The sequence below is a fragment of the Papio anubis genome, chromosome 18 (genome assembly GCF_008728515.1).
Source record: "Papio anubis isolate 15944 chromosome 18, Panubis1.0, whole genome shotgun sequence".
NCBI lineage: Eukaryota > Metazoa > Chordata > Mammalia > Primates > Cercopithecidae > Papio > Papio anubis.
The window spans coordinates 13,457,700-14,034,415 of record NC_044993.1 but is presented as its reverse complement, the minus strand read 5'-3'; the positions used below and the strand labels follow the sequence as shown (position 1 = coordinate 14,034,415).

The window sequence follows — 576,716 nt, the reverse complement described above, 5'->3', positions numbered from 1 at the left end:
TAAGCATGAAGTTAATAAAGGTGGGTGTGGCTTTAATTCATTTTCATGGATTTTAATTAATTTTAACTTCCACATTTCATGGAAGCATCTTTTTTTTGTGTTTTTCGTAAGAAAAGAATTCAAAAAAGAAAAAAGAAGAAAGAAAAGGTTTGTTTTACTGACCAATATAATAGTAACAAATTAAGTAACAAGATGATATTCTAAGAATTTAAAAAAATGCTGCCAGGGTCAGAATAGTGCTAGTGACTTGGTTATTTTCTGCATGCTTTTCATACAACCATCCAAGCTTATTTGGCAAAGCAGAAGTTTAGTTATTGCTGAAACTGTTTGCAAGACTCTGAGACATATTCTTTAAGACATTTTTGGAATAATAAAGAATTTAGGTGAAAGAAAACAGTGTAATACATGTTTTCTCTTTGAGGTCTATTATAGTCACTTTTGCAGTTTCAGCCTAAATCTCACCATCTTGTTTTGGATCTACTTGAAAACAAAATGCTTCATTTTTATGAAGAGCTGTCAGAGAGAGGGAAACTTCACCTTCAATAAGATTATTCCTGGGCACAAGAACAGTTGAAGCATTGTTTCTTCAAAATTGTTGGAATACGCTTCGAGCTCTTCTTGTAGAATCTGCTTTAATTTATGTCCTATCACTGCTCGTCAAAGCTTTTGTGTCCATCTCTCTTTTGTCTCCAGATGATGAGTTGAGTTGGCACTACACAGACAATTCAGCAAGGTATTCTGAACTGTCGTTGTTTTGGAAGTTTTATTCTTCTAAAGACTGTAGAAGAAAGATACAGTAAAAGATGTTAGGTCAGAGACTTAAAGGTTTTTTTCTACACTTAATTCCACTGTAGAGTTTCTCTACCTTATGATATTAACGATTTTATGTGGAGTCATTTTCTTTGAAGAGGTTCACAGAGAGGGTGCAGGATGTTTTGTTTCCATCAGTTTGGAAGTGCCTGGGGGTAGCTATATGTTTGAGAAAGCTTTTGTGACTTCCTGAATTTTATATATTCTGTTTTCCACATTTTTTTTCATTTTCATCCAGACACAATTTTTAAAAATTAATGTTTGTTTATCCCAATTCTTTTTTTGGAAAGAAGCCTTATGGGCCCATGAGACTTCCAATAGAAACAAAGAAACTAATACACAATACATTTATTGTTAACACTTCACAAGATCCCTTTGCCCAATTTCATTTGGTATTAAATCATTTTTAATTACAGAATATGATTGCAGAGTTACAGTTTTAATTTTCTTTATTCACCAAATAAAGCAAAGGTATGTCTTCACATACTATAAATCAATTTTCCATAAATTATTGCTTAGAAATTTTCAACTATTTCATTTCCTTCTTCTATGACATGGATTATCTACTTGGAAGTGTGTCTCATATACATGCTCATGAGTGTTCTCATTTTAGCTACCTTTCAAATACTTTATTCCTAAAAGTTAGATTTTTTTTTGCTCTTCATTTTTTTCTGTTTTATGAAATTAAAAATAGAACTATCATATTATCCAGCAATCCCACTTCTTGGTATGTATCCACAAGAATTGAAATCAGGACCTTGAAGAGATATCTGCACTGCCATGTTAATTGCAGTGTTATTCACAAAAGCCAAGACATAGAAACAACCCAAATGTCCATCAGCAGATGAATGAACAAAGAAAATGTGATATATACATATAATGGAATATTATTCAGCCTTAAAAAATGAAATCGTACCATTTGTGACATCATGGATGAACCTGGAGAAAAAGTCAAAGTTTGGAACCCATCTGCAAATATCTTGGGGTTCTCAGAATAGCTTCCTAGCTTTTCCTTACATTGTTGTATGTCAGTTATAGAGAAGGGGGCCTGCACTCAGACTGGCCCCTCAGCTCCTGCTACTTCCTTTAGGGCTGGAGGGAGAGTTGAGTAAGTTGTTCCCCTATGAGTACGAAGAGAGCTTAGCAGGGTCCCTAGTGTTTGCTCTTGGGTTTTAGCCTCACGAGCAGTTGGCAAGTGGTTATTTGGTGGTGGTTGCCAGTCCCCCTGAGAGACAGGTGGCCCTTGTAAAAGGAGGTCACCTACAATATCTAGTTCAGCCTTAGGACTTTCCTTTGTGGGGCAGGTTCTGGGAGTTTTGCAGGTTGTTGGATTTTGGTGTAGGGCTATGAAGGCCTGTATGTTTGGGATTTCTAACCATTTACCCTGACTTTTACAAAATAGATGTAATTGCAGGATGATGTCATAATTAGGGTACCATTGACCACCTGTTGTTCCTGGCTTCCTATCTGGTAATGTGGCCAAACAACTTTACAATAAAAAGTCAGATTTTTTTCCTTAGATTGTCAGGGTAAAATTGATTCCAATGGTTGAGAATGTAGCCAAGTGGAGAATTAGGTAGAATGGATGCAGAGTTGCCCATAGTGGTCTAGAAAAGAAAAAAAGACTTTGAAAAGTGTAGGGTTTATTAGGTGACCCAAATTTTGCCTAGGTTATCCCCCTAGAAAAACTCTGGGCCCTGGTTAGGGTCCCCAGGGGTATCCCCCTTTAGGGCCCCATCTTAGTGTGTCAGGTGTCTCTGATATTAGATGGGTGCCAGCACCACTTTGGAATGCTTCTCTCCACCACTGCTGACCTACTATGAGCTTTATTTCTTGACCCTGGATGAAAGTCTTGACTTCTAGCATTCTTATCATTTTGATAAGGCCACATTTTCTCTCTAACTTTAGCCAGTATGTTTACACACATAATCCCTTCCACAATTTTCACAAACCCACAATTGTTCAAACCTTTGGATTTTTCCTCTCCCACTTAATTCTTAAACCCTTTAATCTTAGGCAAGAAATCCACAATAAATTGTACAGAATTTTAAAAATATATTCCCGTCATGAATCTTTTTCATGACTTACACAGACCATCTATGATATGTTTGGGCTTTATGATGTGTACTAAACATCGCTTTTTTTAAACAACCGGTCATTTTACTTTAGGACAAAAATTTATCATACAGGATTCTTTCTTACATAAAAATCCCTTTTCTCTATAACCTTCTTTGCACAGCTAGGGGGTTAGGTGGGTTTCTTTTGTCCTTAGCCAATCAAATATATTGAATAGGAGAAGGGAGTTCAAAACTCCTAAGAGACATTATCTTTTGTTGTTATGGGCTAACTCCAAATAATAATTTAGCATAAGCAAAAAGGGTTTAAGTCACCTGATATGTGTGTGAGTTTGCCCTGGATGAGCTTCTGCCGCCAATTGTATCACATGTAGGGTTCAGGGACTATAACCATGAAAGATAGAAGAGTCCTTCCCCCTTCTGGGCAGGGCAGCTATCCCCATTCACTCCATGGCCTTCAGGTAACACTGGACAGTAGCACTGGCCAGTTGCCCTCAATTACCAAGGAGCTACTAGAAAATGGCCACTGAAAGGCTAAAAAAGTAAAAAAAGGGCATTGGTGGTCAGGTACTTCCACACAGAAACCTTTCAGTTTCACAGGACAGTGACCCTGGCTGGAAACCTGCAGTTGCTTCCATGTTTAGGTGCTGTCCACCAACGGTCCTGACCTGGAAAGGAAAAAAGGGAGAGAAAGAAAAAGAAAAGGGTTCCCCTGTATGGAACAGAGAGAAAAAAAGAAAAACAAAGAGAAAAGAAAAATAAATCACAAACTTCAGCCTTACCTCCTGGCTGGCTCACCAAAATATGCTACTGGTGGAGGGTCTTGACAACATGTCATCCAGGTTCTTGACATTTTGAACAAAGAATTGGACAAAATACACAAAGCAATGAGAGAATGAAGCAATGAAAACATAGATTTTTTTGAAACAAAAGTACACTCCATAGAGTGGAGCAGGCTTGAGCAAGTGGTTTAAGAGCCCTGGTTACAGATTTTTCTGGGGTTTAAATACCCTCTAGAGGTTTCTCATTGATCACTTGGTTTACCCCCTGTGTAAATGAAGGATTGGCCCATGAATGTTCTGACTGGTTGCTGGAGGGGACCAATCAGAGGGGTGAAGTAAAATTACAAAGTGACGTCCCTATGCAAATGAAGACTAGGCACATGACTAGTCTGACTGGTTGCAGGAGGGGACCAGTCAGAGGTAGTTTCCATTTCTCATCTGTGAGGCAGAAAGGAGAGAGGTTTGCAAAGGGAGTAGCCTCCGATCCTTTTGTTACTTGGGCATGGAAAGTTGGGGTTTTCCTGTTGATTTAGTCCTAGGAAGTCAGCGTGAAATTTCCCTTAGGTTTCCTGCCTCCAGAGCTGTATTAGTCTGTTCTCACACTGCTATGAAGACGTACCTGAGACTAAGTAATTTATAAAGGAAAGAGGTTTAATTGACTCACAGTTCTGCAGGGCAAGGGAGGCCTCAGAAAACTTACAATCATGGGGGAAGGGGAAGCAAACACATCCTTCTTCACATGGCAGAGGAAGGAGAAGAATGAGAATTGAGGAAGGGGGAAGCCCCTTATAAAACCATCAGATCTCATGAGAACTTACTCACTATCGTGAGAATAGCATGGGGGAAACTGCCCCCATGATTAAATTACCTCCCACCAGGTCCTTCACACAACATGTGGGGATTATGAGAACTACAATTCAAGATGAGATTTGGGTGAGGATACAGCCAAACCATATCAAGAGTCCATTCTTCCACCTCAAACCCATTTTTAAGGGCTCCACTCTCATGACCTAATTACCTCCCAAAGATCCCACCTGCTAATGCTATCACTTTGGTGGTTAGGATTCTGCATATGGATTTTGTTTCAGACTGTAGCAGGTGGGATAATGCATTTTATATATTTATGTTACTTTCATTTGTTTACTTTCTTCTGACGTTATTTTTAAAAAAGCAATGTGCAATTATTACTTTCTTGCAGTTACAACTTATTTCTATTTTTTAAAAAAATCAGATACAATGCACAAATGTGGCAATTACCTTGTATAGCATTTTGCTTTCCTTTCATAGATTTTCATGTATAATCCTAAACCCTGCCATAGTTATTGCCTTGTTCTTTAACAAACCTATTCTGTTGTCAAAGGAATATTTTTCTTTTGAGAAGCATTTCTTCCTCTTAATATTTAATATAAACCAATAGATTTTCAAGTTTTCTACTGACCTACTGTTGTTGTTTGCCTTATTAAAACTGGAATCAATTCTAGAGTGGTGATTCCTAGGCCTACTTCTAATGGCAGCTGTGAGAATTGTTTTCTAAGCTATTGAGACTGAAATTAATGCCTTGTCAGCAAAATTATATACTTTGTCAGTAGGAGGCACACATTCTATGGTCATGTTTTCCAAATTAAATATTACAAGAAATCAAATAACTTTATCTTTACTTCTGTAATTCATGAAATGGATATTTTTGAAAATTGAAAGTCTCAGATAATCTCTTACAAATTAAAATTAATATACAGGCATAAAACTTATATGATCCATTAAATGAAGTTTTAAAAATATCTAAAAAGTGGAATCCAAAATAATTTAGAAAAGCCAATTTATGTGACAAACAAGAGAGCTTAGTTTCAGAGATGTAGCCTATCTAGGGTCACATGACAATTACTGGCATTCAAAAATGATTATTGTGTGCCAGGTACTATGCTAGATGTCAGGAATTTTTATTGTTTCTATTTAATTTTAAATTATTTCCAATGCCTTCAGAGCTTCGAACTTAGAAAGTGTAAATTTTACACCACAAATGATCTCTGTATTATCTGAAAACCTGTTACTGAATTTTAAAACACAGTAATTTTTCACATTCTGTTTGATACCATTTATATACTGCTGTTTAGTAGTTTCTTGTATTTATAAAGTGCCTCTCATTTGAAACATGTAACATTTTATTTTCAATTACATAAAATGAAAGGAATGCATTTCTATTAAAGCAAACAAAAATATGGGAAAATATAGAAAAAAGAAATCTCATACACACACAAAGATGCACGTACATTCCTGTTTACTTCCCTGGGGTAACCTCTACTGCTGTGAACTGTTGTGTACACCCTTCCTGACATCTTTTCTGTGCATTTAAACTTGCACACAAATACATACACAATATCATATTTATTTTACACAACTGTATTAACGTACATATTTTACCACATAATTTGCTTTTCTTAAATCTCATAGATTTTTCAATATCAGGCACATGAGCTTATTTTTCTTAATAACTGCATAGAATTTCACAGAATAGTTGGATAATAACATATCAATTTGCTTCCCATTTAATGGATATTTGAAGTTCCTCCAGTGATTCACTGTGTGGAACATACCTACTGTTCCTTTTTATACCTATCTTTGTACAATTTGTGGATTTTTGTGTGAATAAATAGAAATAGAATCATGAGGCCAAATAGACCACATTTTCAGTCCTGGGTTTTAAGTTACTGCTAATTTGCCCTTAAATGCTACACCAGGTTATGACAGAACACTTTTTTCTACTGCAAAACATCAACTTGATTGTCCCATGACTTGCAGAAGAAGGTGACAGAACAAAATCCTCTCCTGTAATTTAGCTTTGCTGGTTGGATTGTGTGTGTAGAAAGACTGGAGCAAGGTCTTACTATAAAATGGAACCACAACTGTAAACATTCACTCCTAAGAAATACTATGATATCATCAAACGTTTAATATATGTGGCCCATCCATAGAATGGTTCTTAAGGGAGAGAGGAGATGGTAGCTGTAAATTAGAAAAACAGCATTGCCAGAAGTGATAACTAAGGTAGCCTTACTAATTTTGTTTCTAAACCTATTCATTTGAATGCCTAGCTAGAAGGAGAAGGACTCAAAGAAACAGACTGTCTGTCTAATAGAACATATTAGCAGCTGAAATAGTTTTTGAAAAAAAAAAAGGCTAGCGATTCATCCATTTGATGAAATTCCTAGGACATTTTAATAATCAACATGTAAAGTTTGTTTTTATCAAGTGAGACTTTTGTAGGTGCTTTTTTTTGAAGCTGCAGTCATACATGGTTAACAACACTGTCTTCAGTGTCAATTTTGAACTCAAATAATAAAGTGATTTTCCTCCTTGATTTTGTGGTGGAAATGTATATGTACACATACATAAACACACACAAATGCACATCCATAACTCTATTACAAATTTCTATTTACAACGGTTTCAGTTTTATGGGCAAGTATTGAGTTTTTTTATTTTTCTTTTCTCATTTTGTCCTCCCGGTCCCTGCCGAGAGAGAGCTCACACAGCAGATGTACCAAAATCATGCTACAAACCTGTCATTTCACCCATATTGTTTTCATAAATTTGCTACCTCCCTCGGTGAAAACATATGATTTTCTTCTTCAGTTCACCTGAAAATTGCTTCTTCAAGCCTTCATTTGGAACAGTATAGATTTGGGTGTTGTCAGCAGTGGAGGGAGATATTTGAATAAAGTCACACTCCCCAGATGTAGGGCAAAGTCATCAATCACAGATGTGTCAGGGTTTTATCTGGGGGCCCCACAAATCTTTGGCTCCAAAATGAGCTAAGTCTCTCATTTAGGAACATGGTCCACAGCTGCACTTGATAGAGTCTTTCTATCAATTTTCAGATGACTGGAGCATGGATTTTCCCAGATGAAGTTTGTACATGTGGATGTGTTCATTGAATACAATGCTTTTTCTCCAAAAGCGTTAAGAATGTCAGCAAGAGAGAATTTCATAGAGAGCCACATTTGTAGGCAACTAAAGTTCATGTTAAATAGAATATAGAAATAATTTTTATTTTTCACAATATTAGGCATTTGAAAAGAGACTGAAGGAAAGTTCCAAATATTTGGAACAATATTTCCAGGGCAGATATTTGTCCTGAACAGAAATATTTCACATATAAAGAAAAGCAACACTTTCTCAAATAATCTTTTAAAAATTATGATGATAACATAATAATCTAAAATGTGACAAAAGTGGGAAATAGAGAAAAAAATTTCAGTAATATCAGCAATGAAACTATTCATATTTATTAGTTTGTTTCCTGCCAGTGTCATTTCCATCTATATAAAATTTCATTTGCATATTATCTAATAATAATAATCCTCAGCACTCCGGTAAATTGTACATTCCAGTTATTTTTCTCATTCAGTTCTAGTAAAAAAATTCATAATATATGTGTTATTACGTTCATTTCAGAGATATAAAAATTGAAGCCGAGAGAAATAAATTTTCCAGGACACAAATTTAGTAGGTTTGGCCCTCTGCCTATGCACAGTTTTGCAGCATTGCCTCTTTTAATCTTCACTTTGCAATTAACATCATCACATTACATTCACTGTCCATGCTGCTGTGTTGTCTTTATAACAGTAATTTCTAGTGGCTATATCACGTCCATTAAGTGGAGGTGCCATAAAAATTGAATTATTCTGGAAAAGAAAATTATAATTACATTTTAAAAATTCAGCAGAGTACTTAGTTAAATATATTTGAGCACATAATCTTCTTCATATTTCAGATTATTTTCTTAGGATATATGTCTATGATTAAAATTTATGCCAAAAAAAGAGAAAAATGGACTTTTCCAGCACCCTTGAGGTGCATTAGCAAACTGTTTTCCAAAAAGATTATATTTCTCTAAAACTTACTGGTCATTCTTGAGAATAGTAGCTTTCCACACCTTTACCAACATCAAAATTATAATTTTAGCTTTTACAAAATATTTGAAATAGAAATATACTGAAATAATTCAAACATTGTGGTAATGAATAAACTAATGTGATGAATAAAGTGATGTGGTTCATGTTACTAGCTTCCTGTATTTGCTTCTAAGATATTTTATATGGTCTATCTATCCATTATCTAATCCATCTACCTATGTGTGTATGTATGTATGCATCTATGTATGTCTCTATCTATCTGAAATAGTGTGCATGCATTATTCTTACTTAGTTATCTAGTTGGTTATGTAAATAATGGATCTCACAGTAATTTAAAGCATGAATAGATATATCAGATAACCTCAGAGACAGTCTATTTCTATGCTTGTGTCTTTGCCCCGTGGTAGATTGCTTTTACTTGTTACTTGCTGCACACTAGCTGGGTTTGGGACGTAAGGGGATTCTTTGTTGTCCAGGTCCAGGCTTTAGTTTTATACAGATTTTGTGTCCCTGGTTCTCAGGGGCTGGGTTTTCTCAATGATCTTGCCATCTCCCATTGTGTGAGAAGGCATCTCATGGCCTGAGTACAGGATGAGTTCCTGCTCCCTTCAAGGAAATGAAACTATTTTTTCTTTTCCCTTTCTCTGGTTTCCCAGCCACAGTGGATCTTGTTTTCTGTCCTGTGGTTTAGGGTTCATCACCCTTTGCCAGCTGGCCTATGCTTTTCATTACCTAGGGAAGAGGGCCCAGGTAGTACTTAGTGTCTTTCTCCAGGGGTTGCCATGGCCCTCCTCCTGGCCTACAACACCGAGGGGACCCTTCTCCAGCCTTCTTCCTGCCTCCACTCTGTCCTGTGTGCCTGGTGAAGTCTGTGGAGAAGAGCCTGTAAGTGCATGCAAAGTCCCCTGCGTCTGTGACTTCCAAGGTTTCTATTCTTTTACACTAGCTCACACGGAGCCTTTCACAATTCATTAAAAATTTAGCCAGATGAATTCTTTTTATCCTTTCCTATGAAGATTTCATTTTCCTCCTGCTGGAGGTATCAAGTCAGTGCTGGAGCTCTGTCTTTCCTTTGATATCAGAGTAGTTGGTTGTCCTATTACCTTGGCTTTTTGATGTGTTCAAGAAACATTATACTTTTGTAGATTATCTTGCTTTTTCTTGTCATTAGGGCAAGAGTGACACTTTTGCCAGCTTTCTGCATCTTACACAGAAGCTGGAAGTCTGCCGACATACATGAAAATATTGTGTCTTAGGATATAGAATTCTGGGATAATAGGTTTTTGTTGTTGTTTGCTTTGCTTTGTTTCAGCATTTTAAAGATGTTCTAAGTGTTCTCTGGTCTCAGTGGTTCCTGATGAAAAGTCAGTGACATTAAAATTACTGTTTCCTATATGTAAAAATCTTTATTTCTGTTTGCATTTTTACTGCTTTTAATATTTTCTCTTTGGTTTTTATTTTTCAACCATTTCACTATAATGTTTTGGGATCTACGCTCTTCCCTTCTTCCAAATGACCCTGCTTCAAAACCTGCTCAGGTCTTCCTCCAGTCTTCTCCCTTTATTAAGTTTGTGTTTTGATAATTTCTCCAGAGTTTATAAATGCTGTCTATCATGTACTCAGTTTGGTAGGAGCTTTCACAACCATATTAGAAGTGGATGTTAACAATTTGCTTTTGCTTCAGTCTTCATTTTGGGGTCATGTTGTCTATGTATGTGGGGAGTCTAATAGGATATAACTTTAGTTTCCCACTTAGTCCTTGATATGGTTTGGCTGTGTCCCCACCCAAATCTCAACTTGAATTGTATCTCCAAGAATTCCCACGTGTTCTTGGAGGGACCCAGTGGGAATTGAATCATGGGGTCTGGTCTTTCCTGTTCTATTCTCATGATAATGGATAAGTCTCACGAGATCTGATGGGTTTATCAGGGGTTTCTGCTTTTGCTTCTTCCTCATTTTCTCTTGCTGCTGCCATGTAAGAAGTGCCTTTTGGCTGGGTGCTGTGGCTCACACCTGTAATCACAGTACTTTGGGGGGCGGAGGTGGGCAGATCACAAGGTCAGGAGATTGAGACCATCCTGGCTAACATGGTGAAACCCTGTCTCTATTAAAACTACAAAAAATTAGCTGAGCATGGTGGCATGCACCTGTAGTCCCAGCTGCTTGGGAGGCTGAGGCAGGAGAATCATTTCAACCTGAGAGGTGGGGGTTGCAGTGAGCCAAGATCGTGCCACTGCACTCCAGCCTGGGTGACAGAGCAAGACTCCGTCTCAAAAAAAAAAAGTGCCTTTTGCCTCCCGCCATGATTCTGAGGCCTCCCCAGTGATGTGGAACTGTAAGTCCAATTAAACCTCTTTTTCTTCCCAGTCTTTATCAGCAGTGTAAAAACAGACTAGTACAGTCCTGCTGTCTTCTGTCCTCAGATCTTAGCCCATTAGGTTCCCAAAACTAGCCAGGCAGGTATTGGGCTGGTGGCCACAGTCTGATTCACAGACTTTAGTAACTTAACCTGTACTCCATTACATTCTCTCCAGATATGACCCAAATATTGGCTAATTTTAAAAGTTCCTCCAGGTGATTCAAAAACCTGATCAATTTTGAAAATCATTTAAACAAATTCTTATTCCATGATGTCACTCAGTAACAAAAACACTTCACGGTAAATTGAGTTTTAAAGGTTGAAGAAGAGTTAGAATTGCAGAAAAATGGGGAAAAAAACCTATTTTGGATGAGGAGAATAGTATAATCAAAGAAACAGGCAGAAAAATGAGGTGCTGTCATTCCTGCTGCATTACTGGAATACAGCGTGATTGTTGGAAATTAGTTCAGGGATAGATTTTGAATGGCCTTGCAGGTTAAGCTAAGGATACCAAAGTTCATTCTCCAGACAGCAGGAAACCAATTAAGGTTTTTGATATGAAGAATAACATGAGTAGTGCTGTCCACTTTTACTTAGCATAAAAAGACTAATAGTTTGCAAAGCCTTGACTGACTTCAGGAGACTAGAAGTGAAAAGACTGCTTGCTGCATTCTAGGAGAGGGTAATTGTAGCCTTAAATGAGAGGTTGGTCACTGTAATGTAAAGATTGTGATAGATGTGAAAGCTAATAAGGCAAAAGGATCAATAGAGGAGAGACAGCAGTGTCAAAGGTAGCACTGGGAGTTTCAGCGCAAATGATCAGGCGACCTGGCTGCCATTTGTAGCAACTAGGAACAATGAAGAATGTGCAGCTCTGGGTAAGCGATAATGTTTGATTGGCATTGAAATTATTTTAAGGGCTGGTGGTACTTCCAATTGGTGATAAGGCAAACTAGTCTAAGTCCATTAATGCAAATTTACAGTCTATCAGGCACAGAAACTTTCTATTTCTAATAATAAAATTCTCTACTTGAGATTTTTTCATTTAATCTAGGATGCCCTGAGGATATATTGAATTGAGATTCCAATTTATTTGCATTTAGTATGTACTATTTCATTTCTTAATATAGTTTTTCAGAATTTTCAAAACTTTGTTTTAATCATTTAAAAAATGAGTCAAGAGATTAAATTGACCTTGTAGTTCTAACACTAATTATTCTCTATTTTCTTTTGTGATTACTTTGGACATGTTTTAACTTTAACATAATTCTTATTCTCAATTCATATTTTAAAATATTTTTTGGTTATATTATAACATATGTTGAGAAAAGTACACAATAATAAGTGTAGACCTTGAAGAATTTTCACAAAGGTCCTCCTTGTGTCCCCTCCATGTCACTACACACTCCCTCCAAAAGAAGCTAATTTTTTATCTGTAGAGTAGTTTTGCCTGAACGCAATCGTACAGTATGTACTGTTATGTGTCAGGCTTCTTTTATTCAAAGTTATGTGTGTACTCTTTTTCTATTCAGTTGCTTTAGAGATAATCATTATTTTTATGAATTTCACTGATTTTTATTTATACTTGCATTCTTTCTTGTTTGTAGCTATTTAAATGATGCTGTTACATATGAAGATTTCTCAAAGAACTAAAAGTAAATGTACCATTCAATCCAGCAATCCCACTACTGGGTATCTATCCAGAGGAAAAGAAGTCATTATATCAAAAAGACACCTGCACATGTATGTTTATTGCAGCACCATTCACAATTACAAAAATATGGAGCCAACCTAAGTGCCCATCAACTGAAGAGTGGATAAAGAAAATGTGGCATGTGAATGTATGTATACAACACACACACACACACACACACACACACACACACATCAGCCATAAAAAGCATGAAATAATGTTTTTTATGGCTACTTTTTTGGAACTGGACATCATTATTTTAAGTGAAGTAACTCAAGAATGGAAAAGTCAACCTTGCACGTGCTCACTTATAAGTGGGAGCTAAGCTATGGGTATGCAAAAGCATACAGAATGGTATAATGAACATTGGAGACAGAAAGAGTGAGGGTGAGAGGGAGGTGAGGGATGTAGAACTACATGTTGGGTACAGCATACAGTACTCAGGTCACAGTACATTAAAATCCCAGACTTCACCACTAAACAACTCATCCATGTAACCAAAACCACTTGTACCCCTAAAACCACTGAAATAAAAAAATTAGCATTAATTTCTTAATATTATCTTAAAAATACATTAATGCTGTTACAATGTTACACAAACCTTTTAGTCAATGTATGTTTACATTTTCATTGGGCTTTTGCATTAGTCCATTCTCATACTGCTATAAATAAATAAATACTTGAGACTGGGTAATTTATAATGAAAAGAGGTTTAATTGGCTCATGGTTTCGCAGCCTGTATAGGAAGCATGGTGCTTGCATCTGCTCAGCTTCTGGGGAGGCCTCAGGAAACTTACAATCACGGCAGAACACTTTTAAACAACTAGATCTCACGAGAACTCATCCACTATCATGAGAACAGTACCAAGAGGGATGGTGATACACCATTCATGAGAAACTGACCTCCACGACCCAATCACCTTCCACCAGGCCCCACCTTCAAAACTGGGGATTACAATTCAACATGAGATTTGGGTGGAAACACAGATCCAAACCTTGTCAGCTCCTATTTAGTTTTGTTATTGTCGAGAAGCCACAGAGCAAGTACAGGTGCATTTTTAGTGGATAGTACCAAAGTTTCCCAAAGTGGAAACAGTGAGTTTTAGGTTTTCCTCATCTTTACTAGTGCTTAGTGTTTTCAGTCTTTTTTTATTTGTGCCATGTTGATGTATATGTGATTGTAAATCTTTGTGGAATTAGTTTATATTTTTTTCTGTTGGTTAATGAGGCTGATTGCCTTCTCATGTATTTATTGACTACAAATTCTCTCCTTTTGAGAATAGGTTGCAAAGCACTCTTGGTCATTTGCTATTGTGTCATTGGCCACTCACTATTGCTTTCCTGTCTTTTACATATTGATTGGTATACATTCTTCATATATGCTGAATACGGGCCTTTTATTTATTAAATATGTTGTTAATATATTTTCGTTTGTGGCATACATTTATTTTTTTCCAACTTTTATTTTAGGTTCAGGGGTACAGATGCAAGTTTTATTTTAGGTTAAGGGGTACAGATGCAAGTTTTTTACATGAGTAAATTGTATGTTGCAGGGATTTGGTGTACAGATTATTTTGTCACCCAGGTAATGAGCATTGTACCCGATAGGTAATTTTAAAATCCTCAGCCTCTTACCACACTCCACTGTCAAATAGGCCTTGATGTCCATTTTTCCCTTCTTAGCGTTCATGTGTTTTCAATGTTTAGCTCTCACTTATAAGTAAGAACATGCAGAATTTGGTTTTCTGTCCCTGTGTTAATTCACTTGGGGTAATGGCCTCCAGCTGCATCTGTGTTGCTTCAATGACATGATTTCCTTGTTTTTTATAGCTGTGTAGTATTTCATGCTGTGTATGTACTACATTTTCTTTATTTAGTCCACAATTAATGGGCATCTAGGTTGATTCTATGTCTTTTCTATTGTGAATAGTGCTGCAATGAACATACACATGCATGTGTCTTTATGGTAGAATGATTTATATTCCTTTGGGTACATACCCAGTAATGAGGTTGCTGGATAAAGTAATAGATCTGTGGCATACATTTTTATTATCCTAATAGTCTTTCCTGATGAGGATACTTTATTTTAATATAGTATAATTATTGATACTTTTATTTATTTACAATTACTCTATAAGAAAACTTTGCCTGGCTGGGCGCAGTGGCTCACGCCTGTAATCCCAGCACTTTGGGAGGCTGAGGCAGGTGGATCACCTGAGGTCAGAAGTTCGAGACTAGCCTGGTCAACATGGTGAAACCCTGTCTCTACTAAAAATACAAAAATTAGCCTGGCATGGTGGCATGTCCCAAGCTACTCGGGAGGCTGAGGCAGGAGAATCACTTGAACCCAGGAGGTGGAGGTTGTAGTGAGCCGAGATCGTACAATTGCACTTCAGCCTGGGTGACAAGAGCGAAACTCTGTCTCAAAAAGAAAAAAAAAAAAAAGAAAACTTTGCCTTTACAATTACTTTATAAGAAAACTTATTATAAGAACACTTTGCATTTATTTCTGTAAACTTCCCTCTTTACACTGCTTTAGCTGTAACCCAGAGATTCTGGTATGTTTTATCTTTGTTCTTATTAGTTTCAAATAATTTCTTGATTTCTGCCTAATTATCATTGTTTACCCAAAAGTTACTTAGGAGCAGGTTGTGTAATTTCCATGTAATTTTATGGTTTTGAGTGATTTTCTTAGTATTGATTTATGTTATTGCATGGTGGCCCAAGAGTGTGTCTGGCGTGATTTCAGTTTTTTGGACTTGCTGAGGGTTGTTTTTATGGCCGATTGTGTGGTTGATTTTAGAGTATGAGCCATGTGCAGATAAGAAGAATGTATATTCTATTATTTTGGGGTGAAGAGTTCTGTAGACGTCTGTTTGTCCCATTTGGTCAAGTGTTGAGTTAGGCTTATTTTAATGTCATGAAGATAATCTCCTATGTTAAATTCTAGAAGTTTTATTTATCTTTTACATGTTTATTCTTTCACATTTTATTTTTATTCTTTGAATGATGTGAGGTTGGTTGTCAAGTTTAGTTGTCCACACAAATTGCGGGAGTGGGGAGGCGAGGTCCACCTATATGTGTGTGTGCTGGCAAAGGGGTTCTGGGGAGGCTGTGGTGGGAGGAGGGTGCAGGTGAGCTGGGGCACATCCCTGAAGGCTGGTCTGCTGGAGCTCTCTGACAGCCAGGCACAGTCTGCAGGCCAAGGAGCTATGATGAGGGCCCTGGGAAGCACGTTGCTTGGGCATCCAATGCTGTGCTGTCAGTGGGCACAGCTAGGCTGGGACCCCAGGAGATGCCAGCAAACAGGGGGTCACTCAGATTGGATAGCTCTGTCTGATGGGCAAGGCTGTCTTGCTCTGTCTAGGGCCAGCAGTTCTCCTATGGCCAACATCTCCTAGGGGAACATGGCAAGCCTTAGAGGATGGGCTTTCCTGGCTATGGTCCGCTGCAGAAGTTCCTGTACCAAACCATCTGGGCTCCACACAGGCTGGAATCCTGCTCCTACCACCTCTCTAAGCAGCTCTCCCAGCCAGCTCCAGTGTCTGTGGAAATCATAGATCGCAGACTGCTGTGCTAGCAATGAGGGAGGCTCTGTGGGCGTGGGACCCTCCCGGCCAGGTGTGGGATATAATCTCCTGGTGTGCCTGTTTGCTTAAAGCGCAGTATTGGGGTGGGAGTTACCCGATTTTCCAGGTGTTGTGTGTCTCAGTTCCCCTGGCTAGGAAAAGGGATTCCCTTTCCCCTTGTGCTTCCCAGGTGAGGCGATGCCTCACCCTGCTTCAGCTCTCGCTGGTCGGGCTGCAGCAGCTCACCAGCACCGATTGTCCGGCACTCCCTAGTGAGATGAACCCAGTACCTCAGTTGAAAATGCAGAAATCACCGGTCTTCTGTGTCGCTCGCGCTGGGAGTTGGAGACTGGAGCTGTTCCTATTCTGCCATCTTGCTCTGCCTCCTCTCTCTCTCTTTTAAAGGCCTTCTCATGGAGTTAACAGTTTTATTAGTCTTTTCAATATCCATAGTTTTAAATGCTTTTCTAATGTGTGCTTTTTTGGTATTTCATTAATTAATTTCTGATCTTAATTTTACTATTTTCTTTCTTTTACTTTCATTGGGTAACTTACTGAGACGGATACATAGACCATGAAGAATGAGCATTTATTTGTTTGTTAAATATGCCTTGAGGGCTATATATTCCTATCCTAGCATACTTTAAATGTTTCCTGAAAGATTCAATATGATTTATGTTTATTATCTTTCTATGCAATTAATTTTAAAGAAATTTTTATTATAACCACATTAATTTTGACTCAAATATTGGAGCATTTTTGCTTTTTTAATATGGTTTTTTTTTTTTTTTTAACAATTTCACTTGGTCAGAGAATGCACATGCAATTGCTTTGATCATTGGCGATTTGTCTAGACTTGCTTTATGGCACAGTATATTATCAATTTTGAAAAATGCTTCACATCATCCTGTGAGAAATGTGTGTTCTCTTGTTGTTAAGGACATTGTTAGACATGTCGATGGGTCAGAATTTTTAAATTTTGTTCTTCAAAACTTCTCTATCCTTACAGATATTATTGCCTGCTTGTTTTATTAGTTACCTAAAGCAATGTGTTAAAATCTGCTATTTTGCTTATGAATTTCATATACCATTTTATGAGGTACATATATCTTTCTGATAGATAAATTATTTAATCACAGTGGAGCATCCCATTTTTTTCCTCTAGTAATCTTCCTGACTTGAAGTTTACTTTTTCTTCCATTTGTGTAACTATATATATGGTTTGGGTTAGTGTTTGTATTACATGGCATTTTTTATTCTTTTACTGTGAAATCCTCCTTATCCTTATATTTAAGGTACATACATCTTATTGTTGAACTTGGTTTTATTTTAGCTTATCTCATAAACTTTCTTTTAGGTGGTATTTTATATATTTATATTTAACTGAATTGTTATATTTCATATTGTATCTAATCTTACTAATTTTTTTGAACATATACTACTTTTAGCACTTAACATGTTTTTGTCTGCTGTGGACAAATTTTCTATTTATCTGAAATTCTTCGTTTCACTTCAGTTTTGAAGGATGTTTTCTCTTAGGTTGAAATAATTTCCTTCAGCACTTTGATGATGCCATTTTATTGATTTTTGGCTTGCATTGTTTCTCTTCAAGGGGTAACTATTGACTTTATTGTTGTTCCTTTGAGGGTAGTGTGTCTTTTTTTTCACTAGCTGATTTTAAAACTCACACCTTTATGGGTGTTGCATTTCCCAGTTTCCTGAAAATTGGAAAGCTCTGCTAGTCTTCTCAAATTCTGTAGCTGGTGTTGTCAGGGGTTTACCTAAAACTCTCAAACCTTGCTCTATAATGGACTGAATCTACAGATGGGTGCCTAATGGATTTTTCTGGAAGGCTGCTCTACCTGTTTATACGGTAGTATTAAAATTGCTCAGGAATTAAAAATCTCCTCCAGTATTTCTTAACTAATAAGTGGTTGTTATAGGTATAAGTAGTCTTCTCATATATGTGGTTTCACTCTCTGGGGTTCCAGTTACCTGCAGTCAACAGTGGTCCAAAAATATTAAGTAAAGAATTCCAGAAATAAGCAATTCATAAGTTTTATTTCCATTAAAACTGTGTATTTCGATAGCTTTTGGGGTAGAAGTGATTTTTGGTTACATGGATGAAACGGCTGTACATGGTAAAGCCTGAGATTTTTAGTGTATCATCACCCCACTTGTGTACATTGTACCTAATATATAGATTTTATCCTTTATCTCCAAATGCTCCCCTTTCTGCATCTCCATGGCACATTATTACCACTCTACATGCCTTTGCATACCTATAGCTTAGCTCCCACTTATAAGTGAGAACATATGGAATTTAGTTTTCCTTTCCTGTGTTACTTCACTTAGAATAATTGGCCTCCAGCTCTATCCAAGATGCTGTGAAACACATTTTTTCATTCTTTCTTATGACTGAGTAGTATTCCATGGTATACATATACACCACATTTTCTTTATCCACTTATTGGTTGATGACCACTTAGATTAGTTCCATATCTTTGCATTTGTAAATTGTGCTGCAAAAAACATACATATGCAGGTGTCTTTTAGATAGAATGACTTATTTTCCTTTGGGTAGATACCCAGTAGTGTGATTGCTAGATGGAACGGTAGATCTACCTTTAGTTCTTTAATAATCTCCATACTGTTTTCCATAGAGGTTGTATTAATTTACATTCCCCCAAGAGTGTATAAGCATTTTCTTTTCACCATATCCATGCCAGCATCTGTGTTTTGACTTTTAAATCATGGCCATTCTTGCAAGAGTAAAGTGGTATTTTATTGTGGTTTTAATTTGCGTTTCCCTGAAGATTAGTGATGTTGAACACTTTTTATAATTTTTTGTCATTAGTATATCTTCTTTTGAGAAATGTCTATGTCACTTGTCCACTTTTTGATGGGATTCAGTTTTCCTTGCTGATTTGTTTGAGTGCCTTGTAGATTCTTGATACTAGTCCTTTGTCAGATGCATAGTTTGCAAATATGTTCTCCCATTCTGTGGGTCAGGTGATCAATGGAATCCTGTCCCAAGTCCTTCTCACAATGAATCTGATGTTTTCATCCATGCACTCACGGAAATTTTCTGGTTACCCACCACACAATCAAGATATGTATATTTATCATTTGGCAGAAGTCTCACATTGCTTACCTGACTTATGGAATTGTCCCATTTTCTGATGATTATTTCTTTTGTTGTGGAGAAGCTTTTTAGTTTCATTAGGTCCCATTTATTTATTTTTGTTTTGTTGCATTTGCTTTTGGGGTCTTAGTCATGGATAAAGAGTTTATGAGTTTTAAATTACACACGGTTTTGAGTACCATGGTGAAATCTTGTATTGTCCTGCTCTGGCCCGTCCAGGATGTGAATTGTCCCTTTGTTCAGTGTATCCATGCTGTAGACACTACCTGACTGTTAGTCACTGAGTAGCCGTCTTGGCTATCGGATCCACTGTCACAGTATTGCAGTGCTTGTGTTCAAGTAACCCTTATTTTACTTACTAATGGCCTCAAAGCACAAGAGTAGTGATGCTGGCATATTGTTAAAATTGTTTTATTTTATTAAGTACTGTTTTTAATGTCTTATGGTGCCTAATTTATACATTAAGCTTTATCATAGGTATGTATGTATAGGAAAAACATCGTATATATAGGATTTAGTATTATCTACAGTTTCAGGCATCCACTGGGGATCTTGGAAACTATCTCCCGTGGATAAGGGGTCAATGTTGTATAAATACAACAGTTCCCCTACCCTTGGGTGGAATAAGCTTGGATTGTGTGTTTTACTTTTTTTTTTCCTCCCTGAAATTCCCCCGTGGGATTAGCTAGCTGCATAATGTATCTTCTGTTCTCTGCATTAATTCATACATGTTATTGTTCCTTTATCTTCCCCCAAAACCCCACTGTGCCCAAATCCTCATATCAGGATCTGAGATTACTTTAATCCCAGGTGACTAAAAAGTTATCTTGCAAGCAAAGGGAATTATGGAGGTCAGGTGACCAATGGAGTCCTGTCCCAAGTCTGTCTCACAATGAATCTGATGTTTTCATCCATGCACCCAGGGAAATCCTCTGGTCACTCGTTATACAATCAAGATATGTATATTTATCATTTGGCAGAAGTCTCACATTGCTTACGTGACTTATGGAGAAAGAACCAAAATGCTAGGAAAAGACCAGTGGAAGCCCCTGAAATTCCTCCCTGGTCAAGATACTAAATGAGAAGTGGTAATGTATCTGAGGGAAGCGGCAGATTTAGTGCCACCCATAGACTGAAAGAATGCAGTTTTGGTGGTCCCTATCATATCCCCATTGAATTAACTAGTTTGGATCCTAAAAATACCAGATATATCACGGAAGATTATAAGGAACTACCATAAATTTAACCAAGGAACAGCACCAAACATTATTGCATCTGTGCAATTGTCAACACAACAATAAAGGCAAATAACATCTTAACGTTGTTATGAAAATAGTGGTGACCCCACAGGCCCCCCCAAAAGTGCCATGGTGACTCCTAGAGTCTGAGACCAAGGGTGGGAGTCGGGGCAGTGACTTTCACTGTTATTCCCAATGACTCAGTTGAGGAACTGGTGCTTCAGTTCCTAGGAGAGAGTTGCTTCTGTCACGCTACACAGTAAGAACTCTACAAAAGCTAAAATTACAGCTTTCTCCCAGTCATTCTAGTCTCTCACAGAGGAGTACAAAGACACTCTGAAAGTTACTACCCTGTCAGTGGAAATTAATCATTATTATCATGAAGATATACAGTTGCTGCTACATAATGAAGGCAGGGAGGTTCATTGTGTGTCCGTATCTAGTGATTAAGCAGAATTGTGTAGTAGCAGAAAGCATGGCCTGACAAGAGCATGGTAACCAGGGGCTCAGAGCCCTCAAGGATAAAGATCTGGTTTACCCCAGATCATCAAAAGAGCGGCTAATTATAAGGAGTATCTTGATTGAATAGTAGAAGGGATATTATTTCCAACTTTTGGATGAAACTGCAATGTGGAATGTCCTTCACTAAAACTCCTATTGTATATGTTGATTTTTCTTTTTTAAATTTTAACCTTAAAGAAAGGATGACAGGGTGGAGCAGACTTAACTTGGGAAGTGAGTTGTTTGGGGCATTACAAAGGGTTAACTCTAGTGGACCCTGTCAGTACTCTCTCAGGCACCCCAAAGCTTACCATAAAGGGGTGTTCCAGATACTCAACGGCTTCCAGTATCTGTATGTTCATGCTTGATTCATTATAGAAGACTACTCTGCCTATATCCATAGAAGACTGGAAGTGCTTTGGAATTAACTAACACCCCAAGGAATATTCATTGATCGATGCTTAATAGGAAAGGGTTTACAAATACTTCACCACCCTTAACCCTTGGATGGGATATGTCTGAAGTATGTGCTTTATACCATTTTCCAGACTTACTCCAGAGTTAAACAGTATCTGTCCTCTGTATCTTGCTTAATAGAGTACTCCTTATTATCCTTTCCAACCCTATATCCATTTCCACCTCCCTCTTGTCTTGATATTCCTTGCATCTCCCAAATGAATGATTTGCACTGGGATCTTTCTCCCAGGGTCTGCTTCCAGAGAAATCCAAACTAAGACAAATTAGTAGGTACTACTTTTTGCTAGGTTTTTCACCTCTTGGTCACTGCTTGGGAATTAGAAAATGCCTTAGGGGTAAAAGCACTTTCTAAATATCAGGTTCAATTCTCTGCTCTTCTTTTCTCCTTGGATTCTTGACCCTTCAAGTCTTTACTGATTTGATAGCTCTGTGATGCCTTCAATAGACTTTAAAAAATGTATCTAGCTATTTCAGTTGTCCTCAGTGGGAGACTTGGTCCAACATAAATGATAGTAGAAATCAATTTCTTTCACAAATCCATATGTGAATTGAAGAAAGTTTAATGAGAACTAAGAGCAGTTACTGCCTTATTCCATGACATTTTAAAAACTCAAAAAACATTTTAAAAATGTAATATCCAATTTTGTAGAAGTGAAAAATAACCAAGCCAAGCTCAAGACATTCTTACATTATAACTCTTTCAATCACTTTTGATTCCTTGTTTCCTGCCAATCTCTACATACATTGGGTAGTTTCTTTGTCCTTGTTTTTTGAGAAGAAAATAGACATTTAGATTTTCTGTTGTTTTCATACATGTTCTGGGAGTAATTATGTGACTTTCAAGGATCATTCATTCATTCCTTCGAGGGTAAGGGAGCAAATATGAAACATTTATATTTCTCTCCAGTTTCTACCAGTAAATACAGTTCAGGAGGGGCACAAAATGGTATTTTACATGGAACCAGGCATTAAGAGAATGAAAAAAAGCTTGTTTTAAGATTACCATTAAGACTCATTCTGTAGATTAATAGAGACATCACCAGTCTCAAGGGTTAGCAAGTCAACAATTTCATGAAAATTAAATTTACATAAGAATGTGGGGAAAACGAATAACGTTTCAATCTTTGTTGGTAGCAGGTCAAAAAGCCACATCCCCATTGAATTTGGAGCTCTGTTTTAGAGTGACTTTTACTGTGACCTCTTTTCCAGCTTTCAGTTTGTTGACTTGCCTTAAGGCTTCTTCTCCATGAACCAGTGGGTTTCTGTGTAGTTTCAGTTCTATGCTTTAAGGAAACTGTGTCTGTGAGCCGAGTTGTAGATCTCAAATACTATGTGCTTGTCATTTAGTGAAGGCTGTGAAGTTTGAGTGTTTTCCGAAGAGTGACAAATCCTACCTAACAAATTGTTTTCATGTTAAGAAGCAGGGCACAGTGTTGGTATCATCTCATTTGCTGGTGTAAGAAATGCCTCTTAACAATTGCTTGCATGTTAGAGAAAAATAAAAGGGAAGACAACTAATATGTTATTTATCACAAGTTCAAGTCACAATCTGAATATTTATCCCATACTACCAAAAATGATTTTTAAAATATCATGCACAAATTTTGTCACCATGCCAATTAGCTACAGGAAGAGTTTTTTCCTCTTCTGCCTGAGAGAGAATGAACTTTGCTGATATAATTTTCATTTCCTCTCCTATGAGGTGCCACTCTAGGGTAAAAGAGTATGAAAATATTCTTACTTCTCTGAAGTGGAGCATCTAAAATGCTATAAGATTAACATCTAATATGTAAAATCAAGGCAAAGGAGGGCTATCCCTCTTAAAAAATTCTATGCTCCCCTTACTTGTATTTTTGTAAACATCTTACCTAATCCTGTCATTAGTACTCATGATCCAAACTTTAATTCCTGAGAAAAGAAAAGATGTATGGCAATTTTGATTATAGTTCTTGCCCACCACTGAATTGTGTTTGCTTCATCAGCACACACAGTTTGAAACAACTTGAACTCTGTAGCAGAATCCAAACCAAATGCTTTGAAACATGGCAAAGATCTTTTCTAATTTTTTTCTTGGTGGTGGGGTGGTCACCACCAAGAAAATTCAATTGCAGCTAGCAGAGCCACCCAAAGAACTGCCTTCACAACACCATGGATTGCGGCAACATTTGAAATGACACAATTCGGAATAGCTTTCATGCAGTTCATTAGAAATAAATAGGGATGTTAGGATGAGACACTACATGGTGGAAATCATTGGTGACATTTTTATTTGAGGGTTTTATTTCTGATAGAGAATTCTGGGTCTGGGGGCAGCATTATCAGTCAAGGATTCACAATTTAGTTGGGGGAAAACTTGAAGGAATATATAATACACCAGAGTCAACCTGCTTATAGGAAAAACAGGAATTTGTGGTGTTGTGAATTCATGACCTGGTCAGAATAGATTTTTTAAAATGTCTGCATATGGCTGGGTATGGTGGCTCACGCCTGTACTCCCAGCACTTTGGGAGGCCTAGGTGGGTGGATCACCTGGGGTCGGGAGTTGAAGACCAGCCTGACCAACATGGAGAAACCCCGTCTCTACTAAAAATACAAAATTAGCTGGGCGTGGTGGTGCATGCCTGTAATCCCAGCTACTTGGGAGGCTGAGGCACAAGAATCGCTTGAATCCAGCAGGCGGAAGTTGCGGTGAGCCGAGATCATGCCATTGCACTGCAGCCTGGGCAACAAGAGCGAAACTCCGTCTCAAAACAAAACAAAAACAAACAAACAAAAAACCAGAATAGAAAATCTAACATGCGCTATCCTGAGATCAAGATGAATTTTTGTTATTTTTATGCAATATGAATTAGGAAACAAGGGTCAATGTAACAGATATCATTCAAATCCCAAATAAATATTAGGGGATAATTTTTTCTCCTGTAACATTCATTAAATGCTTACAATGTACTCTAAAAATATTATTGTCTTTGCATTTCATGATCCTTTGGGATGCAGCTGTTAATATTCTTATATTACAAAGAAGGAAATGGAAGCTGTGACAGTCTAAGGTCACTCAGCCAGCATGTGACAGGTGTAGACAGCCTCTACACCTTGAATCCCCTTGTTATCTTATGATCAAGAGGATTTGGAACTTGTGTGAGGATTTTCTTTTAAGTTTATATATTATACTTTATGCTGAATTATCATCAAGAAACATACCATCATTTGCCTCAAACACCCATCAAAAGGCTCAATTGCATTTTTGGTAGAGGTCATCCCATACATTAATATTGCCCCTGTATTTGGTTTCTGCCTGATTCTTATACATTCAAGGGAAAATGAAATAAGGAAATGAGAAGTTTGCTTTGTAAAAGTGATTAAATGCTTTAGAGCATTTGTGGGATCAGGTGTGTATATTTTAATACTCTAATCTAGAATTAACCACCTTTTTTTTTTTTTTAGTTTTTCCTGAGGACAACAGGCAGACATTCAGAAAGATTTGGGATTTTTGTGAGTTTTCCTGATGGGCCTAAAGCAATGAAGAGGCCAATCCACTTCTCCCCTCCTTCCCTTTCTTTTGTTCCTGTGTCAAATGACAGGGAGAAGTGGTATGACAGGGAGAGAGATTGGAGAGAAAGAAGGATGGGCAAAAGGTGCATATGGAGAGGAATGGTTCTGAGACCCCAGAGTGTCTGCTGAATCTCTGGCAGGCGCCCGTCTGTCAATAACCCCCTTTTGCTCTGGTGAGGAGGGAGGTAATTCACTGCCAGCTACTTTTCTTCTACTTCCACATTGCTCTCTGGGGTTGGGAGAGGTGAGCAATTTGTTGCAAATGCATGATGAATTTCATTAAGAATTCACAACTGCTGTTAACATCACTGGAGATCTGAAAAATAGAAACCCAACATGCTCAGAACAGGTTTGACACACAGAGCAAAGATGTGAAATTTGCCAGAAATTAAAAGCTGTGCTGGTAAATTCAGGTACTTTATGATTCATTTTTTTTTTTCTGAGCAGAACATGATTTTATTGAAATAATGACAGTTACATGTTTTATTAATGTACTTTTTTAGGCAGGCTTCATAACATGATCTCATCATAAAGTCCTAGAAGGTAATGGATTTATCATTCAATGAGTTAATGCAGCAGAAAGTGCTTTGTAGCTTAGAAAGTGCCAAATAAATATTAGCTGTTGCAATCATGTTCCACATGGCATTTTGACGTATAGATTTTTTATTTTAAATAAACTTTTTATTTTAGAACCGTTTCAGGTTTACAGAAAAATTGTGAAACAGTACAGAGAGTTTCTACATATGCCGTACTAGTTTCCCCTATTATTAACACCTTACACTGGTGTGGTACAATTATTGTAAGTAATAAACCAATAGTTATACATTATTTAAAGCCCACATTTCATTCAGATTTCCTTAGTCTTTTTTTTTTTTTTTTTTTTTGAGACGGAGTCTGGCTCTGTCACCCAGGCTGGAGTGCAGTGGCCGGATCTCAGCTCACTGCAAGCTCCGCCTCCCGGGTCTACGCCATTCTCCTGACCTCGTGATCCGCCCGTCTCGGCCTCCCAAAGTGCTGGGATTACAGGCTTGAGCCACCGCGCCCGGCCGATTTCCTTAGTCTTTATTGAATGTCCTTTGTCTGCTCCAGGCCATGATCCAGGATACCACATGACATTGATTTCTCCTGTTTCCTTCAGATCCTCTTGGTTGTGAGAGTTTTGCAGACTTGCGCCCTGTTTTTGAAGAACTTGATCGTCCTGAGGACACTGATCAGATATTGTTAGAATGTCCCTCATTTGTGATTGCTCTGGTATTTTTCTTACGGTTAGACTGAGGTTATGAATTTTTGGGAGGATTATCATAGAAGCAAAGCGCTATTTATATCACACCGTATCAACATGACATCACTCTTGATGTTGGTCACCTGCCTAACGTAGTGTTTGTCAGTTTCTCCACTGTAGAGTTACTCATCAGCCTGCTCTTCATTCCGTACTATACTCTTTGGAAGAAAGTCACTGTGCACAGCCCACACTTAAGGAGTGGGAAGTTATACTCCATCTCCTTGAATGTACAGTGTCTAGATAAATTATTTGAAATTCTTCGTCTCAAGAGATTTCTTCCTCCTCCTCCATTTATTTACTTATTCAATCATGTATTTGTATCAGTATGGACTCATATATATTTATTTTTTACCTTGTATGATAATCCAATACAACTTTATTTTGTTGCTCAAGGTGTTCCAGCCTTGGGAACAATTTATGTTCCCTTTGATATACCTGCTTCTTTGTGTGTACAGCTGTTTTTTGTTTGTTTGCTTGTTTTTCAGTTTTGGTGTTTTCTTTAGCACTTCTTCAGAACCTCTGCCTCCCAGGTTCAGGCAATTCTCTTGCCTCAGCCTCCCAAGTAGCTGGGATTACAGGCACACGCTACCACGTCTGACTAATTTTTGTATTTTTAGTAGAGACGAGGTTTCACCATGTTGGCCAGGCTGGTCTTGAACTCCTGACCTCAGGTGATCCGCCCACCCCATCTCGCAAGTTGCTGGGATTACAGGGATGAGCCACCGTTCCCAACTAGGTCTTATACTTTTGAAAAGATGAAGGGGAAAAGAGGAAGGAAGGATGGATATTAGGAGGAGCCTTACACTGTGGTGAAGGTCCAGGAAGGTCTCAACCAGGACACTGAGGAGACCCATAGCAATTATTGCCCATTAGAGGAGATCCATATAGGGCAGAAATGGCCTGACTCTGGGGTCCCCTCTGTGCCTAGTCATCAGCTGAGAGCACTCGGTGCGTGGCTTTGGTATAAACACTATGGTGATCTCAAGTGGCTGTACAGAAAGGTAGGAGCCAACCATTTCCATGTCCATCACAATTCTCTATCGTTCTATTGTCTGTTATACACTGAACTGTGTCCCCCAAAATTCATATGTTGAAGCTTCATCTCTCCAGTGCCTCAGAATGCCACTATATTTAGAGACAGGTTCTTTAAAGAGAGATAGTTAAGTTAAAATCAGGTCATTAGAGTGGGTTCTAATTCAATCTGACTGGTGTCCTTATAAGAATAGAGGATTAGGACACAGACACACACAGAGGGAAGATCACGGAAGGACGCGGGGAGCAGACGGCCATTTACAAACCAAGCAAAGAAGCCTCAGAACAGACACCTTGATTGCAGACTTCTAGTCTCCAAAATTGTGAGAAAATAAATTTCTGTTGTTTAAGCCACCAGTCTGTGGTATTTTGAAGCCCTTTAGCAAAAGAATATAAAGCTCTCATATTTAAAAGATTTTCATTAAAAAAATCCATCACAGAAATGTTGAAGTATTTACAGGTTAAATGCTATAATGTCTGGAATTTATTTGGACATACTCCAACTGAAAAAAGAGAGGACAGATCATAAAGAATGGCAAAATAATTACTGTGAAAGCTGTGTTTGAAGGCATGAAAATTCCTCGCCATATTCTCTCTACTTTAGTGTATAATTGAAAGTTGACATAATAAATAGTTTAAAATTGTAACCAACTCATTATTATTAATTACTGGTAAGTCTACTGGGCATAGCTGGTCAGGATCTGTGTGGATTTTTGAAATGTTACATTTAGAAAACCACAATCATAACAGCTAGCCACTGATAGTCGGGAGTTCTACAACACACTTTATGGAGCTGTTTTATTGGTTGTGATAACCAGGCCAATAAGTTAACTATTTACACAGTAAATAGCTTAGTTTGGACTTTCACAATAGCCTACTTGCTTCAAAATCCAGTGTTATTCCACTATACTTTTCTGTCATGCCCCTGCCTCCCACATTAATAACTACTTTTATTGAATATTTGCTATTTGTCAAACTTTTTTTAGATGTCATATACCATGAAGGGATGTCAAGTTAAAAAAAACACTACTTTTTTGCATCTGTTAATATGGTAATACGGTGGTTCTAATTTATTCTGTTAATGTGGTAAAATGTGTTAATTGATTTTTAATAGCTTTATTTGGGTATAACTGACCTATAATTAGCTGCACATATTTAAAATTCTCAATTTATTAGATTTTAATATATGTATGCACCTGTGAAACAATCGCAATAATCAAGATAATTACTATTTCTATCACCCCTAAAAGTGTCCTCATGCCCCTCTGAAATTCCTCCTTCCTGCCCTCTTCCCATCTCCACACCCACTCATCTGTTTTATGTCATGGTAGATTAGTTCAAGTTTTTTTTAGAGTAATGATCAGCAAACAATGGCCTGTTGGTCCCGTCTAGCCCAACCACCTGTTTCTGTAAACGAAATTTTACTGGAACACAGCCACACTCATTTGTCTACCTATCGTCTGTGGTTGCTTTCACACTGCAACAGCAGAGTATGAATAAGACAGATGCCATGGCTCGCAGAGCCGAAAATATTTACTATCTTTCCCTTTACCAAAAAAGTTTGCCGACCACCATTCTAGAACTTTATGTGAAGGAAGCGTACTGTAAGTACTCTTATTTTTGTATGGCTTCTTTCACTTTCTGTGATTATTTTGATATTCATCCACGTTGTATGTATCAGTAGTTCATACGTTAGAATGCTCAGCAATATTCCATTGTAGGGATATACCCATATTTTATCATCATCCACCTGTTGATCAACATTGGATTGTGTTCAGTTTTAGGTTATTCACATAAGACTTCTATAAGCATTTAAGTCAAATCTTAATACGGATCAGTCCTTTCTTTCTCTGGGAGAAAAAACAAACCCAAAGCACAGAAATGGAATGCCTGAATCATATGGTAGACATAGATTTAACCCCTTAAGAAGCTGCCAAACTTTTCCAAATTAGTGGTATCATTTTATATTTCCAACAGCAGTATACTAGAGTTCCAGTTTCTCCATATCCTCCCTAGTAATTGGTATGGTGAGTCTTTTTAATTTTAGTTATTCTGATAGGTGTGCAATGGTTTAATTTGGGTTATCCCAATGACTAACGATGTTGACTATATTTTCATGAGATTATACATTTTCTCTGGTGTTGTATCTAAAAAGTTTGCCACCTTTTGGTTTTATCGTTACTGATGTTTGAAGGTTCTTTATATAATACAATCTAGATGTAATCCTTTATTAAGTATATAGTTTGTAACTATTTTCTTCTTATATGTGGCTTGTCTTTTCATTTTCCTAATAGTATTATTCAACGAGTAAAAGTTCTAGTTTTCATGAATTATGATTTATCTTTGTACTTTTATGGATTTTTCTTTTATATTTATATGATACAACTTTAGTTAATTTGGTGTACAGCATGAGACATGGAATGAAATTTTTCTTTTGCTTGTATGTAGATTTTAAATTTTACTATCTCCATTTGTTGAAAAGATTTTTTTTTCAACTGAATTGCTTTTTCACCTTTGTTAAATCAATATTTTCTATATGTTTGGGTCTATTTTTGGTGTGTCTTCTCTATTCAGTTGATCTATTTGTCTATCTTTACACCAAAACCATATTGTCTTCTTGTAGCTTTATAATAGGTCTTCAATTCAGGCAGTGTTTAATCCTCCAACTTTTTCTTTTACAAAGTTAGTTTGGCTATTCTAGGTCTGTGGCATTTCCATATGATTTTCAGAATTAACTTTTGAATTAGTACAAAAAAAAACTATGGGATTTTTGTTAAATCTCTAGATGTTTGTAGGGAATGGAGTCTCAATAATACCAGGTTTTATAATTCATACACAAGATACATCTGTCAAATTATTTTTCTTTAATTTCTCTCAACAATATTTTGCAGTTTTTAGCATACAGGCCTTGCTCATGGGAAAGAAATATCTTGGACCCCCAAATTACTAAGGTAAAGGGAAAAGTCAAGCTGGAATCTGCTCAGGGCAAAACCTACCTTCCATTCCATTCAAAGTTATCCCTCTGGGGTGACTTTGGACTTACGTCATCAGGATTTCCTGAGGCTGTGTCATGGGCACGCAACCTTAACCTTGGCAAAATAAACTTTCTAAATTAACTGAGACCTGTCTCCAATTTTCAGAGTTCACACACATCTTTTGTCATATTTACTTTCAAATGTTTCAATTTTAAAATTAATGTTGTTTTAATTTCAATTTCCAATTGTATGGTACTAGTTTATAGACATACAATTGTTTTTTATATTGATCTTGCATCTTTTATCTGACTAATCTTATTTGGTTTCAGTTTTCATTTTTGTTTTTATAGATAGTATTGGGTTTTCTACATGACAACACTTTACCTGTAGCTAGAGACAGTTTTCAAATCTGGATGTTTTATTTGTTTTACTTGTCTATTTCACTGACTAGACTGTTCAGTCAATGTTGAATAGAAGAGGTGGGAACAGATGTTCTTGTTTTGTTCTTGATCTTAGGGACAAAGTGTTCAGATTTTCATCAGTATGATGTTAGCTATAGGTTCTCCATTGATATCTTTTCTCAGGTTGAGGAAGTTTGATTTAATCTCTAGTTTGTTGGAAGTTTTTAAACATGAATGTTTTCAAATCCATTTTCTCAGTTTATTGAGATGATCATGTTGTTTTTGTCCTTTATTCTCTCATTAACTGATTTTTGGATGTTAAACCAACCTTAAGTTCCATTTTATAAGTTGTTGAACTCCATTTGCTAATGTTTTGTTGTGAGTTTTCATATCTATAGTCATGAAGAATTTAGGTGCTTAGTTTTAATTTGTGTGACATGTTTTCTGGCTTTGGTGTCAGGGTAATATCAACCTTGTAAAATACTTTGAGAATGATCTTTTTGATTTTGTGGAAGAGTTGGTGAAGGATTGGTGTTACCTCTTCTTTAAATATTTGATATAATATACCAGTGGAGCTGTGGAACCTGTTATTTTCGTTTTAAGAATATTGTCAATTACTAATCCAAGTGCTTGTTACAGGCCTATTCAGATTTTCTCCTTCTTCTTGAGTTACTTTGTAAAAGTTTGCATTTTTCTAAGAATTTTTATATTAAATATAAATTGTGAAATTTGTTAACATAAAGTTGTTGCTAGTATTCACTTACAATCTTTTAAATTTTTGCAGGATTAGTGGTGATGTTCCTTCTTTCATTTCTAATTTGGTAATTTGCATCTTCCATGGTATTGTTTCATTTAAGTTAGTTCAGTACTTCTCAGTCTTTTTTGGCCCTTGAAGGAGGCTTTTGAACATTGTTTCCCTCCAGTTGTCACCCCCCAGTCCAGTGAAATTTTAACACAACAGTTACAGTGTGCATTGTTTACGTACTGTGGTCTTTAGAAGACCATGGAACATTGTAGTAGCTAACTTTTTTTTGTCCTTCAAGAAACAGCTTTGAGAATGCATAGCTTAAAGATGTATCAAATTTGTTTATCTTTATAAAGAACTTTTGCTTTTATTGATTTTTTTCTTTTTTTTTGTTTTCTGTTTTATAAATTTATGTTTTAATCTTTCTTATTTAACACCCTCTGCTTATTTGGTTTAGGTTGGTCCTATATTTGGGTTACTGCCTGCTGTAATTTCCTTTAGTATTTCCCGGGAAGCTGCTTTGCTAGCAACAAATACTCCCAGTCTTTATCTAGGGATGTCTTTATTTCACCTTCATTTCTGAAGGATAGTTTTTAGGTTATAGCATTGTTGGTTGACAAGATTTTTTTTCCCTCCAGCACTTTAAATACATAATTCCATGACTGCCAGGCCTCCATTATGTCTGCTGGGAAGTCAGCTGTTAATCTTGTTGTTCTTCTCTCCGTTTATACATGACAAGTAGATTTTCTCTTTCTGCTTTCAAGTTTTTTTCTGGTGACACAGTGTAACTATAGTATTAGTTGTTAGGTGCTGCTATAATAAAACGGGTGGCTTAAAATAACAGAAATGTATTGCCTCATAAGACTGGAGGCCAAAAGTCTGAAACCAAGGTGTCATCTTGAAAGCTCTAGGAGGCTCCTTCATTGCTTCTTCCATGTTTCTTGTGGCTGCTGGCAGTCCTTGGAATTCCTTGACTTGAAGCTTTATCTCTATGTCCATCACATGGTCTGTTTTTCTGTGTCCAAATTTATCTCATAAAGTCATCAGTCATTGGATTAGGGCTGACCCTAATTCATTATGGTCTCACTTTAACTTGACGATCTTAACAGATTCTATTTCCAAATAAGGTCATATTTAGTAGTATAAGGGGTTAGACCTTTAACACACTTTTGGGGACACAAATTCAAATTCAAACCACAACTGTAGTAGGTATGAATCTCTTTTGTGTTTATTCTACTTGAGAATTTGTTAAACTTTGGGGGTGTGTGTGTGTGTGTGTGTGTGTGTGTGTGTGTATATATATATATATTTATTTTTTTAGACAGAGTCTCTAACGTGATCCACCCACCTCCACCGCCCAAAGTGCTGGGATTACAGGCGTGAGCCACTGTGCCTGGCGTATATATTAATGTTTTAAATAAGATTTAGGAAGTTTTTGGCCATTATTTCTTCAAATATTTTTTCTTTCCCTTTCTCTATTCTTCTTCTGCTACTCCCATTATGCATATGTTGACATGATTTATTGTGTCACACAGGTGTCTGAGGCTCTGTTTTTCTTTTTTTTCTTTTGCTCTTCAGAGGCATAATTTCTAATGATATCTCTTCAAGTTCACCAATTCTTCTGACAGGTTAAATTTGCTGTTGATAAACTTTAATAGTTTCTTAAAAATTTCATTTGTTATAATGTACAACTTCAGAGTTTCCATTTCATTCTTTGTTAGACCATTTCTCCCTCTCTCTCTCTCTTTTTCTTTTTTTTAAGAAATGGGATCTCTGTCACCCAGGCTGGAGTACAGTGGTGTGATCTCTGCTCACTGCAACCTCCACCTCCTGGGCTCAAGCAATTCTCTGGCCTCAGCCTTCTCAGTAGCTGGGATTACAGGAGTGTGTCACCATGCCTGGCTAATTTTTGTATTTTTAGTAGAGATGGGGTTTCACCATGTTGGCCAGACTGGTTTCAAACTCTTGACCTCAAATGATTTGCCCACCTCGGCCTCCCAAAGTGCTGAGATTACAGGCAAAACCATTTCTCTTTATTGATATTCTGTATTTACTGAATTATTTAACTACACTTTCATTCTTTAAAACATGATTTCCTTTTATTCTTTGTACATTTTTATAACAGCTTCTTTGCAGCCTTTGTCTGATTGCAACTTTTGTGTTCTGTGTTCCCTCAGAGTGTTGGTATGGATTGATACTTTCCGGAGTGTGGCTCACATTTTCTGTCTGTTTGCATTGTCATGTAATTTTCTTTTGAAAATTGGACAAGTTAGGTAACATATCACCTCTCTGGATTCTTACTGCCCCATTCCACCAAGTGACTTTTTGTTTTAGTTGTTGTTGTTGTTTTGTCACGTGTTTGGTGGCTTTCCTGCAGTAGGTTGTGCAGAGCTTTACACTTCCATTCCAGAAGTCCTGCCCCCTTGATGCCCACTTTTAAGAGGTGTTGTTATTGGTCCTTTAACTCTCTCTTCTCACAGACTCTCACCATCCAAGATCTGTCAGCTATAACTTTAATTTTTCTTTGACAAAGTTAAAAAACTTGTATTTTGTAATGTGATCTTCATTCAGTCTTCTGTACTATGTTTTAAAATTATTGTATTCATTGAAAACATTCATTTTGTATTTATCATTTTTCTGATTTTTCTGTCAGTGTGAAGGATTCTGAGTTGGAGGGAAAACACCAAATACACTGGGCCTTTGCTGCCCCGAAATTCATATTTTGTGTTTATGAGCTTACAATACATATATAAGAAGTAGATTAACTCATATGTGAAAATTATCAATATATTTAGGTAAACAAAACAGTACATTAAAAAAATAACTATGGGGGTGGAAGGGAACTGTTTTTAATAGAATAAAATGTTTTTGAAAGGTGATCATCGTGTTGCAGTCTAAATGTTGAGAAGGAGTCTAATGTGATGATCTGGAAGAAGTGTGTTTCAGGAAGAGAGCCCCAATGACAAATGTTTTTCAGATAAGTAGTAATGGCATGTAAAATGATAGACTTGAAACTCAGGTGAGGTGAAGTTTGATAAGCATGGGCATGGGTTAGAAAATTAGGTCAGGAATTATCGCATGTATTAGAAAACTAATTACTATTTTTATGTGCACATGAGTATAAGTAACATTTAATGTAGACCTCAGTAGTATGCTGAGATTACTATTTTTTTTTTTGAGATGGAGTCTCACTCTGTTGCCCAGGCTGGAGTGCAGTGGCACGATCTTGGCTTACTGCAACCTCCATCTTCCAGGTTCAAGTAATTCTTCTGCCTCAGCCTCCTAAGTAGCTGGGATTACAGGCACGCACCACCACACCTGGCTGATTTTTGTATTTTTAGTAGAGACGGATTTTTACCATGTTGGTCAGGCTGGTCTTGATTTCCTGACCTCGTGATCTGCCCGCCTTGGCCTCCCAAAGTGCTGGGATTATAGGTGGGAGCCACTGCACCTGGCCCTGAGGTTACATTTTTATCTTTGAAGTTTCAATAACAGAATTTTAATTCCACTTAATAGAGAAAGTTCCTAACTTTCAAATAGATCCTCCTTGTTTATATCCTACCAGTTAGTTGACGGTTTTTAATATTCCAGTTTCAAACTAGATATTTAAACTATTGTAATGAGAAAATAACTGAGAGTTATAATTTTAATACTTTAGCTTGGATTGGCTAATACTTTTAGTTCCCTATACTGGACTAGATGTTTCATGACAAAGAGACGGGTTGACACAAACACCAAGCTTTGGTTTTTCTCTCACCTACTGTTTGAGGTTAGGGAACCTTAACATGAGAAAATGCGTTTTCAGATGATAAGTGTATTAGGGCCCTGGACACTGAAGCCTAGTTAAAAGTTAGAGTTCAATATCCTTATTTTTCAAAACTGGGTTTTATCACAGCTAAACACCAGTCACGGGACTTACAAATTGTATGGCTATGACAGCATATGGCAGCTGCAGCAAATTACAGAGCCTCATCCTGACCTTAGTTTTTTAATAAACATTACCATAAAAAGAAGAAAACATCTTTCTTTCAGATAGGCAAAATAGATATCTAAGCAACAATGCAGATGATGAGTTATTGTTTTAGGCTGGACATTAACAGGAGCAGAAACAAATAATGACATCTGCCAGGAGAACATTCTAAAACCTTGTACAATGTCTTCCATAGCCAGGGAAGAGAGGGAGAACATGAACTCCTCCACATACACAGAAATTTTCATATACATTTGACTCCTCAAGAAGCCTTCTGATTTTGACAAATACATGACACATTATGATTAGGCATTGCAATGTTCAGATATTCATGGAAGCAGAGTAACTTATTCCTCCTACAAAATGGATATACATTCTTCAAAGGATGAATATACACAGTTTTAATATGTATCACAGCAGAGAACTGAAGTAAATATTTATCTTCCGTGAAAACGATGAAACCTGAAACATGTGAAATGTGAAAAGAATCCTCAGGAAAATAAATGCATATTTAAAAACAAATGAAGACATTATTAAGTGTACTATTTAAGTCTGCATTTTCTGCCATTTTCACCTCCTTGTTTGTGCAGCAGACTATCAGCAATACCTTTTCCATCTTATTTAAAATGATCTAAATGCCCACCTCAAACATTACTAACACATGAAGATATGCATTTCCTTATATATGCATGTGCAAAGATGCTTTGAACATTAAAGAAGTAAAAGATACTCAGATAAAGTATGACGGGAACTTTCAGAGCATTTTACAGTGTTACTAACAGAGAAATATACTTCCCAATTAAGGAATGACTTTTAGATTTACAAACAACCACCACAGTATTGCCAAATCTAAAATAATTAACAATTCCAAAATATCATAAAATATGCAGTAAATATCCCAAATCTCCAAATGTATCCTTTGTTTCCTTTTAAATAAGCTTTATTTTTTAGAACAGTTTTAGGTTCATTGCAAAGTTAAGCAGAAACTACTAGAAGTACCTATGTAACCCCTGCCTCTATACTGCACAGCCTCCTTCACTATCAACATCTTGCAACAACAGCGTGGTACGTTATTTTATAACTGATGAACTTATTTTAAGTCCGTACTGATCACATTAAGTCCATAGTTTACATTAGAGTTTACTGTTGGTGTTGTACATTCTATGAGTTTTGACAAATATATAATGACATGTATCCACCATTATAGTGTCACACAGAATAGTTTCACGGCCCTAAAAATATTCTGTGTTCTGCCTATTCATCCCTCCCTCCTTCCAACCCCTGTCAACCATTGACCTTCTATTGTTTCCACAGTTTTGCCATTTCCAGAATGTTATGTAGTTGAAATCATATAGTATGTAGCCTTTTCAAATTGGTTTCATTCATTTAGTAATGTGCATTGAAGGTTCCTCCATGTCTGTTCATGTTTTAATGGTTCATTTCTTCTTAGTGCTGAATAATATTTCATTGTCTAGATGTACCATAGTTGATTTATTCATTCACCCACTGAAGGCCATCCTGGTTGCTTCTAGGTTTTGGCAGTTATGAATAAAGCCCCTGTAGACATCCATGTGCAGGATTTGTGTGTACAGAAGTTTTCAACTTTGAGTAAATACCAAGGAGTGCAGTTGCCGGATCATATAGTAAGATCCGTTTTAGTTTTGCAAGAGACTACCAAACTGTCTTCCAAAGTAGCTGTACCATTTTGCATTCCCACCAGTAGTGTGTGAGAATTCCTGTTCTGCATCCTGGCCAGCATTTGGCGTTGTCAGGGTTTTGGATTTTGGCCATTCTAATAGCCACGTAGAGATAGCTCACTGCTGTTTTAATCTGCATTTTTCTAAAGACATATGGTGTGGAGCATCTTTTTATATGTTTATTTGCTGTCGGTATATCTTTATTGATATGGTGTCTGTTCAGGTTTTTTGTCTATTTTTTTAATTGTGTGGTTCCTTTTCTTATTGAGTTTTAATAATTCTTTGTATGTATTGACTAACAGTCCTTTATCAGATAAGTCTTTTGCAAATATTTTCTCAGCCTATGGCTTGTCTTTTCATTCTCTTGATATCGTCTTTTGTAGAATACAAGTTTTTAATTTTAATAAAGTCCAGCGTATCAGTTTTTCAGTTTTTTTTTTTTCCATGGATTTTGCCTTTTGTGTTGTATTTAAAAAGTCTTTGTCATACCCAAGGTCATCTGTACTTTTTCCTATGTTATTTTTAGGAATTTTATACTTTTGTAGTTTTACCTTTAGGGCTATGATCCATTTTGAGTTAAGTTTTGTGAAGGGTGTAGTCTGAGTCTACATTCATTATTCTGCAAGTGGATTTCCAGGCACTCTAGGACCATTTGTTGAAAGACTATCTTTTCTCCATTGGAGTGCCTTTATTCTTTTGTCAAAGACCAGTTAACTGTATTTATTTGGGCCTATTTCTGGGCTGTCTATTCTGCTCCATTGATCTGTTTGTGTTTTCTTTTACCAATGCCCCACTGTCTTGATTACAGTACCTTTACAGTAAGTCTTGAAGTCAGGTAGTGTGAGTCCTCTGATTTTGTTCTTCTTCAATATTGTGTTGGTTATACTGGGTCTTTTGCCTTTCCATATAAACTTTAGATTGAGTTTGCCGATACCCACACACACACACACATGAATGCTGGAATTACGATTGGGCTAAGTGTATATCATTGTGAAGCTGTCTGCATTGAGATCTAAATAAGCTTCAGATATTACAAATTGTTTAAATATCTTTAAGCCTCTTTTAATCTATAAAATCTGTCTCCATGACTCTTTTCTGTGCAATTCGCTTATGGAAAGAGACTGTCATGTATCCTGTAGAATTTTTCATAGTCTTGATTTTGAGTAGTGCCTTTTTCTGGTGATATTTAATATGTTTCCATGTTGTCTGCATTTCCTATAAATTGGAAATTAAATCTACAGGTGTGATCTGATTTCAGTTAGTAAACTTGGGACATAATTACTTCATAGATGGCTGCTTAAGTCTGTTTTGTGTTGCTATAAAAGAATACCTGAGACTGCGCAATTTACAAACAAAAGAGGTTTATTTAGTTCCTGGTTTTGCAGGCTGAGAAGTTTAAGTGCATGTCCCTGGCTCCTGGTGAGGGTTTTTGTGCTATATTACAACATGGCAGAGAATGTCACAGAGAAAGCAGACCCACGCAAAGAGGGGAAAACCTGAGAGGCATCCTGGCTTTATAACAACCCACTCTTGCAGGAACTAATCCATTCCCCCTGAGAATTCACTCATTCCTGCAATAACACTACCACACCATGTAAGAGGGATCTGCCAACCCAAACACTTCCCACTAGGCCCTACCTCACAACACTGCCACATTGGGGATCAAATTTCAACATGAGTTTTGCTGGAGACAAGCCATATCCAAATCATAGCAATGGCCTTGTGTACTTCTATTAGAAGGTGCCCAGTATCCATCTTTCTCTTGGATGTTAGCATCCATATACAAAACAGTGATATTCTGATTCTGTTATTCCTTCTTCAATTATTAACTAGAATATTTCTTTAAAAAGAAATCCTCTCTTGTCAGCTACAGTAACCAAAACGCATGGTACTAGTACCAAAACAGATATATAGACCAATGGAACAGAACAGAGGCCTCAGAAATAACACCACACATCTGCCTCCATCTGATCTTTGACAAACCTGACAAAAACAAGCAATGGGGAAAGTATTCCCTGTTTAATAAGTGGTGTCGGGAAAACAGGCTAGCCATATGCAGAAAACTGAAACTGGACCCCTTCCTTACACCTTACACAAAAATTAACTCAAGATGGATTAAAGACTTAAACGTAAGACCTAAAACCATAGAAACCCTAGAAGAAAACCTAGGCAATACCATTCAGGACATAGGCATGGGCAAGGACTTCATGACACCAAAAGCAATGGCAACAAAAGCCAAAATTGACAAATGGGATCTAATTAAACTAAAGAGCTTCTGCACAGCAAAAGAAACTATCATCAGAGTGAACAGACAACCTACAGAATGGGAGAAAATGTTTGCAATCTATCCATCTGACAAAGGGCTAATATCCGGAATCTACAAAGAGCTTAAACAAATTTACAAGAAAAAAACCAAATGACCCCATCAAAAAGTGGGCAAAGGATATGAACAGACACTTCTCAAAAGAAGACATTTATGCAGCCAACAAACGTATGTAAAAAAGCTCTTGTCAACTATTTTGTTGCTCAAACATGTGTTTTATATAGAAAAATTTGGTTTTTGTTTTTACTATCGTAAGAAAGAGTTGGTTCCTTGGCATCCTTCAAAGGGCCAGTTTCTTAAGAGATAGTTCATCCATCACTAATCATGGAAATATCTTCAACTTCATTAGTGGATATTATAAATAACTTTTGGCAACAAATTTTAGAATTCAAGTGAAATGAATTTTCTAAAATTTTCCCAGAAAAATATAATTTATAAAGCTAAAACAAGAACAAAAAGGAAATACAAACGTCTTGTAATTGTTAGAGAAATTAAAACTCAAAGTAAAAATCTTTGACCAAAAAAAAAAAAAATCTTCATTCTGACTGGGTGCAGTGGCTCATGCCCGTAATCCAAACACTTTGGGAAGCCAAGGTAGGGGGATTGTTTGAGCCCAGGAGTTCGAGACCAGCCCGGGCAACATAACAATATCCTTTCTCTACAAAAAAATAAGATAATTATTCAGGTGTGGTGGTGTGCCCCTGTAGTCCTAGCTACTTGGGAGGCCAAGGTAGGAAGATCATTTGAGCCCAGTAAGCGAAGGCTGCAGTGAGCCTTGTTTGTGCCACTGCACTCCAGCATGGGTGACACAACAAGACCCTGTCTCAAAAACAAAGCAAAACAAAACTTTATTCCCATATAGTTTTTCCAGTCAGCTTTTACAGGCATTTTAATGTAGAAATATTGTAATTCCTATACCAATTATTCCATTAAAGAGAAAAAGAGAAAATATTCCTAAATAATTTATGAGTCTAGTATATCCTTGATACCCAGATCTGACAAGAACATTACAAGAAGGCAAATTACAGACCAATATATTCATGACAATAAATGTAAAAATCTAAATAAAATATTTGTAAATTAAATCCATCAAATACATATCTCAAATAAATCATGCGTGTGTGTGTGTGTGTGTGTGTGTGTGTATATATGTGTATATACATATTTATGTGTATATATATCATTACATTTAACATAACATATCATGAACAAGTGAGGTTCATTCCAGGAATGCAAATTGATTTAGCATTCTTAAATCAATAAATAGAATTCGAACATTAACAGGATAAATTAGAAATGTCAAGTTTTTACTCAATGGATGAATAAAAATCATGTGATAGTTCCCTACTCTTTTATGTTTAGAACATTTAGCATACTATCAATAGAAGGAAACTTCCTTAATAAGATAGAGTCTGCAAAATTCTAAATAACCACTAATGTTCAAACAGTGAATGCTTTTATTCTGAGAAAGAGAATAAAACAAGAAAGTCTCTTCTCATTACTCATTATTTCTATTCAACGTGATACTGGCGGGCTGAACTAATTCAATAATGCGAAAATAAAGTGAACAGAATCAGGACAATGAGGAGAAAAACTGTCATCACTCATTGTAAATATGAATGTGTCCATAGAAATTATTTTAAAAATCTAAGCATAGAAAATTAGAATACACTTGTATTTAATATATCAAAAATTAATATAAAATAATTTTATTTGATATTTTACAAGCCTGTAAAGAAGGTGAATAAACACTTTTCCTATCGTCTTTGTATTCTTTTAATACAGTTGGAAAATCTGTGGGTTTTTGTTCTCAACTCAGAATCACCCATCAATATGTTCTCTCTGTATATCGCAAATGATTTTGTAATATTTCATTTAACAGATGCAGAAGCAAAATTTACCCATTCCTTCTAAGGATTACAATTAGGTTTTATGTAGACTAGAAATGACCTGCCATAAACAGAGCTCAAAATGATGAAAGTTAGTGCAACGTGGGGCACGGATAAAAGAACAAATAACATTTGTCTATTTTCAAGAACGGTGCTTGCTTCTGAAATTAAACCCAGCAGGTAGGAAGATTCTAAACAGACTTCAAATTGTTGAACATCTGCTCATCCTAGCACAATCTAAAACAGCAAATGTGAGACACTTTAAAATCCTAAAATTCATACAATCTAGTTGAAATTATTACACTATTAAATTTTTCTGGAAGCCATTTCAAACAGACCTCAAAACATTTATAGTTTCAAGTCATAAAATACTATTAAACTGACCCGAGCAGCTCTTTCATTATGTTAAAAATAGTTGAATATTTTTTCTTAATTTAAATGTATATAATTTCTTAAAGTCTCTCAAAATGAAATGTAAAACTAATAAACCTTAAGGTCAGCTATATTTAAGGGAGATGGAAATTTAGATTTCAGCTTTAAGATGAAGCTGCTTAATTCTCTTCTTTCACATCTGTGTGATGCTATAACATGCCCCGGCTTGCTGTAGATAAAAGAGGACCCAGTTAACTTTTGGGGTGACAAAAATACCCAAGAATTTATTCTACTTAATAAAACAATAGTTATTGAAAAGAAGAGGAGTTGGTGCTTCTAGTCCTGATATCACAACTTGCAGCCATTGCAGGATTTGAATGGTCTCCCTCTGTAGAAGGACCTTATCCATTCTGATTTGCCCAGGTGGCATATATACTTCTGGAACCTGCAAACTGCCTGGCTTAGAGACTCTAAAGCACATTGGGTGAGCAACTGCCACAGAGGGCTCAAGAGTTTCATATTTCACAGCTGATTTCATTGCCTCCGTTCATCTTCTATGCAGAAAAAAATCGTAAGTCACACTTCAGCTCTCAGGTCAGTCATCTTCCTAGCCACAAACGAAACATGTTACTCATTGTATGACTTTCTCAGAGACAAAGGTGTAATGATGAATGGATCAACGGTTGCTAGAGTTTGAGAGGAGAAGGGTGTGATTCCAAAGGAATATCACAGAGATTTTTTTCTGGGGTGATAGACTTATCTGTATCCTGTTCATCACGGTGGTTACCTGAATCTATGCACGTGTTAACGTTCATAGACATGTACGCAAAGAATTCCATTTTGCTGTATGAAAATTAAAAAAAAAATAAAATAAATCATCCTGTAGGAAAATTCAGAGTGTCATTATTTGTAGAGAGAGTTTCTATGGCTGACCCCAGTTCCACTCCCACACAATCCAGTTAAGTAAAAAGTTTTCTAAGCAGAGGCTTTTGATGCTCCTATGTGTCTTAAACAGGGTTATTTAAAAGCGTGTTAAGGCAATTATCCCCTGTTGATGCCTAAGGAGAAGAAAAAAAACTGCTTTTTAAAAAGCTTTTAAACAACATTTAAAGCAATAAACAGCCTTTGAAAAAGCTATTTTTTTCCATAAAACACCTTCTCCCCCCACCACAAGTGGTGATTTGTTGGTGCCTACAGAGATTGCAAGGGAAAGCAATACTGCCCAAAATTCTTTGCTTTAATGTAAAATTGATTTGAGATTGTCTTTCCCCCTCCCCTCTTTCTAATCATAGTAATGTGAAGATCACATATCTGTATTGTTATTCAGTGCGTATCAGAACAAAGAAAAGTCTTGCCCTTGATTGCACAGCAATATAGTAAAGGCAATTTAAGGATCATGTGACTACTTTTTGTTGCATTGTGTCTTTTATATTTGTTTGTTACTTCAAATTTTATTCAAGAGTTGAGCGTTCTCAGATGATAGAAAAGTGGAGATAAGTTGAAGCAGAAATGTGATTCTATAATTTGTCCAAGAGAGGAAAATCATAAGCTTATTAAATTCTAAGAGTTATGTCTCTGAATAATTAATTCATAAAAATATAATGTGTATGAGAATTTTTATGACCAAACTGTGTGCATGGCTATAAAAACTTGAAGTAGAATCAACAAACTGAGTATCATGGAACTTGTATCAGGGATTCCAACACATTATTTTTTGCACTCAAACTTTCATCTTCATGGAGTCAAAAAAAAGGAATCAACTTTCTTGCTCATATGACAGCTAAATTGTAAAGAGTGGTATCTTTGTTTTTGTGTAAATTTATTGTGGTGAAATGAATATCTGAGTTTCCTTTAGCTGAAATAATCGATTTCCTAGCTAGAAACATAGATGCTTTCTTCTGACTTTGCTGTGAACTTGTTTCTTCAAGATGATCTGTTTCGGAACAAGTACAATGAACTGTGCAGAATTATACATGGTCCAAGCTCTTTTTGGCTTGTACCTTTCATGGGTGGAGGTGTTAAGGTGCTATGGTCCAAATTTCTCAGTGCTTTTCTTTACACTAAGTCCCTTTATAATATGAGTCTGAGAATTGAAAATTTAATGCAATGCAACTTAGCCTTAAGTTCAAACGAGAGTATCACCACTCTTTGATTCTGCTTCTGAATTTCCCTGGGCAGTTCATTAAAATATTTCTGTTGACACATTGAATAACCTGCCTCGGACTATTGCTTTCACATTTATTTAAAGTCGTAATTGGGTTACTGCTTCTTCCCAATGCTGAATGCTTTTTGAAAATAAAATGCTAATGACATATGGTGTTCTAAGAAAACATATTCATATATATATGTGTGTGTTTATATATATATACACACACACCTCTGTGATAATTTGTGACACGAACACATAATTGACGTATGTGAGACAAAGGGACCTGCTAGGTAAAGTTGAAACAAAAGGGATTTGAAAAAATACCTGACTTTTATTACAAGCAATGTGATTTTTGCCTGAATTAATTAATGTATTTGAGGCAAAATTTTCTCTCAATAAAATTAGATAATAATAGCTCTCTCTTAAATTTGCTGTGAAGATGAAATAAAAACACTGTCTATATTTTTAAAAGGTCTAGGATAGTTCCTGGCACATCATAAGCACACAGTAAAAGTTACTTCCTTCTCCTTGTCTTTTGCTATCTGAAACCATATTTCTCTAACTTAAAATCCATAGAACCATTCATTTTCATGTGAACTCTGCAGGAACACAACATATAACTAATGAAATCCAAGAGTTTTTCACTGGAGAAGAATTTAGAGTCCCGGATTTGGGGTCCTGGGGTCTTTTGTATACTCTTTAACCCACTGACTTATACCCTCTTGCCAACTCTTAGATGCCCTCTCCCATCTTTATCCCCACCATGACAGGTCTGAAAGCCCTGCCTTGGTTCTCTAGGATTCTACCCAAGAAACATTATTTTAAAATGCCAACATGAAAGTTGAGAAAGACTCCCCTTCTTAGATTTAATAACCACAAGTATTTATATACAATAATATTCACCACCAACGTATGAACAAAATTGGTCTGGTTAAAGTGGAAAATCATAAAAATTATCACTCCTATGAATTTAATGTTTGATATTCACTCAACACGTGAATACGCATTATTTCCTTGTACGTCTTTTGACGTGAAACCAATTTTTTAAAAAGGGCAATGTTTAATTGCAGTTCTTAGGAAAAATATGCTTATAACTCTATCATCCATGATAACTAGCTTGGCATTTTTTAAGTGTACAGTTCAATAGTGTTAGGTATATTCACATTATTGTGAAACAGATCTCCAGAAATTTTTCATCCTGTAAATCTGAAGCTATATTCCCATTAAACAACACTCCCCCTTTCCACCACTTCCCTCTATGGCGTTTTTTTTGTTTTTTTTTTTTGTAAAGTAAGATGAAAAAACCTTTGTAGCCATCTAGGTGCAAGTTTTTAAAAAAGTTATTGATTGATTGATTGATTTTTGTTTCTTTTTTGAGATGCGGTCATTCAGGCTGGAGTTCAGTGGCATAATCATAGCTCACTACAGCTTTGAACTCCTGTGCTCAAGTGATCTTCCTGCATTAGCCTCCAAAGTAGCTGGGACTACAGGTGTGCACTGCTGTGCCCTGCTACTATTTATTTTCCAGTTTTTGTAGAGACGGAGTTTCACGATGTTGCCCAAGCTCGTCTCAAACTCCTGACCTCAAGTGATCCTCCTGCCTCAGCCTCCCGAAGTGCTGAGATTACAGATGTGAGCCCCTGGACCTGGCAAAATCTTTTTAATTATGTTCCTAAACTTTTCTTGGACTCTCATTCATGCCTCAGTCAAAAGCATGTTTAAATTATGTACCTTTCCAAAGCATTCAAATTAATTTTCTTAGAAGAAACAATTATTATCTTTCCTTCATATTTATTATTTTTATTATAATTGAATTACACTTCATAGACATATTAAGCACAATTAGCTTAAAACATAAGAAACAGCCTCATACATTCTTAGTAAGCATGTACCCGATTGGAGAAGCAGGGACAAGCGCTCTAACGAATGGTCTACAAGACATGAACTTTCATGTTATGAACATTGACCAGTATGATTAGCAAAAAGAATAAAGTGCACTGATGAACAGAACATATTTGGCCAGGAGTGGTGGCTCACGCTCACTTACAAAGTGAGTAATCCCCTCACTTTGGGAGGCTGAGGCGGGTGGATTGCTTGAGGCCAGGAGTTCGAGACCAGCCTGGCTATTATGGCAAAACCCCATCTATGAAAAATACACAAAATTAACTGGATGTGGTGGCTCATGCCTGTAATCCCAGACACTCAGGAGGCTGAGGCAGGAGAATCACTTGAATGCTGGTGGTGGAGGTTGCAGTGAGGCGAGATCACAACTAGAGAAGCCAAGCGAATCTATCCATAGATAGCATGTGACTGTAAGCAACATAGCTTCCTTTCCTTAACTGAGATGCAAGAAGTGCCTGTGTATATTTTTAAACATTTAGAATAAATTCCATTTACTTTCAGCCTAAAGTATTGGGAGAATGAGTATGTCAAATGGAAATGGAAGAAATTTTAAAAAGCCACGATGCATTTTTCCGTTTCAGAGAGAAATATAATATCTAACCAAGAATTACAAATCCTGAAAGTGTTTAGACTTTTAGACAGAGATTTGGGGGTTTCTATAGTCTGAAGACCAAACTGGCAGTTATGAAATGTTGCAGAACTAACTCTGTGATAGTGAAATAGACATAGAATTTATCAATTGACTGCTGCTAAGATAGAACAGCCCACCTCTTCACCTTGGAATGGTAATGAAAAATTGTCATCTCATTCTTTCATACCTGTATTCTTCACTTGCACTGGTTTGTAATTAGGAATAACTCGGCTGAAAATCATCGTCTTCTGATTTTGAGGGCCTGGGATCTGATCCAAGGCTTTGCCATATTGCCATTTTCTTTTCCATTTGCTTTCTAGCCTCTCTGTTTAATTCTTAGAAGACTTTTTATCATAATCTGTCAAACTCCATCTTTAAAATGTGGAAGTCCAGGATAGACATTACAAATCTGGGCTTGTTTTCCTTCTATCGATTTTTAATCATTTCTGTCTGTTTTTTTAATGACGACAGAAATTCTATGTATGGGATCAATGACTTTAGCTCACAGTCTATGAAAGTATCTCACTTACATTATTCAGTTCTAGTTTCTTTTTCCCCAAGTCCTCTCTTCTCTTTTTTCTTTCCCCCTTTGGAAGAGTTGAATTGCATATTCACTTGCATATGTGAGAAAATTGAGAATTCTAACTTTTATGTCATTGTTTCAGGTTATTCTTGAGGTGAGTTATATGGCCTTCAATCTGCTCATACAAAGTTATAGCACAGAAACAGTGTCTATGAATTCTTGGAAGAAAGCAAGCAATCAGGTGCCATCAATTACCCTGTCATCCTTAAACACATTTGGTATTTGAGCTAAAAAGCAAACTATGTAAGACATAATTTTAGCATCTCAGCCGTTGATGGGAGACTATGTTTTGTAAGGCCATCTACTAAAACAGGATCTTCTTTTTAGATTCTGGTTCAATAAATTGCTGAACAAGTGAAATGCATACTCTTCCGCTTTTCCAGACTTGCTTCCTCAGTCATATTGTGCCGTTAGCAAATTGTTTCTGGTTTCTGCGTCTATCATTTATTTAGCTCATGAGCCTGCTGTTTGGTCAGACTTGATAAGGAAATCTTGTCTATGCTGTGTGTGGCATTGGTCAGGATGACTTGTGTGGCGGCAGATTCTACTTTTAGGATGGTTCACTCAAACTGGGGCTTTTGCTGCCCTCTGAGTGGGCTTCTTTACATGAGTTTGGTAATGGCTGCCCCACTTGCTTTACAGCATGGTGTTTAGAATCCAAGAGTGAGTGTCCAAAGAAAACAGAAAGTGGCCGGATACTGGCATAGCCCATTTTCCTTCTTCTATTGGTAAAGCACAGAGTCCAAATTCAAGGGCAAGGTATATGGAGCTCACTTCTTAATGACAGAGGTGACAAAGGAATTTGAGGCCATGTTTTAAAAGTATCATATAGATTATTTTAAAATACGTTTGAATTTAAATTATAATTCCCCCTGAACCTATAATTTAAATAGGAAGTTCTTATGTTAAGAGGGAGTTTTCTGATTTGTTTGTTTTTGACTAAGTTCTAACCTAATTACTCATGGTACAGGATTATATAGTATATGTCATCAGTTCTCAGAGTGTTTAGGCATTGTTTTATATCTCAAGATATGATTTTTTTAAGTGAATCGTTTGGTAAATGGGAAAAGATAGATACACTTCAAAGTTTAGAGGTATCGTATTCAGTATGTAAAAGTTATGTCAATTTACCTTATTTTTTCTTCTTACTGTTGTTCAGTTCTTTCATGTCATTACCAATTTTTGTTTGCTTTTTAAAACAGACACTAGGATCAATTAAAATATCACACGTTAATGATAGATTTTTATTTTTCCTTTTAGTTGTATAATTTTGCAAGTTACATTTTTTTACATATTAATTATATACAAATTTAGAATTATTCCATCTTTCTTGTGAATTAAACTTTTTACCAATATGAAGTGTTCTTCTTTACCTCAAGTTATATGAAAGCATTTTCCAGCTTCCTATTATTTAATGTATTTATAATGTAAATTTTTCTGTCATTTTACTTTCTGTGTTCTTATATTTAAGGTGTGTCTCTTCCAAATAGATGTAGTTGGAATTTATTCTATCATTCAGTCTGGCAATCCACATACATAATGCTATTATTATTATTTAAATTTTTAAGTTTAAATTACTGTTGAATTTTCTATCCCTTCCCTGTTCTTCTTCCCGTACCATAAGTTAAAATCTATATTTTATTATGCCTTTCCTCTCTATAATTTTTTGTTATACATTCCTTGAAAATTATTTTAGTGATTTCTCTAAAGATGCAGGTCATGCCACATATATAATTGACTTATGAAAGTTAACACAGATAAAACTTTTCCCTACTTTCCAGAGAAAACAATATTCTTAGAATATACTAACTTGATATGTTACTGTTTTCAGGTATTTTAATTCTTCACGTTATATAGTTTAAACTTCATATTGCTTTATTGTTAATATTTTATACAGTCTACATTCATTTAGATTCACCCCATATTTTGTGTTTTCACTCAGAATAGAATTCCTTCTTGGCATTCATTTTCTTACATTATTTTGTAGATTTAATTCTCTGTCTTCTTGCCATCATAGTTTCTGTTGAGAAGTCTATTGCCAGACTTATCATTGGTTCCTTGAAGTTACGGTGTTTTATTCCCTCTGGATACTTTGAAGTTTTTCCTTTTTAGGGACATGGATGAAGTTGGAAACCATCATTCTCAGCAAACTAACACAAGAACAGAAAACCAAACACCGCTTGTCCTCACTCATAAGTGGGAGTTGAACAATGAGAACACATGGACACAGGGAGGGGAAGGTCACACACTGGGGTCTGTCAGGGAGTGGGGACTAGGGGAGGGATAGCATTAGGAGAAATACCTAATGTAGATGACAAGTTGATGGGTACAGCAAACCACCATGGCACATGGTGTATACCTACATAACAAAACTGCAAGTTCTGCATATGTACCCCAGAACTTGAAGTATAATAAAAAAAAAGAAAAAAGTTTTCTGTTTTTACTTGATTTTCAAAAGTTAAAATATGGCCTGTCTATAATTCCTTTTCAATCTGTCTTTTCTTTCCTTTAGCTTCTTGAATTTGTGGTTTGATGTCTTTTGTCACTTTTGGAAAATTCTCAGCCAGTTTCTTTTTTTCTGTTTCTTCTTTCTATTCTCACCTTGAGTTCTCCAATAACATATCAACTTCTTTCATCCCATGAGCCTTAGATTTTTTTCTTTTTTCCTCTATTAATTAGTTTGGCCGTTTTCTTCTTTCCTGTATTACAGGTAATTAATTTTCTCTTTGGCCATGTATAATCTGCTGTTAAACACGTTCGTTGTTTTTATTTTCAATTATTGATTTTTTCCATTGAATACATTCCATTTGCATCTTTTTATGGCTTACCGTTCTATGATAATGTTCTCAATCTGACTTCTGTATCCTTATGAAGAATTATTTTAAAGTTTGGGATAACTGTACTACCTGATTTTTGGATCTGTTATGTTCTCTGTTGTTTCCTTGGTTTTGTCATTTAATAACATCTGCTTGTAGTGACTTTTATTTTTATTCAGTGCTGGATATTGTGAATAAGAAATTGTCAAAATTATTTGAGCCCTAGAGAAATGTACCCTTTTTCCCAGAGCTCTTTTAAGTTTGCTTTCAATGGAAAGTAGGGCCGTTAGCAATCACTGGTCTTCTGAAGACTGGTGTATCCCCAGCTTACCTCCTTCTATGGTATGGTCCTTTTGGTTTCCGAGTCATAGACTTTGTGATTTTCCAAAGCCCTTTCTACTTGACAACAAGTTAACTTTATTTTTTGAACTCTTAGACTTGTAAATCTGTCAAAAAGACTTGTCAATCTTTTCAGCCTCTCAGCCATTTCTAAAATCAGCATCAGTTTCTATGATAAACATGGCCTTAAATGCTGAGTTCATCTCACTGGATTTTTTATGCTGGACTTTCACCCTGTGATTTTTGTTGTCCCATAAACTCTTTGATACTTTCACACATACATTTTAAACTTGTTTTTGTTTTTTTCTTTTTCTTGTTGTTCTTAGTTAGAAAGTTATTCTCAAAGTAAGGTTGGGCATTACCAAAACCAGAATTCCTATTTTTTTCTTAATTTATAAAAGAAATTCTAGAAAATTATTTCTTAAACAAATGTATACAAGTATAATTCTATTTTAAGTTCTTATTCTTTTTTTTTTTTTTCTTTGAGACAGCATTTCACTCTTTTCGCCCAGGTTGGATGCAATGGCATGATCTTGCCTCACCACAACCTCCACCTCCCGGGTTCAAGCGATTCTCCTGCCTCAGCCTCGCAGGTAGCTGGGATTACAGGCATGTGCCACAATGCCCGGCTAATTTTGTGTTTTTAGTAGAGGCGGGGTTTCACCATGTTGGCCAGGCTGGTCTCGAACTCCCAACCTCAGGTGATCCACCTGCCTCAGCCTCCCAAAGCGCTGGGATTGTAGGTGTGAGCCACCATTCCCGGCCTTAAGTTCTTATTCTTAAATCTATGAGGTAAAGATGTTTAGGTACTCGTGAAAATTTTCATCAACTCATCTACCTGTAACTGTTCATCAAACTTCTGACTTACGTCTACTTAATTTTATGTGCTTAAAGATTAGTGATCTTTTTAAAAAGATCATTTAATATTGAACCTGAAGAAAACTTTGAATTTCAGTAAGGTTTTCCATTTTATAGATGTGGTAAATGCAGTTCAGAGCAATGGCAGCAGCAAGAATATCAGCTGTGATAAATGTGCAACTCAGGATTATACCTGTCTATGTGCTGCATGGTATTATTTGATTGTTTAGTTCAAGAACCATACTTATTCTGTATACTTCTATTATCTGGTATAAGTGCATGTCTCAAGGACGCTTTAGTTCTAAGATCAATAGGGCTATATGAGGGTTTTATCACCAGTGTCTGACAAATGTCCCCAATAGATTCTTTGATGATTTATCTGCACACAAATTATAGATCCCTGCCATGTAGAAAGAAATGGTTCCCATTGTTAAAGCAAAACCTAGGTTAACCATTGCATGTACTCAGACCAATGCTGAAAGATAACATCAAAGATATTTTATTATTTGCCTGTCAAAAGAATCACAGTAAATGGTGAGTGAGAAGATATTACTAAATAGTCTAATTTTTTACATTTAGTAGTTTAACACATCTCACTCAGATTTACCTAAAGGACTATAAAATAAGAATTTTCTGAAAAATCATGTCACCTTAGTCATGGAATAGAAAAATAAAGATAAGTGAAATCTCTATTATAGGTAATGCAACATGTAGGCATCATATCAAGAGAAATTATTTTTGAAACGAAGTCCTAGTTCTAGTCTCCAGACATGTTATTGTCATCTTCCAACATGATAAAAATCTAATATATTTTCCTCTTTTCTACAGCTTACTATCACATACTGTCTGTTAAATTTTATAAAATTCTGTGCCATATTTTAAACACACATCAAGTTTATCGACTTTATACGTGTAAATATGCATTACTAAGAATGTTTACTATTTTTATTTCAAAATAGCCTTGTTCTGAGATAGGAAACAGTTTTGTTTATCTTTAACCAAACTAATTTACACTTTAATTCTACTCTATTGAATGTGGTATAGTAATTCTAATTCAATTTAATGTTTCAGTATCAAGTATTCTGCATAATTTTTTGGTTTGTTGTATCTTGATTATTAAACATGAGTAGGTATAAAGGAAAATATTAAAATGAAGAGACTGAGAAACATATGCCCTATAAGAATTTCTATTTTTAAAGGACAGGTTTTCAAATAAACATAGGCAGTTGGCTTATATACATTTAAGTAATTTCAGTACCCTTTGAATAAACAAAAAATGATACTAGTTTCTGAAAATAGAGGAAACATATCTCATGTAGCTTGATTTCAATATGGTGTCTAGCTTTTTTCTCTGTTACTAATATGTGTTGCCTGCAATTCACAACTGTTATATAATGCCATATAAATTTAATATGCCCTGAAGGGAATTTGCTCTAGGGACGTATTAAGAAGGCTAAATATGATTTTGAAAGTTATAAACTATGCTTTCCAATTTAGTGTTATTCAATCAGACCTAATTTGTATTTCAGCATAAGCTGGAAATAAAATAGAGTTTGCCTGGTTAATGTCCAAAGCAGACAAGAATTTCTAGCAAATTCTCTAATATATGCCTAATTGATACTTCTGTTGATAAAAACCTGACAGTGTTTATTAGCATCCCTGAGCAAAAAAATGCTTCTAATAGCTGTTGGTGTTTTGCAAAAATTATATATTGTATCTTGGATCAGTAATCTTATCTCAACCAATTTTTTCTTTTCTTGGCATTGTTTCCCAATATAGACTTATGACTATGTAATAATAAAAGTTTTACTGTAAGTCTGATTTAATCCTTCCTTCCTTCCTTCCTTCCTTTTTCTTTCTTTCTCCTTCCTTCCTTCCTTCCTTCCTTCCTTCCTTCCTTCCTTCCTTCCTTCCTTCCTTCCTTCCTTCCTTCCTTCCTTCCTTCCTTCCTTCCTTCCTTCCTTTCTTTTCCTTTCTTTCTTTTTCTTTCTTTCTTTTCTTCTTTCTTTCTTGAGATGGAGGTCTTGCTCTGTCATCCAGGCAGGAGTGCAATGGCGTGATCTCAGTTCACTGCAACCTCTGCCTCCCGGGTTCAAGCAATTCTCCTGCCTCAGTCTAATTTATATTTATTATCCCACTTCTGGCCGTTAGCTAGGAATTCGTCTTTAAGCATTTCTACTACATCCCTAAATAGTCCAAGGATAAAAGTACCTTTCATGAGAGAAACCACATAGTGTAACTTAGACTGTGAAGACAAAAATGCCTAGATTTGCAAGTTACTACCTATATGAATTTTTAAACAGAATTACTCATTTAATTTATATACCATAAATTTTACCCATTTTAAGTACACAATAATTTTAATAAATTTACAGAGTTCTGCAAGTAGCTTCACAATTTCATTATTTCTGTCTCTCCAAAAAGATTCCTCATGCCTATCTGAAGTCAATCTCAAGTTTCACTACTAGCCCCAGGAAAACAACAACCTGCTTTTTTTTCTCTATAGATTTTCTTTTCTGGACATTTTATATGACTGGAAGTATATAATGTGTGATCTTCTGATCTTCTGTGTCTAGCTTTTTTCACTTAGCATAATATTTTTGAAGTTTATGTTTTGCATGCAGGAGTAGTTAATTAATTGTTATTGCTACATAGTATTCTACGGCATGAATGTACCACATTTTATTTATCCATTCACTAGTAGATGGGCATGTGTTTTTTTTTTCCAGTTTTTGACTATGATGAACAATGCTGCTAGAAGCATTCAGTTACAAATCTTTGTATAGACATATGCTTTCATTTGTCTTGAATAGATACCTAGAAGTGAAATTGATAGATTATATGAGACATTTATATTTAAATTTTTAAGAAATCACCAAAGTGTTTTCTGAAGCAGTAATATCATTTTAATTACCCCACCAGAAATGTGTATTTCCATTGTCTCCACAATCTTTTAGAAAATTTGTTATTGTCTGCTTTCTTTGTTATAGCCATTCTTGTCAGTATGATGTGGTATTACATTGTGGTACCCACTTACATTTCCCTAATGACTAATAATGTTGACTGTCTTTTATGTGCTTATTAAACATTCATGTATCTTTTTTGGTAAATGTCTAATCTATACTTTCACTCATTTTAATTAGATTATTTTCTTCTTGGTTTTAAGAATTCTTTATATTTTATTGGTATGAATCCTTTACAAGATGATTTGAAAATAATTTCTCCTAGTCTGAAGGTGGTCTTTTTTTTTTTTTTTCTTAATAGTGTCTTTTAAAGCACAAACATTTTTAATTTTGGCATAATCCAACTTATTCATTTAAAAAGATTATAGATGGTGCTTCTCGCTTTGTGTCTAAGAAAGTTTTATACAACCAAAATGATAGATATTTTCTCCTATCTTTTCTTCTACATTTTATTTAAAAACTTTGTAGTCTTAGCTCTTTCCTTTTAGGCTGTGATCCATGTGGGGTTAATTTGTGTGTATGATGTTGGAGTGAACAGCCCTGCCTCCTTCATATTAGGGGGAAAATTCAATCTTAGCAGTTTGGGAGGCCAAGGCGGGTGGATCATCTGAGGTTAGGAGTTCGAGACCAGCCTGGCCAACATGGTGAAACCTTGTCTCTACTAAAAATACAAAAATTAGTAGGGCATGGTGGTGGGCACCTGTAATCCCAGCTACTCGAAAGGCTGAGACAGGAGAATCGCTTTATCCCGGGAGGCGGAGGTTGTGGTGAGCTGAGATCACGCCACTGCACTCCAGTCTGGGCGACAGAATGAGAGACTCTGTCTCTAAAAAAAAAAAAAAAAAAATTTAAGTATGATGTCAGCTGCAGGTTTTTCATAGATTCCCTTTACCAAGTTGAGGAAATTATCTTTTATTCATAGTTTGTCAAGATTTTTCATTATAAATAGCTGTTGGATTTTGTCAAATTTTTTTTCTGCATGTATTGAAGTGATCGGGTATTTTTTGTTCTTTACTCAGTTAATATGGTGCATTACAGTAAATGGTTTTCAGATATAAAAGCAACCCTTCATTTCTAGAATAAATCCAGCTTGATCTTCATGTGCAATTCTTTTTTATATGTTTTTGGTTCCGTTTGCTATTATTCTGTTGAAGTATTTTACATGTATATTTATTAGGAATATCTGTCTGTAGTTTCCATTTTTGTGATGTCGTTGTGTGTTTTGGTATCAGGGCAATACTGCCTTCGTAAAATGAGTTGGGAAGTGTTATTTTCTTTATTTTTAGAATATTTTATAAAGAATTGCCATTATTTCTTTTTTTTAAATGCTTGATTGACTTAAACAGTGAAGCCATCTGTTCCTATATTTTTCTTTGTTGGAAGATTTTTAAATTATTAATTTGATTTCTGTAGTTATTATAGACATATTCACATTTTCTATTTCTTCCTGAGTCAATTTTAATAATTTATTCATTTTACTTTAAGTTTCTTGAAGTTTGTTCATTTCGTCTAAGTTACCTGATTTGTTTCCATAAAGCTGTTCATAATATTTCTTATAAATCCTATCAATTTCTGTAGGATAATTGGTGAAGCTCCCACTTTCATTTCTAACTTTGGCAATTTCTGTGCTTTTTCTGTTTTTCTTACTTTTAGTCTTTCTTGATAAAGATTTGTCAATATTGCTAATCTTTTCAAAAGCTCAACTTTTCAAAATTTATTTTTGAGTTAACAAGTAAAAATTGTAATATTTATGGTATACAATGTAATGCCTTAATATGTATATACATTGTGAAATGGCTAAATCAAGTCATTTAATATATGTATTACCTCACTCACATACTTATCATTTTTTTGTGTGTGGTGAGAACACTTAAAACCTACTGCCTTAGAAATTTTCAAGTATACAATATTTTGTTAGTAACTATAGTAACTATAGTCATGATGATGTACAATAGATTTCTTCAACTTGTTTCTCCTGTCTAACTGAAATTTTGTATTATTTAACCAAAATATTCCATGTCCCCGCAACTGCCAGCCTGTAGCAACCAACATTTTACTCTCCATTTTTATGAGTTTGACTTTTCCAGATTCCATCTATGAGGGAAGTCATGTGGCATCTATCTTTCTGTGCATGGCTTATTTCACTTAACATAATGTCCTCCAGGTTCATCTATGTCATTGCAACAGACAAAATTCCCTTCCTTCTATGGATGAATAGTATTCCTTTATACATGCATGCATGCACACACACACTCACACACACCCCGCCCCCACCCAACATCCCATTTTAAAATTCCATTCATCTGTTGATGGACACTTAAGTTGATTTCATATCTTGATTATTGTGAATAATCCTGTAAAGAACATGGGAGTGAAGACATCTCTTTGAAATAGTGATTTCAGTTACATTGAATATCCAGAAGTAAGATAGCTGGATCATATGGTTGTTTTTAACTTTTCTTGAGAAACCTTTGTACTGTTTTTCTTTTAATGGTTGTACTAATATATATTCCCACCAGCAGTGTGCAAGAGTTGCCTTTTGTTCACATCCTTGCCAACACTTGTTATTTTTCGTCTCTTTGATAACAGCCATTCTAACAGATTTGATCCCTCACTGGAATTTTGGTTTGCATTTCCCTGATGATTAGTGATGTTCAGAATTTTTTATATACCTGTCAGCCATTTGTATGTAGTCTTTTGAGAAATGTGTAGTCAGATCCCTTGCCATTAAAAAGTCAGGTTATTTGTCTTTTTTCTATTGAGTTATTTGACTTCCTTATCTATTTTGAATATTAATTCTTTTTGCTAACTTGGGGCTTAGTTTGCTCCTCTTTTTCTAGTTCCTTATGGTGTAAAGTTAGGTTGTTGAGTTTTTTTTTCCTTAATGTAGGCATTTATCACAATAAACTTCCATCTTAGAACTGCTGTTGCTATATCCCATAATTTCTGGTATGTTGTGTTCCCATTTTTGTCTGTCTCAGAATATTTTAAAATTTCCCTTTAAATTTCTTCCTCTGACCCATCAGTTGTTTAAGAGCATGTTGTTTGATTTCCATATATTTGTAAATTTTTCAAAATTCCTCCAGTTATTGTTTTCTAGTTCTATACTACTGTGCAGAAAATATATTTGATATCATTTCAATCTTGTTAAATTTGTTAAGACTTGTTTTGTGGCCTAAAATATTACTTATCCTAGAGAAAGTTCCAAGTGCCCTTGAGGGAAATGTATATTCTGCTGCTATTGGATGGAATGTTCTAGATGTGCCTGTTAGGACCATTTGGCCTAAAGTGTAGCTTAAGTTGAGGTTTTCTTATTGATTTTCTGTCTGGATGATCTGTCCATTGGTGAAAACGGGGTATTGAGGTCTTTTGCCATTACTGTATTACAGTCTGTCTCTCCCTTCAGATCTATTACTATTTGCCTTACATATTTAGGCATTCTGATATTGGGTGCATATATATTGATAATTGTTATATCCTCTTGATGTATTGATACCTTTAACATTTTATAATCAATATGATGTTTTTGTCTCTTTTATAGTTTTTGACTTAAAGCCCATTTTATCTGACATAAGTATAACTACATTTGTTCTCTTTAGGTTTTAGTTGCATAAAATATTTTTCTCTATCCTTTCACTTCCAGTCTGTGTGTCCAGCAGTTAAGGTCAGTCTCTTGTAGGCAGAAAATATTTGGGTCTTGTTTTATTTTAATCCATTGAGTCACTCTGCCTTTTGATTAGAGAATTTAATTCATTTACATTCAAGGTAATTATTGATCAGTAAGGACTCACTATTGCCATTTTGGTAATTGTTTCCTGTTTGTTTTGTAGAATTTTTTGTTCCTTTCTCTTTTGCTATCTTTCCTTACAATTAGGTGATTTTCTTTAATGGTATTCTTTGATTCGTTACTTTTTTCATTTGTGAATCTGCTATAGGTTTTTGCCTTGTGGTTACCATGAGGATTACACAAAACACTGTGTCGTTATAACTGGTTCTTTTAGGGCAATAACTTAATGATCATATAAAAAATCTCAATACTTTTACTCTACCACCCTACACACAATTTATATATTTGATCTCATAATTTATATCTTTTTATATTACATACCCCTGAACAAATTATTGCAGTTATTATTTTAATAGTTTTTATTTTAACCTTCAAACTAAATATTACAGTATTAGAATATTCTGAATTTGACTTTGTAATTATTTTTACCAGTAAGTTTTATACTTTTGTGTTTTAATGTTACTAATTAGCATCCTTTTCTTTCAGCTTGAAAAACCTTTTTTGGAATTTCTTATAAGATAGGTCTTGTGGGGATGAATTCTCTCAGCCTTCATTTGGCTGGGAAAATCTTTGTCTCCCCTTCATTTATGAAGAAAAGCTTTGCTGGGTGCAGTATTCTTAGTTGGCAGTTTTTTTTTTCTTCAGCACTTTAAATATTTCATCCCACTCTTCCCTGGTCTGTTCTCAGTAGATTTCTGCTGAGATACCCGCTGCTAGTCATATTGACACTCCTTTATATGTAACTTGCTTCTTTTCTCTTGTTTCAGGATCCTCCTTTTGTCTTTGATTTTATATAGCTTGATTATAACATGTCTTGGTGTAGTCTTGTTTGGATTGAATCTAATTGGAGACCTTTGACCTTCCTGCCCATGGATATTTATATCTTTACTCCAGGTTTGGAAAGTTTTCTAATATTATTTCTTTAAGTAAGCTTTCTACTCATTTTTTTCTCTTTGCTTTCTTGAAATATTGTGACCCCAAATTTGTTCTTTTGATGCTGTTGCATGAGATCTCAGAAGCTTCTTAATTCCTTTTCTTTTTTCTCCTCTGATTGTGTACTTTCAAATAATCTGGTTTTCAAGTTCACAGATTCTTTCTGCTTCATTAATTTTGCTATTGATGTGCTCTATTTATTTTGTTCATCTCAATACATCTGTACTGTACTCAAACATCTGTTTGGAGTATTTTTCATCTCCAAATTTTCTGTTTAGTTTTTCAAAATTATTTCATTCTCTCTGTTAAATTTCTTATTTTGGCCATTTCTTATTTTCTACATTTTGCTTAATTGTTTCTCTATTTTCTTGAAGTTCCCTGAACTTCCTTAAAGCAGCCATTTAAATTCTTTGTCAGGCAGTTCATACATCTCCATTTCTTTAAGGTTGATCATTGGCACTTTATTTTGTCAGTTTGGTAATGTCATATTTCCCTCATTATACTTGATTCTTGTGGCTATGTGTCAATATCAGCACATATGAAGAGGTAGATACTTATTCCGATTTTTGAAGACTTAATTTTTCTGGGAAAGCACTTCAATAATCAGCTTATCTCAAGATTCTGGCAGGGCATCTGCCATGGTCCATGGGCAGACTTGCTGCTGGAGCCCTTGGACTGGCTATCTTCGTACCCAAATTCACTCGGATGGTTGATTGGGTGAACCTATAGCTTATATTCCTGGGGACAGGCCTAAAGCCCATGTTCTCAGGGCCAGTCTTGTGCTGGGGTGAATCTGAAGCCTGGTGCCACTGGAGCTGGCGTGAAGCCTAGGGCTACTGAGGCTAGCCTGAAGCTGAGATCCACTGTGGCCAGCCTGCTACTGAGGGATGTTCATATTCTAGGGCAACTGAAGTCAGCCTCATAGTGGTGTAGACTGAGACTGAGTCCACTGCACAGGCCTGAAGCCTGGCACTGGGGCTGATCTGGAGCCTCAGTTCGTGGGTACCAGCCTGTATTCGGGGGCTATGTGGGTCTATCTGGTGCTGGCTTTTACTGTGGTGGGCCCAGTGTTGGAGTCTAAGGCAAAGTCCTGGCTCACTTTGCTCTCTTTCTCCCATGCAGAGGTTGTCTCTCTCTACACTGTACTTCCTTGGGTTGGGAAAAAGGCAACATAGGTAATGGAAACTGTCATTTCTACCCTCTTCAATGCATCTTTTCTTATTTCTGTGCTATTCCCATGTTCTGTGATCTCTTACCTGGTTATCTGATTCCCTTAGCTTTTGTGAAGGTGTTTTTCTGTGTAAATAGTTGTCAAAATTGATGTTTCTATGGGGGGATGATTGTGGGAGAGTCCTATTCTGCCATCTTGCTCTGCCCCTTTCTTAAGTCTATATTCTAATATATGATTGTTCAAAGCAAAATAATTACAATCACTATTTAATATTAGTCAATGTGCGTTGTAAATTTTAGGATATGCTAAAGATATTTTTATTTATAATATTTACCATCTCATTTTCCATTAGCTAACTCATAAAAATGAGCACAATGAGGTGACAGGAAAAATATTTTCATGATAAATAAGAATCACTGTGGTTGCCTTCAGAGTTAATGTGCAGTTTGGATCGGTCTTTTTCAAATTCAAGTGCATGATGAATTACATTAATTGCATTTTCATGAAGATACCTATGTTCAGAAAGATGGCCTCACAGGAGCTATAAAGCTCTGTACTTGAATGGCTTTGAAAAAAGTAAAATACAATTATTTGGAAACTGATGTGCTGAGAAGCTTAGAATATATTTGGTTTTAAAGGCCTTAACCCACTCTAATTCTTCATCAAGGAAAATCAATCACAGGATGAGAACAGGAATTAGATATCCTTAAATGTCATAACATTTATATATTGGATTTTATTTTTACTTCATTAAGAAACCAAATAAGACTGTAATTAAAGAAAACGATAGCATATGGCAGAGAGACTGTTTATGGTTTTCCCAACTTTATACACCATTAGAAATTCTATGCTGCGAAGGACAAGCCAAGCGAAATATAAGCATAATTGATTAGAAACTTACTCCACTTTTAAATCATAGGGAAATCTACTTTTATTTAATTTGAAATCTGTTACACAACTCTGTTTGAAATTGAATGCTCTAAAATTTCCCATGAAAATTGAAAGCGGATGAAAATGAATGGGGGAGCAAGGGCTTGAAAAGTCCCCTAACAATATTATTTAATTTTAGAGACTTCCTTATAGTAGATGTATCTTGAAATTATGCTTTTGTGACTTCAGTAATAGTAAGTTAATCCCTCTGTTCAAGGGAATGATTCAATAAAAACTGTTTGAATGCCTACTGTGTGCCAGGTGCTATGTAATATTCTGAGAAAATAAGAAGCAAGGGTGTTGATTTGTGTCCTCACAGAGTAGGCTGGAAAATAAATAAGTTAATATTTACATTGTATGACAAATTCTATCTGGTCTGAGAAAAGTGATTGAGGGACAGACCAACACATGATCTTAAGAGTCACTCTGGATCATTCACAAATTATCAGGACTCAACTTTCCTTTTCCTTCTCACATCCCAGTTTTCTGGTTTCCCTATATAGCTACAGTTTTCCTTATAAGTATTCATGTGTTTTATAAGTATGGACATACATATTTCCCCATGTAGTGCATGTTAATTTTTATATAGGTCAGTATTCTGTGATGTTTCATTCTAATAGAGGACTGAATCATCTTTAAATTTTTAACATTCCCTGTTTTCACTCAGGATTGAACCAGAACCACATATTTCTATTTTTGTATGTTTGGTGTGGTGTATTGTGATGGTAACTGTGGGATGGTGTGCTATGTGGTATGATGTGATGTGATACATGATATGTTAGAAGTGGCATTGTATAGCATGTTCTGCTGTGTGGGTGGTGTAATACGTTCTGTTGGGGATAGTAGGTATAGGGTATGGGGTGTGTGGTGGGGTGTGGTATAGTGTGTATTATGCACTGTGGTGCAGTATGGTGTGTTGGGCATGGTAGGCGGGGCTGTTGTGGGTGCTGTTAGGATGTGGTATTTGGCATGGCAAGTAAAACAGTTGGAGTGGTAAATGTAGTGTATACATGGTGTGTTTGGAGATGCACGATGCAGTGTATTTGAGATGGTAGGTCTAGGAGTGTGGAGTTTGATATAATATGATGCTATATTTTATGATACAATATTCAAGTTCCATGTTTCTGAAGTCCAGCAAACAGAAGAAAGCATAAATTCCTGCAAATTAGCAAGAAACACAGGTTGCACTTGAATAGTATTTTCTACGTAAACTTGCTAAGTTTCAATATATCTTTCTAATGCTCAATACAATCTGCATATTGAAGGCTTGTTAGACTCATGGCAGGGGACTGGGTATTCCCAAAATGAGTAAGACAAATTAAGTAAGTATCCTCTAGGACCTCTGATTTAGCAAGATTATAAATGTGCCGCTAATGTGCAACTTTTATTATCTTGACAACAAACATGAGGTTTCCATTTTGGGAAGGGAACATTTTAGGGAAAATACCATGATAGGCAGCTTGAGTTGGGAGGTGCAGTCACCAGGACATAAGTGTCCACAACACCCGAATCACACGGGGAGCCACTCAGTGTGAGGAAATCAGATGACTTTTTGTTGTTTTCTTTCTGATTCTAAATAGGAGAAAAACTGTAAGTGACAGAGACATGGGGAAAAAAAAAAAAAAAAAAGACCCAGTGAGATCATATTGTGTGAGGGCTGGTGGTAGTGGTAGTGCAAAGCTAACTAAAATCTTAAGAGGTTCTTCATGTTTAGAAACAAATGGTGTACATTTTTGTCATGTGAAAACACCTTCCATCTGTATATTTAAAGCTTTACTTCTATCTTTAAAGTAGCCCTCAGATTTGGTAACCGCAGAATGATGTGTGGAAAGGCACTGGCAGAAGGTGATGTGATAGACAGTAGAATCCAGAAAAGCTCAAAGGAGCCTTCAGCCAGAGGGGACCCAAGAAGGAAGCCCTTAGTGGCGGTGCGGACATTGGAGAAGGTTCTCTACTACCCCAGGATACAGTTTTAGGGACACACACTAATCTTAAGGGAGACAATCACCTGAGCTCTGAGTTACAATTATGAGGTCTATTCTTCTAAGTATAAGGGAGGAAGAAACAAATTGATGTGGGAGAGTGGAATTTGTCATTTTAGTTGAGGCACGAAGGATGAGGGACACCATGAGGGAGCTGTGATTGACAAGAAAAACCGGGTGTCTCATTGACATAAAGAAAAGATGAAATTGAAAAAAACTTGTGTAATTTTCTTACATAGTAAGCTGGATATGGGACAACAGAGAGCTAAAACTTCTCTTCTTATATAAAGCCATTGCTCCAGCATGACTCTCTTGCTCACCGTGGCATGAATATGTCTCTCTTTCTCCAGTTCCCTCTTCTTCCCTCTTGTTATACCTTTCATGTTCTTCCCCTGGCTGACCAGCATTTCCTCTGCCCCTAAAATTCCACACGACAGATTGTCAGCAGTTACTGGAAAAGAACATGGATTTTAGAGTTAAGGACAAACACATGATTCTCACTGTGGTTGGTGGACCCTAGGGCAGTCCCCATGATTCCTGCGCCCTTGTGTTCACACCCTGTATAACCATTCCCTTAAGCGTGGGTGGAACCTGTGACTTACTTCTGACCAATAGAATATGGAAAAGATGAAAGGATATTTTTGCAGATGTCATTAAGGCCTCACATCAGTTTCTTTTGAGTCAATAAAAAGGGAAGTGTTCTTGGGTGGGCCTGACTTATTCAGAATAAGGCCCTCAAAGGGGAAACTGAGTTCTCTGTAGGAATAGAAACATCAGCACTGGTTTTGAAGAATTAAACTGCCATTTTATGATAGAGTCTATGGAGAAGGTTATGTAACAAGAAACCATGGTGGCTTCCAGAAGCTGAGAAGGACCCTTAGTTGACAGAGAGAAAACAGATTGCATTGAATCTGTAGATTGCTTTGAGTAGGATATGGAGAAAAGGGAACCCCTGTGCACCATTGGTGAGAACATAAATTAGTACAGCCATTATATTGAACAGTATGGAGATTCCTTTAAAAGTTAAAAATAAAATTATCATATGATCCAACAAACCTACTTCTGGGTATTCACCCAGAAGAAACAAAATCAGCATTTCGAAGAGATAGTTGCACTCCCATGTTCATTGCAGCATTATTCACAATAGCCAAGACATTGAAACAATGTAAGTGTCCAGCGGATGACGGGATAAAGAAAATATCACACACATACACTGGAATATTATTCAGCCACAAAAAGAAGGAAATTCTGTCATTTGTGACAACATGGATTAATCTAAAGGGCATTTTGCTCAGTAAAATAAGTCAAAGAGAAAGATAAATACCGTAAGATCTCTCACATCTGTGGGGTTCAAAAAAGTCAAACTCATAGAAACAGAATAGAACGGTGGTTGTCAGGGACTGAGGGGTTGGGGGAAGTGGGAAAGTGCTGGTCAAATAGTACAGATTTTCAGTTATAAGATAAGTTCTGGGATCTAATGTACAGTTTAGTGATTATGGTTAATAATACTATATTGTATAATTTAAATGTGCTAAGAGAATGGATCTCAAATTTTCTCATCACACACATGTAACTATGTAAAGTGATGGATGTGTTAACTAACTTGATGGTGGTACTCATTTCACAATCTATACATATATATCAAGGCATCATGTACTCCTTAAATATATACAATTTTATTTGTCAATTATACTTCAATAAAATTGGAAAAAATAAAAAAATTAACAACAACAACAAAAAAGAAAGAAAACATCCCAGCACTTTGGGAGGCTGAGGTGGGCAGATCACGAGGTCAGGAGAGCAAGACCACAGTGAAACCCCGTCTCTACTAAAAATACAAAAAATTAGCCGGGCGTGGTGGCGGGCACCTGTAGTCTCAGCGTCTCAGCTACTTGGGAGGCTGAAGCAGGAGAATGGCACGAACCTGGGAGGCAGAGCTTGCAGTGAGCCGAGATCACACCACTGCACTCCAGCCTGGGGGACAGGGCGAGACTCCGTCTCAAAAAAAAAAGAAGGAAAACAGAAACCCCAGTCCTATCACTGCAAGGAGATGAATTACATCAACATCCTGAGAGGGCTTGGAAACAGATCTTTCCACATTTGAGCCTTTGATGAGACCATAGCCCTGGATGATACTTGGATTTCAGCTGGTGCGATCCTGAAGTAAAGAACCCAGGTAAACTGTGGCTGGACTTTTAACCTACAAAAACTGTCAGCCATAAAGGAATTTAGTTTTAAGCTGCTAAGTGTGTGGTAGTGTGTTATGCAACACAGAAAACTAACATACTAATTTTAAGGAAAAAGCAAAAGTGGACTGAATTATGAGACACAAAGATCTCAGTGGTCTGAAATAATAGATTGATGCTTGAGATGATAGAAATGCCTTCTTGTAGTCAGAAACTCAGGAGTGGGATCTTGTATCCAACACATACTGCTGGGTGACCTTAAGGAGGTATTTATTTAAATTTTTTGGCTTTCTATTTTATTAGCTGTGAAGTAGGGACATTAATGATAACTGTCAGTCTGCTTGAGCTGTCATTAACAAAATACCACAGGCTACGTGACTCAAACAACAGAAATTTATTTTCTCACAGTTCTGGAGGCTAAAAGTCCAAGATCAGGAGTCTGACTGATTTGATCTCCTGTGAGGGCTTCTTGCAGGCTTGCAGATGTTCATCATTTCACTATGTTCTCACATGGCCTTTCTTCTGTGCATGCATGTGGAGGGAGAGAGAGAGCTCTCTGGTGTCTCTTCACATAAGGACACTCATTCCATCAGATCAGAGCCTCACCCATATGATCTCATTTAACCTTAATGGCTTCCTTACTCCAAGTACATCCACACTCAAGGTTGGGGCTTCAGCCCTGTGGTTTTGGGAGCACACATACATTTTGTTTCTAACAGTACCCTTCCTCATAGAGTTTTATGTACCCCATAAATGATCTGTAATACATATGTCTATAGCATGTAAAAAATACCTTACAAAATAAGGAAAATGATGAACAAATCAATAGAAGACTTGTCAGAGAGATCCCTAAAATTAGCTGAAAAGATCATCAATGTCCTTAATAATGAATGTTGATGAAAACAATGACCTTTTTGCCTATCAAATTTGTAAAGATTAAAGTAATTCAAAGTTCTCAGTGATGACAAAATGTGGGAAACAAATATTCTCAAACGTTGCTGATTTGACAATTTCTCAAAATTTAAAATGCACATACAATGTAAGCATATAAGAAGATACCTATTAGAATACAGTTAGTGTTAGCAATATGTTAGACTCATCTAAATGTTCCATTAAGAGGACAGTAGTTAAATAAATTACTATTGATATCACTGGCAATTTGGAAAAAAGCAGATAGATCTATTTGTATTGATTTTTAAATAAGGCCATTATATAGTATTAAGTGAAAAGAGTTGGAAGTCATTTCTTGTAGTGCATTACTATGATATCTTATTTACAAATGTACTTGTATTGTGTATAAATGTGTCACTGACAACAGTAATGATATCTGGATACTGAGATTTTGGGATGATTATTTTTTGAATTTTTCTTTCCCGTTTTTTAAATTATATTTTAAGTCCTGGGGTACATGTGTAGAATGTAGAATGTGCAGGTTTGTTACATAGGTATACACGTGCCATGGTGGTTTGCTGCACCCATCAACCCCGTCATCTACATTGGGTATTTCTCCTAATGCTCTCCCTCCCCTAGCCCCCCACCCCTTGACAGGCCCTGGTGAGTGATGTTCCCCTCCCTGTGTCAATGTGTTCTCACTGTTCAACTCCCATTTATGAGTGAGAACATGCAATGTTTGGTTTTCTGTTCCTGCATTAGTTTGCTGAGAATGATGGTTTCCAGCTTCATCCATGTCTCTGCAAAGGACATGAACTCATCTTTTTTATGGCTGCATAGTATTCCATAGTGTATATATGTGCCGCATTTTCTTTATCCAGTCTATCATTGATGGTCAAATGAAGTTTTTTTAAAAAAAGTAGACTGACTCATTTTTCATAAGAACTTCTAAATAATTAACAAGCAAATATCCCTTTTTAAGATATAATCCTAGAGATTTTTATTTTGTTTTTAGCCAAATAAAAATTATTTACCCTTATGACTGTGCTGAAACTTGCCAATATTACTGTATTAGATTATTCTACTTCTCTATTCTTCTCTTGGAAGCAATCCCTCCCTCCCTCCCCCTCCCCCCATCCTCCCTCTCTCCCCCTCCCCCCCATCTGCCCATCTTTCCTTCCTTTCTTCCTTCCTCTTTCCTTCCTTCCAAGATGGGTATTAATATTATACTAAGTTGTCTAAGCTACGTTCAAACTCCTAGGCTCAAGTGATCCTCCTGTCTTGGCCTCCTAAGTAGCTGTGACTACAGACACGAACCACTGCACCCAGCCCATTTCTTTACTTTTAGCAATTTCAGTGATTCATTTGAATTGGTTTGATAAGTTATGTTTTATGGTTCTGCCTCTCTACGAAAGAGAAATACAAACTTTACGAACGGTTGCTTTGCTGAAATTAAAGGAACCAGTGACTTTTTGAAAGTGGCCAAAAAAAAAAAAAAAAAAAGGAAAATATTCTTTTGGTAATTTTGTACTTGATTCTGTTACAGAGCTACCAGTGCGTCATGCACAGATGAGATCTGTCTGTTCAGTTATGCATATATCACCTAAATACCATCCCCACTCTCATCTCGCCCATTTTTCTTTTATCAGTGAGTCTCTCTAATACTTCATTAAGAAACAAATTATATCATGATTATATTTAATGAATATGTCCAAGTCACTGTGTATGCAGTCACTGCGAATTTTAGACCCAATCCGTCTTTTCTTTTTTATTCCTTTGTCTCTAAAGTCTGTATGTTTTTACAGGATATAATCCTGACCTAAATTTTATTGCTACAAAATAATGTATTTAACTCAAAAGGGAAATCCTATAAAGGCCATATGTTACTAGCCCTAAGCCAACGTGATTTATGGTAAGACAGTGCTGTTTAAATGGTTAGGAAAATAGTTTGGGAAAACAACTCAATCCAGTCCTTATAAACCTCGGTACCAAGCAGGAAACAAACTCTTCTCTGAGTCATGCTGGTTACAGCACTCTATCACACCTTCCTTCTTCTTGCTAATGAAGTGTTCTTGGTTCTGTCTGGCTCTTGGTGCCTGTTCAGGTTCTGCAGTAGACTGGGTGCAAACGACCTGCAACTTCAGTCTGAGATGCACAAGCTCTGTCCAAATGTCTTGGTAAATGGAAATACATGCAATATGCGAGACAATTGCCTACATAACTAACGAACCAGCACATTTTTTCCTTAAAAATATGAACGCTGAGGCTGAGCGCAGTGGTTCCCGCCTGTAATCCTAGCACTTTGGGAGGTCCAGGTGGGCGGATCACGAGGTCAGGAGATCGAGACCGTCCTGGCCAGCATGGTGAAATTCTCTCTCTACTAAAAATAGAAAAATAGCCGGGCGTGGTGGCAGGCGCCTGTAGTCCCAGCTACTCGGAGGCTGAGGCAGGATTGTCGCTTGAACCCGGGAGGCGGAGGTTGTGGTGAGCTGAGATCGCGCCACTGCACTCCAGCCTGGCTACACAGCAAGACTCTGTTTCAATAAATAAAGAAATAAAGAAATAAAGAAATAAAGAAAATAAACACTCTGATGCCTGCATTAACCAAATTGACCTTTTCTTTTTTTTTTTTTTTCTGTCTGAGAGAGCAACTTACGTAAGACATAGCTAAGGAAAAAAGACATTTGGAGGTGGAATTTAATCTTTTTTTTTTTTTTGTCTCCTAACGATGCCTTTAATTGGTGGACTTAATTTTTTTTTATTATTATTATACTTTAAGTTCTAGGGTACATGTGCACAATGTGCAGGTTTGTTACATATGTATACATGTGCCATGTTGGTGTGCTGCACCCATTATGGCTACAATCAATATTGATCTCCCTCTGCTTTCTTTCACATTATTAGTTAGTTACATTTTCAATTGGTAAATCACTGGAGGCTCCTTAAAAATAAGCCCCGGTGGAATTTTTGGTAAGTTACTAATGTTCTGTCCTAGTCATGAGCCTTAAAAATGAGGAAGATCGTCTGTTTATCGCTTGTGTTTTTTGTCTTGAATGTAATCGACATTGCTATTTACCTTTACAAAGTAGCCTGAGACACAAACCCATTCACTAAAATTGTTGAGATAAATGAAGTTACTTTGCCCTAAGTTTCCACACAATTAAAAAAATCATTGCTTTTTTCCCCCTCAGCAGTAAGACCTAAACTTTGAAAATCAGTCTCCTTCTTCTAATAGCACCTAAGTCGACATAACAGTACATATTGTTGAAATTTAGAGTCTAGCTGAATAGAAATTGAAGTTGTCATTAATTTGGATCTATTAGTCTACCTCCAATAATCTCTTATAATAATAACTCTGCTCTGAGTGTGCCGATATTTATCAAACCCTCTCAGGCATGGGTTATGTCACCTTGCTCACTGTTTTTCTGTAAACTGAATGACATGATGTGGCAGTAAACCACTTCATAAGAATATCAATGTGTAAAGCTGATGAACTAGTCATAATAATAAAAACAAATATATTAATAAGACTGATGGACAATTTTTGAGGTCCAAGAAATGTATTTTGTGTTCGCTAAACATAATCCCATTGATGATGCATTTTAATATACTATCTTCAGGATACTAAAATTCAATATTAATTTATCCATCTACTTTTAAGTTTTTTCCCAGATTTACTGAGGCATGCTTGACAATTACAAAGTGAAGATACTTAAAATATACAACATGATGTTTTGATATATGGATACATTGTGAAATAATTACCACAATCAAGCTAATTAACATATTCACCACCTTACATAGTTACCATTTGTGTGTGTGTGTGTGTGTGTGGTGAGAACATCTAAGATCTACTCTTACTCTCTTAATTCTAGTATACAATACAGTTTGTTACATGTAGTCACTATGCTGTATATTAAATCTCCAGAACTTATTTCTTCTGTATAACTGAAATTTTAGATCTCTGTTTCTACCACCCTCCATACTGTGGCAGCTACCATAGTACTCTCTGCTTCTATGAGTTCACTTTAAAAAAAATTCTAAAATTTAAAATTTTTTAATGTTTCATAAGATTATTTAATGTCGGCCGGGCGCGGTGGCTCACGCCTGTAATCCCAGCACTTTGGGAGGCCGAGACGGACGGATCACGAGGTCAGGAGATCGAGACCATCCTGGCTAACACGGTGAAACCCCGTCTCTACTAAAAATACAAAAAAAAATTAGCCGGGCGAGGTGGCGGCGCCTGTGGTCCCAGCTACTCGGGAGGCTGAGGCCGGAGAATGGCGTGAACCTGGGAGGCGGAGCTTGCAGTGAGCTGAGATCCGGCCACTGCACTCCAGCCTGGGCGACAGAGCAAGACTCCGTCTCAAAATTTATCACATGTAAGTTAAAAAAAGATTATTTAATGTCATGGAAAGATGTTCACAACATATTATTTTGTGAGTAATTAAGATTAACAAAACATACATGTGATAAAATAACTTTCTTTGTTTTGGTAAAATCCACCATTTCAACCATTTTAAAGTGTACAATTCAATAGCATTTAGTACATTCACAATATTGTGCAACCTATACCACTATCTGGTTCCTATTTTTATCATCTCAAAAGGAAACCCTGCACCATTTAAGCAATTATTACTTCTCATTCCTACCTCCCCACAGTCCTGGCAACTGCCAATGCTTTCTGTCTCTATAGATTTGCCTATTCTGGGTATTTCATATAAATGAATTGTACACTTTGAACATTTTGTGTTTGACTTCTTTCACACAGTATAATGTATTTGAGTTTCATCCATGTCATGGAATATATTAGTACTTTAGTTTTTTAGATTTCACATATAAGTGAGATCATGCAATATTTGTCTTTCTGTGCCTGGCTTACTTCACCCAACATAATGTCCTCCAGATTGTTTCATGATGTTGAAAATAACAGAATTTTCTTCTTTATTAAGGCTGAATAATATACCATTATATGTCTACATCGCAATTTCTTTATCCATTCATCCATACATGTACATTTAGAGTAGTCTCATGTCTTGGCTATTGTGAATAAGGTTGCAGTGAACATAGGAATAGAGATAACTCTTTGACATACCAAATTTATTTCCTTTGCATATATACCCAGGAGTGGGATTGCTGGGTCATATGACAGTTCTATTTTTAAAATTTTTAGACACATCCATGCTGTCTTCTATAATGTCTGTACCAACCGACATTCCCATTAGCTGTGTAGAAGGGCTTCTTTCCCTCCACACTGGTTATCTTTTCAGTCATAGCCATTCTAACAGGTGTGAGATAATATCTTATTGTGGTTTTAATTTTCATTTTTCTAACGATTAGCGATGTTGAGTAGTTTTTCAGAAACTTGTTGGTCACTTGTATGTGTTCTTTTGAGAAATACCTATTCCCAAATCCCTTGCCCATTTTTTAATCCAGCTATTTGTTTCCTTGCAATCGAGTTGTTTGAGTTTCTTACATGTTTTGGGTATTAACTCGTCATCAGATACATGACTTGTTAATATTCTCATACATTCCGTAGGTTGTCTCTTACTCTGTTGATTGTTTCCTTTGCTCTGCAGAAGCTTTTCAATTTGATACAGTTTTATCTACTTTTGCTTTTTATGCCTGTGCTTTGGGGTCATATACAAAAAGTCTCTGCCAAGACCACGGAGCTTTTCTCCTCTGTTTTCTCCACTAGTTTTACATTGTCAAGTCTCACATCTAAATCTTTAATATATTTTGAGTTGATTTTATATATTGTATGGGATAATGGTATAATTCCATTCTTTTGCATGTAGATATTCAGTTTTCCCACCATTCACTGAAGAGACTATACTTTTCTCATTGTGTAGTTTTGGCACCTTTGTCCAAGATAAATTGACCATAAATGTGTCATTTAAATTTATTTCTGGACTCTCTATTCTGTTCAATCGGTCTATATGTCCGTATTTATGCCAGTACCATATTATTTTGATTACTACAGTTTTGTACTATATTTTGAAGTCAGGCAACATGATGTACCAGAACTTTGTTCTTCTTGATAAAGAGTTCTTTGGCTATTCAGGGTTTTTCATGATTACACATGAATTTTAGATTTTTTCTATTTCTGTGAATAATGCCATTGGAATTTTGATAGAGATTGCATCAAATCTGTAGACTGCTTTGGCTATTATGAAAATTTTAACAATATCAATTATTTTGGTTCATAAACATGGGATAGGTTTTTGTTTATCTGTGTTTTCTTCAATTTTATTAATCAATATTTTGTAATTTTTAGTGTACAGGTATTTTGCCTCTTTGGTTAAATTTATTCATAAACATTTTATTTTTATTTCCTTTCTTCTCTCAGGTTTATTAAGGTGTAATTGAAAAAAATTGTATATGTTTACAGTGTATGTGATATTTTGTACACTGTAATATGTACAATATTTACAATGTGTATATATACACATTGTAAAATGATTAAATCAAGCTAATTAACATATCTATCACCGCATTTTTTTTTAGTGTTGAGAACATTGAAGACTTAATCTCCTAGCATTTAAAAATCATGTATTACCTTATTATTAACTATAGTCACCATACTGGTACAATAGATCTATAGAATTTTTCCATCCTGTCTAACTGAAACTGTACTCTTTAACATCTCCCCATTTTCTTTTCCTTCTCTCTCCCCAGCCCCTGGCAACTAACATTCCACTTTCTGTTTCTATTGGTTCAACATTTTCAGATTCCACAAGTGTGAGATAATGGTCCAATTTCACTCTTTTGCATGTAGATATTCAGGCAAACCCTAACCCTAACCTTAATTCTAACTCTAACCCTAACCCATGGCTTATTTCACTTAGCATGTGTCATCCAGGTTCATACGCATTATCATAAATGACAGGATCATTTTTTAAAAGGCTGAATAGTATTCCAGTGTGTGTGTGTGTGTGTGTGTCTATGTATGTGTGTATAATATTTTATTTGTTCGTTCATCTGTTGATGAGCACTTAGGCTTACTTCACACCTTGGCTATTATGAATTATGCTGCAATAAACATGGGAGTGCAGATATCTCCTTGACATACTGATTTCAGTTCCTTTGAATATATAGCCAGAAGTGGGATTGCTGAATCATATGGTATTTCTATTTTTAATTTTTTGTGGGAACACCTATATTGTTTTGCATGATAGATGTACTAATTTATATTTCTATCAATGATTTACTGGGGTTCCCTTTTTCCACATTTTTGCCAACAATTGCAGTCTTTTGTCTTTTTGATAATAGACATTACTTCTACCTATTTGTTGAATTAAATATTTATCGGTCATTTATTATATGTCAGGCATCATGCTCAGTCAAATAGAGACAAACATATGTAGGAGAACCATAACTGTCCACAGGAGCTCAAAGCACTGGGGGAAACCAACATGGAATCCGTAGGCTTTAATGAAGCCGGGCAAGGAGAGCCAAAGAAATGTGCATGGGGTATTAGTGGAGCCCTGAGAGAGAAAGCATGACTCAAACAGGAGTTGACCTGAGATGCTTACCCAGAGAATCGACAAAAAATCTGCATCTTATAGGCTTAGTAAGGGAGAGTCAGCAGAATGAATAGGGAGACTTCTTAGCCAAGGAAGCCAAAGGGAAGCAATAGCCTTGGGCTAGGGATGAGCAGAAAGGGAAGTAGGTAACCAGTCGGGTCTCCTATAACAGGTGGTAGGAGGCAGGTCAGAGGATAGCAGTGAAGTAGAGGAGCATGGGATCTTGAGCATTAAGTCAATGCTAGTGTGTTATCAGTGTGTATAAGAAGGAAATTTTCTGGCCGGGCGTGGTGGCTCAAGCCTGTAATCCCAGCACTTTGGGAGGCCAAGACGGGTGGATCACGAGGTCAGGAGATCGAGACCATCCTGGCTAACACGGTGAAACCCCATCTCTACTAAAAAATACAAAAAACTAGCTGGGCGAGGTGGCGGCGCCTGTAGTCCCAGCTACTCAGGAGGCTGAGGCAGGAGAATGGCGTGAACCCGGGAGGCGGAGCTTGCAGTGAGCCGAGATCCGGCCACTGCACTCCAGCCTGGGCGATAGAGCGAGACTCCGTCTCAAAAAAAAAAAAAAAAAAAAAAAAAGGAAATTTTCCCTAATAGGATGCATTAATCTTTTTAAAAATAGGTTTTTGAGTTATAATTACTCCTGATAATTCCCTTTAGCTAAAAATACCATATTTTTGACACGAATACTCTAGTTACTTCCTTTTGTAAATATGCCGTTTTTCAGGAGAATATTCAGCTTGTGCAAGGTATAAGCTCAGTTAATTCAAATTTTAAATTCTGTATAAGTGCTGGTCCACTACACTCCCTCTGAGTCACTTGGTGTCACAGTAAGACTTATGGGTAGCTTTCACAAACGACCTGCAAAGAATTTTATTTTTCTCTCTTTCTCTCTCCCCCTCCTTCTCCTTCTCTGACACACACACGCACACACACACTCTTAGGTCCCATATGATTTCTGCTTCCATGCTACACTCATTTCTGCCGTTAATGGTACTATGAAATTTGCTGTCCGTGTGCTGTAGCAGTTGACCTCTCATCCTTAGCAGTGCAGACTCCTGTTCTTAGAGGGGCCAGGCACACCACTTGCAGCATTCTACCTTGCGCTGGCTCTTGTTTCCCTTCAGCACTTCGCACCCTCAGTCATATTTTGTGACATCAGAGAGGTTCTCCATCTTTTTTCCCTTGGCTCATCTAATGAAGATTCCACCCACATCCATTCACCTTTCTCCTCATACACCCCTTTCAAGCTCTACTTCTTTGACAGTTTCTATGCTCCATCATTCATGTACAACAAGGCCTAGGGGAGAAGTTATTGTCATCTCCTATTTCCAGAATTACCTTCAAAGTGCTGGGATTACAGAGGTTGATAAACTTTTAATGTTCAAGCTGTTATTTCTCCGTTAAACTAGGTTGGTGTATCTGGAATTCGGAAGTGGGATTTTCAAACTCAGCAGCTAAAGGCTTCTTGCATAATAATCCATCTCATTTCTGCTTAGGTTGAGAAAGGGGCCAAAAGCTCATCAGTGAATATCCAAGTATCCAAAAGGATAAGTTTCAATGATACTTCCCACCACCATCACATCATTAATAGCAAATATACAAAAAAGTGTTAATAATATATAATTCAAAGTGACTTGACCTTTCTCTATTCTAAAGGAGGATTTAAGGATACAGTATCTTATTTAGCACAAATAAAACTCCAATAAACTTTCATAGAGTATGATATTGGTGGGCAAGAAAATGTTTGAGAAGGAGATATTGACCGTCAACCCTCAAAGTTCTTGAGAACATAAAGCTAATAAGGAAGTTCTTATGATAGACCAAATGAGGGATAACGAACCAGAACAATGGTAGAGATATTGAGAATGGATCAGAATAAAAACCATCTTGTTATTAGAATTAAAGAATTTGTAGATGTTTCGTAGTGGTGAGAGAACACTGATTTCAACAATGATGTATGGGTTTCTAACTGGATGTAGCCGTGATCCTACGAACTAAGATAGGAATAAACACACTGAATAGGATTTTGGAGGGTTAGATGTTGAGTTTAGTTGACTCAAGTCTAACCAACTGTAGAGGTTTTAGACATAGTTTAAAATACCTTTTTAGAGTTCAGAAAAAATTTCAGATCGATATATACATTTTCTGATTATAGAACACTGTTGAAAAGATTTAAAAAGTGAAAATTGGATAGAAGTGAGATGAAGATAGGAGAAAAGAGCATCTTTAGGAAAAGAAGCGTTAGGGGAAGCTGCAAGAAGGAAGTCTGAAAATGAGGTGTAAGAGGAATCGAAAGACAGAAAGCAGGTGATGTTCAAGGAATGAATAGTGCGATGTTTTGCTGCTGAATGGACAAACAGAATAAGGAGGAGGAAGAGGAAAAAGTAATTTCTTAAATTTTTTATTTTAGGTTCGGGGTACAAGTGCAGGTTTGTTATATAAGTAAACTCATGTCACAGGGGTTTGTTGTACAGATTATTTTATCATCCAGGTATTAAGTCTAGTACCCATTGGTTATTTTATCTGATCCTCTCTCTCCTGCCACTCTCCACCCTCTGGTAGGCCCCAGGGTCTGTTGTTCCCCTCTATGTGTCCATGTGTTTTCATCATTTAGCTCGCACTTATAAGTGAGGACATGCAGTATTTGGTTTTCTGTTCCTGCATTAGTTTGCTAAGGATAATAACCTCCAGCTCCTTCCATGGTTCTGTAAAGGACATTATATCATTATTTTCAACAGCTGCATAGGATTCCGTGGTGTATAAGTACCACACTTTCTTTATCTGGCATACCCTTGATGGTCATTTAGGTTGATTCCATGTCCTTGCTATTATTAATAGTGCTGCAATGAACAGATGCATGCCTCTGTCTTTTTTTTTTTTTTTTTTTTTTTTGAGACGGAGTCTCGCTCTGTCGCCCAGGCTGGAGTGCAGTGGCCGGATCTCGGCTCACTGCAAGCGCCGCCTCCCGGGTTCACGCCATTCTCCTGCCTCAGCCTCCTGAGTAGCTGGGACTACAGGCGCCGCCACCTCGCCCAGCTAGTTTTTTGTATTTTTTAGTAGAGATGGGGTTTCACCGTGTTAGCCAGGATGGTCTCGATCTCCTGACCTCGTGATCCGCCCGTCTCGGCCTCCCAAAGTGCTGAGATTGCCTCTGTCTTTTGATTAAACGATTTATATTCCTTTGGTTATATTCCCAGTAATAGAATTTCTGGGTTAAATGGTACTTCTGTTTTTTGCTCTTTAAGGAATCACCACACTGCTTTCCACACTCATTGAACTAATTTACACTACCACCAACAGTGTAAAAGCATTCCTTGGAATAAGTGATTTATATTGGGAGGTGTTATTTTACCCAAGAGAAGTTATAGTAGAATGATGAGAATCATACATAAATAAAAATTTGGCTTGTGGTAATGTAGAGGAATGAATGATGGTGTAGTAGTTAGAAGCAGTATATAATATTTAAGGCATCTGATGGTGGATTGAAATACCGAGATAGCTTGAGGAAAGAATGTGATGTGTGCATAATTTAAAGGGCTGTTTCAGTTTTGTTTTGTTTGGATCAGAAATCAAATCATCGTTCAAAAATATTATTATCTTGTACTTATATAATATAAACATACTCATATCCCATGTTCTTCAGATATTTAAAGTTCTTCACATACCTTTGGTAAACGTCAGGAGCACAGCTTGTGTATTGAAGGGGAATGATTTCATGACTGCTGGGTGCTCAGTGAAGCAACTTCCTCCAAGAGGCAAAGCGTCTCCCTCTGGCAGAGCTTACAGACCTAGTTAAAAATAGGCCTCTTCTATTCCTGGGAAAATGCTCGTAAGAGAATTTTGAAAATGTTCTACTGAAGACATATTTAGTTAAGAATATGTCAAACTCTCAAAAATTCAATGTAAATATCCATTTTTTCCACTCATGTGAGGGACAAGAAAAGGGTAAAATGGAAATAGAACTTATTACTCTGGCTCATTTATTTTTTCTTTTACTATATTAACTTTCATTCCCAGTTCTTTCTGGTAAAAGCATGATTTTTAAAATTACCTTTCCAATACAAAAATCACTTCGTAAATAAGATCAGAACATTCAGGCCACAGAGGAAAGCATGAGGAAAATAAAGTGATTGTATCTTCTTCTTCTTCTTGGCATTGAAGATCCCACTGATTTAATAACCCTCAAACTACATTTAGGTTTATTGCATATCAAAGCCAAATAATATTGTTTGCCAATTATTACATTAAAAAGGAATCTCGTATTCACTAAGAAATGAAGTAATTTCTTTCTTTGAATGAGTAGAATTAAGTTGTAGGTGATTTTGGTGTTATTGAGGAGGCCTTAATCACACTGTCTATTTAAGCTGTTTATACAGATCATTTCATGAGAATGCCTAAGGGATGTCTTTCCAACCTTCATTACTATGTATTTGGGAGAATATTAGATCTTAATAGCAAGGCATGTGGATCCATTTTTACTGGCAATTTTTAAAATCTGGGATTTAATTTCAGGATTTAATCTAATTTTTTCTTGAATTCTTCATTTCTTTGCACAGTGATGAAGTGTGGGCTGTCTCTTAAGGAAACTTCCTAATTCTTCAGTACTGTGTGGCTACATCAACCTACATTCAGATAAAAATTAAAAAGGAGTTACAGTTAACAGAGGATTTCTCTCACTACACCATTTTTATTGAAGATAAAATTTAAGCCCGAATATAGAAGAAAACATAGTCCAGATGCAAAGATATTTAGAAAAGATAATAAGTAAAGATAATAATAATCACTGGGACTTCCAGAGCTCATACCATCTGTTAGGCATTGCTCAAATGATGTGCATTTATTTTGTTATTTTTTTCTCCCAGGAATTATATAAGACAGACGCTAGTATTATCCCCAAAGGCACAGAGAAGTTATGTAACTTAAAGAAAATCACGCAGCTGGTGAGAACTGAGTTCAGAATCAACACTCAAGCAGTCTCAGTTCAGAGCTATAGCTGATTCTCAAAAATACCCCTCGAATAATGTATTTCACTGGTCAACAACTGTTAGCACCAAGAATTGATTTTTAAATGTAATGAAAAAATTTGGAAATCCACACAGAAGAAGAAATAGCTAATAACTTACTAGTTGTAATATTTTACATAAATCCATCTCACAAATTTATTTTAGTAGACTCAGTTCCTAATGTAAACTTTAAGATATGTTTTCTTTGTGTTTTCTTGACTATTCTAAGTATTCTTTCTTTATCCTAATTCAAATCATTAATAAAAATGCTGAATAGGACCAGGCTAGACAGAGTCCCCTATCATAAATTGTAAATGTCACTCATGGTGGAAATCAATCCAGCAATTTGGATGAATGAACTAAAATTCAAAGTCATTAAAGAGTATGAAGTCCACATTTCACCATTTTACCAGTTCAAAATGAAAGTTTTTGTCAAATGTCTTGGTGAAATTCAAATACCCGTATGTTTCAGGAATGAACTTTTCAAAGGACCTATGCAGCACTTCTGCTAACCGCTAAAATTTCTGATATCCCCTTTCTGCAACTAGAGGATGTTTAAAAGTGTAAAAAATTAATGCACCACAGAAGCAAAGATTTTTTTGGAAGGTTATTCTTTAACTTTGAGGGCAGGAAACAGGAGTGACCCTACTCCTGACTTTCTGCAAGAACTACAATAAACCAAGGGAAATGGTTTCTTTTCACTATGCAGAAAGGCTATCAGTCAGGGGCAAAGTTCAGATGACCAGACTTTTAAGAAGTACACAAACTGTAATTTGGATGCTATCAGAAAACAAAATAATAAATTTCATGTTGGAGAGAGCTCAGCACAGAAAACCAGTAAAGGCATCCAGTGTCCCCTATATACATTATTCATAGTAGATTTCAGGAGCTGAGCAAAGAAGCAAGAGAAATAAAGTCCGTGGAAGAGCATGCAGGAAAATGTGGGCAAGGGGAGCTGCAGAAAAGAGAGCGTTCAAAGTGAATATGAGCTAAAGTACCAGGGTGAGCTCTTGTATAATGGCGTATGGAGTCAGTCAAGATGGCAACAGGGTATAAGAATGCTGACCCAGCTAACTTGAGCTAAGAGATTCTTCCAGCTGCTAAAATAAATTTCCACCATTATCATATGCCTGTGAATTCTTGCCTACTTTTCATTTACTCAGTGCGTTTGTTTAGAAGTTTACCTAGAGAGTCATTAAATAATTCTTTTAAAAAATGATCTTTGTTTAGAATTCTGGTTGAATTTTCCGGTTGAATTATTTGGTAGAAACAAACAAACAAACAAACAAACCTGAATGGTGAAAACTCTAAGTACAGTGTTTCCGGTTCCTAGACCGATGTCCAAGCCCAGATGATAGTCAAGAAGTGAATCTGGTCTCATACTTATGGTGGGAGGAGATAACAGCAGAGCATATAATCTGTGCTCATAAAAGGAATAACTAGTGAGATTTAGGAGATTATTTTATTTTCTATTATTAAGATTTCTCATGCATGTATTTTTCCTGTTTTTTAATCACCTTGGTGTCTCAAGCCAAAAAGACCAGAAGTAACAAGATTTTGCATACGTCTATGCACATACATGCGAGATTATTTTGGATATTTATAATAGATATAATCCAAGAGACAAGATTGAAAATATTTAACTGACTGATGGAAAATAGTAAAAATATTTTGAAAAATTTTCCAAATGCTTTTCAGAATATTATTCTTCAAATGACATACTATACAAATTTACTTTTCATTACCAGCATAAAGCTCTAATGTCCATTAGAGAAAGAGAGAACAGTCTCTTAGTGACAATATGCTAAAGGGACTATTACTTGACAATGGTACTTCATATTTAATAATGTCCTCCTCATTTTCTGAGATACATTTTATTAAGATGTCATCAATTTTTCTATAAGTCAAATTAATTCATGTTACTAATGTGATATAATGTGAGCAAATAAATTAACAAACTATATAAGATTTATTTTACATTAATACTGGTTCAGAATTATACGTTTTGGCTACAGGAAATTTCTTGCAAATACTTAGTTTGTTGCAAGTCATAACACAAAAGTTATTTGCAATGTTTAATTGCCCATTTTTTCTTATGCTAATCTTACATTTGCTTGTAATAGGTACAGCCAAGTTAAATAGCAGAGACAAATATTTAGCACCAAAAGACTCTTTCTGTAAAAGACACTATGGTCTGTTTATAATTCTTCATTTTACACTTCTGTGTGAGATTTATTATTCATATCTCACAAATGTAAGAAGAAAAATCCAAATAGATAGCTTATTTTATCTATTCCAGGACCCAATATGCTAGTATTCTTGAGGCAGGAAACTTGTACTACAAATTTTGCAGATTACAATCAGCTTAAAAATGAGCACTGGGGAGGCCAGTCGCAGTGGTTCATGCCTGTAATCCCAGCAGTTTGGGAGGCCGAGGTAGGCGGATTACCCGAGGTCAGGAGTTCAAGACCAGCCTGGCCAACATGGAAAAACCCTGTCTCTACTAAAAATACAAAAAAATTAGCTGGGTGTGGTGATATGCACCTGTAGTCCTGGCTATTCTGGAGGCTGAGGCAGGAGATTCTCTTGACCTCAGGAGGCAGAGGTTGCAGTGAGCCGAGATTGTGTCACTGCACTCCAGCTCCAGCCTGGATGACAGAAAGAGATGCTGTCTCAAGCAACAACAGCAACAACAACCACAACAACAACAACCAACACTGAGGAACCATTTAAGGGGAAAAGAATCTGCGCAAGCATAACATCCTTCCTGCAGGGTCTTGGGTATCAAGTAGAGGAGAGGGCACCATTGGGTTGATTGTAGGGTGATGTGGGGATTTTCCAATTCTTTTCATATATCTGTGCCTTTATATTGCTGTTGTTGCATTGTTTACTTTAAACACTAATTGGAGGAGTCGTCTTCCATTGCTCAACTCTGTACCAACTTGAGTCACTATTTAGTGTCTTGGTACTTGAGGATGCAAATACTTAGGAATTAATCCACCTGGATTTAATGAGCCAGGTGTGTGACCTTAGATAAACAGGTAAATCTGTTCTTCCCCTAGTGAGTGTGACTATAACATTCACTTCTAATTTATCTTCGTTAGATAATTATACAGAGTACTTAGCCCAGGGTCTGCATCATATTAGAACCTCAGCAAATTTCAGTTCTATTCAAAGCTGGACATCCACAGTGATTACTACAAATTTTTTCTCCCCTACTAATTGTGCTGTGCTCTTTTTTTTTTTTTTTTAAATCAGTGTGCTTTCTAAGTTTGATACAATAGAGGGAAACAAGGCTGAACTATTGTCAAATAATTTTATGTGTTTTTCTTATTTTATGCAATCATTTGGCATAGAGAGTCAAAGATGACTAACTTCATAGTAAGATGGTAATTGAGATATATTCTTGATCTAGTCAGATTATTGTCATGTCAAAGAAAATTAATACATATAACATTCTATCATGTATTATAGAGAAAGTATTTTCTATTATGAAAAAATAAAGTTAGCATGTACAAGACTATAAATTTGGATAAAAACAGCTGCCTTCATTATTTTTCTATTTGTTGTTAGGTGGGCAGCTGGGGCGTGGAGTTTAATAATGCTATTCACAACATCAAGAGTAAACTTTTGAATTTGTATTGTAATTTTGAACATATTTTAATAGATAAAGTTTCAAAACAGGTTGAAGTAAGTATCTCAGAATCTGTCATGATTATAATCATCATGCACTATCCATCCTATCTCCTTAAGAACAGTAATAATTGTCTTTTTTTTTTTTTTTTTTTGATACAGAGTCTCACTCTGTCACCCTGGCTGGGGTGCAGTGGCGTGATCTCAGCTCACTGCAGCCTCCCCATCCCTGGTTCAAGCAATTCTCCTGCCTCAGCCTCCTGAGTAGCTGGGATTACAGGCGCGTGCCACCATACCCGGCTAATTTTTGTTTTTTTAGTAGAGACGGGGTTTTACCATGTCAGTTAGGCTGGTCTTGAACTGCTGACCTTGTGATCCTCCCGCCTCAGTCTCCCAAAGTGCTGGGATTACAGGCGTGAGTCACTGAGCCCAGCCAAGAACAGTAGTAATTGAATATAAAAAGTCTACATTGGTAGATTTCAGTAACGAACTCTCTTGAGTTTTTGATGTGGACAATCCATATTCTCAGTGCTGGCTACAGTTGCATTTTGCCACAATTGCTGACTCTAAAGGTCGTCTGATGTGATAGCTGAAATTCTGCAGGTCAGGTGGGTGGACAAATTACTGTGAGCAAGTCATGAACAGATGAATCTCTGGAACTGTGTTGGGTTTTATCTTTGGAAAATTTTGGTCCCATAGTACTTTGAAAGTTATTTTTAAAACGTCTAGATTTATGATGATAGGAGAGAAAGCAAATTGCAATTTTGTATCTTCCTTCTACTATTTTTATAGTTTGTGCCTAAAATTAGCTGTTAGATGACATAAAGGATTACATTAGTTTTATCCATTTATTAATCCATTACATTCATATTTTAACCTGTTCTCAGGGCCCCACTATTTACTAGAATGCTATTAAAGAACAGAGCATATGAATCTCTCCTTGATAGTAATTATGGTCTATAGATAACATGAAACATGTAACAAGTTGACAAAATAAAAGTGTAAGAATACATGCAAAATGGAATGAGATGATAGATTAATGAAGCTAAATTTTCTTTAAAAAAATTTTTTTCCCTTCCAGCTTTTATTTTAGGTTCAAGAAGTGCATGTGCAGGTTTGTTACATGAGTAAATTGTGTGTCATGGGGGTTTGGTGTACAGATAATTTTGTCACCCAGGTAGTCAACATAATACCCGATAGGTTGTTTTTCAGTCCTCTCTCTCCTCCTACCCTCTGCTCTCAGGTAGGTCCTGGTGTCTGTTGTTCCCTTCTTTGTGTCCATTTGTACTCAGTGTTTAGCTCCCACTTATTAGTGAGAACATGTAGTATTTGGTTTTATGTTCCTGCATTAATTTGGTTAGCATAGTGGCCTCCAGCTCCATCCATGTTGCTGCAAAGGATACAGTTTCATTCGTTTTGAAGGCTGCATAGTATTCCATGGTGTATATGTACCACATTTTCTTTATGTAGTCAAAAACCACTTATGGGCATCTAGGTTGACTCCACATGTTTACTATCGTGAATAGTGCTGCCATGAACATATGTGTGCATGTCTTTCTATATATGCATTCAGTATACTGTGAATCAGCCTAACAGTGAGAGGAAGCATTGGTTAGGGTATCTGGAAATGATGGACCTTTCATTACACTTTGGAGGGGTGCTGTTGCTATAGAAGATACTTTTATGGACGTGGAGGTTAGTACAATGACTCCCCACAGGAAGATGTCTTACTGAGGAGAACTGGGTCTCAACAGGGCTGCTACATTGCAAAAACCATAAGCTCAACTGAACCATTAAAATGGCATGGCATGGAAGAACACCTGAATTCAGAAATGTGACCAAAAGTGATGTGAAATAAAATCAATAAAATCCATCAAGACATCACAAAGCATATATTCTGGACTATGAAGCAGGACATTTGCCCTCAGCTGTAGAGAAATTAAACTGAGTCACTTACAATATGAGCAAAGGTAGCAATTCACACATATGTTGTGAAAGAATGGTTGGGAGTTCCTTTTTGGTATTCAACCGCCTTACAATGTATCGTAGATATAATAGCCTGGAGAAGAAAGAAGGAAACATGTTTTTGAGCACTTTTGAAGAGTAAGTTTTGTGCAAGACCCCTTCTATTGATCTTCATGGCTGCTGTATGAGTCCTCACTGTTCATATTTACAGTTAAGGTAAGTGAGGCTCAGAGACCCTGAGTAATTGGGCCACATCAGAGTCAGAGGCAGAATTCACAGCCAGAACTCTTTAATTTACTCTCCTATGCTCATCTCAAAATATCGTGTTTCTCAAGAAGCAAACACTCCCCTACATCTCAGCAGAAAGCAGCCAAGCTACCATATAACTAAAAATGACTTGTGCATTTAACTACATTAGGATATGAAATATGCTCTTTTAAGTAACAAGTAATTCCTGGTAAACCTCCAGCATTCCTGACCTTGCTCCCCTCATCCTGTTTCTCAGATGATCCCCCTCTTGATTCAACTCTGACATGCTGGTATTCCTTGTAACTCGATCCTGGATCTTTCAGATCATATTCTACACACTCTTCCCCAGCACCCTCATCCCTTCCACGGGTACACTTAGGTTAGTGCAAAAGTAACGGTGGCTTTGCCATTAAAAGTAGTGGCAAAAATGCCATTATATTAGGCTGGTGCAAAACTAAGAGAGTTACTATTAGGTTGGTGCAAACGCAATTACTTTTGCACCAACCTAATAGTAACTCTCTTAACCAAACTCTGCCTAACCAATGTGCTGGCTTCACTGATACTCACTATTCCATGGTAAAATATATTCATTGATTCCCATAGCATGTTGAGCCACTGTGCCTGGTTGCCTGCATTTTTCACTTTTCCTTCTTCCAGTAGAGCTGTGTGCTTATCTTTGTCAGTGGTTTTTGTTCCCAAACCTGTTTAGGCCAGTTGCGTATGTTACTATATTGTGTATTTTTGTTGTGTATTTTGGTAATTGAAAATAAATTCACCTGTAATGCCAGAACTTTGGGAGGCCAAGGCAGGTGAGGCCAGGAGTTCGAGACCAGCCTGGCCAACATGGTGAGACCCTGTCTCTACTAAAAATGCAAAAATTAGCCGGGCTTGCTGGCAGGCACATGTAGCCCCAGCTACTCGGGAGGCTGAGGCAGGAGAATCACTTGAACCTGGGCGGCAGAGGTTGCAGTGAGCTGAGATCATGCTACTGTACTCCAGGCTGGGAGACAGAATGAGACTCCATCTCAAAAATAAATAAATAAAAAAGAAAAATTCATGCAAAGATAGTTGTTTCTATAAAAACCAAGTGGAATGGATTGGAAAAATTTGATAGAGAAAGTCACTTAAAAATTTTTCTGTTGATTTTTTTCTTTCTCTTTTTTAGAGACAGGGTCTTAGTCTGTTATACAGGCTGGAATGCGGTGGTGTGATCAGAGCTCACTGCAACCTTCAACTCCTGGGCTCAAGTGATCCTCCCATCTCTGCTTCCCTAGTAGCTGGGACTACAGGCGCTGGGACTACTACCACCACACCCAGCTAACTGTATAAATTTTATACAGACAGAGTCTCACTATGTTGCTCAGGCTGGTCTTGCTGTTGATTTAAAGATATAAAAAGGTAGGGAAGAAAAATAAAAATCCACAGTTCTGCATGAATATATTTTTCACAAGTGTTTTTATGTTCTCGTTTTACTTAAAAAAAAAAAAAAAAAAGCCAGAAACAATGAAATAATGTATTGGGAATAAACTCCACACAAGAAAGATAATGGAAAACAAAAGGCAGTAAACCTATTTTGAAAGACTGAAAAATCTTTTGTGTTTGCAGTTAGGATAAAGTTAGGATGCAAGTTAGGATAAAATATTTAAAGTATATGACTATTTCATACTTTTACCTTCAGCTAACTTTTTTAGTTTAAAAAAAAAAAACAGGAAAATTTGGGAAAGTTAATGAGCAAAATATTTACAAAGGGTGAGGAGGGCTTAGAGAAACCAACAAAAAGTAATGCAGTGCCACAGATCTATTGACAGTGAGGGAGCCTCTGCCTCCTTTATACTTAAGGAAACCCAGGGAATGAAGCCATATGGAAGGTCCTTTTGTGATGGACCAGTTGAAGTGACCCAGCAAGAAAGCAGCCAAAAATTAAGCCACCAGCCTCCTCTTCTCCTGCCTCTGACTCCTGCTAATGCGCACTGCTGCAGAGATTAACAGGAGATATGTAGCATAATCCATCACTTTTGTCGTTTATATCCACTCTTGATTTTTTATATGGGTGGGAAATTTATGCACTCAATGTGATGAATTCCCAAGACTGATTAGATAATGTAACATTTTTAGGGAAATATCAATTAGAACATATTCCCCTCTGTAATTCTAAAATATTAGCAACACCATTGTGTGCTCTCTGCTCCTTAGAGCATTTGATAAAGGGACTGTTCACAGCAGTGTGGACAGGACTTAATGGCACCAAGAAAGGATATAGGGCTTTACTCTTTCTTACCTCTCTAGGCTTTACTCTGCTTTTTCATTTTCTTCTTCTTTTTTTTTTTTTTTTGAGACAGAGTCTCACTCTGTCTCACTCTTTCTCCCAGGCTGGAGTGCAGTGATGCTATCTCAGCTCACTACAACTTCTACCTCCTGGGTTTAAGCGATTCTCCCTCCTCAGCCTCCCGAGTAGCTGGGACTACAGGTGCATGCCACCACACCCGGCTCATTTTTGTACTTTTAGTAGAGACTGGGTTTCACCATATTGGTCAGGCTGGTCTCAAACTCCTGACCTCAGGTGATCCACCCGCCTTGGCCTCCCAAAGTGCTGGGATTACAGGTGTGAGCCACTACGCCCGACTGGCTTTTCTCTTCTGAAAGAGCTGTGGCAGTTGCTTCCAAGAGAGGGTGGCTGTATGTAAAGAGCTACTTCCTTTCTTTGCTCCCAGTTTTTCATGTGACAGAAGCCCATCTCTTTTAATCAAAAGGAGTGGAGGAGGAGGACAGACCTTTTCCTTTTGTCTTTGTCCATAGAAATAGATTGTTATTCTTTTGTGTGTGTGTGTGTGTGAGTTTGTATGTCTGTAGGTATATATATGTATATATACAGTCTGGTGCTGCGTAATGACATTTGGGCCAATGATGGACCACATATATAATGGTGGTTCCATAAGATTATAATGGAGCTGAAAAAATCCTATTGCCTAGTGACATCATAGCTGTTGTAATGTTGTAGCACACTTTATTTTTAATAAATTTATTGTAGCCTAAATGTACAGCATTGATGAAGTCTATAGTAGTGTACAGTAATGTCCTGCATTCACCTTTACTCAGAGAAACTTCCTGTCATGCAAGCTCAATTCATGGTAACAATGCTATAGAGATGTACCATTTAAAAAAATCCATATTTTTACTGTGTTTTGATATGTTTAGATACACAGATAATTACCATTGTGTTACAATTGCCAATAGTATTCAGTACAGTAGCATGCTGTACAGGTTTGCAGCCTGGGAACAATGGTCTATATCATATAGCCTAGGGGTGCAGTAGGTGATACTGTGCTTGTGTAAGTGCACTCGATGATGTTGGCACAACAACAGAATTGCCTAACGATGCGTTTCTCGGAACATATCCCTGTTGTTAAGCGACACCTGACTGCATTTTCAAAAACTAACATTTTCAGCAGTTTTCAGCTCTCCCTATAAACACCGCAATAAAAATAAAAATGTAAGCATTTGTCAAGAAACAGTGAGACATTGAGAAGTGGCTAAATTAATGAAATTATCATTTGCGTATAGAAAATAACATAAGTTGATTATTGGTACATGCTCAGAAATCTGTAAGAAGATATTTCATAGCATACCTGGAATATTATGAAAAATTTTATATTTTCTCATGGATAATTATAATCGATTTGTGATTCTCTATTTCTATATAAAGACCTGTCTTTGAATTGTGCTCTACATGTACACACAGAAAAAATACCCATTGTATATTTCATCCATTTATAATTGTTCGATAATACTAAGTAGAATGGCATGAATAATTTGTCATTGGCATTAGCCTGTATTTTTTGTAACTATGAAGATTATTTTTAACTAAATCATACTATCAGATGTTTTTGATGAGAATCACTCCTGTGAAGCTCTTTGCCAGAAACACACACACCCAAACACACACTTTTTAACTGTATGGATTATTCAATTTAAGTTGACATGAAAATGTACTTTGTAAATTTGCTAATGAAAGACAATCTTTGAGATAAGCAAAACAAGGCATTGACTACAATTTGACCAAATCAGCCTTTTTAAAAACTATGAGATCAATCAGTTCCTTGCAAATGATCAGTAAATCTGATGTATAGCATTACATTTTTATTTTTACAGATTTTAATTTCTCGGTTTAATTACTCTGCATTCCTCTGGTTAGAAAAACAACCTGATGAGTTATTTTTATTTATAGCGTTTCCATTCAATGTGCTTATGATTATATTTCAGTGCATTGGAAATTTGCAATCATCTATTTCAGTGCCTTTAAAGTTTTTTTTTTTTGGAATTAAGCTTTTGATAAAGGTTAAAGAACTGTTTTTAAAGATAAAAGATTATTTGCTAAGATGCTCAGTAAGGAAATTTGCAAATATATGTATTACAAAATCATTACAAAGAGATGACATTATAATTTGTATTTGGCAAAATCATTCAGTTTTATAATCATTAGACCTTTATTGAGTATTTCTAAATGAAGACCTGTGTGACACAAGGCAACTTCAATTCGTGCTCAGAAATGTATAAATTTGATGTTAATAATACAAAAGAAGTCTACTCTTATTTAGTAGGCACCTTGTGAGCAATGTAACCATTGGGCTATATCAGCCCACTTTTCAGATTCTTTAGCTTGGCTTGGAAGACCTCTCATGGCCTCCTCCTCCAGTCCTACTCTGATCACTACTCTTTGACAGCTGTGCTGACCTTACTTGAATTTCTCTAAATGCCTTACTCCCTTTGATTTCTGGTCTTCTTGCATACTTGTTCTTCTCCCTATCTTGACCTCCATTCCTGCCCCTACATTGCCACCTTTTCATTGAACCAAGTCCAAATAATCTTCCAGGCACCAGTCTAAATGTCATCTTATGTATTTAATGATGCCCAACAACTGTTTATTAAATGCATTATCTGGTCCCACTTGACTAGGGTAGGCTATCTGGCTACATATATGTTCTTATTGCCCCTTCAAATGCTAAGACAGCGCTCGTCAACTATTACTGTAATTTCTTTTTAAATTTTTTAAAATGTATTTTTATTCCTATTTATTTATTCATTTATTTTAACTTTAAGTTCTGGAATACATGTGCAGAACGTGCAGGGTTGTTATATAGGTATACATGTGCTGTGGTGGTTTACCGCACCTATCATCTCGTCACCTAAGTTTTAAGGCCTGCATGCATTAGCTATTTGTCGTGATGCTCTCCCTCCCCTCCCCCGGCACCGCCCGAGAGGCCCCAGTGTGTGTTGTTCCCCTACCTGTGTCCATGTGTTATTATTGTTCAATTCCCACTTGTGAGTGAGAACATGCGGTGTTGGTTTTCTGTTCCCGTGTTAGTTTACTGAGGATGATGGCTTCCAGCTTCATCGTTGTGCCTGCAAAGGACATGATCTCATTCCTTTTTGTGGCTGCATAGTACCACATATGATATACACATAGTGTATATCATACACATAGAGTGGTGTGTGTGTACTACATTTTCTTTATCCCGTCTATCATTGATGGGCATTTCGGTTGGTTCCATATCTTTGCTATTGCGAATACTGTTGCAACAAACATAAGTGTGCATGTATCTTTATAACGGAATGATGCATATGCCTTTGGGTATATACCCAGTAGTGGGATTGCTGGGCCAAATGGTGTTTCTGGTTCTAGATCCTTGAGGAATCGTCACAATGTCTTCCATAATAGTTGAACTAATTTACATTCCCACCAACAATGTAAAAGCATTCCTATTTCTCCATAGCCTCACCAGCATCTGTTGTTTCTTGGCTTTTTAATAATTATTACTGTAATTTCTTATTTAATGCACCTGTCTCCCTTGCAGGATATTTAGCTCAGAGGAGGCAAAGCAATGACTATCATGTTTCTCCTTTAAATTCTGCCACCTGTCACCAAGACTGCCCTGTAATAGATGCTCATAAACATTTGGGTAAATGAATCATTTCACAAATCAGACTCATTATGGATCACAAAATATTTTAATGCATCATCTAGAAGAGGTAAGGAACGTAAGTGGGGCAGAGCCCTCAGCATGTTACAAATAACACAGCATATTGGGACATTAGATCCAGAGGACCACTTCAGAGGGTGGAGATGGTCAGAGGTTGTGGAGAAGCTGTGGTCCTACGTCATGTGAAGCTGGTGTGGCCACTGGACTCTTCAGCAGGACAGGCCTTAGCATTTTACCTTTCTAGAGCATGCATATGCCGCGTCGCTTCAAAGCTGGTGCATCGAGTAATTTCCTTGTTGAAAGAACTCCCAGCAAAGCATTAGCAGTCTGTACACCCAGTTCACAGCGCAGCAACTCAGGGGCTGCTGAAGACACTCAGCTTGGTTCACACAGTTGATCTTTCTGCCTGGAAGTCACACCCGACAGTGTTCAGAGTTCATATTTTTTATACTAATGAAATCAAGAATTGTAAAGAGCCCTAAGGTCAGAAGTGACCCATGCAGTCATGGGAACGTAGCAGTGAAAGATATATATATGAATGAAGTAATTGCCAATTTGGTAACTATAATTTCCCACTTGGTTTAAATGAGATTTTCCTTGCTCACAATCAGCATGTGAACCAGTGCCCCTCCGGGGGCACTGCCAGGCTCAGAGCTGTGCTGTCTGACTGGTTTTTGCATTCTTAAATATTCCTTTTCATTCCTCCTGTCCCCGTACTCCTCATGCCAGACACTTTCATCTTTAAATCCAGTTGTTTTTGTCAATATTATTAGAATGACAAATCATATCCTGTAGATTGTCAAATGCATTTATTTACAACAGGCTCCGTAAAAGCTCTCTGAAGTCTGGGGTTGGAAGAGCAACAGCTAACAAGTTGCCAGCAGAATCGTTAATCAAATTAAATTGGGGTTTCTAAGCCTTAATATAGGACCCCATCAGGTAATGCCGAGCAAGGCCTCACCTTCTGCAGAGGCTGTAGACAGCGAGCCTGTCACATGACTGCTCTGCCTGCAAGGAGCTCAGGCCAAGAACTTCGCCTGTCATTTTCATTTCCTTATGAAAATCAGCTACTGATGCTTTGAAGAACAGAATACCGATTAGACCATTTGGAGCATGAAGGTAATTTAGTGGGTTAAGAAACAAAAATACTATCATCAATTCTGTTGCTTACAGCAAATTAGCAGGTGGTTCAGAGAATGAGAGAGGCGATGCACTTTCATGGGCCCAGTTTCCCAAGGTGCAGTAAGAAGACATGTTCATCATTGAAAGCAGGCATAGCTTTTGGACATGTTAGCACTTATTTTTTTTTTAAGTGTGGAAACAACTCTTAACTTTCCTCTGAATCAGAACTGAAGCTGGGTAATAATTTTCCTCCCTGATTGAGGTTACCTTTAACTCCCAATTCAAAACTGTATTACATTGACTAGAAAGTACAGATATCAAACCAAACAATTATGCATATACCTTTTTTTCTGACAGGAATAAAGCCATTTTATACTTTATGAATGACAATTCACAGAGGTTCACAGATGATTTGATCACCTTATCCAATTTACATAAATGCAATGTAAAGAGAGATTTATGTTGCCAAATTGGACAGGGTAAATTTTTGAGTTTTCTTAAAGCGTCCTGCAAACTGTTGTCTTCTTCTTACTCTCAACCCCGGTTTTCTCGACACAGGGTCTCTACTGGATTTATTGTCTCTGAGTGGGAAACTGATGGAAAGACCTAAATAAAGGACTCAGTGTAAAATGTGGGAATCACTGAACAGAAGCAGGCTTCAAAGTGACTTGCCTTATCAGAAGCCAGAAATGATTAAATCTATAAGAGTTAAAATCATGTGATGCTGGCATAAATAGATCAATGAAACAATTTACATAGCCATTAAAGAGACTCTAATGTGATGCATATAATTAAAATGAAAAGGAATGGATTATTTAAAAAATTACTGGGATAATTAAGCTGAATGCGGTGGCTCATTCTTTAGTCCCTGCCACTCCAGGGGGCTGAGGCAGGCAGATTGCTTGAGATCCCTTTCGGGCTTCAGTGCACTATGATTGCACTTGTGAGTAGCCACTGCATTTCAACCTGGGCAACATAGTGAGACCATGTCTCTTAAAAAAAAAAAAAGGATTAATCATGTAAGCTAGTTAGACCTTACAGGCGATCTTAACCTTGTTTGATTTGTAAATATAATCAAAACTTAATTTGAGTGATTTTCTATAAATGCATATTGTCCTAATCCCTTTGTGCTGCTCTAACAGAATACCTGAGACTGGGTAATTTATGGAGAACAAAAATTTATTTCTCATAGTTCTGGGGCTGGGAAGTGTAAGATCAACGTGCCAGCATCTGGTATCTGGTGAGAGTCTTCTTGCTATGTCCTCATGGCAAAAGAATGCAAGAGGGTGAACTCACTCCTGCAAGCCCTATTCATTTATTTATTTAATTTTTGAGACAGGATGTCGCTCTGTCACCCAGGCTGAAGTGCAATGGTGTGATCTCAGCTCAATGCAACCTCTGCCTCCCAGGTTCAAGCAATTCTCCTGCCTCAGCCTCCTGAGTAGCTGGGACTACAGGCTTGCACCACCAGCCCAGGTAATTTTTGTATTTTTAGTAGAGATGGGGGTTCACCATGTTGCCCAGGTTGGTCTCGAACTCCTGACCTCAGGTGATCCACCCTCCTCAGCCTCCCAAAATGCTGGGACTACAGGTGTGAGCCACCAAGCCCAGCCTTCACAAGCCCTTTTTATAGAGGCATTAATTCATTAATGAAGGCAGAGCCCTTATGACCTAAGCACCTCCCATTACTCCCCACCTCCCAACACTGTGGCATTAAGGGTTACGTTTTCAACATATGAACATTCAGACCATAGCACCTATATTAAAGAAAAACATAACTTAATTGCAGCCAATCAGAAGTGGCCAATAAACTTACATAACTAGAGACCTTACATAACTAGAAACCTTATTTGGTTAGACCAAATAAGGTAACTGTATAACTGTAACCAATCAAATATTTCCTTTGCTTTACTTCCTTGTTAATTCTATAAGGTCCTTTCTCTTGAGTTTTCCTGATGGAGATTCTGAAACACTTCTGATTTGGAGCTGCCTAATTTGTGAATTAATGTTTGCTCAAGGCAACTCTTTAGAATTTTGTTGTGCCTCAGTTTACCTTTTTAACAAAACAGACACACACATACACATACATACACACACACACATCTTGGAATTTTTATCAAACCAAACATGAACAAATTTTGAACTGTTTTAAAATTTGTACTGAAATAGTCGATATTACAATAAAATCTACAAATGTATTAGATGCCTAAATAAAGGTATTTCTGATTTCTCCAGAAGAAATAGTCTTCAGAAGAAATAATATAGTAAACCCTAGTATACTAAGTCACACACAATATATCTTCTGTATATCAAAGGCACTACAAAAAAGTGTAAAGATCCATGACAAACTAAAAGAAATTACAACATTTATGACAAAATAATAGTTAATAGACATTTAAAATATACATGTCATACAAATCTTGAGAAAGAAAATAAAAACAAAATCGGAAAAAGATACGGACGGGTATTTTAAAGGAAAATGACGTCTGATTATGACTAAACTTAGGACAAATTCACCAGTAATTTTTAAAAAATCAATTAAATAACAGGCTATAGTGAGCACTCAAACTATGCCAATTGATTGAGGGTATGATGAGACAGAGAGGGGAGGAGCATGCTTACTAAACAGGCTCCATTCTTGTGAGCTCACCAGGTTTGGCTGGGTTACTGGCCAGGTCCAGGATTGTTTTGCCCGCACAAGGTGAATCAATCATTTTGACCTGGGTTTTGCAAAAGAGAAAAGATTTATTTGCAAGGCCGCTGAGTGAGGAGGTGGAAGAACAATTTTCACATCCTCTGCCCTGAAGATAATAAGGTTTATCATGGGTTAGGGAAGTGGGGTGGTTTAAGGAATGGGGAAATGCTATCGGCAGTGGAGAAAAATGGGAAAAATTAAGTAACAAGTTAGTTCTGGGCAAGCATAGTCAGGGTTGATGGTATTTCCTAGGACATATGTACAGAAAGTGGTGACGCTAGCTCACTGTAGCCTGGTATTTAATTGATTTTTTTTTTTTTTAAATACTGGTGAATTTATCTTAAGTTTGATAGTAATCGGTATTTCAATTTCCCTTAAAATATCCATGTCTATCTTTTTAAATGAGATTTTGTTTCTGTGTTCTTTCTCAAGATTTGTATGACATGTATATTTTAAATATCTCTCTATTAACTATTATGCTGTCCTAAATGTTGTAAATTTTTTTTTTAGTTTATCATTGATCTTCATACTTTTTCATGAGGTCTGATACACGGAAGATACAATGTGTGTGGTTTCAATGGTGATCTGAGGGTGGAGTTTTTGGTCTTCTAAAGTCAAAAGGTCATTTCTTGGGCATTTGTACAATTGAAGGGTTCATGGTCTCAGCTGGTTTGAGCTGGACAGGGGCTGGTCCAAGTTCCTGAAAAACAACTGAAGTGACCATTACCAGGGTGACCTATGAATGTTATCTATAACGTAGCCAGGGAAGGTTAAGTTTTAGTGTTCATCAGTGCAGGCTTCAGTGACCATGGCCTTCAGCTTCATGGAAAAAGGAAAAAAAAAAAATAATAACAAAAAGCAAATGACCAGAAGCAAGCAGGGCAGGCAGACCTGATCAAATTAACCTCTCAGTTTCACTTGTGCCCATCTATGGATGGCCAGAGCTCCTGCTGGCTGCCATTCTATTTGGCATCTTCCCCAGGTTTCAGACAACCGCTTGGCCTTTTGTCCCTCTAGAAAAGAGATGGTGAAGCTTTCTCATGCTGCTGGCCTCAGAACTCTGCCCCGTGCCCTGTCCGTGTGCTTGACATTCACCTGCAGGTTTGTACAGAGTGCCTCAATTGCCCTATCAAGTTGGGCATCAGTTTCCCATGAAAATATATCATGCTAAATAAGACAACCTTAAAAATTGTTTTTCTTATGGAAACTTGACATTATGCTATGAAAATCATATGTTGGCCAGCCCTAAAATAAAAAGAAATTTTAATATATGTTATATTTAACATGTTTAATTTTTATAATATGTTATATTTAATATATGTTTAATTTTTTTCACTAACACTGACAAAATAAACAGAAACATAAGCTAAGAAATTGAACTTTGCAACAGTGACAGAGAAGAGCACCATTAAACTAGGAATGTTATAGAAACACTGATGAACCCTAACCCTGACCCTAACCCTAAGCCTGTGCATTGTGTGCTGTTTTCTCTCAGTGAGTGGAACTGTTTCTCAAAAAGAGATCTCTGTAAGCAAGTGTTTAGAACAAGCTTCTGAAGGATATTTCTTACTGAACAAGAAAAACATTGCTGGCATACCTCACTTGAGGAAAATTCTCCCTGAAAAAATAAGTATAAAACAGAAAACTATATAATGACCATTAAGATGAAATAAATGTATTAATAGAGGCATTTAAGAATATGAGAGACAACCTTGATTCGTAAATTCAGAAACTAAGAATAGAAATCAACATGAACAACAAAACCAAACCCAGGAATAAAGATAGTTGATGGAACAAAAAAGAAAGAAAAAGACAAAATAGTGTCAGAAATTAATAACAATTTATACAATATCCAACGGAGGATAAATTGAATTTTAACTTTGAATATTGATAAAAGGCAGGATAGCAGTCTTTAGCAGGATAGCATAAAAATGGGACTTTAAAAAAGGAGTGAAAAAGCGAAAATGGAAAGTAGTAGAAATAGGAGACAGAAAAAGAAAGAATAACGTTCATAGTATTTTACTTACTGAAGAACAGCAAAAAAAGTAGAAAAGAAATATTTAAATTTATAATCTAACAAAACTTTCTACATACATGGATTAATGTGTTGCATATATGTGTTCATATTGTGTATACATGTATACACATATGTATTACATATATACATATATACACATGTATTGTGTACACATTATGTTACATAATATACATATATGTACATATACACACTATGTACACATGTATTATATTTATACACATGTGTATTACATATATACATATGTGTGTATATGTGTATACATGTATAAACACATGCATAAGTAATGCACATATGTATTATGTATATGTATATAATACATATGTTTTTTATATATGTGTATTATATATATACACACACACATAGACATATCTACACACATACGTTTACCTGCATGCACAGACACCCACATATCTTCTAAAGTCAGTAACATCTTATTTAATGAGAAAGAGTAGTAATGTTTCCAAGAATTAGGGCAGTACGCCCACAACATCTGCTTCTATTCAGTACATTAATGCAAGTATTAATCAATGCAATTAATCAAGAGAAATGGCTGAGGCATAAGAATAGGTAAAGAAGTAAAACTATCTTTATTTGTAGCTGACAGGAACATATACCTGGAAAACTCTTAAAAATCAATGATGAAACAAACTTTTAAAATTCAGTAAGTTATTTAGATATATAATTAACACACAGTTCGTAGGATTATTTGAAGAAAAGTTTAAAACATTTCCGAAAAACAGTAGAGTAGACTTAAACAAATGGAAAGACATTTCAGATAGGGCAATCCAAAATCATAAAGATGGTAGTACTGCGTAAGTTTTTCTCTAAATTTTAACTCATACCTTCCAAAAAAATAGCAATTATTTTTAATGGAATTAGGCTAGGTCATACTAAAGTTCATGTGGAAAAAAATAACTGTAAGAATAGCAATAAAAATAACGAAAATGGTAAAGTAGGCGGGAACAAGCTTTTCCAGACATTACTATAAATTCTCTAAACCTCAAGTAATTTGGCACTGGTGCATGGAATGACAAATGAAATTGTGAAATAGAATGGAGAGCCAAGAAGCAAACTCAGATACGTATGGAAATTTAGTGTATGATAAGGGCTGCAGATGAACTTATAATAAATGGTGCTTGAAAACTTAGTAGGCAGTTACAAACAGATAGAATTAATTCCATAATTAACAGTGAAATGCACTATTCCCCAAAAATATTAATCAAAATAGCATAAAGAACAAATGATAATGTCACATAGCATATAATTTAGTATACAATATCACGAAAGAAAGAGAATGCTGTTGCTTACTGGTAACTGTTAAAGAAAGTCAGGAAGTAAACTTTGCTATGTAATATTATAGGCACAAATCTGTGAAGAAAAAACAAAATTTCTAGAGAGATAGTCAAATTTATCATCATTAAAAACTGATAGAACAGACAGTTAAAAATAACCAAGGATAAAGATCTTTTGAACATTATTAATACCCTATATTTAATAGATAAGCATAGAACTTTGCATCTGCGCTGTGTTGGGTGCTACCTACACTTACAGTAAAAGTGAAATAACTTTCCATTTTCATTAAGATTTAAGGTGCCGTTTGGTAGAAATGATATGTATAACTTATGAAGTATGTGTACAAACAGACATATTTATATATTTCATGCATATTATGCATATAAAAATGAAAGCATATTCTAATATATGTCAAATATGTCAAAATTGAATAAAGTCAATGTTATATGAAATCCCTCTATTATTCATGTTCCTGTTAAAAGTATGATAAAATACAATTTAATAAACAAGAATATAAGTGACTTTAAATTTCTTTTGGAGGATATTATTTTTAGACTTATGATAAAATAATTTTCACAAGATAAATGTGAAGGTGTATTATGTTTATGACTGAATAAATATATATATATTTCTGATTATAAATCCATTCAACTTAAATGTAACTATTAAAAATATAGTAAGTACATAAGGAAATACGTAAAAATTACCCATAGTTCCTCTAAAAAGAGATAACCACTTTGCTATTTTGTGGAAATCCCTTCAAGTTACTTAATCTATTATTTGAGCACTATGTGAATAATGGCTGTATAATTTTCTATTGTACTAAAATACTTAATAATATTTTATTGATGGACATTTGAGAGGCTCATATTTTTTCATTTTTATTAAAAAATTATAAACAAGCTGACACACTCCTATACTTTTCTAATAATTACCAATAACACATTTTAAAATGTGTATGTCCTGTCTCAAAGTGTTTAAAAATATTTTATGCTGTGAAATTCTGTAATTAAACATAGATACTGATAAATTAAGAGGGTTCTTTTCATGACAAGGATGATAGATAATAGTTTATTGTTTTTTTTTTTTTTAGAGAGTTTAGTAAGTGGAATTGATAGAGACAATATATACTTTCTGTAAAAAATTGCTTATTAAAAATTATAATAGGCCGGGTGTGGTGGCTCACGCCTGTAATCCCAGCACTTTGGGAGGCCGAGGCGAGTGGATCACGAGGTCAGGAGATCGAGACCCTCCTGGCTAACACGGTGAAATCCCGTCTCTACTAAAACTACAAAAAATTAGCCGGGCGCGGTGGCGGGTGCCGATAGTCCCAGCTACTCGGGAGGCTGAGGCAGGAGAACAGGGTAAACCTGGGAGGCAGAGCTTGCAGTGAGCCGAGATTGCGCCACTGCACTCCAGCCTGGGCGACAGAGCGAGACTCTATCTCAAAAAAAAAAAAAAAATTATAATAACAGAGCTGACCAATGGAACATTTTTAAAGCATGTTGGTACCAATAACATATCACAACAGGTGGTAAATAGGATATTGGTCAACTGCATGAGTTTTGTCCAAGCTGGGGCACTTCTGAGAGTTGAAATAGTTCAACATTAATATTTATGTTCAGGGTATGGCAATTAACCTGGACTGTTCTCCCTAAACTGAGACATGTGGTCAGTATAATACCATATTTCTATAACACTATATTTCAGTGTGTGTTAGTCTATTCTCATGCTGCTAATAAAGACATACCTGAGACTGGGTAATTTATAAAGAAAAGAGGTTTAATTGGCTCACAGTTCCACATGGCTGAGGAGGCCTCACAATCATGGCAGAAAGTGAAAGAGGAGCAGGGCCACAGCTTACATGGTGGTAGGCAAGACAGTGTGTGCAGGGAAACTCCTCTTTATAAAACCATCAGATCTCATGAGACTTGTTCACTATCATAAGAACAGTATGGGGGAGCTGCCCCCACGATTCAATTATCTCCACCTGGCCCTGCTCTTTACACATAGGGATTATTACAATTCAAAGTGCTATTTGGTTGGGGACACGGACAAACCATATCACAGTGATTTTGATTTATATTAGTGCACATTTAATCCATAAAATAAAAGATCACAATGCCTTTGACTCAAGATAAAGCTAGGAAAAAAGGAAGAAAATATACTTAATTTGCAGCCTTTGAGCTTATATGGAGCCAGTAGTATATTAAGGTAATGCAATGAACTGAATGTTTGTGTCATCCCCAGATTTATATGTTGAAACCCTAATCTCTGTGTGATGGTACTTGGAGGTAGAACATCTGAGAGGTAATTAGGTAATGAGGGTGGAGCCCTCATGAATGAGATTAGTGCCCTTGTAAGGAGAGGTCAGAGAGCTAGCTCTTTCTCTTTCTGAGGATATGTGAAGATACAAAAAGAAGTTGGCAGTCTACAATCTGAAAAAGGACCAAAAGGACCCTTAGCAGAACCTGGCCATGCTTGCACCCTGGTCTTGAACTTCCAGCCTCTAGAACTATGAGAAATAAATGTTTCTAGTTTATACGCCACCCAGTCTATGGTATTTTGTTATAGCAGCCCAAAATGACTAAGATTTTCTGAGTTACTTTTGCATTTAATTTATTGGTTAACGTAAGTGGTCAAATTATATGATTAAACTTTTTTTTTGCAATTGATTCTACTATGTTTCAATTGTAATTTATTTTTCAATTTTTAAAAATGATGTAAAGTAGAAATTTAATTACCATTTGGACATTTTGTTGTTGTTTGGGGGGCATGCAAAGTGCTGAGAATATGAGATCTCACCCAAGTTGCAAAGAGCATATCTAGCATCCAGATATTAGTATTTAAACACAATTCCAACAAAATGAGAACAAGTGCATCATGAAGAATGAGCCGTGCAATGTGTTTTTGTATCAGAAAACAAAACATTCCTTAAAAAATTTATAGAACGTGTCAAAAGACTGAGAAGACGGTTTAACAAGACGTACAGCCCTACATACTACCGTTAATTTTGATGGTGGCTTTGTCTTTGTAAATATGAAATGTTACCTGACGTGATAAGCAGTTTCTTTAATATCCTTACAGACTCTTTGGTGTTTAAAATTATTTCAAAATAAAAGTTGTAATAATCGGGGTTTTTAAATTTTTAACTCCTGTGAACTAATTTATGTGTTTTACAAGGTGAGGTGCAGGAATAAAGGAGGCACAATTTTTAGGTTTCCCATAATAAAATATATTTGCGTATTGTTTTACAAATCAAATAACCATGTTAAGTAATAATTACTATGTCTATTATACTGAGGGTCAATAGAACTAATTAATTTGTCTAAGGTATTGCAGCTTAGCAAGATCCATATAATACAATCCCAAAGGTAGTTTTCTCAGTATAATATATTAAATGTCAAGTATTTTTCCATGTGTTGATTTTTCACTCACTCTTTTGCTTATCTATATAATCCATAGATAATTATTAAAATAATTGTCAGGAAGTATGTCAATTAATACATTAACTATTAAAATATTAAAGCTATCTTTCATGTTAAAGTGATTTTCTAAATCTATATGTAATAATTAATTTAAAAACTTTTTCATCTAAATTATTGAGAATAAGACTCAGAAACACTATATAAACAGGATAGAAATCAAGCAAAATTACCAAATAAAACTTGCACAAATGCTTCTCACTGGCTAAATTAATATTAAATAAAATTTAAATAAAATGGAATATTAAGAATTCATGTATAAAATCGGTATTTAAGAATTAATTAGTATGAATATCTCATTCTTTATAAATTATGTTAAATAATCATTTTGTTCTTAGAGAATATACTACCTGCTGCTTCAATCCTTAAATGCTCATTTACAACTCTAGAAGACAGATATTTGCCTGTGGTGAAAAACTCAATCTGCTAATTACGACCATTAATTTAGATGGTGGCTTTGCCTTCGTAAATATGAAATATTAGCAGATGTGATCAATAATGCATTTTAAATCTAAAAAGCCCCCAAAATATATAAGTGCTTTTTACATTTTATTTAAATGTGTCTGTATATCAAAATGTTCATTTGTATACATTTGTGAACAAATATGTATTTTCTCAATGTATTTTCTTTCTATATTGATACTTATATATACATATTCTCTCTCCCATAGGGTAATGTAGTAATTTTCTTTCAAAATATTTTCACAGGCTTAAAAATGGATACATTTAACTTACCCATAAAAAAGCAGTTACACTTCAAGCTTAGAATTAAGAATCAATTGATTCTTAGATGAACAAAAGAAAATTCTACTAGAAATTCTAGATCTTGGTTTTCTCAGGAAGACTGTGTGGCAGACAAATGCTAAGGTGGCACTTCTAATCTCTTCTCCTGATGGTCATTGCTTTGTGTGGCCTCCTCCCCTTGAGTGTGAGTTAGGACCTGTGACTTGCTTCTAAGCCATGGAAATGGCAAACGTGGTGGATGTAATGTCATACATGGGATGACATCACATTATGTAAAACACTCTACTGTTAGCAGACTTGTTCTAGAGACTCTCCTTGCTATCTTGATGAAGTAAGCCACTATGTTAGTAAAGTCCAATGGCAAAGAACTGTGGGCAGCCTCTAGGAAGCGGGGTGGCCTCTGGTAACTCTAGGCAGTCACTAAAAGATAAAGGAAGCCTTCAGCTGATAGAAAGCAAGAAGCCCAGGCCTTCAGTTCTGTAGACACTAGGAAATTAATTATGTCTTATGATCTGAGTAAGAGTAGAAGTTGATTCTTTCCCGTTCTAACCTCCAGATGAGAACACAGCCCAGCTTCCACCTTGATTTTAGCTTTGTGAAACCCTAAGTAGCAGAGTACCCAGCTAAGCTTATCCACAGAAACCATGAGATAATAAGTGTGTGTTTTTTTAACGTTAATTTTGTAGTAGTTTGTTACCCAGCAATAGAAAACGAATACGGATAACCTTCTTTTATTTTCTGGGTTCCCTAACACGATTTGAAATTGAAAGATGTTAATATGACTAAAAAAGAAAATAAGACAGGGTTTAGCTGCAAACTATCAATCTGAAAACTTAATGGAATTTTTAAATATTAAATACAATTAAGGAGCTTTCTTTTCATTAGATTTCTGCTGAAAGATTAGGCAAAAACAAACTAAATAGAGATCACTCTTCTAAAATAATTCCAAAGAGGATTTAAATTCTTAATAGTAATTTTTGAAAAATTATTAAATTGCTTTTCATCTTAGTTGTTAGGGTATTGGACAGTCACTGATATGGCTTTATGCAGAAATAAATGAGTACAGTTTAGTATCCATGAACTGCAGACAAATAGATTGACATATATTATTTAAAAATACAATGGTTATGGGCCAGGCATGGTGGCTCACGCTTGTAATCCCAGCACTTTGGGAGGCCGAGGTGGGTGGATCACGAGGTCAAGAGATTGAGACCATCCTGGCCAACATGGTGAAACCCCGTCTCTACTAAAAATACAAAAAAAAAAAAAAAAAAAAAAAAAATTAGCTAAGGTTGGTGGCGCGTGCTTGTAGTCCTAGCTATTTGAGAGGGCTGAGGCAGGAGAATGGCTTGAACCCAGGAGGTGGAGGTTGCAGTGAGCCAAGGTCGCACCACTGTACTCCAGCCTGGGCGACAGAGCAAGACTCCATCTCAAAAAAATAAATAAAAATAAATAAATGAATAAATAAAGATTATGTCAGCAAGACATGCACTTACATTTCACAATTTCCCACAGAAATAATGAGAAAACACATCAGTAATATAACCTTAATTTTTAAGCTATTTTTCAGCCTGTTTCTATTCAAAAGTAAATAAGAGTTTAATACAATTAGTCTTGAAAAGATTAGAAAGAGAGATGAAAATTTACAGAAAAGTTACCTGATACATTTGAAACAATACCTTTCTACAAACAATTTCAAATTCTACTATGGAAAACAGAAATTTTAACTGGTTCTATGCACAAGATGGAAGGCATATTTGAAACAATACTATTCTTAAATGTTCCATCCTACTATCCCCAGAAGGCGTCAAATATTCTTAAAAACACAAATGTTTTAGAAAATAATAACTTGGAAAAGAAAATATAAAGTACCATCATAAAATGTCCAAAAGACTTGAAATGTAAATTTCATATCCATTCATTTATTCCTCGATCCATTTGTTTAAAAATACACGTTGAATTTCTGTGTATTTATCAGTCTGATGCACAACAGTTAGATATTGTACCATACTTCATTGATTCAGTAATGAGGTTGGGCCACAAAAATACTGTTTTTACCATTTTATAACAGTTTTAGCTGGTTTGAAAGTGCACTTTATTAGCCAAAGGCCCACTGCGTTGCACTCTGTTCACTGGCTCATCCCCATTCTTTCCATTGTGTTCTTGCCATTTTCTTTTGTCCTCTTTCCCATCTTCCCACCCCCCACAACTGCTATTTAATCTGAGTGGGTTTAAAACTTCTAAAAGCTTTCTTTTTTTTAAAAAAAATATAACTTTTAATTTTAGATACAGAGGGTACATGTACAGATTTATTGTGCAATGCCAAGGTTTGGAGTACGATGGAGCCTGTCACCCATGCAGTGAGCATAGGACCAAATGGTAGTTTTTCGACCTCCTGCCTTAACCTTCTATGAGTCCACAGTCCCTGTTGTTCCCATATTTATGTCCATGTGTGCTCAATGTTTAAGTCTCACTTATAAGTGAGAACATGTGGTATTTGGTTTTCTGTTCCTGAGTTAATTTGCTTAGGATTATGACCTACAGCTGCATCCATACTGCTGCAATGGACATAATTTCATTCTTTTTTTATGGCTGTGTGGTATTCCATGGTGTATAAGTATCACGTTTTCTTTATCCAATCCACCGTTGATCAGCACCTCAGTTGATTCCATGTCTTTGCTATTGTCAATAGCACAGCGATGAGCATGCAAGTGCCGGTGTCTTTTGGGCAGAAAATTTATTTTCTTACAGATATATACTCAGTAATCAGATTGCTGGATCAAATAAAATCTTTCTATTTTAAATTTAAAAGATAAAATATTTGGGGATTTTTTTGAATGAATGGTGTAATACATTTTTACAAAGAATAATTTATCAATAGAAAGCAAAAGCCTCCAGGCTATAGTTGGTTTTATGAAACCATTTAATTAGTGACCATTTCAAGCTACTACATAGCCCCTGGTAAGTTGCAGGAAGGGCCACAGCTTCTCATTGTTCATCATTTTGCCAAAGATGTGGTTTATGTTTTCATGCCCCTACCTCCAAAAGGCTTCATAGCATATACAGATGCTCCTGGATTTACAATGGGGTTACACTCTGATAAACCCATCATGTTGAAAGTATCATACGTTGAAGGTGTGTTTTTAATTTTTAACTTATGATAGGTTTATCCAGTTGCAACAGCATTGTAAGTTGAGACGTGTAGTGAATGTTCATTGCTTTCGCCCATCATAAAGTTGAAACATAGTTAAGTTGGACCATCATAAGTCAGGGACTGTCTGTAGCTAATTTTGTCCGTATGGCATGATAATCTTATTTGGTACCATTTTATATATGATAGCAATTTATTTTTAAAATATGGTCATAAAAATAAATGAGTGATTTTTAATTTATCAAAATAATTCTTCACATTTTTCTATTAGGAGTATTAATTTTAAGGTGAATACAAATCACTGATAAAAATAAATATATGTATTTATTTAATGACTGATTTTCTACATAAGTTGTTTTTTATAAATAGAGATGTTTTCATTTATTTCTCAGACAACTTTCAGCAGGTTCTGCTATCACAGATGTTAATAGAGGTATACCTCAGAGATACTGTGGTTTTGGTTTCAGACCACCACAGTAAAGCAAATATCACAATAAAGTCAGTCACACATTTTTTTTGTTTCCCAGTGCATATAAAAGTTATATTTATGCTATATACTGTAGTCTATTCAGTTTCTTTGCTCATCCTTAAGAAACTCTTCATCCATTCAGAGTTTATCATGAGATTGTAACAATACAGTCACATCTTCAGGCTCCACTTCCAATTCTAGCTCTCTTGCTATTTCCACAACATCTGTTGCTCCTTCCTCTGTTGAAGTCTTGAACCCCTCAAAGTTATTCATGAGGGTTGGAACAAATGTGTTCTAAACTCCTGTATGAAGGGGTGGCCTGGCCCTCCACACCTGTGGGCGTTTCTCGTTAGGTGGAACGAGAGACTTGAGAAAAGAAATGAGACACAGAGACAAAGTATAGAGAAAGAAAAAAAGTGGGCCCAGGGGACTGGCGCTCAGCATACAGAGGACCCACACCGGCACCAGTCTCTGAGTTCCCTCAGTATTTATTGATCATTATCTTTACCATCTCGGAAAAGGGGAAGTGGCAGGACAATAGGATCATAGTAGGGAGAAGGTCAGCAGAAAGACATATGAATAAAGATCTCTGCGACATAAATAAGTTTAAGGAAAAGTGCTGTGCCTTGATATGCATATGCAAACATCTCCATAAACCTTTTTAGTGCATAAAGAGCAGCATTGCGCTAGCAAGTCCCACCTTCAGCCCTAAGGCGGTTTTCTCCTATCTCAGTAAATAGAACATACAATCGGGTTTTACACTGAGACATTCCATTGCCCAGGGACAGGCAGGAGACAGATGCTTTTCTCTATCTCAACTACCCAGAGGCCTTCTTTCCTCTTGTCCTGGTCCTCCTCAGCACAGACCCTTCACGGGTGTCAGGCTGGGGAACGATCAGGTCTTTCTCTTCCCACGAGGCCATATTTCAGACTATCATGGGGAGAAACCTTGGACAATACCTAGCTTTCCTAGGCAGAGGTCCCTGCGACCTTCCGCAGTGTATGTGTCCCTGGGTACTTGAGATTAAGAGAATGGTGATGACTTTTAACAAGCATACTGCCTTCAGGCACTTGTTTAACAAAGCACACCGTGCACAGCCCCAAATCCATTAAACCTTGAGTCACCACAGCACATGTCTCTTGCAAGGACAGGGTTGGGGGTAGGGTCACAGATTAACAGCATCTCAAATACAGAACAAAATGGAGTCTCTTATGTCTACTTCTTTCTATATAGACACAGTAACAGTCTGATTTCTCTTTCTTTTCCCCACACTGTAAATGTTGATATTTTGATCTTTTCCCAGAATCGTGAATATTCTTAATGACATCCAGAATGATGGCTCCTTCCCAGAAGTTTTTCAGTTCACCTTTTCAAGATCCTTCAGGGTAACCATTATCTACAGCAACTATGGCTTTACAAGTGTTAAATAATAAGACTTGTAAATAATAATAATTTTAACTTACAAGTCTTGAATAATACAAGTCTTAAATAATGATTTTAAATAATAGGACTTGCAAATCAAAATTACTCCTTGATACATGGGTGCATAACAGATCTTGGGTTAACAGGCACAAAAACAACATTAATCTTGTACATCTCCATCAAAGCTCTTGGGTGACTTGGTGTACTGTCAATGAACAGTAACATTTTGAAAGAAATCATTTTTCCTGAGCAATAGGTCTCAACAGTGGGCTTAAAATATTCAATAACCCATGGTGCAAACAAATGTAAGGTCATCCAGGCTTTGTTTTTCCCTTTATAGAACACAGACAGAGTGGATTTAACGTAAGTCTTAAGGTCCTTAGGATTTTCAGAATGGTCAATGAGCATTGGCTTCAACTTTAAATCAACAGTTGTGTTAGTCCTTAACAAGATAGTCAGTCTGCCCTTTGAAGCTTCAAAGGCAGACATTGACTTTTCCTTTCTAGCTATGAAAGTCCTAGATGGCATCATCTTCCAATAGAAGGATGTTTCCTCTACAGTGAATATCTGTTGTTTAGTGCAGCTACCTTTAACAATTATCTTAGCTAGATCTTCTGGATAACTTGATGCAGCTTCTACAATAGCACTTGCTGCTTCACCCTGCAATTTTATGTTGTGAAAATGGCTTCTTTCCTTAGACCTCATGAAACAACCTCTGCTAGCTTCAAACTTTTCTGCTGCAGCTTCCTCATCTCTCTCAGCCTTCATAGAATTGAAGAGAGTTGAGATCTTGCTCTGGATTAGGCTTTGGTTTAAGGGAACGTTGTGGTTGTTTGATCTTCTATCCAGACCACTCAAACTTTTTCCACATCAGCAATAAAGCTGTTTTGCTTTCTTATCATTCGTGTATTCACTGAAATAACACTTTTGATTTCCTTCAAGAACTTTTCCTTTGCATTCACAACTGTTTGGAATAAGAGGCCTAGCTTTCAGCCTATAATGGCATTTGACATGCCATCCTCACTAAGCTTAATCGTTTCTAGCTTTTGATTTGAAGTTAGAGATGTGCGACTCTTCCTTTCACCTGAACACTTAAATACCATTGTAGGGTTGTTAACTGGCTAATTTCAATATTGTTGTGTCTCAGGGAATAGGGAGGTCCAAGGAGAAAAAGAGATATGGAGGAACAGTAGGTCAGTGGAGCAATCAAGATACAACATTGATTAAGTTTGCTGTCTTATATGGGCATGGTACATGGTGCCCCCAATTACAATGGTAACATCAAAGATCACTGATAACAGATCACAATAACAGATATAGTAACCATGAAAAAGTCTGAGATATTGTAAAATATTGGCAAAATGTGACACAGGAACACAAAGTTTACAATAGTGTTGGGAAAATGGCACCAATAGACTAACTTGACCCAGGATTTTCATGCACCTTCAATCTGTAAAAAGTGTAGTATCTGCAAAGCACAATAAAGCAAAATGCAATAAAATGAGTCATGACTGTACAAATGTTTTTTATGTTGACACTAGCTAGCTGAGGTTCTTCAAAACACAGGCAAGGACCCCCTAGTTATAAATATAAACAATATTTTTGATTTGTTTAAATGTCTTATGCATGATATACACACTTTTTAGTTGCAAAGAAATTCCTTCCTGTAGTGTATTGTAACTATTTAGGAAATGTAAGGATTGCTTAGGAATAATATATTCTTTTTGATATTAATTCACAACCTCATTATATGATCTTAGAGCAAAATCTACTCTATAAAAATAAGTATTCCTTAAAATGTATTCTTAGAAAATGTTAACTATTATGTGTAATCACACTCTTTAACCTTTAAACTTTTTTCTAGGCTTGTTAGCAACTTCACAAGAGGATATTCCATTTGTGTTTATCTTTTACAAACGCAACGATTAATTAGGCATCTATAAAAGTCTTATTATTTCTGCATTCATTTCACAACTTCATCCAGTGAGGTATTGAGTTATTCTAAGGGGTCCTCAGTGTTTTCAAATGATGTACCTTCCTCAGAGGAGCCCTAAGATATTGCAGTGTGACTGTTTTCCTGTGTAACGTTGGAAAAAGACCACATTTGTTTAAAATATCTCAGCTGCTGAGAGGTTGTCTTAATAGTTCATCAAATATCTTCCTCTGATCGACAACACTGTGGCAATAATTAACTTCTTCAACTGTGAAGGTCATTGGCTCACAGAGGTTTATGGGCTAACCTAGGTAAGGGGCAGCAGCTTGCTCCTAGATCTTATAAAATTAATAATAATTAGTAGAAACCAAAGGGTTCTGAGTAGACCCTTAGGACACTGACAATATTAATAGTCTGTGTAAATACTGGTGACCCTGTTTTCTCCCCAACGGTGTGCGAGAATTAGTGGGTACTCTGTATTAGACACATTAATGCTTCTATGTGGTTTTCTATGATGGATATTGATGATGGAAAATCATGTCTCAAAAACCTCTTTAGGATATATGGCTATAATTTGTCAGCACTACTCTTGGAAAAATAGTGGAAATAAGTATTCCTTTATAACTCTAAGGAAAAGAAGAGTACACTATAATTAGTTTATATTGATGCTTACAAGCAGTTACATTCAAAATATTTTACAAAATTGAATCTTAGACTCAGTGAAATAAGTTATATTTCAGTTGCTTTCCTTTTTAGTGATCTTGCACATCTTTTTCACATCTCAATTTTTAATAGAGTATTGTTTAATGGCCAGATGTTCCTTTAGGTCTCATATATTTTCTACTAGAGAAAAGACAAAGGAATAGCCTCATAGAGCCTTTCTATGGATTCAGTAAACCTGTCCTAATCAGGATAGGAAAACATGATATTGAGGTACATCATGTCAACCAAATACTTGTGTGGATATAACCCAAACTTATTCAAATAAGACATCTAAACCCTTAAACCTATAGAATGCAGATGCTTGTAGATAGCTCAAATTCATGAGATTAAAGTGGATTTTACTAATGATCTACCCTGTGGATTCAGTGGGCACTACATACCAAGCCTTCAATTCAAATTGAGTTTACAAATAAAATAACATTAAGAAAGAGTTGTTTTCCTCTTTTATTAAGTCAGCAAATTCAGAGACTTTAAAAATAAGTGTAATTTTATCAATGATGAATAATTTATAAAATCTAGAATATAATTTTAGTATTATATATGCTTGCTTTAATTGGCTCTTAAGTACAGGCATTTAATACTATTATCATAATAGACTTTTGTTTATATGCAATTAGAAAATGCGCTGTTGAGAAAATCACAAGATTCAAATTGTAACTAGCATACATGTAATAACATTGTGGTTAAATCACGTAACATTATTTTAAAATAATAAGAAACTCCTATTTATTTCAACAAAAGAATATATACAAAATACTGTATGTAATCCTAAAAATTAAGTTTGAAATTTAGCCTAATTTGCAAAGCACAAAAATATACCATGTATTTTCATTGTCATAAAGTTTAAAAATTTGATGCAAAATTCCTAGGAGTTATCTCAATAAAAAATGTTAAATTTAAATATTACCCTCCAAATATTAAATGATTTGAGTGTAAAAATCTCTTGCTCAAATGGAAGTCTGGATCTCAATTTGAGCAACTTGAGAAAAAAAGAATATTATTCATCTTTTGAAATATTCATTGTAAATAGCATACTTGCATTTTAAGGAATATTACCCATGTGATACACTATTTTCTTGAAAAAAACACAAATTCCTTCAAATTGCAAAACAATGAAATCAGTTTATAACAGACTGATATTTTCAAAATTGATAAATTCAAAGACCAAGAAGCCAAGCAAAGGATTAATTAGTATTTCTAATTAAACAAAAATATGTAAAACGATTCTATTCAAACAAGATATTTTATGTCCACCAAATGTAAAAATGCCTTATATCTGAGGAACTACCATGATATAAAAGATAATTTTCCACATTTTTACCTTCATATTTTCCAACCGTATGATTTCTGGGATGATTTTTGAGAAAATGGAAATATGCAACTCCATCCAATGCTGATGTGAGTGTAATTGATGTGGTCATTCTGCAAGGTCATCCTGTGCCATATGGTGAAGCCATACAATGGTTATGTCTTTTGATTCAAAAACTATGTGGAACACACACTTTTACACACAGTTATCTTTGTGTGTAGAGAAATTGTTCATGACATCTTTTAATCTTTTTTGCTCATCTGTATTTCCAGAATTTTCCATAATATTTGTGTATAATTTTGTAACAAGTTACATTCTAAAATAACAGCAAAAGACTGAAATTATAGATGTAAGATATAGGAAAGGAAATTTTATTTGCAAAAAATGTAGCATGTTTTCTCCTTAAAATTTTGGGGGAAGAATATTCTGAGTGAAGATGCCAGAATCATGGTTGATTAACATGGCTGATTACCTGCATAATACAAACATAATGCCATTGATATCTGTTTATTTCATGTGTTGACCTTATGTTTTCTGCTACTAATTATTCAACATTGATTAGGTCTGTGAGAGCTTCACTGGAGACTTTTTTTTTCTTCTCCAAACCTGTTCTTGTCATAATGTCATAGCTCATTAAATGGTCAAAGTCTTGAGATTAGAAAGGCTGTGCCACAACTCTATGGTCACTTTTATCTTTTTTTTTTTTTGAGACAAAGTCTCGCTCTGTCGCTCAGGCTGAAGTGCAGTGGCGTGATCTCGGCTCACTGCAGCCTCTGCCTCCTGGGTTCAAGCACTTCCCCCATCTCAGTCTCCCGACTAGCTGGGATTACAGGCATATGCCACCATATCCGGCTAATTTTTGTATTTTTAGTAGAGATAGGGTTTCACCATATTAGTTAATCCCAGCACTTTGAGAGGCCAAGACAGGTGGATCACCTGAGGTCAGGAGTTTGAGTCACTTTTATCTTTATATGTTGAGATGATCGTAAATAAAATAAGATGTATTTGGCCACCACAGGTGTTCATTCTGCCTAAAATGTTCTTTCCCCATGTTTAGTCTCACTAATATCATCATATTCCTTATGTCTTAACCTCATTGTTGCCTTTTTAAAAAGGCAGAGGCAGATTTTCCATGTGTCTGAATGCCTATGGCAGTTCCCAGCATCCATGTGTGATGTGATGATGTAATCAACATCTGTCTCCCCAAGGACACTCCTGGCTCCCTTTGGTCCTTGAGAGGGTCCATGTCACTCCTCAGTGTGTACCCCATGTCTAGCATGGTGCTTTAGCTACCAAAAGCCTGCCATCTTTACTGACTGAATGAATGAATAAGAATTCTTTAAAGTTTAAACAGATCTAAAAATCTAAACGAAACCTCCTAAGTCACATATTCAAGATCCTTCAGCTTGTGACAAAGAGTAGCCTCAAACCAAATTCCTGGTGTTATCTCAGTGCTGCAACACAGGCTGACTCCCAGGAATATTTCAGACCTGAGATGCTCCTTGTGCTCCTTGGCCGACAGAAGGGGCCCTTCTACTCCAGGCCTGGAGGAAGAAGAATCCAGAACCTATGTTTTTCTTAATGAAAAGTCTCAAGTCCTAACAGTGTTATCACTAAGTCAGGAAAACATTAATCTAGATCAATAGAAGCCACACAATGTCTTTTAGTCTTTCTTTTCAGAAACATCAATTATTTCTATTTGAATATAAAAACAAGGTTCTGGAACCTTGTCTTTATCAATTCTGTCATTTTGCAAGTACTTCAGGCTGTAAGTTATTTGGTACAATCTTGAAACTAGTTTTAGAATTTGTGTGTACTGGCTGCTCAATTTATATTTGGAGAATCATATTCTACTTCAATAGCTTCACATACTACTATAGCCAAGAACTAAAGCAAGCATGACCCTTAGGCCTGGTCAAAATATATCTTTTTAATGTGATTCCAAGGCATATATTTAAAAGTCTCTTTGAACGTTGAGACTTTTAAAGGCCTTCGTCCAAAAGTCCTACAATTGGACCTGAAAATAATATAATACAAATAAATAAAGTAATGGAATAAATGTCTTTATGTCTCTGTTGGTAATCACCAACACAGTAAGATGTTTTAAATATTTGTACATGTTAATACTTTAATATCAATGAAGATATAGTGAATAGTTGAGGAATGTTCAGGAAACATTGCAGGAGAGGTTGAGAATCAATATTGAGAATATTTTGGATAAATTTTTAGAAGTGAGTGTGAAGGCAAATGCACAGTATCAAGGAAAAAAGTTCAACCAATTCAAATAAATAAAAAGACCAAAGAAAACCACCTTTAAATTCAATGTCCTTTTCCCCTGTGATTCAAATGTAGATCATTTTAGCAGATAAACATATTTTTCCCACACTAACCTATGTAGTAAAAGATTAGCTCAGATCAACAGGCAATTTTCATGGCTCAGCATTTTCCTTTTCATATTCAAAGTCTTTAAATGCTGTTGATTAAATTTGTATCACAAGGTAAATTGTGAACTTGTCAAACACAAGACAAACACACCGTACTCCTTGTTGCCAACAGGTGGCTTGCTGCTGACACAGACACTGAGATTGTGTTGCTCAGCTCTGCAGCAGGGCAAAGGATCAAGACAGCCACAAACCTCCCAAACATCATCTTTGATCTTTATAAAGTCTTCAAGTTCCCCTCAGCCTTGAGCAAGTCACATGCAACTTTTAACCCCCTTTCTAGTCATTAAGTACACAAGTATGCATGTATATGTCCTCTCCCTGCCACTTCAGGTAGGAAATGGCCATTCAAGAAATGCTCATCGCCTCTTTATTATAGGCAAAGTGTGACACGGTGTTTGTGACTCTTGGGCTAAGTGTGCTCTCTGGTTGAAATAGCGGAGGAGCTTCTTGATGCTGTTGGGCAGTTTGTCCTTTCATTTCGGAGAATTGGAGTTCCTTTTGTATTTACCCTGTCAAAGTGAGTAAAAGATGAATAACTACTACTACTGATAGCAATAGTAATAGCTCTCTGTACATTTCCATTCATGGATCTTGAGTGATACTAAAGATGCGCTTTGCAGTGGTAATTGATTTTCCGTTTCCCCTGCTCTGTACGGCATAGAAGAGTTCCCAGTTAGAACCAAGATGATGGAGATCATATTCTTCAGAGAGGGAAAAATGTGCACCCGATATTTTAGGAAACTGGTCCTGGAATAAAGCTGATTTTGAAGCCCCAGGAATCCTTATGTTTGGTATATTTAGGTAACACCCTGACATTTACCCTGCACCACCTATGTCCACAACTCTCCGTGTATAGATGAACAGTCTTTAACGTGACGTCATAGAGGGCAGATCAGCTCCATATAAAAACAAAGGTCAAAACTTTCTTCATCTGGAAAAGTTTCTCAAAATCAATGGCTCTACTCTCTTCTGACATAATGTACTAAATACGCACATTTATTGGTAATTTTGCCTCATGAAGCTTTTATAAAAACATATTCATTGCCAAAGAAAAACAATTTTGAGACCAAAAACACTTTGAGAAACGTTAAGTTTCTCCTTCTGCCCTATTTTGTAAAGACTTTTCCTCGTTTATGTTTTCCATTAATATTCTATATTATGGTACACAAACATTAGTGTGGATCAGAATTTCTAAGTTAATATACATTTTAAAGCCATTAGAAAAAGCACAGACTGTGTGGTTGCTCTTTTGATGAGAATGGAGATTGAAGGCAGCTGTTTTCAAAAGCACTAATGTACTTCAAACAATGATGTAATATCTAATGTACATAACCTTTTAAAACCTGGTAATATAGAAGACATTTAGATTTACTGTGGAAATATATCTCAATTTTATTTCCTGCAAAAAAAGAATACAGGGAGGCATGCGGAGTTATGTTTTTCCATTTGCTATCTAAATGCCTTGGCCCATAAATAAACTTACCCACCACCCAGTATACGGATGAATTTTGCAATCACCCTCTCAGTATAACAAAAATATAAGAAAATATTCAGCATCATTAAGATCATAAATAGTGTCCCTTTGGACTAATCAAATTAAGGATAAATATTCTGTTCATGTGGGGAGGACTAATTAAACTCTGTGTATTTTGCTCTCATAGCCATCCCTTCTATACGTATTAATTGAGCTTCTATTTTAAAGAAGTCTGTGGAAAACAAAGTAGACTAAGGCACAGTTTATTATCTTAGAAATTTTCATGTAAGGAGGGAGAACTCAAGCATGTCAATACAAGATATGTTCATTTCCTGCTGATGTTGTAATAAATTGCCACAAACTTAATGGCTTAAAGCAGCACAAGCTTATTGTCTTAAAGTTTTGGAAATCAGAAATACATTATAAATGGATCCGCAGGTCTGTATTCCTTCTGGAGGCTCTAAGGAACTATTCATTTCCTTGCCATTTCTAGCTTCTACAGTTTTCCTCCATTCCTTGACTCATGGTCTCTTTCTCTGTCTTCAAAATCAGCAGCATATCGTCTTTTATCTCTGTTTCTGTTGTCGCATCTCATTCCCTGACTCTTACCCTCCTGCCTCCCTCTTCTACTGACCCTTGTGATTACACTGGACCTGTCCAGATCAGCCAGGAGAATCCCCTCATCTCACCAGCTTTAACATAATCACATGTGGAAAGTCCCTTTGCCATGTGAGTAATGTAACACAGGGAATACTTCTGATGGTGGAAGGAGTGTTCTGCCTAGGACATGAGATAAGCTGTCCAACAGAGCTAGAGCACAGACAGAAATGGATATAGAGATATCTGAAGGTGGAAGATGGATTGGAACAGAGGGATGAGAGAAGCAAGAGCTGAGAGAGGTGGTACCCTGGAACATTTAGCATTCTTTGAATGTTTAGGGCTTGCTAAGGGCATATGAAGAGAAGTCTGTAGACAACAGACATCACTAATGGAGGGAACTATACTACCCAAAGCAAGGACATGAAAGATTCAGGTCATGTCTAAGATATAGTATGTTTGTGAAGATGTTGAACAGGAGATTGAGTTCATCAGATCCCTCTTTTGGGAAGATAACGTTGGCAGTAATACAGTTAGGTGATACGTACTCATCCCGATGGGGCATATGAGATGACACACAATCAACTGGGGTTGAAAAAAGAACATTTTTAATTTTTTCTTTTATTCATCGTTACGTTCATTTCAATTTGAAATCATGTTTACTTTATAAGGTGTAAAATTTGAAGTATAGAAAAACATCAGTAACATATTTATACATGTTATACATATTTACAAATTATACATAATAATATACATACACAGTACATGTATTTTTTTAACTTCAACTTATGTCTAAATGCCTTCACCCAGACAATAACAATAGCAATGCATTGCCCTATTGAGGTTAGGCGTGACTAGTTCAGGATATGCCTCAGATTGGGGAGAACGGTTCAATTAGAAACTGTAACAGAAGTTAGAAATCTGATTATTTTATATCTTCTACAACTTTATACAGGTAAAAGCTACAGAATTCTGTGAATAATTATATGTTATTCTTTGGACTCTGTGTCTGGGGGATGTGGAATCTTGAAACCTTAATGAATGATGGTATAACTTGAATTAAAACACAGAATACAGAATAAAAATAAATCAAAGGAGAAAATAATGAATCATAAAGTAAGGATTTCAAAGAGTAAATGTGCTATATATTCTCCTTAATCTGCTAACCATAGAGTTTTGGATCATAAAAGGATAATTTAGCTCTGTGGTATTGCATCCTAAGTTCCTTTAATCAAGAGATGGAGGTAGTTGAAGAATGGTAATTCTTAGGGCCTGGTACACTTACCATATTTTGATATTTACTGAATCAATAACGGATAATCACCAAAAGTGTTTCCTTATTTGTAAAATAACGGATTATACTATTTCTCATCTCATATTGTTATTCCTAGAAACGAGTGAGTCAATAATTATACATAACATTTAGTTAGTACTCAATAAATATTAGTTATTTAAAAAATAATTTCCAAACATGTTTAAAAATAACTCTCACACAAATATAGAGTAAGCACATGCCAAAGATTTATTTATTCTATTAATGAGAGAGAAAGCAAAATGTTAAAACTCACTGAAAAGAATTCAAGAGATGGAGCATACACACAAACAGAAATAAAGAGCGTTGGCATAAGATCGCTAAATAGTAGGACAAAACTGGTCAGTCTCCTACAACACAATCCAATCTTTTGTTTTGGGGACTACTAAACAAAAATCCCTGGAAGTTCTAACAGATAAAAATCTGTAAGTTAACATGAAATTCCATGGAATCTTGACCAAAATAAATAAAAAATAAAGCATAAAACAGGAGTACAGTCTTCTTTATAATTCATAATTGTTGCTTTGTGACCTGTTATTGTTTCAACATGACAATAAAATGACACGAAGTCATCTTTTTGCCTTATTTCCAAGTTTTAAATAATAGTATTATCATGTTCACTATGCATTGAGAAAACTGACCTTTAGAAAAGGTACGTAACTTATTTTAGGTAAAATGATTTATAAATGGTGGTTCCAGGATTTCAATACAGGGGAATTTGAATGTCAGTCATTAATAGTAGTTGCTGCTGCCATGTATTGGGTCTTTGTTTCCTCCTTCCTTCCTTCTTTCCTTTCTGTCTCTCTCTTTCTCCTTCCTTCCTTCTTTCCTTCCTTCTTTCCTTCCTTCTTTCCTTTCTCTCTGTCTCTCTCTTTCTCCTTCCTTCCTTCCTTCCTTTCCTTCCTTCCCTTCCCTTCACTTTTTTTCCTTCCTTCCTTTCCTTCCTTCCCTTCCCTTCCCTTCCCTTCCCTTCCCTTCCCTTCCCTTCCCTTTCCTTTCCTTCCTTTCCTCCCTTCCCTTCCCTTCCCTTCCCTTCCCTTCCCTTCCCTTTCCTTCCTTCCTTGACGGAGTCTCACTCTGTTGCCCAGGCTGCAGTGCACTGGTCTGATCTCGGCCCACGTTCAAGCAATTCTCCCGCCTCAGTCTCCCGAATAGCTGGCACTACAGGTGTCCGCCCCCATGCCCAACTAATTTTTGTATTTTTAGTAGAGACGGGATTTTGCCATGTTGGCTAAGCTGGTCTCGAACTCCTGGCCTCAAGTGATTCACCCACCTTGGCCTCCCAAAGTGCTGGGATTACAGGCATGAGCTACCGTGCCCAGCCTAGGTCTTAATGTATTGTGGATTCACCTAAATGTTGTATGTGTATTAACTTATTTAATTCTCACAGGAAACTGAGGTACTGGTACTATCCCCATTTACTGATAGAAAACTACTGTTTGTCAGCTATATGTGTTAAGTGGAATAAGAAAAAGTTAAAACACTGGGAGTGTATATTGTACTGAGAGTTATCAATGTTCATCCATCTATGCCACTTGATCAGAAATGCCTGGGCCTTGGATTGAGACATAATACTATTCTCATAGCTAATTAAATTTACTTTGTCCTGCCAATCACCATGATGAAGAGACTAGAGATAATACATAGATTATTTATTTTTTGAGATTCTTAGCTTAGTGATTCATATTTTCTCCCTTGACTTCCTTCTCTCTTTTGTTTGAATTCCATTTACTGATTCATGTCATACCAACTTGATTCATGTCCCAGACTTAAAATCATTTCAGAGTCTCCATCTTCTCCACTGAGTAAGTATACTTAGTTACTGGCTGTATTCTAGGATTGTACTTCTTCAGCGTAATACAAGCTTAAAATTAATAGTAGCCTTTATTTAACTCAATGTTATTCAGTCTATTCCTTTCCAAGACATTTTCTACATCAGTTATCTCTAATCTCAACTAAGACAAAGATAGGACAGTTGATGCTGGTGGTGGTGATATTATTCTTAGTTTTAGGTTTGAGGTATTTGGAAAAAATTGAAGAGTCAAAGGAAGGTGCGTGTACCATCTACCTACCTACTTACCTACTTACTTACCGACGGACCGACCTACCTTCCTACCTACCTACCTACCTGTTTCATGATAAATTATGCACAAATTCTATTGCCCTAAATATTGTGCATATTACAAAATAACAATACATTTGAAATTATAAAGTAAAAATAAATCAACTCAGGTTGATTTTCTTACACTCTCCCCATCTCTGACCAGGGTGTACGTATTTCATTTAAGAAACTAAAACTAAACAGCTGTCAGTGTTATCTTTCCAAAAGAGATATCAATGGTGCCATTCTCCTGCTCAGAAATTTTAAACACACCTCATGAACCAAAGTCTCCTGCACTTTATTCTTTCTTGCTTTTTATAATACGGTTCTCTCTACTCGAAAAGCACCTTTTCTTGCCTGTTTCTCTATAGCCGTCTATCAACACTAATTAAACACTCCCAAGGTAACACTTATTTCTTTACTGCCCTTTCCCATCCTGTTCTAATCAATTTCCCTCTTCCCTATTTCTGTAGTAATTACTGCCTTTGTTATGATAATATGACAGTTTACACTGCAGTAGAAATTGCACCGTCTTTATCTCTCCAAGAGAACTCCAAGAAAACAGTAGACCATGGCTGAGTCTTCTTTGTTTTCTTGGTAGGACTTTGCAAATAGTGGATGCTTAATAATGGGATGTCAAATAAATACCTTCTTTGAGAACAAAAGAGACAGGCTTGAATTAGCTCCTACTTGAACAAATATTTTTGTATTCACTTCAGATTAAATCTCAGAGATTACCTTTTATGTTTATTTGATGATTCTGATTGGTTTGTTATATTTTTCTGGACTGCGATAGTGGTTTGCAGAGAGATTTACACTATTGCTTACAGATGTGTTTCTATAAATGGGTCAAGATATTATTGAGATAAAAGTTTACACAAGTCTCAATTATTTTCTCCAGGAAATATAATGGAAACATGCTGCATTTAAATTCTCTATTGCTGTATTTGAAAATATTACGTTTTAAGCACTTTAGTAATTTTTAAAGAGCTTTCTTCTATTTCCACTTGCATAAAAAGAGTAACCACAACCTTTTTGCTTTTTCTAATGGTTTTAAAGTTTAGCTTAGACATTCTAATACACCATCATGTTTTCACATAATGATAAATATTTAATGTTAATGGAAAATAGGCATATATTTTGAACATAAACGTGGGAGAAATCTTTAAAAACTAGGGAAAGAAAAAATTTTAAGTTTCTAAAAGTATTTTATTTCTCAAAATATTTTCCTATTGCCAATGAATCTGCTTTGAAAACTCTTTACCATACAAAATTACTAATGGATATGAGTTTAGCACAGGAAGTGAGGACTAGAGTAAGCACCTACTTTTGATAAACACTTTTTCAGTTTTAGAGAACAGCTTCCAGTTCCTTTGAGTCTAGAGCTGATCTGCTACCTTAAAAATTCCCGTGTGAAATTTCCCTACTGTACAGAGTTTTGGTCAACATAGAAGGCATGGGCTGTCCATTGGATAGTTACTTAAATATATGAAAAGCTAAGGACTCTTATGATATCAAACTTTCCCCTGGCAGGAGTTCCCCTAAAGACTGGACACGCATCTATTCTTTGAAGAACAGAATCTGATGGCTCTTTTGTAACCGAAAAATAATGAGCGAGCCTAGGCCTTACCAGGCTTTAGGTACACTTAGTTATTGACCATATTCTGCAGTCGTACTTCTTCAGAGTAATAAAAGCTTAAAATTAGGCTGGGCATGGTGACTCACACCTGTAATTCCAGCACTTTGGGAAGCCCACGTGGGCAGATCACCTGAGGTCAGGAGTTAAAGACCAGCCTGACAACATGGAGAAACTCCGTCTCTACTAAAAATACAAAATTAGCTGGGCGTGGTGGCACAAGCCTGCAATCCTAGCTACTCAGGAGGCCGAGGCAGGAGAATCGCTTGAACCCGTGAGGCAGAGGTTGCTGTAAGCCGAGATCATGCCATTGCACTCCAGCCAGGGCAACGAGAGCGAGACTCCGTCTCAAAAAAAAAAAAAAGGCTTAAAATTAATAGTAGCAGGCTTACATAACAGAGGACATTATTAGACACCGCTCAAGGTACAAAGATAGAAACAACCTGGGAACTTTTTGTTTATTATTTATCATTTCACTACTTTGGGGAGAAAAATGGTCCACTTGAAATGATCGTTTGAACTGGCCAAGAGCAAATCATAGTGTCAGAATCAGAGAGAAAACAAGCACTGAGATTCCTCAATCCTGTATTAGATCTGCCGGCATCAAAAAAGTCATGAGCATTTTCTTTTAATTTAATTTAATTCAATTCAATTTTATTTTAAGTTCCAGGATACATGTGCAGGACATGCAGGTTTGTTACATAAGTAAATGTGCACCATGGTGATTTGCTGCAGCTGTCAATCCGTCACCTAGGTAGTAAGCCCCGCGTGCATTAGCTGTTTATCTTTATCATCAGTGCCTGTGCCTCACCTAGCTTACCAAGGAGAGACGCGTGCGGGTGAATTTGTGAACTTGATGACTAGAAATGGGGCCATATTCTGCTTGTGGGTACTGATACTAAAAAAATTTGGGGTGATTAAATGCCCGATATTAGGGAGCATTGAAGGACTTCCTTGGTCCTTCACCCTCATGCAGAGCTGAGCATTGTTAAGCCAAAGTCCATGGAAGGACCAAGGACTGAACTGCCACCTCTTCTTTAGCTACTCCCTGATATCAGGAACTGATTTTATGAACTTCACAGCGCATTTATTTTGGGCCTGACAAATTTACAGTGTGCCTTGGGATATAAATTTAATTGCCTATCATCTCAAGCTTTGTCATTAGAAAGGTCACCAGAGAAATATACATAGGGAAATTCTGAAGTATGAAAATCGTGAATCTGAGCTTTTCATTTAACTGAGATTTTATTTTAAGGTCCAATTTTGCTGTGCTATGCCAAAAGCCATTGTAAAACTTGATGGAGAAATCATTTTCTTCCAAAAATGATATAACATTTAATTGTAATTCTAATTATATTCAATTTAATGGCAATTTTAAGGTATATTTTGAATGGAGGCTAAGAGTCCTTTTTGCTTTATTCCTTGGCAACAGAGGGATTGTGAAACTACCTAAGTTGAATGGCATTTGCAGTTATGTACTGACCACTTGCTATGCATGGGACTCTAAATTCACTGCCTTGGTTGATGTGAAGAAATGCTTAAACATATGCACTTTAAAGAGTACCTGCATTTCATATCATAGGAAGGAAAGGTATATAATTGGAAATGTGGTTTTCCTGGACCTCCTACTTACTTATATTGATATATTATTTCTATTTAATCTGTAGATGGCATTTTCCTTTGTAATTAATTCCTAAAATTTGTGCAAAAATGTGGTCTATATTTATTCTGCCTCTTTTCTGCTATAATTGCTCTACTAACATCCCTCAATAATTCTTCTTTTCATAGATAACTCTATAGAAATAAAAGTAAATATTATTTTTCTATATCCAAAGAAAAATCAACATATCCACCTCAGCTTATGTTCACTCACATATTCACATTTTCATTTTTCAATAAATATTGAGTTCTTCTTGCATGTATGTATATAATTTACTGAGTGCAAGGAAGAATTAAAATAAGATATGTGGCAAATACCTGCTTTTAAAGAATACCAAAGTAATATAGACACTCTAAGGTTTGATGAAACATCTAGCAAGGACAGAAAATAAAAATAGTTTTTTTGCTTTTTTTAAGGATGAGGCAAATTTTGGAAGGCTTTCCCATAAGCTAATGGAAAAGACGGATAGAAGACAGAAAATTGATGTAAATATTGAAGAATGTAGCCTTGTAGTATAGTTTGAAGTCAGGTAGCATGATGCCTCCAGCTTTGTTCTTTTGGCTTAGGATTGAGCAATTGCTTATTTCTTTGAGCAGTGGTTTGTACTTCTCCTTGAAGAGGTCCTTCACATCCCTTGTAAGTTGGATTCCTAGGTATTTTATTCTCTTTGTAGTAATTGTGAATGGGAGTTCACTCATGATTTGGCTCTCTTGTTTGTCTGTTACTGGTGTATAGGAATGCTCGTGATTTTTGCATATTGATTTTGTATCCTAAGACTTTGCTGAAGTTGATTATCAGCTTAAGGAGATTTGGGGGGAATTTGGATGAATCAGAATTGAAGTGCAAGAAGTTACTTGCACTCCACAATAAGATATGTGCACACAATAAGATTCTTCCTTGCACTCAGTAAATTAAATTACTTGCAAGAAAATAGGAACAATGATAGGCAAGGCAGAATTAGAAATAAAGTGGCCAACAGACAAGTAGGAGCAAAGAAGAGTGTTGGTGTGAAAAGGAGAAGTTATTCAAATGGAAAAAGAAGATTGCAGTGTATTTTGCAAGACTTTGATTCTTAGCTCTTTCAATCATTTGGGAAAACAATATTTCTAAAGAATGATGACAAAAGACATCCCATTTCTTATTGTAACAAAATCAACAAAAGTTCTTGGTAGTTTTGTAACAGATTAATAACTACATGTTAAATTTTGAGAAATCATATATTTTCTTAAATAGGTTACTAAACATTGAAACTAATGAGGAATGAGGAGCCTGGTATTCCACTCAGAAATACTTTATTATCAATGCTTTATTTATTTTATTTTTTTTTTTTTGAGACAAAATCTCACTGTGTCACCCAGGCTGGAGTGCAGTGGTATGACCCACGCTTACTGCAACCTCCGCCTCCCAAGTTCAAGTGATTCTCCTGCCTCAGCCTCGGAAGTAACTGGGATTACAGGCACCCGCCACCACACCTGGCTAATTTTTGTATTTTTAATAGAGATGGGGTTTCACCATGTTGGCCAAGCTGGTCTCGAACTCCTGACCTCAGGTGATCCACCCACCTTGGCCTCCCAAAGTGCTAGGATTACAGGTGTGAGTCACTGTGCCCGGCCTGCTTTACTTATTTTCTAAAATAGACTAATTCTTGTTTCAATTACAGATCTGATAAAGTAGGAGTGAGCTATGTGACACCTAATTGTTCTTCCTTCTTTTTTATATTCTCCTCACTCTATAGCAATTATTATAAAAACCTTAATTTTTTTGTTATAAAAAATGAGTCATTTTATATGTCTCCTATTTAAAAATGGAACGGAAACATTTTAACCTGGCACACTCTCTTTTCCTTTTTATTTTCTTAAAAAAGTTGAAAAGTAATGCTTGTTGTAAAAAATTACGGAAAAATTTGGTATTAATAGACCCTGGATTTCTTCTGGCTTATTTTACTTCCTCCTGAATATCCTGTGGGGATTGTATCATCAGGCCAATACTAGAAATATATAAACATACACATTTTGCTTACAGTCTTCCAAGTCAGATATCATCTACTCATAGGCAGCTCAATTCTCCCATGTGTTTAAATCCATCTGGTGCTTTTTATGTTTCTCTGATGTATTTACTCACTGCCATAATTTAGGTGTCAGCATGCCGCTCTGTCTTGAATTATCCACTTTTATCATTCAAATTATTAGGCTGTACATTAAATGAGCTTCTATTTACATGCAACAGTGATTTGCTTCTGCTTTTAAATCCCTTTGGGATTTCAGAGATTTATTTCTAGAAACTGGTTATAGACTATGATCCAAATTACTGTTTATCTGTCTCTACTAAAGACACATGTCGTTGCTTAATATTTCTCAGACTGAGTAGTTATATACCAAGATGATCAGTTATAAACCAACCACAGGAATACAAACAAGTCAATGGTGAGAAATCAGTTAAGTAAGATGTTATTAATGTCCTTCAAGGGAATAATATATGAGTAAACATATGGATAAAAACCAATTGTTAATTCAGGAAGGACTACATGTTGAGGAAGTGAGAATGACAAGTGAAGCCCACCCTTTCTTAGTGACTGGCAGTTAAATAAGGCAAGAAATGGGAGAGTAAATGTAGTAGACATTGGATCGACTGAACATCTAGCTGACTTTTCAAGAAAGGGAGATTTGTCCACCTATGAAGATGAGGAAAATGGTCAGTAAGGTATCCTCAAAGCATGTAGACAGAGATGTAATTATTATAGAGAAATCTCACGGAATGATGGAAAGTGGTATGGGTTCAGTGATGTGGGTAGGAAGGAAAGAAAGGTTATTGAAATAGTGAAGGTTGATACAGGGAGAGAAAGGATCATAGTTTATGGCTCTGCCTTTTCAAGTAAAAGAATGAAGCCTTCTTGAGGGCTTCAGGTTATAGACTAACATATAAAAAAGAGGATAAGAAGTAGTTGCTTTCAGGTACATTAAAGAATATAAAATACACTAATAAAGAGTTACAAGAGAAATAAAGGTTCAGGAAAGTTAGAGCATATATTTGTAAAATTACCATTCTCTGTGATTTTTTATTATGATAAAAGACATATAATATGAGATCTACCCACTTAAATTTTAAGTCTTTGAGCTAAGTACTCTATTGTTGATGAGAAGCAGAATGTTACATAGCAGATTTCTACAACGTTTTCATCATGACTGCAAGCATATTTCTCCTTTCCCTCACTCCCTGGAACCACTATTCAGCTTACTTTTTCTATGAAGTTGACTATTTTAGATACCTCATGTAAGTGGATTCATGCAGTTTTTACCTTCCTGTCACTGACTTATTTCACTTAGCCTAATATCCGCCAGATTCATCCATGTTGTAGCATATGACAAGATTATCTTCTTTTTTATGCCTGAATAATGTTCCATTGTGTTACAGCTGGTTCTCTGTATCCATGGTTTCCACATTCATGGATTTAACCAAACTTGGATCAAAAATATTCAGGAAAAAGTTGTGTATAGTAACTTTCTTTCATGTCATTATTCCCTAAACAATTCAGTAGAACAACTATTAACATAGTATTTACATTGTATTAATAGGTTTCATAATTAATCTAAAGATGATTTAAAGTACATGGGAGGATGTGTATAGGTTATATGCAAATACTGCACCATTTTACAACAGGGACTTGAACATTCTCAGATTTTGGTATCTTTGAATACTGAGGGACAACCATATCTACCATATTCTTAAAAAATCCATTCATTTGTCAGTGGATATTTGAGATGCTTCTATCTCTTGATGATAGTGAACAGTGATGCAATAAACCTGAGTGTGTAAATAACTCTTTGAAATCCTGCTTTGAGTACTTTTGGATAATACTGAGATATGAGATTGCTGAATTACATTGTAATTCTATTTTTAATTTTTTGAGTGATTTCCATCCTGTTTTCCATAGCAGCTGCACCATTTTACATTCCCAACAACAGTGAACAAAGGTTCCAATATCTCCACATCCTTGCCAGTGCTTGTTATTTTCTAATTTCTGTTTTTTGATGTTTGTTTTTGATAATGGTCATCCTAAAGGGTGTGAGGTGATGCTTCACTGTGGTTTTGATTGGCATTTCCAGGATGATTAGTCATGTTGAGTATCTCTTCATATACCTGTTGGTCATTTGTATGTCTTCTTTGAAGAAATGTCTATTCAAGTCCTTTGCCCATTTTAAAATAAATTGTTTTGCTATTGAATTGTAAGAGTTTCTTATATATTTTGGATATTAACCCTTTATCAGATACATGGTTTGCAAATATTTTCTCCCATTCTGTAGGGTACCTTTTCATTCTGTTGATGATTTCCTTTGCTGTGTAGGAAACTTAGTTTGATGTGGTACCACTTGTCTATTTTTGCTTTTATTATTTGTGCATTTGGTGTTATAGCCAAGAAATCATTGCCAAGACCAATGCTAAAGCTTTTCCCCTAGGTTTTCTTTTAGAAATTTTGGTTTCGTGTTTAAATCTTTAATCCATTTTGAGTTGATTTTGTGGATGGTATAAGATAAGGGTTCAATTCATACTTTTGCATGTGAATATGCATTTTCCTAACACCATTTGTTGAAGAGAATGTCCTTTCCCATTGTGTAGTCTTGGCACCTTTGTCAAATATCATTTAACCATATACATGTGTTTTTACTTTTGGGCTCTTTATTCTGTTTCATTGGTCTTCATATCTGTCTTTATTCCAGTGACATACTGTTTTGATTTTTGTAGATCTGTAATATGTTTTGAAATAAGGAAATGGTTTTAGCTATTTGGGGTTCTTTGTGGTTCCACATGAGTTTTAGAATTTTTTTCTATTTCTGTAAAAAGCACCATTGATATTTTGATAGAAATTGCATTGAATCTGTAAATCACTGTAGGTAGTATGGACATTTTAAGAATATTAAGTATTCCTACTCATGAACATGGCATGTCATGATGTTTATTTATGTTTTTTTAAATTTCTTTCAGCATTGTTTTTTGGTTTTCAGTATACAAGTCTTTCACCTCTTGGTTAAGTTTATTCCTAAATATTTTATTTCTTTTGATGTTATTGTAAATGGTATTGTCTTCTTTCCTTTAAAATTTTTTTTATCTCAATAACTGTAGTAATTCAAGTGGTTTTGGGTTACGTGGATGAATTGTATAGTGGTGAAGTCTATGATTTTAGTGCATCTGTCACCCAAGTAGTGTACAATGTACTCAATAACTCAACATTATCCCTCACGCTCTCCCACTGTTTCCCCTTCTGAGACTCCAGTGTTTATTATACCAGTTTGTATGTCTGTGCTTACTCATAGCTTAGCTCCCACTTATAAGTGAGCATATGTGCTTTTTGGTTTCTTGTTCCTGAATTACTTCACTTAGAATAGTAGCTTCTAGTTCCATCCAAGTTGCTGCAAAATACGTTATTTCATCCTTTTTATGGTTCAGTGTTTATTATACCAGTTCATATGTTTGTGTGTACTCATAGCTTAGCTCCTACTTATAAGTGAGCATATGTGGTATTTGGTTTCTTGTTCCTGAATTACTTCACTTAGAAGAATAGCCTCTAGTTCAGAAATAATACCACAATCCACAATCATCTGATCTTTTACAAACCTGACAAAAACAAGAAATGGGAAAAGGATTCCCTATTTAATAAATAGTGCTGGGAAAACTGGCTAGCCATATATAGAAAACTGAAACTGGATCCCTTCCTTACACCTTATACAAAAATTAATTCAAGATGGATTAAAGACTTAAATGTTAGACCTAACACCATAAAAACCCTAGAAGAAAACCTAGGCAACACCATTCAGGACATAGGCATGGGCAAGGACTTTGTGACTAACACACCAAAAGCAATGGCAACAAAAGCCAAAATTGACAAATGGGATCTAATTAAACTAAAGAGCTTCTGCATGGCAAAAGAAACTATCATCAGAGTGAACAGACAACCTACAGAATGGAAGAAATTTTTTCCAATCTACCCATCTGACAAAGGGCTAATATCCAGAATCTACAAAGAACTTAAACAAATTTACAGGAAAAAAACAACCCCATCAAAAAGTGGGCAAAGGATATGAACAGACGCTTCTCAAAAGAAGACATTTATGCAGCCAACAGACACATGAAAAAATGCTCATCATCTCTGGTCATCAGAGAAATGCAAATGAAAACCACAATGAAATACCATCTCACACCAGTTAGAATGGCAGTCATTAAAAAGTCAGGAAACAACAGATACTGGAGAGATTGTGGAGAAATAGGAACGCTTTTACACTGTTGGTGGGACTGCAAACTAGTTCAACCATTGCGGAAGACAGTGTGGCGATTCCTCAAGGATCTAGAACTAGAAATAGCATTTGACCCAGTGATCCCACTACTGGATATATACCCAAAGGATTATAAATCATGCTACTATAAAGACACATGCACACATATGTTTATTGCAGCACTATTCACAATAGCAAAGAGTTGGAACCAACCCAAATGTCCATCAATGATAGACTGGATTAAGAAAATGTGGCACATATACACCATGGAATACTATGCAGCCATAAAGAGGATGAATTCATGTCCTTTGTAGATATATGGATGTAGCTGGAAACCATCATTCTCAGCAAACTATCACAAGGACAGAAAACCAAACACTGCATGTTCTTATTCATAGGTGGGAACTGAACAGTGAGAACCCTTGGACACAGGGCAGGGAACATCACACACTAGGGCTTGTCAGGGGGTGGGGGCCTAGGGGAGGGATAGCATTAGGAGAAATACCTAATGTAAATGACAAGTTGATGGGTGCAGCATACCAACATGGCACATGTATACCTATGTAACAAACCTGCACGTTGTGCACATGTACCCTAGAACTTAAAGTATAATTTTTTAAAAAAGAATAATAGCCTGTAGTTCCATCCAAGTTGCTGCAAAAAACATTGTTTCAACCTTTTTATGGCTGAGTAGTATTCTATGGTATGTGTGTATGTATATATGTATACATATCACATTTTCTTTACCCACTCATAGATTGATGTGCTCTTAGATTAATTCCATATCTTTGCAATTGTGAATTGTGCTGCAGTAAACATATATGTGCAGGTGTCTTTTTGATATAGTGACTTCTTTTCCTTTGGGTAGATACCCAGTAGTGGGTTTGCTGAATTGAATGGTAGATTACTTTTAGTTCTTACTAAAAGTTTCTCCATACTGTTTTCCATAGAGTTTGTACTAATTTACATTCCCACCAGCATGTACAAGGGTTCCTTTTCACCACATCTATGCCAACATCTATTGTTTTTTTACTTTAATAGTGGCCATTCTGGCTGGCATAAGATGGTATCTTACTGTAGTTCTAATTTGCATTTGAGATTGTTGTCATAATTTCCTTTTCAGACTATTCATTGTTAGTGAATAGAAACACAAGTAACTGTTGTATATCTGTACCATTTTTGACATTAAAAATGTTTTGAGGCATAGCATTAAGAGAAGAAAATCAGAAATTGCAAAGATTAGGTGGGAGATATAGAGGAAGATTAGTTTCAGCACAAAAATCAACAGATGTGGGAGTCTAACAGGTTATAGAAGCTGTAATGTCATGGATAATCAGATTAAGGCCTTCAACAATGTTCACTGAGAAAATTTAAAATAATAGCTGGCAATTTTTAATGCATGCCATGTGTATTAGTCTGTTGTCATGCTGCTAATAAAAACATACCTGAGACTGGGTAATTTATAAAGGCAAAGGGGTTAATGAACTCACAGTCCCACCTGACTGGCGAGGGCTTACAATCATGGCAGAATATAAAGGAGGAACAAAAGCATGTCTTTACATGGAGGCAGGCAAAAGAGTGTGTGCAGGAGAACTGCCCTTTACAAAACCATTTGATCTTGTGAGACTAATTTACTATCATAGGAACAGTACAGGTAAAACCTGCCCCTATTATTCGGTTACCTCCCACTAGGTCCCTCCTATATGTGGGGATTTTGGGGGCTACAATTACAGATGAGATTTGGGTGGGGACACAGTCAAACCATATCACCATGTACTAGACACTCTGCCAAGTACTCTACAATTATTATCTCATTTAATTTTTATCACAAGCCTTATGGGCTAGGAATATTAATACTGCCAAGGGTCATATACCTAGAAAGTAAACCCCTTAAGCCCCTGCTCTTAGCCACAGTAACATACAGTTTACTCATTTACCACATAAAAAGTAGGATTAAACATAACAGAAATAGTTCATGTAACCAGTTCTGTCATCACTAGACCACAAGGCAGAGGACCAATGTAAATTAAGAAAGACTTGATTATACATTATCAAAACTCAGTAACTAAGCTGTAGATGTTGATGGGATGCTTTATAAGCAACTGATCTAGACCAATTTAAAAAGTGATTTTTTTAATGGTAACAACCATATAAAACAATGAAGTGATGCTTATCACAAAAAATCTGCTAAAATTCATGAAGAAGAATGTTGAAAAGGACTATACAAAAACTCAAAAGCTTATAGACAATGTCATGTACCCAGCACCCTGTATACCCTGAGGCTGTCTCTGCAGGAACTGCTCTCTTGCTTCCCTCTTTGTCCTCTTGGTCTACCTTGCTGATGTTTCCTGTCTTGTCTAGCCACTTAAAGGCCATCGGTTCTAGAGTTGTATTCCATTGTGCCTGCCACTCGGTTCACCGGAAGCTCTGAAATCCTTATAACTCTTGCATGGATTTACCTGAATATCAGGAGTGATTTCCATTCAGCCTCAAACTTGGAGGCCTGTTATGTATAATTTTATTTAGGCATATGCCATTTCTGGGAAGGAATGCCTACTGTTTTCATTTTCATTTTCATTTTCCAATTGAGAAAACTGAATCTGGGAGTGATTTTCCCCCCAAGGTCTGACCCAGAATAACTAGTGTTGATGGGTTTAAATTCCTGTTCACTAATAACAAAGTCAAAGCCTTCTATGGGATAATATTACCCGGATATTGCATTCTCCCAAGACAGCTTGGTGGCACAATGTAAATTGCTTTGTTGATCTCATTCAGATAGTAATTCCTGAGTTTGACAGGTAAAGATGCTGAGCTGTGAAGAGTGATGGAAGCAATGTGTGAGTATCGGTAAGAGCACAGATGGCTGCTGAAAATTATAAAATCAAGGTGCCAGGGATTATGAAGAATCATACACCGAGTGTGCCAGTTCTGGCTATTCTTAAACATTAGAAACTTATGATGAATATATGAATGCATGACACCCCCTTGATGTTATTTTTTTTACTATCATATTACCATAAAATACTCCTGGCATCTGACTTACCATAAAATCTCAATAGATTCCAGTGTTATAGAATACATATAGAAAAATATTATTAATGTGAAACCACAAAGACACAATAAAACATCACTAATATAATAGCAAATTTCTTTTGGGTTATAAAAGAGCCCATTAAAGCATTTTGACTATGCTTTCTGTTGCTATGTTTTTACTTTATTTTTCCACAATTACAAAGAGAAGAAACTACTATTACTACCTACTGTAGAGGCTAGAAAGAAAAATGTGTGACAGATTTTCTTCTCTTTTTTTTTCCATATGCAACATGCCAGTTTTATATGATTTCTGTAGATTATTGCATTGTTGTTAAAACTTTTTCTTACAAACCATTGCAAAATTATCACACAATACAAAAATGTTAATTCAAAAGAAACGAAAAGCACTAATATTACCCAGTCCATAAACTTCCTAGTTAATCTCTTTTTATTCATTTAAACAAAGTCAAGTGGTTTTTTTCTTCCTTATTATTAGGTATATGGTTAATAAGTCACTCACACAGTTCTGAAAAAGCCCGTAGAAAAACATTCCTTCATGGTGAAGGTGATGCATTAATTATATGTACTTCTTGCCTTCCATCTGAAGCAGCTATGGGGATATCGATTTTAGACCCTTAGGCTTCAATTAAAATATTCAGTATTCAATAAGTATTTATTGAAGCAATTTTAAGGTAAGAAAGTCCCTCTTAATGTCTTCCTGTAAATGGGGGACAAAATGTATCAGCTCAGTTATTAATTGGTAAACCACAAGGTAGTTAACTCTATGAGATTCAATTTATTTTTTGCACAAGAATAGCCTAATAGTTTGTTCAGAGGGCTGTATTAGGCAAAGAGTTCTCAGATATGACACTAAAAACACAATCCATAGAAGAAAAATGACTAAATCTGACTTCAGACTTTAAGGAGTAAGACAAGTAACAGGTAGGCATAAACTATTTGTAAATTGTTTATCTGATAAATGATTTGTATCAAGAGTATCTAAAGAACTGTCACAACTCAACAATCAAAAAACCAAAATATTCCATTTAAAAATTGGGGGAGAAAGGAAATGGAGAGTGACTGTTAATAGGTACATGGCTTTTTGGTGAGATGTTAACATGTTCTGAAAATAGATTATGGCGATGGTTGCACTAGTATGTAAATGAGTTGCATACTTAATGGATGAACTTTATCTTATGTAAATAGCATTTCAGTAAACTGTTAGAAATGGGCAAAATATTTGAATAGACATTTCACCAAAAAGATACATGAATGACAAATAAATATGAAAAGATGTTCAACAAATTAGTCATTAGAAAATTGCAAATTAAAACTGCAATGAAATAACACTTTATATTCATTATAACAAGCATTGACAAGCATGTGGAGAAAATGGAACTTTGAAACATTACTTTTGAAAATGTAAAATGGTGCAACTATTTAGTAAAATAGTTTAATATTTTTTAAAAAGTTAAATATGAGGTTTAGCACAGTGGCTCATGCCTGTAATTCCCAACACTTTGGGAGGCAGAAGTGGGTCGATCACTTGAGCCCAGGAGTTTGAGACCAGCTTGGGCAAAATGGTGAAGCCCTCCCTCTACAAAAAATGCAAAAATTAGCCTGGCACCTGTAGTCTCAGCTACTTGGGAAGCTAAGGCAGGGAATTGCTTCAGCCAGGAGATCAAGATTGCAGTGAGCTGTGATCATGACACTGTACTCTAGCCTGGGTGACAGAGCAAGACCCCGTCTCAAAAAAAAAAAAGTGAAATATGAACATATTATATAGCCCAGTGATTCCATCCTAGGTATCTGCCCCAGAGAAATTAAAACGTGTTCACTAAAGATTTGTATTTGAATGTCCATAGCAGCATTATTCCTAATAGACAAAAGGTGAGAACAATAAAAATTTCCATTAACAAATGAATGGATACACAAAATAATGGAAACTGAATACTGATTCATACTAAAACATGAGTGAACCTCAAAACATTTTAAGTAATAATAAAACCAGGTCCCAAAAGAGTATGTGTTATGTGATTCCATGCATAAAATACCTAGAAAAGTCAAACTTATACAGACAAAATCTGATTAGTGACTACCTGGGCTTGGGTGGAAATAGAGATTGAATGCATATGGGCATAAGTGATCATTTTTGGGTGACGGAAATGTTCTAAAACTGGATAGTGTGATTGGTTGTATATCTCTGGAAATTTATGAAGAATAATTAAATTATGCATTTAAAATACGTGAAATTTAACAGCAGGTAAATGACACTTTAATAGAGATGTTTTCAAAATAAGAAAGGAAATAAAAATAATCTGGAATAATTATTTAAAACATTTACCAGGAAAAGTATTCATCCTTTAATTTTGTAGGTATTTAGAAGGATAAAATGGGATTGTTTAATGAAGAAAACTTCACTGTAATTCAAAAATCTCTCTCTGTATATGTGTAAGTGTGTGTATGATTAATAGTTTTATGCTAATGTGCTATTACTTATACATTTCTACAGTAGTACTGCTGGTTAAATAATGGAAAACCTCTTAAGAGTAATTACAAACTAGAGTGAGTTATTTTTAAAGTAATGAATTCAGGAGATCTTATATCACAGTATTGACCACTTACCATCCTTGCCATATAACCGTTGGGTTGGTAGAATGATCAATTAAGCATCCTCCTGAGCATCTTTTCAGGGTTAAGAGTTAAGTAATTTCTATTATTTTTTAAAAAGTATCTATATACACCAACTATGTACCCCCAAAAATAAAATAGAAAAAAATTAAAAAATAATAAATACCTGTTTATCAAAATGAGATTCCTCATTTTTCTTTTATTCTTTATTGTTAGTGATAAGAAGGATAAAAATTGGAAAGATATTGTGTTCAGAATTAAGTATTCTTTTTCCTTGAATTGTATTTTACTTCCGAAATTAATCCCTGTGAGATGTCAAGAATAGCTAAGAGTTGACATGTGTAAGAAAAGTGTAATCTTAGTGATTTTCTGAGACCCAAGAGACTGCTTTGGAAGGGTTTAGAGGTCATTCTCAAGGTGAGGAGAAAGGATCTGATGCTGAGAGCCCCATCTTGAGCCATGTGGATACCTACAGTGCCTGTGCTTGTGTGTCAGAAGACTATGGAGGAGGCATGTATATTAGTTCTCCCACTGCTATAAGGACATGCCTGAGACTGGGTAATTTATAAAGGAAAGAGGTTTAGTTGACTCATAGTTCCACAGGGCTGGGGAGTCCTCAGGAAACTTACAATCACTGTGGAAGGGGAAGCAAACACGTCCTTCTTCACATGGTGACAGGAAAGAGAAGAATGAGTGCCTAGTGAAGGGGGAAGCTCCTTATGAAACCATTAGATCTCCTGAGAACTAACTCACTATCATGAGAACAGGATGGGGGAAACTGCCCACATGATTCAATTACCCCCACCTGGCCCCTCCCATGGCATGTGGGGATGACAGGAATTACAATTCAAGATGAGATTTGGGTGGAGACACAGTCAAATCATATCAGAATGTAATTTAACACCTCTCATAAACTATGCTTTCCCTGTGCAACCACCACTCTATCTCTGCTTATCTAATTTTTCAAAAGGTGAAAATAATCCATCTTATCAGGAACATTTCATTATTCCCCTTGGGAGAAAAGTCCCATTGTTTTCTGGTTATAATGGCAATCCAGAAATACCCTAGAAATGTATGATCTATTGAAATACTTCTAGGATTGAGTATTCCACGTGGTACAGTCTATGCCTCCACATATCACTGCTTCCCCTAACATCCTTTCCTTAAGCTGATGAGCTTGCAAGTCAAATGTGTGTGCTTTGGTGACTTTATAACATCAACAATACATATTCCTTAAAAAATTGACAGGTAAATATACCTTAACTTTATAGTGAAAGGGCACATTATCGAAATTGGATAGTACATCTATTTTATGAAGTTTGTTAGAATTCTATAAGAATGGAAGAACATTTTCCTGAGCTGAAACTATTTTGTATGCAATTTTCTGTCAATTTTCTATTATGTATAGATATGCTGTATACAATGAGTAAGAATAGCAGATTCAGCTAAATTCTTGCTAGGATAACATAACAGGGCCCATCAGTCACTATGCTTTAATTGTTGAAGGTAACAGCCACCAAAGGCAGTAATAAATTATGCCCAATTGTTAAGGGCAATTATATGCCTTATCAGCTGGTCAGCAACAAGAGACTGGAATATATGGACCATTAATCTGTATGTGAGCAGCTGTTCTAATGTCCCTTCCAGAAAGAAAGTGAGAGACCTATTGGCCTACCTTGTCAATCATTGGCAAATTAAAAACAACCTAACTGTCATATTCTGTATTTATGTATTGCAGATCTTTTTTTAAGGGAAGATTAGCTTAGATAATACATGTGCATTATCTTTAAAACCAATCAAGGTTTTAGAGCCTTTGCCCTCCATATTTTCTCATATTCTGTAACTGAAGCATTTTAGGGAAAACAGGGCTTAAACATAGGAGATTCTACAAGTCATCATAGACCTTTATTCTTTATTTTCCTATATTTGTTTGCTTACTTTTATATTTCAGCCTTGATTGTAAGAACATAAGAAACTGATTAAAAATATAACTAAACAAATACATATTTTAGGGATGATGGCAATACATATTCTATCTTAAATATTTATTTTAGGAAAGATGGAAACATATAGGTAGAAAAAAATGATGAAACCAAGGAGGTTAGTTGATAAATTTATTAACCAAAGTTGTGTATATTTTCTAAGTTTTCAAATTAAATTTTAGAAAGTTTGCCATAAACTGACATGATTTTACAGCAACAAAGGCAAGGATAGAAATGATTCATACTGTCTTTGTGACAAAAACAACCAGATGACAGGAAAAACACAATATGTAATATTGCCACTGGAAAGAAATTCATCATGAAGAAACCATTGTGTTATGTAGTGAATAGCATCATCAATAGCATTCTTATCTATGAATACTGAGAGCATCCTGACTTTCTTTTATTTTTATTTCTTATAACATCACTCAGTCAGGAGATGGCATATTACCAAAAAGTTGTTAGGTAAAATAATTGGTTCTAGGGAACACTTGGAAGGCAGACCATGTTTCTAATGTACTATGAGGGAAGGGATTGGCAAAAAGAACCTCAGTAATGCATGTTGGCTAAGTATTACAAGGAAAATATGAGCTCAGGGAAGAATTGACTGTTTCCTATGCAGGAAAAGACTGTATTACATGGATAGGAGCTGAATCTAGGGGCTGAGTGACCTTTATGTCGACCCCTTTGGAAAGAATGAGGCTTTTTTTAAGTGTTTGTGAGGAAGAGCCAAGTGGGTATTTGAATGTGAAAAATGTGGACTGTGGCAAAAACTGGTAAGATCATCCCCAATCACATTCTTGTTTCTAAAAATATGTGAAGAGCAGCATGTTGCAATCTCCTATGCAGGTAGATTGTAGCCATGGGACTAGTTCTGGACAGCGGAATGTAGCAAGAGGTAATAAGTATCATTTCTAGGCTTCGGCCCTGAAATATTTTGTGTGAGCCTATGCAAGCACTTCCTTTCTCCTGTTTCTGTTGTCCATGTCCTTTAAGGTGGGCACAGGTGAAAGAAGCCTGGATCACTGAGAAATCACATAGAAGGGGATAGCCAACCCATGCACATTCAATTGCAATGTGAGTTGCAGGGGATTGCCTTGACTAACACAGGTAATTGAAAAAATAGTTGTACTATGAAGAAATAAACAAGAGGCAAAATTTATCAATCTGCATGTAGTTTATTATCATTATTTAGTCTAATATTATTTATCACTTTTTTTTATGTGTAGTGTTATTTCAAACTTATTTTAAATTTTCTTCCCTCTATCATCATCAGAGTTTTCTGTGGTTTCAGTATTTGGACGGAACGATATTTTAAGTGACCTATGCAAGTCACAGGCTCCAACAGAAATGATCTGTTGGCTTGCCTTTTTTTTTTTTTTTAAAGTACAGATTGATTTGGTAGCTTTTTTGATGGTGTCAATTATTGTGTTCTATTATTAAATATTATATACTATGTTATAATTATATTTTCCTACATAATAATCCATTTCATCAACATTTTCAAGCTTATTTGCACAGAATTTAAGCAATGTATTGCTGCCACACGGTATGTGGCAGGGCGGCCTGTCTTTGCCATTTTTAGATGGAGTCTCACTCTGTCACCTGGGCTGGAGTGTAGTGACATGACCTCAGCTCACTGTAACCTTTGCCTCCCGGGTTCAAATGATTCTCTTGCCTCAGCCTCCCGAGTAGCTGGGACTACAGGCTACTGTAGTAGCCACCACACCCGGCTAATTTTTGTGTTTTTAGTAGAGATGGGGTTTCACCATGTTGGCTGGGCTGAACTCCTGACCTCAGATGATCTGCTTGCCTTGGCCTCCCAAAGTGCTGTGATTACAGGCGTGAGCCACCGCACGCAGCTGCCATTTTTTTTATCTGTATAAAATTGGCAGGCCGCTTGGATCCTGGAGTGACTGAAAATGTCTTTGTTCCTCAGTTTCTTCATTTTTTATAAATAAGAGTAGCATTAATAATCTATCACAGGTTTATTATGAAATTAAATACACATGTAAAGTGCTTAGAATCCAGTAAAAGGTTACTATATTTTAAGTAGTATTACCATGCCTTAACAGCTGTTCTGGTTTTTCTATTTGTGTGACTTGTTGTGTACATTTGCTCTTTTTCCATTTAAAAAAATGTATCTGCATATCTTTATGTGTACATATGTTTGTATATATTTATATTGGAGTCATTTCCCATTCCCACAGCTACTTGTCTAGCCAGATGGGAAGCACTTCTTTCACAGCCTGTGGCAATTGTGGATGGGTTGGGAGTGGATGGAGGGGGATGTTGAAGGGGGAAGAAGCAGAATGTTTGGTTTGCCTGGCAGTTCCTATGGTGGGTTCCTTATTGATTCCCACTGATCTTTGAATCCTTGAATTGGGGAAGATACTCTTTTGGTAGAGCAGACTAAAAGAGATACAGGAAAATGTGACAAAGATGAGCTACACTTAAGATGAACTACACTTAAGTTTTAGAATTTCAATAGCATAAATTCTTAAGATACATGTTAGAGAAAGAGTAATTGGAGGGAAGACAGTATAAAATATTAGAAATGGCTCGGTGCAGTAGCTCATGCCTGTAGTCCCAGCACTTTGGGAGGGCAAGGAGGATGTATTGCTTGAAGCCAGGAGTTCAAGACCAGCCCAGACAACATGGTGAAACCTCATCCTACAAAAATCAGCCAGGCATGGCGGCATGCACCTGTAATCCCAGATACTTTGGTGGCTGAGGCAGAAGAATCACTTGAACCCGGGAGGCGGAGGTTGCAGTGAGCCAAGATGACGCCACTGCACTCCAGCCTGGGTAACAGAGTGAGACCCTGTCTCAAAAAAAAAAAAAAAAAAAAAAAAAAGAAAAGAAAAGAAAAAGAAAAGAAAAAAAAGATATTAAGGTCTAGGGTGATGGGTTTGGGTTACTGACGTGTTAAGAATAACACATTTAATGAACCACAGTCTTTGTTGAGAAATTAAAAACAAAAATCACTCTAATTTGTCTTAGTTGGTAATGACACACAAAACAAAGTACTTTAAGAAGTAAGAGCTTTTATAAAGATTAGGACAACAAGCTCTCTATAGTAGTAAAATAACATTAAAAATTGATTGAATATTTCTAGCTCTATATTTATTATCTGTATAACCTTAAGTCCTCTAACATCTCTGAGTCTTAGTCTCTTCATTAGCAAAAACGTAAAACTAATGATTTTAATGGAATCTTGAGTCATTAGCGAAAAAGTAAAAGTAATAATTTTAATGCAATCTTCAGTCACTATATAAAAGTACTACATATGGTACCTAGAGGACAATAGGAGCTTAATACATATTATGCTAGTACTGTTTTCCTTTCTTGATTATCCTTATCTTTTATAGATAGAACAAAAAAGAATGTAATGAAGAAAACTTAGTTATACTATATATTGTAGGAATGTGTAAGAAAATAATTAAATAGTGAGCTATTAATGAAATTATTATTCCAACTGAAATAGAGACCATGGCATAAACACTGAAAGGCAGAAACTATAAAAAAAAATTAGTGGGCCGGGCGCATTGGCTCACACCTGTAATCCCAGCACTTTGGGAGGCCAAGGCAGGTGGATCCCCTGAGGTCAGGAGTTCAAGACCAGCCTGGCCAACATGGTGAAACCCCATCTGTACTAAAAGTACAAATATTAGCTGGGTGTGGTGGTGGGCGCCTATAATCCCAGCTACTCGGGAGGCTGAGGCAGGAGAATCACTTGAACCTGGGAGGCAGAGGTTGCAGTGAGCTGAGATTGCACCATTGTACTCCAGCCTGGGCAACAAGAGCGAAACTCCATCTCAAAAAAAAAAAAAAAAAAAAAAAATTAGTATATGGTTACAGGCAGGATTTTAGTTTGTTTTTCAGGTTCAGAATGTATGAATATGCATAAGGCCATCAATATCTGAAAATAATATATATGTAATATATATGATATATGTATCAGTTGATTTGATTTATATGATTTATATATATATATATCAGTTGAAGTATGTTTTCCATAAAGAAAACAATTGTAGGCTGACACAGTAGCTCATACCTGTAATCCCAGCACTTTGGAAGACTGAGGTAGGCAGATTGCTTGAGCCTAGGAGTTCAAGATCAGCCTGGGCAATATAGTAAGACCCTGTCTCTACAAAAAATACAAAAACTAACTGGGTGTGGTGGCACATGTTTGTAGTCCCAGATACTTGGAAGGCTGAGGTAGGAGGATCACTTGGGTCCAGGAGGTAGGGGTTGCAGTGAGTCAAGATTATGCTATTGCATTCCAACCTGAGCATCAGAGTGAGAAGACCGTCTCAAAAAAGAAGATATAAATGCAATTGTAGTAACAGAATACACAGAATCTTTTTGGGAGAAAGCATTCTGAATAGAAAAAAAATCTGTCAGAAATACTTTAGGTACATAGAATTTTCCAAAATAAATCTTTTTAATACATCATTTCTAAAACTGTATTATAGTAAATGTATATTTACTTACATAGTTTTAAGTGATATACTAAAGTGAAAGGAAAATAAGATAATTTAGTTATCAAATCTCTTTTATTGTATCTGAAAAAAGTGGTATATTCACTGGCATTTATGGTTTTTCTTTCAGTTTGTATTATTCAGCCCTTTTTTCTTTCAATTTATTAAGGTTTAACTGACACAAAATTTGTATATATTTAAGTTGCACAACATGATGTTTTGCTATATGTATACTTTGTACAATGATTACATCATGCTAATTAACATATCTGTCACCTCATACACTTATTTTTTTGTGGTGAGAACATTTAAGATCTACCATATGAGGAGACAGTTTCAAGATGGCTGACTAGATGCATCTAGGAAGTGCCACTCCCACTGAGAGAGACCAGGATTTTGGCTAAACCAACATAATTTGAACATATCTTTGGAGAGAAAATGCCAAATGTGGATGGAGAAAATAAGCAAACCTAAGGCTGAAGAGGGAGGAAACTGAGGTACTTGAACACTATGGCTGGTTCCTAGTCCTTAACAGTGCCTGCGGAAGAGATGAGTGAAGAGACTAGGGTAGACTTCCCACTCTCACTGTGGACCTCTGGGATCCTAGCTGCAGGGAAACCCCCACCCCCCCATGCATATGTGAGCTTGTAGGATCTCCCTAGAGATTAGATAGAGATGGGTCTTCAGCAGGCGTGGTGCTAGGGACACCAAAAAACTGCTAACTCTCTACCCTGTGAAACCAAGGGCAAGAATCTAAGAGCAAACACCCTGTACAGAGACTTAGCCCTCTGAAAACTCCCAGAAATGAAGCCACCAACTGACTGCTTGATTTACACCACAGTTAAATGAACACCAACTGTCCTAGATAAGAAAAAAATCAGTGCAAAAACTGGAAATTCTAAAACCCAGAATATCTTCTTACTTCCAAACTAGCCCAATCACTCCCCAGCCATGATTCCTAACAGGTCTGAAATGACTGAAATTACAGACAGAGAATCCAGCATCTGGATGGCAAGGAAGCTCACTGAGATCCAGGAGAAAGTTGAAACCTAATCCAAGGAATCCAAGCAATCCAGTGAAATAATTCAAGAGCTGAGAGACAAAATAGCCATTTTAAGAAAGGTCTAAACTGAACTTCTTGAGCTGAAAAATTTACTACAAGAATCTCATAATCAGAAGGACTGACAGCAGAATAGACAAAGTTGAGGAAGAATCTCAGAATGTGAAGACTAGTTCAAATCAAGTCATCCAGACAAAAATAAAGAAAAAAGAATTAAGAAAAAGGAACAAACCTCTGAGAAATATGGGGTTATGTAACGAGATCAAATCATGACTCACTGGCATCCCTGAGAGAGAAGGTGAGAGAGAAGGAGAGAGAATACACAACTTAGAAAATATATTTGAGGAAAGAGTCCATGAAAATTTTTCTAATTTTGCTAGAGAGGTTGACATGCAAATTCTAGAAATACAGAGAACCCCAGCTAGATATTATACAAGATGACTATCCCCAAGGTCCATACTAATCAGATTCACCAAGGTCAACAGAGAAAAAACCTTAAAGGCAGCTAGAGAGAAGGGTCAGGATGTAAACAGGGAACCCCATCAGACCAGCAGCGAATTTCTCAACAGAAATCTTATAAGCCAGAAGAGATTGGGGATCTATTTTTACCATCCTCAAAGAAAATAAATTCTAATAAAAAATTTTATATCCCTGCCAAACGCAGCTTCGTAAGTAAAAGAGAAATAAAATCCTTCTCAGACAAGCAAATGATGAGGGAATTTGTTTCAACTAGACCAGCCTTACAAGAGGTCTTTATGGGAGAGCTAAATATGGAATTAAAAGAATGGCAGCTGCTACTGTGAATACTTAAGCGCAAAGCCTGTAGCATAAAGCAACTACACAACCAAGTCTACAAAATGGCTTATAACATGATGACACAGGCAAACTCTTACATATCAATACTAATGCTGAATGTAAATGAACACCCTATTTATAAAACACAAAGTGACAAGTTGCATAAAAAGACAAGACCCAACTGTCTACTGTCTTTAAGAGAACCATTTCACATATAGCAACACCAACAGGCTCAAAATAAAGGTTGAAGAAAGATATACTATGCAAATGAAAAAAAAAGACTAAGAGTCACTATTATGTCAGATAAAATGAGCTTTAAACCTTTAAAAACTAAGAAGGAAAAAGTAGGGCATTATGTAATGATAAAGGGTTCAATTCAATAAGAAGGCTTAATTGTCTTAAATATAAACACATCCAACATTGGAGCACCCTGATTCATAAAACAAGTTCTTTGTGACTTACAAAGAAACTTAGCCACACAATAATAATGGGAGACTTCAACACCCCACTGACAGTGTTAGACAGATCATTGAGGCAGAAAACTTACAAAGAGCTGGGCATGGTGGCTCACACCTGTAATCCTAGCACTTTGGGAAGCCGAGGTGGGTGGAACAGGAGGTCAGGAGATTGAGACTATCCTGGCTAACACGGTGAAACCCTGTCTCTACTAAAAATCCAAAAAAAAAAAAAAAAAAAAAGAAAAAGAAATTATTTGAGCATAGTGGCATGCACCTGTAGTCCCAGTTACTTAGGAGGCTGAGACAGGAGAATTACTCGAATCCAGGAGGCGGAGGTTGCAGTGAGCCGAGATCACACCACTGCACTCCAGCCTGGGCAACAGAAGGAGACTCCATCTCAAAACAACAACAGCAACAACAACAACAACAACAAAACTAACAAAGAAACTATAGACTTAAACTTGATACTTGACCATTTTGACATAAGAGACATCTACAGAACACTTCGCCCAACAACTATATACATTCTCATCTGCACACAGGGCATATTCTAAGATTGACTACTGGTTGGGTCATAAAATAAGTCTCAATAAATTAAAAATATCAAAATCATATCAAGCAAGCTCTTGGACCACAGTGCAATAAAAATAGAAATTGATATCAAGAAGGTCTCTCAAAACTACACAAATACATGGAAATTAAACAAATTACTCCTCTATAACTACTAGGAAAACATCAAAATTAATGCACATTTCAAAAAATTATTTTAAATTAATGAAAATAGGGACACAACTTACCAAATCTCTGGAATGCAGCTAAAGCAGTGTTAAGAGGAAAGTTTATACTGCTGAACAACTTCATCAAGAAGCGGGACAAGTCTCAAATTAACAATCTATCTTTGTATCTAAAGGAACTAGAAGAAAAAGAAGAAACTAATGCCAAAACTAGCAGAAGAAAAGAAATAACTAAAATTAGAGAAGAACTGCATGAAATTGAAACACAAAAATCCATACCCACTCACTTGCTGTGGAAGCAGTATACAATCTGCCATTTACAAAGATTAAAAAAAAAAACAAAACTAAATGATTGTTCTTAAAACTTATTTTGTTCTTTTTAAAAAATCATTCTTTTAATAAGCTTCTTTACCCCTTTAACTCTGTGGACCAAATCAGAGGTGTATAAATCCAGAAATGTATTTAAAAAATACTGTTTCATGACCAAGTGAGGTACATTTGAAGGCATACAAGATTGTTCTGACATTGAAAATTATTTGAAGTTTAAAAAATCACATAGGGCTATTAAATATCAAAACCACACATAATTGAACAAGATACTATTTAAGTACAAGTACGTGTATGAAACATGTATTAAGAAAATAATCAAGAGAATGATAAAATTATAGATAGCGGTTACCTCTTTGGGGAATCAGGGGATAGGAAAATGAAGAGGCGCACAGTTGATGCAATGATAATGTCAATAGCGTGCTTCTTGGAATGTGTGATGGAGTCATGAATTGTTGGTTATTATTATACTTGGTAACTTCCATATTTGTGGCATGTATTTTCATATGTATCAAATATCATATATCTCTTTTTTTTTTTTTTTTTTTTTTTTTTTTTTTTTTTTTTTTTTTTTTTGAGACGGAGTCTCGCTCTGTCACCCAGGCTGGAGTGCAGTGGCCGGATCTCAGCTCACTGCAAGCTCCGCCTCCCGGGTTTACGCCATTCTCCTGCCTCAGCCTCCCGAGTAGCTGGGACTACAGGCGCCCGCCACCTCGCCCGGCTAAGTTTTTGTATTTTTTTTTTTAGTAGAGACGGGGTTTCACTGTGTTAGCCAGGATGGTCTCAATCTCCTGACCTCGTGATCCGCCCGTCTCGGCCTCCCAAAGTGCTGGGATTACAGGCTTGAGCCACCGCGCCCGGCCCAAATATCATATATCTCTTAAAATTTAAGGAAAAAGAAATTTGTGTGAATAATGTAAATTCTGCAATTAAACTCATTTTAAAATTGATAAAGAGAAGTAAAATATGAATTCATCTACTATTGCAACCTGTTACTAAGTTCAGTATCAATTTAAAACCTTTTAAATGTTATATTTGGCAATAAACAGAAATGTGTTTTCTCAGTTGGGCTGGATAGCTGTATTGCTGAAACAGCTGGCTTTTATGCTAGGAAAATTATTACTGGAAGAAATATATATTCTGTGCTCTCAGAAATGTTTTTTACCTGTAAATATTTGGTAATTTTGGTTTTAAGTGAGGCTAGTGCCGTTGTCTGGTTATTTTAACAGAGCCAGAAATAAAGAAATCCAGGTAAAGGGTTAAGAATTTTGGTACTAACTCTAACGGGCAACCCTGCAACATGTTTCTTAGTGGGGAGAGGAATCTTGCTAAGAAAAAGATGAATTACAGCTATGCTTGAATATCAAGTAATGGAGATCTTATATGGATTATTATTATTTCCAATTACAAGGAATGTAATAAATTATTAAGGTTAATGAGATATGCTGGAAACTTTCTCATACTAAGTCTTTGAAATCTAGCATGTGTTTTACATTTAAAGCACATGTTAATTTGGACTAGCCACATTTTAAGTTCTTAACAGCCGTGTGACTACCATATTGGATGCACACCTATATCTACAGCAACCTCAGTTGAACTTGTTACAAGCAACCAAGGTGGAAATACTTTTGCCAAAATTAAAGATTGAATGAGACCAATTAGTTTATGATTTTGAACTATTTATGTTTGTGTCTATCTCAGACATCTCTCAGATTGTGTAAATCATTGCTTTTGCAATGAGGTTTGCAGATTAATCTGCTAGCTGATAAAGAGGGAGGGGATCCTACAGGTTGATATTCCATCTGGATTGACTGGTAAGAAAAACAAGCAACAACCCAAAGGAAACTGGCAAAGATAAATAAGATAGAAATTCCAAGAACAACACTGGAGAGGGCCAAGGCAGCAGGTTGGAGCCATATCAATTTCAGGAAGACAGGAATATTAAACACAAAAAGAATTTAGCAACTGAAAAAGAAAAGAACTTCTGGGCAAAGAGTGTAGGTAGAGTTTTACCACAGTGATGAGGATAATATCAGTGTTGGCAAGCAAATAGTGCATCTCCTCTTTCCACGTCCCCAAAATGATATGTGTATGACATTTTTCCTCTCAATTTTTCTGTTTTTATTAACATTTTATTTCCAGAAAAAAGGTAATTTTAGTTGGAGTTAAATAGAAAGTAAAATTAAATGGTCTTTTCAACATGTTGATCACTTGCATTGCCTACTGAGATTAGAATGTTGAGTCTTATTCCTAAATTTCTGATAGGTTTATTTTCTGCTTAGAATGTTTTCTAGATTATCTCTTGCTTGGCCCTGTTATTATTTGAAATGAGATCATAGAGAATGTTGTTAGCAGAGTATCTATTCCCATGCACTAATCAAGGCACATAAATCATGATAATTGACCTGGGCTTAGTATTGTTCCTCCTTCTAGTTAATTAGAAATATAATCATATAGTCATCACAACTAGATAAAAGAAGTAGAAAGCACTAATTGAATGATTATTTTCAATATTAGAGACTCAGTGTATAATACATAATCATGATTGGCTATTTGAGATAAAAGTCTGTGTTTACTTGAGTTTCAGAAACAGAATTTTGGGCACTAAAAGTTAAAATACATCTTCTTAAAATCAACTCACATTCTTGTAATTAAAATAACCTGGGTCTCTAGTCTCAAGGCTCAAGGTAGATACATGAGCTAAATAATGGGCTTCGAATGACTGGTTTCTCTCTTTCTAACATTTTCTAAAATAAAAGAAAGTGTATGTGTCTTGATAGTGTCATGAAGGGTACTCTTAATTCTTCCTTAATAATTTGAACGAAAGATCAGTTTAATAGGGTAAAGAAAGAATCCTACCTTTCTTTTTGCCATCTTTAACTTCAAACAAAGGTAATTGACGAAAAAAAAAAAGCTATCACCAAGCCCATAGTAAAATCATGTAAGTGACTTTCTTTAACTGATTTCAAATAAAATAAAAACAAAGAAATGGCTTGAGAATCAGAGTTATAAACTGCTCTGTGAAAGGTTTTTAAAAAGCTCAGCTACTATCTCACAGGATTTATTTAAAAAACGGAATTGGATATATGTAAAGTATTATACTGCACAACATAGAGCTTTATCTGTGGAACTGAATGTACTGTCTTTCCTTCACTTTTACAAACCTCTTTTTCTATAGTTACAAAATTGATTTCTGATCATGATATGAATCAGTCTGATGAGAAAATAAAACTTACTTTATGTGTTTCTTCTTTTTAACTAAACTTATATTTTAAGATAATTATAGATTTATATGCAGTTGTAGAAACATAATACCCCATGTATGCTTTACTTAGTTTTGCCAGTGGTTACCATGTTGAAAACTATAGTGCAACATCACAATCAAGAAAATGTCATTGATGCAATCTACTAATTTTATTTAGAATTCCCCATTTTTACATATACTTGTATGGGTATTTAGTTTTTATCACATATGTGGTTTGGTGTATCCACATGTGTAGGTCAAGATACAGAACAATTGCATTACCAAGAGTCCCTCATGTTAGCCTTTTATAACTACAACCATCTGATTCCACCCTACACTCCCATTTTGAATCCCTGGCAAGTCCTAATATCTTTTTCATCTCTTTGATTTTTTTATATCAAGAAGAAGGTTAAATAGACAGAATCATATAACATGTAACCCTGAGATTGACACATTTCCCTTGAGGATTTATCCGCGTCGTTCTGCGAATTAGTAATTCATTCTCTTTTATTGCTGGGCAGTATTCCATGGTATGAATGTATCATAGTTTTCTTAAAACCATTCACCTGTTGAAAACCGTGTAATTTGTTTCCAGTCTTCTGGTATTGTAAATAAAGCTGCTATAAACACTTATCTATGGTTTTTTGTGTGTGTGATCTTTGTCTCTGTTTTGGAATACAAATGTAAATTTCTATGGACTTTTGCTGTGCTAACTTTATTTTCTTTAAAATTGTAAATTAAAAATGGTATGTAGATATCAGTAATATCATTGAAGGTATTTAACAAAAATATGCTTTATAGTCCCCCAATTAAAAGTAGTTTTTAGATCAAATTTCCTTGAAAGAAAAGAGAGATGATTCTAGGGAAAACTCTCAGCAGATGGAGAATTTAAAATTTCATTTTCATTGGATTCAAGGAGAACCCAGGCCCTCTTTAACATTAAATTACCAGTGAGTTCTACTAGGGTAAGATGGGTACTTTCCCTGAGCGGTCTGCACCCAAGTGAACGAAGGCAAGGGAGTTGAGCCCTGCAAGACTATTTCTCTCGGCAACTTCTCCTGATCAGTCTTATCATTTCTCTTTTCTTAGGGGAAAGAGAATGAGGAATTGACATTGGATTGAGTGTTAAACTAATTGAGGTCCCTCCACTTTCCATGTGGGAGGACACATTAAGAGTTAGAAATGATCGTTCCTACCCTTCAATGATATCGTAAAACCAAACATTAAAATGCAAAATGAGTGCCATTTTGGATCCTTTAGAATTAGTTAATGGTGTTTTTGAATACTAGGGAGCTCACGAAGAAGAGCGTGTTCCTATTTGTTCAGCTGAGGAACAAGACCTTGCTGAGGCAAAAGCTTTAATACCATTGATCAGAGACTTCAGTAAAAGTGACATATTCAGAACTTGCAGCAAAGAGAGTTCAATGTTTTCAGGGCATTCTTTGTGTTGTTAATAGGGTAGGGGATTCTGAAAACTACTTGAATAAGATAAAAGAGTATCGCTGTCCTCGAAAAAATTCAGAGAGGTGATGTATCTCCAAAGGAAAGTAAAGTTTAAAACTACAAATTCCACACAATACTCACTTGCTTTCTAATATCGCTCTATTCCTACAAACGAGTCAAAGGTTTGAATACTTCACTAAACTATAAAGCAGAGCTCATGATAGTAAATCAGGCAGACAACCATAAGCTTAACTCTGTGTCATTCTTTCTTCCGTTTTAAAGATAAAGCAATTCCTAGTCTCTGGTTCTGTCTACATGTTTAGGGTAGAGGCTGTACATTGTTGCCCTTCAGAAGTAGGGACTGTTGGGTTTTTGTGTTAAGGTCATTTAAGTCACAAAAAACAGCAATTTCTCTCTCCCTCTGCAAATTAAACACACTCCCCGTCGTGTTGTAATGGATTTCAGTCCTTTGTAATTAAAGATCCAACTGTTCACCTCTTGAAACCAAGCACTTTTTACCACATTGTTGCTTCATTTATCTCTGAGGAAAGACACGGACCCACCCATATACTACTGGAGTGACGCAGTGTGCTCTGTATTGCTGGCAGTAACACAGTAATAACAGTGAACAGCAGACGTTTTGGAAGAGAACCATTACCTTGACTCTCTAATGAGTTTTGTTTTTCAAGAGCTTTTCAGTAAAAGAGATTTACAACGGAAGAAACCTCAAAGTAAGATGACTGGCTCTTCAGAGAGTTATCCTTACTCAGAGTGATTAAAATACATCCTCTAGTTCTTTAGCTGGACTTTAAGTTGCCTTTTTTCCAGTATTTCCTTTTGCCTTCCATAGCAGAAATTTCATTTCTTACTTATTTTCTCCTCTTTCACTTCTGACTCATTCCATGTTCCCACACGACCCCATGACAAATTCTGCTTTGACTGTGTCCGATTCTGAGTTTCCCAGAAAGCAAAGCCTGAGGCAGAGGGAATAGGTGCTATTACTAAAGGATGTATGAGGGAGCAAGAAGGGAGGGATGTAGGAAAGCAGGAAGACTTAAGGTGAAGGTGCATTCAACACTGCTGTTTGTTGAGTGTAACTGGTTGCGAGAGCCACGGAAACAAGCCCCCAAGAAGCTGAAGAAAGTGGCTTGCAGCCAACTTGAGTAAAGGGGGAAAATTCATTCACTGGGTCCTATCTCTGATTGTTCAAAAGTCACCCACCCCTTGGAGATTTCACTTCTAGTGATGCATGTATGGACATGTGCATCTTCTTGGTTCTCCTGGGGAAGTCAGCAAGGAAGGCCTGTGCTGAAGTAGGGATGCTGTCAGAGAATGTCTGCCAGAAGCCAGCCAGAGTTCATGCAGAGCTAGTTGTCACTGCAGCAGCTGGAATAGAGGACAGTTGAAGCCTGGAGGATCTGAAGAGCTGCCTGAGATGGGTCCAATGCACATTGCAATTGCTTCCTATAAATTGTCAGTCTGTGCAGAAGCACAAGTGAAACTTGTCTGTGCAATTGAGGACTTAAAATAGTCTTGGAAACATGGTCTTGGGACTATGTACTTATGTTGTAAGAGATTGGTAATTCAATCCTGTTTGAGCAAGTAGAAAACAGATCATACATGTTTCATTCTTCATTCCCAATATGAAACATAAAGTTTGCCACAAAACAAATGCTCAACACAACTTTTAATAATAATGACTATGTGTGAATTACATTTTAGGACCACTAGAACTTACAAATGTAGTCATTAAAAGAATAAATCTAATATATTTTATGACACTAGTTGCTATAGCATGATAAAGCAAAGTATTAGGTTTAGTCTTTGACATGCTGGGGTTATTTAAGAAGTCTGCTCTTAATTGTCATTTCAACTTAGAAATTGCTGGAGACTGTGTGTCCATTTCTGTCTGACTTGTCTGGCTTGTTTAAGCTCAAAGTCCTAGACATGGAGCGATGTTATCTAATATGGGCTTGAAGCCACTTTCGATAGATAGCTCAGAGAATAGCCACCTGTGCTTTTTTGTATTAAGCTGCCTCAGGGACTCTTATCTAAAACGGTTCACTAAGCTACTATAGACAAACAGAATGTAAAAAAAATAATCAATTAAGTAAGTAAAAGCAATATTACTTTGGGCCAAGTTTATTTGGCTTTCTTTATTACAGTTTTTCCTGCTGACTATTTATTGTTTTTTGTTTGAAAGGGAAGTGAATGATGCATAGACTGAATCTTAGGAAATATTTAGCTGTTAGATATTTAAAACATAAATCCATATTGCTGTAGAAATATTAATTCACATTCTTGATTAAATTATAACCAAATGATTTGCATAGCCTTCTAGTAAAATTCAAGCAACTGATTTCTTTCAAGTCTGATAACAATGCCTTTTAGTTAGATCTTTTGTGCTTTTTTAACATTTTCTTTTGCAAAATACATCTCATATTGTTAGAGATAAAAGGATTTTAAAACCATATTTGAATAAAGTTTAAGATGAATGTCTTTATATATCCAGTAGCAGAAATGAAAAAACAAACAAACAATTTTGTACTCCTAAATCTTCATTTAAAGACTTAATTGTCCATAAAATCTGCAGAACTCACCTATCCAGTTAATAGGAAGATTACTTTCTTGTTTTTCTTAATTGTTGTTTTAGAAATAAAAGACTGGAAATGAGCTTGCATTTTGATGAAACATGAGCACCCAGAATGAGTATTCATGGGTCCACTGCCTCACTTGTCCTAGTATCTACATCATTTAATGGAGGGACATTGAAGTATATTTTCCCACCCTTTGACTCTGGGTTCTACCACAGAACCAAGAGAAATAGCTGGGGGTCACTATGCCTGTCCAAACCTGGGAAAGCACATACAATAGGTCTTAATATATTTCTGCTTTCCTTCTTGTGCCTCTGACACTGCCTTGAGGAGAATGTGTCCAGATGAGGCCACTGGCTCCAGGAAAAAGATGAAAAACACAAGGAACAAAGCTGTTCATCCCCACTCCTCCACCTGAGTCACACACTGGCAAGCTGGCCAAGATCTGCAGAGCCCAGCCCAGTCTAGATGAGATGATACCTCTACCACCCAGTCAATCCACAAACGTATAAGCTATTAATATAAGGCAAATAATTCTTATTTAAAACTATTATGTTTGGGGATAGAGAACTGATATAGTATGTACGTGTTTGCTACCCACAGTCATGAACTACCTTTAAAATACAAACGTTGTCAGTATGTTTAATAATATTTCTGCAAAAATTTTAGCTAATATTTGCCCTGTAGCTATGATATGACTAGCAACAGACAAATACTACTCTCCTTCCTTTACTGAAGGATTCTTTAGAATGTATATATTCAGATGGTACCCAAATCAATTCAATTTCATTTCATCCCATGAGGAATTTGAAAGTGCTATCCTTCACAGTAGCTTGTACATCCTTAGCAAAATTTTGCAAGTTTACACAGAGCATTTGTGGTATAACATTATCTACAGTGTTGGTTTCCATTAATCAGTCTACCTTATTTATTACACATTTATTGAATACCTGCTTTCTCTAGATCTAAAAATATAAATGTGAAGGGGACAGCCACTACCCTTAAGAATAATACTGTATCACTAGAGAAATCAAATCTAAGTTAACTTTTATAGAAGTATATGAGAAATATGAAAACTTGATGTCATTTTGGAGAGTGTTTAAGTAGATATGTTTAGAGGCTGAGAAGGGTGATATTTTTCAAAAGATATTTGACATGGTAGTTGTTTTTATGTAGACTGAATTGATTTCCCTTTTTAAAAACTATAAGAGAAGATGTATGTCCTAGATTTCAATTTTAATACTATTGAAATTTTTCAGCAACATTTTTTTAAACCACCATACAAAATCAGTCACAAATTTTAAAAAAATCAAAATTTTCCTTTTTTAAATTCACTTTTTCCTGTATTCATTTGATGTGTCTTCCCTTGAAGTCAACCTATTTCAAGACCTAAAAAAATGTCTTGTTCATTGTAGAGTCTCAGAAATTATTTCCCAAATGAGTAAATCATTAAATATCATTTCATTTATAGGATACCTAGATTTGACTACAGTGCAATGTTTTTAAAGAACTGTTTTAGGGCTGCAAATGTGAAAAACATATGCTACAAGAAACTGTGCCCAGATCTCAGGGAGTGAAGCCAATGTTCCCTTTTTAATATTTGCCACTGTTAATTGCTAATCAGAAATGGCATCAACTAATTCCTCAGGCACGCTTCTGGTCCTTGTTTTATCTGGTGCTGGGTCATGGTACATTTAACTGGGGCACAGTCCTGGGAAAACCTTTATTCCTAGCCCTCATCTAAATTGTTTGTAGATAAAAAGAAACTCCCTATTTCCCAAGCCAAGATAGCAGAGCCTCACACCATCTCTCCTATGATAGAAGCAGAGAGAGGATTGTGTGGATGTTAGAATTTGGTGCTTCAGCATCAGGTTACCTGAATTCAGATCCAGTCTCCACCACTCACTCTTTGTAGCCCTAAGTAAATTATTTAATATTCTGTTCCGGCTGGGTGTGGTGGCTCATACCTGTAATGCCAGCACTTTGGGAGGCCGAGGTGGGCAGATCACGAGGTCAGGAGATCGAGACCATCTTGACTAACATGGTGAAACCCCGTTTTCACTAAAATACAAAAAATTAGCTGGGCATGGTGACATGCACCAGTAGCCCCAGCTACTCGGGAGGCTGAGGCAGGGGAATCACTTCAACCCAGTGGGCGGAGGTTGCAGTGAGCCAAGATCGCGCCACTGCACTCCAGTCTGGCGACACAGCAGGACTCCGTCTCAAAAAAAAAAAAAAAAAAAGAAAGAAAGAAAAAAAAAGATCTAAACCTCTAGGTTGTTATGAGGCTTTAATGATTTCACACATTCGCACATACAAGGCTATGGTTGGTGCACAGAGTTAGCACTCCACAAAAGCAAGCTGTGATTTTTTTCCCTCCCCTATTCCCTCACTGGGGCCCCCAACTTCCACTTTCATTCTTGGATTTCCTGCTTTTTGTCAGTGTACTGCTTGGAAAATCAGTTATATCGCTATGGCTGTGGGTGAGTACTTTTCAATCGTTCATCTCTATCAGCTCTTTCTTTGGTACATTAACAGCAAACAGAGCACATCTTCCTTGTATAAAGGCTGATAGGGCTGGGGGCAGTGGCTCACGCCTGTACTCCCAGCAGTTTTGGAGGCCAAGGTGAGAGGTTTGCTTGAGTCCGGGAGTTCAAGACCAACCTGGGCAACATAGCCAAACCCCCGTCTCTACAAAAAATTAAAAATGTTAGCCGGGCATGATAGTGTGCACACCTATGGTCCTAGTTACTCAGAAGGCTGAGGTGGGAGGATCATTTGAGCCTGGGAGGTCCAGGCTGCAGTGAGCTATGATTGTGCTACTGCACTGCAGTCTGGGTAACAGAGGGAGACACTATATCAATGAAAACAAACAAATAAAAAGACCTCTGTAAATAGTTTTACTTTCTGAGTAGCGAATGGGGCCCCATATGCAAAGAGGACCCAGCCTGCCTTCTGTGCTGTTTTCTTGCAGACAGCCTCACCATCTTAAACACTGGGAGTGCTTACTAAGAATTTATGGCCTATGGAAGTGGTCAGAGTATTTTGTAATATAATTCAGCTGCAGAGACTCAGAAACAATGCACTCTTTCAAGTAAATGTTGCCTTCTTCATTTGTAGGGATAGACTCTGGAGACTCCGGTGAAAAGAAAACATAATTTGCCTGGATGCAAAATGCTCCAGTCTGTTCTTTCCTCTAAACATCTCCCACTTTCAATGTTCTATTTTATTACACCAGGGAAGAAAACTCAATTGCGTGCTATTGTGACTTTTGTGGCTACATTCTCAATTTGCTGTCTTTGTTCCTGGGCGAGGGGAGGTCTGTGTCTTATAACAGAAGCAGTGGGGACTCACTAGGGTGCTTCATGGGGCAAATAGTAAAATCCCCAAGGCCTAAATCCTACAAATGAATGGTTTTTGTATGCTAGGCTGACACACAAAACATATTCTGAGCCAAATTTTTTTTTCTCATATAGTAATGGCTTAAAAGGAATAAAGTACCTTTTTCTCAAAATCACATGTTGATGATGATAATAGGAAAAGATCCTGAGGACGTGGAATATATCCTATAGGGTTGTCACAAGTAGCTCTGTGGTCCAAGATATATTCTCTGGGCAAGTGTTGAAGCCCTGAGGGCATCAGAAGCATGAAAACCGAAACACTGTTTCTTTAACACAGGGCATAAGAGAATCATATTTTCATAACCTTTCTAAATTTCCTGCATTAATTTATGTTAGCATCCCAAACTGAAGGAACAATTAATAGGTTTGTATCTTCGGATAGAACTCAAATGATTAACAGCTTGAAATCCAAAAATCTGTCCTTGCTGATACTGGTTGGAGGCATTTTACCTGGTTGGTGGCCAGAACCTCTATTACATTTTGTCACAGATCATAAAATGGGCCTCAGTGCCCTGGATCCACAACATACAGTGGATGGAATATATTAATAGAATAAAAATAGCATCTGACAATTCCATTTTCTGGGAATAATCTCATTGCAATATTTTCTTCATTATTAAACACTTTGGTAAACAATGTGAACACTTAAAGAAGATATGCGTGGAACTAAAAAAAAATGTGTTTTAATTGTGCAGTGTGCGTATGCATGCATGTGAGAACACACACACTCCAATTCTTTTTCTATCATTTTATTGCAATTGCTGCTTTTATTTTATTTATTTATTTTTTGAGACAGAGTTTTGCTCTTGTTTCCCAGGCTAGAGTGCCGTGGCTCACTGCAACCTGCACCTCCCAGGTTCAAGAGATTCTCCTTCCTCGGTCTCCTGAGTAGCTGGGATTATAGACATGTGTCACTGCGCCTGGCTAAGTTTTCTATTTTTTGTAGAGAGGGGATTTCGCCATGTTGGCCAGGCTGGTCTTGAACTCCTAACCTCAGGTGATCCACACGTCTTGGCCTCCCAAAGTGCTGGGACTACAGGCGTGAGCCACCATGCCTGGCTGCTCTTTTGTTTTAATTTTACTATCTTCCATTCAAAAATATGAAGGACAAATAAGTGTTCCTATTAGAAGCATTGTGATAAATACAAAAAATGAATATGGATATCATTAGCACAGATTCCTAACAACTGCAGAATAGTTCCATCTTTATTCCTTCTAGAATCTGAAATTGATCCCCATACACAATGCAAGAAAAAGAGTGGTGCAGACCTAAAAATAGGACAACCAAGTGCACAATAGCTCTAAAAAAAACCTACCTGTTTTAATAAAGTTTTAATGGAGTTTCAAAAAATAAGCCTAATATATTCAGTATAAATAATGCATCTTTCTAATATGAAACATACACATCACCAAGAAATTTTATCCGGGTCATTTGCATAAAAATTTAACATGCACATTATTGAGATACATGAATAGGTATTTAACAATATGTATTGATAGATAAAAAACTGTCCAAATGCTTCAGATATGTTATAGTTTGTTGTCTTATGAAGCTACTGTCATCTGCCAGTGCATGTTTCTCATTATTTCTAGACATTTGCTAAGCAAGTGGGTCACTAGCACTGCTTAAAAGAGCCCCTGTGTGAATTCAACCTAAGTTTCCTTTAAATAAACTACCTTTTGTTATGTTCCATTATGCCATTCTTGAAAATTCTCTTAACGGACTCATCTCTAAAGACAATTGATGAAAACAGGCACAGCCGGTTGCTATGATGTTGGCTGCTGAGGAGATATTAGTGTGTATGGTTATAAACTTACCCCCCCCCAATCCTTGCTGGCCTTGCTTTATCACAAGTGCAAGAAAGGAAAATCTATATTACAGCAAAGCAATGTTAAGTAAAATTTGATACTTTCTCAGCCTGAGAATTAAATAACAAGTTATAGATAACCATATTATATAAATTAATAAGGTAAGATAATACAGCTTTGGAAATGGTTCAATCTTTAATTGAAAGAGCACAGGTAGAATTCAGTAATTTTATTTTTCTTCAAGTTAAATGCTTATTCTTGAGAAAAATACAAAGGGAGAGATCATTAGCTTAACAAAAGGAATAAGATTATACACAAGCTCTTAAGGCAACAATTTATCAAGGCCTCATTTCCTGGGCTTCTCTGCTCTAACTGCCTATGTGGACTTACTATACAACAAAAGCAACAGTTACCCATTTAGCAAAGGCTGACTACTAGATGCAGCTTGGGAACAAAAGGGCACCCATCATCAAAGCAGCTCATTCTGAGGTTCCAGGGAACAGGCAGAGCTGAGAGGTAGAAAAATCTGGATGCAAATTCTAGGGTTTGGCTTATAGACTCTGAATGTGAAGCACTGCAAATTAACTAAAGGAAGTTTTATTATTAGAAAAAAAACATTTTGGAAAAATGGTATTCTGGGATTCATCTTGTTCTAATGCCCTCCCCTCACCTATTATGCCAATTTAACAAGATGTGAAAGGCAAAAATAACGCAGTTCAGTTCCTCTGATATATGATCAGATGGAACAGGGGCCAAGAGCCATCTTCCCCAGGAGAAGGCCAGAGTGGGCTGGACTCTGAGTACTCAGGTACTCACTGTCCCCAGAATGTATCATAAGCAATAAAACAGTGAACACACTGCACTGTCTTTCCTTTCTTCCCATTAAAAATGGGAGTATTCATCATGGTTTATCAGTTGTCCCATTGTCATTGTATATTAGATGTGTTAGGTGGGGGCATCAATAAGGTAATCATTTGGCTGTAGGTAACTAAACAATGAGGAGCCAATGGTGGATCTCATAGAAAGAAATGCACGTCACCCAGGGTCTTGAACAGAGACCTGGGACAATGCATGGGCCAGACCTCAGCAGGATTAGTAGCTGATGCATGTGGGGGAGTTGCATGATTCAACTTCCGAATTCAGGATTCAACTTCAGACTTCAGGATTATTTTTAATGTCATATATAGGAGAATGGTGTGTCTGTGTGTGGCATGTGTGTGTAGATGTGAAGAAGGCAAGGATAAAATGGAATTGCAGTTTTGTCTGCTGCTGAACTTTTTTTTCCCTTTGAGAACTCTTATGTGATATTTGTGGGACTGTCCATCACATGGACTGGCCCCATGGGCCCCTGAGGTCAACTGTGCAAATCATGGCATGCCACCCCTGAACACATTGATCCATATGTGGATGGGCACAAGAAGAGCCATCCGCAGACTTAAGGAGACTGACATGGGAACATGGGAGCAGGAAGGTGCCAGGATTATCTCCCAGCTGCAGAGAGATGGCCTTGAGAGTGAAAGAGAGGTTTAAAGGTTCAAGAAATTTAGCCATACTCCATGCCTTATCTAGGCCTTGAGATTTCCAGGGTTATGCACCAGTAAATTATCTGCCATATTATTTCACTATTGCTGCTGTAACACATTATCACAAACTTAGTGACTTAATACAACATACATTTATCTTACAGTTCTGGAGGTAGGAAGTCTGAAATTGGTCTTGCATGGCTAAAATCAAAGTGTCAGCAGAATTGTGTTCATTCTGGAGGGTCTAAGGGAAAATCCATTTCCTTGTCTTTTCTAGTTTCTGGAGATTAGGGCTCATGGACCTTCCTCCACCTTCAAAATTAGTCATTTAGCATCTTCAAATTTCTCTCTCTTTGCTTCCAATGTTATATTCCCCTCCCTGACTCTGACCCTCCTACATTCTTCTTGTGATATGACCATTGTGATTATCTTGGGTTCATTCATTTAATCCAGAATAATTTTGTCATTTCAAGATCCTTAATTTAATCAGGGTTTGAAAGTCCCTTTTGCCATGACAGGTTCCAGAGATTTGAAGAACAAGGACATACTTAGGGGAGCATTGTTCAGCCTTCCACATCTGTCTTCAGCTGGTTCGAATTGGGATTTTGTCACTTTTATCTAGGAGGATCCTGATTGAGACACAATGATTCTGCTTTTTAATTTCCCTTAGAGGTCAAATAACTATTAATAATATATCCCCTCCTGCATTCAGTACACAGTGTAAATTTTAGGAAGCAGAGATATTGAGAAGAAATGACACTGGAATGTGTATTATTTGTCTTTTAATCCTCACTAGAGCAATATATATGTTTACTTTTCAGATTTGGTTCACTCATTTATGATACGCAGATAGCAACTCCTGCTTTGCCTGATTCACAAGGTGATTGTGAAAATTGAATAAAATAAAAAACACTAAATTCATACTGCATGCATAAAGAACTTTTATTATTTTATCTCACTTAGGTGTCATCTTTTAGAATAATTATTCATTCACTGACTAATTTTTTTAAATCAGAGAGATAAATTGAATGTATTTGCTGTGTACAACATGATGTTTTGAAATGTATATACATGGTGAAATGACTAAATCTTGCTAATTAGCATGTACGTTACCCCTCATAGTTGTCATTTTTGTGGTGAAAATAATTTACACCCACTCTCTTAGCATTTTCCAAGAACATATTATCAACTAAAGTCACCTTGGTGTATAATAGATTTCTTGAGCCTATTCCCTGCCCTCAACTTCTGAGATCAACTTTTTTAGGTTTCACATTATGTGTGACATTATGTGGTATTTGTCTTTCTATGCGTGGCTTATTTCATTTTACATAATGGCTTACAGATTCAGCCATGCTGTCACAAATAACAGGATTTTTTTTATGGCAGAATAATATTCCATTATGCACATATGTTCCATATTTTATCCATTCATCCATTGGGAGACAAGTTTATTCTGTATGTTGGCTTTTGTGAATAATGCTGCAATGAACATGGGAGTGCAGATGTCTCTTTGACATACTGATTGTATTTCCTTTAGATATAGCCTATATACCCCGTAGTGAGATTGTTGAATAATATGGTAATTCTATTTTTAATTGTTTGAAGAACCTCCATAGTGCTTTCCATAATGGCAGTGCTAATTGATGAATACATTCCTACCAGCAGTGCACAAGTGTTCTCTTTTCTCCACATTTTTGCCAACACTTATCATTTATGTATTTGATAATAGCCATTCTAACAGGTGTGAGGTGAAGTCTCATTGTGGTTTTAATTTGCATTTCTTTGATCACTACTGATGTTGAGCATATTTGCATATAAGTACCTATTGACCACTTTTATGCCTTCTTTTGGAAAAAAGTCCATTCAGTTCCTTTGTCTATTTTTAAATTGGGTTATTTGTTTTCTTATTATTAAGTCCTTTGAGTTCTTTATAGATTTTTGATATTAACCCCTTATCACATGTACATATAGTTTGCATATATTTTCATCTGTTCTATAGGTTGTCTCTTCACTTTGTTGATTGTCTCCTTTTTGTACAGAAGCTTTTTTATTTGATGTAATCCCATTTATCTATTTTTCCTTTTGTTACCTATACTTTTGGAGTCATCCAAAAAGTCACTCTCCAGACCAATGTCATGTAGCTTTCCCCCTATGATTTCTTGTAGTTTCATAGCTTTGGGTCTTACATTTAAGTCGTTAATCCACTTTGAGTTGATTTTTGTATATGGTATAGGATAAGGGTCTAATTTCATTCTTCTGATTTTGGAAATCCAATTTTCCAAACACCATTTATTGAAGAGACTGTCTTTCCTTGTTGTATGTTATTAATGTTTTTGTTGAAAAATCAGGTGGCTGTAAATGCATGGATTTATTTCTGGGCTTCCCATTCTGTTCCATTGGTATATGTGTCTGTTTTTATGACAGTACCATGCTATTTTGGTTTCTATAGCTTTGTAGTATATTTTGAAACACACACTAATATTAACTGCAGCTTTTGAACATGGATCTTGCTATTATTACTTTTACGTGTTTCCTTTGCCTAATTAAAAAAAAAGATATGCAGGTGTCCTCAGGTTAAAGAAAAGAGAGAATAGGAAATTTCCTCCTTTCCTCTGCCTCAAAATCCATTGGGGTAAAAAGCTAAACAAGAGAAAACAGAGGAAAAAATCACTTTTTCATGGAAGTAGGAAAATGAACACATCCCAACACTACAAATGAGGAAGATATATTGAATATTGTGAAATTTGCTTAGAGAGAAGTGAGTATGTGGGGAGCCAAAACATTCTCTTCCCGATATCAGGAGGCTTAAGATTCCCTTCACATCCTGTGACTGAATTCAGGATGACTATTTTTTGTTTCTTTCAGAGAAACGGGATACAGGAATGTGACTAGGCTATAGATGAGATGGGAAATGTCTCTGTAGAGATCAACAGAAGAAGAGATGCTGATGAAGGAAAATTGTGCTGCAGCACATTTTATAATCTACAACTTATTTTATAATCTAAGAGGCTAGGGCTGCTTGCCCTAAGAGGGTGGAAAGGTAGATAACAGTTGCCAGGACAAAGTTAATATACAGAAATTTGCTCTGAGAACACTGGTGTCACGCATGCTAAAACTGAAGGGAGACATACCCCAAAGACAGAATACATAACAGTTTTGATGAGAGTGCGTCTGACATGGTAACACAGCATATCCACATTTGTTATGGAAGCCTGTATGAGAATATAGATGAGAAATGATCTGGTGAAAACCAATCAGAAAAGAACTAGCATGGTGGAGCACAGTTGTCCCACCCTCACCAGCCAAAAGAGATGAGAAATTAAAATATAGGAAGAAAAAGAATGTACACCATAAAAATATTGCTCAGTGAAGAAGAGGGACAGGTCATCAAAATAATTTACATAAACAAAATCTCCCTAAATAAATTCCTTAAAGAAGAGACCAAAGCATTTAAAGAAAAGGCTATGTGACAAAGTACACTGACGAAACAATTAATATATTTTGGAGGTGAATTCAATCTTTCTGTCTCTCAAAGTAATTCTCAAACATAACATTGAGCATCATTTTTCCCTTGAAACAGAGCTTGAATTTGTGCTGTAAAAAGGCATGTCTTGTCTTGAGTTGTACTATGAAAAGGTACATTTTGGCCTACAGAAAAAAGTTAATGTCAAATTTTATTGGTATCATTTTAAAAGATAGGTTTCATTATTGTCAGATGGGATGAAGCCAACTGATAGGAGATAACTACTTTTGAATAGTTTGTTTCCTATAGTTCCTGAGAAGAGGGGGCATGCTATTCCATGTAGGGTCACATGGAATTCCATATCAAGCCACATGGAGAAGCATATGGCCCAGGGCCAATCAGGTGGCAGAGGGAGTGAGGGGAAAATGTGAGCAAGAGTCCCCATTGTGGTTTCTGCGAAAAAGAACAGCTAAGACAGCTAAGACAGGGTAAGCGGGCTTTGGACTGGCTAGTTTGAATAGTTTCCACTCTGAGTGTAGGAGTGGCCCCTAGTTGTCTGGGACCTGGTCCTAGGGAATACTGGCCTGAATGTGAGAGCCCTTTGAGAGCTTGATAAAAGAGGTGGCTGGGATATGGGTTTTGGACTTGTTGGTTTGCATATTATAGACACATTGCCAGATGAGATGTTTGCTATTTCTAGGAATCACCTAACCCTAAAAGGGGCAGTGTCTACCAGGACGTGAGAACTTATAGAAGTCAAAGCGTCAAAAATTAAGAAATAAAGAAAAACCAAGATTAATACAGTATGTAGTAGGAGGGCTCTTAATAAAGTACTTATTGCAAACCAAAAAAAATTACTGATAGCACAATATGGTGACTATGGCCTATAATAATGTAATTGTATAGTTTTAAAAAACGTAAAGAGTGTAATTGGATTGTTTGTAACTCAATAAATACTTGAGGGGATGGAAACTCCATTCTCCATGATGTGCTTATTTCACATTGCATGCCTGTAGGAAAACATTCATGTACCCCATAATTATATATACCTAGTATGTACTCACAAAAATTTTTAGAAATAATTTTCAAAAATTAAAAAATAAAACAAAAATTTTGCCATGCTGTCAATATTGTTATTTATTACACACAGCATGTAATATTTATTTAATTAAAGCCTGCTATAATTATGCTGTATATCAGTCATGAGTTACGGGGGAATATACTTTTGATAATTTCATGCCATAGTGTTCAAAAGAAGTTGTTTTTTCTTCAAATTAGATATTCTATGAATGCTCCGTTGACAATTTTTACCTTTTCAAGGCAGAACCTCTGCAATGCCTACTCTGAAAATTTGTATCTCACTTTATGTAAATTAATACCTGAACAAAAAGTAAAACTAATACATTTTAATAACAAAAAACTGAAAGAAATGCATAGATGGATATATTTTCATGCACATGCCCACAGAGACTCTAGGCTCATAAGAATTTGCATGTAATTGGAACCCGGGATGTGTGAAAATCTGGCTCCCAGCCTGAGGGATAAAAGAGACTTTAGGATTCCAGGCAAAAAGGTGAAAGACAAAGGGAAGGAATATTTATTAAGTCAGTGTGAGAACTTTCCCTTCAGACTCAGTAACATAACAATTAAACTTACAATAGACTTTTTTATTTGTTAAAATAAATGCCTTTGATATTGAGAATCTTGGAACTGACCAGATGAGGTGGTAAAGAAGGGATAAGGAGCAAAACTAATTTATTTTGTAGAAATGATTGGTCAGTTTATAGCACTGTGTAGACCATATAACTATGAGATAACTATTCAATAGGCCAAATTATCTCATTCAGATACTTGTCAACAGAGTTAAAAAAAATTCTCTGGTATTGTTCTGCAGGAGGCCAGTATTATTTTAAACTAGATATCTGTGACTTAAAAGAAGGCATTGGAAATGTTTCTTATTAAAATCACAAATGGCATGATGTTGGGTGTGAGACCATACAGTCTGCAACACAGAAGTAAGATTCAAAATTTCCTTTATAAATTGAAGAAATGAAATGAACCATTAAAATAGAATGAAATTGAAGAAGGACACTATTGGCTCATTGTGCATTTCCACCATTAGTTTCTCATCTAAGAAATAGACATAAGGTCTCTGTAAACAAAGGACAAAAACCTCTGCCCACAGCATAGTTACTAGCAGCATGGAAATCATTGACATAAAATCTACACATGCTCAATTCACTTCTAAGTGCCATGTGTATCAAATTCTTTTAAAACTCCATAAAGTTTTAACTGTCTCATTTGTGTTGAGGATAAAGGTCACCGTATTTTCAACAACTTTACAAAGGATTTAAAGCAATTAGCATTTCTTACTTTTAGATCTCTGCTTTCATTTTGGAGAGCAAAAGAAAAGATAATCTAACTGTCTAAAGTATTTATTTGATAGGAAACACCTGCTTTTTCATGTATTATATTCAGTGCATTCTTTGTACTTTGATAATATCCCAATTCCATTGATTTATATTGAAACTCAATCAATAAATTAATTTATGCAGGAAGATTGGGAATGTTCTTAAGAAGGAATTGATAGAACATAAATATATGCCATATTAGGGTAGAACATAAATTTCCATGTACATTATAAGCATGGGTCTTAATGATTATTTATGTTGCCTAGGCAAATAAGCAAATGAGACATTATCTCATTTGCTTTCTATAGTACTTAAGTAAGGAAGACAAGGTAAATATTGATGTTCACTTAAAAATAAATTTGGAGCTTAACAGAGGTAAATGGTTAAGCTTATGAGAGAGACAGGATATTATTTAAAAGAGCTCTAGGTAATAAACTCGGATGGGATCTTGTGTGTTTTTTGACACTAACTAGAAAGATGATGTCACTTGGTATCCTTGGACCTTAGCATTTGCTAGTGTTGCTGTTACCTGCCAATTGCTTCTAAAATGTATAATAATTCAATTCTTCCTAACCATTTCTTTGACTCCAGGATTCCTGCCATCACACAAATCCTCTCCAGCTCTGTCATTCATGTAAACATTTGGAAAAGTACCACACATACAGTGAAAATGTAATAAATACTTGCTATTAATTTTGTCATTATTAGTATTATTAATCATTCAACAAGTATGTGTTGAACACCTATGATCACCCTGCTGTGTGTTAGATTTTAAAAGGAGGAAAACATAAAACACACAGGCATGATTTCTGTCTGTATAGATCTTACAAAGTACTCTAACAGGGTTACAAAAACCATCTATTCCAAATCCAATTCTCCCCGTCATGCTGTGGCAGCTGCTCATTTTTCATAGGATACAGTCCAATTGCTCTGACGTGTCACACAAGGTCTTCCGTGATCTGACATTTCCCTACAACTTCAGCCTCACATATCCCTATTTGCTGCTTTCACATTTTAGCTTTCAAAGCACCCATGCCTTATAAGTCCCTTGTCCTACCTGCAAGTAAATGATGCAGAATCTCAGCTCTGTGCCTTTGTGTGTGATATTTTCCTTATTAGAAATTCTCCAGAAACAACATAAAACTGGCTAATTGCTGCATGGTCCTTTAAGATTCAGTGCAAATCCCACCTTTTCTAGATCGGCTTCTCGGACTTTTTTCACATCTTCTGACCCTAGGCTGTGTGTTATTATTGAATCTGGCACATTGGCTTATAACAGTGGTTTTCATCCAGGGGTGATTTTACTCCAAAGGAGACAAAATGTCTGGAGACATTTTGGTTGTTAATAATCGAGGTGACGCTACTTGTGGGGGGTATAGGCCAGGGGTGCTACTAACCATACTATAATACACAGAGTCTTTCCAAACAAAGAATTATCTGGTTTCACATATCAGTAGTGGTGGGGCTAGAAAACCTCATGTGGATGAGTTGGCCTCAACCGTTAGGTTATGAGCTTCCATTGTCCACAGGCTCTGTCTCATTTGACTTTATGTCTTCAGCATCAAGTCCAAAGCTTGAAACAGCTGAATTGATATTTTTCTGAATAAATAAAAATAGGAAAGGAATAAAGTATGCATGATTATATAAATAATTAGACAGCATTTGTTCAATAATAAAGACAAGGACTGCACTTACACCAGTTGCAGTACTTTCCAGTGTGGAGATAAAAGTTTCAAGTTGGATGGGAGATGGTGAAGGGAATGGGGATAGGGGACAGAGAAATCACAGGAATTTAGGATTAAAGCACCAAAAACAAAAAAGGAAAATTAAGAGAAAATATCAGAGTCCCATATTGACAGTGGCCTTTTCAACAGTTCTTAAACTGGGTGTGGTGGCTCATGCCTATAATACCAACATTTTGGGAGGCTGAAGCAGGAAAATCACTTAAGGCTAGGAGTTTGAGACCAACCTAGGAAATGTAGAAGACATCATCTCTACAGAAAAAAAAAAACTTTAAAAATTAGCCAGATGTGGTGGGACACGCCTGTAGTACGCTCAGGAGACTGAGTAAGCTATAATGGTGACACCGCACTCCAGCCTGGGCAACAGAGTGAGATGCTGTCTTTTATAAAACAAAACAAAACCTTTTCATACATGATGAAAGTGTTTGCATGATGTTTCTTATTGCAGTCATTCAAGATTAATGATATGCATCGTTTCAGTAAACAATTTTTTGTATTGAAGTTAGAATTCATGTAAATTACCTAAATATGAATCCTACATTATTTTGTTACATTTTATAAATCTGAAATTACTTTATTGATTATCTCCCTCTTTATTCCAGGTATAAAATTCTGTGTAAGCAAATACTTCCTTCTTATGATATTAGTTTGTGGTAGGCAAAATAGTTTTATAAAATAAGATCTACTTTAAGTAGACAAAAGCCAAACTATCTTTCTTTGCTGATGATATGATTATATACCTAGAAAACTCTAAAGACTCCACCAAAAGGCTACTAGCACTGATACACGATTTTAGTAAGGTTTCAGGATACAAAATAAATGTGCAAAAATCAGTAACATTTCTATACACAAGTAATGTCCAGGCTGAGAGTAAAATCAAGAACACAATGCCATTTACAATAGCCACAAAGAAAACGAAACCTAGGAAGACAACTAACCAAGGAGATGAAAGATCTCCCTATAAGGAGAACTACAAGAAGACACTGCTGAAAGAAATCAGAGATGACACAAATAAATGGAAAAACATTCCATGCTCATGGATTGGAAGAATGAATATCATTAAAATGGCCATACTGCTCATAGCAATTTACAGATTCAACATTATTCCTACCAAACTACCAATGCCATTTTTCACAGAATGTAAAAAACTATTCTAAAATTCACATGGAACAACAACAACAAAAAAAGAGCCTGAATAACCAAAGCAATCATAAGCAAAAAGAGCAAAGCCAGAGGCATCACTCTACCTGACTTCAAACTATACTATGAGGCTATAGAAATCAAAATAGCACATTAACAGTACAAAAACAGACACATAGAACAATGGAACAGAATAGAAAACTCAGAAGCAAGGCTGCACACTTAAGGCCGTCTGATTTTTGACAAGGCCAACAAAAACAAACAATGAGGAAAAGGAATCCCCATTCAATAAATGGTGGCGGGATTACTGGATAGCCATATACAGAAGAATGAAATTAGACCCTTACCATTATCATATACAAAAATTAACTCAAGATGGATTAAAGATTTAAACACAAGACCCCAAACTATAAAAAATCCTAGAGGAAAAACTGAAATACTCTCTTGATATTGGCATTGACAAATGATAAGTCCCCAAAAGCAATTGTCACAAAAACAAAAATTGACCAGTGGGACCTAATTAAAAGAGTTTCTGCACAGCAAAAGAAACTATCAATAAACAGACAACATTGTGGGCGAAAACATTTGCAAATTATGCATCCAAGAGGCCTAATACTCAGAACCTGTAAGAAACTTAAGTCAACAAGAAAAAAACAACCTTATTAAAAAAAATGGGCAAAAGACATGAACAGACACTTCTCAAAAGAAGACATACAAGCGGTCAACAAACATGAAAAAATGCTTAACATCACTAATCATCAGAGAAATGCAAAATAAAACCACAGTGAGATACCATTTCATGCCAGTCAGCATGGCTATTATTAAAAAGTCAAAAACAACAGAAGCTGGCAAGGCTGCAGAGAAAAAGGAATGCTTATATATTGCTGGTGGGATTGTAAATTAGTTCAGCCACAATGGAAAGCAATTTAGAGAGTTCTCAAAGAACTTAAAACAGAGTTACCATTTGACCCAGCAATCCCATTACTGGGTATATATGCAAAAGAAAATAGATCACCATATAAAAACACACACACATACTTGTATGTTCATCATTGTGCTATTCACAATAATAAAAACATGGAATCAACCTAGGTGCCCATCAGTGGTGAACCAGGGAAAGAAAATGTGGTACATACACACCACGGAATACTACACAGCCATAAAACAACGAAAACATCTCCTTTGCAGCAACATGGATAGAGTTGGAAGTCATAATCCTGAGTGAATTAACACAGAAACAGAAAACCAAATACAGCATGTTCTCACTTGTAAGTGGGAGCTAAACATTGAACACACATGGACATAAGCATAGGAACAATAAACACTGCAGAATATATGAGGGGAGAGGGAGGGAGGGCGATGTGGGTCAAAAACTACCTAGTGGGTCCTATGCTTACTACACCTGGGTAGAATATATCCATGTAACAAACCTGCCCATGTACCTCCTGTATATAAAATAAAAGTTTAAAAAAAAAAAAAAAAGACAGGAGATCTACTTTAAACCATCAACCTAAAATCACATGGAAACAGGTTTGCAGTTTAAAATAGTTCTTTAAATTTTCATGCCTTTCTGAAGTGTATTATTTCAATCAATATCAGCCAGGAAAGCATTGAATTACTACCAAAAGCCGTTCTTAAAATACTTCCAAGTTTTGCAGGAAAAACTCCCCAAACAGAAAAGGCTGGAAATCTCATGGTAGAAAAATCATGTTAAAAAGCCATCAGAAATCAGAGTCCTGGACCTCAAACTCTGTAACTGAAAATCACTGACACTTAACTTTTTAAATAATAGCACATTTTTCTAAAAATGGTTAACTAAAAGTGCAATGAGAATTCCCTATGCCTGCTCATGGTTAAATAGGAAAACTCGTTGACCTAACATATTTCCATGACATTACATTCTAGAATTGAAGGGCTTTTTTCCCCTCCACTTTTCAGGTTCCTGCAATGTAACTTTTCTCCCACATTCCTTTTAAACTTAAAAAAATTGTGACGTTTTTACATATGAGTAGTCTTTACTTTTTATATTTTTTCCTTTAAGGACCTTAACTAAAATTATTCATCAATGAAATACTCTATATAGAGGATGCTTACAGTGTTTGTACTTTAAAAAATTTTAAATACTTTCTAAAATAATTTTAATCCCCATTTTCATCTGTACTTACATTCTATAAGCAACATATTTTCTAAACTCTTTCTTCTTTCTTGAGAGACTCTGACTTTTAACAAAACCTATTGGTTATTTAATCACAGCTATACAAAAATTTGTGACCTAAAATGTGAAGTGTGTGGAATAACAGTGAAGATATAGTGGCTTACAGTAATTTTATATATGTCCGTAGTAGGATGATTAATGGCTACCCAAAGATAGTAAGTTTAATCCCTGGAACCTATAAGGAAAAAGGGTTTTTGCAGATGTGATTCAGTTAAGGATCTTGAGATTATCCTGTATTATCAGTGTGCAATCAGACTTGTTCTTACAAGATAGAGGGAGATGTGATACAGATAGAAGAGGAAAAGACACATGCACACAAGGAGAAAGCAATGTGACCCTGGAGGCAGAGTGGAATGATGTGACCACAAGCCAAGGAATGCCAGCAGTCACCAAAAGCTGAAAGAACAGATTCTCTTTTAGAGCCCCTGTAAGGAATGTGGCCCTGTTGACTTAAAAAAAAAATTTTTTTTTTTGAGACAGGATCTCACATGATCACAGCTCACTGCAGCCTTGAGCTCCATGGCTCTGGTGATTCTCCCACCTCAGCCTCATGAGTAGCTGGGACCACAGGCATGTGTCACCACGTCTGGCTAATATTTTTGTATTTTTTGTAGAGACAGGGTTTCGTCATGTTGCACAGGCTGATCTCAAACTCCTGGGCTCAAGCCATCCTCCTGCTTCAGCCTCTCAAAGTGCTGGGATTATGGGTGTGAGACATCACACCTAGCCCCTGTTGACATCTGATTTTGGTCTAGTGATATTGATTTCAGATTTCCGTTCTCCAGAACAATGAGATAACAAATTTTTGTTAAGTCCCAAATGTGTGGTAATTTGTTACAGTAACTGCAGAAAACTAGTATACATTTACCACACAGCATGAAAACATCTCTTAAGAAATAGAGGGGAATAAAGACAACAAAATGAATATTCCATTAATTGGTTCATGTAGGAATGTGAATGAGGCCAATTCCCTATTATATATAGAAGTGTGGAATCAGGTTTGGAGGTGAGTTAAAAACTCATTTGTTCACTTCCATTCCTACTATAGGAACCCTTCCAGTACAATAACCTCCCTTTTAACTGATCATCAAGGACCTGAATCCTTTTAGAGGCAGTGAGCTCACTGTCTCTAAGGCAGTACATGCAGTGGTTGGCCAGCTATAATTCCTTGAAAAAAACTGCATACATCATGGTAAAAATAGAGACAACACGTATTCATTCATTTCGCAAATATTAATTGAGCATCTGCAATGTGCTAGGCAACTCTTGAAGACGCTGGGGTACCACACAAAAAAAGGAGAAAAAAAGAAAAAATCATTTTGTAATTTGTTACAGCAGCCACAGGAAACTAATACAATGCCAGATAGAAATTAAGTAGAAATAAAGTAGTACATGTGCTTGAAACAAGAAATTAATAATGAGAATAAAAAATAGTAAAAAAAAGGAAAATACTGAGGCTTTTGATAATAAAATGATGAACTTTATGCATATAACAAGATGTGGTTGGAGAGTTTTTTAAAGTGGGGAATCAGGCCTAATATTAAAGCAACTGCCTTGTCATTCAGATTGAAAACTTAATAACCTCTGGGTGGTGGAGAATAAATGGATTTTCATAAAAGTATAGGTTTTTTTAAAAGAGGGTATACAAATAACTTAGTTAATTATATAATTTTGGTTCTTCTAAGGAAAATCTTGAATGCTATTAAATATTAATATAGCTCACTAGTCTTTCTAATTTTTGCATACCTATTATGTTGTTCTTAGTTCAGCACAATGCTGAAATGCTCAGTAAAGTTGCTTTGAGTATCATGTCATGGCCTCTCTTTACATACAAAGGGGAAAGAGGATGTAAGGTATTTGTGGGGAGATGCATGATCAACAAAGGTAAGAATTAGAATCCTTGTGCCTTAAAGACCAGATGAACCAGATTAGGGAGAGCTTGGATGACCAAGGTTAGACTTTCCTTCTGGAAAACAGAAGGAATTTTATTTTTACTTATTTATTTTTTTGAAGGAATCTTTAGAAGTTAAGCAGAAGAAGACCATGGCAACAGGATCATTAACTGAAATAGCTTAAGGCAGAGGAGAAATAGAAATAATAGACCAGAAGATGTAAGGTTAATGAAGAATTGGTATATAAACAGATAGTTTCATCCAGTGAGAAACACTGAGAGGGACAGAGAGAGAGAGAGGCAGGACAGTACAATTGAAGAACCCACAGAATTTATTAATCTTTTGGATAAAGGAGGATGAAGAAAGATAAGTCAAACGTTTATCCAGGATTTTAAAAGTAAGTGATGGGCGGGGAGAAACACCAATAAGAAAGAATAATTATGAAGGTGCGATGTGGTAGGGTAAAAAATAAATAATCAATGTGAATTTCCAAAGAGAAATATTCAGTGCAAGATTAATCATGCAGAAATGGAATAAAATAAGAAGGTGGGATCAGATTTTCCCAACAGAAATGCATCAAGCCGCACCGATCAATTCTGTGTTCTGATTTGCTTTAGTTGATGTGTTTGAATTCCTCTCTGGCTCACTTTCTCTGAAACTGACGAGTAGTGCGAGAGATGGACATACAAGACTAAGCACAAAAACCAGACAGTATGTGGTTTTAATGAAGTATTCTATTAGCCTATGGATAAGATAAAATTCTATCAAGTGGAGCCTGAAATTTTTTTTAAAGGTCTGTGATTGATGTGAAGAATAATGTTTGTAATGGTAAAACTCATTAGTAGCAGTGTCTGAAAAGGAACTGAGGGACGAATGCATTCAAATAATTTGATCTTGGAGATGCAATTTCAATGTCAGTGGCAACCTGGTGTTTTGGGGCACAGAAAATGATACCCTAAAATGTGCACTTAGACATACTGAACTGAAGAAGCAGCCTGAAGTTCTCACTGACCCACTGCCCCCACCCCCACTCCTGTCTCTCAACCCTCTGTCTCTCCTAAAACACAGGATGAGGCAGGTCATTCTCTGAAAGTTCCTTATCTACCTAGAAACTGGACCTTCCAGAGAGGAACGCAGTTGCTTTTGGTCCCTTTCCTAAAATTCCATTAACCAGAGAAGATTGAAACTCATATCACAGAGGAAGATCCTGAAAATTAAGCACCACACCTAGAGCCCAGACATGTTTGTTCTCCGATCCCATTCAATTTACAGAGAATAATTGACAAGCTAATTTCTGTTTCTTGGATCCATTCATTGCTCCTATAATCATTGACTACCCCTCTAAATTATCTATGGTTCTCCACTTACTTCTTTCCAATGAAGAGGCTATGTAAGCTTCAATGATCTGACCATTCTTTGAGTTTCCATAATTTTTTGTTTGAAGTGCTTACATTAATAAATTTGCTATGCTTTCCTTTTGTCCACCTGTCTTTTGTTATAGATGTGTTGGCTGTGCCCCTTTATGATGGGCAGGAGCAGGGCCACCCCATTTCCACCTCTAAACTGGGATGGTGGAAAGATCATAGGTTGCATCGGAATCCCAGTAATGTATTTACAAGGTGTGGTATTGGGCAAGATGTTCAATCCCTCTGTATCTTATTTTCCTTACTGTAAAAATAAATGCTGTTCTTTTTGTGGTGAGAAGACTTAAAATCTACTGTCTTCGCAATTTTCAAATATATAGTATCTCAATAACTGTAGTCATTGATGATGTGTAGTAGATCTCTTGAAGTTATTCCTCCTAACTGAAATTTTGTCCAATCCACAATGTACACCTATATCAAAATATCATGTTGTGTACCATAAATAGATAATATTTACAATTTTTCAGTTCAATAAATTTGAGATTAAAATAAACTTAAAAATTTCTGTTGATAGTCATGTTGTGAGGATCCAGTATTCCCGCTGTGTGGAAAAACAAAATTACAATGTCTATCACAGTTCCTGTAATTTACAGATACTCAATACAAGTTAATTTCATTATTAGTTTTTTTGAGACAGGGTGTTGCTCTGTTGCCCAGTCTGGAGTGCAGTGACATGATCATAGCTAACTGCAGGCTCAGACTCCTGGGTTCCAGTGATCCTCCTGTCTCAGCCTCTGGAGAACAAGCATGCACCACCACACCTGGCTAACCTTTTTTTTTTTTTTTTTTTGTAGAGACGGGATCTTGCTATGTCACCCAGGCTGGTCTCAAATGCCTGGCCTTAAGTGATCCTGCTTCAGTCCTGCAAAATGCTGGGATTATAGATTTGAACCACTATGCCTGGCTTTAATTTTATCTTTATATCCTATTCACCTCTTATACACACACATAAGGAAAAAAATCTCTGTTTGTTAGGTAATGTTCAGTTAAGAAAAATGATTATATTGCTTTGTGAACAAAGGCTCAGGTCAATGTATAGGTAATTAAAGTATATCCTTAAGCTCATATTGTTATACGTGTGAATTCTATGGTATTGACAACATTTCTCAGGTTTTACATTACATAAGGATAAAACACAAAACTGCACCTGTATCCTCTGAATCTATAAAAATGAATAAACAAAAACAAAAGAAAACAAAATTAATGCAATGTAAAATAGAAGAGTTTTATTCAGGTGTTGAACTGTGGTGTTCACGTTTCAGCCCCAAAAGTTCATTGAGCTGTGAAGTATTTATAAGTGAACTTTTCTGTATATAGAGTATGATTTATACAAAATTTAACGTTTTTAAACTTTCTTAATTGAAAAATTTAATAAAAGTAATAATAGCTGCCATATGTTAAACATTTACTATGTGTCAATGATTGTAAATATATTATCATACTTCATCCTGTGAAAACAAAACATTTCACCTAGTAGCTGATGAAGTAGTCTAGTGTTCAAGCACACAGTGGCAACATCTATATTTTTAATACTTTCATACAATAGCTTCACTGCACGCACACTTAAGTCTACAAAGCATGTGTGTATTTAAAATTGTTGTGTGATATAATAGACACTCATGAGGGCAGACATGTTAGCCCCATCCCGAGCTCAGAAGAGAACTGGAACCAACATATAGCAGGAAGAACAAAAATTGCTGAAAATTGGCTTTGAGTGAATATTTGAGTTAGAGTCAATCTAGGTTGTCATTATCGTTTATAAATCCAGAGTATCATCCAGCATTTTATTCTAGACAGATTTTACAAGTTTTACTTCAAAGGCACACTGGATTATAATTCTTTAAAAGGATACAGGCATGACTAACATTGAGGCTTTTCAAACATGACAAACATTCAAGCTTTTCAAAAAGAGCGCTGAATGCTGGGTCTGGTTCGAGTTCATCTCTGAAAAATACTCTGATCATGGAGAAACGAGGGCAAAGTAGGGGTCTCAAGCAGAGCTTTAACAAATACAACATGTTGTGTTTTTAATTCTTGGTTGGAAATGAAAAATGCATCTGACATTTTTGTGAAACAAATCCTATGATTTTTTTTTTTTTTTTTTTTTTTTACCCCAGGAAGAAGAAAGCACATCTCACCTTCAGTGGTCACCTTTATTTTGTTACTTAAACATAATAAAATAAAAAGGTTTTAAAACAGCTTCAAGGGAAAGCTTGGGAGAGAGCTCAAAGAGATTGTAATCAATAAGCATTCAAATTACTCCATGACTTCAACGTTTGAAACATTTAAAGGCGAAAACAATGTGATATTAGGTAAACTAGCAACATTCCTAACAGAGGGTGGTTATACAGCTCATTAAGAGAGACCATTAAGTGAATAACACAATGGCTCTGAGCATTTGTTTGGGTCTCCAACTTTACATAAACCAGTCTCTGCTTTGCAATAATTTAACTAATTTTTTTCTACAAACCAATACAGTCCACCAGCAAATGAACAGATAATGAAGAGTCGATGCACCCTGCCACACGCTCTCACCTCTCTCCAGGTAATTCTCACTTTGCAAAGATGCTGGATCACTGAGATAGTAAATATTTGAAGAAATAAAAGGACAAAACTAAGCAAAAACAAACAAATAAAACACTCCACATGGAACACGAGGTCAATTCAGGAAATGTGTTTGTCTCAGAGCACCAGTACGATTTCCTCTCATGTTGAAGTTGTTTTTTTTACTCTGATTTATGCTTCTCTTCATAATTGATTTTTTTAGAATAGATTCATTCTCTGCATTTAAAATGGTCTGACTTAAAACTCAAAGAAACTTATCCTTTAAGTGGTTTTGCGCTTGTAACTACTGGAAAGCACGTATCTTTCTGTCATTTTTTGATTAGTTTGCGTACTTTGATGGTGTCTTTTAGAAATAATAACTTGTTAAGAGTATAAGAGTTCACTTAGTGAATAGTCTTAACTGTGTAATACATTCACATTTAAATCCAATGGTTCAATTGAAACAGGACCTATTTGGAAAGGGAACGATGATCACAGACACATGGAAAATATTTCATGGGGCCGTAAAATACAGACATGAAATTTCTTTTAATCATACATAATGTTTATTGAAAATATATGTGTACTCTCAGAGTTGATGCAGGTGCACATTAAAGGAAAAATATCCCACGCCCTTTTCTCATTTGTCTCTCCTTGTGTTTTCTAAATAAAAATCTAATGATAAGTTCCAGACAAGCTGCATTTTTTTGGAAAAACCGGAGAATGTATCTCTTTTTTCATAAAATGCCAGATTGTATCCTTTATTCTTGTGACTCACAGAATTCTAAAGTGTATTTACCCAAACTGAAAAGTTCTGAGCTTACTTGAGGAAGGAAGCATAAAAGCACCGTGAAAAGTTTAAAAAATTCCAATCCATCTATAATTGTTAGAATCCAATAACTACTGATGTGAATATTCTTTATAAACTTCAGTGTCTATTTTAATATTATAGTATGTATGATGGGTAATAAGCTAACTTTTCAGAAACTAAAATGGACACCCAATTACACATATTTCCCTTATGTATCCTGATTTTTTTTTGAGATATAAATGTCGTGATTGTTGGTTCATATAAATAATCTTATGTTTTTTTTCTGGTGACTTGGAAAAGGTTATTAGTTTCTACTGATGTCTGTTTATACTGTTGCCATTTCCAATGATTTTATTGTTTGGCTAGGCTAAATACCTTAATTTACATATCTTGTATTTTACCTAACAGTGTTTTAAGATCTGTTGTTATATAAAACTCTGCTTGCTTTGCTGAATTCATAACTATGAGAAGCAACATATTTATGATTAATGATGGAAAATATGCTTCCAAGATGTTTTTATTTGCATTTATAGATATAATTTTCTGAAGGATTTATGTGAGCACTACTCATAAATGTTCTGATCAGATGTTTGACTATAAAACATTTCTAAATGCCACACTCCACAGGCTAATGATCTATCCATCTGAAGTGGTATTCCGACTCCTATAAATGTTACACATTTTAGATCTTTTAGAGATAGCTTTTATATCTTCATGTTTGAGGAAATATCCAGAAAAAGAATAACTTCCCTGAAGAGTTAGGACGCTATAGAGGATAAAGATGATAAAGAACACTGACCTATGAATCAGCACTTAATAGAAGGCTAGAGGTCAACCCCCAAAGTCCAGGTCAGAATGCTCACAGACAGCCAGGAAAGCAAATAGCACATGGTACAACTGGAGTGAAAGGGACATAGTGAGGAAGTCACAAGATGACAGAGTATTATATATAATTAGGACATTCCGGAGAAATTGAAAGACATCCTAGGCAGATTAAAAAGGAGTGAAATGCCTGGACTTTCTCAATTTATAGATAGGGTTGTACAGTTCAGGGAAGTATTTGTTAGCTCATTTTTCCCACAAAAATACTACTGTTGCCCTAGATTAGCTCATAACATCCTAACTCATGTTTTAGCTGACTTTTTTTTTTTTTTCTTAGTCACCTCTTTCAGACTTTCCAAGGCAGTTTGGCTGGCACCATTGTGTGTCTTCATCTATTTTTCTCTTTTTTCTTTAAATCCTATACTTCATGCTTATTACTTAGCTCTACTTTATTTTCTGCATTATTTTTGGAACAAGGAAAATTATACTGTAACCAAGTGTGGCAAACAAGGCAAAGTAGGAAAGGAAGAAAGACTTTATTCAGTCTACTGAAGTAGGCGAGACAGACTGAACGTGACTCCATTGAAACAAAGGTGAGAGGGTTTTTAAAGGCTAAGGTGAGCTAGCAGAAAAGTACCCAGGGATGTTAAGGGAGAAGTTGATCAATGGGATGTGTTGAGCACATAAATTATTCCTGAGTTTGCAAATGTTTTTCTCTGTGATTAGGCCATCTGTGTTTGCTAATTGGCGCCCATCAAAGTTAGGCTTCTACCCTCCCACAGAGATTGGGAGATAGGAGTCCTATCTCCTTCAGTGTTTACATTTCAAAGTGATGGTTCCCAGGTCCTTGAGAAAGACATTGCCTAGATTGCAAAACTGTCAGGAGGCTGAGAGAAGATTTACATACATTTCAAAGGGGCAGAAAAAGAATTTACAATTAGACATTTTCTAAAGTAACTGCTCTAAGAATAGGGAGGCTTGTGGTCAAGAAGAAGCCTGTCTAAAGTTAAGTCAAGCTGGGGGGTGAGGAGTCAGGGGGTGGAGCTCTAAGGCTATCTTGGTTAAGTGTATATTAATTTTCAAATATTAATATTTACATCTGTTGTGTATCCATTGCATATTTTATATTTGAATATAAATTCTGCAGCATACAAACATGAGTGAATGTAAATATTTCACACCAGTCTGTAATCTTCTGTCTGTGTTCTTAATTTCTTTTCTGCTTGTAGAATTCCATCATCATTTACTGAACCAAAATTCATTAGCCTGCCCCTCATAACAAACACTGAAATAGCTATGACACAGTCCCTCCTCCCAGGGCCTCTCTCCCCTGGCTCTAAGGGTGTTTAGGCATTTTATCTCCTAAAGGTAACTCCAGTGAAGAAAATTGAAATATTTTACTCCAAAATATATTTCTTTGATATATTTTGAAATGACTGCCACTTGGCCATCCTGACACTTGGCCTTGCAAAGCTGTCTTTAGTGGGGGAAAATTTGCATCTGTTGAGAATTTGCATTCATACAGACAGAATCCTTCCCCTTTCTATGCTTTTCCCAGGATCCAGGAGAGATTGAGTTTGACGCCTTTAAAAGTCTGAAAAGAAACATTTATCACTGATCATCTCCAAGGGAGGCATCATCTACATATCAAGGACATGTTTGCTAGCCAAGCTTCTTCCTTTCTTCACTCTCTTAACCTGTCTTTACCTGTTTCTGGTCATGGTCCGAATCTGCGTTCTTTACTGTGGCCTCAGGATGGCATATAACTTTCTGTAACTCATTGGGAAGTTGGGTCTTCATTCTGAAGGCTCCCATGTATATGCATTAAGTAAATGTGGATGTCTTTTCTCCTGTGAATCAATCTGCATCATGTCAGTGATTTTTAGTGAACCTTTAGGGGACCAAGAGCTTTGGCCCCCGCACCAGCCACAGAAGATAGGAGTGGTGCAACGTATTATTTAGCAACCTTATTGCAAGTCAGACAGGTGCACAAATAGTCCAAAGAATACAAAAAGCAGTCACGCATCCCTTTGCCTGTTGCAGGAAGAGTCCAGAGTGGAGATATGCATGTTCATATTGTTCAGCTTGTTCCCAGTTTTTCATAGCCCGGGCATTTTTGTTCCAAACTCTAGAGCTTCACTGTTCAATACAGTAGTAGACGCATGTGACTATTGATCTTTGAAATGTGACCAGTTCAAAATAAGAAGTGCTGTAATTGCAAAATACATATTAAATTTCAGAAGCTTAATGTGATAAAAATAATGTAAAGATATCTCCAATAATTTTTATATTGATTTTTTGTTAAAATGATAGTATTAAGAGGAACAAGATCATGTCCTTTGCAGGCACATGGATGAAACTGGAAGCCATTGTCCTCAGCAGATTAACTCAGGAACAGAAAACCAGACACTCCATGTTCTCACTTATAAGTGGTCGCTGAACAATGAGAACACATGGACACAGGGAGGGGAACAACACACACTGGGGCCTGTCAGGGGAGGGTTGGGGGGATGTGCGGAGATTATTAGCGAAAAGAACTAATGCATGCTGGGCTTAATACCTAGGTGATTTGTTGATAGGTACGGCAAACCACCATGGCACATGTTTACCTATATAACAAACCTGCATATCCTGCACATGTACCCCAGAACTTAGAAAACAAACAAACAATAAAATAATCTTAAAAAAGGATAGTATTTTGAATTTATTTGGTTAAATATTAACATTATTTCATCTGCTTTATTTTATTTTTCATAATATGGCTACTGGAATTTAAAAATTGCGTATGGTACATGTTATATTTCTATTGGTTGGCAAGGCTCTAGAGGCCCGAATTTCCCCTATTCCCAGTGCCTGGGCTATTGCTCTTCTGCATTTTGGTCTCTGTTGGTCTCTTTCTCCTCTTCCATTTCTTCCTGCCTCTCTTGTTCTAATATCAGCCGAAATGCCAACTCCTCCATATAACATAGGGTTACTTAACAGTAATTTGTCATTTACAATGGTAATAATAATATAATAATCATTTAGATTTATAACGATAATATGTAAGATTTTATTCTTCACACTAAAAACATGTTTCTTCTTGTAGCCACCTACCAGGGAGTTTATTATTAAACACATAGTAAAACTCAATCAATATCTATTAAATGGTCCAAATTCTGATCACACATCTAGCTGAAAACCCACAGTCTCCAATTTATCATTGCATTTCTATTGTTCCACTTGAAGGAGGAAAAGGTAAATAAGACCTTTAAGTGAGCCGCTGTTCTGAGTTTGAGAAAACCCAGCCTCCCCCTTCCCCTAACCTCCTAACCTGGTCATTAGGCCTCAATCAAAGGGCAAGTTACCCAATGGGATCTGAAATCTTGCTTCTCTAATAGTACTTCTATTGAATTCACAGATAAGTTGAGTAGAACATTTTCTAGTGCATAAGAGAAATGCTGATGGGAAATATGGTTTTTTTTTATTGATGTGCAACTTTCTTTTTCCTTCACAAAGAATCTTTGTCAATGTTATGATTGTTCCTTTCTTGTAAAAATGATGTCCAAAGGCAGGATTCTATTCATGCAAACTGTCAATAAACATCCTTGATAAATGAGTGAAAGAAATCAGAGTATTCACTGGAAAGAATTTCAACCCCATGCTGATTTCAAGCAACTATAATTTAATGGAAACATCAATGATAAAATATTTCAGTGGTCAATGTGCAGACTTCTAAATTATTAAATTCTCCAAGGTTGTGAAGGAATGGTAAAACTCTGTTTTCAAAGTGTTTGGGGCAAATCTGTTTTGAAAGAGTTGCCGCTTGAGGCACACGTAGAATAGCTTACTTTGTTCCCTTGTAAAAGGCTAATCGAGGAGCTTAGGGCGTCATAAAGATGATCACCTCCCCTGGGGAATAGAAAATACTATTTAACCTTTCACATTATCCATTCTGGGCACACAAGGGAATTACGCTTGCTGCTAATACTGGAGATGAATAAGCCCTTACAAAAACACGCTGTGAGCGAGGATTTATAAAAGCAGAGTTTATAGTGGCTTTTGGGATTAGGCATTAGTTCACATTCACTGTCTTCCAAAAGCAGACCCTACAGCTCTGGCTGCTGAGTCCTCCATGTTGGGCACATCACGTAGAGCTGCGTGGATTGTAGTAAGGTGGCAGCGTGAGAGGCCTTGCCCAGAGAGATATGTGATCAAGACAGGCTGACTTCACTTTCCTCTAACTTCAAGGATGACACCTAGCCTATAAGGATTGCAACAGTTTGATGAAGTTAAACATTTCAGCTCCGAAAAAAGGAACGAGTACATAATGTGCCCTGAATAATGGCATATATCACCATGTCAACTCAGAAAAAAACATGCATTACACAATTTCTGTATTTAAAATTTTAAGGTCATCGTTTAAGTCAGGATTTCTCAATTTGGCACTAGTAACACTTTGGGATGAATAATTCTTTTTAAGTGGGTGGGAGGGGTGCTGTCCTGTGTGTGGTAGGATGTTTGGAGCATTTTTGATCTTTACTCACTAGGAACTAGTAGCCTTCCCCTCATGGATTGTGACAGCCAAAAATGTCTCCAGAAATTGCCAAAATGTCTTCCGGGGAGGGGGCAAAATTGTTCCCAGTGAGAACCATTGACTTAAATTAATAATTTGCAAAGTTCACTTACACATTTGTGCTCGTATGTTTGTATGTTTACACATCTGTATATTCAATCTTTATCAGGGTATACAGACACATATAGTCACATACAAAACATAACCTATCTAAATACTAAGTATATGAAACAAAATTTTGGTGCAATCCCTATCAGGGAAAATTAAGAGGGACAATAATAATCTTCTCAAATAATGTATTCATGCTCCAAGTTTTCTTTTTTTTTGAAAAGAAATTGCTTCAAATATTACTATGTTAATATAAAAGCACTCGTTATTATAATTAAACAAAAAAACAGTATTCTAAAAATGTTTGTTGAGCAACTAAAATGAGCCAAATGCTATTTCGTGGGTTTGGGCTGGGGGCAGAGAAATGAAACAAATGGATCCCTGCCCCCATGAAGTAGAGGGGAGTCATAGAATAGTTACATAATCATGCAAACAAATATGAAATTAACCACTGTGACATGAGTTCTGAAGACAAGTTTTTTTTTTTTTTTTGAGACGGAGTTTCTCTCTGTCTCCCAGGCTGGAGTGCAGTGGCGCGATCTCAGCTCACTGCAAGCTCTGCCTCCCAGGTTCACGCCATTCTCCTGCCTCAGCCTCCTAAGCAGCTGGGACTACAGGCGCCCGCCACCACGCCCGGCTAATTTTTTGTATTTTTAGTAGAGATGGGGTTTCACTGTGTTAGCCGGGATGGTCTGGATCTCCTGACCTCGTAATTCACTTGGCCTCCCAAAGTGCTGGGATTACAGGTGTGAACCACCGCACCCAGCCTCTGAAGACAAGTTTTATGGTAGAGACACCCCCACCAAGGAAGCAGGTTCTAGTATGCATGCTAGAATAACCACACATGTATCTTATGTCAATGATGCTCATGTTATCATATAAATGAATGGAGTATTCATGAAATTTCAACAGAGTATTGGAATAGGTGGTTCGAATCAAGGGACAGGTATCTCAGTTATGCATGGAAGCATATAATCTCTTGGCTTCAGGTAAGGTGCCAAGAGGGAAAGACTGGGGTCAGGTTAAGATATCAATCCACAGGCTATCATAAGCAAGGTGAATACAGCAAAAAACAAAATCAAACAGCCAGGCGTGGTTGCTCATACCTATAATCCCAGCACTTTGGGAGGCCAAGGTTGGCGGATCATCTGAGGTAGGGAATTCGAGATCAGCCTGACCAACACGGAGAAATCTCATCTCTAATAAAAATACAAAATTACCCGGGCATGGTGGCACATCCCTGTAATCCCAGCTACTCAGGAAACTGAGACAGGAGAATCACTTGAACCTGGGAGGCGGAGGTTGTGGTGAGCCAAGATCACGCCATTGCACTCCAGCCTGGGCGACAAGAGGAAAATTCCGTCTAAACAAACAAGAAACAAACAAAAACCACAAAAACACACAAAACCTAATGCCTTATAATAAAAACTATGGTTGAAATGTATATTATACATACACATACAAGATTTATACAAGATTTTAAATACCAATTTTATTTTACTTGGGAGACTTTTAAGCTCTGAGCATAAATTTTCCTGGTCTTCCAGATAAGGGGAAACAGTTTACATGCATGAGCATGAGCTATAGGGGCAGAATTATATTTACAGTATAGGCTGTCTATTGAGTGAGCGCTTGAACCCCATGGAGACTAACTGAGTGGAAAAAATATCATGACAAAGGTTAAGACTTTTCTTGATAGCTGGTAACTTATTTCTCACTCTTGCTGGAGGTCCAGTGCAGGTTTGAATCAAGTAGTTGGGGGAAGGTCCTGGTTCACATAACCAGTCAGATGTAAAACTCCACAATCTTGTAGCTGAATATTCTGGAATACTGAGACTCCTGAGTCATCTTGGCAGAGCAGGAAAAGCAAGGAGGATCAAACTGTGGATCTTCACTGGCCGTGTCACTGGACACAAAGGTCGCATGGTTCTGCCTACCCATGTAGGGGAGAACATGAAATATCTGGAGAATATTAGACAATTAATACTGTTAATTATCTAATTTAATATCTAAGTTAATTAATTAAAATAATATTAATAGAATATTATTGATATGGTTCGGCTGTGTCCCCACCCATATCTTATCTTGAATTGTAGCTCCCATAATTCCCATGTGTTGTGGGGGGGAACATGGTAGGAGATAATTCAGTCATGGGGGTGGTTTCCCCCATACTATTCGCCTGGTAGTGAATAAGTCTCACAAGATCTGATGTTTTTATAAGATGAAATCCCTTTCCCTTGGCTCTCATTCTCTCTTGTCTGCCACCACGTAAGATGTGCCTTTTGCCTTCTGCCATGATTGTGAGGCCTCCTCAGCCATGTGGAACTGTGAGTCCATTAAACCTTTTTTCTTTATAACTTACCCAGTCTCAGATGTGTCTTCATCAGCAGTGTGAAAATGGACTAATGCAATTACACATATATATTTGCAGAAGTGTTTGTATTATTTATGGCAGTGTTTGTATCTAGTACTGCAGCATTTGCCACAGGAACAAAAGACAAAGACTCAAATGATGACCAATATGAACAGGTTAAATGCAATCAGAGGATGGAATACTATGGGGAAGACTCTTGTGTGCTTATATAGAAAGAGTTAAAAGAAGAATTAAGGACAAAAAATAAGATATACTATAGTTTATAGTATGAAAACTCTGCTAGTGAGATTAAGGATTGAGGGTGAAATGGAGACTTTATTTTATTTTACTTTTACTTGATAGCCTTCTGTACTGTTTGGAGTACTCACTTTTTGAAATTTTCATTTTCCCTATGCATTTAATCAAGTATTACTGCATTAATAGGTTAAGAAAACATAATGGTTGCATTTTGACTACTCAGAAGAGAGACATTATAAATGTGTAACAGTGTCACTAGAGCCCATTAAGAAATCACAGTGCATAAAGGAAAGAATCTTTAGAAGCAATACAAGCTCAGAGAAATTTTAACTTGTTCTCTTTCGTGAGCCTAAAATTGTTTCATGAGCTCAAACCCCAACTGGCATTTTGACCATCAATTATCACTGTATATTTATAGATATGCTCTTTCCCAGCAATTTCAGAAGGTTAAAGCAAACGTATGTAATCAGTCTATTATTTGCCAGAAGATAAAGTGCCATTGAGGCTTCTGTGATCAAAGGAAAATGGTTCCCAAGATAACTTTGGCAGTGGCTGATATTAAAATGTCGAAAGAGCTTTTCAGATATAAGATAAATGTATATTTTTACTTTTAAATCTAGCCACATCAGGACTTAAAAAAAAAAAAAAGGCCTTCATGTTTAAATATGATTTTATTGATGCATCATCACAGGAGTATATCATTGGAATTATGTTTTGTAGGAGTGATGGGTCTGTCTTGAGTTAGTCTTACACTGTCTGGTACAATTTGGAGCAATTCTAAGCCTTAAGAGATGCTTCCTCTGGTCACAAGTTTTCCTTTTTCACCTAATCAATACTTAGACTTTAGATAGAAATTCAGAGTCACTTTGTCAGTAACACCTTCTCTGACCCCAACACTGGGTCAGGACCCTCGACTGAGCGGTTTCAGCATGCTTTACAATTTTCCTTTGCTGTGCTTATCACACTGACTAGTTAAGATTTGTGTTTGACGTGACTTGCCTTTCTCACATGACTGTAAGCTCCAACTCTGCTTGGCTTATTATTGTAAACACATTTCTGATCACAGTGGCTGAAACCTGGGAGGTCTCAAAAGATATCCATTGAAAGAATGAATGTAGGACAACGCACGTCTGGGTGTGTGTGCACACGCATGCACTCGGATGCATCCCCTCCACAGTAACCTACAAAAAGAGGCTGGACTACTATAGGAAGAAGAAAGAGTCATATCTTCCCTTCTTACGTGCAAAGAACTCAAAGATAATGATGTAGTCTGTCAGGGCCTGTTCTGAACCATCCTGAATCACTTGCCCAAGTCCAGCTGTGGTGCAATTTTTGAAATAATATCTCAGACTCTGGAAAACATGCTGCTACTGAACTATTGTGTCCACTAGGCTGTCCTGGTTGGGGGAGAAGATGGAGAAAGATAGTAGGATTGCCTTAACCCCTGACAGTAGGAGTTGAATTTTTCTAAAGAGGAATGAGGGTTTAGACTGCAGGGCTTCAAAATCATGGCTTTTATCAAGGAGTAGGTGACTAGTAAATAACAAAGATAATTAGAATTAGCAATGGGGGCCATTTTTGAAGACATCATGGGAAGAACTTGGTCTTTTTTTTTTTCTCCTGAACTCTATAAACAATTACATTAAGATAGGGTTTCAAGTTTCATTTATACTGTAATTTCTTTTAGATTTCCCTTAAGCACCAATAAAGACTATTTCTCATAGGCAGTCTTTCTCCAGTGGTGTACTGAGGAACTGGGAACAAGGCTGTAAAGTGATGGCACTGAGCTGACCTCAGAAAGATCCGTGATCCTGGAGCTCCAGGCTAACATGGGTCAAGGTTATCAGACACAGAGAGAGTTGTAAAAGATGACCTGGGTCCTGATGATGGTGGAGATGGTGGAGATGGTGGAGGTTGATCCTTGGGGATGAGAGAAGAAAGTTAGTTAACAAGTGGCACCCAAATTTACAGGAATGAGTGGGATTTTTTTATTTTTTATTTTTTTTGAGATGATGATTCGCTCTTGTTGCCCAGGCTGGAGTGCAGTGACGCGATCTCAGTTCACTGCAACCTCCGCCTCCTGGGTTCAAGCGATTCTCTTGCCTCAGCCTCCTGAGTAGCTGGGATTACAGGCATGCACAACCATGCCCGGCTAATTTTTGGTATTTGTAGTAGAGATGGGGTTTCTCCATGTTGGTCAGGCTGGTCTTGAACTCCCAACCTCAAGTGATCTGCCCGTCTCAACCTCCCAAAGTGCTGGGATTACAAGCATGAAACACAGCACCTGGCCCTTTTTTGTTTTTTGAGACAGTTTCGCTCTTGTTGCTCAGGCTGGGGTGCAATGGCACAATCTCAGTTCACCACAACCTCTGCCTCCTGGATTCAAGCGATTCTCTTGTCTCAGCCTCCTGAGTAGCTAGAATTACAGGCACCTGCCACCACACCCAGCTGGTTTTTGTATTTTCAGTAGAGACAGGATTTTACCATGTTGGCCAGGCTGGTCTCAAACTCCTGACCTCAGGTGATCCACCCGCCTCAGCCTCCCAAACTGCTGTAATTACAGTCGTGAGACACCGCGCCCACCCAAAAGGGATTTTAAAAAGGATATGTGGAATTGTATGGTGAGAAAGAGGCTGCGCTGAAATGTTCTGATCAGGCTGTGTCCTTAGTAAGGAGTTCGAATTTCATTTTGCAACCAAAGTTGCATCTGTTGTTTCTGAACAGCTGTAAATTCTAATCAGTCTACGTTCAGAAAGATGATTCAAAAATCAGTATGTAGGGAGGGCAAGTCCAAGATGAAGTCATTAAAATATAAGAGTAAGAAAAGCTGGTTTCTAAAAAAGGGAGATTGTTATTTCCTATGTCCTATTTTTGAAAGTTGTTTTTAATTACTAAAATAAAAATTTAAAAATTATCAACTTAGATAAGCTATCAGGGTTGGGGAAGGTGTACGTCTTATGTATCTAGATTTTACCAAAGGATACTTGTTTGTGATGGTAGAAAACAGAAAAACAGAAAAACAATCTGTATGAACTTTGGGTTGGTGTGTAAGGAAGAGCCATGCATTTCATCCGTTATCAACATCGAACTGCATAGTTGCATCAACTGGTATCATGAAAAGAAATACATTAGTATGGTTAAAGAATGAGGCTTTCTTATACCACTGGAGGATGTGTGCGTGTGTGTTTGTGTGTGCACGTGCACGTGTGTGTGTGAGATCACATCTCCACCAAATTCATCTTTCCACGGGATTTAAAAAATCTAAATACAGTAGCAATGTTAATTTTATTATCAGACAGAACACCCTTTCCCAATAATTGCTCTGCAAGAATTAAATGCTAGATCAGCAAACTTCTATTCAGTCGATTTGCTATTATGCAAGATTATGCAATTTCTGTTAAGTGGTTCCCAGAGGCTTACAAAACAGGTTAACTTAGTCCTGAATGTAGATTAATTTCTTTATGTTTCCCAGCCTCATTAGCCTTTTTAGTGTAGAATATGATTAGTTCGCCTAATATTTTTATATGATTTAAATATCAAGAAAATTAACTTTCAGAAAATGCTAATGCATTTCATATATTTTAGGAACTATAGCAATAGAGGTTTTGATATTGACATTTGCCATTTTTTGTTCTTTCACCTACAAATCTACTTTGATACGTGTGTATATATGTATACACACATATATACACAAATATATATACACACATACATATATAGGTATATACACATATACATAATCATATAATTGCTGATGACATGTAGGAAAGATATTTCATGTTGCTATGGAAGAGTTTCTCCTGTGAATAAAGGATATTTGTTTAAGGAAATAAAAAAGACTACAAATGTGGCAGCGGCGTTCAGTTGGAGTATCCTGTTAAATAACACGGGTGCTTTATTTGGGCTGTGCTTTCTTGTATGTGGTTCTTTAAGAATATGAGAATTTAGTAACATCAGCTAGCCCAGGAGCAATGCTATTAACCTGGATGGTCAGAGCAGTTGCAGACCTGGGAGCAGTTAATCAAGTAATGGCTATTTCTGTAGAGAGAAGCTATCTAGTGAGGACATACGAGTTGTACAACACAGGTGGTCAGCATCATGACTCCTCCACTCCAGAACTAAAATCCCTTTCTCTGTGTTACCTTGCTGCCCGTCTGCATCTACCTTTTCTCCTCCTGTGCCAATTCTCTACCATTCACCATCAATTTACTAAATATATTGTTTACAAAGTGACCAAATATAACTACAGAGGATGTTTATGAAGAAGACAATTTTATTTTAAAATATGTTTTACTCATATTCATGATTCATAGTGAAGACTGGTTTTTAAAACATTATAATGCATTTTCATTACATATTTTATAGTGTTGTTTAAGTATAAGAAACCATAATAAGTATAAATAATGACTCCGAATCTCACCAGAGAAACTCACCTTTCTCTAGGTGGCATGAACTTAGACTTCCACCAACAAGGTAAAGGATATTATAAAATATTTTCAGAAGCCCTTTCTGAAATGGGAAAAATGGTGTTTCATTGTTGTTTTAATTTGTACAGTTATCTTGGTGGGGGGGTCAGAGTCTGACTCTGTCACCCAGGCTAGAGTACAGTGGCGTGATCATGACTCATTGCAGCCTCAACCTCCTAGGGTTCAAGCGATCCTTCCAGCTCAGCCTCCCAAGTAGCTGAGACTACAGAAATACGGCACCATGTGAGTTAATTTTTCGTAGAGACAGGGTCTTACTTTGTTGTCCAGGCTGGTCTAGAACTCATGGGCACGGGCCATCTTCCCACCTCGGCCTCCCAAATTGCTGGGATTACAGGCGTGAGCCACCACGCCTGGCCTTAATTTGTATCAATTTAATTGGTGTTCTCTATTCTTATTTATTTCCCATGGCTAAAAGTGCTTATCGTGTCTAATTTGTGCTTTTAAATATGTTTGTGGGATAGCTACATTTACACGCAACCCTCAGGATATGGGATAATTGTTTATATATGTAACAAACTTTTAATAGCTTATTCTTAACAATAATCGGTAAAAATCTGAGAAAATGAATTGTATCACTCATATTTATTATTCGTGAAAACACTGTTTTAGATCTCCTTACCAACTTGTGGAATGAAGCTGTAGCCCGTCAATCTGTTACAAACTAGACCGGTGGTTGTCGAAGTGAGGTTCGCCAGGCCAGCATGATGAGATCAACTGGGAACTTAAAATGTGAATTCTGGGGTCCTACCCAACTACAAATCAGAATCTGGGGGTGAGACCTAGAAATCTGTGTTTTATTAAGCTCTCCAGCCAATTCTGATGTACCGTGTGGAAGTTTGACAACATTTGGAGTAAACCAACAATAAGAAACCTCATGTGAAAGTTTGACAACATTTGGAGTAAATCAACAATAAGAAACCTCATGTGAAAAGCTACTTAAGAGACTTTCTCACCCCTGACTGCAACGTCAATGTGCACATTTTCTTTTCTTTTCTTCAGCGTCCAAAATCGTTTTAATAAGACAGTAGGATCCAGGGTGTTTTTGCAGCCTCAGCTGGCCTGTGCGCATCTGGCGCGCTCGAACTTCCGGCCCTTGGAGCGGATGTAGGGTTTGGCGTGGCTGGGCGGGGTTCCCGGGGCCTTGCTGAAATGCAGGTTCATCTTTTGGCCCTTGCGAGGGCCGGAGAGCAGGACGGTGCCACAGCCCTTGGGGGAGTCCAGGGCCAGCTGGTCGAAAGCGAAGATTTTGCCTCCTGCCCTGATGATGCGGCTGCGGGCCAGGCTGGTCACACGCAGCGCACACACCTTCACTTTGGGCACCTCCTGAACCCGCACGTCATCCGTTATGGTCCCCACAACCATGGCCGTTTTGTTTTCCCAGCCAGGAAGCTTCATTTTCCAGATCATCCGGGAAAGGGACAAAGGTGGTTGGTTGGTAGGACTCATAAACAACCTCTTCAGCACAACCTGGTTGAATGTGGAGTTGGTTCGTCTGGCCAGAAACCTGTACAGCTTGACCCACAGCCTCAGGTAGATATACTGGTAGATATTCAGCTGCTGGCGCTGACCCTTTCGGTCCTTGTTGTGGCGGATGTCAACTCCCATGATGGCGTCTCCTGCGCGGCCAGGTACGGAAAGGCAGAACGGCCAATGTGCACATTTCCTATTAAGACATCTTCCTCTCCCTTTTTCTCCCTTTCTTTTCTCCTCCCTCTTGCAGAAATTCCATTCATTTGTGTCTTTATTTTTTAATCTTTCCCAGATAATAGCTTCACTAATGCATTGCTACATGTGGAGAATCTATTAACTTTTAAGATAAAAAGTTCGTTTGCTAAATTCTCCCCATATGTTCAAACTCATAAAGTACTTGTTCTGATTGCTATGATACAAACGAAAAACATATTACTCAATTTGGCATAATTTTAGGAACACTTTTGTGGTCCGGCATTAGCACCGATTTTTGAACGTGCTTTATTAAATTCAAAATCTTGTACACTACATGTCATTGTGGTAGTTACAGTGTATATCAAGATTTTTAGGTTAAAATCTTAAGCATATTTGTTCCTAAACGCAGTAAAAGGAATAAGAGCACTATTAATATTACTATTATGATTAAAATTGTTCATGTTAATATCTTCATATGCCTTATGTCATTCAATCCTCATAATAATTCTATGAGGTAGGACCCACTGTTATTCTTGTTTTGCTGAAGTATTCATAAGTCTGCTGAAATATATACTACAAAATAGGACTGAAAAAAAAAACTCAAATTTAAAATTTATTAAATTGTTAACTATTAAATTCTACTCATCACAACAGATTCCAGATAGACATTAGATAAACCTAAAGGCTTCCAGTGAAGTAAAGTATTATTAAACACTTTTCATATTTCAGTTTTATAAAATTCCTATGTAATCTAACGTTGTACTATATAAAATGTTTTTTAATAGATTTGTATTTTAAAAGGTTTTAATATGATTTTTTTTCTATTTCAGTAATTATTTGGAAAGGTAATTTATGTCCTAAAAAATTGTAACTATGGTGTTGTGAATTTGGGCATCTTCCAGGGTAGGGAGTTTTTGGACAATTCATAGCAGTTCTCTCTTTTTACTGCATCCAGTCCAACTCGTCATTTTTTAAATGTTGAGGGGGTTGTACGTTCATGGCTTCAACGAATGGTACCATACTTAAACTACAATAAAGAATAACAAAATGAAGCCCATTCTCCCCAAAATTAATTCACTATGGTTCTATTGAAGGTGATCAGAATTCAAAAAGAATGCAAGAACATACTGCCTACTTAAGTGTTACTTAACAAACTACTTTTTTTTTTTTTTCTTTTTTGAGACAGAGTCTTACTCTGTCACCCAGACAGGAGTGCAGTGGTGAAATCTCAGCTCACTGCAACTTCTGCCTCCTGGGTTCAAGCGATCCACTTGCCTCAGGCTCCCAAAGTACTGGAATTACAGGTGTGAACCACTGCACATGTCCTGAACTACTCATTTAGAAGTATTAAGGAACTATATTTACTTTTGCTGTAGAGTCTCAACTATTCAAAAAGCAATGTGAAAAAAAATCAAAATCACTTATTTTCCCATTTGCAAAAAAGTAACTAAATGGGATCTTTAGTATAAAGACACATTTAGTAAAAACAAATGAGAGATGATACTTCCCACCCAACTGGATTTTTTGGAATTAAAAAATTGAGTTGGTTTGAACACAAATAAACTAAGACATCACGGTTTCTATAAGCGGTTACAGAATAGAGAGAAAATGTAAGACATATGATATCATATTTTACGGGTGATTTCATCAATTTGTGTAAGTAGTAGCACTCTAATGACAAAAAAGGAGATAGAACATAATGATTCCACAGAATAAATGGACATGATCGTGTGATTCTAGGCTGATGAGACCTGACTTTCCTCGCAGAATCAATATGCACAATTTTATTCGTAAGGAATATATTCCATTACATTCAGAGAAGTATTATTTATAAAATGAAATTCTTTAGAAATGTCATGTGAGATAAGGCATGTGCGAGGTTAAGGGGCAGTTCGATTTGTAAATTTTTGCCTATTCAAAATTTACCCCAGTTGTGGCTTTGGGGCATTCCTCAGTGGGTTAACTGTTGAGACCAATATAGCTGCCAGAGAGCCACACCTCCCTCCTTGACTCTAGCAGTATGTGGGCATGCATCTAATGTTTGGCTGACTGCCTGTTCCACTCTCAGGCCTGGTGCTACTGAGCAAAGATAAGGGGACACCGAGGTCCACATTCTTGGCTCCTCAGAGCTGCCTTGAATTCTGTGCATCTTCTAACCTAAGTCCTTGGAAATCCCTTGGAGTTGACATTATCTTTCGACTGTATTTCCATATTGCTTATGGTCACCAGCATCAGTTTCTTTTGCTTGTAACCAAGACCTCTTATTTTGAAAAATATTTTGCACATATTTATTAAGGTTTTTACTATAGTTTTAGTAATGTGCAGATGTTGCCATTTTATTTACTAAGAAAAATCATGGCTTATGCTTCCAAAAATTTACAATCTCCAGACGGAGCTGAATCCGTATGGAAAGTGCTACATATATCATAATAAAATAATGAGTGTTAATATACATGTTAAGAAACCAAAAGATAATATAGAATTTCAGGGCATCTCCACAAAGAGTTTTTCACATATGGTGGCCCTACTCTTACTGGGAAAGCTTGCAAAACAATGATGTGTGTGCATTTGTGTGTAATTGTTCTTAAAATAAAGGTATATATAACTTTCTTGAAGCTAACCAATCCAGAATTTTTTTTTTAAACATGTACTGCTGTCTCCAGGTAACAAATATAATTTGAAAAGAAGCTCTAAGATCAGGATTCAGTGACTAATTTCTGCAATAAAAATGAAATCCATCCATCTTTTCTCCTGTATTTCAATATCTGATAACAATTTTTCATTCTAAATACTAACCAAGTCTTTTCAAGCTTCTAAAAGACTGGAAAGTTAATCTTCCACATGTGCTGATGAGCAATTGCAAAGATTAGTTTACATAATCTATGTTCCTGCTTGCAGAAGCATAACTTTCTATTTAATACAATGAAACAGGTATTTTTAAGGCATTTTTTTCCTTTATAAAATCTGAACTTAACACATACCCTATGTGAATATAGAATAAAAGCAATTGTTTGTTTCTGCAAATTTCACCTGAAGTAGAAGTTTTAACTGCCAACTTTGAATCCAGGATCAATATTGAAACATGGTTGCATGCTCACTAATATTAAGATTTCTGGCATTTAAAACTTTCAAAGAAACAATAATTTCATAGTCTTTTAGGGAGCTGAGTAGAAGGAATAATATAGGAACTTTTTGGATTTGGTGATGTTTAATCTATAACTAAATTGGAAACTATATCATGTTTCTCCAAAATGACATATCTTATTCCTTAATAGGAATAAGAAAACATTTTTATTTTGAAAGTGATATCTAGGAATAGATAAAGTAGATACGGAAGTGTTCAGGTATTTTAAAAGTACTATTTTTTCATAATGTAAAAAGTTTGCAGAATTGGAGGTGGATAAAACTCAAATGCAAAACTATCTGCAAATCACCTAGAATTACTACCTGGGTAAAACTTGTTCGCATTCCCCACCAATGTAGAGACTAAGTCTCTGTGAAGAAATGAATGGATATTTTGAATAGGAGATGGGTGATTTAAAAAAAAAAAGTCCCCCCATTGATTAGGGCAACCTTGCTGTGGAAAGAAGTGGCACTGAAGTGAACCTTAGAACATCCTGAAATATTAGGTACCTGGGCAGCAAAGGAAGTTTTGCGAGATCCAAAATACACAATCTCTCAGTATTTGGTATAGACAATGGATGACCATGAATTATCTAATAACAGCATATCCTTCATTTGGGCAATACCAGAGATTCTCTACTTTTATCCCTAACCTTGCCAAGATTGAGTCATTTTCAGAATCCAGTCTGAATTTCCAGTTAAAAATGTTGCATTGATCAACCTGGTTTTTCTCTTTTCGAAACCCCACTGCAATAATAGAAATGGAATTTTATCGTTATAAAGACACATGAACATGTATGTTCCTTGCAACACTATTCACAATAGCAAAAGCATGCAGTTAACCTAAATGCCCATCAGTGACAGACTGGATAAAGAAAATGTGGTACATATACACCATGGAATACTATGCAGCCATGACACAAGAATGAGATCATGTCCTTTGCAGGGATATGGATGGAGCTGGAGGCCATTATCCTTAGCAAACTAACATAGGAAAAGAAAACCAAATACTACATGTTCTCACTTATAAGTGGGAGCTAAATGATGAGAACACGTGGACACATACAGAGAACAACACACACTGGGGCCTTTGGGAGGATGGAGGGTGGGAGGAGGGAAAGGATCAGGAAAAATAACTGATGGATACTAGGCTTAATACCTGGGTGATGAAATAATCTGTACAACAAACCCCCATGACAAAGTTTACCTGTGTAACAAACTTTCACATGTACCACTGAACTTAAAATGAGTTAAATTAAAAAAAGAAATACAGTGGAAAAATAATCGTGAAAACTGGTGTTGGGGAGGGGCATCGGGGATAGAGAGTATGGGAACTCGGTACTTCCTGTTAAATTTTTGTGTAAACTGAAAACCTCTCTAAGAAATAAAGTCTACTAATTTAAAATAAAAACACAACCAAATCAAACCATCAACTAACATGGAAAAAGAAAAGAGTTCTGAGAGTCCACCACTGAATAAAGATATTGACAGCTTTATTGGGAATCAGAAGGTGACTGAGGAATGGTGACTAATTTAAAAACAGAGTAACTAGGCCAGGCACGGTGGCTCACGCCTATAATTCCAGCACTCTGGGAGGTCGAGGTGGGCGGATCACCTGAGGTTAGGAGTGCAAGACCAGTCTGGCCAGGTTGAAACCCCGTCCCTACTAAAAGTAAAACAATTAGCCGGGCATGGTGGTGTGTGCCTGTAATCCCAGCTACTTGGGAGGCTGAGGCAGGAGAATCGCTTGAACCTGGGAAGCAGAGGTTGCAGTGAGCCGAGATTGCGCCATTGTACTCCAGCCTGGGCAACAAGAGCGAAACTCCATCTCAAAACAAACAAACAAACACCAACCAACCAACCAAACAAACAAACAAAAAAAAACCGGAGTAACTAAACCCAGAACCTTATGTGGGTGAGTAGTCAAATCATTAGTCCCAGAGGAACCCTGAGAATCTCAGTGCTTAGGGATTTCCAGTACTCCCAAAGGTAGGGGTCAAGCGCTGAGCTCAAAAGAGAAAAATTGGCTGAAATTCTGTTGACAGAGCACTGATACCAAAGGAAATTCTCCTCCATTTCACACGTACAGGTATGCAAGGGGTGGGAGGTTTAGTCTGTGGAGCTAACTAAAGGCACTTCCTGACTCCACTCTTAGTTCCATCTACCTTGCTTTCCAGGATGTCCTATCTTTGTGAAGCAGGATTTTCAGTGGTTGATGTGATTTAAATGAAAAGAAAAAATAAAAAAGTACTAAATGGAAATCAGTGTGGAATAGGAAATGAGGGTGTTGGTGTCTAATCTGATTTTTAAAACGTGAGAAGCTGTGTAGTGCCCAGAAGGCACACATTTCCCTTTAGTAAGTAATTGTAGTCATTTAAAAGTAAACTTGGTTGTTTTGTTTGTTTGTTTTTGTTTTTGTTTTTACAATTATGTTTGGTATTTACTCAAATGGCTACTAAGTTGTTGGGGATATAAACACATTACATTCTTTGGTACCAACTTACTTATAAAAAGGGATTGTTTGATATTTCTTTTGCCTTGGGCACAATGAAAATAATCATATGGATACCAATGGACCTGTGAACTGAGAAAGTTTGAGACTCTCTCCTCTAAGCCAATTAAGGCAGTGCCATTCTTTTGTGTAATACCCTCACTGCCACGGCCTGCCTTGGAGTTGGGAGCCACTGCAGGATTCAGTGTTGGTCAATGAGATGCAGGAGAAATTGTACTGGATAACTTCCTAGAAAGTTATTTTTCTTCCTAATAAGAACAGTCCAGAGGAGATGAAAGGATTTTGCCACCCTGGCCAGCCCCTGCTCCGTGCTTTTGAAGGTGGTCCTGTTGCCTGGAGCTGAGTTAGCCATCAGGCGATACTATTTGACAACTGTAAGAATAAAAGGCAAAATACTAAGGACAGCAGGGAAGAACGGTAACCATCTACCTCCAGAATCCTTGTGAGATAAAAATAGAGCGTCTGCTTGTTTAAATTGCTGTTGTTGGCTTTATTACTACTTGTCTCTGAAATTTCTAATTAATGTAAACAAAATGTAAACACTGACGATTCTTGACTTAATCAGAACTATGAAATAGCAACTTTATATGGGTAGTTTGAGAGACACTGGGGAATGGTGTGGACACACAAAGTAAATATCTGTCAGAGTCAAAAGCAAATAAATAAGGTACAAAAGTGATACATCATTAAAAAAAATATAGAGGTAAATGCCAGGGGAAATTTTGAGAGTGACAGCTGAGAAAATCAGAACAGGAGAGGTAGGGGTGATAATAAGAATAGCTAACATTTATTTTGCACTTACCATGTTCCAGGCATTGTGCACATTATTTTATACATATTTGTTAATTTGATTTTCACAACAACCCTAAGAGGTAGGGTTATCTCCAACCTACAGATGAAGAAAGTAGTTATTTCTACTTTAGAGATGAAGAAAATGGAACAAAAATACATCAAATGACTTGACCTCAGTTATCCAGTTAATAAATAGTGGGCTGGGGGATGTGGGAGAGTGCTATTCTGCATTGTAAACTTTTCAATGAAATTTCACTTTTTCAATAAGTACCTTTATTAATGTAATGAATATTAAAATTATGTAAAATGTTCCAGCTACTAAAGATTTATTAACTTTTATTTTTTGAAGAAATTGAGTGTTCTTGAATTAATATCCCTGAATTGTTATGTTGCAATATTATGTTCTTGAAATTTAATAGTGAGAACGTTAAATCCGAAGAGATTAATAATGCTTTAAGTTGACTTGTGATACCAGGTAACATTTCTGGAAGCGGACTTTGTGTTGGCCAGAACTCCTTTTTCTAAACATTATCCAGAACTGTCAGGCACTTTGAAAGCGAAACATAGGTGGGGGTTTTGACAAAACTTGCATTTACACATGACTTAGGTAATTGTTTCTATTTAATTGTGCACCACCTATCCAAATAGGCTGAATTAATTTTAAATTAAAGTCCAATCAGATAAAACTGGGAACAATGTAAAATAAATTAACTTCATTTTAACTTTTACCCCAGAGAAACTAATGTTATTTCCTAAAAGATCATTTTTTTCATAATTTTCTTCAAAAGTAATCAAAAACATTATACACTCATAAACTTTTATTCATCTCATAGAACCTTGGATTTGAATGAAAACTTAAGGGTTGTGTAGTGTAAATTAGATGAGGTCTGCAAATATCTCTACAAACTTCCCCCAAATAAATAAAAAATACCTGTTATATGTAATAATAAAGAAATCAAACCTCTGAGGTCATTTGCAGGCTATCCAATTATGTGTTAGAGACTCTTTCTTATATTGGAATTACCTCTGAGAATTAAGAGTCTTAATTAATAGAGTTTGAAATGACAAATATTTATTGAACTAATATATAATTATATGAAAAGCAACATGGCTTTGCTCTTTCACATTAGAGTTTATCATAAATCAAAGTGGCTACCTGGTACAGTTAGTTACACACAAAAAACTTCCCTCTTGGGGAGATGGGGAAAGGGCACCAAATACTCTATTTTTGTTTCTGTTTATTAGGAGAATGAAATAGGTAATTTAATTCTGCCGTTATGGGAATCTAAATCTCCATAATTTGTTTTGTCTGTGGTGACAAACTTCACCTTCAACCATTTGAAAATTCTGACCAGTAAGCATCTTCTATAACTATCAGTGTCTTCCAACCCAGGAGCACTTTTTACCCCTACTTCCTGTGTGATATACTGCATAATTCATGGTAGGTTTTTAAAAAATATAAAATATTTTTTAAAATGACGAAGCTATCATATCATGACTTTCATTCTTGAATATGTTCTTTGCTTTCCCTGAATATATGCAATGTGCTTGTTTACTTTACATTTTACCAACCCAAGAGAAGGCAAAACAAGGGAGAGGAGATGAATTTTAAAAGTTATACATAGTACAAAAACCATGTATTAGACTTCTCAAAAGAGATGTTTTTACACAGGAAAGAGTTGTCCATTTTACGTGAACGTAGATTTTTAAAAATCATTATGTGTGATGGTTGGAATGAAAATTGAAGAGTGGAAGGAAAGACAACATTGACTATAAAAAAGATTTTTTAGATTCACATTTGTTTATTAAACAGTAGAATTATTCTTGTCAAATGAATTCCCATTGCATTTTACTACTGTAAGTAATATATACATATATAGCTCTTGTTATGTATATTGTGTATGACTCTTGTTAAATTTAGCCCTGCATACAAATATATGTGCATGTGGGGCTTTATTTAACAAGAATTATGTTTATTTTCTTCCAGAAATAGCTCTTATTTGAGGACAGAGATTAAAATGGATAATGATAAATATAAGTCACTATGTAAAAAATTCATTTAGTTACAATTTTCACTGGTTCACCTTTAAGTTACCTCATTCGACTATTTATAACTTTCTAGAAGATGAAGTAAGCAAAAATCTTCAGCTACTCTGGTGTGGAGATTTACTTTTCATGCATATGTATCAACAGTTTCAAAAAAATGAGTCATTCCAAGCTTATTGAAGCAAAGCTTTCCTAATTAGAGGTCATTTGTGTACTTTATTATAGGTGTTCTTCCACAGCTTAAAGAGTATTAAATATAGTCTTCATGCATATATATTGAGAAAGCTTCCTAAATGTTTGGCTTAAAAACACAGTGAATCTTAATCAGTATTTCAGGACGTGGGATTTTAATAGTGTGAACATTTAAAATCTCAAAATCTCTTTCTTTAATATTAGGGTCTGAAATACCTCCTTCACAAACTAATGTTAAATATTTGAGTATATTACATTTATGTGAACAAATGAAATATTAGAAAATGAGCGTGCTCATCCAAGGTGACATCATCATGAATTGCTATTCTAACCCCCAGGGCCAAGGTGAATGACGGGTTAATGCTTCAAGTCTGTGTCTAAAACCATCCATACATTATCCCTAAGTTTAATTCAGGACTCAAAGCATCTTAAATTTACCATGGATGAGAGAATGAGAGGAAGGAAGAAAGAGGAGGGATGAAAGGATAAAATAAGAAAGGAGGAAAGAAAAGAAAAACAGAAGGAAGTGGAAGGGAGGGAAAGAAGAAAACAAGGTAGAAAGGCAGGTAAGAATTCATGAGTCCAATATGTATCAGAAATTTAGTTTCTACTATATATAATAGAGGTATAGTCAAAAGTATAAAATAATATATCATTGTCTTTTTTTTTTCCCTTTGTGATGGAGTCTTGCTCTGTCACCCAGACTGGAGTGCAGTGGTGCAATCTTGGCTCACTGCAGCCTCCACCTCCTGGGTTCAAGCAATTCTCCTTTCTCAGCCTCCCAAGTGGCTGGGTCTACAGGCGCATGCCACGACACCCAGTTAATTTTTGTATTTTTAGTAGAGACGGGGTTTCATCATATTGGTCAGGCTGGTCTCAAACTCCTGACCTCAAGTAATCTACCCACCTCAGCCTCCCAAAGTGCTGGGATTACAGGCGTGAGCCACTGCACCTGGCCCATTGTCTTTTTTTAAAAAAAGAAGTAAACCTAAAGCATCTTAGTGTGTTTTATTTTTATGTATAACCTGTTTAACAATGTTTAAGCCATTCCATTGCGACTGTGGTTCTTGAATAGTTCATCTGTTTTCCCTGGCTTTAAAATAATGCTATGCAGTTATCTACTTGGCATTTTACTAACCCAATAGAGTACAATTATTATGCAACCAAATATACAAACTTTTTTTTTAAAAAAATTAAAGTACTGGTAAGCCAAAATAGCAGTAGAGTTTATTCCCTATCACCTTCTTTCTCTCTGTATTCCTTTCTTTTATTTACTGTCTCTCTAACAAAGTAAGGCAATAGGAAGTAATAGTACATGTCTGTAAAATGGTGTGTGTTGTTAGTAGTTTTTCCTCATTTCATTTCTATAACAACTATGTGTCATAGCAGTTTTACAGATAGAGAAATAATGGTTCATATAAGGTCCTTAAGCAATGAGATTAGGTACATAATCAATATACAAAAGTGACTGATTTTTCTGTGTGCCACCAACAAACAATTAGAAGACAGAAAGATGCATATGTGTATATGCACATTTTAAATATATCATTTACAATTCAAATCACAATGGACCTAAAAATAGATCTTGCAAAAATGTTCAAGCCGTGTAAGTGAAATTTTTAAAAACTTTGCTGAGACACATTAAACACAATTTTAGTAAATGGAGACACTTATATTCTGAGGATGTCTATTCTCCCTAAATTGATTTATAGACTCAATTGATTTGTAGACTAACATATAGACTAACAAGACTTCTCCAGTACAAATCTGACAGGAGTTTTCCCTATAACTTTACAAACTGATTCTAAGGTTTATGTGGAAGTTTAATGGTCCTAAAAGGAAAGGCATATCTGAGCAAGAGGGTGGATAATGATGGGAAACTTGTCTTATTTAGAGACCAAGATTTTAAAAATGATTATAATGAATATCATGTGCTGTGTGTACAGGGGTTTTTAAACTGACCAACAGAATAACAGAAAGTCCAAAGGTGGTGCCAATAAAATTATGAATAGAAATATCAACTGGCACTTTTCCTAAGAGATAGCATGTATGTTTAATAAGTAAACATTTGAAGAAGAAGTCACTAGTCATCAGAAACATATAGAATGACCTACTACGTTGCACTCATTCAATTGGTAGAAAGTAAAACTAGGAAAAATGCACAGTGTTTGAGAGGTTATGGATCAATGAAATTTATTATTCATTACTGGCAACAATTTATATTGGCATAGCCATGTTGAAGGCTAGTTTTATGTTAGCTTATAAATTTACACATTTACACCCCCGGCAATTCCATCTTTAGATATATATCTATTAAAAATGTTATACCTTGCACCTTGAGATATCTGGGCTAACATGGTGAAACCCCATCTCTAGTAGAAATACAAAAAATTACCCGGGCATGGCAGATCTCGAGGTTGGGAGATTGAGACCAGCCTGGCTAACACGGTGAAAACCTATCTCTATTAAAAATACAGAAAATTAGCCGGGCATAGTGGCGGGCGCCTGTAGTCCCAGCTACTCGGGAGGGTGAGGCAGGAGAATGGCGTGAACCTGGGAGGCGGAGCTTGCAATGAGCCAAGATCGTGCCACTGCACTCCAACCTGGGCGATAGAGTGAAACTGCGTCTCAAAAAAAAAAAAAAAAAAAAAAAAAAAAAGTTATACCTTTCATCAGGAGACACATTTTATGAATAATACCTCAAAAAGCATGGACAACAAAAGCAGAAAAACCCCAAAAGAAAATGGGATTATATCAAACTAAAAAGCTTCTGTGCAGCAAAGAAAACATTCAACAGAGTAAAGAGACAATCTCTTGAAAGGGAGAAAATATTTGCAAACTATTCATTTGAAAGGGGAATAATATTCAGAATATACAAGAAACTCAAACACCTCAACAGCAAAAAACAATCTGGTAAAAAAAATGAGCAAATGATCTGAATAGACATTTCTCAAAAGAAGACATAAAAATGACAATAAATAAGTAAATTAAGTAATAAAGCTCAACATCACTAATCATCAGGGAAATGCAAATCAAAACCACAATGAGGTATCATCTCACCCCAGTTAGCGTGGCTATTATAAAAAAGACCAGGCCAGGCAGGGTGGCTCATGCCTATAATCCCAGTACTTTGGGAGGCCAAGGCGGGTGGATCACCTGAGGTCAGGAGTTCAAGACCAGCCTGACCAACATGGTGAAACCCCTTCTCTACTAAAAATACAAAACATTAGCCAGGCATGGTGGCAGGCGCCTGTAATCCCAGCTACTCAGGGCTGAGGCAGGAGAATAGTTCGAACTAGGGAGGCAGAGGTTTTAGTGAGCTGAGATCATGCCACTGTACTCCAGCCTGGGCAACAGAGCGAGACTCCTTCTCGACAACAACAACAACAACAACAACAAAGAAAACCAAAAAAATAATTCATATGCTGGTGAGGATGTGAAGAAAAGAGAACTCATATACGCTGCTGGTAGGAATGTATACTAGTACATCTGCTATAGAGACTAGTATGGAGGGTCTTCAAAAAACTGCAAATAGAACTAACATGTGATCCAGCAATTCCACTACTGGGCATTTATCCAAAGGAAAGGAGATCAGTATATTGAACAGACATCTGTACCCCGTGTTTATTGCACCACTGCTCATAATACCAAGATACGGAATCAACCCAGGTGTCTGCTATAGTTTAGATATTTATTCCCCCAAACCTCATGTTGAAATTTGATCCTCAATATTGGAGCTAGGGCCCAAATGGGAGGTATTTGGGTCATGGGTATGAATCCCTCATAAATTACTTTGGTGCCATCCTCACGGAAATGAGTGAGTCCTCAAGTTCTCACTCTAGTAGGTCCTGCAAGAGCTGCTTGTTAAAAAGAGCCTGGTGCCTTCCCCCTCCCTGTCTTGCTTCCTCTCTTGCCATGTGGTCTCTGCACATACACGGTCCCCTTCCTCTTCTGCCATGAGTGGCAGCAGCCTGAAGCCCTCACCAGAAGCAGTTGCTGGCAGCATGCTTCTTGTATAGCCAGCAGAATCATGAACCAAATAAGCCTCTTCTCTTAATAAATTACCCGGATTCAAGTATTCCTTTGTAGCAACACAAATGGACTATGATAGTGTCCAACAGAAGATGAATAGATAATAGAAATGTGGCATAAATGAACAATGGAGTACTATTCAGTCATAAAAATGAATGAAATCCTGCCATAGCAAAACGGATGGAACTGGAGAATGTTATGTTAAGTGAAATAAATCAAGAACAGAAAGTTAAGCACCACATGTTATCACTGATGTGGAAACTAAAAAATGTTGGTCTCATACAAGTAAAAAGTAGAACAGAGGACACTAGAGGCTGGGAAGAGTATGAGGAGGAAGGGTATGAGTAGGAAAGAGGAGATTTGTTGAAAGATATAAAATTACAGCTAAATAGGAGGAATAAGTTATAGTGTTCTATACCACTGTAGGATGACTATAGTGAACTGTAATATATAGTTTCAAATAGCTGGAAGGAGGTTATTGAATGTACTCAACACAAAGAAATGATAAATATTTGAGATGATGGGTATGCTAGTTATACTGATCTGATCTATATGTAGTATACACATCAAAACATCACTATATACCTCATAAATGTATACCATTATATGTCTATTTAAAAGTAAAATAAATAAAAAAGACAATTTATACCAGCAATGTTTGTAATGATAAAAAATCCAGAGATGGCCTAATTAACTTTAAACAAATTGTAGTATGTTCACAAAATAGATGGCCATGAAAATGAATGAACTACACTACTGATACAGTTCGAGTATTTATCCTCAGCCAAATCTCATGTTGAATTGTAATCCCCAGTGCTGGAGGTGGAGCCTGGTGGGAGTTGTTTGGATCATGGGGGTGGATCCTTCATGGCTTGGTGCTGTTTTTGTGATAGTGAATTCTTGCAAGAGCTGTTCATTTAAAAGTGTGTGGCACCTCCCCACCACCCAGCTCTCTCTGTCTCTTGTTCCTGCTTTTGCCATGTGAAGTACCTGCTCTCTCTTTGCCTTCTGCCATGATTGTAAGCTTTCTGAGGACTCCCCAGAAGCAGAAGCCGCTATGCTTCCTGTACAGCCTTCAGAACCATGAGCCAATTAAGCCTCTTTCCTTTATAAATTACACAGGCTTAGGTATTTCTTTGTAGCAGTTCAAGAATGGCCTAATACAATTACCAAGGGCAACAGAACAACATAGATTATTCTTAGTAATATCTTGTTGAGTGAAAATGAAAGCCAGACTTTATTCAGTATGACTTGTTATATAACTTCCAAAATAAGCAAAAAAAAAAAAAAAAAAAAAAAAGGTATATGGGTGTTCCTTGGCTGCACTATCTTATATTCATTACTTTTTCCAAAATTATGAAATAGACTGACAATAAAAGTAAAGATAGTCATATGTAAACTCTTGATGATAGAGAATTGTGAACCAAAGATAATGACTAATATCATTTTATGTATCTGATAAGAAAAAAGAAATTAAAGATCAGAAAGTCAATTTCTGTCTCTAACATCGTATAAATACAAAGGCATAAAGCCTGAAGTTAGTCAGTGAGGTTTAAGTCCAATATCCCTTCATCATATTAATGTACCACAAAGAACAGCAAAATAGAATGGAGTAGCTCCTTAAGATCACTCTGCACACAAGTTCTAAAATTATAGAAGGTGTTTATTCGTGACAAAATTACAGGTGTTTCTTCCTTAGTAACATGGTTCTCTAAGACCCTTATGTGTAATTTATAAAATATTATGTCTCCTCATAGTTTTATAGCATCCATTTGAAAATAATGAAATAAGAAAACAGATATACCAAAATGCAGAGAAAAGAACTGACACTTTACATATTTAGAATAAACTGAAAGCAAATTTTATAGTGCATTCTACCATTCACTTTGACTCAAGCATCTTTTCTACCTTTTTCATAATATTTTTACTTTGTCAGAGATGAAAGGAGCGTTTGAGATCACCTATTCAAATCTTATTTTACAGATAAAGTTCCCAAGGTGACAGTGTTAAAAGCCGAACCAAGACTCAAGGTCACTTCTCCTGGTATCTAAATCCCATGGTGGTTTCTAGCCCTGACCCACTGACCTGAGGGACTTTCGTCATTCCACACAGAATAATGCTTTTAGAAGCAATTTGAGAAAGAGAAAGTGAATGCCAAATATTCTACTGTATTCCTCACAGGGGAGATAACTCTACCACAATTTATTATGCTTCTACAACGTGTAATCTCAGTGGAATTTAGCAGCTACCCTAAGGAGCCAATCCCCCTAAAGCTTCAGGTAGACTTTCATAAAGTTAAGGAGGGAAGGGAAGTAAATTAGCAACCACTTAAAGTATAAAGGGATGCAGTTGGGAATATGCTTAGTTCTTGCCTATTTTTAAGTAGGGAAAGGTTAAAATGCTTCGTTGATATATTTGAAAAGAGATATCGCTTTTTAGGAAACCCAAGTTAAATCTAACTCCAACTTGTAAAAAAGGTCTTACTTTTATTAATAAAGAGTAAGCCCTTTGAATGCTACCCAATCCAAGAAACACCAGGCTTTCAGATTTACGTTGTAGACTTGCCTATAAACGAAACACCGTCATTTCCTCTCTTTGGGAATCCCTTCTCTTGCCCAGATAGCGACTTTTCAGACTCCTGCCTAACATTTAAATTGCAGTTTATGTTTTACCTTCTCTGATCTCCCAACTCATTATGCTGCTTTCCTGGAATTAGTCCACAGCATTATTACCTCATCACAGTACTCCTGACAATAGAACTTGCTTGAGGGTTGCTAATATGCATGTTTACCATGGCTTTGTGGCCCTCAGGAAGGCAGGTATTCTGTCTTACTCACTGAGCAGATGGTTAGCCAATTTGGTCTGAGCCCCGTTTTTGCCTCTCAGTGTTCTGCCCTGTGCTGTGGGAGTCTATGAACCTGTAAATTACATTTCTCTGAGTCCCATAACTTGTAGTTCCTGCTGGGTTTGGCTAATGGGGTTAGAAAGAGGGGAGACGCTACTCCTTTCTTGGACTTTTTGGTAAGAGCCACATTGGGCTTTGCCAGGAATGATGGAGGCTGGAGCAACTGTGAAATTGCTGGGAGGGTAGTGTTCTGGGTATCTGCTCAGGAAGCTCAGCACCAACTGTGGATCCCAGGAGCACTCTGCTGTGGGCTCCGGGTAATATTATTGGCTCTTTTGCTTCTCCAATCCAAAGATGGTAATGCTTTCCTGCAGTTATTAATCTTTCGATAATCTTGTCTTCTGTTCCCATGGCCCTTTCAATACCCATCTAAGAAAATTCTGTATTAACCTCTTTGTATTTGAAATTCATAGAACGGTTCCGTTTATTCATAGTCGAAACTAGGGCAGTAGTGCAATGTTGAATACCAAATAAGGAGTTAAAAATAATTTGGATGAGAGAGCATCCTTGCTAACTAAATATGATACCAGATCTGCAATTTTAAGACTCTGTAGTCACAAAATTTTTAATAGCAAAGCAGCTCTTAATAAATAGATTATTTATAAAATCAGGCCCTTCTCAACTGTCATTCTTGCTTACACTAGCATAGACCCCCCTCATTCCTGTGTTAGGTCATTTCTAGGTTAGTTCATTGTTGAGTATAGGATGCTGTCGACATTACCCTATATACAGCAAATTAAATGCAAATTTATTTCAAACCTCAAAAGATAATGATCTGAATATCAAAAGATTAAGAAAGGCCTTTGGAAAAATTGATGAAGACCAAACATATTTTTGAGAAATTTACCTTTTGTATTTATGTTGTTAAAGTCAGGCAGATGCAAACAGTGTCTTCTGCTATCATATAAATTTTTCAGAAAAATAATGCAAAGATGGAAAAAAAAAAACTTGGCATGAGATAGATTGTTTAATGGCTACAAATTCTTCCTATTCCAGTATTTTTGCAATGTGACATTGCCACTTCTCTCATACTGAAGTAGAATCTATTTCTCTGTTCTGTTCCATTTGTGCTGGACTTGTGATTTGCTTTGTTGAATAGAATGTGTTGGGAGTGACATGATATGACCGCTAGAGATTAGGCCTCAAGAGATCTTGTAGCTGACACCTTTAATCCTCTTTGACCACTGCTCAAAGATCTCCATGTCAAGAAGACAGTCTAGTCATGTGAAAGAGAACTGAAGTGCTACATCTGGTCCCCAACAACATATGAGAGAGGCCATCTTGGATATCTAGCCCTGCTAATCATCAAAATATCAGAAATAATAAACTATTGTCTTCAGGTGCTAAGTTTTGGGGTCATTTTTATACAGCAAAGTTTAATTGAAATACAATATTTGCTTCAGTTTTAGATTATGTTAATAACTAGCAAAGAGTTGCAATATTTTTGTAATCATTACTTTTATTTTTTTAAAGATGATGCTCTTTGTCTTATAAAACAATTAACAATGAGATATTTTACCCATCCCAAATAATTTTATAACCAATTTTATATTTCCTTTGGACAATATTCTATAAACGAACAAATCTTTGCCATGGCATAAATCTCACTTTCTGAAAGGTAAGAGGAATGTGCAAGTTTTTAGGAGTTTTCTGTGAACCCTAATATAGATTCATATTGGCAAGAAAAACTAACTTATTTAATAAGGAGGCCAATAATCTTGACAACATGTAATGTCATGAGATATTTTCAAGAGAATCCATGAGTTTTATAAAATTTTCCTTTATGTGTTTAGTAAAATTAGCAGAATCATTATCTAAAAGTGCAATTTGTTCAAGAATGTGACACTTTGTGATTTACATATGCATCCTTTTGGGGAGACTCCACATCACTGATTTTCTTGAAAATGAATCAACTGAAGAGAAGGTACCTATAAAACTATATACTCAAGATCTGAAATCCTTGAAAAATTGCTGAATTATATATAACCATAAAGATATACATATTCTGTATCTATCTATAACACATATATTATAAATAATATCTCATACATGTATCATAAAAATTGTCTCATGACTTATAAGAAACAAGAAGTTAAGAAAAAGCACAATCATGTGAAATAGAATAAGTAATAATCTGATAGAGGATCTGTATTCGATGGTATTTAAATGAAGTCCTTCTGCAGGAAAATTTCAACTTTCTTAATTTAACCTGGACATTCAATAGAGTAAATAATTTTGCAAGGACTTTGTAGTTGAAAAAGGTTCACATCAAATACTAGGTCTTATTCATTCTTTTGAACTATTTTTTGTACATCCTTTCAAACTATTCTTTAACCATCCCCACCTCCTCCCCACCCTCGCAGTAGCCTTTGTAGGTAGCTTTTTAATAAAGACAGCATGAATATAATGGATTTCAATATATAATTTTTTAGTGTAAAAATTGATCTGGGGTAACATCATCCAAAAATATGCAATATACTATAGAAATTTGGAAGAACCAAATAAAATATTTTACCACAGTGCTCTGTGGCAAGTATCATACCTATGATATATGTTTTAAAATCTAAGGCAGCGTATATTAAACCTTTGGTTTGGGATAAACATTTAGTGACATCAAATACATTTACAATGATAATTATGTGTGTAATGTATTTGAAAGTTTTTAAAAGTGGTTTCTTGAGTTTATTTTTATATGAATAATAATGACACTCATTTGTTACACCCTTACTGTGTTACAGAAATTGGGTGAGACGCTTAGCATTCATTATTCTCACATAATATTCACAACCAACCTGGAAGGGAAGTGCAAATACCAAGGTTTAGAAAGATTTGATGATTTGCTCTAGTGGGTGAGAGGAGATGAAATTCAAAGCTTTTGCTCTCAGCCTCATTCTTTTCACAATTTTATTCACCTAGGCCACTGTGCTCTCTAAATCTTTACTGTCATCATTTTTGTTTCACGTTTAGGCCTCGTTTTGCTAGAGTTTTTTTTTTTTCTTTTCTTTTTCATATCCATGCCACGTTATTTGAAATTTTGACCACAGTGTGCACACTATTTTTTCATTTATTTATTTTTATTTTAAATGGACAAAGAAAAGTTGTATATACTTTTCTTCCCATTCCATTCCATTATGTGTATTTCCTTCATCCATTCTTTGTCACCACCATTCCATATTTTATGTTAAGACCTACTATCTGCACCATTTTGTGTTTTTAACTATAGTCACCATGTTGTATAATGGATCTCTTGAACATATTTCTCCTAACTACAACTGTGTGTCCTTTGAACAACTGTCCTCAACCTTCCTTTCTCCAGCCTCTGGTAACCACCATTCTACTGTCTGCTTTTGAGTTCACCTTTTTAAATCTGTAAATAAGTGAGGTCAGGTAGTATTTGCCTTTCTGTGTTTGACTTATTTCACTTAACGTAATGTCCTCCAGGTTTATTCAGGCTGTCACAAATGATAGCATTTCCTTCTCCTTCTCCTCCTCCTCCTCCTCTCTTCTTCTTCTTCTTCTTCCTCTTCCTCTTCCCCTTCCCCTTCCTCTTCTTTCTTCTGTCTTCCTCTTCCTCCTCCTCTTCTTCTTCTTCTTCTTCTTCTTCTTCTTTCTCCTTCTTCTTCTTCTTCCTCCTCCTCCTCCTCCTCCTCCTTCTTCTTCTTCTCTTCTTCTTCTTCTTCTTCTTCTTCTTCTTCTTCTTCTTCTTCTTCTTCTTCTTCTTCTTCTTCTTCTTCCCTCCTCCTCCTCCTCCTCCCTCCTCCCTCCTCCTCCTCCCTCTCCTTCTCCTTCTCCTTCTTCTTCTTCCTCTTCCTCTTCTTCTTCCTCCTCCCTCCCTCCTCCTCCTCCTCCTTCTTCTTCTTCTTCTTATTCTTCCTTCTCCTTCTCCTCCTCCTCCTCCTCCTTTTTTTTTTGAAGGACTCTTGCTCTGTTGCCTGGGCTGGAGTGCAGTGGTGTGATCTCGGCTCACTGCAACCTCTGCCTCCCGGGTTCAAGCAATTCTCTGCCTCAGCCTCCCAAGTAGCTGGGATTACAAGTACCCACCACCACGCCCAGCTAATTTTTGTGTTTTTAGTACAGACAGGGTTTTACCATCTTGGCCAGGCTGGTCTTGAGCTCCTGACTTTGTGATCCACCTGCCGGGGCCTCCCAAAGTGCTGGAATTACAGGCATGAGCCACTATTTCCTGCTTTTTAAAGGTGAAATAGTATTCTACTGTGTATATAGATCACATTTTTAAAATCCATTCATTTGTTGATGGTCGCTTTGGTGACTGATCGCTTTGATTCCATATCTGGGCTACTGTGAATTATACTACAGTGAACATGGAAGCGTGCACAGTAATTTGTTTCAGAGGACTATTGATTGTATACTTTTAGTAAGTTACCCTGCATGTAATCTTTCACTTTTATTTACCACCTTGATGTATCAACATATACCACAAAAATATTATGTGTGAGCAATCTAAGTGGTTTATTTCACTGAGTTCAATATTTATCCATAAAGAGCAAAGAGACATTTTTTTTTCCTTTTGAGACTTTATGACCTAAAAATTTAACATATGTAATTTCAGTAAGATTGGAAGGAAACTTGCTATTAAATGCTTTTCATGGAGAAATTAGTTACTGAAACATTGGCAATTTGTAATAATGTTACCCAGCTTTAAAGGCAACTAGTGTACCACTTTCTGCTTTGATGAAAATGTTCTATATCTGCTTTATTTAATATGGTAGCTACTGGCCACATGTATTATTATTAAGCCCTTGAAATATGGTCAGTGTGAGTGAGCAATTGACTCTAGTATCTACCATATTGAATAGTAGGTCGAGACGAAATGATTTCATGCGTGTATCTACCTTACAGGGCTTACTCCCCAGCCTCTGACTGGGAAGTGCTCAGATAGTACACATAAAGTGAGCTAGCCTCTTTAAAAGACAAGTGAACTCTGTAACTGCTTTCTTCCATTTCCTGCTTCTGTAAAGATGGCACCATTGGCGTGTTTGCAAAAGGAACAACCAATTTTACTTGTAGGAGATTAACCCCAGCTATCCTCACTCTTCTATAACAGTGGTTTTCTACCTAAGAGTTGGAGAATTTTCCCTTAAGGCACATCAGTTGACAGGCATGAAACTTGCTGTGTGTTGTGGATCTGAAGATCTAGGTGGTAGGTGGATTTGATTTCCCTGGACCTGCCCGAGGCCAAAATTGTTTCTGCTTCATTATTCTGAGAAATGGAAACATTCCATGAGGCAGTCTGAAGTTCTAAAACATAAATGCTGGTAGATATATAAAATTTTCAAAGTCCTCATCTACTGAATTCTTTGTTTTGTATAGTAACTGTGTTCCCTTAAGCTTAAATCAGTTCACTATAAAGACATCACAAATCTAAGCATGATATTTTCTAACACTATTCATTCCTACTGGGATAAGCTTTTTCTATCAGGGAGGTGAAATTCTGAATGCTGCAGTCACCGGGTTTCATGGAAACAAAACTATACAGGAGGCAAACCCATCTTTGACACCTTAATTATCTCTTTCTTCATAGTCCCATTCCCCCTCACCACACTCTACACTTTCTGCTTTTTTTAAATGTTCTTTTCTGTTCAACCCTCTTACATCAGATAATCTTTGCACTGCGATAAATCATGGCTGGTTCCTAGGAAAATGGCTGAAAATCTTGAGGTTCAGATATGGGTGATCTAATCTCTCCTTTATAGTATTTTTGAATGTTAAGCATATTGTTATCTCTGTTTAAGGGGTTAAGTGTTTTGTCGTATGCTAAATGTATTTAAAACCTTTTGGTGAAATCAATGATTTATTTTCTCACTCCTGAAATCTCACTCCAATTTTACACATGCATTCTTTTTATGTGTTGAGTTAAACCTTGATTTAGTGTCAGACTTATTTTTCTATACCAAAGAAGGTACCTAAATCAAGAATAATCATATATATATATGATTTTTTATATATAATTTTTTTTATATATATAAAGAAACATACTTGCCAGTGAATATTCGTGTTATGATGCCTCATGATATTAGAGATGAGAGCATTCATAGTATTAAAGCAAATTGTTTTTAAAAAGAAAAATTATTTTGTAATATTTTAGAAAAAAATTTAAACTTTATGTTTCCCATTGCTCAGAGATGGTTAACTAACTTTTGTTGGAGGGAAATAATTTATATAGAATACTCTTCATGTCACACGTTTTTCATCCCGTGCATAAGAGAAGTATATAAAACCATCAGTGAAAAAATACTTCCACCCAATATAGAAGAACAGGGATCAGATTTATATTTTAATTGAAATAACCAAAATAAAGAGACAAAAATGTATAAAATAATGACTTTTAAGATACTAGGTTTCAAGTGACAAAGTACAATCATCTCTGAAAGATGAGAAACAACGTGATCTCTCTAATTGCCTTAGCTGACTGCCTGTAGAAATTTTCCAGGCCATAGTATAGGGAGGGGAAACCTAGATTGAGTCTGATGGGTTCCCTGAGTTGAGGAGATGGATCTGAGAGTTTGGAAGATGAAGGCTGCTGTAATTCACATGAGAAAGTACAAGAGAGAAGAGAATTGCATAGAGAGAGAAACTTATACATCTGTGGAAGGTTCCTCTTGAGTACTCAGCCGAATACTAATCAGCACATGTGTGTGAAGAAACTATCTGGGACCAGGAACAAACATTAAGAACTATTAGAGGGATGATTACATCACTGCACTCTAGCCTGAGTGATAGAGCAAGACCCTGTTTCTAGAACAAATGAAAAAACAAACAAATAATTAGAAGGAAGAGGTTTAACTACTCTCATAGGGCTGAGAATAGTGTTTATTTCTATTAGCCAGACAAGAAAAACTCGTAATCCATAGGGCATTGGATAGAATACTCAGGAAAGTCTCGTCTCAGTAGCTTTAGGTTAAGAACTACTTCATACTCACCTGAAAAAATTATAAAAGCAAGACTTAAGTTAATTAAATTATTTTTAAGTAACTTAGCTGCAGCCTAGAACAAAACTCAAGAATATTTGTAGGGATGCAAAAATCTAGCAACGAATAATGTAAATTTCACACAACATCTGGCATCCAATTATAGATTGCCAGACATGCAAAAAAGCAAGAAATACAACCCATAATAAGAAAAATAATAATAATCTAATATTGTTATTATAATCTAACAAACATGTAGAATGAGCAAATAAGGATGTTAAGAGACTTAATTATTTTCTATATGCTCAAAAAGTTAAGTAGTACCATGGAAGAAATAAAAAGGATGTGAGTTGCAGAACTAAAAGTAACATACCTGATATAAAAAATTCTCTGAATGTAATAGCATATTAAATATGGCAGACTAAGAGATCACTGAACTTGTGTGTAATATATATATACATATTTTTATAGTATACATACACACACATATATACATATATGTGTATAATTTGTTTGGGTAAGCAAAAATTCCAAACTTTCTTTAACAATGTTAAAGAAAGTAAAGTTGCCATTCAACATAAGAAACATAAATATCTTTTATTATTACTATATTTTTGAAGAGGACATCCAGTGTTGGCTATAATTTTTTATCTTATTTGCTAAGTAAATCTTTATAATGGAAGGGTTGTATCAGGTGAGATGTTAGTAGAAAAAGTGTGCTGCTAGAGTTTTGGGTGTTCATAAAATTGCAAAGCTTAGTATATGTGTTATTATCAAAGTCATCACTTACACTACCTGTAATATACAGATTAAAAGAGAAAACAGTAGTGCTTAGGGACACATAAAAATTGCTAATAAAATGCATTTATGCTATTGAAAGCCAAGTCTCTTAACTAAATGTGCAACATAAAATAAAGTAAATATCATTAATAATATATTAATGCATAAAAGTTCAAATCCAACAATGACTATTTTTGTATATTTACTGGTAACATAAGTGCCCATCAACAGATGAGTAGATAAAGAAAATATGGTGTATGTGTACACATTAGAATACTATTCAGCCTTAAAAAAGAAGGCAATCCTGTCATTTCTAACAGCATGGATGAACCTGAAGGGCATGATGTTAAGTGAAATAAGCCAGGCACCAAAAGATAAATACTGCATGATCTCACTCCTATATGGAATCTAAAAAGTTGATCTCATAGAAATAGAGAGTTAAATGGTGCTCACCAGAAGATGGGAAAGCAGTGGGGAAGAGGGTTGGGAAGATGTTGGTCAAAGGTTACAAAATTTCAATTAGATAAGAAGAGTCAGTTCAAGATATGTATAATATACGTTATGAGGACTGTAGCTAACAACAATGTAGTATATTCTTGAAAACTGCTAAGAAAGTAGATTTTAAGGGTCCTCACCACAAAAATGACAACTATATGAAGTAAAGCATGCTATCGTGTCCCCCAAAGTTCATATGTTGGAAGCTTACTCTTCAATGCAACAGTGTTGGAAAGTGGGGCCTATTAACATGTGTTTAAGTCAAGAGGACTCTGCCTTCGTGAATGAGTTAATATTTTTTTATCACGAAAGTGGTTATCATGAGAGTGGGCTTGTTATAAAAGTGAGTTTGGCCTTCTCTGGCTGTCCTGGTCTTCCTGTTTCTGCCATGGGATGACGCAGCAAGAAGGCCCTCACCAGAGTCCAGTACCACGCTCTTGGACTTTCTAGCCTCCAGAACTGTGAGCCAGGTAAATTCCTGTTCCCTATAAATTACCCAGTCTTAGGTATTCTGTCACAGCAGCAAAAAGTGGGCTAAGATAATATATATACATGTTAATGAGTTTGATCTAGCCATTCCACAATGTATATATATCTAAAAACACTGTGTTGTACATAATATATATGTTGTACATAAATATATATGTATATAATTTTATCTGTCAAGTAAAAAAAACACCGGAGGACTTGAGTAACAGTATATACCAATTAGACCTGATAGACATATACAGAACACTCTACCCAATAGCAGTGGAATACATGTTTTTCTCAACTGCACATGGAACATTCTCCAAGACAGACCACATGTTAAGCCACAAAACAAGGCTTAACAAATTTAAGGAAACTGAAATCATACAAAGTAAGTTTCTGACCACAATGCAATGAAACTAGAAGTCAATAACAGGAAGAAAACAAAATCCACAAATATGTAAAAATTAAACGACTCACTTTTAAACAACCAATGGGTTAAAGAAGAAATCACAAGGGAATTTGGAAAATGTCTAGAGACAAATGAAAATGAAAACACAACATACCAAAACTTGTGGGATACAGTGAAATAAGTACTAAGAAAGTTTATAATGGCAAACACTTACACTTAAAAGAGGAAAAATTATATGAAACCACTAAAAGAAAACATTGGAGAGACACTCCAGGACATTGATCTGGGCAAAGATTTCTTGAGTAATATCCCTTAAGCACTGGCTACCAAAGCGAAAATGGACAAACGGGATCATATCACGTTAAAAAAACTTCTGCATGGCAAAGGAAACACCTAAAAAGTTAGGAGACAACCCACAGAATAGGAGAAAATATTTGCAAAGTATCCATCTGATAGGGGATTAATAAACAGAATATATAAGGAGCTTAAACCAATCCATAGGAAAAATCTAATAATCTAATTAAAAATGGGCAAAATATCTGAATAGACATTTCTCAAAAGAAGACAAACAAATGGCAAACAGGTTTATGAAAAGGTGCTCAACATCACTGATCGTCAGAGCAATGCAAATCAAAACTGCAATGAAATATCATTTCACCCCAGTTAACATGGCTTTTATCCAAAAGATAGGTAATAACAAAACTGGCAAGAATATGGAGAAGGGGGAACCCTCATATGCTGTTGTTAGGAATGTAAATTAGTACAGTCATTATGGATAATAATATAGAGGTTTCTAAACTAAAAATACAACTACCATATGATCCAGCAATCCCATTGCTAGGTGTATACCCCAAAGAAAGAAAATCAATGTATCAAAGAGATATCTGTTTATTGCAGTACTATTCACAATAGCCAAGATTTGGAGTTAATCCAAGTGTCCATTAATGGATGAATAGATAAAGAAAACTTGGTACATATACACAATGGAGTACTATTCAGCTATCAAAAGGAACAAGATCCTGTCTTTTGCAACAACATAATGAAACTAGAGGTCATTCTCATAAGTGAAATAAGCCAGACACAGAACGACACTCTTAACATGTCCTCACTGATTTGTGGGAGCTAAAAATTAAAACAATTGAACACATGGAGATACAAAATAGAATGATGATAACCAGAGACTCAGAAGGCTGGGGGCGGGGAGGGGGAAGTGGGGATGGTTAATGGGTACAAAAATATAGTTATAAAGAATGAATAAATTCTAGTATTTGATAGCACAACAGAGTCACTAAGGTAAAATATTTTATTGTACATGTAAAAATAACTAAAAGAGTATAATTGGATTTTTTGTAACAAAGAAAGGATAAATGCTTGAGATGATACATACCCCATTTACCCTGATGTGATTATTACACATTGTATATCTGTATCAATGTATCTCAGGTATGTCATAAATATATACACCTAAATATACCCATAAAAATTAAAAAAGGAAAAATCTGAAATAAACAACTTTACGCCTGAAGGAACTAGAAAAAGAAGAACAAACTAAACCAAAAGTTAGCAGAAGGAAGAAAATTATAAAAATTAGAAAAGAGAAAAATGAAATTGTGAATCAAAGAATGGAAATAAATCAATAAAACCGAGCTGACTTCATCAAAATTGACAAACCCTTACCTAGACTAACAATGAAGAAAGAGAAGACTCAAAAAACTAAAATTAGAAATGAAAGAAGAGGTACTACAGTTCAAGTGAGAAGGAAAAGGTTTTGTGAGAACTACTTGAGCAATTACGTGCCAACAAATTAGAAAACCGAGAAGGAATGGGTAAATTTTTCTAAACATACTGCCTGTCAAGACTGAATCATGAAGAAACAAATTACATGAACAGACCTTTACCTAGTTAAGGAGATTGAAGCAGTAAGCAAACACCTCCCAACCTAGAAAAGCCCAGGACCAGATGGCTTCACTGAGAACTCTACCAAACATTTAAACAAGAGTTAACAGCAGTCTTCCTCAAGCTCTTCCAAAGAATTTGAAGAAAACTTCCAAATTCATTTTATGGGGCCAGCATTATCCTAATATCCAAACCAGACAAAGACACAACAAAAAAACTATGGACTAATATCTCTGATGAATGCTAATGCAAAAATCCTCAGCAGAGTACTAGGAAACTGAATAGCACATTAAAAGATTATACACCATAACCAAGTGGGATTTATGCCTGGAATGAAAGGATGTTTCAAAATATGAAAATGAATTACTATAGTACATCATAGTAACAGAATGAAGGGAAAAAAACCACATAATTATCTCAACTGATGCAGAAAAACTACTTGACAAAATTCAATACCCTCTCATGATAAATATACTCAACTAACTAGAAATAGAAGGAAGCTACCTCAACATAATAAAATCCATATACAAAAAGTTCACAGCTAACATCATAATCGATGGAAGAAAGACTGAAAGTTTTTCTTCTAAGATAACAAACACGACAAAGAGGTCTACTTTCACCACTACTATTCACCATAGTACTGGAAGTCCTAGCCAGAGGGATTAGACAAGAAAAAGAAATAAAATGCATCCAAAATAAATGATTTTAACAAAGTTGCAGAATATAAAATCAACACACAAAATAAGCAACGTTTTTATACATTAACAATAACCAGTTCAAAAAAGAAATTAAGATGTTACTATAACATCAAAGAGGATAAAATAACTAGCAATAAAATTAATCAAGGAAGTGTGAGTTATACACTAAAAAACCATCAAACATTGCTAAAAGAAATAAAAGAATACACAAATAAAGAGAAAGACATCCTGTGCTTGTGGATTGGAAACTTAATGTTAGAATATCCATACTACCCAAAGTGATCTACAGATTAAATGCAATTCTTATCAAAATGCAAGTGACTTTTTTTTTTCAGAAATTAAAAAACTTGAAATTCATACGGAATCTCAAGGGACTCTGAATAATCAAAACAATCTTGAAAACAAGCAAACTAAATTGGAGGCCTCAATCCTTCTTTCAGAACATATGATGAAGCAGCAATAGTCAAGTTTACTGTGGTACTGGCATAAAAACAGATATATAAACCAATGGAACAGAATGCAGATCCCAGAAATGAACTCTGGTGTATACTACCAAGTGATCTTCTACAAGGGTGCCAGTCCGCATAATGGAGGAAAAGGACAGTCTCTTCAACAAATGATGTAGGAAAAGTGGATAGTCATATGCAAAAGAATGAAGTTTGAGCTTTATCTTACCTCACAGACAAAAATTAACTCAATAAAGACGTAGACATAAGACCTAAAACTATAAAACCACTGGAAGAAAGCATAAACGACATTGAATTTGGCAATGATTCATTGGATATGACATCAAAAGCACAGGTAACTAAACAAAAACAGACAAATGGGACTAAATCAAACATCTGTCCATAAAAGGAAACAAAAGGTGAAAAATCAACCTGTAAAACAGAAAAAGATATTTGCAAGTTATATATCTTACAAGGGGTTGATATCTGGAATATATAAGAAACTTCTACAATTCAACAATACCAAAAACAAACAACCTGATTTAAAGATGAACAAAGAATTTAATAGACAATTCTCAAAAGAAGACATAAGAATGGACAACAAGCATGTGAAAAGATGCTCAATATCACTAATCAAAATAAATGTGAATCAAAACCTCAATGAGATATCATCTTATATCCATTGGTGTGTCCACTATCAAAAGAATAGAAAATGAGTTTGAATAAGGATACGGAGAAATTGAAGCCCTGTACACTGTTGGTAAAAATGTAAAATGATTCAGCTGTTATAAAAAATAGTATAAAAGTTCTTCAAAAATTAAAAATAAATGATTATATGTTCTAGCAATCCCACTTCTAGATATAGATCTAAAATAACTCAAAACATCATCTTATAGGAATACTTGCACACTCATGTTCTTTGTAGCATTACTATAGTCAACAGGTGGAAGAATTCCAAATGTCCATTGACAGATGAATGAATAAAGAAAATACAGTATATACATACAATGGAATACTATGCAGCCTTAAAAAGAGGGAAATCCTGTCACATCCTACAATATGGATGAACGTTGAGGACGCCGTGCTAAGTGAAGTCAGTCACAAAATGACAAATACCATATAATTCCACTCATATGAAGCATCTCAAGTAGTCAAAATCAGAAACATTAAGTAGAAAGGTGGTTGCCAATGACTGCAGGAGGGGAGGGAAGAGAGGGAATTAATGTTTAATGGGTATAGAGTTTCAGTTCTAGAGATTTGTTGCACAGCAAGGTGAATATACTTATCACTACTGAACTATACTTTAAAATGATTATGATGGTAAATTTAATGTTGTTTTTTTAACTACAATAAAAAATGAAGGTAAAAGCACAATGTTTAAAAAGTATCCATTTCATTTTGAAGATATAAAGACAAATCAAACAATGTAAAAGAAATGAAATGATTACCCAGATTTGAAATGAGAAGATCGCTATAATAGAAATGTAGGGTAAAACAACTGTTAGATGAATAAAGGAAACAAAACAATGTATGTTAATTTCTTTCTGGTCTTTCAATGTAATGTAGTTCCATTATTGCCTTCTGGTCCTTTTCTAGCCTAAACTATAATTTAGGATCCTCCATGGACCACTGTGGTGGGACATGCAGTTCTCTGGCAAGTTGTAACAAGAAAATAATTCAAAGCCTGATTTTATGAATTTCAACATTGTGATCTGATTTACATTGCTTTTGTCAGGCAGGGTGTGACCTATAGTATGGACATGGGAGACCTTAAACACCAGGGTCTTTTCTTAATTGGTGGAAAATATAACCAAAATGTAGACACAGGGAAAAGTGATTCAAGGAATCTGAATCAGCAGTAGAGGTGTGCAAAATTAGGTCTCCACACTTTTCTGATTTTTCCTTCAATTTTCTGATGTTAAAAACCATCCTGGTGGGAATGGAGAAATGATGCACAAGTTAGTAGGTCTTGGAGACCAACCCTTTTCTGCCACCAGTGGGTCATATCCCACTGTAAGCTGTAATCCCTCTGCTCATCAGATTTCTTATCTGTGCTGTGTGAATTGTACTAATGTAATGATTACAAAAGGAACATTGATCATGTGCCTCCTAGGCACGCTCATTTTACAGGACATTGTCTTAACCACGAGGTTAATACTGTACTCATCCTGGGTGCACAGATGAGGAAATTAAGGATCAAGGATTATTATGCTGATGCAGCTTGCCCAAAGTCATGCAGCTGGTGGGTGGTGGAACCTGTACAGTCCTTGAACCTGGGTGGCCAAGCTCTGACATTGCCTACTTAGACCAATTCTCTGTAGAGTTCTAATGCAGAGGTCTAAAGCTGAAGTAAGTGAGGGCCCACTAAGCACAAGGCATTCAATAGTTGTCATGCGTTATGTCACAATAGCTCTTTGGTCATGGTTCTCCTATTTGATTCTCCTATTTCATTATAAAATAAGTAAACCAAAGGTCAACGTCATTGAGTCATTTAATCAAAACAACAGTGGAAGCTGAATTTGTGTCGAGGCTTCTCTGGTTTTGTTTGTTTTTTTTTGAGACAAGAGTCTTGCTCTGTCACCAGGCTGCAGTGCAGTGGCGCGATCTCTGCTGACTACAAGCTCCGCCTCCCACGTTCACGCCATTCTCCCGCCTCAGCCTCCCGAGTAGCTGGGACTACAGGCGCCCGCCACCACGCTCGGCTAATTTTTTGTACTTTTAGTAGAGACGGGATTTCACCGTGTTAGCCAGGATGGTCTCCATCTGCTGACCTCGTGATCCGCCCGCCTCGGCCTCCGAAAGTGCTGGGATAACAGGCGTGAGCCACCGCGCCCGGCTGAGGCCTCTCTGTTTATCATATCTCAAGCACTCACTGTTTCACTTGTCTATGCAACTCTCTACCCCTCTGCAGCCCGCAGGCAGAGACAGGTTTTGCGGTGACTTGAAATGCTCAGGTCTTCTACTGAGTGCTAGCCCCCAGTTCCTTCTATTACTGTAGCCATTGATATGGAAAAATCCGCCAGTATTGGTCACTATAATAATTTATACGTTGCCCCAAAGAAGTTACTGTTGTTATAAAATTTTTATTTTTCATTTTTGATATGTGTACTTATCCATTTAAAATGCATTCTCTAATTTGCTTTATGAGAACAATTAAATATAATATTTTAACAAGGAGACAACCTTTTTCTTCTGGAGAGCCCAAAACTGTCCCATAGACATAATGATATTTTCTTCAAAGGACTGATATAATTATTCAATTAGATAACAAATGGCATATAGTATGTGTTCAATAAAATTTAATCCCCTTCAATAATTAGTTAACATAAACTGTCAATTTATATCTGCTTTTACTTAGCATATGATTGAAAAAATCAGGAATGCAAGTCTGGGAACACAGAATAAACACTCAAGCTGTGACCTTTCTTTATTTTATTGTATTATTTATTTATTTATTTATTTATTTATTTATTTTTAAGACAGAGTCTCGCTCTGTTGCCCAGGCTGGAGTGCAGTGGCATAATCTTGATTCACTGCAACCTGTGCCTCCTGGGTTCAAGCAAATTCTCCTGCCTCAGCCTCCCAAGTAGTTGGGATTACAGGTGCCTGCCACCACACCCTGTTAATTTTTGTATTTTTAGTAGAGATGGGGTCTCACCATGTTGGTCAAGCTGGTCTTGAACTCCTGACCTCAAGTGATCCGCCCACCTTGGCCTCCCAAAGTGTTTACTGTGTTTGCCTAGGATCTAAGGTTTTTGCTGCCACTGACAAGGGTCAGGAAAGAGGTATACTTTGATTTAGGGGCAGTAAGTCCTAGGATGAGAGCAGTAAAACTGGAGTCAGAAAAGCCAAGTCCAGTCCTCAGCATTTATTTACTAACTCTATGACCTCTTTGAATCATTTAAATTTCCTGTTCTTGCTTTCTCTTGTAAAACAGGAAAAGAAAAAAGATGCATTCTGCTTTGTTTGCAGGCATGAACTAAACAAGTATGTTTAGTTTTTACGGGTATTTCTGTCATTTTCCCACACTTTCATTAGTCCACAAGAAAGTGGTGTTAAAGGTTTATGTTTCTTCCAATTTGTGATTACCAAGAGGCGCTTGAGAACTCCAGGATTTCCATTTCTATAAAATCTAGCACATTATCAGTAAAACATCTTGACATTTATTTTAAATAGATTATCTGCTACGAACCATGTGACATGCTTCTTATTATGTGATAATAACTCCATTATTTAGACAATTTAAAATTCCATTCAAGCAATAGTTGTATCCATGGACCAGCCATTCAAAGAGTAATTTTTCTTTAGTCATTGATCTTCCAAATTCGACTTTACTCCTCTCTCCTTTAAGCCACTTGAATTACATCATGACATTGTTCAGTGTTGGCGTGAATGTGTATGCGTGTGTGTATGTGGTAGTGGTGGGGGTGCCTTTCTTCAGTGGTCCATCATTTCCTACTTTGGGCCTTTTTGGAAATGTTATTAAAAATTTTGATTATAGAATGGTACTGCATATTCACAGCATGATGCATTCATCAAAATAAATCTAGCCAAAGCATTTCATTTGTGGATTTGTACACCTGAAGCATTAAAATAAGAAATGTTAATTTCTTGCAGACTACTACCAGATGATTTTAAATATCTACTAAGCAGGAATGTCTGTTCCCATGTGGGGAATTTCCATAATAAAATCCTGGCACCCTCGCTGAAGAGTACAGTTTTATAGAAACAGAGAAAAACAACAGCAAGTATTTTCCCTGAGGACAGTTTTAGCTACAATTTCCCAATGCTGCTTAGTTATTTCTGTCTTATTTTATGCTTTTGTTTTGAAACATAATGCAATTTTACCTGGATGCACTCCCGGATAATCAGGAATAGCTCAGTATGTTGTCTGGCTCTGCCAAATGCAAGACCTCCAGAAAATCAGAAGGCTCCACCGCCTTGTCCCTTCCCCCACCCACACCTCCAGCTGGGAGAAAAGGGTTAAGGATTATTGGAAAATAGAGGAGAAGGGAGGGAGCCCCAAGGAGGCCCACGAGCGGGAGGCCGCGCCTCTGGGTGCAGCGGAGCTCCGAGCGCTGTTGTGTGTTTGGAAGGAAGGATGCTGCTGCCAATTTCGGGGACCGCTGCTGCGAGGAGTGGGCGTGGCCTCGGCGGTGTGGCTGCTTGTTAGGAAAGATGCTGAGTGCTTTTCAGTGAGGAGTCAGGGCGGTGTGTGTGTGTGAGAGAGAGAGGAAAGAGAGAGAGAGAGAGAAAAGAGAGAGAGAGAGACGGGGAGAGAGAGAGGGAGAGAGACGAGAGGGAGGAGGGAAGGAGAAAAGACGGAGGGAGGTGAGGAGGAAGGGAGGGGGAGAGACAGAGACCTAGAGGGGCTGAAGACCCAGACGGAGCTGGGAGAGCTACTGAGAACAGGACTGGAGCGCTCCGAGAGCCTCTCAAGATCTTTTGGGGGAGCCCAATAAATGTGAACATGGGATCTGTCACGGGAGCTGTCCTCAAGACGCTACTTCTGTTATCTACTCACAATTGGAACAGAGTCGAAGCTGGGAATTCCTGTAAGTATACAGCAAATGATTTAAAACTTGCAGGGGGGCTCTCTGCAAAACTTTCATTCTGTTGTTTTGATGATGATGATTTGCAGCTGGGATTGCTGCACAGCGTATTGCTGTAAACGAAGCATCACTTAAAAATCTTGCCAATGTGACCGGTTAACACTTGTCTCTCCTCTTGGTCTGGTCAAAATAGGCAAAGTGTCATTTCTCTTTTTGTCTACTCGCAGAATCTTACCCTCTGGTCTTTGAATATTCATTGAAAATGCCCAAGTTCTAGTAAAACATGAAATTATCATCTTATCTGGGGAATAGCCTGTGAATATCTTCATTTCTTCCTTTTTAAAGAACTACCGAATGTTATTGGAATTATCTCTAACAGGAAAACTACCGGCAGACCTTACGTTATGCTGCATTGGCTTAGATTTCTGAAGTTTGCAATTGGGCAGACCAGTAGCTGGCTGCATCTTTAAAATGATGCAGGCTAATAACTGAAATGTACTGCAGACTTCAGGAGCACCAGCACTGGCAGAGGCGAATCTCAATATTAAGAGCCGTGCCCTCGCTGCTAAGAGAATGAGACTCAGTGCTCTCCTCAAAGAGGAGCCTCTTCCTACATTTTGCTTAAAGGAAAACCAGTCAGGTGATCTTTCAAAAGTAGGATTCCTTTGTGGTTGAATGCTTAACTCCATACATTTGTAATGGAATGTTCTGATGAAATAGAACCTATTTAGGGAAGATTGAAACCTTATTTATAATTTAGATATCATCCAGAATAATTTGGCAGACTGCCTTCATCCACTCTTTCTTAGAGATGGAAAAAGTTTTAAAAGTTATCTTTGGCTTAAATTCTCTAAATGGTAGAATTTTCCCCTCCTGATTAATGACAAACAAGCTTGGCAAATGCAACTTTTTATTTTTTCTTGGATTTTAAAGGAAAAGCTCATTTGCTTTTCAAGAAATGGCTATGAGGCCTGTCCAGGAATTTATGTTGCTGTTGTATCATCAGGCTTAGATTTGGGGAAAAGAAGCAGTAATCAGGCATTTCTATGGCACATCGCTTGACTACACTAAAGAGTTCTGATGTGGGAAAAACGTTACAAACTCATGGGCACAAGTCAAATGTCCACTCGGAGTGCCTGGCTCCTGTGATTTCGTGTTTCAGTTCAGAATGAGCTCATTTAATGTCACAGAGTATCCATCACTCTGAAGGAAGGAAATTCACTCCAGGTGCTGCACATCAGATTCAACTTTAGTTTGAATGTTGAGATAATCTCATAAATCAATAAAATGTGTATAATTTCACCTAGTCAAAACCTTGGAATCTTATAATGGTAGCATTTGACAAACGTTGCAACGTAAAAGCAAACAACACCACCTACACACAAATGGAAGTTCTGTAGAAAAGGCATAAGTAATTCATCTTCTAGCCACTAAAGTTCAACCAAAAAGAAAAGCACTAGAGGTCACTCTTACAATGTAAAGCACATCACCCCAAGCATCCTTCCCTCAAGAAAAGCAGAGCTTAAATCTGGCCTGTACTCAGTTCAGTCTTTCCACTAGACTATCTGTAGTTGGGTTTAAAATATATTAATCTAATTAATTGGGCTGTTGTCTATGTTTGTTTGTTTTCTTGAAGCTCAGTAAAAAGTGTAGGATGTACATCAACATTAAATAGCTTTCTTTTGCAATGTATCTCCTTAGAAAAGAAAAGGTGCTGAAAAAGATCTGAGGAGAGTGTAATATTTATGTCTGCTTGGCTCTGGTTGGATCCTTCATGATACTTAAAATTTCAGTGCTGGTTCTATATTCTTTCAGCCTTGGTTTGTTCAGGAAGTAATCTAATGCTCTTTTAAACATCTGATGAACTTGCAAAACCTACACGATTTTTCGTTATAAAAAACATTTAAAGTTGGAGTTCTTGGTTACCATACATGTGGAGTTGACTGTTCTTCAAGTGTCAAAAATAAAATGAAATGACCTTACATAATTAAAGTTGCATTTAGTAATTTATTGTGAATATTTTGATAATATGATTTGCAGCAGTATGTGTAAAAGAAAATATTTCGTTTCTCAATTTCTATTTCATTTTTCAATATTTAAGAAGTATGTTCTTTTTGGAAGAAGTAAGGTCTACTTGTACCAAGCCATGGTGGAAAGTACTTCCTATGTTTCATCGTTTTTGGAAGAACAAGTACCTGTATGTTTCCCAGTAAGATTGGAATTTAGTGTAAGGACAAGCAACTATCAACCAGCATATGCATTTCTAAAGTATTATAATGACTGCAATAATTCTTCTGGACAAGACTTTATATTAAGAAAAAGTGAATCAGTCTTGAATACCAATAGTAAAATCAGAGAGAATTGAAAGTAAATAAATAAAATTAAAGGTCTGTCTCAAGTGTCTAGAAAGACCTTTTTCCCCTTTATTTACAACTGATGAGCCAGGAACAAATCTGCCATCTACAGAGTCAGCCCAAGGTTGCCAGTTTGAAAGCTTTCATGGGACAGAACTCTGCAAAACCAGTACAGCTCAGGGATTAGGTGCACCTTAATTTGAATGTTAATTGATCCAATTAAGCAGCAGGGAAACTTTACATTAGAAGGATTCTGTTCAAAGACAAACATATATGTTCACATATATGCATATGTGCTCATTTGTATATAGGTATTGTGTATGTAAATATCTGTAAACTACTAGACTGATGTGCTTGCATATTTTCAGTGGCCCTGTTAAGTACTTATCTGTCTAAAGATGAAATATGTTCAATGAACCACATTCTCTGCCTACTAGTATCCTGTCTGACATTTCAAAAGCAGTGGACTAGCCATCATTTTTTTCTCTTTGTTCTCATCAAGATGAGTTTTTAAAGTTATATTGAAGTGTCCCTTTCATCAAAGTTTAGAGATGGATCCTTGTAGAAGGGCGTGCTCTTTGAGAAACTGCACTGGCTGTTCTTGGTTTCTTTGCTTGCTACTAAGAGACATGCATTAAGAACAGAGATATTTCTCTATTTTTTAATTGGTCTTATAAATCCAGTTTTTCAACAAGACATGGTTGAAGACGGGGTCAACTTACCCCAAAAGAAGGAATGGGTGCAGTAGTAAGGCTGATGAGAGTTTGCTTTTACTTTTACTCTTGCAGGTCATATGAGGGGGGCTCTCTAGCCACTGGTATATTGAGCCCTACTCTTGAGAATAATTAATGCTCACCAATGACTTAATTAGAAGTTAACATCTCACTGTGTTCTTTCTTTTCTCTGATGGAAATAAAGGCCATATCTGATATCTACCCTAAAAGAAGCACTGAAGGATAGGTGAAAGCAAATTACCTGAGTAGATGATCACTCTTGTGGGCCCTGGGAGACAGCTGGACAGATTCTCACAGTGTTAAAACTTAACCTTGTAATTCTTTCTAGAAGCTACTTTCTTTTCCTTCCCCCCCGCCCCGTCATATTTATTCCTATAGCATAAAATAACTAGAATGCAATAGTAAAGTACTGATAAAATGTAGTTCTATGAGGCAATGTATAAATGGCTAGCCCTTATAAAGGTCAGCACGTACTTTGACTCACTTTTCTAATAGCAATGGTGATTTATTTTCATCTATTCAGTCCATTTTCTCCACTTCTTATTACATGCATCTCAACAATCTCTGATAAAGGTAGCCTCCAGCTCTGGAGATAACATAACTCATGGCCAACATGAGGATCAAACCTAACTTTCACATAATACCTGGTGCTTACTCTAGGCAATAAAGATTATTTTCTTCTAAAATTAATTTTGGAATTTATATCATATATAAGCAATTTCTGTATTGGAGCTAATGAGTATATCAAGATTAAATTGATTTTTGTTAAAGAAAATAGATTAATAGAATTGTATAGCATCTATTGTAAGATAATACAATATTAAACTCAGGTTGGTAAACTGTGGCCCGTGGGCCAAATCTGACCTGCTGACTGTTTTTGTATGACCCATGGGCTAAGAATGGTTCTTCCATTTTTAGCTGAAAAAAATTAAAAGAAGAATTCTTCATGGTAAAAAATAATTCTATGAAATTCTAATTTTATTCTTACACTCATTAGCAAACCTACGTGACAAAAATTTCTACTCAAATATTAGTATTACATTTTGAATTTTATCAATTAAATTTTATTAAGATTGTTTACCCTCTTACTATGTAACTACTTACATAAGATTCTTTACTCTATGGCACTTTATATAAAAAGTTAATTGAGCCTGATTTAAATAATATACAATAAAATGATAAGACATGAAAAGTGTATAAATTACACTTCTATGATAAAATTTAGTCTTAATTATTTGGCACACAAGTACATACTCGTAAAGTTGTGGTACTGAATGCAATGCTATTATTGCCCGGAACTATAACAGAGGATCTCTTCAAGTTAATGTCTTCCTTATATGTTTTTTCTTAAAGCCTTTATTGTTCAAAAATCTTGATATTTCAGTGGGTATAAATTGTTTGTAAAATTCCCACAGTTTTAATCTCAAGTAATCGTGTTAGGATAAGCTATTCAATGAAATATATAAGTAATATAAGTTCAATGAAGTGTATAAGTAGTATAAGTTCAATTAACTGTATAAGTAATTGCAACTTAGATATTTTGAACAAAAATTCTGCTGTTATTTTACATTTTCATGAGCATAAAATATTCCACTCTATCTTAATCAGAAACTTACATTTGGAATCAAAGATCATATGAGGAAAATGTTTTTGATAGAAGAGTATTTTTGCTCCTGTGACTTTTAAAGCAGCAGCTTTCTAAAAATTCTGAAATTGACAAACTTTCTAGAATAAACTGAAAAATAGATTTTCATTTAAGCACTGCCCACTAAGAGCTCATGATATTTAAGCAAGTGATTTTCACTTACCCATGTCAGTATGATAAATTTCTGTGTAAATGACTTGCATATTTGAAATTGTATTTACTTTAGAATTCCAGGAACTGATCTTTGGCCTCGTTTTATTTACACTATACTTTTTCCTACAGTCTTTCGAAAAATTAAGTTTAAAATATGATGCAATAGCATTTAAAAACCCATTTTCGTTGACATTGCTCTTCCTATGTAGCAGTTTTTTTTTTCCAAAACAAATGTTCACTTGTTAAAATAGTTTATTTTTTCATTATATTGTTTTTAGTGGTTCAGCTTGAAATGAAGATTTCTAAGTCTTGTCAAAAGGCCAATTTCCAAAAAGAAAAACAAAAAATGTCTCCCCCAAAAACCAGGATAGTCTCAAAGAGCTTAACTGAAATATGACTTTCTCTGAGTGTCAAAGGAATTGTGATGAGATTCGTGATCATCCACTGTAAGTAGACAATGATTAGGGATAATGGCACTGGCATTACATGGCTTTGAGATTTTAAAAATAGAATATCAGCTCTGCTCTACAAATACCAATTTTTCTTGATTTAATACTATGTTTAAAATTTAAATATCTTCTACTTCAGATTAATCAATATTGAGGCCTTAATATTGTTCAGTAATGAATCATATGACCTTTAGGTTGCCAATTAGTCCTAGGTTGTTAAGAAATCATTCTGTTATAAAGACACATGCACATGTATGTTCACTGCAGCACTCTTTACAATAGCAAAGACATGGAATCAACCTAAATGCCCATCAGTGATAGACTGGATAAAGAAAATTTGGTACATATACACCATGGAATACTATGTAGTCATAAAATAGAATGAGATCATATCCTTTGTAGTGCCATGGATGGTGATGGAGACCATTATCCTTAGCAAACTAGCAAGGGAACAGAAAACCAAATACTGCATGTTTTCACTTATAAGTGGGAGCTAAATGATGAGAACGCATGGACGCATAGAGGGGAACAACACACACTTGGGCCTTTTGGAGGATGGAGAGTGGGAGGAGAGAGAGAATCAGAAACAATAACTAATGGGTACTAGACTTAATACCTGAGTGTTGAAATAATCTATACAACAAAGCCCCATGACACAAGTTTATTTATGTAACAAACCTGCACTTGTACCCTGAACTTAAAAAATAAAAGTTAAGCAAAGAAAAGAAGTCCTTCACTATCCTTTTCGGTGGCTCACACCTGTAATCCCAGCACTTTGGGAGGCCGAGGCAGGCAGATCACAAGGTCAGGAGATCGAGACCACAGTGAAACCCCGTCTCTACTAAAAATACAAAAAAATTAGCCGGGCGCGGTGGCGGGCGCCGGTAGTCCCAGCTACTCAGGAGGCTGAGGCAGGAGAATGGCGTGAACCCGGGAGGCGGAGCTTGCAGTGAGCCGAGATCGCGCCACTGCACTCCAGCCTGGGCGACAGAGCGAGACTCCGTCTCAAAAAAAAAAAAAAAAAAAAAAAAATTTCATTTTGTTTTCACTGACCGAAAAGTTTACAGAACGATCTAGCTCCTGAAAGCAGTAGGAAGAGTAAGAAAAATGTATCCAACATTGTTACATGCAGGTTCAGATTGTTAGTTGAATATTTCTGGTGAAATATTAAATCATGCAAACTTTGACCTGATTGTCTTCCATGCTCTAGTGTTTCGATGATTATATACAGCTTATTTTTCATTTTTATTGATTCGGTAATTTTGACCTCAACTTTAGTATTTCTCTATAATCATTGAAATTATATTTTTAAAAATTAACCAGTATGATAGGGAAGGGTTGACCCATCACAGTGTATGTGCTTAAAGAGGAGATGCTTCCTATATTGTTGCACGATGTTCCTATGTTGTGGGTGGTGGTGGCATGCAAATTCTTATAAAATGTGTGGATGATTGTTTTCATGGGTATTTCATTTAGGAATATTTAGGAATACTCTATAACAGATTTTCAAGAACAGGTCTTGAGTTGTAGCATCAAATGCTAATATCAGTTTGATTTTAAAAAGAAAAATCTCAGAAAGAGAAAGAAATGCCCCAAACCTCATGCAGACAAAAATTACAGAGTTTTGGAGACCCTGTGATTAACTGAAAACACCGACATGAAATAATTTACCCTGAAGATTGACATTGGAATTGGAAGGATTTGGGGTTTTAAAACCAGGGTTTAAAATCTTAAGAAATAATAGTTTACCCATAATTTTAAGTTACAACAAATTGTATCTCTAAGTGACAAAAATGTCATTGACTGTTCAATTGTCTTCTGATATTTTTGAGGAAAATTTTGATATCTAAGACTTTAACATTTAAATTTCTTCCATGAGCTCTTAAGCTGTGACTGTCTGTGTATTTCAATTAGATATGCATGCCTGTATGTGTATGTATGCATTTATCTGACTTTTGAAACTGGCTTTCCTCATTTTTAATCTATGATTTTTAGGCTCTCCAAAGTGTAGATTACTTCAGGGGGCTGATGGCTCTGTGTTGGTAAAGACCAATCTGATATATAATTGCACAAGCAAAGATAATTTTGTTTCTTAATTGACTTTTGGAGCACAAAGTTTTTTCCAAAATGTTTTTTGTTAGGGTCTTCATAGTTAGTTCATCGTTACTAACTATAGTTACATAGTTCTGTAGTTACAAAAAACTACAGAACTGTGTAGTGATAAAGAATGTACATGCCAAATGCATTACAAGTTATCATTATTGCTTCAGTTTGCCCATGGAACACTGGTATTTGGAAGAGGAAGTGGATATGCTTGGGTTTTTTTCCCCCTTTCCAATGAATTTTCATTATGGTTCATGGAAAAGTGGTACTCTAGTAATAAAATTGGAAAAATAGCATAACAGGAGGTAAAAATGAGCCTGTTTATGTTACAGTTAATGAGTCATTCCAATGTAATAATTGGAAAAGTGAGTGAAGCCTGAAAACATTTGACATTTTAAGTAGTTCAAAATTAGTAACTATAAAATTTTTTAATGCCATAAGTATTTAATAGAGCAATGATGAAATTTATCTCCAAGGTTTTTAAATCACAAAGGAAAAAAAATGGTGTGATATTATCAGTTGGCCTATAGCTCTAATTACTTTTTTTATTAAGTACCTCTCATTACTTGGCAGTGCTCTAGAATAAGATATTATGGGCTTCTAAATCGTAAAAGACATATTTGTTTCTGTAACCATTTTGTTCCCACTGGCAATTATGATACTTATAAATGGGGTCATAGGTTGATATTACTTTAAAAGCACCATGTAAATATGTAAATGCACCTGCCTTACTAAATTATGTTTATTGTATACTTTTTAGAAAAATTATAACCTGTAATTTCATTAATTGACTTACTCTGCAGTTATGACCTATGGAAGTATTTTTTTCAATGTCATTTGAATAAGGACACGGATAAACTCTCCTAGCAATTGGTTGTAAGCCTTAGAGTTGATAGTTGCTTGGATGACCTTGAACAGATATTTGATTCCCTTGGCCCACCACAGAGACCCCCACATTTTCCCATCAATATAAAGCAATTGCCTTTGCTATACCAAGCCCAATAGAGGGATTTCTTGGAAAATCTGAGAAAGTCAAATTTCTAGGCTAATAGCTTTGCTCTAAAAGAGTGCATATATATTTTTACCTTTAAGACTCGTCTCCAGTTTTCAAGGATACTGTGTATTTGTATTTCAAAATCTGCTGGTCAGCAGATGACTGACCAAGAACAAAAAAAAAAAAAAAAAAAAGGAACTAGATTGAAAGTGGTCTTTAAGGGAAATGAGTTGCTGAGATAGAATTATCAGTGCGTGTGTGTGTGTGTGTGTGTGTGTGTGTGAAGATAACTGTGTGTGGGAATTGGAAAACAGACCATTTTGGTAGGGGAAATAGAAAGCATTGCCCCTAGGTGGCACATTTTGAATTAAATAGTGATGGGATGTAGAATAAGATTGTTTCTTATTTGCTATCCATACTAGAGTAGTCTCTAGTATGCTTTTAAACCAGTATGTGGGATTAAAAATTAGCAAGGGGTCTTCTTGGCTCTAGTTTAAATTCACCCAAACAGAGAAGTGATATTACACTTTTGTGATCTCAAAGATCTTTATTTTCCAGTACATGGTGTAAAGACCTCAGGATCCCCAGTAGTTAACTCAACTTCTCCTCCCACCCTGAGTGCTAGTCTTTCTGAACCTAGCAATGAAGTAGAATATGTTGGGAGAGATTTTGGCTTAAAAACCACTAGATAAATTGAAGCATAATTTAACTCCCGAAGACAATGCAGTAAAGTGATACGGGTGGCAAGAGAAGGGCATGGTAAACAAAGTTTAACATTTTTTCATGTCATTCACTTTTATCTCTCAATTTTGACTGATTTTAAACAAAAAGAGTTTGTCTCCAAGGCATAAAGCTGCAAGAATGCTTAGTGGTCTTCATAATTAAGGATTTATAATACATATTTACATTTGCCATGTTTTAGATGTTTAGAACTTAATTAAAAGAACATTCCTAAAATAAAAGCAGTTCTATCTAAATTGGTGATGAGGGAATTCTATGCAAGGTTATAAAGCTGCTCCATTAGGCTCTTTTGTTTCATAGTGTGTATGATTTCTATGCTTATTTGAACTGTTGTACTTTAGCATGACAACTGTGTCACAATCCTGTTAAAAAAACTTCATGCTCACATACAGCTTTGTAACAGTACCTCTTAAGTATTAAAAGATGTGTAACCTTTTCTAAAACAAATATACAAAAAATAGAAATAATTTGGGGAAAGAACTAGGGTACATTTAAGAAAGCAAAGAGCAAACACTGTAGATAACATTTAGTTTCTTAAACTCCTAGCATCCTTCATCACAAAATGAAACATGATAAAACAAAACATTTCATGGTCAAGTACATACTAGAGGAATGGAAAAAGAAGGCTAATATAGTATTTTAGCTACTAAAAATAAAATTATGATCACCATAATTTGCTATGCTTAACACGCAAAACAGCCTGATTCATTTTTTTAACCTGTTCTCTTTGTAAATGACCACATTGGTTTCTTGGAAGCCTTGCTATGTGCTTGCCTATGGAATGTTTTCTTTATATTTATGTATAATTGCAACATGAACCAGATTAGCATGAAAGTATGTAGGTAGTACCATTAATCACTGAAACATTCTCTAGAGAAAATGCCAGGAAGTTCTCTGTTTTTCTGAGTTAGCAAAATCGAGCCTCCTATGATCATTTTCCTCTTTCATTTTCCTGGATATGAGGATGATCTGGCTGCGACATCTGTCACGTTAGCGATGGCCAGGGTTGATTTGGCTGAGACGGCTGGTGAGGCAGCTGTTCCCTCTTCCTTCTTCACTGCTCCCTGTGACCCTGATTCACTCCATTTTATATCATGCAATATTTTAACTGCTACACATATTATTGTAGTTTTAGGTAAGCTTGACATAATGTACTGTTATATTTCACCAAAAGTACAGATTTTAAGAAAAAGCAAGTTTTGCCTTGCAGCTATATTTCATTGTTAGGCACATCCAACATTAATTTGAGGCTTATGAACATGGCAAACAAATGTCTTCCTACTCTGTGTTTGCTGATATTTCCAGTTTTGTCTGTCTTTACTGCTTGATATAGCTTGGCTCTGTGTCCCCCAACCAAATGTCACCTTGAATTGTATAACCCCCACATGTCAAGGACAGGACCAGGTGAAGATAATTGAACCATGGAGGTGGTTGCCCCCATACTGTTCTTGTGATAGTGAATGAGTTCTCATGAGATATGATGGTTTTATAAGAGGCTTTCCCCTTCACTTGGCTCTCATTCTTCTCTTGCCCACCGCCATGTAAGACGTGCCTGTTTTGCCTTCTGCTGTGATTATAAGTTTCCTGAGGCCTCCCCAGCCATGCCAAATAATGAGTCAATTAAACCTCTTTTCTTTGTAAATTACTCAGTCTCAGGTATGTCTTCATAGCAGCGTGAGAGCAAACTAACACAGGGCTATTTCTTCTTCAATCCTGGTGTCCCCAATGTCCTCTACTCTTCATTTCTTGGCCTGTGCATCTGTTGTTCCCTTTGTGTAAATTATTCTCAAATACTTCACTTTAAAGCCTCTTGGAAAATGTCTACCCAAAACAAGCCTCATCTCCTTTGTCCATGGAGTCCCACCACCTCACCTTTAATCATTCTCTACCAGAAATTTCATAGCACTTTGAATGTTTGCTTATTCTTGCCCTGATCATAGACTATCAAAATGGAATTTAAAAAAGTTTCCTTTGCAACACTGAAATTTTTGAAAGACGGAAGTATTATGTTAATCACTTCAGTATCTGCAACATCTAGCACAGTGCCTGGAATAAAGAGCATATTCAGTAAATGGGAAAACAATACATTGATGGATGATAATTTGTATTTTTTTTTTCAGTCGAAACACCAAAAACAGAGAAGATGAACAGAATCAGGCTAGACAAATTGGAAAATTGTGTTATTTTGGTGATTTAAAAAGTCCTTTTTATTTAGGATCCCATTCATTTTTGCTATCATTTTAAAAGTTTGACTTTATATTTAACTCTATTCCATTTCATTTCATTAGGTTGAGTACTTATTCTAGTCTGTCATAATCCATTATGTTGCATATTCTCCTGGTCAACCTATTCTTATTATTTCTCACTATCTCTCTTTTCCTTTCCCTCTCACCTTTAAAAAAAATTTGTAGCAAATGTAATTTGATAGACCATTATATCAAATTATTTTGAATTAAGGACTGTCAATGGACAGGCAAACAAAAAATACATCATGAGTGTAAAATAAAATTGGAACAGCATCAGCCACTGCCAGTCCATCCTCATGTCTGCCTATGTCTGTAGCACGTGCCTGATCATCTCTTGCAATTTGAAAGTGGTACTGAAAATTACTCTCCACATTATGAGAAGAAATTTTCAACTCCATCCAGTTTGGACTTCAAGTCTTTTGTGTTGGTGTTTTATTTTCCATTTCTGTTTAAAGACTTTTCTCATTCACATAGAGTAGAAGAAAAATAAAATTCATTCTCCATTTTTTCTTTTCATTATTAACTTTTACAAAGGAGTGTGACCACAGCCTCCTTGCCCTTCTTTTGCCTACAAACATATGCAAGATGTTTCTTTTCATTGCCTTTAGCAATTTTTTTACCAGCATTAATGAGTTCCAAACTTTTATTTTTTGCCTTTCTGTTTCTTTTTTTTTGAGACAGAGTCTTGCTCTGTCTCCCAGGCTGGAGTGCAGTGCCACAATCTCGGCTCACTGCAACCTCCGCTTCCTGGGTTCAAGCAATTCTCCTTGCCTTAGTCTCCCATGTAGTGATTACACCTGCCACCATGCCTGGCTAATTTTTGTACATTTAGTAGAGACAGGATTTCACCATGTTGGCCAGGCTGGTCTTGAACTCCTGGATTCAAGTGATCTGCCCACCTCGGCCTCCCAAAGTGCTGGGATTACAGGCATGAACCGCCGTGCTTGTCCTTGTTTTCCTCTCTTAATTGCACATATGTTTCTTTTATTATTTTCTGGTAAAACCCATCACTTGTTTTTAGATTCCACTCACGTTTCATCCTCCTCATGGTACACATTTGTGATTTTTATTGCCAGAAGTTTATAGTTCATAACTTTTCATGCGTGTTGACATATGTTATCATTAATAATGACAAATATTCCTTTTCAGTGGGCTCTGTGGACTCCCAGGTGGTGAAGTGTGCCCTTTCTTATTTTATTCTCACACAGGACTGTGAGACAAGTGTTATTATGATTATTTTACATACTAGGAAACAAATTTAGAAGGTGCTTCCAAAGCTACTGAGTAAGGAAGAATAAAGCTGAGACTTAGACCCAATGACTCCAAAATCCATTGTTCTTTGAAATAGAATGTGCCCATCTTCTCCCTGCATCTGTGAAATCTCCTCCCCTGAGTATCAAACCCACACATGCTCATTCTCAAGGTTCTTGCGCTGGCATGATAGTAAATTCTAAGAACCCACAAATGCTCATTCCTTCCTCTTTTTTCCAAGGATCTGTCACTTTCATCTTAACAGCAAGCCCCTTTTGATTAATCAGAGTGAAGTGGCAGGCAGTCGCTCATGTAGATAACTAACGTTTTCTCCTCTGAGTGTACACTGTCCTGCTTGCTTCTTGGTACCCAAAGACCTATTCACTTCCTTTAAATTCCTTCTTTGGCTCAACAATTTCAAGAACAGGGCAAGTGGTTGAAAGAGCCTAAATGACAAATAAAATCTAACTCCTTTCTGCAAGATTGCAGCACTGCTTGACCAAGGCATTCTACCAGTTTTGTTCCTTTCCTCCACAAAAGCCCCACTCCTTCCCCATGTTCAGAGACATATTCCCTTTGGTGCCATAGTAGTCTTCTATGGCTGCCATAACCAAATACCACAGAATGAGTGGCTTAAACATTGTACATTTATTTTGTCACAGTTCTGGAGGCCGAAAGTCCATCAAAGTGCCATCTAGGTTGGTTTTTGGTATGGCCTGTCCTCCTGACTTGCAGATGACCACCTCCTTGCTGTGTCTTATGTGGACTTTCCTTTTCACACATGGAGGAGGGGGAGAGAGAGCGAGAGAGAGAGAGGGAGAGAGAGAGAGAGAGAGATCTCTGGTGTCTCTTCCTCTTCTTATAAGGATGCCAGTCTTATTGGATTAGGGCCTCACCCTTACAACCTCATTTAAACATAATTGCCTCCAGTTATGGCCCTCTCTCTGAACAAAGTCACATTGGGGATTAGGGCTTTGATGTATTAATTGTGGAGGGGGGAACATAATTCAGTCCATAACAGGTGCTCTCACTGTTGCAACTGTCTAAACTCATGCTTTTTTTCAGTATTGGGGAACAAGTTTTGAAAGTTCAGCAGTAGATACATTGCTTTTGCAGATTAAAACTTAACAGCTGAGTGGAGTCATCCTGAAGTTGAATCCTGGTTCAATGCATTGCTAAGATCAATGGCATGGCATACTCAACCATCAGCCACCACTGCCTGGTGGCCACGGGGATACCACCGCCTATCCCTTCTTTTTCTCTTTGCTTTTACCTGCACCTGGTGCTGTCTAGGTGCCTCTAGTACCCAAGAGTTTCTGATATCCCAACATTTCCATATCAGTTATCAGAAGTATTATTTTATCCCCCTCCAAAGTACTTTCTTCTCTGTACGTTACCCAGCTCCAGTTGTGCTGTGATTCGCTCTGTGTGTTTCTCATATCCCCTCCTCAAAAGCTGATTGTGCAGTTTGTTTTATCTGACGCTTTCCCACTTCCTAATCAGTAAATCTCAGTGCACACAGCTCCTCCTTCTTCTTCCTGTGACACATTCTACGCTTAGTCAAAAACAAACAAATAAAACATAAATAAAACAAACAAACAATAATCTTTCTAGTAAGTTTTTAAAAGTCAGTTTAAAATTTATCATCTAATTTTAAATTTGTAGAATGCCTTTCATGTATTGGGAACTGGGACAGATGCTTGCCATACATTATTTCAGTCAATCTTAGCACAGCATCTGTTCATGCCCAATGTTTTCTCATACGCATGTTTTCCCATCCTCTCCAGTGCATTTCTCTTGTGGCTAAGTAGCCTTTGGATTTATCTTTTCAAAGGTTTCATAGTAGCCCATCAAGTGGATATACTTTTATTTAAACATTCTTCTATTTTGAACTCATTGGTTGTCCATTGACTTATGTTTTGAATTCTCGCAGTCTATCAGCATCTGCTTGTAGTAGTCTATGGCTCCCTTAAGATTCTTGTATTTCTCTACTATAACAGTATCTTAAGCCGTTTGCAAATGTCAGTGTCATGAACTGTTCAATGTCATCGCACTTTGTCTTGCAAAAGTCCACATTTCTTTTGGAAGGAGAAACTTAAGGTTACCGCTGTCTCCTTGCACCCCTCCCCTTCCTGCTCAAGAATTTATGGCACTTAAAGATAATTCTGTTTCTTTAAGCACTATCATTTGTTCAAACATGAACCTGCGGTGGTGGGTACAGACTGTCACGTATGACGGATCTCAGAAGTGCATCTGTCACCCTCCAGGAAACCCCTTCGCTCATCAATTGGTCTTGTCAGTTATAGGCACAGCTGTCTCTCCAGCCCTCAGCGGCATTACCAATCTTCCCTACATGTGTTGCTCTCTGGAGCTCGGTGCCTGTGGCTTCTGATGGGCTGCTGCAAATGCAGGTTTTTGGTTGTAACCATCAGCCTAGGGTCTTCTCCAGAAGCATGATTTACTATTTATGGGTAGGACCTCCTAACTGCTCTATCGTTCCTCTTTCCGTACTGATTTTGATTTCCTTCTGGCATCATAGAGTTTTCTGTCTTCCTTGTCAAAAATATCTTTTTCTGTCTTTTTGAGAAAAAAAAGATATCTTAAGAAAATAGACTCGGGTTTCTCAATACTTCTACTTTCTTCTTAGCAGGGACAGCAACCTATTTTTAATGAACATCAAAATGAAAAAGAAAACACTTCAGATTTAGAATTTTGAATGAGAGGTCTGTTTCCCTTGCTAAACCAGAACCAGTAGTACTTAAGCCAGTCTCCTGGAGAGTGAATATGATTCTGTGTCATATCAAATATGCTTTTGAGTAGTGCTACTTATTCATTCCAGCCACTTTCAGAAAAGAAAAATATCAGAGACTTTCAGGCCACATTTTACCTCACTCTTTCTTTGACTATTAACCCCTATACACCTGTGTAGCCCAGCTCTCTTTATAGTTATGCCTGAAGCTCTTAATATTTCTTTTTTTCTTTTCTTTTCTTTTTTTTTTTTTTTTTTTTGAGCCTCACTCTGTTGCCAGGCTGGAGTGCAGTGGTGCAATCTCGGCTCACTGCAACCTCCACTGCCCGGATTTGAGCGATTCTTCTGCCTCAGCCTCCCGAGCGGCTGGAACTACAGGCATGTGCCACCACGCCCAGCTAATTTTTGTATGTTTAGTAGAGACGGGGTTTCACCATATTGGCCAGGATGGTCTTGATGACCTCGTGATCTGCTTTTTCACTACTCAACAAGCATCTTTAAGCATTTACTCTATCAAACAAAGCAATGTGATCGCAATTTGAATAATATTTCAAAATAACAATGTTTATGAGCTGTTTTCTAGTTTTCTTCCTATCTACCTGTCTGTATGTTTTACACAAGTAACAAAATATTAATGGAAAGTAATTTCAGAGGAAATTAATTAATTTGTTCTGAAATGAGTTTCTTCTTAATTTGTATAATCAATTTTTAGGTGGATTTGAGTGACTGCACTTAAGGGATCACTTGACAAAGCATCTCTTCATAGTTGTATAGCTCTTTGCTTGGAACTGACTGGGATAATTGTTGAAAATAAAATAATTTAATCACGTTTCATATGCTAGGCAAAATATCAGTTGAAATAGTATGAGCAAATGGCTGATCTTAGAGTTGCAAATCATTGCATCTAAGAACAAACTGTTTTTTTTTTTAAATAAAGGATATAATTGATACCCATGACTGAATGTAGCATTTTTTAGTAGTGTGGTTTGAACTGAGAATTGTAGTTAGCCTCTCTCTTAATGTTCTACAGTCATTTCCTAAGCCATCCATTCTTCTCAGAGCAAGAGATGCAAACACAGAAGTCCCTGTCTGTCTCTCTAGTTGCCATTTCGGGACACTTCTTATTTCTAAGTGGACTCCCAATGTGATATACTGTAAATAAATTATCAGAGATTTTGGAGAGTGAGTAAGAAACCATCCACTCGTTCAACTTCTGAAACAGCTATATGTGAGTTTCTTCTTCTAGTCAGGGTGGTGGGGTATGATGATAAATGTGTCACAATCCCTGATATTCAGGGACTCATAAGCAAATGGAGAAGATAAAAAGTAACTCTAATAAAAGGCGGACTGTGATCCATACTACACTTCAATATGGATTCCTGATCTAATACAATTCTGACTTATTTGGTAACCTGTGTGTTTCCTCTCATTTTTCTTTTTTTTTTTTTTTTTGAAATTTAAAAATATTTTTCTTTAATAATGATTTTTCTTTTTTTTTTAAATTTATTTATTATTATTATACTTTAAGTTGTAGGGTACATGTGCATAACATGCAGGTTTGTTACATATGTATACTTGTGCCATGTTGGTCTGCTGCACCCATCAACTCGTCATTTACATCAGGTATAACTCCCAATGCAATCCCTCCCCCCTCCCCCCTCCCCATGATAGGCCCCGGTGTGTGATGTTCCCCTTCCTGAGTCCAAGTGATCTCATTGTTCAGTTCCCACCTATGAGTGAGAACATGCGGTGTTTGGTTTTCTGTTCTTGTGATAGTTTGCTAAGAATGATGGTTTCCAGCTGCATCCATGTCCCTACAAAGGACGCAAACTCATCCTTTTTTATGGCTGCATAGTATTCCATGGTGTATATGTGCCACATTTTCTTAATCCAATCTGTCACTGATGGACATTTGGGTTGATTCCAAGTCTTTGCTATTGTGAATAGTGCTGCAATAAACATACGTGTGCATGTGTCTTTAGAGCAGCATAATTTATAATCCTTTGGGTATATACCCAGTAATGGGATGGCTGGGTCATATGGTACATCTAGTTCTAGATCCTTGAGGAATCGCCATACTGTTTTCCATAATGGTTGAACTAGTTTACAATCCCACCAACAGTGTAAAAGTGTTCCTATTTCTCCACATCCTCTCCAGCACCTGTTGTTTCCTGACTTTTTAATGATCGCCATTCTAACTGGTGTGAGATGGTATCTCATTGTGGTTTTGATTTGCATTTCTCTGATGGCCAGTGATGATGAGCATTTTTTCATATGTCTGTTGGCTGTATGAATGTCCTCTTTTGAGAAATGTCTGTTCATATCCTTTGCCCACTTTTTGATGGGGTTGTTTGTTTTTTTCTTGTAAATTTGTTGGAGTTCTTTGTAGGTTCTGGATATTAGCCCTTTGTCAGATGAGTAGATTGCAAAAATTTTCTCCCATTCTGTAGGTTGCCTGTTCACTCTGATGGTAGTTTCTTTTGCTGTGCAGAAGCTCTTTAGTTTAATTAGATCCCATTTGTCAATTTTAGCTTTTGCTGCCGTTGCTTTTGGTGTTTTAGACATGAAGTCTTTGCCCATGCCTATGTCCTGAATGGTACTACCTAGGTTTTCCTCTAGGATTTTTATGGTATTAGGTCTAACATTTAAGTCTCTAATCCATCTTGAATTAATTTTCGTATAAGGAGTAAGGAAAGGATCCAGTTTCAGCTTTCTACTTATGGCTAGCCAATTTTCCCAGCACCATTTATTAAATAGGGAATCCTTTCCCCATTTCTTGTTTCTCTCAGGTTTGTCAAAGATCAGATGGCTGTAGATGTGTGGTATTATTTCTGAGGACTCTGTTCTGTTCCATTGGTCTATATCTCTGTTTTGGTACCAGTACCATGCTGTTTTGGTTACTGTAGCCTTGTAGTATAGTTTGAAGTCAGGTAGCGTGATGCCTCGAGCTTTGTTCTTTTGACTTAGGATTGTCTTGGAGATGCGGGCTCTTTTTTGGTTCCATATGAACTTTAAAGCAGTTTTTTCCAATTCTGTGAAGAAACTCATCGGTAGCTTGATGGGGATGGCATTGAATCTATAAATTACCTTGGGCAGTATGGCCATTTTCACGATATTGATTCTTCCTATCCATGAGCATGGTATGTTCTTCCATTTGTTTGTGTCCTCTTTTATTTCACTGAGCAGTGGTTTGTAGTTCTCCTTGAAGAGGTCCTTTACATCCCTTGTAAGTTGGATTCCTAGGTATTTGATTCTCTTTGAAGCAATTGTGAATGGAAGTTCATTCATGATTTGGCTCTGTGTTTGTCTGTTATTGGTGTATAAGAATGCTTGTGATTTTTGCACATTAATTTTGTATCCTGAGACTTTGCTGAAGTTGCTTATCAGCTTAAGGAGATTTTGGGCTGAGACAATGGGGTTTTCTAAATATACAATCATGTCATCTGCAGACAGGGACAATTTGACTTCTTCTTTTCCTAACTGAATACCCCTGATTTCTTTCTCTTGCCTAATTGCCCTAGCCAGAACTTCCAACACTATGTTGAATAGGAGTGGTGAGAGAGGGCATCCCTGTCTTGTGCCAGTGTTCAAAGGGAATTTTTCCAGTTTTTGCCCATTCAGTATGATATTGGCTGTGGGTTTGTCATAAATAGCTCTTCTTATTTTGAGGTACGTTCCATCAATACCGAATTTATTGAGCGTTTTTAGCATGAAGGGCTGTTGAATTTTGTCAAAAGCCTTTTCTGCATCTATTGAGATAACCATGTGGTTCTTGTCTTTGGTTCTGTTTATATGCTGGATTATGTTTATTGATTTGCGAATGTTGAACCAGCCTTGCATCCCAGGGATGAAGCCCACTTGATCATGGTGGATAAGCTTTTTGATGTGTTGTTGAATCCGGTTTGCCAGTATTTTATTGAGGATTTTTGCATCGATGTTCATCAGGGATATTGGTCTAAAATTCTCTTTTTTTGTTGTGTCTCTGCCAGGCTTTGGTATCAGGATGATGTTGGCCTCATAAAATGAGTTAGGGAGGATTCCCTCTTTTTCTATTGATTGGAATAGTTTCAGAAGGAATGGTACCAACTCCTCCTTATACCTCTGGTAGAATTCAGCTGTGAATCCATCTGGTCCTGGACTTTTTTTGGTTGGTAGGCTATTAATTATTGCCTCAATTTCAGAGCCTACTATTGGTCTATTCAGGGATTCAACTTCTTCCTGGTTTAGTCTTGGAAGAGTGTAAGTGTCCAGGAAATTATCCATTTCTTCTAGGTTTTCCAGTTTATTTGCGTAGAGGTGTTTATAGTATTCTCTGATGGTAGTTTGTATTTCTGTGGGGTCGGTGGTGATATCCCCTTTATCATTTTTAATTGCGTCGATTTGATTCTTCTCTCTTTTCTTCTTTATTAGTCTTGCTAGTGGTCTGTCAATTTTGTTGATCTTTTCAAAAAACCAACTCCTGGATTCATTGATTTTTTGGAGGGTTTTTTGTGTCTCTATCTCCTTCAGTTCTGCTCTGATCTTAGTTATTTCTTGCCTTCTGCTAGCTTTGGAATGTGTTTGCTCTTGCTTCTCTAGTTCTTTTAATTGCGATGTTAGAGTGTCAATTTTTGATCTTTCCTGCTTTCTCTTGTGGGCATTTAGTGCTATAAATTTCCCTCTGCACACTGCTTTAAATGTGTCCCAGAGATTCTGGTATGTTGTATCTTTGTTCTCATTGGTTTCAAAGAACATCTTTATTTCTGCCTTCATTTCGTGATGTACCCAGTAGTCATTCAGGAGCAGGTTGTTCAGTTTCCATGTAGTTGAGCGGTTTTGATTGAGTTTCTTAATTCTGAGTTCTAGTTTGACTGCACTGTGGTCTGAGAGACAGTTTGTTATAATTTCTGTTCTTGTACATTTGCTGAGGAGTGCTTTACTTCCAATTATATGGTCAATTTTGGAGTAAGTACGATGTGGTGCTGAGAAGAATGTATATTCTGTTGATTTGGGGTGGAGAGTTCTATAGATGTCTATTAGGTCTGCTTGCTGCAGAGATGAGTTCAATTCCTGGATATCCTTGTTAACTTTCTGTCTTGTTGATCTGTCTAATGTTGACAGTGGAGTGTTGAAGTCTCCCATTATTATTGTATGGGAGTCTAAGTCTCTTTGTAAGTCTCTAAGGACTTGCTTTATGAATCTGGGTGCTCCTGTATTGGGTGCATATATATTTAGGATAGTTAGCTCTTCCTGTTGAATTGATCCCTTTACCATTATGTAATGGCCTTCTTTGTCTCTTTTGATCTTTGATGGTTTAAAGTCTGTTTTATCAGAGACTAGTATTGCAACCCCTGCTTTTTTGTGTTCTCCATTTGCTTGGTAAATCTTCCTCCATCCCTTTATTTTGAGCCTATGTATGTCTCTGCGTGTGAGATGGGTCTCCTGAATACAGCAGACTGATGGGTCTTGACTCTTTATCCAGTTTGCCAGTCTGTGTCTTTTCATTGGAGCATTTAGTCCATTTACATTTAAGGTTAAGATTGTTATGTGTGAACTTGATCCTGCCATTATGATATTAACTGGTTATTTTGCTCGTTAGTTGATGCAGTTTCTTCCTAGCCTCGATGGTCTTTACATTTTGGCATGTTTTTGCAATGGCTGGTACCGGTTGTTCCTTTCCATGTTGAGTGCTTCCTTCAGGGTCTCTTGTAAGGCAGGCCTAGTGGTGACAAAATCTCTAAGCATTTGCTTATCTGTAAAGGATTTTATTTCTCCTTCACTTATGAAACTTAGTTTGGCTGGATATGAAATTCTGGGTTTAAAATTCTTTTCTTTAAGAATGTTGAATATTGGCCCCCACTCTCTTCTGGCTTGGAGAGTTTCTGCCGAGAGATCTGCTGTGAGTCTGATGGGCTTCCCTTTGTGGGTAACCCGACCTTTCTCTCTGGCTGCCCTTAAGATTTTTTCCTTCATTTCAACTTTGGTGAATCTGGCAATTATGTGTCTTGGAGTTGCTCTTCTCAAGGAGTATCTTTGTGGCGTTCTCTGTATTTCCTGGATTTGAATGTTGGCCTGCCCTACTAGGTTGGGGAAGTTCTCCTGGATGATATCCTGAAGAGTGTTTTCCAACTTGGTTCCATTTTCCCCCTCACTTTCAGGCACCCCAATCAGACGTAGATTTGGTCTTTTTACATAATCCCATACTTCTTGCAGGCTTTGTTCATTTCTTTTTCTTCTTTTTTCTTTTGGTTTCTCTTCTCGCTTCATTTCATTCATTTGATCCTCAATCGCTGATACTCTTTCTTCCAGTTGATCGAGTCGGTTACTGAAGCTTGTGCATTTGTCACGTATTTCTCGTGTCATGGTTTTCATCTCTTTCATTTCGTTTATGACCTTCTCTGCATTAATTACTCTAGCCGTCAATTCTTCCACTTTTTTTTGAAGATTTTTAGTTTCTTTGCGCTGGGTACGTAATTCCTCCTTTAGCTCTGAGAAATTTGATGGACTGAAGCCTTCTTCTCTCATCTCGTCAAAGTCATTCTCCGTCCAGCTTTGATCCGTTGCTGGCGATGAGCTGCGCTCCTTTGCCGGGGGAGATGTGCTCTTATTTTTTGAATTTCCAGCTTTTCTGCCCTGCTTTTTCCCCATCTTTGTGGTTTTATCTGCCTCTGGTCTTTGATGATGGTGATGTACTGATGGGGTTTTGGTGTAGGTGTCCTTCCTGTTTGATAGTTTTCCTTCTAACAGTCCGGACCCTCAGCTGTAGGTCTGTTGGAGATTGCTTGAGGTCCACTCCAGACCCTGTTTGCCTGGGTATCAGCAGCAGAGGCTGCAGAAGATAGAATATTTCTGAACAGCGAGTGTACCTGTCTGATTCTTGCTTTGGAAGCTTCCTCTCAGGGGTATACTCCACCCTGTGAGGTGTGGGGTGTCAGACTGCCCCTAGTGGGGGATGTCTCCCAGTTAGGCTACTCAGGGGTCAGGGACCCACTTGAGCAGGCAGTCTGTCCGTTCTCAGATCTCAGCCTCCGTGTTGGGAGATCCACTGCTCTCTTCAAAGCTGTCAGACAGAGTCGTTTGCGTCTGCAGAGTTTTCTGCTGCTTTGTTGTTGTTGTTGTTGTTGTTGTGTAGCTGTGCCCTGTCCCCAGAGGTGGAGTCTACAGAGACAGGCAGGTTTCCTTGAGCTGCTGTGAGCTCCACCCAGTTGGAGCTTCCCAGCAGCTTTGTTTACCTACTTAAGCCTCAGCAATGGCGGGCGCCCCTCCCCCAGCCTCGCTGCTGCCTTGCCGGTAGATCACAGACTGCTGTGCTAGCAATGAGGGAGGCTCCGTGGGCGTGGGACCCTCCCGGCCAGGTGTGGGATATGATCTCCTGGTGTGCCTGTTTGCTTAAAGCGCAATATTGGGGTGGGAGTTACCCGATTTTCCAGGTGTTGTGTGTCTCAGTTCCCCTGGCTAGGAAAAGGGATTCCCTTCCCCCTTGCGCTTCCCAGGTGAGGCGATGCCTCGCCCTGCTTCAGCTCTCGCTGGTCGGGCTGCAGCAGCTGACCAGCACCGATCGTCCGGCACTCCCCAGTGAGATGAACCCAGTACCTCAGTTGAAAATGCAGAAATCACCGGTCTTCTGTGTCGCTGGCGCTGGGAGTTGGAGACTGGAGCTGTTCCTATTCGGCCATCTTGCTCCGCCCCCCTCATTTTTCTTAAAAATCAGTAAATAACCAGTAATATCACTAGAGTTGATATCAGATGGGTTTTCATAGTTTTCACCTACCTATGAAGTGATAGATTAAAAATTTATCCCCAAGAATTACACTGGCTGATTATGTTTCATGCTAAATGTACTCTGTAATATCACGCTTTGGGACTCTGGTTATTTTTCCACTGATACTGATGATTCAGTGAATTATATCTAAGAAAGAAAGAAACTAAAAATGTTAAAAAATTTCTTAGTAAAATATTTTTTACATTCCCTGGGTGGTTTTGGTTTCATACACTTATTTTCTCTGGGTTGGGCTGTTGTTCATTCGGTCTGTTAAAGTGTTCCGAACCATAGTAATTTCTACGACTTCTTGGGGTTTCACCTTACTCTGCTTATTTCATTCATTTATTCACTCAACAAATATTTAGTAAGCCTCCACAGTGTGGTACCTGTCATTACACATGTCTTCAGCATCAGTTGTCTTGAAATGTTATTATGGTCTGAATCAGTAAATTCTTGCTCGCAAATGAGAACAGAAGTTTCGACTCTCAGACACGCAATGCTTTTGTGACCACATTTTATGCTGAAGGTTTTGCTTTTTCCTTAAAACAAAGTGTATTGTATTGTTTAAGGTGCTTAGGAGGGGGCCAGTGTTATTACAGGCAATGTGCTCAGAGGCTGTACTCTTATAGCTCACTCAGGCTTAAAGCTCAGCTTTGTCACTTCCTGGTTCTGTAGAAAAACAGCACAGTGTGGTAAGTGCAATGAGTGAGAGGCATACACATTATCTGGAGTGGTCACAGGCAGAACATCAGGTGTGAGCCGTGGGAGTCAGTGAAAGGTGTTTACTGAAGGATGAATAGGACAGCCAGATGAGGAAAGAAGGCGGAAACACGTGCCCATCATAGGGAGGTCCACAAAAGCGTGGAGCCTTTGAATGCACCACGGTAGTGCAGAAGGACAAAAATGATCAGAAGTGGCCAGGTCGTGAGCAGTCCTGTAGGTAAAGCTAAGGACTAAGGTTCTTATCTAGAATCTTGATGGGTCATTTTATTATTATAAGTGTTACGTATGCACATATGTGTGACACTGATTAGATTTGCTTTTTATAAACTTAAAACTCTTAGGAGGGTGAAGGATGGGAATGATAAAAAACAGGAAATGGAGTCTTACTTGAGTCCACAGAGACTAGATGTTAAGCTGGTGAATGAACTCCTGTAAAAAGTGATAAGAGCTACAGAAAAACGGAGACAGTGACAATGCTAATAAAGAACAGGCAACAACAAACTTGTTCCACATGAGCGTGTAGGACTGACAGCACGTCCATGGCTGTCGGAAAGTAGCGACACGTGAGAGCAAGGAGTGGCCAATTGAAGTTGGTGGGTTTTGCTTTTTATTGTCTTATAATAAATGTGCTTATATCTTCCTAAAGATGTACTATGCTTTTTGTATGTAGCTGCTTTTCTTCTGAATTATTTATTTATTTATTTATTTATTTTTTGAGACAGAGTCTTGCCCTGTCACCCAGGCTGGAGTGCAGTGGTGCAATCTTGGCTCACTGCAGCCTCTGCCTCCCGGGTTCCAGCGATTCTCCTGCCTCAACCTCCTGAGTAGACTAGCTGGGATTACAGACACGCGACACCACGCCCGGCTACTGAATAAGAAATTTTAAGTGTGTTCATTTTTTGAAACTCTCTTCCTAAACTTCTCTACAAAGGGTCATATTTAAAAACTTCTTTGAGATTGTGTGTGATTTGTATAATGCAATATTTGAGGACTATGCCATGGTAATGTATTGAGCACAATCTTTCTGAAATAAGGCTGATACAAAATATTTTCTAACATTATGTATTGTTGCATTTTAATGAAATCTTTTGCTTTTGACAAGAATAAGAATTTATCCTGAATTGAAGGTTTCATGGGTGATTCTTCCACAACGCAGAGCACTATAATGTTTTCCTGCCCTCCATTCAAATATCTACCTCCACCCCACCCATTTGGCTTAAACAGTAAAGATTAAATACATCTGCCTTATGACAGAAGACTGAATTCCTATAGCTGATTTATTTCAATGCTTTGGGAAAGATACATTTAGGGCTTATGTATTTATCATTGGATGTGTAAAAAGAGAATTTGGTAAAATGATAAAATGGAAAAGCAGGCTTAAAATTTTACAATGTGTTCTTTGAGTTATATTCAATTTAATTAAACAAACATTTACCAAGTGCCTGCCATATTGAAGTATATTCTAGAAAACAGGCATAAGATATATAGATGCTGATCTCAAAATGGATGAAAGAGAGAGGCAGAGAGAGAGAGAGAGAGAGAGAGAGAGAAAAGAAAGAGAAATGGTACAGCTAATCATGATGGTACAAATTGTACTACTTTTGGAAATTCCACATCAATTGATTCCGTTTTTTGTTTGTTTTAATTTATTTATTTATTTATTTATTTTGCTGTATCTAGGGTTTCAGCAGCCAAAGATGAATGCTATTGAATTATTGACCATATTTGATACCCCAAGCATTGAGAAGAGCTGAAATAATTGCCCCTCCAGAGAGCTTTAATTCTCCAGTGTGTTCTGTAGCATTAAATCTTATGAGATTTAAAAATCTATGGCAGGAAACATTTGAGGCTTCCAGTTGCTCTCCGTTGGCAACTGTTACATTTTTAAAATATGCCCCTGGACATATCCAGCCATGAAGAAAAACCCAGAAGGTTTTCACTCAACAAAGTTGTAAAATCGTAACCTTTAGTAATTTATAAGTGAACTCAAAAGATTTCTAAAACATAAGAGGAAAATCTCTTTTTCAAAAAGTGTTTTAGCATTTTGAACATCAGAATTGCAAGTACAACGAAACAAACAACTGGTCTTTAGAAAACTATTTTAATTGATGACACTGTTTAGCTAAATCTTCTTGGGCATTTAGATTTCATCATTTATAAAACACTATTATTCAATTTAATTTTGCTTAAAACCAACAAACATGTATTCAAAATCCTATTGGCTGGGAATTTGGATCCTACCAGTATAAATTCCCCACATCACAAATTACTTGAGATGCTGAATGAACTCAAATAAAAGATAACTATTTATATTTATTTTTATTCAATCTTAATAATGTATTTAATTTATTATGTTGCAGCCCTAAAGAATTAAAATGAGCTGTTTTTTCAAATGTGCATACTCTGAGTTGTGTTACAGTGAAAAATTAAATTCTTAGTACTGAGGAATAAGATGATAATTTTATTTGATTTACTTGACTTGACTTGATTATAATCTGTCGCTGAAATTTCCCCTGGGCTCATTGAAATATATGTTCTCAGGCTATGACATAATCTGTTATCTTTTAAATTTATCAACATTTACTATACAAAAAAAAGCCCAGAAGTTTATGATAGATAGATAACAATCTTTCACTTGGCTACTGGTTATATGCAAATCCTTCAGCATGCTGTTTCAGAATACTTTATCCAAGAACTTCAGATAACTTGCTCTCTTTAATTTTGTTTGGCATCTGCAACATTAAAAAATGTCTGTTAAAAACTTTTATTTTTTAATTATTCATACAATAAGACCTGATAAACCAGATACTAAATGAGAATCAGAAATAGTCTCAGCTTCTCCTTTTCCTCATCTACTCTTTATATCAAATGTATTTTTTTTTTCTGATCACCCATAATCAGAAACCCGAAGAGACACTTCTGTTTTTCTGCTGTCTTCACCTATTTCTTCACATAGTCACAGATTACTGCAGCTGCCTCTTTAGTGTACGTACATCTTCCCCATCCCTTTTGTTCTACTGCCACAGTCTTTCAAACTACACAGCTGAGCACACGTTTTTAATGTTTTATTAATTACTGTGCAAGAGTCTTACACAGGGTGCCATAAAGACAAGGAGGACACTTAAGCCCGAGGAGGTTAGCCAGTAGGTCTTCATCTGGAGGCCATTCCAAGGTGATAATCTCAGTGAACCCAAATAGAACTGTGTGTTTAATCAAAATGTAATAGTCAAGTTTAACTAAAATGCAATAAGCAAAATGTGATTTTCCTGGAGCAGCCATATGAAGGGTTGATTGGGTGGGAGAAAGTAGAATTGAACATGAGTTTAGATTTAACACTTTAGGTTTTATGAATGGCAATTAGATTCTTTGGATTACCCCATTCATTGTGTGTGTGTGGGTGAGGTAAGGGGGCTGTGCTGAGAAGCAGCCAGAGTCTCAGTTCTAGGGTCCACCCAAGTGGAAGAATTCATTAGAATCTGAAATTAAAGCAGAAAGTCAAGAAGTGGAGTGAACACATCCTTAAAGTAATGGGGTGGCTGCAGCCATATAGAGCTCTCCAAGGGCTCAATTGCCTGCAGGGGTGCTGGCCAACTGGACTGCAGATCCTCTCCCAGACCATATTCTTACCAAAGGGCACATTTCCTGAGACGCTCAGTCTCTTTAAGCCATGGAGTGGAGCAAAGCAATATGTGGGTGGTGGACGTTTAATACCAATAGTGAGTTGGGTAAGGGTAGGTAGGGCAGAAATGATTTAAGTGTGGTTTGTAGTAAATCAGTTCCTCTTTACTGATTGTGACTTGATGTTCTCTGGGACCTGGTAGGGACCTCTAACTTCCTTCATTACAACTTCTTATCATCTTCAAGAAGTTAAGGTAACTTTTTGCAGGTGACATCTGGAATATCACTGATGTACTTTTAAAGGAATCTCACTTTTAAAGAGAATATGTTCCAGTATTGCTTATAAGCAGGTGTCTTCCCTATCCCACATCATGTCCACATAGGACAGTGTCCTCAAATACTTGGTGAAATAACTAGTTCAAGCAATAAAATGGGAGAGCTGTGCTGTTGGACACAGGGAGGGGAACATCACACACCAGGGCCTGTCGGGGGGTGGGGGGCTAGGGGAGGGATAGCATTAGGAGAAATACCTAATGTAGATGACGGGTTGATAGGTGCAGCAAACCACCATGGCACGTGTATACCTATGTAACAAACCTGCACGTTTTGGACATGTATCCCAGAACTTAAAGTATAATACAAAATAATAAATTAAAAGCAAAGATGTTGAATGGCAAATAAATGAGCCCAAAGTCATCAGCAAGAAATTAAAATTCTCTGACCTTCAATTTCTCATATAGAAAATAAATATAATATCTTTCTCACAAGGTTGTAGTAAAGATTTAACGTGGCTGAGATATAACATGCAATACACATAACTATTATTAACATTTTTCTCTAGAGGGCTCCAGTTAAAACATTGGCACATTGGCAAGCATCAATTTATTTTATTCATGTCTTCATTGATAAACGTGAAATCAATTTGCAGTACATTAGACAGTATAACATATGTCAGGGAAGTACCTGGATGTCAAGGAAGGGGTATCTTTTATAAAAGAGTGCCCTAGGTGATGAACAAGTACATACTTGGTCAGTTCAACAGTATTTTACAGGAACTAACATGGAGATTATAACTTACAGACATAAAAACAAAGAAAAACTATACCATAGTCCTCATAATTCCAGGAAATTGTGGGTAAGAGTAGTGTATACAAAATTAACACACACAAAAATAACATTTTTGAATGAGACTGTTGATCTTTGTCTTTTACTATGGGGATGATCAATTTTTAAACAGCTGTCTTGAAAAACAAAATGACAAATGGTGGCTACTTGTAATACCATCATCATATTAATAGCTCCAAGGGTTATTTTCAACTAATGATTTTAAGTTCTAAAATCCAAAAACAAAAATTCAAACAGCATTTTTTAAAAAATTGTGTTTGAGGCCAAAAGTGGTTCATGGTGGGATATGCAAATGAATTGAATTGAAACAGGTGTTTTCTATTTTAAAATAATTTATGATGTAATTCAAGGCATAGTACATAATATCTAAGATAATATTAACAATTAATATAGTGGTATTTGCAAACAATACGTGAACTCATGTGTACTGAAAGACCTGGAAGTACATGAGTTACCAGTACTTGGTTTGGTAATGAAGAAATGTTATCAGGACTTTGGGAGGGTTACAATTGTTACTGGCCTGGTCAAGGTCTGTTCGGCTTGCATGCAGTAAATCAATCACTGTGATAAAGGTTTTGCAAAAGAGAGAAGATTTATTGGCAAGGTCTCCAAGTGAGGAGGTGGGAGAACAGCTCTCAAATCCGCCTCCCTGAAGATGAAGCTTAGGGATGTTTGTGGGTTAAGGAAGTGGCATGATCTAAGGCATGGGGAAGGTGATTAGCAGTGGGGAAAAATGAAGTGACAGGTTTTTTGTGCACAGGAATAGTCAGAGTTCATGGCATTTCGTAGGACATATATACAGAAAATGGTGGCGTTAGCATGTTCTGTGGGGGGAGTTTTGGCTCTCTGACATCAAAAAGCCACCTCTCGGGCACTTGTACAGGCCCTGTTGGAAGGCCAGTGGTCTCTACTGGTTTGAACTGAACAGCAGCTGGCCCAAGTTTCTGAGAAACAACTGAAGCGACATGGTGACCTAGGAATTACCATGGTGACCTGGAATGATATCCATGTATAAAGTAGCCAGAGAAGATAAAATTTCAGCTTCAGTGGCGAGGCCTTCAGCTACCATGGCCTTCAGCTTCATAGAAAAAGGAAAAACATAAAACCAAAACCAAAAAGTGACAAAGAGCAAGCAGGGCAAGCAGATCTGATAAAATTAACCCCTCACTTCACAATAGATTTGAAAAGAGCTGAAGGACCTAGAAATATGAAGGATCAATCCTATGATCTCATCTAAGGCTTGGGACTCTCTCCAAGCTCACGTTAATTAGCAGAATTTCCTTGGAGCTGATCCTCCATTTATGGGCTTGCTGTCAATCAAGGACCATCCTTGGATCCTAGAGGCTGTCCACCGTTTCCTGACAGGTGGCCCTTTCTACAACACGGTGATTTTTTCTGCTTCCAGGCCTATAAGATAAATTTCACCCATGCTTTTTATCTCTTTGACTTTTTGTGTCTCTGACCTTTAGACCTTTTGAAGGTCTCCCCTGATTAGGTCAGCCCACTCAGGATAATACCCCTTTTAGGTAACTAAATTAAGGACCTCAATTAATTACATCTGCAAGGTTAGTTTTACTACATAACATAAGCACAGGACTGATATCCCATCTTATTCACAAATTCTGCCTGCACTCGCGGGGAGGGGATTATACTAGGCCTATACGGGGGGCTGAAATCTTGGAGACCATTTTAGAATTCTGTCCACTGAGGGGCTCATACACCTGGCTCTCTCTCTAGATGGGAGGGCTCTATGCCACGATGCTGCATGTGTTTAGGGAGATCAGGAGCTGGGAACATTTGAGTGTCCTTGTAATAGTGATGGGTCTCTCGTAGGGGGTGGAGTCTTGTTGGAACAGAAAGATTCCAGAGCTCAGAACAGCTATCCGTTCTTCTGCATTGAGCTAATGCACACCTACTCTGCCAGCTTTTAGCCAAGCTTCCAAAACAGTGGAAATGAACCTCTGAGACCAGCCAAGCTTGTTCCTTGCTTGATTATGAAATCAAACACAATAATCTTAGCTAATGAAATGGAAATATTCTCCATCTAATCTCATGTTATTGCTCAGAGAAGCTTATTGTTTCTAGTTGACTTGATTTTTTTTTTCCCTTAGTGAGAAACAGCTATTTATTAAACTAGCTTTATGGACTCTCCTATTAAAATGCATTTATCTGCAGGAAAATTCCTTATCACTAGGAAACATTTCAGCCTTCATCTTTAAGTGTGATACTTTGAAATACAAATAACAACTCTTAAAATAATTTAGTAATAAAATGGAGCATTTGTTCAGTGATGTTGAAATATCATCTAATATGACTAGAATAAGAATTGAATTGAGGCTTACTCAATTTTCCCTCCAGGAATCAGAGTCGAAACCATGGCAATTTCAGGTTGAAAATATCAGTAATGGAAGCAGCATATACTTAGGAGGACATTGTTGCTGTACCTTCATGGACATGTGGTTTAGTTGGCACAGTGTGAATTTCTAACTATATCATCAAAGGTGTCCAAATAAAGAGATGCCCGTGTTCTCTGAATTCCTTTCTTTCTTAATAAATTGTGGCTGTTTGATTTCTGCATCATGTGCAGTTTAAAATTCTGCTTTTCTGGAGAAAATGAAACAAACAACTCTGAAGCTCAAGAGATGTGAAGAAAACTATGGGCTTTTGGAACATTAAAAATTATTTCATAATGAGCAAACAATGCATCATAAGGGCAATTTTACTTTCTTTTTAGGTAATTCAGTAAAGTCCCCCTTTTTTGTAGAGGGAAGGATAACCATGTGGTTAGGAATGTTGAATACCGTTCTCTCTCTTTCTCCTTCTTAAGGAGTAATTCTTATAAGATTTTGTAAGAGATATCTAGTTAACTTTTATTCAGTTGACTTTTATTCAGTTTCAACTTTGGAATTTATAATGAACGCTTAAAGCAGCAATCATGAACACTTACATAGTACTTTTTATACACCAGGTACCAAGTACTCTTTATCGGCTGACTCATTTCATTCTCAGAAGTCCCTGTTTTGTTTAGTATGTACCATCATTATCCCCATTTAGAGATAGGAAAGGCAATTTAAATAAAATGCCTAAGATCATGTAGTACTTGGCAGAGGCAGAACTTGAACCCACGGAGGATGGTTTCAAGAGCTACATTTGTAATCACTATGCTACACAATATTCTTGCTTCAGTGCAAGGTGACAGGTAACCTGATATTGATCTTCCAGTCACTTTCATCTCAGCAAGTAGAGACCCAGACCACCACAGAAGTGCCATAATAGAAGCCTGTTCAAGTTAAGGAAGAATTTCCCGGTAGGATGGGAGGGTTGAGGGCTCTCAACAGATGCCAGAGGAAAGGGGGCACTATGGCTGAGCCTGGAGCATCCCTAAGGGCTGAAAAAGGAGGGAAGAACATTTCTCAGCTTTGTGCATTGAAGGGAGGATTGGGATAATACTCCAAGTGACTTTGGGAGGGATCCAGTTTTATCTACCTCAAAATAAAATTATATATGTGGACTCCATTGTTAAATGGCTCACTCAAAATATGAGATCTCATCACTAAAGCAATATATGTGTGTCACAACATCCGCCTTCAAAACTGCTTTTGACCCATCAGTGGGCAATATTTTGAGGCACAAAATCTGAAAAAAAAAATTATTTGTTTGGTTCTGCAATTACAGTTTGGCAACAGTGGTAAGCAGAAATGTGGTCCCCTGCGGATGTCCATATCTTAATCCCTAAAATCATACAGTTTGTAACCTTTAAGATAGACTTTTTACTCAACCTCATTTCTTGGGGATTCATCCAAGTTGTATTGTGTATCAGTAGTCTGTTCATTTTTCTTGCTGAGTAGTATTTAGTGATATGTATGTAGCAGTTTGTTTAATCACTCACCTGTTGAAGTGAGGATGGACTGCTATGAACATTTGTGTACAGGTTTTTGTGTGAACATAAGTTTTTATTTTTCCGGAATAAATGCCTAAATGCAATTGCTGGGTCATATGAGAATTGCACATTTAGTTTTATAAGAAATTGCTAAATTGCTTTCCTCTAAATTTGTGAATTGATTTTCATGAATTTGAGAAAAGTGATCACATAGTTATTTCAATTTTCTCTATGTCTATGACAATTTCCTGGTTTAATTCTCATTTTGTATACTTATACTTTCTCCGTAAGAACAAGTAGTGGGGTTTTTTTTGTTTATAATTTGTTGTCTTTTTTGTTTTGAAGAACTAGATCTTAGATTCATTGATTTTGTTGTTATTGTGTTTTCTAACTGATTAACTGGCATTTTTTTTTTACTAATTCCTTCCCCTGCTTTCCTGATGTTTATTTCATTGTTTTTTTCTAAGTTGAGTGCTAAGTAATTTATTTTCATTGCCCATTTTTAATAAATAAATTACTTAAGGCTTTTGAATTTAAGGCTATAAATTGCTCATCCTTAATTTAGCACTATTACTGAGAACAGGGACTGACCTGACCAAGTGAAGTGGGTTAACTTGGCTTAGCAGTGGGGGAAGGAACAGGGTGTCCAGAGCCTGGCAGCCCGGCAAGAGCCACCATTCTTTTTTTTTTTTTGCTTTAATTCAACTTTTATTTAGATACAGGGGGTATATGTGTAGGTTTGCTACATGAGTATATTGTACCCAGGTAGTGAGCATAGCACCCAACAGGTAGTTTTTCAACCCATGGTCCCCTCCCTTTCTCCCACTCAAGTAGTCTGCAGTATCAACTGTTCCCATGTTTATGTCCATGTGTGCTCAATGTTTAGTTCCCACTGATAAGTGAGAACACATTATAATTGGTTTTCTCTTCCTGCATTAATTTACTTAAGGTTATGGCTTCCAGATTTATCCATGTTGCTGTGAAAGACATGATTTTATCCTTTTTCATGGCTGTGTAGTATTCCATGGTGTATATGTATCACAGTTTGTTTATCTAGTCCACCATTGGTGGGCACCTCGATTGATTCCACATCTTTGCTGTTGTGAACAGTATGGTGATGAACATATGAGTGTATGTGTCTTTTTGGTATAAAGGTCTATTCTCCTTTGCATATATACTCAGTAATGAGATTGCTGGATCAAATAGTAGCTCCGTTTTAAGTTCTTTGAGAAATATCTAAACTGCTTTCCACAATGGCGGAACCCATCCTTCTTTTTTGAGATGGAGTCTCACTCTGTCTCCCAGGCTGGAGTGCAGTGGCATGTTCTCGGCTCACTGCAAACTCTGCCTCCTGGAACCCATCCTTCTTAATAAGGTTATAGACTTTCATTTAGAAGCAGTTAGTTGGTTTTGATCTTTTTCTGAAGATGTCTTTCTTATTGTTTTCCACTGTGTATCAACAGTGGGCCCTTAACGTCCAGGGTCAAATATGCCCTTTTCTGACTTCCCAATCTCTACGAAAACAAATACAATCCTAAGTGAATGCAGTAAAACATGATGGGCTCCCACACTCTGAAACTGTGAATATTTAGGTGTACTGGTTATAGAAAGCAAAATGTTGAAAGCATAAAGTGAAAAATCTAAGTGGTGCTCAAGTCAGAGGATTTGAACGTGAGATGTTACAGGCAGGAGTCAAGATGATTCGCATACCTCCAGTGGCCAGTACTTGATACGAAGATTTTGTTTCCACAATTCTAAATCAGTTTATCATACTGACTAATTTTTGAGGTGGTGCATTAAAGACAGGCATATGAAAAATCTCTGATGAGAACACACTTTTCTTTGCTTAATGGTATTGGGAAGTAAAAGAAGAAAGGGGATGGATTATTTTGAGTACCTACTCTGTACTTTTAAAATGTTATGTATGGTATAACATGAAGTTCTCGCAGTTCTGTTGTGAAGGGGATATTTTTTATCTGCACTTTACAGGTAGAGGTACATCAGGTTGAAGCAGTACGTATCAGACCTCGGGAGGTACCAGAGCAAGAATTTGAGGACTGGCCTCTCTGAATCCAGAGTCCATGTTTTCGTAGTGCTTAAATAGATCACTAACAAAGAGACAAACGTTTGATTACAATACATGGTAAAACACACAGCCATAGCCTAACAATAACAAAAATACTTCGTTGAATAATACAAAAAGCATGAGCAAAATGAAAAGTGAACATAAAAACAGAAAAAGCATCTGAAACAAATATGTTTGGCCAACAATGTGTATAATATTGTAATTAATTTAAATTATGTTTCCAAGTGGGAAAACAGAGGATAATGACAGACAATTTGCAGGTATTGAGAATGGATAACAACATATGGAAAATATTGTTTGACCGCATTCATCGAAGCAACGATACAAATATGCAACTACTACAATTTGTTCACTTAGTAAATCAGCAAACCTAGCTGAGGTGTGTGTGATGAAATGGAGACTAAATTGATATTATCATTGTGGGAAAAGTGCAAATATGTTTCAGCATCTTTGGATATATTTTTTAAAATAACTTTTGATCCTCTAATTCTCCTATCTATTTTAAATGCATATATATATATATATATATATATATATATACACCAAACTCCAGAAATGCTTACCCCATGAAGATATTTTTTTCACTATTCCTGATATCAAATTATGTGACATGGTGTCACATAAGGCCAAATTATCTGTCAATAAAAGTCTGTAATGTGTGCAGACTTCTAGATCACTGATGCTCTCTTTACTTTCTAAAAAATTGTTATTTCTTCTACCCCTTCACCTTTGATTGGTCTCTTTGTCCTAATATCTGGACTTTAAATAGTTGCTATTAAACCTCTAAAATCAATCAGCCCCTGGCTGTGCTGTCATTAAAAGTTAACTGCCTTCCCATTAATCCATTAATTGTGAAGATTAATTGGAAAAGCTATTCGAACTCAGGCTATAACTTGGAGCATGTAAGCCAGTGTTTGCCTCCAAATGAAAGCTTAGCTCAATAACATCACAGAGAATTAACAATTATATATATAATCTACTCATGGCTCCTATAGGAGAAAATGCATAGAAATTTATAGGCTGCTGTCTAAATGAATTACTTGATAACTAGAAAATTATCCCTGTCTTTAGTTTAGCTCTGGGAAAACGTACTGATAAATAGTTACTTGTTTTAAATTGCAGCAACATGTTGTTTGTTTTTTTTTTTTTTTAGATTTAAGCCAACAACTGACAGAATTAGAAGCTCATGCTTGTGTTATTTCAAATATCTAAAACCAGGATTCTCAAGTAAATGTTAATTTTCATGTCAATGTCAAATTAGTACTTACAGAAGCTAAAGAATTGCATAGTAGTCTACACTCATGGCATTTAATTGAGTTGAAATATCATTTTAGGTAATGATGAGAGGATGAGAGATGCCAGGATTGGCTCATATATTGTCACCTATGCTTAGAAAAATTATATTTTATTCAATCCTAGGTGTATTGTCAGTTTTCCCTAAACTTATTCTTTTTCTCATCAGAATGTGATGGTGCAGTAGCTTCGTCCACACACCGTCAGGCACCATGGCTACTACATAGGGAGAAAGGGCTGTGGTGTGACACCACAAAAGTTCCTTCAGTCCTTCGGGCTGTGTTCCTTCCCAGTCCCGTGAAACAGTATGGAAAGCGTAAAGACATTTTGAAAGGAACAACACTCTCCACTGGATAGAAATTAATCTGCAACTGTATTTCAGTGGTTTCCAAACCAGCATGGTTCTGGTTGTGGGACACAATCAAGGGAAATTTTAAATCTCCCCGAGGTGATGCTGCCAGGCAATTAGGATGAATCACTGAAGAGGCACACTGCAGCCATGCAACAACCCTGCAGCCTGGAGCTGATCCATATAATTTTATTTTTATTTTTAATTTTATTTTAGAGATGGGGTCTTGCTCTATTGTCCAGGCTGGCATGCAGTGGTGTGATCATAGCTCAGGGCAGCCTGAAACTCCTGGGCTTAAGAGATCCTCCTGCCTCAGCCGCCTGAGTAGCTAGGATGCCAGGCTATTTTTTTTTTTTTTTTTTAGAGATGGGTCTTGACATCATGGTTAGGCTGATCTTGAACTCTTGGCCTCAAGGATCTTCCCAACTTGGCCTTGAAAGTGTTGGGATTAAAAGCATGAGCGATCACACCTGGCCTATAATACTTTATACCAGGTGGCTGATTCTGCTTTTTAAACATACTTGTGTCTTCTGGGTGCTTAAAATGGACTTTGGTGGCTCTTTTTTGGTGCTGAGGGTAGACTGTACAGCTGCAGCTGTCGGATGAGATGGCAGAGCTGGGGAGAGCTCCATGGTATGGTGATAAATGATGCCCACCCAGAGGAAATCAAGCAGAGGCTGTTTATTTAGGGTTTGCTGCAGTAAGGTGGTTGGCCACCACTATTTGAGTTTGGCAGAGACTCAAAAGCAGACAGAGGAGAGGAAAGCTTTACAGTGGAGTAAAGGGACAGGCTCAGCTATGCCCTGGTTGGAGGCCTTGGCTAGGGGAAGCTATAGGCAGACTGGCCAGAAGTGGGGCATCCTATGGGATCAGTTAATGGTATACATTTGGCTTTCTCTGTACTTAGCAGAAGTTTCTAAATATCTCCTAAACACATTCAGCCAGTTCTAAATTGGAAACAAGGGCAAAAATGAGGGAAGCTTAAATGATTAAGTCTTGGCTATTTGGGGCTGATATGGTTTGGCTGTGTCCCCATTCAAATCTCAGCTTGAATTGTGTTTCCCAGAATTCCCTCGTGTTGTGGGAGGGATCCAGGTGGAGGTAATTGAATCACGGGGCGGGGCGGGGAGGGGGGGCTGGTCTTTCCCGTGCTTTTCTCCTGATAGCCAGTAAGTCTCTTGAGAGCTGATGGGTTTATCAGGGGTTTCCACTTTTACTTCTTCCGTATGTTCTTTTGCTGCCGCCGTGATTCTGAGGCGTCCCCGGCCACGGGGAACTGTCAGTTCAGTCAAACCTCTTTTCCTTCCCTGTCTCAGGTATGTGTTTATCAGCAGCGTGAAAACAGACTCATACAGGGGCCAATTGCTACAGGAGTTATTATTTGGCTTCTTGGACTGGTTGCTTCAGACAGAAGTCTGGCTTCGTCCCTGTAGATAGTAGGTTGGTTTCCTGGGCTGGTTGCTACAGGTTCTGTTTTTTGCATGTAGACTGGCCATTTCCTATTTGTGCATTCAGTCTCTCACTGGGCAGGAAACAGAGGTACATCAGGTACTGGGTTGTGCGTCATGCCAGGGCGAGGAGACAAGACTCCACCTGGAATCCTGAAACGAACCTGAAATTTGTAGCAGTAGCCCAGACTGGGTTTACGGTTAGGGAACAATATCATTGCCAAAATTTCTGGAAATGTTGACTTATAAATAATAATTTTTGAACATGCAAACGTAATTCCAAACTTTTTAAAATATGTTGATGATTTCCAATTTTAACTGGATGGAAATGTTAATATAGATTGGAATAAAATGTTTTGTTCAAGAAAATAGATTTTTTGAAGGGAAGGCCATTCCTTAATTCTGATTCTGTCAATGGACTTATTTGGAGTAGGTCCAAATAAACTGTTTTCTGATAGGAACGAGACTGCAATCTTTCCAAAGCTTCCAGATAAAAGGTCTCACCCCTACCTCTGGTGTGTGAGGATTTTTGATGATTTAAACTATATTTGCTACCTATTCTATCTTTTCTAGTCTATTCTCCAATGCATATTTTTATGGGACATATGATTCATTAGCAGGCATGCAACTAATTTTGGCATGTCTTCCAAATAACCGAGAAGATGACTACTCAGTGGCAACTAAGCTGACTACTACTGAAAATCAGCCATATATATATATGTATATGTATATATATATATATTTTTTTTTGACAAGTGTATTTTAAGTTGCCAGTACTTGTTTCGACAAAGTACTGGCTCAGAATAGAAGATCCGGCACCATATTGCCTGAGTTTAAATACACTTTCTACCACCTATTAGTCGTGGGTCATTAGGTAAATTGTTTAATTTACCTAATTTAATTATTTAATAATTATTTAATTCTTGTGCTCTTTTTTCTTCAAGTGTCCTTAGAGTTAATAATATGAAATATATTGGGTGTTTGTCAGGATCAAATGAGTTAATGCATGTAAAGCCCTGAGAACGTAGCACCTGATAATATATACCTATTATCTTAGTACAGGTAGTATTACACACAGGTTAAGAAACCTACACACAGGTTACTTTTATTAAAAACTGAACAGCTTTTATTTGCTTATGAGAATTATGCATTAAAGCCCTTTGTAAAATAAAATTTTCATTAATCGAGCTATATTAAAATATTTTCAGTATACCTTGCATCAATATAGATGCAAGCTATATTGAAGGAGGCTATTGAGTTTTTGTGTATATACAATCTGCCAGAGATCTAATTTACCACTGATGTTTTAATGACAATGTTAAGTTTTTCTGTCATGTAGAGTAAATAGTGACTTTTCTGAGATGTTGAACAGAAAGCCATAGATTTGTGTGTATATGGTGTATGTGTATGAAAATGACTCAGCATACTATTTTCTAATGTAGATATACTAACAGAATTCATTAAAACATATTGTAGATGTAACTAGTGTATATAAATTTTTTAATGAAAAGACTAAAGCTATAGTTTCACTGTTTGCAACTGATATCAAGGTTAATGTGGAAATTCTAATATGACTGAGAAAAGTCAAATAAAATGTAATACAGTTTAGGATAAACATGGAGTAATGAGAGTGACGTTCATTTGTTCTCTAACTGAAGAAAACAATGATGAACTCAAAGTACCCAGCTGCATTTTCAATTGTACAACCTTCCATGAAATGTTTGGTTACTCTATTACTAAATTTCACTAGTGAATGGAGACTTCCATGGTCTCCTGTACCCCTTTTTACCAAGAATCTTGCTGTGGCTCAGCAGTAAAGGGACCAGGATGATAAGCCAATCTGATATAGCACTTAATTTTTTAAAAATGCAATTATGTTTTAGGCTGAAATAGTTAAAATGTTATTTCCGGTTTGAAAAGCCCCTACTTAAATGCCTGTATACCCACGTGCACTGAATAATCTTTATTTGCATTTGAAAATTAGCTAAAAATTAGAGCTAATAATCATTGGAAGTTCTAGCTGAGAGATTACTCCAGGAGAAGACTAGTTTGCTGAGTTGCATTACCAGATTGTAGAATAGTGTTTCTCAGCCTTGGCACTTACTGACATTTGAGACCAGGCCATTCTTTGTGGCAGAAGGCTACCCTATGCTTTGTCTAATGTTTAACAGCACCCCTGGACTCAACCCAGTGGATGCCAGAAGTATCCTCTCTTAGTTGTGATGACAAAGGTGTCTTCAGATATTGCTAATGTTTACTGGAAGTGGGGAGCAGGAGGGCAAAATTATCTCTGGTTAAGAACCTTTGGAATTGGAATGTGGTCCTTAGCTTTTCTAGTCTAGATCCTGTGTTTTGTTGGTGCAGTCAGAGAAAACTGGTTTTCTGGAATTAAACTCAGGAGACTTATGCTTAATCCAGAATTCCAATTTATTATGTAGAGAAAAATATCATGTTTATTCCAGACTGATTATTACTCTTTGAGGTTCCCTTCCTCTCTTGCCAAGACTATTGAAGATCAAATGGGAAATAAATAGCCTGGCAAACCTGGAACTGGAGTACACACTCCTTGAGAGAGAATCTATTCATGCTATTATGGTGTCTGATGGAATTCCTACGCTTCAAACCTAAAGAAATAATAATTATAGTCATGGTATTCTTACATGGTGGATTCTGGCCCCCGACTCGTGTTACAGATATGGTTCTACCACAATGAGAAGAGCAAATTAATAGAACTGTGTTCAATGATCTCATCTGTAAGAGAATAACATTAATATATCAACAAAGAGGGGGAAAGATTAGTTACTGTGTGTGGCAAGATTATAACTTCCTAGCACAGAGTGCTCTCTTAATGTGTCTTAGTTATTATTAGTTCTGTAAGAATAACTACAATATATCATCGTTAAATAAACATACAACAGATTGTAGGGGCAGGTATATGCTCACGGTAAAGAATAATAAGGCCATGTAACCCCCAAGGTCAGCAACCAAAACTTGACCAAATATCACAAGCCCCCTGTGTGCCCTTCCGTTTTCCATATTACATGTCTTTCTCCCCACAAATGGAAGAAGTACCCCTTCTTTTGTTTTAATTCTGCTCTTTTAAAGCTAGAGGTAGAACAATATTGATTCTTAATTTATAGTTGGCAAAAACAAATGAACAATAAATATACGTTCCCTAGAGTGATTGCACCGGAGAGGCATTACATCCAAAACATCAACCTGAATCTACATAATTGATTGTGAATTGCAATTAAACACCCTTTTCACATTTATACCCGCAAGCTGAAAATGATTTTAAAAATTCCTAGTTCTAGTAAACACACACCCATATATGAGCCCTCCTTCCATATATGGAATGCACTCACTTGTGTGCGTAAACATACATGCCATAGTTTCCACAGCATACTAAAACATTTTTGTTGTTGCCTGTAATTGGCAATAATCAGAATTTCCTTCACCCCTCCATGGGTTGTATATTCTACACTCTTTATTCTTGAATTACAACTGGATTGGCGGGCGTTAGTACTTAAGGTAGTCAATAGACATGCAGGAGCTGTCTGTTGTAATGGTGAAAGAATTTAAGGTAAGAGTAAGAAAAAGTAGACTTTGAATGAAATTGAGACAATCTTGAAAAGTAAAATGCTACCTCAGGTAAGTTCTTGGGAAAGGCATTCAAGAACAAATTAGGTTCAGGTATAATAAACTTAATAAAATTTCAGGTGAATCTAGATAATTTTAGATTTATTTTATTTACATTAAATCACCATTAATTAAAACATTTGGGACAGTAACCCTGTATAATTTTCAATTACAGAATGTATATGTTAAAAACTAAATGGGAGAGAATATTTTTCTGATTAGAGCAAAAATGGGAACAACTTAAGAGTGTAATATAAAAGGCAAATGCTTTAAAGATGACATCGAATGAGGAATTGGCTGAATAAATTAAACATGTACGGATTTCATGATACACATGAGATTATTCTTATGCTTTCCCTCGTTCTTTGTGCTTTATCTTTTAATATTAGAAGCAATATATGTGATACACATAAAAGGGTAGATAGACGATAAATATGTATGCACATTAATATGTATATATACATATTGATACATATGTAAATGTATGTGCGTGTGTATGTTATATATTTTATATGAAACATAATTAGAAGCCTATGACTATGCCACTATTACCACAAAGGGGTCCCAATCCAGACTCCAAGAAAGGGTTCTTGGATCTTGCACAAGAAAGAATTCAGGATGAGTCAGCAATGCAAAGCAAAAGCAGGTTTATTAAGAAAGTAAAGTGGTGAAAGTTCAGCAACTCCATAGACAAGAGTAGGGCATTCCTGAAAGTAAGAGGAATAATGCGTCCACGCTTGGTACAAATACTTGTGTGTGTGTGTGTGTGTGTGTGTGTGTATTTATATAGGATTAGAAAAGATCGTAGGGAGATGAGCTCTGCTACAAGGGTTCGTGATAAAGGATGAATTTTCTTAATTACTATATTTTGCAAGGATCAACTAATATCTTTAAAGCAAAATTAGGAATGCTTTTGTTCTCAAGATACTGGGATATCAGGACACGCCTAAGTCTGGGTCTGTTTAGTAAACATTATCAATCTGTTCCCTTAACTCTAAGCGTCTAGAGGCTAGGAATCCCTAACTTTCTGGAAATGCAGCCCAGCAAGTCTCAGCCTCATTTCCCTGGCCCTCACTCAAGATGGAGTCGCTCTGGTTCTAACACCTCTGACACCACCTACCCCCAAATGAGAGCATTCCATCACATTAAAACTGTATACATGTATGTTGATTCTGCTTTTCTCTCAAGGTAGCCCAGATCCTGAGTTTTGTAACTTTCATTTCTTTTTGTAAAAGTAGTTTTTTAAACTCATATATGTCTCTAAACAACATACAGTATTACTTAGCTTTGCTTTTTAAGATTTTCAAAACTATCAACATATTATATATTATTTTATAACTAGTTTTTCTCAAAAATGTCACTTCTAAGATTCAACTATTCTATTTTGTGGTGGTGTTTCTTTTACTGGTGTATATTATTCTATTGTGAAAAGCACTCTGGTTTATTTGTTCTTTGGCCATTGGATATCTTTTTATCAATTTTTTTTTTTTTTTTTTTTTTTTGCTATTATGAGCAACGTTGCTAGAAATCATACATGTCTCCTGGTGCACAAATGCAAGCTCCTCTGAGTACTTTTTTATTTTCAGGGACACAAAATTACTGGTATTTGTATATCACCTTTGGGTAAAAAGACAGAAACTCCTTGAGACCGAGGGTTCATCATAGGAGGAGCTACGTATATTAAAGGAACTGGTGGAACACAGGGTGTGGGAAAGTTCAGATATACAACTAATGAAAAGTGGTTTTTATTAAAGTGGTTGCTCAAGTTTATACTCCCACTAGCAATGTGTCAGAGCTTCTCTTGGCCTACATTTTGCCAGTCTAATGTCCGTAAATTAGTATCCTTTCATAGTCCCAGTTTACATCTCTTTTTGCTGAGAAGTTTGAGGATGAATTTATATAGGATCTGTGCTGTGAAGTCTGTTTTTTGAGACAGAGTCTTACTGTGTCACCCAGGCTGGAGTGCAGTGGTGTGATCTTGGCTCACTGCAACCTCCGCTTCTCGGGTTGAAGCGATTCTCCTGCCTCAGCCTCCCTAGCAGCTGAGATTACAGGCATGTGCCACTACACCCTGCTAATTTTTTATTTCTAGTAGAGATGGGGTTTCACCATGTGGGCCAGGCTTGTCTTGAACTCCTGACCTCAAGTAATCTGCCTGCCTCAGCCTCCCAAAGTGCTGGGACTACAGGTGTGAGCCACCACACCAGGCTGTGCTGTGAAGTCTGATCGTGCCTTGTGTTATTTTTGTTAATGTGTGTCATGATTTAAAGGTGGTTTTTGTTTTACTTTATTTCGTATTTTATTTTCCTTTATTTGGAATACTAATTGTATACTAGGTTATAGGTTTTTCAAGTACTTTCTCCATTTTGTGATTTTTCTTTTTAATTTCTTTACAGTGTCTTTTGGAAACCTTAAGTATTTAATTTTCGTATAGCTAAATTTGCGAATCTTTTATAATGAGGTATAACCCTTTCTACCTTAAGATATTATTTTATTATATAATTTTATGATTTTAAAAATATTTTCATAGTCTCCTGTCTTCAGGTTCTTTTTCTTTTCTCACTGAACTTACTAGACTTCTAGTAGAATAGCCCCTATAAGTAGTAGGCATATTTTTAGAGATCTTAGATCTTAGTTTTTTGATGTTGTTGTTTTACTTGTTTGTTGTTTTGTCTGTTGATTCCACGAAAGCCATCAGCACTATCTAACCCCAATGTGGCCTTGTTCCTCCTGGCAGATGACTGTGATGATCCTCTTGTGTCTGCCTTGCCTCAGGCATCCTTCAGCAGTTCTTCCGAGCTCTCCAGCAGTCATGGTCCTGGATTCGCAAGGCTGAATAGAAGAGATGGTGAGTCTGCTTTTCTCCTCTGACTGGCCCATCTCACTAGTGTTTCATTATCTTTGCATAAAATCATTATGAATGATATATTGTAAAAGTAAATTTCTGAATAAGCAAATGGTTAAAACTCATGAGATGTATATGACATCTAGCTTCTGTTCTAGAATGTGAAAGAGACACATCATATATTACAGAGAGTTGAGTTCCTTCAATCTGACGAGCTTTTTATATATCTTACAAAATATTTTCTACAATAATATACAATCCTTATGGGCACATTAGGGATGAAAACTTAATTGGCCTTCAGTTTCAAGTTAAGTAATTTTCGAAAATGCTAATTATTTAAAAATAACGATCCCCCAGTGTTTTGGATTCTCAGTGCGGTTGATTTTCTTATCAGTTGAAGAATAGGAACATAACAAGATTTTCATGGTCCTTTAGGAGTACTCAGCCAGGTGTGGCGGTTCATGCGTATAACGCCAACACTTTAGGAGGCTGAGGTGGGAAGATCACTTGAGGTCAGGAGTTCGAGACCAGCCTGGGCAACACAGCCAGACCTTGTCTCTACAAAATAATAAAAAATAAATTCACCTGTGGTGTATGCCTGTAGTCCCAGCTATGGCTGAAGCAGGAGGATCACTGAACCCAGCAGCTGGAGACTACAGTGAGCTATGATTGTGCCACTGAACTAGCGCGTAGGTGACAGAGTGAGACCCTGTCTCAAAGACACTTGAATATGTTAAAAGGAAACTAAAGATAATTAAATGGCACCTTGCTGTAGAAATAAGACAGAATTTCAAAAACACTGTGTACTTAGAGACAGAGGATCACTGTGATCACGCTTGGCAATGCTAATACAGAAAACATTTTAACAATCATAAAAAACGGACAACAACATCATGCATTATTAAAACCGTGTTTCTCCCATTTATTATCCTCTTTCTCTCATGCCAACATCAGTCAGTCACTTCTAATTTTACTCTTTGATGTTATCCTTAATATGTGCTTAATGCTTGAGCACATTGAACGTTGGACATGACAAATAGGTAAATGTGTGTGTGTGTGTGTGTGTGTATTTTGTCATCTGGTATACATGATATATATCACACATAGTTCTCATTACAATCTAGATATAACACTTTAACATGATTTTAAGCTTAAGTTTAAAGATTTCATTTCATATTATTGGAGATACCCACTTTTGTGTGCTTCTGAATGTGAAGATGTCAATGGAGAGTGAGAACTGAGATCCTTCTATCAAATGGGAAATTGGGGGGGTGCTTGAATGTATTTGAGTGGATAATGCTAGCCTGTTCCTTTTGAGTGACTTGCAGTGAGAGTTATTGGTCACACAGGACTGTCTCTTCCTCTTGGCAATTCGGAGTCCCTGACCAATCTGTGGACTTTCCTAGCCTCTCTGATGGCCATTCCAGACCTTGTACCTATGGACCCACCAGCAGGAATGCTGTTATTGCAATGCTAATCCTGGAATAGGGTCTCCATCCTGGGCTTCTTTATAAAGAAAAGCAGAGTTTGACATTTACCACCACTTCATCTGAGTCATAAAAGCTTTACAGAATGTGGGCCAGTGAAAGGAACACAACGTTTTAATTTACCTGTTTATCTTGATTTCCTTTGTTGAGGTTCAATACATCACAAAAATGTATGTTATTAATTAGATCAAATCATATTTTTCATTAATTTATATACTCATCAGGAGTCTCCATCAGTGGGACTCATTTTCGTTCTTAATTCATTTCTATGGCTCTTGGTAAAACACAATATCAAACTTCATGAATCTCATTTACATGTTAATGAAACCGAGACACAAAACAGGATCATTTTAATTATCTTTTGCTGGTTGTCAACCTACTTGATTACATTTTTCTTTTTTATTTAGTTTTTCTTTTTTTCCCCTATTAATTCCATGAAGTTTTCACAAAGGAACATCAGATTTTCAGTGATTTATTAAAGGCTATATTTTATTTCTAGTATTGAAACATTTATCATAGTATTTCATTCAGGCTAGGAAAAAGCGTTCAGCCAAGTCTACAGTCATATGTAAATAAACTAAATCAGCGAATAAAGGTCCTAGTATCTTAGATACACAGAATGACCTCTTTCCTACAGAATTATGAAAACTTAGAGCCAAAGAATAGACCAAAAAAATGAGAAAGTTACTCACTTATTTTCCATCTGTGGGATAAGAAGTGTCAAGGATAATACTGTGAAAATGAGTGGGGCCCTAGTAATGAGGGAAGGAGATCAAAAAAGGCTACCATTGCTGAGTGCCGTGGCTCACACCTGTAATTCCAGCACTTTGAAAGTCTGAGGCAGAAGGATCACTTGAGCTCAGGAGTTTGAGATCAGCCTGGGCAACATGACAAAACTCCATCTCTACTACAAATACAAAAAAGTTAGCCAGGCATGGTGGTATACACCCGTGGTCCTAGCTACCCAAGAGGTTGAGGCACAAGAATTGCTTGAACCCAGGCGGTGGACGTTACAGTGAGCCAAGATTGTGCGATTGCACTCCAGGGTGACAGAGCGAGACTCTGTCTCAAAAGAGAGAGAGGGAGGGGAGGAGAGGGTAGGATTACCATTAAACATACTTTCCATTTGATGTGTGCTAATTTAATTTCACCACATGTGTGCTGTTACGGGTTGAACTGTGTCCTCATAAAAGATTTAAATCCTAACCCAAATACCAATGAAGGTGACCTTATTTGGACATAGGGTCTTACCAGATATCATCAAGTTAAGATGAGGCCATACTGGATTAAGGGGTGGGGGGCTAAATCCAATGACTGGTGTCCTTATAAGGAGTGTGAGATTTGGAAAGATACAGAGACGGACAAGACAGAGTAGACTAGGCGAAGATGGAAGCAGAGGTTGAAGTGATACAGCTGCAAACCAAGAAATGCAAAGGATCGCCAGCAACCATCAGAAGTTAGAAAGAGGCAAAGAGGGATTCTTCTCTAAGCCCACAGAGGGAGTACGGCCCTGCCTGCAGACATCTTGATTTGAGACTTCTAGTTTCCAGAACTGTGAGAGAATAAACTTACATTCTTTTAAGATGCCCTGTTTGTAGCACTTTGTTACTGCAGCCCTTGAAAACAAATACAGATTTTGGTACTAGACGTTTAGTGTCACTGGAATAAATACCTTAAAATAGGAAAGTGGCTTTGGAATTGAGTAATGAGCAAAGGTTGGAAGAATTTTGAGGCACATGATAGAAAAAAACTTAGATTGCCTTGAAACGACTGTTGGTGTAAATACAAAGGTTTAAAGTGTATCTGGCAAGGGTTCAGAAAGAAAAGAGGGTCATGTTATTGGACGCAGGAGGGAAAGCAATCCTTGTTATAGAGTGGTAGAAAATTTGGTTGAATTGTGTTCTAGTGTTGGGTAGAGATTAGAGCTTGTAAACAATGAACTTAGATAATCACCTGAGGAGCTTTCTAAGCAAAATAGAAAAGTTATGCCTTTGTTTCTCCTTAAGCTTATAGAAAAATGTGTGAGGGAAGATATACATTGAGAAAGAAACTGATAAGCAAAAAAGGCAATCAGACTTGATGGTTTGGAAAATTCTTGGCCTATTCATATTGCAGAAGATGGGAAATTTCGAATCCTCTGAAGAGAGCATCACGGATGGGTTAGACAAATTTTGCTAAAGAGATTAGGCATGTGACTCTTGAATCCAATCAACCATCCAACAGGAATCCAGGAATAGAGATAAGGTTATCCAGGAAAGATAGCTGTATAGTATTTTCATTGTTGGAGTTTCAGTATAGCTTAAATTTTAATGGGCAATTTGAGTTAAATATACATTGACTCTTAGTGTTGTCAATGTGGAGTTCAAGCAGGTTCTAGTGCCCCAGTTGATAGTCTAAATGTGTCCTTAGTACATTTAGAATGCAGAATATGAAGAATCCACATCTTTTAGTAGTGTTATAATCCAAATGTAAGTGTTTATTTTATTTTATTTTTTTTTTGAGACGGAGTCTCGCGCTGTGTCACCCAGGCTGGAGTGCAGTGGCGCGATCTCGGCTCACTGCAAGCTCCGCCTCCCAGGTTCAGGCCATTCTCCTGCCTCAGCCTCCGAGTAGCTGGGACTACAGGCGCCCGCCACCACGCCCGGCTAGTTTTTTGTATTTTTAGTAGAGACGGGGTTTCACCATGTTAGCCAGGATGGTCTCGATCTCCTGACCTCGTGATCCGCCCGCCTCGGCCTCCCAAAGTGCTGGGATTACAGGCTTGAGCCACCGCGCCCGGCCTGTAAGTGTTTATTTTAATGTACTTGGACAACCTTGGAAATGAGTGATTGCAAATTGATATATTTGTGTACAGGAAAAAGAATAGTAAATAAAATGATTGTCCAAAGCAAAAATAATATATTTATATGTGTGAGTAGAAACATTTATATGTACACCTCTTTAAGTATATAAAAGATGGATTACATAAGTTGACAAATACTGTGAGTTTCCTCTCACCTATTCTGTAAGATAAGAATGTTTTCTGATGTTAAAAAATTGGATATTTGTCTATCATAATATTTCTGGATGTTAAAAATTGGATATTTGTCTTTTTCTATTTTCTCATTTTTAAACCACAACTGCACCCTTCTATTCTAAATGCTTGTTAAGCAATGTCTTCCCAATACCTATAGAATTTGATATTAAAATCAAACATTTATCTATAGCGGAATTAGCTTACTTGGTTAATTGACAGAGATGACTCCCATTCATGGATGGATCTCTACTAAGAATAATTATAACATTCCATGTAGCGTGGTTTGGCAATTTTGACTGCCCTAAATTGTTGTGCTGCTTTGCAAACAACTATTATGCTTCAATAAATCTTCCAAGCTATGCATGTTGCATGTCAGTGCTTACGAGGATAGATCCCTAAAGATAAAAAGTAGTAGGTGCTTTTTTTGAGGTAGATGCTTCCCGGTGTTAAACATATTATATAAAAAAAACCTTTGTAGGCCGGGTGCGGTGGCTCACGCCTATAATCCCAGCACTTTGGGAGGCCGAGGCGGGCAGATCATGAGGTCAGGAGATTGAGACCTGTCCTGGCTAACACAGTGAAACCCCATCTCTACTAAAAATATAAAAAAATTAGCGTGGTATGGTGGCAGGTGCCTGTAGTCACAGCTACTTGGGAGGCTGAGGCAGGAGAATGGCGTGAACCTGGGAGGCGGAGGTTGCAGTGAGCGGAGATCACACCACTGCACTCCAGCCTGGGCAACAGATCGAGACTCCATCTCAAAAAAATAAATAAATAAATAAATGAAACCTTTATAATAATTAAATTTTAAAAATCATAGTATTAATATATTTAATAACCAATACTTTCTATATGAAAAAAGAATAAGACATAACTTTTGTACAGGATTGAAAAATTTCAAGCCTAGAGAAAGGGGAACCTGGCTGGCACAATTGGTGTGAGTCTGACGTTTGCCCGAGAGGTCCCATGACCAGGCTGGGGCAGGTGAACTTCACTGACTGAGTTTGTTGCACTGGAGATGCCCTGTACTTGTGGAGTTTGTCGGAGAACAGAACATGCCAGCAATTTATTTGCTTCTAGACCAACTCATGATATTCAGAATCTGATGTGCTGAGAGTATGTCTTTGGCAACTGAAAAATTACTTGAACTGCAAGGGGCCCCTGCCTTCCTGCTGATCCTAGCTGTGGTGTGATTTGTTAGCACTGCCTGATATTTCTGTCTTGTGCCCTAATTTTTTCTGGGTTTGGGCCCTGTCTTAAATTCACAGGGGTACAGCTCTTAGCATTGTGTTGGGGGTGCTAATCTGACTCAAACTCTGAATAGTCACCCCTAACAGTCATAGAACTTGCTTCCCAGACACACTTGGACTTCAGCTCCTCCACTCTCCTTCTCCTTTGTATTCTTTCCTGCAGATCATAAAATTTTAGGTGAGGAGTGACTTCTTTGGCGTTAGATATATCTGGAATTAATTCAGTATTCTTGGGTCTTGATCACTACTACATTTTACTCCCTTGAGGGTTGCCGAGATATTTCACCACCAAACTTTAATTTCCTATGGGAAGAGCAGGGATAACAGTGAGATGGTACTGTCTTTCTGAAAATGATGGTGGCACCGTGATGGGGCCACATAAATTACAAAAACACAGTGCTGTACAAACGTTAACCAGTTTCAAAGTGTGTCCTGCCAGTTAACCCCATTTTAGCAAACTATATGTTCTCATTATATAAAGGTAATCTCAGGGAATTCTGACCTCCACAGAACTATGCTGGGAAGAGCCAATTTATCCCTTTTTTTTTTTTCTTTTTTTAAGACACAGTCTCGCTTTGTCACCCAGGCTAGAGTGCAGTGGCAGAATGTCAGCTCACTGCAACCTCTGCCTTATGGGTTCAAGCGAGTCTTGTGCCTCAGTCTCCTGAGTAGCTGGGTGTATAGGCATGCACCACTAGACCCAGCTAATTTCTTTTTGTATTATTAGTAGAGACGGGGTTTCTCCATGTTGGCAAGGCTGGTTTTGAACTCCTGACCTGAAGTGATCTGCCTGCCTCAGCCTCCCAAAGTGCTGGGGTTACAGGCCTGAGCCACTATGTCTGGCAGTGTTCCTGATTAATTATAAAGCAAAACGGAGTCGAACAATGAGTTTTCTTAATGTTTGTTACTAGATTGAAGTAAAGCTAAAACATTCTGATATATCCTTAGTCAAAGTCTGTGAATTAGGGCGATATGATGGTTTTATTTAAAATATTTTTACCTTTTTTATTTAAGTTAGTCTGGATATAGTTTGTGAAGTTTAAAAAAAACTTACTGAAACATTAACATTTTGATAAAGGTTGGAAAATGCAGTTCCAGATGAATTTTATGATCAGTGATGTATCACTTGTGCTAATAGATTATATTTTGCATACCAGCCTTGAGAAAGTGAAATGAAGTGAAGGTTTACGCATTTATTTCTAAACATGCTGATGTCGTCTATTTGTTAAAGCGGTGGAGAGTTTGCTGCCACTTCCGAGATTAATATAGAATCGCTTCTTTTGTGTCAATTCTTTTGATTTAACACCATAGATGACTGTCCACCTGCCCGGCCAGTTCCCTTCTGGCTTTAGACATTGCCCTCCCTCCTTGGCCCCTTCCTTAGAAAATGCTCCAGCTTCTCTGATCTCCCTGCCAGCGTCTTGGTGCTTTTTCCATCTTACCCTTTATTGTCCTTCTCTGCTCTGTGGCCCACAGTCTTCAGCTCTAAATCAGTCTGATGGTATCATCCGTGGGAGTATGCCAAGTAGCTAATCCTGAGTAATGTATAGTTCTGAAATCAGGAAAACTAGATTATAATACTAAAGTGTGAATGGCTTTGAGGAAACGACATTATCACTCGTTCTTTCCCCCTTGGTAGGGATTGAATTTGAGGATCTCTAAATTCTATGACAACATACTCTTTTTATGTGTAATATTCTATTGGCAATGTAGCTGTCTTCTCTTTCTAAGTCTTAGAAATCTTTAAAGCACGTGAGCAAGAGAAATTAGTAGCCCTTCAATAAGAAGGTAAGGGGAGTACCTTAAGGCAGATTATCCTTCTAAGTTTTCCTCAAACAAGATGACACAGGATGCTCCTGCCTTAGGACATGTCTTCAGCTTTCATAAAATACAGGAATTCAAGATATAAATGTGATCCAACTGGAATTGACACAGTGGTCAATAAAATATATTCAGAAAATTCAACATTATCACTAATACATGAACATTTCTTTTAGTATCCATCTGATATTTTCAGAGTGCTGAGTAGGAAAATTTTACAGGTAGGCGCAATGAATAAACAATGAGAGCAGTAATCAAGGGTGTCTTTGGTTGGGCTATCCTAGAAGCACACCTGGAGCAATGTCTGAGGTGCAAGTGATTTATGAGGGCATAGCTGCCAGGAGAAAACTGAGAGCGTAGGGGAAGCAGTTTAAGGAAGAAGAAACCAAATAATTTCAGAAATCTCAGGCACAGCTTAATCTCTCAAGAAACTCTGAGGGATACATTTTACCTAGGACTTTGCCTTACCTCAGGGTATAGGTAAAGTCTAGCATGGTGTCTGGCTCTATGAATAATTACTTTAGAAAAGTTAGCTGCTATATCATACAGCTGACAGCAGATTTGATGTCTTATTAGGGCCCTTTTGCTGGCTTACTGACAGCCGTCTCCTCAATTTATGTTTACGTGACCTTTCCTGGTACATACTCATGGAAAGAGATCTCTCTCTGTTTCCTCTTCTTTTTTTTTTTTTTTTTGACCTCCCGGGTTGACGCCATTCTCCTGCCTCAGCCTCCTGAGTAGCTGGGACTACAGGAGCCCGCCACCTCGCCCGGCTAGTTTTTTGTATTTTTTAGTAGAGACGGGGTTTCACCGTGTTAGCCAGGATGGTCTCGATCTCCTGACCTCGTGATCCGCCCGTCTCGGCCTCCCAAAGTGCTGGGATTACAGGCTTGAGCCACCGCGCCCGGCTGTTTCCTCTTCTTGTAAGAGCATTAATCATATCATGAGTGTCCCACCCTTGTGACCATGTAAACCTTATTACCTCCCAAAGGCTTCCTCTCCAAATACCATCACATTGGGGATTAGGGCTTCAGCCTATGAGTTTTGTTGGGACACAAACATTCAGCCCATAGTAGTTAGCTGCATTTCCAGAAACTAGTATACTAACTACTTGACATATCTGAGGGAAACCAAGACAGCCCGCCCTCAGGGACAAAGATCCCCTCAAAAAGGAAATATCACATAGTGAGCCTGACATTTTCTGCACCAAATAACAGTTTTAAAAATATATAAAGAAAAAGGGACAGAATAATAGAAGTAGACAGTACCTATAGAAATATAAAATTATTGTTAATATATATCATTCTGTAGCTTAATGAACAAGTAGGCAAAAAATGGAAATACAAAAGATTTGAACAAAAAATATATAATGTATATGTATATACTGTGTGTAATATATATATCTCCAACTGCAGAATATACATTCTTATTAAGTATACTTAGAATATTTACCTAAATTTATGCTAGACCATAAATTGTTTCAATATATCTCAAAGGATTGAAATCATACAGAGTAAGTGCCCTAGCTATAGTGGAATTGAGCTAGAAATCATTAATTAAAGAATACTTAAAAAGCCAGAAAGGTGTGGAACTTAATACATTCCTCCAAAAGAAATCTCAGTGGAAATTAGGAAACATTTTAACTCAATGATAACAAAATGCTGCAGATCAAAGTTGTGAGATGCACTTTAGACCATAATTGATGGCCTTAATTACAAATATTACAAAAGAAAAAGGTTAAATGTGAATGATTTTTCCATGCGTTCATCCCAGAAAACTACAAAAAGAACAACAGATTAAGCCAAAGTAAGCAAAAGGAAGGAAAAAACCCAAAGTGCATTAATTAATAAAATGGAAAACAAGCATGTAATACGATCAATAAGACAAAAATATAAGGATACTTTAACAAACTTTCTGCTAATTTTGAGAATTTCAATGAATTGAAAAAATATTTCAAAAACACAACCTACAAAACTGCACTCAAGAAATAAAAAAAGAAAATTAAAATATTTCTCTACCTACAAGAGAAATTTATCATTAAAAATGTTTCAACAGAGAAAACAAGTTAACATGCCTTCAAATATGACTTCTTCCAAACACATTTAAGGAAGATAGGACAGTAATCTTATACATTCTGTCCCGGAGAACAGAAAAAAAGTCAGAATACTCCCTAACTCATTCGAGGAGGCCAGCATAACCTTGATACCAAACACCGTCAAGGACAAACAAGAAAGGAAAATTAAAAGCCACTCTGTCTCATGAATATAAATGCAAAATGCTCTAAACAAAATATTAGCATACACGTGTGAAGGGCCTCAGACTCGGCCTCAGAATGAGAATGCTTCCCCTCAGCTGGAATGTACATGTGCTCTGAAAGTGTGGTGCGTGGCACAATCACAGAGATATCAAAAGCCCAGGACTCCTAGCTTTCTTGCCTGATGCCCATTTATATGTGTCCTGAGCCTCTTCTCCAGCAGGGGACAGACCGATCTTGCTAAGAGATGGGAAAAGCTAGCAGTTGAAAACCAAAATAGTTCATTCACTCTTAGAGATGGTTAAAATTAAGATGTGTAGTTGTGTATTGGACCTGTCCTTTTTTCCAACTTTTATCTTAAAATCAGGGGTACGTGTGCAGGTTTGTTACAAAGGTATATTGCATAATGCTGAGGTTTTGGGTATGACTGAATTCGTCACCCAGGTGGAGAGCATAGTATCCATAGGTAGTTTTCAACCCCTGCCCTGTCACTGCCTCCCCCGTCTTGTATTCCTCAGTGTCTTTTGTTCCCAACTTTAGGTCCATATGCTCCCAATGTTTTAACTCCCACTTATAAGATAACTCATGGTATTAGGTTTTCTATTTCTGTATTAATTCTCTTAGGATAACGGTTTCTAGCTGTATCCATGTTGCTGCAAAGGAAATGGTTTTGCTTTTTTTTTTTTATGGCTGTGTAGTATTCCATGGTGTATATATACCACATTTTCTTTGTTCAATCCATCATTGATGGGTACCTGGGTTGATACCATGTCTTTGCTGTTGTGACCAGTGCTGTGATATGGACAGTTTTTGTATGACACTTACATCCTCTTCACCTTCTCTCTCTCAGTCAGTATTGCAGTGACCAAGTCCAGCTTTCTACAGGTGTGACAGGGTCTCATCTAGGGCTGTATCACTTCCCTGTAGCTTCTTGCCCTATGGCTTCCCTGATGCTGATGGATGGTCTTCCCCTGGGAGTCCACTGGACTCATTCTAGTGGTGAGGGATGAGGAGCAGTGCCTGTCTGTGAGGCTAACCGTGCCAAAGAGGATGAGAGCTGATGGATAAAAGCTTTCTGCTTTTGTTCTCAGAATGGAAAGTTCTGCGATGCATCTGATAAGGCTGCTCAGAAGTGTGTGTGGCATTGCCAGTAGCCTGTAGTTTTGCCTAAGTCACTAACACATTTCCTTTGGCCTTCCCTTATTGTTTCACCCCTTCCTGCATGCCACATCTGTCCTGTGGGGTTACTTCTTTAATGTGAGCACTTAAACTTTTGCCTCAAAGTCATGCTTGTCATCACCCAATGAAGTGGAATGAAATGCTTACTGACTCCTGTTCAGCAGAATTCCAAACAATTTATGTAGATTTTCCCCATTCAAGGAAGTAGAGCATAATTCTCTACCTCTGAAGTGTAAGATGTGTATAACAACTTCCAAACTGTATATTATGGGGACTTTACAGTGGAGAAATCTGACGAACACCACCTCATCTAGGTGATCAAAGCCAGTATCAGTGATAAGTTATATTGATGGTATGTACCCTTGATTTGATGCAATGAAAATGGCATTTTACCTCTGTGTTCCTGCTCTCAAAAACCTCTGGGAAAACAGTAGACCTACCTGAAATATAGAACCTTCTACACGATACCTGACCAGCCATTCTCAGAAATGTTAAGGTCGTCAGAAAACAAGGAAAGCCTGAAATGGTCATAACCAAAAGGAGTCTAAGGAGACATGATGACTAAATGTAACATGATTCACATGACTAAACAACATGAAATGAACATAATGTAACCTTTATGGGATCCTGGAATACAAAAAGGACATTTAGTAAAAACTAAGGAGATCCAGACAAAACATGGGCCTTAGTTAATAACAATAATAATAATGTATCAATAGTGATTCATTAGTTGTGACAAATGTATCATGTGCCTGTAAGGTGTTGTTTTTTTTAAGACAGTTTCACTTTTGTTGCCCAGGCTGGAGTGCATTAGTACAATCTCGGCTCACTGCAACCTCTGCCTCCCAGGTTCAAGTGATTCTCCTGCATCAACCTCCTGAGTAGCTGGGATTACAGGCGCCCGCCACCATGCCTGGCTAATTTTGTATTTTCAGTAGAGACGGGGTTTCTCCATGTTGATCAGGCTGGTCTCGAACTCCTGACCTCAGGTGATCCACCCGCCTCAGCCTCCCAAAGTGCTGGGATTACAGGTGTGAGCCACCGTACCCGGCACCTGTAAAGTGTTAATAGGAGAGGGGATTGGGCAAAGGGCGTTATGGGAACTCTATGTAATGTTCTTGCAACTTTTCTGTAACTTAAAAGTATTTTAAAATAAAAAGTTTGTTAAAAACATGTAAATACTTCAGCTTTATTAATATGAAATGCAAAGTGGCAATATGAAAAGAATATTTGTGTGTGTCTGTATAATAAAATATAGTAAAAACTCATTTGAGGAGGAGAGAAAGGAATGAAAAAATGCGATGCAAAAATTAATATGGACTGAATGTCACTTAACAGTTAGTGTGATGGGTGTTTAGGCATCCATAATTATCCAAAATGTCAGGAGGCTTGTGAAATAAACATCAAAGCCCCGGTGGAGCTTGCTTAGTCTGTTTCTCCCAATTAATTAGATTCTGAGTATGATGACATTGGAAAGAGTTGTTTGCTCTGGCAGTAGTAATACTTTCTATTTGCTTATAACTTTACTATTTATAGTTTTATAATTTAAAATCTGTTGCCATGCACTATCTCTGAGTTTTCACTGCAACCCTTCCAAAGGCTACTCAATAGATGTAGTTCCATGAGAAAAGGCATAGAAAAAATTGCATGATTTTTATAAAGACTTTCTTTTATTTTTCAAGTAAGACATTTTATCAAAGATTTTCTTCCTCAGTGGGAATTGAGTTATTAGCCTTAAATATGTAATAATTTAAATAGAAAGCTAGCTTAAAATGACATTTAAGTGATGTAAGGATTATTTGTTATTTTCTGCTACCTTTTTCTTTGATCTCTTTTTAAAAAGATTGATATATAATTAATAGTAACAATATAAAAGGGACACATATAAAATAGATTATATAATTGGCTGTATAAAATATAACTGACTTTTATAATAGGCTATAAAAATATCTGACTGTATTAAAATGAAAAATAAGGTCAGAGACTGTGTGCCAGAAAGAGAACGTTTATGTGGGTTTTTCCAAAGTCTCACCATTGACCTTGACTTCGTGCATGTCCTCCTTAAATGTGCCTGTCCTTCGCCAGAGCCTCAGGAGAAGGCCTTTGCTGACACTTCCCACATTTGTGCTAAAGGAAAAACACATCTCAACAATCTTCTTTCTGGAATTTTTAATTGCCTGCTAGAATTTTCCAGCTGCCTGCAAGGTGTTTGTCTCACTTTATCAACTTAAGTTAAATACATCACCTCCAAACCAGCTGCTTCTTGTAATTATTTTTCTTTCTGGTTCCTGGTGGTTTTTTAAATCACCATGGTTTCATATTCTTAGAATCACCTTTTATTTCTCCCTTGATCCCTCTTTCTGAAAAAGATGATAAATTCTATGTATCCATGGCTTGTAATCTCTCTCTCTTAAACTTATTTTATATTTCCATTGCTGCTACTCTAATGCAGTTCTTTGATTTTTATCCAAGGTTATTTAGGACCATAACTGGTCATGCAGTTTTGAGGCTTTCTTCAATAAAAATAAAATTTAAAGCACCATTGTGGCCTTGTTGTGTGCCTGCTTGTGACTTTCAGCCCCATCTCCATTGCCTGTACTGGTGTTTATGAATGTGCTTGCCAGTATCCAGCTAATATTCTGCAGTGGTTGAACAGATAATTTGGTAGTTTCAAAGAAAAAGGTATAAAAATTCATAAACATTTTACAAATTAAACTGGAAGATAATTTATGAATTGGCTACCGTTCACTAACAGTATAGTTTCTCTTAGCTAGCCCGTCTTTGTTTAATTTGTGTGCTATTTCTTATACTTACTAGATTTGCTCTTTTGCTTTTAGCACGACATGACATCAATTCTGTGATTAGTAAAAATACATAAAGAGCTTACTGACGCAGAAAAGCAGAAGTGAAAAACAGTAAGAAATAGAAATTCAGAAAAATGTCATAAATATAAGGAATGACCATAATTTTAGGGCAAATATACATGAACTGGGATATTTGAATATTTGAATGTGGCAAGTTTTAAAAGCATCTAAATAGTGCTGGATGGATCTGTAAAAATTGGACTTTATTTGGTGAGTGATTGTTTTACTCAAGTTTTTAACAATTGTGGTGAAATTCATGTAACACACAATTAACCACTGTGAAGTGTAAAATTTGGTGGCATTTAGTACTTTCACAATTTTGTGAAATCCCTGTATTTATCAGGTTTCAAAATATGTTTAAAATAGGTTTAGTTGATTGTTTTTTTTTTGTGGTCTATCATTTTGATTCTGTTCTCATTTATTTTTCTGTTTTTTCTTTTTCGTTTTTTTCTTAGTGATTACTCTGGGAATTAGAAATAATCTCTCAAATTTGTAATGATCTATTTTGAATTAACATTCTTTAGCTTTAATGGTATACAAAACCGTCTGCTTTTGTATAGCTTTGTCTCACCTCTTTTGTATGATTTTCACAAATTATATCCTTATGCATTGTGTGCTCTGACATAGAAACATAGTTATAATTATTGTTTTATGCATTTGTCTTTTAAATCATATAGGAAGAAAAGAGGAATTACAAACCTCCAATAAAAGAATATTTTCTTTTGTGTTTATGTGGTTTCCATACAGTGTTCTCTGTGGCTTTGCATACCGTCTAGTGCCCTTTTCTTTCTGGCCAAAGGACTCCCTTTGGCATTTCCTGTTGTACAGGCCTACAAGCAATAAACTCCTTCAGCTTTGCTTATTTGCGAATATCACTTCTTCATTGAAAAAAGGTAATTTTACTAGATAAAGAATTTTTGGCAAATGGTTTTGTTTTTCTTTCAGCACTTTAAATATATCATCCCAGTGCCTTTTGGCCACCATGGTTTCTGCTGAAACATCCGCTGTTGGGGACTCTTTATAGGTGACATCTTCTGACTTGATGCTTCTAAGATTTTTTTCTTTGCCTTTGCCTTTCAACAGTTTGATTGTAATGTGTCTCAGTATAGAACTCTTTGGGTTTATCCAGCTTTGTGTTTAACCTTACTGGATGTGGTGATTCATGTCTTTTATCAAATTTGGAAAGTTTGGGACCAGTATTATTATTATTATTTTGTGAGACAGCTGTCATTCTGTCACCCAGGCTGGAGTGCAGTGGTACAGTCACAACTCACGGCAGCCTCCACCTCCTGGGCTCAAGGGATCATCCTGCCTTAGCCTCCTGAGTAGCTGGGACCACACAGGCACACACCACTATACCACCTTAATTTTTGTCTTTTTTTGTAGAGATGGGATTTTGCCCTGTTGCCTAGGCTGGTCTTGAACTCCTGGGCTCAAGCAGTCTGGCCACCTCAACCTCCCAAAGTGCCATTATTATTATTTTTTTATAATTCACTTTTTAAACTATTTTTATTGATACATAATAGATGGACATAATATTATTTATTTAAATATTCTTTCAGCCATTTTCTCTCTCCTATCCTTCTGAGATTCCCATTATGCATACGTTGATACACTTGATGGTTTTCCATAGGTCTCTTAGATTCTGTTCATTTTTTTCTTTTTATCATATTTTTTTCCTTTTTATCATATTCAGGGATTGGGTGATCCCAGCCAACCAGCTTTCCCAGGTATGAATTTTCTACTTCAGTTCAATTTGGGTCAAAGGTGAGTCTTAGATACTGTCTGATGTTCAAGCAGTTTGTTCTGGCAGCACTTGTACCTGATGGAAAGTGGGAGCAGGTCGGTGGCACAGGCCAGATATAGTCAGGGGGTCAGATGACTGACTGACCAGAAAGATCTGTGTCTAGAGACCATTCCCAGAGTTTTGGGAATTATTCCCCTTCCTTATACCTGTATGCAGTTTACACTCATTAACAGATGCTTCTTTCGTAAAGGAAATTAAACTATTCTTATAAGGATAAGCTTTGTTTTAAGGTTTATGAGGGTTACATCTGTGCTGAGGTGGTCTTGTCACCTAGAAATCTCTGGGCTAGGGTTAGAAGTCCCCAGGCCAGGTCATGTCATACCAGTAAGTGGCAGATAATGTAGGCCCCAAGGGATGTTTGAATGGGCCTTAGAGCTATCATTAATCTTATAGCTGTGATATGTCTCTTGTGTGTACTATGCTTTCTGTTCCTTGAATAAATATTCTCAATCTGTCTCCACATTCACTGTTATTTCTTCTCTCTGCTCAAATCTGCTGTTGAAACCCTCTAGTGAATTCATTTCAGTTGTTGTACTTTGCAACTCCAGAATGTTTATTTCATTCCTTTTCATAATTTATATCTCTTTATTGATGTTCTCTAATTGTTGAGACATCTTTCTCCTATTTTTCATTAACTCTTTGTACATTGTTTCCTTTAGTTCTTTTAGCATATCAAAGATAGCTAATTTAAAATCCATGTTTAGTAGATCCAGTATCATTGCTTCCTTAGGGGCAGTTTCTATTAATTTCCCCTGTGAATGGGCTATACTTTCCTTTTTTTTTTTTTTTTTTTGCATGCATCATTTTTTTTTGTTGTTGTGGTTGAAAACTAGACATTTTGAATATTATCGTGTACTAACTCAAAAATCAGATGATCTCTTCCTCCATAAAGGGTTTGTTTTTGTTGCTTGTGTAGGTTATAGGTTTTGTTTTGTTTTTGTTTTTTTTGGTGACTTTTCTACTACTTTAAAAAAGTCTATTCTTTGTCATGTATAGTCTCTGAGGTTTATTTATTTATTTATTTTTAGCTTGTGGCCAGGTAGCGTTTTGACAAAGATTTTCTCAGAAACTAGTGGAGAAAAGCCAAAATGAAATTTAAAAAAAGCCCCTCCCAGTTTGTGCAGATTGGCTCTGTGTTGGGGCACCACTTCGCCAGGCCGTATAAAACTCTGCCTTATCTTTGACTTGCTGCTCACACACCTAATCCTGTAAGTTAGGTTCACTCTTAATCCCCCAAACTGTGTCTCTGATGAAAAAGTAGAATGAACCTTACAAGACTTTTAATTACCCTTCAGACAAAACTCTAATACTACAATTAAACTTTTCTAGATAAAGCACAAAATAGTGCTTTTTAATATGGATTTTTTACATTTTTTCTATAATGGGAGTAGAACTACATATGTATCAAAGTTGTACTTCTCCTAGTGAAAACACATCTTATTATTAATGTTATCCTTTGGGAAAAAGTACAATATGCTGTTTGCAAAATCCATCTATCAAAAGGCACTGTCAAAACCCATTTTTTTTAGTGGCTTTGGACGTGTAGGAGACAATATTCTGAGTAAATGTTAGTAGACTCCTGCTTTATTCAATATGAGAGCTACTTATTTTCTGAGTTTTAATTCTGTTTCTGCCTAGATAAGAGCAAAACACTCAACCTTTCAATCTGGTTAACCTTGATAGCTCATACTGTAGGAGCCATCAAGGCTAACCAGATGGAAAGGTTGAATTTTTCTAGTATTCTTGATCGTTTGGTGTATTGTGTTGTAGATTGGAAAATGCTGTGGGTCGGAATGAGGCAAGCACTCGATAGATACCAGAAGCTTTATTCCCAGAGGAGAGTTGGCAGACGGTTATCAAACTGAGGTCACGGGGGGAATGGGGTGGGGTGAGGTGGGTTATTTTCATTGTAATGTGTGAAGTGATCAGTAGATTCTGCTTTTCTGCATGACAGTATGCTGGTTGATGTTGTGAAAGGTGAGCACATAAATTTCTGCAAGAAAGGATGAGATAAAAACATCTTAAGTGACAATAATAATTGCCTGAGAGGCTATTTCTATGTGTGAGATGATGTAGAAATAGACACGATATCCCTGCAAACCCTTCATCTCCCACCTAGCTCAGACAGGCATGAGTCACTCAATGCTTAAGAGAAAGCAGATCACTGCACAGCTTGGGAACATAGCTCAGTGCATACCCTTAAGGCTTAAAACATAAAGGATTTCAAAGGGAAGATGAGCAGGCAGAAGGCATCCCTTTTATCCCTATCCTACTGAGAGGAAGGAGAGTTTGGAAAGGAAGGATGACAGTAAGACATGAGCAAGCAAGTGTAAAGAATCACTTTCTCTGAAGCCCTGTCCTCAAACTAAGTCCAGAGTGAGAGGCTGTATGGAATCCTCCCTTCACATCCAGTTATCTGAATGTGAAAGATGTACTTAGAGTAGGTGCTTGGAGAAGAGACTGCCTGTCCAAAGAGAAGTCATGAAGTCATCCTGTTGCTGCCATGTGGAGGCTGCCATGTGACAAAAAACCCCTTATCAGCCCTGGAGAGCATGTGAGGAGGACTAAAAGCTGCTGGGGGTACCAAGAAGCACAGGAGGTGGAGGCAGTGCTGTTGGCAAGGTCTCACACCTGGGATGGGTGTGAGATATCAAAATGTCATGACCAAGTACATCTGAAACAGACCAACTCAGAGCAGAGTGGAAGCTGCTTGATGATGATAGGATTTTTCACTGTCCAGGCAGAAGTTCAAGAAGTGTGGCCCTTCCCCCACCACAACGGCTCCTAGGACTAACTCCAGGGTTGATGGAAAGGTGGACAAATCCCTGTAGGCATGTTAAATCTGAAGGTGGCATAAATGTAATCCTGAATTGACTGAATAATCCGTGAACTGGACTGACGTCCTCTGGAATGATTAGATTGATTTTCTACATGAGAATACAAACTAAAAATAGAAAATTAGATTGGGTTGGGAAAAAATGCAAATTTTCACATTTGAGGCTGTAACTGAGAAATTCATAACTGTAATATTATTCTAACTGCTTTGCTTAAGTAGCTTATCTCAGAGATATGTACAGTAATCTACTGGCCTGTGGGAGCCTACTGTGAACATCTCTTCCCAGCTCAGCATTACCAAGTTGTTAGCTTGAAATCTTCCATGGAGGGAGCATTTACACCACGGGAATTGACAAATACAACAAAGCAAGACTTTCCCCCCAGAAGAACAAGTTATTAAAGACTTACCAGCATACCACTGATCGGAACTTATCACTCACCAGCCAAAATATAATGATGTTGGATAAGAGATATTAGGTTTTATTTTAAAAATGGAACTGTGATGTAAAAGACCTGAACCAGGTTCCCAGGACTTCATTATTTGTTGCTTTCAAAAGTAAACTTAGCAATTTGTTACTGTGTATATTTACAATGCACTTATATGTTCTTTAACATAGCTTAAATAACTTGTTCCCAGATGATGCACACCAACTAGGTGTGGTAAAAATATATATTCCAAGTTGAAACATTGAAACCTCCAGCTTTTGAGTTGACATATTGGTTGATTTGTTGTTTGCTTTTTTGCTTAAAGGAGGACATTTCTTCATTCAGTGTCTATCTTTGATCAAAATATCCAGAAATCTCTGTTAGGGTCACAGAATCTTCTGTTTTTCTCAGTGACCTGTACACATGAATTAATTTTTTTATTTAATTCATATCAAGAATAAGAAGTTAAATCAACTTTCTTTGGAAGCTGCCCATGCAGATCAGACTAACCACTATCGAGCTGGGTATGGCTTGGTATGAGATTGCAAATACTATACTATCTTCTCATAAAACAACCTGAAATATTCATGAATATTAGTAGTGATCTTAAAATACTGTTTATTCTGTACACTTTAAATGTTGGATGGATTCTTTTTATTAATTTATCTAAAGTTGGTGATCAACATATATACCAAACACATACTAAGTGGATTTTGGATGCTGAAAGTCTGAGACTTAGGTTTCCTTAGCCTTGAATGAAAGATTTTCTACCATCTGGCTCCATTCTCCTTTCCTGCCTTGATGACCATTGCCCTCCTCTTGCCCCCTCTATTCCCTTGACTCCCTTCACTCCCTTCAGTCCAATTACTGCCATGCTGAAAGATGGACCTCGCATTGCTTTGCCCTCATGTCATTCCTCTGCTTGGAAGGCTCCAACCCTTCACTGTGGCCTTTCAACATCCCACCCTGGAACCCAAGTGAAATGTTTCTGCTTCCCTAACCATTCAGCCAGCGGTGCTCTCCACACCCTAAACTTCTCAAGTGCTCATTCCGTTTCAGTCCCCCTTGTAACCTGCATCACCTGCTGATGTGCTGTCTTATTATTTCATAAAAGAGGAACTCCAGGAGGAAATAACATCATCCGAGATGAAGAACAGACTCTGGAGACAGACTGTTTTCAGGGCTTGCCTGACTTTACTAGATCTTTGTAACCTTTCATAAGTGACTTTACCACCCTTTGGCTCAGTCTCTTCATGTCTAAGGTGGGGAAAAAAATTTCCATTGTGTAAGACTATTGTGAAAATCAAACAAATGAGGACAGTGAAGCCCTTAGTACATTGTAGAATACGGAAGTGATCTCTGTTTATAGCCAGCAGATCCAGAGTCATTCCCAGCAATTCTTTTGATTATGTGCTGATAAATATATTGGTCACATTTTGGTTTGGCTTCTAGGATGAAAATTGAGGGTAGTAGTAATGATTAGAATGATATTAATAAGCCCTTGGACACAGTAGTTTCTTTGTTTGAAATTTTGTGTGTGATCTAGTCCTAAAAGCTGTAACCAAAATATGCAATTAGGGAGATACATTCTATATGCTTTGCTATGAAAGGTGGCATTTAGAGATTTTTAAAAGAGTGGTCTTTTATAACTGTCTGGTGTCTTGTGCTGCCAGAGATCATTGAGCTTCCATAATGTTTATTAACAATTGGAAATGCCTTAAAGTGCGTAGTCACCCCCTCCCCATTCAACATATAACATCTCATTTCTGTCTCCTTCCTAGTTTAAAAAGCTACTAGGATAGATTATACATAGTGTTTAGATTATTGAAAAATATAAACTTTAAACACTTAAACACTACATTAATTTAAACTTTAAGATATTTATGTTGAGATACTAGATTACATTAATATTCAGCAAATACTCATTTATGCATTAGAATTCAAAACACGTTTCAGACACTCCAGAAAAGATTGATGGGAATTAATCAAAACGATTTCTTAGAAAAGAAATGACACAAAGAGAATTTAAGATCCTTTGAAATGTCGCCTTTGCTCATTACAAAGGTCTGTCATTTTACTTTTGTTACGGGAAAGACAAAGCTCTTATAGCCCTTTGACCTGAAGTTATATCAGAATCTATCTAATTTATTTCCATTTCTCTGAATTTGGCCGTATTAGAACAATAACAGCTCAACTAATGAGAAGCCTCACTTTTATGTTTGAGCAGTTCCCAAGTTTTGGTAAAAGTTCCATTCAAATATGGCCATGGCTTTCTAATACGAGATTTAATTCTTAGCTAGTAATTTAACAAACAAAAGCCAATTCTGTTCTTTTATATTACAAAGCTCTTATATGTAACAAGCTAAATAATGGGAAAGTTGATATTTCAACTGCAGCTGGGAGGTGGAGGGAAGGAAGTCCTGGCTGAGTGAGAGGCATAGGAACATGTGTAATTCAAATAAAATCGTGGAGAATGAGAACAGGTTTCATAGCGAAATGCACGGTTTTCTTAGGCTGCACTGTCAGATTGGGCTTGCGTTAAGTGCTGTGTCAAGAGGATGCCTTTTGTTACCAGGAAAAATACTATCCCACCTGCTTTTACCAAAACAACTCTGGAAACAACAGTGAGAAGAGACTGGTTATTTAAGAGGCACATATTAAAGATCTCTAGGAAGGGAAGGCCATCAAGTAGGAACATAGTTTCCCAAGTTCCTCTCCAAATCCTATACACTTACCAAAATCCCACAGGCCTTGCTTCCTTCATTCTTATCACCCAAGGAGAGCTGTCCCTATATTCTAAGTTATATCACTCCAGGTTATCCTAAATCTTTTGTTGTGGCTCAGGTTTCCTGTTGCTTCAATTTACATTTTTCACATTTCCTTTGTACTAATGACTGTTGGTTCTCAGTACCACCATCCAGAATGTTTACAAACGACCACCCTGGACTTTGCCCTATCCCTCTCCAACATCTGATTGTGTGCCTACTATTTATGGGTTACCCACATCACCAAGTCTTGCCAATTCTATCTCGCTAAACTTTGTCTGATGCTTTCGTGTCTTCATTCAATACATATTTATAGGGAGTGTCCTTTGTGCCAATACCTATTCTAGCATGCACACATCAGGAAGGCAGAGGCTTACTTCTGTTTTGCTCACTTTCATGGCGTTTGCCTGCTAGTAGAACACTATATTTATTCAAGCCTGAGAACTCCTAACTCTGATTAATACAACAGCCCCGAGATTACTCTTTTTCTCTTTGCTAAAATTTGATCAAGGGAGATCTGTCTACCCTGCCAATCAGCAATGCATTCACTTCTTAGAATCCTCCGGTGGTGCTAATTTTCCCTTCTCCACTGTTTAGTGTATCCTTTATGGCCCTTAAGATTGGCTCCTGCTCACCATTTCAGTCCCGTCTTTCCACACTAAGTCCAATTTCTAACACTTGATATTTTTTGCTCCAACTACTTCGGACAAATTGAAGCTCCTTAATGTGCTACAGCCACTCACACTTCCGGAGTTCGCCTCTGCTCTTTCAATGGAAAAGCCATTATTCCTTCTTCACCTCCTAGGTCATTCCTGTTAGTCCTTCAGTACTAAGTGTAGATGCCAGGTATCCCTGACATCTTCCCCAACTTTTTCAGTGTGAGTCTTTACCTCTTTTCTGTGCCTCTTAACTTAGGATCTTAAACCTGTCCTTACCTAGCGCAAATGCATTTTTCTCATACAAATACAGTATATTTTCTGTCTAGATGGTGTTCCATTGAAATGTACAAATTCTGCCCCCCACCCAATAACAAGCTGATAAACAGTGAAATTATTTTTTAATTGAATTGTTGAACTAATAAGGACTCAAACTAAGGTAGGGACAAAGCCAAGGAAAGGACTGTAATGGAAATGACTTTGAAGGTAAAACTGACCAGATTTGGCAACTTCTCTACAGTATTACTGAAAGGAAATAATTAGAAATGATTTTTAACATTTTTAGTCCGAAAGAATGGAAGGCTAGAATTATGTGGCCATCTGGTTTTGACAGGAGGTAAAGCATCCATTTTTGAAATGTTAAGTTTAAAAAATCTATAGGTCATCCATGAATAGATATATGGGAGGCATTCACGATTTCGGATATGGCTTTCAAAGGAAAGATCACAGCTAGAAAAATAGATTTAGTCTTCAGCGTCCAAAAAAAAAAAATCATTGTAGCCACAAGCATGAGATTATGTAGTTCACTGAGAATGTAAAGCAAGAGAAAATGAGAGTTGTGTTAGCTTTTGAGTGAAAGTAAAGAAAAATAGCTCCATGGAAGGTGCTGAAAAGGGCTGGTCAGGGAAGTTTAGAAAAAAACCCAAGAAGTTACGTGTCCTATCGAGTCGCAGAAGGAGGAGCTTGCCCTAGGTGACAGAATTTTGGTCATGACTTCTGATCTAGATATTTTTCCTGATGGGTTTTCTCTCAGTTTGTTTATTGACACAGAAGGATATTCCACAGATACAATATGTCAGCATAGCAGAAGCAAAAAGCTGGTGTTCCTTTGTTTCAAAAGCATCATCCCTGAAGAATCATGCAAATCAGAAATTCATTATGGAAACTGTACATGTAAATCATCTGGGAATTCCCCTAAATATAATGCCCCTGGCTGTCATATTGTCCCTCCCATGTTTATATAAAGGAACATAAAATGCTAGAAATAGTGCATCCAGGCTTGCATGTAATTTTGCAAAAGTGATGGATTTTAAAAATTTCACAAAGGGCAATTATACAACATAATATTCTTCTTCTCAGTTGTGCATCTGTTGAAAGAAAAACTGGCATAATTAAATGAAAACAAAGTTTTTGACGTTTATGGTTGTCTATTGAGCTTGGCTGACTCTATAAATACTGTATTTCCTAAAAGTATAAATTGATAATTTCTTTTTCTTTTTCTTTTGAGACAGAGTCTCGCTCTGTCGCCCCAGGCTGGAGTGCAGCGGGGCGATCGCGGCTCCCTGCAAGCTCCACCTCCCAGTTTCACACCATTCTCCTGCCTCAGCCTCCGGAGTAGCTGGGACAACAGGCACCCGCCAACACGCCTGGTTAATTTTTTGTATTTTTAGTACTGGCAGGGTTTCACCATGTTAGCCAGGATGGTCTCAATCTCCTGACCTCGTGATCCGCCCGCTTTGGCATAAATTGCTAATTTCTTAAGTAAAATTCTGAACTCTGAACATATATTTCAAACAATGACAAACTGACCTTTTTTATTCTTAAGCATCTGTGGTTTACAAATTTTCAGAAAACAGATATAATAAAAGCAATAACAACTGCAACATAATTCATGCTAGTAATAGATTCTCCATTTTGTTTATCAAAATATTCGCTTTTCACAATTATTGTAGCTCTCATCATGAACGTGCTTTGAGCTGCTTCTCCTGCGATGCCGTGTCTCAGCTGCCACATTCTCTGTGGTAACAGTGTGCAGGAAAACGCAAGGGTGTGGATAAGATTCATAGTATTGCCAGAAGCAATTTGAAATTGGCTAGGTAGAAGCACAACCTATTTTTTAATTTTTTTGGTCCACCTTTTCTGATCCAGAAAATGTTGGCATTAACTCTCATTCCCAGCTGGAAGCACTACTTTATTATGACTCAGTGGATCAATATACACTTGGAACCGTGAACTATGATAGGAGACCTGACAATCCGATGAAAGGCCTCATTGGTTTGAGTGGAAAAGAGGTTGCATTGTGAGACTTTCTTTTTATCAAAAAGGACAATTTAGAACTTTCCATTATACATTACAAATAGACATAAGATGGAGATAAACAGAGCAAAATGATGTGTTTTTTTCCCTCTTCTGCGTCTTTCACATCCTGACAGACTTGATCATGATCCCTCAAAACCCTGGCTGATCTCTATCTTGGCAAAACCAGGGAAACATTCGCCTGCTTTTTCTAATATAGAATAATTAGTGGCATGTAATCTGAGAAGAGTTTCAAATCTCAGTTTAGGAGATACAACAACAAGGACAATTACAAGTTTATAATCACAGGTTAAAATCAGATTAATAAAAGCGCCTTGATTGGAAAAATCACCCACCAATGGCTTGTTGCGTTTGCTTACATTTGCACTCTTCCCCATTTTAACACGATGTAATACTAAAAAATCAAATATGTTGAAACTTCATTTTTTTTGTCTGATGAGGTCAAGAAATCATTTAAAACACATTTAATAATCAAGAATAAGGCAAACAAATCTAAGTGTGTGTTAGTCTCCAGCAAAAGTAATGGTAATGTATCATGATTTTGACATAAACCTCATAATAGCGTATCTTTTCTCTACAGTTTTCATAAAATCATAACCCTTGTGCATTCCTCTCATTTGTTTGTAGGCCAGGAGCCAGATGGAACTAGCTGGGGTGCACGAATGTTACAGGAAGCAATTCATTGTGTAGTAAAAGGGTCTGCAGTTGAAAGCATTTCTAGAATTGAATGCGTGCACAGGGGAATATTGTACCTGCTAGCTTCAAACTCTGAATTCTATTTGCATACCACCCTATCAGTCTATTGTAGAACATATCTGTTAAAGCCAGCATGGATGTATGTGTATGTACACTGGGAACTGTGAAAATATATACATATATATATTGGCTTGTGTCTGTCTAGTTTGTAGTAAAAATCATTGTGATGCCCAATAAATGTGGAGTGATTCTGCCCTAGGACGTGACTGTGACTGTACCCATGCTGTACATATGGCAAAATGCTTTTTGAATTGGATACATGCATTAATTCTTGTGACCACCTATATATACAGGCAAACAACATTATTCTTGGTAATCCACATATCGTTTTATAAAGTCATAATATGTAAATGTATCAGCAGATTTGGAGATGTTAAGCACCCAAACAAAATACTCATGCAGATACAGTGAGATATCTTATAGTACTACTGCAGTGTATTAATCATTCAGATCTGAAATACTGGTTGATACTATTTTCTCAGGCCAGTTCTAAACCCCTGAGTCTGAAGGTTATATTAATAGTTGAGGAATAACACAAAATACCCCATATTTTTCAGTGTTGTCAAAACTTGAGTAGTTATGAGTATTGTCAAGATGAGAGAGATTCTATTTGTTGTTTCATCCAGAGACTATTTTCCATGTATGATCATATATGAGATCATCTCAAAATGCCTAGCCTCTGATAGATAAAGTCACCTATTTTGGTTGTGTCAGTTCCTTCTAGGTAAACACTCAGATTTTCTGATTTCCTAACCTTCTACTCTTTTCCAAAATGACAGTGGATATGTAATGAACTCACATGATGTCATGGCACGACTAGATGGGGACTCTCCTGGCTAATGTTGGTTATTTTGCTGGTGACTACCACAAGATTATTGGTTGGATCTCTGTGCCCAGGACAGTGACATCTGCTGAGTCTGATTGAGTTGATTCTAACACTTGACATTTATTGATACACACTATGACATTTAATGACCCATCTATTCCTTTGAATGGTCTCTTGGCAAAGACCATCACCTTTTACTGGCTGGGCCCCATGGTACTTCTTGTTGGCTATTCAGAGTTCCTGAAGCTGGCTGTGACTTTCTTTTGGCTAATGGATGAAGCAGTTGTGTAACAGCCTTTGCGTATTGCCACTTACCAGGAAGAATTCCTCTGACTGGCTCCCAGCCAGACCCGCATTCACTTCTAGGCATTGCTCTTCAGCTTCTCTTAGGCTCTGATTGTTGAATGGTTAGGTTACTGGGGAATACAATTCGTTAGGCAGAATCATGAAAAACACATTATTTTAGTTAAAACAAAACAGTGACTTCCTGTCAAAGAAAAATTGCACTGGATTGAGTGAAGCAGTCAAGGAAGATTTTATACAAAAGTATTGCAACAGAGGTCAAGAGTATTGGGAGAGAGATTGAACTCAATTCCATTGAAACAATTCCGTTGAAGCGCTGGGCTGAGCTAGTGGAAATATACTGGAGGACATTGGGGAGGGAGGGGATTTGGCCAATGTGATGAGGCCATCTGTGTTTGCTAATTGGATCTTATGTAAGTTAGGCTCCTACCCTCCCACAGAGCCTGGAAGATGGAAGTCCTATCTTTCTTGATGATTACATTTCAAAGGGGTGGCTCCCAGGTACTTGAGAAAGATATCCCTGGATTGTAAAACTGGCAAGGGGTTGGATGAAGATTTACACCTCAAGGGGCAGAGACACAATTTACAATCATAAGTTTTATAAAGTAAATGCTGTAAGAAAAGGGAGGTCAAGAGCTTAAAGTCAGAAAGAAACTTGTCTATAGTTGAGCTGAGGGCAGTGTTAAGGCTGTCTTGATCACATGCATCACTGATAATGTCCCTTCTTGCCTCTGAAATAAAAATTATTACAACTGTCTACAAGCCAGGGAGCAAGCCCTTACCAGGAACGGAATCTGCCAGCCCCTTGATCTTGGACTTCTCAGCCGCTAGAACTGTGAAAAATAAATGTCTGTTGTTTAAAATAAATAAGGAAATCATGTAATTCAATAAGATAGTGTATTCAAAACCGAATTAAACGAATACTTAAGCCCAGAGGTAAACAAATCTCATGAATTGAGAATGTAATGCTATATTAATGTGTTTTAGCATTTACTAATTGAGGAAACATTAAATGATTTAATCAATCGAATGTCTGAAATTGGTTTTGCACTTTACCTTTTTGATAATACTATGCCCTAGTAATGCTGGCTTTTCTACCATTAAGTGGAAATGATGTCTGCTGGGTACAGGAGAGTGACTTCAGTTTGTTGACCCAGAAGGAGTGATATGAGAATATTTGGCTCATGACAGCTTATCATCTCAGTCTGGCTAGGGAAGATTAAAAAAAAAAAAGAAGGTAGAGAAGCGAAAAATGGTTTTAAAATCTCTGGGATATTGCCAGTAGGCTCTCTCCGATGCATGATGTCATTTACTGAAATGACCTGCCTCCCTGTAAAAGATCTAAATCAAAACTTTTAGAAAGGTATTATAATGGGCTTAGAAAGCAAAACATGGGCAGATCCTGATTATCATCTGAATTTCTAGACATTATGTGCTAAAAATCATTTTTCCAAAACTACTAGTTTGAATGAAATAAAACTTTCTGTGGTAAAAACAAAATTAATGTACAGAATTTGGCATATTTGTAACTTTATTCTAGCCTTCCAGGGGAAATTTGGCTGTCATAAAACTTGCAAATCAAATACACAAATCAAAATGCCTGCGTAGAGAAAGCTTGTAAATATTTACTTTTCAAAGCCCTGCATTATTAAAGATTTCAGAAATGTGCAGTCTGGCAATACAAGAAGTAAGACTGAAAGTCAGTCTGCCAGTTTGCTGTGAGGGAAAATTGATTGAGAGCAAAGAACTGAAACAGGAGACAATTTAGTGAGGTATTATTAATTAAGAACCTTGCTGGGGAGTTGAAGTGAAAAAGCATCTCTTTTTCATCGTATCAAAAATTCCAAAACAAAGCAATACATACATCTTTGAAATGTAGTTTACAAGTGATTAAGCTGTGTAGGTGTGAGGCAATTGTGTGTGTGTGTGTGTGTGTGTGTGTGTGTGTGTGTATTTCAGCTGAGTGCTTAAACTTCTGTTTGAAAACTGGATAAAAAATACCGTGCAGCAAAGAAAAGTATTCTGTGCTTTCAGTTTGGTTACAGTACCAGCTTTTTCAGTAGGTTGTATAAATTTAGACCATGTTATTATACCCACGTGACTACAAATTTATTTCAATCTTATATGCAGTAAATACTTTTTTAAGCACCTACTCTGTGTCCAGCAATGTGCCAGACACTTGGGGTCTGTCAATGAATAAAACAGGTGAAGACCCCTGGTCTCATTGAGCTTATATTCTAATAAATATAACACATAAACACTAAATATATGACATAAAAATCATATGCTATATTAAAAGATGGAGATTTCTGTCCAAAATGAAAAAGTGGTTCAGGGGAAGACAAATGGGAGTATCACTGTGGAGCAGAAGAAATTTTAGATGGGGGAGGTCAGGAGATACAAGCCTCTAAGAGAGGGTAGCATTCAAGCAAAAGACTTATAGGCAGCAAAGGTAATAGCCCAGAGTGTCTCAGAGAAGAGCATTCCTGGAGAAACAAGAGCTTAATAAAGCTCCTGAGATGGAAAATGACTGATGTTCAGTTTATTCAAAGAACGGCAAGGAGGCCATTGTAAATGGAGACCAGTGAACTGGGAAGAAGAAAAAGAGAGGTAGAGATGATATGGGGGTGGTTTAAGGGGGCAGATCATTGAGGACATTGCAGATGGCTAGTGAGAACTTTGTCTTTCACTCTGCAGAGTTGAGAGTTCTTGCAATATTGCAGTATTTTGTGCACAGGTATAATATTTCACACCTGTCGTGTAGAGAAGAGAGTCTCAGTGGGCACAGGAAGAGAGAGAGAGACTTATTAGGTGACTGTTGCAAGAATCCAGGCTTGAATAATGTGGCCTGAATCAAAGGAGCATCCAGGAAGGCAGAAAAACAGCAGGATTCTTAATAATAAAGTAGCACCAACAGCATCTTCTGGTGGTTTTGTAGTATGGTATGAGAGAAACAAAGAGGTCATGCGTGACTCGTTTTTTTTGTACTGAGAAACTGGAAGGATAAGATTACCATTATATGGGTCTGGGAAAAGGTGTGAATAGAGGAGGATTCAGAAGGAGAATGGAAAATCAGTTTTGGAAATGTTAAAGAGATCAAGTAGAATGGAATACACCAGTCTTGGGTTCAGGGAAGGGGTGTAGGCAGATTTATGAATGAGGGAATTTTTGACATGTGGGTAATGCTTAAATTCATGCTAAGAGAGATCACCAAGGAGCGAATGAAGACAGAAAAGCAGCAGAGCAGAGGTCTGAGACCTGGAGAGTCTCAACTTTAAAAAATAATGTGAGATAAAAGAAGAAACCAGCAATGAGAGCGAGAAGGGGCAAACAATTAGGTAGCAAGACAATTAAGAGAAGGTGCTTTTGTGGAAGCTAAGTGAGCAAAGTCTCTTCGGGCATCAGGAGTGGTCACCAGTATCAAACGCCACAGATTGTCCATGTGAACAGAAGTCTGAAGCCTGACCACTGGATTTAGCAACATGGAGTTCTTGGTGACTTTGACAAGAGCACTTGCAGTTGAGTGGCAGAGATTGAAAATCTGATCGGAGTTGACCCAAGAAAGAATGGGGTGAGAAAAATTGGAGAGTGATGTGGACCTATATTATTTCATTAAAAGAAGCAAAAAAAAAAAAAAAAAAAATTAGAACGGGGTCAAGAGAAGTTTTTTCTTTTAAAATGAGAAAAATAAGAGCATGCTGATGCAACAGTGCACTGATGGGAATTATCCATTAAAGAGAAAATAAAAATAATGAAGCAGGAGAGAGAGAATTGTTGAAGCAGTGACTGTGAGAAGGATAAGCACAAGTAAGGGGCCCAACGAATGGCTTATGTAACTAGAAAGCACGGCAAACACTCTGCAGGCACAGCAGGACCTAGCAGTCCTGATCTTGTTTTCAGAACTTGGTCTCACTTCATTTCTCAACTCTCCTTCTCTCTCTTTTGGCCTCCCTCAGACAGGCTTTCCACAACAATAGCTCCTACAGCTTGATGCCTGTATCTTATCTTCTTAGCATTAATAGCAGAAAAGAGTCTGTTCTCCAATAGTCATCACAAAATCCTGAAATTGCTCTGTGGTCATGGCTCAAGGTCACCTGCCCATCCTTGAAACAATCACTGTGATCAAAGTAGGCAAGGTCTAAATTCAGAAGTAAACATAAGACCAACAGCAACATACACAGCACCAGTAGAGTCACGTTCTCTTCCAGCTGAAACAAATGACACTGGTAAAAATACAAAGCTATTAAAAGGCTGTAAATGGTGGCCTGGGGACACCGCACACCATTTAAGGGAGCCAAACAAATATTGGCACCACGTTCTTTCCATTTTCTTACATTATTATAATTTTATGTCAAGATCAAAATGATCTGGGCACACTTGGACTCTTGGGGAAATCTAGATGAAATCACATTTGAAAAAAAGTAATTATCTTGGAGGGAAACTTTCCTATGACAATTTTAATTAAGCCAATTATTTTCTAGGAATTTAGGTATCCTAATGGTGGCTAGAACCGTCATTCAATTATGTTCACTTGTGTTTTGTGTCCTTGAACATCTGTGTCCTTCTACACTTTAAAATCTTGGGGAAGAAATGTAATTCCTTCTGTCTCTGCAGTCTCTGCTTGAATAAAGTTGACACATCGCCTTTACTGATGACCACCAGGAATGTCTGTCATGCCATTTTTAATATTACTACGGGATAAAGGGGATTCTTACGTATATTTAAAAACTCCAACTAAGAGTATTTTTTCTTCACTTTTTCCTTTTGCTTCCCTGAAATTTTAAGATGTGTCTCCCTGACCAACACTAAATACTGGTGATATTTAGTAGATAGGATATATGAGTCTTAAACATAATTCAGCCAGCCAGGTAATTTATAATTAAATCACGCTGAATAAATTATTTGAACATATTCTTGGGATAAAATATACTACTATGAGGCAAAGATAGTTGTAATTACTCCAGGGGTAAAGAATGAAAAATGGGGTGATTTGTAAAGTGACATCCTCCCACAGATTAAAATAGTATTAAAAGTAAGTACTTTCTCACCTGCACTAAAATATTTGCATAGTATTTGGAAAATTTACTTAGCCTCTGTAAATATTTTTGTTTTTTTTCTTTTTAAGAGATGTTAAAACATATTGCATCTCACAAGATAATTTTAATAATTAAGTTAATATAATGTATGCAATTTCTAGTAGTGTGGTTAGCATACAGTAGGCACTGGATAATTTTTAGTTTGCTTTTCTTACAATTCAGAACAACACATGTTACAGAAGCAAGTTCCTGAGAAATCTGATGTTGAAAAGTGGTAGGCAACAAATAAAAGAGATGTTGTGTTTTGTGGTCAATCAGTTACTAATTTTTTTTTCAAAACTCAACTTTGCCGTGATCGTAACTCTCTTTGGAGCTAATAGCAGTAATAATTTTCATAATTCAAAACACACTAACTGCCACATACTCTGATGTTGGTTGAATGTGGGAGAAATCAATAGGCACTTAATGTGCTTTTAAAATGTAATTCTCATAACAATACTACAGCATTTAAGAGTCTTGTGGGCCGGGCGCGGTGGCTCAAGCCTGTAATCCCAGCACTTTGGGAGGCCGAGGCGGGTGGATCACAAGGTCAGGAGATCGAGACTATCCTGGCTAACATGGTGAAACCCCGTCTCTACTAAAAATACAAAAAACTAGCCGGGCGCGGTAGCGGGCGCCTGTAGTCCCAGCTACTTGGGAGGCTGAGGCGGGAGAATGGCGTGAACCCGGGGGGCGGAGCTTGCAGTGAGCCGAGATCGCGCCACTGCACTCCAGCCTGGGAGACACAGTGAGACTCCGTCTCAAAAAAGAAAAAAAAAAAAAAAAGAGTCTTGTGAATGGGGAGAACTTTTATTTTTAAATGTGAGCTTTTAGGCTGTAATATGAAGAGTTAAGACATTTTTCCATTTGAATAGATTTATGACGCTTTATTATGCGAAGTCTCAGTAACAAGGTTAAGGCAGGAGAAAGAGGAGGGTGGAACAGGGAAAGGAAACCTGCAGTATGGGGACAAATATGAACTGGTGGGGGCAAGACTCTTGTTTTTGTTTTGTGGGTAAATTATCATTCACCATGGAAGAGAAGGGGTTGAGAAAAGATGGTCTTTAGTTTCATAAGAATTGGTTTCTTATGATATTGAATATATTGGCATACTAAAATCATGAGCTCAAATAACACTTAACCAGCAGCTAAAAGGTTTTGTTAATAAACAAAATAAATAAATACATTTTATTTTTTAGTAATACAGAGTTTATAATTTGCTGGAGTTAGTCATCACTTTCTCCATTGAAAAAGTAAATATGACAATAGTGTGTTTCTGAGGGCTGTGCGGTTTGGCGGTGGTCTCACAGCTGGTGGTCTAACCTCAGCTGCAGTTACGTTTGCATTTCATGTCACTAGCTGTCATCATAGGCTGGCAAAAAAAAAAAGAAGTCTGCAAAGAATAATCAATTTATCTCTATCGGTCTGTCTAGCTTATGTCTTCCATTTTACTGGTTAGCATTTGTCTTAAAATTAGAACAAGCCTAACACTCTATCACACACTAATGCCATGTGCATCTGCAGAGCGGCACAGCTTAAAACCCAGTAGGGATATTTGGATTCCCTGTGGCCAACTTACCTGGTTGAAATTACTTGGTATAGCCTAGAAGCATCTGAATTTCCATTACTTTATCAGTGTACCTCGTTAATGATATAGCTTAATTTGCATACCAGTTGTACCTTTTCACCACAGGTAAGAAATTGAAATGTTCAAGGTCAATTAACTGTGAATGTTTCAAGTTGGCTGGTGCAGCTGTAACTATGAGCAGCGCTGGGAAGAGGGAGAGGTCGGTGAGAGGTTCTTTCTCCTGATGAGAATTGATGATCCGATTTTAACTTACTAGAATCACACTGATTCTTTTTTCCTTGCTGTGTTTCTGTCACGTGTTCGCTTTTTTAAAATACTGGCCTGTAGAGGCATGGAAATGCAAGGGAAATACTATGAAATTCTGGACTTTAGGAAAACATATTCTCAATTCCGGCTTTAAACCATTACAGTTAACTAGAAAGGACAAGAAGCAAACTAATCAGTGTTTTCTCAGAGGTATTTCTCAGAGGAATTCCAAATGTGGAATTTCCAGGCTGAGACGGTGGCATTCTAAGGGCACTTCATTCACCCTTTCTTAACTTTTCCTTGTGAACAAACAAAAATGACAAAAATACAGAGAGATGTGCAGTTGCAGCAATAAGAGAATTAAAGATACTTGATTAGCGCCAGACCCTAGATGACTTTCAGTTTGTAAAGTTTTGACAGGGCCTGGAGGGAAAGAATAAAATTAGATAGGACAGTGGAGGGAAATATGCATCCATGTGCCATGTCCATCATGTGCCTGTACTTCAAAGACGTGGTCCATTGTTAACTACAGGAAGCGAAGTTAACCCTACTGCCTGGTAGCTTAATCCTGAGGTTCCCTGATCTCTGTCAGCGTCAGTGAGTCTTTTCTACACCACTGGGAACCATTGATTCCCATCTTTGCATCCTGACACTATGAGAGGCACTGTTGTGTCCTAGTTAGGGGTATGGTGCCTCTTGACTGCTTCACGGGTGAGGGCAAAGTGTTCAGACTCTTGGTATCTGATGCACCATCTACTATGTAGCTTGCACTGAGAATTAATTAACAAGGCCTTCACAAAGTGCCTGACAAAAAGGACTCCCTTGCTCAGCAAATGGGAAGTAATACGGTATTAGAATAAGTAGAGGAGGATGGATGGTGTTTCGTCACATCCTGAAAAATGAAGGATGGAGGAAGCATTGATTCAGATTTTAAAATAACGCCTCAGGAGCAGTTCCCACAGAGTTCAAGAACTCCCCGAGCTATTTGTGGCAGGGTGCTATTTAAAGTGCACTTCAGATCATTCAAGAACACATTCCGTATAAACAACAGTCTGCAAGGGTAGGAAGTGCCCTTCGTGGACACCAGGGTCGTGCTAAACAAATGACCCCGAGACACCCAGGGACCATGTCTAGGCAACAAGCACTCTTGCTTAAAAGATGAGAATAATTCTCAGCAAACTATAGCAAGAACAGAAAACCAAACACCGCATGTTCTTACTCATTGGTGGAAATTGAACAATGAGAATACCTGGACACAGGAAGGGGAACATCGCACACCGGGGCCTATTGTGGGGAGGGGACGGGGAGAGGGATAGCATTAGGAATTATACCTAATGTAAATGACGAATTAATGGGTACAGCACACCAACATGGCACATGTATACATAGGTAACAAACCTGCACGTTGTACACATGTACCCTAGAACTTATAATAAAAAAAAAAGATGAGAATATTGTAGTTTATAAGCATAAAGGTAGATAATATTGGTGTACAATGAAACTGCACCCAAAATCACAGGTTCTTTAAGAGCAAATACAGAGAAAATTAAAAGTCAGAACATAAACAAAAATCAAGTATGTAAAAAATTTCTGGTTCCACAAAAGAGGAAGAACATTGTGCTTTTGACACATGGAGTGGAATACACTTTTGAATAATGATTAACTTTAAGAAAGGTGGAAATTTGATGATGTATCTAATTCTAAAGACAGCATAGTAAGAAACAGGGATTATACCTGAATGCAAACAGTCATTAGTGTGATGCCGTCAAGAGAGGACCTTCTTATAATATAATGTTTAAAAAGAATTTCAACTTATTTATTTTAGATTCAGGGGTACATGTGCAGTTTGTTGTAATATAATTTTTTAAAATGCTGCTTTGACCCAGTTTTGACCCTGGCTAGGACTGGGCACTTTCCTTTCTTAGCAGCTGATGATGTCCATATTCCAACCACTTCCTTTGTTAGGTTCTCACCCTTTGGGGTCACTAAGCATCATTGCTGGGACAGGTACCAGACAACTAGTGCCCTAGTGCCTCCTAGATAAATTGTTCAAATTAGCCAATTCACAGGAAGCCCACCAAGCCTAGCTAGCTAGCCCTACCCTGCTTGTCATACAGAAGCTGCCTCTTACAGCTCCAGTTTGCCGTTATCCTGTCCCCTGGTGCATCCCCCTGTGTGGTCCTGCCTGGCGTCTTCTCTTGGTTGTAGTTGTAAGTAGCAGAGTTCTGCCCTTCATCTGTCAGAGTGTCATTAGGCTATGTTCCACCATCAAAATAATCGTGAAGTCTTACAGAGCAGTTGTCAACACTGGTGTGTGCCTTCAGGTCCTACAATGGCATACGCCCTACCATAAGAGGAGACATTTATTGAGCATTTCTTTGAATGAGGTCTTGTACTCAAGGTTTCATAAAATGGATCGTATATGCCAAGAATAATGCTTGAATTAGAACTATATAAATTAATGGTAACCTGTATCTAAAATTCCAGACCTTATTATCAGAGCCTCAAGGTGAGCAGCAAAGGAATGGGGGAAGAAAATGTGCTAACATTCTTATTTGGGGTGCTATGTAATTGATGTGGCATTTAAAACATTAAATGTTAGATAAATATGGATTCGAGAATGGGTCAAACCCTATTTCATAACTTTTACGATGATGATATGTTACTTGTATTATCAGCAATGTTAAATCTCAAAAGAATTCCCCAAATTATTATATTAAACTGGAAGAATGAAGCATCTTAACAAGATATAAAGGAGTCACATCTACAGTATTTTGGTGTGTGTTGGATGAAATATAACACAATAAATTATGCTCCACACATTACTTCCTTGAACATACAGCACAACTTGTATTCTTTACTTCTGAGTGATCAAGCACAGCTTCCTCTATGATTTCCTTGGTTCTCTTTTCCCCCATCCTCTTACCCACTACCCTCCTCCCACACAGGATAGAATCAGTGGTGTGTTGGTAAACTGGCTAGGGTGGGGGCAGGTGCTTATTTGCAGAGTTTGCAATTTCCGTGGTTTAAATACTCTCATCATGACCAATTGCAAAGATGGTTATGTTTAATAACTAGCTTGCAAAATTGAAAAGTTAATGATTGTCTCTCACAAACTGTTGGCACTGAGCTCCAGCCCACCACCGGATAGAGCATCTTCATTATGTTATTTTCTCCTGCATATGCCCCATCATTAATGTGTGTTTCAAACATGGTTTTCAACATCTGTCCCTCCCAAAAGACTGTAAATATTTTGAGGGCAGGAACTGTTTCTTGACTTGTTTTCCCAGACTTATCAATGTACTTCCTTCTCTAAACATGATCAAAAGTAGATTTTTAGTTCCACCATAGCTTTAGTTCCTTCATAGCTTGAAGTTACTTCCTTACATCCAGTCCTGGGCAGAGGGGTAGGAGAGCAGACCATTACCCAGTCATGCATGTGTGCGATAGACATGCTAGTTCCCCGTGTTGGCAGGAATGTTCACCTATCAAGTTAAACATTTTAAATCTTCAGCAAGACCCCTAGTTCTCCCCGTTTTAGGAGGCTGTAAAACCTAGAAATGAACACAATTAATTAACATAGACATCATACAATTATACTAAATTTTTAACTCTATATTTTTTTTACGATTATATAGAAGTTTCATGTTTTGGAAATTTAAGTTCCATAGAGGAATACAGTCTTACTGGCATTTCGACTGTACTAACATAGATTTTTAACTAACTCTCCTTTCTCAATTTTCTCCTGTTTCTATTTTTAATAAAAGGAGCTGGTGGCTGGTCTCCACTTGTGTCTAACAAATACCAGTGGTTGCAGATTGACCTTGGAGAGAGAATGGAGGTCACCGCTGTGGCCACTCAAGGGGGATATGGTAGCTCCAACTGGGTGACCAGCTACCTCCTGATGTTCAGTGATAGTGGCTGGAACTGGAAACAATATCGCCAAGAGGACAGCATCTGGGTATGTTCTTTAAAAAAAGACATAGTCTCTCGGGGAAAGAAGTATAGTCAGTACTGCAAGTTGTTTACCGATCTCTTAAGTAGAAATACAGAATTTTCAGACTTACATTGAAAACATTTTCCAAGAGAAAGTATGGTAAATGTTCATTTTCTAATACATTTTGTGGTAAATTTATGAGAATGCTAAGGGTAAATTTATTTTACAGGGTTATCAAAAATTGAAAACAACCCTATTAGTCCATTAAATAGTGTGGGAGTCTAAGAAATAAATAAGACTTGTATAAAAATTTTTTTTGTTCAAAAACATAATAGTCTCGCATTGTTATTTATTTATTTATTTATTTATTTATTTATTTATTTATTTATTTATTTATTTTTGAGACAGAGTCTCACTGTCACCCAGGCTGGAGTGCAGTGGTGCGATCTCGGCTCACGGCAAACTCCGCCTCCCAAGTTCAAGCAATTCTCCTACTTCAGCCTCCCGAGTAGCTTGGATTACAGGCGCCCACCACCACACTGGCTAATTTTTGTGTTTTTAGTAGAGATGGGGTTTCAGCATATTGGCCAGGCTGGTCTCGAACTCCTGGCCTCAAGCAGTCCACCTGCCTCGGCATCCTAAAGTGCTGGGATTATAGGCGTGAGCCACTAAGCCCAGCCTGCATTGTCTTTATTTAAAATTAGTCAAAATAATTTGTTCCTTTTATTTCTTGTGATAACTGAGATTTTTGAAACCCTGTTTCTTTCTCTGGTATATGGGAATTTATATATATAATATGTGGAGTTGTATATGTATCTATAAACCCCTTATCTATAAACCCTTCTCTAGTCTCTGTAAAGTGTATAAATGTGTAAATTGCTGTGTGTTCTAAACAGTGGTGCAGCTCCTGTAAGAGGGAGACTGGGAAAGAGGCATTTTGTGATAAACTGGGTGACATTTGTAGTTGATTGATAAACAAACCTGGATATGGCATATAAACACCTGATGGAAGAAGGAAGCTAAAGGAGGTTTGATGACAAAGAAAAGACTTCTTTCTTAGTACAGAAAAATATTTGTTTGGATCTTATGTGGGCTAAGAACAACACACTGCAATCAAAGAACTATATTTCCCCCTCTGGCTGAGCTGCTGGAACCAGAGAAAATGGGTTACTTAATGAAGCATCATTCTTAGCACATAGATAATTTGGAAGCCTATTTGGGCACATAATGATACTTTTCTTTGACCAGTCAATTGTCTCTTTTTTGAAACTTCCTACAACTCCGTCATACATTATAAACTCATTGAAGAAATGGACTGTGATTTACTCACTTTTGTATCTTTAAAGCTCTTGGTGGCCATTCAATCCATGCTTATTGATGTAATTGGAATTGAGAGAAGTAGCCTTGCTCTTTCTCTAGAGGGAGCAACAGTGGGGCTAGAAGAAGTTGCCTATAAGCAGTTTTAAGAGAAGCTGTTTAAAATCCAAAGCAAGTTGAAGCTGTAAGAGGGAAAAACCAAAACAAAACAACACACACACCCCAAAACTCCAAACACTGGGTATTACGGTTCAACTAATTCCATGAAAGCCATTCAAACTAGGGATAAAATAAACAGTAATTATGAACCAATAACAATAAAAACGTAATGAGGTATTTATTTAACTAGCTATTTGGATTATCTTCTACTCTTTTTTGAATTAAGCATTGGAATTTAAGCTAGATAAGTAGTGGCTAACGCATGCTAATATTTAGGTATGTTAATTAAAGTGTATTTTTTTTAAAAAGTGATCAATGAATCAGGAAAATTGTTGTACTTCTGTTAAGCAAGCTTGGGGAAAGCCAAATCCAGGCACCGCCATTTACGTTACTTGCTCACTCTTATTAAACTTGAGGCACTCATGGTGAAATGGTGGCATGAATGCTCTCCTTACTAATCCAAACCAATAGAAGTAAAAGCATGGCATCTATCATAATCCTGTTAAGGTAACATTGCTTTCTAGACTCTGCTGTAATTTGTGGATTTACTCAGTGTCTTCCCCTCTTGAGTGTGAGCTGTGTAAATACTGTACCTTGTGACCTTTCATCTCAGCATCCCCAAAGTGTAATAGCACCTGGCATCTCACAGTCAAATATTAAATGTTTATTGAAGGAATGAGTGAATAAAATGCACTTTCTTGTAGAATACTCTTCTGATCACTCTAAAAGTGACTCTCTCTTGCCTGCATCACCTCGTCTTTTTAGTACATTATGCTGTACTAATTTCATATACCAGTTAGAATGGCACATTTTTCTTTTCCCTATAAATTTTGAGCTTTTTTATGAGCCAGATTTTCTTTTTCTAATCTTAGCATTTCTGGCATCCAACATCCAGTGTGGCACATGACTTTTGTTGAGTAAATAGGTGAAAGAACCAATAAATGAATGGATTTGAATATGTCAGTCTGCTAATCTGTGCCTATCTTTGTCCAAATTTCTGGAAGGTATCAAAAGTTCATTAACTCACTGAAGAAGACTGGGCATTGTGGCTCACACCTGTAATCCCAGCACTTTGGGAGGTCAAGGTGGGAGGATCACTTGAGGCCAGGAGTTCGAGACCAGCCTGATGACCAACATGGTGAAACCCCGTCGCTACTAAAAATACAAAAAAGTTAACTGGGTGTGGTGACATGCGCGTGTAATCCCAGCTACTTGGGAGGCTGAGATGGGAGGATTGCTGGAACTTGGGAGGCAGAGGTTGCAGTGAGCTGAGATTGCGCCGCTGCACTCCAGCCTGGGTGACAGAGCGAGACTCCATTTCAAAAACAAAACCAAAACAAACAGCAACAACAAAATCACTGAAGAGATAAGGTATATATATTAGAGCAAACCAAAGAAAGATTCAGCGGAACATGCAAACATTAGGTACAGATTCCTAAGCATGTGGAAATGGACAGAATGTGGAGATCATTGTAAGCTGAATTTGTCAAAGAAGTAAGGCTTACATAGGTCTTGAAGAAAGCATTATAGTTTAGATTATGGAAGGATTAAGGAGGCTATTTTATGAAGATAGAAAGATGTGAAAAAAGCATGGAGATTGGGACTATCCAGAGTTACGGTTTCCTGTGTAATAACTAGTGAGATTACTGGTCAGATTGGACTATCAAGTTTTGGAAAGACTGGAAGATAATTTTGGATATGGCAAAGAAAGTGGACAGATAACTTTAAATGTCAAGATCAAAGTTAAGACTTAGTACAATAGACACCATAACCACACATAACATAGCTAAGCTTTAGTGTAGATAAAACAACCCCAAGTCGCTGAAAGTATATGTATGTGTGTGTATATAGATGTATGTGTATATATGTATGTGTGTATATATGTATGTATGTGCATGTGTGTGTGTGTGTATATATATGTGTATATATGTATGTATTTCCTGTTAATCCTAGGTGGCTTCAAAGTTTTATTCTACTCTATGGTTACTCTGGTCCCACTCTAAAGGAAGCTGTCTCTCTGTGAATGGCTAATTATTGAAGCAGGAAAATTGAAATATGGTGAATTGTGCCCTGTCTCTTGACTTTTCTGCCTGGAAGAACACAGACCACTTCAATTTGCATTTTTCAAGCCAAAGAACAGTTTCAAATTGATGTATGTCATAAAAAAGCCTAACCCTTTGTTACATTTTACAAATATGTATTTCCCAACTTTTTGTTTTCTGGCCCAGTTTTTGTAGATATTTTAGAATGTATACCAATTATACCAAATATGCCAATTTCTTTTAAGAGCTTCACAATCGGCTCCAGATGATACAAATAAGTCTACAAAAGAGGGTTAGGAAACACATAAGGCATTACGCAAATATGTGATACAAAAAGAAAGAAAAGACAAGTGTTATTGGTTTAGGAACAAACACAATAAAAACAATCAGCACGGATTGAAATGCTGCAGGGAAAATGCTTCATTCTCTCCTCATTCGATCTCACTTCGAATGCCAGGCAGAACAATGACTTCTACGTACCTGAAATAATTAATAAAATGCTCTGCCACTTCTTACAAATAATCCTGAAGAAGAAAGACAGACTATTTTACAATCTATACAGATCATTTAATAGAAATGCAAACTTGATAGATACGTGATATTTTAAAATATTACACGTTGAAATATTTCTTTAGTAAGAAATTTTTAGCACAATGTTCATAAAATATAATTTATACAAAGTATTCTGCTGAATGGCAAATGTATATTTTATGAAAATTCAGAAAATGCAAACTACTAAACTTTCTCTTCAGATTGAACACAAAATTCCTCAACATCTATAATAAAAAGATTCTCTTCAGTTTATTGCACATGATTGGAAAAGTAAACATAAGGTATAATTTTCACTCACTTAGGAACAATTGTTGAGATATCATGAAATCAACATCTTAGAAATTATTTTAAGTGGATAACATGTGCAGGAACTTTACAGGCAAATTCTCCGAATCCTTTCTGATAAATGCCTAAGATTCTTTTGCACTGCAGACTACAAGGGCAATGAATGGGGTGGTACCAGTCTTAAAAACTGAGTAAATATGATTGTTAAACACAAGAATAGTTTGCTTTATTTTAAAATAGAGTTCAGTTGTACTTGATTTTTCAAACAAAAACCTTTATTGACTATATGAAGTTAGTATCTCTTTATTTTTGTTTTTTGACTGGAAGTGTCCAGTGTCATGGTTCTAGGTTTGGCTGGTGAAAGACACAGAGACCCTGTGGCATGGTATAGTCAGTTAGGCAGAAGTACTACCTGTCACAAAATATTCAGGCCATTATTATCACTGCGAATGAGTGAGTTGTCAACTCTGTAAGCCAGACAGGGTAGAAACACTACCTGCAAAGATTTCCACATGCATTTGTTTTAAGTCAAATAAGTGCCTAGGGATAGTTTAATAGAAAATCTGAGGAGGCAGAAGTGCAAAAGAGATATATGCTGTAGGGTAGGTGACTCTCCTCCTTGTGAGTGGCATTTTTTCTTCTTTCATGTGGAGCCCTTATTCTCTTGACCTAAGCCTACAAGCAGCATTTGTGGTGATAGAAGGTATAGCAATACTAATGCCACGTGTGTCAACATGTCAAGCTGTCAAACTTAATACACTGCAATACTTGCCTCAGTACTTGGCAAATGCCTAGAGAGTGCCTGAAGCTGCTTATATGTTTCAAGACACTGATCCAAAACATATTTGAATGAAAGTCTACATTATTAGTCTAAATCTCCAGGAAGCTTCCTGTTTATATTTCTATTTAGCTCCATATTCTCTAGGTTTTGAAAATGATTAACCTGCTAATGCGTGGTTAAAACTTTTTTTTAAAAACTTTTTAATTGCAGTGAAAAAACTTAACATGAAATCTACCCTCTCGACAAATTTTTAAGTGCACAATACAATATTGTTCACTATAAGTTCCGTGTTGTACAGCAGATCTCCAGGACTCAATCATCTTGCTTAACTGGAACATTTTATCTGTTGAATGACATCTCCTCATTTCATCCTTTTCCTGTCCTCTGGCAACCATCATTCAACTTTCTGCTTCTATAGATTTGACTATTTTAGATACATGTACCTCATGTGAAAGTGGCAACATGTATTATTTGTCCTTCTGTGACTGGTTTATTTCACTTAGCATAATGTCCTCAAAGTTTGTGCTGAAAGAACTTTCAGGCAGAATGTGCTTTTTTTTTTTTTTTTTAAGTCTGAATGACATTCCATTGCATGTAAATACCACCATGTTAAAATCTTTTCATTTGCTTATGGACATTTAGGTTGTTGCCACATCTTTGCTATTGTAAATAATGATGCAATGAATATGAGGGAGCAGATGTCTCTTTGAGATCCTGATTTCAATTCTTTTGGATAAATGCCTGGGATCAGGATTACTGAATCACATGGAATTTCTGTTTTTAATTTTTGAGGAAGTTCCATACTGCATACTGTTTTCCATGGAGGTTGTACCATTTTATATACCTACCAACTGTGTACTAGGGTTCCGATTTCTCCAATTTCTTGTCAATGCTTGTTATTTTTTTGTTTTCATTGTTTAAATGATAGATAGCCTAACAGGTGTGAGGTGATATCTCATTGTGGTTTTGATTTGCATTTCCCTGATGACTGGTAATGTTGAGTATCGTTTACCTACCTACTGGTTATGTGTATATCTTCTTTGGAGAACTGTCTGCTCAAGTCTTTCGCTCATATTAAAATCAGGTGTTTTCCCTCTTTTTTTGCTATTGAGTTGGGGAAGTTATTGATATATTTTTACTATACTATTATTATATATTTAGTTTATACATACTAATGATAAATGATCCAAGAAGGAAATTTAAAACATAGTCTCATTTACAATAGTATCAAAAAGAATAAAATACTTAGGAATAAACTTCACCATGGGGGCAAAAGAGTTGTACACTGAAAACTACAAAACATTGCTGAAAGAAGTGAAAGCAGAACCAAATAAATGAAAATATTTCTGTGTTCATGGATTAGAAAACTTAATATTGTTAAAATGTCTGTACTACTCAAAGCAATCTATAGATTCAATGCAATCCCTATCAAAATCCCAATGGCATTTTGTTACAGAAATAGAAAAAAAATCCTAAAATTTATATAAAACCAGAAATTTAGGTAGAACCACAAACATTGTTTTGAATATCCACAACAATCTTGAGAAAGAACAAAGCTAGAGGTATCACACGTCTGATTTCAAAATATATTACAAAACTACAGTATGGTACTGGCATAAAGACAGACATATAGACCAATAAAACAGCATAAAGTCCAGAAATAAACCCACACATTTATGGCCAACTGATCTTCCACAAGGGTGTCAAGAACAAACACAGGAGCAGAAAACCAAATAACGTATGTTCTCACTTATAAGTGGGAACATAGAGTGCATATGGAGATAAAGAAGGGAACAGCACACACCAGAACCTAGTTGTGGGTGGAGGGTGGGAGGAGGGTGAGGATCAAAAAACTACCTGTGAGGTACGATGCTTATTACCTGGTTCACAAAATAATCTGTACATAAAACCCCTGTGACACACAATTTACCTATGTAACAAACCTGCACATGTATACACACATGTATACATGTGTGTATATGTATATACACAATGGGGGCCAGGCATGGCGGATCATACCTGTAATCCTAGCATTTTGGGAGGAGGAGGAGGTATCATTTGAGGCCAGGAGTTCAAGACCAGCCTGGGCAATATAGTGAGACTCATGCTCATTAAAAAATAGTAATAGACAATGGGGAATGTATAGTCTCTTCAACAAATGCTACTGGGAAAACTGGATATCCACATGCAAAACAATGAAATTAAACCATTATCTTTTTTTTTTTTCTTTTGGAGACAGAGTCTCACTCTTTCGCCCAGGCTGGAGTGCAGTGGCAGTGGATCCTGGCTCATTGCAACCTCTGCCTTCTGGGTTCAGGTGATTCTTCTGCCTCAGCCTCCTGAGTAGCAGGGATTACAGGTGTGTGTCACCACACCCAGATAATTTTTTATTTTTAGTAGAGATGGGGTTTCACCATGTTAGCCAGGCTGATCTTGAACTCCTGACCTTAGGTGATCCACCCACCTTGGCCTCCCAAAGTGCTGAAATTACAGGCGTGAGCCACTGCGCCCGGCCTGGACCCTTATCTTATACCATATAAAAAAATTAACTCAAAATGGATTAAAGACTTAAATGGAAAACCTGAAACTGTAAAACTGCTAGAAAAAAACGTATAGAAATAGCTTCACGACCTTGGTCTTGGTAATGCATAATATTTTTAGATGTGATACCAAAAGCACAGACAACAAAATGAAAAATAAACAAGTGGAACTACATCAACAAAAACCTTCTGTATAGCAAACAACAAAGTGAACAGTCATCCTAAAAAATGAGAGAAATATTTGGGAACCATATCTGATAGGGAGTTAATATTAAAAAAGCATTTGAGTTTTAAATATGACCTCAATCACACATCAACACAGTTAGTTTGCTAGGCATCTTCTTTATTAAGTAGTGTCGGTGGGTCTGTATCATCTCTTTGCATCTGTGCACATTCTGTGGCATGTTTTGTCAATCCCTTCTCATAAACTGCTGTGGTACCAGCCATTGCAAAAACATGCCAAAATGTAAAGACCATCGAGGCTAGGAAGAAACTGCATCAACTAACGAGCAAAATAACCAGTTAATATCATAATGGCAGGATCAAGTTCACACATAACAATCTTAACCTTAAATGTAAATGGACTAAATGCTCCAATGAAAAGACACAGACTGGCAAACTGGATAAAGAGTCAAGACCCATCAGTCTGCTGTATTCAGGAGACCCATCTCACACGCAGAGACATACATAGGCTCAAAATAAAGGGATGGAGGAAGATTTACCAAGCAAATGGAGAACAAAAAAAAGCAGGGGTTGCAATCCTAGTCTCTGATAAAACAGACTTTAAACCATCAAAGATCAAAAGAGACAAAGAAGGCCATTACATAATGGTAAAGGGATCAATTCAACAGGAAGAGCTAACTATCCTAAATATATATGCACCCAATACAGGAGCACCCAGATTCATAAAGCAAGTCCTTAGAGACTTACAAAGAGACTTAGACTCCCATACAATAATAATGGGAGACTTCAACACTCCACTGTCAACATTAGACAGATCAACGAGACAGAAAGTGAACAAGGATATCCAGGAATTGAACTCATCTCTGCAGCAAGCAGACCTAATAGACATCTATAGAACTCTCCACCCCAAATCAACAGAATATACATTCTTCTCAGCACCACATCGTACTTATTCCAAAATTGACCACGTAATTGGAAGTAAAGCACTCCTCAGCAAATGTACAAGAACAGAAATTATAACAAACTGTCTCTCAGACCACAGTGCAATCAAACTAGAACTCAGGACTAAGAAACTCAATCAAAACCGCTCAACTACATGGAAACTGAACAACCTGCTCCTGAATGACTACTGGGTACATCACGAAATGAAGGCAGAAATAAAGATGTTCTTTGAAACCAATGAGAACAAAGATACAACATACCAGAATCTCTGGGACACATTTAAAGCAGTGTGCAGAGGGAAATTTATAGCACTAAATGCCCACAAGAGAAAGCAGGAAAGATCAAAAATTGACACTCTAACATCGCAATTAAAAGAACTAGAGAAGCAAGAGCAAACACATTCGAAAGCTAGCAGAAGGCAAGAAATAACTAAGATCAGAGCAGAACTGAAGGAGATAGAGACACAAAAAACCCTCCAAAAAATCAATGAATCCAGGAGTTGGTTTTTTGAAAAGATCAACAAAATTGACAGACCACTAGCAAGACTAATAAAGAAGAAAAGAGAGAAGAATCAAATCGACGCAATTAAAAATGATAAAGGGGATATCACCACCGACCCCACAGAAATACAAACTACCATCAGAGAATACTATAAACACCTCTACGCAAATAAACTGGAAAATCTAGAAGAAATGGATAATTTCCTGGACACTTACACTCTTCCAAGACTAAACCAGGAAGAAGTTGAATCCCTGAATAGACCAATAGCAGGCTCTGAAATTGAGGCAACAATTAATAGCCTACCAACCAAAAAAAGTCCAGGACCAGATGGATTCACAGCTGAATTCTACCAGAGGTACAAGGAGGAGTTGGTACCATTCCTTCTGAAACTATTCCAATCAATAGAAAAAGAGGGAATCCTCCCTAACTCATTTTACGAGGCCAACATCATCCTGATACCAAAGCCTGGCAGAGATACAACAAAAAAAGAGAATTTTAGACCAATATCCCTGATGAACATCGATGCAAAAATCCTCAATAAAATACTGGCAAACCGGATTCAGCAACACATCAAAAAGCTTATCCACCATGATCAAGTGGGCTTCATCCCTGGGATGCAAGGCTGGTTCAACATTCGCAAATCAATAAACATAATCCAGCATATAAACAGAACCAAAGACAAGAACCACATGATTATTTCAATGGATGCAGAAAAGGCTTTTGACAAAATTCAACAGCCCTTCATGCTAAAAACGCTCAATAAATTCGGTATTGATGGAACGTACCTCAAAATAATAAGAGCTATTTATGACAAACCCACAGCCAATATCATACTGAATGGGCAAAAACTGGAAAAATTCCCTTTGAAAACTGGCACAAGACAGGGATGCCCTCTCTCACCACTCCTATTCAACATAGTGTTGGAAGTTCTGGCTAGGGCAATCAGGCAAGAGAAAGAAATCAAGGGTATTCAGTTAGGAAAAGAAGAAGTCAAATTGTCCCTCTTTGCAGATGACATGATTGTATATTTAGAAAACCCCATTGTCTTGGCCCAAAATCTCCTTAAGCTGATAAGCAACTTCAGCAAAGTCTCAGGATACAAAATTAATGTGCAAAAATCACAAGCATTCTTATACACTAGTAACAGACAAACAGAGAGCCAAATCATGAATGAACTTCCATTCACAATTGCTTCAAAGAGAATCAAATACCTAGGAATCCAACTTACAAGGGATGTAAAGGACCTCTTCAAGGAGAACTACAAACCACTGCTCACTGAAATAAAAGAGGACACAAACAAATGGAAGAACATACCATGCTCATGGATAGGAAGAATCAATATCGTGAAAATGGCCATACTGCCCAAGGTAATTTATAGATTCAATGCCATCCCCATCAAGCTACCAATGAGTTTCTTCACAGAATTGGAAAAAACTGCTTTAAAGTTCATATGGAACCAAAAAAGAGCCCGCATCTCCAAGACAATCCTAAGCCAAAAGAACAAAGCTGGAGGCATCACGCTACCTGACTTCAAACTATACTACAAGGCTACAGTAACCAAAACAGCATGGTACTGGTACCAAAACAGAGATATAGACCAATGGAACAGAACAGAGTCCTCAGAAATAATACCACACATCTACAGCCATCTGATCTTTGACAAACCTGAGAAAAACAAGAAATGGGGAAAGGATTCCCTATTTAATAAATGGTGCTGGGAAAATTGGCTAGCCATAAGTAGAAAGCTGAAACTGGATCCTTTCCTTACTCCTTATACGAAAATTAATTCAAGATGGATTAGAGACTTAAATGTTAGACCTAATACCATAAAAATCATAGAGGAAAACCTAGGTAGTACCATTCAGGACATAGGCATGGGCAAAGACTTCATGTCTAAAACACCAAAAGCAACGGCAGCAAAAGCCAAAATTGACAAATGGGATCTCATTAAACTAAAGAGCTTCTGCACAGCAAAAGAAACTACCATCAGAGTGAACAGGCAACCTACAGAATGGGAGAAAATTTTTGCAATCTACTCATCTGATAAAGGGCTAATATCCAGAACCTACAGAGAACTCAAACAAATTTACAAGAAAAAAACAAACAACCCCATCAAAAAGTGGGCAAAGGATATGAATAGACATTTCTCAAAAGAAGACATTCATACAGCCAACAGACACATGAAAAAATGCTCATCATCACTGGCCATCAGAGAAATGCAAATCAAAACCACAATGAGATACCATCTCACACCAGTTAGAATGGCAATCATTAAAAAGTCAGGAAACAACAGGTGCTGGAGAGGATGTGGAGAAATAGGAACACTTTTACACTGTTGGTGGGATTGTAAACTAGTTCAACCATTATGGAAAACAGTATGGCGATTCCTCAAGGATCTAGAAGTAGATGTACCATATGACCCAGCCATCCCATTACTGGGGATATACCCAAAGGATTATAAATTATGCTGCTATAAAGACACATGCACACGTATGTTTATTGCAGCACTATTCACAATAGCAAAGACTTGGAATCAACCCAAATGTCCATCAGTGACAGATTGGATTAAGAAAATGTGGCACATATACACCATGGAATACTATGCAGCCATCAAAAAGGATGAGTTTGTGTCCTTTGTAGGGACATGGATGCAGCTGGAATCCATCATTCTTAGCAAACTATCACAAGAACAGAAAACCAAACACCGCATGTTCTCACTCATAGGTGGGAACTGAACAATGAGATCACTTGGACTCGGGAAGGGGAACATCACACACCGGGGCCTATCATGGGGAGGGGGGAGGGGGGAGGGATTGCATTGGGAGTTATACCTGATGTAAATGACGAGTTGATGGGTGCAGCACACCAACAAGGCACAAGTATACATATGTAACAAACCTGCACGTTATGCACATGTACCCTACAACTTACAGTATAATAATAATAAATAAATTAAAAAAAAAATAAATAAAAAAAAAAAAAAAAAAGGAAACCATAACCTTCTAGAAAAGTAGATAACTTGTTTATATCAAAATAGATTTAAGATTAATTAAATATTAAAAATAATACAGATGCAGAAAAAAAGTATTAAAAGAAAATATAGGACAGTGTAAAGATAAACATGTAATATTGGAAGGGGCCTGTCTTTCTAAGCAAAGGGAACCAAACCCAAAAGCCATAGAGGAAAAGATATAAAATTAGATAATATATGGAAGGCTGCATAAGAATATAGCATATATAACGTAAAAGAAACGGTGTAAATTGGGAGATATTTTTAGCTTATATGATAGCAATGCCCACATTTGTTCAGCAGTGGTCTTTGGTTAAGACTGACATTTCAACTGATTGAATAGGCTTCACTCAGCTACATATTAGATTTAAAAATAACAGGCACAGCATGCACAGCAACAGCATGAAAGATATTCAGCTATACTGAATAACTTTTAAATATCCCAATAAGTGTCACTGACTTAGTGGGTGTGGCCATCACACATCAGGAAAGCCATCAGCTGCCTTTCAGCTCTTACATTACAATAGTGATGTAACCTCTCAGGGATGCTTGCCAACTCTTCTCCATTGTAGCTGTATCTTATCAATAGGCTATTCACTGATTTCAGGTTATGTCTGTGATAAGTAAATTTCACTGTTCATTCTAATTCTGGTACCTAGGGAGACTAGAGGTGGGAGCCCAGATTTCTAAATTAGAATTTTAAAAATATTAGCAAGTGATTTCAATTTGCTGCGTAGTATGAGAAACATTGGTTTGCTCAGTAATCTTGACAACCAGGTACAGGTTTTTAGTTCAGTACAAAACATACCAGCAGGATATCCATTCATCTTACATTCTCCTGTACATTCTTTGAGTTAATGTTGCAAGAAGAATTTGGCCAAAAGAGTAGGGAAAAAAGCTACAGATTAGAGATTAACTCTACCTTCCCAATACTGTCCCAATACTGATGACACAATTTTCTTAATATCCAAATCTCTGCTGTTAAATATGGTAGCTCTTAGCCACATAGGGTCACTGAAAAGGATTATAAGTTATTCTACTATAAAGATACATGCACATGTATGTTTACTGCAGCACTATTCACAATAGCAAAGACTTGGAACCAACCCAAACGCCCATCAATCATAGACTGGATAAAGAAAATATGGCACATATACACCATGGAATACTATGCAGCCATAAAGAAGAATGAGCTCATGTCCTTTGCAGGGACATGGATGAAGCTGGAAACCATGATTATCAGCAAACCACAGGAACAGAAAACCAAATACTGAATGTTCTCACTCATAAGTGGGAGTTGATCAATGAGAACATGTGGGTACAGAGAGGGGAACATCACACACTGGGGCCTGTTGGTGAGTTGGGGGCAAGGAGAGGGATAGCATTAGGAGAAATGCCTAATGTGATGACAGGTTGATGGGTGCAGCAAACCACCATGGCACATGTATACCTATGTAACAAAACCTGCACATCCTGCGCATGTATCCCAGAACTTAAGTATAGTAAAAAATAAAATGACATTAATTAAAATTAAAAATAAAGCTCCTCAGTTTACACTAGCCCCATTTGAAGGGCTCAATAGCTATGTTAGACCAGTGGTTACGGGATTAGACAGAGCAGTTATGGAACACTTCCATCATCACAAAAATTCTCAAATGTAGTATATGAAACTTTCTAAAAATCAAAAAATAAAGCCTTAGCTTTTTTATTTTTGGTTAAACAAAAAGCCATTATATAAACAAGCAGTTCATAGAAAGGAAAAAAATAATGTATAAATATATAAAAGTATCTTCAACTCATTCTCATTCAAAATAGAATACATCCTAAAAGATTGGAATGAAAATGTTTGAAACCAATATTTTAGACATTATTTTCCAAAGTGTGCAATGTAACAAAATAATACGTTCTTTCATTTTAAATTATTCATTTCATATAATAACTTTTGTTTAAAATTTTTAAGCTACTACATCACACCCATGGTATTATGGTTACTGCTATTAACACAAGATAGGGTTTTCTAGAGAAATGGAACCAAGCATATACAAAAATGGGAACTGGCTTACACAATTTTGGAGACCAAGAAGTTCTACTGTCTTTTGTCTGTTAGCAGTATAACCAGGAAGGCTGGTGGTCCAATTTAGTCTAAGTCTGAAGACCCAAGGACCAGGAGCTCAGATGTCCAAAGGCAGAAGAACATGAATGCTTCGGCTCAAGAAGAGAGAGAGAGCCAGGTGTGGTGGCTCATGCCTGTAATCCCTGCGCTTTGGCAGGCCAAGGTGGGAGGATCACTTGAGGCCAGAAGATAAAGAGCAACCTGAGCAACATGGTGAAACCCCATCTCTACAGAAAGGACAAAAATTAACTGGGTGTGGTGGTGCATTCCTGTAGTCCCAGCTACTCAGGAGGCTGAGGCAGGAGGATCGCTTCGGCTTGGGAGGCAGATGATGCAGTGAGCCGAGACTGTGCCACTGCACTCCAGTCTGGGCAACAGAGTGAGACCCTGTTTCAAAAAGAGAGAGACAGACAGACAGAGAAAGACAGACAGGCAGAGAGAGAATTTGCCCTTTCTCCTCCTTTTTGTTCTATTTTAGCCTTCAATGGATTGGATTATATCTGCCTACAATGGTGGGGGCAGGTCTCCTTACTCAGTATACCAATTCAAATGCTCATCTCTTCTGGAAACACCCTCACAGACATACTCAGAAATAGTATTTTGCCAGCTGTCTGGGCACGCCTTTACCCAGGCATGTGGAAATATCAAATGCACCATCACATAAATAATAGCTATCTCCGACTTGTTATGCAATAATATCTGGTAACATTTACTGATAGAATAAAGCATACTTTGGTTGTCAATACAAAGCATCACAACATACTATTGTTCAATATTTTAGTAGCAGTTTAAATATATATATATAGCTGTGTGGGTTTCCTATGTGCATCCTGTCATCTAATCTTTAAGTGTATTCAGACAGAAGAAAAAAAAAATCCTTAGTTCTGGTCCTGAATTGTCCTCTGTGCCAGTGTCCTGTCAGAAAAACAAGTTACCCAGAATGCTAGAACTTCTGCAAGGACTGTCCTGTAGAATTATGGAAGCGGTGGGTATCTTTGGGGGGCTGGAGCCTTGTAAAAGGCTCAGCCACTACCAAGTAGCAGCCTGAGGCAGAGCAAACGTGCGAAGAAGTACCCTGGTTCCTCCCTTCCTTTCATGTGCAGATCTTTTTCAAGTTCCCAGCTGGAAGCTCCTTTATACGGGAGCCTGGGCCACAGTCCGCGTCACTCAGCCCCCTAATGTTTTAGGTCAGAGCAGGGAAAGGGTGATATGTGGTTCTAACTGAAACAGAATGATGAGGACAGCCTTAAGAAGGTATGTTACTAAAGACAAATTGCCTCTATGAGCTGCTTTCTCTTTTGCTCATAGAAGAGGATGCAGGTAGAATCCAAGTACTTACTGAGTGATTTCTCATTCCCTTTCGGTTTTGAAATTGCATGCTTCCCTATCCATCAACCCATAAAGAAAGTAGATCAATATTTTGATGCTGAGGAAATTGAGATTTAAGATCCGTTTCCCCCTAAATTTATGTTAACTAGTGCCACATGTATAAAATGTTACATTTAGCTCCCTTCTTTCCTGGTAATATTTATGAGTATGCAAAGCTAGCAAGAACAGTCTTTCAATGTCCTGAAAGAAGGGAATCCATGAAAAATGCTGAACCACTGGTTTAGGGTCATTTTTGCTACATAATCTACATGGAATCAGTAGAGTGATTCTCTCCTTAATCAATTACCGATTCAATTCTTTATTTATCAAAATATGTATTAAGAGTTCAAAACATAGACTTGCTTTCTATGTGGGAAAAAATAGCAATATTCTGTTTTTCATCGAACATTTTACAGATGAGCTCCAAGGTTCACTGAAGAGGACCAGGGTATATATGTGCCTTAATACTACATCTGTTTTCATTTTTTGTTTTGTTTCGTTTTGAAACGAATCTCGCTCTGTCGCCTGGGCTGGAGTGCAGTGGCGCGATCTCAGTTCACTGCAACCCCCACCTCCCGGATTCAAGCGACTCTCCTGCCTCAGCCTCCCAAGTAGCTGAGATTACAGGCACATACCTCCAGCCTGGCTAATTTTTGCAATTTTAGTAGAAACAGAGTTTCACCATGTTGTCCACTTTGGTCTTGAACTCCTGACCTCAGGTGATCCGCCTGCATCGGCCTCCCAAAATGCTGGGATTACAGGCGTGAGTCACCACACCTGGCCTGTTGTCACTTCTGGGACAGGATTGCAACACACACTTGGTATACAAAGGAAAGCACATTACTAAATTTTATTGAAATGTTTTGCTTAGCTGGAGGATCTTATGGCTCCGTCCAGCCCTAACCTTGGCATATTTCACTGATGGTTTCCTTGTGCAACACAACTCCAAGCTCAGCTGTTTTAATTGTTGCTCTTAAGACATTCTTCAGAGTTTCTTGTAGTTTCCTGTTTCTCTTCTGGGTCATACTCTTCAGTTATCTAAGGCATGTCTGCCAAACAAACTTCAGTTCATCCCTTTCAATCAGGGCTTTCCAAACACAGTCAAGTCACTTACCTCTCAGGTCTACTTTTGCCCCTCACTTTTCCAGTCTTCACTTCATAATCTCTAGGTTCTTACTTCCAATGACATCTGTGATAGTGTTATTTCCAGGGAGTGTCTGCATTGCTTTGCAGGGTTTGAATAACTTTAATCAACTGAATTTCAAACTCACCCATCTATTTTTCATTCTATTTCATTCTACTTATATGTTGGCTGATACGGTTGTGTTCCCACCCAAATCTTATCTTGAGTTGTAGCTCCCATAATTTCCACATGTTGTGGGAGGGACCCAATGGGAGATAATTGAATCCCGGGGGCAATTTCCCCCATACGGTTCTTGTGGTAGTGTGTAAGTCTCACGAGGTCTGATGGTTTTGTAAAGGGTTTCCGCTTTTGCTTGGCTCGCATTCTCTCTTGTCTGCCACCATGGAAGATATGCCTTTTGCCTTCTGCCATGATTGTGAGGCCTCCCCAGCCACATGGAACTAAGTCCATTAAACCTCTTTTTCTTTATAAATTACCCAGTCTTGGGTATGTCTTTATCAGCAACATGAAAATGGACTAACACATTGGCCCGGTTTCAAATGATACCTTTTCACATAAATAAATACCCAAGTGGTACTGGCTAAAATGCATACTATGCATATTATCTTTATTGAAAAGTATACCTATTTCTTAAGGCTATGAATTCCCAGAAGATAGAAACTCCATGCTTGTTGCTAATGTGGTTTCAAAGAGATATTGATAATATTATTTTAGTGTAAAGAAACACTTTTCATGATTACTTCAAATCTGAAATACAATAATCTGATGTGTCTGCTGGTTTATAGCACAGGGGCCAGTGTACAAACTGAGACTAAGAGGGTGTACATCTGATACTTCACATAAATATGTGAATATATTTCACATAACTATGTAAGAGAAACATTCTTTGTCATAAAAACCAGGACTTGAACTTCACGGCTTTATCTGTCCATATTTCCAATTGCCTTTATAAGTCATACCTCTAAATTGGCCTTGTCTAAGATTTTCTCTTTTTATTATTATCTGCACTAAATTTACTCCTTTCAGAAATGTTCACAAAAAAATAATAGTTTGGGTGACTTAGAAGAGCCATGGTTTTAGGAAAAGATTCAAATGTTAGGGCATTTGTCCAGAAGTAGCTATAAGTATGAAAGGAGGAAACTGGCCAGGTGCAGTGGCTCATCTCACGCCTGTAATCTCAGTGCTCTGGGAGGCCAAGGTGGGTGGATCACTTGAGATCAGGGGTTCAAGACCAGCCTGGCCAACATGGTGAAATCCTATCTGTACTAAAAATACAAAAATTAGCCAGGCATGGTGGCAGGCACCTGTAATCCCAGCTACTTGGGAGGCTGAGGTGGGAGAGTCACTTGAACTCGGGAGGTGGAGGTTGTAGTGTGCCAAGATCATGCCATTGCACTCCAGCCTGGGTGACAAGAGTGAAACTCCATCTCAAAAAAAAAAAAAGAAAAGAAAAGAAAAGGAAAGGAAACAGGAAGCCAAAATACTAAGACATAGCCTATAGAATTGTGTCTATCAGTCAGAGACATAAGAGACACAATCCAAAATAAATCATATTTGACTTATATCCAGCAAATAAAATTTGTAATTGGCTTTGAATAGCCATCTTTCATTTTGTGTTTCTTCATATTAATTTCTCATACTGAAAGGCTGTCTCCCTTTTGAAGCCATGAGCATTTTAAGTACCTAATAATAGGATTCTTTTTCAATAAGAGAGAGAGAAGAGGAAAAATTGCTGGAACAGTGAAAAGACATCCTCAGGGGGCAATCGCTTTATTACATTATGTTCGGAATCATGAATTTGGGGTGGACTGGGGAATATCAGTTTCAGAGAAAAAAATCTTGTATTTATTTTAGCGAGTTTGTGAAAAGTTGCAGAAAATTATCCCAGGAGCTACAAAGCGATTATGGTAATAGTTCTATCTTTATACTATACCCTGAAATAATAAAATGTAAAAAAATTAATATATCACTTTGAAAATAGATTTCTGATCCTTGGAGTAAATACATGAATTAATTAAACTCACAGGGAACTGTGCTCACCTGAAAAATCTTTATGTGAACAATGATAGGTAAATAATGAAATTTATCTAGATTGGAAATAAATTGTTCTGTCCAGCCTTGTTGTTCTTATAAAATCAAATTCTTTGTATTTATGTACACACAAACATTGAATTTCCATGTACGTTATTCTCACTTTCTTAGTTTGCATTTTTCAAAATTTTTAGTCTCTGAACATTTAATCCATCTAAGTTGAATAAAGTATATACTTGACTATGACACAGTTTTTTTTTTTTTTTTTGAGGGAAGTCTTGCTCTTGTCCCCCAGGCTTGAGTGCAGTTGTTCGATCTTGGCTCATGGCAACCTCCACCTCCCAGGTTCAAACGATTCTCCTGCCTCTGCCTCCCAAGTAGCTGAGATTAAGGTGCCTGCCACCATGCCTGGCTAATTTTTGTCTTTTTTAGTAGAGATGATTTTACCATGTTGACCAGGCTGGTCTTGAACTCCTGACCTCAGGTGACCGCCTTCCTTGGCCTCCCAAAGTGCTGGGATTACAGGCGTGAGCCACCACACCCGGCCTGCACAACTTTTTTTTAAGATAAATTTTCACCAAGAAGAAATACTACTTGTGTGATTTAAAGGCATATATGCACTAGGCGCAGTGGCTCATGCCTGTAATTCCAGCACTTTTGGAGGTTGAGGTGGGTGGATCACTTGACGTCAGATGTTCGAGACCAGCTTGGCCAACATGGTGAAACCCCGTCTCCACTAAAATTACAAAATCAGCCAGGCATGGTGGCATGTGACTGTAGTCCCAGCTACTGGAGAGGCTGAGGCAAGAGAATCCCTTGAATTTGGGAGGTGGTGGTTGCAGTGAGCTGAGATCACGCCACTGCACTCCAGCCTAGGTGACAGAGCAAGACTGTCTCAAAAAAGAAAAAGGCATAAATTTATGAAATATATTTATTCTCTCTTGTCCTACTTTGAACATTGCCTAGGGCTTTGCACTGGAGTCTTTTGTCATGTAGGAAAGCTGTGCAACTTTTCACGTTCTACTACACAGTAGAACAAGGTTGGCTCTTGCCTCTGCTCCAGGAGAAGTCCTTGTGAATCATCCTCTTCTCTCCTCCATTGAACTCCCCATCCCCAGGCTCCTGCATCAAAAGTGTAGTAAATGTGAGTAGATCTAATAATCTGGGGCAAGGGTAGCAAACACCATCAGCACACTGTCTCATTTTCTGTAGGGAGGTTTACATTGGCTGTATGGAAATAGTGAGCCGCCTCCTGTTGTGTGAGCCAACTTGAATAGTTGGATTGTCAGTTCAAGGTCAGTGCTGGAGCCACAGCACTAAAAAGAAAGATGAGATGGAAGGCGGTGAATAGCAGTTAAGGATGTCATCTCTGTTATCAGATTGCATGCATTCAGATGCAGGCTCCGTCTCATACAAGCTGTGTGATCTTGGGCAAGTTGCTTTTACCTCCTCTGTAAAATAAGCATAGCAGTACTATACACATGAAAGAGTTTGTGTGAAAGTTAAATACAAAAGGAGACCAGAAGGAGCAGGAGAAAGAGGAGGAGGTGGAGGAGGAGAGAGCTGGGGGAGGGAGAGAAAGAGTGAGGGAGGGGTAAAGGGGGGAGGGAAAAAAGAGGGAATTAGAGAACGAAAACAAGCAAGCAAGGAAGAAAACCTTTACACAATTAAATGCAAAAAAAAAAAAAAATACAACTCGTGCAAAATTAACAAGAGATCTGAGGTTATCAGCAATTCAGCTAAAAGGTGAGAGTAAATGTCTCACTGAATGCAGTGGTTTTTGGAAAGGAAATTTGATATGGAGTGGAAAAGAGAAAACAGCAAATACTAATCCAAGAGAAGGGGAAAGGACTGGCTAACATAAAGGTCATTCGAGATTGTACATGATGGAGTGAGGGGATCCAAATCACAGTTGGCTTGGAAGAGACATGTCTTCTTACTATAGAGGAAGAAAAAAGGTAAAGACAGGTTTAGACTTCAGTCTATAGAAAGGAGCTTTCATGTGCAAAAAGATCATATATTTACTGAGAGCAAAGAGGGAGAAGTGAGAGTGGTACCTCCTTGGAAAAGAATCCCCACACAGGGCTGAGAGCCCAGCAAATGGCCAAAGGGCATGAACAGGGCACCTGTGCAGACTGTGCTATGGCCTTCTGCAGCTGTGTGCAACTGTGCAAACACAGGAGCTGAGGGCATAGACATTTAGGACCCAGGGTTGGAATCTACAGGGATACTGTGATGGGTGGACACTAGGACCAGGACACACAGGTGCTGGCAAGAGCGTGGAGGAACGGAAGTACCATGGGGTCAGAACCATGTAGAAAAGGAAGTGAAGTCAGGGAGGGTGAGGTTGATAGGAGATTGCATTACTCAGGATTCTCCAGAGAAACAAAACCAACAAGGTGTGTGTGTGTGTCTGTACACTTATACATATATATACATATATACACACACGTATATATATACACACACACGTATATATGTATACACACACGTATATATATATACACACACACGTATATATATATATGGAGGTTGGGGGAGATGGGAGATTTATTTTAAGGAATTGGCTCATGCAATTGACAGGCTTGGCAAGTCCAAAATCTGCAGGGTAGGCTGGTAGGCGTAAGACTCAGGGCAGAGTTGCAGTTTAAGTCCAGAGGCAGTGTGCTGGCAGAATTCCCTCTTATTCCAGGGAAGTCAGTGTTTTTTTTTTAATATATTGAGACCTTCAACTGATTAGATGAGGCCCACCCACACTATGAAAGAGAATTTGCTTTACTCAGTGTCTATGGATTTAAATATTGATCTCATTTAAAAATACCTTTAAAGAAACATCCAGAATAATGTTCGGCCAAATGTGTGGGTATGGTAGCCTAGTCAAGGTGACACATAACATTAACCATCACAAAGATGGAAAGTGTCAAAGGAAGGATGGAGTTACGAGGCTGTAAAGCAAATAAAAATGGAATGATGGAAGTGAGTTGGAAAGATTTAGTGGTCTATGATGGAAGAGTAGAATATACATGTTTATAATGTCAAAGATGGTGCAATGCTAGGAAATGATGAAGAATGAAGGTGTGGGCAGGGAGATGTTGAGGAGTCTATGAAAGTCATTTAGGGTGTTTTATGGGTCAACCACAAGGCTTTTGAAGCAGAGAGTTGCAAGGAGTGTGAAGAAATGGCCTGTAGTTTGGGAGAGGACCCCAGCCTGGAGGAGCAAAGTTTGCTATAACCAGCTGACACTCAGAAAAAAGGAGAAGAAATGTATTTTCTCTCCCTCATTTTTTTCTTTTGGTACCTCATTTTTACAAGGAAGAAATAAAAATTATCTGTAATTGACAGAAGAACTATAAAAATGCTTCCTGACTCCATGGAAACATAGCGTGTGGGAAAAGTTAACAAACTGCACCTTAGGTCCCAGAATGTTCATTTGGATTTCAGGTGAGATGAATTCACCATGCTAGTGGCATTCTGTAAAGCGTTGTCTGTGCATTGTCCCACATTTCATTTTTCTAGAAGAAGAAATGAAAGTTTTCAGGAGTTCCACACCTCTCACAACTACCGACCTGGATTAGAAACCCAGGCTGCTCGAATCCAGAGATCACTCTCAATTCTCATTTTATAACAAGAGAGTTTCTTTTGTTTATTGGAGATTCCAAAAAGAGGGAGGATGGGAGAGGGTGAGGGATGAAAAATTACCTACGGGATACAGTGTACACTGCTCAGGTGATGGGGACACTAAAAGCCCAGAACTCACTATTACACAATATATCCATGTAACAAATTTCAATTATACTCCCTAAATCTATACAATTAAAAGTCAAATAAAACAATATAGTGAGGACCCTGGATGGCACAGAAAAGATTGTTGGAAGAAAGAGAAGACAGCAGTGGAAAACAAGGCCTCTTCGTGTTCTTCCAGGTCATGACATGGAAGTTCTGGGTTTAGAAAAGGACAGACAAGGGGACCTTTCTGAGTAGACCTTGGTGTAAGGCTTGGGGTATCCCTGGCCTCACTGTTGTGAATGGTCTGTGTCCAGTGTATTCTTGCAATCTCAGCCCTGACCACACCCCAGCTTTCTAATTGCGTCTCACATACTTTCCTTAAGATTCCATATAGAACACAGCTTTTGAGGGATGTTGTACTCCTGCAAAGTCTGTCCTCCAAGTCAGAGTGAGGGAGACAACCTGGCCCAGCTGTCGTCACCTAGGGTCCACCACGAGGAGGCCTGTGCATCAAGTTCGGGTTTGTGGAACAGGAGGAACGTGAGCCATCTTTGTGTGATGAAGAAGCTTTATGTATCAGAGAGAGGGCTTCGGTTCTATATCCAGTTCTACAGCTCACTTGATTTGTGACTTTGACTCAAAGTTTGTGACTTCACACTCAAAATGTGATTGAGCCTCAGTTTCCTCATCTGTAAACTTAGTACCTCTGGGTTTATGTGACCTTTAGGGTTACCCTAGACTCAAAGATCCATGCTCATGGGATGCCTTTTGCTGTGCACGCCATTCCTTGGGTGTCATAGGGTCTAATTGAATCTGAGTCCTACTTTCTGGTACTTAGAAATGACTCCAATTCACAGCGCTACATGGGAAATGGGAGGAAATAATGCGAGGGAATCATGGTTGTTGGCTGTGGCTATAGAGGCGTGTCAGGGAAGTTCATCCTGAAAGAGAATGAGATTCACAGGAACTCTTACTCACAGGAATTCTTATTCACCGGAACTCTTATTCACAGGAACTCACAGGAACCCCACCTCCCTACAAGAGGTTAGGTAGTTTTCCTCTACTAATTCTCACTCTATTTATAATTTTTCATTTCATTACAATTGTAATTTGTGAAATATATTTTCTCATTTAAACTTTCTTTGGGGTTTAGAGTTGACGTTAATTTTATGTTCTTTTTCCTCCTTTAACTGAGTCAGTTCCAAAATATACTGCTCTTTCTCTAACTGATTTTGTCTTAATATTATCATTCTACTTTGTACATTGCAGCCGGAGGTCACATCCTAATTAATCAAATACCGTTTTATCATTCATCTGAGAAGCACCAATTAATCAAGTTTTTCCTCCCAGTGAAACTGGTGATTAACCAAGCTGTGACACTATCTTTTGAGTGACTTTCTGTATTCGACTTCTGATTTAGTAGTTAGGTGTACACATCAGTTTCAATCACTACTGACTGATCTTAACTAGTTCTGACCAGGACAATGGTCCTTATCTTTTCTTTAAATTGATTCATGGATCCGTAATATTCTTGCTTCCTGTTCTGTTCTTGGGTTAATGATATGTGAAGGATATCTCTACTCTTAAGTTCAGATTTTAAAAGATATGCTTAACTTCTAGATAATAGTGTGGATCTTGATGACGTCAGGGTGTGAAGTCCTTGACTTCATGAATATTTTTGTCTATCTACTTTAATGACATTTGCACAAATGCTTGATATAGGATGTCAGAATTATGTGGTGAATGTTCTGAATATTTTTTGAGAACTTAATTTTATCAAATGCAGGTCTATTGCAGTATTTCAAGATATTACAGTTCAATTATATTATGCCAGAAAATGTGTTCAAAATGGCCCTATGCATTTAGAATTAGCTGACATACACTAAAGTTATTTCATTTTGAATAAGATATAATAACTAGAACCTTTGTAGTAGCTAATATGGAAATTAGGTGGAGTTGAAGAAGGTGACAGACATCTGTGATTGTCAAGGGACGTATACTGTTTCTGGCATAGACATATAGGACCAGGATTTGCATGTATTGGTAAACTCCATGTCTCTCCGTATTACATAATCAGTGTCTCAGTCTCATTGATACAAAGAAATTGGGGGTTAAATTCCCAATGCTTTCCTTCAGATTCCAAGATTACTTTGAAATCAGTATTGCTATACTTTAAAGGGAAATTCTTAGAGCATTTTTGTATTCTGTATTTTTTTCTGCATTTTCCCCCATTTTAAAAATGCTTATGATTACTTGAATAGCTTCAAGCAAAGTGTAACAATAAGATGACTAAGACATGGTTTGAAACTAAATGTGATTGGGGGAGTGGTTTTCTTTTTCTTGAAAACATTTGCCCATTTTTTTATTTGTAAGTAGTGATACTACCTTTATATAGCTGAAGGGCTATGTTCTTACCATTAGTGCTTGGAACAAAACACCACGTACTTGAACCATCCATAAATATTTAAAAGTTGTGATTATGTCAGTAGTTACCAAGGGTGGAACCAATGTGTGCTCAGGAAATCATGTATATAGGACACCTCTTCCACACCACAAGCATCAGTATGTGTACCTTAGAATGCCAAGAAAAAATTATGACCTATCATGAACTCGTTTACTTCCTTTTAAGTTAGTTGCTATCATGTTTGGATTATTGAACTTCCCTGGATCTAGTCTTCAGTATTCTCCTTTGTCGCCAGGCTTTGCAACTTTCCCAAGTTTTTTCTCCATACCTTTGAAACTCTGTCCTCTATTTCCCATTACCATTTACACACAATTACTTTTGCATAAAACTTTTTTAGGAAGTTATTAATACTTTCACACTATCTTCCTCTAGATAGATTGAATCAGATGGACTGAATTTTAGAATCTAGTAACTTTAAAGATGAGAATCTTTGTGTGTGTGTGTGAGTTGCCATTCTCCAAACCTCAGCAGCTCTTGCAGCCCTTGGAGACATCAGAACAGAGGTCACTGACATGTTTTTGGAGTGAGTCCCCAAACCTGACATTGAACCGTCACACAGTAGCCTCCCAGTCCCCCATCCCACCCAAATGTTGTCCCAGAAGAGACTCTGAGAGATGCATGGCTCTATCTAGGGGAAGTCACAATGGTAATTCTGATACTGTGCTAGTGGAAGGAGAATGCAGATGACCAGGAATATCTGAGGAATTAAGTTGGAAAGGCCTCCAAAATTTACTGTAGGATGTCTAGGACTCAGCTTCTACTTCCTTCAGGTGATCGTCAATTTCATCTAGATAACCCTTCAGGGGTAAAATCTATTTAAGAGAATTAACATGTGGTTTACCTCTACCCCTCACATTTGTTTAATCACCTTCACAAAGACAAAGTGAAGAAACTGTGTAGGGTATGTTATTTATTTAAATGAAGGGAATGGGATATGCACATATATTTGTATATTTTCTTATACTTTTTAAATAAATGGGAGGATAATAATTTTTTAAAAGAAAGTTACCTTTATGATAACCTATGGAGGAGGGATAGAACAGAGAAAAAAGCTAGACTTTTTTGAACATACCTTGTTTTTCGGATTTTACTATAGAGTAATACACACAATTTAATAATTGTATACCAAATTAAATATCATGAAGCCATTTCTAAAAAGCAAAAGTAAAATGGAACAAATAAACCTATTAAGTTGAAGGCATAAATACATAGAAATGAATTATTTAAAGTGACTTTAAAACAGTAATCTGTGTATTTTACTTTTTTAGATCCCATTGCCAAAAGAATCTTAAGCTCCTTTCAATGATCACATTTTGCTAATGACAGCCATTTTTTACTTAAAATATTGTGTTGTGACTCTGAAACTTATCCTGGTAAAGCAGTAATGTGATTATATTGATATCATTGGAAATAATAATTTTCAATTTAAGAGAAAAAAGAAGCAAATCTAAAATCAGAAAGATTAAGTAGATATCATATAACCCTGTGTTTGAATTAGGTACATCAGTATGAACTCTGAATATATTTTCTTTTAAGAAAAATAGAACTATTTCCTAGTTTGGTTTATCAAAAAACTGTGACTGTGTTTACCAAGAAATTGTCAAGGAAAAATGATATCTCCTAGCACCTACACTGAGGGCACCAAATACCACTTTCCTGTAAAAGGATCTAGAATTCCTTGCAGTAAAAGACTGGATCCAAACTGAGGTATCAAATATACAAATAAATGGGGATTATTTTATACCAGAAAACAAGTATGCTGTCAAAGGCTACTGGAGTGATGTCCAAAGGAGTCAGCAGTTAACTTGAAAAGGATTTCACTGGCCAAATGGAATAATTGAAACATCAATAATACCAGAAATGGACTGAAACATCAAGTTAAACATTCATGAACGCGTTATAGAACAAAACGTTTCTTATCCATCTTTATTGGAAGATGCCAGAGAATCAACTCACTAGTCTGAACATTGGTTTGTGAAAGGAAAAATCAAGTGTTTATCCTACTTTTTTTTATTACTAAACTGCATCTCAGGGTAACCAAATATTTAATGAAAGACACTTTCCCATTTTGGAAGCATTCCAGGTCAGCACACAAAATGTAAGAATGTTAGAATAACTCCATTTTGTAAACTCTAATGAAATAATGTACCTAGAGAACATCAATGATGGCTCACATTAAAACAGAGACAACCGGGTGGGAGGTACCTGGAAGTACACAGTGTGGGCTTTGAAGGATTCTTGCCAAAGAGTCAAGCCAAAGTTCTAACTACCAGTTTATAATAAATATAGGAACAGAAAAAAAAAATCATATAACAACAGAGGGGAACAATGAGCAAGCTGGGAAACATTATAGAACAAATGGCCTTTTTTTTTTTTTTAAATAGATGATTGAAAGAAGAAGGAAGAGTGATCCATAAATAGATTTAAGAAAAACAACAATCGAATGTAACACATGTAAAATTTTGATATCCTGATGTAAACAATATTGCATACACTTGTATGCACATATACTTTTAAGGGATAAACAGTCCACACAGAATGCTGATGATATTACAGAACTATTGTGAAATTTTAGATGTGATAATTAAATTGTGTTTTTGCTTTATAAGGAATTCTCATTCTTTAAAGATACCTTTTGAGATATTTATGCATGAAATAGTATGTCTGGGACTGAATTTAAAATGATTGTGTAGTAAAGGTGATAAACTTGGAGGGGACATGGGTGTAGGTGAAATAAAATTCGTCCTGAGTTCGTCTCTGGAGGTAGATGTGTGTAAGTTTTAAATTCTGTTCTCTCTCCTTGGGTCTATGTTTAAAAATGTCCATAATAAAAATGCTAATGGCAGATACATGTTTTCTCCTGTTTAAATTTTTAGTAAAGTTCTCAGTTTTTTTGTTTTTATTTTTTGTTTTTTTTTGGTTTTTTTTGGAGACGGAGTCTTGCCCTGTCGCCAAGGCTGGAGTGTAGTGGCGCGATCTCGGCCCACTGCAACCTCCATCTCCCGGGTTCAAGCGATTCTCCTACCTCAGCCTCCTGAGTAGCTGGGATTACAGGCATACGCCACCATGCCTGACTAATTTTTGTATTTTTAGTGGAGACGAGGTTTCACCATGTTGGTCAGGCTGGTCTCAAACTCCTGACTTTGTGATCTGCCTGCCTCGGCCTCCCAAAGTGCTGGGATTATGGGCATGAGCCACCGCGCCCAGCCAAGTTCCCAGTCTTACACAATACAAATTTAGTTGCAATAAGTTGAGGCTGGCAGTAATGAGCACCATGAGGACCAAGCTGAATAAAGGATCAAGATGAATGCGAAGTTGGTTGCCTCAGTAACGGATGAAAGGAGGCCACCCAAACCCAAGTGAGGATTCAGCCAACTCTGATAAAGTACCATGTAGCTATGGTTGTCACTGACTTGCTTTTCATTCTCCCACACTTGGAGAGTGTGGGATGCAGAGGCACTGATGAGTTGATTAATCTCTTTGGTACCTACCTGAGGAGATTTCCGCACTCCTCTTACAGAAACAGTCATGGTAGGCGACTGAAAGTGGCCTTGTTATTAGTCATGCTTCATCAGGACCTCGAAATCACCAATTGACATGTAGCCAGGCTTTAAGAATTAATTTTACAAGCATACATAACACATTTTCAAATAAGATTTTATTTTACTGCAGTTAATTATCTGTATTTAGAGCTCTGTTGTTTTATTCCCTCAAATACCTAATATACGGGGAAATTAGTAAGAACAGCAGGGAAATCGTATTTTTCAAAACATGAGCCGAATGTGAAATATTTAAAATTTTTAAAAAATCAGTGAGTTAATTTACAGTCAGCATTCAACCGGTTACAATATTTTTTGAAGGAAAATAGCCTAAGGTATAAATATAGTGAAGATATACGTATGAATTATTCTGACAACTGACAGGTGCAACTTATAAAGTATGAGACAGTTTACATGACAGGAGCGTAATTATAAATATTTAAAGATCCCTTTTTCAGACAATATAATGCATTTTGTTGATTTGCCTTGATGCTTACTCCAGATTTTTCCAGATTTATTTAGAGCCGCAAGAGCTATGTGATAAATACAGCTGATTCTCACTTTCCCTGATAGTTATGTTTTATAAAGTTTCCGTGAACAATGAATTATCAAATACTGAACCATTGCTATGCTATGTTATCTCACAGGCACTGCCTTAGGAGGGACTAGAGATTATTTTTAAGATAGGATAAAAATACCTTGTTTTTTTTTTTTTTTATTTTAGCAATTTTGATTATAAATTCAAACTTGAAAAATACAGAGGAACATATAAAAATAGAAACAACTGTAATTTTCTTCATGCAAAAATTACTATTTATATATAGGAATGTTTCCTTTCAGTCTTTTCTCATATGTATACAAAAATTAAGACTTTAATTAGAAGTGTGTGTGTGTGCACGCGCGCGCGTGTGTGTGCATGTGTGTGTGTGTGTGTGTTTGTGCGTGTGTGTGTGTGTGTGTGCGCGCGCGCGTGTGTGTGTGTGCACGCGCGTATGTGTGTGTGGAGAGTGAGTTGATTCTCATTATGCATGGAAATTATGGTCTGTAAAGTTCCTGTGAACACTGAAATAGAGAGTAGTGGGTAAATATACAATTAGAGTCCCGTGAGCCTCTGATTGCAATATTTCTGTTCACCAGTCAATACGTAACCTTGTTTTACGTATGTTTCTGTTTAAAGACACCTTATTTAGTCTGTAGTGCTGATTTATTAATATTGAGCTCATGGCCAACAGCACTATAACTCATGACTGAATGAAGCTTCCCTAACACCTATTTTCTCTGTAAGGTGCATGGCAGCCTTCTTGTACTTAGGAACATGAGGCATCATTTCAGCCCTACGTTTGGGGCCCATTTTAAACAGGGAAATCACCAAAAAATGCCCAAAAGTGTGAAAAATGAGTACATAATGGAAAAAACCCTTGTTTACAGTATTGTAGCTGAAACAAGAAGGTAGAGTGCCACCTTGTTTGAACTCAGTTGGAAGCAGGTACCTTGGGCAGCCCAGAGTCTTCACTGCTGTGGGCACATTCACAAATGACCATGAAAGCACAAAAAGCTTTGATTTGGGGTTAAAAATAAATCTTAGCTAGTAGGCAAATTCACAATACAGTATCTGTGAATCATGAGAATGAACTGTAAGTATAGCTCTATTATATCCTTGCCACAACTTTTATAATCTGTTAATGGAAACTAGCCTCAAGCAAAATAGTAAAATGAGCAGTTTTTAAAAATTGGCAGCTGCCCTTTGCCTTCTCAGTGGTACACATTTTTTTTTTTTAAATTTGATTTGCTTGCTCTCAGTTAGGGGTTAATAAGACTAAAATTTAAAATGCAAGCTTCCAAAGATAAGAATCGTGCATTTTGTTGATTTGCCTTGATGCTTACTCCAGACTTTCCCAGATTTATTTAGAGCCGTGAGAGCTATGTGATAAGTACAGCTGATTACTGTCTTATTTACATTAATTCTCCAGAGCCTAACCTGGTGCTAGAAACATAATAGGTACTCAGGAGATATTTAGGCACAATAAGTGAATTCATGTCATCAGTAATATATATCCCACTGTGTCATCAGTAATATATATCCCACTGAGTAGAATGGCCTTCCAAAGATGTTCACATCCTTCACCTTGGGACCTATAGGTATGTTATCTCCATAATAAAGGCGAATTGGGATTGTAGATGGATTTTAGGTTATTAATCAGATGATCATAGTAAGATTACCCTGGATTATACAGGTGGGCCCAGTGTAATCACCAAGGGCCTTAAAAGTCAAAGGAGGCCTAAAAGGAGATTCAGAGGGAGAGGAGGCTGTGGAAGGAGAATAGAGTTATGCAATCTGTGAATGACTCAACCTGTTTTTGTTGGCTTTGAAGACAGAGGAAGGGAGCCATAAGCCAAGGAATTTGTGCAGCCTCTGCAAGCTGGAAAGGACGAGGAAATGAGTTGTCTCATAAAGCCTCCAAAAAAGCGTGCATCCTGCTGACATCTTGATTTCAGCCCAGTGAGACCTGGTTCAGATTTTTGGACCACAGAACTGTAAGATAATAAGTTTGTGTTGTTTTAACTCACAAATTTTTGGCAATTTGGTACACATCCATGCCTGAGAAAATTGATACACCCACCAAGTGACATTTATAGTCCAGTAAGTGATATCACAAATTTGAAAATCCATTAGGACACACAGCAATGAATATTTATATGATAATGTCAAACATTATAGTGAGGACTGGAACTGATATTTTGAGAGAAGCTCATTCTCAGTCCTCAAATCTCATTATATAATTTGGCAGCTATTCATAAAATTGATTGATTGATTTTGTAAATCCTTTGCAACCAATAGTCTATCTTGCTTTAGGGCTAAAAGAATTGATTTTCTCTCACTATTTTGTCATTTTTGAGTGTGAGATAAATTGGTGCTTTATATATTTTAAAACATGTACTAAGTAATAGCTTGGTATTTATAAAATGTTTATAATCAGGCTTTGTGATAAAATATGGTAAGATCAATATTACAGTACTCAAAGAAAGCAATTGCCCTCTGAAACTTCAGAATTAATGTTCATGAAATAATCAGCAAGAAGAAATGAAAATTACTGTTTTAAAAACCATTGAACATGGACAAAATATTAATTGCATATTGTCAGTCAACATGATTTAATAGTGTTTTAGATAAGGGTGGTTATGTTGTCCTAAGAATGAAATAAGATGATATAGAATACTTATTTTACTTCCTAGTGTGTAGGCTGTGCTCAATAAATGTAAAGTGATTGCTGTTATTTTTGAGGATGCCATTGTTATTATAATGCAAACACAGAAGGGATCTGTCCCCCTCTTTTATTTTCTAGACTGGTGAAAATATTTTATTTTTTAAAAAGTATTAATGTCTGCTGAAACCCAATACTATGTAAATATTTGTCATTAACAGCTGCTTGCCAGGCTATTTTGCCCCGTACTCAAGGGTTTTGTATTTTACCGTCAGTCACTGACTTGAGCAAATACATGAAAATCACCCAAGTGTAAGTGGGTTGCGATTACTCTACAAGTTCCTACTTTGTGGATTTAGCCAGATCAGCATCTTGTGGTGTCAGAGACATTACTGGGACATTTACCCAAAGAGTTCATTACAGCACTGCTGTTCATTTCATCCATCTTCAGAAAGGCAGCAGCATCGCAGAGTGCCAGGAATTCTCTCTCAGAGGAAGTCAATGTTTTTCAAACATTGGTACCATAATCAAAATGAAAAACAAACAAATAAACAAAAAACAACTTTTCTCCACACAGCAAAATACCATTCCTTCTTACTTGAGGCAATAATGAAGTGGTTTTGAAACCTTTGAAAATGAGTGTTGTGTAGAATATTGAGTAAATGGATTTGAAACAAATGAAGGAAACATTGATATGGATTTCTAGTGTTTTCATTAATGTATCAGACAATTCACAGAAGGTAAAATGAACACAAAATGAACAAAACCTAAGCTATCTAAAAGTCATCTCATGTGTAATACTGTGATTTGTAATAATACTTTATGCATAATAATCTCATATATAATAGTACTTCCTGTCATAAACACATATACATCTATTGATTTATTGCCTGTCTATGCTAGGAAATATTCTAGACATTTTAGATACATCTAGATATTTCTTATATAAGTGTAAATGATGGAAATGTTATGTATTGATATTTTACATACAAGGAAATAGAAATCAGAGACTTTTCTAGGTCATATAATTAGGGCAGTACCTGACTCCAACATGCTCTGCTTCCATTGTAGAATTGTTCATTGTGTGCTTCAAATTATAATATTTAACAAGGAGTTCTATGTCCTTATAGTAATTCTAGGGAAAAGGAAAGTAATTCTTCAAAAAAGGAGGAAAACTTACATGTACATTTATAATTAACATTATATATGACTATATAAGCCAAAACATTATGTCATATAGTATGAAGAACACTGTCTAGTATATAATAGAGTGTAAGTATGTGTAAATATATTGTCACTGTAGGAAATAAGGGAAATGGATATTGCTATATGTTAGAGAAACTCAAATGTTAGGAAATTAGTACCCAGTCATGATGAGCAGAACAAGCTTTCTGTATGTGTGCTCAGGCAACACAAATGGTTCCATTTGTCTCATATAGATGTAAGTACGTGTCCTGACTCATACACTTGCATATATACACGTATCAACTAAGGCATCTTAGTCTGTTTTGTGTTTGTATCTACCTCTGAAACTAATGTCAAATCAATGTCATGGAATTCTTTCTGGCAGAATTTCTGGCAGCATTGCTGGTGGCTCTTCTTCCACCCAGTGCTTTGACAGTGCTGTTTAGTTTTTTTTGTGTTTGCATTTTTTGTTTTGTTTTGTTTTTGTTTGAGACAGGGTCTCCCTCTTTTGCCCAGGCTGGAGTGCAGTGACATGATCTCAGCTCACTGCAACATCCTCATCCCTAGCTCAAGCAATTTCTCATGCCTTGGCCCCTGGAGTAGCGGGGATTACAGGCATGCGCCACCATGCCCAGCTATTTTTGTTTTATTTTTAGTAGAAACAGGGTTTCCCCGTGTTGTCCAGGCTGGTCTTGAACTCCCGGTCTTGAATTCCTGATCCACCTGACTCAGCCTCCCAAAGTGCTGGGATTATGGGCGTGAGCTACCGCGTCCAGCCAACAGTGCTGTTTATGGGAACCCGATGATCTCAGAATAGTGGCCTATTCTGCAGATATTCTAATTCTTCTTTCTAATATGCTACCAAAACCCACGTGTTTCAGTTTGGGTTCCTCTAGAAGCAGAACCTGAGATAAGAATTTGAGTGCAAGTTATTTATTTGGAAGGCAATTTCAAGAAATAACAGTAGGAGGGGAAGGAAGTGAGACAGAGAAGGGAAAGTAGCTAATAAGGTTTGCAATTTGAGCAATTGGAGCTTAGCCCCACTGGGGAATTCTAGGAGCCAGTAGACTTCACCATGTCTCAGTGTATCCATCAGAAAACGAGGGAGCTGGGGTATTTATCCACCATCTCCAGGCAGTCATTGGCTGAGGACTTAGCCTTCCTCACTGGGAGATGGACAAAGCCCTCAGGTAAACTTGTGCAATACTGGATGCTGTTCTTCAGAAAGATGTTCCTGGGCATGACAAAGCCCTCAGGTATATGGTGAAGAGTGGGCATCTCTTACTACAGTGTCCTAACTTATCTATTGTAGCTAATCTGGCAAAGTGTTCAGTTCTTTTCTTTTCTTTTTTTTAGACGAGTCTCACTCTGTTGCCAGGCTGGAGTGCAGTGGCGCTATCTCGGCTCACTGCAACCTTCGACTCCTTAGTTCAAGTGATTCTCCTGCCTCAGCCTCTCTAGTAGCTGGGATTACAGGCACACACCACCACACCCAGCTAATTTTTGTATTTTTAGTGGAGACGGGATTTCACCACGTTGGCTAGGATGATCTCGATCTCCTGACCTCATGATCCACCCGCCTCGGCCTCCCCAAGTGCGGGGATTACAGGCGTGAGCCACTGCGCCCTGCCAGTTATTTATCCTTGCATTAGAGGCCTGTGTGAGCTGGGCCATGCATCAAAGATTGGGGTCTGGACTATATCCTTTTGCCAGGACTCTTGTCTCCTCCTAAAAACCCTACATGTGATTGTTTCTTCTGAGAAAAGCTGGTGTTTCTTGTCTCATCAGGCATTCACAGCCAGGGAATCTGTTCACGAACTGCAACTTAATGCTTTATCTTCTGGCCCCATAAACAACAGGTTAAATAAAAAAGCCCTATTTGTTTTAAGCAGGCATTATTCCTTCTCATCATAACATTACCGATTCAAATCGAAAGCCTGGGATGTGTCTTCACAGGTAGCTTACTCACCAAGATGTCCCTGCCATTATTATTATGAAGCAATTCTAGGATTTTTATTTCATCCTTACTCCTCTTTGGCTCTCTTAGCTAACTTGAATCTTTCAAGCACTTCGGGGTTTGAACTATAGGACTTTGCCCTCCTCAAGTCTTGAATTTCTTTTAATTCTCATTAACTGCTTTTTTTTTCTTTTAAAAAATTTTTGTGGGTACATAATTGGTGTATATATTTATGGGGTACATGAGGTCTTTTGATATAGGCATGCAATGTGAAATAAGCACATCATAGAGAATGGGGTATCCATTCGCTCAAGCACTTATCTAACTTTGAGTGACAAATCAGCCAATTACGATCTTTAAGTTACTTAAATATATTCAGTTAAGTTATTATTGACTATAGTCATCCTATTGTGCTATCAAATAGTAGGTCTTATTCTTTCTAACTATATTTTTGTACCCATTAACTATCCCTACCTAGCCCCCCACTACCCTTCCCAGTCTTTTATCTATTGATGTCGACAGCAAGTCACACTGACTATTGGCCAAAGTGTAAAGATTTCTCCTGCTCCTTTGCATATGATGAGGAGCCAAATGCGGCAAACACTTCCTCCATATGAACTCAACTGTTCACATTTGACATTTCACATCTCTTATTATTTTGTGCTGGAAAAGTCAACCCACCTCCAGTGTTCTTTCCCACCAGCCACAGTCTTTACAATTTTAACTGAATTGTAGAAATTGCTCATGTTTCTTTTTTTGGAATGTTCTGACGCATGCTAACATTTATTTATCTAAAATGTCCTGTTATGCAAAACTGTGTGTTTGGTCTAGTAAAGAAATATCTGGCTAACATTTTATGTTCAACCAGGTTGTCTTGTATGCTACTCAACATCTAGTCCACTCATGTGCAGTATCAGACTCACTTAAGAGCTTGTTTGAAGTGCAGACTCTAAGATCCCACCTCGGATCTACCCCATCAGAACCTCTGGGTACGGGGTCCAGGAACAGGGTTGTAAGGAGCCCGCCATGTGGTGTTTGATGTTCGCATGAAGCTTGAGTAACACAGTTCTACAACTTTGCTACTCAATGTGTAGTTCTAGCATTAGCATCATCAGAGCGACAGAACTTGTTAGAAATACAGGATCTCAGTCACCACTTCAGACCTCTTGAGTCAGAATCTGCATTTTAACGAGATCCCTGGGTAATTCATGTGCACACCCAAGTTTGAATTGCTTTATTCGCCAGGACTTAGATTGTATTTTCAGTGTCAATAAATAATAAGATGTATCAAATTATTCAATATAATTAGCATTAGACAAGTATCCTAATGTGTTTGTCTGTTTGTTTTTGAGACAGAGTCTGTCTCTGTCGCCCAGGCTAGAGTGAAGTGGCACAATCTCGGCTCACTGCAACGAATTCTGCCTCCCGAGTTCAAGCGATTTTCCTGCCTCAGCCTCCCGAGTAGCTGGGATATAGGTTTGCGCCACCACACATGGCTAATTTTTGTATTTTTAGTAGAGATGGGGTTTCACCTTGTTGGCCAGGCTCGTCTTGATCTCCTGACCTCAAGTGATCTGCCTGTCTTGGCCTCCCAAAGTGCTGGAATTACAGGCGTGAGCCACTGTGCCTGGGTCTTCATAATGTGTTTTAAATGGAGAGTTATATTAGGAAAATGTTCCTAAACATAACTCACCCAAAAGAAAAACCAGTGTTAACTCCCAAATCATTGGAAAGCCACAAACCTGGATATTAAGTATCTAGCATGAATCCTAAGAAAGAAAAATAGCTACTAGAGAAATAAGGATACAGAAATCTACTTTCTGCAAATCTACTTCTTACTTCATTATATATATATTTTTCAAGAAGACAATGTATAAGACTACTGCGAATGATTGGAACACGTCCTTGAGGAAATGGGGGAAATATGTCCCCTCACCACATGTAGTGCAGAGATTTATTTTCTAGCGAAACTGGCAGGTCTGCTCAAGTACATATTGTCATTTGGGAAATGTGCCTCAGTCAAACACAAAGAAAACATAATTTTTTCTTTGAGTGTTGAGTCTTTAAGGAGGAGTTCTTTTTTGAAATAACAGAGCGACATGGAATTTGGATTTTTAAAGCTTGCACATGTCCTCATTACCTGGGCACAGATTCATTTTTTGTGCATGATGTCCCAAGTCTCACAGCTTGAAGATGACTGTCAAAGAAGGAAAGGTCGCTGCAGCTGCAGGGCTGACAGGAGGGAAGCCAAAGTGCTTACACCAAAGTCCCTGCTTTATATCTTGCCATGCTTTATGCCTTTGCGTCTTGCCTCACCTGAGAGGTAGGTTCTTAGGATAATGGGCTTATCATTTTTATCATAAGTATTTTAATGACTTCAACAAACACAATTGTCTAAATCGCATTCTGACATCGAGCTATTCTTTCCTCTATTTTTCTGAACATCACTCTCATAGATTCTCCACTAAATTCACCAACTACATTACAACTTTTTCCTTTAGGAAACAAACAAACAAAACCCCTATCCAGCCTTACCTTATGGTTGCTATGGTTATTCTCAGCCATTGATGATGATTTTAATACCCACTGAAAAGCTCCAGCCTGTGTCCTGTATAGGAAATGTGATGAATTGATTAATGAAATTCAGATGTGGCATTAATCATATCCCAAAATGGAAGTGGTGAGGGTGGACAATTCCCCCCTACTTTATATGCTGTCATTTACTTTACACTTGTATTTACCCCAATGTGGTAGTAACCCACATTGCTTAAGACTATCATTTTGGAATTTACATTTTCATTCGGTAAGTCTGTACTGAGCACTGGGCATTTATGATGTGTTGCTGAGTGTACAGAGATGAATGAGACACAGTCCTGGGCCCCAGAGTGCTTACAGCCTCTTGGGGCTTAGAGGTCTGCAAAGGAATGGAGATCCTTGTGACCCAGCACAGAGAGTGCCCTAACTGCCTGTGGGGATGAAGCAGGTTTCAGCAAGGACTTCGTGGGGGGTGGGTGAGAGGAGGAGGATGAAGACATTCCTGGAAGGAAAAAAAAAAAAGTTGAATTCATACAGCAGCGAAAGACTCCCATTGTGGAGTAGAGGGCACCCTCGGCTGTGTTCCCCACTTTCCCAAGAAGATATTTCAGCCTGCGGTGCTATGCGAACATCCACTAAAATCTAGAGGGCCTCGATGCCTCTTCAGAGAACTGTTGGATCTACCAAGTAGCTGTAAAATAACTTAAACATTAGGGGCTTCAATGAATTCAGAGAAAAATATAGTCAACACTATTGCTTTATTTCATTTTCGCCAACAGAAACAAGCTCGATTAGACTGTGAACACTTTTGTGTGTCTAGTATTTTCCCTGCTGGTTTTTCCTTTGGATATGTGTCTCTTCGTGGGGATGAACAAGCATACCAAAGAAAATCAAATGGAGCAGGGAGAAAAGTTATACCTGTTTATTATGGCAAACGCTGGCTTCTACAACATCTGAAAATTCATGAGGAAATATGTATCTTTAAAAATTTGACTTATCATTTGACATTCATCATGAGAGACTCTGATCTGGGTGGTAGAATAGAGTTGGTCAGGAACGTTTGTTTATTTTGCAAGTTGACCTTGAGCAAGTTATTGAAATAGTGTGTTTAAATGGGGTTTGTTCTGTAAATCACAGATGCTCTGTCCTTTACTTCCATTGATACTGGAAAGGTTGGATTTGGAAGTACACTCACACATACACACTTCATAGTGTGAAAAGTCTAAAAAAAGCAAATATGTCCTCTAAATGCTAATTAACTGTGATAAAAATGGAAAATCTTACATTTAGTGGTATTGAATTATAATTACAAAATGATTCAATAGATGGGACTATAACTTTAAATAAGTGATGAAGAAAATAATTTCCTAATTTTCACTAATTCCTAGAGTGATGGGATTATGAGTAGGCTTTTTTCTGCCCTTCTCCTTTCCCCCAAAATTCTATAACGTATGTAAGTGAGGTTTATAATGAAAGTTTTCACTTATTTAAACATAAATTACAATTTGACAGAAAATAGTTTTATTGAAATTCAACTTAAATGTTTTAATACCTACTTAAATGTTTATTTAATTCAACTAAAACGTTAATCGTTACCAAAGAAGCCCTAGGCAATGTCAATAAATGAACATGTAAAACTTAGAAGGACTCTGATTTCTGTGATGTGTGATACATCATTCCCATCTTCCTTTCGTGAAAAGTGCTCAAGTTGAAATCATCCTTTTACGTCTTCTCCCCCAGTCTAAACTAACAGGTCATAGGTCCTGTTTGCTTAGGGCTGCGTGACTTCTCTTTTCCCAGCGTGATACCAGAATGAATACCTTTCTGCTGATGGAGAATTAATAGAACAACTAGGCAATTCAGTGGGACCAGAGCCCTTAAACAATCGTCTTTTTCAAAGAAAGTTGTATGTTTGAAATGGTTTACTTCCGATGGCAAAATGTGACTCTCCTGGAGGAATGACCTTATGACAATCATTGGAAGCCAATTGGGAGGCAGTGCAGTCAGGCTTCAGAGAGATCACGACCTTTTGAAGCTGCTTAAATTAGACTTGAAGTTGCTTAGAGGGCATCACCAGATTTGATATTATTATTATTTTTTTTAACTTCACTACTTATCAGGCCAAAGAGTCTTCCGTTGCCCAAGCTGGAGTGCAATGGTGCAATCTTGGCTGACTGCAACCTCTGCCTCCAGGGTTCAAGCAATTCTCTTGCCTCAGCCCCCTGAGTAGCTGGGGCTATAGGCATGTGCTACCACACTGGGCTAATTTTTATAGTTTTTGTAGAGATGGGGTTTCACCATGTTGGCAGGCTGGTCTTGAACTCCTGACCTTGTGATCCGCCTGCCTCAGCCTCCCAAAGTGCAGGGATTACAGGCATGAGCCACAGTGCCCGGCCAAAGATTCTTAAAATATAAAATAGGGTGTGATTATTTTATTGGAAAAAATCATATTTTATAAGTATCTTCAGTAAAAATCAATGTATATAAACACCATTTGGCAGTTCTATTTTGGTCACACAAATTGGTAACAGTCACCAGCATCACTGTGGCCCCTGAAAAGATCTCAGGATGGGTTTTTGTTTGTTTTTGACAAGGTCTTGCCCTGTTGCTCAGGCTGGTGTGTGGTGGCATGATCTCAGCTCACTGTAACCTCCACTGCCCAAGTTCAAGTGATCCTCTCGCCTCAGCCTCCCTGGTAGCTAGGACTACAGGTGTGTCCCACCACGCCCGGCTAATTTTTGTATTTTTAGTAGAGATGGGGTTTCACCATGTTTGGCAGGCTGGTCTCAAACTCCTGACCTCAGGTGATCTGCTGGCCTCAGCTTCCCAAAATGCTAGGATTACAGGCATGAGTCACTGTATCTAGCCTGGATGGTTTTTATTAACCTGAACAATGGTGAAAAATACAATAATCTTGCCCATAAATAAGGAAAGATCTCAACATCAACTAAAAAACAGATATTTATAAATGACTCTGGGATGTGGAATTCATTTACAAATTTTGCTGTGTTAAACCTTAGGCATTCATAAAGCTAAAAAAGTAAAGGGGATGACTTCACTTGAATCATGCATAGTACTTTGCCATTTAATTCAATAAAGAACAGGAAACAAATTGATTGCAATAACAGTTACTGATGCTGCTCACCAGCCAGACACCACCAGAAACACACCTATAGGCACACTAAATTGGCCATACTACCCGGTACAAGGGACAGGATGCACCCTATGTGAGCATCCTAATTTTTAGCAAGGAGGTAGGAAGAATGGGGCAAAGCTAAAGCTGTAACTGTTGAAGAGGGAGCTGTTACTCATGCTAACAAAAGTGGTGGATGTCCAGTCACTTTGCTGGTTTAGACATTGCTTTAGTTTTGATCTTCACTCAGACATGATTACAGAGTGGTTTTGTCTTTGTTTTTTTCCATTACAGTGGAAGAATGACCTTGTATGATGCTGGTGTCCCGTGAAATTGCTTATATTCAATAGTAAAACATCATCCTGGCTCACAGCTAACAGTGGTCGGGAGCTGCTCCCATCTTTGTCACCATCCTTCACCTCATGCCTACTGTGTATCAGTCAGTGCTACCAGGCCTGCACACACATCGCTGACTGTTCAACACTTCCCTGCAAAGATAGGGGACATCCTTCTTCCCAGTGTACACATAAAACATCTACATCTCTGAGAAGTCTGGTAGCTTGCCTATGACCACACAGAAAAGAACTAAAGTTATTTATCACAAGAATAATTAGGTAAATAAGTAAATACACAAGAAACAGCAAAAAGCTTTAAAGGAAACAGAGACATAAATGGTTGAGGGGAACCAGAGAGACTTATGGAACTCGATCATTTGGGACTTAAGCAATGGAGAGGAATTCATAAAGAGGTCTCATGGTTGGGAGGCATCAGGGAAGCATTCCAGCTTCTATCTGGGTAAACACGTGAACAAAGACCCAGGGGCCTACAAGAGAAGGAACAGCAAACCTTTCATGGACATAAGGGAAGGCTTTATGTCATAGGTGATAGCTGAGCCAAGAGTCCAAGGGGTGGGGAACAGTTTCCAAGCTAAGAATCCATGGATTATGTTGGGGTAGGGGTTGGTTGGTAGAAGATAAAAAATGAACAATGAGGACTGAGAAAAGCTGTTGGGTATGACAGTCGGAAGAACGCTAGTGATTCCTGAGCTACCAATGTCAGGAGAATTATGAGGAAAGGGATTAAATCATAAAGGGTTAAATTTCAGTGAGAATGGGACAAGCAGAAACAGTGACCATTTCACCCTTTTCAAGGAGTTGAGGGTTGAAGGCATGCAACAGAGGGGAGAGAAGCTTTGGAGTGTGGATACAGCACACATCAGATATGGAGTGGGTGGGTTTGTTTTCATTATTATGCATTTCTAGGAAAAGAATATATAGCAACTGTTACATACCTAATGGTAGCAGTAAATATTTAACAATTAACATTTAACAAGCCTCTGGATGATTCTGATGCATACTAAACAAAGTTAGTGAACCTCTGTATGCCAGAAATAATAAGGCCTGGACCATAAAGTACTAGTGTTACAGTCAATTCATAAATCTGTCATTACATGAATAAAATTTCATGGTTGTAATTGCAACATTATAAGCATTGTGTGTGTGTGTGTGTGTGTGTGTGTGTGTGTGTATGTGTATATAGAGTGAAGGAGGGAGATTTCATGCTAAAGGAAACCTTAGAGTTCGTGTACTGCCAAGGTTCTTCGTGTTTAGCTTACATATATTAGGGTTCTATAGAGGGACGGAACTAATAGGATATATATATCTCTTAGGATATATATCTATATATCTATATTTATATATATCTTAGGCTATATATATATATATATCTGGATTTTATTAAGGACTATTGATTCACACAATCACAAGGTGAGGTCTGCAAGCAGAGGAGCAAGGAAGCCAGTCCACGTCCCAAACTGAAGAACTTGGAGTCCAGTGTTTGAGGGCAGGAACACCCAGCATGGGAGAAAGAGATAGTCCAGAGTCTAAACCAGTCTAGTCTTTCCATGTTCTTCTGCCTGCTTTTATTGATGGTGCCCACCCTGATTGAGGGTGGTTCCATCTTTCCCAGTCCACTGACTCAAATGTTAATCTCCTTTGGCAACTCCCTCTCAGACAAACCCAGAGACAATACTTTGCATCCTTCAATCCAATCAAGTTGACAATCAACATTAACCATCACAATACATCAGAATCATCCAAAGGCTTGTTAAGTGTTGCATGATACTGCATTCTCTGCACCTACCTTGTCTTTCCTACCCACTTTTCCAGCCATCAAAACTCAGGTTGCTTTCAATTCTCAGCCACTGCACTGCAAAGAGCAACTGTGTGCACGTCCCTTATACACCTGCATCAGAACTACTTTGAGATATGTAACTGGAGACATATTCACTAAGTAGTAGGGTATACAAATACCAAAAACTGTACTACATAACACAAGGGGTGCTGTCAAAGAGTTATAACAGTGTACACTCCCACTGGCAACACGTGAGTTCCTATATCCCCACATTCATGCCAACACATGATACTATCCAACTTTATGATTTTGCCAGCTTTTTAAGCACAAAGTGATATATTTTTTATCTTTTTGAATAATATTGGGTACATGTATACTTGTATATATACACATATATATACTTGTATATATACATACACACATATATTTATACATATATATACTTATATATTTATCTCACCTTGTGATATGGTTTGGCTGTGTCCTGACCCAGATCTCACCTTGAATTGTAATAATCCCCCTGCATCAAGGGCGGGGCCAGGTGGAGATAATTGAATCATGGGGCAATTTCTCCCATACTGTTCTTGTGGTAGTGAATAAGTCTCACCAGATGTGATAGTTTTATAAATGGGAGTTCCCCTGCACAAGCTCTCTTGCCTGCTGCCATGTAAGATGTGCCTTTGCTTCTCCTTTGCCTTCTGCCATGATTGTGAGGCCTCCCCAACCATGTGGAACTGTGAGTCCATTAAACGGCTTTCCTTTATAAATTACCCATTCTCTGGTATGTCTCTATTAGCAGCATGAAAATAGATGAATAACACTTTGTTAACTCTGTAGTCTTGGATAATTCACTTCTCCTTTCTGAGTTTCAGTTTTCTTACCAGTAAAATGAAGAAAAATTAAGTACCTCTGATAGAAAAGCCATGAAATGAGATGATGTGTGAAAAATAATTCACATGAGCTTTGCAAAGCAATAAGCTACTAAAATAGTTATTTATTTGTTTTTATTCTAGGATTTGATTAAAAATATATTTCTCAAAAGGCAAATTTTTCTAAAGTACTTAGGGAACTGAATTATAAGAAAATTGTCAATTATCAGAATTCACTTTGGGGATATTCTTATGAGATTTTTGGAACCCACAGGGAGAGATCAAGAATACCTGCATAGTTGATGATGTCCAGGTCAAGGGAATTTTGGTAAAGGAAAGAGACTAATAGTAGATTAAAAAAGAGTATCTTTTGCCTTTCCTTTTTCGTTTACGTTTTTTTGTGTATATGTATTATATCATTAAAAACTGATAATAGAAGTTAGAAATCTATAATCTTATCAATTAACAAAAGCACTACTATATTAAAACTTTGATGCATCTTTTGTTATGCTTAACTTTGAATAATTTATAAGTATGCTGATCATATTAGTCATGTATCACACTTAACTAATGAAGAGAGCATCCTGATTTTTCAATAGTCTGCATAAGTCATTTTAATTGCTTCATAATATTCCATCAAGTACATGTTGCCAGGGTAATTACATTTTAGTGCTCTGGACTAGAAAGTAATTCAGTATCTATAAAAATGTAAAAGATTAATTATTAATACAAATTATTTTAATCAAAGGGGTTTAGACATGTTAACATACCTTAGTGTATACTAATGTGCTTAATAAAGCTTATATTTGTACAGCTCCATAGAGAGCAAACACTTTCAAGCAGCCTTGTGATCTGGATCTTCTGGGTATTACTGTTGTGTATTGATGAAGGTACCAATCAAGGCTAGGTGTTTAAGAATTTGCCTTTAGATCTGACCTTTGCCAGAGCCAATACTGGGGTGCAATGTGATGTTTTGATACTTTATATACATTGTGGAATGATCAAACATATCCATCACCTAACATATATATTTTTTGTGGTAAGAACATTTAAAATCCACTCATTTAGCAAATTTGAAATATATAATCCATTGCATTCCATAAATATATACAATTACTTGTCAATTAAAAATAAAAATTCTTGTAAATTTAAATTCCTTACAGATGCTGGATATTAGACTTCTGTCTGATACATAGTTTGCACATATTTTCTTCCATTCTGTAAGTTGTCTGTTTATTCTATTGATGATTCCTTTGCTGTGCAAAAGCCCTTAAGTTTAACTAGATCCCATTTGTCAATATTTGATTTTGTCATGATTGCTTTCAGTGTCTTTGTTATGAAATCTTTGCCCATTCCTATGTCCAGGATGGTGTTACCTAGGTTGTCTTCAAGGGCTTTTATAGTTTTGCATTTTACATTTAAATATTTAATGCACATTAAGTTAACTTTTGTGTATAGTGTAAGGAAGGGGTCCAGTTTCAGTTTTCTACTTATGGCTAGCCAGCTACCTCAGCACCATTTATTGAATAAGGAGTCCTTTCCACATTGCTTGTTTTTGTAAGCTTTGTCAAAGATCAGGTGATTGTAGGTATGCAGTCTTATTTCTGGGTATTCTATTCTGTTCCACTGGTCTATGTGTCTGTTTTGTACCAGTATCCTGCTGTTTTGGTTACTGTAGCACTGTAGTAAAGTTTGAAGTTGGGTAACATGATGTCTCCAGCTTTGTTCCTTTGGATTAGGATTGCCTTGGCTATTTGGGCTCTTTTTTGGTTCCATATGAATCTTAAAATAGTTTTTTCTACTTCTGTGAAGAATGTCATTGGTAGTTTGATAACAAAAGTATTGAATCTGTACATTGCTTTGGGCAGTATGGCCATTTTAATGATATTGAGTCTTCCTATCTATCAGCATGGAATGTTTTTCCATTTGTGCATGTCATTTCTGATTTCTTTGAGCAGCGTTTTATTATTCTCGTTGTAGAGATCTTTTGCTTCCCTGGTTAGCTGTATTCCTAGGTATTTTATTCTTTTTGAGGTAATTGCAAATGGGATTGCATTTCTGATTTGGCTCTTGACTTGGTTCTTGGCTGTTATTGGTGTATAGGAATGATGGTGATTTTTGGACATTGATTTTGTATCGTAAGACTTCGCTGAAGTTGTTTACCAGCTGAAGGAGCTTTTGGGCTGAGATGATGGGAGTTTCTAGATACAGAATCATGTCATCTGCAAACAGGGATAGTTTGACTTTCTCTCTTCCTATTTGGATGCCTTTTATTTCCCTCTCTTGCCTGACTGCTCTGGCAAACTTCTGATATTATGTTGAACAGGAGTGGTGAGAGAGGGCATTCTTGCCTTGTGCTGGTTTTCAAGGGGAATGCTTCCAGCTTTGGCCCATTCACTGTAATGTTGTCTGTGTATTTGTCATAGAGGGCTCTTATTTTGAAGTATGTTCCTTCAATACCTAGTTTATTGAGGATTTTTTTAACATGAAAGGATGTTGAATTTTATTAAAAGCCTTTTCTGCATCTACTGAGATAATCATGTGATTTTTGTCTTTAGTTCTGTTTATGCGATGAATCACATTTATTGATTTGCATATGTTGAACCAACCTTGCGCTCCAGAGATGAAGCCTACTTGATTGTAATGGATTCACTTTTTGAAGTGCTTCTGGATTCAGCTTGCAAGTATTTTGTTGAGGATTTTTGCATCAACGTTCATGAAAAATACTGTCCTAAAGTTTTCTATTTTTGTTGTATCTCTGCCAGGTTTTGGTATCAGGATGATATTGACCTCATAGAATGGGATGAGGAGAAGTCCTTCTTCCTCAGTTTTTTGGAATAATTTCAGTAGGAATGGTACCAGCTCTTCTTTGTACATCTGGTAGAATTCAGCTATGAATCCATGTGGGCCTTTTTGGTTGGTAGGCTATTTATTACTGATTCAATTTTGGAGCTCATTATTGGTCTGTTCAGGGAATCAATTTCTTCCTGGTTTAGTCTTGTGAGGCTGTATATGTCCAGGAATTTAGCCATCTCAGGTTTTCTAGTTTGTGTACACAGAGGTTATATTCATTCTACCACAAAAACACATGCATGCAAATTGTTTATTGCAGCTCTAGTCTCAATAGCAGAGACAAGGAATCAACATACATGCCCATCAATGACAGACTGGATAAAGAAAATATGGTACATATACATCACAGAATACTATGTAGCCATAAGAAAAGAATGAGATCATGTCTTTTTGGGAACATGGATGTAGCTGGAGGCCATTATCATTAGCAAACTAATGCAGGAACAGAAAACCAAATACCGTATGTTCTTACTTATAAGTGGGAGCTAAATGATGACTCATAAACACAAGGAAGGGAACAACAGACACTGGGGCTTACCTGAGAGTGGAGGGTGGGAGGACGGAGAGGAGTAGAAAAATTAACTACTTGGTACCAGGCTTAATATGTAGGTGACAAAATAATCTGTACAACGTGAGTTTATATAACAAACCTACACATGCACCCTTGAACTTAAAAGTTTAAAAAAATTCAGCAAAGTAAATTTTGTATAATAATTTGACATGAAATTAAAAAGGTAAATGTAAATGCACAAAGAAAAAAACTAAAATCTAAAAAATTAAAAAACAAAACAAAAGATGTAACAATAACAAAAAGCATATTGGGATCACCAAGAGTAGCTTCAGAATATATACTTCCCTGAAGATAAATATAAATAATAAATCCCAGTTTACTCTAGTTTGGTGACCTCTTAAAGAGAACAATAAAGCAATGCTATCGCGCGTGCGCGCGCATGAGCGCGTGCGCACACACACACGCGCGCGCGCACGCGCACACACACACACACACACACACACACACAAAGGAGCCAATACTGGGACTTCTTTCTGCTCTGAACTTTCTTAATACAACATCTTTCTAGTTCTTAAGTTAAACAACTTAAAGTAGGGCTCACCAAGGATCTGAATTAGAATCTCTCAGCATATGTGAGTGTTTTGAAAACTTGATAAATTGCTCTTAAGTTTCTTAATACATATAGAGTCTTCATATAAGATTCTGTAAACAACTTTGTGAGCATGTGATGAATAATATGCGAAATTGCTTATAAAATTAATAGACATAGAAAGTAAAGATTTAATACAAAAATTGTGAATTACTTTATCTAAATAGTCATATTTTGAGATCTCCACAATTTATGATAATGACTTTCTGCTAATGAATTTAATAGTGACCAAAGCTAATAATAATGTACTGTATATTTGAAAATTGCTAAAATAATATTTTTAATATTTTCATAGCAAAAATGGTAACTAATTAGGTGATAGATGTATTCATTAGCTTGATTAACTCTTTCTACAATGTATGCAAAAATCAAAACATCACATTGTACCCCACAAATAGGCACAATTATTTGTTGTAAACTTAAAATAGATAAATTCAAAAAAGAACCTATGACAAATGTATGATAAATGCATGTATTTCAAATGAGGACAGTCATTTAATTTCTTGAACTCACAATAGAAAATGACACAGAATTAAGATTGCTGTAATGTAATTTTTAAAGAGTTTCTTATTGATAGACTTGTTTTCAGTATGACACTATAAACACTGAACCCTTGCTATGAAACATAACATTAGGTTACATTATTCTAGAGACCGTCTTAAAACCATGCAAGTGTTGTAATTGTTCTTTCCCTGTAGCTATTTAGATCTGATGCTATAATTGCTAAGTAAAATAAAACAGGGAATTGAAACTTTCCAAATCATCAATTTCTAAATAAATTTTGGTTGACTCTTGAATAACACAGGGAGGAGGGGAAACCCATGCAATGGAAAATTCATGTATAACCTTTGACACCACAAAAAGGTAACTGCTAACAGCTTACTATTGACTGGAAGCCTTACTGATAACATAAACAGTCTATTAACATGCATTTTGTATATTATATGAGTTATATACTGTATTCTTACAACAAAGTAAGCTAGAGAAAACAAAATTGTAAGAAAATCATAAGGAAGAGAAAAAATATCTACTCTTCATTAACTGGAAGTGAATCATCATAGAATCTTCATCCTCATTGTCTTCATATTGAGTAGGCTGAGGAGGAGGAGGGAGAGGAGGGATTGGTCTTGCTGTTCACAGGTGGCAGAGGCAGAAGAAAACCTGCATATAAGTGGACCCTCAGAGTTCAAAACCATGAGGTTCAGGAGTCAACTGTATTTTGTAAACATATGCATAACATATAAATTGTCTCCAATTTTTTTTTTTACATAGCCAAAGAATATGACTTACAGGAACTGGTAATTTTATGAAACACAGTCAATCTCAACTACTAAATGAAATATGTTTTTGTGCTGCATTAGGAGCCATTAAGTTGGGCTGGGTGCAGTGGCTCACGCCTATAATCCACCACTTTGGGAGGCAGAAGCAGGCAGATCGCTTGAGCTCAGGAGTTTGAGACCATCCTGAGCAACATGGTGAAACTCTGTCTCTACAAAAAAATACACACACACACACACACACACACACAAAATTGGCTGGGTGTGGTGGCTCATACCTGTAGTCCTAGCTACTGTTAGTGCTATTTTACAAAGGCATGTGCTCACTTTGTGTCTCTGTGTCACATTTGGGTAATTCTTGCACTATTTTGAGCTTTTAAATTATTATTATATGTTATGGTGATCTGTGATCAGTGATGTTTGACATTACTATTGTAATATCACGCTACAAACCATGTTCATATTCAGCAGCAAACTTCATGGATAAATGTGTGTTGTCTGACTGCTCCACCAACGGGCTATTCCCCCTTGTCTCCCTCTCTCTCCTTGGACCTCCCTATTTCCTGAGCGACAACAATGTTGAAATTAGACCAATTAATAACTTTACAATAGCCTCTAACTATTCTAGTGAAAGGAAGAGTCATGTGTCTTTCATTTTAAGTCAAAAGCTAGAAATGGCTAAGCTTAGGAAGACATTCTCCACCAAGATAAGCAGAAAGCTAGGCTTCTTGCAGCAAACATTTAGCCAAGTTGTGAATGCAAAGAAAAAGTTTGTGAAGAGAATAAAAAGTGCTACTTCAGTGAACACATGAATGATAAGAAAGTGAAATAACCCTATTGCTGATATGAAGACAGTTTTAGTGGTCTGGATAGAAGATCAAATCAGCCATTACATTCCCTTAAGCCAAAGCCTGATCAAGGCCCTAAGCTCTCTTCAATTCTGCGAAGACTGAGAAAGGTGAGGAAGCTGTAGCAGAAAGCTGGAAGCTAGCAGAGGTTGGTCCATGAGGTTTGAGGAAAGAAGCTATCTCCGTAACATAGAAGTACAAGGTGAAGCAGCAAATCCTTAGGAAGAAGCTGCAGTAAGTTATCCAGAAGATGTAGCTAAGATCATAGGTGAAGGTGGCTACACTAAAGAGATTTTCAGCATGGATGAAACAGCCTTCTATCGGAAGAAGATGCGATCTAGAACTTTCATAGCTAGAGGGGAAGTCAATGCCTGACTTCAAAGGACAGGATGACTCTTGTCAGAGACTAATGCAGTTGGTGACTTTAAGTTGAAGACAGTGCTCATTTGCCATTCTGAAAATGCTAGGACACGTAAGAATTATGCTAAATTCTTTTCTGTAAAGCACAGGCAGATGACAGCACATCTGTTTGCAGCATGGTTTACTGAATATTTGAAACCCACTATTGAAGCCTACTGGGCTCAAATAGTCTGCCCGCCTTGGCCTCCCAAAGTGCTGGGATTACAGGCAAGAGCCATTGTGTCTAGCCCTTATTTTTAAAGAAATACATTTTGTAAGGCTGTAGCTCCTGTTGATACTGATTCCTCCAGTGAATCTGGGCAAAGTAAGTTTAAAACCTTCTTGAAAGGAGTCACCATCCTAGATGCTATTAAGAACATTTGTAACTCATGGGAGAAGGTAAAAATATCAGCATTAATGGGCATTTGGAAGAAGTTGATTCCAACCCTTAGGGATGACTTTGAGGGGTTCAAGACTTCAGTAGAGGAAGGAACCGTAGATGTGGTAAAAATAGCAAGAGAACTAGCATTAGAATTGGAGCCTGAAGATGTGACTGAATTGCTACAATCTTATAATAAAACATTAATGGATGAGGAGTTCCTTCTTATGAGTGAGAGAAGAAAGTGGTTTCTTGAGATGGAATCTATTCCTGGTGAAGATGCTATGAACATAGTTGAAATGACAACAAAGAATTTAGAATATTCTATAAACTTAGTTGATAAAGCAGTGACAGGGTTTGAGAGGATTGACTTCAATTTTCAAGTTTGGCTGTGGGTGAAATATCAAATGGCATCACATGCTACAGAGAAATCTTTCATGAAAGGAAGAGTCAGTCAATGCGGCAAACTTCATTGTTATCTTATTTTTAAAAATTCATCCCACAGTCACCCCAACCTTCGGCAACCACCACCCTGATCAGTCAGCAGCCATCAATATCGAGGCAAGAACCTCCACCAGGAAAAAGTTGATAATTTACTGAAGACTCAGATTATCATTAGTATTTTTTTTAGCAATCATGTATTTTAAAATTAAGGCATATACATTTTTAAGGCATATAGCTATTATACACTTACCAAAATATAAAGATACTATTTATATGCACTAGGAAACAAAAAACTTGATGTGATGAAATGTATTGCAAAATCTTCACTTTATTTTGGTAGTCTGGAACCGAATCCACAGTACCTCTGAGGTGTCTGTACTTATGATAAGTAAAGAAATGTTATAAAGGAATATATTAGCTTGTAAATTACTAAACTTCTTACATATAACTAATTTAATTAAGCTATTAATTAACAATTAACAGTTGTTAATCTATTACTTAACAATGAACAATTGTTAATCTATTACTTAACAATTAACAACCACCACCCACATTGACTAGATACACACAAGTAAACAGAGAGCAAAACAAACCCTCTTGTACGCATTCCGAGGCCCCAACCATCAACCCCGTGGCCATTTCTCCCCTGTGCAACTCTTTCATATGTTGCCCATGCTCCGTATTATTTTGAAGCAAATTTCAAACCTCCTAGCTTTATATCCTTAAATATTTGTGCGCAAATTCCCAAAAGGTGAGAGCTTTTCTGAAAATAGAACCTAAAGAAATGAACAGTAATTGATTTGCACCATCAAGTACTCAGTTGTTTTTCACATTTTCAGTAGTTAACTGGAAAACGGCATTTTATTATTACTGTTTTTTTTTTTTTAAAACGTCAACTTTCCAAAGACCTCAATATCATACAAAAGAGAATTTCATAGTAAGGACTATTGATTTCAGAGTGTGTTCTCTGAACATGTTCTCTGTGTAGTTTTACCTCATCCACTATCTGCCACTCAATCAAGATTTGAGTCCCTGAGGAATTGCTGAAGGTACATATATTCAGAGAGGATGCTTATTGCTATTCTTACAGAGCCATGGTTTTCAAACCTACAGGAACAAAGCCAGAATGAGTGATTATGTCTGTTTTTCTTTTCTTCGTTACTATACATTTTGTGGCCTAAGATTTTGTGACTGTTCTGCAAGAATTCAAAGGAAAATGTGAATGTATGGCACAATAGACGTTACACTACCTGTGGCATTAAGATAAATATCATTTAAATGTAAAATAAGCCCCAATACTGTGTCATTGGAATACTAAAGAATTCCCCTCAGATACATTTATTTTAATTTTTTTTAATCTTTAGAGAGTAGCCAGGCATTTTATCTGGTTCCTTACAGAAACACTTATGGTTATTCTATATATTATGAATAATGTACTTTCTTAAAATAAGAAGAGTTTAAAGTACTTATACAGCATCATTAAAATCACATGCAATATGTTTTATAAACTGACTTGAGAGGATGCATACAAATGTCTATAAAAGTTATGTGTGCACCTTTAAAATAATTTGAAAATGTTAATCAACCAATCTAAATTGCATTGAAACAGAGACAATATGGATATTTAGGAACTTCTGGTTGCTACATGGTGCTATAATTACACTGGCTGAAGTATAATTTCCAAAAATTATATGCAGAGGCAAACTAGTTAAAAAGGACATAAAACTCTGCATTAGAGAAATTAAAACTATTTTTGTTAAAGTGACTTTCCTAGGAAGCATTTTATTGGTATCTTTTGTCTTGAGGTTAAAAATATTGTCTACTACATTTAAATAATTATTTGGCTTTATTTCCCAAATGGAATTGTCACTTTCATCAAAGTATATATAGAGGCGTTGCTATTTCTCCTTTTATTCTCCAGCGGGGTGACTTGGATGTTAAGCTCAAGTAATGAGATTCAGAGTCAGACTAATAAACTGTCGGTAACACTGGGCCATCTGTGAAGACTTAATCACTATACAACACAACAATCACAACTGCATGCTATTCAGGCTTGTTATGAAGTAGGCAGATGTTAATCTCTTCATCTTACTTAATTTGGATATCAGACTTTGGAAGTAAGTATTCTTATCTCCAATTTATAGATAAAGAAACTGAGGTTTAGGAATCTGATTCAAGATTTTCCAGCTGTTAAGTGATGGATCCCCATCTTTTAAGAGCCAGGATTGTCTTGTTTATTTGGTTGGTTTTTTTTTTTTTTTCTCCAGGTCATACTAAGGTCTCCAGTACAAAGGTTTGGATGAGCATACTTAATTTCTCTTTATGGAAAGGGCTTGAAGGCAGCATTAATATTTCACTTGTTGCTGGAATAATGATTGTTGATGCTTGAAAAAAAAGTTGTCTACAAAGGTTAAGAAGATATTTTTTTGAACATGAAATAGATTTTGTCATCTGTGTTGAGTAGAAGAAATATTTCCCAAATTTCAGACATCCTAGCATTAAAAATGGAGAACATGTATTAAAGCCTTCAAGCTTTCTCTGTTCTTGTTCCATTTATCTATATCAAGATACCCATGGGTACGTGAGCCATTTACTGGTTTGTTTTGTAGTTTTGTTACATCTGGCAGTGTTTCAAAAGGTAATGCAAGTGGGCAGGTGTTATTATTGATTGAAATAAACAATTTGCACCAGTCTAAAACAGTGCTCGCTGCAAGTATTTATTCACCCTCTGCTCCCAAATGACAGATGAGTTTGTCTTTGTGAAGAATCAGTTAAGCCCTGATTACATTATTACTAAATAAAGTACTCTCTCCTTTGACTTTCTATGTAATGAAACTTTAATTGTGTGACTAAATTGTACAGAATCCGAAGGTCAAACAACCCAAAATAACACAGCATCGTATATTTCTCTGTGTGTCCTAAAAACATTTGGTAAAATTTAAAGTTGGCACCAACTTAAAAAATAATACTATAGAGATCATTAATTTTTGTATTTGCTAAATCTTAATATTACAATTAGGCATGTCTCAGAGGTTATCCAGTTTCTCCCAGTGTCTAGCTTCTATGAAAGTGTAGGTTAAGATCTACATAAAGATACAGTGGTCCTCAGCTAAATAAGGTATATAGTGTCTAATGTACATCACAATATACATTATAATATGAAGTATACATTAATGTACATTCATACGTACACTAATAGCATTATTAATATACATTAAATAATATATGGCTTCAGAGGCTGTAATGAGGGTCATCAACTCTGAACTCTTAAGAAATAGTAAGGACTAATTGAACTCTATCCAAATTTTTTAAACATTCCAATTTTTCAAATTAAGTATAATAAACAGGATATTTATTTTAATCTGCTTAGAAATGTTGGTTGATTTAGAGTCTCTTTCTAAGGGACATATTTAAGTTTCCATTTGGGAAAACAATTAGCAATTTATTTAATAAATGACATTTTGAAGCAGTCTGAAGGCTAATCATTAGAATGGCTATATAAATACATTAATAGATATACAGGTAAATGAGGAATAATTTACTTTACATTTTATAATGTTTCTAATGGGGAATTCAGTAGTTTTCTTTCAGCACTGAACAATAGTGATTTGGATGGTAATAGTCATAAGAATGCCATTATTCTTAGTAATATTAATGGTAAAATGAGAGATGCTAATTGAGCTCTTTATGGTATAATGCATGATAAATTATGTGATATCTAAAATCTGAAGCTGAAAGGTATTTCTCATAGTGTTCTTAATGATCTATAAAAAAGCACAAAAGTGAAAAATAGAATTTTAATGAGGTATTCTTCAAAAATCTTTTTGCTTTTGCATAAATACATGCAAAATTTAAATCTTGATTGTCTTCACTGAACTATTTTTTAAAGTATCAAGAATCTATTTTTTTTCATAGTTAGCATGCTTATTTTCATGTAACTTTTTATGATGAAAGACCATACACATCCAGAAAAAGACAAAAAGCATAAATGTATATACGACTCATTGGACTATCAAAAAGTGAAAATGCTATATAAATATTACCTAGGCCAAGCATATTATTGTAACTTTCGTGCCCTTACTGTTGACTACTACCTCCCTCTTCCCACCAAATAATCATGATCATGAATTCTATTGCCATAGATTAGTTTTGTCTATTTTGAATTATATGCAGAAGGAATCATACTGTATGAACTTTTAAATGTCTGGCTCCTTGGGTTAACATTATGCTTATGAAAAGAACCCATGTTGTGTTTACATAGGTATAACTGATTTATTTTCATATAATGAAATGTCCTACAGTAATGAAAATAAATAAAAGTATAATTAAACAATACAATTAAAAAATATAATTTAAAAATATACCAGTATTTTAAAATTCATTCTATAATTGGACATGTGAATTATACTTTGGGGCAATTATGAATAATGCTTCAAAAATATTCACGTACATACATGTCTTTTGCTAGCTGGAAAACTGACTGATTTTGTGTTGGGTACATCATTCTTCAGAGTGGAATTGCCAACTCATAGAAATCTATATATTTAATTTTAGTAGAAAATGAAAAATAATTTTAATGGACATCATACCAATTTATATTCTCAACAGCAGTGTATTAAAATTCCATTTGTTCCACATTCTTGAAAGCACTTGGTATTAATTTTCTTTTGTTTTAGATTTTTATTGTTTCCCTCATTTTTAGCCATTCTAGTTGGTGTGCCTAACTCTCACGCTTTGCTTCTAAGTGGCATTGTCCAATGTCTAATAAGATTAGCAACTATTTCATAGATTTGTTAGGCATTTAAATTTTTTTTCTTTTTTTTTTCTCATTGCTTTGTAGTTCGCTGTGTGTTCTGGATACTAATATACTGAAAAATAGGTTCTACCATTCTGCGGTTTCTTTCTATTGCAGCATTTTTAGATGAACAAAGTTTTTAATGTATTCTGACATCAGTTTCATTTCATGGTTAAGAAAATTGTTGAACTGCTTAAAATGATGAAAATATTCAGCTATGTTATCTTCCTATGACATTACTGTTTTGCCTTTCACATTTATATCTACAGTCTTCCTGGAATCCACTTCTGCGTATGGTTTGAGGTAGTGATCAGTCCTTCTTTAAAAATTTCTTTCTTTTTAATTTTTTTTATGGGTACTTGAAATGTTTTGATACAGGCATGCAGTGTGAAATAAGCACATCATGGGGAATGGGGTATCCGTTCCCTCAAGCATTTATCCTTAGAGTTACAAACAATCCAATTATACTTTTTGTTATTTTAAAATGTACAGTTATTATTGACTATAGTCACCCTGTTGTGCTATCAAATAGCAGGTCTTAGTCATTCTTTCTATTTGTTTGTACCCGTTAACCATCCCCACCTCCCGCCAAGCCCCCAACTCCACTTCTCAGCCTCTAGTAACCATCTGTCTGCTCTCCATGTCCATGAGCTCAACTCTTTTGATTTTTGGGTTTTTCTTTTTAAATTGTTTTCCAGTGTGGGTATCCAAGTTATACAGCACCATGTATGTAAAAGAATTATTTTTCTCCCCACTGCTCTGCATGGCAAACATTGTTAATAGTCCACTCTCCATATGTGCTGAATCTTGTTTCTGAATTCTCTGTTCTGTTGCAATGATCTATTTGAGGCACCTGCCAATATGACATTCTCTTATTTTTTTATATCATTATAAGACTTAATATTCAGTTTAAAAAAAAAAACCCTCTGACTTTTTCTTCAGGAGTATTTTGGTGATTTCCATTTTGTTACATTTCCACATAAAATTTGTAACTATCTTGTAATTTGTGCACGCACACACACATTGGCTTGAATTTGATGGAATCTATATATTAATTTAGGAGTGTTGACATCTTTTCAAAATTGTGTTTTCTATTGTAAGCCTTTTAAATTTTTTCTCAATACTATTTTATGATTTTTAATGTAAAGGCATTACATATATTTTATTAGATTTTTTACAGTTAAATAATATAGTTGATGCTAATGTAAATGTCTTTCAAAAATTTCACTTTCTGTTGTTTTTGTATAAATGCTTAATTCATTTTTATATATAGACTTTTATCTAACAGACTTGCTAAACTAACTATAGATTTTTCAAATTTCCTACATATGCAATCATACACCTATAAATAAAGGCAGTTTTATTTCTTCCTTTCCAGTCCTACTACCTGTTAAATATTTTTCTTGCTTTATTACACTAACTAGAAGTTCATTACGTGTTCAGTGAAAGGGTCTATACAGAACATACTTGTCACATTCTCAAACTCAAAGCAGCTCTCAGCATTTCCTATAATGTGTGATACTTGCTGTATGATTTTTATAGATACTGTTTGCAGAGTTAGAAATTGCCTACTGGGCTAAGAATTTTCATTATCTGTGGCTATTAAATTTTATTAAATGCTTTTTCTGTATTTGTTGAGAAAACCGTATGTTATTTAATGTGATAAATTACATTGAATGACTTTTAAATATTTAGCAATTCTTCCATTCCTGGAATTAACTCGATTGAGACATGATTTATTATTTTTTCTGCAGTTTTATATTGTAGAATCATTTTTAAACTATTTTTAAGGAGTTTTGGATATGCATTCATGAGTAAGATTGACTTTTATTTTCCTTCTTGCAAGTTCTTTGTCAGATTTTAATATCAAGGTTATGCTGGCCTCACAAAACAAGCTGAGAAGCATTCTCTGTTTTTCTGCTCTTTGAAGGTATTTCTTTACTATTGGTGTGATTTTCGTCCTTAAATGTTTAGAAGAATTCACTAGGAAAGACATTGAGGACTGCAGTTTTCTGTGTGAATATGTTTACAATTATGCATTTAATCTGACAGATGTAGGCAGTTCAGATTTTCCTATTCTCATCTGTTTTGGTAAGTGGCGATTGGTTTGGAAAATCATAAGATGCTCTTTTGCATTACTGATATTGTTTACTCATGTCTCCTATTTTTTTCTTTCCTGGATCAGCCCTAACTAGGGTTTTGTTAACTTAAACGTTCTTTTCAAAAACCAACTTATGTTTTCTTCCGCCAATTTTGGTAATTATTCATATGTATTTTAATCATGAGGAATAACACTTCTTGTAGAAAGAAGAATATACAGACATCAAAATGGAAAATAATTACAATAGTCTGAATTTCCAAGATTCAGGATAAACACAATTCCCCCAAATTTTGTGTATATTCTTTCAGATTTATAACACAAATGTATTTATGAAGTGTGTTTTCTAAGCACACACAGATGAAATACAGAATTATATGGTAATGCCATTTGATACATATGACCACTGTTTCCTAATTTGTACATCTTCTTGCTACTTCCCTGCTTAGATTATTTTAAAACATATCTAATATTGCATGACTTTCTTCAAAGTTTCTACAAAATATATTTATAATCAATAAGGAGTTTGTTTTTAAATAGAACTTAAATAAAATGAACATATCTGACACAATTTATAAGTTCTGTAATATAAAATAATCATGGGCTATTGGACTTTTGCTTGTAGTGTAAAAATATCTTTTTAAAATTTATTATTTGAATTAGAATTCAGTCTAATAATACATTGAGTTAATACATGTTTTATAGTATAATACTATTTATTACCTTTAAAATCAATTTTATTGAGAAAGTATTTAGTTGCCATAAAATACACCCAAATAAAGTGCAGAAATTGATGGGTTCTGATAAATGTAAACACCTGTTTAATTAACCCCACAAAGAGGAATCAGAATGTATCCATCAGCCAACAAAGTTCCTTCGTGCTCCTTGCATTACTGATGCAAGGAACAGTCAACCCTCATCACACCGTGACCCTGGAAATAATCAGCCTTCTGTCACTATAGAGTGTTTTTACTATTCTAGAATTTTATATAAATGAAATCATCCAGTGTTCACTTTTATTTCTGGCATTTTTTCATTCTGCAAAATATTTTTAAAATTGTTTTGTGGTCTTGAGTACATCATCAGTTTATGTCTTTTATTACTGAGTAATTTCCCATTGTATAGATATACTGTTTTTTTTTTTTTAACTCTGCCTTATTTTTGTCAGTTATTCATTTTTTAAAATTCTTCTTCATTTGTGGCTTTAATTTGCTGTATTTTTCCCCCTAATGTCTTAACTTCTATCCTTAACTCATTTATATTCTGCCTTTCTTCTTTTGATATCCATGGGCTCAATATTGGTGACTTGGCTTTCATTTGTGATATTGGTAATTTGGGTCTTTTCTTTCCCTCTTTTACCCCATAGATAGCAAACTAGAGGTTTATCAATGCTAGCAAACTTTTGAAAGAACCACCTTTTGGTTTGTTGATTTTCTCGAATATTTTCCTGTTTTAAATTTTATTAATTTTTGCTCTGATTTTTAAAATTTATTTCCTTCTGCATTTTTTAGACTTCAATTCTAAATTCTCTAATAGCCTAAGATGGAAACTTGGGTTATTTATTTAGATCTTTGTTTTCTAATATGTGCATTTAATGCTACAATTTTTCCTCAAACCCTGCTTTTGCTCTATGCTGCATATTTTGATGTTATATTTTCATTTTCATATAGATTTAAAAATTCTAGATGATTTCACATGAAACTTCTGTTTTTAACTTGGATTTTTTTCAGATGTTCAGGAACTTTCTAGTTATTTTTCTGTTATTGATTTATAGTTTAATTCCTTTATGGCCTGAGAGCATACATTGTATGATTTCTATTTTTATAAATTTGCAAGAGTATGTCTCATGACTCAGAATGCATGGTGAATGTTCCATGTGAGCTTAAGAAGAGTGTGTCTGCTGTTGTTGGGTGAAATGTCCTCAAAATGTTAATTAAATCTAGTTGAATAATAGTGATGTTCGGGTCTTCTGTATTCTTAGTGTTTTCCTGCTTCCTTGATACATCAATTATTCCAACTATAATAATGGACTTCTCTGTTTTTAACTTGCCATTCTATCAGTATTTACCTCATGCGACAACTCTGTTGGTAATTGCCTACATAGTTAGGATTATTTCGCCATCTTGGAAAATGGATCACTTTCGCTTTAGGAAATGTTTTTTGGTGGCGCGCACCTGTAGTTCCAGCTACTTGGAAGGCTGAGGTGGCATTGTTTGATCCCAGGATGTCATCTTCCTTGTTCTGCAGGCTTCTTTGTCTGAAATTAATGTAACTCCTTCAGCTTTTATTTTTTTTTTTTATTAGTGTTAGCCTGTGATATATCTTTCTTCATCCATTTACTTTTAATGTATGTTAGTCTATATTTAATGTGGATAACTGGGCCTGCTCTTTCTTTATACTCTGACAGTCTCTTTAATTGGTATATTTAGATTGCTCTCTTTTCAAGTGGTTATTGATATATTTGAATTAATACCTATCATACTTTTAACTTTTTTCTATTTGTTGCATTTGTTCTTATTATTTTGCCCCCGTTTTAAGTTCCTTATCTGATTTTAACTGAAAATTTTGTATGATTCTATTTTATCTCCTCTTTTACAATATCAATTATACTTTAAAAAATTGTCGGTGGCTGCCTTAAACTAAACCAAAGTCCATTTTCAAATATTAACAATACTATTCTACTTATTATATAGTGCAGGTCCCTTATAACAGAGTATTCCTAACTTCTCCCTTACATACCTGACAACATTAATTTGTAATTTAAGTGAATGTAATATTAATTTGCAATAAAAATAAATTCATTTAATTTATCGATGTGCTATAAGCATCTAATTCATGATTATTATTATTTTAAACGTTTATCTTTTAACTAAGGATTAAATTAACTAAGAATAAGAAAAATAAATGATCTTACTTTATCTTCTTTTATTTCTTCTTTAATGTTCTTCCTTTCTCAATGTAGATCCAGATTTCTGAGCTATATAACTTTCCTTTTGTCTGAAGAACTTCTTCAAACATTTTTTATAGGGAAAGAATGCTTTCAATGCATTCCCTCAGTTTTTGTTTGTCTGAGAGTATTTCTCCTTCACTTTGGAAGGATAATTTCTCTAGATATAGAGTTCTAGTTTTATTTTTACTTCTTTCAATGCTTTACATATTTTACTCTGCTGTTTGCTTGCTTGCATGTTTTCTGATGAAAAGTCCAATATAATTTTTATATTTCTTTATCAGTAATACAGCTACCTTTCAATGCCCTCTGCTTCTTCCAAAATTTTGTTTTTGTCTTTGGTTTACTGTAATTTGAATCTGATAAGACTCAGTACAGTTTTTATTTTGGTTTTTAACCTTCACTTTTATTCTCTGAGCTTCCTGGATCTATAGTTCAGTGTCTGTCATTAATATTGAAAAATTATTGGCCATTATTACTTCAAATATTTCTTTGATCTATTATCTTTTCCTTCTGGTATTCCACTTATGCATATGTTACAACTTTTGTAATTACCCACAATTCTTGATACTATCTTCTGCTTTTTTTTTTCTTTTTCTATTACAGCTTTTTTTTTTCTTTTTATTTTTCTATTACAGCTTGAGAAATTTGTATCTTCTTTTCTTTTCTTTCTGATCTTTTGTTGGTTGTATTGAATCTGTTGAAGGGCCCATCAAAGGAAGGCATTCTTCATTTCTGTTCCAACATTTTTAATTTGTAACATTTCTCTTTGATTCTTTCCCAGAGTTTTCATCTCTCTGATTACATTACCCATCTGTTTTTGCGCGTTTTGTGCACTTTTTCCATCAGACCCCTTAGCATATTAATCATACTTGTTTTAAGCCCTTGTCTGATTTTCAACATCTGTGGCATATGTGAGTCTTGTTCTGGTAATTGTTTTGTCTCTGCAGAGTGTGGAGGTTTTTCTTACTTTTTGGCATTCCTTGTAATTTTTTGTGCTATATCTGACAATAGAAAGTACGACACATAGGTTGTTAGTATGAAGATTTACATTACTCTGGCTAAGAAATGGGTTATAGTTTAGGTGTGCTATAGGTGCTATAGGTACCAGATGCTTCCAGTTCATCTTATGCACTTGTTTCTGTTTCTCCTTTTGGCTTAAATTCTCTTCAGGGGCAGCCTTTGTTTTTTAAGTCTTTCAACTGTTATCCAGTATTATTGCACTGGACTCCTGTTGTGTGGTGGTTTGATGTGTAAGAGGAGCAATGTTCTGTAATATTCCAACTCAATTTAAGTGTTTCAGTGGGTTGTTGTCTCAGAACTGTGACCTTCACAAGCATATCTCTGGTGGTATAGCTTTTTTCCCTCCTGCCAACTACTTTCTTTCCTGTCTACTGGGTTTCCGATCTATTTCTATGAAGCTCTGACTCCTGTTTCCTTTTTTTCCTTAGGTAAGACAGGAAAGGTACGGAGGCTGAAACGGGAGAAGTACTGTCCCCCAATTGGGAGAGGTTCTGGCAAAGTCTTTTCTTCAGGACAATAGCCCTTTGTTGTGAAGAAAACTCTGAGCAGACTTCACAGTGATTCCCTTTCCCATTTCCTGACAGAACCAGAAGGGAGTCTTTTTCTAATCTTTGTAGAATGCATGTATGGGTTCTTGGAGGTAAAGCCCACAGAAGTATGGAGCCCTCTAGGACTGTGGTCAGGAATTTCTCACTCTCATGCTAGTCCACACTCAGTTTCCAGAGATTCATCAAAATTATCATAGAAGTTTTCCTGTCAGTTTCTGGTCCCAGTGGCCTTTGTTCCAGGAGGACGGATCTCAGCTCTGACTCTGTGGATGGTCCCGTCCGTCTAGATTCCAGCATGGTGGTGTGTCATGCGTACTAGCTTGTGCTGCTATAACCAATACCATAGACTGGGTGACTTAAACAACAGACATTTATTATTCATAGTTCTTGAGGTTGAAAAGTCCGAGAACAAGGTGCTACCCAATTCACTTCTTGGTTTGGGTCCTATTTGTGGTTTGCAGATGTCTATCTCTCTGCTGTATCTGCACCTGGTGAAGAAAAAGAAGTCTGAGCTCTCTTCCTATTCTTATAAGGTCACTAATTTCCTCATGAGGGCTCCACCTCATGACCTTATCAAAATTTGATTACCTCCCAAATACCTCATTTCCAAATAAAGTCACACTGTGGGTTAGGGCTTCAACATACGAATTTTGAGAGGGTGCAATTTATTCTATAGCACACGAAAGCCCAGTTCTCTGATGAGTCTAAGAAAAGTCGTTGATTTCTAGTTTGTTTTTTTTCTTGTGGTGCAGTGTAGAGCAATGTTTCACTCTGAGATGAGTACTGTGTTTGTGTGTATAAATATTCTAATATAGTCTAATGTTAGAATAATATATTCTACTAATAGATAATAGAATAATATATATTAGAATATATATTAGAATAATAATGTACATTCTATAGGAGATAAATATAAATTTCCTTTTAAGAACAGTTTTTGCTGCTATTTTATTACTTTTTAATGTACGTAGGACACTACATAAGAAAAAAAATTAGTAGACAATTTTAGGCCTAGAAGGTTATCTTTCTGCAGGGTGTAATTTCATTTACTTTTACAGGCAACCAGAAGCCCTCAACCTCTCTGGCAACCTAACTATAATTCCCCACAGATTGGGAAGATGGGAAGTTCACCTTTAATCTCTGGGTGGGGCTGTCCATCTCTGGCTTTCCGTTTATCCTAAAAAGTAGAGCCTCTGAATTCTTAAAAAAGCCTATGGAAGCCTGTAAAATATTCTCTTCTTTGAGGGCTCTAGAATGAAAATTTTGTCCCTAACCCCATCAAAGCTGCTCATAAAACAGACAATGACAAAAGAAAACAAACAAACAAACAAACAAACAAAAAACTACCCAGTTTCTGTTTCTCCTCTTCAGAAATCCTTTAGTTATCCCTAAAGAGAAAGCCTCACATGCAGGGCTCACCTCTTTGGGTTTTCTTCTTCTAGATCTTGGACATTTAATATTTTATTATATTTTTAGCTCTTCGACTCCTTTTTTTAATATTCCAAAAGGAGGGTTCAGAATTTCGAGTCTAGCAGTACCATAATGTGAATTTTTATAGTTATTTTCCATCTCAATAAAAATTTAGTCTTCCACAAAATTGTACATATAATACCCTAATATAAATGTAAGCTTTATGACTTGTCCACGTATCTCTCATATAACAATTTATTTCTGTGTTTCAACAATAGTTGCAGATTACAGGCAAGTGTGCATCTTTCATGTGCTTTTTTTCTTCTGGCTATTTGATCTGTCTTGAGAATTCAAACCCTTTTATGCAAAAGGTACTAAACAGTATGTTTTATTACTTGTGTCTCCATAGATTCTAATATAATGATTCACACAAAGGGCCTCATCAAGTTATTATTAATAATTTTGTGTTCCTTCAAATAAATATTTTAATAATATTCAATATTTTTGGAAGGTGGTAGAGACGGATTTTATTAAATAAAATTCCATTTGCTTTAATTTTGAAAATTGAGATTTATTATACGTGCAGCTCAAAACTTAACATTCTAATTTGATTAGTGGATTCTCACTGCTATTTCTTTATTAGAATAAATGAATTACATTCGTAATCAAGACTGAGTCAACTTTGTAAGATACAGTCCTGATGTCTTGTTCAACATATGTTTAAAAGTTATTCTTATATGGGTTTATGTTGGCAAATTTTCCACTTTTCAGTAGTTCTTATTTCTCTTTGCTTTTAATATATGCTTTTCTAGATTAGATAACCTTTTGGGAGGCACATTTAGTAAAAATTTATACCTGACATCATAAAATTAAAAAGTGATTTCTATTTGACAGCATGTTGCTATGATTATTTAGCATCTCAATGTCAGCTGACTATGTCAAAATGAATTGTACTTGAAAACAGGTCATGTATAGGGCACATGTAGGTCATAAGAATTCTCACAATAAGGGAGGTTATTAATGACAAGGGGATTTTCGTGTTTCCCTGTTTCTTTGTTGAACTTCTACTGGTGCTGCTGTTTATATGGATGGAGCTGGACTGATTTCTATATAATTGCAGAGTCTGCTATGCAACTATGTGTAACGGGTCCCGTGTTTCTGATTTATAACAGTGACGTTTTAGAGCTTCTTATAAATTGCCATATGGGCATCTCCCTTTATACTTCTTGGCTTTTATACATGAGTTGCTCAATTAATATTTGAAAAAGAAATTAGTGCTATTATGACTCTTCATAAACTTTAGAATCACTTTGGAAATACTTAAAATCCTGTGAGAAACTTTAATTCATTAACTCCATAAATTTTCTTGGTTAAAATACATTCCTAAACCATCTGTGAACACCTCACTGAGTCTGGAAATCACCAAGTCTAAAAGAAAAGAAAGATACAATGAAGGCTTTTTGGTAGGACATATAAAGTTCATTTTACTTCTAGATATTTTATGTACTTAATAATATAATAACATATTTATATTCTATGTCTATTAGGAGGTTACTGTTTATATGCAAGAGTCATTGATTATTGAATGTTTATCATTTATTTTTATTTGACTCCAATAATTTTGGGAAGATGTAAAGTTTAATAGAAAATCTTTTTGTCTATAAAAGTCAACTGGTAGAGCTGAGTCCCAGTTCAACAATAACCTAAGTTGCATTATTCTAAAATGTGTAAAAGATTTTAAATATAAATTATGAGGAAAAATGAAAAAAGCTTCAGATAAAATATTAAATTTCCTCTAGGGTAAGTTGTTTGCTTTCATGTTCTGTTGAAGTGATGCCTTTTGATGGCTTAGCTAAATTATGGGCTTTGGAGTCAGAAAAGCCTGGAATTAAATCCTTGCGCTGCCACTTTCTGGCTGTGTGACTTTAGGCACATAACGTCTATAATTTTCATTTTCCTCAGTTGTAAAGTGGGTACAAAAATAACTACTTCACAGAGTTGATGCAAATATTAAAGCTACCTAATACGTTTCTGCTATGTCTGATGCTGAGCCCCTAACTTTCATGTTGAAAACATTTACATTGATCACATAGAACACAATCACTAGTTGTTATGGTCCAAATATTTGTGTCTCCCCAAACTTCGTATATTGAAATCTTAACCCTCAACAAGATTAGGTGGGGCCTTTTGGGAGGTGATTAGGTCAAGAGGCCTGTTATGGAAATGCAAATAGTTTTCTTATAAAAGAGACCCAAAGGAGCTCATTCACCCTTCCACGATGTGAGACTACAGCTAGAAAGTGGCATTCCGTGAAACATGAAGTGGGCCTTCACCAGACACTGCATCTACTGGTGCCTTGATTTTGGACTTTCCAGCCTCCAGAACTGTGAAAAACAAATTTGTGTTGTTTATAAGATACTCAGTTTATGACTTTTGAAGTGAGACCTTCTAAAATTTTTTTTTCTCTCTGAAAAGTTTTGAGATAATATAGGGAACATAAAAGTACAGGATTTATACACAAACCAGAAGAGTACTTTATGAGTGAGACAAAGATCCAAAGCACAAAATTAACTTGGCATGCATTAGAAATGCAGATTTCAGGCCGGGCGCGGTGGCTCAAGCCTGTAATCCCAGCACTTTGGGAGGCCGAGGCGGGTGGATCACGAGGTCAGGAGATCGAGACCATCCTGGCTAACATGGTGAAACCCCGTCTCTACTAAAAATACAAAAAACTAGCCGGGCGTGGTGGCGGGCGCCTGTAGTCCCAGCTACTCGGAGGCTGAGGCGGGAGAATGGCGTGAACCCGGGAGGCGGAGCTTGCAGTGAGCCGAGATCGCGCCACTGCACTCCAGCCTGGGCGACAGAGCGAGACTCCGTCTCAAAAAAAAAAAAAAAAAAAAAAAAAAAAGAAATGCAGATTTCAGGGCCCTCCCCACAAATTTAGTACACGGGTGCAAGATTTGTTTTTTAAAAAACACCTCAAGTAATCCTGACATTAACTAAAGTTCAGAATCTTTAAAGGAAGACATAAATGTCCCTGTAATAAAATTATTATTTTTTTAAAAAGATAGACCCTTAAATCCATGCATTTCTTTATGAATTGTTATGGTAACAATTCTTCATAGCAAATTGAGGAAAGGTTCCTAGGCGAGGGAATACATTTGAAATTAAGCTGCATGCACTGAACTTTTCATTTCAAGTAATGTAGCATCAATCCCATGCATCATTCACAAACATTCTGAAAATTTCCATTAAATATTAAAATCCAAAGCAGAATCTTGGTTATGTATAAAAAATTTCAACAAGTGGAGCAAAAATTGCAAATATTATTGATCAGTTAATAAATATAATAAATAGTAACTGCATATTTTTCCAAGTGACACTGGCATTAGAAAGTTATGTAAGGTATCCAGAGTGCTACTAAGTAATGCTTTTGCCTGCTGTATTGCTATACACTTTTCCTATGTCTGTCTCCATTATTTTATTATTATAAAATTAATACATGCCCATTAAAAAATCTAGATTTGACTGGAATGTGCTGTAAGTCCTGTATTCCCAACCTCACAATTTTCCTTACCCTCCATAAGAGATAATTGCTAACAGTTTTGAATATGACAGTGATATTTTTATTAATATAAACTATGTATCATATATTCTTAATGTTTTCAAAATTTAAATAGTTCATAATGTGATCAAGTGAAAAGTGAAGGGCTGTCATTTGCAGATGTCTTACTGCATTTACCTGTCGGCTGTCACTGTCACTGTGCATCTTTTCTCCCAGTCCCTTAAGACGCCAAAATCATTGAACTTACATTAATTTTGCAACAAATGTGAGATCTTTTGGAGGGTAATTTAATTAATCATCCAGCTGTTCACTGTGCAAGAAATTATAATTAGGGATTGTGTTAGCCTGCCAGTGGCACTTAGGAAATAGAATCAAAAGTATAAGATCTAAGGTCCTCAACCTAAGCTACACATTACTCTAATTTGGAAAGCTTGTAAAGACATAAGCATGCAGGCTGGGTGTGGTGGCTTACGCCTGTAATCCTAACACCTTGGGAGGCCAAGGCGGTCAGATCATTTGAGGTCAGGAGTTTGAGACCAGCCTGGCCAACATGGTGAATCCCCGTCTCTAGTAAAAATGCAAAAAAAAAAAGTGCCAGCCATGGTGTCTGGGGCCCATAATCCCAGCTACTTGGGAGGCTGAGGCAGGAGAATTGTTTGAGCCCGGGAGGTAGAGGTTGCAGTGAGCTGTGATCGCACCACTGCACTCCAGCCTGGGTGACAGAGCGAGACTCCATCTTAAAAAAAAAAAAAAGACATAAGCTGACACATACACACATACAAAGAGAAAGAGAGAACAAAAGCAATGCTCAGGCTCTGAGCGCTGAGAGTTTTAATGTGCAGTCTAAGTTTGGGAAACGTTGCCCTATAGCAGCCATCCTAAAGGAAATTGAAATAATCAAATTTTTGGGCAAATCATCAGGATTTCCATAGAAATTGAGACTGTCGTGCTCTAGAGGTTGAGTGAGAATAAGGTTTGGTTAGTGCAATATAGAAAACAGCTAAATTTTCTTACCAAACCTCAGTAAAAAATTTTGACCAGTGGAACAGCATGGAACCTTCTCAGGGGTCTGGTTATCAGAGTCCAAATATCCGTGGAATTAAACAGTGTTCTCCTATTTATGTTCTGGGAAACACTAGTCTAGAAATGTGCTCTGCAAAACAACAGCAGCAACAGCAGCAAAAACAGAGGGGAGCAGTTCTCTGGCCTTAAATGTTTGAGATGCGCTAGGTAAGCGTCCCTGCCATGGGCTGATACATTGCAATTTGCACGTTAGCATGTGTCATGCTCTGAGAGGCCCTGTAATTGAGACGTCTGTGGAACTTTTGTTTTTAAGCTCAGTCTTTCTCAAACATACGCATTCAACAAATATTTTGATGAGAACCACTTTGAGCCGAGGAATGTTCTAGGTATTACGGATGGAACACAATAAACCTCTCTGCTTTAGTAGAGTTTGTTTTCTAGGAGGATAAGATAAACAGGCAGATAATGATCAAATAAGAGAAACCCCTCTTAAAATAATGAGAAATATAGAGAAAATAGCAAGATATTTATGGGGGATGTCAAGTACACAGGTACTTTAGAGACTGTGATCAAAAAGGACCTGTCTTGGGGGTAATATTTTAGTCAAAGCTTAAAATGACAAGAGAGACTGGGCATGCAAAGATCTTGGGAAAGAGCTTTCACAGCAGAATGGACTCTGCTGGTGCAAATCCCTGAGAGGACTAAACTTGGGTTGTTCGAGGAGGTCCAGTGTGGTTAGAGCATAATGGAGGTGGTTGCTGGAGACTGTGTTTGGATGAGGAGTTTAGATTTTGTTCTATGTGATAAAGAAAGTGTTGGGGACGGCATAGTTTAATTTACCTCTACAAGTGTTACTGTGTCCTCAGAGGGGAAGATATTGGGGATGATGGCAAAGAACAAAATAATAATAAAGACCAGGAAGAGGCTGTCAGGGTAGTTCTGGTGAGGTGATGCTTTGTTGAACTGAGTGGTCATATTGAGATAAAGAGATGCCCCAATTTTGGATATAATTTGGAGATGCCATCACAGCTGTGCCTGTGTTTTGTGAGCTTGAACATTTAGTATATGGGATACTGGTGGAGTAGGGGCAGGACGTAGGGGATTGACTGACAAGGAGAATCAAATTAATTTAACTATAAAACACCCAATCTTTTAAAAATGTATTAGAAAATGTTTTGGTAAATGATAGTAAAGGGATATTTGTGAAGTAGAAAGAAAAACAGGCAAATGATCAGATAGGCTGGGTATTGGTGTTTCTATTGTGTTTATCTTTGCCTTGGGCAGTCTACATGAGGTTGATCTTATTTGTTGACCCAGTCATGGGCAAGGGATTTATCATGAACCTGCAAATGTAGTTGCATGTTCCCTTATTATGAAAGAAAGAGATGGAGGAGAGGAGGAGGAGGACCATGGTAAGGAAGCTGGGAAATAAAAATGAAGTGTAAATTATTGAGAACAACTTCTGCTTCATGATGACTTCTCCACCTGTAGTCTTAACAGTGTGTTGTATGGAAGAAAACAAAAGATGCTTAGATGTTGGGTGCTGCAGTATGTGAGTTTTACAGGTGAGCTACCTATTATGTAGATGCATCCTGATTTTATGGAAGAAACATAGCTCCTGGTCCTACCATATAATGGTTGCAATGCTTGCAAACACCAGAGGGTTTTTTCTTTTCTTTCTCTCCTTTCTGTCCTTTAATTTCCTTGTCTGCGATTTGACTGTGCTAACTTAGCATCATTCCCAAGATTTCTCTAGCTTTCAAATTCTAAAGTCCATAACTTTAATTACAGGTCTTCCCACATTATTATTGTTTCCAGTGTCCCTTAACAATTTGAATGTGTGTATCTGGCATTGTGCTACTGAGGTTTAAAAACCTGTTATCTGAGTGTAGCTCCAACTTGAAAGTTGGGTGGTACTTTTCTTTTATGTTAATAAGTAAGATGAGAAGGTGAAAGAACCAAAACACATCATAGCTTAATTCATTCATCAATGATGTAAGCAACTTCTTTGTTGACTGAGATGATAGTTTTTCAACCCCTTGGAGAATATTTTCTCAATTTTTTTGTTGCTATTCACAATGTTAATTGCTATAGACATGGAACACTTTTACGTTCAATCTACAAGTTACACAAGCAATTTTTATTGCAGGTATCATGGTTGAAAACTGGTATAATGGGGTGGTAGAATTTAAACTCTCTTAAAAAGTTGAAGCAACAGTAATTTGTGTGGATGGAGAGACATCGTGACATAACCGTTAACATGGTTTTCTTATAGAAGGTAGCACCATTCATAGTACAATGCAGATCACACAGTGTTCATAGACATTATAGGTGACAAACTGAAATGCATATTCTCCAGATACATTGATTTCCTTCTTTCCCTTTTCTCCTAGGGTTTTTCAGGAAATGCAAATGCAGACAGTGTTGTGTACTATAGACTCCAGCCTTCTATCAAAGCCCGATTTCTGCGCTTCCTCCCTTTAGAATGGAACCCCAAGGGCAGAATTGGAATGCGAATCGAAGTGTTTGGATGTGCATACAGTAAGTGTTTGTTTATCCAATACACTGACATAGATATCAAAAGAGATGTTTTAAAAGCCAAACTGCAAACTGAAATGGACTTTTTAGCTATGTAAAGAGATATAAAAAATAGGAATAATTTTTGTGGACAGCTTTTTTGTGTGTGCCTGTACATGCCAATATTGACTTTTGTGTTCAACTTTAACATTTTAATTCAGAGATGGAAGCACTTGATAGATAGATGGATAGATACATATTTATTGATACATGTGAATGCATTTATTCAAATAGAATATTATTGACTAGATTGTAACTTTCAAGTATTAGAAGTTTCCTTCGTGAGTTATATTTGATGATGTTTCATTTAGGTACCCTGAGTCTAATAAAAGAGACACTGTTCCATTGAGTTTAACCAACCGTCTGTTATGAAACCAAAAACTATTTTTCTCTTTAGCCTACAAACAATATCATGCAATTCACTTTTAAATATGCTGTGCTCTCAGTATAAATTAATAGAAAAAGAAAAGACTTCTCCCAGAATATAATATGTGTTTAAAATACTTTCACATAAAAAAGATAGAAACCGCAGATTTCACTTAGGCTCCTCTTAATGAAGCATTTTATTATGTATATTTTTTTGTGGGGAAGAGATGTAGGAGTTATTGATAGTGTACCTCAAGCCACATTATCCTGTTAGATACACTTTTATTATAGAACAATGGGTTAGTTAATATGATTTACAATTATCAGACTAACAGTGTGAGGTTTGAAGAGATTCAGTAATTTGCTCAGAGCCTCACCTATGAAATAATCTGGAAGAGAACCCAGGACTGCTCAACTTCACGGCATCACTTTTTTCTCTGCTAAACATTTATTTTTAGCTACTAAAGCTTTTTTCATACCTATGCTGTCACTTTGTGATGTAAGCCAAGTTCAGCTCTGATTCACTTTATTTACATAAAAGGAAAGCAGGTGATGAAGAGATCAAGTGACTTGTGGAAGTTGTCTAAACTCTATCCGACAGAGAGATCACATTGCGTGGTTTGTGTGGGTATTCTGTATTTCATGATGTTCTCAGTGTCCATCTCTACCATCAGACGTATTTGACAGACCTGATTCCTCCAGGGCCTACAGAATAATACTAAAAGTATTAATATAATATTAATAGCAATAACACTAATAATAATATTAATAGCATTCCTTTCTATAACTCTAGAAATAGCACCGTTTCCTTCATGCTTATTATATGCACTATTCTAAGCAGTTTATGATTTCTCAAAGTAGCCCAGATAAATATTACTGGGTAACCGCTCCATCTACCTACTTTGAAAATGAGAAAGCTAAAGCTCAGAGAGGTTGACTTGCTCGAGCCCCACAGACAGGAAGTGGCAGAGCTGGGTTTGCAGCCAAGTTTGCCAAACTCCAGAAAGCAAGCTAGTTGTTGAATAACAGAGATGAGTCAGTGGCCAGGTAACTTCTCACTCTCTGTCCACCTTAATTGCAGGCTTTCGTAGCCTCAACAATCCAGCTTAGCTATGCCATGTTAGTTCCTCACGTCACAATTCCTATACCTGAATAAAATCATGCATTAAAAAATCCCACCCCCAATTATGATCCTGCAAACTAGAACTTGGACAGTAGTATTATTTGTCTTTGGATCACAGAGCTTAGCAAAGCTCATGCCACATGAGGGACAAGTAGTAAAACAAATTTCAAAGTGCTTCCTATTTACAATTATGTTCTCCCCTTATTCAGAGCATCCACCTTGCAAAATATTTGTCTAGCACTGTGTAAAAATAGCTAACAGTTATTGTGCATGTATTTTTTGTAGACATTCTACTAATTCATCCTCAACACCACTCATTTATTAGAGAGAAAACTGGGTCTTAGAAACATGAAGCAATTTGTTTAATACCACACACTTAGTATGCATTAAACCTAGGATATAAACTCAATATTAACAAATTTAACATTAAGAGCAACAGCTTAGTGGGACTGTTTATGGTGTTTTGCTGACTCTATAGCCCCAGGTATGATGTCTACATGGGGGTGATAGCTAAGGTACAGGCTCTTTTGAGTTATCTGCTGCTCTGTGGCTAATGATAACTCAAACCTCCCCCTCACCTGTCTTGATTTGCAACTCTCTGGAATATTCTTTTTGTTGCGACTTCATTTGCTATCTTTGGTGTGAGCATACTGTCCATGTGTTTGGTCAATATTCTTTTCACATTGACCCATGGTTGAAGTAGTAGTACTGGGAGCCAACAGGATTTTGAACTCAAACTTAAACACATATAGTGAAATAGTGTGGCAGGATTTAATGACAAATGATGACTGTGTAATTTTAAACCATTATTAAAGAAGAAAAAGTAATAAACTTAATGGATAAACATTCTTGTAGATAATCAGAAAATAACCAGAGAATGGGTTGGGCATGAGTACCTTATGGGAATGTGTTTTATTAAATTGACTTTAATACCTCAATTACACCACAGTCATGCTCATATCTTCCACCTATTCATAGCATTGGAATTGTAATATATTAGTTTATTAAAACATAGTATTATATAGCCATCATTTATTAAAGTTAATATGTGTCAGAGACTGTAAAGAATAAGCATATTCTGATTTGTTCCTAGCAATGTAGGGAAGCAGGCACATGAATATTGCCATTTCATGCAGGAGTCAGAGGAGACAAGCAGAATTGTCTACTGAATAAGACATACAGCTTGCTCTGGGTGACATGGCAAAGAAATAGCTAGGACTACTGGCTTTCCCTACCCTCAGAAGGAAGGACTGTAGTTGCTATCATCACAAGCATCCCGTTGCAAGATTTTGTCTGCAACTCCCTTAAGTAGCACAGACCCAAGATCAGATTGGATTTTCTCCAGACACAAAAGACCATTCTTGCGAAATCCCTGTTAAAAGGAAAAGTGTTGGGAAGTGGGTAGAATTTCTTTACTGAATCACAGCCACAGGACATGCATCCATGCCCAACAAAGTAGGTTTCCCCTGAGCTTGAGGAAAGCCTGAAGGATTGCATGAAACCAGCCATCCTCCCCTCCAGCTTAGCTACGCCATGTGCCTCCTCATCTGCACCAAATTAACGTGACTTAGATGCGCTTTGCCTGAGCCATTCACTCAAGTGTAGCACACCTCACAGACTGCTTCATCTCTCCTGACATACAAAAAGGTGAATTTAAGAGAAATTAGTAACTTCTGCAGAATTACACAACCCATGTTAGATCTAGGATTTAAAATCAGCTCTCTCATTTTCCTAAGCCAGTGCCCCTGATAACTATATGAATCATACATGTATTGAGCCTTTAACTATTTATTGGCACTTGCTAAAAAGAACTCTACTAGGTATTGGGTATAGGGAGATATTCTAAAGTCATATATATTTTCTTAATAAAGATAGGCATGTGCAGTGTTGGAAAAATTGTATGAACTAAGTGTAAAATATTGTAGCATGTTGTATAGGGTGTGAAGAATAAAGTAATTGATAAATTGTGGTTAGTATAAGAAAGTTTATAACGGTAGATTTTGAAACAAAGTTGCAGATATTTTCACATGGAAGACTGAGGGGATGGTCCAAATAGGAAAAATGCTGTGCCCCAGTCAAGCACAGGAAAGAGGATTGCTGGAATCATTACTCAAATGAGTATTTGAGTACAGTCATTCAGACTGAAATTAGGGCTACGGGTTAGAGGGTGAAATCTGGAGGCAGCAGCTCATTAGAAGGCTTTTACTCTTGTTTGGGCAAGTGATGGTAGAACCCCAACCTAAAGGAACAGCAATCAGTAAAAGGGGAGGAAGGGCCAGGCGCAGTGGCTCATGCCTATAATTCCAGGACTTTGGGAGGCCGAGGTGGGCGGATCACCTGAGGTCAGGAGTTTGAGACCAGCCCAGCCAACATGGTGAAACCCTGTCTCTACTAAAAATACAAAAATTAGCCAGGCGTAGTGGTGCATGCCTGTAATCCCAGCTACTTGGGAGGCTGAGACAGGAGAATCACTTGAACCCAGGAAGTGGAGGTTGCAGTGAGCCAAAATCATGCCACTGCACTTCAGCCTGGGCAACAGAGTGAGACTGTCTCAAAAGTAAAGGAGGAGGTAAGCAAATTCAAAATATTCTGAGGATATTGAATCAAGAGACCTTGGTCATTGTATGAGGGAACACTGAGTTATCAAATTTGCTTTTTTTTTCTTTCCTCCCTTGATCCTTTTTTTTTTCCTTCAAATTTGAACACCTGTCTGGAAGGGGGTGCCATTTACTAAGATGGGAAATGAGACAATAAATAGATTGTGGAAGGAAACAAGAGATAGTCCCGTTGTTGACACATTGAGTTCAAGTGCCTATGATATGTGGAAGATTGGAACTCCAAGCCCTCTGCGTTGAAGATGTCGAATTATTGTTAGTAAATCATAAAGTATTCTACTTATTGTACTACTGTTAATAACAAACGTGTGAAGTGCTATGTTTGAACAACTACTCATGTCTTGAAAAATGGGAATGCATTTCTGCCATAATAAAAGCAGCTCCTTTGTACTATTTTTCAGGTGGAATAAATATTTTTATAACAGGCTCCCCTTGTGCCTAGTACGTATTTGCTGAAGTCACAGATGCAAGCCTATCCTGTGATTATTGCAGGAAAATGGCTTTTGTGAGAACCACACATAAATTGCCCTCTACCCCGAGTTAGGGCAATAATTTGTTATGAAGGAACATCAAGTGAATGGAAAATCCATATCAAAGAGCATGTTCTACTTTTATGTCAGTAAACTTGAAGTTGTTTCCTGAGTAATGAGAGAAGTAGAAGCTAAATTTTATGGGATCAAAGAGAAACTATAAATTTCAAATATCTTGGCCATAGCAGTAGTGATCATGTTTATAGAACTAGAGAAGAAATGTATAGAAATAAATTACTGGTGGGAGAAAGAAAGAAAAAGAAAAGAAAATATTTGATGCTACAGAAACAATACTATATGTCTCAAAGAGAAGTAAGCAATGGTGAACAAAGGAAAATAAATGGGTGAAAGTGAATATATCTGCAGTGTCCTTAGGAAGCAGCAATTAAGCCACAGGAGATAATGTTATTTAATTGTGGATGAATTGCTGAGGCAGTTGTCCTTAGTGGAAATTCTAAATTCCTTTTCTCTAGTTACTGTATAAATATCCTCATTTTGCAGCCTATGATCATCTCTTCCTCATCCCCAACAGAATAAGAGCATCCAACTGTCAAGCCATACTCAACTAATTTGTTCCTTTGGCAAACCATGATTTTATGATTTTTCTAGCCTTAGGGTTTCTGCAGGATGCCTAGGGCAATCACCATGTACCTAACCTTCATTTCTCTATTTGGATAACTCTCTTACTCATCCTTTTTTTCTCAGCGTAGGAATCTCTGGTTCTGACAACTTCTCTAATACCCCATGTTCAAATCAGGAAATGTTTCCACCCACTTGTAGAACAGCTTTTCTTCTCCCAATCATAACATGCCCACATTATACTAGGTTGCAACCAGACACTCTTTTTTTGTTATTCTGGATGAAGAATAATAATGCTAATGTGTTATTATTACTAATAATAACACTAATAATAATATTAGTCTTCTGGATGAAGACTAATAACAAAAATGAAGGAATGAATGGGGGCAGGCTTAGTAAGCCTCAGGAATGCTTTCTCCATCATTCTAGTGTTCAACTTGTTAAAGATCCAGCAATAAAGGTCAGGGCACCAGGAGAACTGAGGAAGAAGATTGGATATGATGAGCAAGTGTACAGATGTGTTAAATCATTGTGTTTAACTGTTTTAATGCAGACAGTTTAAGAGAAAATTATGGATCGTATTTAATATATCAAACGATCATTTTAAAACATATTAACTTTTACAAAACAGGAATGTACATTTTATTATTTAAAAAATTTCCGATTTTTTTTACATAATGTGAAGTTGGAATTATAACCATTAGCACATTTAAGTTTAGAAAATATGTAAATAGGAAATTTTTTAAAGTACCATAAAAAGCACAGACATTTACCTGGGTGAGAAAAATAAAACATTGAAAGACAGCTAGATAATAGTCTCTGTCTATTCAGGATGCTAATCTCTCATACCACATGTCTGGTTGGGGGAAAAATGAAAAGCCATACATTTGTTAGATTTACTAAAGGGATAGTTATAATTGAGTTCAATACCTATTTATTGAGCAGTTCCTACGTGCTAACTGCTAAAAGCTTGAATAGGGTGAATTAGACAGTTCTTACACTCAGATTATCTATCAGCTAATATAGTAGCTGAGAAATCCTGTTTTATGTCAGAGTTTAAAAAGAAGATAGATTCTGCTTGGCCTAAAATCAAAGAGTATAAATTCTGTAATTCTTTGCAAAGTTTATCATCTTGAGTTTGATGACAAGTGGAGTGTATTAGGGTTGTCTAGAAGGACAGAACTAATAAGATATATATATATTATACATATATACACACACACACACATATATAGGAGTTTATATAAAGGGATATACATATCTAATAAGATATATTTATATACAAATATATTTATAAATATACATACTATACTTGAAATAATATTGAAATGAAAAAATATAAAGGGGAGTTTATTAAGTATTAAGTAGTTTAGTAAGTATTATTGTTAAGTAATTATTAAGTTCTGTCCACATAAGATTCTGACACAAAGCCAGAGAATTGATACACCTCTGAGGCAAGAAAGTAAAGGTATACTGCTGGCCTTGCCAGCTGAAAGCAAATTGCTTCTGGTGGGCCTTATGGACAGGAATGGAGAAAAAGGCACTTGCGAAGTCAATGGCTGCACACCAGGTACCAGGAGATGTGTTAATTTGAGCAGGTAATGAAACCACATCTAGTACAGCATTGCAGTTGGAATCACCACTTGGCTAAGCTTACGATAATCCACTGTCATTCTCCAAGATTCAACTGTCTTCTGCATAGGCCACATGGGAGTGTTGAATGGGGATGTGGTGGGAATCACCACCTCTGTGTCTTTTAAGTCGTTGATGTTTTCACAATCTCTGCAACCCCTCCAGGGATGCGATATTGTTTTTGATTGACTATTTTTCTTGGTAGAGGCAGCTAGAGCTGGCTTCCATTTGACCTTTCCCACTTTAATAGCCCTCAACCTATCAGGCAGGGAGCCAATGTGGAGGTTCCACCAGCTGCTAAGTATGTCTCTGCCAATTATGCATCCTGGCACTGGGGAAATGACCACAGGGTGAGTCTGGGGACACACTGGACCTACTATAAGTTGTACCTGAGCTAAAACTCCATTAATCACCTGACCTCCATAAGCCCCTACTTTAACTGGAGGACCACAACGGTGTTTTAGGTCCCCTAAAACCAGCGTCAGCTCAGAGACAGTGTCCAGTAGTCCCTGAAATGCCCGATTACTTTCCTTTCCCCAGTGCCCGGTTACCCTGGTAAAAGGCTGGAGGTCTCCTTGGGGAAGGATGGGAGAAAGATTAACAGCATAAATTGTCAGTACGGTAGTAGGGTCCTTCCTCAAGGGGATCTGGCCTCCCCTTCATTCAAGGGGTTCTGGTCTGTAAACTGGCTCAAGTTTGGAAATTGAAGGGCCATGATTCTCTGTTTTCATAATTCAAATTATTATTTTGTCCATTTGACCTAGAAGTTTTCTGCTTATATAAATTAAGCAGGAATGCAGTAGGCTTCCTATCAATTTCACTTCTAGGAACACTGTGATTAATTAGCCAATGCCAGAGTTCTACATGGTCAGACTATTCTGATTGCTGCTTTGCCTCTGCTGTCCATTACAGTAGCTATGCCCACCTTGCCTTTGATGGCTGAGTGCTGCCACTTGGCCCCTGCCACCTCAGGATCCAATTATTCCCACTGTATTTAAATTTTGTAGTTGAGTGACTGCGGTTCCCACTGTTAGATCTGACATACAGAGAAAAACAATTATAGGGCTTTTCGAAGATACAGATGCTGCCCTCACGAATCTGTTTCACAAGGCATTGGTCAAGGGTGTATCTTCTAGACCCTCCCAGCTGGGATGAGTAGGTCTAAAGTGGCTAATCCACTCTACCATCCCCATCTCCCTAAGCCTTTGGATTCCTTTCTCTACATTAACCCAAGGGACATCAGGCTTCCAGCTTACTCACAGTGGGCCATCTTTTAATCCATATTTCAGCTAACCAAGCAAACAAACTGTTAGAACCTTTTTTTAACTCCCTGAGCTGCAACATTAAATGCAGAATACCTACTTAGTAGGCTGAAATCAATAAATTCAGCCTGATCCAATTCTATGTGCCTCCCACCATTATCCCACACCCTTAATATCCATTCCCATCCCTGTTCTCCAGATTTCTGTTCATATAAATTAGAAAACTCAAGAAGTTCTTTTCAAGTGTAGTGCACTTCCTCATGGGTCACACTCTGAACCTCATCTCTAGGGGTCCACCTGGGCTTTAGTCTAGTTATAGGTCTAGAAGCAAATGGGTTGGCTCCTGAGGAGAATCAACATTATCTTGCCTGGCAACTGCCTCAGGGGAGGCCATCACTGTTGCCTCAGGCAGCGCAGGGTTTATCTCCTCAGACAAAGGTGGAAAGGCTGATGGCAGCATGGGTTGGGGAGAGGATGTTGCCATTACTGGAGATCGGGAAGCTGTTTCTTCTGGCAAGAAAGGTTCATCAGAATTTATAAGCTCAGTGTCCCCAGCTTCATCAGGTTCCTCCCACACGTCCCCATTCCAAGTTGCAGGGTCCCATTCTTTTCCAATCAATGCCCTCACTTTAACAGTAGACACCTGGTGAGGCTGTGCATCCACCTTTCGTTGCAGGTCAGCCACTCACATGATAAGAGCCTGTGTCTGATTTTCCACAATTTCAGCTCTTTCTCTAAAGGAGATAAGACTCTGTCTCAGGGCAATCTTAGAAGATTTGAGGCTCAGTATCTGCTTCTGAAGCCAGGAGACAGAATCCCTAAGTTCATCATTTTCTTTCATCACTTTGTCCAGTGAACTTAGGAGCAACCAACCAGCTTCACTATGTTCCTTGGTTCTCCACATATTCTCCACATATGGTCAAAGGTATTATGTATAGAGTCACTAAACTCCTTGCCTCTCATGAGTGGTAAATCAGGAGTGTCAAATGCATTATTTTTGCCTAACTCTGTAAACAGTTAAAGCCAAGGACCCTCAGTGTTCTCCATACTATTAGAAGTACAGTCCTTAGCATTTTTGGGTCTAATCATATTAAGCAGCCAGCTCCAGAAACCCCCAAACAACTAAAGAATTCTATCTTTAATATTCTGTTCCTGTAGAACCACTCCTGGTACCAAAATCTGTATTAGTCAGTATTAATCTAATACAGAATATCTATCTATCTATCTATCTGTCTATCTATCTATCTATCTATCTAGGAGTTTATTAAGGAATATTAATTCACATGATCACAAGGTCCCACAATAGGCCATCTGCAAGCTGAGGAGCAAGGAAGCTTGTCCGTGTTTCAAAGCTGAAGAACTTGGAGTCCGATGTTTGAGGGCAGGAAGCATCCAGCATGGGAGGAAGATGTAGGTGGGGAGGCTAAACCAGTCCAGCCTTTTCATGTTTTTCTGCCTGCTTTGTGTTCGCTGAAAGCTGATTAGATGGTGCCCACCCAGATTACGGTTGGGTCTGCCTTCCCCAGTCCACTGACTCAAATGTTAATCTCCTTTGGCAAACCCTCACAGACATACCCAGGATCAATATTTTGCATATTTTAATCCAATCAAGTTGACACTTAGTATTAATCATTACATGGAGTTATATTAAAATTAAAATAAGACTAGCTATTAAGATACTAGAAAATAAGGAAACTATGAAAACCTATCAGGGTCATGGCAAAAGAATTCAGCATCAGTTGAAGAGGCTCTCACTGACCAAAAATGAAAATGTTTTAGCATCAATAAGGATAGTCACTGCCAAGTTTTGAAACAAATTAAATGTTTCAAAGTTTATGTTTGAGTCAATGGGTTCATGATAATAATTGAAAAAGCCCCATTGATCACCTATGAGAGACATAAAGAGCCAACTCCTTAGTTTGAAAACTAATAAACGAAGAGAGGAAACACATAGCATATCTTACTTTTCCTGTATAACTTGTACCTCAAGGTAACCAGATAGAAGAGAGGAGTATCTCTTTAATTAAATATTTTAGGTAATAAATAAAAAGGAAAATAGAATCAGAAAATGTCTGTTTGGCAGCCCTAAATAAATGACTGGTTCAAGCTAACTATGACAGTTCACAAGAAGGGAGAAGATCTGTTTTTCAGTATCAGTCATGGCAGTGTAGCTTTTATTGGACTAAGCTGCTGCCCATAAAAATTATGTGTTAAATAAAATATATTTTAAAAGCCTGCTTCCGAGTTCTGAAGTTTAAGTTATTAATAAAATTAAAGAAACTGGAGAGGACTTGATTCTTGGAAGAAGGGAAGTAAACTTTGGGAAATCCACATTTATCTTGCTTTTACCAAAGGACCAGTGGAAAATATCCAGATTTTACTAGGCAGCGGGGACAGAAGTCAGAGTTCAAGTTGCCAGAGAGGCTAGAAATTGAGTAGGGAATATTCAGAAGAAGATCAGCGAGCAAGGGTCCGTGTTCTTGCAGACACATTTCCCTCAGATCCTTGGCCAATTCTTGTAACTCACATGCTCCAGATGAAATGCCAGGCAGCTCTGGAGAAAGCAGGAGAAAGAGTCTAAAGTCTAAAGATTTCAGTGTCTACCCTAGGACTGGAAGGGGATCACCTTGGAGTTCAAGTCCTGCCAATTTAGAGGAATTTGTTAAATACGTTGGGGTTTCAATGAAATGCCGCAAGGTAATCTGTCACAGGAATAGATTTTTTTTTTTTTTTTTAAAAGGGAAGAAAGAAATCCCATAGAGTATTGCCTTGGGAGTAAAGACCGTATCTGAGGATGTATTGTTATATCCTAGGGCTAAGGACAAAACCAAAACAGACTTATTCAACAAAACCTGGAACTAAGCCTTCACAGTGTCTAGGTGATCAGCCAGTAATTTACCTCCCTATGGACCACTTCCATTTACTTCCCGCCAGTGCCATCCAGCCCTCCACTGTCTCTCCCACACTCCTAACAGTCCTCATCCCTCCCATACCCACACTCTCCCTTCTCCCGCTTCCTCCTTTCCTGGCCCCTGCTGACATATAGGGTTACCTACTCAGCTTAAATAGCACTTCCTTAGAGATATTGTCCCCGATGACCAACCAAATCTAAATCTCCGTGTCCAAAACTCTCCTGTAACCCTGTCCTTTCCTTCCATGCTTTGGAATTTGTACATTTGTCTGTATATATGTATAAATGTAAATATGTACAATTACAACTTATAAATGTGTACAATTACATATATTTACTACTTCACTGTATTTTTAATAGACCAATTATAATTGTACATATTTACCAACTTGTACATATTTACATTATACTGTGTAAATATGTCTGTACACACAGGAGGATTTGCCTGCTCTCTTCCTTCAGGGTGGAGCATCCCTGAGGACAGATGTGTTCACTGTAGCAACAGCAGCTCCCACCGTAGCACCTGGCACAACATTCAATAAGTATTTGTTAAATGGTTGAATTTAAAAATATCTGATTATCCATGATGTAAATGGTATCATAAATATATAAAAATCACAAATGTATTACATTCACACAGCAGCAGTTGATCAAAAGAGAGATAATTTTGAGATAAACATGTGATTTCAAGTGTTGTTATTATTAAAATGATAACAGTATACAAAATAATCAATGTTGAGGCATTTTGATATTTCCATTTAATCCCTCTAGTATCTTTGTATAGTATGAGAGGCTGTAATTTTTCCATACATAGCCAAATAAGGAAACTAAGAATCAGCATTTAGGTGACATCTGTGACATTACAAAAGTTGCAAATAAATATTAGAGGCAAAAATGCAACTTACATCCTCCGGTGATGTATGCAAGTGTCCTTGACATAGTAGATGTTACTAATTTCAAATCTGTTTAAAAGGTTAATTTACCTTGATAAACATTAAGTGAGAATGATCATGTTTGTTCCTATAACCTCCCGGTGTGTTGTTACTGACCTTAACTTGGTCTATTTAAAAATATAATAAGGTCACCTTTTCCCTGTGGTTATATATAACCCTTGATTTGTGTGCCTTCTTCCTCTTTATTGTATTAATTTTAGTTGTTTTAAACTTAAGAGTCCCTTAAATCATTCTGTGTTCTGTTCTGCTACCATGCAAAAATAGTACAATCTATTTCCTGTTGATTTCTTGAGTACTTGGTCTCTCTTCTCCATTGCTTTAAAAAACCAATTCAGTAATGCAGGTCTCAAGTGCCTATCTATCATGCTGCTACTTTAATATTTCACTGTATAATAGTTAAACAGCGACTCAGTCTGATTTGTGTTTCTTAGAAGTCAAAATTGGACCTCTGTTTGTTTAGTAATTGATGGACAATAATTTTCTTTTTTTTTTTTTTTTTGAGACGGAGTCTCACTCTGTCGCCCAGGCTGGAGTGCAGTGGCCGGATCTCAGCTCACTGCAAGCTCCGCCTCCCGGGTTCACGCCATTCTCCAGCCTCAGCCTCCCGAGTAGCTGGGACTACAGGCACCTGCCACCTCGCCCGGCTAGTTTTTTGTATTTTTTAGTAGAGACGGGGTTTCACTGTGTTAGCCAGGATGGTCTCGATCTCCTGACCTCGTGATCCGCCCATCTCGGCCTCCCAAAGTGCTGGGATTACAGGCTTGAGCCACCGCGCCCGGCCAATAATTTTCAAATAAATAAACAGTATGATCAGTGTTTAAGGCTGACTTCATGTTTAAGAAGAGTTTGGTCTATACCCCTTTCCAGTTGATGAAATAGCTATGTTATTTTTTTCTCTGATCTTTGAAGGTAACATTCTAGTTCTATTTATGTTTTGGGGAGATTCCTAAAGAATTAATAAAAGACTCTAGTGTCTTTCAATCACTCTTTCATGACCTTCAAATACAGTTAATTTTCTATTATTGAAAAGTTGATTTTCTAGTTTACACATTTTCTATTCCAATTTTTCTCTTTTAAGTTTTTAGTCATCTGACCTCAGCAAAAATTCCGCGATTCATAGTTTAACTCACAGAATCAGTTTATCCCGAAAACATCTTCCAGGGACAAATCTCTACCACCTCCACAATTATCTGCAAGTACCACCCACAGTATAAATAACTAAAACATTCATTTCCATGGTACAATTCATTTCCAGGTCCAATTCAATATGCACTGAGGTTATTTATTTTCAGAGAATAGGTTTATGGAACCTACTTGTTCTTCCTGTTAAACAACCCTCATGCTGCCATCTGCCTCAGAATCACCTAGGGACCTGTATTCCTGTTCCAGGTTAGAATTCCAGAGATTATAATTTGGTAAACATTAGGCCAAGCCCAGGAAGTTGAATGTTGAATGTTTATGGAGATCCCAAGGGATTCTTTTCCATTGGTTCCAATATAACTGGACCATAGAGCGCAGTTTATGCTCTTGAATATTTGTCTTGGTAATTCACTTGGGGGTGTGGAGGACATTGTTTTTTCAAGTGACAACCCCTCAAAATTTGACAAGCCTCAGACTCCTGGAACAGGGGTCGGATGCAGGGATAAGGAGAAGATACCAGGAAAACCGGAATATATTACCACGAGGGGTGTGTGTGTATATGAAATATGCAATGATAGAAAAAAGTTTGCTGCTCGAGAAGGTAAAGCATTTTTACAATTTAGTTGACACCCTTCTCAGAGGCTGTAGCGGATCAACTCCCTCTCTTGCATGTCTTAGAAATCATTCAAGACCCAGCCGTGATACAAAAGCGGAGCTCTGAAGACAGGCATGAATAATTGCATCTCAGGGTTGTGTGTCTTCTCCAATTGACTATCAGCTCTTTCAAAAAAACAAAAAGTGTTCTTTGTTTTTATGCATCACTGTGTCTTCCACAGTATTCACAGAAAGCTCTTCATAAATACGTGCTGCAGGAAAAAAGGCAGAATACACATTTTAGGAACACTGCATCTGACACAACTCCCTGAAAGATATTTGAATATTTTCTATTGCAAAGCTCTTAATTCCATGGGAGATTGTATTTCTGAATTGTGTAAATAAAGCAAGCTATACCTACGGGCACAGGGAGAATTGATATGAGAGTAGGGCCTACAATCTTTTCAAGTCTCTTCTTTCCTTGATTCTTGCTCTAAATGTGAAGATTTGAGATGGAGGTATTCACTGAGGGGGAATCAGGTCACCAACAATTGCTGTGGTAAGTCAGCTTGGGTAGGAGCTGACAGACAGAGGAAAAGCCACAGAACCCACAGATGGCTTGAAATCATCCTTGCTGCATAACCTGGCAATGACATTGCTAATTAAGGGTTTTTGTGTACTTCAGCAATTCATTGTTATTTAAAGAGTCACAAATACACCAAATGTACTTATTAAACTATTTTTTGCTGTGTACCTTTTCCTGCCCAATATTCTAACAATAAATCCTAGTGCTAGCATTAGTAGTCGTTAATATTCATTGATTGCTAATTGTGTGTCAGCTTCTAAAAACTAGGCAGATAAGCATGCATACAACAATCCTAAGAAGACTATACTATAATTCTCATTTTACAAATGAGACAACAGGGACAAAGAGGTTAAGTAACTCACTGTGATAGAGAGGATAATACCTACCTAATATGTTAGTCCCTGAAACCTGTGAATATGTTGTGTTACCATGGCAAAAGTGCTTTGCAAATGCAATTAACTTAGGGATCTTATAATGGGGAGATTATTTTGGTTTATCCAGGTGGACCTGATATAATCACAAGGGTCCTTATAAAAGGGAAGTAGGAGGCAGGGAGAGAGGGAAAGAAGAGATTTGAAGATCCTGTGACACTGGTCTCATGAAGGAAGAGGCCACAAGCCAACTGATCAAAGGTAGAAAAGACAAAGAAATGGATTATTTTTTAGAGACTTCAGAAGGAAAAAACTCCTGCCAACACCTTGATTTTAGGACTTCTGAATTCTAGAATTGTAAGATAATAAATTTATGATGTATTAAGAGACTATGTTTGTGGTTATTTGTTTTACAACAACAATAGGAAGCTGTCTTAGTCCTTTTATGTTGCTATAACAGAATAGCTGAGGCTAGGTGGCTTATTAAAAATAGAGGTTTATTTAGCTGATGGTTCTGCAGGCTGGGAAGTTCAAGAAGCATGGTGCTAACATCTGCCGGGCTTCTGGTAAGGGCTTTTGTAGGGTCAAAGCAGTGGAGAAGGTCAAAGGGGATGTGGAAAAGTGCAAAAAAGCAAAACCTGAGGGGTGTCCTGCTTTATAGCTACATACTCTTGCAAGAACAAATCCATTCTCATGAGAACTAATCAGTCTCATGAGAATAGGGATTTACTTGCTACCCTGAGAACAGCCACAAACCATTCATGAGGGATCTGCCTCATGGTCCAAACCCTTTCCACTGGGCCTCAACTCCCAGCACTGCCACACTAGGGAACAGATTTCAATATGAGTTTTGGTGGAGACAAACCACATCCATAACGTGGCAGAAACTAATATACTTGCCCAAGTGAGAGTGAGGATTCAAACGCACACAGACTAGTTGCCTTAACTACTATGTCAACATGAAATATATATTATTACAGACAACTGAAAAGGGGGCTAGAGTAAAAAGAGGGAAATTTGTCAGAACAATTTGCAACTGTTGTCAAAAAACTAGAATACATACCCTGCCCATAGTGAGCCAGTATATGACAGAGCCACATTATTAATCTTGATAATAACCCAATCATTAAAAATATAGAATGTAAAATATGTATAATATATATGTAAATATATAAAACCTCAGTTAATAAGAATACTAATGAACAAATTCACTGTTAGAAAAATAATTCTTATTGATTTCAATCAAGCAACATGTCTCCTTTTACATCTTTAGACTGTAGGTCTTTTGCTGTTACAAATTTTGTTAGGTTCAGATTTCACATTTTTCCTATGGACAGTTTTCTAATACCTATACTTTTCCTATTTATACAACTCAACTGTATACAAAAGATTATTTTCCTAGCTTGGGCAACATGGAGAAACCCCATTTCTGCCAAAAATACAGAAAAATTAGCTGGGCATGGTGGCAAATTCCTGTAGTCTCAACTCCTTGGAAGGCTGAGGCTGAGGTTGGAGGTTCACTTGACTCTAGGAGATCAGGGCTGCAGTGAGCTGAGATTATGCCACTGCACTCCAGCCTAGGTGACAGAGGGAGATCCTGTCAATAAATAAATAAATAAATAAATAAATATTAAAAATTTTCCCAAAGGTATTTACAAAAGATAGGAATAAATATGATATTGACTGTCAATTTAAATATTAATTTTATTTTGGATGCTTTGTTTAGTGTTTCTGAAGTAAATATTGATTTGTACTAATTTTGGTAGTTCTGTTTACTCATATTAGATCTTTTATAGATTAGTACAATACAAATACATATTGCTATGAATCACCCTGAAGTTTTTTATTTTTGTATCTATTTGTATTGCTGTTGCTTTTTTAAGAGCTCAGATGTCTTAGAATCTTTGTGGAATAGTGAAAATAAATTCTGGTGATGGCTAAGATTTGATATGTTGCGTTCTTAGTCGTTGATGTGAAGTCCAAATGTATTTTTTCAGTTAACAGTGTTAAAGTAAATTTTCAAAAACATGAAGACATAATTTTCATTCAAATTCAGAATATACATATATCAAAGAAGTATTTGATTCACTAATGAAAGAATCAGAAGGATGGTAAAGCTAGTTTCAAAGAAAATTCAGGAGATTGAGTATATATATAGGAATCCAGGAAAGCAGGTTGGAATAATATTGCTCGGTAGATACATAAGAAGTTAATACCCAACAAGACAATAAATCCATAACTTTTGGAGATTCTACCAGACAGAAGCCATTTGCATCTCTACTGAGCAAAAATCTACAGATGACGTGTAAATTTATAGAATCTGGCCTTAATTATTATTCTGCAATAAATTGTAAAATCAGAATTTATTAATTCACCTAGAATTAAATAATCTTTACCTGTTTACAGGTAAAGGTTTTTTCATTTTTTATTTAAAAAAAAATAAAAAAAATATGACACTGAGGAGATGTGAAGTATTTCTTTGCTTTATTTCCATTTTTTTCTAATTTTTCTTAACAGTGGTAAGATCACTTTCAAGAGAATCTATATTCCTGTCTCTGTCACCAGCATTTTTGGACAGCTGGGTGCTGTCCAAACTATGACACGTAACTCAGTATTTTGTAATTGTTTAAGATGATTTTTTAAAGTATATCAAATGTCTTTGTGCAAATAACTTTTTATAAAAATTGCTTAGAAAAAAGTGACCTACAATGAGTGTTATATCTAAAATAATACTGTTAAAAATCATCCAGAATTTTTTTTTTCATTTTGTGAGAATCTATTTCTATATATTATGTGTGTATCCTTTGAAGTTTTCCAATACTGATAATGTACCCGCGTTGTGAATTATACTTAGCTTTTTTTCTCTGAAGGGTATTGCTTACCTGCATGGGAAATCTGTGATGTAACTGTAGCCATTTTGTTGATTTCCCTCTTTCTGTACTTTGTTCCTTTCAGGTCCCCTTTTTCAAGGTGAGCCAACCTCACTCCTACTCTGAGTACTAAATTATTTCCTGGCACTCTAGTTTCTCAGCTATCCTCAGAGCTTTCTTTTATGACAGTGAATGGGACAGTGCTGGGAAAATGTCTAGGCCTCTTGAAATTAAATGTACCAAGAGTAATCCTAGTTTATGGGGACAAGTTGTAGGACTTGAAGACTGTAGAGAGTGGCAAGATTACTGATTAAGATCTCCCTTTGCCTCGTGTTTCTAGACCTGAGAACTGAGAGAGCCGTTTATCAACTACCTTAAGTGACTCCAGCCTTCTGTTACTCTTGATCAGAATGCCTGTTACAACCTGTAATGCTTTTATGAACCTTGTTGTTTACTTGATAAATATTGTCTGTCTTCACTAAATGGAAGCACCATGAGGACAGGGGCCATATTTGTGTTGATTTTTTTTTTTTTTTTAATCCCAGAATCTGGCACACTGACTCAAATGTGATGGGTCAAATAAAGTTTTATTGAATGAATTCATAGAATTGCGTCGTTGTGTACCTGTGAAGCAAGTAGACAGTAAGAATGACAGAAAATGACAAGTGGCTTTGGTTTAAGAGTATGCCATTGCTTTAGGCATCAATGGTTTTATATGTTTTCCTCTATGCCATTTTGCTGATTGAAATATTCCAGGCGCAAAAGCTTTAGGTGCCACAGAAGATAAATATCATCATTATAATATAATAATAACAGTAGCGAAAGAGAAAAAATGTACTAGTAGGCTACAGTAACACAAGCTAAACCTTTAGTGGGAAAAATTCTCTTGGTAGCTAATTTCAAAAATAGTCTTTATCTAAAATGAAATCGTTACTGTCATAGTTGCCTTTAAGTGATACATTAACACAGAGATAACTGCATTGCTCCAAATATGTCAGCATTTAAAGTCTGTCTTATTGGAATTTTTCTTAATTTATTGTAATCTAATAATCATAGGATGCATTATTTGTATATGACACAGTTATATTTTTACCATGCACATTCATTCAGCTATGTAACAAGGAAGGATTGTTAGGCTAACATTATTCTTTCTACAGAATGCAATCTTTATTCATGTGCACTTGGTGAATGAATTCTTTATAAGCACGTTAGCAAAATGTGAAAAAATAAAACCTCTGAGTCTTCAAAAGATGGCTGCGTAAAATAGTTGAAAAAAATTTGCAAGGTGGTGTGTATAGACGTTTCACATAAAATATGATGAATAATCTGAATCAAATGCATATTTGGGCTTAAAGGAGCTACAATAATTTCGTCAAATGAAACGATGAGTAAACTGGAATGTCATTTTGTTGACTGGAAGAAGCCAGCTTACCAGTTGAAAAATAGCTTCGTATTTTATTATATTTTTTGAGCCTCTTCATTTATTACATAAGTGTGCTCTCAAGGGTAATTGCCTTAAGAAAACTTTGACTTATGAATTGTAGGCAGTACTGTCAGGATTTCCAAGTGTTATGAGTTCTTTTTTATGTCTCTTGTTCAGGTGCAACTGATTTTGACAGATGTATTGTTATGTTACTGGTATAACATGACATCTTTTTTCAGATGAACTGAATAAGAGTGATTTTGACAATAAGTAGATAAGACACGGTCAGAAAGTTGAAAAAAAAACATGTCAATGGCACAGTTATGACACAAATACCACAGAACAGACTTTATCCTTAAGTCAGGGTCTTTCCAACAATGTCCTTGAGAAGACAGAAAATAGTATTACCCTTAAATACTATCACTTAGCCACAAATGTAGTAAAATAAGACAAAACACAAAGGTCAGTTTCATATGTACTCAAAGTGGCATTTGCTGAGTCTATGCTATGTGTGTATATGTGTGTGTAAACCTCATTAACATATTGTATGGATGAAAGAATTTTGAGATATCAAAACCACTTTTTCTGAAGCCAAAAAAAAATTAACTTTAGAATTTCAAGAACTCCATTGAAAAACATTGATTGTGAAATATGCAAAGTGATTTAATGTATATTAATTATAACTCTGTTTAACGGAATAAGAAGAAATAGCCTTTAATAATATGAGAAAATGGCCAGGCACTGTGGCTCACACCTTCAATCGCAGCACTTTGGGAGGCTGAGGTAGGCAGATCGCCTGAACCCAGGAGTTCGAGACCAGCCTGAGCAACATAATGAGGACTTCATCTCCATAAAAAATAAACAAAATTAGCCGAGCGTGGTAGTGCACACTTGTGCTTCCACCTGTTCGGGAGGTTGAGGTGGGAGGGTCGCTTGAGCCTCAGAGGTCAAGGCTGCAGTGAGCCGAGACAGTGCCAGTACCACTGCATTCCAGCCTGGGTGACGAAGACCCCGCCTCAAAAAAATTATTATTTTTTTTTAGTACATTTAGGAGTACATTTGAGAAATTTAGGAGTACATTTAAAAATGTATTTCTAGATCATGAATTTTGTAAACAGGTTAGTAAAGACGAAAATGAAATCAACCCCAGGTGTCAATAGGGAATTAGATGTTTGGTGGTCATATTTTCCCTTACTGTTGATGGTCAGGAGCTGAACTACCAAGACAGTCCCTGACTTACAAAGATTCAGCTTACGGGTTTTTGACTTTACAGTAGTGCAGAGACAATATGCATTCAGTAGAAACCACACCTCAAGTACCTATCCAGCCATGCCGTCTTTCACTTTCAGGGTAGTATTCAATAAATTGCGTGAGGTATTCAACCCCATTATAAAATGGTTTTTGTGTTAGATGATTTTGTTCAACAATAGGCTAATGTAAGTGTTCTGAGAATGTTTAAGGTAAGCTAGGCTAAACTATGAGGTTTGGTGGGCTACGTGTATTAAATGCATTTTAGACTTACAATATTTTTAGCTTAAGATGGGTTTTTCAGGATATAAGTCCATCATTAGTTGAGGAGCATCTGTAGCATGTGTGTGAGTCCATATGCTGCTTTTTCTCAATATATTTAAAATGCTTTAATGGAAAAGATATTTATCCTTCGAATGCCTTCTGATATCTTTGTTTCTAGGATCAGAAGTGGTTGATCTTGATGGAAAAAGTTCCCTTCTCTACAGATTTGATCAAAAATCCCTGAGCCCAATAAAAGATATTATTTCTTTGAAATTCAAAACCATGCAGAGTGATGGGATTCTACTCCACAGGGAAGGGCCAAACGGAGATCACATCACACTGCAATTAAGGAGAGGAAGACTCTTTTTACTTATTAATTCAGGTAAAAAACTATTTGGTGAAGTGCTCAAAAATCTGATTATTTAGATATCACCTAAGTAACTTTATGCTTTTATAGCTTATCTTTTAACAGTCAAAGGGCCTTATTTTCCGATTCAAGGGCTTGTACATTTGCCAATATTGCTTTCATGTAAAAATGGTTCATATTTTGCAAATTGCACAACATCTTCATTCAGTGTTTTTTACATAGTGCTGATAGAACTGTATAGCTATTTTCTAACATCATAAAGGAAGGGATGGGTCACTGAAAGATGTTGAGGTAGTAAAAACAATGAGGTTGTAGCAAAGATAAAATTTACATAGAAAATGAGCATGCAATTGGTAATAATGACAAAAAGAATTAACAGCAGAGGAAATTACAACAAGGTTGAGAGATTATTATATTCAAACTTCAGGGAAATCCATCCTAGTGTTTGAAATGGAATGCATAGAAGATTGCAATTATTATGAAAGATGCTGGTCCACAGAAGGGAAACTTTTTTTTTTTCTCTTTAAACTGGCAATAATGGTGCTGTTATTTTTCTCCTCTTCTAAGGTGAAGCTAAACTGCCTACCACTTCCACCCTGGTCAATCTCACCCTGGGCAGCCTGCTAGATGATCAGCATTGGCATTCAGTGCTCATCCAGCGTTTGGGCAAACAAGTCAACTTTACAGTGGACGAACACAGGCATCATTTCCACGCACAGGGAGAATTCAATTTCATGAATCTTGATTATGAGGTGTGATGGTTATGTTTCAATTAATGCTGATTTTATTATGTATATGTGGTTTAGTCTCCCAAAGGCAAGTACACTATAAAGAACCCACCTTTTCAGTAAATCGTAGAACAGGTGAAGCATTTCCCAAGACAGTCTAACTCACAGTAGCAACTTTCGGTGTATAGTACTTGTACGTTCATCTTTCCCACAGTATGTAAATTGATTGTTGTCGAGGGAGGTGATCTTTTTTGCCTAAACTATGTAGTCACAGAACATCATATGTAGGAAATATTCTGCACCAAGAATCTTATTACCACAAGCAAATATAGGATGTTTGCTATGACTTCTTTGTGTTCTAGGGTATTTGTGAGCAGTACAGATTTATGAGGAGAATGTAGCAACAAACTAATTAATTATTTCATTAGCAATGGATTCGAATGCACAAGTATCAATATGTGCCGGAAACATATCTAAAATAAAATATTATGATTGGTTATGGTATTAAACAGATCAAGTTTTACCATGATATAAAGATGTATTTTTCATCAACCAATAAATATCAAAGCGAGATGTGATCAGCAACTTGTAAAAATAAAGTTCCAGTGTAAATAAAAGCCAAATGCACATACATTTGCTTTAAATCTGTATCTTAATTTTTGTGTGTGTAGGGTTATGAAAAATTGATCTATGTGTGATGATTATGGCTATACATGCTAATCATAATTAAGCAGTTTGTTAGAAAATCACTAAACAATATTATTGATGCCATTTTTCTTTCTAAGATCAGCTTTGGAGGGATTCCAGCACCTGGAAAATCAGTGTCATTCCCACATAGAAATTTTCATGGATGTTTAGAAAATCTCTATTATAATGGAGTGGATATCATTGATTTGGCCAAGCAGCAAAAACCACAGATCATTGCTATGGTAAGAGTCTTTACACGAAGACATTAGTAAAACTATATTTCTTTTTACTGCACAGTAAAATTGCTCCATTTTAGGTTCCCATTTGACATGATGTTTTAGAGGTTACTCCTATTTAAATATTTTTCTTTGATTAATATGCATATAAAAGATTGATTCTATCTGAAGGAATTGTAATTTTGGGGGCATAATTATTTTATTTTTATATGAAGTAAAGCAGTGTTTTTATGGTTGATATTTTAATTTTATTGTGATGTCATTACTCACAGGAGCCTAATTTCTTTTGCTTTTTTTTTTTTTTTTCTTTTTTGAGACGAAGTCTCACTCTGTCACCCAGGCTGGGGTGCGGTGGCATGATCTCAGCTCACTGCAGCCTTCGCCTCCCAGATTTAAGCGATTCTCCTACCTCAGCCTCCCGAGTAGCTGGGACTACAGGTGACTGCCACCACACCTGGCTAATTTTTTGTGTATTTTGTAGAGACAGGGTTTTTCCATGTTGGCCAGGCTGGTCTCGAACTCCTGAGCTCAGGTGATCTGCCCGCCTCAGCCTCCCAAAGTGCTAGGATTACAGGCATGAGCCACTATGCCCATCCTGCTCTGTGAATTTTTAAATAATATATTCCCTGACAAACTTACCAGAGGAGCATACAGAGTTTCTGGAATCAGGTAACATTCATGTATATTAGGGAGACATTTGAAAAACTTGTATTTTGCCGTAGTCATTCATGATAAATAAAAGAGACGAATAGACAACAGCATATAAGAAATACCACATGTAGGAAATCTGCACCAAGAGGTCTTACTACCACAAGCAAATACAGGATATGTTACAATATTGCATCTGCCAATCTGTCCAAAGGGCAATGTTGGTCAGACTGTATTATATTCTAATTCTATGGAAACGGGGAGAATTTAAATATAACTTTCTTGGTTAGATTTCAGTTAGGGAAGCAGCACCAACGTAAGTATTGTGAACAGTGGATCTGTATTAGGACTTGGACCTTCACAGTTTTCAGAGGAGCTACAAAGTGAATGGCCTGGCAGGGGAAGTGCAGGGTTCAGAGAAATCATTAATTCTGCCCAAAGCAATGGTGTGTGGAGGCATGTTGAAACTTACGGACATTTTCAGCCTAGGAGGGTTGAAGAGAACTTTGGCAGTTGTTGCCTGTGGGTAGCCACCACCCCTGTGTGTCCCCAGCCATGCTTCTGGGGATGGGCCTGAGCTTGCTGTTCGTCGGCAGGGCCAGCTGTGAGGAAGAAGAGATGGGCCATAGTGCAGGAGAGCAAGGACAGGCTGGAACAAACCAGCCGCTTCATGACCACCCCTCATCGCACATGATTACAAAAAAAACCTTTGCGACAAAATGTGTTGCTGGTGTTTTAATTCTAACTGTCAAATATCACCCAAGCTCTATTTTTTTGGGTTTTACTCAGAAGCAGACAAGTAAGGGGATTCTGGGAAACATGGTTTCTAGCTTAACCAGTTTGATAATAAAAAGCCGACACATATTGATCTGAATGAATTTCTTTCATTGCTTAAAATCCAAAGTACGTAAGTTTAAGTTCACTTGTCGGCAAATCCCAAAGCACATCATAAGTGTATTTATTGTTTACATAGCATTTTATTTCTAATTATGTACATTGGTGGTATTTATATGACCGTAACAGCCAGCAAGATTTTAAAATAGTTGTTTTTTTATAAAAGGGAAATTATTTAAAATAAAAATAAAAATATTTTAGATAGGGGTGTGTGTGTGTGTGTGTGTTTTATCCTTAAAACGAGTTTCTAGAAACTGCAAGGACCATTCACTCTTCATTGGCAAGAGGGTTTGCTGCTGGTAAGGTATCAGGCAGCTATCCGAATGATGCATAAGATCAAGCTGCCACTTAATGGGTACAAAAATACGATTAGAAAGAAGAGGGGCAAAAAATTCTAGTTTTCAATAGCACAGTAGGACGTCTATAGTTTATAAGGAATTATAGTATATTTCAAAATAGCTACAAGATAAGTTTTGTAATGTTCTCAACACAAAAGATAAACGTTTGAAATGATGGACATCCCAATTATACTGATTTGCTCATTACACATTATGTGCGTGCATCAAAATATCATATGTCTCATAAATATGTACAACTATTATGTATCACTAAGAAAAAAAAAGACCAAGATGCAACTGGTAAAAATGTTTCCAATTTTTTTTCCTAGATTTGATAGTCTTATCATTGCCTTTACATTATAGGGTAGCATGTTGGTTAGTGTAGTTTGCTGTTCAGCTTTTGTTATTTCATTCATTGGAACAATGTATTCGTTTGTAATAAAAGTGAGTTCACTTTTCACAGGTTCATAATAGTGCCAAATGTTTTCGTTTGACCACGACCAAATGTTTTATGCCAATGTGTGTTCTTCTAAATAAGCTTGACTTCACTGACTTTTAAATTTATATTAAAGTTGAGAAATGGAGAGAAGAGCAGAGCAAAGGGTTGAAGAACCTTTAAGAAATACGGCAGTGATTTGAATTGTCATGTTGATAGCAGGCGGTTGTTTTAAATTGTGGAAAATGTGAGATGGAAAAGCAGCCTTCAAATTCTGTTACTAATGCGATGTGAATAACATTCTGAAAGCTTTCTCTTTGACTTTCTTCTCAGGGAAATGTGTCATTTTCTTGTTCACAACCACAGTCTATGCCCGTGACTTTTCTGAGCTCCCGGAGTTATTTAGCGCTGCCAGACTTCTCTGGAGAGGAAGAGGTTTCTGCCACTTTTCAATTTCGAACCTGGAATAAGGCAGGGCTTCTGCTATTCAGCGAACTTCAGCTGGTTTCAGGGAGTATCCTCCTCTTTCTGAGTGATGGAAAACTGAAGCTGAATCTCTACCAGCCAGGAAAATTACCCAGTGACATCACAGCAGGTAATAAATGTATTCCCCAGGGCAAAGCATATGGATTTGAAAGATTTCATTATCTCTGTGGCCAAATTTTATGCGTAACCAAAAATTTCATATTTGCTTAATAAATGAATACTCGGGTTAAGAAGATTATAAGTGCTCTTCCTTAGAGGAACTTGGTTCGAATTTTCTTTTAAATATGGTTCCAATACTAGCAGTTCTTATTAACCAAAATGATAGTTTTGGGGGAACTGAAGTTTCCTTACATGATCCTGTCTCCTACTCCAGGCAAAGAACATATCCTAAGGTGACATGTTTTGGGGAAAACTTGAAGACCTCGAAATAGGCCAACAAGTTAACTAAGTGTCCCTCAGTGGAAAACTAGACTCTTCCTAACACACCTATTAGTCTTATCTGGTCTGTGAGAAAAACGGAGAGGTCTTTCTGGGATCTATATCTACATCTGTATATGAGTGTACAGTGTGAATGGTAACTTTATTTGCTGATGTCTTATGTAAAGAGTTGAATACATTTTGGGGGGATGCAAAGAGTTATGAAAGAGTCTTCATTTGGGCACTAAATGTAATTCTTCTACTTGTAGGCAATACGGTATCGTTTTAATGATTAGAAGTAATAAGATTAAGGTGACTATATGAGTGTCTGGAAAATGAATGTCTAATTTACGTCAGTGCTTTGAGTGAGGAATATTTTTTTCTCTTCATTAAAATTATATAGTTGTTGACAAAAGCTCTGCATCACATTTTTACGTATGTACAATAGCATCCAAGCCAAGCAACTAGAGGTTACCTTGGGGTAAATTACTACATTAATTTAATAAGTGATCTTTAAAAACAACTTAAAGATTCCATTGTACTACTCCTCTATATTAACTATGACCAAAAAATAGTAGAATGTGACTTAAAGAGGAGATAAAAAGGAAAAGTTAAAATACAGTTGGAAATTAAATATGAGAAAATAAGTGTACAAATGGATATACAAATGCCTATTCTTTATATGTCTTTTTGTTGCTGTACTACTATTGTAGTTTAAATATGGAACTGAGAATTCAATATTAGTTATAATTTTCAAAGCGATACTACGCTGTGACTTTTTATTTAATGTTCAAAATGTGGTAGATTTGCTGGCTAGACAAAAAGAAATAAATTAATCAGTCTCGTATTAATAATTAATAGGCCCTGAAAATGAAAGTCTAAAAATGTAAGCTTGCCATTAATGTGTCATTTATTGTGATGTATTTGACATCTTCTGAAGTGGTTATATTCATACTCTAATTTTCAGCATCTTAAAGAAACCACTTCAGTGCAACATTACTGTGGTGAGCTCCATGAAGCCAGCCTATTTCTTTTTTCTTCCTTTATCTTCTTTTTTCTGAGATGGAGTTTCGCTCTTATTGCCCAGGCTGGAGTGCAGTGGCGCAATCTCAGCTCACCACAACCTCCACCTCCCGGGTTCAAGCGATTCTCCTGCCTCAGCCTCCCATATAGCTGGAATTATAGGCATGTACCACCACGCCCAGCTAATTTGGTATTTTTTAATAGAGACGGGGTTTCTCCATGTTGATCAGGCTGAAGCCAGCCCATTTCTAACCACTTTACAAGCGTGTATAGTTAATATATTACTAGGTATAAGTCGTATAGAATACCCCATGGGATTTAAACATTTCTAAATGAATGTTTAAATTCATATACAATATCATCTGTTATAGCCGGGCGCGGTGGCTCACGCCTGTAATCCCAGCACTTTGGGAGGCCGAGGCGGGCGGATCACAAGGTCAGGAGATCGAGACCACAGTGAAACCCCGTCTCTACTAAAAATACAAAAAATTAGCCGGGCGCGGTGGTGGGCGCCTGTAGTCCCAGCTACTCAGGAGGCTGAGGCAGGAGAATGGCGTGAACCCGGGAGGCGGAGCTTGCAGTGAGCCGAGATCGCGCCACTGCACTCCAGCCTGGGCCACAGCGCGAGACTCCGTCTCAAAAAAAAAAAAAAAAAATATCATCTGTTATGACATCATCTGACTTTGTATGATTATTTTCATACTAATCATAAGGATACTAGACTAAATCTGAATGTCAGTACACTGAAGATAACACAAGTAAGATTTTACTTAAAAACTCTCTCTACCCTTTTTTTTTCCGTTTCTTTCACGATATTATTTTTTGCTAGTTCCCCTGAAGCAAGTACATTCTGCGTTGGAAAATAGATCACTTAAATGGTAGCTGTGTGGGTGGTCAGTTTGTTCTCCCAAGGGGAAGACTTTCCACTTATGTTTCACGTATGCAATGCTTGATAATTAAACCAGTTGTCAGGATGTATTATAATGACTTTCAAGAGAACCACATCTTTACTGATGGATTGCTATCACGTTGTACTAAATCTTTGCATTATATAAGGATTGATTAATTTTTCTTAGCTTCTGGAGATACATTTTACGAAAAACTCAACATTTTAATATATTTTATAATGAAATTAAGATGAAATTGTATTGAGAAAGAACTGAATTGTGCAAATGTTTGAGTTATCAGACTAAATTTTTAATATGTACAGTTTTGCAAATTGTCATTGGGAATTATTCAAAAATATTATGTCAGCTTAAATCATTTTCGAAATATTCACATTATATTAGCATAAATCATAAAACATATTAGCAGCACTATAAAATCCCTTATGACACAAAATATTTTTAGTCATTGCCACCTGTATAGATGTCAAAGCAAAAATCAATGAACAGTACAGTTTTATGTTCCTATGTAAAACAAAGTTTTTAATATCAAATTTGAGATTTCTGGTATGATCTTAGCATTTCTGCTGCTGTTTTTGTCTAACAGTGAAAATCAGGCTTATAACCATTCCTCTTGTCCCCATGGGCAGGGCCTGGCAGAGGCAGGCTTGCAGTGTTTGAGATGTTTCTGCATTTTTCTATTACTAAGCATTCTTGATTCTTGTGCCCCTGAGAGTGGAGCAGACCCTTTGATTTGCTGCACCCAGGAGAGCCATTTTTGTCAATCCCCCTTCCTCCCTTTCACTGTTGAAATATTCCTAACTTTTGGGCTATACACCTGTCTCCCCTTAAACTCTTGCTCTCCACCAAAGTGATGGGTACCAACCACCTCCATATTTTCATCTTGACAAGGGCTATCTAGTGATCTGGATCCTTAATTCTGGTTAGTGACTACAGTTAGTGGGTATAAGAATGTCTGGCACTTTAGAGTGCTGAAATACAGCTGGAAAGAGGCAACACCCTTTGGTGTTTCCCTAAGGAATGGCCTAGGTATAATTGCCTTTTGCACCTTTGCAGAACTCCTACCCTATATGGCAGGATGATTTTTTTGTTATACATCATGCACTATAGATGTGTGTTGTAGTCTTATGAGAGGGTGATGACAACTAAGCTCTCATGTTTCTGATGCAATTTAGAACTGGAACTAGAAGACGATCTATAGAGAGGGAGTAGATGTAAATCTTCCCTCTCCTGCTGTGTTTTGTGTGTTTATGTGATTTAGGTTGAAAGACAGAACAAAGAGAGCAACAGAAAGAGAAAGAGAGAGAGAACGTTCTAGTCCATAATCTTATCCTCTCCAACCTGCAATTGCAAACACTTTCATTTACTATTCCATCCTTCCATTATTCCAATTGGCATTGTCAGTGTTTTCCATCCAAAGACTGCAATGAACATATCTGGAGTTAAACAAGTTGAATTTATTGCTTATTGCAACAGAGAGAACACACCCTGGAAACCAAGGGTTGTGTGAAGACAAAGGTGTTAGGAAGACATAGGATTTGGGGTTGTGTTAGCTGATTTGAGGGAGGTTTCAAGGAAGTGAAAAATTGCTGTAGACGAAATGCTGTCAGGAAGTGAGGGTAATTCTACGATTAGATATCTTTGTAAACCTTATCTAGAAGGATGAAGGAATGAAGTAAGTCTTAAGTTGTAATTGGTAAATACAAAACAAAACAATTGGTCATTCATAAGTATTGGGAGAGAGAGAAGTTTGTGTTTTGTGGTTTGTGCAGTAGCCTTGCTTCTGTCTGTGTTTAGACAAGATTGTAAAGTAGTCATGACTTTTCCCCGCCTTCATTTCATTATAGTCATAGAATGACCTTGTCTGATGTTGGTGTTCTGTGTTATTGTTGACGTTCAGCAGAAGAACACCAAAGCCTAGCCCTCAATGCTAGCCAGATTCTTACAACACCAAGGTCTCACTGATGGTACCAGGCCATGTCCTAGCTGTTGGGGCCTATTTTTCTTAGAGTCAATTGTTTAACATGAGCAAAAAATAAAAAATAAAATAAAATAAGGGACACACCTGTCTTGCAGACAGGGCAGAGTGTAGATTTTGGAGTCAGTCTTGGTTTTCTGTTTTCCTTCAGCCATCCAGCAACTGGATATGACCTCCATAGTTTCTTTTCCTCTCTGAGTCTCATTTTCTCCTTATTTAAGATGAAAATAATAATAGTTGTAGTGAAGATTAAATGATACTATGCATAGAAAGCTCCCAGTATTTGTTGTAAGTAATCCCTCAGTAAAATTATTATTTTATTATTTTGACAATGTGTTCCTTCCCAGACTTAAAAGTTCTGAGTAGTGGGACCGGTGCACAGAATTTTCATTCAGTTACACAATGTCAGAAACAAGAAAACAAATCCAAATTCTATGATTTCTCTTTCTCTTTCCTGTTTCACAGTGGTGTGGCCCTTGAAAGGGGCCATCCTATTATCAGAGCCAGTAATGGAAAGTTGTATCCTTACAAAACAATTAGAATCTAATTTTAAATTAGGTAGAGTTAGTTGAAATGAGTTAATGGGACCTTTTGTGATTGGAGTAATATATTCCAACTGACAGGTATTAAGTCTCCTCATCATAGGTAAATAATGTTTGTTACAAAGGACGCTTGAGAAAAGCTGTCTGAAGGTTCCCCCCACAAACACGGCACAACTTCAGTCTGTTCACAACCTGTAACCTGCTAGCTTGTTAGATGAATGTGTTTGAATATGTGCCAAATTACACAGTGGGTTGCTCTGGCAGTGTTTTGTTCTTAATCTATTTTTTGCTTCTATATGGACAATAGCCCTCCCCAAGCCTTTTGGTTAATCCTGTTGCATGCCTAACCAATTACTGCCCAGAGCCCTGCTACTCAAAGTGTGGTCCCTGGACCAGCACTGGCTCAGTGAAATACTTTTAACTGATCTACGATGAGATGAATGTAAAAATTGAGATTAAACTCCTAGAAACTGGCAAAAAGAGATCACTGCAATATCTAAGCACATGGTTAGTGGGCTTGTATTTTACCTTTTATTTATTTATTTATTTGTTATTATTTTATTTTATGTTTTTAAATTTTTGATTTGGGGGTACAAGTGCAGGTTGTTACATGGGCATATTGCATGGTGCTGAGATTTGGGCTTCAATTGAATCCATTACCCAAATAGTGAACATGGTACCTGATAGGTAGTTTTTAAATTCTTACCCCATGCCCTCTCCCCTTCTGAAGTCCCCAGTGCCTGTCGTTCCCATCTGTATGACCGTGTGTACCCACGGATTAGCTCCTACTTATAAGTGAGAACATTCTGTATTTGGTTTTCTGTTTTTGCGTTAATTCACTTAGGATAATAATCTTCAGCTGCATCTATGTTGCTGCAAACAATGTTATTTCATTCTTTTTTATTGCCACATAATATTCTGTGATGTCTATATGCCACATTGTCTTTATCCAATCCAATCCGTCATTGATGGGCACTTAGGCTGATTCCATGTCTTTGCTATTGTAAATAATAACTGCAGTAAATATGTAAGTGCAGGCATTTTTTTGGTCAGCAGTCCTCAAGCTTTTTGGCACCAGGGACTGTTTTCATGAAAGACAATTTTTCTATGGACTGTAATGTAGGGGGATGGTTTCAGGATGATTCCAGCACATTAAATTTATTGTGTACTTTATTTCTGTTATTATTGTAATATATAGTGAAATAATTATACAACTCATCATAATGTGGAATCACTGGGAGCCCTGAGCTTGTTTTCCTGCAGCTAGGTGGACCCATCTGGGGGTGATGCGAGACAGTGACCATGAAGCATTAGATTCTCATAAAGAGTGTGCAACCTAGATCCTTCGCATGTGCAGTTCACAATAGGGTTCGAACTCCCAGGAGAATCTAATGCTGCCACTGATCTGATAGGAGGCAGAGCCTAGGCGGTAATGCAAGTGATAGGAGCAGCTGTAAATACAGATGAAGCTTCACTTGCCTGCCAGCCACTCACCTTCTGCTGTGTGATCCGGTTCCTAACAGGCCACAGACCCAGTATCGGTCCATTACCCTGGGGATTGGGGAGCCCTATTTTTGGTAGAATGATTTATTTTCCTGAGGGTATAGATCCAGTAATGGGATTGCTGGGTCAAATAGTAATTCTATTTTTAGTTCTTTGAGAAATCTCCAAACCGCTTTCCACAGAAGCTGAACTCATCTACAGTTCCACCAACAATGTACAAGCATTCCCACTTTTTTTCTGCAGCCTTGCCAAAATCTATTTTTTTAGTAATTTATTTTCACCATATTTTATAAAAGTTTCAATTTGCCATAGATCAGAAAATAAAATGTTCTTCCCCACAGATAGTTTGAGAAGAACTGTTGGACACCAATGGAAAGTCTGAAATGAAATAAGAGAAGTAGCGTCTTGCACAAAGGGCTTTGGAAATGAGATGTAGGAGAAATGCCAGGGGCAGGTGGTAGACTGGGAAGGGTCTGTACATGTGACACAGAGAGTATATAAGAAAGTTCTCTCTAAATGAGTGAAATCTATCTTAAAGGAAGCACTGGATGACAAATCTAGGACATCTAATTTATTTTAATCCAGTCCTATACCATCAAGGATTACATAACTCTATTCAGCTGTCTATTTCAGAGTCCACTCTTAGAAAATGTGTCTAAAAGTATCTAACCTACATTCTTCCTAATTCCAGTTTTCAGGTCTCTCCTATTATCTTACACAAACCAAACCAGAGTTGGGTCTTCGATAATCTTTTTTGCTTCATGGATGTGATGTACAAGTGAGCTTCTGTGCCCTGGCTAAAATTTGTGTTAGACTAAATACGTCCAGGGCAAAGACATGTAATCACCTAAGGCAGCTATGATGCATTTTTGATCCAAATGCATGTGGCAGAAATTGCTCGGGGAAATAAATCACATATATCAGAAAAGAGGTTTACATAGAATCAGTAAAGAAATCACATGCAATATCAGAAAACAGGCTGTTTGGGTTTGATAGATTGCTTATATTTTTTGTTTACTAATTTGATCTGCAGAATCACACAGAGTTGACTCTTCAAATGGATGTAAACCTGACTGGTAAATTCATGACAAAGACGCTTAGATTTCACATCTCTGCTCAATATTTAACTACAGAGCTCCTTGTAGAATCGATTGCCTGTAAGAGGAAAAGTCTATGCATTCTGATGGATTCATGATACTGGGGCTTCCTTAGGAGGAACTAGAGATTGCGTTTTAGAGGTGATAAGAATATCTCGATTTTTGATTTTAGCAACTTTTGACTTTATACATATATACATATATATGAACTTGGAAAATACAGTAAAGTATGTAAGTAAATAGAAACAATCACATTTCTCCTTCATAAAAAAACCTGTTTCTTTCTTTCTTTTTTTTGCCCAGGCTGGAGTGCAATGGTGCAATCTCAGCTCACTGCAACCTCTGCCTGCTGGGTTCCAGCAATTCTCCTGCCTCAGCCTCCCCAGTAGCTGGGATCACAGGCATGTTCCACTATGCCCACCTAATTTTTTTGTATTTTTGGTAGAGACAGAGTTTCTCCATATTGGTCATGCTGGTCTCTAACTCCCGACCTCAGGTGATCCGCCTGCCTCAGCCTCCCAAAGTGCTGAGATTACAGGCATAAGCCACCAGCACCTGGCCAAAAACTACTGTTTCTATGTAAGAACATTTCTGTTCAGTCCCTTCCCATACTTACATAAGAATATAGTTAGAGCCGGACACGGTGGCTCATCCTGTAATCCCAGCACTTTGGGAAGCCGAGGTGGGCGGATCACCTCGAGATCGAGACCATCCTGGCTAACATGGTGAAAACCCGTCTCTACTAAAAATGCAAAAAAAATTAACCGACTGTGGTGGCGGGCAGGGGGGCTGAGTCAGGAGAATGGCATGAACCCAGGAGGCGGAGCTTGCGGTGAGCCGAGATCGCGCTACTGCACTCCAGCCTGAGTGACAGAGTGAGACTCTGTCTCAAAAAACAAACAAATAAAAAAAGGAATATAGTTAGAATTGTATATAAATATAGAGAGAGTTTATTCTCATTGTTTATTATAGTTAAGTTCTCAAAAATCTGTGGACACTGAATTAGAGAATACTGAACCTTTGCTCCTGGGGGAAATAACAGGCTTAGGTTCCTGGGAGCCTCTGTCACATTTTCTCAACCAGTCAGTACATAATCTTGTTTTATGTGTGTTTCTGTTTAAGGATGTCTTCTTTAGTTTAATGTTGTTGGCTCATTAACATTGGACTTATGGCCAACAGCACCATAACTCATGCGTGAATGAAACTTATCTAACACATGTATTTTCTCCAAGAGACACATCACAGCCTTCTTGTTCTTAGGAATGGTAGTCGACAGTTCACCATGATGTTTGGGGGCCACTTTAAACAGTGAAATCACGAACAAACTTACAAAAATGTAAAGAAAATGTGATTTACAGTATGAGAGCCAAAGCAATAAGGGAGAGCATTGCCCTGTTTGACCTCAGCAGGAAATGTGGACAGGGCTGCTCAAGATCTTTACTGCTCTATACATGTCCTCAAATGACTGAGAATGCCCCTTCAGATATTGATTTGAGAGTTATAAGTAAGTTCTAGTAAGGAAGCAAATTCTCAAATATAAAACCTATAAATTACGAGGATCAATTGCATATACATGGCGTTTTCACAGTGCGTTATTTTTAACTTTACGTTATACCTGTAGACTTTCACTATTTATTAATTGTTTATTCCAATATTGTTGTAATGATTGATGGTATAGTTTGCTAAATATTCTATTATCCTACTATAAAAAGGTGGTTATCAAAAAAGTATAAAGTAGCAGGTAAACCATTTTATTGGGTGTATGTTTGAATTTTGGGAATTCCTAAATCCTTCCTCCCTAAGAAGGAAATTACATAGATGGAAGCTCAAATCAATCTATGACAAATAAGTGAAATATTTTAACCATCCAGGATTGTCCAGGATTGGGAATTTGGAATGCCCCATTTCCACACAGAGGATGTTGATTTCCCATTTGTCTCCCTTTCCTTGTTGATGTGATTGTGTCTAATTAATAGAGTTAAGAACTATAGCCAATTGAGTGATCTGTATATTGCTGTTTCTAACCAACTCCTTATAGTGCTCACTATTGAGAGAGACCTCTAACTGATTTCATCTCCCCAGGTGTCGGATTAAATGATGGGCAGTGGCATTCTGTCTCTTTATCTGCTAAAAAGAATCACTTGAGTGTGGCGGTGGATGGCCAGTTGGCTTCTGCTGCTCCTCCGCTGGGGCCTGAGCAGATTTATTCAGATGGCACCTATTACTTTGGAGGTAAGAATAGGCACCAGGCTCTATGAGCAACTGAACCATATTTGCATTAGTGCCCCCGTGTCTTGGTGAAGTCATCATGTTTTAACCAATGTGAACACTAAGGAATAATTCTTCACTGTCTTTGATCAGGGAAATTTTGGGTGGATCAAGTCGAAAAATTCTGACCTGAAATGCATTTCCGCAAGGTGGACTTACTTCTGTTTACAGTTTCTATAATGAGATTGATTTTGAGTAGGCCATCCTCTTCGGTTTTTATATCCAAACCTTGTTATATTTTCCTAATGTTAAATGATCCTTATATGTCTTCTGATTTTATGGGCTGATTTAATTGCAGTATTTTCTTGATTATGCCTCTTAGCTCCTTCAGAGCATCCTTATTGCTTCCCTACTGTCCAGTACAGAAGGACAATATTATGCCAAAGGACAAATAATTTAACTTAATCAGCCCCAGCAACCTCTTCTCCTTGTTAAGCATAATGCACTGATACATTTGATGAAATCAGGGCATCAGCCTTCGACACCAGTTCATCTCCCTTAGAGAACAAAACAAATGAAGTGTCCACCTGCCCAGTAGATGTTTGTTTGAACTAAAAGCTTGGAAAAGAAAACCCAAAAAATGGAAACGAATTTTTATCACTGGAAAATTGAAACAAATGTTCTTTTCCATTAGAAATGCGATGTTTTAAAACTGCCAGCAGTAAGACTACTTCTAATCATGTTGAGGTGTTGCTTATGTTAGCGTTGTTTTGTCATTGTTATGTTACATTTTAATAATTGCTTGTATCTGGAATCATTTTTGAATTCGATAGAGGTAGCCCAGTCTTTATTATTCACTAATAAAATACAAATTATTTTCTAAGTATTGACAGTGAGCACACAGTCCATGAATCAATTTACAGGATTCTAAAAGCAAAAGAACAAACAAAAAAAACTGCTACATAATCCATTATTGTGAAAGGCTGCTTAGGGCCAACAATCTGAAAATATATAATCGCTTCCTTTACTGAGATGTTTAAACCGGGCTGCTTATAAAACCTTTTGGAATATATGATTGATTTTATGGCAATCCGTAGTAACACATTCTTTTAATAAATAGTAAGATATGTAGAACAACTTAACCAAGAGCTTTCACTTCAAAGGAAAAGATTTAGAAGCACTAAAAGAGATAAGGGAAAAAATAGGCATATTGTTAAATGATGCAAAATAAAAGACTGGATAAAATTGTTTGTAAATCATGAAAATAGAATCATCATTCTTCACATATTTTATGTCCTTCATGTTCAGGTTTAACAATGCCTAGCTAGTTTATATAAATGTTTACTCTAGTGATTGCTTTTATTCATACTGTAATGTTACTTTATAGTGAAATATATTGCACATGTACTCTGTAATTTTGCTTGTTTTTATTATGATACATATGATATACATCATCTTTTTAAAAAACATTTTTGAATAGTTTTAGATTTACAGAAAAGTTGCAAAGATACAGAGAGTTCCTGCATACCCCACATCCAGTTTCCTCTATTGTTCACACCTTACATCATATATACATTTTAAAGATTACTAACCATTTTTCTTAAGTGTACACCTACCCATGTGTCCCTCTGCTAAAGAAATGTGATCAATGCGTGTCTGTCTCTTGCATCATATCTTTTGATCTCCCATGTAAATGCTGTCCTGAATTTGGGCTTTATTCTTCCTTCATGTTTATTATAATTTTACATATATTAAGGTGTTTCTAAATAATATATTGTAAGAGTTTCCACAGTAAAATTCCAACTTCAGGGCTTTCTTAAAAAAAATTACAAATCTCAAGTTTACTTAGGTATCTCTGTTTATTCAATCATTTTTTCAATCGATGTTCTTTCACATCAGAATATGCTTGACCTTGGCATGAGATTCTATTGGTCATTAAATACAAGCCCTGCAAAATCCAGGCCACCCTAACAGTTCCAGGGCTGGAAGCAAGGAGCCAAATGACAGCAAAAGGCCTGCTGCCAAACTCTGCCCTGCACTTCCCAGTCTTGTGCTTCCAGAACCAGGTTAAGGAGATCCATCTTCCAAGAAGCCCACTTAGGGGTTTCGGACTGGAAATTCTGGATCCTGGGAGTGAACTAGAGGGGAAAGGGTTCTAAGTGGACACATCACCTTTTCCTGTGAGGCCTTTTGGTACCATAGGCAAGAGCATGACTGGAGGAGGGCTAAAGTAGGTCCCTAAAATGCAAGACTGGCACAGGGACCTGGGTGGTACAGGCAGTGGGGTGATCAACTCTTGCCAACTTTAGCTGAAAGTCCTTCATCCTGGAAACAACCTCCCTCCCCAGTTCTCGGGTGAACTGTGACAGTCGTTCACCCTGCAAAGTTCTATGTAGATGAGGCTGCTCTCTATCACTAGGATCTGTGTTGTCCAGGTGGAAAGTGTTTTTTAGATAATTCTTCAGCCAGTTCATGTTCAAGTAAAAAGTTATTCTGTGTTGTGAGACACGTCTCATCAGTTCTCCTTCTCTCTCAATTTAACCGCAAGTTACCAGTTATTTTATCTGGGCTGTTCCAACAGCCTGGGTTATAGCTCCACTCTTTACCAGTCCTGACAGTGGCTGTCATATTGGGAGAGTGGGCTGCTCGTGGACTAGCAGCACTCTATATATGCCACACCAGACTTCTATTATCCAGCCATCACTTTCTACTCTGGACTTTTTCTTCCACCCTCAAACAGGTGCTTTTCACAAAGTCAGACTGCATTGTGGTGGTACATTCTGCTCAGCTTTTATCATTTATAAATTACACATTTTAAACTTAGGTTCTCTAAATTCAGAATGACTGAGTGTCTCATTTCTCTAAATTCCCCCATGGAATCTTTTGCAATGCCTAACACGCCATGCAGCACAAGCTGGGGATGCTGTGTGCAAAATTCTCACATCCCCCTCCCTTGTGTAAAGCAAACATTCTCCATCCAATGAACTGACTACAGCACTGTGAAGTCTAACCTGACATCTCACTTCTGCTGCAGTGACATATAGCGATAATTTATCTGTTTTCCTCAGAGGTGCTTAACATGCTGACTGCCTCCAGTAATGGATCCATCCATTAATTCAGCATTAAGTATTCTTCAGAAATCTTCCTATTTTAGGACTTTCATCTCAAATTGGGCTCAGTGCTGAACTTCTCTCTGGTATTGCATTATATTAACTTGTTGCTGCCTCTTATCATAGACTAATGAGGCTAACCTGGGTTGAACCCCTCTTTGTTCGTAGAATCTCTTGCTTACTGAACATTGTAGCTAGGAATATGAATTGCCTCATGATAGGATAGTATGCTTTCTGTAAAATTCCATGATCTTTCCTTGTGACTCTGGGTTTGCTTAGCTTTGTTCCCTGCAGGCATATTGCACAATTTATTTTATTCTGAATTAGTTTGAGATGTGTCAGGAAACGCCACCTGGAGAAAAGAAGATTAGCAGAGTTATTTGTATTCCTGGCATATTATAGTTGCTTCAAAATATTATTGAACTATTATCCTTTCAGTTGTTACCCTAACATTCTTAATTGGCTAATAAGTCTTTCAGAATACATACTGAGATTATGGTAACCATATCTTATACTACAGGAGAAATTTAAGCACTGGAAATGTGTGTAGTACCATGTACAATAAATTAACACTCAAAAAGCTTTGATGAATTTATCTTGATATATTAAATTTGAAACTTCAAAGTCTCCATTAGGTTAAAATAAAATGTTTCAGTGTCTGATAATAGTTTTAAATTTGAATGTTGTCCTTTACTTGCCATGTAAATGTATTTTGTCAAGAAAACAAAGCATTAAGGAAAAATATTATCAAACAATTTAATTATAGTGGAAATTCACAAGTAGAAAACTAGTGTGGATTGTACAGGAATGAAGAAGTCACTGACTCACTTCTTATTCTTTGAAATTGTGATAGTGTTTGATGATTATCATGGCAAATAAAGATTAATTAAAAAATAACCACCCATCTAGTCTCTATGTCCATGGGTTCATTTGTTTTGATTTTTAGGTCCCACAAGTAAGTGAGAACACATAATGTTTGTCTTTCTGTGCCTTGCTTATTTCACTTGTTCCATCCATGTTGTTGCAAGAGGCTAGGAAGGGTAGTGGAGTTTGGGGAGAAGTAGGGGATTGTTAATGGGTACAAAATACCATTAGAAAGAATGAATAAGACCTACTATTTGATAGCACAATAGGGTAACTATAGTCGTTAATAAATGTGCACTTTAAAATAACTAAAATAGTTTAATTGGATTGTTTATAAAACAAAGGATAAATGCTTGAGAGGATGAATACCCCATTCTCCATGATGTAACTATTTTACATTGCATGCCTGTTTCAAAACATCTCATGTACCCGTATATACACCTACCATGTATCCATACAAATTAAAAATTGAAAAAATGTAATACATGTATTCATACTCTATAAACTTATTATTCCACTTGGATAGAGAAACATTTAGAATGCCATTAGACCACAGACAATAATGGTTAATATTATATTTATTATTTAAATAATTATAAACAAGCCTTATATAAATGTTAGAAAAAATCAATGTAAATGAAACATTCTTTCATGAGGCAAAGAATAAAATCAAACTGTGAAATATTTTTTATATTAAACCATCAAGACTTACTAAAATCCTTGTGTATATGGTTCCTTTATATATAGGAAAATGCAATAATTAATTAGATAAACAGTTGGTAATTTTATTCTAAGCCAAGAGAACCCATTTTCCAAATAGTTAGCTTTATAAATACAAAGACATTTCACCATTATTAATGTAACTTTTCTTATACATAGTACATGCTTTCATCTTTTATGTTTTTTTTTTTTTTTTTTTTTTTTTTTTTTTTTGAGACGAAGTCTCACTCTGTCGCCCGGGCTGGAGTGCAGTGGCACGATCTCAGCTCACTGCAAGCTCCACCTCCCGAGTTTACGCCATTCTCCTGCCTCAGCCTCCTATGTAGCTGGGACTACAGGCGCCCGCCACCTCGCCCGGCTAGTTTTTTGTATTTTTTAGTAGAGACGGGGTTTCACCGTGTTAGCCAGAATAGTCTTGATCTCCTGACCTCGTGATCCGCCCGTCTCGGCCTCCCAAAGTGCTGGGATTACAGGCTTGAGCCACCGCACCCGGCCTCATCTTTTATGTTCTTAATTGTGCAATTCAAAAGACTAAATTCCCATCAGTAAGTTATATACAGTTTAATATTGCTGGCTGGCATGTTTAGGATTCTGGAGCTAATGTTTATATTTTTCAAATCTAGATCAAGCTAATGTCCTTGCACATTATTATAATACTAGTGACTTACTGGGAATGCTATGTAAATAAAAAATTCTTTGTATGAATTTCAGTTTGTGATTTAGATCAAACTAATGATGACTGCAGTCATTATTGCCTCCTTTAATACAGAAAATAATCATATGCCTCTTTCTTTTATTTTTTAAATGAAGTTGTCCATGATACTGAATTCTGATTCTTTATGATGTGTACTGGTTTTGTTTTGTTTTTATCAGGTTGTCCTGACAAAAGCTTTGGATCCAAATGTAAAAGTCCACTTGGTGGATTTCAGGGATGTATGAGGCTCATTTCTATCGGTGGCAGAGTGGTAGATCTGATTTCAGTTCAGCAGGGGTCCCTTGGGAACTTCAGTGACCTTCAGATAGACTCGTGTGGCATCTCAGACAGGTAAGGGCAGTCTCACTTCATTTCGACCTCCTTTCAAACTTTGGCATCGGATTAAAATTTATGTATAAGATGAACAATTATTCTCTCCTCTTCCCCATTCTTATCTGTTCCACAGGAAATGGAGTGTATTTACATTACAAATAAGAAAAAAATGCACCCTTTGTTTAAATGTCATGTTTAAATGACAGAATTTAGGAGACTTGGCCATGTTATGTATGGCTACATATGTACACATGCTACCAGTTCTCGAAAGATACTGTTGATGCTGCTGTAATTTTAGAGAAGTATAGATGTGTTAAAAAATATGTCATTAAACTCAATATATCAAGGCACTTGAACAGTAAAATTGATCATCAGGTACCAATACATTTGAGACTATGTGGTTAGTTATCAAACTGGCATTTGCTACCCTGACAGCGGAATATTTTCCAAGGCAGGGGAATTCAACTGGTTACACTTCACCTAATGTTCCTCTTTAACAACCCATTACCATCTTCTCTGCAGGGAAAATGAAAACAAACTTCTCTAGAGAAGCTTGGGATTGTGGTATTGATCAAGGTATAAGGATGATCAAAGAGTTTCAACAAGAGCATCAGTACAGGATGTGACAAGGCAGGACTTGAGAGTTAATTGTGGAGGACAAATAACCTTAAAAATAATATATATTTTTGGCTGGGCGCGGTGGCTCATGCCTGTAATCCCAGCACTTTGGGAGGCCAAGGCAGGTGCATCACCTGAGATCAGGAGTTCGAGACCAGCCTGGCCAACCTGGTGAAACCCCATCTCTACTAAAAATACAAAAATTAGCTGGGTGTGGTGGCAGTTGCCTGTAATCCCAGCTACTCGGGAGACTGAGGCAGGAGAATCACTTGAACCAGGGAGGCGGAGGTTGCAGTGAGCCGAGTTCATGCCATTGCACTCCAGCCTCGGTGACAGAGCAAGACTCTGTCTTAAATAAATAAATAAATAAATAAAATTTTTTGAGGCAAGATCTGGCTCTGTTGCCCAGGCTAGAGGGCAGTGGTGCGATCTTAGCTTCCTGCAACCTCCACCTCCTTAGCTCAAGCCATCCTCCTATCTCAGCCTTCTGAGTCGCTGGGACTATAGGCACACACCACCAGGCCTAGCTAATTTCTGTATTTTTTGGTAGAGACAGGGTTTTGCCATGTTGCCCAGGATGGTCTCAAACACATGAGCTCAGGCTGTATGCCCACTTCAGCCTCCCAGAGTGCTGGAATTACAGGTGTGAGCCACTGCGCCCAGCCAAAAATAATAATTAATAGTAATAATTGAAACCTGTGGTTAGGCATGAGCAACTATAGCTAAGTCATCTTGCCAGTCATGCTTTAATATCAAGGCTGTTAATTTTAATTATTGAGTTTAATGGAATGTCATAACCATTACAGATTAAATAATTTTTAAAACAGTGTGACCAAATTAGCCTCTACCCTGTAGTAATGTTCAATATGTATTTTGAATAAATACATAAATTAGGAGCATCAAAAGTAACTTTTTACTTTTATGAGACGTTTTGTCAACAAAAAGACTCTTCTATTTGTATCCAGCAGACCACTCAGTAATATTTGTCAATCCTGTTTTGAACACTGATAGATACTTCATGATGTCCAGAAAATAGTAATAATCACCATATTCAGCAATAGGAGTAGAAGGACATAATTTCCTCTCCACAAATACTCATTTATTTATTTAAAACAATTTGCAGAGAAAACAATTCTTTCTATAATGAAAGATGATATGAAAAGAGAGAATTTAGACATTAAACCTCAACTGGCTTGATTTGGGGATTGAATGACTTCTGGGTCCATTTGTTGCAAACTTGTCCGTAGTTACAACCTTAACAGCTCTGGAACCTAAAACCTGATTTGGGGGAGGGCACACAGAGAGGCTTTCCTGGCCTGGCTTCTCAATATAAGGCTTGCTCACAGAGGCAGGGACTCCCCAACCGCTGATGAGGAGCAGCCATCGGGGAAACTGGCAGGGAGAGGCTCAGTCATGCACACTGTGGGTGGTAGTGCATGTTGATTATCTTGGATTGCAGAACATTCATTTGGTACAAGTATATCTACCCTTTGCCCTATGTGGACATGTTCTGGAGCTGCCATTTCACACAAGGACTCCCGGTTGCCTGCTTTCTGATGGTACATACTTTCTGTAAAATAGAGGACCATCAGCACATTTGGAGAATATATCACTTTAGTGCTATACCTTAAAAATGCTTTTCAGAAATAGTAAATTATGGGTAGACCTTGACTGTACATTTTCTTTTTAAAAGACACTTTAGGCTAACAGTAACCCTAACAATCTTAAAAATATAGCAAAAATCAAAGTAACATTTGCATACTTTTTAAATTTCCAGGTATATCTCTAAACCTGTTGTCTTACACTCAGAAGAAGATATATATTTAGTTTGGTCTTATATGCTATACTTACTGACATGGCATCCCAAGATGGATGGCATCCCAAGAATTAAATGGAGCCTTTTAGAAAAAGGTCTGTGTACCAGGCCTTATGCTAAGCACTTAACATGAATGAGCATTTAAATCAAGCCTCACAAAATCTCTTAGAACCTGTTCTTAATAGTGTTTGTTTCCTATAAATATGGAAACAGATGCACAGAGAGAATAAGTTGGCTAAAATGACATGGCTAAGAAAAGGCAGAGCCCAGCCTCTAGCCCAAGCACCGTGGATCCAGGGAAGTCTCCCTGAAATGTTTGCCTGCTGTGCCATGCAGCACCTCTGGGTGCAAGTTAACGTTTGGGGTGGTTAATATTTAATCCATGCATAATAAATGTATCATTTGATGGTTCAATAAACTGTAATTAAAAACAGGCAGTAACAGCCAGCCAGACATGGTGGCTCACACCTGTAATCCCAGCACTTTGGGAGGCCAAGACGGGTGGATCACCTGAGGTCAGGAGTTCAAGACCAGCCTGGCTAACATGGCGAAACCCCGTCTCTACTAATAATACAAAAAAATAAAATAAAATAACAAAGTCGAGTGTGGTGGTGCACGCCTATAATCCCAGCTCCTTGGGAGGCTGAGGCAGGAGAATCGCCTGAACCCAGGAGACGAAGGTTGCAGTGAGCCAAGATTTTGCCATTGCACTCCAGCCTCAGCAACAAGAGTGAAACTCCGTCTCCAGAAACAAAAACAAACAAACAAACAAACAGGCAGTAACGTTAAAAGCATTAACAATCTGACAGGAACTTAAAACAAGGCAGGTTTTTAAAAAACTATAATTGACTTTAAGTTGGCTCAAATCTAAACATAAAGGTGTAAATACAAATGCGCACACGTGTTCACGTTTATATCACATGGCTATTCACACACACTCTGTATACACATGTACCAATATGACCTTTGCACACCGTTTCTCTCACGTGGACACTCATATGCTCATTCACATAGACCAAAGCTCCTTACACATTCACACACCATCCTTACACACGTTTATACAAGTCACATATTAATCTTTACTCATGCACACTCACACACGAACACAACCATTGTTTTACACTTCTACACTTATGAGTCATTCCCACATGTCTTATGTTCACATCTTCCTTACACAGAGTCACTCCCTACACACACACACACACACACACACACACACACTTAGAAGCCCTCCCCTTGTCCTCTGTGGACATGCAGCAGGGTGGCCCTCAGTCCAGAGACTTCGGAGACGGATGGCTGAGGGGTGAGTACAGAACTGAAAAGGCAGCTGCTGTCCAGGTCCCCACATCTGGGGCCGAAATGTGAGTGGGACTGGGGCAGGAGTGATGGCTACTAAGACAAAAATTCTTACGAAGTTGCTGGGGCGTAAAACACTTACTAAAGGAAATTGTTAAGTATATCATTTGGTATCAAAGCACACCTGGGCTGCAGAGAGACCCCTGACAGGAACTGACAGGCTGTTGAGTGACAATGTACACCTTGTGACCTTAGCAAGCCCAGTCCCCAACTCCTGGCTTCCTTGCCTCCAGCCTCTGTACCTCCATCACCTGTCCTTCCAGTCCACTTCTGTTACCCAGCCCTCGGGCTCTGGCCTCCAGCCTCCACGGCACCATCCTCCACAGGCCCGTTGTTTTCCTCCTCGTTTCTGGTGGAGTTTCTACCTGCCTACCTTCCCTCCCCTCTTCTCCATGGAGCCCCCAAGCCTGCCCTTTGTTCCTTATGCTGACATACGGGGTTTATTCCAGTTGATTTGAAGATCATGGTGTTATTCTGCCTCCTCTAATACTGCAGGCATGGCCCTTTTGGAGGCGAGCACTAGGGACATGAGGAGCTTGGTTCTTGTCAATATCAAAGTTTTGAGAAAGAATGTAAGATTTGAATGGTGGTGGTCACCATTATCCTAGCACTCACTGGCACTTAGGTTTATTTCCCTAAATATGATAATGTTGTATAGAGCTTACTTCAGTATTAATTCCAGCAAATCTTTACATTGTATGAAAGCTTTTGAAATTTATATTGTAATGGACAGGGAATCAGGAGAAATCAAAATCTTACTATCACTTTAGGTTTGGGTATGTTGATGTAAGCATTTGTTCAAGTTCACAAGCAATGGAAATGATGGCAGTGTCCGAGGAAAAGCTTTAGTGGCTAGAGAAAATGGGTTAATAATTGTCTTATCTTGTATTGTAATGAATAGGGAGGAGGAAAGTGTAAAATACAACAGTTTAGAACATTTGGTGAGAATGAATACTATAGAACATAAATTGCCATAGATTACCGGTAGTAAACATTACGATAGTATAGTGACTTTAAATAAAAGTCACAATTTAATCTTTCACATTTGAATTAAAATTATGAAAAATCTGGTCTAACAAGAATCAAGAAAAATGGACTAGGTTGGTCTTTTTGAAGCAGATCAAATAGAAATAGCATATGTATCACAGCCATTTAAGAGTCATTCTTTTGGATTTTAGGCAAAGCCACTTATATTGAACTCCTTTTAAAACATGGTTTGAGGTTTGCTACAGAATAACCTTTGGTTTTCTGTTCCTGCATTAGTTTGCTAAGGATAGTGGACTCCAGCTCCATCTATGTTCCTGCAAAAGATGTGATCTCATTCTGTTTTTATGACTGCATAGTATTCCATGGTGTCTGTGTACCACATTTTCTTTATCTGGTTTATCATTGATGGGCATTTAGGTTGATTCCGTGTCTGCCATTGTGAATACTAATGCAATGAATACAACGTGTTCTTACTTATAAGTGGGAGCTAAATGATGAGAACACATAGATCCAAAGAAGGGAACAACACATACTGGGACCTGTTGGAAGTTGGAGGGTGGAAGGAGGGAAGGGAGAGGATCAGGAAAAATAACTCATGGGTACTAAGCTTTATATCTGGGTGATGAAATAATCTGTACAACAAACCCTCAATGACACAAGTTTACCTGGTAACAAACCTGCACATAAGTTACCCCTGAACTTAAGAGTTAAAAAAAAAAAAAAAAAGACATAAATATACTCCATAGGGGGAAATAAAAGCCTTTTCTGAATAATGTCATTTCTGGTTTGATTACCAACTAGAATTGTTATTGTTTTAATATTTTAAAGTCTCCCTGTTTTTACACATTGTCATTGATTTGAAATCTTAAAATCATGATACATTTTTGAATGAATTCCTGTGAATCTATAAAAATGCTAAATATGTATAAACTTAATGGATATGAAGAGATGGTCATTATTAATTTTTGGTTTCTTAAAAAGCAGATTGTAAAGTAGCATTTCCTTATGATTATATTTATGGACATACACACAGATCTGTAAGTTTGTAGTGGTCGTTCATATGCAGTGAGATGCCAGTGACATTTCTTTTTTATTTTTTCCTGGATTGTTTAATTTCTGTACAGTGGACATCTCTTTTTTGTAACCAGGAAAAATACACAATATTGTTTTTAGTTAAAAATTGGAAAAAATTCTGTAAGCAAAACATGAAGTTTCCATCCTTTGTTTTAATAAAGGAGATGGCAAACCTGTAATCCCAGCACTTTGGGAGGCCGAGGTGGGCGGATCACGAGGTCAGGAGATCGAGACCATCCTGGCTAACATGGTGAAACCCTGTCTCTACTAAAAAATACAAAAAATTAGCTGGGCATAGTGGCAGGCGCTGGAGGCTGAGGCAGGAGAATGGCGTGAACCCAGGAGGCGGAGCTTGCAATGAGCCGAGAAGGCCCCACTGCACTACAGCCTGGGCAACAGAGCGATACTCTGTCTCAAAGAAATAAAAATAAAAATAAAGGAGATGGCAGAAACCCTATTATGAATATATTCTTGGCAAGTTTTGTAGTTTTTTTTAAAGCTGGGATTTTTTGGTAGATTTTTTTTTAAATGAGACATTTAAAGCCTTGGTCTCTTGGTATGTTTCATTCTGAATCCTAAAAGGGATCAACAATTTGATCAGAGCTATTTGATCAAGTTCCCGAACTGTTTGCTCATGGTGCTCTAGCTGTCTCAGTAACTTTTTACCGCACGTCTAAGCTGAAAGATAGACCTAACACTTCGATTTTAAAAGTGGTTTAGCTACGAATAACTTAATAAGTATTTATTTCCTTACAACTGGCTAACAGTGTCAGTGAGATGAGGCCATCTGTGTTTGCTTATTGGTGCTTAAAGAAGTTAGGTTCCTACCTCCCCAGAGACTGGGAAATAGGGGCTGTATCTTTCTTAATGCTTCCATTTCAAAGGGGTGGCTCCCAGGTCCTTGAAAGACATTCCCGGGTTGTAAAACAGGCAAGAGGCTGGGAGAAGATTTATATCTGAAAGGGACAAAGAAAGAATTGATCATGGAAAGTTTTCTAAAGTAAAGGCTCTAAGATAAGGGAGGTCAAGTGCCTATAGTCAGCAAGAAACCTATCCAAATTGTGATTAAGCTGAGGGGAATGTTAGTGCCATTTTAGTCCTTATAATCAGGAAAAAAAAAATGCATAATATCCTTTTCAGTTAAAACTGGAAAAATTCTGTAAGCAAAACAGGAAGTTCTCCTCCTTAGTTTTAATAAAGGAGACGGTAAAAACCCCATCACAAGTATGTTCTTGTAGGTTTTGTAGTTTATTTAGTTGTTAATCTGTAATGAAGGAGGGCATTTAAAGTCTTGATCTCAATGTACTTTTCATTCTAAATCCTAAAAGTCATCACAAATCTGATTAGGGCTATTTTAGTCAATAACAAAACATTCCAAACTTTTTCATCTATGGTGCCCTATGTGTCTCGGTAATTTTTACCGTGCCCCTAGGCCAAAAGACATTCCTAACACTAGAAATATATCCCTAACACTAAAAAGTGGTTTGGGTCCAAAAAACTAACAAATATGCCATAACAACCTAGGAATCTTTTGAAAAACGTAATATGCATGATTTGGAAAATAATTATTTTTAATTAAACACAATTACTTAGTATTTGGACATGTGTGCCTGTTGAACACACCACCGTTTCTCAAGACTTGAAATCAGATCTGATTCCAGTGCCGGGCGTGGAGGCGAAAGCCTGTAATCCCAGCTACTCCAGAGGCTAAGGCAGGAGGATACAGGAGGCAGAACCCCTGCTCGAACCCAGGAGGCGGAGCTTGCAGTGAGCCGAGATGGTGCCACTGCACCCCAGCCTGGGCAACAGTGAGACTCTGTCTCAAAAAAAAAAAAAAAAAAAAAAAAAAAAACAACAACCAAAACAGCAACAACAACAAAAAACAGATGAGACTCCAGTAGCCTCATATTTTTGTTCAATGTTGATTTCACGTGGTACTTGCTTTTTAAAACATCAGTTACGGCCTGGCTCGGTGGCTCACGCCTGGAATCCCAGCACTGTGGGAGTCCGGGGAGGGCGGATCACGAGGTCAGGAGATCGAGACCATCCTGGCTAACACGGTGAAACCCCGTCTCTAATAGAAATACAAAAAAATTAGCCAGCCGTGGTGGCAGGTGCCTGTAGTCCCAGCTACTCGGGAGGCTGAGGCAGGAGAATGCCGTGAACCCGGGAGCGGAGCTTGCAGTGAGCAGAGATGGCGCCACTGTACTCCAGCCTGGGTGACTGAGGGAGACTCTGTCCAAATAAATAAATAAATAAATAAATAAATAAATAAATAAATAATCAATTACTAAAACCCTGCTCCTCAAGGATAGGATGTGATTAAAGGGAATATATAATGATCTAATGTTGAAACTAAATTACCTCAGGCTAGTTAGTAAGTCACACAGTGTTTGATAGGTGCTGAGTATGACAGATATTTCTCTTGAAGACTTAAATTATCCTGGGAGTCCCTATAAGTTCTATTTTGCACCTTAGAGCACCCAGACACACTGCTTGAAATTTGTGAGTCTATACTGTGTATTCTCCTACATTCCTAGAAGTATACCTCAAGTGAAGAAAGATACTCCTCTGTCTTCCTTTTATCTTTTCTTCTATCTTTATTCCTTCTCCTTTCAGTGTTCGAACCATGTAGCAATTCAGTGTGATAAAATGTTATTTCATGTATGCTATGGATATTTCTGCCAACATATTGAATCCATGTTATGTCACTTAGGGAAAATGAAGGGCTCTGATATAGTGAGACATGTTGAAAATTAAGCAGTCACAACTACCTGAGAATTGGCTGAAATCTGATGAATGTATTGATCTAAGGTTTAGTTTTGTGATTAAAGTGATTAATAACAGACTGAAGCATCATTAGTCATTATGTTGTAGTTGAAATGTATCTTTCTCATGACCATGTATAAATGGTCAATACTTTAAGATATCTAAAAATGGAAACTGGTGATTGTATCTGCACCTTCTTTTAGGTGTTCACCCAACTACTGTGAACACGGTGGGGAGTGTTCCCAGTCCTGGAGCGCCTTTCATTGTAACTGTACCAACACTGGTTACAGAGGAGCTACTTGCCATAACTGTAAGTGGAACACATCTGCTTTTTCTTGCCCCTGTGATGGTTTCTTTGTCCCATTTCCCTTTTCATTCCTGTGTGTCTATATGTCTGTTCTGTGCAAACTCAGCATCCAGTTGTTAATCTGCATCTCATTTCATAAAGTAGTCAAGATAGCCTATAGAAGTACCTAATATGAAACAGGTGAGAAAAGAGGAGGATACTTGGCAAAGGGAAAATACATTCAGAAGATGAAAGGTAGCTAAGGATCGAAAACAAATAAAATGCAGAAGGTGAATTTTGTTATCTTGTTCTGTTACTTGAATTGGGCCAGCATTTTGACACTAAACTTTCTAGAAGGCACAGTACAAGTGGAAACGGACTCAGTTACCAAATTCTTATTATTCATGCAATTAACCACAGAGATTCTCAGAAACAACCCTGGTTGGACTGGGGTGGGGTGGTTTGTGGCATGAAGATTCAGATATCCAATAGGGACTAGATGTCATGGTCTATTTGGAGAGCTGTAACATAATGCCATAGTCTAGGTTATTTACAAACTGCAGAAATGTATTTCTCACCATTCTGGAGGCTGAGAAGTTCAAGATCAAGATGCCAGCAGATTAGGTGAGGGTGTGCTTCCTGGTTCATAGACTTCCACCTTCTCACCGTGTCCTCACATAGTGGAAGGGCTGAGGGATCTCTCTGGGAAATCTTTTACAAGAGCACTAAATCCCACTAATGGGTTCTTCACTCTCATGGCCTAATCACTTCACTAAGCCCCCACCTCCAAATACCACCATACTGGGTACTAAGTTTCAACATATGTGTTTTGAGAGGACACAAACCTTCAGTCTATTGCACAGATAATCCTTATATTATCTTGCAACCCTGTTTAATGAGGGTGATAAGGAAAAGGGTGGTAGATAATGATTAAATTTTGGTGGTAGATAGTTAATGTTATTCAATGCTTTCTAAATGCCAGGTACCGATCTAATATTTTATATGTCCTAGCTCGTTTAATTCTGATGGTCACCCTAGTAGGTGAATACTATTATAGGCAACTTACTTATAAAGAAATAGATATTAATCTACTTGTTCAAGGCTACTTAAAAGAGTTGAGGCAGAGTGAGGATGTGAACATGTGACATCATCTTCTAGAGCCTGGGATAACAACCAATATCCCTTTTTTCCTATATTACAAATCCTGAATTTTTTTTTCTGATGAAATGGCTTGCGTGTGTTGTGAGGCTCATGTTATTTCATTGTCCAATTGTTCCAGGGCACAAATGGGAAGACCAGAATGCCCATTTTCCCACCATTTTTTCTGATTATTACTGACATTTCTGAGCAACTGAACTAATACTACCTCCTATATCCTTGATTTTTTTTTTTTCTATATCCTTGATTTAAGACATGGGTGTTAGGTACAAAGCCATCAGTCTCACCACCCTTTGTCTATTACACTGTGCTCCTGCCAGAGATGAGATTGGAATCCTGGGCTCCCAGCTCTGGGGTCCTGCACAGAGGACCCTCAGAAGCCCTAATTCGGTGCTGGGGAGGACATCACCAAGAGAATCTCCCAGCTCTACCACTATTGCCGGAGTCATTCCTAGGCATGAATTGTGTATATTGAGGTGCCTCATAAGATTTTTATGAAGAATATTAGCTGGTAATAAAGCCACACCTCACCTGTACCCAGAAGCCAACACCTCACCTGTACCCACATGCCAAGTTATTTGACCCAGGACACCCAGCTAGTGGAGGGACAGTATATTTTAATTCTTTATATCCTCCATTATCCCCATGTAGTAACTAACTCAAAACAGAAAGCTATTCAGTGTTTTCATTGACTATTCATTTTAATTGTTATCAATGACTGAATCTAAATATAAACTAAACAACTCTGAAGACAAAAATTAGATAATAAATAGAGTTACTTTCATCTGTGACCAACAATTTGATCCAATAATTGAGTTTAATTTATTAGGTTCTTGAGAAGACAGCTCTAATAGAGTAGAAGGGTTTTTGCCCGTAACTATTCTGAGAAATGGAGCCAGAACGACAGTCTTGGCAATAGCGGAGGGCAGGAGATGGAGTTTGCTACGAAACCTTATTAGGAAATAATCAGTAAACAGTCATGTTATAAAAAGTCAAGCCATACACATAAATCAACAGTCATGCTATAGAAAGTCAAGCCATACACATAATTCAGAAGTCCTTCCAAGTATTCTTATCCAGTCCTTTTCCACAACCAGTCCCACCACAAAGTTAGGATATTCTGCCAAACTCTTTCAAGGACTTTATGAACATATGCGTGTGTACATTGAAATGTATAAACTAGTCATTTTTACATACCCACATCCGTGCACAAAATGCAAATGTGACTGGAAAATGAACCATGCTTATATCTCTATCAGCATGATATATAATAGGAACAAAATAAAACCATCATACTGTGGAGAAGGGTGGAAGTAAATTTACATGGTTACTTGAAATTTTGGTAACATAGAACAAATTAGCCATAGTATTTCACGTTGTCTAAACACTCATTAACATAATTTTCAAAACTAAAATAGATTCAGGGGCAAATATTCAGGGGATTGTCTATTTCTCGTTTCACAGAATAAAATGCTTAACAGAAGCTATTGGTATAATTGGCCAAGTGTTCAATGAGAGGTGTGCATTATACACAAGTGTTGATATGAAACTTTGTACATAGCAAATTTAGGATTATATAATTAAAAACATCCAAACATCCGATTATGGATCTAAACACATTGAAACCACTTGAGGGCATAGTTCATACAAGTATTTCTTCTGCTTTGGATTTTAATTATCTTGAATTCTCGTTACGGCATTGGTGGGAGTTTCTTTTGTAAATTACTCTAGAAATTATTGATGAGGAGCTTTGTGAACCACATTTGTTTTGTGAAAAAATATTTTGTCTATAGTTAATTTTCTATGAGAACGGAGTATAGTTATAACATGATTTAAAATGTTTCTATTGTATAATTATTGGCTAACAGCAGATTATTTAAGGAGGTTACACTGTTGTGCTTCAGACATTAGGTTATTACAAGGTGCTACTAGAATTAGAAATTCCAAAATATGTGCCGCAAGATAAGTTACGATGTTATACTTACAAGGCTCTAACTTTAAACACCTACCTTCTCTTTCCTTGTTCTTCAGAATGTCAAAGAGGCTAAATTTTGGTTTTGACCAAGTGATTTCATTTTCATTTAGTGATTAAAAAAAGTCACAAAATCAATCTCATTTTTTCTATCAAATCACTTTCATCCATATTAATTTTAAAAAAGAATGAGTTTTGTTTTAAAGTAAGTTTTGCCTTTTGCCCTGGTCAGTAGTGTACATATTAAATTTCAAGACTTGCAGTATTTCATGTCCAAGATAAAAGTTGAGGTTCATTTCATGCTATTCCATTAATGATGTTTTTTTTTTAAAGCTATCTATGAGCAGTCATGTGAAGCCTATAAGCACAGAGGAAATACTTCAGGGTTTTACTATGTAGATTCAGATGGAAGTGGTCCCCTGGAACCATTTCTTCTATATTGCAATATGACCGGTGAGTTAATCAGCTTTTATTTTATAGTTAATTTTCATGCATGTTTTAAATATGCAAAATTAAAATGAAATCAGCAGAATGTTGACCTAATTTGCAACTTGATTAAAATGTGTATTGTTCCTTAGAAAAACCGAACATAAATCTTAAAAAAATAGTTAAATGGTAATGACTTTAAATATCTTTTTTAATGCATGTGGCATCTGTGTAAAACATCTAATAATAAATGTTTCCAATTATGTCCCCAAACAAAAAGGATAGATTATTTCTGGGAGAAGATTGATACATGTAAAACTTTGCAGAATATTTACTTTTTAAATGTATATAAACATAAAGTTTACATCTTCTGGAATTCTTTACTTACATGAATTTACATAGAAATTAATAAACATGGGAAATGTGTTTGATTAAATGCAATATTTGTCCATAATTTAAAACACTCAACAAATTACCAATAGAAGGAAGTTTCCTTATTTTAATAAAGACCAGAAAACCTTATAGCATATATTAGTTTACAGTGGAATTTGAAAGCTTTTCCTGTTACCACCTTCAATACCATTCTCGTCACCATTGTATTGGAGGTCCTAGACAGTGAAATAAAGGAAGAGAAAGAAATGAAAAACATAAATATTGGGGAAAAAAAAGACTCAGATTCTCATTATTCATAGATAATCAGGTTGTGTATTAAAATACTCTAAACAATTTACAGATAAACTATTAAGATTAGGATTGCCATTGAACAATAAAATTAATTTTATTTTTGTATATCAACAATAACAATTAGAAAGTAAACTTTTAGGAGATCATATTTTCAATAGCACAAAGTGTCTCAAACACATGGTAGTAAATCTAATGAAAGATATACAAGGTTTCTACACAGATAAGTATAAAATGCCCTTTAGATGAACTAATATCCTAAATAAATGGAGGAATATAAAATGTTCATTGATCATGCCTGTAATCCCCAGCACTTTGGGAGGCCAAGGTAGGTGGAGACCATCCTGGCCAACATGGCAAAATCTCGTCTCTACTAAAGATACAAAAATTAGCTGGGTGTGGCACGCGCTTGTAATCCCAGCTACTCAGGAGGCTGAGGCAGGAGAATTGCTGGAACCCAGCAGGTGGAGGTTGCATTGAGCCGGGATTGTGCTACTGCACTCCAGCCTGGCGACAGTTTTTTTGAGACTCAATCTCAAAAAAAACCAAAAACTAAAAAACAAAAAAACAAAAAAAAGTTCATTGATTAGAAGACTCAATATTGTATAATATCAGTTCTTCCAAACTAGATATTGATTCAGTCCAAACCTAAATTAAAACTCAAGCAGGGTGTTTATTTATAGGTTGGTGTGATTATTTTGGTGAAAATCAACAAGCATATTCTAAAATTCATGAGTAAATACGAAGAGGCAAGAAGAACCAAGTCAATCTTGAAGAACAAATTTGAAGGATTCAACTCTACTAGATAGATACAGGCATTATACGGATAGCTATGTAAAGCTGTATATAATTGTCACAAAGATAGATAAGCTAGTAAAAACAGAATAGAGAATTTATAAACAGACTCACTCATATATGGATAATTGATTTATGGCCAAGGTGGCATTGATATGTAATGAAGGAAAGATGGTCTTTTCAACCAGTAGTGCTGCTGGAAATTGTACTTAAATGTCAGTAAAAGGAGTATTGATCTCTTCCACATCAAACACACACACACAAAATAGATTCTAGATGAACTGTGCTGTCCAACATGGTAGCCACTAGCCAGTGCCTATTTAAATTCTAATTTAATTAAAATTAATTACAAAACAAAATTACTGCATTTTAAAAATTTAAACTTAAATTTAAAAATTTAACTAAAATAGGATTAAATTACAGCTGGGTGCAGTGGCTTACACCTGTAATCCCAGCACTTTTGAGAAGCCAAGGCGGGGGCATCATTTGAGCCTAGGAGTTTGAGACCGGGCTGGGCAACATAGTGAGACCCCATCTCTATTTTTCTTTTTTAAAGTTTACTTTCTCAGTCTCTCTGGCTGCATTTTAACTGCTTAATAGCCTCCCGTGGCTAGTATGGAGTGTATCATTGTAGATGTAGAACCTTATCATTTGCTGAAAGTTACTTTGAGCTGAGATCAATGTAGCCGAGTGCTGTGTTAGAAGTCAGTATTTTATAGAGCAAAACCAAAGGAAAAGGGCAATATCATTATACCTTGAGGCAGAGGGTGTTGCAAAGGGAGATTTGGTACTAAAAATTGTGGAACATATCTTTCAGGCAGAGGAAACAGAAACTGCCAAGTTCTGAGACAGGTGATCTTACCAGGTGTGTTCAGAAAACAGCAGCAAACCTAGGGTAGCGGAAGTATGGTGAGTAAGTGGGGAGTAGGAAGAGAGGAGAGAATCAAGTAGGATGGGGAGGGGAAGAGTATGGGCTTCATGGCAATGTTGTAAGACCTTTGATTTTTTACTCTTAAATGAGATGAGAAGACACTGAGGAGTTTTAAGAAATGGTGGGATGCAGTCTGACTTCCTTTAATTGGATTGCAACTGCTCCTGGGTTAGGGAATGCTTCTTCAGGAGCAGGGGTGGAAAGGAGTGAGGAGACTATGCATACCGTACTTTATAAGAGTTGGGAGACCGTTTCAAGTAATGCAAAAATCCAGTACTGATTGTACCAGAGAATAGCACTGTAGATGGAGGAAAGGTGTTAGATTTTTCTCTTTGCATACCTATGATGTGTGAGAAAACAAAAAGCCAAAAGTAACTACGCAGTTTTTGCCCTGGGTCGTTGAGTGTTTGAACTGTTGTTATTTAAGATGCGATCAGACAAGGTTTAAGGGAAAGATCATAAGCTCTGTTTTACACTTTTTTTTTTTTTTTTTGAGTTTGAGGTGTCTGTTTCTCCACATTCAAACAAGATTCTGAGGAGGCATTTGAATTTGGGAGCAACCACTTCTTTATAGTAATGACTGTGTAGTTCTAAAAACTGCAGGTGGTGGCAAACTCTGTGCCAACACATATTTTGGCAGAAATTGCTATAGAATGTATCTTCAAAGGTTTTTCATTTAACACACTTGGTGGCTTCCATTTATCTCACAACCATTGAGGGCATTGCCCCATACACGAAAACAACCCAAAACAAATGGTGGTTCCTGCATATGTGTCTTCTCAATGAAGCTCTCCTGCCTGGACAGTACGAATGCCCAGACAGCACTGCAGGTGGTTCTGATGCAGAGCAACCACTGAGGTGGGTCAATGGAAAACATATCATCATGGATCTTCCCCAATGATTCTTATGTGTCCTTAGGTTTGGGAATCACTGTTTTAGACTTCATGGTTCTCAAACTTTAGTATGCACTGGCAACTCTGGTACGTGAGAATTAAACAACAAATGTGAGAGGACTTTACAGAGGAAAAAAGAGAAGACTTTACAAGTGTAAGATATGAATTCCAGTGCCAAAATGTTTTATTATTTTGTTTTCAGCTTGGATAGGTTGGATTGTGAGTGAGATTTATGTAACAATCCACCACTGCAAACCTGTAAGTTCTATGTTCCCATAAATGCATCTGGAGCTATACACATACACATGTTATAGAAAGTTTCATTCTGAAATTAGACAGTGATAGGTTGATAAATATCTCTAGCCTTTGAAGCTTTAAGAAGCATGCATACACACACACACACACACACACACACACACACACACATATACACACACACACACACACACCCCCCCTATCCATTCTCATTGTTTGCAGTAGTTATGTTCTGTAAAGTAACCAGAAACACTGGATTAGAAAACACTGAACAAATTGCTCCTAGCAGGAAGCACAGTAAGGTTAGTTTCCTGCAAGCCTCTGGTCACAATGGTCTCATCCACCAGTCAATACATAATCTTCTTTTATATGTGTTTCAGGTTAAAGACACCTTATTTAATACATACTCTTGATTCATTAACATTGAGCTCATGGCCAAGAGCACTGTAGCTCAAGCTTGAGCAAAGCTTATCTCACATGTGTTTTCTTTCTAAGGCTCAGTGCATGCAGCCTTCTGTGCTTAGGAACTCGACAACATTTCTGGGAGTGGGGGGGCATTCTAAACAGCAAAATCACCAACCAGTAGCACAAAAATGCAAAAAATGTGGCACTTAATAGACTACAAATGAGACATTTGTTTATTGTATGAGAGCTGAAACAAGAAAACAGTGTTTCCTTGTTCAGCTCTAACGGGGTATGTGAATGTCAGGCAGGCCAAATTTTTGTGGCTCTGTATGTGTTCACAAATGACTGTGAAAGCATTGGGGTTACAAATGAATTTTAACAAATAGGCAAATTCACAAATAATGAGAATCCGTGTGTAATGAATATCGACTACATATATTATGTTTATTATGGGTAATAATTTAGTAATTTATAGGCCATATGTATTTTTTATTATCTAAATGATGAATTATCAATTTTATTTTATTGAATACATTATTTGCATTAAATCAACGTTTACTTTTTTTATATTACATAGCAAATTAATGTACCTTATTATAGAAAATGTATCTTTGATAAACAAATTATTTGGGGAAAAAATTGTAGTTAAGACTAAACAATTCTAAGAGACCTGAAGAGTATGTATGTGTGTGTAGAGAGAGAGAAAGAGAGAACAAATTCTATGTTTTAGGAGCTTAGATTTTGAAATGAAGTCAGATGGGTCATAGATACCAAATGAAAAAAAAAAAATGACTGGAGTCACTGGAAGTATGCAGAGATTAAAGGTGCTTCATTCAGCAAGATTATGCAAAAGTATTGATGAAAAAGAGGATATTCAGAAAATTTTTAAAGCCACGTAGATAGCAAGATATTCAGAAATACAGATACCCAGAGACAGCTAAATGTCTCCAGTAGCTCTGGAATATAGGAACATATTCAAGCAAAAATGACAACCCCAGAGTATTGCAACCCAGTGAGAAATACATGTTACTCCTTGAAACTTTCCTTATTGATCCAGTTTTGCAAATGAGGAAGCCAAGAATGGAGGAGGTTAAGTGTAGGAGGTATAGCTTGAAACTCTCTTTATTGATCTGGTTTTGCAAATAAGGAAACCAAGGCTCAGGGAGGTTAAGTGTAACAGGGTGAAAATATTGGTAGGAGTAGATCAAGCTCTGGTCTCTTTTCTCACAGCCTAAAAGTTTTTCCACTAGGAAGGGTTACCTTCTATGAGTATTTCATTGCTTGCAGCCAAGAACATATCTTCTAGTTACATAGATCACGTATGGTGAAAATAAGACAAAATGCTGAATCACCAACTTGCAAATACATGTCTTATTAAAAAATCTAGTTATTAGTCTAGAACTAGTGTCAAATGATTCCACATGTATTAAAATACCTCTAAGCATTGTAAGCTAAAATATACCAAAAAAATCTCTATTTTGAATGGATAATTTCTTAAACAATGTTAAAAGCTGAAATTTCTTTGTAAACAGTTTTCCAAACATAATTTAAAAATAATTAGTTAGAATAAGGTGAATCCCAGTGGCTGTTTCTTTTCCTTTTCTTTTCTTTCTTTTTTTTTGAGACCAAGTTTCACTCTTGTTGCCCAGTCTGGAGTGCAATGGCACGATCTCAGCTCACCTAAACCTCTGCCTCCGGGGTTCAAGCATTTCTCCTGCCTAAGTCTCCCGAGTAGCTGGGATTACAGGCAGGCACCACCACGCCCAATTAATTTTGCATTTTTAGTAGAGATGGGGTTTCTCCATGTTGGTCAGGCTGGTCTGGAACTCCCGACCTCAGGTGATCTGCCTGCCTCAGCCTCCCAAAGTGTCGGGATTACAGGCATAAGCCACTGCACCCAGCCTTCATTGCTTTTTCTATAATGAAATTGTTTCATGTTCAAGAAGTTTCTCATTATCAAACATTGTACTGTAAGGATGATTGTTCCAGAGGGAAGAAATTGATGAGTGCTAGAACAGAGACTTTCAAGTTTTTCTAAAAGTGAAAACTCTATGGATTAAACTCACCCCTTCTCATGGCCCCATTACCGAGACTCCCGGGTTTAGTTTTCCTGACTCAGTAAGTTTAGAACACAAGGCCTGGGTCTCTGCATTATTAACAGGTACCCCATGTGCTTCTGAGATAGGAGCTCCTGAGATCATTTCAGGAGAAAGCTGGAGAGCTTAAGACTTATAATAGCATAATTATTTTTAGAGATTTCAATAATAAAGGCCTTCTTAACAGCTATGAGGGTTAATAAATAACTGTCCGTTATTCAAATGCAGTCCTATTTACATCAGGTTTTGTGCCAGAAGGCTAGCTGTCTCCCCTCCTGTCTCCTGCTTTCCTTAACACAGCACTTCCTACCTGCTCTTAGTCTTTATCGCATCTATCGCCTTCAGCTATTAAGCATGAAGCAACACAAGCTTTGCAACTGTATTGCTTAAAGAGCATGTTTTCTCTTTGCACTGTTATCACACTAAAAAATAGCAGCCAGCCTAAGGTAAATCAAGTTCTTAATTACTCAGTTGCTTTATTTACAAATAGTGAAATGTCTTCAGGAAAAGACATGAGTAGACCCAAACTACCATTCAATGTAGACTTTCTGCCTATTTCAGCCATCTCTTATTCATTTCCCTGTCTCCTTACCCTCCTACTCTTTTTGTATTTAGTAAAAGATAATTTGTAATAAAGTAAAATCATGATTGTCATGCAGATATGAAAATAAAAGTTAAAAAATTTTAAAGATGTTTAAAATGCATTATTAATGAAGAAATTGGAAAGACATTACAACCAGTTCAAAGGAGAATCCAAAGAAAAGACATATCTACATGTTAGGAACACGGAAACAAATGTGCGTATGGAGGCAACACTGGATTCATCCATAATGGGGGAGGGAAGTCACTAGAACCTCAACCAGGTAGAAGTTGCTTGTCTACAGACAAGAATTATTTGTTGTAAGGAAACAGTGCCTTTATTTCTGGGCAAAGACAAAAAAAAAAAAAAATGTCTGGCAACCTACGTTAAAGGATGATTAAATGTGTCTTGGAAGTTAGAGATAGTGAATAGCTCTGAAGAGATTTAAAGGCTTATCTCCCCCAGATGCATTTGCTTATTTTCTAAGAGTAATAAAAACCTAAGGGCTTGTACCTTCTCTCCTGTAAAGAAAATTTGTGACATTCCAAAGCCAAAGTCTCTCTATCACTCTATGGAGGGGAGGAGCAGAGAGTGTGCTAGGTACCCTCTGTAAGCCCAAGCCTCATCATTTTGTGATCCTCCTCTTGCGGTACAACTCCAGCAGGCACAGCTCTATCTAGCACTCACTGCATCTGCAGGTGGGAAATTGAGGTATGAGGGATTGATGCTGATGAGGTTCTCTGTGAGCAAATGGTCCCTGATTCGGAGGTCCTCTGTGTCTGTTAGTGTAGATTAGACAGGTAGGTAGGTAGTAGACAGATCAATAAACAGATAGATATAATCTGTGTATTGGCAAGATAACTCCTTAACTTGCAAGTAGGGTAACATCTCAGGGCCCTTCACAGTTCCAGACTTAACATTATTTAGCAATTCTATTAGTTATCTACAATTTCTAGAATTATATAACAACTCAAAGGCAGCGAAAATGTCAGAGCCTCTGCAGCATCTGAATCGGATAACCTAGGATGTTGTGCTCTAATCTAGACAATGCATTGTTTTTATTCATTCACTTGTTTATTCCCTTATGTCTTCAACAAATGTCTTCTGCATTTTGTATCAAGCCTTGTGCTATGTGCTGGAGATATGATTGTTACCAGATCAGAAACTATTGCTATTCTCATAGAGCTTGCAGACTGGTAGGAAAGACCGATAAAGTCAACCACAAAGTATTGAATTACAAATTGTGATGAAGTCTGTGTCTTTTACCACTCTTACTTCTAAACAGGTGTTTGTAGAAACTCCAGATCACTCAACCATGTCTGAAAGAACAGTAAAGAGGCTCTAATTTGAGACTTTTCAGAGATTTCCAGATTAATGAAGCACATGAGGTTTGGAACCTGGCTTTTAAGGCCCCTATCTCTGTTGCTCAAAATCTATTGTGACAATTTCTTTGTGTCTGTTCTACCCTGGAAATCTAGATGGCCTGATAAGTGTGGCATCTGGTTAACATCATACCTTGTAGTGCTTTTTATTAGAGAATAAAATCAACTTACAGGGACTATCATAACATTGAAATATTTTAGAATTTCAAAAGGAAACGTTGATATGAGCTACTCTTTGATGGTTGCCGGGCACGGTGGCCTTGAATCTCTTGCAACACCTTTAAAAACCTTTAGAATCAGGTGTTAATTGTGACCCAGTGGATGCTAAACTACAGGGAAGTCTCACTCAGTGTGATCCAGAAGGGAAAGAGACAAAGGCTTCAAGCAGGTATATTGTCCGCCTCTCTTGGTAGCTAGCTTCTTCTTGCATGCCATTGATTTACCACAAGAAAAGGTGAATGGTTTTTTTGAACAAAAGAAACAGTCCAACAGAGGCTAGGCTGTCGGATTTGTCTAGTTAATAATAACCTTAAACTTCCAATAGCCAAGGTCGAGTTGGCTGAAATTATAGAATTTCAGACCTCGTTCTGCCAATTTAATTTCCAAATTTGGAAATGGAGGCCCAGGTTTTACCTGACTTTCCTAAGGGCACAAGATGCATGCCAGATCTGCAACTCAGATCTCTGGATGACTTCGACATTGTACTGCTGGCCACCCGTAATTTCACTGGCTGGTAGATTAAGTTCTGTTTGAGAGCATTCTACGGTTGAAGGGTGAACTGAAATGCAAGAGGGAAATGCAAAAATAACAGCTATTGTTTCGCAGAAAAATAATAATCCACACGTGGAAGGCAATAAGTCTGTGACGTTAGTCCAGCCTCCTTTAGCCCACCTCTCTAGTCCAAACTGATGACTGGGAAAGGAATGGGAATGAAATTTTCAAAGTATACCTCCTTATTTGGATTGTTGATCCATATGAATGCCTTAGCTAAAAAGAGGGGGAAACGTTTTGCCTACTATTACTGTTTTTCTCCAATTTGGGATATTCCTCTGTATTACAGAAGAGTTATGTGACTTAACAGCACATATGTAGTGGAGTTTTGACAACTTTCACTCTTTTTTTTTGCCTACTAAATCAGAGGCTTTTTGATTTATCTGTTCTTGTGTCTGCATATATCATAGAAAATATAGTATAAAGTCTATTACTGGTAAAGTTGAAGGGCAGATATCATATGCCTATTGTCTGTTACAAACATTGTGGGATTTTTATTTCATCTAAGAAATTTTGGTAATCAGTATGATGGAAATGTTTACAGACATTCAGGAACCAATAGTGATAACTCTAGTATATACTCAAAGATATTTTACTTTTGTGTTAGTTGAGATTCTGTGTCAGATGCATACAATTCAAAAGAGTAACTTCCTATTGTACTGTCTAACTGTGCAGATCACATGATATCAAAGTGAATACTTTACATTTAATTTTAAAAAGATGCACACTCATAGTTAAATGTTGATTAAAGAGGTATATAGAGGGCTACAAAATTTTGACTTTATTTTTGCTGATACTATGAATAGTAGTTAACAGTAGAAAAGTGGCTGCTTACATTATGTAACATAAACTATTTCATGAATTCTGATATGCACTTTTTTTCATATTGTGATATCACTGGATTTTGGATGTGTTGATGAATAATGTTTTGTAGTTGTAATAGGCAGCATTTTTTCCTTTCTTGCAGTGAAATAAAATAATGATGCATCTTTAAAAAGATGGAATATCAGATTCAGTGAAATAAAATATATCACAAAAAATAATCAGATTTCCTAATATTTTTCATCATAAATATTGTGTGGCTAAATTATATGAAAATGTTAAATAAAATCACTGTAAATGCATGGCAATAGTATATATTTCAGGAAAAATAATCACTTACCATAACTTAACAGTTCTGAGAATCCATTTGTGTTGATTCTACCTCTCAGAGAAGTTTGATGATTAGAAAAATTTGACTCAGATAAAAGGTGATTTTGATTTTCTTTATTTATTTTAACTTTTGCAGACTAGTGATGGTCTCCTCTCTTTCTCCCCCCATTTCTGCATACAAGAAACTACATGGACCATCATACAGCACAACGGCTCTGACTTAACAAGAGTCAGAAATACTAATCCAGAGAACCCATATGCTGGGGTTTTCGAGTATGTGGCCAGCATGGAGCAACTTCAGGCCACTATTGACCGTGCGGAGCACTGTGAACAGGAGTTTACTTATTACTGCAAGAAGTCACGGCTGGTCAATAAGCAAGGTCAGTAAACCGTAGTGTCTGTCTTGTTGCACACATCACATCATGCACTTATTCAACGAGCTCCTGAAGATTTTAATTCTGCAAAGTGGTGGCATCTAGCCACTGAGGGTATATGATCTCGCATTCTTAGTAAACATGTCACAGTCTGGAAGTCACAAAGATGCTTCTGCCTGAAGAAAAGAACAAGGTCAATTTACACTGAGCTTTATTCAAAGCCTTGATTGCTTTTAAACTCTCTTCCTAGCCTTAATTGGATAACTTTACAGCAAAGGCCTCTTTCTGATACTCAATGAATGCATAGTGTTTATCCCTGATAAAGGGCAAGTGACACGTAAGGTTTATTTTATCGTGGAAAACAGCTAATAAAAATATGACTTAGTTTTCTGAAAGTAAGTATTCTATGTGCCTCTTTTTCATGGATTGTTGACAGCCTCTGGGTATAATTGAATATTAGAAAAGGCTACCAGAGACACAGTTGATTCACTAGTTCAAGGAGGAATCAGAAAACTATCTTAACTCTTTATTTGATTCTACTGTGAATAACCAGTCTGCTCCTGAGTTCTGGTTTTGGTCTTATGTTTTCTTTCTTTGGGGTGTCTCATTATGTCAGAGCCTCTGTTCCCATGTTCCCATCACATCTGCCTTACAGTAGGCCTTAATGAGCTAATTCTTTTTTTTTTGAGGCGGAGTCTCGCTCTGTCTCCCAGGCTGGAGTGCAGTGGCGCTATCTCGGCTCACTGTGAGCTCCACCTCCCAGGTTCTCGGCTCACTGCGAGCTCCACCTCCCGGGTTCTTGCCATTCTCCTGCCTCAGCCTCCAGAGTAGCTAGGACTATAGGCGTCCGCCACCACGACCGGCTAATTTTTTTGTGTATTTTTAGTAGAGACGGGGTTTCACCATGTTAGCCAGGATGGTCTCGATCTCCTGACCTCATGATCTGCCCGCCTCGGCCTCCCAAAGTGCTGGGATTACAGGCGTGAGCCACCGCGCCTGGCCCCAATGAGCTAATTCTTGAAGTCACTGCAAGAGCTTTCCAGCTGGCCTCCTAGCTTGTCATCTCTTCATATCTTCTAACCATCCAATGCAAAATCCAAAGTATTACTCTCTGTTAAGAAAATTAACCTTTAAGAAATGCCGCTCCCACTTTTAAGAAACACAGTACTATTTAAGAAGGTCTACCTCCTTTCTATTATTTGTCTGTCCGACACAGCCTGTTCTGCTGGATCCTGGAATTGCATATTCTGTGTCCACCCTGCTTGTGTAACCCTCATGCCGTCCTCTAACACTTATTTTCTAGCAGTAGCATTGAGGTGTGTTTTTCTTCACATATTAGAGAAAATTCTAAGATATCTGTACAATAAAGCAACTTTTTTCATGTTCGCTCCTGCTTGTCCTAAGAAGGGCTGGAGTTCCGATGGAATGACAAAAATTTAGAAAGAAATTTGTTTCATACAGGAATAGCATATGTCATAGAAATGATGCAAAAATGCTGAACTGTTGTTCTGACATTTGAACCCTGCATTTCTGATTCTCTCTCTATTTACTCTCCACCCACTAAAAATCAGATTATTTTCTCCTCTATGACTGACTACCCCCATGCCCTTTTTCTCCTCTTTCTCCTCCTCATTTTCCATTTTCAGAATGTTCTCACTTGGTCTCTACCCCTCCAATCCCATCTTTCTGGAACCCACCCAAAACTTATCTCCTCCTGAAACCTCAATTCTATGTGCAAATGAGGATCACACAGTTGTAGTTCGAAAGCGTAAGATTTACAGCTGGAGGTGTGGGTGTGTTTCTCATTGGCTAGGTGCATCTAGAACATAGATAGATGAAACTTTGATTACTGAAATGCACGAATGGTTAATGAATCTCAGTCTTTGTTTTCTTTTCTCCGAAATGGGGCCAATGATACCAGCTTCACAGGGGTGCAGTGATGTTTGGGTGGCATAGTACATACAAAGTGCATGGCATGAGCCCCCCTCATTTCCAGCTCTCCGGGGCATTGTGGCCATAGTGAACATACACAGTTTAGTTTCTAATGGGCTGTTCATTGTTGCTAAATATTCATCTTAGAATTTAAAAAACCAGATAAGCAAATCTGGAATGGTATTCTAAGAATAAGAATGGTAATTATGGAAGGGTAAATGAATGCTATGGAACAAAATGAACTCAGGTCATTTATATGGTCACGCAGTATATGTCTTTCAGTATTTGGCTTATTCTATTTAGAATAATGCCTTTCATGTTCATCCATGTTGTCACAAATGGCAGGACTTCCTTCTATTTAAGGCTGAATTATATCCCATTGTGTGTGTGTGTGTGTGTGTGTGTGTATCACGTTTTCTTTATCCATTCATCAATGGACAGTTAGGTTTCTCCATATCTTGGCTATTGTGAATAAAGTTGCAATGAACATTGCAGTGAAAACATCTCTTCAAGATACTAAAGGATGTTATGCTGAGTGAAATAAGCCAGACACAGAAAGACAAATACTTCATGATCCCACTTATATATGGAATCTAAAAAAGTTGAGCTCATAAAAACAGAGTGAAAGAGTGATTTCTAGGGAAGGGGGTTGGTGTGGAGATATTGGTCAAAGGGTACAAATTTGCAGTTGTAAGATGAATACATTCTGGAGAGGTAGTATACAGAATGATTACTGTAGTTAACAACAGTGTATTGTATACGTGAAATCTGCTGAGAGACTTGATCTTGGTATTCTCACCATAAAAATATAAAGTAGCTATGTGAAGTGGTGGCTATGTTAAATCATGTGATTGTGGTAATCATTTGAAAACATTGCTTTGCACACCTTAAATGTGTACAATTTTTATTTGTTAATTTTACTGCAAAGCTGAAAAACAAAACATAAGAAAATACAAAAAGAAGGATGGTTATCAAAGTTGACAAAGAAGTCAAGCTGTAACAGAACCAGAAAGCAAAATCCCTGAGGGACTGGTGAGTAAACATCACACAGAGTAAAGGGGCTTGATATGGTTTGGCCGTGTCCCCACCCAAATCTCACCTTGAATTGTAATAATCCTCACGTGTCAAGGACAGGGCCAGGTGGAGGTAACTGAATCATGGGGGCAGTTTCCTCCATACTGTTCTCATGGCAGTGAATAAGTCTCATGAGATCTTATGGTTTTATAAATGGGAGTTCCCTTGCACAAACTCTCTTGCTTGCCACCATGTAAGATGTGACTTTGCTCTTCCTTGCCTTCTGCCATGATTCTGAGGCCTCCCCAGCCATGTGGAACTAAGAGTCCATGAAACCTCTTTTCTTTATAAATTACCCAGTCTCAGATATGTCTTTATTAGCAACATGAAGACAGACTAATACAAGGGTTGACACAGAATGTGTCAGGAATCGCCATCTTTAAGGCCAGTTTTGCCTGTGCACTTTTTTTTTTTTAATGCTTCCCTCGTGTTTCAGGCTCAATAACCAGTTTTAGAAAGTTAACTCCAGAAAGGCGTGGAAGAGGGGATCCTGAAAGGCATGGAACGTGGCTAAATACACAATTTTTTCTCAGGTTGGTGACCTCATGATTCATGTGGAATAGATTTGAGGTGAAGAGAGTTAAAAGAGCTGAGGTCACAATAAGAAATATAATGGGATAGGACAGGAAGTTGTTTTCAGACAAGCTAGATTTAGAGTTTCAGATCTTGGTGATTTAGTGTCAAGTGATAATGATGCCATACATGAATGAATAAAGTGAAATGTGTATGAAAATATGTTTTCAACTGCTGGGGATCTGTGACTCAGATCACAGGAAGGATGATCAATGGGAACGCTCAAGTCATTTAGGATTTTAATTATGGGAGGTGGAATGTTCCACCATATCCACGGGTATTTTTTACCTTTAATTTTTATTTCTCAGGATTTTAAAAATTCATTCCTATAGTTATTTATATTCCTTAGTACATTTTCTTTAAAAGTCTTGGATTGAACCAATGTCTGATACCTTAAAAAACATTCAGTGATTTCTGTTTTATAGGGAAGACAGGAAATTTAGATGTGAGAATATGGTTCAGTATTTAAGAATAACAATTTATTTTTCTTTTTAATCTATGAAAACAATGTTTTAAGCAGGGTATTGAAATATATTTATTAAGTATTTCAAGTAATTTTCACCTTGTGGTGAAGGGCTAATCATGTAATTAAAAAAAGATGAAGATTCTTCATATTAATGCATTTATGCATAACACAGCTTTTAATAACTCTTTGCTGGTTTTTTGTTTTTGTTTTTGTTTTGAGGTGGCCAGACTGGCATGCATAGTAACCCTGGGAGAGAGGTTGTCAGCATTAGCACAGGGACTAATAGTAAGTTAAAATGAGCATTGGCATTTGTAAGCAAGGGAGAAATTAGTAAAAATCCCAGATTCTCAGTAGGGCTAATGGTGACAACTTAAAGGTTTGAAAGTCGACAGAAAAATGATCAAGCACCTTTGAGAAGCTGACTGATTCTGTGTCTCTTGCATTCTTCTCATGCCCTGATTCTCAGATGACTACAATTTTTCCTCCATACTTTTTATTTTTTTCATGATAGATTGGCTACATGCTTCACGTCCTTCTCTGGAAATCCTTGCCTAGATGTTGTATCTGTTCCTTGCTTGAGTTCCTTGGCATCATGTTTAGTCTTAACTCAGAAGGAGCTGGTAGCTGAACATTTATCGTAGGAAGAGATGCATTTGGCTGAGGGAAACTTCTTTTGAGTGTAATATTCGCTTCCAGCATGAAGATTTTTCAGTGTTATTTCTGTAACTTCAAATAAATAGCCAAGCCATTAAATGAAAGATAAAATATATACTTCCAAATAAATCTTAAATCATGACAAGGGAGTGCCAAATCATGCCTAACATTTATTAAATAGCTAGGATATTTTTAGAGAATAAATTTATTGAGATAAATCAGGGACTTTACATAACATTCCATAATGCTTTAATGGGCATTTCATGATTTCAAATCAATTTTGCTTTGGTATGTTAATTACTATGATTTATATTTTGATGCTAACTTGTTTCAAAATTATTTTTAAAGAAATTGTATATGTGAGCTGCTCTCAATCAATTTTTTACTATCATACCTAAATTAAATAGGAACCGCTGGTTTCTTTTCTACCCGAGGACAAATGTATCGGTCATTTAAGCCTAAATAATAACTTTTTTATTTAAAAAATTTTCTTAAGGAAATGCCAGCAATTACACTGTTTTGCATATCCTTAAATCAAATCAATCTTTCTCCTTTTATTCTTTTTAATGATTTTGGAAGAAAAGGAATTATACTGGGAGAGAAGATGGTGGGACATAAAGCAGATGTCACATTTCTCACATTTGTCTTTCAGATGGAACCCCTCTGAGTTGGTGGGTAGGAAGAACCAATGAAACGCAAACCTACTGGGGAGGTTCTTTGCCTGATCTTCAAAAATGTACTTGTGGATTAGAGGGAAACTGCATTGATTCTCAGTATTACTGCAATTGTGATGCTGACCGGAATGAATGGTGATTTCCATATGATTTTTTTATGCAAGAAAAAGTTCATTAAAAAATTAATTACTCAAAGTATGTATAGCTAGCCAGATACTGAACAAGTTAGTGCAATGAAGTAATTAAATAAAGGTATGTTTTAATGAAACATGGTATAGTCAATATAGTCCTTAGTATTAAGTCAATGCCTTTTTGAGTTATTTTCTGTAATGGACCATAAGTCATGTACATTTTAATTTTATAATCAAACAGAGATACCTGTTACATGGGGAATTAATTATTATTCCTTTTAAAACTATATATAAGTAGGTATTCTATTATCTTAAAAATATATTTACAGCCAAAGCACATTTCTTCAATAATCTACCTATAAAACATTTAAAATTATCAACTTAGAATTTACTACAATTATTTTAACATGCAATTCTTTTATATTTTTAAAAAGACAAATCATACTACAAAGAACTAATGTTCTGTGGATTATATTTTGAAAAAAGAAATCTGTAACATTTTAGGAATTTTAAAATCAAATTACAAATATTCCTCTAAGCAGAAAAGAAGCTTATGCATGTGTTCTTTATCTGAAAAGTTTAAAAAATACATTGACAGAATTTGAGACTAGAGTTGGCATGTATACGGCCCTTATTTATTATTTGTAAAGTGAAAATATTTTAAACGTTTATATTTACATTTCAGCATAACCTATGTATATGTTACATTGCTAAGCAACTAGACCTGTACAGAAGACTTACTTTTAACAAATAGTTCTAGTCAATCTGGATGTAATATGGGTGATTTTGTTACAGGATGCACATTGATTACAGTGATAAATCTGCTGTTAATTGAGGTCATAATTTGAATTAGATAATATTTCATTTATTTAGTTGGGAAACATCAAGATGATGTTATGTGTGTGTGTGTGTATTTCTTTTAGAATTGCACTTTTAGTGTTACATGTTTGTTATGAAGAATATTGGCTCTCTTAAACTCTCATTTTTCAAATTTCTACTCCTTTTGGAAGGCACCCTTTTCTTATCACTACCTTCACAAAAAAAATGCCTAGAAAGTAATACTGTATTTTAAAATGTAAATAAAATGCTAGTAGTAACGCTTAACAACTATAAAAAATTACCTAATCATCAATAACTCTCCAATGACTCTATAACACATTTCTAATTAAAAATGACTTTTAAAAATAAGATTGTAAAATTTCTCATATTAAATTCTGCTAATGGTGAAGTAACTTGCATAGAGCTAACCCTTCTCAGATAATTGTTGTAAATCCAGGAAAAAAAAATGTTTTAAAAACAACTACTTGAAATGAGCAGAAAGTAACCAAATGTAGGCAGATACTGCCCATGTGTTTATGGCAAAGACTATATCCCAGATATAAGAGATAGCACTGAAAATTAGGCAAAATTCACACAGGCCCCACCTAATGAACTATCAAACCAAGCAATGGCAATTTATTGTGATAAGGCTGTGATTTAACTGCCTATAAAAATAAAAATGAAATCTTTAAAGAATAACAAAATCCAGAATCTTTACAATGTATCCATGATATCTAGCATGTTGTAACATTTACTGAATATTCAAGGAAGAGTACATTTTCATCTAAAGTCAAGAAATTAAGAGCAGTTATTACAAACCAACCTTGGGTTACTGATGTTTGAATTGGCAGAAAGATACTTTACAGCAACTATTATAAAAATATTTGAAGACTTAAAGGTAAAAATAATCACAATGTGTAAACAAAGGGTATTTTAAGCAGATAAGTGAGAACTATAATATGGAACCAAATGTAAATTTTAGAATTGAAAAGAGCATCTGAAACAACAAATTCTAATAGAAATTCTTCAGGCTAAAGAGAAATACCACGGATGAAAACTCAGATCTTCAAGAAGAAGTGAAAATCACTGGAAATTGCAAATATGTTGGTAAATGTAAAAGCCAGTGTTTAAATTATTTTCTTAGTTAAAACATTAAATTCACTTTATTTTTATTATAAAGTTTATAACATATGGATTTAAAATGTATTACAATAGAAAAAAGAATGTATGTGTGGAAGGGAGCAGTATTAAATGAATTATGTCTTAGCAAGCTTCTGACATTTTACATTGTTAAAAAACATAATGTCTAAATAGACTGTGATAAATTAAGAATTTACTTTGTAATCTGTAAAGCAAACATGGAAATATAATAAATATAGCTAAAAACTGAATAGAGAAAACAAAGTGAAATACAAGAAATATAGAATAAGCCAAGAGGAGGCAGTAAAGGAAAACAGAAGTACAAGAAATCATATGGGGGGGCAGCCATAAAAGAGGATGAGTTCATGTTCTTTGCGGAGACATGGATGAAGCTGGAAACCATCGTTCTCAGCAAAATAACACAGGAACAGAAAACCGTACACCGCATGTTCTCACTCATAAGTGGGAGTTGAACAATGAGAACAGATGGACACAGGGAGGGGACCATCACACATCGGGGCCTGTCAAGGGGTGGAGGGCTAGGGGAGGGAGAGCATTAGGAGAAATACCTAATGCAAATGATGGATTGATGGGTGCAGCAAACCACCATGGCACGTGTATACCTATGTGACAAACCCACATGTTCTGCACATGTATCCCGAATTTAAAGTATAATAAAATAAAATAAAATAAGTAAATTGCTACAACATTTCAAAAAATGAAAAGAAATCCTATGGGGGAAATGAAAGAGCAAAATGGTAGACCTCAAACTACAGTATCAATCATTACACTAAATGTTAATGTATTAACCAATTCCAGTAAAAATGTAGAAAATTGTCCATTGAATTAAAAAATCTCCAACTGTGTTCTATTTTTAACATATGCTATATTTTATATTCTCTATTACATTTTTCTACAAGAGACATTAAAATGTCATTAAGTTGTGGCCAGGCACAGTGGCTCACACCTGTAATCCCAGCACTTTGGGAGGCTGAGGCAAGTGTATCACTTGAGGCCAGGGGTTCAAGACCAGCCTGGCCAACATTGCAAAACCCCAACTCTACCAAATATACAAAAGTTAGCTGGGTGTGGTGGTATACATCTGTAGTCTCGGCTACTTGGGAGGCTGAGGCACAAGAATGGATTGAACCCAGAAAGAGGAGGTTGCAGTGAGCCAAAATTGTGCCGCTGCACTCCAGCCTGGGAGACAGAGTGAGACCCTGTCTCAAAATAATAATAATAAATAAAATGTCATTCTGTTTTTATGTGCTCCAATGAGTGACTGGATCCCTACTCTTTTGTGGGTGCAAATTTAGTTCAGAACATCTTGGTTTTGAAATGCAATAAGGACTATTAAAATTTCTTAAGAATTTTGTTTGTTGCTATTGTTTTTTTAGGACCAATGACACTGGATTGCTTTCTTACAAAGAACATCTTCCAGTAACTAAGATCGTGATTACAGACACAGGCCGACTGCATTCAGAAGCAGCTTATAAACTGGGGCCTCTACTCTGCAGGGGAGACAGTAAGTGGTTACGATGTGTTGTAAGCATATTTGAGAAAAGTACCATGACTTAAAGTGCCATCACTTAAGCATCATGTTTCCATCACATAATAATCAATCAGACTTCTATTGTGGACATTTTTAACTAAGGTCTGAAATACTCTTTCAGTCAGTCAACAAATAAGTACTCCTATGAAGTACAAAGCCAAGATGGCAAACCTTGCTAAGATTCTAAGAGAAAGAAACCACTGGGTATCTCAATTGATTAGTTCATGAGTACATTCCAGCATTCCTGAATTTCTAATTGTTGTTATCCACATAGGAAAGCCTCAATGCTAAACACAGTTATTAATAATTCATGTGAATTTCCTACTGTTAGGCCTGGGATGAAATTAGAATGTCAATGGAATCATGTCATTTTAACCCCAAATATATTTCAAATGTGTATCTCACTTTTTTTCTGTGTGTGTGTGTGTGTGTGTGTGTGTGTGTGTATGTGTCTGTGTGCATTTACTTTAAACCAGTGGTACATGCTGTTTTGCATATACAATGCATTAACACTTTAAACCAGAATTTTAAAGGTCAAATATAGTTCTATTATATTTATGTTCCATATATACATATAGATATGTTATATATCTGTGTTTTCTTTGATCAGGGAATGAAATGAGCATATGTATTCATTTATAGATTGTTTAACCTCTCTGAAAAGCATTAGGTTAGAGACTAGTGCATTAAATATCTATACTTTTAGTATTTCCAGAACTTAAAATGGAAATAGATGAAATATTTGTTTACATTAATGCCATAGCTTAAAATAAAATTTTATTCTAGGGGCACAACAGAAGAAGAGGGAATCTGACAATTCAGTGGATTTATGGAGATACAGAGCAGAAGTTGCTTAGTTAAAAAGCAAAGATGATACTGACTTATAAAAATTATATATACATTGTAAATACTGTTTACCATTTTACTCACCATCTCTGATATGTATCACCTCTACTTCCTGTTCTACCAGTGAGCCTTAGACAACCCCATGAAGATGGCATAGAATATTTCATGGAAAGAAAAATGATGTGCAAAGAGATGAGGCTGTAAACTTCAGATGCAGCCAGGAGAGTGTAACAGTTTTTCATGGCTGTAGAGAAGTTGTTCTATACATCACATGTACCTTTCACTGCTTGCTCTGATCTTAACCCTGCAGGGACCCAGGCTGGCTTCCTCTGCCTTCCTTATTTCATTAGCTAAAATCCCTGTGTACAGGTGTGTTTTAACTGAGGTCCCTACCAACTCTCTCCCTTAGACTTTCTTTCTCCAAGACTTTCTGTCATCATTTTAAGCACACAACATCATTCCACTTAGAGCAGTGATTCTCCATCCAAGGCAATCTTGCCCTGCAGTGGACATTTGACAATGTGCGCAGACATTTTTGGTTATCACATTGTTGGGGAGTGGGATGCTACTGACATGTCGTGGGCGAGGTCGGGGATGCTGCTAAACATCCTGCAATGCATGAGACAGCCCTCCACAAAGAAGAATTATCTGGCCCCAAATGTCAATAGTACTGAGGTTGAGAAGCTAGAGCATTGAACTACCGTGACCATGAGAATACAGAGGGGAGCTACTACATTGGCACTAAGAATTTACAAATAGTTTCAAGTACTTAGAGACCTGCTAATTCATCTCTGACTTATTAATTAAACAGTAATCAAGTGATTGGTCTTCTTGCCTCCTGTATCTATTTTTAGCATTGAGGTTCATCTTCACATGAAGTTATTTTCTGCATGAAGGACTAAGGACTAAGGACTGTTTTCTGCATGAAACATTCTTCTTTATTTTCTCAGTCAGATGAGCAGTGTCTTCAGAACAGCGAATACTCCTTTTTTCCATATGAGAAATCTGTACCACTTAAGTTACAATGGCAAAGGTACTTTTTTTTTTTTTTTCATCTCCAAGTGAGGCTCACTGGGCAGATATGGGACTAACAGATATAGGATCATGCACAGTAGGCCTTATAAGCAGAGAAAAGCTGCATGGGCATTACTTTGAAAGCATCAGGACTACACATTGAATAATTTAAGACTGAGAAATAACTTAATTCTCATGATTCAATTGAAAGCCTGACGATCATTTATAAATCTGAAGATCAGTAAAGTGACCTCTGATACAAGACAGGGAGAAGATGAGAGCTTGAACTAGGCAGTGATTGGCATGGAGCTTTAAAAGGAGGATCAACTATGAGGTAAATTCAATATGATTTAGATATAAAGTTGAGAGTTAAAGCCTTGGGGATGATTTCCAGCTTTCTGATATGAATAAAGCCATTAGTGTCATTCATTGAGACAGGAGATTAACACTTTTTTTTTTTTTAACAGAAAAGTAAAAAGGTGAGAATGAAAAAAGTAATATTTTCATTTTCTCAAACTGGAGATATTGAAAAATGTAGATCAGCCATGTTTTTCTAGGAAAGAAGGTGAAGTTGTGAGAAAGCAGGACACGTAAAACATGACTATTAGAACTACTAGTACCAGTTATGAGGTTACCCTAATTTATTGATGTTGTCTTTTTTCAAAGCTTTCTTTTCATTTTGTTTTCAATTTCATTTTACTGCTGCTATTATTGTTGATATCAGATGTCAACTAGCAAACTAGGAAGTAAGAGAACTTCCTCAATGGTATAAAGGGCATCTGTGAAAATCTGATAGCTAATGTCATACTTTGAATAGTCAAGGATATAACTGCTTTCACTCTAAGTTCAGGATAAAGGCAAGAATGTCTGCTCTCCCTACTCCTATTCAATCTATTACTGATGGTCCTAGCACATGTAAGAAGTCAAGGAGAGGAATTCAAGGCATTTATTAGGTTGCAGCAAAAGTTAATCAGCCTGATTTTAATGGCAAATCAGGTTGCCATTAAAAGAAGTGGCAAAAATTGCAATTACTTTTGCACCAACCTTAGGTCAGAATGAATGAATTAAAATGTCTATTTACAGGTGACATGACATTCTAGGTAGAAAATCTCAAATAATTTGTGTTTTTAAAAAGTGAGTTTAGCAAAGTCACAGGATTCGAGGTCAGTATATAAAAGTAAATTATATTTCTATATGCTAATGATAAAAAAATTATAAATGAGATTTTAAAAGTACCATTGTTACACTGGCACCAACAACATAAAATATTTTGGTGTAAATATAACAAATTATTAAGAAAAAATTAAGAACATTATATTTAAAAATTTATGCATTAAAATATTTGATAAGATGTCAGTTTTTCCCAAATTTATATATAGACTGAAAACAATCCCAATTAAAATCCAGCAATCTTTTTTTTGTGGTGGGGGGAGTAGAAATTGGAAAGCTTATCTTTAAATGTATATTGAAATGCAAAGAAATTAAATAGCAAAAATATTTTGAAAAATATAAACAAAATTTGAGATACACTACCAGATTATAAGACTTACTATAAAACTAACAGATATTCAAGGAAGTGGGATACTGAGATTACAATAGACAAATACATGAATGGAATAGAAGAGAGAGCCCAAAAATAGACCTGTGTATACATGGTTGCTTGACTTTTCACAAAGCTGCCAAGGAAACTCAGCAATGAAAGAATAGAATTTTCCAAGAAACAGATCTGGAACAATTCAAATCCATTTGAAAAAGAAAACCAGAATGAAAAAAAAGTGTCAATTCATACTTCAAAGCAGATAAAAAAATTAACTCAAGATTAAACACAAACTTAAATCTAAAATCACAAACTATAACACTGCTCTAAGAAAATACAAGGGAAAATCTTAGTGACCTTGGGTTGGGCATAGATTTCTTAGATTCAACACTAAAAGTACAATTCATAAAATAAAAATAATAATAAATTGGGTTTCACTAAAAAACTTCTGCTTTTAAAATGACACTGTCAGGAAATTGAAAAGAAAAGCTACAGACTGGGTGAAAATATTTGCAAAATGCATGTTTTACAGAGGCTAATACCCAGAATATAAAAATAACTCTCTCATGGTGCAATAATATTTGAAAAATCAGTTTACAAATGGGCAAAAGATTTGCACATACACTTCACAGAAAAAAATATGGATTTAAATAAGCACATTAAAGATCCTTAGCATCATTAGTCATTAGGGGAATGCAAACTAGTACTGCAATGTGATACCAATATGTAACTGTTAACATTTAACAAATAGTAATAATGACAACCACCAAAAAAAATAACAAGTGCTAGTGAGGATTTAGAGCAACTAGAACTTTGGTACATTGCCGCTACAGATGCAAAATGGTGCACACTGCTTTGGAAAATAATTTGGTTTCTTATAATGTTAAACTCACATTTACCATATGTCCCAGCAATCCCCATGTTAGCATTTTATCCAAGAAAGAAGAAAAATCTATATGCATATAGTCAGTTTTTTGTTATTATTATTATTGCCTTTATTCCACAGTCCCCTAAAAATGGAAACCACTCAAATGTTTATTAAGCCGTGAAAGGATACACATTCCATTTTACTGTGGTGTAGCCACAGTACACCACGGAATACTACTAAACAATTAAAAAATACACTCTAGATAACATGCAACAACATAGATGACTCTCAACTGCATTACTCTTAAGTGAAAGAAGCCAGACTAAAAAGCCTACGTGCTTTGAATGATTCAACTTCTAAGATATTCTGGAAAAGTCAAAACCATAGGAACACAAAGAGGATCTCTGCTGCAAGGACTTTGAGGTGAGAGGAATTTTACACAGGGGTACAAGAAAACTTTGTCAGGTGAAAAAAATGTTCCATATCTTAAGTGTGGTGGTGTTTTTATGGTTTCGGGTCCTTGTCAACTTCTAGAGCTACACACAAAAAAAGGCTGAATTGTACTGTATGCAAATTACCATAAATTATTAATATATATAAATAAATAATAAGTGATGTCTTATTCAACACATCTGACTGAAAAACAAAACAAAAAAGTTAATAACAGTTTGCATAGCTATAGTTGCTCAATTTTAAGAATTGGAGGTTGAGTGCGGTCGCCGAAGCCTATAATCCCAGGGCTATAGGAGGTCAAGGTGGGAGGACTGCTTGAGACCAGGAGCTCCAGGCTGCAGTGAGCTATGATTGCACCACTGTACTACTGCCTGAGCAACAGAGTGAGACCTTGTCTCTTACAGAACAAAATTGGGTTGCCAAAACAAACAGAGAAACAAACAACCAGTAGAAGCAAATTCATGAAACAGTAAAGATTTCAGTAACACGGATATTCTCCAATTCTCCAGGAGATTTCTGGAATCGTGCTGAGTATGTTTCTAACTTAAATTGACTTTAGAAACTTTAGAAAAAGAGTCAAAGGAAAGAATCAAGGGCAAACATTTGGGTTTACCAGTTAGCAGAAAGGTCATTAGTAGGAGGAGTCACCTGTATATTTCCTATGTAATCAGCCTGCCAGGAGCAGTGGGAACATATTTATTTTTGAGGAACCATCCAGAGTCTTTTAGACCAACAATTCCTCCACTTCAGCATGAATAAAAATTACTTGGAGAGCTTGTTGTAACACGGATTTCTGCTCCTTATCCCAGAGACTGTGATTCAGGGGATGTGGGTAGGAGAATCTTTCTTTCCCTCCCTTCTTCCGTTCCTCCCTCCCTTCTTCTCTCCCTCCGTTCCTTCCTGCTTTCCTCCCTTCCCTTTCCTTCCCTTTTTCCCTCTCCTTCCCCTTCCTTTTCCCCTTCCTTTTCCCTTCCGCGCATGCGCGCGTGTGTGTGTGTGTGTGTGTGTGTGTGTTTTGACAGAATCTTTCTCTGTTGCCCCGGCTGGAGTGCAGTCGGCTCACTGCAAACTCCACCTCCTGGGTTCTAGTGATTATTCTGCCTCAGCCTCCCAAGTAGCTGGTATTACAGGCATATGCCACCATGACCAGTTAATTTTTGTGTTTTTAGTAGAGACAGGGTTTCACCATATTGGCCAGGCTGGTCTTGAATCCCAGACCTCAAATGATCTGCCCACCTTAGCCTCCCACAGTGCTAGGATTACAGGCATGAGTCATCTTGCCTGGCTGAGTAGGAGAATTGCTAATGGGTTTCCACATGCTACTGCCGGTCCGTGGACCACTCCATGTACTGCTGCCCCAAGCCAGTATGGTTCACAGGCTGGTACTGGTCTGCACATTCTTTGCTAGCAATGTGTGAGGAGGCTAGTACGAAAATAGACAGTATGTTTTCAGAATGACTTATGTCAATTGGACAGAGTAATTTATGTCTGTTGGACAGAAGAGTAATAAAAAATGGACTGGAGATACTATTTTGTGTACCTTTACTTTTCTCATTTCACTTTTCTAGCAATTTACATTTTTAATTTTACATTTTAAAAATGTAAAATTGTTGTGGGTACATAATAGATGTATATATTTAGGGGATACATGAGACATTTTGTCATAGGCATGCAACGTGCAATAATCACATCATGGAAAATTGGGTATTCACCCCCTTAAGCATTTATCCTTTGTGTTACAAATAATCTAATTATACCATTTTTGTTATTTTAAAATGTACAATTACATTATTATTGACTATAGTCACCATGTTTTGCTATCAAATACAAGGTCTTATTCTTTCTGTTTTTCTTTACACATTAACCATCCCCACCTCCTCCTGGCCTCCCACTCTCCTTCCCAGCCTCTGGTAACCATCCTTCTACTCTCTGTCTCCATGAGTTAAATTGTTTTGATTTTTTAGACCCCACAAATAAATTAAAACATGCAATGTTTGTCTTTCTGTGCCTGGCTTGTTTCACTTAACGTACTGACCTCTGGTTTCATCCATATTGTTGTAAATGACAGAATCTCATTTTTTATGGCTGAAATAAGAAGGCGAAAAAAAGCACATTTTTCTATACAGGTAGTTTGAGACTCACAGTTCTAGGTCACCAGTTGGTTTGGGTATGAAGTGGACCAATGGGGCTGACATAGGGCCTGCCCAAGTGTTCTAACTGGAGTTGCAGTATGTTCAGAACCAGCAACAGAGTTTCAAATTAAAAGCCCAGGCATTCACACAGAGAGTTAAACCTGCTTTCTTGACATACAGCAAGAAGACGTCTACAGAAACTTTCTTCTACTTCAGTGAGTCTTGCAACACAAAGGGAATTCCTGGACCACAATAGCATCTGGCTTCAGGTCCTTGTCATTCACTCTCCCTTATCTGCAAAATCTCCCTAATTCTTTTACCAAACCCTTTCACACTCAGCTTAAAACTCTTCCATCATGATTTCTAGATCACAGTCATTCTGCATTCTCAAAACATGTTTAGTATATTACAAAGATATGTTTCTCATACTGGCTTTTAATTATTTTTGAGCCCCTGAAGAGCAGGGTACATTGTTCATTTATTCTTGTGTTCCTGATAACTAATATATTACCTATTGCACAAAAGATAATCAATGAATAACAGTTCATGAAATAATAAGAATCATTAAATATATGCATGTAAAGAAACCTATAGCTTGTGAATTATCAGTAAGAGATATGAATACATTTTTGATTCTATGAGCAATTAAATAAGTAAATATATACTTGTACTAAAAGGAGTTTAGACTATATTGAATTATTGATTCTGGTATAAAAAATCACATAGTAGAAGAGTGTCTAGTTCCATCTAAGCCATTTCTCATCAATATGCCTGAAGTTGTAACAATGGAAGTACTTTCAAATAAGAATATGATTTTAGTTAATATTAATTTGTTTTTTTTTACTTTTCACTCTTAATACAGTACCTTTATTAAACTGAAATGATTTCCACTTCTTGGAAAATAGATTATTTTATGGTCTATTTTACTTTGTTTTTTTGTTCACTTGGAAAAACATTTATTACCAACCAATAATTTATATGCAAGAAACTTAATAAATGTGAGGGAATACAAATTGTTTTTAGTACTTTCAAAAGGTTTTCACTTTGGAACTGGGAACCCTGATAGTTGTCAGGACCATGGTATCCTTTTGGGGGAATTTTATACATATGCATACCTTTAATTAATTGTCTTAAATATTAATGACTTACTTGATACAAAATCATAACTTTTTAAAGCTACATAGAAATGCCAAAAAAGTAAGTAAAAAAGTCACCAAGAATCACATAACTCAGAAATAATGACTAATATCAATTGAATATCATTCCAAATGTTGGTAGATATTTCTAGTGCAGGGCTTCCCAGTCTCACCACTCTTGACATTTGGGCTGGATAATTCCTCATTATGGTTGAGGACCATCCTGTGCATTGTTGGAGCTAAGCAATATCCCTGGTTCCTACCCAAGAGATGCCAGTAGCATCCTTCCTCCAAATGTGACAACCAAAAATGTCTCCAAACATTGCCAAATGTCCCCTGGGTAAAGAATTGCCCCAGGTGGAGAATCACCACTCTAGACAAAATATTTTTAAAAAGAGATCGAGAAATGAATTTATAAAACTTTACTCATTGAAATTGAGAAAGAAAACACCAAATTTAAGCCAAGATGGCTCATGAAATTTATATATCTAACAAAGTATATTCAATTTAAGTGATCCCGCTAAACTTACAAAAAAAGACTATGAACATTTTAAAAGATTATAGAGTCACTACATTTTATATTAAATGTATTTTTAAATTATAAACAGCATTTATCTACTCAGAGAAATGGAAAAGCTAGCACTCATTTCTTCTTTCCCCTTCTTTATCTCCCCCTTCCCAGTTTTTGCTAGTTATGCCATTATTTGTATATTGTTACTTTTAAAGACTAACCACTAGTTCTATTCTCCAATGCTTTTTATTTTGATTTATTTATTTTTGTCAGGTAGTTGATATTTTACCTTTTTTTTTTTTTGTCTTTAGAAAGATTCTTGAGGGTTGCATTTTTTAAATTTTTTATGTGCTTGAGAATATTTGTTGCCTTAGGATTCTAAAACAAACTGTGGTGCTTAACTTTATATTGTCTATTGGGAACAGCTTAATGGAGATATAATTCACAGCCTATAATCCACTCTTTTAAAAGTGTACAATTCAATCAATTGTAGTATATTTAATCATTTTAGTGTACTACATAGAGTTGAGCAACCATCACTATCATCATTTTGAGAACACTTTCATCACCCCTAAAGTAGACCTGCTCCCATTTTTCAGACACTGTCCATTTCACCCCCTCCCCATCCCAGCCCTAAGCAACTAGTAACCTACTTTTTTTCTACAAACTTGCATATTCCGGATATTTCATATAGATAAAAATACAAGATATATGGTCTCTTGTGACTGACTTCTTTTACTTAGCATCATATCATCAAGGAGGTTCATCAATGTTGTAGAATGCATCAACACTTCATTCTTTTTTGTGACCAAATAATATTCCATTCTATGAATATACCACATTTTGTTTCATCACTCATCAGCTCATGGACATTTGGGCTGGATCCACTTTTTGGATATTATGATAACGCTTCTGTGGACATCCATGTATACTTTGTGTGTGTGTGTGGATAAAGGCTTTATTTCTCTTCCGTGTGTACCTAGGAGTGGAATTTCTCGGTTATATGGTAACCCTACATTTAACCTCTTTAGGAACTGGTGTAATTTTTATGTATCATGCTACCTTCAGTAGTTTGCATATATTATCTCATACTTGTCTGTGCTGAGGAATGCAGTCATCTTGCCTTCCACAGCTTTTCTAAATGTCTTTTTGGTTGACTATATTTCTTTATGAATATTGGTTTTGTTTTTGAAAAATTTTCTCAAAAGGGCTCTTGTATGCTTTATTTTCAGAATTCTTTCAAACTTGAAAGTGTCTGCCTGTTGCCTTAGCACTTCACAAATAAACTAGACTGGATACATTTTCTTTCCCTCAGAAATCTATGGACAGAGTTCCTTTATTTTATGCCATTGAATACTGTGAAGGAACCTGAGGCCATACTGATTTTTTTTTACCTTGTATGTGACTTGCTTTTTCTGTCTGAATACCTGAAGGAACAATTATCTTTAAAGGTCACTAATTTAACAAGAATGTACCTGAATATTGTTCATTTGGTATTACTTTTTCTTGGAAATAGAGGTAATGTGATAAAAGGTATATACATATTTTTAAAGTTGTTAACATTTTTGCAAATGTGGTCTGAATTTCTGCTTTCAGTCTGTCTATCTGAGCAAGGCAGTATTCTTACCTCTTTGGCATTTGAATTTTTCAACCCATTTTATCATATGTATTTCTTTTCAGGTAATTCATTACATTGAAATTTTATGTTTAATCAAAGCACCCTGAAACCTTCATAGTTAGAAAAGATTGCTGTAAGTTTCTCGTTCCAAAAAATTCTTGAGTCACTGAAGTTAGTTTCTTCATTTTGTCTGCATCGACTAGTACAGCTGTCTGAAAAATCACAGCTGCCCAGAATGCATTAAGTAATCAAAGGTGTATGTAGGCAATAAATAACTTTGCAGAAGTGAGGCTCTTCAACTGGAAAAAAATATTGACTAGTGATCTGGTTAATTTCTCTTTCATTTGACAGAGTTCTCTTCCATTTGGCAGACTACATACAAACCATTAAAAAAAGTGAGGATCAATTCCATTTCAACAGATAATAAAATAATGTAACTTTGTTAGCTCCACTATGCCTGACAATTCTCCATTATAACATTTTTATTTTAATTTTTATATTTTACTTTATCTTATTGGGTTTATCTTTTTTAATTTCACCTTTTTATGCCCTCCTTCTCTTCTTCTTTTTCTTCTTCTTCCTCTTCTCTTGTCTCTATTTTTCCTCTTTTCTTCCCTCTTTCCACTTGTGGGAAAGAACAAGAGAACAATGAACAAAATAGATAAAATTATCAGTATTCTTGGAGCTTATATTCTCTTGGAGAGAGAGAGACAATAATCAAGTGAAATATATGGTACAGTAGAAGCTGGTAAGAGCTATGAAGAAAATAAAGATGAGACAGAAGTTGCATAATTTTAAATAGGATGGTCATTTAAAGCTCAAGAAGAAGGTGGTATTTGAATAAAGATTTGAAGGAAATAGGAATGCAAGGCACGTGTCTACCTTTGGAAGAGTACTCTAGACAGAGGGAAAGACCAGATAAACCACACAGAAATGGGAGTGTAGATGGTATACTCATGGAGCAGCCAAATGGCCCAAGTGTTTGGAGCAGAGTGGGCAAGAAAAAGAGTGGTAGAAGTCAGAGAGAAACCTGGTGGTCAGATCATGAAAGATTTTGAAAATCCATTTTCAATCTGAATGAAATTGGAGAACATTAGGGAATTCTGAGAAGAGGAGTGGTATGATCTAACTTAGGTTTTAGTGAGACTGAACAGGGAAAGCTCAAAGCAAGGAAACCATTTAGGGGACCATATCACCAATCCAGCTGAGAAATTATGGTAGCTTGAGCTATGGGTACAATGGTGAGAGTTGTGGCATGGGTAGAGTTGAAAGGGAAACCAGTAAAATTTCCTGATGAATTGTAGCTTGCGAAAGGAAGAGTCTAAAATAACACCAAGGTGTTTGATCTAATCAATTATAGGGAAAGAATTGGCATTAATTTAAATGAGGGAGATTGCTGCTGGGGTCAAGGAGTTGTAGAGAAATATAAAGAGCCCAGTTTTAGGACACATTAGGGTTGAGATGTCGTTAAACATTCAAGAAGAGACATGGAGTTGTCAGTTTTCAGCATATTTAAAGCCATAAGACAGAACAGCAGGAAGTATTGTGGATGGAGAAATAACAACAGGGCTTTGGGGCAATTAAGTATGGATAAGTTGACGAGGTGAAGAGGAAGCAAGAAAGAAGAGTGAGAATATATCACCTATGAGAAAAGAAGAGTGTGGGTAGCCTGGACTCCAAGTGCAGAACGTGTTTCAAGGAGGAGAGAACAATCAACTATGTTAAATGTTGTTAGCTTAAGTAAGATAAAACTGAGAACTGATCATTGGCCTTAGCAATGTGGACGTTATAGCGACCTTGGTGATGGTGTGTTTTGTCAAGTGTTTGGGGATAAAAGCCTGAGATAGATTCAAGGACTAGTGGGAGGAGAAAAACATGGGAATATGTAATGGTAAATGGAGGAGAAAGTATGGTCATGAGATTGGGGTTTCTGAGATGAGAGAATTAATAGCATGTCTGTGTTAGTAAGAGAGATCAGTAAATAAATCCTTGGATTGTGGACAGTTAATTCATTCTAACAGGAGAGAATGCAGAACACAGGTGATGTTGCAGGAAGGTGAACCGGTGTGGTGGTGGGTGCTTAGAGGAGGTCACTTCTGTCTTCTGCTCTTTTATTAGAGAGTCCTAGAAAAGTTAACGAATGAGAAATGAGATGTATTATTGGGGAGAGGAAGTGTGAAATAATCCTCTAAGAGTATGGGACAGTGAAGGCATGAGGGAAATATAATGTGATTGCAGAGGAGCATTTAGTGTGCATATTTGGCATCATATTACAGCAGATATGTACTTACCTGTAGTGTTCTTTAAAACCCAATGTTTATACACAATCCCACATAAGGATGTGTAATTAAGCTCTGTATGCATGTATCAGGCAATAAGTGTATTATGAATAATTTGCTAGTTTTTATTTTCAATTATTTTAGTCTAATAAAATAATTAATATTTAAAAGTATTCTCTATACATGAAAAATATTCAACATGCCAGATTACAAATGGGCTGTAATAGACAAATGTATAGATGTGCCTACTTAAAAACAGTAATGTCTATACTGTAAAGGCTATAAGTGTGCAAATGCAGGAAGATATTAAGTACTCTTCTTCTTACAGCTAATTGCTGAGTTAAAATAATTTTTAAAAAGACAATAATCTGAATATCAAGTGACTTTTGACTTTAACGATGTAAATAAAGGAATCACACTTTTATTAGTAAATGGCCAATAAAAAGCTCAAAATTCTGACTGGGCACTTAATTATTTTGTTTTGCTGAAATCAGAATCACTCTATCTCATGTTTTTTGAATAACTGAATTTGATCCTCTTCTCAGATGAGTAACTGGACTCTAATTGTATTGCATGATCATGTGTGTTCATGGAGGACATCAATCTTGGATTGACCAGATTTACCTTGCATTTATAATATGTTCTCCTTTTATATTAAATTATTGCCATTTGTTAATTCAGAATAGGTTACTTCAAATAGAATAAGGATGTCGCGCTTGGAAGGCTGTCTCGTCTGATGCCCAGCTCCACACCTCTTTGTTGTCACTCTGACCTCCATAGGAATGACTGAGAGATAATGCAGTAGCAAATTTAGATAAGTGTCACTCATCTCGTTTACTATTTTATATTTTCTCTTACATCTAGACTAAAAATAATTGGATGTTGCTCCAAAATTCTGTTCTTCCAGTTACTTCTAAAATAAAATTCTATGTGTGTATGTCTGAATAATTAAATACACTAGTCTATTTCTTTGCTATTAATATCAGAACAGTTTTGCACAAAACTAGTATAAGACTAATGACAAGAAATATCTTCTTCAGTGATAGTTTGTAAGATCTTTTGATTGTAAAAACAAGTTCTGCTCTGCCTTCATAAGAGGAATTTTCGCTTTCTAGTTGCCACATCTATCTTGTTGAATGTGCATGTGTAGGGGGCTGTTTACTCTATGGAAACATCTATGAACAGATTTGTTCTCTTTTGTATTGCTTTGCAAACCACAAGTTATAATTATCTCCAGCCAGATTTTATTCTCTTCATTTTTATTTTGCTTATATTGATTCCTATTGAGGTTCATAAATATTTGGAAACAATAATAGATGTGCTAAAAAGAGGAACCAGTGAATTATGAAACCAATACATAGATTATTGTGTTCTGATAATGTAACATGTAATTTAATCTTAGAATTTTATTTCTGTTAAAATCTATATTTTTCAGCTTATTTTAAAATAATTCATTTATAATCCTTTGGGTATATACCCAGTAATGGGATGGCTGGGTCATATGGTACATCTAGTTCTAGATCCCTGAGGAATCGCCATACTGTTTTCCATAATGGTTGAACTAGTTTACAATCCCACCAAAAGTGTAAAAGTGTTCCTATTTCTCCACATCCTCTCCAGCACCTGTTGTTTCCTGACTTTTTAATGATCGCCATTCTAACTGGTGTGAGATGGTATCTCATTGTGGTTTTGATTTGCATTTCTCTGATGGCCAGTGATGATGAGCATTTTTTCATGTGTCTGTTGGCTGTATGAATGTCTTCTTTTGAGAAATGTCTGTTCATATCCTTTGCCCACTTTTTGATGGGGTTGTTTGTTTTTTTCTTGTAAATTTGTTTGAGTTCTTTATAGGTTCTGGATATTAGCCCTTTGTCAGATAAGTAGATTGCAAAAATTTTCTCCCATTCTGTAGGTTGCCTGTTCACTCTGATGGTAGTTTCTTTTGCTGTGCAGAAGCTCTTTAGTTTAATGAGATCCCATTTGTCAATTTTGGCTTTTGCTGCCTTTGCTTTTGGTGTTTTAGACATGAAGTCTTTGCCCATGCCTATGTCCTGAATGGTATTCAGCATTCAGGACATAAAATACTGGTTTTTTTAAACAGCTTTATTGATATCAAATTCATAATATGAATATTTTATCAGTAATATGAAATGTGCTATTCAATGGCTTTTAGTATATCTACGTTGTGTAACAATGGTCACACCAATTTTAGAACATGGTCATTACCCTGAAAAGAAACGTTACCCTTCTGAGCCACTGCTGTCCCTCAATTACCCCATCTCCCTAACCCTAGGAAACCACAAATCTACTTTGTGTCCCTAAGTCTGTTTTTTTTTTTTTTTCCAAAAAGGAATTCTATAAATGTTTGGCAAAATAATTATTTTTAAAAGTACTTATAGTCCTAGCATAGTACTATGTTAATTTTCCTAAATTGACTTCATTTTTAACTTTCTGTATGAAATTCAATACTTAGTACATCTTCCTCTTTTATGTCAATGACTATATGGATTTATTCTTTTATATAATTTATTCTGGTAAGATAAAAGATAGGGTTTCTAGAAAATTATTATTTTATTTATTTATTATTTTTTGATGCAGAGTGTCATTCTGTCATCCAGGCTGGAGTGCAGATTCGTAATCTCGGCTCACTGCAACCTCAGCCTCCCAGGCTCAAGTGATTCTCCTGCCTCAGCCTCCTCAGTAGTTGGAGTTACAGGCGTCTGCCACAATGCCTGGCTAATTTTTGCGTTTTTAGTAGAAACAGGGTTTTACCATGTTGGTCAGACTGCCCTCGAACTCCTGACCTCAAGTGATCTGCCCGCCTCGGCCTCACAAAGTGCTGGGATTACAGGCATGAGCCACTATGCCTGGCCTAAAAAATTATTCTAAAATCTCTAGTGCCCTGTATTGAATCGAATTGACAATGATGTAATTTAGGGAATTTTATTTTATTTTAACTTTTTTGTGATTATTTATTTAAATTTTTCATAGATACATAATACTTATGCATATTTATGGGGTACGTGTGATATTTTGTTACATGCATAGAATGTGTAATGATCCAGTCAGGGGATTTAGGATATCCATCACCTTGAGCATTTATTATTTCTGGGAGTTGGGAACATTTGAGTCCTTTCTTCTATTTTGAAATACACACAACAGTGTTGTTAACTGTAATCACCCTAGTCTGCTATTGAACATGAAGCTTATTCCTTCCATCTAACTGGAATTTTGTATTCATTGCCCAATCTCTCTTCCTCTTTTCCCAGTAGGCCATTTCCTGCCTCTGGTAACTATCATTCTCCTCTCTCCCTCCATGAGATTAGGGAATTTTAAACCATCTAATCCATAGAATGCTCCCTTCCAAAAGCCTGCAGCTCCTGCTGCTGCCTGCCTGCTGAGCTCTGTTTCCTCCCCCTCTTTGCCTTTCCTTTCAGGTGGCCTAGATCCTGGTGGGTGTCTCTTAGCGCAGTGTGTAAAGGGCTGGGATACCGCATGCTATTACATTATTTGATCATGGAAATATTGGCCTTTGCTTTCTTTATAATTGTTTTGAATTAGCAGCAATTTCTTAACCCAATAAAATTTCCTTACCTCATTTTCTACCTTTTGTGAATGTGTAAAATAAGGTCTCCTAACTAAATGAAATAGACATTATTATGTATATGAGAGTGCTGAAGATGCCTAAAGTAATAAATTGGTTTCATTGCTATAAAAGCATTCATGTACAGATAGCAGCAATTCAAAGAATTGTTCATCTGCTTCAAGCAGTTATTTGAAGCCTACTGTATGATGCTTTATTGAGTTAGTTATGACATAATATGAAAAAAATGTTGTATCATAATATTACCTAATTTAAATCTTTAAGTAATTATGAATGCTCCGCTTTCTAGTCAGACAAAATAAGATTTAATAACATCCCATAATGTGAAGTTTATTTTTATTTTAATATATAACATTTAAACAAAAAGGCCTCTAATTCATTCTGAAAACAGATCAGCTAAGAACTTCTAAGAATGCAAATGTGTTGTTATCCCTGACTTGATATTTTACATTTTCTTGTGTTTATTTTTTCCTAGAAATCCAAAGGTCTAGTATAGGAATAGCTGTAAAAGGGACATAAGGAATAGGCTTGATGTGACTCTGATAATATATGGTTTCATTTGACTCTGGGAGGAAAAGCTTCAAAGTAGATTCTTGGTTGAATAAATTCGGCTCTAAAATTGTCCACACACAAGCTGAGAAATGACTTTTGAATCAGATCCACAAGAAAAACAAACAAAAATAGATATAAGCATTATTTGGTCTAGAATTTATACAAAGTAAATTAAAATTTAAGAAACACATATGAGCAAAGTCAACTTTGTGGTTTTTAACTTTGTAGCTTGGTATCTGTTCTCTGCTAACATAATGAACTGTTGTTTTGAAATTGCTGTTTTCCAACTTCAGAGAATCAATACATCTTTCTTCCAGGAAGGTAATTTAGATAGAATTTTATCCAGTGTAGGGAATGTGTGTAGAGGCAGTTGCTTAAAACTAAAGATGTATATTTGTATTTCATGTGCAGAGAACTTGCTATTGGCAGCAGACAATGCAGTTCGTTTCTCTGATTATACTCCTCATCCACCACATGTATCCAGTCGGATTTCACTCCTGTCAGCTCATGCTGTTGCATTTATATTTGATTTTCCATACTTTTTGCTATATATGGTTCACAGTATTTTTTCAAAGGGAAAGTTGTAGATACCAAAAAAGGAGTGAGAAAGTCAAGATACGTGGTATTTTGGCAGCAAATTATAATTAACTTTATAGTCTGCATTTTTTTTTCAGATCTCCTAATTTATATCCCAACGTTTTCAACATTTTCTGCCTATTTTGAACATTTGTAAACATTCTGAGAACACTTTTAATCCGCTGTTCATCTACTTCATTCTTATTGGCAAAGTAAGAGATAATTTTGAATAAAAAGAGTATTTTCATGAGAATGTCAGCTTGGACAGAGTAAGTTGTATGTTGGTTTGTAATTAGACGAGACTATTTAGAATGCCAGTCTCAGTTTGGAAAATCACAGGCCCATTAAGGAAAACAGTGTATGTAACTGTGAAGTGTGTGTGTTAGAAGTGTTAGAACAAATATACTGTGAGCTTCTTTGGGGTTTTTGTTTGAAACAGGTAGGTGTTTTAATTTTGAAGTTATAAAAGATTGCTTACTTATCAATGTTTGCAGATCGTATATCACTTTGGTGGAGGATATAGTATTGAGGCTAAGGATATTTGTTCCATATAAAATATAACATTTAGACCATTTCTGTAATGATCATTCTTACTCTCTATTGGAAAAAATCCAGGATTTCTATCCCTATGAAATCTCTTATGCTCATGTTTTGTATACTACATAGTTGATAGAAAAAGAGCAGATTTGTATAAATACCTTTTTAAATAGCAAAAATGCTAAAAATAGAAAATGTAACTGTCATTCATTTTATTTCATGAATTTATTTTCTTTTTGAATTTTTTTCTTCCTTTTTGTTCACAAAACAGGATCATTTTGGAATTCAGCTTCCTTTGATACTGAGGCTTCATATCTTCATTTTCCTACTTTCCACGGAGAACTTAGCGCAGATGTGTCTTTCTTTTTTAAGACAACAGCTTCATCTGGGGTATTCTTAGAGAACTTGGGGATTACTGATTTTATACGGATAGAGCTTCGCTGTAAGTCTCCTTTTCCAGAGAAGTGTATGAGATTCTATCGTTTAGTAGTAAATCTTTTAACTAATTTTTAAACTACTCGTGTGTCTACTTTATCATCTGATTCTTTTCATTGCATCCCTTTGAAAGACTCAATATTAACTTATCCTTTTTGTAAGAAAATAATTTGATACTTAACATGTGATAATTTGGAAAAATAATTGGTAGTTTCTTGTACCAATTTAAAAGCAGTTTTAATTTCAGTTAATTAAAACTAAAAAGCAATTTCTTCGTTAATTACGAATTACTTAACCACTCATTTTGATATACTTCTAAGCTGCTATTATGTTAGTATCAAATGTGTATAGCATGCCTTAAAAATTATATAAAGTTTGAATCACTATAACAATTATTTTTAGTTACAATGCCAGTTGCTATTTAGTTTCCTTGCCTTGGATAAATAGCTTTACTTTTTAGCAATAGGAAAAATTAGCTCTGAGGACTATCTTAGAATACCGTTGTGTTTTTTTTTTTTTTCTAAAAATGTGAATGTATTTAACTGTCTCATTTCACATCAGAAGACCTAGTTCTGTGTTAGTATCATGAGTTTCAAGCAGTAGCATTCAAACCATGCTATGTTTATTATCTTTCTATTCAGTGATTGTTATGCTGTGGTGCTGTTCCTAAGTATATTGGAGACTTGGCACTCCACCACAGGAACTCACTAGAACAATCTTTATGTGTAATATTTCCAGCTCCAACAGTGGTGACTTTTTCATTTGATGTGGGGAATGGGCCTTTTGAAATCTCAGTGCAGTCACCCACCCACTTCAACGACAACCAGTGGCACCACGTGAGGATTGAAAGGAACATGAAGGAGGCCTCCCTTCAAGTGGACCAGCTGACACGGAAGACACAGCCCGCCCCTGCTGATGGGCATGTCCTCTTACAGCTCAACAGTCAGCTCTTTGTGGGTAAGTTCTCTTTTTAAGCGATCATTTAATTGTATGATATATGTTCAGAAATGGCCCAAGATAAAAATAATACCAACTATGAAAACGAGGGTAATAACAACAAGCAACAGTAGGAAATCACCATTGATTCAGAAACTGTGTCCAAACTGGGCCAAGTGCTTCATTTCTTCCTCACAACCAGCCCGTGAAATGGGTATCATCCATATTTTACAGATGAGATAGCTGAGCTTCCAGGGTTGACTTGCCTACAAAAACTCATCTCATAAATGAGATTCAGATTTGTGTTTAATCCCTATTTGCATACCTGCTTTTTTTGTTTTTTGTTTTTTTTTTTGAGATAGAGTCTCGCTCTCTGCCCCAGGTTGAAGTACAATGGTGCGATCTTGGCTCACTGCAACCTCCACCCCCAGAGTTCTAGCGATTCTCCTACCTCAGCCTCCCGAGTAGCTGGTATTACAGGCACCTGCCGCCACGTTCAGTTAATTTTTTTGTATTTTTAGTAGAAATGGGGTTTTGCCATGTTGGCCAGGCTAGTCTTGAACTCCTGACCTCACGTGATTCACCCACCTTGGCCTCCCAAAGTACTAGGATGACAGGTGTCAGCCACCACGCACCCAGCCTTACCTGCATTCTTAATATTACAGGTTACATGATGGGTTTCAGCTTAGATATTTTTTATATTAGTGTTTTATTATGATACCAGGAATGTTTATTCTGTTCTCAGAATTGTTGAGGAAACCTTATCTGATGAGGAAATCATCCAGCTGATGCCAAACAATGGACACTCTCCCTGCCGCCCCTCCACCCCCACCAGTCACCACATTGAAAACAGGCCAATAGCAACAAAACAAAACAAAACAAAACAACAACAAAAAACCAGATACCCAGTGTGTATAGAATTCATGTTTGACAGTTTCACCAGTTCCTCTGCTATTTTCCCTCATTTTGCCCTTTTTTTTTCCTGATATTTTCTGGTCACCTACTTAATATTTATGTCAGAATGTTGTTCCTTTATTTCCTAAATCCATTCATGTGGCATTTATAGATTTGATAGTGGCATCCTCTGGATGTGTTTGTTTTACTTTGAATCTTTGCTAATTAGTAGAAATTATGGACCCTGCATTATCTCTTACTTGATCACTTCTCATATATTTTAACATAAATGGGGACATAAAACACTATAAAGCAGAATAAATGATAAATTATTAGAAATTGTACTTAAAGGACAAGCTTGATGTAATCCTAACACTTTTGGAGACAAAGGTAGGAGGATTGCTTGGGGCCAGGAGTTTGAGACCAATCTGGGAAACACAGCAAGATCCATCTCTACAATAAGTAAAAAAATTTAAAAAATGGTGGCACTCACCTGTAATCCCAGCATTCGAGAAGCTGAGGTGGGAGGATGGTTGAACCCAGTAATTGGAGGCTGTTGTGAACTATGATCACGCCACTGAACTCCATCCTGGGTGACAGAGGGAGTCCCTGTCTCAACAACAATAACAAAGAAATTATGAACCTGGGAGGCGGAGCTTGCAGTGAGCTGAGATCTGGCCACTGCACTCCAGCCTGGGCCACAGAGCGAGACTCTGTCTCAAAAAAAAAAAAGAATTCTCAAGAGTTGCACTTTTGAAGAAAATTGATCAGATCCCCATTACACCTTTTATTTCTTAAGAGTCTGATGTTATTAACCTTCTCTCACTGGAAAGGATGAAGCATATTTGCAACATATTTGAGGAAGACATGTTTCCAATATATTTGTGTACTTACTATTTTGATACTTTATTATTTCCTTTAGTCAAATATTTAATGAATAGCTTCTATGAGTAAGACACTATAATAGACAATCTAATCATGATCTTGTGACCGCTTAACTGACTGACTTAACGGTATGAAAATAATAAAGAATGTATGAGAAGAAATATATAACTTTTAATAACATGCTAGAAGCTCAGTCAGGAAATTGACAAAGCTATTTCTTGAATTACAAAAAATGAGAGATGGCCACAACAAAAGGTATGGCAATTTAAAATCTGTCAGTAGCTTGGAAATAGCCTTACTATTCTTGGAAATTGAGAGGCTGAAATAGTCCTCAAAATTTTCAGTGAAATATGCTGCAGTTTGCCTGTGGATGACCTTTCATTGTTGGTATGAATTTCAGCTTCATGAGATGGAGGCACTATATGTTGTGTCGTGTAGGAATCCTGGCGTTAACTTGATTTCAGACAGTCATAATGAAGCACTGGTATGTCATCACAAAACGGCTTTACAACAGACTTGAGTCTTTAAGCATCGATCGTGCAATATAATTTTAATAAGGATCTAAAAGATTTTGTCTTCATGGAGGCAATTGGTTAGGCCTTTGACCTCACTGTTTGTGTTGAAATGTAAGGATTGGTGTTATTCCAAAGTTTTATAAAAAATAACTCGTGATTATATTTAAGTCAAGTCATTGAAAATAAAAAAGACGAGGCAAAATAAAGATTTGTGAAAAAAGGTGACATATACTGTTAACAACAATCTGTTTATACAGTTTCCTCCTTCCTGCTCACAGATAACTGTGAATAAGTTGCATGATTTAGTGTGGTGATACTAAGGAAAGGGCTTATAAAAAAGAAAAAAAACAAACAAAAACAAAAAAAACGCTTGTAGTCTTGGGTAGAGACAATCATTGGCTGCCAAGACACCACATGAGGGGTTTGTTTTTATCTTCACCTCTACCAGAGTGAACTAGTCTGTTAGGAAAGGGCTTCAATCAAGTTGATAAAACAGTGCTTGCAAGACAAACTATTCATTTATCAATTTACAACATTACTATCACACAAATCAGAATTTAAGAAAAATTGTAGCTGGAGGTATGTTTTTTCCCTGTAGGCAGACTCAATGAAAGACACATTATAATTGAAAAGGTTATACTGAATTAGAGTATGGTGACTGAAAAAATAATTTAAAAAATCAGTAGTAATTAGAGCTAATTTTAAAAAGTACCTACTAGGACCAAAGAGTTCTGTGTTATCCTGAGATTATATTTCAGTGGAAGAGAAGAGACAGGCAATTTAAAAAATCTATCTATCTAGAAAAAAATCTCTCTATATATATATAGAAAAAATATACATAATATATAGAAAAAATATATATGTAACTATATATAGTTTTTATAGTTTATAGTTACATAGTTACATATTTCGGTGGAGAATATATTTCAATGGAAGAGACAAGACACAGTCAATAAAAAAGAACTATTTGTATATATAAAAAAATTTTATATAACTACATATAGTTTTATAGTTTATATGTAGTTATATATAACTATATAACTATATGTGTAGTTATATATGACTATATAACTATGTAACTACATATAAACTATAACTATGTAACTACATATAAACTATAAAACTATATGTGGTTATATAGTTTATATATAAACTATTATATATTATATATAAACTATAATATATAAACTATTATATAATATATAATATAGTGTATATTACATTATATATAAACAATATAAACTAGTTAAACTAGTTAAACTAATTTATAGTTAAGCTAGTTAAACTATATAGTTTATATGTAACTATATATAATTACATATATATTATATAACTATATATAAACTATAACTATAGTTTTTGTATGTAGTTTATACATATATAAAAAATATATAGTTTATATATTTATATATAGTTATACATCACCATATGTATGTATCCATACATGTATGCATGCATGTGTGTGCACATACACATATACATTTTCTGACACTGATAAGTACCATAAAGTAAAAAGGATACCATGGAATCAGGCAGTGATTTGTGCAGGGGACTTCTATTTCAAGTAGGTGGTCAGTGCAGTCTTCCCTGGAGACGTTAGCAGAGTCCTCCTAATTTGAGCAGAGGTCAGATGAAACAGAAGAGCGGACTTTGTGAACATCTGAAGGAGGAGAATTCCAGGCCATGGCTCAAAGTGGTGGGAATAAGCTTTAGGGATTCAAAGAATAAGGAAAAAAACAATGCGGCTGGAAAGAATCAGAGTTAGGGAAAGTATGATGGGAAACAAGACTGAGGTATATATCGGACCTTGTAGGGCCATGGCGAGGACTATGGATTTTACTCTAAGGAGTCAGAAGAGTGACCTAATTTAATTTACATTTTCCAAGCTCTCTCTTACTACCCAGAGGGATACGGATGGAGGAAATGGAGGGCAGGCAGGCTATCACAGTGGTCCCTGTGAGAGATAATGGTGCTGCAGGCTAAGGCAGAGATGTTAAAATTTAGATACACGCAACTTGCTAATGAATTGGTCATTGATGTTAGTGTTTTACTATTTATCTATGATAATACGCTTGGGGATGAAATGCTTCTTTGTAGGTCTTTGGTTTTCTCACATTATTTCCCAGTTTTTGTTTTTGTTTATTTATTTTTGAGACAGAGTCTCACTATGTCACTCAAACTGGAGTGCGGAGGTGTGCTCACTGCTCACTGCATCCTTGATCTCCTGGGCTCAAGGGATCCTCCCACCTCAGCCCCCTGAGTATCTGGCACCACAGGTACATGCCACCACACTTGGCTAATTTTTGTATTTTTTGGAGAAACAAGGTTTTGATATGTTGCCTAGGCTGGTCTCAAACTCCTGGGCTCAAGTGCTCCACCCACCTTAGCCTCCCAAAGTGCTGGGATTACTGGTGTGAGGCACCACACCAGCCTAGCTTTAAATTTCACCTGGAGTTAGCTTTTCTTGTTTTCTCCCTTCATCTTAATTTATAGCAGTGATTAAAGCTGTTTCCTGGCTCCACAATCCAAATTGTATACCATAAGCCATAAGCTTGCCAGGCTGCAAAGAGTCTCTGGCCCTTCTTCACAGGCCAGAGAAAATATTTCACCTTCTTCCTCTCCTTTAATGACACGCACCTGCTCCATAATCGTACGCTTACCAGTAAATTGGGCTTCTTTGCTTATAGATTTTGTTCCAGCACATGTCATATGTAGAAGGACCCTTCTTGCATTTCCTCACATGTTAATCCCCTGAAATATGTTAGGGTTAAGTCTTGTTCTGTTCTCAGAGTTGGTGACTCCATGGGTGACTGGTAATCTCTACTTCAATCCAATATAATTGATTTTCTGGTTACAGTTTTAAAGGGTAATTTAATTTCCCTTACTTGCAAGTTCAAGAATTTAATCTGTGGTTCATCCGTCCATCTTAAAGATAATTATGGCTAATCAGCATTTTCAGTGTGCGTAACGACTATCGTTTGTATCTGGATATGGGGCAAATGAATGAGGTAAATGTGAATCTGAAAAGTAAGTACAGTTTTCAGCATGACTTTATTCTTCTAATAAAAATGTTTTAAATACGGAGACTGATGGTAATAATAATGTTTAAACAAGTTTAGAGATTAAACGTACAACATGAGGACTATAGTTAATAAAATTGTGTGGTATTTGGTATTTGAGATTTTTGTTAAATATAGTAGATTTGTCACAAAAAAGTAACTATGTCAGATTATAGATTTGTTCATTTGCTTTTACTACAGTAACCTTTTTACTACCTCTGTGTTTCCTGTAACATCACGTTGTAAACCTCAAACACTCACAAAAAATTTACTTTAAAAATGAATAAATTACATGGAAACACAATTTTTATAATATAGGACAAGACTGAAAGACTGTTAGTGTTATTCATTCTAAAATAGATGATGTTATTGTTCCAGCATTAAGTAGTTTTGTTAAAAATGCACTTTCCTGTTGGTTAACAAATTTATAGAACCCTACTGTGGAATATTTCAAATAACAAAGTTATTTTAAAAAATAAATATGAAATGTCAGAAATTTCAATAACATGGAAATATATTAATTTGAGATACTGTGTTTAACACTTTACCCGCAAATAAAATGTGTAGCTACTTGGATATATGATACGTTTGATTTAAATTATATTCTCCATCTTACTAACTGGGTCTATATTGATAATATTTATTAGCATTAAATTTTTTGAGATTAATATTTTTAAAAAATTTGAGATGGGTCCCTCTCTCTGTCACCCAGACTGGAGTACAGTGGTGCGATCTTGGCTCACTGCAACCTACACCTCCCAGGCTCAGGTGATTCTCCTGCCTCAGTCTCCAGAGTAGATGAGACCACAGACACATGCCACCATACCAGGCTATTTTTTGTAGAGACACAGTCTCCCTGTGTTGCCCTGGCTGGTCTTGAACTCCTGGGTTCAAGAGATCCACCCGCCTTGGCCTCGCAAAATGCTGGGATTACAGGTGTGAGCCACCATGTCTCTCACCTGCAGATTAGCATTGTTGCTAATCTCTCAGAAGTGGCTGTTGCAATGAGACCACATGAAGGAATCCAATGTATTTTCTCTATTGCTTCTTCACCCTCTCTTCTAAAGGCCAGTCATAAAGTATGTTCACATCTCAGAGGGAAACTCTGAGGAAAGATTAATGCTTTAATTTCTGAGAAAAATCAGTAAAAATAAATAGAAAGCATTTTGAAAAAATGTGATGCAGTTGGGCAGCAGTTATATATGACAATTGAAATAGGAATAAGGAAATGATAAATGGAGTTTCAGAGATGCAGCTAGCGTTAGCCTACACCCGAGCAATACAAACCAGAAGGCTTTTGAGCAATCCCTGATGTTTCAAATATTAGAAAAATTAGCTTCAACTAATCTAAACTGTAGGATGTCATGCAAAGTAAAGGAAGAATAAAATAATGCACAAAACCCTTGTATGACTAAGTGATAAGAATTAACATCAGTGTAACAAGACAGATTAGACATAATGAGCACCAAAGCAATGAACATCGCCTCCTCTCCTCCAGATGATTCCAGCCAGCACATCACATTGCTTTTTTATAATAAAATGGATTCGCCTTCTGTTTGTAGCCTGTCTTTCTCCATTTTTGTTCTTAGTTGTGACATTGGGTCTTTACTATCCTTTTCATGTTCTTTCACTTTGTCCCTTGTGTGTGTGTGTGTGTGTGTGTGTGATTTATGCCTATCTTAAGTAGTCCTATTCAGAACTGCCTCTTATTGTCTTTTAAAAAATCAGTGTATTGAACACGTGCCCTTGACTTGCTAACACTGAGGACTTAGCATCCGGTCACCGCTGTTATCGTAAACTCACAAATGTTCTCCAACCATAGAAATGATGGAGAGAAAAGAATCAATCATTTTAAAAGCTGAAATGTGACAGTGGTCATTTTCTATTTTGGTTTGTAAACTCAGCATTTTCGTAGAAGCTTCTTAAATTAGCCTTGAATTGATTTTCATGCAACCAGCTCTGCAATTTTTGTTTTCAGTCTCAATTCTTTTACTGACAGGTTTTTAGACAGGGCAAACTTTATCTCAGTACTTTGTGACTCTCACCTGGAGGAGAAGTAAGGACCCCTGACATAGTCAGAAGTAATTTGCTTTGCATTTGAATTGCATCGAATCTATACATATTTATTGACTGTTTAGAGTGAACAATTGCTAAAAACCACATGCAAAGGTTAATGTTGAAGTCTAAACATATTGAAGCTCTGAGACCGTAGTGATCAGTCTCAGCTGTGTGTGTGTGTGTATTTGTGTAAACATATGTGTGTATTTCTGTGATTTCACCTGAGAGTGAAATTTCTAGGTCACAGCATATGCATAGGCTAAGCACAGGAAATAGTGCCGTATCTCTATTCACCATTGGATAACTTCCTTTATAAAGTGGCTGTTCAGATCTGTTGCCCATTTTCTACGAGATTGTCTTCTTTTTTTAAAAAAAAAAATTTCATAAGAATTCTTTATATATTTCAGATGAATCCTTTTCATATAAATTTATTATGAGATCTTCAACCTCTCTGTGAGTTGATTGTGCTTTCATATTGTTAATAGTGTCTTTGAATGGACAGAAGTTATTAATTATAATATATTCCAGCTTTTTTAGTTTTGGTTTTTGATACGCTAAAATATAGTTATGGGAAGAGAATATCAAGCAGCCTTAGGTTTGAATTCAGTACAATAAAGGTCACATTTCTCTTTAATATAATCAAATCATTTATCTTAATTATTCACTTCTCCCCTCCTTGAGACATCTTTTTCATGATTAGCCTAAGAAGTCCCCAGTGTACTTTTCTATGTCCAGTAGTAAATCTTAGTGATCATTGACTGAGGTCAGAATTCAGATGGGATATTTGAGGACAAGAGAGTGTGATTATTCATCAATGAACAACAGTTTATTTCTTTAAAATAGGCTTTAGCATGGTCAAACTAGAGAGTTGCTCTGGCTTCAACATGTGAGAAGTCTAAATATAATCATTCTTTCTGCTCCTTCTATGACTGGGGCACATTTTCACCAGTGACTTTGGTTCAGGGAAAAGTGACTGAATTTTCTGCCCATGACACTATTGCTAACAACAGCTGCCTCTTTGAACCACGATAGTTCTTTGAACCCGAGGGAGAATAGTCCTCTTCCTCCCCTCCATTCCAGGACTTTGCTTAATGAAGAACATTGCATGACAGACTTAGAGCTAGGCCTCCAGATTCCCTAATTCTGCAAGGCAAAGTTTTCCACCAGGATGCGGACAGGGCTCACGGTCCAATGCTTGACATATAGAAGACGACTTTCTCCCTTCAATCTCCTGACTTGGTCATGGGACCAGCCTGCATGCCCTGTCACTTTTCTGCCCCAAGTTAATTTGTGGTTGGGCTTTGCCAGTTTTTCTTTGCCATAGTGTCAAGGTCAGGGACACTATGTACTCTGCCAGGCAAATTTCTATAGCTTTGAATTTTAAAGAGAAGGTTGAGGATCTTGATTTCTTTATTTCTGTAAGGCCCCTGTGTGAGTTATGCAGTTGTTCCCAATTAATTCTCAATAATATTCAAGCACAGCACATGAATAATTTGCCACTAAAATTTAAAGTGTCATCTCAAAGGTCTTTCTGCTACAAAAGTAGTGGAAAATTGGCATAGGAAAGAACCAGCTTCTACTCCATGACAGTAACATCTGTCACTTATCGTAATTTCCTGAGAATAATAGAGGAAAGGGTCTGGTGCTGGGTCTCTACTCAGCACCCAGACAAATTATTTAGATGCAAGACCTCAATACCATTACATAAGTGGACAGGTTTGGTTAAACTCAATAAACATGGAGAGGTTGGGCATTTGTTTCACAAGATACTCAGTGTTGTGAAGTCCCGAAATTCATTATATCTGATATAGCATGGCAGGTAAATTGATAGAAAATTAATTGGAGGACAGTTCCAAACGTAATAGCTCAGTGGAAACATCCAGAATCAATTAACCAAACTGCAACTCATTTTAATTGGACACACTCTAACCCTGAAAAGGCACTGGAATCTTTAATTAAGCTTTCAAGCCCAATCCTATTTACATTAGCCTGGTTTTTCAGAATAGTTACATCTGAAAACAAAGTTATTAACTTGAAACCTAACAGTAAAGGAAAAATTCTAAATACATGTGTGACACAACAGTTTGTGTCTAATTAGATGTTGTTTTCTGGTCATTTAAAATGTAGCTTAAAACTATATGGTTAGGTAAATAACTTAAAAAGTACAGAATTAAGATATCCTGTTTATAAAGTTGCATACTGATTTCCTTCTCACTCTTACAAGTATTATCTAAGCATATATTTCACATGTGTTTACATTTATCTTCTTCTGCTACTCACCCCACACTCTGACTTTCTTCTTTACTGCGTATTTATTTTTATTATGTTGTGGTAATCTTGTGTTTCCCCATCTAAATTTGTTACTAGCGCTTTTTGTCAGCAAGATTGATTTCATATAGTTTTATACCTTCAGTGCCCAGAAAGAGCTGCTAGATAAAGCTTGGAGAGCTGAAGTGCCGTTCAATCCAAAGATGATCTGAGGCATACAAGAAAATGGAAAAGTCCTCTTCTTTTACCAGAGAGGGGAGTGAAGTGCAAAGAAAATTCCTTGGAATGAAAGGCTATGTGTGGGTCTGAATCCTACCTCTGCCTCTAACTAAATGTGTTTATTCTAATATTTCCTCAGATGGACCTGTGGACCGATCTTTGAAATTCTCTATGCCCCTAGTTTCCCATCATCCAAAACAAACTAAACACGAAAAATTCAGTTAGAACAACTGGAAATGGACTTTAGTCAGTCATTGGACCCCAAGTTATTTAGTTGTGTTGTTACTGGCAGAATAAGATAAGCCCCTGAGTTAGGGAGACTGTGCGTGTCTCAGAGCAGCACATGTATAACGATGTGATTTAATGTTACTGTATACCATTGACTATATACCATGATTTAATGTGGGATAATACAAAGTAAATTAAATATACCAGGAATATACCTTTAATTCAGAGTTCACAGAATGTGGCCCCCTGCAAAAAGTTCCTGTACCAATACGAAAACCAGATGTGAGCTGGACCTTACCCAGGGAAGAAATATCCAACAAGGATGCCAAAAGAATCTTGGCCAAAGACTTTGGACCCTAGGAGCTCACTGAGTTGAGTCAACAGAGTGGAAGAATAGAGAGGTGTGAAGATAAAGGCGTAGCAGCTCTGATATGGAAGAAAAAGAAAAATCCTGAGCATAAGGCAGAAGAGAGACTTCAAGAATGGCGGGGTCCTCAAAAAACTGCATATAGAACCACCATGGGATCCAGCAATCTCACTAATGGGCATTTATTGAAAGAAAAGAAAATCAGTTTATTGAAAAGACAGCTGCACCCCTAAGTTTATTGTAACACTATTGACAATAGCCAAGATGTGGAATCAACCCAGGTGTCCAATAACAAATGAATGGATAAAAAAGTGATGTATATATGTAATGGAATACAGTTCAGGCATAAATAGAATGAAATCCTGTCACTCAGAGCAACATGGATGGAACCGAAGTGCATTATGTTAAGTAAAATAAACCGGGAACAGAAAGTTAAACACAGCATGATCTCACTCGTATAAGGAATGTAAGGAAAAGGTGATCTTGTAGAAGTCAAAAGTAGAACAGAGGATACTAGAAGATGGGGAGGGTACAGGGAAGGGGTACAGAGTTTTGTTAAAGGATATACTATCACCGCTAGATAGGAGGAGAAAGTTCTAGTGTTGTATGCCGCTGTAGGATGACTATAATTTACAATAATATGTAGTCTCAAATAGGAAGATACTGAATGTTCCTAACACTAAAAAATGATAAATGTTTGAGATGATGGAGATGCTAACTACTCTGATCTGATCACTACATATTATGTATATCATAACATCACTACATACCTCATAAATATGAACAATTAGTGTGTGTCTATTAATTTTTAAAACAGAACAACAAAAAGGAATAAACAACTCAATTGGGCACCCATATTAAAAACCTAAAAAAAATGGCAGAAGTAAATGTAAATGTAGGAGGAATTAAACAAGAAGATTTCCAGGCATTCTGAAACTCTGTGATGAAATTAACACCATCTCTACCATGCTCACTTATGACAATGGCAATATGTTTACACTCTCTAGATTTATAAATAGATTTATAAATAGAACGGCTAACACCCTTAAGACCTTGGCATCCTTCATGGAGGAGAAACAAATTATGTAAATGGAAACATTTTGAATAAACATTTAAATACAGCAATTTGGATATAGTTATAGCTATGAATCTGAATTCTGAATAGTGTTAGTGTCCATAAGTCCAGAATTCTCAGGAATTCTTTGAGGTTCCTTTCCATAGTCTTTCATTATTTGCAAATATATAATTAGTTTATTAGAAATGTTCACTAAATTCAGGCCTCGTTCTCAGTCTCAGAGACCCAAGCATCTCTGTGGGGCAAAAGGGGCCCCCTCCTTACCCTTGAAGCACTATGCCCACATCTCCCACTTCGATGTATAATGTGGTTTAACAAATGAATGAAGGAATGGATTTAATAGTTACAACACAAATTATTTGTCTACCACTGTTCTTTGTGCTGGATATACAGTAGCAATCGAAGTAGCCCTTGTTGAATGAAGGCTAGGTTAAGGAGCTACCTAAATGATTTGGAAGGAACAAAGTGAACGTGTTTTAGGCAATGAGAATTTATATGTAAAGAGTACATACAAGGTCTTGGTGATGAGACAGCATCATTTATCCAAAGATGGAGCTTCTTTTTAGAGGCCTCACAACCGTCTAATTGCCTCTCAATAGAATTGCCAGGTTATTTAGATTAGGGTACTATTTTCCCGCTTCAAGTTCTGAGTATTAACTTGGAGTGTTCCTGGACACAAATTTATGTATGAGTCTACCCAGGGCTTACACTCCTATCAGGACAGTGCTAATAAAATGATGGTCTAGTGATCATCTGAATTAGAATCTCCTGCAAGCCTTGTTAACTCTTGAGATTCACAACCCTACTTTTGGACCACAGAACCAGTATTTCTTGGAGCAAGCTACTGAGTCAATTTATTAGAAGCTCTCCATGTGATTATGTGTTACTCATATTTCTTAAAGTTTGAGAATCTCTACCTTAGAATAATAGGGTCTGATTCCAACCAAACATTGTAGACCTCTTCAAGGGTGACTTGATAAGTACATATGGTTATATATTCAATGAATGTTATATCACTTGTTTCTGTATCGATCCCCTTTTGCAATTTTGTTAAGAATCTTTCCAAGCATAAAACACTGAACACTAGACTAACCTTTAGAAAAACAATCACTGCGAAATATGTCAGACAAAAACAAATAATCTGACATTCAATTACCATTTTTTCAATGAATGGATAACAACCAAAGGACCATATCAATGCACCATCAGAAGATCTCAAGGATTCCTTCGTAATTCTCACAAAGTTAAAACTCTACCAGAATTACGATCGGGTTTAAATATGAAGGACAAACCACACTTACCCAGCAATATATACTTATTAAAATTCCCAGAAAGTAGTTTCTACATTAAAATAGCGATACATGTCACTGTTATTTTGAATGAGAGTAGTGTATAACCTTTATTTTATTCCTCAATTTAAAGATCAATAAATATTTTTTAGAAAAAAATATGTAACATAGTCAACTTTAAAATAAATTGAATTAAAGCTGTGTCTTTCTTGGAGTCTATATTTGGCCATGAATTGTGTTTCCAAAATTATATTTGCTCATCCATTTTTTTGCTGTTCTCTATAAGGCCTCAGTTTTATTTGGTCTTTAAATGCTGAATAAAACACCTAGGAACATGTTTCCATTTGCAGTATTTCCCTTTTAGGTGGAACGGCCACCAGACAAAGAGGCTTTCTGGGCTGCATTCGGTCTCTGCAGTTGAATGGGATGACCCTGGATTTGGAAGAAAGAGCCCAGGTGACTCCAGAAGTGCAGCCAGGTTGTAGGGGACATTGCAGCAGCTATGGGAAGTTATGCCGCAATGGAGGGAAATGCAGAGAAAGACCCATTGGGTTCTTTTGTGACTGCACTTTCTCTGCATACACAGGGCCATTCTGCTCAAATGGTAAGTGTGGCATGGAAGACTGTAAGAGGAAAAATTATTCAATGTGAATTAAATGTCTGCCAGTTCTTTTCTTTCCAGCTATTTGAAACACACAAAAAATCAATTTGAGTTTCTTCGGCAAAGAATCTATTGAATGTAAAGAATAGATACAAGATCCTGGTGATAAGACAGCATCATATATTCAAAGTTGGAGCCCATCATATTTCATTACTTAAATGTTTGACTCAAACTAGTCTTTGTTGATGATAAATCCATTGATAGTCTCTTTTATGTATTTTGAAGTGTTAGTTGCTCAATCTGCTTTTTTATACCTAACATTGATTCTCTTAAATAATATGGTTGTCAACACCCTGCCCCATGGTGCTGTTCTTTATTTTAAAATCATTTAAAGCATTACTTTTGTTTTGTTTTTTTTTGAGACAGAGTCTCACTCTGTCACTCTGTCACCCAGCCTGGAGTGCAGTGGCACCAGCTCAGCTCACCGCAACCTCCACCTCCCAGGTTCCAGCGATTCTTCTGCCTCAGCCTCCCGAGTAGCTGGGATTACAGGAGCCCATAACTATGCCTGGCGAATTTTTGTATTTTTAGTAGAGATAGGGTTTCACCATGTTGCCCAGGCTGGTTTCAAATTCCTGACCTCAAGTGATCCGCCCGCCTGAGCCTCCCAAAGTGCTGGGATTACAGACATGAGCCCCCATGCCTGGCGCTGTTGCTATTATATTTGTTGAAGATACTCAACAATGCAAGGATATTTCAGATGCATTTATTTTTATTTTTATTTGTTTGAGTTTTTTAGGCATATTTTTTCCAGAAATATAAACAGTATACCATTAAATATTGATGCATTCTAAAAATAGACACACTTATACATTAATCATACATTTTATTGTATGATATATTGAATATCTGCTGGTAAAATAAAATAGCAGAATAGTTTTCAGCTTCTCTCATTCTCTGATATACGTCGTGGAAGAAGGAAAGAGCAGTTGTAGGATTAAGTGTTCTGGACAGACTTCTATGAATATATAAACATTTATTCTTTCATAGTTCCTCATAGAAGACTGACATCCAATTTAAATTCAATTACTTTAAAGTGTGTCTTGGCTATTGAACCTTTTCCTGAAGGAGGCTAACAAAACTTGGCTCCAAATTAGAACAACTCCTGGCTTACAAAGAAAGCATGAGGATGAGCTAATAAAAAGTTTGCCATATGTACTTTTCAAGTCATCTGCTTTTCTCAGGAATAATCTACAATTTACAAATCAACTTGTGATCATAATCATATACTGTTGGTACCATTCTAGGACACTTTTCATGTTTAAAGTGATAATTAAGACCATTTGTTTAAAATAACATGTCTTCGTTTTTTGGATATAAATAATTTCCAGTTCATCTTGCTGAGTGCAACTATAAATGTTACTCTGCATGCACATATTATATTGAATATGAAATGTATGTTATAGATAATAAAAGAATGAAACAATAAAAAACCCTAAAATGTCAAGGGAGTCTAAACATTACTGTGTGATCCAGTAAGTATCATCTACAACTTGTATTCAATAACCAGTCCTTTTTTAGTAATGAAGAGAAGCAGATTCAGGGATTTAAAACGAGTTATTTCTTCTGCCATCCTCTTCATTTTCATACATATGTATTTGGTGTGTGTGTGAGAGAAAGGAGAAGAAAGAAGAGAGAGAATTTGGGATATTAATCTCATACAAGAAAAATATTACACTTTTGTAAAATGATTTAAAAGAGGTTGGTTAGTTCCATTTGTTGATGCTATTTCCCTCTCTCATGTTAATACTAGACTTGGCTTTCTTTTTATAGTACACAACAACTATGAGAAAATGTTTAGACCTAAAGGAAAATTTCTGCCTCTCGATCCTGAGAAAGAAGAGAGTCAAACATCCTTCCTTCCTATTTTGTAGATAGGATGCCCTAGACTTCCTTTAAGATACGCTTCATTTAAGATTAGTGTGTACTATCTGCACGTAATAGATGGGAGTTAAAATGTAAATAAAAAAGTAGATGATCAAGGAGATAGAAGACAAGCCTGGTTTGTGTTTGAACTCAGAAAGCATTTAACTTTGAACTGTAAAATTATAATAGTGCATTAATTATATGTGATTTTAAGAGAAAGCCATTTCAAAGATCATTATGAAAGCTCTATTAATTTACTTTATTATTTGATTCTAGTTTGGTGTTGGTTCTTCTGTCTATGCAACTCATTATTTAAAGAAACTAAAACATTAATTATTGTAACTAAAGCAAGATTCTTGTACTTAAAATTTTTAAGAAAAAATATATATGTTGTTTCAGAGATTTCTGCATATTTTGGATCTGGCTCGTCCGTGATCTACAATTTTCAAGAAAATTATCTTTTAAGTAAAAACTCCAGCTCCCACGCTGCTTCATTTCATGGTGATATGAAGCTGAGCAGAGAAATGATCAAATTTAGTTTCCGAACAACACGAACACCAAGCTTGCTGCTTTTTGTGAGCTCCTTTTACAAAGAATACCTTTCTGTTATCATTGCCAAAAATGGTGAGTTCTTTTTAGATGAGAGAGAGAAAATTAAATTAGAACACCAGCTCTGTAATAATATGGATCATTCTTGTGTTCTGGTTTCTCAAACTACAAACAGAAAAATGGAGTGTGCCTGTTTTTTTGTATTCACAGTTTTAGTACTATCCTGTAAGTATAATCTAAAAGGATTATTTAAAATGATTAAGATGCCTTTATCTCTTTATAATTTTGATAATTTTACATATTCAATGTATGATTTTATTTATATAAAACACTTACTATACTATTGTTAGAAGCTCCTTGACTATTCCATATGAATATCTATATTTGTTTTGTAGTTCATTTGGAAATAAGGTATCCTGTTGTACATAAGTATTTCCTGCAAATCAAAGCAAGGAAACATTAAGGGAGTGTTAATAAACCAGCATTATGGATAAGAATATGTCCACAAGATGACCTTTTAGTTGTACTTTTAGTTAAAAAAATCATCATGGGAAAAAAATGGTGTATCCATGCAGTGTTAAGGGCATGTAGATTAGGAAATGTGTTTCCTACAGAAAACCATTTACTGCTATTTTTCTCTTTCCCATATCTGGATTAAAGGAAAAAATTTTGGAAATAACTTCTCTGGATAAGAAAAGCAAACATACAAACATGCGACTATATCATTTCAACTAATTCAAATATATCCCAAGGGTATTGAACACCAAAATAAAAATAAGATTGTTCGATAAGTGTATTTATTCGTACTGTGCCTTTTGAGCTTGAAGCTGATTTATATATTATGGCATTTTCTTCATCAAATTGAAAGATATCCTGTAAAATAAATTAATTGACATCTCTGCAGGCAATTAAATGAGTAGTACTAATTCTGATGGTAAATTTGGCTTAAAATCATTAATCTTACCATTATTTCATTTCAAAGTCTATGACCATGACCACTGGACATATTTCTTATCTTTAGTAAAACTACATTTGCCTTTCATAATTTCATTAATTGTTGTATTTCCAGAGTGTGAGATATATTTTTAAAATATTGTAGAAACAGAATATTATTGCAATATTAAACAATAGCTTGGCATTTCAGAAATATTTAATATTATTTTTTAAGTGAGAAGCTAGTGCATAGATTTGCATATGCTTAATCTGAGATCTTGATGTTAAAGACTTGCAGGAAAGAGAGTGCTTATGTGCAACATACTTGGTCTTGATTTTGAAAATACAGTATTGCAATTTCACTTGGAAACTGACTCTTGGGGATTATAAGAAGCTACCTTCCAATTTTTCCCTTGAAATGAATAAATAGCAACAAAACATGACTCTGATTTTTAAGTAAGCCGTTCTCAAAGTATGATTTTTACTAAAAGAGTCACAATTTTTCCCCACTCTAGGAAGTTTGCAGATCAGGTACAAGCTAAATAGATATCAAGAGCCTGATGTTGTTAACTTTGATTTTAAAAACATGGCTGACGGACAACTTCACCACGTAGTGATTAACAGAGAAGAAGGAGTGGTCTTTATAGAGGTAATGTAGTAAATTCAGCAGCAGCAATCATTTTAATGGCTCTCCAGCATGAAGGATCTCAAGCAGAAATTTGATAATGAACACAATAAGCAGAGACACTTTCAGTGGTCTTCTTCTGTAGATAATAGACCTCAAATATAGTCAGGGTTTTCTTAAGCAATAAGATGTTGTTCATTATATTATTAATGTCAGATACTTAAAATGCTGATCTTTTCTAACTTGTTTCTGCTCAGAAGGACAATGATGTCATAGTGTGCTACTGGTAGGACCATTGTTACGCTAATGAAGCCGGTTTACTTTAGATAGATGCAGTAAGAAATCTATCAAAAATAATGATTATAATGTCAGAATTTTTGTTAATGATCTGAGTCACAGCAAAGAAGGTGGAATTATTCATGGAGCCAGTTTTTGAAGAAAAGCACTAATAATTTTTTGGTACCCTACCTAGAAGAAAATTTCTCAGCTGCCTACCTCAAATAAAAACACCAAGTAAAAGTGTTAAGGGGAAAAATAACCTTTTGTATCTTTTTGTTGGCTTCATCTATTTTGGATTCCTTATCCAGTGGAGAAAAATAAAATGATGCAAGGGGCTAGGAGGTAGGATAGATGCACTGGCATCTGAAGGTAGTATAGAAATAATGTAGAAAATCCTTTCTAAGTGGCTAAGTTTTTAAATTTTGTTTTTCTCTAAATGTTTGGGGCCATGCTAACAACTGCTTAATTTATCTTTTTCTCTTGTCCTCCTTTGCTTCCTGTCTTCTCAACTAAACATCATCCATTTGGATGTTTTTATCTTGTGTAATAATTTTGTAGATTGACAATAATACAAGGAGACAAGTTCACCTGTCATCAGGCACAGAGTTCAGTGCAGTCAAATCTCTGGTATTGGGCAGGATTTTAGGTAAGTGAAAGAAACAACCTTTCCCCTAACCATGAGACATAAACATGGATCAGAAAAGTCATATCTCATACACACACACACACACACACACACACACACACACTTCATCATGGCAAAGGAAATCCCTTGCCTATTTTGATTATGCAGTGAGTGATAATCAAGGTAGAGGCTTATGCAGGCATGAGTAGGGGCATCCTGCGTGATGAGCAAGCATCTTCCTTTGATGTTAAGGTCACCCTGGTCTCAGTCCTGTCTCAATAAAGCATAATGAAATACGGTATTCTCACATTTCAAAAATATTAAATAATGAAAAATAAAAATAGCAAAGTTGTATTAATTAGGTGCCAAATATACAAACTTTCCTCTAATGATAAAACTAAGATTAGATTTAAAAATGGAAGAAGAATGCAATTACTTTTCTTCTAGTTAGTTAGTATGCTTCAGGTTATGATTTGGATTCTATTTGCCTTGTTGCAATGTTGCCCTTGGCAGCCACGCTTGCTCAGATGCAATATAAATGCCTTATAATTCTTATTTATTTCCATCAATTACCTTTAATTACAGCACTGGAGTAGAAATGCACTGTTGCCATTTTAACATCAGAATATGTTCGCATTATTTTACACTTGCCAGCAAGGATTAAATTGAAAAGTAAATTTTAATAGATATTTCATTTTTGGTTATACATAAATCATTAAGAGTATTGGAATTTCACCTTATTGGGGGAGGGGGGTTCTTGTAGCCTAATTTTTATTCCTAGTCGGGTATTTGACACTAATCTGAAATATTTTGTCCACAATAGTAAATTGAATTTTAGTTTTTGACCTTTGCAGCTATTTGTACCTCAATTAATCATTCCTTATGTTGCCTGTACCTAATCTCAGAATCTTGAGAATGTTTGATTAAACCCGTAGGTGAATGATCAAAATATTGGCCCTTCAGAAGGTTAATAGTTCAGTGAATAAATATTTATAGGCTTTCAAGTACTATGATGAGCACCAAGATTATGTGTTCTTATTCTCTAAACAAACAGGGGAAATACCATGAATTGCAATGTTCTTCCACTGTCTATAGTGGACACAAAAAATATGTGCAAAGTACTTCTTAGATGTTTGGAAGCTTGACTGAAAAATTCCATGGGAGGCCCACAGTGTTATTATATAAATCCAACTATTTAAGACTGACATGTGTATCATTTACTCTAAGACTATGTGTATAGCCAATAATATATTTAGCATGAAATGATGATTCCACTTTATTCTGTAGCTTTAAAATTGATTCAAGTCTTGTCCCCTGATGTATAATTAACAGATAAGACAACGTGCACTCTTAAGTCTGTGCGCATGAGGATTAGCTTTAAACTAAACTTCAGATACATAGAAAAACATGGCTAGGCTCTCTCTTTGTTAAAAGAGAATATACTTAGTTATTTCATATTTAGTATTGGGAAATATTTATAGCTATTTCAGGCCACTGTGGAGGTAAGAACATTAGTGTCTAGGAGACTGTTCAGCTCTGGGTATGTAACTCTTTAGCTCTGCCTATTTAGCTTTGGATTTGTAACTAAGGTATTTCTGAACATTATTTTTTAAACAATGTTAGAGGGTCTTATTCCATTTATAGCTATGGCATAGCATAGGAAGCCAAAGAGAATTGTAAAAATCTAAACAAACAAGCAGCAACAAAAACAAAGCCTCAACTGTTTTAACTGTGGGATCGATCTACTTCCCTACAGATGGCTGTCAGCTTTTGGGGGAGGTAAGCATGCAGGTGGCTGGGGAAGGGACGAAAGCCCCAGATAGACCCAGGATGAGCCATAGATGTAGGGATCATAGGGTGGAACCCCAACCTCTGTAATGAGGCAGTCTGTCTGAAAACCTCTTTGCTGAACATCACGCTCACAGAAGACTCTTCCTTGTTCTGTCCTCACTTAAGCCTACCTTTGCACATAACTATTATTATTCACAGAATTAAAAATACGTGCAACTGTGATTTGGAAGAGTCCTCATCCCCCAAACTCTACATTAGTACAGTAGATGCCATTAATGAGTGGAATCATAAGCTGATACTCCATTCACAGATGTCAAGAAGAAATACTAAGTAGGTTTTCTATGCAAGATATTATACCACTGTGAGTAGAAATATATTCAATATATTATAAAACAATTGGGAAGCTGATTTTCATCCTGTAAGGAGGATTGTATTAACCAAACAGTAGAATAACATTCAGTATATATATAGTCATTTCCCTTTTTCTAATTGAAAAAGGGAGATTCCTATAGAATTAAAGATGTTAAGGTTTTTACTCATGAGTTGCATACTATTCAAATATGCATATCATATATGCTGAAAAATAAAAGTCCAGATTGAGCAATGAGCTTTATGGGCTCAGTCAACTCACTCTCCTAAAAGTGTAAGTGACAATTGATTTGGCATATGCCTAAGGTATGGATCTTGATTAGGGACTAATCATTTGTAATTCAAAGCTAACTTTAGGGACTAATCATTTGTAATTCAAAGGTAATTCAACTGGTAACTTATGATCAAATTTTGTGTGGTATATGAATTTATGGCAAAATGTTACATAGTACATCCTTGTATTTTAATGCAGTGTATTTATAGTGAAATAGATCAAGAGTTATTAATATTTCAAAGAGAATTGTGCTGTCTTGAAGTCACTTATTGTGTTAGTCCAGGTCCTCCAAACAACAGTTGTGAAGACAGGATTAAGCATGTGAGGACTTTATTAAGGGAACAATCACGTAAGAGAAAATGGGGGTGAGCTGGCTAAGGCACACAGGACCGTTAGATGTCCATGACGCTCTGTCTACAGGGATGGAGAGAGAGAGGGAAAATTAGACGGAAGCACAGAAGTGTCTCAGACCAATGTACAGTCTAAGAAAGATTTAGCAAAATGTTTAGGGAGCCATTGAGTTAAAGTCATCCTCCAGAGGAGTCCCTTGTTTGCCAGGGATGAGTCTGCCTTGGAATGCCTGCTGTGACCCGCCATTGCTTGGGGGCAGTCCATGGAAAACATGGCCTTGGTACAAGCATGAGGATGGATTTCAGAGCCCAGCAGTTGGGACCCTTGGCCAATCAATCTCCCTGTAGTCGGTGGTCTTTGAGGCGCATTCTCATGTTTCCGCACTTATCAAATATGTTTTGCATTTTTGTAAACCCAGGTGACTCCTTGAGTCACATATTAAATACATACCTTGTGGTCACCTACCATGTAAACAGAGAATCCCACTCAACAAGGTGAACATTACATCTGCCCTTACAGAGCTTATGGCAGTGGGGATTTCGATAATCATGAAAGCAAAATGTGCCTTTGTATTGACATGAGTATAATGTGCCCCAATATTGCTTTAGATAAAGTAGTCCCAAATTACCCTCCAAATTAAAATGTATTAAAATTCTTCTATTTTTATACTTTCTGCATATTTCTTCTAAGGGAGTAGCATATAAACATTGCCAAATTTTTTTGGAGTTGTAATTTGCCTACAATTACAACAAAAGACTTAAGTATATAACTATCACGTGCTTTTTCAAATGGAAAAAGAGATATAAAGGAAATACTTTCCCTCTCTTGACTTTTTCTAGTACTCGTTTCTTAAATGTAGAAAGGATTCTAAGGGTAATTTTGAATTGCTGACACTGTTAAACAAACTTTGCTAGCAGATACTAAGAAAGGTGGGTGAATTTTAAGAAACAATATCAAACTACTATGATGACATGGTAACCATTTCTAACTGCTTGTTACAATTAAAATATAGAAGTACTTAATAACTTTGGAAATAATAATATATTGATGGTTTAGAGCTACGGTGGGAAGATCAAGGTTTTAGTTAAACAGCTCAGTTCAGATCCTGCCATAATCAACAGACTCTATTGCATTTGTTTTTTATATTAAATTTTGCTGTAAAATTAAGCTCTTGAGTTCTATTCCTGGAGACTTTTATATGTTAGATTAGTTTTATGATTTATTTATGTAAAAACTGAGAGATTGTTTTCACTCTTTCTCAGCATATAGCTTTTATATATTAGATATGATGGTCCATAATAGTCATTTGTCTTTTTGGGGGCTGCAGAGCCAAGATGTACTCTCAAATTACTGCAGTGGAGATTTAAGCCAGATGTAAATAAAGTGTGTAGGAAAAGTAAGTCTACTCAATCTCCTCTGAAGAGCTTTAAGAGAAATCTCCAGTGTGTCAGGAATTCTCTATGTAAAACTCGCTTCAGTGCTCAGAAGTGAGGCAAAAGGTGACCTAGGTAAATTAAGGGAACTGTGATTTTATAAATATATCATGAAATGACTTTCAAAATAATGGATTGGTTATTTTAAAAGCATGTTTTAAAAGGAAAGTGCAAGTTAGAGCAAGAAAAGTAAAAACAAAATCTATCTTACAATCTTTAAAAAAATGAATCAGGTCCAATGTTTTTTAAAATTTTTAATAATTAAAATGTCTTAGACTGTCTTCAGTGCATAGCATGACTTTCTTCTTGTGAAGGCTTTAGTTGATTCTAGAGGGTTAGTTATATTATATTAAGCTGGCCATATCTAGAAACTTACTCTCGTAATCATAATACATGAAAATAGATCAGAGATGTCATGTTCCAAATCCAAAGAACATTCATGATATTGAAAGAAACACATTACCTGATTTTAATAGTAGAACAAATGATAACTTGGAAGTTGAGATTTTTGTCAGAAGCACATATAGTCATGAGCATGTGGTCCCGTGGGGTGGGCAAGTGTATTCCTCTGACAATGATGTCACAGGTAAAGCTTTTTATTTGGCAGCCAAGCATAATAACACTTAGAACTCTACTTACACTTAAAAAAAAATACCAAATGATAAAAGCAAGAGTCACCAATCCAAAATTATATATTTTCAGGTGCCTCAAATCTAGAAACCTTCATACAATGATAAAACAAGAATTTCAAAAATAAAAAGGAGAAAGGGATTGTTTGTTTATTTAATTACTAACATGGCTTAAAAGGTGCTCACACCAGCCAGGCACGGTGGCTCATGCCTGTAATCCCAGCACTTTGGGAGGCCAAGGCGGGTGGATCACGAGGTCAGGAGGTTGAGATCATCCTGGCCAACGTGGTGAAACCCCATCTTTACTAAAATACAAAAATTAGCTGGGCGTGGTAGCATGTGCCCGTAGTTCCACCTACTCAGGAGGCTGAGGCAGGGGGAATCGCTTGAACAAGAGAGGCGGAGGTTGCAGTGAGCTGAGATGGCACCGTTGCACTCCATCCTGGTGACAGAGCAAGACTCCATCTCAAAAACAAACAAACAAACAAAAAATGCCCACACCAGGGATAAGTAAAAAATAAAGCCCCAATTAGGCACTGATGCTAATATGTGAGTGAGTTTATTAAAGAATAGACATCCATGTAAGGAAGAGAAAGGAAGGGATTGGCTGGGGTGTGAACAAGGAAGCTGTGAAGTGGAGAGAGGGCACTGCGCAGCCACAACAAGGAGATGCTAGAAGATCAGATGATCAGGGGTTCCTAAACCGCAGGCCACGGATCAGTACTGCGCTGCACCGCAGTAGGTGAGTGGTGGGCAGTCAAGCAAGCGAAGCTTCATCTGTATTTACAACCACTCCCCATGGCTTGCATGACCACCTGGGCTCTGCCTCCTGTCAGATCAGCCACAGCATTAGATTCTCATAGGAGTGAGAACCCTATTGTGAACTGCACATTTGAGGGATCTAGGTTGTGTGCTCATTATGAGAATCTAATGCCCGATGACCTGTCACCATCTCCCATCACCCCCAGATGGGACCATCTAGTTGCAGGAAGAGAAGCTCAGGGCTCCCACTGATTCTACATTGTGGCCAATCGTATAATTACTTCATTATATATTACAGTGCATAATAGAAAGAAAGTGCACAATAAATGTAATGCACTTGAATCGTTCCGAAACCATCCCCCCCACTCCCATCTGTGGGAAAGCTCTCTGCCTTGAAACTGGTCCCTGGTGCCAAAAAGGTTGGGGACCACTGAGTCTGATGATATTCCAAAGGACTAATCAGAATCAGAGCAGAGATAATTGAATTCTACCAGCATTGTCTGTTAAATGTAATGGGGTGTTAGAGATGATTCTCACGCCATCATAGTACAATTTAATATTATTACATAAAAATTATCCCTCTTGATATCTGCTTGTAATGCTTGCTAATGTTGATTGGAGTGAAAATTGTCGCTATAGTTCATCCTCATTTGTAGAAATGAGTACTAGAGGATGGAAAAAAAGCATTTCGTTTCTTTCCGGTCTTCCCTGTGAAAAGGCAGATAGTCTGATGTCATGTCTTTAAGTACTTTGTTCACAATGTACATAAGTTCCAATGCCAAAGTGGATGATTTGTCAATCAGCTTCCTCAAGATAAATATTTACTAGAAAATTATATAAAAAGAAATCTCTCTGGGATGTAATTAATTAAAGGAAATATACAGATATAAAGTTGTTTTGCCAATTCATTAAGCCATTACTGGATCACAATTCCAACACATGGGGAAAAAAAAGATCTCAATTAAGATATTTACATAATCTTATTAAAGTTGTATAAAACCTCTCATGGGAAAATATGCCCACATTTTGAATAATGATATAATTTAACACACTGTAAAAATGACTGAAAAAAGTCACTACTCGAAAGTTGAATGAAATTTATAATTACTATTTGTTATTTTTTGTGTCAAATACATAATGGCACAAGAACACTAACAGTAATGTGTTGATAATTCATGATGGTAGTGGTAAAAACCAGGTTGCATCAAATTAACTTGGTTGACATTCATCCATCATTAATAGGGTGTGCTACATCTGCTTTTTATCTCCAAAACTCATTGTAAAATTAAGTTCTGAGTTCTGTTCATTTTTATGTTATAGGAGTTTTCTATAAGCCTGGAGATTATTTTCACTCGTTCTGAGTAGTAGCTTGGGTATATTTAGAGGCGATGACCCATAGGGATCATTTATCTCTTTTGAGTCTGCAGAGCTCAGGAAGCACACTCAGGTTTCTGCAGTGGCAATTTAGGCCAGATGTAAATAAAATGTGTGGTCTGAGAGAAGAGGATGTCTACTCAGTCTCCCCAGAAGAGCTTTAGAGGCAATCTTCCATCTCAAGGATATTTTGAGTAAAACCAGCTTCAAAGCCAAAGGGGTACAAAAGAAAGTTTAATTAGCTTACCTGTAAGTACACTGTGATTTTTGGAAGCATCTTGTAACATGACACGTAAGATGAGACAGGTTATGCTGAAAGCAAAAGAGAAATACCTGTCACTATTAAGGTAGCTGCCTGTACATAACTTGTGCATTAATCAGGCTTTCAAGTTTATAACTCAGTACAGTCAGTTTAGTTGGCAAACAAATACCTTTTATGATAAACTGCCTCTTTATCCGCATAGTATTTTTTGTCTGCTTTGCCATTTTACTTTCCCACTAACTCTTTTTGTGTTGAGTCCCTGGTGGAATTGCATAAAGTAGTAAAAGTGCACCGTTCAGTTCTAGCCCTGGCTCTCTTGATTTGTTGCACCATTTTTTTGGGGGGGGGCAAGTCTTCTTTATGGATTCCAGACATTGAGATCTTTCTTTTTAAATGACTCCTTCTCATAGGTAGGACTTATAAAGTACTTCATTCTCTGAGTTTTAATTTTTTTGTTTATACCACAGGAAATTTCATAAACCACTCCTTGTAATTGTTGTTACATGTATTGTCACATCTTTCAAAAAAACAGTCGTTTCTCTGTCATAGAAGGGCACTTCACTAAATTCTAATTTCTCAGTACTCCATTTTTCTTGCAGGCCTTTTTGTTAAAAGATTTCTTCTTTTTACAAGCAGAAGTCACTCCCTTTATTGGAAAATACACTTGAGGGTTACTCTTTAACAGGCCCAAATACCCAGAAGTCTGAGTCAGTTAAGGATTGTTATGACAAGAAACACCTAAAACATGATTGTTTGGTCCAGATTTCTGTGAAGCAGGAGACATTGTCATCAGTTTCTCCCTCCACCTACCCTGTTCTAACATATTACACTGTGTTGGCTTTTTGGCAGTCAGATAACAAGAAAAACTTATATTTTTGTCCATTGGCTTATTAGCACAACTGTCAAAGCAGATATCTGACGCTATGTATTTCTAAGGCCAGCTCTGCTTGTGAGCAACTTAATATAGCTGTTAATTTTGTTTGCACTCAATTCTGGGAGGATGGCTGCTGAGTTGCTTATAGTTTTCCTCCACTTCCGATTCGAATTCTACACCATAGATGCTTCTGAAATGAGTTGCTGGTCCAGGCGGACAGGCAGGGGGATCCTGGAGGGAACCAGTGAGGAGGTTCTTGTGGGGCTTTGTACCTTCTCAGTTGGAAGAAAGTCCAGGGGCCGGCCTAGAAGAATCTCGGTGGGGGCGGGGGGGAATTTGAATTGCTGGATCTTGGGGATTGCTTGCCTTACAGAGGTCCTTGGACCCCATGGGGAAAGATAAGCATTAGAAAATATTAATGTGCCCATTTTCTCTGTTTCTCAAGATGCTGAGATGACCTGAAATTAGGGCCATGCCCTCTCTGTCCCAAGGTTGGGTGAGGAGAGGTTTCCTCTCAGGGCCGTGGCCTACAGCTCTGCTCCTGGTCCACCCAGACCACCACACTGTCTACGTGCCCTGGGTGTGAGCCACCTAAGGTGGTCAGTGGCTGGGTACCAGCAAGCAGATTAAAAATTAAACTAACAAACCAACTCCAGACTTAAAACCATTCAACATCAATAAAAGGAGAAAAAATTAAACCAAAATGATTTTCTATCAAAATAAAGCTATTCAAGGAGACAGACAACAACATGAGTGAGGCTCAGTAAGAGTACTTTAAGGAGATTCTCATAAAGCAAGAAAAAGACCTTGAGGATCTACAAAATATGATTTTTTTTTTCCCAAACAAAGAATTTAAAAGGAAAGAATGATCTTTTTTCTACTTGATTTTGCATCTGGAAGATCAAGTGAATGAAGTATTTGACCCACAGAGATATAAGTCCTAAATAATAGAAATCAGGAGGGAAATAAAATGAATTTAGAGAATATATAGAGGAGACCTAATGTGAAAAATTGGCATTCTAAGAGAATAAAAAGGATGAAGGTGAAACACTAATCGTGTGCACAATATATGAAATTTTCCAAGCTAAATAAAAACTTTGTGTCTGAGATTGAAAGGGCTTATCATGTTCTATGCAGAATACTGAGATAAGATACACACTTAGGGACAATCTGATGAAAATTCAAAAATCGCAGGGTATCTTACAAATATTGAAAAAGAAGTAATACAGCCAGAAGATGCTGGAATAATATCCATAGTGTATTAAGGGAGTAGGGCTGCAAAAAAAGTCACCCTTAAAATAAATACATAAATATAACCTAATCCATCAGGATAATTTTCTTTTCCAGTTACAGCCATCACGTTGTCTAATTTGTTTTCTTCATGGCGATATCAGTCATGATATTGTTTGTTTCTATGTTTATTGTCTCTCTCCCTTCCCCTGATAACATGTAAAATACTCAAACCTCAGGATATTTGTTTTGTTTCTTTAGCTCATAAAAGGATAAATATCAACTGACCATGTGTCCATTTTGAGTTTTAGCAGTTAATGGTTTTTGTATAATAATTTTGAAATAGGTAAAATGTTTTCAATTTGTAAGTGTGAGGCTTTAAAAATATATCTCATATCAGATTATTACCAGAGAAGTCGATCTTGTCTGGCGGGGAGGGGCTGAAAAGGGAAGATTTTTTTAAAGGCCTATGGAAATGTTATTCAACATTTTAACCTTGTAGAAGAAATGTGAAAAGCACTGTCCGAATTATGCTCCTATGACAGTATATTTTCTTTTTAATTTCTCATTAAAGAAAAAAAAAAAAAAAAAAAACCTCCAAATCAAGAATGCAGTCTTTTTCATATATATATAGATATATGTTTAAATCTACATATATTCAAATGAATGATTGCTAAGGTGGACTAAATGATTTCTTTGATTCCATACACACTGATGAACTGCCTCCTATGTAATGACATTATGCTGGATGTTGGCAGTTATCTTGATGTTGGAGGAGCTCACAGCCTCGTATGTAAGCAGCAGAGTGAGGCTCCCTCGGTGCTATCTTTGGGTCTGAAGAAGAGCAAGGTGGGTCAGAACGTGGCTCAATACCAGATCCCTCACAACAGGAAAGTGATATAATCTCTCTAATTTTCCATTTTCTTTTTATAGAGGATGATATTCATAATACTAAACATTCAATCAGGATTTTTATTATTACATAGAAAACATGAATGAAAATGGAGCCCCCCCCAAAAAAATTCTTTAAAAACTTAGATATAATCAGCCAGGTGCGGTGGCTAATGTCTATAATCTCAGCAACTTTGGGAGGCCGAAGCAGGTGGATCACTTGAGGCCAGGAGTTCAAGACGAGCCTGGCCAACATGGCAAAACTGTACTAAAAATACAAAATATTTAGCCAGGCATGGTGGTGCATGCCTGTAATCCCAGTTACTCGGGAGGATGAGGCAGGAGAATCACTTGAACCTGGGAGGCAAAAGCTGCAGGGAGCTGAGATCGTGCCACTGCACTCCAGCCTGGATAACACAGCAAGACTCTGTTAAAAAAAAAAAAAAAATTAGAGCTCAGATGCCTAGGGTTACTTAAAGTCTAGCTCTCAAGCAAAAATGATTTTAAAAATAAATAAATAAAAGCCACTACAGAGACTGAAAGCAGACTAAAAGAAAGAGTATCTCAACCAATATCTCAAAAGAAGCTCATAATTTGGAATACAGTAGGCCAGAGGTCCAGTAATGCCAACAACTGTGTAACCTCAGGTGAATAGTTAAAATTCTGAACTTAACTGTTTCATCTGTGTGACTTGGATAATACACTCCAGTGTCTACTGTAAAGTTTCATCAGTAGCGTGCAAATCTTTTAGAACACTGGCTAGCGCATAATATACACTTAAATATGCTTAGTATCTATTGCATTGTTTTTACTTTTAATTTAACTTAACTTTCCCGGGAACATACATTCAAGTTGCCCTGAATATACACTCACGTATTTTCATATTTTCAAAAGAAAGACTAAAGTGCACCTTTTGTCTTTCCCTACCTATATACAGTGCAGGGGAGGATAGTTATATTAGTCCGTTCTCACACTGCTATAAAGAGCTTCCTGAGACTGGGTAGTTTATAAAGGAAAGAGGTTTAATCAACACAGTTCCGCATGGCTGGGAGGCCTCAGGAAACTTATAATATGGCAAAAAGCAAAGGGGAAGGGGAAGGGGAAGCAAAAACCTTCTTCACATGGCAGCAGGAGAGAGAACAACGGATGAACTTCCAAACACCTATAAAAGTATCAGCTCTCATGAGAACTCACTATCACAATAACAGCATGGGGGAAACTGCCCCCATGATCCAATCACCTCCCACCGGGTCCCTCCCTTGACACGTGGGGATTATGGGGATGACAATTCAAGATGAGATTTGAATGAGGACACAGAGCCAAACCATATCAATAGTTGTGCTATTTTTTTTTTTTATCACACTGGGTGGATGGATGCATTGTATTTTGATGATATTTGAGCCTTCAAACTCTACAATAAATTTCCCTTGTTTAGATTTCATGCTTACCAAGCAAGGGGTATGTTTAATATATTTCTAATGTGAAATTATAATTAATATCCTAGCATTAAAACCAGTCTCTGTTCCACAAGAGTCTCATACTAACTAAATTTTTATTACTAGGAAGAAGAAATTATCTGTCTTTAGAGGGCACAGATATTTCTGTCCCAGTGACAGGCTGTCATTGAAACAGGAAGAAAAGGCATAGGGGTATGAAGGGTTTTATTGCTGTGCATGAGTAATTAGAGAGACACCCTAATAACTTCGAGGTATGGCCTCCACTGCATGATAGTATCATCCTCCTGGTATGTTTGGGTGAAGTCATAAAGTATCAGAAAGCTTTCAGCCAGAACAAATTGTCAAGTTGGGCATCTGACAACAGAAGTCCAGAGGCTCAATTTTCTCTCTAGTTTCTGTTACTTTCATGGCATAAGTCTTGAAAGCTGTACTGAACTTGTTTTCAAATTCTGGACGTACCTCTTGATATTGACTACAAGCCCTATTGTAAATACATTGCAATAATCTATATTTAAATTAAAAATATCATGATACCCTCATCACTTCTTAACCTGACCCGTTCTTCTGCTTTGTTTCCAGAGAGCTTACCCTATCATTTTTAATAATCCATGCCTCAAAACTTGACTTCATTAACATTGGAAATCTTACCAATAGTTGTGGAAAGACTAATGGATTTTTATCTTTTTAGTAAAGACAAAATTAAAAAGGAATTTGGTAACTTTATATTTATTCCTATTGCATTAACAAACTCAGAATCCTCCGTTTCTGCGTCATTGTCATTTTCACTTTTCACTATTAATATTTCGGTGTGTCTTTGAATTTCCAGAACACAGTGATGTGGACCAGGAGACTGCACTGGCAGGTGCACAGGGCTTCACAGGCTGCCTCTCTGCAGTGCAGCTCAGCCACGTGGCCCCTCTGAAGGCAGCTCTGCATCCCAGCCACCCAGACCCTGTCACTGTTACAGGACATGTGACCGAGTCCAGCTGTGTGGCCCAGTCTGGCAATGATGCCACGTCAAGGGAAAGGACACACTTGTTTGCAGGTGACTTAGGGTTCTTCCTCTACTCAGTCACAAACCCAGCTTGTCCATGAAATTTAGAAAACTTTTCATGTTGCTTTCAGGCTACCTTCCCAAGATGGCTTCTGAAAGTTGGTTTTGTTTGTTTAGTTTTTAGTTCTCTTTCCCTTTTCTTTTCTAGATGCTCAACTTCTTATTTATGGGGGTCAATGCCATTGACATTGCTTAAATTGAAAATAACAGAGATACCACATTCACCTCCATAATTCTCTCTGGTTTAAAACATTTATGATTTTTTTCAAAAGTTCTTTTTTTGCTGGCCCATATCACCTTCCCCCTTTGTCGTGCTTTAACTGCAGATCATTCTGGAACAATAGATGACAAAGAGCCCCTTGCTAATGCAATCAAAAGTGACTCTGCCGTAATTGGAGGTAATAAGAAGCATGAATGAGCTCTTCTTTGGTTCTTCTTCTTATTAATAATGATGGTGAATATTTAGCGTTGTAGAAACTGTGAAGAATCTGCACATACTCCAAGTGCCAAGCACTGAATCCTGAGGACAATGGGGTGATTTACTATTTGTACTGGATTGTCTTTAGAATCTTTCTGAATTATCTGCTTCCTTGGAGATTTTTGGTATAAATAATTGACAATTCCACTGAAGCATGGCACTCAAAGATTAATTGGTAACTTATGTAGTAATGAGTATTATAAAGCTTAAAAATAGCCTCATGTAATCACTAGAGAATTGTGAATATATTTGAGTAAATTTCATTTTTCTTCACTTCTTGGACAGATCACTGCTTCTGGAAAGGTCCATGCAAAAAGTAGAAAAAACCTGAGATTAACACTAGAAGCATATATTTTGTATTGCCTTAAGGCTTAATAAAGGGGTATATTTGCATAGTAAACTATTTAAAGATACTCCTATCAACTAAATATTACACTTTCAGTTGTGTTTTTATCAAATATTAGATTATTGAACTAAAAGTGATTAGTAATAACTTTAAATTGCAGAATTAAAAACTTTTAAAGCATATCTCCCTGGAAATGTGACAGCATATTCTCTGATTTTTTTTTTCAAAAGCAACTCAAAAAACAAGCCTTTTTTCTCTTGATTAATGCTCTTAAGAATGTTATTAATCAGATTATTGAAATGTTCAGTGGTTCACCTTTCTTTACACTCTGAATATGATATGGATATAGAAAGTAAACAGTTATTCTGTTGCATTGCCAGGGAGATATACTTTTAAAGTTTTTGTGCCAGTAATATGATTATTCATATACTTGGGCAATTTATGTGGCTTTATACCTGATTCATTTGGGTGTATTTTTTATATTCATCTAGACATATATTGCTTTCAAGTAGTTAGGATTTTATTTGGACAGCACATAATACCAGTCAAATCTTTGTGTGGATATTAACTCCCCCATGCTATTTCAGTTGCTTTTCTGTTTCTCAAATTAATGATGTGCAAATTAAAGATATAAAATATAGAATTCCCATTTAATCACCAAACATGCAAAACCAAAAACCCAAAACAAACAAACTCTATTTGAAGAGTAGTTAATAATTGTATGTCTAAAAGAAATACATTATACAGTAAAAACTCACTTAAAGCTATACTATTTACAATGTGTCCAAGAGTTTAAGCTACAATTCCTGGTCAAGCAAGTTGTGTCAGTCTTGTAATATTGCTTTTTTCCAGACCTTCAACCAGGATAGATTCAGGTAATAGAGACACAGAGACAGATGGAAATATAGAGCAGTGTATAGTCATCAAGCCAATGCTAGAACAAATTATTTAATCTTTAGACTATTGTTATTTTGCTGAAACATCATTGGCAAGATTTACAGAATTAAACAAGAGGTGCATTGATAAGTCATTCTAATATTATTCTAGAATAGAAACAAGTTACAGTTCATCTGTGAAATCCTCACTTAGCTCAAATTTTCAGGACAGAAACAATATGGAAGGTTTGTAGTTCAGGGGCTTGCCAGGGTCCCTGAAACTAATGATGTCTGGTTTTGGTCATTGCAGAGATTGAACTTCAGAAGCAGAGCATCTGGTAATGGCCATGTAACCTCTGAAGGCCTTGTCTGGGCCACACACAATTTATCTGCCAAATCATAGTGTATAGTCCTCCAGTGTGTTACACAATCTGGCAGAATTGTGGTAGAATCCTTTGTTCATTGTCTAGTTACTCATAAATTGCACCCACTATATAATAATAATTAATCCATCCAAGGATTTTCCAAATTGGCTAATCCCCCTGTGTTCTACATGTTAGATGATTTTTTTTTTACTTACAAAATGAATGGTATAAGATGGGATAATTGATTTAATAATACATTTAAAGGTGGTGGTCCAGATGTGGTAGAGGGTTTCTGGCCAGGCTACCCAGATACAGACAGATTTAGCCAGAGAGAAAGCTATATATACATCTTAATAAAAACAGATTCACACAGTGCTTTAGATGCAGCATCATAGAGGCTGGCCACATTTTATTAATAATAACTAGTTTATTTTTTATTTTTATATTTCTGGTATAACAGGTGTGATCAGAGTTTTTCTTGAGCACAACAAATCCTGACACAGCACTTTCCCCAAATTAAGTGCTAAATTACATACATGGAACAAACAAGTTCCAGAGGCCATCCCTGATTTTGACTGTCTGGATATTCTGTCTAGGTCAATGTAACATTCATTTTATAATTGCAGTTGTCTGCTGTCTATATCATATTTTGAAATTTTTCACGTTGAAATTGTTCAGAATCTTTCTCTTCAAGTCAGAGGCCTGTAACTAGCCTGTAGAAATATTTATAGCAATTCAACTGATTATTTTTTTCTAAAATGAGAAGCAAAATATGTAACAAAAAATATTCTGATTTAAGTTATTCATTAATTAATGTGACTAATAACAAAGGCAATCGTATTAAGTAATGAATTCTTCAGATTTCATGTACAGAATTTGGTTACCACATTTATATTAAGCAGCAAAGAATTGCTGCCTTTCTCAGGTAAGGCTGACCTAGCGAAAAATTGGCTTGACTATTGGACATGCTATAATTGACCAGGGTGAATTGGCCTAGCAGTTTATATGCACAGGAATCTATTGTGATTGATAAAAACCTTCAAATCTTTGACTTCCGTGCACTCTGTTACAGTTGTATGCATCTACTTTAGAATAGAGTCTTAGTTTTACCATATGAGATTTGATTCACATTGCTATTTTCGTAGTACCTATTTTTGTCTAAGAAAAGGACGTTAGATTGTACCTCCACTGATCTTATCAGAAAATTCTTTAAGTATTAGGCAACTCTCACACTCTTGGTGGCAGAAAATTGTTTTCCAAGTTCAATTTTTCATTTGAAAGCTTGAATTTTGTCATTCACAACATATGCTGTATAATGGTTTTTCTTGAAGTGACACATTTACTTCATTCATTTTAGAGAAAATATCCACCAAATACCCAAGTCTGAACAACCATAGTTTGTCTGTTAGTCATTCTTTCAAATAAAAATGGTGTTACATGAAGCGAAAAGCAACTAATTCAGTTCATAACTCAAAGGTTCACGTAAGTGCTTTTCCTGGAGGCAATGATCATACTTCAGAGTGAACCAGAAGTACTTTATTTGTATTTCCCATTTTAACACACAAAATGTTAGAAAGTCTTTCAGTCAAGGGTCAGATTTAATTAAATGAATAGTTTTTACAGCTTCATTAAGGATATTCTTAAATAAATTTGGGTTTTTATGCCTTTTCCTACAATTGCCTGGCAGTGAAATGTTTTCTACTTCATGAATTCAGTGATTACTATTATTGTTTTGTGTCCTTGCCTTAATTTGTGCTAAGTACCAGGAATTTTACCTAACCTTGTTTTATACCAAATTTGGTTCCATATTAAAATGGAAATGGAAATGTCAACACAGTGAAAAAGACATCTTAGAATTATTATGAAAATAGTTTTGAGCCCCCATGTCCTCTCAAAGTGTCCCAGGGACCACCACAGGTCTACAGATCCCACTTTGAGGACTACTGACCTAATATAATGCCAGCATTGGTAACCACTGGCATAGTTAAGAATTGCAATACTTAGAATTTGTATTTACAACTAGAAGTGTTAAAACAACATTCCTCATATAGAAATAATTTAAGCATATCTATATATCTATGTTTTATTGGTTCAAATGATTTATTTACATAACCCATTTCTGCTGTTCAACAGTATAACAAATAATTGAATAACAATTTCATTAAAATGTTTACATATTTAATCACAAAACATGTTAATCATTTTATGATGTTGCTACTACTCTATACTTTCAAAATAATTAAAACTAATATGAAGTGGCCACATAGTCCTAGAGACATATAGTTAATACCTTGTGTTAAATATAAATGCACTAAGTAAATCCGATATAATATGCATTTAGAATAAACGTAGGTGAACCCACAAGGCTGATAGAACTCAGAAATAAACTCAACATACGATGATACTGCTTGAACCAGAATATCTGAAGTTTTTCTATTTCCAATTTGTATGTAGTAGATGCTTAAGTGGAAAATAATGTTACGATGACTTATTAAGCAATGAAGTCAGCACAGTTTCTTCTTGGACAGAAATTCTGACTTTATATTTCTTTTCTCTCCCTAGGTCTGATAGCTGTTGTGATTTTTATCTTGCTTTGCATCACTGCCATAGCTGTTCGCATTTATCAGCAGAAAAGGTTATATAAAAGAAGTGAGGCAAAAAGGTCAGAGAATGTAGACAGTGCTGAGGCTGTTCTGAAAAGTGAGCTTAATATACAAAATGCAGTCAGTGAAAATCAGAAAGAGTACTTCTTCTGATTGGCAGCTATGATTTAACATAAAATTATGACAGTTTGTTTTAATAGCCAGGGGCTCTCAGTGGACAAACGGATGTTCTTACACTGAATGTACAGGCAATGGGTTTGCAGCACTGCCATCTTGCCATGTCCAGTCTTGGGGTGGCTCCACCAAGCCTCGTCCAGTGATATATTTCTCATAGCATTCATTCTATGGAACAAGAAATTAGATATTGCTGTTAATTTACAACTGTTCTGGTATGATCTAAAACAAGTTTAACCTGCTTAATGGCTACAGTTTTTACATGTGAAAACTGTAGCCTTGGTCTCTTAACCATGTAATACATAAGTTTTGTTAGAGGTAAAAATTAAATTTGGACTATAATGACCTTGCTTTATTTGAGAACATTTGCTGTGTTTGCTTTTGTCTTCCCATGGTGTTATTCATAGACCTGGAAATGCTTCTCAGATCCTGTTTGGCCGGTGTTTGCATCTTCAGTGGCCACAAGCATTATAAAGCCCTTTGCCTTTCTCTGTATTATATTCAATACAATACATCAATAGTCTTGAAAAATGTTTTGTTGTCGTTGCTTTGTTTGTATTGCTCATTATTCTATTTGTCTCTTCTTAACATTGTTGAATACATTTGGTTTTGAGTGTCAGACTTCAACTCTGAACATACAAGTTGTATTTAACAAGACTCAAAGTGCAGTGGTTATTAGTATGTAATGTCTTTCCTTTTAAAAAAAGTTTTCCAATTGATTTGCTACCATTGTTTGTTGGTGACAGTACTTAAGACCCTGAGTAACGCCAGTTTCCCAAAGAATGTAAAATGTTTTCAACTAAACTGTTGATATATTTTAAAAAGTTCTTAACACAGCAAAAAAATTATTTTTTAATTTACAACTGTAATACCTCAAATGAAATATACTTAGGAGAATATTTTCCCCAAACCTATGTCAGTTCTTTATTGGTTTACATTTCTGTTTTTCTGAAGTTTATCACAAACTTTGCCTTGATCTTCAATGATTATACTTCACGAATCATCTTATATATTACCAAAAAAGAGGCAAATTGAAGTATAGAGCTCCATTTCCCATTCGGAAATATATACCCCTTCAGATGTACATTTTGCTGTGCATAGACTTCCAGTACATACTTTTTGAAATATGAGCTGCAACCATCAGTGATCTACACAATCAGTAATTAAAGAGTGCACACTCTAAGGGGAGATAGCATATCAAATGATCTACGCTGAATTTGTCATTCCAGAAACTTCTCATCTGAAACGATGGGGTGAATTTCTCAAAAATTACAAAGAATCAATCCAACTTGCTGAATGGTACATTCTGATTAGGGTGTATTATACACTGAGATCAAAGAATGATCAATAACCTTATGGAACTGTTAGAATAATTAATCCTGAGACCATGCATACAAGGAGCTATCTTTGAATTCCATAAGCCAGTCATACAATAAAGGCACTCTTTTATCCATACTCACACCTTCAAGTGCCTCCCAAGTAAATATTGGATTTCTTACTTTGTGTACACCAGAAGAATCTGGAAATATGTAAATTTAGCATTACTATTATCTTATTTTCTATATTTTCCTTGTTAACTCTTCTTCTAAAACCTGCCTCTCTTTTCTCATAGCATTATATCCTTATCGATGTTTCTGCAAATGTCTGACTAAATCTTAGGAACCTGAATTAACATAGTAGTTTACGAAGGACCAAGGACCTATGTTGGTAAATGGTATCACTCTTTGATTGGAAGACCTATGGTGACAAGGGAAGGATTTAACATAGAAATGGCATCATTTGATGCAAAGCTGAATGCAAATGTCATTACAGCTCTGAATCTTTGGCAAATGTTCATGTTATTTAGTAGCGGTATTAACCTCATTGGTAGCTGGACTCTAGAGAGGTTTATTGGTGAAGCCTCATAGTCCGCTGTGGTCTGCACTGCTAGAGACTCAACATTATAGCATCAAAATGCATTGACACATCCTATGCCATGACTTTGATTTCCTGATTTGTAATCTCTTATTTTATTATTAATAAAATGCATTTTTGAACTAAAATGCAAGACAGAAGTCAATCATTTCAAAATTATCTTTCAGTAGATGTTTTTGTCCTTCAGAATAACAGAGTCCCTCATAGAATTGGACAGCACTGACATGATTTAGTGCAAACAGTTTTACAGATGAAAAGTCCAGGATGCAGATATATCAATTAACATTCCCAAGGGGACACGTATCAGTGTGTAAGTGCTGAAGTTGTGACTACAATGTTCTTTTTACTTCACATGATATTGATCTTGGTGCTTCCAGGACCTGGAATTTTGACAATTATTTAGTGGTCTAGAAAAATCTGAAGGATCTTGATACTCTCTTTGTCCACAATGATCTGTAATTCTACAACTTATCCATTATCTTTTCTAAATGGACATCAACCTTTATTTGATAGGTCATTGCTGTGGATAGGTTTGGCTTTTTTTAAAAAAAATATTCAGTAGGTTTATAATCGTTGACTGCAGGAGAGACAATTATTATCGCGGTAGCACTTTTATATAGGCTTTGCGAAGTCCACAATAGGAATTAGATGTCACTGAGGGAATCATCAAATATTTTCCTCCTGATAGAAGGATAAGTTAGACACATTCTAAATCAATGCATGTTCAAGCAAATTGTTTGATTTTCAAACTCATGTATCAACTAAATGACAAATCGACTAGATACCTTCAATATATCCTGATTATCTTCCACTTTTCCAAAGTCTGAATGAGACATAGTGGTAACATGGAGGAAAATGTTCAGAAGCTGAATGTCTTTGTGTTAGGGATGTGGGTGGGTGAGCACATTTGTGTGTGCAAGAAATAGTAAGAAATGAAGATAAGGGAACAACATAGTGTACTTACAATGTGATTAAGAAAGCTGGAGCTTGGCTTTGAAGATTTGCAAATAAAAATAAAAGGAGATGGAAAATAAATCTGGCCTACAATTATAATGACTTTTCCAGTGCAATCTTTAAAAAAATCTGTTTCTCTATTTTAACATTGTGCTTATTTATTAAAAATACATGCACATACTTAAAAAATCAAACAGCTCAGGAAAGCTTACAAAGAATAGCTTTCCATTGCCAGATCCCCTTAAGATTTTTAACAGAAAGTTAAAAATCTTTTAACTATCTCTTTCACTGTCTCTATGTTTATAAATAACCTGCAGCTACAGGTTAGGTTCCCTGGGAGGCAAACTTTGAGACAGAGATTACCCTGGAAGAAATCTATTAGAGGCTCCTGTAGAGATCAACACCTGTTGAAGAAAAGATGATGTGGGATGGGGCAGATGGAGATGCAAAGCTGTGGTGTGGTCACAAGAAGGGATCAGCTGACCCTGTTGACTTGTTCCTTTAGTGATGTCCTGAGTTAGAGTGGATGAAATGGGAATTTATACTCCTGCATTGACCAGGCATTGGATATTAACTGCTTGATGAATTGGGCATGAACTTGGACAAATAGCTCTTTTCAGCTTAGGTGGTTCCTGAAGAGGGAGGACAAACATCACCAGCAGCTGAGAAGAATAAATTGCTGAGTCCTGAAATACGAATCTCAGTGGCACAGTACAGCATCTCTGAGGTTTGCCCCTCTGCTAATCAGATCGATCTGCTTCATATGAGTTCTGGGAGCAGCTCCTTCAGAATTCTAGTGAGCTTCATATCTTGGACAGGAGGGAGTAGTATGGAATAAACCACAGACCCTACCACTGCAGGTAATCTCTTAGCTGTAGCTTGTACTCATCCTTTTCCTCCCCTACTATCTACACCAGCTGACAACACAACAAGGAGTTTGAACCCTTGTCTCTTATCACCTTCTCAGGGTATATCTGCTCTACTTTTGCAATACCATTAACATTGATCAAAGAAGTATCACCATGCAAAGCACATTTCTCCTTTCCTCAGAGTGTAATGGCAACTCCCTCACTTGTTGTTGGTTACAGACAGTTACTCCCCACATAGCCTCTCAGAAAATCTCGAATCAGTGAAAGATCCACATTACAGCAAAGGATAAGTGGGAGTGCGCACACTGCCATGAGATATGCTGGTCCACACCACCACAGGGGCTCTATAGACCCTCAACAGGTGGTGGTGGCTGATGGCTTGCAGGCAGTAAAGACAACCCAAACCTGAAGGAAGTCATAATTCTTACGACAATGAATCTCTGTCCCTTTCAGAATAGAGGGATCTGATGTAGTCAACTTGCCATAAAATGTATCTGCTTGTAGAAAGAAGTTATTTGGGGGCATGAACACTGGTCTCTGTTGTAGATCATTAGGACATTCAGGAGTGGTAGTAGCTAGATCAGTCCTGATGAGTGCGAATGCTCACCGCTTCTCTGTGAGTAGCTCCTACCCCTGCCTCCATGGCTACTCTGTTCATATGCTCATTGCCGCAGCACTTTGGTGGCCAGTGATTGAAGTTGGTTAATGCCAACCATGCATAAGTCATTCTGTCTAATTGTTGTTTAGTGATTCTTCCATGATTCTTTCCAAGGTGGGTAAAGAATTTTATGTTTTATGACCACTCCCATAGGTCCCTTCACATGCTTCTACTTCAGACCTCCTTGTCTCCAGTCTTCCAGTCTCTCTCTAGATCTCTGACAAACTGACCAACCTACTGCCCATAAGTCCATATAGCATATAATATAACTTCATATGTATATATAAATTATAACCTTGGTCTATTCCTTTCATGCAGAGTGAATAAGCAAGGGTGCCATACAAATGTTCTCCCATTGGGAAGGCTTTCCCTCATTGCCATCTTGTGATGCCACCCTAATTGGCACTGTAGTGGTGCCGTCTTCCACGTTCACCTTGCACCCATATTCCAAGTCAACCCATCCATGTCAAGATCAGATATTTCCCTTTTCCAGCAGTTGATGGTAAGAGACCCTTCATGCAGCCCTAGGTGTGAGCTGAGGGAAAGGTACTGGTGGGACAGTGGGTGGATCACAGGGGTCTCAGCTACTGGCTTATGCAGCTTGCTGGCACCTGCTTATGCTTAACCCCAGATGCACCATTTCCAGTTGATGATGGCTTCTTGCTGGGCCAGGTAACTTTATGACTTGGCGGACCTGACAGAACCCAGCTCATTATAGGCATTTCTGCTCATATTTGCTGTGCCAGTGTTAGGTAAGGCACTTCATCTCTAGCAGGGCCCAATTGCAAGCCAGGAACCTTTTAAGAACGTTGTGTTTCTCTACCCCAGGTGATCTGGCACTGCTATGGCACCCTGAGTTTTTCAATGTGATGTTCCCACTGGTGACTTCCAGTGAAGTCTACATAGCATCCTTTTGACCATTGCTCTGTTCCAGTATAACTTTATTTATCAAACAGGTGGTGAGTCGGATCTGACCTACAAGCCATAGTTTTCTGATGTCTTCTCTAAACCACTGGATGTCTAATAATTGAACTAATTGGGCAGCCAATATAGCAGACCAGTGTGTTCTGAAGAATGGTCCACATGACACACGTCTCTTCAGACTGTATCAGGACAGAGAGAGGGAGTATCCTTGGGGCAAGACTGTTGTCCATTCCAGGTAAATGCAAACTGTTTCTAAATTTCTTTTCTGATAGGTTTAGAAAAGGATACATTGTTCAGGTTGTTTAGTCACCTAGTGTATACCTGAGACCATGTTAATATGTCCTAGCTAAAGAATCACATCTGATACAGCAGCTGCAATGGGAAGTTCTGCCTGTTTAAGTTTGTGGCAGCCCATTGTTCTCAACATCCTCTGGTTCCTTCGGAGGCTAGATCAGAAAATTAAGTGGAGGTACTATGGGGGCCACTGACTTTGCATGTTTTCCATCCTTAAGGATAGCATTATTTTTGTCCCTCCACCTCCCAGCTTAGATTTGCCATTTTGGACAGTGGAGCTGGGGAGGAGGGAATAGTTTCTGCCACTTGGATTATTTTTCTGTCACTGGTCTTCTTATGTCACCTTATTGTTTGAGGAACCAAAGTGGGAACAGTATCAGCACTAGGTAAATTCATTCATTCTAATTATATATTTGGAGAGCAGGGAAATGACTACTGCTGGGTCCATTGGCTTGACCTGAGCCAGGACTCCATTTCCTGGTGCCATTATACCTGCACTCTTATAAGGGATGGGGATAGACCAGGAGAAAGCTCTAGTTATCAACGTCAACTCAGATCCTTTGTCCAATTGTCCTTGAAATGTTTGTCTATTCTCCTTTCTCTGCCTAATGTATAGTTATTGTAGTAAATGGTCACAGTTCCCTTTGGAAAACCCTGGGGAAGCACTAATATTTACATTCACGGGAATGCTGCAGGGTCCTTCCTCCTGCACATCTCCCTGCAAACATTTCTGCAGGCTCTTCTATATACAGTGACTTCTAGGTTTGAAAACTGACTAATGTTTAAAAACAAAGGATTGTTACTTTAACAAACTTTGAGACAATAAACATGTTATAGAAAATTTGGAAGTATGATACATTATTACCATCTAATCTCCAGACCTCATAGATTCACTAGCTGTCCCAATGACGTATTTTATGACAAAAGGATCGACTTTAGAGTCACGTATTGCATTCAGTTTTCATCTATTTTTAGGTTGCTTTTGTCTGAAAGAGTTTATCAGAGTTTCCTTGACTTCCACACCCATGACATGTTTGTAAAGGTGATAGACCACTTAGTATCACAGCCCTCAGTTTGGGTTTGGCTGAGGTTTCCTCTTGATTGCATACAGGTTATTCATATTAGTCAATGATAGCACTGAACTGGTGCTGTGTTTTTCTCATTGCATCCTAGCAGGGGGTGTGATGCGTAATTTCAGTTTGTCCAATAACTGATGATGGTCACTCTGATAAACATGGTCTGTAAGGTTTCTCCGCTGTAAGGTTACTTCACCTCTAACCTCCAACTGCAGATCCCAACATTTCTCTGCTGCACCTTAGTGAGCCTGCCACTGTCTCAATGCATTCTGCACTTGCCTCCCTCAAGACTGCTTCACAGCTGTCAGCACAAGGCTTCCTTTCTTCTTATGCTGGGTATTCCCTCCCTCTCATTCCTGATGCATCTGTTGAATTCCCAGTGTCTTCCTCCTTATGCCTTTCTCATGTTCCATTGACTCACTCATTTTGATGAAATAAATCTTGCAGTTCCTTCCAGAGAAACAATATGTAGAAGGCAAGCATTTTGGGAACTTTCATGTTCATAAATATATTTGTTTTCAAATCATATCAACAGATTTATGAAATACATAATTGTAAGTTGCAATTATTTTCCTTTCAGAATTTTTATGGCATTGCACCACTGAATTTTATTTTTAAATGATAGAACTTCTACATTTGTAAAGTCCATTGATCTTTCTATGTGATTTCTTCCTTTTTTATTATTTTTTAAATGTTTTTCTTGATTTGAATACTGTAAAATTAACCCTGGTGATATATATCTCTGTTATCTTATATAGTATTATGTGTGCACCTGTACAACCATAATATAGAACTGTTTCATCACCCCCTAAAGTTCCCTCAGGCTTTCTCTTTGTGGTCAGCCCCTCTCCCCACTTCCTCACTCTGGTAATCACTCATCCATTGTCCATACTTATATTTTTGCATTTTCTAGAATGCCACATAAATGGGACCATACAGTGTGCCATCTTTTGAGTTTGACTTCTTTCACTTAAGGAAAGACCGCATTCCATGTCTTTTTGCTGAATAATATTTATTATATGAAAGTATCCCAGCTTTTTCATTCATCTGTTGATGTAAACAAGGCTGTTTCCAGTTTTTGCAATCATAAATAAAGGTGCTATAAAATTCCCATTTTGTTTTTTGTGTGAACATAAATTTTTATTTATCTTAGGTAAATGCCAGGAATTGGAATTTCTGTATCATATGGTAAAGGCGTGTATGACTTTATAAGAAATTGCCAAAATTGCTCTTTTAGTTTGCATTGACACCAGCAATGAATGAGAGTTTGTGTGGGTCTGCATTCTCAACATTCAATATTGTCAGTTTGTATGTTTTCGGTTTTCCTTAAGTCACTCTCATAGGTATACAGTTGAAGAGTTCGAGAGTCCCCAAGAAAACCCTCGATTCTGATACCATTTGTGAGTGTGAAGATCCTCAAGATAACCTTCAGCTTCAGTAATTTGATAGAATAATTCACAGAACACACAGAAAGCTGCTACGCTGGTGGTATAGTTTATTACAGCAAAAGGTTACAGATTAAAGTTACCATAGGAAAAAGACACACCATTCAGCAGAGTTCTAAGTATGAACGTTCAGTTGTCCTCTCCCAGTGGACCTGTGAACAGTGCTAAATTCTCCCAGCAGCAATGCGTGCAATATGCACGAAATATTGCCCATCAGGGAAGCTTACTTGAGTCTTGGTGTCCAGAGATTTTCACTGGGGCATGGTCACAGGATATGGTTGATTGCCTGCATGGCTGAAGTTACTCTCCAAAAGCTTCTTTGCCATAAATCACATTGTTTGCATAGACTGTCTGATGTGGCCAGAGTTCCCACGTCTGGCTAATTTTTGGATTTTTAGTAGAGATGGGGTTTCCCCATGCTGACCAGGCTGGTCTTGAACTCCTGACCTCAGGTGATCCATCTGCCTCAGCCTCCCAAAGTGCTGGGATGATGGGTGAGAGCCACCATGTCTGGCCTCTTCATTTTCAAAATCAACAATGGCAGGTCCAGTCCTTCTCAAACTGCATCACTGAGACCTCCTCTTTTGCCTCCTTTTCCTACTTTTAAGAACACTTGTGATTGCAATGAGACCACAATCCAGATAATCAAATCATTAAGCATAATCTGCCTATTGAATGCCAATTGATTTGTGTCCTGTATTCCATCTGCAACCTTGTTCCCCTTTGCTATGTATGGCATGTATTCACAGGTCACAGGGACTAGGATGTGGACAACTTTGCAGGGCTTTCGCTTTCTTATCACACCCCCATTCCCTGTAATTTGCATTATGCAACTAGGCCTGAGATCCTTCACTCCAGAACCTTTTTGTCTGAACTTTTCCAGAAAGAAATCGGTGTTCCGGTGTCTCTTCAGCAGTAACTGCCTATGCCCATATTTCCTGAGTCAGGTATATTGTGTGTAGTCCATTTCTTTTTATAAATCTGACTTACTTTTATTATACGAAGAAAATGCAAGTAGTGAATCTCACCACAATGAAACTTAGACTCCTCCCACGGCCCTGGCTGCCAGCTAACCCTTCCCTCTTTCTCCTAAGAAAGGGCCCAAAACTCACAAGTCGAGTTGTTTAGTGCCTTCATCTTGTTTCTGAAAATTAGAAGCAATAATAATAATTTTTTGAGGCATCATTACATTATGAACATCTATTTTATCAGAGAAGGTACTACCAAGACCAGTTCTTATCATAATTCTTTGTGTCATACCAGACTAACTTGGGCTTGCTCTTGATAAATGATTTCCTTATTTAATGTGCTGATACTGGACATGAATTTATGCCTATTGAACCAACACATCTGCTTCCATGCTGTTCATTTGATAAACTTTCCGGTAAAGTATGTTCTTGCTGAATGAATTCATGTTTTCTTTCAAAATAAGCTGTTATAAATGATTCATGTTTCTCCATATTTTCCACAGGAGCAAATTAATTTTTTAATTGAGCAGTGAAATGACCTGTTTTTTCGAAATACATATTAAAGGAATATGGTTACAAATGACTATGAGGATTGAAACACTTCTTGCAATAATTTTTTTCATTTGCTGGAGATCTCTGACAAACTTTTCTCATTTGCTAGAGTTCTCTGACAAACTTTGTATAGCACAAATAAATTATTGGAGAATAACATCTTCTGGAATGAGATTGTAGTTATATGAAAGAAAATGAATGACATATAGCAAAAGTACTCTATTTTAACTTATAAAACACACAGAAAACACTGACCAAACTAATTTCAAATTAGGCACAATCCTTATATTAAGAACTATTGGTGATAATGTTGATAATACTTTTTGAATGGTGTTACATTTTCTGTCCACACATCCATTTTCTTTTTCTTTTTTTTTTTAAAGTTTATTTTATTTTATTTTATTTTTATTTTATTTTTTTAATGATTTTTTTTTCTTTTTTTTTTTAAATTTATTTATTATTATTATACTTTAAGTTGTAGGGTACATGTGCATAACGTGCAGGTTTGTTACATACATATACTTGTGCCATGTTGGTCTGCTGCACCCATCAACTCGTCATTTACATCAGGTATAACTCCCAATGCAATCCCTCCCCCCTCCCCCCTCCCCATGATAGGCCCCGGTGTGTGATGTTCCCCTTCCTGAGTCCAAGTGATCTCATTGTTCAGTTCCCACCTATGAGTGAGAACATGCGGTGTTTGGTTTTCTGTTCTTGTGATAGTTTGCTAAGAATGATGGTTTCCAGCTGCATCCATGTCCCTACAAAGGACGCAAACTCATCCTTTTTTATGGCTGCATAGTATTCCATGGTGTATATGTGCCACATTTTCTTAATCCAATCTGTCACTGATGGACATTTGGGTTGATTCCAAGTCTTTGCTATTGTGAATAGTGCTGCAATAAACATACGTGTGCATGTGTCTTTATAGCAGCATAATTTATAATCCTTTGGGTATATCCCCAGTAATGGGATGGCTGGGTCATATGGTACATCTAGTTCTAGATCCTTGAGGAATCGCCATACTGTTTTCCATAATGGTTGAACTAGTTTACAATCCCACCAACAGTGTAAAAGTGTTCCTATTTCTCCACATCCTCTCCAGCACCTGTTGTTTCCTGACTTTTTAATGATCGCCATTCTAACTGGTGTGAGATGGTATCTCATTGTGGTTTTGATTTGCATTTCTCTGATGGCCAGTGATGATGAGCATTTTTTCATATGTCTGTTGGCTGTATGAATGTCTTCTTTTGAGAAATGTCTGTTCATATCCTTTGCCCACTTTTTGATGGGGTTGTTTGTTTTTTTCTTGTAAATTTGTTTGAGTTCTTTGTAGGTTCTGGATATTAGCCCTTTGTCAGATGAGTAGATTGCAACAATTTTCTCCCGTTCTGTAGGTTGCCTGTTCACTCTGATGGTAGTTTCTTTTGCTGTGCAGAAGCTCTTTAGTTTAATGAGATCCCATTTGTCAATTTTGGCTTTTGCTGCCGTTGCTTTTGGTGTTTTAGACATGAAGTCTTTGCCCATGCCTATGTCCTGAATGGTACTACCTAGGTTTTCCTCTAGGATTTTTATGGTATTAGGTCTAACATTTAAGTCTCTAATCCATCTTGAATTAATTTTCGTATAAGGAGTAAGGAAAGGATCCAGTTTCAGCTTTCTACTTATGGCTAGCCAATTTTCCCAGCACCATTTATTAAATAGGGAATCCTTTCCCCATTTCTTGTTTCTCTCAGGTTTGTCAAAGATCAGATGGCTGTAGATGTGTGGTATTATTTCTGAGGACTCTGTTCTGTTCCATTGGTCTATATCTCTGTTTTGGTACCAGTACCATGCTGTTTTGGTTACTGTAGCCTTGTAGTATAGTTTGAAGTCAGGTAGCGTGATGCCTCCAGCTTTGTTCTTTTGACTTAGGATTGTCTTGGAGATGCGGGCTCTTTTTTGGTTCCATATGAACTTTAAAGCAGTTTTTTCCAATTCTGTGAAGAAACTCATTGGTAGCTTGATGGGGATGGCATTGAATCTATAAATTACCTTGGGCAGTATGGCCATTTTCACGATATTGATTCTTCCTATCCATGAGCATGGTATGTTCTTCCATTTGTTTGTGTCCTCTTTTATTTCACTGAGCAGTGGTTTGTAGTTCTCCTTGAAGAGGTCCTTTACATCCCTTGTAAGTTGGATTCCTAGGTATTTGATTCTCTTTGAAGCAATTGTGAATGGAAGTTCATTCATGATTTGGCTCTGTGTTTGTCTGTTATTGGTGTATAAGAATGCTTGTGATTTTTGCACATTAATTTTGTATCCTGAGACTTTGCTGAAGTTGCTTATCAGCTTAAGGAGATTTTGGGCTGAGACAATGGGGTTTTCTAAATATACAATCATGTCATCTGCAAACAGGGACAATTTGACTTCTTCTTTTCCTAACTGAATACCCCTGATTTCTTTCTCTTGCCTAATTGCCCTAGCCAGAACTTCCAACACTATGTTGAATAGGAGTGGTGAGAGAGGGCATCCCTGTCTTGTGCCAGTTTTCAAAGGGAATTTTTCCAGTTTTTGCCCATTCAGTATGATATTGGCTGTGGGTTTGTCATAAATAGCTCTTATTATTTTGAGGTACATTCCGTCAATACCGAATTTATTGAGCGTTTTTAGCATGAAGGGCTGTTGAATTTTGTCAAAAGCCTTTTCTGCATCTATTGAGATAATCATGTGGTTCTTGTCTTTGGTTCTGTTTATATGCTGGATTATGTTTATTGATTTGCGAATGTTGAACCAGCCTTGCATCCCAGGGATGAAGCCCACTTGATCATGGTGGATAAGCTTTTTGATGTGTTGTTGAATCCGGTTTGCCAGTATTTTATTGAGGATTTTTGCATCGATGTTCATCAGGGATATTGGTCTAAAATTCTCTTTTTTTGTTGTGTCTCTGCCAGGCTTTGGTATCAGGATGATGTTGGCCTCATAAAATGAGTTAGGGAGGATTCCCTCTTTTTCTATTGATTGGAATAGTTTCAGAAGGAATGGTACCAACTCCTCCTTATACCTCTGGTAGAATTCAGCTGTGAATCCATCTGGTCCTGGACTTTTTTTGGTTGGTAGGCTATTAATTATTGCCTCAATTTCAGAGCCTACTATTGGTCTATTCAGGGATTCAACTTCTTCCTGGTTTAGTCTTGGAAGAGTGTAAGTGTCCAGGAAATTATCCATTTCTTCTAGGTTTTCCAGTTTATTTGCGTAGAGGTGTTTATAGTATTCTCTGATGGTAGTTTGTATTTCTGTGGGGTCGGTGGTGATATCCCCTTTATCATTTTTAATTGCGTCGATTTGATTCTTCTCTCTTTTCTTCTTTATTAGTCTTGCCTAGTGGTCTGTCAATTTTGTTGATCTTTTCAAAAAACCGACTCCTGGATTCATTGATTTTTTGGAGGGTTTTTTTGTGTCTCTATCTCCTTCAGTTCTGCTCTGATCTTAGTTATTTCTTGCCTTCTGCTAGCTTTGGAATGTGTTTGCTCTTGCTTCTCTAGTTCTTTTAATTGCGATGTTAGAGTGTCAATTTTTGATCTTTCCTGCTTTCTCTTGTGGGCATTTAGTGCTATAAATTTCCCTCTGCACACTGCTTTAAATGTGTCCCAGAGATTCTGGTATGTTGTATCTTTGTTCTCATTGGTTTCAAAGAACATCTTTATTTCTGCCTTCATTTCGTTATGTACCCAGTAGTCATTCAGGAGCAGGTTGTTCAGTTTCCATGTAGTTGAGCGGTTTTGATTGAGTTTCTTAGTCCTGAGTTCTAGTTTGATTGCACTGTGGTCTGAGAGACAGTTTGTTATAATTTCTGTTCTTGTACATTTGCTGAGGAGTGCTTTACTTCCAATTATATGGTCAATTTTGGAGTAAGTACGATTTGGTGCTGAAAAGAATGTATATTCTGTTGATTTGGGGTGGAGAGTTCTATAGATGTCTATTAGGTCTGCTTGCTGCAGAGATGAGTTCAATTCCTGGATATCCTTGTTAACTTTCTGTCTTGTTGATCTGTCTAATGTTGACAGTGGAGTGTTGAAGTCTCCCATTATTATTGTATGGGAGTCTAAGTCTCTTTGTAAGTCTCTAAGGACTTGCTTTATGAATCTGGGTGCTCCTGTATTGGGTGCATATATATTTAGGATAGTTAGCTCTTCCTGTTGAATTGATCCCTTTACCATTATGTAATGGCCTTCTTTGTCTCTTTTGATCTTTGATGGTTTAAAGTCTGTTTTATCAGAGACTAGGATTGCAACCCCTGCTTTTTTTTGTTCTCCATTTGCTTGGTAAATCTTCCTCCATCCCTTTATTTTGAGCCTATGTATGTCTCTGCGTGTGAGATGGGTCTCCTGAATACAGCAGACTGATGGGTCTTGACTCTTTATCCAGTTTGCCAGTCTGTGTCTTTTCATTGGAGCATTTAGTCCATTTACATTTAAGGTTAAGATTGTTATGTGTGAACTTGATCCTGCCATTATGATATTAACTGGTTATTTTGCTCGTTAGTTGATGCAGTTTCTTCCTAGCCTCGATGGTCTTTACATTTTGGCATGTTTTTGCAATGGCTGGTACCGGTTGTTCCTTTCCATGTTGAGTGCTTCCTTCAGGGTCTCTTGTAAGGCAGGCCTAGTGGTGACAAAATCTCTAAGCATTTGCTTATCTGTAAAGGATTTTATTTCTCCTTCACTTATGAAACTTAGTTTGGCTGGATATGAAATTCTGGGTTTAAAATTCTTTTCTTTAAGAATGTTGAATATTGGCCCCCACTCTCTTCTGGCTTGTAGAGTTTCTGCCGAGAGATCTGCTGTGAGTCTGATGGGCTTCCCTTTGTGGGTAACCCGACCTTTCTCTCTGGCTGCCCTTAAGATTTTTTCCTTCATTTCAACTTTGGTGAATCTGGCAATTATGTGTCTTGGAGTTGCTCTTCTCGAGGAGTATCTTTGTGGCGTTCTCTGTATTTCCTGGATTTGAATGTTGGCCTGCCCTACTAGGTTGGGGAAGTTCTCCTGGATGATATCCTGAAGAGTGTTTTCCAACTTGGTTCCATTTTCCCCCTCACTTTCAGGCACTCCAATCAGACGGAGAGTTGGTCTTTTTACATAATCCCATACTTCTTGCAGGCTTTGTTCATTTCTTTTTCTTCTTTTTTCTTTTGGTTTCTCTTCTCGCTTCATTTCATTCATTTGATCCTCAATCGCTGATACTCTTTCTTCCAGTTGATCGAGTCGGTTACTGAAGCTTGTGCATTTGTCACGTATTTCTCGTGTCATGGTTTTCATCTCTTTCATTTCGTTTATGACCTTCTCTGCATTAATTACTCTAGCCATCAATTCTTCCACTTTTTTTTCAAGATTTTTAGTTTCTTTGCGCTGGGTACGTAATTCCTCCTTTAGCTCTGAGAAATTTGATGGACTGAAGCTTTCTTCTCTCATCTCGTCAAAGTCATTCTCCGTCCAGCTTTGATCCGTTGCTGGCAATGAGGTGCGCTCCTTTGCCGGGGGAGATGTGCTCTTATTTTTTGAATTTCCAGCTTTTCTGCCCTGCTTTTTCCCCATCTTTGTGGTTTTATCTGCCTCTGGTCTTTGATGATGGTGATGTACTGATGGGGTTTTGGTGTAGGTGTCCTTCCTGTTTGATAGTTTTCCTTCTAACAGTCAGGACCCTCAGCTGTAGGTCTGTTGGAGATTGCTTGAGGTCCACTCCAGACCCTGTTTGCCTGGGTATCAGCAGCAGAGGCTGCAGAAGATAGAATATTTCTGAACAGCGAGTGTACCTGTCTGATTCTTGCTTTGGAAGCTTCCTCTCAGGGGTATACTCCACCCTGTGAGGTGTGGGGTGTCAGACTGCCCCTAGTGGGGGATGTCTCCCAGTTAGGCTACTCAGGGGTCAGGGACCCACTTGAGCAGGCAGTCTGTCCGTTCTCAGATCTCAGCCTCCGTGTTGGGAGATCCACTGCTCTCTTCAAAGCTGTCAGACAGAGTCGTTTGCATCTGCAGAGGTTTCTGCTGCTTTTTTGTTGTTGTTGTTGTTGTTGTTGTTGTGTAGCTGTGCCCTGTCCCCAGAGGTGGAGTCTACAGAGACAGGCAGGTTTCCTTGAGCTGCTGTGAGCTCCACCCAGTTGGAGCTTCCCAGCAGCTTTGTTTACCTACTTAAGCCTCAGTAATGGCGGGCGCCCCTCCCCCAGCCTTGCTGCTGCCTTGCCGGTAGATCACAGACTGCTGTGCTAGCAATGAGGGAGGCTCCGTGGGCGTGGGACCCTCCCGGCCAGGTGTGGGATATGATCTCCTGGTGTGCCTGTTTGCTTAAAGCGCAATATTGGGGTGGGAGTTACCCGATTTTCCAGGTGTTGTGTGTCTCAGTTCCCCTGGCTAGGAAAAGGGATTCCCTTCCCCCTTGCGCTTCCCAGGTGAGGCGATGCCTCGCCCTGCTTCAGCTCTCGCTGGTCGGGCTGCAGCAGCTGACCAGCACCGATCATCCGGCACTCCCCAGTGAGATGAACCCAGTACCTCAGTTGAAAATGCAGAAATCACCGGTCTTCTGTGTTGCTTGCGCTGGGAGTTGGAGACTGGAGCTGTTCCTATTCGGCCATCTTGCTCCGCCCCGGTCCACACATCCATTTTCTACCTATGATTTGTATAAAAGAAAGAAAATCTCTCATCTTTCCTGATGGCTTTCTTGGTGGAAATACAGTCCCATTTGATCTTATCATAGTTGAAATTTATGATGTATGAAACTGATAGAGTGTTGAAATATCCCTAAAAATGTCTTTTTTAGCAATTTCACTTTTTCTGTTGGCTTCTATAATGAAACTGAAGCTTAGGTACAGAAGTTAAGCTGTAAGACAGTATACACTTAAGAGTTAGTCTTATCCTTGAAATTCACAATTTGAAGGGAAATATTTTTTGAGATATTAACGTTCCTTTAAAAATTGCTACTAATTTGCCAAAATAAATCATAGTTACACACATGCAATGATTTCTTGCTATATGAATGCATTCCCATTGAAGGAGCGGTTTGTGGAGAAGTATAGAATCTCCTACCGATTTCCAGGCAGTTCAGTAAAACCAAGGCAAACTTTAGCCTAATTCACACAGTTTTCAAATACCATCCACTTGTTTAAAACCCAAATACAAATGGTTTGAGCTCCTGTCTTGAGACTTCAGAAAGTTAGATCTTCTAGGTAGGTACCTTCTCTCCCCTACGCTTTTCTAGAGATGCTAAAAGAATGGTGTCAGATTCAACTAACTCATTTTTGTACTTATAAGTTACTTCAATCAACCGGCCCACATTAGACTATTACTTAGTGACCAAACTAGGGTTTAGCTTACCCCTGTTTTTCATGACCAGCTGCTTCTGGCTGAAGCTCAGGTCTTCCCCTTAATTCACCAGATACAGTGATGATGACACCACAACTCTGAAGATAAAAATTACAGACAGTAACTAAATATGCGGAAAAAGTGAATTCAGTTGGATATCCATTATCACATTTCCTAGAATCCACCAATCATGTCATTCCAAGGGTTCTCCTACTTAGTCCTCAGTACTTTTGTACTCCTGCCCAGGTGGTACAATTCTCACCCCCAAGCACAAAGGCCACAGTCCAAAAGAAAGAAAGGGTAGTTTCTTGTCAACACCTGATTTCTTTCTGCCCTAGTGTCAATGACAATCATACTCTTTAGTGGAAACCTCTACTCAGCCACAGGATAGGGTCTAGCTCCCAACATTGATAAGAAAATCAAAATGTTTGACAGTGCATTTTTCCCCAGAGTATAAATATTCACCCTTGCAGAGTACCAGCTGGAAGATTCTGACATATGCTCTCTTTTACATCCTGTAGACCCACCATTGGGTTGACATGAAGATCAACCTCATTTTTCATGCTCTACGCCTTACTCCAGCATTGCGTCTTTCTGCAACTCCCCATTTGGTGTCTTCCAGTGTTTCACTTGTCATGAAAGAGCAATGCTATACACCTAGCTGTGAAAAGTTAAAAACAAGCCAGGAGTCCACGTTCATCACACTCCCTATGCGATCAATCTCTACAATCTATTTATTTCTTAAATATAGTATAAATCTATCCCATATCTCTTTCTCCAAAAATCCCCATTCAAGATTGTCATTTGTTGGAAAGTTCACTGAAGTGGCTGCCTAATTAGCCTGTCATATCAGGACTGTAAACTTCTCAACTGATACGGTTTGGATTTGTGTCCTCACCAACTCTCATGTTGAATTGTAATCCCTAATGCTAGAGGTGAGGCCTGGTGGCAGGTGATTAGATCACAGGGCGGTTTCTCCTGAGTGGTTTTACACCATCCCTCTTGGTACTGTCCTCGCCATAGTGACTGAGTTCTCATTAGATCCAGTTGTTTGAAAGTGTGTAACATGTACCCACCCCTCATCTCTCCCTTGCTGCTCCTACCATGTTAGAGGCCTGACTCCTCCTTTTCCTCCCCCAGTGGTTGGAAGGTTTCTGAGGTCTCCAAAGAAGTCTTTATGCTTCTTGTATAGCCTGCAGAACTGTGAACAAATTTAAACCTCTTTTCTTTATAAATTATGCAGTCTCAGATGTTTCTTTATAGCAGTGCAAGAACGAACTAATACACCAACATGGTAGCCATTCCGTACTCTGCAAGCCTCTCTCTATGTCATCTATCAATCACTATTTCTCTTTAGCACTTTCTCCTTGTTCTTAGGATGAAGGCACAATTTTGTAACACGACTGTGACTAAACTCCATGAGGTCAGTAGATGTGTCTTTTTGTGTCTTACATTCAGTCCCCAGAACTGAGCAAGGGTTATTTGAGTAAATATTGATCAAATAAAGATGAAAAATAAGTTTTTTGTACACATATAATTGAAGGATCATTTTCTGGTGTCCTACCTCATAAAAATGGAAGGAAGTGCCAGTGCAAAGAATAAGCAATAACTGATTACTTTCACCTCCAGAAATGGAAGCAGCCCTGGTTATGTTCAAAGGCAACTTCTGCTATTAACAAAACAGATGTGCCCCTCCCGCATACCACTCTATCAGCCAATATATTAATCTTTAATTACTTCTTTAATCAAAGTGTCTTATATATAATATGATACCATAACTAAGATAAACCTTCTTTTACCTCTCTTACAGACAAGAAAAAAGAAAAAAAAAAAAAAACAAGAAAAAAATAGCCAAACTCACTTAAGAATGTCCTTAATGATGTTGTAAAAATGATTCATTTAATTAAAGCTTGACCCTTGACTGTAAGTCTTTTCAGTGTTCTGTGTATTAAAATGGGAAATACACATAAAGTACTTCTGGTGCACTCTGAAGTATGATACACAGAAAACTTTGTTCTTCAGTTATAATTCTTATATGGTCCAGACCTTGTATCTTTTATTTGCTCTTAATAAAACGTGCTAGCCTCCATTCCAGTTTTTCACATTTTATGACAGAGTGCTGTTATAATCCGTCATTTATTTTTGTCTCTTCAGCAGTAATCATGCCACTGTGTAGAATTGATAGCTAGTTGCTCAACAATTATTTGATGCAAAACTTTCTTCTTCTGAGTTTTTGTTATGTATATATTAACATGTTATGTTTTATATATATATGTTAATGTTATATATATAAAACATGATATATATATATACACACACAGTGTGTTGACAATTACAAACACTGTTACAAGTATTTGGATTAAAAAAAAGGGTGTAGTTTGAGGATAATAAATTAGGCAATGCATTTAAATTGGAAAAAATTGGGAGTTTTCAATATTGCAATGACCTTAGATAAGTCATTGGGTATATTGTATTTTCTAATACAGTTCTGATAATAAATTAGGCAGTGCATTTGAATTGGAAAAAAAATTGAGACTTTTCAATATTGCAGTGGCCCTAGATAAGTCATTGGGTGTATCATATTTTCTAATACAGTTCTGAGGCAGGATAGGTAGTCAAGGAAGTGACCATCTTCTTTTGGGAGGCAGCAACCATGGTGACCACTCAGTCAACACAATAAGCCTCAGTCTTCGCATCGTAATTGGGCTCATACAAGCAAAGCAATCTTCAGTAGGGACTGTCCCTTCTAGAGCGCATGTGCATTTTGATTTTACCCGTCCTTGAACTGACCCTTTGCTCATTATAATAGTAGAAACCCACCTCTGGGTGGAGATTTAAGATGCTAATGTGACATGTGACGTATGAACAAGCATGTACAGCTAACATGCTGGAACTGCGCATGGGCACCCGAAAGACCACACAGAACATGCTTACTAGTAACACCTCTTTCCACCTCCTTATGAATAATCACGTAAGACTACCATAAAAGGAGTCTCCCTAGTGCCAGTCTTTGCTGTCTCATCCTTATGAGCAGCCTGCCCTAAATTTCCTCCCTCTCAGTGTACTGTCTATTCTGTACTTAACTTTCAAAATATTCTTTTTCTTTTGCAATAAATTACTCTATGCTGAACTGCTTTTGCTGTGTGTCTCTTGTTTAAATTCTTTTAAACCATGAAGACAAAAACTGACATATCACATCAGCCATCACCATTTCTATTTGGTTTTTAATTGTTTGATTTGAAATACAGTTGGATGAATGAGGGAGAGAGAGAATGAACTCTTATTGAACTTGATGCTGCAATTTGCTTCAATGTATTTGGCCCTGAGGACCTGGAATGCAACTCACTTGCTGTGGCTTACGTTAAGAGTCAGTATGGCTCAATTTTTAAGTGACTTTAGCCTGTAGAATGATTGAGGGTGATTGCTTTCACTTACTTGACAAAAACTGGTGGAAACATAGATGGCCCTTCAGTTATTTTTTATGCATCTTGCTAACTATTGTTTTTCTTTTTAAATGGACATTTACTACCTATTTAGAAAAACAAAATACCTCAAAGCAAACATTAAGCAAAATATAGCTAATCTATCACATGCCCAACTCCTCTTGATAGTCATAACCATGAATAGACTGGCCATTACACAGTAAATTCTACATTTTTACAAGTTGCTTTATAGATTCATTTTGTGATCACTAGTAAACCTATTTAGCAAGTATCTAATTAAGAAAACCTTAGTAAAAGCCAATTACTCAATGCCCTAAATTTACTAAATTTTATTTTTGAGGTACTGAAATGTGTTTTAAATTAGTCACATTATACATATTAGTGCTAAAAATGTTGCCCATGTGCAATACCAATTTACCTACAACAACACTTATGGGCAGTTAACAGTTCATTTTGCACACTATATTCATTAGTAATTTTCTCTTATTAAGATGTATAAAGAGTATAACTACATATATTGTGAATGCATTTTATTAGTAATTGGGCTGGACTTTGACTCACCAATGTACCCGGCAGTTACATGGGAGGAGGTGTCCATTTGTATACCAGTAGCAGCTTTCAGAAGAATAAACTCAAATGTGTACCAGGAGGGAGATAAAATGCCTCAATAATGTTTTTGGTTTACTTTGCAAATAGCACAAGGAAGGAAATGCTACAGGTCCACAGGAAAATGCTACATTTCTCTCTTTTAAAAAAATATTTTTATTAAAATAATTTCAGATTTACAAAAAAGTTGTAAAACTGTGACAGGGAGCCCACGTTTACCCTGCCCCCAGCTTCTATAATGTTAACAGCTGACATGATCTGACATCAATATCAAAGCCAGAAAGTCAACATGAGTTACTAACCTACAAATCTAATGCAAATTCCTCCAGTTTTGTTCTGACATCCAGTTTGGGTGTACTTGGTCCCTGTGTCTTTTTAATCTCCTTCAATTTGTCACACTTCCTTAGTGTTTCCTCACCTTTCACGACCTTGACACTTCAAAGTTTTTAAAATAACCGATCAGCTCTTTGGTAGACTGTCACACAATTTTGGTTTGCCTGATGTTTTCTCATGATTAAATCAAGCTTATGCATTGTTTGGTGAGAATACCGCAGAGGTGTTGTAGTCTTCTCAGTATATGGTATCCTGGGGTGCCTATGTCAATATGTCCTATTACATGCGCGATGGACCTTGAACTCTTGGTCAATGTGGTATCTGACAGATTTGTTTGTAAAGTTACTTTGAGCGTACACTGATAGCTTGTTTCTCTTCAAAATTTCATTCACTTATTTTAACATCCATCAGTGGATCTTACTAATGACAATTATTATGGTGGTATATCCCCAATAGTGATTTTGGGTTTTCCTCATTCTTTCTGAATTTATTAATTTTTATTTTCTATAAGGAAGATCTGCGCCTCTCCACCATTTAATTATGGATTAATTTGTGTATGCATGTTAGTAAGGAAATGTGCATATTTACTTTATTCCTGAGTCGTAATCCAATATGATACCTGTTTACTTTGTTGCCCAGATTGCTGTACATTTGGCCTCCTTAGTGACAACCTCCAGTTGTGGCTTTCAGATGATCACAGTGTATTGTATTATCAAGTCAGGTGGGTTTCTGTTAAATAAATTGAAATATACATACTAGTATTTAGCCACAAATATTTAACGTTGGTACATTTTTAGAAGAAAAATACCCAATGGGGCAAAAATAAATAACTATACTTCTCTATGTGAAACACGTTTCTTGCTTCACTTCAACGATTTTAAACATAGCGCAGTTCAAGTCAGATTTCCCATCCTCTCTTTCCCATTTTAAGAGAGAAGTAACTTGTGGCTCCCCTTTTGTTTTGAGTTTTAGAAAGAGTCTACATTGCCGTATCCTTCTGACTCTTCATCCTTTTCATGGTGCTCATTGTTTTGTCCTAATTGACACAGAAATGTACTTATAGTTTTGTTCTCAAAACACTAGAGCTCTAAAGATTCTGAATCTGTTTCTAAGAACACCTTGTTGTGACACACAGCTTTTTACCCCTTCCTCATGCAGTCTGGCTACATCCTGTAAATATGTGTCCAACACAAAGAGAGCTCTCCAGCCATGCCTCCTGTCTACTTTTCTGGGCTGTGGCTGCAGTTACCTGCAGACCACTTATATTTTTAGAGTATTTCAGATGGTACAATGTATTTTGTGCACCTACATTTTTTAAGGGATCAAATTTTTTCCTTTGGATGTTTTAAAACACATTTATGTACATATTTATATAAAAGCCCAAATACACACATACACACACACATATATATATTCTTGTGTTTTATGTACTGTGTGTGTTTGTATGTATATGTACGATGTGTATGTATGTGCCTATATGTACATATATGCTTATGTGTGTTTTATGTCCTCTGTATGTTTGGATTTTCCTTTTATAGTCATTTGTCTGAATCATAAAAGACTTTTTTTTTTTTTTTGAGATGGAGTCTCACTCTGTTGCCCAGGCTGGAGTGCAATGGCACAATCTCAGCTCACTGCAACCTCCGCCTCCCGGGCTCAAGCGATTCTCCTGTCTCAGCCTCCCAAGTACCTGGAATTACAGGTGCATGCCACCACACCCAGCTAATTTTCGTGTTTTTTGTAGAGACGAGGTTTTACCATGTTAGCCAGGCTGGTCTTGAATTCCTGGCCTCAGGTGATCCGCCCGCCTCAGCCTCCCAAAGTGCTGGGATTACAGGCGTGAGCTGCTGTGCCTGGCCAAAAGACATTTAAAATTCTACTTTCCTGGACATTTATAAAAGTTGTTAGACTATTTTCCAAGTGAGATGGTTAAAGGAAACATTGTTTTGTAGACTTATTTGGCCTGCTGAGTTTTCTAAGTGCCTCTCTCTTCCAAATTAGCTTTACCTACTTAACAACACATATTCCAAAGCCCTCTCATCACAGACTCCTGGCAAGTACATGCTATAAATTCTAACACTACGAGTAACTTCCAAGGTATATGGGAGAACAGTAGTTGTTGCATAAGTTCCAAGTTATCTTTTTCCAAAGCAACCTTCAAATCAGTCACTTCACAAGGTAGGATGGAGACATTGGCAAATGCTAGGGATGTCTACGACTTTGATCCACATTCTCTGTGTATTAGATGCAATAGTTCTCAAAATTTCGTGAAAATAAAAGTCATCTCAGGTATGTATACTTAGACCCTATGTCAAGACATTCTGATTAAGTGTGAGCAGCAGGAATTTTTATTTTATTTTTTTCTTCCAGCATCTTCCTGCTGGTAGAAGGCAGAACTGGAGTCAGTGGCTTGGAAACTCTTCTTAAGCTTTGCTTGTTTGTATAGAGGAAGGCTAATGGGGAGAGCTGCAGGAAATGGAACTGGGCATGTTTATAAAAAGCAGTGGCCTGTGGGGGTAGCGGACCTAGGGGGGGAGCAGGTGACTTCCAGGAGGTGATGAGGCAGAGTCACTGTGGGGAAACTTGGTGAGAGTCCGGGTTCTCATTCTCAGTAAGCCAGAAACCACTCAACCTGTACGTTTGACCTCATCTGATTCAGTGTTGCATTTATTGACAAGGAAGTCATCTCAGTATTGATCTCAGGAAAAGGAATAAATCTTAACTGTGTGTTTTCAAAATGTGTACACATCCCACAGCACTATCACACCATCTAATAAAAACTAAAGTATCAACATCTTTTTTTTTTTCAATCAATGGCAATTTTCAACTTAATTTTTCTAAATGTAACTGACTGAACTCTTTCATTCCTGGCTTGTGATGTGAACAGACACCATGGGTTCATATTTTTGTTATGATTGAAATGATTTTTTTGCACACCATTTTCTCACTCTCCTGTTTCTATTTATTTTCCAACTTGAATACGAGAGATAATGTCGCATTCAGCTTTCACTTGGAGCATAATGTAATGCCTTTGAAGTTCATGAGTGAATACCTAGTGGGCCAAGTAGCCTGATGTTCATTCCAGTTGAATTATCTTCTGAGCTGTAAAATGTATCAGGTTTCTCTAGTCTCCGGGAATTAAACAAAAGTAGCAATAATATGAATGCAAGCAAAGCTTTTTACCTAGGGATATGAACATGCTCTCGAAGTTGTATAGAAGCAAAATATTTATTTTTTGCTGCAATTAATAAGTTAAGACCCAAGTTCTAATTATTTCTTCAAAAACAATTTTGAAAATTAGAATTCTCAATAATATACATTAGAATTTATAGGGTTTCTGACTCATAATTGAATACTAAACCTATATACTTATATTACTGCTGGTAGAAGGTAGCCCCTCTCCCCTAAACGTTTTTTTTTTTTTTTTTTGTTTGTTTGTTTTTTTTTTTTTGGAGTATAGCTCTGTCGCCCAGGCTGGAGTACAGTGGTGTGATCTTGGCTCACTGCAATCTCTGCCTCCCTGGTTCAAGTGATTCTCCTGCCTCAGCCTCCCTAGTCGCTGGGACTACAGGCGACTGCTCCCATGCCTGGTAATTTTTGTATTTTTGGTCGAGGTGGGGTTTCACCATGTTGACCAGGATGCTTTCGAACTCCTGACCTCAGGTGATCCGCCCTCCTCAGCTTCCCAGAGTGCTGGGGTTACAGGCATCAGCCACGGCACCTGGCCAGACCCCAACTTTATAATTTGAAATAGAATGCTGGGAATACAAAGGAATATATTGAGATATAACACAGATATCGAGTGGGATAATGATATCAAAAGGATAATGATATCAAAAGATAATGATTTCAAAAGGTTGGATGCCTCTTTCGAGGAGGGAAGCAATAGCTATTTTGCTCTTAGTTCTAAATTTTTCAAACCAGTCTAATCATTAGAATCACATGGAAATCTTTTCTGTTGTCATTATTATTATTTTATTATTTTTTTTAACCATTTGTAAGAGGGAAACTAAGGCATCCTGAAGGCCAAAGAGCGTTAGAGTGGAGGCGGGGATGGTTAATGGGTACCAAAAAAAAAAAAAAAAATTAGACCAGTTTTTTTTTTTTTTTTTTTAATTTGTTATGGGCCTATCATCATGAATGTATCCAATAAGCATGTTTCAAATCTGAAACTGGATACTGAAAGAGGTAAGAATGACAGGTAAAAAGGGAAGTAATTTGCGTAAGAATTATAAAAGCTGTCAGAGAGTGTGAGATAACTCAATGATAAGATACAAATAGAACAGCTAGGAAATCATTTACTCATTTGTTTGCTTTGCCTAAGAACTTTTTCCAAAAATCACCATTTGTGAAATTATTATTTAAAACATGAAAACAAAAGCTTTAAATATATGAAATCGTAAATGTCCCAAGGAATTTGAAGGGAAAGTTGTTATTGATGGCCGTAATTGTCCATTTTAATGTACACACAAATCACTAGGGATCTAGTTGAAGCTGTTTCTGATTTAGACCGTTCAGGGTTGAGCCTGAGCGTCTGCATTTGTAACAAACTTCCAAGGATGCAGATGCTGCTGCTCGGTGGACCTCACTTTGAATAGTGATATTTTAAATTGAGTGCATACACGTCCATGAGCAACTATATTTTGAACAACCAGTTGGGGAGAGAACACAAAGGAAAATCAGATAATTATGTCATTACTTTTTGGATATATAGAGGGTTTTGTAGAAATAAATCTTTTGTGAATGTTAAATTTGGTCTAAAGCTCCCTGTCTGTCACGAAGGGCAACCTAACTTGATATGTAAACAAACCACAGCCTAACTAGAGTAAGTAACAAATCACTGAATGCCAGCCAATCACAGCACCCAAGTTTCAGCCAATCACAGGCGGCCAATTGGTCAGAGCATGTCTATATAAAGGAAATGTCAAGCCCCAGCTAATTGTTTTTATATGTAATGATTCTTTTCAGTCTCTAAATACTGCCTGTTCACTTTGCTGGGTGGAGCTCTGTGAACTTTTACTAGTTCTTAGTACTGCCCAATTCATGAATCCTTCTTTGCTCAAATGAATTCTGCTAAATTTAATTTAAAGTTTTTATCCTAACATGAGACGTCATAACTCTTTATCCCGTGAGACTTTGCACGAGGGCGAACAGTCGCTAATTAACAGCCAGTTCTTGAAATCAAGCAGTCCTGAAATCCAGCTGATGCTGCTCTGCAGAGAAGCAGATATTTGGAGGTAAGAGTTGATTAGGTAGAATCTAGGAGGGAAAATATTTAAGTTAAATGTGTTAAAATATTTGAAGGACTGAAAAATCTTTGAGATTTTTAGATTTTAGAAATCCCTGGGTGCAAAAACTTTGGGAGTGGACATGCATCATTTTGCATAATGGGAAGTTTCTACCACATTTTTATTTGTTTGCTTTTGTCATACATTTCCTCTGCTTCAGAGATACATACTGTGAGTTTCATTAGCAAATTTCACATTAAAATTTAAGCAGGTGTAAAAGTCTTGCTATTTTGCAACACTTAAACATCTACTTTTTGTAAAAAAAAAAAAAAAAAAAAGTTCAAACATTTTCTGTTAAAACTAAATCCAAGTTTCAGTGTTAGGGCTCCAACTTCCCTCAGCTGTAGCTGTAAGTTCATGTTGATTGTTATTGGCCATCTTTATAAAAATGTTCTTTCTTTTATAATACGTGAAAACTGTATAGGTATTAATGCAGATTTCTAAACGAGTTATTTCTCCACGATGAATCCAATAAAACAGTGTCTTAACATGAAGTGACCTTTGTCCCTGTGGTCCAAAACTGTAGTAAAGTCCCTGCATTTCGGTAATATTTCCCACCTGGATATGGCAAGTGTGATAGTCATTGAATGGGGCTTTTCCGCTGATATGATTTGGATTTGCGTCTGTGACAATATGTCATGTCAAATATGAGGAGGGGCTTGGTGGGAGGTGATTGGATCATGGGGGTGGATGTTATCCCTGCTAGTCTTGTGATAGTGAGTTCTCATGAGATCTGATGTTAAAAAAAAGTGTGTTGCACTTCTCCCTTATCTCTCTCTTCTGCTCTGCGATAGTATGACCTGCTTGCTTCCCGTTCCCCTTGTGCCATGATTATAAGTTTCCTGAGGCTTCCTAGCCATGCTTCCTATACAGCCTGTGGAACTGCGAGTCAATTCAACCTCTTTTCCTCATAAATTACCCAGTCTCAGGTAGTTCTTTATAGCAGTGTGAGAATGGACTAGTACACCCCTTCTCCCCCAACCCTATGACCTTCAGAATGTTGGTCATATATAAATTCAAGTACATCTGGTTTAGTGTATATAAAATAATTATTTCACTTAGGACTTTACAAGCTAACAAGTACCTAAGAAATACTAAATGATATTATTGATACGAGATAGATGATAGATGGGTATATTTGCCGGCAACCCTATGGAAATCATTCATATTCTCAAGTCTAATAAAAAAGTGAACTGTGTTACTACCAATGAGGGTTTAGGGATAAGTTCCTGGTGCTGTTCTACTAAAGCCTCTTCAAAATTGCCCTTTCTCATCTCTTTGTACATTTCTTGGTACCTCCAATTCTGGTCCCTAACCCCTGGACACAGGGTCTTGAATGACTTCTGCATTTGCTCCATGTTTGCCCATCACTCTGTACGGTATTTTGTCATTCTCTTTCAAAAGTCCTCTGCCACTTTCATAGGAATACCTCTTCACCAATTGTGTATCCACATGTCTTAATTTTCTATGCAATTTGATATCTTGGAGTTATTGATTTATGCTATATTGTGTATCTGTTTTCAGGATTTAGGGGGAGTCAACATACCCTAATATTATGTCCTGAATCACCCTATCATCTGTAACAGTGGTTCTTAAGCTTTTTGAGGTCTTTTAAAAATCCCCAAACCTAGACTATACTCTAGACCAATAAAATTAGAATCCCTGGGGAAGGGCCCATGCACTGATATTTTGAAAGTCCTGGGAGATTCCACCATCAGCCAAGTATGAGAGCCTAATATGGTTTGGATCTGTGTCCCCACCCAAATCGCATATTGAAATGTAATCCCCAAAGCTGGAGGTAGAGCCTGGTGGGAAGTGATTGGATCGTGGGGGTGGTTTCTCATGGTTTAACACCATGTCTCCTTGGTGCTGTCATCATGAGACTGAGTTCTCATGAGAGCTGGTTGTTTAAAAGTGTGTGACACCTTCCGCTCTTCTCTCATCCTCCTGCTCCTGCTATATAAGACACTGCTGCTTCCTCTTGTGCTTCCACCATGTTTGTAAGTTTCCTGAGGCCTCCCCAGAAGCAGAAGCCACCATACTTCCTATACAGTCTGCAGAACCATGAGCCAATTACACCTCTTTTCTTTATAAATTACCCCATCTCAGGTATTTATTTATAGCAGTGCAAGAACAGACTAATACAAAACCCATATTCTAAGAGACTTTTCCTCATTACATGCACATGGCATCTATGTTCTTGCTAGTCATCTCTACCATACTCTGAAGAACTCTCTAGACTACAGGCCAGCTGACAATACCAGTGTCACTCTAAGCAGTAGGTCTGTAAGTCAACTTGACTCAGTCAGCACTACCATGACAATTTCTCACAACCCCTGACTTCTAGTGATTGATCTACCTCCTACCTTGCTCTTCAAAGACAATAACCTAATCCTAGAGAGAAGCTTCAGGTTTTCAGTTGAAATAATTACGTTCAGGAACATTGGAAAGCCATTCTTCTAAGATAATAAACCAGATCTTACGTCTCTGGTCTTCATTTTTCTTCAAAATTTGTTTCTTATGCCAAAACAATCTGCCAAACTTTATAGCCATATTTTGCAACCAAAGATTTTTCCAATGAAAAAACAGACACACACAAAGACTGTAATTCTTTGCCCATTAGGAGAAATTAAAATAGGAACATATCATGAAGCTCATATTTAAATTTATTTATTTTTAAATTTGTATTCATAAGAGACAAAACATTAGGTAATTCAGTTATTAAACATATGCCTTTTGGCCGGGCATGGTGGCTCATGCCTGTAATCCCAGCACTTTGGGAGGCCAAGATGGGTGAATCACTTGAGGCCAGGAGTTCAAGACCAGCCTGGCCAACATGGCAAAACCTTGACTCTACTAAAAATACAAAAATTAGCTGGGAGTGGTGATATGCACCTGTAATCCCAGCTACTCGGGAGGCTGAGGCAGGAGAATTGCTTGAACCTGGGAGGCGGAGATTGCAATGAGCTGATATCACGCCAGTGCACTCCAGCCTCGGTGACAGAGTGACACTCTGTCAAAATAAATAAATAAATAAAACAGAAAAAATATATATGCATCTTAGTTCAAATCATTTTTTGGAAGTTTCACTCCTCTATTGCTCATTGTAAATATATCAGTTATACTGGAATGGGAGTTGTCTGTCTACTGTGCTGAATTTTAACCTCCTTTGCTAACTTGTCGTTGTATCTTCAATGTTTGACCCCATGGGAAAACTTAATAAATACTTCTCATGAACATCACCACCACCCCTGAATTTGGAGATTTGCCTCTTCATTCCTTTTTTTTTTTTTTTTTTTTTTTTTTTGCAATAATTACTTAGACACTTGCTAGAAGATTAATGAGTTACACAGACTTTTGCATTCCTGGCTAGGGAGCTATGTACAATCTATTAGATATCTGGCAACAACAGCATAATGTGTAATTGGTGCTTAATAAATGTGTTAAGCCAACAGCCAAGAAGAATACAAGAGGTAGAAGTAATATTTTGACTCTACCTGTGGCTGTAATTTCAGCTGGATCCTGAAGTATGGATGAGATTTTGACAGAAAAAAAGTGATGGAAAGGAAGAGAAAGAATCATCGCAAGTGAGCGTGGGGGCGCACAGGGAGTTGAGTCAGTTCCCCTTTCATTATGTGCAGATGTGGAAAAATTGGATAAATGAAAAGGGAGATTAAAATTGTACAATTTCAGTCATTTCCTCGGCAGTCATCTCTCCGAAGGTTGGTTCTGTAGCTGCTGGCAGGTGGCCAACTTACTAAGTCCTCTTAAATTGACAGAGAAGCCAGATAAATATCCACTTTTGGCAGCACTTTCCTGACAGATGGTCTGGCATTCGTGGTATAATCCAAGACAACAATGGTAGAGCTAAAAACTCTCTAGCCTAGCATCTCCTAATTACTGCATGCAATATGTAACTAGGATTTCAATGTGCTAGCAGTTACTATCGTGGAAACAAGGGAGATGAAACCACGTACAATAACCAAGAAATGGCAGCCACATCTAAGAGGATGAGTGTGTTTGACAGGGGGGTCTTCAAGACTTGAAATGTAAAAATACAAGAAAATAAACATGTTCATTTCTTCTCCCTAAATGAAACTCAGTACTACCCTTAAGATCACAAATGAAATGAAAGATGAGGAGATTCCAAGAAATTTTATTTAGTAGCTTATTAAGTCTTTTGTTTAGCAACTTGGATTTTAGTGCCTCCCCCCGCCCCATCAAATTCAAGCCACTTGCAAATGTCCTTGATGGCTGTAATTATTTGGACTTGTATTTTCTGACACTCCTCCGGCCACACACAAGGATAAAGGACGATGTGGTGTCCTGACTGCAGTGACTCAAGAAGAACTAGAAAGTGGCTAGAGCACCATCACTTACAATGGGCTCTTAGGCATGTCACTACCTTTCAGTTTTATTTACCTATTCTCTCTCTCTCTCTCTTTTTAAAATAACTTCAACTTTTAATTCAGCTTCAGAGAGTACATGTGGAGGATCGTTATTGTGTATATTATGTAATGCTGAGGTAAGGTGCAATCGATCCTCTCACTCATATAATGAACACAGTACCCAATATTTAGTTGTTCAGCCCCTGTCCCCCTCCCCCAGTAGTCACCACTTTCTATTGTTGCCATCTTTATGTCCATGAGCACTCAGTGCTTAGCTCCCACTTATAAGTTGGAACATGCAGGATTTGGTTTTCTGTTCCTACATTAATTCTCTTAGGATAATGGCCTCCAGCTGCAAAGGACATGATTTTATTAATTTTGTAGCTACATAGCATTCCACAGAGTATACGTACCACATTTTCCTTATCCAGTCCACCACTGATGGGCACCTAGATTGACTCCATGTCTTTGGCATTGTGAAGAGTAGCCTTTTCTCTTAAAGAAATTATCCCTCTGCTAACGTAACTGTTATTTTGGAGAAATTACTATGATTTACCAAACCCATATATATTTACTTCTGTAGAATGACTTAGGAACTTAAAAATAAACAAAGCAAAGAGGTCAGCTTAAGAAAAGACTATTACCAAGAATTGTGTAGATATTGATAGCATGCAAATAATTACCTTGTAATAATGAAGCTGTTAATGAAAAATCTCTGAAGACAGTAGGGTTGATGCCTAAATTAAGATCTTGAGAAGGAAAGTGTGAAACTTTATCAGAAATAGAGCAGACTCAGGGAAAAGAAATATTGATGCATTCAACCTCTTTAGAATCACGAAGGCATCTATCACCATAGTTGCCGATATTGGCAGTAGAGCTATTTGAAACTTGTAGTCTCAGGATAATTACAACCTTCTAGATCCTGTTGGAAAGTAGGTTGTGATCAATGGTGGAATCCCATAAATTCATTTCAGTTTTAGCTAGGAAGTTAATTGTACCTGTTTTGCCCTTAGTCCTAATTATTTGTTTATAATAGACTTCCTTTAAATTGATATTTGTGAATCTACTGCCTGTTAATGAGTAGTTAAGGAAAAGATAAATATCTGCATGTCCCTGAAATAGATTTATACCTAAGAAAATCCATCCTACATTCTCAATTTCTTATCTCTTACCTCCCTATTGTTGATGGGAAACCTTACAGATAACATAAACTGAGGGTTAAAACATATCTTGTGTATATTTCTGTGCATATAGAAGAGTGTATAGAATATCATTTTTTTTTTTTTTTTTTTGAGACGGAGTCTTGCTCTGTCGCCCAGGCTGGAGTGCAATGGTCGGATCTCAGCTTACTGCAAGCTCCGCCTCCTGGGTTCATGCCATTCTCCTGCCTCAGCCTCCCGAGTAGCTGGGACTACAGGTGCCCGCCACCTCCCCCGGCTAGTTTTTTGTAGTTTTGGTAGAGACGGGGTTTCACTGTGTTCACCAGGATGGTCTCGATCTCCGGACCTCGTGATCCACCTGTCTCGGCCTCCCAAAGTGCTGGGATTACAGGCTTGAGCCACCGCGCCCGGCCTAGAATATCATTTTTTTAAAAGTACAAATGTATGTGGATTATTTATTGTTGCGTAGTAAATCTTCCCCAAACTTAGCAGTTTAAAACAACAGACAATTGTTATCTCCTAATTTTTGTGGGTTGGAAATAATGGGCACAGATTTTCTACTTTAGGGCCTCTTACAAGCCTAAAGTCTAAGTGCCAGCCAGAGCCGGGGATTCACCTAAGGTTTAACTGGAGAAGGATTTTTCTCCAAGATTACGTCCATATTTGTTGGTGGAATTCATCTCCTCAAGGGTGTTTCGCTAAGGGTCCCAGGTCCTCACTGTCTGTTGGCTGCAGACTGCCTTCAGTTCCTTACCACTTGACTTTTGTTTTGCTTCATCAAGGCCAGAAATAGGGAGAATCGCTAGCCAAACCCAGGGTGCAGTCTTTGGTAACCTAATCACAGAGGTGAGATCCACTCAGAGTGGATGTTTCCTATTTGTGTGAAGCAAGATAGCCAAAGAGCGTGGATTTCCTAGGGATTGCCAAGGGCTTTGCACACAGAAGATGGAGTCATCTGGGACCATCTTAGAAGCTGCCTACTACAATGTGTGCGTGTGTGTGTGTGTGCGCGTGTGTGTTTGCATACATGTAATATCTCTAGAAGGATAAAAAATAAAATAGTTGCTCGCGTGACAGTAGAAGAGTGAGAAGCAATGACTTTTTATTCAAGTTTGTCCTGTGCCCTTTGGACATGTAAAGCCTGAGTCTGAGATGCTGGTTGTAGATATCAGAGTGAGGTTGAAGATACATGAATCTGGAGATCAGAAAGAACTCTGGACTGAATATAATATTTGAAGTCATGAATCAACAGATAATATTTGATCTTATTAATGATAAGATCACCCAGGAAGGAAGGCCAGAGAGAGAGACAGAGAGAGAGAGAAGTAGAAAGTTTGAGCCTGGGGGTACTTTTTTTGTTTTTCTCTTTAAGGACATTTGTGACTAAGCTGCAAGCTTGTCTGATAAAAATGAGTTGTTTGAAAATAAAAATGTTTAAAAACAGAAAATACTCAAAGAAATGGAATGGTATTATTTTTAAAATTGCATTAACAGCAATTATACTGTGATTAGCCAGGATTTGGTTTATGTCCAAAATCTACAGATGCAAAGAGTATCTAGACTGACAATTTAGGGTGAAAAGTCAAGATTCCAAAGGAAAGTCAGTACAGGAGGAAAATGAATTAGAGTCAAAGGAGCTGATATGCTTCATTTAATTTTTCACCTTGAAAATTCCACCGAGTCCTACTTGTCTGCAGCCTGAGGCCGTGTCTTCCTTCCAATATGACCCTCTCATCTCTGAAGTCTATTCTGTTCCTTTTTCTTCCACTTGCTATTATAGTAAATTGTTTTCCAGAGTTCTTTCTTTCCCCCTCTGAGTTACAGTTATTTTTATTCCCAAATACCTAGTAGTCAGTGTTCTTTTACCAGGACCACATGGTTAGAGCATAACTATCAGCTATGTTCTGAAGGGAAAAAGAAAAGTTTAAGTAATAAACTCAACTTCCTCTGAATATCATCTGTGCAGCTGACAAAATGGGGTTTTGAAATAAATTATCTTAAGAATCCTTTGAACCTTCAAGATTTCATCCTTCAGACAGAGGAAAGCTTGCTAGTGCTGAAGCTAAAATACAGCAAGGAAAATAAGGTGGCAACTAATGCTAAGTACCAGGCTTAAGTGAAGTTTTGAGGCTGTTGGAACCTCTGGTACCCATCCTACATCTGGACCTCCCTCCCACAAATCTCCTCTGCATTTATCCTGGGGACTGCTTTCTCCTGCCTGTAATCTGTTGGAATTCAATAATCACTGCTGAGCTAAGGCACGCCTGTGTGCATAATGCTCACCCATACACACATCCAAACACAGCAGATGTTAGGCTAAGATAGTATGTTCCATAGATCCCACATATTCAATAAAACCAAGCTTCCCCAGTATGCATTTAAATTAACTTTTCAGTTTCACATAAAAACAAGAGCTGTGAAACTACCCAGTCAGCACTGGTTTTATAGAATCTCTTGTCCATGTGAAAGTTAAAGTTAATGCTCCTTGAGTTGACATATGGAGCTAATTTGATGGATGTATATTCAAATGAAATATGTCTCAATGATTCAAAGGCTGGGTAACACTGGTATACTAGCTGGTTGGATGGTGATTTCTAAATATAAATTAAATTGTTTTTATGATGTGAGGAAATTACTTAGGGACCAACATCAGGAAAACTAAGAAATTGAGACTGTAAAGATAATGCTTATTTTAAAAGACAAATAGCACTGCCTGTGTGAATTGCATTTACTAAAATCTTACATGATAATATTAAATATACTTATAATTTTGTGTTTGCACAAAATATTAATATGTATTAGGAACATGGTATCTATATTAGTGTTTAAGGAACAGAGGTTATTCTGTTCTCTCACTACGATGTTTACTACAATTTGCACGAAGCAGAATTGTGTCACATACACTCTTCCTAAAGACTTTACCACTTGAAAATTGGAGATTTTTTGAATGGTAGGCTGCAGAACACAGGCATACAAAATGTTGAGATGAAACTGAATCCCTTTGCTTCTTTGGAAATTCCAGTGCAATATTATAATTCAAAGCTATGTTGAAAGATACTTAATTTGAGGGTATGTTTTACTAAACTCTCACAACATATTTATGGGAATGATGAAAAGCAAACTGGATTATAGATGAGTTAATTGAAATCGTAGACATTTATAATGCTAAACAAAATGTGTTAATTACTTCATCTCACTGTAAATCAGGTATCAACTTTATTTTAAAATCTGGATTTAATAACTAAAACGTAGCTTTCCATTTGGTTATGTTTATCAGCAGCTAACCACAGTCATATTAATAGTGCTTGTGATTTCCACCAATAGAAATTAGGTATTTTTTTAAAAAGCAAAAAACCATTTAGGCTAGCAAAGTCCGCTAGAGAATGAGGCCTAAAGACTTATTTTGTTTTAATTTGAAGAATTGAACTTCTCGTGGACAAAATTATCACCAGCAGAGCTGAGGTTCAACTTGTGTTCATAGCAACCATTAGGAATACTTTGGAAAAAGCTAAGGTCAGCTTTGTGGGTGGAGATGAGTAGATAGGAATTTATTTATTTATTTATTATTGTATTTTTTGAGTCAGAGTCTCACTGTGTCGCCTAGGCTGGAGTGCAATGGTGCAATCTCGGCTCGCTGCAACCTCCGCCTCCTGGGCTCAAGCGATTCTCCTGCCTCAGCCTCCCAAGTAGTTGGGATTACAGGCATGCACCACCACACTTGGCTAATTTTTGTATTTTCAGTAGAGACAGGGTTTACCATGTTGGCCAAGCTGGTCCTGAACTCCTGATCTCAAGTGATCTGCCCGCCTCGGCCTCCAGAAGTGCTGGGATTACAGTCGTGAGCCACCACGCCCGGCCAGAAAGAAATATTTTTTAAAAAGAAAGAAAGCAAATATCAAATTGTTCATGGTCTGAAAGAAGAGAGAGTAAGTAGAAACATCATAGACTGGTCCAGCAAGTCAGGTCCCTTCTAGTCAAAGGAGAGACAGACAAGTGCCTTCCAAAGAGGCCATATCCTCAAAAGGCGAACAAGAGACTTAAAGAATTCATGGGTTCCTCATCAGAGAAGATTTATGCTATTCCTATTTGAGTATCTACGTCTACACTTTCCCAACCTGGTGCTCTGTTGACACGGATCCCACCTTCTGGAGTTTACATTCTAATTGGAAAAATAGCCAATAAACTTGTGATTTATTTTCATTAAAAAAAAAATCCGGTATTTTTATGTCACCTTATAGTTGTTACAGATATTTCAAAATCTAGTTAATATCCACCTCTAGATATTACCGTGGTTATTACCCTACCACTAGAGCTTGTTATTTAATATAATAAACATATATTATTACATAATTTAAAAATATTTTAATATTTATATACCAGTATTATTCTAAAATAGTATGATCAATTTGGTGAAGTTTAATGGAACGTCACCAGGCTGTCAAAAGGGTCTGTTGACTTCACATGATTAGGTACACACATTCTAGATGAATTTGCCAGAAAGATTTGTTTTTTAATTCAACAAATCAACAACAAAACTTCATAAAATTGTAGAAGTTATATTTATCAAACCAATGTAGAAGCATCACTCTTCACAATTAAAAAATTCTGCTACAGAGAACAGAAGAAATGCATGGAGATAAAATAATTAACCGGCACATGTAAAACACTAATAAAAATGTGTATGAATTAAAGTATCAGTAAGGCTTCAAAGCATCCCTCTTTTAGGCGATTACCAAGGCGATGACTAAATTGTCCCAAATTATTCAAGTCATCACTGAAGTATGGCAAATGTTGAACCACAGACTGATTAAAAATTATTTGAAAAAAAGGGAAGAGTGTAAAATATCATAGTGGAGTCTTAAACAATATCATGTATTATGTGGATTAAGTGTTTTACCCTAATTATGTAGGCACTGCGTAGAAAGCATATAGAAATCTAATCTTTGAGAATATATTGTTCAACTCATATAGTGTTAAATTACTTTGTATTTTTTCCTACTGATATTAATTGGCTTTAAGAAAACAAAGGCAATTTGCTGGGCACGGTGGCTCACGCCTGTAATCCCGCACTTTGGGAGGCCAAGGTGGGTGGATCATGAGGTCAGGAGATCAAGACCATCCTGGCTAACACCGTGAAACCCCATCTCTACTAAAAATACAAAAAAATCAGCCGGGCGTGGTGATGGGCGCCTGTAGTCCCAGCTACTCGGGAGGCTGAGGCAGGAGAATGGCGTGAACCCGGGAGGCAGAGCTTGCAGTGAGCTGAGATCGTGCCACCATGCTCCAGCCTGGGCGACAGAGCAAGACTCCATCTCAAAAAAAAGAAAAAAGAAAAAGAAAACAAAGGCAATTAATTGACCCAAAACATGTGCTATGATCAAGTTACTATAATTAAACACAGCCACGATTCTTGATTTATAGCATATTTATAGAGAGGTGATGTGTGTGTATGTGCGTGTGTGTAGTAGTCATATAAAATTGAAACACATTATATTTTTTACTCAAAATGATTTAAAATTGTTATAATTTTATCTATAATAAATAAATGTATTCCATTAGTGTGTCATACTCATCTGGGTATGGTTTGTTTTAAGTTTCAAACGTTGTGCACTCAAAATATTAATAAAGCCCATTTTTAAAGAAAATTTAAAAGAAGCAATGTATAAAGAATCTTTGAATTATCCATTATACATTTACTTTTGGAATGTATTCATCTTTATGCACTTAGTCATTTGGGAAGCAATTTGTCTATTAATGGCCTTATGATAATTTAATGTAAATTCAATTTGTATAAATTGTGTTCAATGTCAATTGTTCCTAGATTAAACATGTGATTTGAATGGGAATTAAACATTCACAGTTACATACATTGTAAAGATAATGGTCTCCCTGATACGATCATTTTCCCTCATCACCCATCTTTTTTTTCAACTTTTTATTCTTATTAAAATTTTCTATAGAATTAGCTACCTTCATTGACACCTCTGACTATTTTTAAGATGGTTAAACAGTTTGTGATAGATATGTTATTTATTTTAAAAAATAAAGTAAAGCCTGGCTCACATGTGTAATCGCAGCACTATGGAAGGCCGAGGCAGGTGGATTGCTTGAGCCCAGGAATTCAAGATCAGCCTGGGCAACAAAGGGAGGCCCCATCTCCACAAAATAATAATAAGAAGAAGAATAAGAATAATAAACCAGGCATGTTAGCATGCACCTGTGGTCCCAGCTGCACAGGAGGCTAAGGTGGGAGGATTTCTTGAGCCCAGAAGGTTGAGGCTGTAGTGAGCTGTGTTCATGTCACTGTACTCCAACCTGGCTGACAGAGAGAGACCATGGCTTAAATAAATAAATAAACAAACATAATAATAAGAAATCAAGTTAGATGTATCTAGCTATGTTAATCCTCAAGCTGCTTGAATATATGACGATGAGTTTGGAGTGTCTGGACTCTGCTGAATTACCCGACTGGACTTGATGTTCATGTCAATATAGCATGAGAGAGAGTTAGGCCGTATATAGTTTAGTGAAAGTGGACGAAGACATGCAAGAGAGAGAAGTTCTGTCTGAAAGTTTGGCTTTTAAAAAAAGTAGACCAAACATGTCAAACCTTTCAGAAAGCTTTCCCCAATTAACCAATTCCTCACTCCTCAGTACCCCTTTCCTCTATAATGATACTCTCTCTTACGTATCACTTAAAACTTAAAGCCTTCTTGATTCTCTTATTCTCATATGCATGCTCTTCAATCAAATTAGAAAGCCTATGGACATGAACTATGTCTTTATGATGCATTGATGTTTTTCTCAAAAGAGGCCTTATACTGTATGATGGGACCTGTTGATGAGGGAGGGCATAAACGGATTGGTGAATGAGTGGAAACCAGGAGTTGTTTGGGCACACAATCTTCATCTACCTTCTCAGATTCCGCCCGATGTCCATCTTTCTCTCTTTCTTGGCTCTCATCTCTTCTATGCCAGACTTTTGGAACTAGGTCAATCTCACACTTCAGGGTGTGAAATTTGATTTTCTATGTGTCTTTCACGTGTTTTGGAGGGAATTAGCTGGCCAACAGGTGAAAATTAACCAACACGGAGTGGGAGACAGGAGGGAGCCAGGCGGATAAATTCCCCCCTTCTCCTTCCCAGGATGAGATTCCTTCTTGCAACATGTTTGGGGAATCCCCATTCCTGTGACCGGCTGTGCCACTTTATGGAACAGCATGAAGCCATAGCTGTCATATTGCACAGCATCTTCCTTAACCTCCCTTTCTTTTCCCCTCGCTTTCTCTGCTGTAGGCTTGTACCACCTAAATATAATGTTAGCACTAGATCCTTTCCTTGGCCTCTGTTTTCTAAAGTTCCTGGGCTAAGACAATTTGTAATAGAAGTATTTTAAAGATACATATCCTCAAGGTGGGTTTTAGGATTCAGACTGCTCACTCAAATGAAAGTAGTCATTCTTGGTCATTGTGACTGGTGAGTAGGGTGGTAGTGATCCCTAGCCTGCAGTGGCTGGGTTTACTTAGAAGGAAGTACTATCTCACAGCAGTGCTCTTGGAGACCAAGCAAGTCTTGCTGTACATTAGGACAATGGAATAGGATGGCTTCTGATGGAACTTACAGAAATAGACGACAATTTCAGACAGTCAGCTGCCAATTTAAGACAGGTTTTGAAAGCCTCAATTATAGCGTTGAGGGAGATTTTCCTGTACCCTCAAAGAACAATGTGTTGAGAATCAGGCTTAGGTTCTGAATATAAAGACGACAAAGATGCAGGAAAATCTAAATGTACAACCCCAGTAGATCTTCTGTGTCAAAAGAGAGTCCTGACCAAAAAAAAAAAAAAAAAAAAAAAAAAAAAAAAAAAAAAAAATAGGTCCTTCAGACGTAATTGGGGATGTATGGTTGGTTAAACACAAGACCCCCTGATTTTCAAACTTCCCTTCAAAGTATCCCTCTTTGCCAGAGGATATTGGCTTCCCTTGCTTGGAGACAATGTGAAATGTGAAGCCCTTACTGAAAAATAAAAAGCAGGTCCCTTGCAGGATAAAACTTACTCTGCCCCCACTGGCCTTCATTGCCTCCAAGTCAATAACTAAAGTCAGTTTTCAACACATTCTGAACAAGGAGGCATGAGCCTTGCTTTCAGGAAAAAAAAAATGTCTACAAAGCAAAATGGATTGAAGACCTTGCAAATACATATCAACAAGAACTAGGGGTGCCTGAGTAGGGGTGAATTTTGAGGGTTTTCTACTGCTGATGTGAGTGTATGTGTGTGTATGTGTAAGATACAAAACCAAATATGGCATGATTCATTGACATGAGCACACTCGGCCATAATACAAGAGTAAACATTTTAGTAACAACACCTGGGACTGATCCTAATAGTTTTCTTTGATGGTTCCATGGAGCAGATCAAACAATAGTCTACCAAATAAATGAAGTGAAAATACCTTTGTATAAGGGAAGAAAAAATTGGAAGAGTCAGGGAGGCGGCAGGTTCATTTACGTTGTAGAATCTGAAATGTCATTACTTGAATAACTGACCTGCTTTACCCTGAGAAGCTCTCTTCTTTTGAATTATTTAAAAAATAAAACAAGCAAAATATGACCAGCCAGTTTCCTCCAAAATGCACATAATAGTGGTGTAGTAGATACATTAAATACTGTTTTGATGTAGTAGATACATTAAATACCCTTTTGTTTGTTTGTTTTTTGTTTGAGACAGAGTTTTGCTATTGTTGCCCAGGCTGGGGTGCAATAGCACAATCTCGGCTCACCACAACCTCTGCCTCTCTGGTTCAAGCGATTTTCCTGCCTCAGCCTCCCAAGTAGCTGGCTAATTTGTATTTTTAGAGACAGAGCTTCCCCATGTTAGTCAGGTTGGTCTTGAACCCCTGACCTCAGGTGATCTGCCCACCTCGGCCTCCCAAGGTACTGGGATTGCGGGCATAAGTCACCACGGTCAGCCTGATTTATCTTTTTTATTTTGCACTTGAAAGGTTGATAATTCTGAATTTGATGGTGACATCATATAGAGGTGAGCTACAAAAGAAATAAGATTGAAATCAACAAGGCCTATAAGTCAATAATCAATTATTGGCAAATGTATTGAAAATTGTATTGAAAATTTAAAAGCAAATTGTAAAGTTGGAATATATAAGTAATTGATTTTCTCAAAGTGAGTTCCATGATCAAGAGTCCTTATATCTGAATTCCAGTGTTGGTTCTGTCATTAAAATTTAAAGTCATATGAGGCAAATTGATTTACTCAACTTACTTGCCAAATGAGTTATGATTAAACTATTTAATAAACTTTTGATAGGTTCTATACAGCATTTGTGAACTATGATTCATGTTGAAATTATTTGTCTGGGTTGAAAATGTCACCAACATTCACTAGTAAATTAGGTTTTAAGGAGCATGTCACAAAACCAGATGTCTCTAAGACCTCTGACAGGCTAAGATGATATACTTCTCTAAGTAAATTTACAAAACTAACTTTTAAAAATGTGTTTTTAAATGCTAGATCTGTAGATTGAATCACTGAGGACTTTTATTAGCAAATCTCAGTTATTTCTCAAGAACAACTGGTTACCTTTCTTGCTATCATTAATCTACTAAAAATAGGTGCCATCAAAATCTACTTCCATTAATGTAGAAGAGACATCATATGCTCTTAAATAATCTTTCAGTAAAATGATTTACTTTGAATTTAACCAACTCTCCCATAAATTACGTAATACACTGGAGCACCAGTATCCTCTAATAGTTTTACATAGCCCAGTACTTATTTAACCAAGTGTGTATGTCTACTTCATACAGGTATAGATTAAATTATTTAAGAATATCACTGTCATCCACTCAAATGAAAAATGAAGTTCTTATTGTTTCCAAGAAAAAAATACAGTCAATATGCATCTCTGCATGAAGTGATCAATTAGTTCCTGAATCTTGCATCAATACTTACAAATACACACATAATTAAATGTGTACCAATGTTGACAGAATTTGTAAAAAATAAATCTAGATTTATTTAATGTAACTCATTTCAATGATTGACATTGAATGTGAAATTCAATGTCATTGATTTTGATTGACATTGAATGATTGACATTGAATGTCAAATCAATTCTATACATTCACATGAAATTATTTCAATATTTACCCATTTAATTATATTTTACTGAAAGTATTTTCGTTAAGACTTACTCTTTTCTGTGTAGCTACACAACAAACTTTATTCCTAATGGAGAAATTTTTATTTATATAAATTTTATTGATTATCATTACTTGCCTTGTGAGTTTCTTTGTGGTGGACTTAATCCAATTCAAATTATCTAGGGCCACATTTTGCAGTTCTATTATTTTCTCATATTTCCAACTTTGTGTGGCCACTATATCATATATTCCTATGCATCATGGATCCAACTATCTGTTCCCACTTTTATTTTCAAATGTGCTGACTGAAGACAAGTAGAAGTTTGCAGTAATGTCTATTTACATTAGCAGGATTTTTTTAACATACCAGTGATTATTTTTATACACTGATAATTATGCTGCCTTCTGTGGAAGTGATTCATATGACCCCATGATACTGCCTGAAATGTTTTGATTGGAGGCCAGGAAACCATAATGAGGTCAGTTTTGGGATCGGAAAGAAGAGAATAAAAATAGAGAATGTTCTTTTCCTAAAATTTCAAATTCATTTCTACCATTTGATTTGCTTTTAATCTGGCTGAAATTATACTGAGGATCTAACAGTAATTTATACCATTATTTCTGGAAACATAGGTTATAAATGGCCAGGATAAAATTAACTTATTTTTAAAACAATCTATTTGTTATTTAAACTTACCTCTCATAAAATATTTTTCATTAATAGGTGTCTTATCTATTTGGACTGCTATAACAAAATACCTGTACTGGGTAAAAAAACCAGACACTTACTGCTTACAGTACAGGAGGCTAGGAAGTCCAGATTAAGGTGCCACAAGATGTGTCTGGTAAGGACTTGCTCTCTGCTTCATATATGGCACCTTCTTGCCACATCCTCATGTGGTGGAAAGGATGATCAAGCATCCTTGAGTCCCATTTTCCATGTTTTTAAAGAATTTTTTAAGTATTTTTGATAAATTCCATCTGTACATATTTATGGGGTACATGTGAAATTTTGTTTCATGCATAGAATGTTTAATAATCTTAAGTCAGAGTTTTTAGGGTATCCATTACCTAAGTGTTTATCATTTCTATGTGTTGGGTACATTTCAAGTACTTTCTTCCAGTTCTTTTGAAATATGCAATACATTGTTGTTAAGTATTGTCAGCTTACTCTGCTATCAAACATTAGAACCCTTTTATCTAACTGTATGCTTGTACCCATTAACTAATCTCTTTTCACGTCGCTTTCCCCATATATCTTTCTAAGTCTGTGGTATTCATTATTTTACTCTCTACTTTCATTCAGGATATTAGTCCCCTGACAGGTGAGTAGTTTACAAATACTTTTCCCTATTCAGTAGTTGTTTTAAAAATTCTGTTATTTCTTTTGCTGTGCAGAAGCATTTTAGTTTAATATAGTCCCACTTGTGTATTTTTGTTGTTGTTGACTGTACTTTGGAGGTCTTAGTCATAAAATCTTTGTCTAGATCAATGTTCTAGAGAGTTTTATCTATATTTTCTTCCAGTAGTTTTATATTTTTGGATCTTATGTTTAAGTCTTTATTCCATTTTGAGTCGATTTTTGTATAACATGAGAGATACGGGTGCAATTTCATTCTTCTGTATGTGGCTATCCAGTTTTCCCAGGACCATTGATGGAAGAGGGTGTCCTTGACCCGTGTATTCAGGATATCAGTCAGGGTGGTAAGATAAATTATAGGTAAAGGACGAAAACCTTCTTGGAAGGCCAGAGGTTTGCATAGCTTCAGAAGAGGGTTTGGCTAAAGGCAGCTGAATTCTCTTAGAGTAGATAACAAGGAAGTGTAAGGGAATTGATCTAGATAGTTTAGTTTACTTAGGCCTCTGAACCTGGCCTTTAACCATCCGTGAGCGTGGGGTGGGGCATGGGCCGGGGGAGGGGGGCGGATGTGCGGGGGGACCATGTGAATTGCCCACAAGTGGGTTGACTCAAGGCCTTTGTCATTAAATGTGTAATGAATAAATGCCCACAGCACCGGCTTGTTAGGGCTGGGCTGCTGTCCCTTTCACAGCACCATCCTCCATGTCTGTGGGCAGCCGGATCCCCTAGCCTGCTCTTTCACTGGATACCTGTGTCTGAGTGCATTTTTTCATCCTTTATTCGGCCAGTGTCTGTGGTGGGAACCGGCATGTGTATGGTCTTTGCAGCTCTGTCAAAGTTCAGTTGCCTGTAAATGAATTGCTTTATTCCTGGGTTCCCCATTTTGTTTCATTAGTCTGTCTATTTTTATACCAATACCTTGCTGTTTAGGTTACTATAGCCTTATAATATATTTTGAAGTCAGGTAATGTGATACCTCCAGTTTTGTTCCTTTTGCTCAGGATTGCTTTGGCTCTTATTTTGTTGTGGGGGAGGGGGGAGGGGGGAGGGAGGCGGGTGGCATTAGGGGAGGAGCTCTTTTTTGGTTCCACACAAATTTTAGAATTTTTTTTCTAATTATGTGAAAAAATGATGTTGGTATTTTGTTAGTGACTGCATTGAATCTGTAGATTGCTTTGAGTAGTGTGGTCATTTTAACAATATTAATTCTGATTCAGGAACATAGGATATGTATTTCATTTGTTAGTGTCCTCTTCAATTTCTTTAATCAGTGTTTTGTAGTTTTCCTTGTAGAAAACTCTCATCTTTTTGGTTAAATGTATGCCTAGGTATTTTAATTTTGTGGATATTGAAAAAGGGATTGCCTTGGGCCTCTTTCATGTGAGTAGAGCCCTCAGGATTTAGTCACCATCTAAAGGCCTTACCTCTTAATAAGACTGGATTGAGGATGAGGTTCCAACATATGAATTTGATGGAAGCACAATCATTTCGACCAAAGCAATAGGTTGTATTGTAATTAGAGGTATAAAGAGGTGTAGCTGACTAAACAAATTGGGTTTTGTGCAGGATGACAGTACCACTGTGGCCACTCAGGATTCTCATTTATTCATTCAATCAATTAGTCAGCACTTATTTATTGAGATACCAGGTAGCAGGAATGCAGTTGTCTGCAAGACAGATATCTATCCTGACTTCACGGGTCTTACAATTTAAATGAGACAGGCAATAGTGTGATAAATTGTAAGACTCAGAAGTCCATATACTCTGGAATATATGAAGAAGGTTTGGGGGAGTCAGCCCCATAGAGGATGTGATTCTAACTTGAGGTAGAAAATGATGAAAAAGTGCTCATCATCACTCACCATCAGAGAAATGCAAATCAAAACCACAATGAGATACCATCTCAGAAACAACAGGTGCTGGAGAAATAGGAACACTTTTACACTGTTGGTGGGACTGTAAACTAGTTCAACCATTGTGGAAAACAGTGTGGCGATTCCTCAAGGATCTAGAACTAGAAATACCATTTGACCCAGCCATCCCATTACTGGGGATATACCCAAAGGATTATAAGTCATGCTGCTATAAAGACACAATGCACACGTATGTTTATTGCGACACTATTCACAATAGCAAAGACTTGGAATCAACCCAAATGTCCATCAATGACAGACTGGATTAAGAAAATATGGCACATATACACCATGGAATACTATACAGCCATAAAAAGGATGAGTTCATGTCCTTTGTAGGGACATCGATGCAGCCAGAAACCATCATTCTCAGCAAACTATCGCAAGAACAGAAAACCAAACACCGCATGTTCTCACTCATAGGTGGGAATTGAACAATGAGATCACTTGGACATAGGAAGGGGAACATCACACACCGGGGCCTATTGTGGGGAGGGGGGAGGGGGGAGGGATAGCATTAGGAGATATACCTAATGTAAATGACGAGTTAATGGGTGCAGCACACCAACATGGCACATGTGTGTATATATATATATGTGTATGTGTATATATATATATATATATAAAAAACAAACCTGCATGTTGTGCACATGTACCCTAGAACTTAAAGTATAATTTAAAAATTTAAAAAATTAAAATTTTTAAAAAAAGAAAGAAAATGAACCTAGGCTGGTCTAGGTCCTAGCTTAGAGCCATCTTGTCCAGACAATTCTAAAAGTGCTCCGTGGGTTTATCATTCTCTTGGGTCTGACCAGCAATCACAGGGACACAGATATCTGATATGTAAAATAAAATTCCAAGTAAATTATTATGCAGAATCAAAACTTTAGTAGGCAGATCTTAGCTGTTCACTCTCAAGGGCATCCTTTTACTGCCAGTGAGCTTAATGCTAAACTCAATTTTTAATTAAACTGGCGATTGAATCATTTTTGTTGCAAAGTTCAACAAAGTCATGCTGAACTCTGAAAAAAATCATCGAGGTCTCAGATTAGACTGTATATCTTTTCACGTAAGTTCGTGCACCCTTCTTTTAGTTTTCCTGTCCTCTGGGTCGTTCAGGGTATATTTTGTCATTCCCCAATTTTAAAGCTGTCAGTCACCCTAAGTATGTTTAACTATCCGTTCTTCTTACATGCCACAATTCACTAAGATGGCCTTCAGCCATATTCAACTTGCACACTAACACATTGTCTCAACCATATCACTAGCCATCATAAACACGAGAGGGATCATAAATAAACACTGGGTTCAAATCTCTGTTCTGCCACCCTTTCACTGTGTGATGTTATCAAAAGTCATAAACCTATTTAAATGGGGTAATCATTACAGCCACACAAGGTGTTTAACAGGATTGCTATTAAAAAGTAAAAAGTTTCAGTATTAACATCCACCATAGAGTAGACCAGGCAACGTATGACACCGATTATTACCTTGTTGCTACTGCCAGTCCTTTCTTATTCTTACTCCCACCAACACTACTAATTTCCTTATTCACAATGTATTAATTTTCTACACATCAGGCTGTCAGTGAGAAACCTGTTTCCAACATCTAGGGGAACCTTACATTGAATGGATGTATAAATTACAGGTGGTTATTGAAAGCAAGAAATAGATATCAGTAAAAGTAGATGAACATTTTTGAACAAAGAATGGTAGACAACAGAAAACTTAAAAAGTGGGATAAGAGAAAATATAATTGTCAGGAAGTAAAGCTTGTAAGTGGTAGGATGACGAATAAGGTGAGAAAAGAATGAAGGAACGAAAATCAGTGTTTTATTCAGATAACTGTTGCATTTATTTAAGCAACTTTTAAATCCCAAATGTCTTTCTAGGAGAAACTCTGATTTAAGTACATGTAAAATTTACTCTTTTAAGTAGGCCTATGTTGGTTTCTCTCTCTCTCCAGAGAGAGAAGAGAGAGAGAGAAGGAGGAGAAAATAAAGCAAAAACCCACTCCCGATTTGTAACTTTTGCTCATATCCGTGGTGTAAACATTCCCACCACAGTCGATTTCAAGCTACTACTTGACGATCACTGAATGAAGAATTGAAAAAAAAAATTCACAAAATTGACTTTCATGTGAGCTGGTACAAGCTGGCTCCAGAATACCTCTGCTTTTAAACCTTGTCAAAAGAAGAAAATGAACACCAATAGCACTGTATTTTTAATGGTGACCACAAAATGGGTCTTAATCCACATGTAAGGAGTCTAAGTGGGCCCAGCACATGTTGTGTTACTGACTCTTTATGGGCTCTAAGGCTGCACATTAGGGATTTCTCATTTCCTTCTGAGTTCCATGCATGGCTTGAATTACAGTTAATTGTGACCATAAAAACCATTAATCATTTGGCAAAGGCTACTTCTGTGTGTGGGGAAATCAGGAGAATAGATTAACACATTAGGCAGGTAATAATGGTTTTTCCATCATAAAAATTTTATTAGAAATGGCAAAACATAGCATATAACTATCAACTCTTATTATTTATATCAACATTAAGCAAATTTTAAAAGAATACAAGCATAGAGGTCCAATTCAACTGTGACTTAGCCTCCATCTCATTAACCTATAAATGTTACTGTTATTTCTCCTAAATCTAACATTTTTTCCCCCTTGATAGACTTTAAAGAGATTTCTCTTTCCTCCTGGTGGTGTTTTGAGCCTCAGAAAACCAAGGCCTTGACATTTATATGTGTTTTTCTGATTTAGTCACTTACAGTTTTTTGTTTTTTGTTTTTTTTTCCTGTTGTAAGTTTCATCAATGCCTATTCTAAGTACATCTTTGGGAGGACCTTCTGATGTGTGGAAGCCAGCCGGAGGTGATGAGGGTGGTCCTGCAAGTGAATACTGAAATAACAAGCACATAGCTCTGATCAGGCAAATACAAATCGCCCCTTTCATCTATCATCAAGGCAGTGGTAAAAGGCTGGGCCTGCTTAGCTTGATCAATGAGCCTGTATTCTGCTACAAGGCCCGGAAGAATGGGCAGCAGGGATGCTGAGGTGCTTTACTCCACCGATGCATCAGGTTGGTTCCCTGAAGGAGCTAAAGAGCCTCAGCCATACTCACTAAGAAACATTTTTTGAAGACATTCCAGCATAGAAATGTGCCCCCTATCACAGCGATACTAGTTAGCTGCCCTCTAGAGGTGGTATTGACAGGTTAAAAGAACATTATCAATTCTTTCAGAAGCCAAACACTGTTTTTAGATAGACATGAATGGGGCAGTGGATTCCCCAGAGAATTTATGCCATTAGAGGCATTGAGAGCTGTCCAACCAGGGGCCAGTTTGAAGTAATTGCAGAGAGCTGGTGCTGAGCTTGGCAACCTCCGTAAGCCACCTCTGGAGGCACAGGAAATCCTTGGGAGGGAGTTCATCATGGCCCAGATATTTTGTGCCACAATCGTGATGTTTTCCTCCATGTAAAAGGCATCAACTCTGTTTACTCTTTAACATCCAAAGGGAACATGGAAAATGTTGCTTTTTTTTCTTTCATCATGGTATTTCACTTTTCCCTTCAGTTTTATTGAGCTATGATTGAGAACTAAAATTTGTACATATCTAAGGTATACATTTTCTCTTTTTTTTTTTTTTTGAGACAAGGTCTTGCTTTGTTGCCCAGGTTGGAGTGCAGTGGCATGATTGCAGCTCACTGCAGCCTTAAGCTCGTGTGCTCAAGCGATCCTCCCACCACAACCTCCTCAGTCCTGAGTAGCTGGGACTACAGGTGTGCACCACTATGTCCAGCTACATTTTTTTTTTTTTAAATGTTTTGTAGAGATCGGGTCTTGCTTTGTTTCCCATGCTGGCCTACAGTTCCTGGCCTCAAACAATCTTCCTGACTTGGGTTCCCAAAGTGCTGGGATTACAGGTGTGAGCCACTATGCCTGGCCACAATGTGATGTTTTGATGTACATATACGTTGTGAAATGATTACCACAATCAGTACCACAATCACTAATGAGTGTATCCGTCCTTCACATGGTTGCCGTTTTATGTTTTTGTAGTGAAAACATTTGAATTGTATAAGATACATCATTCAGGTATAAAATACATCATAATTAATTGTAGTCATCACGCTGCACATTCGATCTGCAGAACTTACTCATCTTATAACTGAAAGTTTGTACTCTTTGACCAACATCTCTCCATTTCCCCCCCCTACTCCCCTCTCCGCATTCCCTGGTAGCCACTCTTCTACTCCATTCCTATGAGTCTGGCTTTATTTACATTCCACATGTGAGTACCATCATGCTCTTTCTTAAGCTTACATAAAATCTATTTAAACTTAGGAGTTCTGGAAGTTACCTAAAACTTACTGTAGAGACTCAGCTCAATCAGCAGTCAAAGCGGTTGACTTAGGTACTCGAGCTCTGAGCTGTAGGAATTAGTGTTTCAATACCCTAATGAGCTTTCAGCCTTCTCTAGGGTTCAGGTTTAGACATGAAAGAACCCAGCGCTTTAAAGAAGAATGCTTATGTATAACATATTCAGAAAGAATAATTATCGCTTACCTCACACTCTTATTTTCAGGCGCTTTGCTTAGAAATCAAAATTCATCATCTTACTTACTACTCACCATTACAATGAGACAGGTGCCATTATGTCCCAATTAAATATGGGAAAACTCAGTTATAGAGTGAATATACATTGTGCCCAAGGATTTAAAGTTAGGAAGTAACTTAAACTCGATGATTTGAGACTCCTAAGAGACTAATGGTTTACTACCTGTGGCACTGAATACATATATATGTGTTAGACATTTAAGAAAAGTACTTAAATTTTCCAAGTAGATTTCTTAGAGAACTAAAAGTTTATTAGGTTTCTATTTTATTTTTGCTTTTAATCTATCACCTGTGGTTATCAGAGAAATCGTAATTAGGATTTACACATGTATGATTAAGTAAAAAAAGGAAGGAATTACCCAGGTAAATCAGACTCATGGAAATGTTTTCACATGAGTAGTTGAATATTTGAAACTTCATTTTTGGCTTTAGTTATGTCTTTTTGTTTGGCTGATTATTTATTGAATGTAAAGGTAAAACCCAGTTTTTAAATTCTGTGGTATGTGGGGTGAGCAGATACTTAGGAAGTTTTCTAGTCCTCAAGGAAAGAAGTGAAGAAAGGACAGGAAAGCATTACTGAAGGGGCTTGAAATGGAAGCTCATCTGCAAGCAAGATGATATTTATGGTTTAATATCTTGGAAAACCAGTTTTGAGGAGCTGATTTAGCATTCTACCATCATAGAGTGAATTGATCCTCTTGTCCTTGCCTGAAGTCAGATGTAGTTAGATAAGATGAAGCTGATATTATTTGTCTGCAAACTCACATGAGCCTAATGTTAACCAGCTATTAAAAGCTGAAATGTTATCTCTTTCCCGTGTTTTAAAAGACAGCCACAGCAGAGCCACTCAGCATCACTCAAACATTCTCTGCCTGTAGAGTTCAGTTAATTTATTTTATTTTAAAAAATGTATTTTCTACTGTAAGAACCTCTAAAAAGGATGATCATAATTGGTTTTGCCCATGGAAAAGCATAAAGAATGCCTAAACTTGTATGGTCCAGTTATTTTTTTAGACATGCAAACACAGCAGTTCCTTTTACATTTGACTACCCAGCAATTTCCATAGTATCTTCCCAATTACATATTGTATACATTCTTTCACTACATAATAAATATTTTTATTTCTTGATTCAAAATTTTATGGTAGAAAGATCATCATGGCACCCAAAAATGTGGAAAATTCCTCTTATTTTTAATGCCATCTGGATTTCTATAATCTATGCCAAATGACTATATGGATTCTAAAAATTATATAAAATTGCTTACTTAACTTCAATCTTACAATCTTTAGAACTTGATATGGAATTAGAGTCATTGTATTTCACCTTGCTGTTGATTTTTAAATATCTATTTTCAAAACAGTGAGAAAAATCTGAAAAAAAAATCTTCCCACGTAAAAGATTCCCACTATTATTTTTAATGACAAATGTATACAATTCAAGCAATGAACAAAGTAAAAAAAAAATATGAGACTCTGGCAAAGTTGTGGACAAAAAGGAACTCTCATACACTGTTGGTGGTAGCATAAATTAGTTCCACCATTGTGGAAAACAGTGTAGCAATTCTTCAAAGATCTAAAGACAGAAACACCACTCGACCCAGCAATATATACCCAAAGGAATATAAATTATTCTAATATAAAGACACATGTACATGTATGTTCATTGCAGCACTATTCACAATAGCAAAGACATGGACTCAACCTAAATGCCCATCAGTGTTAAGCTAGATAAAGAAAATGTGGTACATATACGTCATGGAATACTATGCAGCCATAAAAAGAACAAGATCATATCCTTTGCAGGAACATGGATGGAGCGGGAGGCCATTATCCTTAGCAAACTAGCACAAGAACAGAAAACCAAATACTTCATATTTTCATTTAAAGGGGAAGCTAAATGATGAGAATACATGGACACATACAGGGGAACAATACACACTGGGGCCTTTCAGAGGGTAGAAAGAGGTAGAGTATCAGGAAAAATAACTCATGGGTAATAGGCTTAATACATACCTGAGTGATGAAATAATCTATACAACAAACCCCCATGACCCAAATTTACCCATGTAACAAACCTGCACATGTAACCCTGAACTTAAAAGTTAAAAAAAAAAAGAAGAAAGTGTACATGTAGAAAAAAGGCATTTCCCCAAATCTCATCATCCAAAATGAATAATTATTTACATTTGGAGAAACTAATTCTAGTCACTTTGAAAAACACATGTACAAAAAGCAAAATAGATGAATAGATAAAAGTACATTCAAATAATAAAGTCTATTCTACAATTTAAATTATTTTATGGTCAAGTAATATATACAAGTCATAAAAAGCTATGTAAATTAACATCCTGTCTCCAAAAAATGATACAAATGATACAAATTAGTCTAACATCCTGACACCAAAAAACAGGAAACTAGGAAACACTTCAAAGAAAATATTTGAGATGGTAATCAAAAAACATGGGAGAATTTTCAAGATAAGTATGGTGTGCGTGTGTGTGTGTGTGTGTGTGTGTGTGTGTGTAAGTTGTGTGGTTAATGTGAGTGTAGGCAGTGTTTCTATGTATCCAGAACATCAGATACTATATCGGGAAGCTACAAAGCAGCCTGAATCAATTGGTAAATTCCATGTAGTGGTATAGATGAGATACAGACACAATGCAAGAAACTTAAATAAAGGAAATGAATTTGGTGAAGAAATTAATGCAGTAATAGAGGACCTTGTATGCCTTGAAAAGGCACTTCATTCTGTAGGTGATGTTGTGCAATAGAAGATTTTAATCAATGAAGGACAAATTTATGCTGTAGAAAGATGACTGGCAGTTGTTTGTAGATTAAAGCGATGAATGGTGACAGTGAAAACATAGTGATAAGACCATCACCATTCTTTTAGTGAGAGATGATGCGATCTTTTGTTTTATCAACATTTTTGGTATTGCTTAGAAAATACAAACAATTCAGGGAAAAACAGTACCTGAAACAGGAAAAAAATATTGCCTGAAATGAAGAGCAATATGGTTTCATTTTAGGAAGTTTGAACGGGAGGATGTCTATTTTCAATATGAAAATTAAGTGCAGTGCAGGAATATAACATGAGAACTAATAAGCAATTGCAACAAAATAATACCAAGGTGTCTGTCCAAAATTTGCACGTAATTGACTGCAGTGCTTCTGTATCAGGTGAAATGATTGATCTTGATAAGATACTCAAACTCTCAAAGACATCTTTTGTCAATAAAACAGGTGAAACATATTATCAAGATGCTTTTTTTTTTTTTTTGTCAGAACTACAGAATCAGAACTGATGCACAACAAAACTCTTTGAGGAGTATAGCCATGAGAGTAACTTTGCAGTCATGTAAAATCTGTGGTAGTCAGGGATATGCAGTAAAGCTCTGAGCAAACAGTTTCACAAGTGTAAGGTGACTTGGGCACATTTAACCTAGAATGGGAATTAGTATCTTCTTTGCCATCATCATTCCCATTATTACCATTAATTAAATTCTAAACACATATGTACATTCAGCTCTAAGAAGTTGGCACTATTTTAACACTTCTCTCTCTGTCTTTTAAATCTCCCTTTCTCTCTCTCTCTCTCTAGTCCGCGGGAAAACATGGTATTAAATGATTTAGGTTACTAGCCTCAGTCAATAACCAAGTCACCACCCAATCTGTCTAATTTTGGAGCCCATGCTGAATTAAGGAATGTTGAGAGTAAGCCTCTTTCTTCTGCCTGATTCCAAGGGATGGAACTAGAACAGTGAGCAGATAGCTCTGGACTGAATAGCAGAAAGAAATCATCAATAATATTTGTTGACCAAATATAATAGATTTATTTGAGATGACCCAAACAAGACGAGGTACTCAGTATGGGAAAGGAGGAGGGATGGGTGGGTATCAGGCATGATTTTTTTTTTTTCTTGAGATGGAGTTTCGTTCTTGTTGCCGAGGCTGGAGTGCAGTGGTGTAATCTTGGCTCACTATAACCTCAGCCTTCCAGGTTCAAGCAATTCTCCTGCCTCAGCCTCCTGTGTAGCTGGGGTTACAGGGATCCGCCACCATACCCAGCTAATTTTTTTTGTATTTTTAGTAGCAATGGGATTTCACCATGTTGGCCAGGCTGGTCTTGAACTCCTGACCTCTGGTGATTCACCCAACCAGGCATGATTCTAAATGTTTTATATGTAATAACTCGTTGAATCCTTATAATAATATTTTTAACAGGTCCTATTATTGTCATTCCCATTTTATACATGAGGAAAATGAAGCTCTAGCAGGTTAAGTAACTGGCCCCATGCTGAAAGCCAGGAGCTGGGATTAAAACCCATGTAGCCAAGCTCCAGAGTGAGCTTCTCTCTAGAAACACTTCAAGCATCAGAACACATGGTTGAACTAAATGAGTTTTAAGTTCCCTTCTGACCTTGAGACTCAATGATCGTAAGCACTCAGCTGGCTGACACATTCTTATAGAATATCTCCACATAGCATCTCTTCGATTGTGCACTGTCTGTCACATTTGGAAATTCTTGAAAAGAACTATCTTTGAAGGTCATTCATCTGCAAGTGCTATAATGTGAAGGGAATTGAAATCCTAATTTGAAGAAATGCTCCATTTGCATCTACAGCAGCTTTATGATTTATGACGGAGAGTTTTCAGCTAAGATAGAGAGTTTTACAATGTAAGTGATTTTTCATTTTCCAATCTTAACAAGAACTTAGAAATAAAAAAATTAATCAATACATTTTAATGTTTATTAGAAAGAGTAATTTAAAAGGACATTTCCAAAGTTTTCTTGTTGAACACACTAGTTTACTAATCTTTGGTTGCAATCCCAATATAACAGGCAAATAAAGTCTCTAAAAGTGACAAGACAGAAAACATTTTAAAAACTCACAAAATTATAATGTAGCAGTTTGCTAGTCATGAGAATTCTCAAAAATACTAGCACTTAGCAACTTGAGGAAGCTCATCAATACAAAAAGTGGTTATTGTAAATATTCATAAACCTTTGTGACATTTGACCCTCACTACACAACTTTCAAAATCCTATTTTTTTCATTTCTTTGAATTATTCTGTATAGGAATGTCACTAATACAAGTGAACACAGTAAAATGTTGTGCTACTCACACCTTTCTATATTGCAACAGATAAAAGATAATTCAGGAATATAATTATTATATACATAAAATTATTCTTCTTCAAGCAGACTTTTTATCTAAATATAATAAAGATGGGATATTTTACATTCTCATGGAATAACATTTTTTTATCTTCTTCTCCCCTCAGTAGGCAGAGAATAGCAGCAGTTATTGAAATCAAGGCAGTGAGGAGATACCAGTGTGAAAGATAATGCACAACCCGGTTCATCTAAATAGGTTAGGAAATTTCATTTCCACCAGATAATAACTCCTAGAGAGTCAACTTTCTATCTTAGCTGAAAACTCTCACGTCATAAATCATAAAGCTGCATGTAGATGCAAATGGAGCATTTCTTCAAATTAGGGTTTCAATTCCTTTGGAATGAATCAAATGGGAGTTTTTTGATTTTATTTCTCTAGGTCAGCATAGCTTGTCAGATTTAGTTATAATCAGTGTTAATAACATACCCACTAACGTTATGCTTATCCAAATGACACAGCTTAATAGTAGGAAAGTATTCCTTGAATAAAATAGAAGTTTAATGAACCACTGATTGATTCCTGACTCCAAACAGGTTCTTACAATGTAAATATAATTAAGTAATAAGCAACTGTAAAGACATTTAAATATAAATTTTTGCCTAACTATATAAGTGTTTGTAGTTTTCATTAGAAATTTCAAAATTCTGATTTTTTTCTTTTCTTTTCTTTTCTTTTTTTTTTTTTTTTTGAGATAGAGTCTCACTCTGTGGCCCAGGCTGGTGTGCAGTGGCACGATCTTGGCTCATGCAACCCCCGCCTTCTGGGTTCAAGCGATTCTCCTGCCTCAGCCTCCCAAGTAGCTGGGACTGCAAGCATGTGCCACCATGCCTGGCTGATTTTTGTATTTTTAGTACAAACATGGTTTCACCATGTTGGCCAGGCTGGTGTGGAACTCCTGACCTCAGGTGATCTGTCCGCCTTGGCCTCCCAAAGTGCTGGGATTACAGGTGTAAGCCACTGTGCCTGGCCTTTTTTTTTTTTTTTTTTTTTTTCATAAACTAAAAATTTGCCCAAATAGCTCTTCTCCACTCACTCTGGCCCACAGAATTTATGAATAGAATGATCATGAAGTGGAATTTTTGGACCTGGAACTCTTTACAACTCAAGTGTGATTACTTAAGAGTTAAGTGAACATTCTAAAGAAGGCAATTGGGAATGTTAAGATGCAAGGTTTCCATGTAATGGATGCTGCTGCACTATATCCTAGTATAGTTCCTAATGCACTAGACAATGATTAAAGGCATCTTGTAAGATTTTACCCATTTTAAAATCTCTGCTTGTGTGAAATATTCAATGTCAGTGCTCCTTTTCAAACTTCAAGCTGAATGATGTGGAGAGTAGGAAGAGATAAGAAATTCCAAATGGACACATCTTCCAGAGAAAAACCTGTGCTAAATACTTGAAATGACAACTGGTTAACTAGTGGTAGCCAGAAAATAACTGCTGAACATTTTACATTTTTTGTTTTGCCTATGGGTATGACTAAATTTCAGTGTTTTACCTGCATGAACCCAATCTCAAATCCTATTTTCAAAAGCAAGCCTCATGTGTTTCTAGATATCTCTGATGCTTGTAAATAATTTAATTAAAATGACCAGGAATTATTTATTATAATTGCATGAAGGAGATTATTGTGGGTTTTAAGTAATTTTACAATATATATGTACTTTAGATGCCAATTGAATTATATATATACACACACACGATTTTGTTTTATATATATACATATAACACAGCCATATAAACATAATTTGCCTGTTTAATTAACAGCATTCTTAAAAGCAAATTATTTACAGTAAAAATGGGATACTATACTGAAACAATTTCAATGGAAAAAGGATATTATTAATAGCCATATATCAATAGTTGTATTAAATCCAAAATCACGACTGCCAGCAAGTTTATATTTGTCTCTGTCAGAGTTTCCAGATGGATGCTGGGTGAGATGAAATTGTGTTTTACAGAGGCAATTAGTTTATTCTTAGGATAATTTTTCAACAGTAAGAAGTATGTACACTTAGCAAGGAATTCATTTTGTTTTCCTATGTGACAAATGGCAGTTCTTTGGTAGTTGGCCATTCAGCCCAAAGTGCCAGCTGGGAAACGAATCAAGACCATTTTTGTTTCCTTTCTTGGCATGTTGCCTATATGAATGCAGAAGAGATGCTTTTTAAATTATAGTACTAAAGAGAATCTTGGGTCCTGGCCTAGAAATGTATTAATGATCATGGAGATTTCAGATCACAGCATAGTGTGTGGTTAAAGTTCCAACGTACAGGTATCTAATTTCTCTTTATTGCAATGCTGATCATTGTTTAAGAACCTGTCTATCGGTTATGTCAGGCAAAAACAGATCTGAAGGTAAGAGTCTTTGTATAATCTCACGACTATATTATATACATTTGAGCAATACATATCAGAGTAGAAACTTAAAGTCTTTTAATGTTTCAGGAAAGTGGAAATTGTAAGAATGACGTTAATTTTGGAAAATGGATTACTGAGGCAAACACACTTGCAGTCCTTGAATTAGAGCTTTTTGTGTGGCTTAAATTGAAATTACTTTTCCATCTGTTTGGTGACGTAGATAAGAGCTGTACCAGTCACTTTCAGTATGTGTTGGGCAGGCCATTTCACCCCTCTAAGCATTTGTGCCCTTATCTGTGACCATGATGTCAGTTGCACCAACCTTACAGGATAAATGTGATCCTATGCCAAAAAAAAAAAGCAATCGCCTATTTCCTGGCAAATGGTATGGGTTATTGTACTTGCTTGCATGCATGGGAAATTTTTTTGAAACTTGGAAAATAAGCATCTTAACTGCCATGCATCAGGCATGATAAATGGTAAGCATTTATAAACATTAACTTATCTAATCCACATTCCAGCCCCATATATATTAAAAGCAACAACAAACACTGAGTCTCTGAAATTTTAAATACCATGTCCAAGGTCATACGGCTACAGAGGTGTTAGGTGGCAGATCTGGCATTCAAATGTTTCCGCTTTCCAAACTCCATGCTCTCATATAACATATTATTTTAGCTAATTGTTGTAAATATCATTTATAGGGAAATATATAAATATGCATTAATCATACATAGCGGAAATATAAAGCAATTGAAAATTTATGTAAATTGATTTATTTCCTTTTATAATTTTCATAAAGTATATGTAGATGTAAATATAAATATACTATATAAATATATAACACAGCAGTTGCATAGATATGTGTCTGTGTGTGTGTATGTGTGTATATGTAAATTGCTTTATCTTCTCTTGATCATTTCTATAGCAAAGTTTCTAATTAATCACAACGTTTCCCAGGCTTTACGCTCACTTTCTTGGAGACGACACTGGTGTATCTGAAAGGTCACTGGGCTGGGAGGAAGAGAGACAGGTCCTATTTCAGACTGTAACTTTACTTTCCTCATTTATGAAATGAAGGTGTTATGTCTAAGGATCATTCAGATTCTAAGAAGGCCTTGTCCTGGGAAGGTGCTAAAGATTTTCTAGTACTGTGCTGTGGTGAGAGAAGGAAGATGAGCATCAGCAGACATTTCAGAAACATCCCATCTGCCATGACGTTTACAACAATTCAAAAAGAACGATAACAACCGAAAAATTTCTGATCAAAGCCGTGGCTGAATTTATGAATTTGATTTTCATGCAAATTCAGCTCTGAACATGAAGTGAGTCGTGAAATGGAATTTGAAGGGGTCATGACTGACTGAAACATGACTGACTGAAACATCCATCTGCCCAGCTCTCTACCCAAGCCCCCATGCTCACAAAGAAGATCTCATTCAGTTTGATATTTATCAGCTGCTATAAAATGGATTTAATCATTTGAAAACAGGAAAATCAAGTTGTCTTTAGACTGGTGATGAAACTCCTATTTGTTTTGGAGACTTTTCCCCCATTGGAAACATTAAAACATTACAAAATCTTACCTATTAAAAATTGTATGCAAATATATCTTAGGAATATGCTTGATTGCCTAAGTTTGTAGAGAATCAGTAAAAATTCTGATTTGCTGCTAAAGTTGTCATAAAAGTTTACAAAAAAGAACAAAAAAGAAACGAGGAAAGCTACATTAGTGTAGAACTTTAATATCTTTCATTCAAATAACGAGGATGATAAAGCAGAAAATATCTATAATACATATATTTGTAATTTTATTTTAACTTTAATGTTTAAAACTTTTAATAATTTAGTAAAGCTGAGTTTTCAAGGGTAGTGAATAATTTATGTTTTAACTGAACTGCTTAATCATATTAATAGTTTTCACATCATACCTCCAAATGAGAGTCTTTAATGTTTCAATTCAGATTAGTCTTCATTCTTCAGTCCAGAAAAACTAACTCTCAAACCAAAGAAAAATGATTGATGCTATAATTTACATCACTTTAAATTTTTTGTTTCTCTTTTATATTTCACCTCATATTGTATGATTGATTGAGAAGTTTCAATGGATAGAATTTGTTCTGAAAGTTAATATAATAATATTGTCTTGCAAATTCAAAACCAATTTTTATTTTACGTTTTTACAAACAGAATATGTCTTGTTTACTGGATTTGATAATTTTGACGTACAAATGCATATTACTGTATGTCTCAAAAATGACCATGAAATTAAAAAATAAGAAATTTGTAGACAAGTAACTCCAATGTCCTAAAACTGAATTCATTGTCAGTTCTTTTATATCTAGATACCTGAAATAAAATTTCAACCTTAAGTGATAACTAAGAAATCTCACAGTTCCAAGAGCAGCTTTCATATTGTAAATTTGAATTGTAAAACATAGATTCTCAGAGCTCCTCTGTGTTGGTTTTCCCATGAAACAGAATAGTATTACTGTTCTTATCAATGTAATAACCAGAATAGCACTTTTAATATTGTATTTCTAGACTTTGTTTATGTTTTTAATTTATTTTCTTTACCATAGTTGTATTAACATTATTTAATCATAGGCCTAGCTATTTACTTTTCTGACAACAGGATATTATTTATTCAGAACACATAGTTTTCATATTAGCCAAAGCTTTCTGAAATCATTCTTGTGTGTTAGTTGAATGTATAATTAGGCATTTTTCTAAATACACAATAATTACCCAGTAGAAAATGCTACCATTTCTATTTCTTAGTTTTAACATACAAAGAGCGGTTAGTAACAGTAACAGAAGTGAAAGATCCAAACACTCTTTGAGTTTTAAAGTAAGTTTCCTATTGAGGCATAACCTCTATAAAGGAAAAGGCACAAACCTTAACTATGCAGTTCAGTGAATTTTCACAAAGCGAAGATATCCAGGTAGCTGCTGCAGAACATTACCAGTTCAATTATTTGTAGTTATTATGTATCCATATGTAACTCCAATGCTAACTTCTTTTTTTTCTTTTTTGAGATGGAGTCTTGCTCTGTGGCCCACGCTGGAGTGCGGTGGCACAATTTCAGCTTACTGCAAACTCCGCCTCCTGGGTTCACGTCACTCTCCTGCCTCAGCCTCCCAAGTAGCTGGGACTACAGGTGCCTGCCACCATGCCTGGCTAATTTTTTGTATTTTTTAGTAGAGATGGGGTTTCACCATGTTATTCAGGATGGTCTTGATCTCCTGACCTCATGATCCTCCCGTCTCGGCCTCCCAAAGTGCTGGGATTACAGGCGTGAGCCACCGCGCCCAGCCTCCAATGCTAACTTCTACCAGCATTGATCAGTTTGACTTCTTTCATTAGCATTATATGAATAAAATTATAAGGTAAGAGCTTTTTTATTTTTGACTTGTTTCACTCAACATTACATTTCTCAGATATACCCATGTTGTTGCGCCTGACGTTAATTGATCACCCTTCATTCCTCTGTAGTACTGCTTTATGTGAATATACAGGAAAGATACAGCCCTTGATGGATGAGGATGTTCATAATGGGGCTGAAGTAACTAAATGATACACCTGGTTCACATATTAAATTTTGACCTGTGTGATGTGTGGAAAAGGGACTGCAGTGGGTCACAGCATAGCTGTCAAGAACAGGTGTAAGAGACTGGGACAGCTTGGAAGGTGGCCTTAGGGCAGAGGTAACTGGGAGATTAGAAAATATTTTTATGTAAACTACAAGGGTTTTCTAATTACTAGTGTGTAGGAGGTCAGAGTGGGAAAACTGTAAAGACGGACATTTCTTTATCAACTGGGTGGATGGAAATTATTTTTATTAAGATTACTATCAGAATATCAATAATATCAATGTTCCCCTCCTGAGCATGTGAAGTCTGAGCTATCCTGAAATATTCATATCTGTTAACTGGGCATTTGACTAAATGGACCTGAAGCTCATTAGAGCTGGAATGTAAGGTTTGAAGCTATTGATATACAGGTAGTATTTAAAGCCATGAGAATGAATGCTATCATCTAGGAGGAAAATAGAGAGTTAAAAGAGGAGATCCTAGACTGAACCTTACAAAAATTCAATATTTTAGGGACCGTATGAAAAGAGAACCTTGAAAGAGAGACAGACTCAGAAGAATTTCAGTTATAGAAGCAACAATGGTTAGGGTGGTGATGTAAAAGTCAAAAGAGAAGAGTGTAAGGGAGCGGGGGAACAACGGAATCAAATGCTGTTGGGTGTGTGGTAAGATAAGGACTGAAAAATGCCTATTGGATGTTACAAAATGGGTATCTGAGTTTGCCAGCCAGGTTGGAGTGAGCCATGAATGACGAAGAACTGAAGGCACCATGTGTAGACTACTCCTTTAAAAAGTCACCTGCAGAGGGAAGTGGAGTATACAGTGGTACCTGTGGATTGTTTTTCACGTTAGAAATGATAAGGTGCGTTGGAATGCTGATAAGAATGACTTAATTGAAAGCGATACAAGATACTGAACAGATTGACAAATAACCCAAGCCAGAGAGAACTCACTCTCCCGTAGTCATCATTCGAAGCTCCAGAACCAACTTCCCAGTTGCCAGATTCAGCTGAGAGGTTGAACTTTCCGAAGGAGTGGCGTAAAGGCTTCCCAAGTAGCTTCTTAATCACTCAGACCCCCTCAGGTCACCTGAGATAGCACATGGCAAAGAGACCACTCAACCAACAAGCAAAGCATTTGCAATCACAGTGCTAGGAGAGGAATAAACACCCTGCCCTGTGCTTTGCATCACCCATTACCCCGGGGAAGAGTCCAGTCATCCATCATAAACCAGAGCACTGATGAACTTTGTTTCATGGCTCATCCTTCAGGTCTCAGATAAAAGACAATTCATTATGGTGACTTCTCTGTGGACTGGAAAAGCCTAGAGATGAAGTACTGTGTTTTGTTCTCCCACTTACCTAATGTTGATTCAATAAATATTTATTAAACACATAATTAAGTTCCTAGGGCACTTTGTAATGCCTAACCCACAATAGATGTTGCAAGAAAATTTGTAAAATAAATAAAGAAATTAATTAATAAATGAATAAAGTCTAATAGAAGGAGTAATCAGGGTTGTTTTTGTGGTAATTATCTCTCTGGAGCACATTTAAAAATTCTCCTGAACTTTGGTATTTAATGTACTGAGAACAATGTTTTGTCATATGTTTACTTACTTTCCCAAAAATTACACCCTTTATAAAACATTGAATCCATTGTGGAATGATATGAATGTTTAAAACACCATCTTTATTTATTAAGAAATCCTTCAAACAATTTAAATACATTGTTTTATGCAACAAACTAATTTTTCCCTAAGCTCATGTGACATACCAACATAAGCAGCATATAAGTCTATGAAATTCTAAATTGTGTAGTATCCACCCAAAATTAAAATACAGTGACCAACTAGGGCTTCACTCAAACATATGCTAGAAGGAAGAAACCCTGTCTTATTGCCTTAACTAAAGATCTCACTAGAATCATTCAAAAAGCTATTTATAGTTGAATATATAGACATTATTCAATATGGCTAGAAAATAATCAAATTAGAAAGTATGTTTTCTATTTTCTGACAGTAGGGTGGTGATATTTTCTGACAAATAAATCCAAAGGTAGATATCTGGAGTCTTGCATTTCCTTCTTAACACATGTAAATATATTGAAGGTATGCTTCATTTACCATCAGCTTGTTTCTTTCTTAACTAAAACTACAACACAGTCCTCTCTCCCCATTGCAAAGGCTGAGTGTCCAATGGATGTCAGTGTTATTTATACTATGAAACATTTTTTTCTGAACTTTGCTTCCAGTTGTATGTGGTTTGAAAGCAGAAACCATGCTCAATTTGTGTTTTCTACCCAGATTTTAGAATAGCATCTGGCCTTTAGGAGAAGCATAATGTATTTATTAAATGAATGAATGAAGGAATGTATAAAAATCTTCCAGCATCAATGCAGGAGCAATAGCTTGAATGGTGAAGTAGTGACCCAGGACTGGTAACTATCACCAAGGCCTAGTGCTACATGTTCTTTAGAACATGATGAGTTCAACTAAGAGAGATTGTGTGTAATTTCAAAGTATTTTCCTGCACAAAACTCATGAGGATGGTCTAGTGTTAGGCGTGCTACTAGAGTCGCATCTGTACTCACTGCCCATCCTGCCATTGTTTTCCTCTGCCTGATTGTGGTTTCACCTCCGCCTCCTAGTAGGATTCCGAATCACCATCCATGATGGTTGAAGGATTTCCTCTGCCCCTGCCCCTCCTCTGTTCTACCCTTAGACTGGGGAAGACTTTCAAGTGTCAGCCTCACATTTACAGAAGACATTGGTTCTGAACCATTCTTCTCAAATACACAGATATGATGGGGCTGAGATGGGATTACAGAGGAGTACATAGCAAGCCTGCAACTCCATTAAATCTTTCCTCCTTTAAGTTAATAGTGACCCAAGATTGCCAAATTTGATGACTGTACTTCTGGCTTCAATTTAATTAATGTCTCTGTCAAGCCTAAATAGCCATAACCCTTTTCTGAGCATAAAATTTTTATCTCTTGTGCATTTATTTATTTTTTTGTCCATTCATTGATTTGAACAAATAATTTTGGATGCTGACTCCAAGCCAGCTGATATACAAATGCCTAAGGTATCATAGTAAACAAACAAAAATAAAATCTCTATGAGGAGAGATCTTATGTTCTGAGGGCAGAAGCTAGGTGAAGACATGAGAAATAAACACATAAATGAAAGGGCAGATAGTTATGCAAATCTTAAAGAAAAATAAAAAGGGTACGATGGATAAAGGGCCAGAGATATGGGTCAAGATTACTATTTTATTTATAGTTATCAGAAAAATGCCATGGTCACAAAGTGATATTTGGATTGAGACCTGAGAACATGAAGAAGCATAATGTGAATATCAGAGCAATGGGCCTTCCAGGAAGATGGAACAGCATGTGCAAATGCATAGAGGTAAGAGCATGATCAGTATATCTGCAAGAAGGATGATCTGGATGAAGAGGCATGAATAGATGTGATGGTAAATGATGTTATAAAGTAGCAGGTGGCTAGATTACATGGGACCCATGGGTCACAAAGAAGTATTCTGGTTTTACTTTTACTTTAATGAAATGATCTGACTTATAATACAAAAATGGATGCTTTATGGAAAATAAACATAAGGGGATGAAGAATGCAAAGAGAGAATGAATAGTTAGCCGACTATTGCAAAAATCCAATGAGATGATGTTGGATCAAGAAGTTGATCATGGAAGTACTGAAAAGTGGTTGGATTCCAAACATATTTTGAATGGACAGATGGGTAATTTTATTGGTGGATTGGTTGTGGCTTGTGGCAAATAAAATGGATTTAAATAAAAAGAACTAAGGGATAATTCCAAGTTTTTGGTCAAAGCAGCTGAAAAGATGGCAATATTGTTTACTAAGGTGGGAGAGACCACAAGAAATCAGCAGGGTAGAATTCTTATTAGCATCCAAGCTGTATTGCCTAGAACAATAAATCGGTAGTCTAAAATGTGGAAGTCATATTCATTTATGTGTGCTTCAAAATACCAATACAAAACTTATTTAAGTAGAAAACTATCTCTACCAATAATATGTGGGTGTGCATGCACATGTTACTGCAAATAAAACACACACACACAACAACAAAAAAGCATTTAGACTTGAAGAAGTTCTAATTTTCACTTCAAAGAACAGATGACTTTCCCCCGATTTGATTTTTCACATCTAGACCATGGTGCTTGGTATGGACTATCATTCAGATTCTTCTAACTTGTGACATCAAAATACTGAATATATGAACAAGTGCCAAAAATAAATGTTCTGCTTCCTTAACGTTTTTCTCTTGGCTTGAGTTTTCTAGGGGAAAATAACCAAGCTGCAAATAGCAGCTGCGTCCTGACTGCTGAACTGTCACCAGACCAAAAAACAAACTATGTAACAAGTTTGAGAATAGAGTAGTTCTTGCTCAGGTGGTTACACAGGGATGGCATAACAGCCCCAAGACACACATGAGCTCAAGGCCTCATCATCACATACCTGGGATGAAGGGTGTATGTGCTTCTCTCCATTCTCAAATAAAGACTCAAATAATGAATGTCCAGGCATCTCAACAATTTACCCCAGATTGTTTCCTTTCATTGAGAGACAGGGTATGGCCAACTCTGAGGAGAATATACTTACTGGAATATCTCTGATTCAGTCCATCTTATTCCTCCATTGTTATTCTCCTAATTACCTTCATTTTTTCTCCACCAGTTACAGTTGTTTGTGTTGATATGGGATCAATACACTATGAAACACAAGAGGAAATGTTGTCATATAGTGCCTTTGTATAGATAATAGATTGTAAAGATTGCAATATGAACACTTCACTTAGCCTTCTATGTGTAATCTACAAGATAATTAAAACTAAAAAATGGTTAAAATAGGTGACAGTGGGGACATAAAATTATAGGTTAGAAGAGTTTTACTTTTCATGATAAGTCCTTTGGCACTATTTATTTTTAACATGTGCATCAACTGCTTCGATTATGTATATTTTTAGGTAAATAAAAAGGGAATTTACGATTTTGATAATGTCAATTAAATAAGTACTTTTAGCTATGAATAGCTAATTATACACATAGCTATATATAAAGTCAGGAATATAATGAGTTACTCTCATAGTGTCAACACACCATTAACAATTGCGAAAAAAACCTACATGGTGCACTTTAATGGAAATGTCCATATGTAATTATCTGCTGTTCTTTGATCTTTTATTCTAAGAGGCTGAACTAAGACTAATAGGTCGATAAATGTCTGTAGATTGAAAAAAATTGAAAGGTTCTGAAACTAGGATTCAATCCTCATTAGAGACTCATTGGAAGGGCCAATTAAATTTTGGAAAGCACAAGAAATTGTTGTGATATCTCAAAGTTCATTTTTATAAAGTTTATTTTAAATTTAGAACCATGCCATGTTTAATACACTAGCATCTTTTATTTTACTGAAAATATATGCTTCTAATTTCTGTGTAAATCCTACTGTCAATCTGTTATTATATACCACAGAAGTAATATTTCTGGAGGAATCTGTGGGATAGTTGTCATTAAAAATATTACCCAGAATCTGAACACCCTTCTCAAATTAGTGGCAGGCCTTATTGTGTCAGGTGTTCAACATGCAAGAAATCAGCTTAATTCTCTTGTGGTGGCGAAGGCACAGACGTGTGTTATTTGAGTTCTTTCAACTGAATGCACCCACACAGGATTTGAGGGAGAGACATAAGTCCAGAAGGAGTGGAAACATCAATGTCATTAATTATTCAGTAATGCAGGTGTTCAAATCCAGAGTGGTCTTGGTTGTTTTTCCTACTGCCTGTCCTCTCTTTCAGTTCCTGACAGTTGACTAAGCCTTATTCTCCAACTTCCCAGGCATTTTTTTAGGCTTTATTTTTTAGGCCTTATTTTTCTACTTAAGTTATCCAGAGTTATTTTGAGTTGCTTACAACCAAGAAGCATTACTGATAAAATAATGTAATGATGACATACTAGAGTAAAATGAACTTATGTGCATGCAAGTTAATTATCAGTATAAAGACTTTAACAATTATTAGCTACAACTTGTATTTTGCAGGACAAGTAATAGGGGTATCAAAGCAAACAGAGTGACTAAAAATGATTTTTAAAGCAACACAAATGCTTTGTAAGGGAATTAGAAAATATTTAAGGGCTCACTGTGATGTTTGATTTTATGTGTCAACTTGACCGTGGTACAAGTCCCCAGACATTTGTTCAAACATTATTCTGGCTATGTCTTTGAGGGTGCTTCTGGCTGAGATTAACATCTGAATTAGTAGACCCAGCGGAGTAGATTGCCCTCCCTAATGTGAATGGGCTTCATCCAAGTGTAGGGGAGATGAATTGTCTGCCCATGGGAATGAGATGTAAAGGAGAAGTCACAATTCACTTGTTCCTTTTCACTAGTGAAGAATATAACTACGTAGAGCAGCCCTGACCGGCTGAAATATAATGTGAGCTACACAGGTAATTAAACAATTTCTGGCTGGGTGCAGTGGCCTAGAACCACTGTATTTTGGTCACACCTGTAACCCCAGTATTTTGGGAGGCCGAGGCAGGCAGATCACATGAGGCCAGGAGTTCGAGACCAGCCTAGCCAACATGGAAAAACCCTGTGTCTACTGAAAATATAAAAATTAACCGAGCATGGTGGCTCATGCCTGTAATCCCAGCTACTTGGGATGCCAAGGCAGCAGAATTGCTTGAATCCAGGAGGTGGAAATTGCAGTCAGCCGAGATCGTGCCACCGCACTCCAGCCTGGGCAACAGAGCAAGACTCTGACTCAAAAAAATTCTGGTAACCACATTTAAAGTAAAAAGAAATAGGTAATATGGACTTAATAATTTATTTAAACCAAGGTATTCAAAATGTGATCATTTCAATATGTAATACATGTAAAATTTTATTAATGAAATATTTTATGACTTAAAAGATTTATATTCAATGTTCAAAATTCAATGAGTATTTTTACAGGACATTTCAATTCGGGCTAGCCACACTTCATATCCACAGTAGCCACATGCTGCTAAGGGCTACCATACTGGATGGCAGACCTAGTGCCACCAGGGAAAACAACAATGCTACTTTCAGATATTTTTCACTTCTTTGTTTTAAGAAAGTGGTATTTGGCTAACAAAGAGAATCACTAAGTGGATTTTTTTTTTTCCCCCCCGAGACAGAGTCTCGCTCTGTCACCCAGGCTGTAGTGCAGTGGTGCGATCTCGGCTTACTGCAAGCTCTGCGTCCCGGGTTCACGCGATTCTCTTGCCTCAGCCTCTAGAGTAGCTGGGACTGCAGGTGCCCGCCACCACACCCAGGTAATTTTTTGTGGGTTTTTAGTAGAGATGGGGCTTCACCATGTTGGACAGGACGGTCTTGATCTCCTGACCTCCTGATCCGCCTACCGTGGCCTCCCAAAGTGCTGGGATTACAGGCGTGAGCCACCACGCCCTGCCAAGCATCACTAAATGGCTTTTTAAATACCTTTGAACCACCAGTGAATAAGTTGTTGCAGAACCTGTGATTTAGAACAAATACCTACAGCTATGAGAACTGTGGTTTCACCACTCTGCCAACATTCTCTCTGCCTCAATTCCAGCCATGACCTGCATGCAAAAGGGCTCCATTTTCACATTTCCTAGAAATTCTTATCACCATGATGCAAACCAGTGACTTTTGATTTCATTTCATTTCTTTGTGTGTCATTCAGAGGGGTGGAAAGATGAGGAAAAATCTGAACAGAATGTTTGTATAAAATTCTGTGGTCCAGTTTAGCCATTCACAATATGTAAATAACCAAGGAGACATGTGTGTTCATGTTTGTGTGCAATGTCTATAAATTATCAGTGGCTAAAGCTCCAAAGACAATACAGACCATGAAGACATGTAGAATCATGACTGGAGAGAAATCCAATGGCAGGTTCACCAATCTGTCCCTGTCACATTGGCTTTCTGTTAAGAAAATAGCTATGTAACTCTTAAAGCTTTGTATTTACTTGGTTATATACGTATAAAAATGTGATTTTTGAATTGTCTATGAGCACTGGTGAGCTAAATGTTAGTTCAAACTAAGAGTACAGAGTATACTATAGAGAGCAGATATTCACAGCCATTCCCCATAATTCTCTTGCTATATGGTAGGTACTACCCTGGATGTATCTACTCTGCTTCCTTTCTTCTCTTATCCTTCCTATTGGCACATGGAGGTAATGAGATCTAAGTGCATATATGGAAATATGTGGGTATGAGCATGTGTGAAGGCACATGCTTTTTATGTATTTTTGTGTTTTTTAGCTTCATTGAGGTATAACTGATAAATAAAAATTGTGTATATATTTAAAGTGTAAAACATGATGCTGTCATATATGTATACATTGAGGAAGGATTGCCACCATCAAACTAACATATCCACCACCTCATATAGTTACTTTTTAATGGTAGGAATGCTTAAGATCAACTCTGTTAGCAAATTTCACCTATAAAATACATTATTATTAATATACTACCATGTTGTACATTAGGTCTCCAGAACTTATTCATCTTATAACTGAAAGTTTGTACCATTTTACCAACATTTTACCATTTTCCCAACTCCAGCCCCTGGTAACCACTTTTCTACCCTGTTTCTATGAGTTCAACTTTTTAAGATTCTGCACATAAGTAATATCATGTAGTATTTATGTTTGTGTGTCTAGATTATTTCATTTAGCATAATGTCCTCTATGTTCAACTCTGTTGTTGCAAATGGCAGGATTTCTTTCTATTTTAAGGCCAACTAATATTCCATTGTACACACATGTACAATGGAATTGTAGAGCACATTCCATGTGTCTTTATTCGTTCATCAGTTAACAGACTCTTAGGTTGTTTCCATATCTTGGTTATTGTAAATAATACTGTAAAGAACATGGGAGTACGAATATATCTTCAATATAGTGACATTATTTCCTTTGGGTATATACCAAGTAGTGGGATTGCTGGATCATATGATAGTTCTATATATGAATTTTTTTTTTTTTTTTTTTTTTTGAGGCGGAGTCACCATCTATCGCCAGGCTGGAGTGCTGTGGCGGATCTCCAGCTCACTGCAAACTCCGCCTCCCGGGTTCCGCCATTCTCCTGCCAGCCTCCCGAGTAGCTGGGGACTACGGGCCGCCCACCTACCGCCCGGCTAGTTTTTGTATTTTTTAGTGACGGGGTTTCACCGTGTTAGCCAGGATGGTCTCGATCTCCTGACCTGCGTGATCCGCCCGTCTCGGCCTCCCAAAGTGCTGGGATTACAGGCTTGAGCCACCGCGCCCGGCCTATATTTGAATTTTTAAGGATCCTCTATACGAATTTCTATAACAGCTGCACAAATTTTCAATACCACCAAAGCATAAAGGGCTCATTTTTCTCTGCATCTTAGCCAACACTTGTTGTCTTTTGACCATTTGCTAGTAGCCATAATAACAAGCATGAAGTGATATCTCATTGTGGTTTTGATTTACATGTTACAGACGAGTGATGTTGAGCATTTCTTCGTATAATATTGGTCATTTCTGTCTTCTTTAGAAAAATGTTTATTCAGATTCTTAGCCTTTTTTTTTTTAATCGGGCTATTTATTTTTTGCTCTTGAGTTGTATAAATTGGTTACATATTTTTTTTATTAACTCATTATTGGATAAATGGTTCACAAATATTTTCTCCCATTTAGTAGGGTTTCTTTTTCATTTAATTGATTGTTTCTTTGCTGTTCAGGAACTACTTTTTAGTTTGATGTGGTCCTACTTGTTTATTTTTGACTTGATTGCTTGTGCTTTTGGTATCATATTGAAAAACTCCTTGCTGAAACCAATGCATGGAGCTTTTCCTCTATGTTTTCTCCTGAGAGTTTTAAGGTTTCAGGTATTATGGATAAGACTTTTATCCATTTTGTGTTGATCTTTCTGTATGGTATAAAATAAGAATTCAATTTTATTTTGTTTTGCTTTGTGTGGCTATTCAGTTTTCTTGACACTATTTACTGAAGAGATTATACATTTCCCATTGTGTATACTTGGTACCATATGCCTCTTTTTGTGCCTGTGCCATATTTTTTTACTGTACGTTTGTAATATAATTTAAAATAAAGAAGTATGATGCCTTTGTCTTTGTTCTTCTTAATCAAGATTATTTTAGGTCTTTGGGATCTTTCATAATTTTACTTTAATTTGAAGATATATTTTTTCTATTTCTGTGAAAAATACTATCATAATTTTAACAAGTACTGCATTGATTTTATAGATTATAAAGATTAGTATAGACATTTTGACAAATTGATTCTTCCATTCTATGAACATGGGATATCTTTTCATTCATTTGTATCTTCTCCAATTTGTTTTATCAATGTTTACATTTTTCAATGTACAAATCTTTCACCCCTTTGGTTAATTTACTCTTGTGCATTTAATTCTTTTTTATGCTTTTGTAAATGGGATAATTTTCTTAATTTTGGAGGGATAGTGTATAGAAATGCAACTAATTTTTGTGTTTTGATTTTTGTATCCTGCAACTTAGTGAATTTGTTTTTTCTGTTTTTGCTAGAGTATTTAGGATTTCTACATATAAGAATGTGTCATCTGCAAACAAAAACAATTTAACTTCTGACTTTCTGATTTGGGTGTCTTTTATTTCTTTTTCTTGCTTAATTGATCTGCTTTACTTCCTGTAGTATGTTGAATAGAGGTATCAAAAGTGGGAATCCTTGCCTTGTCCCTGATCTTAGAGAAAAAGCTTTCAAATTTTCACTGTTGAGTATGATGTTATCCCTGAGCTTGTAATATATGACTTTTATTGTGTTAAGGTACATTTTTCTATACCCAATTTGTTGACACTTTCTATCCTGAAAGGATATTAAATTTTGTCAAACATTCTTTCTGCACTTATTGAGACAATCATGTAATTTTTATATTTTATTCTGTTAATGTGGTGTATCACATTTATTGATGCATATGTTGAACCATCATTGCTTCTTGAGGATAAACTCTGCTTGATTATGAATAATGATACTTTTACTGTGCTGTTGAATTTGGTTTGCTAGGATTGTGTTGAGGATTTTTTGCATCTATGTTAATCAGAAATTATTGTACTGTTATTTTATTTTCCTGTAGTGTTCTTGTTTGGCTTTGGTATCTGGGTAATATTGGTGTTGTGAAACATGTTTGGAAGTGTTTTATTCCCTTCATTTTTTGGAAGAGTTTGAGATAGATTGGTATTAATTTTTATTTAAATGTTTGGTAGAATTAGCCAGTGACGTCATCAAGTCCTGGAATTTTCTTTAATGGAAGACTTTTGATTACTGATTAAATCTCCTTACTCATTATTAGTCTGTTCTGATTTTCTATTTATGATTCACTCTTCACAGGGCATATGTTTCTAGGAATTTAAATATTTTCATAGATTATCCAATTTGTTGGCATATAATTTTTCCTAGTAATTTCTAACGATCCTTTGTATTTCTGTGGTATGAGATGTAATATATTCTCTTTAATTTTGAATTCTATGTATTTGAGTCTCTTTTTTTCTTAATCTTGATGAAGTTTTTTCAACATCATTTATGTTTCAAAAGAATACTTCAGTTTTGTTTATATTTTTATAGTGTGTTTCAGTCTGTATTTCATTTATTTCTGCTCTGATCTTTGTTATTTACTTCCTTCTACTAACTTTGGGCTGAGTGTTTTGTTTTTCCTATTCCAGGAGGTGTAATGTTACTTATTTGAGATATTTTTTCCTTTTTAATACAGGCATTTATTACTCTTCCCTCTTATAAATTCTTTTGTCCCATCCCATAACGTTTGTATGTTGAATTTTCATTTTCATTTATCTCAAAGTATTTTTAAATTTCCCTTTTGATTTCTTTTTTGACTCCTTCATTGATGAGGATTGTGTTATTTAATTTCCACGTATTTATACATTTTCTAATTTTTCTCTTGTTATTGATTTCTAGTTTTATACCATTATGTTTGGGAAAGATGCCTTTTATGATTTCAGTCTTCTTAAATTGGTAAGAGTGGTTTTGTGGCCTAATCTATGATTTATCCTGGAAAATATTTTATGTATGCTTAAGATAAATGTGTATTCTGCTGCTGTTGGATGTTATGTTCTGTATATATCTCTTGGTTCCATTTAGTGTAAAGTATGGTTTAAGTCCAATGTTTTCTTAGTGATTTTTCTGTCTGGATGATATATCCATTGTTAAAAGTGATGTGTAGAAATCCTTTACAATTATTGCATTACTGTATTTTTCCTGTCAGATCTCTTAATATTTGCTTTGTCTATTCATTTGCTCC

At 36.7% G+C, this 576,716-nt stretch overlaps 1 protein-coding gene, 2 long non-coding RNA genes and 1 pseudogene across 6 annotated transcripts; 1 reads left to right on the top strand and 3 right to left on the bottom strand.

Moving 5' to 3' along the window:
* Nucleotides 1–59,990: 59,990 nt before the first annotated feature.
* On the bottom strand, nt 59,991–102,839 carry LOC103880552. Of its 3 annotated transcripts, XR_002519313.2 has the most exons (8): nt 101,653–102,839; nt 94,057–94,126; nt 84,050–84,151; nt 79,751–79,877; nt 77,122–78,078; nt 74,795–74,944; nt 63,165–63,295; nt 59,991–62,434 (listed from the first exon to the last, which is right to left on the bottom strand). It is a non-coding gene; the product is annotated as an uncharacterized LOC103880552 (long non-coding RNA). The 3 variants fall into 3 exon arrangements; XR_641656.4 differs by having other exon boundaries at nt 62,395–63,295; XR_001898313.3 differs by having other exon boundaries at nt 62,395–63,295; nt 77,122–77,244.
* LOC103880551 lies at nt 90,294–92,783 on the bottom strand. Its single transcript, XR_641651.3, has 2 exons — nt 91,246–92,783; nt 90,294–90,690 (listed from the first exon to the last, which is right to left on the bottom strand). It is a non-coding gene; the product is annotated as an uncharacterized LOC103880551 (long non-coding RNA).
* Nucleotides 102,840–182,134: 79,295 nt separating the features above from the next.
* LOC103880553 lies at nt 182,135–207,164 on the bottom strand (annotated as a pseudogene).
* A 14,895-nt stretch (nt 207,165–222,059) lies between these two features.
* Nucleotides 222,060–503,503, top strand: CNTNAP4 (contactin associated protein family member 4). 2 transcript variants are annotated; one of them, XM_031658079.1, is made up of 24 exons: nt 222,060–222,848; nt 266,904–267,014; nt 304,249–304,442; nt 375,293–375,440; nt 396,122–396,325; nt 396,878–397,062; nt 397,824–397,967; nt 400,611–400,872; nt 410,311–410,460; nt 416,004–416,175; nt 424,981–425,087; nt 428,527–428,646; nt 438,743–438,940; nt 444,286–444,442; nt 447,795–447,922; nt 465,884–466,054; nt 466,786–467,004; nt 480,205–480,444; nt 482,767–482,991; nt 484,365–484,498; nt 485,312–485,399; nt 497,902–498,120; nt 498,456–498,527; nt 502,756–503,503. In XM_031658079.1, the coding sequence occupies exons 1-24, from the start codon at nt 222,764–222,766 to the stop codon at nt 502,947–502,949; spliced, it is 3,927 nt and encodes a 1,308-aa protein (XP_031513939.1). In that variant the 5' UTR covers nt 222,060–222,763; the 3' UTR covers nt 502,950–503,503. The 2 variants fall into 2 exon arrangements, with proteins under 2 accessions (XP_031513939.1, XP_031513940.1); XM_031658080.1 differs by lacking the exons at nt 222,060–222,848; nt 266,904–267,014; nt 304,249–304,442; nt 375,293–375,440; nt 396,122–396,325 and having other exon boundaries at nt 396,974–397,062; nt 397,829–397,967.
* Nucleotides 503,504–576,716: the final 73,213 nt, after the last annotated feature.

Excerpts from the sequence above, each read along its gene's own strand:
- CNTNAP4 (XM_031658079.1), top strand. The coding sequence starts at position 222,764 with ATGGGATCTGTCACGGGAGCTGTCCTCAAGACGCTACTTCTGTTATCT. Across the intron at positions 396,326-396,877 it reads CTTTTTACTTATTAATTCAG|GTGAAGCTAAACTGCCTACC; the intron begins GTAAAAAACTAT and ends TCCTCTTCTAAG. Across the intron at positions 480,445-482,766 it reads AGGGCCATTCTGCTCAAATG|AGATTTCTGCATATTTTGGA; the intron begins GTAAGTGTGGCA and ends ATGTTGTTTCAG.